Source organism: Myxocyprinus asiaticus, chromosome 32 (genome assembly GCF_019703515.2).
Source record: "Myxocyprinus asiaticus isolate MX2 ecotype Aquarium Trade chromosome 32, UBuf_Myxa_2, whole genome shotgun sequence".
Lineage (NCBI taxonomy): Eukaryota > Metazoa > Chordata > Actinopteri > Cypriniformes > Catostomidae > Myxocyprinus > Myxocyprinus asiaticus.
The window spans coordinates 37,687,752-38,264,467 of NC_059375.1; the positions used below are offsets into that span (position 1 = coordinate 37,687,752).

The 576,716-nt window shown below is 38.2% G+C and overlaps 2 protein-coding genes and 1 long non-coding RNA gene across 3 annotated transcripts in view; 2 read left to right on the forward strand and 1 right to left on the reverse strand.

Moving 5' to 3' along the window:
• The first annotated feature begins 206,513 nt into the window (after positions 1-206,513).
• LOC127423078 (cadherin-12-like) lies at positions 206,514-444,055 on the forward strand. Its single transcript, XM_051667111.1, has 12 exons — positions 206,514-206,808; positions 301,711-302,143; positions 343,617-343,911; positions 358,392-358,511; positions 363,341-363,508; positions 365,943-366,130; positions 395,551-395,804; positions 414,303-414,439; positions 421,160-421,281; positions 427,389-427,506; positions 432,648-432,899; positions 443,272-444,055. Exons 2-12 carry the CDS (start codon positions 301,910-301,912, stop codon positions 443,796-443,798), a joined length of 2,415 nt encoding a protein of 804 aa, XP_051523071.1. The 5' UTR covers positions 206,514-206,808; positions 301,711-301,909; the 3' UTR covers positions 443,799-444,055.
• Positions 307,683-313,546, reverse strand: LOC127423080 (uncharacterized). The gene is made up of 3 exons (XR_007894272.1): positions 313,439-313,546; positions 313,190-313,288; positions 307,683-308,427 (listed from the first exon to the last, which is right to left on the reverse strand). It is a non-coding gene; the product is annotated as an uncharacterized LOC127423080 (long non-coding RNA).
• Positions 444,056-548,129: 104,074 nt separating the features above from the next.
• LOC127423077 (cadherin-18-like) overlaps positions 548,130-576,716 on the forward strand; it is a 341,580-nt gene continuing 312,993 nt past the window's right edge. Inside the window, exon 1 of the mRNA XM_051667110.1 lies at positions 548,130-548,223. The gene's annotated coding sequence lies outside the window, so the exon portion shown is untranslated. The remainder of the gene's footprint in view (positions 548,224-576,716) is intronic.

The following is a 576,716-nucleotide window of genomic DNA, read 5'->3' on the forward strand; positions in this document are numbered from 1 at the left end:
TGGGCATTATTAAAGGATGTAATACCCTAGAATTCTCTTTATTTTCTATATAGGTCCGTAGCCATGTTACGCAGCAGAAACAGTGTCAGTGTTCAAACACAACACCAGTCGGCCATAGAAACAGGTTGTATTTCCATTGTGGTCATTTATATGTCTAGAGTCTGGTGGACAGATATTATCTGGCATAGATATGCAGATAAATTATGACAACACTCAATTATTTTTTTTTTAGCTCCTCAGCTATAAAATTATATTAGATTTAATTGGGTTCACAAAGTGTGCAAATTGAGTGCCCTATAAAAATGACTCCAAGTTGAGCTAATTTAATTAAACTGCCCCGAAGTATCACTGGAACGGTATTATTTCAAACATCAGACAGACTTGCAGCCACACCAAAAGCTCTTAGTTTAAGAAACACCCTTGGTCTGTACAATTGTACAGAGTGGTAATCTGAGTTACTGTAGCCTTTCTGTCAGCTAGAACCAGTCTGGCCATTCTCCATTGGCCTCTCTCATCAACAAGCCTTTCCGTCTGCAGAACTGCCACTCACTAGATTTTTATTTTATTTTAATTGAAGCCCCGACCGTATATGCGTGATTTTATACATTGCACTGCTGCCACACAAATGGCTGATTAGATAATTGCATAAATAAGTAGGTGTACAGGTTTTCCTAATAAAGTGCTCAGTGAATGTATATTTCACCTAGTTATGTGGTCTATTTTTGCTCCTCTAAAAAATACAGTTGCATATTAATATTAGACTTAGTGTTATTAAGATGTGTTTCGGGTGATCTGATCACATGTGGTCAACCCAAAATACAGGTCTAAACGGGGTCTAAAACATTTTGTGATCGGATCACAAAAATCACATGCAAATGTGTTCAAAAACACATGTGACAACATCAGATTTGAGGTATAAATGTTAATCCATCCTGTATGTGTCCCAGCAGCAGTGAAATGCTACCCCTCACCTGTCAATCAACCACTGCGCTAAAACAAGAGTTTAAACTTTGCCGGATACAAGCGGTTTAAAAGAAAACAACCATCTGATTGGAAAATGTAAAAAAGTGACACAATCATGAGAGCTTCACGGATCTTCTTCAGTGTGTCTGTTATCGACACAGATGAGAAGCACAAACACCTGAAGCTCCTTTAATACAAGTAATCCACTAAAATAACAAATAATTTTGCTTGACATCATTCATTTGTGCATAGATGAAATTTCAGATGCATCTGAGAGAAACAGTGCGCCGATTTTTTGTGCTTTCCTAGTCTGTTCTGACTTTGTTGTGCTTTAATATCATGCAGTAACACACTGACATATTGATTAATGTACATGTCTGTCATCATGAAACAGAGATCCCTCCCCTCCAAATCCGAACACAAGTGGTCACAGGAGACGCATTTACTGACCAGTTGTAAACAGCAATGTGTCTGACCTGACCACATGTGACCGGATCACTTGAGATGCATCGTAATACCAGGTGTAAACAGGTGACTTCATGCAGCGCTGCACAGACCGATCGGCGCTGGACTTGAAGCAGTGCATGTCAGTTAGAAATTTTGTCCAACTTGAACCGGCGCCATCGCCGCATCACCATTACGTATGCCATCAAAGTACCGTGAGGACGATTCGAGAGCAGCTGGCTAATGCAGCCTCTGCAGTTTCTCAAGAGGAGTTGCACAAGCTCTGAATGACAACACAGCTCATTCACGATTGGCCAGACTCACAACATGACAATGGTTACATATGTTTCATGGGCTGCATTTGCAATTACATACTTCACATACTACTGTTACTACTTCTGCTATGTCTATGGCAGAAATAAGAGTAGTATGTTAGCAGGCCATTACCATGGTGTTTATTCTGACACCTTCAGTTTGGCGAAAACTCTCTCATCTCTGTGTTTTTATAACCGAACATCATGTTTATATCATGCTATATTATGTTTGTCATAGTAATATTACATTTATTCATAAATTCAAAATTATTAAAAATACTGACTCCTTTATTGATATTAAAATAATACAGGCTTTTATTGGACTTTCTTCTCATACAAATAGCATTTTAACATTTAACATTTTAACACTGTATTAAGCAGCACATAACCTTTCCAAATGAACAATTTTTCTGGTTATTTTATGTAAAATTCAAACATCTGTCTCTGAATTCCACTTCATCTGCAATAAAGAAAGCAAACATTGCATGATCTTCTGTGACTGGTGTAGTTTCAGCAGACGACGAGAAGCGCAAGTGTCCGGCTTGACGGCTCTCTTTTCAACTCCTCCCCCAAATGCAACCGGCAAATCTTGCCGATCGGCAAGACGAGATGAAGTTCAAGTCGAACACTCCTATGGTCTTAGAATGTTGCTTGTCCAATCAGATTAGAGGACCAGAACTGTTCTATAATATGTGCCATTTCTCTGGAATAACATTATGAAACAAAAGCAGTGGCAGACAATGGCAGCCAGCCAAAAGATGCCCCAGTAAACTATAAAAAAAAAAATAAAAAAAAAAAATGCAAAGATCAGTAAAAACAGATCTTTGAGTGAGAGTGAGAAATAAGCAAGATTTTGCTGTCTAGAAACGGTCCTTATCATGAAACTAAAGAGTGCAGTGGATATTTTGCTGAGGTAGTTAAAAATAGAGTTAGAGACTCAGGCAGCATACGTAGGGCTGTTCTGCAGAATGATTAGCTCAGACAGTTTGGGTAGGAGTTGAGTTGTGACAGCCTGAAGGAAGAAAACTGTTACTTAGTCTGCTTGTTTTGGTCAGAAATGCCCTTAACCTTTTCTTTCAGGTGTTAATGGACGGATCTTGTGGCAGGTAACAAGGATGCTGCAGGCCTCGCATATACACAGAGCGGTGTATGTGTCCTTCATAGCAAGAAATCTGCCCCCAGTTATTTTGTGATATCTCTCTCTCTCACATATACATATATATATATATATATATATATATATATATATATACATATAAGTTTACAATCTCCAAGTTTCCCTCCACTAAAGCTCTGAAATCTCAATTGCTACTTCGTGGCTTTGGTTTGTGTCATAATAAGAGATGGGGATCATAAGGAATCTAAAAATGTTGATTCCTCTTAACGATTCTGGCTCCTTATCTGTTCAATTAACAATTACTTTTCGTACTTTTGAGGAAGAAATATTTGGAAATGAGAATGCAATTATTTGGATTTACTGCCAAACTGATGATTTATAAAATCCCACTAGTTACAACAAAATGTACAATGTGTATATTTAACAACACATTGTCACATCAACAACTATCCAGTAAATACTCTGAATTATCGGTATATTTCAAGTCAGACATGACTAAAGAAATAACTTAGAGTTCAGTATTTTTTTGTTTTGTTTTTTGGTCTCTATAAAATATAAAAGTATTTTGTTCAGTAGGAAGCACTGTATGATTTTGCTGTAAAGCCTATATTTAAAAGAACCAACTACAGACTACACTACTCGCACTTTATGTTTTGCGCAGTAGATTCAAATGAAACGATTCATAAGAGTCATTCATTCTAGAATCTGTCTACATTAGACACACTGTATATTTCATGCTGTAGATGTTAAATGAACCGGCACATGAGAGTCATATGTTTGGAAATCAGTGTGTGAGACTGTGTTTCATGCTGCTGAATCAATAGCGATGTTGCAGTGCCACTATGTGGTAGCAGGAAACAATGTTAAGCATGTTGTTCAGTCCGCATTGGCAAAAGAATAAACATTCTTGATGAGTCAGTTCACGTAGGATGAAGCATGACATTTAAGAGTTGCAGCGGAGGTGAAGTTTTTCCTGTGTTTAATGACCAGAAGTTTTACCTGGTCATGAAACAAATATTGTATGTCCTCATGAAACGAAATATAGTCATTTATGAGTCACATGAACTCCTTTTAATGTATTTCCATCCTTTTTGGAGCTTGACAGTGGATTGTCACAATGAACTGTCATTGAGCTATGTGAAGAATCTTCAAATATTCTACTTTGTTTTCCATAGAAAAAATAACAGCATTGGGTGTGGAACAACATAGGGGTATGGAAATAATGACAGTATTTTTGGAGTGAACATTTCATATTTATTATTTATTTATTAACAAATTTGAATGTTTCTATAATAATAATAATAATAAACTACTTTATAGATCATGACAATCCACTATGTCCATACAATCCATCTTGGATTTAGATTTGGATTCCAGCTCAGATTTAGATAATAACATGACAATTTTACTATGTTGTAAAATGCAGCCAGTGATTCATGATGGTGCCACTAAAACGCATCCCTCCCACTGGTAATGAAATACAAGTGGCTGGTTTTATAATTTGTTCTTTGTTCCAATCAAGGTCAGAGAGATCATACTTGAATTAATCATGAGCTTCATATTCATTTCAGAAGTGTAATATGCGTTAACATAGAGTTCGAACAGGTATGAAATATGAATGTCTCAGACAGCTGTGTGTGTTTACAATGCACTGCAAGTAGGGAGCACACATAGAAAAAGATTAACTTGGGTTATAAGAATGTTTTGCGATTCATTAATCCAGAGGCCTTGATTAGTGGGGTGCTTTTGAAAATGCTAAGTCCATTTCATAGCACCATGATTAATTAAAAAAAGTTTACAGTTTTAAGAAAGCAACAGTCCGTAGTCATGGAATTTGTTGCTTGCCTACAATGACAACATATTTCCCTATGGTTATAGTTCACAGAACATGTATAATACTAAAATAATAGTGCTCTAATGATTCCTCATACACAAAAGGCTGCCAAGAATCCCACATCTGTATGCCATCTATAAGAAATCTGTGAAATCAAAATACGAATTTTGTGGTTTTTAGTCTAAGTCTATTATCTTTGAAGCCATATTTATGCTAGTACACTTCTGAAAGTTTACTAAATTAACTTCAAGCAGCTATATAGTTGAAGTCAGGAGTATACATACATTTAGGTTGAAGTCATAAAAACTCATTCTTTAACCACTCCACAGATTTCATATTAGCAAACTATAGTTTTGGCAAATCGTTTAGGACATCTACTTTGTGCATGACACAAATAATTTTTCCAACAATGGTTTACAGACAGAATGTTTCACTTAATTGACTTAAATGTATCACTGACTATAATTCAGTGGGTCAGAAGTTAATTGTGCCTTTAAGCGGCTAGGAAAATTCCAGAAAATGATGTCAAGCCTTTAGACAGTTAGCCAATTAGCTTCTGATAAGCTAATTGGCTAACTGGAGTCAATTGGAGGTGTACCTGTGGATGTATTTTAAGGCCTACCTTCAAACTCAGTGCCCCTTTGCTTGACATCATGGGAAAATCTAAATAAATCAGCCAAAAACAAACAAACAATTGTGGACCTCCACAAGTCTGGTTCATCCTTGGCAGCACTTTCTAAATGACTGAAGGTACCATGTTCATCTGTACAAACAATAGTACACGAGTATAAACACCATGGGACCACACAGCCATCATACCGATCAGGAAGGAGACGCATTCTGTCTCTTAGAGATGAACGTAGTTTGGTGCGAAAAGTGCAAATCAATCCCAGAACAACAGCAATGGACCTTGGGAAGATGCTGGAGGAAACAGGTAGACAAGTATCTATATCCACAGTTAAAGAAGTCCTATATCGACATAACCTGAAAGTCTGCTCAGCAAGGAAGAAACCACTGCTCCAAAACTGCCATAAAAAAGCCAGACTACAGTTTGCAAGTGTACATGGGGACAAAGATCTTACTTTTTGGAGAAATGTCCTCTGGTCTGATGAAACAAAAATTGAACTGTTTGGCCATAATGACCATCATTATGTTTGGAGGAGAAAGGGTGAGGCTTACAAGCCGAAGAACACCATCAAAACCGTTAAGCATGGGGGTGACAGCATCATGTAGTGGGGGTGCTTTGCTGCAGGAGGGACCCACTGGGAATGTGATGAAAGAGATAAAAGCTGAATAAAATAATTGTTGGGCCTCATGTATTCAGATAGAAGACAAAGGCAGCCCTAACACAGTCGTGAAACCTAACTCAGGCCCCCACATACAAGGTCATAAATTATACTGATTAAAATCGCGCCAAAATCAAACAAAGGGAGTCCAAAACAGACTACAAATCCCATGAAGCCTTGCTCACTTAAGGATCGAACTCTCAACTCCTATTGGATGAGGCACACAACAGAACGCACCTCAACCATGACATCATCAGGAGTAGAAACACCTCTGAAATGCTTCTGGGATTTGCTTCCAGCAACTTTGAGCTGCGTCTACACACGGCGAGCATTGCTGCTCTCAGGTGCAGCCTCGTGGCACAAGGAAGTAACGTCCGACTTGAAACTGTGGCCATACAATCTCCATCTTGCTGGACGAGTTGAGATTACTCTGTGTTCCACCGAACACTCTAACGGATCCGAAGGAGACTGCCGAACAATCTGCATCTTCATCCGTTTGCCAGCAGAAGTGTAGAGAAAAGATTTCTCTTCCCTCTTCAATTAAGTCAACGTCGCTGATTTCTCCGCCAGCCCGCCGAGAATCAGCAGCCGTACCGCCCGCCGACAGAGCGAGGAAACGGCCTCCCGTTATCACCCGGGCCTCGAGGAAATGAGTCGGAGTCAAACGACGGATGAACACACTGCATCCTCATGTGATTCAAGTAAGAGGTTTACATCTGGGCAGAGATAGAATATTATAGTGTGTTATTCTTGTGTACCAAGGTTATTGCTTGTACAGTTTACCATGTCCGCTCATTACTAATACTCAGGTATTAATTATCACGAATTTGATTTACTGTATTGTGGTCCAACCACATTGGACTTTTGTGCATTTTTGCCATCTCAGGTGAGACCAGCAAACTGAGTTTATCCATTAAAGAATCAAAGAATGCAGGACGGTTTAAGAGCCGTCAACCGCATTTCTGAGTGATAAACTAACAGCTGCTTCTTCTCCCACGATCGCAAAACCGGCTTTGGGGCCGTCACTTTATTCTCTCTCTCGTTCTAATCGTGCGTGCGTGATCCCACACAAACATTAGCTTCGTGATAAAGCTCAGTACAAGCGGATACACGCGGTAACTAGTAGACGCCATTGACTGGTTTCTCTCCGCCCACATTCGCGATATTCCCTGGCCGGAAGTCTCGCGTGACCTACTCTCCATGAGAGTCACGTCTGCCATTTTGTGCGCGTCCCTCCTTACACACACACACACACACACTCGCTCTCACACACACACCCTTATGTGTTATAGGATTGTTTTAGTTTCCATATCTAATCATATCACTGTTTAGTTTGTAGTTGTAAGTCGGAAGTTTATTGACTGCATTGTGTTAATTATTAATTGATATTACTGCATAAATAAACTTTGTTATATTACAAAGAGAAGTGTTTTGGTTTGTTTTGCATACACCTGTGTCATGCTGACGGGATGTCAGTGCTTGGATTCAAACCTTCATTCATTGTTTTTTTTCCCCGAAAATCAATATTCTTCAGATGTCGATTTTCCTAAGAAAACAATCTAATATTGAGACTGTTATACTATCTGGTTATTAGTCCCTGATTCCAGGGTGGTGCCCCGTCAATGTTAATCCTTATTAATATTCTATTGATTTTTGATAATTGATAATTATCTTTGATGATTGTTGAATTTGAATGATCAATAAGCTAGTGTTAATTTTAATTAATGTTTCATTGATGTTAACAATTAACGATTATCTTTGATAATTGTTGATTTAAAAGATTAGAAAAAGCTAACATTGATTCTCATCAATGTTCTATTGATTTTAATAATTAATAATTAACTTTGATAATTATTAATCATTGCTGATAACAATTTCAAGTTAAATTCAATTAATTAAAATATTAATTAATAACTAAATAAATAATTACCAATTATTTCTGATAGTAACACTGATCTAAACAACCAGTAAAGCCTACATAATTCTCTCTACTATTATTCTGACATTTCACATTTTTTAAATAAAGTGGTGAACCTAACTGAGCTAAGACAGGGAATTTTTTCTACGATTAAATGTCAGGAATTATGAAAAACTGAGTTTAAATGTATTTGGCTAAGATGTATGTAAACTTCTGTCTTCAACTGTATGCATTTAAGCTCTTTCCACAGATGACCTCATGATCGGTTTTGTTTACATTAAATGCATGTTATTACCATACAATTCTTATTTAATCGTGACAAACTACGCTCACTGATCACTTTATTAGGAGCAATAATGTCCTAATAAACTGCCCGACATGGTCTTCTGCTGTTGTAGCCCCTGCGCCTCAAGGTTCAACATGCTGTGTTCAAACCAGCTTGTCTGGCACCAACAATCATGCCACGGTCGAAATCACCGAGATAAAATTATTTTCCCCATTCTAATGGTTGATGTGAAGATTAACTGAAACTCCTGACCCATACATGCATGCTTTTATGCATTTCACTGCTGCCACACTATTGGCTGATTAGATACAGTGCTATGTGTGTGTACAGTAGGCCTACTGTATATGTCATTAGAAAGGTCTAATACTCCAGCTTTGATATTTAGGCACTGTTGCACAATAGAAATGCTGTGAGAGTTATTTCTTAATTTACATTTATCAACATATCAAAACATCAATGTGAGAGTTATGAAAATGAAACTGTTATAAAAGACTCACATACCTATTCAATGATGTAAACTCCCATTGATTTGTCCATAGCCGGCTTCAGTGAACAACATCCAATAGAACATTTAGCCCAAAAGTGTGCACATTTGAAGACATATTGATGTATTATTATAGGTTTATTATTATTCATGTCTATTTTCCACTAAATTATGTGATATGAAGCGCTTATACGCTCTTATACTCTCATATGGTGAGCTCTATCCCCCCAGGAAGCTGAATTCTAAATATGGTCTTTTAGAAGAAGAAAGTTAACAGTATGCCTGCTTCAGTGCCCACATGGCAGGGTCTTCTGCATACCATACCATATTAGGATGTTATGGGATGCTAATCTTAACCCTTATTAGCTCTGTATACAGCATAAAGTTAATAATTTGACTGATGAGACATGTTGTAAATAAAAAGTCAATTACAAAAATATATGGTTCTTCTACAGTTCCCATGCAGTCTCTGGTATGTGTATATGTTTATTGGAGACAATTTTAAGCCATTAATTCAGAAGAGCTGTCCATCTGCCATCAGATGCAAAATAATCTGCTTTCTGCCTCATTCTTTGAATGGAATCCACATGATATCAGTAAAAGATCGATTCGATTATGATGGGAAGTATGATATATGCAGTTAATAATGTGTAATTTGTCATGTATACATTCTGCATTCATCGTGCTAATGCTAATGGCTAATGCTATACGTGGCCATGAAAATGTTTCATAAAACATTTGTTTGAAAGTTTTAAGGTTATCCAGTGTATCCGGTTGCAATGTAACCCGTTACTGTAATATTACTTTTAAGTAAAAAAAAAAAAAGGAGTCAAACACATTACATTTTATATTATTGTAATCAGATTACAGTTGCTGAATTTCAATTAATTACTTTTTAGGTATATGCACTAAAGTAATGTGTAATAGATTTAAAATACTAATTTATATGTATTTCTGTGACAGCTGAAGGGTGTACGACGTTGACTGAGGAGGAAATATAGACATTTTAAATTTGAGAAGAAATCCAAAAACTTTCTTGGAAAAGTGATTTAGAAAGTAACTTAAAAGTAAAGTAATTAGTAATGTGAACTTTATATTAAAAGTAATCAGTAATCTAATTACATTTTAGACAAGTAATTAGTAATTTGTAGTGGATTACTTATTTTAAGTTATCATCCTCAAATTTGAAATGGAACATTATCCGAATTGTGGCTTTAGCTCTATGTGTTTATATGGATGTACCAGGTCAGTGTTACTTATTATTTTATATAAATATGCTATTGAAAAAAATACTGATCACAATAAATTTGAGCTTTTCCAACTATATTTTTGACTTATTAATTCTGACTTTAGAAAAAAATACTTTTAAGTGTGTACTTTCAAAAGAGACCACAACTATGTCTGTAATACAATTAGGGTTGCCACCCGTCCCGTAAAATACAGGATCGTCCCATATTTAAAGATAAAATGATGTGTCCCGTATCGAATCAATACAGGACCCGTTTTTAAGCTGGTCTGATGGAGTCACCGCGAAATCGTTCAAGATCATTAATTCAACCTTGATATTCATTGGAAATTTTGCCTATGGCGGGTAAGGGACTATCTTAAAACTTCAGCCAGTAGCATCTCCCCAGTAAACAACTTTAGAGTGTGTGTCCCATATTTAGTAACTTCAAAAGTGGCAACCCTAAATACAATGTAGTGAGAACTACAGCCATTGAATTTTGAGCATGTCCTTTTTAGGCTTGTGCTCAAAACAAGTGGGTGCAAGGCAACAGTTTAATTCAACAGTCTAGGGAAAACTGACCATTTTTTATTTTGTGTTAGTGGTCTTCAATCACTTGTATAAAGATTTGACTTGATATTTTTAGTATTGTCGTTACTGCAATTTAAACAACTAGGGTTAAAGGAATAGTTTTCTCTCATTATTCACTTACCCTGATGCCATCCCAGATCTGTATGGCTGTCTTTCTTCAGCAGAACACAAATTATGATTTTAAGAAGATAGAGCTCTGCCAGGTCCTGATAATGCAAGTACACGGGTGCCAGCACTTTGACGGTCCAAAAGTCACATTTAGGCAGCATAAAAGTAATCCGCAGGACTCCAGTTAATCAATGAATGTCTTCTGAAGCAAATCGATATGTGTAAAAAATAAAATTGATCAATAAAATGTTAACTTTTAAAAAGCTCTTCCTGCTAGCAGCTGACACATCACACTGGTGTTGCATGACGTAAGCGTGTCGGAGAGTTCACGCGAGAATTCGGAAGTGCGCTTATTTACAACAGAAGAACGAAAAGTTCGGCCATTTTAAACAGCGTCAGAGCCCTGGATAGAAGTGCCGATTTAAAGTTAAAAACATTTTAATTATCGACTTTTGTCTTACCAAAACCTATCGATTCACTTCAGAAGACATTCATTGATCAACTGGAGTTGCATGGATTACTTTTATGCTGCCTAAATGTGACATTTGGATCGTCAAAGTGCTGGCACCCGTGTACTTGCATTATAAGGACGTGACAGAGCTCTATCTTCTAAAAATCTTAGTTTGTGTTCAGTGGAAAAAAGACAGTCATATTCATCTGGGATGGCATCAGCGTGAATAATGAGAATTTTCATTTTTGGGTGAACTATTCCTTTAAGGAATTATGTGGAGTGCAAAGCAACTCAAGTATACAAAGACTCACCATATTATTCACCACATGTCATTATTGACATGCATGATGACATTTTACTGAGCCAAGATCAATATTATATGACCCTTACACAGTAAAAAATTAAATGTATATGTTTGATACAGAGTCAACAAAATGATATTTGAATATTATGAATATTAACCGGCTGCCATCAACAAGCTCCTCCCATTTCTGGCAATTTTTGGCAGGTACTTCAGAGATCTTCTTTACTGAGGTAACAACCTCAGCGCTCTAACCATAGGAGAGATTGTAACAGTCAACTAGCATGTTAGGGCAGTAAGTCACCATTTGCGGATACTACACAAATGAATGGGGAGAGCAAAATTATATGCGTCTTCTCTTATAAAACAGCAATGTTATTGTAGTAACCTTCACACATAGTTCATTCCAAAACGATTGTTTAGTGTAAAACAAGTTGAAGATTAGTGTACATGCGTTCAGTGCATTAAGTGATGAGCTGTTTCCTCACAAAAGCAGTTTATCAGCGTACTGAAGCATCTCCTCCATAGACATCCATAAAAAATAAAATGAAATAAAAACTTTGCCAGTGTACCACCCATAAAAATGTCTATGGGACTGCCATGTTATACATTGCTATGCTAACTTCGTAGGCTCCCCTTGGTAGAAGGGTTCTGGGTACTTCTAACTTGCATCAACAGGTACTTTCTGCTGCCAGCTGCCAATCCAAAACACTGTTTGGTGCAGTAAATACATTGATTTGAGAGGTGGAATTCAATGACAGTCTTAAAGCTAAAGCAATGTCTGTACTACTAGTGTCACTAAATATATTTGCAAAAATAATTACTGTTTTTAAACAATTTCCAGACAAATCCTTGTCTTCCATTGGTTGTACAAACAGATAGCCGCACAAAGGAATGTTTTAAAATTACCACAGAGGCACACTGATTGGTGAAATCAACCTACAAATAACTTGTAGTTGTCTCTAGAAATTAAGCTGGGATACAAGAAATTTAAAAAAAAAAATTACACATACATTTTGTATACAAAATTGCATCAGCTTTAATGATATTAATGATATTATTATTGATATTATTTTTATAAATATGTATTGATATTATAATTAAATATTTGAAACGGCCTTTATCTACTTTCGTACAATTGCCACCCCAAATGTTCATACATGTTGCTAAGGAAACGAGAATAATGTAAGGTTAGGAAATTGTACTTTGACAAGGTCATTATTGTGGTTTCATCCATTCATCATTATAAACTCCTAATATAAATAATTCATGATTTTTGCTCTCGAGGATATCTATTCCTCCACAAGGCGCAATTAAAACCATAATCCTACAATTCCTCCAAGGCATATAAAGGCAATGGTGTATCTTGGAGTCTCTGCTGAGAAATAGTTATATACAGTAGATCCCATTAAATAACCTTGTCACTATATTTTGAGTCAGTGGTGATTTTCAGCTTGAAATTATGCTGATGCAAAAGTGTTCAAATCAGTCATTCATTTAAAACACATTCTTTAAATCCTATAGTTCAATGAATAGTTTACCCAGAAAGAATTTTGTAATTATTTACCCTTAAATCACTCCAAACCTGTATGTTGTTATTGTATTTATTTATTTTGAATAATTACATAAGAGTACAGTTCAAAGTGGCAATCTATTACATTCCAAGTATGGGTCAATATTTTTTGACAAACAATTAAATGCATTAAAAATGCTATTCACATAAAACAAAAAGTAAAAAATCTGTTTTATATAATATATATGAGCTTTATTCAAATTGTAAAGTCTTTTTTTTTTTTCTTAAAGTAAAAATGTGGTGCAACTGTCAAGAGAAAAAAAAAATGATAAAACCCCTTTAGACCCTCATGACTACTGTATGTGTGAAGTTATTTAAAACTTAATTTGTGATTAGTATTTTAGATGATTTGTCTATGTCAGTTTGCTCTGTGGATCTGGTAAAAAAAAAAAAAAAATTAAGTAGCTTAAATGTAGCACGCTACTTTTGCCATGCTAGCTTAACTAATTTTATTTTTTTGTTGAGTAGTTGGTAGCTTAGCTAGCTACATTTTTTGAGTAGTTTGCCACAACACTGGTTACTCTGAGAAAACAAGTTGTGTATTCTACACTCTCACGTACTGTATTTAAGGTGCAATCAAAGTATTTTAGTACCTTTTCCATGATGGTTACACCACATGACATTTTAAAAGTCGTTAATATATATATATATATATATATTTTAGAAAATGCCATGTTTTTTGTGTGTTTTTATTTTTTATGAAACCATATTTGATGCAAAGACGGCATTTATAGGTACTCACATGCTATCATATGGCTTTCACAAGTTCAGGAATATAGCCAGAGACTATTTAGCAGAGACGGGCCACTTCTATTAAAATTAATGGGAGAAATTGGAATGCCCAACGGATGTAGAAAGAAGTCCCACCTTACAGGTAAAAGAGCCAACCAACTTTTATATACAGACAGACATCAGTCAATCAACTTGAGAACACGCATGCAGATTGGCTATTCAAGCCAGAGTTTTTTTTGTTTTTTTTTTTAGCGTAATCTGAGGTAAAGAAGCACAATTTATGATTCCACTGTCAGATTTTACTGCTGATTTAAAATGTTCTTTGATCGTAATCTTGACCAAACTTGGAGATTCCAGTGTTCCCCCATTCAAGTAGATAAGAGCTGCACTTCTATGACTGGAAAAAGCTTCCAGAGAGCATTCCAAAGATGGCCGCCAGTGGACTGACTTGCTAGAAAGACTTCGATATAGTGCACAAGTCATCCAAACCACTTTTAATGGTGTTGTTTTGTCATTTTTGGACCTTATCAGAAAGGTGAAAGATTCTTCAAAATGTATTCTTGTGTTCATGAAATATATATAACTCCTATTATAACCTTTCTACTGACTCTCTTTTGGTGTTTTTTAAAGATTCTCAAGGTCCCTGCTCATCTGCGTGAATGTGCCTTAGGCATGCTGCATGGAGGCATGAGGACTGCAGATATGGCCAGGGCAATAAATTGCAATGTCTGTACTGCGAGACGCCTAAGACAGCGCTACAGGGAGACAGGAAGGACAGCTGATCATCCTCGCAGTGGCAGACCACGTGTAACAACACCTGCACAGGATCAGTAAATCCGAATATCACACCTGCGGGACAGGTAGAAGATGGCAACAACAACTGCCCGAGTTACACCAGGAATGCACAATCCCTCCATCAGTGCTCAGACTGTCTGAAATAGGCTGAGAGAGGCTGGACTGAGGGCTTGTAGGCCTGTTGTAAGGCAGGTCCTTACCAGACATCACCGGCAACAATGTCACCTATGGGCACAAACCCAAACCCAACTGATGAGTCACTGTTTTGTCTCACCAGGGGTGATGGTCGGACTCGCGTTTATCATTGAAGGAATGAGCGTTACACCGAGGCCTGTACTCTGGAGCTGGATTGATTTGGAGGTGGAGGATCCATCATGGTCTGGGGCGGTGTGTCATAGCATCATCGGACTGAGCTTGTTGTCATTGTAAGCAATCTCAATGCTGTGTGTTACAGGGAAGACATCCTCCTCCCTCATATGGTACCCTTGCTGCAGGCTCATCCTGACATGACCCTCCAGCATGACAATGCCACCAGCAAGACAGGAATGTCAGTGTTCTGCCATGGCCAGTGGTGGTTCTAGCTTGCATAGCGCCCTGTGTGAAACCCGCTTCAACACAGCCCCAAAGTTGTTGACGGGGGAGAGGGGGGAGTCTGTGTGGGTGCCTCGTGCCCCCCCCCCCGCAAGATGCCACCCTGTGCAACTGCACATGTCGCCCATGCCTAAATCCGCTACTGGCAATGGCCAGCGAAGTGCTTAGATCTCAATCCTATTGAGCATGTCTGGGACCTGTTGGATCGGAGGGTGAGGGCCAGGGCCATTCCCCCCAGAAATGTCCGGGATCTTGCAAGTGCCTTGGTGGAAGAGTGGGGTAACATCTCACAGCAAGAACTGGCAAATCTGGTGCAGTCCATGAGGAGAAGATGCACTGCAGTACTTAATGCAGCTGGTGGCCACACCAGATACTGACTGTTACTTTTGACCCCCCTCCCCCCCTCTTTGTTCAGGGTACATTATTCCATTTCTGTTGGTCACATGTCTGTGAAACTTGTTCAGTTTATGTCTTAGTTGAATCTTTTTATGTTCATACAAATATTTACACGTCAAGTTTGCTGAAAATAAAAGCAGTTGAAAGTGAGAGGACATTTCTTTTTTGCTGAGTTTTTTTGGTTCGTCAAATGAAACTTAACATTGTTTTTGAGTTGCCACAGTATGCAATAGACTGGCATGTCTTAAGGTCAATATTAGGTAAAAAAAAAATGGCAAAAAGGAAACAGCTTTCTCTAGAAACTCATCAGTCAATGATTGTTGAGGTATGAAGGCTATACAAAGCTTGAAATTGCCCCGCAAAAAACTGAAGATTTCATACAAAGGTGTACACTACAGGCTTCAAAGTCAAAGGACAACTGGCTCTAACATGGACAGAAAGAGATGTGGAAGGCCAGATGTACAACTAAACAAGAGGATAAGTACATCAGAGTCTCTAGTTTGAGCAATAGATGCCTCTCATTTCCTCAGCTGACAGCTTAATTGATTTCTACCTGCTCAACACCAGTTTCATGTACAACAGTAAAGAGAAGACTCAGGGGAGCAGGCCTTATGGCAAGAATTGCAAAGAAAAAGATGCTTTTGAAACAGAAAAAAGGAAAGGTTAGAGTGGGCAAAGAAACACAGACATTGGACAACAGATAATTGGAAAAGAGAGTTATGGATGATTTTTTGATGAGAACACTTAGAAGTAGTTTAAGAAGTTCTGAATTTTTTTTTTTTTTTTTTCAAATTGTAATAGTAATTTTTCATGTTATTAATGTCCTGACTATACATTGTGATCAGTTTAATGCCACTTTGGTGAATAAAAGTAACAATTTCTTTCCTTAAGAGCAAAATCTGTACATTATTCCAAACTTTTGGCCTCCAGTGTATATATAACAGCAAACAGGTTTTAAATGACATGAGGGTGAGTACATAATGACATTTTATTTTTTGGGTGAACTATTCCTTTAATGTGTTAGCAAAAAACATACTGATATGACATCAAGACAAGAAACAGCTTGAACTCTATTGCACGTCAGTGCCGATGACAATGATTTGACATGCATGACATGTCTTTTGACAGATGGTCCCATAAACACATCACTGAGCTATACATGAAAGTCTAGGTTTTACCATAAGCCTTGACAACATACTTACAAAGCCAAAAGTGTAGAGTTCGGATTCACCAAAACCTTAGTAGAACTCCACGTATAAAGAACTCAACCTCTCAACTGCAACTCAGCATGCAAGCATTTCAACATGTTCTCAATTTTAGAAAACCAAAACTCAAAGCTGTTCATACTCTATGGCTATTGTACTCCAGGTAGAAGTGGGAAATAGAGCTTTGACGCCCACCACTCGAAGTGACAGACATGTTAGCGACAAGACTTGCCCACTCTTCTGATAAAACATGCATTTCAGAGTTTCAGAGGCAAACAGACCCCTTTTAAGCCATCAATCAAAACAGATTTAGCAACTTTACAGCAGGTGTTGTTTGTAATTTCACTCAGTCATTTCTACTTATTGTCTAGTCCTCTCTCTCTCTGTCCTAGTGGTAAGGAAATATGGCTTGAACTACAGAGGAACATGTTTCTTTTGAGTATTTATCCCCCACAGTTCTCTGTCTGTGGGCCATTGTGTTACAATATAGAGATGTATCTGATATTTTGTTGATAACCACATACAAGTACTCCTTTTGCATCCTGTCAGCATTAAATGGCATCATCCATTAGCAGGACTGCAGCTGCTGTGCAATGTAAAAAATGTTGTTGGGGAATGGTTTTAAAATTTTTTCACCAAGAAAAATATGATCTGAAATATCAGAGATGGAGATGCAATAACAACTAGACGGATCATGGATCATGGTAATGTACTGTCTCTGGCACAAGTTCTTTCATTTTTATGTTGCCTTTAAGTAATGGGAAGCATATTTAATTTATGCCATATTGTTACAGCCCATGCCATAGTTGCTCAGATGGGTCACAACAAAATAAGATTACAAGATCTAAAATAGATTACACTTGTTAAACTGAAAACACCGTTCTAAAAGGTGTCATGTTTCCATGACACCCACAAAAGAGTCTGAGTAAAGACTCAACTTAATAGCAGATAAAGCAAGAGGCAAACAATTTATGTCAAGAAACAAAATAAATGATTCTTAATGAAATAAAGAGGCAAACAATTTACCTTAAAAGAGGGAAGAAATAAAGAGAGTGGGAGAGAACAGATGAATAGAGAGCAGCCTGCCACTAACTGCTACAACCACACAATCTACTCTCCTGCTATGCTGAAAAACAGGCTTTTATCCCCTGCCTGCTCAGCAGCACAGCTGCTGACGAGTAGTGGATCAGCTTGATTAGGACAGAAAGGGGTGTGTCAAGATTAACTGGAGGTTGATTAGGTCTCCAACCACTCACACTCACCATCAACAGCCAAACCAACCAAAATCATAACACCTCCTCCCCCACACAAAGTCCACAGCCATCCTTTCCGGAATTGGACTGCTGCAGGAATAGGAGGGTAGAAGCTATGCTCCTACTCCAGGACAAAATGAATGAACACATTTCTTGAATTGATTACGAAAGACGGTAACCTATGCACTTTTTTTTTTTTTTTTTTGCAAAACCTCCAGGGGATACAGAACCACCCGATGGGAGAAAAGGATGTCATATGAGTAAGCAAAAACCAATCTGCCAAGATGGCTGCTTTCTCCAATGTTAAATCATGGTGTTCATTAATAAAAGTAGCTACCCGTTCAGGTAAACAGGTCTTAAATTGTTCCAACAGAATCATGATTTTCAGAGTATGAAATTCTTCAGCCTTTTGGGAAGCACACCACCTATCGAACAGATATGCTGTTCACGAGCAAACACTATAGTTCTGAGACTTCGTTTTTTGCATCTTGCGAAACCTTGGCCTGTAAGCCTCGGGCACTAGCTCGTATGCACGCAGGATGGTCTGCTTCACAATACTGTAGTCTGCAGACTGTTCAGCTGTCAGGGCAGCACAGACATCCTGCGCATTACCAGTCAGTCACTTTGGGCCACTTTAGGGTAGTAGCTACTCTTTCAAATAGGGCAAATAAACATCAACATTTTGCTCGTTGAAGATAACCAATCTTTGGGTGTCAAATCGAAACCTGTAGTGATAGCTGGGGTTAATGGAGTTTGGGGAGAAATGGTTCTTAATATCTCTAGTTTATGTTCCCTAGCACACTTGTTTTCCTCCATCTCCAACTGCCTACCTTCCAACACCAACCTCTTTAACTATTTCCTTTTCAGCATTTCACTTGGCTAAAGCCACCTGGAGTTCTAAACTTTTCTCACTGGGTTGTACTCCAGCAGTAATATACAGTGATGGTCTGGTAGGTGAAAACACAAATTGCCATGCAAGAGTCACTGAAAGGCCAGGTAGGTTAGCAGCTACCATTCCAACAGAGCCCTCAGGTTCTAAAGACAGGTTAATCGCAAGTTTCCTGTCAAATTAGGTTGCTGGAATTCCCTTCACTCTTACAATTTTAGTTTTTTTTTTTTTTTTTGCCTCCCCTCTAAGATGTGAGGGAAAACAAAACTGCTGACACATCACAAAAAGCCTTTTTGCTGCTTGGAGTGATCAAAATATCATAGGCTGCCTCAATTTCCAGCAAGTCAGCCTTCTGACAGTGTAACAAGAAGTCTTACAAAAGTATGCTGCATCAAACTTAGTGGTCATCTAAGTAAAATGGACAGACCCAGGAGGGGGAAAAAAAAAAAAAACCCTCTCAAAATTCTCAAAACATTGTTTGGGGTAGCAAGCAACTACCCACCTCAATTTAATCCTGCCTGTTAATCACACTCAAGCAAGGATATAACTAACTAGGCGGAAACACCATTTGTTACGACCCATGCCATAGTCCATGTTTCCATGACACCCACTAAAGAGTCAGAGTAAAGACACTAAGCTTAACAGCAGATAAAGAAAGAGGCAAACAATTTACCTCAAAAGAGAGATGAAAAAAGACTTAACAAGCAGAAGCAAACAAATGACTTGAGAGCAGTCTGCCAGTAGCTACTACAACCACAAAATCTACTCTCCTGCTATGCTCAAAACACAGGCTTTTATCCACTTCCTGCTCAGCAGCACAGCTGCTGACAATGAGTAGTGGATCAGCTTGATTAGGACAGAAAAGGGTGTGTCAAGAGTAACTGGAGGTTGATCAGGGGTCGTATGTATAAAGCTTTCAGAGGGCTGAAACAACTAATCAATAAAACCTAAATATCATTAAAATGATAAAGATCAATGATGAAAATAATTGATAATGAATTTAATTATGATTAGTTGAATATCTTTGCTCCAGCATGACAAACCTCCATCTGTTACACCACTTTACAGTAGTTAAAGTGTTTTGATGGGAAAAATGTCATTTGAAAAATGGTACAGAACTGCATCTGAAAAGAGCCCAACCCAAGCACTATAGAAAATGTTTAATAAGCTCATAGTTTTGTGTGGGGTGTCAGGTGCTTTAACAGATTCCTTCTACAGTTAAATGTGCTTGAGAGATGTTTAACCCCAGCTCATAATTTGCATTATACTGATTTATTCTTATTTGTAAATATTATATACTCAGTCATGCAAGTTTCAATTCCCATTTTGCAAAACATCTTGTCCAAAACAGCAAGCGAGTCATTATTACTTCAGACAGGTCAATAATAATAATAATAATAATAATAATAATAATAATAATACATAAAAATAGGCTTACTTCATGGAGTGAAGTAACCAAACAGAGTGCCACAATAAAATATTGTTGACATGTTGAACGTCAAATTTATCACTAAATTGAACCATGTTTAACTGAAATCTTAAATGTAACTGCAATGGGATTATAACAGTTTGGTTTATTGTCATTTCATTTCATGATTTAAATTGCCCTTCTATTTATATTTCTTTATATTTCTTCTATTTATATTTATATTGCAAGATTTTGCATTTAGATTTTTTGTAGCCTTCAATTTGCACATAGTTTGAGGACGACATTCGGCAATATGTTAAATAATGTTTTAAAATACAGGCATTAAACAGGAATGGGTCAGTGGAGCCTGTGTTACAGTGATTTTACCACAGTTAAGAGGGTTTTAGGCACAAACACGAAGTGGAGAAACATTAACCGTAGTAAAATCACTATAACTTAACACCTTTACACATGATTCTGAAAGTAGTAAAACAATGTACAATTCATCCCTATTTTCACTGGTCACACTTTACAATAAGGTTCTATTTGATAACATTAGATATTGCATTAGGTATCATGAACTAACAATAAACAATATTCAGGGTTCCACCCTTTTTGAGCAATGCATTTCCATGACATTTTCATAATCATTCCAGGAATTTGTAAATACTGGAAATGGAACTGTAAAACAAAATTGTTCCATTGAATCATTTAGACTGATATGTGAAACATTGAAATTAATTCATTAAAAAGAACTGACTCAAAAAAATGATTTGCTCACAAATGGAACATCACTATGTCTTACAAGCAAGGTTAACTCTACACAAGAGCATATCTACTATATGTGATAAAATATTTTAGAGCAAAGGAAAACTAGAAACATGTATATTCACTATATAAATCTCCATGACTTTTCCATGACTTAAGATTGCATTGATTTCCATGACTTTTCCAGGCCTGGAAAACACAATTTTAAAATGTGATATTTCCAGGTATACCATGACCTTGTGAACCCTGAATACGTCCAGAGACTGTTTAGCCTGAGATGAACCTCTTCTTTTAAAACGAATGTGAGTAATTTGAACACCTAATATTGTGTGTGAACAAAAGGAAGTCCCACCTTACAGGTAAAAGAGCCAATCACCTTTTAGATACATAATTTCCTGTCAGTTAACGCCAGAAAACACATGCACATTAGCTGGACCAGCTGAAAAAATAGTGTTTATTTAGACCTGAGCTAAAGAAGCACAATTTATGAAACCTTTGTTGTCAGATTTTACTGCTGATTTTAAATATAGTATTTGATCATAATCTTGACCAACTGTTTTGGAGATTTCAAGTTGATGGGAGCTGTACTATTATGCTGCTTGTATCCATAGAAAATAGTTGTGGACTGATTAGCCTTGAAATGGACTTTGATATATTTTACAGTATTTATTAAGCTTGGCTGATGTTAATTTATAACAATACAATTGTTAGTTCATAATGCATAACCTAATGTTAACAAATACATATTTTAAAAATGCATTAGTGTATGTTTAAATTAACATTAACCAAGTGTTAGTTAATTGTTAGTTCATGTTATTTTTTACATTAACAAATACAATCTGATTGTAAAGTATTACCAGTTCACTTAATTGTGATTCTGCACTAAAAGTAAAAAAAATAATACTATGACCAGCTGCAAGCAGCAATTAAGGGACAAAGCACAATTTAAGAATTTTAGAACTGTACGCCATGATTTGATGTGGGACATTAGAACCAGAATTGTGGACCACTGATTTAAAGCAACCGTTTGACTACTTTAGACCTTAAGCCCATAAGATCAGCCTTTATTGTGCTCAGAAATATGCAAAGTCAAGAGCAACAGAAGCATGCATGATCTTGGTCAAGTCCCCCATTTGAACCCCCATTTGAACCCCCATTCTCATGAAAAAATAAATAAATAAATAAATAAATAAATAAAATAAAATATATATACTGTGTGTGTATATATAATATATATATATATATATATATATATATATATATATATATATTATTATTATTATTATTATTAACAGTTCAAAAGTTATGTGTAAAAGAAAAGTGAATGTTTGAACTGGTGGTGCTGCTATAGAGTTTGTCCTAGAGACCCCTCATTTTAGGTGAGGGCTATTCATACCCACCCCTATCACTGTGCCAAATTTCATAACTTTCCTCCAAAACATTCATGGGGCTACCATAGTCTCCCAGCCAGCCGAAGAATAATAAGAAAAAAAAATGAATTAATACAATAGGTGCCTATTACAACCTCAATACCGAAAAAGTTGGGACAGTATGAAAAATGCTAATAAAAACAAAAAAAAAAAAATGATTTGTAAATTATATTCACCCTTTGCTATATTGAAAGCACTACAACTACACATTACATGATGTTTTACATTGTGAATTTCATTTGTTTCAGATTTCAGATGATTGCAACATGCTCCAAAAAAGTTGGGACAGTCGAGTGTTTATCACTGTGAAACATCAGCATTTCTTCTAATAACACTAATTAAGCATTTGGGCACTGAAGACACAAGTTTGTTAAGTTTAGAAAGTGGAATTGTCCCTCATTCATCCATTATGAAGGTCTTCAGCTGCACAATTTTATGGGGTCTTTGTTGCCGTAAGGTGTGCTTTTATAATGTGCCACACATTCTCAATTGGTGACAGGTGGGCCAATCTAGCACCCACTCTCTCTGCTTACACAGCCATGCACTTGTAATCTGGGCAGTTTGTGGTTTGAAGTTGTCTTGCTGGAAAATACAGTGACATCCCTGGAAAAGACGGTGCTGGAAGGCAGTATATGTTGCTACAAAATGTTTACATATCTGTCTGCATTAATGGTGCCCTCACAGATGTGTGAGTTACCCATGCCATGGGTACTGACACAGCCCTGGCCCATACAAACATTGGTTTTTGGGCCTGATGCTGATACCAGCTTGGATGGTCCTTTTCCTCTTTGGCCTGGAGAACATTACAGCTGTGTTTTTCAAAAACAATTTGAACTGTGGACTCGTCGGACCAAAAAACACGGTTCCACTGTTCTACTTTCCATCTAAGATGAGACTAAGGCCAGAGAAGTCAGCAGCGCTTCTGGACAGTGTTGATGTAGGGCTTCTGCTTTGCAGAGTAAAGTCTTAACTTGCATCTGTGGATGCAGAGGCGAGTGGTGTTGACTAACAAAGGGTTACTAAAGTAATCCCAAGGCCATGTTCATTATATCTATTACAGATGAATGACATTTTTTAAGACAGTGACATCTGAGGGATCGTAGATCACGTGCATTCAAAAGTGGTTTTCGTCTTGCCCTTTACACACCGAGATTTGATCAGATTCCTTGAATCTTTTAACTATATTGTGCACTAGAGGGTGAAATGCCAAAAATCCTTCCAATTTGTCTTTGGGGAACATTGTTCTCAAAGTGCTGGATTATTTGCAGAAGCATCTGTTGGCAAATTGACAAGTCTCGAACAATCCTTGCTCTTGAAGGACTAGGCTGTTTTTGGAGGTTTCTTGTATACTATGACACAATTGCCTCACTTGTTTAACATCTCCTGTTTCACATTGCCTAATTATTTCAACTCATCAAATTTATACTAGTCTTAAATTGCCCGTCTCAACTTTTTTTGGAGCATGTTGCTATCGTCTGATTTTATATTCCTGTACATAAAAAAAAAAAAAAAAAAAAATGACATTCACAAGGTAAAACATCATATAATGTGTAGTTGTAGTGCTTTCAATATAACACAGTGTGAATATAATTTGCAAACCACTCTTTTGTTTTTAATTAATTTATTTATTTTTTTCGAATGTTTTTTTTTATTTATTTTTTTAGAAATTTTTTTAAGCATTCTTCATACTGTCCCTACTTTTTTGGAATTGGTGTTGTAATAAGAACACTAACAAAAACAATAGGGGCTCCACTAAAATGACTTCCATTTTAAAAACAGTAAATTAAATATTTGTCCAGCATATTAAGACATATATGATGCATACATAAAAATGTGCTGCATAACAACATTGACCTATCTTTGATTGGCAATTACAAAGAGGAAGATCTTTTTTTTTTTTTCTTTCTGATCTGAGCAGGAGAGGGCAACATACATTCCACTTTTCTGACTGACGTTTTCAAATTAGACACATTCAATAATATCATTAAATAACTCTTATCCACGCCGTACAGATTAATTAAAACTTTCAAGTACATTATTCAGGTGGCCAATTCAGCAGAAAGAAAGATTTGAAGGAGAATATGAATCTATCTCTCTCTCTCTAGTCCCTTCATCACCATCAAGAGAAAGACACATATCTGGGCAGTTAATGCTTTAAAAATGTACCTCTTGTCATTGTCTGACCAAATGCCTATGCAAGATGCTGCTCCATTCACATCAATCCCATTAAAAAAGTGTGCACAAGCCTCCACACAATTCACCCTGTTATTCTCAATTTTAAGGAGTGTTTCACTCGAAAATGAAAATGTTGTCATTTTAACCACTCCTATGACATTTGTAAATAAATGGTGATTTATACTGACAAACTTAAAAAAAAAAAATACAATAAAATTATAAAAACCATTGTAGTACCATTTAACTATCATAAAACTAGTCTAATTGGCTTGTGTGCTATATTCCACATATTCTGAAGCCATATGATAGCTTGGGCGAGGAACAGACCAAAATGTATGATGCTAACTTACTGATTATCTTCTCCTTCACCAAAGCTCACACATCTTATTCAAATTTGTGTAAAATTTTGGTCTGTTCCTCATACAAAGCAACTTTTGTATGGCTTCAAAAGTCTTGAAATATAGTGCATCAGTTGTATAAATTTTTTTATGGTACTTTTATTGTGCTTCTTTTTCCTTTTTGGGGGTTGGCAGTATAACTCACAATCCATTTTTGTTTTATGGATAATAGAAGCTCGGACATTCTGTATAAGCTCTCCTTTGTGTTTAGTACGGTTAGTACGACATTGGGGTGAGTAACAATGACATAATTTTCATCTTTTTTTGGGTTAACTATTGATTTAAAAGTATCAGCTATTTTAAATTCGCAACAAAATTGTTCCTGATTCTGCATGTCTTGCAGGCATCTGTAACCCAAAACATCTGATGTGAATTCCATTGTAATGAATGAAATGGCTTTGTCCTTTGTTGAATTGAGTTTTTGCTGTCTTTGAGTTATCTGGAGCTCCCATATGGGGATTGTTTGCACAGATCATTTGGCCGCTGGGCTCTTGCAATCTGTACATCTAAATGTCCCTCGACTTCATCAACAACTGTGTGGCATTTGTTCTTGCGTTGTTTTCAGCTATTAACCAATATGGGTGTCTCTAACACATATGGATTAACAGATATCTGATCTTGCAATCTATACAACACTTTTGGAAGGAAATTGTGCTGTAAGGAATAGTGCAGCCACATATAAAAATTATGTTATCATTAACTCACCTAATATCATTGCAAACCAATATGATTTTTGTTTACCTCCATGGAACACAAAAGGAGATGTTCGGCCTCAGTCACCATTCATTTTAATGTATGGAAAAAAAATGCAATGAAAGTGAATGGTGATAGAGAATGTTTAATGGATTAAAGAAAGTCATATGACTTTGGAACAACAGTGACATTTTACAATAAGGTTGCATTTGTTAAAATTAGTTAAGAACTTCACATAAACTTAAAATGAACAATACTTTTACAGCATTTATTAATCTTGGTTAATGTTCATTTTTTACATATAGTAATACATTTTTAAAATCAAAACTTGTATATGTTAAAGGAATAGTTAACCCAAAAATGAACATTTGCTGATAATTTACTCACCCTCAGGCCATCCAAGATGTATGAGTTTCTTTCTTCATCAGAACAGAATTTAAGATTTTTAGGATTTCATTTCAGGCCTCCTCATTTAAATAAAGTGAATGTCCTCCATTTTTTGACAGTCCAAAATGCATATTTAGGGTGCATCAAAATAATCCACACGACTGCAGTCGACAAATAAAGTTCTTCTGAACCCAAACAATTGATTATTTTTTTTTAAACAAAACGTATATACTTTTTAACTACAAATGTTCGCTCTCTGTGTACATCTCTGTATCGCGCGCTCATGAGAGGGATGACGTAATCTCGTTGGTAAGGTCAGGCGTGGAGGAGGAGTCAGGAAGCGCGTCATTGTTTACAAGAGAAACTTGTGCCGTTCACAAACCAAAACAGTCCAAAACAATTTCAAAACAATATAAAAAAAGTAAAAAATCATTTCTAAATAATAATAAAAAACATTGCTGCAGTAAATAACTATCCTTTATTTCAGAGCAATGCTGCTGCGTTATCTACTTGTGCTTTTTTTTTTCATTAGCAGAAATATATAGGCTATATGACTGTCAGGAACTCAAGCCACACAAGTTGTAGTTAGTGAAACCAAGTGCAAGAGTGTTTACTGAGATTCACAAGATTTACAGGGTCTACATAGTGAGATCAATGGTACATGTGATATCACACAGAAGAGAAGCTTCACAAACTGAACAGGGATTCACAAGGTTGATGTCCACAGAACGGAAGAAGAGGTGAAACAGCAAGGTAAGCACTAAACAGATATCGACGAAGATCAAGAGCAAATACAGACAGGTATTTGCAAACACTGCGTGAGAGCAGCACAGTCAAACTAGAGTCCTTTGTGTGAGACTTGACAGTGAAGTTGCATGAAGGTGAGTTATGTATGCAGGCAGTGATGAGCGAGTGAATTGAGTGCAGGTGCAGTGAATTAGAAATCGAGTGATGAGGAACGCAGCGCTGAGGGAGGTGCAGAGCCCAAGAGAGGCGTGACAATGATAAACATTTTCAAACATACCTGAGTTCGCTGGAAAGACAGCAGGGGCACAGCCAGTGAATTCAGATGTTGACTCTTTGTTTCTTTCGATGGTCTGAAATCCTCAGGGGGAACATTTTCACTGCACACCCTCCAATATTTGAGAGAATGTAGGGGTGTACTGATATCCAGGTTCAGCGCAATAAGCCAGAGCTTCAATCGCTCATGATCATGTATAAGCAATCGATGAAAGTTAATATTTTTCCCCGCGTTCATTTTCATTGGGGTTTCTGAAGGTTGAAGCATCCAGGATACACGTGCCAAATGACCATTTTGAACAATACACTTATACAAATACAAATCTACAGCAAAGACAATAACATTTTGAACAGCGTTCCTCTTGTAAACAATGACGCGCTTCCTGACTCCTCCTCCACGCATGACCTTACTAACTAGCTAACATCATCCCTCTCAGGAGCGTGCGTTACAGAGATGTACGGAAGCAAACATTTGTAGTTAAAAAGTATATAAGTATTGTTTTGTTTCTAAAAATAATCAATCGTTTGGGTTCAGAAGAACTTTATTTGTCGACTGGAGTCATGTGGATTATTTTGATGCACCCTAAATATGCATTTTGGACCGAGTACACTCACTTGCATTGTTTAAATAAGAAGGCCTGAAATGAAATCCTAAAAATCTTAAATTCTGTTTTGATGAAGAAAGAAAAAGGGTGAGTAAATTATCAGCAAATTTTCATTTTTGGGTGAACTATTCCTTTAAAACTAGTTAATTCACTTTATAAAATAAAAAATAAATAAATAAATAAATAAATAAAATAAAAAAAGGAAGGAAGGATTGAATACATTGGATTGTGAAAAGTGGACATACATAAAAAAATAAAAAATAAAAAATAAAAAAAAATGAAAAACATTAGTTGGAATAATGTATACTAATAAATTATGTATTAAGACCAGGAACATAATTTAAAGGAACAGTTCACCTAAATATGAAAATTATTTATTATTTACTCATTCTTGTCATTAAAGACCCATAGACTGTTCATTTTTCCGTGGATTTAAATTTGATTCCGAACACAAAAGACATTTCAGAGCTTTCGTGAGGGGAAGATTTTTGCATGACAAATTAAACTTCAGTCTGTTCCTCACACAATGTTATAATATGGCTTCAGAAGGCTTGCGCATGAGTCGCATGGACTACATTTATGGTTCGTTTAATGGGTGAAAAAGAGCTGCGTAAAATTCTTCAAAGTTTCTCCTTTAGTGTTCCACAGGGAGAAAAAATTAATAATAATAATAATAATAATAATAATAATAATATATATATATATATATATATATATATATATATATATATATATATATATATATATATATATATATATATATATTAGAGAGAGAGAGAGAGAGAGAGAGAGAGAGAGTACAAAAATGAGTACCTTAAGATCTGCGACAGTCAGCAACTCAAACCACTCATATACAGCATCTGGCTGTTTGAGTGTTCCAGAGGTAGAAAGTGTCAGAGAGGTGTGCACAATTGTGCCCCAAAGAAATGCTTCACAGTTATGTTGAAGCAATCAGCAGGTGCTTACTTTTCCTAGGTGGCCTGTCGTCAAGAAAGATCTGTCCATGCTGTGTGTTTGATGATGTATAGTGACAGTTCCTACAACAACAGCAGAAATTGTCATCATTAATTTGTGGTGGGGAAAAATAGAAAAGACAACCCTATTTAGAAAGAAAGTAAAAAGTATGTGTTTATTTATGTCATTCCAATGCTGTATGCTGTGGTGTTGTTGTTGTTATTTTCTTTTTTCTTTTTTTTTTTTTTCATGGAACACAAAAGGAGACATTTTGAAGAATATTTTCAGCAGCTCTTTTCCACACAAGGATATGTCATGACCACAAATGTCATCTCCATCTCCATCTCCAAATAAATAAATAAATAAAAGTAGTCATCCTGATTTTTGCATGATTTTATTTAATTTTGTGTGAACTATTCCTATAATTCCTGAAAAATGCTTTTTGTCTCTTAAGAATAAAAATAAATAAATAAATAAATAAAATAAATAATAATAATGGAATACATTGTGTAGAATGTAGAATGCAGACAGGAAAAGCCTTTTCCTTCACCAGACTGACATGCCGGTAAGACAGGTTCCCATGTCGTCTAATGTGCAGTCTGACCAGATATGCCCTTTCACTAGATACTAGATGCTGACTATGCCTGTCAAACCCTTTAAACCTCTGCATTTGTAAAAGACCAATTCTTAGAATTCACATTGCAGGACAGCAGGGGTGGTTTTATGTTTTTTGAGGCCCCAAGCAGCCGACCAACCTGGGGCCCCATTTAAAAAATGTTTGCTTAAAAAAAAATTACATAAAATAGATTTTAAATTCATCATATCAGCCATTGTAGCCAAGTACATTCAAAATGTTTAATGAAATAAAAATCTAGTTAATGATCATTAATGCATGTTTTCCAGTTTTTCCAGAATACAGCGATAAAAAAGCAATCTACATATATTTTTACAAAGCAACTAGACTTTTTTTTTTATTATTTTATTTTATTTTTTAATGTACAGGGTGTTCAAACCTACTACTTTACTCAATAACATTTTGGAATTCAGTTGTTATTCATTATTATTATAACCCATCGATTATTTATTGATGTTCAGTTTGTCATTATAATATGATACAGCATTATTATTACTATTACTTTGATGAATTATTGTATACAGTAGTATTATATTGCTGTCTTATTTACTTTATTTTCACTTGGAGCTTATATTCTGATGCTGCAGTGTATTGTTCACCATGTTGCAAAAGGCTGTATTTATTTTAAAAATTGTAGGCAACATTTGTAACAGTATTGTAGCAGTTAACATACAAGACACGGCAGCCCCTCAGCACACTAGAGAAAAAAATAAATAAAATCATTGTCGTTTATTTAGCTCTGAAACTTTGCTTGGTGCAGAACAATCTGGAATAATGTTGAACATTGTAACAGTCACCTCTCTTGTTCAGAACATTAAATCTTTGTGACTCCTAAACTAAAAACAATCTAGATGCACCACAACGAATAAAACAGAGGTGTTGAGGTGTCTCGACATGCATTAAAAAAGTTATTTTTAACTTGACAGTGTCTAAAAATGTGCCGGTTCTGCGTGAGTCACTGAAGAAACAGTGAGACGCAGTGCAGCGGGTATAGATGTTCGTCCAGAGCAGGTTTACATTGGAAAACAATGGAAAAACAGACCAGACGCACACCAAAACACATTCGGTGTGAACGGCCCCTCATCTGTTCACGTGTATCTGTGAGTGAGAGCACGTGGGTGAAACAAGTATGGATGGCCTGTATATCTTTTCATAAATTACAAACCCGAACCTAAAGCCCTCCTTGAAAAACTGACCCAAACCCGGCGGACCTCTTAAGTGAACCGCTCTGTTGAAGTGCTTTTTAACCATCTTTATATTGATTTAGCTATGTTTAACTATACAATCTCTCGTCCTCCTCGCTCCGAAAATGTGCTTGACATCGCATTCCGTATATTACACCTGCCTATAATTTGTAGGTTCATTTATAATTAATTGATAATGGAAATGTGCCAATAGGGCTATAAATAAATATTCTGTTCCAGTGGATATTCAAAATAAAACATTTACATTATGCATACACTCATATCGGAATATTCTTGTTCCCGCTTAATCATTTATTAATGAATTCAGTCAGTCACTGACTCATATTTGCATTACTAACATTTAAAAATAAATCAAGTCATTGCACACTGGCACACCGGAGAATAAGCACAAAAAACTTTTGTACGCATGCTTGTCAGTTGACTTACACATAAGAACATTTTCACATCAGTTTCTGCCTTTATAAATCCTGATTTGTTCCTCACTTTTGACGTTGGATCAAATCCATGGAATTTCGGATCAAATCTGGTCATACGTACGTTTACAACATTAGGTTTTCCAGACGCGTAGCTGTGGCGTTCACATGGGTGACATAGGTTCGAATTCGGCCTGCAACATGTCCCGGTTCCATTCCACCCCTCTCTCCCAATGATTCCCTCTATAATATATCTGTAAATAAAAAAATAAGTAAAAGCTTATAAATAAAGAAAACATAACCATTACTGGACATCTGTACAGTGACTAAAACAGCATGTTACATAATTCTAAGGCCAATCCATGGGATGTTCCAGTGCATTTTAACTAATGGGTTGACGGCTTTCAAGGCACCCCACCATCAAAGGTGATGATAAAGTAACAATTAGCCCTGGTACTAGCCGCCAGCTCCGTTTGAACCTTTGGGTGAAGATAAAAAGTCTTGAAAGAACAGCAGCAAAGGTAAACAAAGGATAAATTAAACAGGAGCAGAGCTTCTAATTGAGTGAGATTTCCTTTTGATGTAACTCCAGAGATCTGAGAGACACTGCTTGTGTACTAATTACAGAGCCATCACACCGAGCTAATTAGCGCCATGCTAATGATCCTTGTTTACTGCTATCTGATGTCAAAATGCCAAGCATGAAAATCCAAAAGAAAAGCTTTGGTGTGAAGACTTGCCAAATGTGATAAAAACCTGTGAGACATTATGCAGCATTTTATCTATATTGTCAGATACATAAACAATGATACATATTCATGTATTCTTTCACGTATTCTCAGTGTGCTCTATTTTCTTATGGGGAAGACTTTACAGTAATAGGTAATAATTAAGCCTGAAAAAAATAAAAAAAGTTTTATAGAAAAATATACAAAGAATCACATGCAATCACTCCGCAATATAGCAGACATATGGGCTAGTTATAGAAACTTTAAAGTATAGCATTTAAAGTGTGTTTATTTGTTATTGTCAATTTGTGTTATATGGAAATGTTTAAAAAAAAAAATCAAATATTTAAAAGAACCCTGATAAAAATGTGACAACCTGACCTGACATTCATGAGAAAAATACCTTTTGTATTATGCACAACACAGTTCTACCTTCAATATATAGTTGGCCCTTGCCTTATGTATATCAGTATTTTTTATTGTGTCCACTTGTGTACCCAAGACCTCTTACAAATAAATAAATAAAAAAACATAAATAAATAATAAATAAATAAAACAATAAAATTGTATATATAAAAACTCTGTCAGTACAGTAAGACAAATTACACGTTAAAAATACATTCTCAGAAAAACCTAAATATCTCATGCAGTGTTGTTTCTAAAACAAGATTAATCAAATTGATCTTGTTTTAAGGATTTTTAGATATTTATACAGGAAAACAATACAAAAATTATTATGAAGAATACGATTTTTGCGCTAATATCAAAGAAATTATGATCCAATGTGAATTTTCTTGATAAAAAAATATGATCGTGCCTGGTAACGTGCATGTAAAATGGCTAGAAATAGCGTTTTAGCTTAGCGTAAAGCTGACAATTTACACAAGGTTTATTTCTATTTCTTGTGCTCCAAACTTACTCCAAACTTACTTCTCTGTCTGCTCATATGAATGTAACACATCATAAGAAAGTATTTCACCGCTGTTCAAATGCACTTTGGATCGCATCTGAAAGGACTAAATATTAAATGAAACAAATGACAATAAATTGCAAAGTAATCTCTTCAGTAATCAAAATACTTTTTGAATGTAACTGTATTCTAAATACCAATGATTTAAATTGTAACTGTAGTGGAATACAGTTACTTATATTTTGTATTTTAAATACGTAATCCCGTTACATGTATTCCATTACTCCCCAACCCTGTATATATATATATATATATATATATATATATATATATATATATATATATATATATATATATATATATATATATTACAATTTTAGTTATACTTAGAATAATATTCAAATTTCTTACCGTTTTGAACTAGGTATCTAAAACTAACAAGCAAAACCACTGCTAGAGAAAGCAATCACTTGCTGCACACCTAATTCATAATTAAAATGAATGATGGAGCCATGAAAATATTAGGATGTGCTTTGCTGTTGTCAATGCAATATAGAGAGAAAGAGCGGACAGGGAGAGAAGAAACAATGAGGAAACAAAGTCGATTTGGCTACAACACAATAGAGCTGCCTTACGGAGCATGTCAGAGAGAAATTGCATTTTTGACACTTCCTTTTATATTAGATTATCAGCCATTTAAACTGGATGTCTGAAGTCTCAATAGACTTTATGATCTCCAGGGTTTGAGTCTCCATTCAAAGCCCATCATAATGTGAAGCAGCAATACTTTGAGAGAAGTAGATTTGACCTTGAAAAATTGCTTTTTTTTCTTTGAGAATTTCTCAAAAAAAAAAAAAAAAAAAAAAAAATACATCTAAAAGGTCAAAATTAGTTCTCAGTGGAATAATGGACTCAAAAATGAAATTCTGTCATCATTTATCCACCATTATGTAAATCCAAACCTGTATGATTTTCTTTCTTCTGTGGAATACAAAATGAGATTCATTATAAGGACTATTTTCATGATACTTTGTTGTTGTTTTTGGTGCTTGACACAATTAATTAATTTCATTATAAAACTAAAATGTAATAAAAAAAATAAAATAAAATAAAGTTTTTAAAATTGATGACTTGGACCAAATAATAAAGAAAAGTAGCCAATAAGTGCCCAACATAGATGGGAACTCCTTCAATACTGTTTAAAAATCATCGCAGGGTGATACCTCAAGAAGTTGGTTGAGAAAATGTCAAGAGTACATGTCTGCAAATTCTAGACAAAGGGTGACTACTTTGAAGATGCTAAAATATAACACAGTTTTGATTTATTTTGAATTCCCATAGTTCCAGTTATGTTATTCCACAGATCTGATGACTTTACTATTATTCTAAAATGTAAAAAAAAAAAAAAATACAAAATAAATATATATATATATATATTACACTGTCTTATGCATTGTCATTCATTTTAAGCTGTTAGACTTTTAAGATACCAAAACAGCTTACTGTACCACACCAAAGCACCTTATAATGCTGAAATGGCCCCTCTCTTTACACCACCTATGGACAGTGGGATGGATTTAGGTCTAAATATACCAGAGTTAGAGCGAGAAAAAAAAAAAAAAATACTTGTTGATTTTTTTTTTTTTTTTTTTTTTTTCAGCGAGGGCTGAACTGACTTGGACATTAATAACAATAGAAGCAACCATCCCACGAATCTCAGGACATTAACCGGCATTTCCTTCCTCCTACTTGGGGGATAGAAAGTGAATAAGTCAAGGATGTAACAGAGAAGAGTAGTGCGCCTACGGATTTGACACAAGTGTAATTTCCATGAAGGCTCAAAGTATTCTGTAATCACTCCAATAAACTAACTACACTCCAGGTTTTTGAGGTCACTTCAACAATTTCCTGCTCACTGGTAAGAAAAAAAGTTCTCTGCACTTTGTGCTCTCTGCAGAAAGTTTTTCAGTATATTTTATTTCAAAGGAATGTTCTAAATTCAAAAAGAGTTAAAGGTGCTATATGTAATATTTGTACTGTACTAAATCATAAAATGACCATAATATGTCATCAGAGAATTAGGAAGCATGCTAAGTTGAAATACTGGCTTCTCCGATAACAATGCTACAGCCAGTATATTATACTTTGAATTTTCCATTCAGGGCCAGAATTTCTGTTTATGTTTTGGCCTGTGTGATCCCGCCCACTGCCCACTCACCAAAAGTATTTCGACACCGCCGGGTTGCCAGATTTGAACAAGTTTGCAGGCAAACAACACTGCGTGCTGCAGCCATGGAAGCCAGCAAACGAACTGGATCAGAGATAACAGATTCCACCCGACCTAAAAAGCCTCGCCATCCATCTAAAACAACTATGACCAGAGGCGTAGTAAAATAAGGATAAATATTGGAGACATTTTCAGTTTCCCTCCTTTCTGTTGCGTGTCCTCATTCTGGCAACCCGCATGAGCTTCGAGTCTGGGGCGGGACAGACAACTCTCCAATATTTTGAATTTGGACTGCAGTAGCCTACCCATTTCAAATGCTTGTTGTCAATCTTACATATAGCACCTTTAAGCACAATCAACAGCATCTGTGTCCAAATGTTTATAACAATAAAAAATAATTTTGTCTTATCTTTTGTTTATTAAAAAATAAAATAAAAATGCGGTTGCAGTAAGGCACTTGCATTAGAAGTAAATGGGGCCAGTCCATAAATGTTAAAATGCACATCGTTTCAAAAGTTTAGCCAAAAAACATAAACATTTTATGTGTTAACATGATTTTTGTGTGATAAAACTGCATACTAACCATATCTTTGTAAAGTTATATCCAATATTACAACTTAATTGTCATGACAACGTAATGCCAGTAAACCCAGTAATCTGGGAAAACGCTATAAATTGCAGGTAAATACCTGAATGTATCACACTAAAATCAGGTTAACACATGTACTGTGGCTATACATTTGAAACCTTTGTGTGTATTTTAATGTGTTTTTGCACTGGCCCCATACACTTCCATTGTAAGTGCCTTACTAAAACCATAATTTTTCCTTTTTGTTTAAAGGGGTCATGTCATGAGTAATCAAATTCTCCTTTATATTTTGACATACACTATATTGCCAAAAGTATTCGCTCACCCATCCAAATAATTGAATTCAGGTGTTCCAATCACTTCCATGGCCACAGGTGTATAAAATGAAGCACCTAGGCATGCAGACTGCTTCTACAAACATTTGTGAAAGAATGGGCCGCTCTCAGGAGCTCAGTGAATTCCAGCATGGTACTGTGATAGGATGCCACTTGTGCAACAAGTCCAATCGTGAAATTTCCTCGCTACTAAATATTCCACAGTCAAATGTTGTGGTATTATAACAAAGTGGAAGCGATTGGGAATGACAGCAACTCAGCCACGAAGTGGTAGGCCACGTAAAATGACAGAGCGGGGTCAGCGGATGCTGAGGTGCATAGTGCGCAGAGGTCGCCAACTTTCTGCAGAGTCAATCACTACAGACCTCCAAAGTTCATGTGGCCTTCAGATTAGCTCAAGAACAGTGCATAGAGAGCTTCATGGAATGGGTTTCCATGGCCGAGCAGCTGCATCCAACCATACATCATCAAGTGCAATGCAAAGCGTCGGATGCAGTGGTGTAAAGCACGCTGCCACTGGACTCTAGAGCAGTGGAGATGCGTTCTCTGGAGTGAGGAATCACGCTTCTCCATCTGGCAATCTGATGGACGAGTCTGGGTTTGGCAGTTGCCAGGAGAACGGTACTTGTCTGACTGCATTGTGCCAACTGTGAAGTTTGGTGGAGGGGGGATTATGGTGTGGGGTTGTTTTTCAGGAGCTGGGCTTGGCCCAGTGAAAGGTTGAATGCTTCAGCATACCAAGAGATTTTGGACAATTCCATGCTCCCAACTTTGTGGGAACAGTTTGGGGATGGCCCCTTCCTGTTCCAACATGACTGCGCACCAGTGCACAAAGCAAGGTCCATAAAGACATGGATGAGCGAGTTTGGTGTGGAAGAACTTGACTGGCCTGCACAGAGTCCTGACCTCAACCCAGTAGAGCACCTTTGGGATGAATTAGAGCGAACACTGCGAGCCAGGCCTTCTCGTCCAACATCAGTGTCTGACCTCACAAATGCGCTTCTGGAAGAATGGTCAAAAATTCCCATAAACTCACTCCTAAACCTTGTGGAAAGCCTTCCCAGAAGAGTTGAAGCTGTTATAGCTGCAAAGGGTGGGCCGACGTCATATTAAACCCTATGGATTAAGAATGGGATGTCACTTAAGTTCATATGCGTCTAAAGGCAGATGAGCGAATACTTTTGGCAATATAGTGTATAAGAGGTCTTTCTACAATAAATACATACTGTAAATTTCTGAACTCAAAATGTTATCCTCAATGCAATAAATGCATTTGTTGAAACCAAGCTGCAAAAACACCTCATTCTCTACTTCTGCAAATATCCTACATAACTACATTCATTTATGACCACCTCTACCGCGAAAAAACATCAACACTATATATAACAATAATTTTGGATTATTTTTGTATATGTTCATGCACTATACAGACATCTTTGACTGTTTGATACATTTCTTGTGCTGCTTTTAAAAGATGCAGTGTAAAGTTAAAACTCTGAAGAAGAGAAGCCATTGAGTTTCATTCATCTGCTGTGCCTCTTGTTATGGACTCGTTCTTTCGCACATCTGCGCTATTTTAATTGTTGGTGTATGAAAAGATGGTGAATTGTAGATGGACGTCTTTGCCCGTTTTGATACGTTTCCAGCGATGTGATGCTGTATGTGTGTGTCTAGTTCACACCGTGCTTTAGACTATGTGTGTGCGTCATGTGGATAGGTCTTCATTGTATTTCAGCATGGATTGTGTATTTTCTAGGCTCATGTCAGGGTGGATTGCTTGTGAACCAGTCATAATATGATTCAAGCTTTGCAAAGCAACTATTATTGAAGGATGGGGCAGTTAAAAACAATTGGACCTGATGCAAAACTGTAAGTAAACCGTTACATTCTTGAATATTTCAAATGTCATGACTGTTTGATAATCTATGGTGCTGAGTGTTAACAGTTGTGCTTGAGATGAATAGTTTAATATATTCGGATGCAATGTGTTGGATGTGCGCTGTGTAAACCCTGAAATGTAGTTTTATAATATTGTGGGGTTGTTCATTCTATTTCGATTGAGATTCAAATATGGCTGATTTCAAGGGGCTTCTCGCTGTTAACCAATCATAACAGTGGGCATTTACGCTGAAGTTTTAAGAAGGCGCTTAGGGCAAAACCGAGCGTTTCAGATAGAGGGCCAGAGACAGGGTGGAAAGTGATCATATATTTCTAAATTATGACCATTTTGGTGCAAAAAAAAATATAATAATAACATTATCAGTGGCCCCTTCATGACCCCTTTAAATAAATGAGAGACGAGTTATTAATTAAAATGATGTGTGTGTGTGTGTGTGTGTGTGTGTGTGTGTGTGTGTTAATCAACATTATGCCACAAATGCTGTTGATTTAGCTTAACTTGTATTGAACCTGGAACATTCATTTAATATCATGAATTTCTGGTCACAACATGTATGGTGTAATCATGTTTAAAAATATTTGTACAGTTGCAAGGGTGATGCATATTAAATAGACTGCACATCTGAAAGGTGAGAGTGACATTTTCACACTTTATTTTGTGTCGATGTGTGAAATTAAAACATCATGCTTTTCTCAACATGTCTTTTTAAATTCAACAAATCATTAGTCATCCCCACACCTGTGTTCGCATATCCATCATTAATTATCACTAACATTTTGTATTTTTGTCTTTCTGATAACATTTTAAAAATTGCATATTTCTTTAAATTCTGACTGCAGATAGTCACTGTGTTTAATAAGCCAGTCTTGCATAATGAGCTGTTATGGAATTATGGAGTGGTATCAGAGCAATCTTGGAGCAAGGGAAGACAAAGACTCCCATGCACCGCTTCAACTCCACTTCCCTCCCATACTCTGGTTGGAAGAGAAGTTATAAATAAAGAAGTAAGAAACTACTGTATAGAACTAAAGTGGAAGTTGCTTTTATTGTAGCATTTGAAAGATGCAACTAGACTGAACATTCTTCAACAGGTGAGATAATCACTTATCAAAATGGAACTGAGGTTGTGATACCTTAAGACGTTATGGCTCACATTCTCTTTCAGAGGAATGAAAGCTCACATTCTCTGATGTATCTTTGAAAGGAATGTCTTCTCTTAGCTTAAAATAAATGTGTTGTAGTACAAGGTGTATGAACTTTCTTTCATATGACAATAGCACCTAGTAAGAATGGTGCGTTCCATAGAACACAAACATTTATGGTAGTTAAAGAATGCAGTAATATTTTTTTTTGAAGGTGACAGATATGACAGATGATGGTGGTAAAAATAAGAATGAGTAGGAAAAATGTGGGCTCCTATTGGGTGATAGATCATATTATAAAATAATCAAATAATTACTGTGACTAATGTCGAAGCTTATGGGGCAATATGAAAACCATTTTGGGGTTCTACAGTATATTTGTACAGGATAAATTCAGAAAACTCACTGCAACATAGGGTCCCTGCTCATCTGTGTGAACGTGCCTTAGGCATGCTGCATGGAGGCATAAGGACTGCAGATGTGGCCACGGCAATACATTGCAATGTCTGTACTGTGAGACACCTAAGACAGCGCTACAGAGAGACAGGAAGGACAGCTGATCATCCTCGCAGTGGCAGAACACGTGTAACAACACCTGCACAGGATTGGTACATCCGAATATCACACCTGCAGGACAGGTACAAGATGGCAACAACAACTGTCCGAGTTACACCAGGAACACACAATCCCTCCATCAGTGCTCAGACTGTCTGCAATAGGCTGAGAGAGGCTGGACTGAGGGCTAGTAGGCCTGTTGTAAGGCAGGTCCTTACCAGACTTCACCGGCAACAACGTCACCAATGGGCACAAGCCCACCTTCGCTGGACCAGACAGGACTGGCAAAAAGTGCTCTTCACTGACGGGTCGCGGTTTTGACTCACCAGGGGTGATGGTCGGACTTGCGTTTATCGTCGAAGAAGTGAGCGTTACATCGAGGCCTGTACTCTGGAGCAGGATCGATTTGGAGGTGGAGGGTCCGTCATGGTCTTGGGCGGTGTGTCACAGCATCATCGGACTGAACTTGTTGTCGTTGCAGGCAATCTCAATGCTGTATGTTACAGGGAAGACATCCTCCTCCCTCACGTGGTACCCTTCCTGCAGGCTCATCCTGACATGACAGTGCCACCAACCATACTGCTCGTTCTGTGCGTGATTTCCTGCAAAACAGGAATGTCAGGGTTCTGCCATGGCCAGTGAAGAGCCCAGATCTCAATCCCATTGAGCACATCTGGGACCTGTTGGATCAGAGGGTGAGGGCTAGGGCCATTCCCCCCAGAAATGTCTGGGAACTTGCAGTGCCTTGGTGGAAGAGTGGGGTAACATCTCACAGCAAGAACTGGTAAATCTGGTGCAATCCATGAGGAGGAAATGCACTGCAGTACTTAATGCAGCTGGTGGTCACACCAGATACTGACTGTTACTTTTGTTCAGGGACATATTATTCCATTTCTGTTAGTCACATGTCTTTGAAACTTATTCAGTTTATGTCTTAGTTGTTGAATCTTTTTATATTCATACAAATATTTACATATGTTAAATTTGCTGAAAATAAAATCAGTTGAAAGTGAGAGGACGTTTCTTTTTTTTTTTTTTTTTGCTGAGTTTATTACACTATGTATACATAGAGTTTAGGGTATGCATTGTGTTTTGTTGTTTTAATGTTCGTTACATGCTATTCATCACCTCATTTTGGTTTAATGCATTATTGCAGCTGATTGAAGTACATTATTCTCTCTGTTAGTGAGTCATCAGGATTACCGTAAACACTCATATAAATGGGCACCAGTGTTTTGTCATTAATTTCTCATTCAAATCAGCATACATATGTTTTATAGGCACATATCTGGTTCATGTTACATCAGCCAAACCTTAAATAGCAGCAAGTCCAAATTTCAAGCTTTAAAAAAACAAAAAACAAAAAAAAAACATATTTTTCAAATGAGAAGCTAATTAATTAGCTAGCAGTTCCAGGTAAAAGAATTCAAAATTAAAACATTTTTAAAATATTGGTTATTGGTATCGGCCATAATGAGCTGTGAATTATCGTATCGGCCCAGAAATTCCATATCGGTGCGTCCATAGAACAGACCAATTTCCAGAGCAAAACGTTCGACATACTGTCTCTGAATTCAGTTTTATTTATTTTTTTGCATCTATCAAAACCATTGGCAGGTATTTTATTAATTCTACATGTTCTAATTTTTTACTGTTTACACTTTTCCCTTTTACTGCTATCTACAGTAGAAACATCATAAAATTACCCTTTCGTGATGCGAACGGCCCATATCACTTGCGTTGAGCAATGCATTGAAGCTCTGACACATCCCAGATAGCACATGTACTCTCCGAGATTAAGATACAGTATGTTCATCTGGAAAGCATCACAATCTAATTAACATCTGCTAAACATCTTTAAAAGATCAGATTTACAAACATTTTAATCATAAATGTCTCAAGGACATCTGCTGAATGTCTTAATGACATCTAAGACATACTAATTGACATGTGTCTTATAGGCATATTACAGATGAGCAAACGACATAAAGAAATACGTCTTAGAGATGTAAACACACACATCAAATAGACGTCTGATTGATTTGCATGTGCTAACAGGGATGTCAACTGAAAAGGCCTTTTGTTTTGACCAACTATTCTAGTTGTTGACAAGTTTTTATTGCTGTAGCACCATTCGATCAGATCTTTCCCTTCACCTTTGTAAAGGGTTATTGGTTATCAGCCTGCAGGCTATATCATGGTAAATCCATCATCAGCTAAATTAATTGTGCTGTTGCTGCTGTGTTCAGCTGTACAATGGCATGTCAATTATGTTTGTCAGATCTGGGTGCCAGATTACAAACTGGCATGAAATTGTCTCCCCCTACCACACTCTCCAAAACATCAATGCTCAATAGAGAGAAACTTAATGAGCGGACATGAAATGAAAGATAAGGACACCTGACAAATCTCGTACAGTCTACATTTATTGATGTGAAGCAGTACCCTCCATGCCCCTCCTTGTGATTTTGCCCTTGAAAATTTTCTGTCACCCAAAACCAAATGTCAGGGAGTCAAAATCTGCCCAGATCAGAATTAATGTGTTTTGAACAACAAATCCATTCCTCAGAAGAAGAATACACTCCTCCGATACACATGATTTAATTATGAGAGAGCAGAAGACATTAATAAGATCCAAGGATCATTGAGGAAGAGGGTGAAAAATGGATAGGCAAATCATGTCATCACATCTGCCCGTTTGAATCTTTCTTTGGCCTTCCCACACAGCCTGTTAAATTTTACGGTTGTTGTTTCATGGTCGTTGGCCACCCAACATGACTATACACTTTAACTATGCCACATAGGCGACGGATCACATAATTCATTTGTAGTTTAATATAGCAACTCACATCAAAGACCAAAACATTTACAGGGGCAAAATGTCAACATGCTAATCGCCATGAAAACTTGAGTGATGCCAACTTGTCTGAACTAAAGGCTTCAAAAGTCCTCTAAGTCTTTGAGGACATCTCGCACCACACCTGACTCGGGTATTACTGCCAAGACTGATAAAAAGATTTTGAGGATTAGGCAGTCTAATTTACCTTTGTCCTTGTAGTTAGTCCAAAAGCCAATAATAATGTCAGCACTCTGGTGTGAGCTAGAAATCTAATGGGAAGGAGGACAGAGTCATTTCAAGTTTTTTCAACCCTGCCAAGAGACATATCTGGGACATAGCTAGCATTACACTGACACAGGACAGTCATCCCGGTTCTCAAGAAAAAAAAAAAAAAACATAGCTTCATTTGATATCCGCACCCAGCGCAGTAATAGATGGCCCTTAGTGAACTCAATGAAATGAAATACTGGTGATCCCCGCCACTTGCGGTGTGTACATGCATTTGCATGTGTATTAGGCATGGAAAGACAAGAAGCCGAGAGTTAAAAATATATACAAGCAGGTGAGGCTGATTCAGACATTGGGACACAAAGAAGCCTATGTGGTTTTAGAGAATGCTTCCCTGCTGGGAAGACCAGAGGAGATCAGCATGTATTTCCGTGCTGGTTTAGGGTGGTTTGATGCTGGTCAAAGTTAGATTTAGGCTACCAATCTGATCATTCATGTTATTAAAAATAAATCCCATTCTAGCCCACCCTGTTTAAAAGTCTAACATTGCTCAATAGCATATGTTGTGTTTTTCTCCCCTGCTTAAGATGCTGGTGTGTTGGTTGTTCCATCTGCATTCTTTTCAGGCTTAGCATTATAACGCCTTGTGTAACCAACATACTCACATAGGAAGTCAACATGTTGCTACCAAATTTTCTGGCACACTAAAATCGTCCCCATTCTGCAGAGTTACTGAGAATTAAGTGCCATCTCCCATCAGACATCTTTGCATCAATTCAAATGTTTACCTTTTTCTGTGACTCTTCTGATACAGCTCTAAAGCCTCAGAGACTTTTCTGGTCCCATGGAAACCAGGTTGTAATTTTGTTCACATAATCAATGATGAGTGGGAGTCAGAGGTTGCATTTTCCCTCCAAGATTACATTTTTTCTCCACTGACGGTTAGGTTTTATGGTTGGGATTTGAGTTTTGGCATTTGGTTAATACAGTGCACCACTGTTGACTGTATTACATTATTTACAACTAAATACAACTCTCTTTTGGGACAACTTTGTGGACATTTCACCTGGAAACTAGAGCTCGCACATGCCTATACATTCAACAACACTTCCAGCTTCGGCCACTGGGGGCAGTGATTTGAATTTGTGTAAGCACAGATGTTTCATCTGAATAACTTTCAACCTGCTGTCGCCGTATTCACAGTGAGATCATCCAAAAAAAAAAAAAGAAAACTAAATAAATAAAAGGCTGGGGCTTGGGACTGCTGCTGTTTTAACTAGGGATACCTTTAGACCAGCATCCCATGCTGGTGACCAGCAATGTTTGTGTTTTCAACAGTGCAGGAATAGGATTTATTTTCAACATCATGAATCAGAATCAGATTCAGAATCAGCTTTGTTGCCAAGTATGCTTACACATACAAGGAATTTGTCTTGGTGACAGGAGCTTCCAGTGTACAACAATACAAATACAGCAGCAAGACATAGATAATAATAAAAAATAAAAAAAATAATTATACACATACGTACATAAACACACAGACACATACGTAGTGCAAATCTAATACAAACCTGTTATCTGTTATGTACAGTGCAAAATACAAATCTGTTATGTACAGTGCAAATGTTTTTTTTTTTTTTAGGAATGAAATGGTAGAAGAGGTTGGATGTGTTGGATAAATATAAAAAATACTTAACTGTGTATTGCACATATTTATTGCTCAATGGGGCAAGTTCATGAGATGGATAGCCTGAGGGAATTTTTTTTTTCCTGTGCCTGATGGTTCTGGTGCTCAGAGCTCTGAAGCGTTGGCCAGAAGGCAACAGTTCAAAAAGGTAATGGGCAGGGTGAGTGGGGTCCAGAGTGATTTTTCCAGCCTTTTTCCTCACTCTATAAGTGTATAGTTCTTGAAGGGGGGGGGGGGGGGGCAACCAATAATCCTCTCAGCAGTCCGAACTGTCCTTTGTAGTTTTCTGATGTCTGATTTCGTAGCTGAACCAAACCAGACAGTTATTGAAGTGCAGAGGACAGACTTGATTGATGACCTTAGCCTGACTTTGACCAAGCAGCAAGACAAAAATCTCAAGGTGGTTACTGAGTTGTGAAATATCTAATGATATTGCAGTACTATCTATCACAGCCTTATACTAACTATGCCCCTGAAGCAGTATTTTCCAGCGCCTGCCATGTGAATGATATGACTTAAGCCATAACCCATACATTGTCTACTAAATCATTCCACTATCCATGACCAGATACAGAATGGCATTACATGAACCATTACCTGCATTCAGACTCAGTGGCTGCCAATCTCATTGTGCTATTAGAGCCATGTTTGACCAGCATCCATTACACCTTTACCCGGACATATCCTTGAAGTCGTCCCACAAAGACATGTTGACTGGAACATAAAGGGGACCCCAGGAATGTAACACGATTTGATATGTGCCCATCGACTCATGTGGTCTCATCACATAATTCACCACCAGATTGATGTACATGGGATTTCATTTGCACGTGGCGTGACCTAGGCCCATTGTGCATTTGGAGACGTGAGGATGGGATGTGACAGTCATCATTAATAAGGGCGTACCTGCAGTTTAACAGCAATAAGCATTAATCTTCATAACCTCTTAAAGCAATATTGCAAAAGCCACAGAATTACAAAACTGCATGCATGTAAACATTGTTCGAAGATTATCGAAGCTGTGTCTTCAAAAGCCTCCCAATTAGAGCAGACATACAGTCTGTCAGCAAACCGTTTGTTTATCATACTCATTATGTGGGATTGTGAGGTGGCTGAAATCCAAGAAAAGATTCAGGTTAAAAGGAGGATTATTTAAATGAATTAGTCTGTAAATTAATGACGCTTCAAAACATTTGTTCAAGCTATCATGATTAAGGTCTTTGATGTTTCTTCATTAATTGCAAACCTCAATTTAAACCCCTGGCCAATTGATCATACTTTACAAATGTCTTTGGTTTTTTCATAGACATAGGCTTGTGTTTGACTATTGAATTACTCATTTCTGAACATGTTTGGAAAATTAGTTATTTTGAAACACCCAGACCATGCAAATCCTAAGAAGTATATAAATGATGCAAACATCCTTTATACAGTATTTGGGGATTCCTGGTATCACCTTACTGGTTTTGATGGAGACAATCAATATCACTTCATATTCATGAAAATAAATATAATGCACAGTATTTCTCAGAGTCTCTACTCTGAAAACAGAGCTGAATATACAGTTCTGCTCATAGATATCTAGTTTACTTTCTATTAAGTGCCTAAAAAAAAAAAAAGAAAAAAAAAAAATGAATCCAATGAATAAGTCTTCCTCAAAATCACTCATTGCATCAACCTGATACCCTGTAAACACAACATGATTCCCAGGTGGACTGGTGCACCCCAAAAACAGGAAATTGCAACAGCTAAACCCATCCTTGTAGTGCATGGTCATAGAGTGACAACGTTCTACCTCATATTTGATGTTTTCATGTTTGAAAAGAAACAGCTTATCTTGGTGGGTAGTATAGATGAAAAAAAAAAGAAAAAGAAAAACACAATGGATTATTTTGAGACTTAAATCTACACACTGTGCCAGTGCCGACTAGTCCCCTCCAGACATGGCTGATGTGGGACCTCAGCGAGTGATTAGTCCTACAACATATTAGCAACAACAAGCCATCAGTCACTCACCCACAGAGCAGGACAGAATAATGCTATTCTTTTTCCATTGTCTAGAATCTACAAACAATCATTAACTCAGAATCTAATCTAGACTAAACTAGACTTGCAGTCTAGATGATTTATGCTGGGCCATTTTGAGATATTGGAGGATGGAGGAAAAGTTAGTAAATGTTTGACAGGAGAACAGTGAAAGCTGTGCAAATAAGTCTTCACACTAACCCAAATGTGGCTACTATGCTGCTTTAATGGGGCTCAAGAGACGTTAAACATGGACCCGATGGTCATTGACTGTAAAGTTCATCCCCTTCCTCTGCCCGTGACATATCACCCCATGTGTCCTATGATGGCAACAGTTTGGATATGCAAAAAAAAGACTTCTCAGTGCAATCACAATTAATAAACAGGGCTGAGCAAAATTCTGAATTGAATAATTTCTCCCTTTTATTTTAAAAGTTGGAATTTGAATAGTCTTGACTCCCCCACATGATGTTGAAATTAATTGGAATGGCAGGAAGAGGAATTTACTGAATTTCTATTCACAGAAACTGATCAGACTGACATAAGAGAGTGATTTCATTATATATATATATATATATAGAGAGAGAGAGAGAGAGAGAGAGTATTTACACCTATTTATTCCTTGGTATGTTGATTTAAAGAAAACATTTGGGTCCATTTTGAAAATGTAAAATTTGAGCATTCTGGGACATGAAGTGTTCTTTTACCATGGTCCATAAAATGAATGTTAGTTTAGTGAATTAAATATAATCCAATTTTCCTTGATCTTTTGACATATAAGTATTTATTGTACTATAAATATAAACAGTAAGTTTCAGAACTCAAAACTTGCTCCTTAGTTTAAAAAAATAACATTTATTGCACCAAGCTGCGAAAATTACTCTACTTCTCTACTTCTGTGACTTTCCTATATCACTAGGAGTTCTTCATTAATACATGACTGCCTCCACAGCAAGAGATCAATGCCTTTTACATCATCCGCCCACTGGTGCGCAGAGCTGGACAGCCATTGCGACACACCTAGAGGGACCATTTCTGTATGACTAATTAATTGTGCATGTTTATTTGTTGGGTGTCATGAAAGATAATATGTTCCTTGCCTTTAAAGCAATTAAATGACAGAAGCAATTCAACAAAATAAATTGCATTTAGCAGCACAAGATGTTTATAGAAACACACTCTTCATAAATTCCCCATTTGTTTTGTACCTTGCCAGAACATTTATTATCAGTACTAGGCCCCATAAAGAAGGTGATAATGGCTGACTATGAAGGTAAGCTTTCATGCTAACTTTAATAAAGAGGTGAATTGACAAATGGAAGGGAGTGGCTCAAGCTCAGTGGGAAATGATAGCCATTACAGTAAAGCAATTTGAGGACAAATGGAAAATAATTTAGGTATGACAGTTCTCAATTTATGACCTCAATCCATTATGGCCATTATAAAATAAAATTATAAAATAAAGATTTTACTTGTTTTAGCAGGTTTAACTACAGAACTAGATGGAATATTGAAACTAATATTCTGCAATGTACTGAACTGAAGCTTTTGTTGTACCAGAACTTATTTTTTTAAGCAAAAGTCTGATGTGTTTTGTTCAAGGTGATCAAATAGTTTTTCAATAAATAATTTAAAGGAAAGCATTTGGGGTAAAAAAGCTTCCTTGATATTAATAAAAAAATAAAAATAAAAAAAAGGCCACTAAAACAGTGTTAAGTTTGGTAGATGAGTAATATAGAATTCCTGTAATGCAATGGATTACTTTCAATAAGTTTTCCATAAGAAGGGAATGGATTTGTTTTGAAGGATGTGCAAAATGGACCAACATTGACTGCCTCAATCACAATGGAGATTAATTTCTGAAATATGCCTGTACCAACAGTTTCGAGATATAGATTAATTTCCTAAAAGTAGAATAATACAAAAGTTAATTTAAAAAATGTTGATGTTATAATATGTGAAAAGTGATTGAAATCAAAAGAAAATGGTACACACCAAATGTATTATGTAGTAAAAGTAAAACATTGTGTTGTTTCATCAATATAACTATATATATATATATATATATATATATATATATATATATATATATACATATATATATATATATATATATATATATACATTATATTGCCAAAAGTATTCGCTCATCTGCCTTTAGACGCATATGAGCTTAAGTGACATCCCATTCTTAATCCATAGGGTTTAATATGACGTCGGCCCACCCTTTGCAGCTATAACAGCTTCAACTCTTCTGGGAAGGCTTTCCACAAGGTTTAGGAGTGTGTTTATGGGAATTTTTGACCATTCTTCCAGAAGCGCATTTGTGAGGTCAGACACTGATGTTGGACGAGAAGGCCTGGCTCGCAGTCTTCGCTCTAATTCATCCCAAAGGTGCTCTATCGGGTTGAGGTCAGGACTCTGTGAAGGCCAGTCAAGTTCTTCCACACCAAACTCGCTCATCCATGTCTTTATGGACCTTGCTTTGTGCACCGGTGCGCAAGTCATGTTGGAACAGGAAGGGGCCATTCCCAAACTGTTCCCACAAAGTTGGGAGCATGGAATTGTCCAAAATCTCTTGGTATGCTGAAGCATTCAGAGTTCCTTTCACTGGAACTAAGAGGCCAAGCCCAGCTCCTGAAAAACAACCCCACACCATAATCCCCCCTCCACCAAACTTCACAGTTGGCACAATGCAGTCAGACAAGTACCGTTCTCCTGGCAACCGCCAAACCCAGACTCATCCATCAGATTGCCAGATGGAGAAGCGTGATTCGTCACTCCAGAGAACGCGTCTCCACTGCTCTAGAGTCCAGTGGCGGCGTGCTTTACACCACTGCATCCGACGCTTTGCATTGCACTTGGTGATGTATGGCTTGGATGCAGCTGCTCGGCCATGGAAACCCATTCCATGAAGCTCTCTACGCACTGTTCTTGAGCTAATCTGAAGGCCACATGAACTTTGGAGGTCTGTAGCGATTGACTCTGCAGAAAGTTGGCGACCTCTGCGCACTATGCGCCTCAGCATCCGCTGACCCCGCTCTGTCATTTTACGTGGCCTACCACTTCGTGACTGAGTTGCTGTCATTCCCAATCGCTTCCACTTTGTTATAACACCACTGACAGTTGACTGTGGAATATTTAGTAGCGAGGAAATTTCACGACTGGACTTGTTGCACAGGTGGCATCCTATCACAGTACCACGCTGCAATTCATTGAGCTCCTGAGAGCGGCCCATTCTTTCACAAATGTTTGTAGAAGCAGTCTGCATGCCTAGGTGCTTCATTTTATAGGCCTGTGGCCATGGAAGTGATTGGAACACCTGAATTCAATTATTTGGATGGGTGAGCGAATACTTTTGGCAATATAGTGTATATATATATATATATATATATATATATATATATATATATATATATATATATATATATATACACATCACACCATCAGCGCTCGTACGCTTCACTGTGTGTATCACTCCGCTTGTGTTTGTACCATTCTAAACTAAAGTGTAAGAGCAGTGCAGATGTGTTAAGAGCTATCTGTCTCTTTACATTTAATATTGTGACATTACATATTTTAGCCAGCAAGTGGTGGCAAAAGACAATTTTTGTGTGTAATATGAGCTAGTTGGTAATGTGAAGTCAGCGTCAGTCAGTGTTTACATTCAACAGCACTCCGTGGTCGCTCGTATTTCTGCTACACTACTAAAGCTAGGAAATTGCTTTAATCTAACAACTTCAGCATTAAGGCTTATCACAGCTGAGAGACACAACAGACTGATTAATTACACAAACTCAAGGCGCTTACCGCTTACCAGAGTTTCCACATTGGAGAGAAAATACTGTTCAAAATGGCAGAGGAGATTGTGGTTTCTATAGTGAATGACTATTGCACACCGGCTACCCCGAAATAGGGAAGAATACCCACACTTGGACGGTTATTTTTCACTAAGAAAATAGGATGAATTTCACCAAAATTACATTATCTTCAGAAAGCTGACTAACAGACTACAGCATCATCAACAGGTGTTCGCACACGCTCCATATCTCTTCCTCTCTTCCTCTCTCTCTCTCTCTCTCTCTCTCTCTCACACACACACACACACACACACACACACACGCACATCTTTGTTTCTCCAATAACATGTTAGAAACAGCCCAAGCAATGATACTAATGTCAGGGCCTTATCAGTCTCTGCTCCCTCTCTTCCTGCTCCAACTCTCCCGAGCACCGATTACCCACACCTGATCACCATTAACCACCATCATCAAAGACACTATAAATACTCACCTCAAGCTTCCATTCTTTGTCTAGTCTCTTTTTGACTCCTCATGTGTGTACTACTCATCCTTGTGACTTTTCCTGAAGAATATCTCCTGTGTTCGAGTTATTAGTTTGTTTGACTTCTCCTTTGTTTTTGATATCCAGTTCTGTTCTCCATATATACCTGTGTTTTGTTTGTGTTCTTTAATAAATCTGCATTTGGATTTATCACCTCTGTTGTCCTGTTCCTTTGAGCATAACAGAAGACTAGACCATTTACAGAATGAACCCAGCAGAAGCAATGTCTCATATTGAGCGATTAACCCGAACTTGAACATCAGTTCCAGCGACACGAAGGTACGCTTGATGAAATCTGGAGCCTCCTGAAAAGTTAATATTACACCCATCACCTCATCTTCCTCTGCTCTGGATGCCTTCACAGATTCCACAGTGTCCGCAACAGCTCCTCAGCTCCTTCCGTCTCCTCTGACATTAATCAGCCCAGTGGCTTCACTGGCAAATTACTCTGGCTCAGCAGAAGAGTGCAGCGGTTTTCTTCTTCAGTATTCCTTGGTCCCAGAGCCAGCGTTGCAAGCCTCGTCCGCCCCAGAGCCAGTGTTGCAAGCCTCGTCCGTCTCAGAGCCAGCGCTTGCTGAGCTGTTAGATCTGCAGCTGGTTCCCACCCTTATACCCACCCCAAGTACCCTTTCTCCTCCGCTGGTTCCGTCCAGCCCTTCTGCTCCACTGGTTCCATCCAGTATCCTAGTCCTTCCTCCTCCACTGGTTACGTCCAGCATGATGGATATTCCTCCTCCTCTTGTTCTGCCCAGGACATTAGCTGCTCCTCCTCCCCTTCCTCCTGATCAGCCGGTTCTCCCCAAGTTACCGGCTCAACCATCGCCCCCTGTGGCATTACATATGAAAAGAACTTTCGACCCTCCGACTCCACCTAGGCCCTCCGAGCCCTGAACTCCACCTTGGCCCTCCGATCCCTCGACATCATCATGGCTCTACGATTCCTCGGCTCCACCGTGGTCCTCCAGCCTATCGCCTCCACCAGGGTTCCTCGTCCCTTCTGCTTCACTTTGGTCTGTCAGTCACCTGGCTCCACCTTGGCTCACCAATTCTCTGGCTACGCCTTGGCTCTCCGGTCCTTCGGCTCCACCGGGGACCTCCATCCCTATGGCTCCACCTTGGTCCTCTGTCCCACCGGCTCCGCCTCAGTCTTCCGATCCCCCATCTCTGCCTTGGTCCTCCGATCCTCTGCTGCTGTCTTGGTCCTCCGATCCTCTGGCTCCACCCTGGTCCTTCGAGCCTTTGGATATACTCCAGTCTCCAGGTTCTCCAGCTCCACCTCCTGAGACTCCAATGTTCTGCCTCCAGAGCCTCCGATGACTCCGCCTCCTACGACTCCGCCTCCTGAGTCTCCTTTGGCTCCACCTCCCAAATCCTCCTCACCTTCCTCCAAGCCTTCCATGACCATCTCCAAACCTGATCTTCCTCCTAAACCTCCTGATCCTCCGCCAACTCTGTCCTGGCCCCCTGATCCTCCTCCTAGGCCTTCTGTCCCAACCTTGTGGCCTCCTCCCAGGCCTCCTGATCATCCACTGGCTCCTCCCTGGCCTTCGGTGTCATCCTGTTCATTTTGGGCTTCAGGAGCCGCCTGTGGAGGGGGGTACTGTCAGGCCCTCATCAGTCAACTAGTAATAGTTCTAAAGTGATGTTTTTGAGAGGCTTGGACACATCATTTGTTTTGAACAAGCAATGGCAGTTTCTGATCCATGGTAAAAGAAAGTAGTTCCATGCACAAATGTGTTTTTTTATGACCATACTCAGTTTTTCTTAATTTTTAAAAATGTACTTGTTCATTTAAATGTTGCAATATCACAATTACAATAGTGCTATATGGCACTAAATCAGCACTGCTGTAATTACCTACGGCGGAATCACAACAGTGCTGATTTAGGGCCTAATAGCACTCTTGTGAGTGTGATATTGCTTATATATATATATATATATATATATATATATATATATATATATATATATATATATATATACACACACAAAATGCATTCAGAAAGTTGACACACCCCTTCATTTTTTCAGATTTTGTTATTCTGCAGCCTTATGCTAAAATGCTTTAAATTGGGGGCCTGGGTAGCTCAGCAAGTAAAGATGCTGACTACCACCCCTGGAGTCATGAGTTCGAATCCAGGGGTGTTGAGTGACTCCAGCCAGGTCTCCTAAGCAACCAAATTGGCCCGGTTGCTAGGGAGGGTAGATTCACATGGAGTAACCTCCTCGTAGTTGCTATAATGTGGTTCGGACTCAGTGGGGAGTGTGGTGAGTTGTGCGTGGATGCCGCGGAGAATAGCATGAAGCCTTCACACGCGGTATGTCTCCGTGGTAACAGACCATCTCAACAAGCCATGTGATGGGATGCATGGATTGGCGGTCTCTGACGCGGAGACAGCTGGAATTCGTCCTCTGCTACCCCGATTGAGGCATGTCACTTCACCACCACAAGGAGTTGGGAGAAAGGGGTGAAAAGGGGAGAAAAAATGCTTTAAATGATTTTGTTTTCCACATCAATCTACACTCCATACCCAATAATATCACATTGACATAAGTATTCAGACCCTTTGCTATGACACTTGAAATTTAGCTCAGGTGCATCCCATTTCTCTGGGATCATCTTTGATTGGAGTCCACCTGTGGCAAATTCAATTGATTGGACATGATTTGGAAAGGGACACACCTGTCTATATAAGGTCTCACAGCTGAAAATGCATATCAGAGCAAAAACCAAGCCATGAGGTGAAAGGAACTGCCTGCAGAGCTCAGAGACAGGATTGTGTCGAGGAGCAGATCTGGGAAAGACTAAAAACAATTTTTGGCTGCACTGAAGGTTCCCAAGAGCACAGCTACCTCCATAATTCTTAAATTGAAAAAGTTTGGAACAACCAGGACTCTAGAGCTGGCTGCCTGGACAAACTGAGCAATCGGGGTAGAAGGGCCTTGGTAAGAGAGGTGACCAAGAGCCCGATGGTCACTCTGGTTGAGCTCCAGAGATCATGTGTGGAGATGGGAGAAAATTGCAGAAGGACAACCATCAAAAACACCTAAAGGACTCTCAGACTGTGAGAAACAAGATTATCTGGTCTAATGAAACTAAAATTGAACTGTTTGGCCTCAATTCCAAGTGCCGTGTCTGAAGGAAACCAGGCACTGCTTATCAGCTGCACAATATCATCCCAACAGTGAAGTGTGGTGGTGGTAGAATCATGCTGTGGGGGTGTTTTTCAGCAGCGGACTGGGGGACTGGGGGACTGGTCATGGTTTAAGGAAAGCTGAACGCAGCAAAATACAGAGATATCCTTAATGAAAACCTGGTCCAGAGTGCTCAGGACCTCAGACTATGCCAAAGGTTCACCTTCCAACAGGACAATGACCCTAAGCACACAGCCAAGACAATGCAAGAGTGGCTTAGGGACAACTCTGTGAATGCCCTTGAGTGACCAGAGCCCGGACTTGAACCCAATTGAATATCTCTGGAGAGACCTGAAAATGGCTGTCCACCGATGGTCACCATCCAACCTGGCAGAGCTTGTAAGGATCTGCAGAGAATAATGGCAGGAAATACCCAAATCTAGGTTTGCAAAGTTTGTCACATCATACCCAAAAAGACTTGAGGCTGTAATCGATGCCAAAGGAGCTTAAAAAATAAATAAAATTAAAGAATTTTAGCATAAGGCTGCAACATAACAAATTGTGAAAAAAATGAAGGGGTCTGAATACTTTCTGAATGTATATATATATATATATATATATATATATATATATATATATGTATGTATATATATATAGGAAAGGAAAGGAAAGGAAAAAAAAAAAAAAAAAGAACACACCAACCACTATAAAGAAACCCAATGAAGAAGGTGTGGAGTGTGAGGGAGTCAACTGGGGTTGATGAATTTCTGCTCTCTCTGTTGACATTGTGTTAGAGGAATGTCTTCCAATCTGCAACAGAGTTTATGGATGTAATGGTATTTCTTAGCCTTCGCCCCCTGCTCACTGAAAAAGTTTTCAGACCCAACCATCATTTTCTCAGCTTAGTTACACACAGTCATCTGCAGAGGCTGAAATCTTTTTCCCTTTAATCGGGTTCCAGACTACCATACTGTATCATAGCTGATGTAATGTTCTTCCCGATAAGAATGTGAATGATTTTCCCAAGGTGTGAAAATGTGAGAAGAATTCAGATATTACTTTGTATTTGAACAGTTTACGGCCCTGCTGTTCGTCCATACAAAGTTATGCTACATTTAAATATGCACAGTGTTGTTGTTAAATTTAGGTCCTGCTTTTGTATTGAAAAGACAGAGAGGGATATTCATTAAAACATACAGAGCCATTCTATACTGTATGTACATTGAACGTTCAGTATGTTGTAACTAGAGAAATACTCAGCATTCCTTTGTTGGCCAAATCTGTCCATCACTGGATTGGCTGTTGAAGTTTCATTTTGACAAACTGTTACATCAGCATTTTAATATTTGATTTGACTTGATTAACTACAGAAACTGGACACATTTTTCATAGAGCTGACAGCAAAATGACAGTTAATAGTGGACACTTACTTAAGAATATATATATATATATATATATATATATATATATATATATATATATATTTTTTTTTTTTTTTTTTTTTTTTTGTGGATATGTGTGCTGACTGAAGATATGCAGTTTTTATCCCCAAATCTACACCTCAGGTAAGGCAGTCCAGCTAAGGTAAGGCTTTTGTTAAATATTATATTTTTCACTGTGTCATTCCTTTAGCAATATGTACAGGCCCGGTTTCAGATCAAAATAAATGAAGGTGCTTCTGAAAATAGTGGGGGTGCTCTGTATAAAGTGGAGATGAATCATAATTACAGATTAAATCATGTTTAAATGCTACTTAACGTTAAGAAAAGTTTGTTTTTTAATGTACAAAACATTTATTTTTTCAGGGTTTTTTTGCCCCCATGATCTGTCGCTGAAAATGACAGCAAAATTCTGCACCTGCAGACTAGAACATACTGATTTGCAAAATCATACACGTTTATACGTTTGATGCAGCATTTTTGTGTGTTTGCTGGTTTTCAAGAAAATCTGCTTGCCAATTTACAGTATTAGTCTTACATATTCATTTGAGCAGCGGTGTACAATTATTTTGGAGCTGGGGCCACATCAGCCATTAAGTAGAACACGGAACAGAGAAGATAAAAAGTTTTGCATAGTTGTATCTTTTAAGCCCAGACATGCACTCAATGAGTGATGAACAATATTCTGAAGTGTATACTGATGGGACCATTCTGCGATTGCTTGAAGTTTTGCTGCTATACTGTCTATCATGTGTTAGTAAAACTGAATAAAAGCTGAATAAAATTATGAATTGATTATTTTACCATACTTCAATGCAGTGGTAATTTAGTATTCAATGTAACACTCTATATCAGGAATCTGGTTTAAAAGTAAAATAAAATATTTGGGAAAGAGATTCTAAAAGCTTATTTTAATGTTGGCCTCAAAGTGGACCCATTTACTTGTTTTATTCTCAGAACATTATCAACCTGTTTACATGCTCATGGGTCATGATGTGGGTCTTGTCAATGTTTGGCACCCCATTCAGCACACCACTGAATAAAACAGGCTGCATGACACCTATAAATGATTACTGCCAGAGTAACATTCACATACATGTCTGAGGGACTTCAGCATTTTACAAATAACACAAAGAATAAATATATTCCTCTCTCACTTGGTTTTACTCGTGTGTCCCCTCCGTGCACTATTGAGCACTAAGTTGTTGTTTGTTTTTTGCAGAGAGAAAGCGCGTGCACTCGCATGCATGGTTACCAGATTGCTTAAATTAAGTATGACAAAAGGCGAAATACTTCCATTTTGTACAAGTATAAATCTCTGATTGGGGTGTTGCATCTATTATCTGGCAACCCTGAGCATATTAAAAGCTTGTGGCTGCACGATAGGTCCAAAAGCCAGATAAATGAAAGATATAATAAAAAGTGTTCATGATAAATTGACCCGCGGGCAGTAGTTTGCCCTGATCTGCAACTGAGGGTGCTCTAAGTTTCGTTTGAGGGTGCTTAGCACCCTCAAGCACCCCCGTAGAACCGGGACTGTATATGTATGATGATGCATTACCATATCAGGTTTGCATCTGTTTACATACAACTCAGGGGTTTGCTTTTTAGTGAATCTGTTTTCCCACAGGTGCCAGTGGATTTGAATAACACATTGAAATAGGAAGATGCTTCTAGCTACAAGAGCTTGGACACTTTATTTAGGAAGTTAGCAAGGCCTAGTTAGGCCCCTGCTGGTACAGTAAATGCAGTAACTACACAAATATGCTGGCAAAAAGCATATTTCTCCATTGAAAGTCATTCAACAGTAGCCATGTATACTGACTTAATATTTTTTGCAAGCAACATTTAAATCTCAAATAATTCATTATGTTATAGTAGATGTTTTACCAGTGCCTAATTTTTTTAACACTTTAACAGTGTTGTTGAGTTACTCGAAAAATAACCCCATATAAATTACTTATTGCTTCTTTAAAATATTATTCAGATTACTTTACTGAAGACTTAACTGAAAAAAGTAATCGCATTACCAATTATTTTACTTTTAATTTACTTTATATAACCCTTTTAAAAATAAAATAAAATAAACTTTTTTTCCACTCAGTAAATTAAAAATAATGTCTGTATGTCCTCCTTGTTCATTGTTGCATGCAAGTTATACACTCAGCACCACACATTTCTGCCTCACAATGACTCGCCCTTTCGCCCATACAGAAATCTGATGGCAATATATGCAAAACACAAATATGATATATATGTTCATGTACAGTATTTTTTTTATTGATATAAAAATCCACATTCTTGTGCAGATAAGCAACATTCAGTATATTTCAAAACACTAAAAAATTGGCCATTTTCATATATGTAACATATATTTTCCCAAATACTAGTTGAATATGCACATGTATGCTCAAATATATAAACTATAAGTATATATATACATTTCTGTATGGCAAATCTGTCACAAAAATATGTATGAACACAATTCATGTTTTAAATGTATTCTACATAAATATAGTTCCAATATTATGAGTAAACCTATTAATGAACTGACTAATAATTAGTTTAATTGCAAATCAGCAACTGTAATCTGACTACATGAATGTAAAATGTAATGTATTACACTATTGTTGAATACAAATGTAATTAGATTACAGAAATGTGTCACTAACTGTGGTCAGATTGCACCCAATGCTGCTCTTAAAAGCTTTAAATCACATACCAACTGAGCAACTGCCTGTAGGCATCCTTGGTCTGGACATGGGTTAGTCTTGAATAAAAGTACTCTTAAAGGGTTAGTTTGCCCGAAAAGGAAAATGCTCTCATCATTTATTCACCCTCATACCATCCCAGATGTGTATGAATTTATTTCTTCTGCTGAACACAAATTAAGATTGCACAATGCAAGTGAATGGGTAACAAAATGTTAAATCTCCAAAAAGCACATAAATGCAGCAAAAAAGTTACAGTGAAAAATTTGTCAACTTATGCAAATTAATAAATTAAGATAATGCTTATTCGAAATAACCTCTGAAGAAAAGGGTGCATAATGTATTGTCCATTTCAATCAAATTTGACATTTCATTACATCTTAAGTATTCTATAAAAACAAATAATCTCCATTGTGATTTGATCAGTCAATGTGAGCCCAATTTGAAAAGAAATTCATATAAAATCTATTCGCCCTACTTAAGAAAAACAATGTGTTTAATAGGGGTCTTATACTGAGATATATATATATATATATATATATATATATATATATATATATATATATATATATATATACCTTGAACAAAATTGAAAATGACAAAGAAGTATTTTGTCTCAAAATAAATTTGATTATTTACAGGATATTCATTAGCTACATACATTTACAAAAAAAATAAATAAAAATAAATAAATAAATAAATTACATAGATCAAATTGCCTCAAATCAACCTTTAGACATTACACGTGATGATCTCATGGAAGAGGAAAAATGTGCAGTTCATTATGACAAACAGGTGTTTAGGAAAGTACTGATGTAGTTTTTGATGCTATTTAGTGCTTTGCGAGAAAAAAAAAATCAAAGGAACATTTTACCCCACGGAGCCTTTTGCCCCATTGTACCCCCACTGTACTGTATATGTACTATCTATATCTCGTCATCCAGGTCACTGATCATTGCTGAAATCACCAGTGCTAAGAAATTTGACAGATATTTATTGCCTTAGTAAAATCAGGCACTAAAATATTTACAGTAAGGTGAGGGCAAATGTTTTTTCAAATAATAAGTAGTGTTTCCAGGTGGAAAAAAATTAGATTTTTGAGGAGGGGGAACCCTAACACCACCCCGGACAGTTCCTCCCCAATTCAACCCTTGAGTGTTTCACAGTTGAACCAGAATGGAACAGGTTCATATCAGCCGCAACAAAAAGAATAAAGCAGAAATGAGAAAGTCATCCATTTTTAATGCCATTGTAACTTAATGGACAATCCACATGCCAAATGGGCACTGTCTGCCGTGACTTGAGACACATTTAAATAGTGCTTCACTGATGTAAGAACACATCAGACCAAAAATGAATCCATTAATTTTTAATGGGCCCCTCTGTCTGTCTGTCTGTCTGTCTCTCTCTCTCTCTCTCTCTCTCTCTCTCTCTCTCTCTCTCTCTCTCTCTCTCTCTCTCTCTGTCTCTCTCTCAATTTTCTCTCGATTCCTCTCTCTTTCCCACCATCTTTGAATATCTATACACCATTCATTGTCATTATGCTCCTGCTCTGGTCAGAGGGGGCCAGAGAGGCCACGGGCAAAAGTAGCAAGGGGCCACCAGCTGCCTGTAAGCCCACCAGAAATCGTGTCCCCGACAAACCTCTGCCACAAAGCCAGTCCACATCTCGTCTTTGGCTTTCTCCACAGCAGGTGCCGAGAGTGTTGTGGGATAATTGAGGTAACCCTGCAAGGCTAATGGAAGCAAGCTAATGTTCTCCCTGTAAGCTTACATTATCATCATCATCATCATCGGGGAAAAAGCATGTTGGCACTATGTTTGTTGTTGTTAAGTGAAAAGCAGGGGAAAAAAGTCAAGTAGCTTTTTCTTAAAGAAATAGTTCAACCAAAATGTTTAATTCTGTCATTATCCTCAGCCTCATGTCATTCCAAACCTGTATGACTTACTTTTTTATGTGAAAAAAAAAAAAAAAAAAAAAAGATAATTTATCATTTATATAATGTTCATAGTGACTATGGCTGTTAATTGTCCATGTGACTCTTTAAAAATGTCATATCCCAAGTCTTCTGAATCCATACAATATTTGTGTGAATACTTGATTATTGATTCAGATGTTCTAAGGTGTTTATTATTTTTCAGTAAATGCTTTGAAGAAGCTCCAGGTCCATATCACTTTGCTATAATATTTCAGTTATTTTTAAGAGCCGTACAACCTACTATACCAAAAAAAAAAAAAAAAAAAAAAAAAAGACAAATAAAACAAAGACATCAGCTTTTTATACAAAATATTAAGATAAAACATGGCAATTTGATATTTATATGTTTATTTTATATTTATAATGACATGTCCGGTTTGCATAGGAAAACTGTTTATTTTTTTTATATTTTTTTTCCATACCAGCAAAATCACAATTGTGATAACAAACAATACTTTGTGCTTTTTGTTATGCACGAACCTTGGGAGGAGGGACCTTCAAACAGCAAGAATGAAATTCAACACATTCCGGGTGATAAGGTACTCGTATTACTTCCCACATCGAGCTCCAAATTACTCAAGAACAAGTGGCAAGGACCCTTTGAGGTCACAAGATGAGTGGGGGATCTCGATTATGAGGTAAAGCGAACCGACAGAGGGGGCGCACGTCAAATATACCACCTCAACCTCCTGAAATTGTGGAGCGAGGCGGTCCCTGTGATGTTAGCTATGGTAGTCCCGGAGAGGGCTGAGCTCGGGCCAGAGGTGAATACAAAACACAATCATTTCACCCCGGTCACTTGCGGAGACCACCTCTCACCGTATCAACTCACAGAGGTTGCCAAGTTGCAGAAGGAGTTTGCAGACATGTTTTCCCCTCTACCGGGTCGTACGAACCTCATACAGCACCACATCGAGACCGAGCCGGGGGTGGTGGTACGTAGCCGTCCCTACCGATTGCCCGAGCACAAAAAGAAAATTGTCCGGGAGGAATTGGATGCTATGCTCGGTATGGGGGTAATAGAGGAATCCCACAGTGATTGGTCCAGCCCGGTTGTTGTAGTTCCTAAGAGCGACAGGTCTGTACGATTCTGTGGGGATTATAGAAAAGTCAACGCGGTGTCTAAACTTGACGCATACCCAATGCATCACGTTGATGAGTTGCTCGATCGGTTGGGCACTGCTCGATTTTATTCAACACTGGATTTGAAAAAGGGCTATTGGCAGATCCCCTTGACACCAATTTCCCGTGAAAAAACAGCCTTCACTACGCTGTTTGGATTACATAAATTTGTGACGCTTCCGTTCGGCTTGTTTGGAGCCCTGGCTACATTTCAGCGTCTCATGGATTGAATCCTCAGACCGCATTTGGCTTACACCGCTGCCTACTTAGATGACATCATCATTTACAGCAATGATTGGCAGCGGCACATGCAGCATCTGAGGGTGGTTCTGAGATCGTTGAGACAAGCGGGACTCACAGCAAGCCCCAAGAAGTGCGCGATTGGGCGTGTTGAGGTACAGTATCTGGGGTTCCACTTAGGCCACGGGCAGGTGCGTCCCCAAATTGACAAGACTGTGGCGATTGCGGCCTGCCCGAGGCCCAAGACCAAAAAGGGGGTGAGACAGTTCCTGGGGCTGGCTGGCAAGTATAGGAGATTCGTGCCTAAATATTCGGATGTCACCAGCCCACTGACTGATCTCACTAAAAAAGGAGCTCCAGACCCAATCCAGTGGACGGAGCAGTGCCAACAGGCGTTCATGCAGGTTAAAGACGCACTTTGCGGGGGGCCGCTTTTACACTCACCCGATTTCTTTCTACCTTTTGTCTTACAGACGGACGCTTCAGACAGAGGGCTGGGGACCATACTCTCGCAGGTGGTGGAGGGGGAGGAGCGCCCGGTGCTGTACATTAGACGCAAACTCTCACTGAGGGAGACTAAGTACAGCACCGTAGAAAAGGAGTGTCTTGCCATCAAGTGGGCAGTCCTCACACTCTGGTACTACCTGTTGGGGCGGGCCTTCACCCTCTGCTCGGATCACGCCCCACTCCAATGGCTCCACCGCATGAAGGATACCAATGCGCGGATCACCTGTTGGTATCTGGCTCTTCAGCCTTTTAAGTTCAAGGTGGTCCACAGACCGGGTGCGCAGATGGCTGTCACCGACTTCCTTTCCAGAAATGGGGGGGAGTGGTAGACAGGCCGGATGTCTCCCCAGCCTGAGTCGGGCATGGTCAAGCATCCATCTGGAGAGAGAGAAAGCGGTAAGGGCGCTTGCACCTGAGCTAGATTATGTGTAACACCTGTCTCTAATTCCAGTGAGCATGGGGAGAGTGGCATATAAGCAGCCATGCCACCAGCAGAGGGGAGAGAGTGTTTGGCACAAGGAAGGCCACGGTGCTCCTGAAGCTGTTACGTTCATTCTGTTGTATTTGTGAAGCTGATGTGTTAAGTAACTAAGTGCCTATGAAAGCTGATGTGTTTAAGTAACCATGTGCCTGTGAAGCTGATGAGTTTGTGAAGTTGTAAAGCACTGAAGTGGCCAATTAAAAGTCTTACCTGAGCGTGGAAAACCCGCTTCCCTGTGTTCTCCTTCCTTTTTGCTGTGTAGTTGTCATAGTGACATAGGGCAATTAGGTCAATGCTGTACATGTTTGGGGATTTGAACTGCAGTCTGCATTCATGAGCAATGGATAGTGGCTGCAGAAGCAACTCCACAGCTTGCTTCCATTTAGTGGGATTACTCTTCACCTGATTAAAAAATGTAGCCCTTCTGGTCTTCATTGATGCAAGGACAAAGTTTGAGCACGCACACGCAATATCTGAGTGAGAGCAGAGCCAATTCATAAGAGAACACTCACTGTATATTTGAAAGCGCTTGTCCAGTTTTGTGCGAGAGCGATGGAAATCCCCCTGCGAGTGGAGAGATTTGCGCTCACGCATTACATGATGGATGCGCTATCGTGTTACAATAATGCGCTCTCGACATTTGTCATTAACATAACGCCATAGAAACTGCCTAAAATGAACAATAAAGAAGAGAAGAAAGTTGTATCTAAAAGATGCATGCGCGGGTGGTGCCCCTGCTTGCCGCCCCTCAGCGCATTGCCACCCTAGGTGGCTGCGGCTGCCTATATTGCCTATGCCAGGGCAGGATCCCCCACTGTGCACACACAAATTAGGACAGGTTACCTCCCTCTTCCCTCCCTGAGAGTCCCTGTTATCATGTAGCTACTCCTTACTGATTCAACTAACCTCTTCTCCTCCTCTTCCTCCTGCCTGTCCCTCTGGCCCTCATCAATGACAACAGAACAAGCCTGTTCTTCATGGCTCGCCATCTGCTCTTTTACTTGATTATGCTGCTGCATAAACTTCGGCACTGCCGACGAAGTAGTGGCTACTGCAGCAGCCCCTACAGTAAACATGTATGTAATCTTTGCACATTTGGCGGCATCCGCCTCCAAATTTATAAGCCTCTTATCCCGGAGCTTTTCAGCACCACCTTGGCGCTTTGGTCTGTCCATTTTGAGAGATGGAGAAGAAGAGGGAGGGGTGAAGCGATATTTATATAGGCGGTGCAAGATACTTTATCGCTCCGTTTATGGCGCATTGTGATTGGGTTTACGCTGTCAATACAAAAGACAAACCAATGGGCCGCTGTCCCTGCATGATGGGCCAGTCCTTGTCAAAAACAAAAACAAAACGTTGTATCGGCCCCAAAGTTCGTCGGCTCACTGGTGAAAATGCCTGGTATGCCAGATTACCAATCCAGCCCTGACACAAACGTAATAAAATCAATGGTGATGTTGGGTGCCTTCAACCGGCTTCAACAGGCCAAATCAGAGATGATGGTCTTAACATTTCACATTTTCCCGATTTTCTAAAAGTGGTGCGAGATATATGATAACAGTCAAAGCCGTCGCATAGTGCATGTTTATGTAGAAATACATTTAAATCCAGACAGGCACATGACAGTGTCCTGTGTAAGTCCACATTGGATGAATCTCCCATGACAGGCCCATCTCTCCTCTTCACATGTGTGACTGACTGAGCACCAGTGGGCAGGGCCAAGAATGCAATGACGGAAAAATAGGTGTTGCATATGCAGATGTATTTGGTCCTTGTTACGTCACAAGTTCCATGAATTCCAAATGAGCCTTTTTGCAGCTTGGGTTAAATAAATGCTCTTTTTCTATTAAGGAAGAAGTTTTCAGTTCTGAAACTTACAGTATATTTTTATTGTACAATGACCTCTTATATAAAGTGCTTTGAGTGTAGTGTCAGAAAAGCATTATATAAATGTAACGTTCATGTCAAAAGATCAAGGAAAATTTTACGAAAAATAATGTTATTATTATTATTGCTATGATACATATTATAATTTTCTATACAGTAGTAGTATACTGTATTTATGTTGCAATTTCTTCAATTTCACACAAGCTTTTATTTTGCCAAAGCTAAATGAAGCAATTTGAGTTTGCATGCTTCACACCGCCAAAATAAGTAGTTCACTATATGGCTTTAATGTGCTTTTTAAACCGCAAAAGGCAGTGATTTTATTGTATAAATTGATAGTCTGCATGTGCTGCACACTTCAAGCTTAATGCACGCTCTACTGTCCTTAATCTATTACAAACCCAAAGCACACGTGATGCACCTGTTAACATGGGCGGCAAAAAAAAAAAACAATATTGACTGCCTCTGCTCTGCTTCGGCATGCGGTGTACAACAGGCATTACACTGAGCTGTTATCATTGTATGAGCAGTCGGCACTGTATGCAAAAGGGCCTCTCAGTTGCATCTACTTTGTGGCTTTTGTTTCTTAAGCTATCTTAGTCAAATTTAAATACAAAATGGATGGACTATCCTGGAAGAAAAAGTGTTTAGCCTCAGAGTATGTGTTAAGAAGAATCCCCCTTCACCAATTAGTGTGCTGACAGAAGCTGCAGAATGGATTTTGACATACACTCTGTCAATCTGATTTCCATCAAGGATATGTGCGCTCTTGGACAAAATGCATCTACTCGTTCCAAACAGGTATGAATTTCTTTCTTCCTTGGAACACAAAGGATATTTAGCAGAATGTTAGTAACTGATAGCCTAAGTCACCATTCACTTTCACTGACAGAATAAAACAGCAGCACTAACATTCTTCAGAATCTCTCGTCTTGTTCCACTTTAAAGGTTGCTGGCAAGTAAAAATTATGAGAGGAATCAGAAAAGTGTTTGGAATGATGAGTGTGTGTTGGGGTGGGGGGCGCTGATGTATGAATGAATTTATTTGTTTAAGTGGGTGTGTGTTGTTGGTCACTGTTTTGTCTGAGGAGGCTCTTTCGAAGCTGTGATTATCTAATGAAATGATTTCCTTTCTCCTGAGTAAAAGCGTACCATCCCACCTTTTCTGTGTCTCTTGGGATTTCACTTCTCTGACAGTCAATATAATGCAATTTGCTAAGTGTATTAGATGTGTGCATTTAATTTTATTCACTCTGTGTACAGCTATTTAGCCATCTGCCTCTTTTAAAACATATTTAATTTATATCTGCAATATCTAAATGGTTCCTCTGTGAGTCTGCTCATACCCTAGACCCTGTGGGCTCAAGAAACACACAAGAAGAGAGAGATAAATTGATGAATCCCATAAATCCATGATACCTACTGGGATGTGCCACTATGACAACAGTGTATTTCTATTTGTGTGCTTGTTTTGTGTGTTTTGATACCATTAGGTCTTTGTTCCACAGTTGAAGGATCCATTTAGTTTTTGCAGATATAAATAAAATATGTTTTAAAAGGGTTTGTTGCTTTAAAGAACTCTATGACTTATGACAGAGCTCGAACATGTTTCTCAGTTGATTCATTATTTGTCTCCCTGTGGTTATTACAAACAAGCTATCTTCACTGTTTTTGTGTGTGTGTAACGCATACAGTAAAGCATAACAGGAAACAATTTTCCCATATGGATTTGATGTCTATGTTGGATTTAGAGGCACGTTGTCATCGCACTAAAGCTCCTCAAATGTTCTGATATTGGTCTTGATTGACGTATCCTAATTGAATAAAAACAAAATCCCTTTTTACTGTCAACTGATTCTGCACAACTCTCTTGCTATGCTTCATCAGCAAGGTGAGATATTTATGTCTCTTTCATAAAGGGTTGTACACATGCTCTGCACTGTCACCTTGTCCCACCCATCTCTGAATCTGATGAACTGGCCTAATTATTATGATGAAGTTCAAAGATGACACCCCTTGATGATACAATAACGAGGTACATTGATTGACACCGGCCCATACAGACATTTTTTAACTGAAAATATTACTTGAGAAAAAAATATTTATGAGTAACAGACAGAAATTGAAGTCTTAATTCACTGAAAATCTTCTTCACCCATTTAATCTGGTGCACACTCGAGAACATCTTTGTTTGCATAAGCACAGCTTGTGAAAGTGAACGAGAATTGAAAACCAGGGCAGTCTTTTGGCAAATATGGATAATACAACTTTCTCACTTTGTTTCTCAGAGCATAGTCTAGTCAAACCTGTTTGTCACAGGACAGATTGCAATTTTAGAGACCGGGTTTTGGTTACTGCGTTTTGCCTTTGCAGGGCAGTATAGGTTGATTCATCTCTGATGCTGATTGCTGTAACTATATTTACTCAATCAGCCATATTATTCTCTTTGCCAACGCCTCTCTCTCTGTCTGTCTGTCACTTTTGCTCTCTCCACAACCCTTCACTATCACTTTTTCACTCTAACAAGGGCATTTGGGAGACAATTTTGCAACATCCTCTTCAAACAGCATGTGAGGGAAGGAATTTTAGGCTTCATGCAAATGAAAGGTGGTGCAATTCTCAAGAGCACTCCTCATATTTACTGCAAAGAAACAAACATATAATATTTCCCGAACACATTCTTGAACCTTCAAAAAGAAAGAAAATTTGAAATTTTTTGCCGTTTCATCCATGCTTTTCTTTCAAGAATCAATCATATTTTGTCCAATAGAACTGCATTATTCATTTATAAACTGCATGAATAATTAAAATTATTCAAGTATTATGTTTCCTGTGCTGTTTAAGGTTGAAAATAAAAGTGTGCAGGCTGCATATTTACACGTGTATGAGGCATCGGTCACATACAGCGGAATGTTTCTAATGGTACAGAAGTGTTAACCTTGGCTTCACACAACAAGCACGAAGACGACTTCTATACAGCAGAAGAGCAACACACCCCATAACCTCCCACTATTCACTGAAACAAGAAAGAATAAAATAATAATAATAAATTAAATAAAAAAAATAATAATAATAATAAAAAATAAAAATAATAAAATCAAATCAAACCTTGCAAGCCAAGGAGTGTTCATTTTTCTTAAGTGATGTTGTCTGTACTTTGCTTTTAGCAAACCGTTAAATTCATGATACGACTGTGGCCATCAGCTTTTTTCATAAAAACAAAACAAAAACAAAAATTTGCAAATATATTGCTGATCACTTTCCAATACATTTTCTAACTTCTTTAAAGACATCAAAATTATGCATTTAGCCCAAAGGATTTATGAACTGCAACAATTTAATTATTATTAATATTAATATTAATATTAATATTATTCTTATTATTATATTTTATTTATTTATTTTTTTAATTTCTTGGGTTTGTGTTCAGAAAGGGGGTGCACATTAAAGGAATAGTGGTTGAATGCACAAATGTAATAAATGGTCTTAAATGTAATAAAGACCCTAAACTTGTGGTCCTAAATGTAATAACCCTAAATATAATAATGTTTGTTCCTTAATGTAATAAATGCCCTAAATATAATAACCTGTGCTCCAAAATGTACTGTAATAAAGGCCCTAAATGTAATAACTTTTGGTCCTAAATGTAATAACCATAACTATAATAACTTGTGGTCCTAAATGTAATAACCCTAAATATAATTAATGTTTGTTCCTAAATGTAATAAACGCCCTAAATATAATAACCTGTGCTACAAAATTTACTGTAATAAAGGCTCTAAATGTAATAATTTTTGGTCCTAAATGTAATAAAGGCCCTAAATGCATTAGGTTTTGGTCCTTATTCTTACTAAGTACACTGATGTAATCTCGTCACACTTAGTAGTCATTAATACATTAATTTATAAATAAATTAACTCATTAATAAATGGCCTATTGCGGCCTAAACATTGTAACTATCTGAAAAATAGTTAACTGGAGTACAATGTAAGAATTATTATTTCTAGAGCCTTCGTTACATTTAGGACAACTAATTACTTTCTGGGTCTTGATTATATTTACTAAGAACTTTATTATATTTTAGGCTGTTATTAAACTTAGGACCATAAGTTTTTAAAGGTAACACTTTATTTTACAATGTCCTTGTTATAGATATTACATGTAATGACTATAGTAGTACTAGTAAATTATGCACAATTACAAGCCACTAACCCTAAACCAAACCCTTACCATAAACATAAAGTACATGTTGTTAATTAATTTTACTCAGTATGTACGTGTGTAATTACACTGTAACAAGGACACTGTAAAATAAAGTTTAACCTTTTTACATTTAGGGTCTTTATTACATTGAGGACCACATTTGTATTACATTTGAGCCCTCTACAATAGTTCAGCTACTGTAAAAATGACATTTATGTCATCATTTACTCACCCTCGTGTCATTTCCAAGCCAAATGTCTTTCTTGTGCCGAACACAAAAGGTGTTTTTTTGTTTGTTTGTTTTTTAAAGAAAATACTGGCCGCTTTTTTCATAGTATAAGAGGGAATGGGGACAGGTGCTGTCAAGCTCCAAAAAGACAAAAAAAGTGCTGTAAAAGTATCAATCAAGTCTTTTGAAGCTATATGATAGCTTTGTGTGATAAACATACCTAAATACCTTAAGTGGCATTCACAGAAATTTTGCCCTTCGCTGTAGTTTGACATCATTGACTTCCAAGTTGTCCCAAAGACACCATATTTGATTTGACATTTTATGTTGAGAGCTTGACAGACCTGTTAAAATAATTAATGTATTTGTCAGAAAAGTTGAAAATGTATTTTTATTTTATAATTTTGTTATGTATGCACTGAGATACCATTCTTCAAGCTTAAAATGTTAAAATTAAATCTCCTGAGTGATGGGTGCCTGTTCAGAGTCCTTAACAACAGGGACCCTTCAGATATGATGATCTGGAAAAGCACTATGTCCTTTTGCCAATCTGTGATTGCACTGTTTTGATTAGCAGAGAATACTAGAAGGGGCTGGCACAAACAAAAACAAACACTCTTAATTAGAAATGTAAATAAAATTAAAACTGAATACAGCACAGGCTTTCCGTGATTCGTTATTTTTTGATGAATACATTTGTAATCTCAGGGATGAGTTGGGAACATTGGTGTTTTTACCAAGGATGTGAGTCATTGTGTTTTGAGGTTTTTATAATTAAATTCTCTGAAAAGAAGGAAACCATCACTGGTCTTTGTTCACAAAAAAAATATGGTCTTTGTGACTGTCTTATCAAGAATGGAGCAGGGATGGGCACCAGGCTGTCTGTCAACAGCAGGTCCCAGAAGTGATCTGCTAAAGTGCTTAACCTCTCTGCAGGGGGGGGGCAGTGAGAGGACTGCACCTGAACACAGAATCCGTCATGCACAGGAGCCCCCATCAGGGACCGTACACAAAGAGCATGCAGCATGCAAGGGTGAATACAGTCTGTCCAGCATGCCATTTACTCAGACACATTAGACACACATAGGTGGACACCAAACACACACACACACACACACACACACACACACACACACATACATTCATCGTGTTTTCTAATTATTTATTTAATGATGAAGACAGACAAGCACACAAGCTGACCCACACCAGCATCTCCACAACATTCTGTGACACTGCTGAAACTATGAACTCTCAAATGCAAACACACACATTGGGCTTGTCAGCAGGTTTGTGCTGAATTAATTCCTGACTTTAAACTGATGTAGAAAAAAAATGCAGAATTAAATGAATATGAGAATGAAATTAAAAAGAATTACATATAACTTTGTTAGGTGTATTGTTTAATAATACATTTTATTTTCAGCATGAATTACCCATAAACATATTAACATAAAGACAACATATTTCCAAAAACATTAGATGAAATTAGTCTCACTCACCAGTACATAAAAGCCTTCACAGAACTAATGGCCTTTTTTATATATTTTTTTTTTTTTTTTTTTTTTTTACTAATGAACGTTTATTAAAGAGCACTGTGTGGTTAAAGGTTCATATATTATCTTATAAATATATACAATATATGTCAATGTCAATAGTTTTATAAAGTGTTTTTTATTTTTTATTTTTTATTTACCATTTACCATTTTTGTTTTCTTTTTCAAAATCGATTTCTAGAGGCCATTCAAAAAGGACACATTTTTGTGTCCATCTGTACTATTTTGTTTTTCTATAAGCATGCACTAAATGTCTTTGATGTCTCTGCGACACATCTCATTGATTTTTCAGCATCTCGTGCCCTAAGCCAAGCATTTTTAGATATGGTATATCTTGGCATATCTTGAGATGCCTGAATGCTGTGCAAGAACACATTCTGTGTGAATGGACCCTAAGTCAAATTTATATAATGAAAAGATCAAAGTGCATAGATGAAAATCAACCAAAAGCTGATGGCAATATAAAAATGGATGCAAAGCTAGTAAAATGAAACACATGGAACACATTTACTGATTCATTTAGTGTCTTAATGATTTCATGATTAAATTAATTAAATTGTATTTAAATAATTACATTAAGTAACTATTTACTTTATTAATAAAAATAAAAAAACACACATTTTAATATGATTTATTTAAATATTTAGCAATTTTTTTTAATGATATAATTTTAAGAGACTATATATGGCCTCCCATGATTTTTTGGCCCTTCACTCTTAAAAATGAAAGGTTTGTTATTGCATGTATGGTCCAGAAAGAACCTTTAAAATCCATATAACATTTCCATTGCACAAAAAGGTTCTTTAGACTATTAAAAGGTTCTTATATATATATATATATATATATATATATATATATTAAGAACGTTTCACTGAAATGGTTCCTCTAAGACAAATAAATAAATCAATAAATTTCTGGAATCCATATTTTTAAGAGTGTATTTGGCATATACAGTGTATATACAGTACATATATCACCCTGTAGCTCAAGACCAATCAGTACCTGCCTGGTCAGTACCTGGATGGGAGACCTCCTGGGGAAAACTAAGGTTGCTGCTGGAACTGGAACTGCTGCTGGGACACTATACTGTAAAAAGACACTGTCCTTTGGATGAGACATTAAACCGAGGTTCAAACTCTTTTGTAAAGATTATGGGTGTAACCCCAGTGTCCTGGCCAAATTCCCCCCACTGGCCCTTCTCAATCATGGCCTCCTAATAATCCCCATCCATTAATTGGTTCTATAACTCTACTCTGATCTCTCCACCAATAGCTGGTGTGTGATGTGTGGTGAGCGTACTGGCGCACTATGGCTGCCGTCGCGTCATCAAGGTGGATGCTGCACACTGGTGGTGGTTAAGGAGAGTCCCTTGTTCACTGTGTAAAGCGCTTTGAGTGTAGTGTCAGAAAATCGCTATATAAATGTAACGTTCATTCATTCATTCATTCATTCATATATATATATATATATATATATATATATATATATATATATATATTATGTATTTATCCATTGATTTATTGATGGCTGTGTTAATTTATTTGACAGTACTAAAATTAGTTTAGTTAAATATATCTAATCAGTTAAGAAAAAAATACATGGCATGTACAATAATAGTCGTAATTAATCAAAATTAATCATGCAAATAGTTATGTTTTGTCACAAAATATTTGTTGGACTAATGTAAGTCTTATGTGTGACTGTGCTGAATTTCTTTTAATGGCAATTCTGTAAACTCCTATTTATGTCATTAAAATTCAACATCATGTGGGTTGTGGCCAATTTAATTCCAAATCCAACTCATGAATTGAAAGGAAGCTCATTTTTAAAATCGGAATTTGGACCAACCCTGCTTGTCAAGTGTGTTTCCAACCCGACTGACAAGGCTGACTGCTTTACTCACAAACACCAACCTACATAAACATGTCATTAAAATGAGCCAACACACACACACACATTTTACCCCATGTCAGTCTCAGACACACACTCACATGACATTTACATTTACATTTATTCATTCTGCAGACGCTTTTATCCAAAGCGACTTACAAAAGAGGAAAACATAAGTGAATCATCTTAAGGAGAAAAGTGCGATTTTACAAAGTTTCACTAGCATCAGAATAGTATTCAAAACAGAATAAAGTGCAACAAGAATTCATTTGTTTTTTGTTTTTTTGCACATCACCCGCTTGTGAAAACAATGTCAAGAACTTTCCAGACTATGCACACAAACACACACTCACACACACACAAACATAGAGGGACACACATGTGAACAAAAACACACAGAATATACAGTACACCCAAGCTACCATCATGTCATCGTGCAAATGGACAGAAGAAATGGACAGGCACACACACGCTCTCCCTGACCAAGTATGTGTTACTCCAAACCTTAAACACATCCCCAAAATCATGTTCAAGTTCACTCAAGCAGACCAGCTGAGCGAACAACACCACACGCTGCCTACAAGCACTTCATAGTCCCTTTCTCCTTTCAATGGATCTGTCCATCTTTTCCTTTTCAACATCGAAAGACAATTCTACTGTAACACAGAACAATTTAATACTCTATCACTGTCTCCCTCACTTGTGGGCTTCACAGATCCCCTGAGCTCTGTTGTATCCCAGAGAAAACTTAACAGAGTGAACACCATGCTAACACAGACTAAGATGGTTTGGAATAGAGTGAGATGTTGTTTTTACATAAAATAATAATATTAAGATCAATTAAATTTCACAGAGTTATAAATGCTAAAGTTATTTGGGTCTGAATTTATTTATTTTTTATTATTGACCAAATAAAGTGTGTGTGAGTGTGTGTGTGTGTGTGTGTGTGTGTGTGTGTGAGAGAGAGAGAGAGAGAGAGACAGAGAGAGAGAGAGAGAGAGAGAGAGAGAGAGAGAGAGAGAGAGAGAGAGAGAGAGATAAAGAGATAATAGTCAAAGTATTTATTAATTTTCTATTTAATTAATTATTTTTTACTTTTTTTTTAGTCTAAAAAAATTTCCTCCTATCTCAGTTTAATATGCAGAGACAATTGTTGGTTGATTGAAAAAGGTGTGTATGTTAGCATTAATGAACTGGCACCATCCACTTGCATTGTAAGTTCCTTCCTGTAACTGCATTTTTTATTTATTTTTTTAACAAAGGAGGGATGAGCCAAAATTATTTGATCGTTTTATCCAAATACAAATAGAAGTATAGTACTCTCAGCTTTTACCATGTTTGAATCCATTCTGTAGAACTCCACATATTTTCCCCAAAAGTCAGCATGGAAAATGTGAAAAGGCTGTCTTGGCCTGTTATCAAGTCCACTATTCAGTAGTCCAGGTTATTCCCACATCTACTATATAAAAAAAGAAAAAAAAAAAAAAAAGAAAAAAAAACTTTAAAATTAATCATTAACTCTGAAATCTTAGAAAAAGCCTGTAATGCTACGTTTTTGTGTTTCAACCACAGCTTAAAGGGATAGTCACCCAAAATTCTATATTCTGGAATCATTTACACACCCTCATGTTGTTCCAGATCTGTTTGACAATCTTTCTTCTGTTGAACACCAAAGATAAGTTTAGCAGAATGTCTGAATGTTTTCTTACATACCATGAAATTAGGTAAGCCAAAAAAAATAATAATAAAAAAATAAATAAAAAAAAACAGCAAAACATCATAAACATAGTCTGTATGATGTTCTATATTCCAAGTCTTTTGAAGCAATGCGATAGGTTTGTGTGGGAAACAGAATGAAATGTTGTTATTCACGGAAAATCTTGCTTGACAGCTGTGGTCACATTCACTTTCATTGTATAAAAAAGAGCAGTGGACAGTCATCTATAAATAATAGTGCATTCATGTCATGTCGGAATTATTGTAATTCTCTCTGAGGTTCTACTCAGAGCTGTTCATGTCCTCAGGAGGTTATTAGTTTCTATGGCAACACTATTGCCAAAACACAAAGCAAAATACATATCACTACATTAGTTCATCAGTTCACCTCTATAAATTCTTGCAAAGTGATTAAGAACAAAGAAGGACTCCAGTTAAAAAAATGCATAATAAAATGAGAAATAAAACAGATATATAAGTAAACTGCCTTGTACTGTTGAGCCTGCTGTCATATTGGTTCTTTTTACATGATGTCATAACTGTCAAGTCGGAGCTTTCATAGAATTCCAAGTTTACAACTTATAATTGAGAGTTTATCAAAGACATGAACACTTGTTTCTTGTCGGAATCTTAGAATTACGGTAATTCCTACATGATATGAACACACCATGACTCCTCTTGTGTTCCATTAAAAAAAGGAAGTTAAAAAGATTTCCAAAGACATGAGGGTGAGGTAAATGATGACAGAATTGTAATTTTGGGTGACCTACTTGGGATATATCTACATATTGTCAGCCAGAATACTTAAAGACAGAACATTTACCATGTGCACAAAAAGTCTGTTTTCTATACTGAACATGCTTCTTTACAACTGACAACATGGTCTGCAGACGAAGAAGGTACAGACCCAGGGGAAAATATGAAATTTTCAGTTTTAGATAGGTGATGATGACTGCAGGCATGTCCAGAGGACACAGGCAGAAATTACAACAAAGGAAAGCTGTTTGATGTTTCAATATATGGGGGTTTAAACAGGAGATTTTTTGAAAATCTCAAAATGATGAAACACAAAATAAAAACTTATGGAACTTTATGAAAAGTTATTGAATATTTATTCATTTTTATTTATTGGTGCTTTGTACTTTAAATACATCATTAGTGAGACAAATGCATGTGAGAAAAATCTAACTTTGTTGCACAGAGACAAACATTTTTTAATCATTCTTCCTGTATAATGCTTAATTGCTAAAATTTTGGGTTAAATGTTTTCTCATTGTTTTGAAGCTCATGCTTGTCAGAGTTTGTAAGGAAGCACCCAGAGATTCAGAAATACACAAAACACAGTTTAATGATAATGTAAATAGATAAAGGTAGATGGCAAAACTAAGGAGAAATAACAGTCATTAAAGTTGAGTAGCAGTTGAGGCAATGATGGTGATAGCGATGACAACAATGATGAGAGAGCGATGAAAACAATGGTGAGACAGTGATGACAGCCACGAGGATGGCAGAGATGGCTGAGAGGGCATGATAGTGGGGCAGAGTGAGACTCCTGGGTGAGCAGAACCGGAATAACAGCAAGGTGAGTAATTCTGGTAAATAGAGTCCGAAAACAGCAATGATTCCACAGACCGGAAAACAGGAAACTAACTGGGCAAGCAAAGAACAAAAAAAAAAAATAACAAACAAGACTAGACTAGGGGGTCTGGGAAGCTCAGTGTTAAAAGATGCTGGCTACTGCCCCTGGAGTTCGCTAGTTTGAATCCCAGGGCATGCTGAGTGACTCCAGCCAGGTCCCCAAAGCAACCAAATTGGCCCGGTTGCTAGGGAGGTTAGAGTATCATGGGGTAACCTCCTCGTGGTCGCTATAATGTGCATCGTTCTCGGTGGGGCGCATGGTGAGATGAGCGTGGATGCTGCGGTGGGTGGCGTAAAGCCTTCACACGTGCTATGTCTCCATGGCAACACGCTCAACAAGCCACATGATAAGATACGTGATAAGGGTTGATGGTCTCAGACATGGAGGTAGCTGGGATTCGTCCTCCGCCACCCAGATTGAGGCGAATCACTACGTGACCACAAGGACTTAATAGCACATTGGGAATTGGGCATTCCAAATTGGGTGAAAAAAACAAAAAAACAAGACTAGACTAAACTTGACTAGATTGGACTGGAGAGGTGAGACCACACACAACACGAGAAACAATCTGGCAATGAAAAAGAGAAACACGAGGGTATAAGTAGGCAGGAGGAAATAAGTGGCAGGTGTAGACAATTAGCTGATGAATGCCGTAAACGAGCATTCCCATGGGAACGTCAATTGTGCCGTCCGTGAAACAGAAGAAAACACAAGAGAGAAGCAATCAGCCATGTAGACAGACAGAAAAAAACACAACAAACCCACCATAACATGTCAGTACCCACCCTCTATGGACGCCTCCTGTCGACCTCAGAAGGTCCACCATGACGCCGATGGAAGTCAGCGATCAGAGCGGGATCCAGAATGTCACGGGTCGGAACCCAGCTTCTCTCCTCCAGGCCGTAACCCTTCCAGTCTACAAGATATTGGAAACCCCTGCCCCACCATTGCACATCCAACAGATGTCTAACCGAGTAGGCCGGGACTCCCTCGATCAGACAGGGAGGCGGCAGAATAGGGGTTTTTGGGTGAAGTGGGGAGTGATGGACGGGCTTGTTCCGATTGCCAGTCCGCAGCAGGGCTTCTCTGGTGTTGGGTTCTTGGGGGGGAAACAGTGGAGGCTGGTAGCCAAACAAACACTGGAAGGGTGACATACCCATAGATGATACTTGCAAGGATTTGTGTGCGTACTCAACCCAAGCGAGTTGGGAACTCCAAGTCGACGGTTCACGTGAGACCACACAGTGCAGGACCCTCTCCAAATCCTGGTTAGCCTGATCTGCCTGTCCGTTAGTCTGAGGATGGTACCAGAAGACAAACTCACAGTCGCACCCAGTTGTTGGCAAAACTTGGCCCAAAATCTGGAGACAAACTGAGAACCTCTGTCAGAAACCACGTCAGTCGGGAGGCCATGGATGCGAAAGAGATGGTCAGTGACAGTAGCCACAGTCTCCCTCGCTGATGGTAATTTGAGGAGGGGAATAAAATGGACCGCCTTCCAGAATCTATCCACCACGGTCAAGATGACCGTGTTGCCATTGGATGGGGTAAGCCGGTAACAAAGTCTATGGCTATGTGGGCAAGGGTCTCGAATGGATTGGTAGCAGCTGAAGCAGCCCCGGAGGAGGCCAACCGGACGTTTTCCTGCAAGCGCACACTGGACAGGTCGAGACAAACTGACTAACATCCCTTGCCAGCGTAGGCCACCAGAACCGTTGCTTAACTAATGCCTGGGTACTAGCGGCTCCCTGGTGGCAGGCAAGGTTAGATGAGTGACCCCACTGGAGGAAATTGGTCCGAACTGATTCAGGAACAAACAACAAGTTCGTTGGGCACTTCGAGGGTGTAAGAACAGTACGCAAAGCTGAGCTGACTTTGGAATCCACCCTCCCCAAGACACCTCAGCGAGTACCACACCAGGTGGCAGGATGATGTCTGAGGAGGTGAAGGTGCTCTCGGTTTCAAAAGAATGAGATAGAGCATCAGGATTCCCATTCTTAGTACCATGGCGATACGAGATGGAAGAATCAAATCTATCAAAAAAAAAAAAAAAAAAGGAGCCCAGTGAGCTTGCCAGGAATTTAGAAGCTTGGTGGTGCAGATGTATTCCTGATTCTTATGGTCAATCCAGACCAAAAAAGGACCCCTGACCCTTCCAACCAATGACGCCACTCCCCCAAAGCCAGCCTGACAGCCAGAAACTCTATATTGCCATTATCATAATTCCATTACACTTGAGATAACTGATGGGAAAAGAGCGCACAAGGGTGCAGACTCTCATCCGATGGAGACTTCTGTGACAATATAGCTCCAACCCTGACATCTGACACTTCAACCTCCACCACGAATTGACAAGACAGGTCAGGACTTCAAGGATGGGAGCTGAATCAAAGCAGCTTTTCAATTTGGAAAAGGCAACCTGAGCCTGTGGAGACCAACTGAAACTTGTCATGGTGGAAGTTAGACTTGTCAGAGTTGTGGCGATTTGGCTGAAGTTCCGAATGAAATGCTGATTAAATTTGCGAACCCCAGAAATCGCTGGACTGCCTTATGGGAATCCGGGATTGGCCAATCAGCAACCACCTTAACCTTATCAGGATCCATTTGGATACCGTTGTCTGAGAGAATGAAGCCCAGGAATGAAACCGACCCTGCGTGGAACTCGCAATTCACCACCTTGACGAAAAGACAATACTCCAGCAGCCACTGAAGCACCCGCCTGACGTACTGGACATGGTCACTCAAAGAGCAAAAATAAATAAATCAAGATGTCATCTAAATATTCAAAAATAATTTGGCTGACCATGTCCAGCACATCAGGTGGGTGCTTCAGCGGCTGCTGGAAATAATGTTAACATCATTAACGAGTGCCTGGAAGATGGCTGGGGCCTTGGAAAGGTCGAATGACATGACCAAATACTCGAAATGCCTAGTAGGATTATTAAAATCTGTCTTTCATTCATCCCCCTCCCTTATCCAAACCAGGTGGTAAGCATTACGTAGGTCCAACTTTGTGAAGACGGTGGCCCCCTGCAAGAGTTCAAAGGCCAACGACATCAACAGTAAAGGATAGAGATTCTTCACCGTGATATCACTCAGCCCCAGATAATCAATGCAGGGTCTTAAGGAGCCATCCTTCTTACCAAAAAAGAATAACCCAGCCCTGGCTGGAGAAGAAGAGGGATGATTAATACCTGCTGCAAGAGAGTCTTTGATACTGTATACTTCTCCATGGCCTCCCTCTCTGGAGCAGAGAGCAAACAGAGATAACCTCAAGGTGGAGAAGTGCCAGGAAACAGATCAATCACACAGTCGTACAGGCAGTGCGGAGGTAGAGAAGCAGCCCTGGACTTACTGAACTCCGCTCTCAAATCGTGCTAGACCTCGGGTACTGCAGTGAGATCAACAGGCTCCTCCTGTAACACAGAACAAGACAGCACTGGGGAAGGAGCAGAGTCAAGACAATGAGACAGGCAAAACATACTCCAAGACAAAACAATATTCTTAGCCCAGTCAATACAAGGGTTGTGTGTAACCAGCCATGGCTGTCCCAGAACCACTGGAGCTGAGGGTGAGCGGATGATAAAAAAACGACAGATCCTCTACATGATTGCCTGAGATGGTAAGTTTAATGGGTGCAGTGACATGGGTAATCATGGTAAGCAGAGTTCCACACAGAGTGCTAGCTGGAATAGTTTCTGGGAGAGGTGACAGAGGAATTGACCATTTGTTAGCTAACTCAGATTCCAAAAAGTAACCCTTAGCTCCAGAATCAATAATGGCCATGATGGATTGGATGGTGTCTTCATGCTATAATCTAGCTGGTAGTTGAGTCCTGCCACCAGGGGTTTTAAGCAAGGGAGTGACACTCACCAGTAATCCCCGTCCTACTGGTGAGCTTGGTCTTTTACTGGGCACAATGTAGCCTTGTGCCCTAGTCACCTGCAGTACAGACACAGACCATTGGCAATGCAGTGATGTCGTTCCTTGGATTATAGCCGAACTCTCCTGAACTGCATAGTTTCATCCTCTGACATGGGTTCCACAGGGGTAGAAGTGGGAGTGGGGGCAGCAACTGGAGTCTCCCAAGATGGTGTGGCTCTACGACACCTCCGTCAATAGGTGAGACGGTTGTCAACTCAGAGGGCCAGATCGTCTAGGTCATCAGGGTCCTTAGGGAGATCCAATGCATAGATCTCATCCTTGACCTGGTCGAAAAGCCCATTCATGATCCAATCACACTGTGCCTGCTCATTCCACCCGCACGAGGCAGCGAGAGTGCTAAACTCGATCGAGTAATCAGAGACAGACCTCTCTCCTTGATGGAGATCTGACAGCACTCTCGCCGCCCCCTTTCCAGACATCGGCCGGTCGAACACTTTACAAAGTTCCTCAGAGAATGTGCAGAAGGATAAGCAGCACTGATTTTTGATTGTCCCACACCACTGTTCCCCATTCCTGAGCCCATCCAGAGAGTAGGGTGATGACATTGGCCATTTTGGCATTCTCCATAGAAAACGACGAAGGCTGGAGACCAAAAAACAGAGAGTTTTGTGACAAGAAGGATTTACATGTTTTAGGCTCACCAGAGTAGGAAGCTGGAGGATTTAATCGGGGCTCGGGATGTTTGATGGATGAAATGACTGCAGGAGGAACGGCAGCAGCAGCGGTAGTGGTGTGATCGGAGACAGGAGAGCTCTGCAGCTGATTGAACATACAGTAGATGTAAGATCGGCTATCATTCCCACCATGTGCTCAATGGCTTGACTGGTGGTGTTGAGCTGATCCTGCTGCTGACCTAAAAGCACCCCCTGCTGACAGATGGCTGCCCAGAGTGATGTGTCTTCTGCTGTGGCCAGACTGTTCTGTCAGAATTTGTAAGGAAGGACCCAGAGATGCAGAAATACACAAAACATAGTTTAATGATGATGTAAATAGATATGGGTAGATGGAAAATCTCAGGAGAAATAATAGTCATTAAAGTTGAGTAGCAGTTGAGGCAGTGATGGTGGCAGCGATGACAACAATGATGAGACCACGATGACATCAATGATGAGATAGCGATGACAACAATGGTGAGAAAGCGATGACAACAATGGTGAGACAGCATTGACAGCCAGGGGCATGACAGAGATGGCTCAGGGTGGCGCTGAGTATGGCTGCTGCGTTGCGAGCTCTGACTCAGTATTGCAGTTTTTTGTTTGTTTTATCTACAATTCTTATGGTTTTTGTCTTGGATGTTGTCTGCCTTATTGTCTACGATAGACAAACACTTTTGGACATTGGTTCTGCAATAGTACACCGAAAACCGGACTTTAAATACCTCAATGCCGACCCGCTGTTTACAGACACGACAGCGGAGCCCTTTGTCTCGGCAGCCCGGCCGCGGAAACGTAGTCAGAAAAGGGGAAGGAGAGCCGGCATTCTCATCAGACTAAGACGTCACACAAATCGACCCCCGCAACCCAGTATTCTACTGGCAAATGTTCAGTCTCTGGACAACAAGCTCTGTGAGCTGAGAACACGGATCTCTTTCCAACGAGCGACGAGGGACTGCTGCATTATCTGCCTAACAGAAACTTGGATGTCTGCAGAGATTCCATACTCAGCCATCAAACCCGCGGGGCTCTCCATGCACTGAGCGGATAGAGCGAAAGACCTCACAGGTAAAAACAGAGGTGGTGGTGTATGTTTTATGATCAACAAATCCTGGTGTGATCAGAGGAACGTACATTCTATCAAGTCTTTCTGCTCTCCTGATCTGGAATTTCTCATGCTTCTGTGTCGACCATTCTGGCTACCGAGGGAATTCACTGCTATCATTATCACTGCTGTGTACATCCCGCCACATGCCGACACAGACTCAAGGAACTGTTTGGGAGTATAAGCAAGCAGGAAACCGTGCACCCTGAGGCCGCATTCATTGTGACCGGGGACTTTAACAAAGCCAACTTCAAGTCAATAGCACCGAAATACTACCAACTCATCAGTTTCAACACATGAGGGGACCGGGTTTTGGACCATTGCTACTCTCCCTTCCAGGATGGCTACAAATCCCTCCCCCGCCCACCATTTGGCAAATTGGACCACTCTTCCGTTCTGCTTCTACCCACTTACAGGCATAAACTGAAACAGGAAGCACCCACCCTCAGAATGATCCAGTGCTGGTCGGACCAATCAGACTCTATGCTGTTTTACTGTTTTGATAACATGGACTGGGAAATGTTCTGGTCTGCCTCTGATGACGACATCGAGGTATACGCTGATAGCATAACGTGTTTCATCAGGAAATGCATAGAGGATGTTGTACCGAGCAAAACAATACGGATCTACCCTAACCAGAAACCACGGATTAATAGCGATGTTCGTGCGGCACTTAATGCGCAGACCTCCGCTTTTAATTCTGGGAAAGTGGAGGAGCATAAACAAGCCAGTTATGCCCTCCACAAAACTATCAAAGCAGCCAAACGCCAGTACAGGGACAAGATTGAAGGACAGTTCAACACCACCGACTCTAGAATTAATATCATCACGGACTTCAAAGGGAATAAAAACTCCACCGTGAACACTGCAGCCTCTCTCCCGTATGAGCTAAATAATTTTTATGCTCGTTTCGAGGGAAATAACACAACCCTCACGGAGAGAGCTCTCGCGGACGAAGCTACAGAGGTTAGTACACTCTCTGTCTCTGTAGTGGATGTAACTCGATCCTTCCAACGGGTGAATATCCATAAAGCCGTGGGTCCATATTGCATTCCAGGCTGCGTCATCAGAGTGTGCATGAAATAACTGGCTGGTGTTTTTACAGACATTTTCAACCTCTCCCTCTCTTTGTCTGTAGTCCCCACATTCTTTAAAACATCCACCATTGTGCCTGTACCAAAGCAATACAAAATCACTTGCTTAAATGACTGGCATCCTGTTGCTCTGACCCCCATCATCAGCAAATGCTTTGAGAGACTAATCAGAGATTACTTCTGCTCTGTGCTGCCCACCTCACTGGACTCACTGCAGTTTGCATATCGCAACAATTGCGCCACTGATGATGCCATTGCATCTACAATACACACTGCTCTCTCCCACCTGGAAAAAAGGAACACATATGTGAGAATGCTGTTTGTAGACTACAGCTCAGCATTCAACACCATAGTGCCCTCCAAGCTTGATGAATCTCTGGGCTTAAACAGCTCACTGGATCCTGGACTTCCTGTCAAGCAGACGCCAGGTGGTTAGAATGGGCAGCAACATCTCCTCATCACTGGACCTCATCACAGGAGCCCCGAAGGTCTGTGCTCTCAGCCCACTCCTGTATTCCCTGTACACACATTACTGTGTGGCAACACATAGCTCCAATGCCATCATTAAGTTTGCTGATGATATGACGGCGGTAGGTCTGATCACTGACAATGATGAAACAGCCTACAGAGAGCACAACCTCTCCCTCAGCATCAGCAAGACCAAGGAGCTTGTGGTGGACTTCAGGAGAAAAGACAGAGAACACACCCCCATCACCATCAATGGAGCACCAGTGGAGAGAGTCACCAGCTTCAAGTTCCTTGGTGTCCACATCACAGAGGAAATCACATGGTCCGTCCACACTGAGGCCGTTGTGAAGACTCACCATTGTCTCTTCTTCCTGAGACGGCTGAGGAAGTTTGGAATGAACCACCATATCCTCACACGGTTCTACACCAGTACTGTAGAAAGCATCCTGACTGGCTGCATCACTACCTGGTACAGCAACAGCACTGCCCTAAACCGCAATGGGCTGCTCTCACTGCTACCATCAGGCAGGCGGTATCACAGCATCAGAACCCACACCAACCGACTCCATGACAGCTTCTTCCCCCAAGCAATCAGACTTTTGAACTCTTGATCTCTCACAATCAAAATACATCAGCACTGCACTTTGTTAATCTTAATCTTACACTGGACTGTCATAAATGATATTCGCTCTTAACAACACACTGGCAACTGACTATCAACCGACAGCCTGAATGTCAATACAGCACAATACAACCTACTGTATATTTTATATACTATTTTTATTGTAAACTGTGTATTTTATATTGTGTGTATGTGTATTCTATATTGTGTTTACTGTATACTGTACATTGTATATTATTATTTGTATATTGTGTTGTGTGTAATTATGTGTATATATGATATGTAAATTATGTTGTGTAAATCTGATGTTTATTGTAAATTGGTATATGTCTCATCACTGTCATGACTGCTTTGTTGCTCGGAACTGCACCCAAGACTTTCACCCACTGTTGCATTTGTGTATATGGTTGAGTGACAATAAAGGGATTTGATTTGATTTGAGATGACTGAAAGGTGTGGTACTGGGGCAGAGTAAGACTCACAGTTGAGCAGAACTAGAAGAACAGCAAGGTGATTAATCCTGGTAAGTAGAGATGGAAAACAGCTAAAATTCCACAGACAGGAAAACAAGAAACTAACTGGGCAAGAAAAGAACAAAAAAACTAGACAGGAAAAAATTAACAAACAAGACTAGACTAAACTTGACTAGACTGGACTGGAGATGCGAGACTGAACGAGAAACAATCTGGCAATGAAAAAGAGAAACACAAGGGCATAAGTAGGCAGGAGGAAAAGAGCGACAGGTGCAGACAATTAGCTGATGAACGGTGTGAACAAGCGTTCCCATGGGAATGTCAGTCGCACCATTCATTAAACAAAGGAAAACACAAGCGGGAAGCAATCAGCCATGTAGACACACAGGAAGAAACAAAAACAACCCACTATAACCATGACAATGCTCCCCACCCTCGGGCCTGACGTCACATTTCTTACATTCGTTCACATTTATTATACACTGTCCAAAAATTTTAATAATTTTGAATTATGCATCTGTAGTGTTAGATTTATAACCCCAACTCTAACCCTGACCCTTTCATTTATTTATTTTCTTTATGTCTGTCTTTTATCGGTTGGAACAAATATGATGAAATCCTCTACATCCTACACTCAGAAGTACAGGCCTGCACACAGATTCATTTTATTTTGTACTTAATTTAATGGAATACGTCATCCAAAAATGAAAATTCTCTCACCATTTACCCTCATGCCATCCTAGATGTTTATGACTTTCTTTTTTTTCTGCAGAACATGGATTAAACTACTGGAGTCGTATGGATAACTTTTATGCTGACTTTATGTGCTTTTTGGAGCTTCACAGTTTTGTTCACCATTCACTTGCATTGTTTGGACCTACAGAGCTGAGATATTATTTTACAAAATAATCTTAATTTGTGTTCTGCTGAAGAAAGTCATACATCTGGGATGGCAAGAATTTTTATTTTTAGGTGAACTATCATTTTAATTAATTTTATGGATTTTAGTTAATTTCTTACATGAATAGTTTTCTGCTAATAGACACTTGAATAAAAAAGTAACATTTATAATACAACTAATGTTTTGAATACCAAAATTAATTAACATTATTTTTAAGTGTTACATTTTTGTTCTTCACGCTCTTTATTAAAGCTTTTTTTTTTTTTAAATGTGTTTAAACGTACTTATTGCATGTATTGTATTAATATTAGGCCCAAAATCATGTTAACACATTTGTTTATGGTGTAGTTTATTTACTACTACTACTACTACTACTACTACTACTACTAATAATAATAATAATAAAACAACCTGAAAATATTATCCCACTTGTGAGATCAAATTAATTCAGTATTCTAGAAAAAAAAAAAAAAAAAAAAAAATAAATACCCAACATTTGTGTTATATGAACAACTAATTTTGCTGGGTTAAAATGAGCATCCCAACATGTTGGGTTAGATTAGCCCAACATGTGTTCTGTCCCATATTTAAACAGCAGCTGGGCTAAAAACAACCCAATAAATATTGTTTTTACCCAGCATTTTTAAGAGTACAAGTATAATGTTATACACAATTGTGATATTAAATGGATAGTTCACAAAAAAAAAAAAAAAAAAAAAACAATTCTGTCATCATTAACCCTCATGTTGTTCCAAACCATACTTTATTTCTTACATCAAACACAAACGAAAATGTTTGGCAGACTGTTAGCCTTAGTCACCATTCATTTTTATTTTATTTAAAAAGAAGATGACAAAAGATGTCTAATTCATTAAGCAGTCATCATTTAGAATAGCCTCCTGTGACTTATTTTTTATTTTTTTTAAACAGCTCCACTGAGAGCACAGTGACGCATGATTTAAGACAAGCCATCATTAAAAATGAGTGATTGCAGCACTTTCGATCCTGGCAACTTGTTCAGAAAAAATAAAATACAAATAAAAAAGGGGATTATTGACCGAAAGCTAATTCATTCAGAGAACAATGAATTTATTTTGTGATTTAGATCACTTTAGACAACAACTTTTATTCCCTTAGTGATCAACCAACCAACCAAACAAACAAACAAACAAAAAACTTCAAATCGATAATATACAGGCATCAATTTTTTGCTAGCCTCCTATAGAACCTTAAGAAAAATTGTTATTGGTGTGTTTATATTTTCTCTGTTGGAGTAAAAGTACTACACTTTCGACATCGCAGACAAATTACTGTATTATGCTAATATACATTAATATATTTTTGATATAAAGGATGTAACTTTCAAATAATTATAATGCACGCACCATTTTTTCAAGTTTTGCTTTGAAACACATATTATTCTTGACAACTAAAATAATAAACACCATATAAATGAGAAAACTATTGAGTAATATTACTACTGTAAGTATTAAAGCAATTATATTATTACCAGTGTGCTCTCATTTAAGATACATTGGGTTTATATGATCCATTCTGTGATTGTAAAAGTCTTGCAATTGTCCCTAACTGCTGTTACAATCATGCAAGTAACAATGTTACAATTGTAATATTCTGACTTTTATTACATTTTACATTTTGATTGAGTCTTTATCATTATAAGTCTATTAATGAAACAGTTACTTTATATACAGTACATTTGGTGTCTTACACCAAAGATAGCAGGACGATTTTCAGTAGCTTATATATTATGATGGGAAATGGAAAATACAATTCTCTCCTTCTAATGCAATAAAAGAAAGAAAGAAAAAAGGTTTGCTGACTTTCTCCCTGTACAAAGGTCATTGGGTCATCACACTAAAACATTCCATTCCAAAAAAGTTAATTAAACATTCTATAACTAAACAGGCAAAAATGACAATATGCAGCATTCTTCTCTTCACCAATAAACCTTACTACTCTAAAAAGGGCTTTTTCATAAAACGCACAACAAGATCTCCCAGAGGACACAGAACAAAGGGAGACACAGTGAGGCAAGCATGCTATTGCATCTTAAAAATGGCAGCATTCCTCAACTGCTTTGGTTTCGGCCCCTCTGTGTTGCGGTGTGACATTCAGGACGACACCGCAACACTTCCTGAACTCTGCTTCCTAAACTGGACTTCCTGATCTTTAGGACTTTCCTCCAGCTTTCCACTTCCTTCCCAGCTCATTACACAGATCAGTGTCATGAAACCAGACCAATGACTCCATGTCACCCTTTCAAAGTTAGTTACAAATGCATAGGGTCTCCTTTCAAATTAGCATTTAGGCATAAATATGCTTACAGGATAAATATATATATAATATATATATACCCAGCAATTTAAATTCTGTCATTGTTCTAAACACATAAAACCTTTTTGCTTTCTGTGGAGCACAAAAGGAGATGCCACAGTCACCATTCACTTGCATTGTATGGAGAAAAAAAAAAAAAAAAAAGATGCAATGGAAGTGAATGGTGACTAAGGCTAGCACTCTGCCCCACATCTCCTTTTGTGTTCCATTAACCTATTCGCATGTATGATCAAACTGGTGAGATTACACTAGACTGGGCTCAGAGGCATGCGATCAAACTGGAGTGATCTGCATTTGTGCTGTTGTTTACCAAGAGAGAACGACTGAATCGGTTGTCATAATGAAACAGCTGCTCAAACAGTATTTTCAACATCGCAATATATTTATATTTTTATTTTAGAAACAATCAAATAATCATCAAATAAAAGTTTAAAGCCATTACCGTCTAAGCTATTTTCTGACGTCAAAAAAAGAATGTATAAACTAGTTAGTCCACTTGAGCCTTCTCCTAGTTCTCCCATCAATCATTTGCAATACTTCAGCTGCAACAAAGTGGAAGGGCTAGTTTTTAAGACTCATAATCCCATCCAGCATTGTGATGTAAACAACATGATGGCTCACATAACTGCAGTCGCGTTCATATTCGCATTTTATCAATCATAATAAAATTTTATCAACATCTAAAAATCATATTATATGCTTTTTTTTGGGGGGGGGGGATTTTTCCCCTTTTTCTCCCAATTTGGAATGCCCAATTCCCAATGCGCTCTAAGTCTTCGTGGTCGCATAGTGATTCACCTCAGTCTGGGTGGCGGAGGACGAATCCCAGTTGCCTCCGTGTCTGAGACATCTTATGTCTCAGATGCATCTTATCACGTGGCTTGTTGAGCACGTTGCCACGGAGACATAGTGCATGTGGAGGCTTCACGCCATCCACCGCGGCAACCACGCTCAATTCACCATGCGCCCCACTGAGAACAAACCACATTATAGCGACCACGAGGAGGTTACCCCATGTGACTCTACCCTCCCTAGCAACCGGGCCAATTTGGTTGCTTAGGAGACCTGGCTGGAGTCACTCAGCACGCCCTGGATTTGAACTTGCGACTCCAGGTGTGGTAGTCAGTGTCTTTACTTACTGAGCTACCCAGGCCCAGCTGTGTAGATTCTTTAAAATTTTCTCCTTTTGTGATCCTTTTGTGAACTAGCGAACTAGTGAACTCCAGGGGTGGTAGCAGCATATTTTACCACTGAGCTACCCAGGCCCCCACATTATATGCTTATTAACATTCAATTCCTTCCACCAGTATGTCTGCTGTGAGGTGTAAGGCTGCATTTTTCTTAAATACAGCATGCATATCTCATGCTGGGGGATTAGATAGTGCAATAAGGACTCACATGCGAAGAGGTTAAAGAAAGAAAGTCACATGGATGTGGAACAACATGACAGTGAATAAATAATGACAGAATTTTAATGTTTGGTAAATTATTACTTTACATTTTACAACGTTATATGTGTATACTCTGATTATAAAATAAATTACAAAGTATATATAATTGCATTGTTATTAATGTATTATAATGGTTATAAACATTAATTTACATTATATCTTTCCCCCCACTCACAAAATGTCTCTCACATCAGGAAAAGTGTCTTTGAGTGTGGAAATAAGGGTGTGCTGTCGAAAAGACATTAGCAGTAATTAAAGCCCTCATACCAATTACATTCTGCTCTGTGGGTATCACCAACACACTCTTGCGGTGAAATAGTCAGGATTCGTGCGACTTTTCTAAATTTGGCTAATTTGTATGATATTGTGTGACTGCACTCGTTTTAATTCCTACGACTTTCACTACATCCAATGGTGTCATTGGACATCGTTTCCATCTAATACACGACAATTACTTGCTTCTGTCACACACAACAGCTTCTTATCATGTTTACACACTCTACTGATTGGTTAAGTTTAGATAAGGGATTTGGGTAAGGGCATAATATTAATAAGTATGTCCTTAACGCCTTGTATGCAGAACTCGCACTTACTTCCGCATTAGACATCCGGGAATTTGCACGTGTAAAGTCGTATGAGTTTATGCGAACAACATCGTGCGAGACCATACGAAATAGCCAACTCGTAAATTATGAACAACTTTTCATGAGACTGGGTTGTATCTGACTCATAAACAACAGAGTGCTGCTACATACAGTATGTATACAGTATGTATATACATGTGTACAAGTATATCTATATCTATATGATATTTTATTTAAAATACATGATTGCATGATATACTGATCAATTAATTGAATTAATCATTAACAATTGCATATATAAATATTTGCTGAGAAAAGTCCCCAAATGAAGATAATTAAAAGAAAATACAATGAATTTGTTTTAAATGTTGCATCTTGTTGAGCACTACGTTTTTTTTTTTTTTTTTTAAATCTAACAAAAGGTAAGTGGGCATGATTAAATTGTTATTTTTTCTCACTTTTCTATGTATTATAATATTTCACTTTATTTGCAACTGCAATGGCTCTACAAAAGGCTTTCTAGAATGAAATGGTAATTATTTCTTGAACCAATTATGCAGAAAAAATGTCAATACGTTTTAGTGTTTGTTAATGAGCACAGGGTATAGAGTCATGCACTGGGTATGTTTACCTTGCACAAAGTCCCATGGTATTCATTAGAGGTCACATCAATATTAGGGCTGATGTTGCCTAGCAATAAAGGGACACGATGACTGTTCTGCTATTGTATTCAAACGTTTCGTTGCAGTGGCAAGCAGCACCCACGTCTTGTTTTTTCCCCGACCTCCTTTGTTCCAATTCATTTCAGGCTTGAAGAGTCTCATAGCCACTTCTGAAATCCTTACAGAAGAAAAACCAGTTGTCTTAAATCCTTATTTTAAAGAAGCTGCCTCAGTTACCATATACTTTCATTGTATCTTTTTACTTCAATACAATGAAAGTGAATGATAACTGAAATTGTTCATCACATAAAGCTGTGTGGCTTTAGAAGACATGCTATAGTGAATATAGAATATAGAGTTGTAAGAAGTACTTCTATGATGCTTTAATTCTTCTTTTTGATTCTGGAATGCTCCTGTACCCACTCAATTTCATTGTATGCTAGACAGCATAAACTTCTCCTTGGTGAAAAAGAAAGCCATACTGGTTTGGAATGACATGAGAGTGAGTAAATTATAGGAACATTTTCATTCTTGGTTGAACTACCCTTTTAAAAGTAAGCATAAGTGCAGATGGGAACGGTTGCTAATGTCAGCGTATGACATGTGATTTTGCCTCTGGTGTGAACATTCATGGAAAAACAATAATGTATTTGTAGAAGCATGAGATCTTTAGCCAGAGCACCTGAATAATGGTGACACGAACTGAGAGGATGCTGTAACCACGGCGAGCCTTCGTCTCAGGCACCTGGTCATTAGAGGGGGAAAGCCCAGAGGAACTTGTTAAAGGACGGAGGGAAATGGTGGTAAATAAGGTTAATTGGGGCGATCTGTCAGAACGAGGACGATGCGCTCACTGACACGATACCAGCCATAACACGAGTCCCTCCATCGCTGTTCATTAGGATTATAGAGGAAAGAGAGAGAGAAACGGAGGATGAGAGACTGAGAGAGAATGTGAGCAAATTGACACTTATTGTGGGCAGTGTGCGAAACAGAATGACAGAATGGAAGGCAGTAAAGGAAGATGAGACATAGAGTAGGAAATACATAATATACTGAAAGAACGGTGAGAGAAACTGCAGAACAATAAAAGAGAATGAATGAGTGAAATATCAGAGGAAAAATGAGCAGGCTAGACAGTAAACGTATTGAGTCAAAGGAAATTGCTTTCAAATATAACATTAAGTTTGTGACGATTGCATAGAAGGGATATACTCAACAAGAGTATTCTGTCTCAGAAACACAGTGTGTGCCTGTGTTGAGGTGGTTGTGCACTTGTTTAAGGGGGTCATATGGTGAGGAATCAAATTCAGTTCAGAGTTCAGTGTACTATGAAAGCTAACTATACCTTCCACAACTCAACACTTCCAAGACCATCTATTGACACTGAGCTGCAAAATCTGTGGATTTCTGACATCAGAAACCCAACACATTGACATACACTATATTGCCAAAAGTATTCGCTCACCCGTCCAAATAATTGAATTCAGGTGTTCCAATCACTTCCATGGCCACAGGTGTATAAAATGAAGCACCTAGGCATGCAGACTGCTTCTACAAACATTTGTGAAAGAATGGGCCGCTCTCAGGAGCTCAGTGAATTCCAGCGTGGTACTGTGATAGGATGCCACCTGTGCAACAAGTCCAGTCGTGAAATTTCCTCGCTACTAAATATTCCACAGTCAACTGTCAGTGGTATTATAACAAAGTGGAAGCCTGACCCTGCGCTCTGACCCCAGCTTGGCTGGGATATGCGAAAAAGAAGATGGACTCAAGATGGCGCCGAGTATGGCTGCTGCGTTGCGAGCTCCGACACAACTTAGCAATGGTTTGTTTGTTTTGTTTACAATTCTTATGTTTTTTTGTCTTGGATGTTGTTTGCCTTATTGTCTACGACAGACAAACACTTTTGGACATTGGCTCAGCGATCTCACACCGTAAACCGGACTTCACATTCCTCAATGCCGACCCGCTGTTTACAAACACGCAAGCGGAGCCCTTTGTCTGGGCAGCACGGCCGCGGAAACGCAGGAGGAAAAGGGGAAACAGAGCCGGCGTTCTCATCAGAGTAAGACGCCGCGCAAATCGACCCCCGCTACCCACTATTCTACTGGCAAATGTTCAGTCTCTGGATAACAAGCTCTGCGAGCTGAAAGCGCGAATCTCTTTCCAACGAGAGACGAGGGACTGCTGCGTTATCTGCCTTACGGAAACTTGGATGTCTGCGGAGATTCCAGACTCAGCCATTGAACCCGCGGGGTTCTCCATGCTCCGAGCGGACAGAGCGAAAGACCTCTCAGGTAAAACTAGAGGAGGTGGTGTATGTTTTATGATCAACAAATCCTGGTGTGATCAGAGGAACGTACATTCTATCAAGTCTTTCTGTTCTCCTGATCTGGAATTTCTTATGCTTCTGTGTCGACCATTCTGGCTACCGAGGGAATTCACAGCGGTCATTATCACTGCTGTGTACATTCCCCCACAAGCCGACACAGACCGGGCACTCAAGGAACTGTATGGGAGTATAAGTGAGCAGGAAACCGCGCACCCTGAGGCCGCGTTCATTGTGACCGGGGACTTTAATAAAGCCAGTTTAAAATCAGTCGCACCAAAATATCACCAGCATATTAGTTTCAACACACGAGGGGACCGGGTTTTGGACCATTGCTACTCTCCGTTCCGGGATGGCTACAAATCCCTCCCCCGCCCACCATTTGGCAAATCGGACCACTCTTCCATTCTGCTTCTGCCCGCTTACAGGCAGAAACTGAAACAGGAAGCACCCACCCTCAGAACGATCCAGTGCTGGTCGGACCAATCAGACTCTACGCTACAAGACTGTTTTGATCGCACGGACTGGGAGATGTTCCGGTCCGCCTCTGATGACGACATCGAGCTTTACGCTGATAGCGTAATGTGCTTCATCAGAACGTGTGTAGAGGAAGTGATTCCGACCAGAACTGTGCGAATCTATCCGAATCAGAAGCCGTGGATCAACAGCGATGTTCGCGCAGCACTTAATGTGCGGACCTCCGCTTTTAATTCCGGGAACGCGGAGGAGCATAAACAAGCCAGTTATGCCCTCCGAAAAACTATCAAAACAGCAAAACGCCAGTACAGGAGTAAGATTGAAGGACAGTTTAACACCACCAACTCTAGAAGCATGTGGCAGGGAATTAACATCATCACGGACTTTAAAGGGAATAAAAACTCCGCCATGAACACCGCTGCCTCTCTACCTGGATGAGCTAAATACTTTTTATGCTCGTTTCGAGGGAAATAACACCGCCCTCGCGGAGAGAGCTCTCACGGCCGAAGCTACAGAGGTTAGTTCACTCTCCGTCTCTGTAGCGGATGTAACCCGATCCTTCCGACGGGTGAATATCCGCAAAGCCGCGGGTCCAGACGGCATTCCGGGCCGCGTCATCAGAGCGTGCGCGAACCAGCTGGCTGGTGTTTTTACGGACATTTTCAACCTTTCCCTCTCTTTGTCTGTAGTCCCCACATGCTTTAAAACATCCACCATTGTGCCTGTTCCAAAACAATCGAAAATAACTTGTTTAAATGACTGGCGTCCTGTTGCTCTGACCCCCATCATCAGCAAATGTTTTGAGAGACTAATCAGAGATTACATCTGCTCTGTATTACCACTCAATCTTGACCCGCTGCAGTTTGCTTACCGTAACAACCGCTCCACTGATGATGCCATTGCATCTACAATACACACTGCTCTCTCCCACCTGGAAAAAAAGAACACTTATGTGAGAATGCTGTTTGTAGACTACAGCTCAGCATTCAACACCATAGTGCCCTCCAAGCTAGATGAGAAACTCCGGGCTCTGGGCTTAAACAGCTCGCTGTGCAGCTGGATCCTGGACTTCCTGTCAAGCAGACGCCAGGTGGTTAGAATAGGCAGCAACATCTCCTCATCACTGACCCTCAACACTGGAGCCCCGCATGGCTGTGTTCTCAGCCCACTACTGTATTCCCTGTACACACATGACTGTGTGGCAACACATAACTCCAATGCCATCATTAAGTTTGCTGATGACACGACGGTGGTAGGTCTGATCACTGACAATGATGAAACAGCCTACAGAGAGGAGGTGCACACTCTGACACACTGGTGTCAGGAGCACAACCTCTCCCTCAACGTCAGTAAGACAAAGGAGCTTGTGGTGGACTTCAGGAGAAAAGACAGAGAACACAGTCCAATCACCATCAATGGAGCACCAGTGGAGAGAGTCAGCAGCTTCAAGTTCCTGGGTGTCCACATCACTGAGGAACTCACATGGTCCGTCCACACTGAAGTCGTTGTGAAGAAGGCTCATCAGCGCCTTTTCTTCCTGAGACGGCTGAGGAAGTTTGGAATGAACCGCCACATCCTCACACGGTTCTACACCTGCACTGTGGAGAGCATCCTGACTGGCTGTATCTCCGCCTGGTACGGCAATAGCACTGCCCACAACCGCAAAGCATTGCAAAGGGTGGTGCGAACTGCCAAACACATCATCGGAGGTGAGCTTCCCTCCCTCCAGGAAATATATACAAGGCGGTGTGTGAAAAAAGCTCGGAGGATCATCAGAGACTCCAGCCACCCGAGCCATGGGCTGCTCTCACTGCTACCATCAGGTAGGCGGTATCGCAGCATCAGGACCCGCACCAGCCGACTCCATGATAGCTTCTTCCCCCAAGCAATCAGACTTCTGAACTCTTGATCTCCCACGATCAAAATACATCAGCCCTGCACTTTATTACTCTTTTATCTCACACCGGACTGTCATAAATTATATTACTGTCATTATATTATGTCTCTCTTAACAACTGACTATCAACCGACAGCCTGAATGTCAATACAGTACAATACTGTACATTCTATATATATACTTTTTTCATATATATTTAAATTTTTATTGAATAATGTGTATCTATATAGTATCTATATAGTAAAAAACAAAAAAAACAAAAAACAAAAACAGCATATTGTATACTGTGCAATGTATGTTATTATTGTATATTGTTGAGTGTAATTGTGTATAACAGATGTTTAAATTGTGTTGTGTTAATTTGATGTTTTAAGTTGTGTAATTATGTATAACAGATGTTTAAATTGTGTTGTGTTAATTTGATGTTTTAAGTCGAGTTTAATTATGTATAACAGATGTTTAAATTGCGTTGTGTTAATTTGATGTTATTGTAAATTGGTATATGTCTCATCACTGTCACGACTGCTATGTTGATCGGAACTGCACCCAAGAATTTCACACACCATTGCACTTGTGTATATGGCTGTGTGACAATAAAGTGATTTGATTTGATTTGATTTGATTTGAAGCGATTGGGAATGACAGCAACTCAGCCACGAAGCGGTAGGCCACGTAAAATGACAGAGCGGGGTCAGCGGATGCTGAGGCGCATAGTGCGCAGAGGTCGCCAACTTTCTGCAGAGTCAATCGCTACAGACCTCCAAAGTTCAAAGTTCAAGAGCAGTGCGTAGAGAGCTTCATGGAATGGATTTCCATGGCCGAGCAGCTGCATCCAAGCCATACATCACCAAGTGCAATGCAAAGCGTCGGATGCAGTGGTGTAAAGCACGCCGCCACTGGACTCTAGAGCAGTGGAGACGCGTTCTCTGGAGTGACGATTCACGCTTCTCCACAAATGCGCTTCTGGAAGAATGGTCAAAAATTCCCATAAACACACTCCTAAACCTTGTGGAAAGCCTTCCCAGAAGAGTTGAAGCTGTTATAGTTGCAAAGGGTGGGCCGACGTCATATTAAACCCTATGGATTAAGAATGGGATGCCACTTAAGTTCATATGCGTCTAAAGGCAGATGAGCGAATACTTTTGGCAATATAGTGTATGACCACCCACATTTGCATGCCAAACTATGCTTATGCATATAGGAAACTTGGCCCTTCCAGGTTATAAAGATAATAAAGAGAAATAACAATAAAGATGATATAATTCCTAAAAAACGAACAATATTAAATAAGTGTAAAAATTGCGCCAAACCTTGCGCTGTTCCTGGCTGAGTGTAGCACCTGCCGCTCTGTATATCCTTCTGAAGCATGTTTGAAATCCCTAATAATTTCTTGTTACAATGTAGTTTTGGCTTTGGAAAGAGTTTTTTGTTGAATGACTGGGTAGTTTAGAAGTAAATTGGAGCACAGAAACAAAAACTAATTAAAAATTTTCCTTAAACAAAGGCACTTACAGTACAATGGAGGTGAATGCAGCTTCTATATAAACATTCAAATACACACTGTTTCAAAAGTATAGACACACGCCATAAACATTATTTATGTTAACATGATTTTAGTGTAATAAAATCGCTTACTAACCTTATCTGTGTAAAGTTATATCCAATATTACAATTCTGTTGCTATGATGACTTAACAAGAGTTTAAGAATGCTATTTTAAAACAAAATCACTTACAAGGAATTGTTTTAAAAATAAATAAAAATAAAACAAAATCAGTTTATTAGTTCAAAACTAAATATGTATATTTAATTACTGAATTTTCAAATCGACTAAGACATTTACCACGCCAGAGATGAGGAGCGAGAGATGTACATCAGTGTGACGCGTTTGTGTTTATGAAGCTGAAAAGCCACTAGTTGACTGTGTTAAACATATAATAAAGACTTGAGTTTGAGTTTTAACATACCTGATTCCCACTTCCTCCTTCCTACAATGACAGAACGTATTACAGACAGTTCACACATGGGAGAAACCAATGCTTTTAATTGAATTTTTAAGACACAGCCCCTAGACGAGGCACCCAGTGAAAATAGTAAAGAGAGGTCGTAAGAAAAAACTTACCGCATGCGTGTCTCACATAAATGGTCATATAGAACTAAATTTGAAAAAACATAGTAGGGGTATATTTAAAATGGGGACAACGAAAAGAAAGAAGGAATGACTTCTGTGAATGAGAAAGTTCTACAGAAAGAAAAAGAGACAGATTGGAAGCCAAACTCCTGCTGACTCACTGATGAAAGGGGAAGAGAAGCAAAATCGGGTCAAAGACAACAACAGTGAGGTAAATGAAGGAAAGACAGAGCCAGCAAAGGAGATACAATGAAAAACAAGTAGAAGGAAAAAAGTCTGTTGTTTACAGAGGCAGCTACAGTGTCCGCAAAAGGCATTACGGAACCTTAGTCACACTTTAAAATGTAGACAAAAAAAGGTATTGGACACTTTCTGGTTGTCAAACATTATGGAACATGTCCAGAGTTACTCTTATAGGACAACTGTGTGAACATGAGGGGAACTGACTTCATACTAGGTCTGAGTAAAAAAAAAAAAATTTGAATCTCATTATTCAAACAATCCCAATATTGATTCCTAAAATCACAAGATCAATATTTGAATATATGCCAGGTCTGCTCATTACATCTATCGATTGCAAGACAACCACTGGTTGATCTCATTAACAGGGCAAAAGGAAAACATAGCAAAGAGAGAAACTACACAAATAACAAGAATGAATTAATGAATTACAATATTTTTTTTTTTTTTTTTATCCTAATTGTATTTATTTATTTTATTTTACATTTTAATTTGACAGCCTTAGGAGCCACAGTCGCATCTTAACCCAAATGGAACTTCATGCATAAGTGACTGATTTGAAGTACTCTTCATGGGTGGTCACTCACACATGGCACACAAATAGCACTTCTATGAAGGTAAGTAGTGTAGTGAGTCGCTAGCTGAGACTGCAAGGTGTATAATTACAATGTCACCAGCTCATTTATATCCTTTCTCATTAATTTCACTGTGCCTCCGTTTCACACCTCAGACCCCGCTTTCCGTCCAACTTCAAATCTGGAGCTGCTTTCCTGGCACAACACATTCAGTAAGTTAAAACACTCAAAAGAAAGGTGCCCTGTGTTAATGAGAGTGATCAGGCAATCACTTCCGCAGCCAGCTCATTACCTGAGAGAGAAACAGAAGAATAAGATCATAAAGACAGCGAGAGAGGAGAAGGAGATTGCTAAATATGTATGACATCACTGCTTCTCCTAGCACATGCTCAATTAGCAAACCACTTTTCCCTTCCCAACACATCAACGGCAGGGAGGAGGATGTAAAACACTTAATTGGAGAGTGGAAACTAATCACATTATCATATCTTTCATATCATTCTGACGTCAGACCAGGCAGAGCACACTCCAGACACTGTGAAGGATAGGTTTCAGAACAGAAACGTAAATAATTTTAATTTTAGGTACCCCAAAAAATAGAAGGCAAGCATCACTATTAAAATTGCTCATCCTTTGGGTTAAAGATTTTATCAAACCAGAATGATCTCACTGTGAATGAGGTCAAAAGTTCTTGCTGAAATCAGACTGTTCTTATCGAAATTATAATCACTGCCTCCAGTGGCGGAAATGGAACGTTTTTTTTTTGTTTAGGCACATGTAAACTCCAATTTTATGGTGAAATGTCCACAGAATGGCCCTAAAAGGGAATTGAATAGCAAGTTATTTTTATTTGGAAATCATGTAATACAGTGAAGAGGAATGCATATTTTATTAATTCTACCCCAAACCACCCACGCTAAACAGAATTGTCAGAGTAGTAAAATGTTAATCTTAGAAGAAAAAATGAAACCTCCAAAATGCGCTCGTCACTGATTACGTAAACGACCTGGTAAGGCAGGGAGAAATGGCTACAAAAATTATATCTCTACATTTTTCAGCTTATTGACAATATTCAATAGACTGTATATAACTGTCACGTTCTGTCTCCCTCACGTTTCCCTAGGACTCTTATTTTGAAGTTTTCTCCCGGACAACATCTCACATAGTGCACTGCCCTCATCACTACCAGCTGTTCCTCATCATCCTCACCTGTTTTCCATCCCCTCATTAGTTCCTTTGTGTATAAATACCCTCCAGTTTTGTTCATTGATTGTCAGTTTTCATCCGTGTAGCACTTGTGGTAGTTTGTTGATTTGGTTTATGGTACTCTGCATTGTTTTATATCTTCTTCATTAAAGCCTGCAAATAGATCCATTGCCTTTTGCCTCTTTGTCATCATCACTACCACAAATAGTGACAGAAGGACTGACCCACAAAGATGTATCTAGCGGCTGTAAAAATCCTCCTCCTTGAACAAGGGGACTGTCCAGTTGAGGATCACGTTTGTGAGTTTCTCCAGCTGGCGAATTTGGTGCACTATGATGACCACGCTCTGAGTTTCTTCTGAACTGGCCTGAATAGTGCGTTAAAGTAGCTAATGCCTCCGGCGGATCCTCACTGGATGTTGCTCGAGGACGTGGAAGTGGCTCTTCAACTTAGTGGCTCTCCTTTCACTGTGGGTGTGGAGGATGAGGACTTGGAATCTCCTCCCACAGTGGACGCCCCCAAACCTGCCACAGCTCCTTCCTCGGAGCCTGCCACGGTCAACGAGCCAGTGCCCAGGCCTGCCACGGTCATCGAGCCAGACTGTAGCCTTGACCGTCCCAGAGCCAGCTCTCGCCAAGTTGGTAGACCTGGACTTGATTCCCACCCTGATTCCAACCCTGACTACCCTTCACCCTCCGCTGGTTCCAGCCAGCATAATGGACACCCTGGTTCCATCCAGTGCCCTATCCTTTCCTCCTGCTGTCTCTACTTAGGACATTCGCTCCCCCTCCGCCTCCCTCAGTTCAGCCGGTTCCCCTCAAGTCACCAGCTCTATCATCGGCCCCGGTGACTCCACAGACAAGAGGATCCATTGACCCTCCAACTCTGCCTTGGCCCTCCGAACCCTGGACTCCATCTTGGCCCTCCGATCCCTCTTCATCACCTTGGCTCTATGTTCCCTCGTCTCCACTGTGGGCCATCAGCCTATTGGCATCACCAGGGTCCCTCGTCCCTCCAGCTCCACCTTGGTCCATCGGTCACCTGGCTCCACCTTCGACTCCACCAGGGACCTTCTTCCCTCCGGCTCCGCCTCAGTTCTCTGATTCCCCCAGCTTCGCCTCGGTCCTCTGAGCCTCCGGCTCCACCATGGCCCTTCGAGCCTTCAGCTGCTCTCTGGGCACTAAGATCCCCAGTTCTGCCCCTCGAGCCTCTCACGGCTCCACCTTCCATGACTCTGCCTCCCTTGCTCTGCTCCCCGAGCCTTCCATGGCTCCGCCTTCCCTGGCTCTGCCTCCCTTGAATCCATCCCTTGAGCTTTCCATGGCTCCACCTCCCTTAGCTCTGCCTCCCATGACTCAGCCTCCCAGGCTTCACAACCCTGTCCCTTCTCTGTGGCTGCCTCCCAGGCCCTCTGACTCTGTCCCAGCCCTGAGGTCGCCCCCCCGATCCAATCCCAGCCCTGAGGTCACCCCCCAATCCAATCCCAGCCCTGTCCTATGATCACCTGTTTCCTCCTGCCCTTCTCCATCTTTAGGCACCAAGAGATGAAAATTTTGAAAGTGATGATGAAAATAACAAATATTATGTACTAGTTGAAAATAATGAAGACAGTGTTTTTCACTAAATGAACACAAATAATTATTAATAAATTTATTAATAAAATTGCATGTTATAGTGACCTCAATATCATCCAAAACAAATGTGTGTAAAATTGACAGCCTGGGGTCAAATTGACCCCAAAGAACACTGATGCTACAAAATGAGGACATATCATCATGTTAATATTGTTTACCCAGTTGTCCCCATTAAATTAGGAAAAGTAATTAAATAAGAAGCAAAAAAAAAAAGATGTCAATCATGTATTTAGAGATGTTAGACATTGAATGGGGTCAAATTGACCCCAAATATAATGGAGGGTTAAGTTTGGTTGCTTTCCAATTTAAGACAATTACTTGCAATAACCAGCCCTGCCCTCAAAATCCTGTCCTTTGCCCTTTTGACTTTCTAACTCTTTCTCTAGTTCTTTTGGAAGTTGCAAATGCTCATGGCCCTTACATTCTTTTAACGGGCAATTCATATACAGGAGGCCTCATTATGAGAAGCAGATTTGAGCATAGAAGCTTTCAAGCTATTTTCTTTATTGGCTCTATAGTGATGCATGCACTCTCTGACCCTTCCCTTCACACCATTGTAATACACTGAACGAGTAGCCGAAAGGGCAGTGTAAAATCATTTGTAAGGGAACCAGAGCAGGCAGCTCATTATCATAAATCATATTAGTTGGCCTCATTTACTTTTGCATTTGTACTGTAAAAATGATCCTGAATATAAGACACTATAAAAAATATCAAACAATTTTGCAAAGCTATTCAAACAAGCCAAAGCAATCACTGTACGTAAACGTTTTAAAGGAACAGTTCACACAAAAATGAAAAAGAAAAAAAAAACAAACTCTCATGATTTCCTCACCCTCATGTTCTTCCAAACCTGTATGAATGCCACTTTGTATCTTCTGTGGAACACAAAAGGAGAAATTCTGAAGACTGTGCTGGTCTTTCTTTTCCAAGCAATTACAATAAATGAGAACTAAAGTTTTCAAGCTTCAAAAAATTTTGTGAAAGCACCATAAAAGTACCATAAATGGATTAAAACCACTTATGCACTAAAGTGTTTTGAAGCCATATAATTGTGTTGGGTAAAAAACAAACAGACCGAAATTTAAGCCATTATATACTGATACGCTTCCCTTCCTGTGAGCTGTTAATGGCTTCGAACTGATCGAGTCAGTGTGTTGAACTCGAGAACCAAATAAGTCCAATGTTTGGGTTTGGTGAATGGTATTTGAATCATTCAGGTTTTCTAAACCACATCAAACAATTAATTGAAAAGATCTGACTCAAAAGAACGATTCATTTGTGAATTGGACATCGCTACTTCTCTCATGAATTTGCCAAGGAGAGCTAGAATGATCTAAATCAAGATTGTATAACTGTTTGGCTCGTTTGGCTCCAAAAATCTTGAAATATAGCAAATGAGTTGTATGTACCACTTTTATGATACTTTCATAGTGCTTTAGTGTACTTTTTTAAGCTTGGAAGCTTCAATTCCATTTATTCTAATTGCATAGAAAGCCATGGAGGTTTGGAATAACATGAGGTGAGAGTAAATGTTGCCAGAATTTTCATTTTGAGTGAACTATCCCTTTAAGCACACTTAGCAACACAATTAGGCAGAGTATGGTCCCGCTGTGGCAGGTTTCTTAATGAAACAGGCCTAACATGACTTTGCATGTCTCCCATCAGTTTGCAATCTTCACTTCTAGCAGTGCCATCTGTGGCACCGTTCATGAGATGGTATCTGATCAGGCTGGCAAGACTATCACAGCACGCTGCCTGTGCTAAACGAGATGGCTTCACCATTACACAGCTCTAATCTCTCGGCCATGCTCTTCAGTTATCCGATCAGGCGATGAGGCCATTTCCTTCTCAACCCGCAGATCTAATTATGGGATGTTTGGCCCATTTCAAACCTGTCTGTGTATGAGCCCCCACAATCTTAGCCAGGGGGCATTCTGATATCGCTCTATCGTATGTCACTTTCTTGATCCGATGGTACATTAGTGTCAGTTTTGCTCATATACAGCCCGGAAGATTGGATGTTATGCACTCACAACTCTACAGTTTCTGAACCCTGTGACTTTACATGCTATACAATGATCTGATGGTGGGAGGCTATTATAAATATATATCTAAATATACAGAGGACTATGGTAACCATATGTTTTACATGTCATTACACAATCATAAGGCTAAGCGAGATAAAATAAAATTGTTAGGAATGAGTGCTTAAAAAATGTGTGTGTGTGTGTGGTGAAGTAAATATACCAGAAAAGATTAAGTACTTTCTACAAAAAAAATAAATAAATAAATAAATAAATAAATAAATAAATAAATACAAAATATTTTAAGCATGAACTTGAAAATATCAAGTACATTCTATGTGTACTTATTTCAAATGTGTAAAAATGACTACTCTAGCTTTTAAGTTATTATTATTCATGATTGCTGTTATCTTTAAAATCAATTATTATGTATCAGTTTTAAAGTAGAAATCAACATCACATTTATTTTCTAATTTGAACACATTTCATAGGTAAATAAAATATGTACATTTTATTCAACTTTTCAAAGCTGGTGTTCCCAGCATGCATAATTAATGAGCTTGCATGGTTTCCAAGTTTATTTACACCATTTTATTGTTGATTTTGCTGTTACTTTTGGTAACTTCTTGTTTTGTGAAGTCTAAAGTTGATTTTTTACTCAAAATTACCTGTTCATGATCAACAAAATTACCTTTTGATTGTCACTGTTACTGTGTGTGAAGACCTGCATCTTGTTTCTATAGCCTGACTGGCTGCATCACTGCCTGGTTTGGCAACAGCATTGCTCTCAAACGCAAAGCCCTGCAAAGGGTTTGCGGACTGCCAGACACATCATCGGAGGTGAGCTTCCCTCCCTCCAGGACATATATACGAGGTGGTGTGTGAAAAAAGCTTGGAGGATCATCAGAGACTCCAGCCACCTGAGCTATGGGCTGCTCTCACTGCTACCATCAGGCAGGCGGTATCGCAGCAACAGGACCCGCACCAAGCCAATTCAAGACAGCTTCTTCCCTCAAGCAGTCAGAATTTTGAACTCTTGATCGCTCACGATCAACATATATCAGCACTGCACTTTATTAATCTCACACTGGAATGTTATAATTATATTTCTCTTAACAACACAGTGGCAACTGTCTATCAACCGACAGCCTGAATGTCAATACAACACTATACAACCTTACTGCACATTTATATATATATTATTTGTATTGTATACTGTGTATTATATATTGTGTGTATCGTATACTGTACATTGTATATTATTATTTGTATATTGTGTTGTAATTATGTGTATATTAGTTTCATAAATTGTGTTGTGTAAATCTGATGTTTATTGTAAATTGGTATATGTCTCATCACTGTCATGACTGCTATGTTGCTTGGAACTGCACCCAAGACTTTCACCCAATGTTGCACTTGTGTATATGGTTGATTGTCAATAAAGCGATTTGATTTGATTTGATTTGTAATGCAAGGTTATTTTGTCCAACAGACTACATAGCATGTACTAAGCTTCCCTGTGGAAGGCTTCCATATGTCATGTGGTACATTATTAAACGTGTTTATAAGGATAGTTAAAAATGCGAAATGTCCAACTTCATCTAATGTACTAAATGTACATTAGATTGTACAGTACATTAATAAAATTTACTGTATTAACTGAATGTTTAAGATAAATTTACTCCCTCAGTTCAATCAATATTATGTCATGAAGTAGATTTTACTTAATTTTATACCATGAATATTTACTGTGTGCAAAATCTTGGCAAATAAAAATTAATTAATTTCTTACTAGTTATTATTATTATTATTATTATTATTATTATTATTATTATTATTTTCAGTATACCTAAACAACTTTTGGGTGGTGTTTGTGATGTCAATCAAATATATAAACATATAAATGTATGTGCAGTGGCTCCAAAAAGTATTCGGAGACTTTTGGACACACGTCACACTTAAAATGCAATTGCACTTTCCACTTTCACTTTTACATTCTTTCACATTTTGAAAGTGAAAGTGGAAATTTATGGGGGGGGGGATGATTTAAATGTTGATCTGTTTCTTACCCACACCTATCATATCGCTTCTGAAGATATGGATTTAACCACTGGAGTATTAAGGATTAATATTGTACTCCATTTATGTTCATTTTGGAGCTTCAAAGGTCAGGTCACCATTCACTTGCATTGTATGGACCTACACAGCTGAGATATTCTTTTAAAAATCTTTGTGTTCTGCAGAAGACAGAAAGTCATACACATCTGGGATGGCAGGAGGTTGAGGAAATGATGAGAGAGTTTTCATTTTTGGGTGAACTATCCCTTTAAGTGTCAGAATAATTTTGGGGGCCACTGTATATAGTAATACTATATTGATTTATTTATTTGTGTATGGGATTTGACTATAAACAGAATGCAAGATGAAATTATGTATTACAGGTAAGAATCCAATGTAAATCTGTACAGAATCTGGGATCATGTCCCAGTGTTAAATTTATGGATCAGGAAGTGTGTACATATGGCAACAGTTCACAAGCAAAATAACACAAATTAATCAATAGAAAAACAAATTGTGCCCATTTGTGTTGATAAAAAAAGAGGTGGATGAGTGGCTGTAAAAGAGAGATAAGGGCTTGAGGATAGGTTGACTCTGCCATCATCAAATTAGCTGATATTGTTCATTCAAGCGATATTTCCAGTTAGAGCTTTTGTTGAGGAGATTCTAGGCAATATCAAGAGCACATGATTTTATGACATGATTTGAACAAGGGCCCCAGCAAATATAAAGATGAAAATACACACACACACACACACACACACACACACACACTCAAAATAATCTGCGGCATTCAATAACATGACATTTATTATGTTGGCCTTTATGCTACAGACTTTAAAACCAAAATTATCAACTGCAACTCATTCGAGAGCTTTCAAGCTACACCCACCAAACTTCAGACTGGTCTCATGAAAATTGTGTGACTGTGGCAATTTTTTTGCAAAATGAAATTATGTGGTTGATTACACGATTCGCTGCAGTTTCAAGGTGAAATTTCCACTGAGTGCCACTAAAAGCAAGTTAAATGTCTTCCAAAAAGATGAGGTTTTTAAGGTTAATGGTGCACTCAGTAACTTTTGTCTTTGTGTCATTTTGGACTTACACTGACACCTAGCAGCTTGAATGCAGAATCATTTACAATCAATAGTTTACAGTAGTAGATGCCATGTAGAAATGTAGTATTCACAGTCAGCCAATTATTACTTTAATCAATGAAAGTGTCAAATAACAGGACGGCTACTGAGATTAAGCAAGAAGTATTTGGCTGGTCATGTGATTCTAACATGGCAGCCCCCATGCGTGGACCCTCTCCATGTAGAACAGCTTTTATGAGGTTACTGATATGACCAATAGAGTCATAAGAGCAAATGTAAGATGATGGAGCATTACTCAACCAACAGTGTCATAAAAAGCATGCAAAATTATATAGCATTACTCAAAAACTGCATCTGCTTTTCTAGTTTTAAATTCACAAAACGGATGTCCCTACCCTTTAATCTTACAGCTAAACCTAATAGACAATGTCATAAAAGCAATTGTGAGATTAAAAACCAAATAGCTGAAGCAACCACATAATTTCATGGTGCTTCTATGACATTTTCATCTCTTTTGTAGACTCGTACCCCAGTCTTCCGCATTCACAGTCCAACGCTCTATCAGTTGAGCTACTGTGCAATTTAGTCATGCTGGAATAAGCATGTAGAAGTAGTTGTTTATGTAATGCAAGTGTTAAAATGTAGCCTATGATCTTGCAAATAATGCATTATAGTCACTGAACCACATCGATCTCAAACCCTCACCGCTCAAGAACAACCTTAACAACAACAACAACAAACAATCAAGGTAAGTCATGGCATCCACTCATGTTATTTCTTCCTGCACTGCATGCCACATGTTTACTATAGCTTCTTCCGTCAGCAGTGAGTGATTTACATGTGATAAATATAGGGAATTAGTCAGGCTGATGAAGAAGGTTAATGAGTTAGAGACATGCATCTGAATGCTAGTGGAGGTCAGTGAGAAAGAGAAGCTGGTAGATACTGTTTCAGATGCGGGTAGAACAACAAACAACACACACTTTGGTTCGGGCTGAAGAGCCCTCGCAGCAGGGTGTTTGGGCATATTCGCTCAGCAAAGCGACACCACTCTCCTGTTTCTGTTAGGGTTTCCAGTTGATTCTCCCCACTCAGTGATGCACACACTGAGAATCATGTTGAAAGAGCCTTAATAATTGGCGATTCTATTGTAAGGAACGTGAAAATAGAGACTCCAGCCACAATTGTTAAATGCATTTCGGGGGCTTGGGCGTCTAACATCAGATCAAATTTACAAGTGCTGGCTAATGCTAAACATAGATATTCTAAAATTGTTATTCATGTCGGCACTAACGATGTTCGGCTTCACCAGTCTTAGATCACTAAAGATAATGTTAAAGAAGTGTGTGAACTTCACAAACAAACTGGTTAATCCGAACATCTGCTAGCTGCCTTGAGATGTCACACAGGTCACATAAAGTACAACACATAGAGACTGTATCACCTAGATATCATATAGACACTGTGTCTGTTCCCTGAACTACCACAGACCCATTACTAAATCATTTATAAAAAAATATTAAGGTCAAACTTTAAAAAACAAACAAAAAATGAAGATAAACATCATATAAAGGTATGTCAACTAAACATTAGATCTCTTTCTACCAAATCACTAATTGTAAATGAAATTATTACAGATCATAGGTTGGATGTGCTCTGTTTGACTGAAACCTGGCTTAAATTGGACGAATATATTAGTTTCAATGAATCTGCTCCCCCAGGTTATTGTTATAAACATGAGCCTTGTCTGAAGGGTCGAGGAGGAGGTTTTGCTACACAATTTACAGTGAAGTTTTTGGTGTTACTCAGAGGACAGGATATAAGTTTAAGCATTTTGAACTAATAATGCTTAATCTGACACCGTCAGATATAAATACAAAATCTCTGACATATTTTTGCCCTTGCTACAGTATTTAGATCACCCAGGCCTTGGTGAATTTGCAAATTTTCTATCAGATCTAGTAGTTAATGTAGATAGAGCTTTAATAGTTGGTGACTTGTTGGTGGTGGAGTGGTGGACTAAAGCACTGAACTGGTAAGCAAAAGCTTGTTGGTTCAATCCCCACAGCCACCACTATTGTGTCCTTGAGCAAGGCACTTAACTCCAGGTTGCTCCAGGGGGATTGTCCCTGTAATAAGGGCACTGTAAGTCGCTTTGGATAAAAGCGTCTGCTAAATACATAAATGTAAATGACTTCAACATTCACATAGATAACTGGGATTAGCATTTATCAATATTATCAACTCTCTTGGAGTCAGACAAAATGTGACAGGACCAACTCATCACAATAATAATAATCTAGATTTAATTCTGTTATATGGAGTTGATGTAGATACTACAGAAATTACACCGCAGAGCGATGACATCGCAGATCATTACCCTGTCTCTTGTTTGCAGCAATCAGCTATTGTCACTCATAATCTTCCAGAATTGTCTCACATACTCAGTAAGCCAAAAAGTGTAGAAGAACTTGATGTAATAACATACAATATTAATACAGTCTTCTCTAGCACTCTTGATAACGTCACCCCCTTTCGATTAAAGAAAATTAAAGAAAAAAGCCCTGCACAATGGTACAATGATCACACTCATGCTCTCAAGTGAGCAGCTTGGAAAATGGAGTGCAAGTGGAAGAATACAAAATTAAATGTATTTTACAGTGTATGGAAGGATAGTGTCTGTAGCTAAAAAAAGCTGCCAGGTCAGCATATTTTAGAAAACTCATAGAAAATAACCACAGAAATCCTAGGTGTTTATTCAGTACTGTGGCTAAATTGGTTAGGAATAAAGCATCGACTGAACCAGATATTCTGTTGCAGCACAATAGTAATGACTTAATGAATTTCTTTACTGTTAAAATTGAAATAATCAGAGATAAAATTGAAACTATGCAATCAACTGTCACATCACCCCAGAAAACAGTGTCTCATAATTTCCCTAACAAGCAGCTTCAATCCTTTGCTGTCATAGTTAATGAAGAGCTAACAAAACTTATCAAAAAATCAAAAGCCACAAAATATATGTTAGATCCAATACCAACTAAACCTTTAAAAGAGGTATTCCCTGTAATCTTAGTACCTCTTCTTAATATTATCAGCTCCTCGCTATCCTTAGGACATGTCCCAAAAAACTTTAAAATGGCAGCTACCAAACCGCTTATTAAGAAGCCACAGCTTGATCCTGGAGAATTGGTTTATTACAGACTGATTTCAAATCTACCATTTATGTCTAAAATACTAGGAAAGGTAATGTCCTCCCAACTATGTTCATTTCTACAGAGGAATGGTATATATGAACAATTTCAGTCAGGATTTAGGCCCCATCACAGAACAGAGACGGCACTTATCAGAGTTAGAAATGACATGCTCTTATCATCTGATCGCGGCTGCATTTCTCTTCTATTGCTTTACGATCTTAGTGCTGCCTTCTACATGATAGATCATGACATTCTCTTGAATAGGCTGGAGAATTATGTTGGCATTAGTGGACTTGCATTAGCATGGTTTAGGTCCTATTTATCAGACAACTACCACACTTTGCATGTGTAAACGAGGAATTGTCAAATCAAACAAAAGTTAAGTATGGAGTGCCACAGGGATCAGTTTTAGGGCCTCTGCTTATACATGCTTCCCCTGGGAGATATGATCAGGAAACATGGAATAAGTTTCCACTGTTATGCCAATGATACCCAACTTAATATTTCTTCTAAACCCAATGAAAATTCACAGTTCTCCAAATTAGCAGAGTGTATCAATGAAATCAAAGATTGGATGGCCAGAAACTTCCTTCTACTCAATTCTGACAAAACAGAGGTACTAATTATTGGACCAAAAACCTCTAAAAATAAGACAATATAATATAATTTGACTCTCAGTGGATGTACTGTTATGTCATCTACAGCAAAGAACTTAGTTTTTATATTTGATACCAATCTGAAAATCAAATTTCCAATGTTTGTACAACAACATTCTTCCACATCAGAAATATTGCTAAGTTATGACACACGCTCTCTGTTGCTGATGCCGAAAAACAAATTAATGCGTTCATGACCTCAAGACTAGATTATTGTAATGCATTACTGGGAGGATGTCCAGCAAGTTCAATAAATAAACTTCAATTGGTTCAAAATGCAGCTGCAAGAGTGCTGACTACAACCAAGAAATATGATCATATTAGCCCAATTTTATTGTCGTTACATTGGCTACCTGTTAAATTACGTATTAACTGTAAAATTCTGTTAACTACATACAAAGCTTTGAATGGTCTAGCTCCACAGTACTTAAGTAACCTTCTGACACGCTATATTCCATCACGTTCATTACGATCACAAAATTCTGGCTTGTTAATAATTCCAAGAATATCAAAATCTCAAATATCAAAATTTAGCTCCTAAATTAATAGTCTCCTTAATACTGTCCGGGATGCAGACACACTCACTCAGTTTAAGTCTAGACTAAAGACTCATCTATTTACAGGGGCCTGGGTAGTTCAGGGAGTATTGATGCTGACAACCACCCCTGGAATCCCGAGTTCGAATCCAGGGCATGCTGAGTGACTCCAGCCAGGTCTCCTAAGCAACCAAATTGGCCCGGTTGCTAGAAAGGGTAGAGTCACATGGTGTAACCACGTGATAAGATGCGTGGAGTGACTGTCTCAGAAGTGGAGGCAACTGAGACTTGTCAGACATGATGAACTGATGCCAACTCTAACTGTAAGACAATGGATACTTCATATGCCACTACCTGAACCTTGGACTTATGATGGACCCCAACAAACATCACCGAAATGACCTGCCAGTTGAACTGCAATTCACCTCATTGATCTCTGCCTGCATCAGCTTTGACTATTGATGGACTACACTCTTGAAATGGAATATATAGACAATCATTTAATTGTCAACAAAAACCTTAATCAGCCAACTAACAAAGGACAATGCATCTATGTGAACTTCTGCAGTTAATCCAGGATGGACTTCAAAGACATTAGTCATTAATCTTAAAGTTCATAAAAAATTAATACAATTACAATTAAAACTCTTGACCTTGACTTGCACTGCACACAAATAACTAATATTGGCATTCCATTCATGTTGTTTAACTAGAGGGGATCTTGCCCCCACAGTGACCCTGATTTCTCACAAGGTTATATTTCTCCATTAACCAACATCTTATGGAGTTTTGTGTTCCTTGCCACAGTCGCCTTCAGCTTGTTCACAGGGGTTCTAAATACAATTATTATTTAATTATTTAATTGTTATAAACAATTTGCAATCATATTTAATCAAACTTCACAATGATCACTCTAAGACTGTATAGATATTACAGTTTCATTTTTATTTAATTTTTTTTAATTATTCATTTTTTATGCATGATTTCCTGTAAAGCTGTTTTGAAACGTTGTGTGTTGTGAAAAGCGCTATACAAATACAAATGACTTGACTTGACTTGGCTAACCACTAGCTACCTGAGTTTTCTTTATCTGACTATTTGAATTTCTCACAGTCGGTCTGTCTGACTTTCTATCTTTAAACTTAAAAAAAAAAAAAACAACTCTTTAAACTGAAATATATAAAAAAATAAAATAAAAAAATAAAAAAATCAAACAAGGCTTTGTCAAGCCAATATAAAAGTTTGTCTTGACAAACTTTTCCTATCTAGTTTAAAAAAGTATAATATATTTAACACAATAACTTTATATATTTGTTTTCTGCTTGGGATCATGTACAGCTCTGAGATTATAGCATGCTTTGCCATAAATAGATTCACATAAAAAGCTTTTGTGCAGATACAGTTAGTGTTTGTTAATGTTTCTTGATGTAGCAAAGCATACTGTGTTCGATCTCTGTACCACTTGAGTCGCTAAATGATATTATTTTAACTTTGTAAAAATTACACATCACCATTTATGATAGCTTTCACTTATAGAGCATTTCTCTAGACTATATTATTGTTAAACAGTTTGTAAAATAGGATATATCTACACTCTCTTTGGATGCTGTCAATTATAAAAATAAAAAAATCCTATAATGATCCATGTCACTTGGGACTCTATTAAGTTCCATTTGAATGCAGATTGATCCAGCAAAAAAAAAAAAAAAAAAAAAAAAAAAAGCTTTTCTCTCTTCCCTGTTATATATTAATTTATTTCATTTTGCAAGCCCAGTCTTTAAGAATTTAATTCCTACAAATCGAAACAGTGCATTGTTTTGATGTACTCAGCACCTTGGTGTGCTTTGAATGCATTAAATGGGCCATGGATAAGCTGGAGAACCTATGGAGGAGCATTGTGGGTGGTAATCATTAAGAATAGAATGACCAAAGCCTATTGATCCAAGCCATCTCTTCAAAGTAATCCATCTTAGCATCCATTAGAAGACTCAAGATTGAAGAGAATAAAGGGCCTCATGAGGAAGATAAAAAGTCTTAGTGTACCGCTTGTATGGAAAGGGGGTTGGGCATGTAATGTGTTCGTATAAATTCATACAGATGTACTGTATATGCCAGGCCAGCTGACATGTTTCAAAGTGATGACACTGTCAATCACAAAAATTGATTTGAAAAACAGACATTGTGTTGTCAAACACAGCATCTCTTTGAGCGACTGTCTTTGAAGCCAGTCCATGGCCAGTTCTCTGATATTTGTAAGTGCTGTAGCTTACGAAGCTTCTCTCTGACATTCATCCATACCCTTGAAATGTCTTTTAGACATCTCCCTTCAGACATCAAAGAAATTAAAATGTTTTAGATTATTCTCAATAGACTCATGACCTTGTGATTTCCATACTGTTACTATGAATTGTGAGCAGTGGACCCACTAAAAATATTACAAACAAGAACTCAACCCAACACATGTTCCATCCAGCACCACGTGTGACAGTCACTTCGAAGGAAAAGCTCAAGAGACTAGCACAGATCAGTTTGATCTCAGCATCAGACACTTTTCATGAATGTAGGGCCTAAAAGGCTTAAAACAATAAAGTTTTTATTATTATTATTTATTTTATTTTGTTCAACTGGTGAAGAAAATTGAGGCTAACAAAAGTTTTACAGTTCAGTTGAAGGGCTTGACCTTCAGAAAAATGTTGATCATCATCCTTAATAGATCAAACTAAATATTATATAAGCTGTATAATTTGACATTTATTCTATAAAAGGTCAACACTTTTTGCAACCCTGTTACAAAGCTTTGGAACATACTTTGGTCTAAATTCAGCATAAAAACATGATTTTTGTGATTTTGAAATGCGCTATCATTAAACATTAAATAAGTATCAGACTTAAAATATATATGCGTAACAAGGCTGCAAATCAAGCCTAAATTGATGATATGTAGTTATTGGTAAACTAAACATAATAAATAAATAAATAAAAAACATATTTTGAAAATAATTAAATACTGTAAATAAATAAAATAGGTAACAGGGTTGCAAATTAAGCCTAAATTGAATATATTTAGTTTATTTATTGGTAAACAAACATAACATTTATAAAATAAATTGTATTTTGAAATAAAGAAATAAAATGGGTGACATAGTTGTAAATTAAGCCTAAATTGATGATATGTAGTCATTGGTAAACTTAAAGTTTGTAAAATAAATCATATTTTGAAAACAACAACAACAACAACAATAATAATAATAATAATAATAATAATAATAATAATAATAATAATAAAATGGTTCAAATTAAGCCTAAATTCATGATATGTAGTTGTTGGTAAACTTAGATTTTCAAAAAATAAATAAATAAAAATAATAATAATTCCAACAATAATATTTTTTTTTCTGAAAATTACTTTGTAACAGAGTTGAATGATTGAAATTGACAAATGCAGTCAACACTTTAATTTGTGTAAAAATTTAGAAAATGAAATCAGACATTTACTTGGCTTCATGCCATGCTGTAATTATAAGGAATGTTCCAGCTTTTGTAATGTTAAAAAATATGTTTACAGACATTTGATGCTGAAAATTACATATTTTTCAAGACAAGTTAACATTATATTATATAATAGTTTATTTAACATAGCTTCCACAAAAAAAAAAAAAAAAAAAAAAAAACAGTAGGGAGACCAGCGTGTATACACAATTAATGAAAAGTGCAATGAACTCTTTTGTTCCCATCCATAGAAATCGATGTTATAGCACAAATAATTTACATTCTCAACTTTGTGGAAATAATACAACTTTTGCCACTTTCCAGAATCTTTCAGTCATTTACACTAAGTATAAAAGTCCATCATGTGTATGACTGTGGGTTAATGTGTAAAGTACATTGCCACTCTATGCTTTGGCAGTTTAAGTTAGTGTCTTACAGCAGAACTCAATATTCTTCAACTGAGGCAATATCCTATTTAGTTTGTACTCGTGATGTCTGCATAGGCCAACACTTTCAAACTCACTCAATGGCAATAAGCTTTGAGAGATGAGAGCTCTTATAGTGGTCAGGGTTATTGACTGATCAGGTCTGACATCTTAAATCAATGCATATCAACCACAGTGTCTTACCAAACCCATAAGTGAACTGTCTACCCTTGTCTTTTCAGGTGCTGGCCCTCGAATGGAAGCCATAAAAAAATAACAAAGTAGTCAAAGTTTCTCTGGATTTGAGATGCTCAACTAAATCATTTTTTAATCAAGTGCACTCTTCTAATAAATGTTCATGCCAGGGAGAGAGAGAGAGAGAGAGAGAGAGAGAGAGAGAGAGAGAGAGAGAGAGTATGTGTGTGCCCTTGGGTGGATCCTTCATAATAGAATTATAAATACACCCCATTCCTATTAAAGACAAAGACACATCACAGGGTTTAACTTATATGCCCTTAATAGACAATGGCATGTAATGGTCACTTGTTATGAAATAGGAGGGGTTTATGAGGTGTGATAAATATCCTAAAAATATCCTTATAAATATAGCAAGCCCACTTAATTTCAGTTGGATTGAACACGAGGCATCACTAATGTAACAATGATTCCTTTTAGACAGCTGTTGAAATGATAAATCAGGCTTTTCTAGAGCGCACCTTTGCTTTAAATCCACATTTAAACACCACAAAGCTGGACTGGTGACATCATATTCTCACGGCTTGACTTGCAATATGTAATATAAAGGTTGATAAATGGAAACTAATTCAACTATTTATTTTTTATTTAAGGGTGAATCTCACAAAAACAGCCAAGAACATGTCCAGATAAAATTGTACCACAAAATCAAACAAAATAATTAGTAAATAATACTTTACATGAAGAAAATGAAGCCTATTGTAAGACTTTTTGCATTATGAATGACCATTACATTTTCAGAATAGCTACTCTCCTTTTGCCATTCTCATTATCATAATGCAAAAAAAATAAATAATACAAATAAATAATAATAATAATAATTGTGATGACACTAATGTGAAAAAAAAAAAAAAACGGATTTACAGAATTATTTATTTATATATGAATTTATTTATTTTGTCCTATTCATATCTATTCTGTTGTATGTCTTATACTTATTTGTTATTATTGTGCAGCACATTGGTCAACGGTCTGTTTTTTTTTTTTTTTAAACATTAATTGATTAATGAATATTAACTGTAAAATATACAGCAAAATTGTTTAATATATTTTAAAAGACAATACAGTAGTTTTTCAAATAAAATGTTGTAAAAAAATAAAAATATTAGATGTAAAAAGTATGATTTTCCTGTATAATTAATGGTAACAATTTACATTATGTTTAACAAGAGAGTACATGTACTTTTACAGTAAAATGTTGTTAAAATGACAGTAAAAAAATAAAAAAATAAAAAAATAATCGGGCATTCCCACAATTCCCTGCATGACCCATTATATTTCATTATATTTTATGGGAATAGTTATGTTTATTTTTATTTTTAATATCAGTTACATACATTGGGGTGTTCTGTTTTATATTTGATGTAGTTTAGTTAATGTTTACTGCATTTTTTAAATTTCACATGTGTTACCCTGACGGTGTTTGTGTGATTGCAACTGAGCACTGTCTCTACATGTTTATTGGTCATTGCTCCTGGAAGAGCCACTATTGCTGAACTTCATGTCATCATGTGCTCTTCTGTAATTTGTACGTTGATTAACAATACTTTATAAAGTAAAAAGCAGATTTTTACAGTTTCAGAATGTTAATATCAAGTTTATGACATTGTTTGTTTTTTTTTTGTTTTTTTTACTGTAAATTTAACAGATTTTTTTTACAGTGCCAGCATGGTCATGTAAATTACAACAGTTTTAAACTGTAAAATTTATAGGTTATTCTATAACTGGGTTATTTGTTTGTTTGTTTGTTTGTTTGTTTGTTTGTTTGTTTTTAAAGTGCAACAAATTTGCAATAATAAGATTTCATCTTTTGATTGATGTAACTGCAGAACAATTTCAAACTGTAACAACTGTTGCACACAGCACGCGAAAGCTATGCGTAAGCAGAGCCAAAGCAGTGACGAGACAACTTTAGCAGCCAACAAAAAGCTTCCACAACTTTCTACCGTAGAAACTGATGTACTATATACAAAAATAAAGTCATAAAATGGTTATCAGAAATGAATAATTGATAAATATTACAAACTTTATCATCATAAAATCTTATTTACATGATGCTGGTGTAACAGTGTAGTCTTGTACAACTTTTTTATGTGGTGACAGCCAACACAATAAGCTCTGCTCATTTCAAACATCATCATTCAGTGGAATGGGGAGAGGGAGGACGATGAGCCTTTGAATGTAGTTTTGTACAGCAGAGTCTGGTTTGATCACTCGGTTTGGCTCGATGATGTTTTAGTGTGCATCTATGTAGTACACCAGACATTGTGATTATAATGATGATTCATAAGGATCAGTGTCTTAAAACAAAACAGTTTAGTGATTTTTAATGTATATCTTTCATTTTTCTTCCTTGCAGGGCTGTTTTTGGTGCCAATGAAAATTGGAATTGGAACAAATTGACTTCGGTATGGAGAGTAATCGGACTCCTAATAACAGGAGAAACATGAGATGACAAGCATTAAGCAAAGTTTAATGTAATGTACAAATTAATGTATTGTATGTGTCCACCAAACAAAATAGATGTCGTCAAGGCAATAAAAAATGAGGAAGAATCTGGAGAAGGATGGACCCCACACCATGCTAGAATATTCACATCAGGTTAGTGCAATCTTGTAGATTATGTTTATGTTGGCGAATCAAGTGATATACAGGTGCATCTCAATAAATTAGAATGTCGTGGAAAAGTTCATTTATTTCAGTAATTCAACTCAAATTGTGAAACTTGTGTATTAAATAAATTCAGTGCACACAGACTGAAGTAGTTTAAGTCTTTGGTTCTTTTAATTGTGATGATTTTGGCTCACATTTAACAAAAACCCACCAATTCACTATCTCAAAAAATTAGAATACATCATAAGACCAATAAAAAAAAAAAACATTTTTAGTGAATTGTTGGCCTTCTGGAAAGTATGTTCATTTACTGTATATGTACTCAATACTTGGTAGGGGCTCCTTTTGCTTTAATTACTGCCTCAATTCGGTGTGGCATGGAGGTGATCAGTTTGTGGCACTGCTGAGGTGGTATGGAAGCCCAGGTTTCTTTGACAGTGGCCTTCAGCTCATCTGCATTTTTTAGTCTCTTGTTTCTCATTTTCCTCTTGACAATACCCCATAGATTCTCTATGGGGTTCAGGTCTGGTGAGTTTGCTGGCCAGTCAAGCACACCAACACCATGGTCATTTAACCAACTTTTGGTGCTTTTGGCAGTGTGGGCAGGTGCCAAATCCTGCTGGAAAATGAAATCAGCATCTTTAAAAAGCTGGTCAGCAGAAGGAAGCATGAAGTGCTCCAAAATTTCTTGGTAAACGGGTGCAGTGACTTTGGTTTTCAAAAAACACAATGGACCAACAACAGCAGATGACATTGCACCCCAAATCATCACAGACTGTGGAAACTTAACACTGGACTTCAAGCAACTTGGGCTATGAGCTTCTCCACCCTTCCTCCAGACTCTAGGACCTTGGTTTCCAAATGAAATACAAAACTTGCTCTCATCTGAAAAGAGGACTTTGGACCACTGGGCAACAGTCCAGTTCTTCTTCTCCTTAGCCCAGGTAAGACGCCTCTGATGTTGTCTGTGGTTCAGGAGTGGCTTAACAAGAGGAATACGACAACTGTAGCCAAATTCCTTGACACGTCTGTGTGTGGTGGCTCTTGATGCCTTGACCCCAGCCTCAGTCCATTCCTTGTGAAGTTCACCCAAATTCTTGAATCGATTTTGCTTGACAATCCTCATAAGGCTGCGGTTCTCTCGGTTGGTTGTGCATCTTTTTCTTCCACACTTTTTCCTTCCACTCAACTTTCTGTTAACATGCTTGGATACAGCACTCTGTGAACAGCCAGCTTCTTTGGCAATGAATGTTTGTGGCTTACCCTCCTTGTGAAGGGTGTCAGTGATTGTCTTCTGGACAACTGTCAGATCAGCAGTCTTCCCCATGATTGTGTAGCCTAGTGAACCAAACTGAGAGACCATTTTGAAGGCTCAGGAAACCTTTGCAGGTGTTTTGAGTTGATTAGCTGATTGGCATGTCACCATATTCTAATTTTTTGAGATAGTGAATTGGTGGGTTTTTGTTAAATGTGAGCCAAAATCATCATAATTAAAAGAACCAAAGACTTAAACTACTTCAGTCTGTGTGCATTGAATTTATTTAATACACAATTTCACAATTTGAGTTGAATTACTGAAATAAATGAACTTTTCCACGACATTCTAATTTATTGAGATGCACCTGTATATGTGTATTCATTAGTAAACAGGTCATGTCCCACACATGTAGAATAATATCTTACCTTGACATATCATAAAGCCATACTGTATAATTTCACATGTTATGTCAGAGTTCTGTCAAGTTGATTAATCTGAAATGTTGCCTGTGCAAACAATGGACTGTATGGGGACAGTCCTTTTTTTATTTCTTTCTTTTTTTTTCTTTTTTTTTTTTTTTTGTAGATAATTACAATGAAGCAAGTTTAAAGCCAACAGAAGATGTTGAACATACAGACCCTGGGACAGAGGATTCTCCAATAGAAGTCAAAAGTAGAAGAATGTAAGTTATCTTTATTAGAATATACATATATAGAGAAAATGCATGCTATCCAACCAAAAGTTATTAAAGTGCTTCATTAGACTGAAGAACATCCCATTTCCTGGGGAAGATGAAGTCGAAAATTACTTCTCAGAAGCTAATCAAAGTAAAATGTAGGTTTCTGTAGCTTTTCTGTTTTTTTTTTTTTTTTTTTTTTTTTGTAAATAATATAAAAACTTCAATATTATATTTGCTTATCTCTCTCTCTCTCTCTCTCTCTCTCTCTCTCTCTCTCTCTCTCTCTCTCTCTCCTCTCTGTATACAGATCACAAGAACTGCCTAGTGCACCAAACATCTTTTACTAATTTATTCCTCACTCCCAAGTGTATCTGTTGACCCTTGAAGACTGTCTTGGCAAAAATTAAGCCAAATAAAATGCAAGTTTCGGTTGCATTTGACTTTTTTTTTTTTTTTTCCTGTAAGCAGTTTATGAAATGTCTATTATATTTGCCTCTCACTCTCTTTCTGTACAGACCAGAAAACCTGTCTAGTGCACCGAAGATCTTACACACATCGGTTCCTGACTTCCAAGGTGATTTCTTCGCTAAGAAGAAAACAAAGCCAAGGAAAGCTTAAGTTTCAGCTGCTATAAGTTTGTTTTTCTATAATCAGTTCATAAACTGTCAATTAGATCTCTCTCTCGTTTAGTGTGTAGACCAGAAGAACTGCCTATTGGATAGAAGATTTTTCACTTATCTCTTCCTAACTCTCAAGGAGCTGTGAACCAAGGAAAACGATTTAATTATTTATTCAACCTGTAAAATGTACTGATATGCTTTGTTCTGCAAACCACTGCAGTCACATTTATTTATTAGAGTGAAATAACTTTAGATAATGTAGATTTGTCTGTCATTAACTTGCGACTCAATTCTTTTGAATTTGTTCACCAAAGGATTGATTCACTGATTCGTTAAGTGACTGTTTTTGTAAAGAGTCTTTAAAGGAATGGTTATCCAAAAATGAAAATTATCTCATTATTTACTCATGCTCATGTCATCCCAGATGTGTAGGTCTTTCTGTAGGTCCATGCAATGCAAGTGAATGGTGATGAGAAACTTGAAGGTCCAAAAAGGACATAGAGGCAGCATAAAAGTAATCCATATGACTCCAATGGTTAAATCCATGTCTTCAGAAGTGATATGATGTGTGTGGGTGAGAACAGATCAATATTTAAGTCTATTTTTAATGTAAATCTACACTTCCACATTCTGGTGTGATTTCCGCACATTCAGCCACATACTGGGTGGGGCTGGTCAAAGGTGGAGATTTATTGTAAAAAAAAAAAAAAGAAAGAAAAAAAAGGACTTAAATATTGATCTTTCTCACCCACAACTATCATATCACTTCTGAAGACATGGATTTAACCACTGGAGTCATATGGATTACTTTTATGCTGCCTATATGTCCTTTTTGGAACTTCTGATTTCTTGTCACCATTCACTTGCATTGTATGGACCTACAGAGATTAAATATTCTTCCAAAAACCTTCATTTAATTTCTGCAGAAGAAAGAAGAAGAAAGAACCATCCCAGATACACATCTGGGATGGCATGAGGGTGAGTAAATGATGAGAGAGTTTTCATTTTTCTAACCAACTGTCCATTTAAACCATTGACAATGTTCGGAGTTGTTCATGACCGAAACAAGTGTAATTATACTTTATTAATATTTGCGTGTCTACAAATCTACCAAAAGAATTTAGCAGTATTTAAGAATTATAAGAGTTTTTCCCACAAATCAAAACAACGCATATCTTTCATTTTGTGAACTGCCGTGCATGACTATACAAAAAAAAGACAACAATATGGCCCAAAAATGATTAATGATTAATGATCAATTACATCCTGATGACATTGTCATGTCATAAGTTACTTTTACTCATAATTTATCCACCCCCTTTCTCTTGTTAAACAAGACTGCTGAACTAAAAGAACGACAAGCCGTCTCCACTCGTTCAGTCGGTCAGCAGATCCTGATATTTGCTCGTCCTGCACTCGACCCTGCTGAAGCACCCCTAAATAGTATCTAGCAAAGCCTTTGTTTTAATGATTTGTATTTATTTATTTATTAATTTTGTGTCCTTAGCTGCTGTGTGAAAAAAAATAAAAAATAAATAATAATAAAAAAATCGTCTTCAGGAGACTGAAGTTAATGTTAAGAGATGGCTTCAGTTTGCCCCTGAAAGAGATTGAGGAAGGAGGAAGTGGTTGGGGAGAAAAGAAGGGCAGGACAATTTTAATTTACTTGTTTAGGACAATTCTGACTAGACTCTCTCTCTCTCTCTCTCTCTCTCACACACACACACACACACACACGTGTTGGTGCAGCTATCATTATGAGGACTCTCCATAGACATAATGATTTTTATACTGTACAAACTATAGATTCTATCCCCTAACCCTACCCCTAAACCTAACCCTCACAAAAAAACGTTCTGCATTTTTACATTTTCAATAAAACACAGTTTAGTATGTTAAGTGATTTGAATTATGGGGACACTAGAAATGTCCTCATAAACCACATTAATAGCATAAAACCCTTGTAATTACCAGTTTGTAACCTAAAAAAAAAAGTCCTCGTAAACCACTTAAGCCTGCTCACACACACACACACACACACACACACACACACACACAAATGTATTGTTTTTTTTTTATCTGTTGTTTGATCCCTTTAATTTGTTTAGAATGTGCATGTATATTGCATTAATGCGAGACTTTCCTTTTGTCCCATCTGCAGAATGTATAACTGTGATAATTGGAAAACATTGAATTAATTGCATTTTACCTGTTGTATTTATTTTAGTTCAATTTAGTTGGTTTGTTTTACTTTTAGTTAAGATCATTGTAAATGTTTTGTGTTTGTGCACTGAAAAAAACATGCAAAATTAACAAAATTGTAATTTGTCTAAAAGACCTGATTTTCATGCAATAGTTGTTTTGTGGTTTATTCTACATGCATATGATTTGGGGATATTATGGCTGAGAAGAGATTCTGTGCAGAAATTAGGTTAGATGAGGGGTGTGGCTCCATCATGGGGTTTCAGGTTAAAGGCTGGTGTTGATATGGTATACATAAGGCTGAGATTCGGTACTGATATTATACATGTTCTGGCCCAGTGCAGGGCCGGTTATGGGCTATTGATCGGCTGAGATTTGGGCCAGTTATGGCCCATGCGTGGCCCTTGTCTGAAAATTATTGTAATTCATTGCTGTATGTGGGCTGAGGGAAAACATATTATGTGGACCAGAGCTGGGCTAGACAAAAATTGCTATGTGGGAATTTGTTCAAACACCAGACAAAACTTATAGTTTTGAGAGTTGATTAAGTTTTCTCTAAAAAAGGAAGCACTTAACAAAAATATAACAACAGCCCACACTGGGATTCATTCACACTTTGTTCTTTGTTAATTAATTCTTATAATTAAAGGAAGTTGAGGGTCATAGACCACTTTGCTGCTCCACAATCAATCTTATGTCATCCATTGTCAATACTAGACGGAGGTAAGTTCTGAACTTACAGACCACACGTGCTGTTGAGAGCATCTGTTTACCACATATTTTACCACTCGACCGTGTACAGTATATGGGTAGTTGTTAAGCCTGTAGACCTGCTCTCTATAGCATAAAAGGAGCAGTTTTTTTTTTTTTTTTTTTTTTTAAGCCTATGATTTAGTAGTATAGTGTAGTTTTTAATTATAAAATCGTACTTCTGTTTAAGCAATATAATTCAAATATTTTATTTTTATTTTATCACTTTATATTTTATTTATTTATTTTTGTATTTTTTTGTTTTTGTTCTCCTACATGCTCTAATTCATGCAAAAACACACTAGACTAAAAATATATGCTTGTTCTGTGCAAATTATATTTTTTCGTGTCTCATAATGAGCTCATATTATGATGTCCATCAACAGTGCCGTCACTTTAATTCAGCATGAACAGAGCAGCAAAAATAGACTCATCACCAAAACTCTTGCTGCTGTTCTGATGTTGCGACGCTTCTGCCATATTTATGATGTCCATCAACAGTGCGCTGTCACTAATTCAGCATGAGCAGTGCAGCAAAAATAGACTCATCACCAAAACTCTTACTGCTGTTGCGACGCTGCTGCTATGCACTGTTGCACTGCTTCTGCTTCTGATGTAAATAATCTAACCTGTTAACATTGGCGGCGAAAAAGAAATAAATAAAAACGTGCACTGCTTCTGCATTGCTTCGGCATGCAGTGTGCAATAGGCATAAATCTTGTTTTAACACTCAAATAAAATTGCCCAACCTAGTCTCAGAATGAATGTTACTATAACAAACTTTTAGCAAAATGACTTTTACGTTCCAAATTCTACAATTTGTCACAGTTTCCAGGTGAAATTAATACTAGAGGTGCTACAACAATTGCACGTTTTACTCACTTTCACACATATCATGACTACAATGGCTGATTATGACTTTATAAACATTTATTTTTTGCACTATTACTCACACACTGCTATGCTATGATATTGAAACACTTTTTTAACGGTGGCAGCACAGAGCCACCAACATTTACACTCTTATTCCAATGTGATTTGCTTGCGCGGTAGCTCACCTGATTGAGTGTTGGATTTTAGAGTCGAAGGATCAAGGTTCAAGATCAGTCAATCACGCAAGCTGACATGTGAGACAAAAGTGACATAGAAGCAACACGAGATGAAATGGTTGCTTCAAAAATTTGCTTTTCATTTCTTATTTTGGCACTATCGGTTAGGTTTAGGTGTTGGTTAAGGAAGTCTGTATTTTGTCTACCCTCGTTTCATTTTAGATCACTATTGGTTAGGTTTAGGTTAAGGTTTTAGGTTAGGGAGGAATGTTTTACTCATTAAAATCTCCATCTACCATTCACCTTAAAAACCTCATCTGATTACGAGACAGTTTCACTCGCTTTTGGCACCCCTGCTGGACATTTCACTGGGAAACTACAGCCAAATGTGTAATGTTTTTTGCAAAAATGTTGCCACGGTCACATAATGTTCATGAGACCAAGCTGAAATTGCCACCTACGCTGAACAGATATCCACACTATCTAGTTAAGACAACAAAACACCTTTCCATTGTTACAGAACAATTTGAGGAACATAATCTTTCTCTGAATTAAATGCCCTATGATAAGGTTATGAATAGAAATGAACAGCTTTAGCAGGGTTTATATTAACATACAGACCATGTACAGTATGTTTCAGTTGCAGATAGAGGGCTGGTCTCTTTACATTCTGAGCACACAGACGCTGCTTATGGGAAATAAATAAGTCAAAAAAAATTTCTTACATGTTTTGCATGCTAAATAACCAGCGTGAAAATGTTCTCCACACATGGATGTGGCCAGTGTGAGCTTCCTCTTGCAAAAATAGTCTCTACCCATCCATGGCTGGCAAATGGAAAATACCAGCTATTTATCAAACGCTCCTCAATTATGGATGCTGGATATCTTGCACAGGGCTGCAGTAATACATTTCCAGCCGGTAAGTGGAGGGGTGGAAAAATGAAAGAAGCACATACACTTTTCAATATAACTGCCAAAATGCCCAAGACAGGCAAAAGGGCCTAGAGGTTTAATCAATAATTTGTGTTCCAGACCCTCTAGCAATATAGAACAAACTAATTGCGAGCTATTGCATTTTCTTTGACTTATAGAAATATCATGACTTCACCATTGCAGACAACGCAAAGTCATTTGAAAGGAATTATAGACCCTAAAACTGAAAATTCTGCCATTAACTTGCACTGATGTCATTGCAAACTTGTATGGTGGTATTTTTTAGCGGAACTCAAAATGAGAATTTTCTAAGAATCTTTACATAGCTCTTTTCCATAACAATTCACAGTAACCAAGTCTGTAATGGTCCCTAAACAAGCATCACGAAAGCTCCAAAAAAAGGTCCATATGACTTATTCATATACAGTATGTGCACTATATTCCAAGTCTTCTGAAACCATATGAAAGCTTTGTGTGAGGAGCCGACTGAAATTCAAGTTGCTAGTCACCAATAACCTTGCACTGCAAATATGTGCTTTTAAATTTTAAAATGCTTTAAAAAAAATAAAAAATAATGAATAAAGTTGTTTAATTGCTACCATGCAGGTATGACTAACTGACTAAATAAATAAAGGAAGTGTGAAAAGGGAAACGGTTTAATTCATTAAGACAGGAAGCACATTTATAAACTTTCTAGCTTGATTTTCTCCCTGTCTCACTCTGTGTCTAAGTAATCAGACAGGTTTTGATATGCAGATAACAGGAAATCAACTAACACAACATGAGCCCAAATCACTAAATCACTCCTTATTACTGTACTGGAACAAAGACTTTATATTAAAAAAAAAGAAAAAAAAAAAAGTAGCAGGATAGGAAGAGGTGCATACAGATGAAAACAGGTCAGATTAATGAAATTCTTCATAAGGCATTTAAACATTTTTATGACTCATCTCAATGTCTTACCTTTAATCTAATTTACAGGCTGCTATTTATTCTGGTATTCATTAAGCTCTTCACAAAACATTTTACCCCTTCAAGAATGTTAAACACCTAACTGAGGTGCTGTTACAGGGCTTGAATCATGCAGTCCTTGCTGGAGAAACAGTTATGTCAGGAAAAGATGCATAGGAAATATTGGGGTCTAGCAATTATATCTAAAAGTGGAGAAAACAGTAGCATAATTGTTGTAAAAGTAGTAAATAGAATGGATCAATGTCTTTTTTAACACAGAGGGAAAAGATAATTTGGCTTACTAAATGAAATAAGAACTCAAATAACTTGTACATTGTCCATATATGCAGGTGCTAAATCAAAAATGACGAGGAAAACAGAAAATTATCAGTCCATAAACGCTTACTTTTCATCTTATTCCATGACATCCAAACATTTTAATGTAGTGCATGACTTGTAAGGCTGTGCATTTTAACATTTACATTACATAACTGACTACATTTAAAAGCTTGTTCAAGTGCAATCAAGTTGCATGGTAAGTGTCACAGCAGCACCCAAAAATGACGTGGTTGCTTCAACAATTGTGTTTTTCATCTCACATTAGCATCTAATGACACTCTCCTTTAGGTTTAGGTTTAAGGTTTAGGGTTGGGAGGTCAGTTTTGTTGATTTAAAACTCGATAGAGCATTAACCACTCATTGGACATGTCACCTCAAAACTGCCGCAATACTCATTTTAGGTCTGGATTAAAAAAAGGGCCGATTAAGCATGATTATTCTTGGCAACGCAGGACCACTTTTTTTTTTTTTTATGGGCGCACATGGAATTCACAAATTTTATCCTACAGAGGCCTTTAGATTATATAAACATACACAACTGGTAATTAAGAAATATGAACAACAATATTGGCAAGAAAAAGAAAATAAGAACATTCATTGCTCTTGGCTTAATAACTTTGGTAGCTTTAATAAACCATTAAACAATGTTAGATCTAAAAACAGAAAATGTACATCTAATTTTATTATGACCGCATCAAATGAGTATAAATGTTTCATATATAATAATTATTTAGTGTTAAAACAACAAATTGAAGAGTTTATCTGTCCTGATTTAGCAAAAACATATTGTATTATAAATGTATCAAAAATATATTATTAGTAGTAGTAGTAGTAGTATTAGCATATTTTATATTAATTGTTCATTATTAAATAAATTAATTTTATTATTTGAATATTTTACTTTTATTTTTTTTTCTCAAATTATCCCATGGGCCAGATTGGACTCCTCCACCGGATGTGTATTTGACACACCTACTCTAAATCATTAGAAACTGAAAAATCCCATGAGCAAAAAACATTTATTTTGGCTTTAATAAATTGGATGACAGACTGCAAACTACAATATACCTAAGTCACAGATCCAAATCAACATAGGCAGAGCATGTGTAAGGCTGGGCGAGGCTTAGCCTTCCCTTGGCCAGTAAACTGTCTCAGTTCCCCCATCTCATATGGCCTACAAATTTTAATTACTAGTGGGAAGAGAAAGTTGACTCTAGATAAGTGGCTGAGGCTAAATTCATCATAAAATGTAAATCGTGAGTCACTGTGTGGGTTGTCTTTATTTCAGAAAGAATTTAACATTTTGGAACAAATATAAAATAACGTAGTGCAATTCTTAAATTAATACATATTTATTAGATTATAGTTGCATTGAAACAAGTGTATCTGCATTTGTAACATTCCATTCCTTGCATCCATTCACATTTAAATCAACAGCCTAAGCATCCAATCAAACTCGAAATGATTGATTATGGAGATGACTGAAAATATTTTCATCATCGTTCCTTGAGGTTGTGAAGAAGACTCTCTCCACTGGATTATATTTTAATTTCCAAAACTTTAAATCAACTGCATGACACAAGCCTATACTGTAGGTGCGGGCCCCCTTTTATCGCCGTATGCAGGTCCAAACAGTTGCTTTATGTATTTATTTATTTTTTTATTATTATTTTGATGCATTAGCAAAGAGTGCTTACTACATTGTATTTAATTTGCAGTTATGCCGATAAAATAAATTGTGCATATTTGCTTGCTGTAGCCTAATATTGAGTCGCTAAAATAATTATTAATATGAGTAGCATATAGGCATCTGTGTAAACAACAATAATAACCATTTATTCATCTGGAAGTTTTTGTATGGAGTGTGAACATTTACAGTTGGTAGTAGATGCCATTTAATAAAATATTGTGTCTTGAATGCAGGGGTTAAATTGAGATTTCGGAGGTGGGAAACCTTAAAATTGTGTGATTGATATTATAATATCCATTCAGTTAAATATATGGGTGTCTAAATATGTATATCCATAGGCCTATATGGTATTTCATTATATATATATATATATATATATATATATATATATATATATATATATATATATCATTTTATAATGATGTCAGATGTATTTTACACATTTTATAAAAATCAGATGACAGCTGGAACAAGCTGTTCTTCTTGCCCTAGTTAAGGCATCATCTTTCCTTGGAACATGCTAAACTATCCACTTATTTTACAATTTAAACGTTGGCTAAATACAATTTAAACGCTGGCTCTCAATATTCAGGGACATGGAAATGCCATTCAGAAAAGAAAGGCTTGACTAAAGTTATTCATAATTGCTTTTGCCTCATCCTCTCTGACATAAGACCACAGTTATCATTCGAATGTTGTCCTAAAGGCTTATCTGCAACTACATCTAACTTAAAGGTAGCCCAGAGTCGACTCTATCAAGCTACAAGCGTAGAGGTGAGAGAAAAAAATAAAAAATAAAAATAAAAATCAATACAGTCAAATGGACAGCTTCAAGACTTTAGTGACAGTAAGGAGAGAGAGGGAGATGAGAGAGAGAGAGAGAGAGAGAGAGAGAGATAGATAGAGAGAGAGAGAGAGAGAGAGAGAGAGAGAGAGAGAGAGAGGCTTAGAGATACTCTTTCTGTTTGACAAATCAGCCTGTTATGTGAGAGTGACGATCTAGCCGGAATCGAGGGCATATGTGATTTACAGTGGATGCAGGACTTACCGCATGACTTCCCCTAGAAACCCCAAAGGGCATTTTGTGTTTAAAATCACCTCTGTTGACCTAAAAAGCCTCACCCTAGAGTGAACACCACTTTTCACAAATAATACACTCTCTCTGGGTGAAAAAGGGGTTGAGAATGTGTAAACATATAGCTGAAGAGTGGAGGACATAGATACATTGTTCCTTCCTCCTGTTTCATAAATCAGTAAGAGTGCTCTCCTTGAACCCAACATTGCAGTTTCCTGACACTAAACGGCAAACCTTGCCACAAGGTCTCGTTAGTCAGAATATTTTTTGGCCTCACACAATGATTCCCTTCAACTGACCTCTACCCTTGAAACTACCTATTTGACTTGTCTGATAATGATTGCATGGTGCTATAAACTTATGACCATATAATAGTTGGAGAGAAAAAGTCTAAGACTTGCACTTATACACATGTTTAGGGACATTTTAATTTAAGAGCCACCAGAGGGCTGATATGCATGCATTTACATACATTAGGCTTTTCTTTTCTGAGGGAAAAAGAAAACCCGAATAGTTTCTATTTCCCAGTACATTATACTAATGAAGAATTCAACTGTCTCAATGTATTAGTAGCTATTTAATATGCTTAAAAGATGCTGATAGCCTCCGGTTAAGTGCCAAAACCATGGTCAAGAGGCTTGCGTAGTGTTGGGGGAGTAACTGACTACAAGTCATGACCTTACTAACTTAAAGGGATAGTTTATCCAAAAGGACAATTCTGTCATCATTTATTCACCCTCATGTCATTCCAAAGCAATATGACCTATATTCTTTCTTATGCAGAATAAAAAGATGTTTTTAATAAATATCGGGATCTGTCTTCTCAATACAATGAGCTTCATTCAGAAAACTTTTGTAAATAAATGAGTAAATGGGGAGTTATTTCCTTGTAAAATAGACATTCCGCTAGTGTCAGGAGCACAACCTCTCCCTCAACGTCAGTAACACCAAGGAGCTAGTGGTGGACTTCAGGAGAAAAGACAGAGAACACAGCCCCATCACCATCAATGGAGCACCGGTGGAGAGAGTCAGCAGCTTCAAGTTCCTCAGTGTCCACATCACTGAGGAAATCACATGGTCCGTCCACACTGAGACCGTTATGAAGAAGGCTCAACAGCTCCTCTTCTTCCTGAAACAGCTGAGGAAGTTTGGAATGAGCCACCACATCCTCACACAGTTCTACACCAGCACTGTAGAGAGCTTCCTGACTGGCTGCATCACTGCCTGGTATGGCAACAGCACCACCCTCAACTACAAAGCCCTGCAAAGTGTGGTGCGAACTGCCAGACACATCATCGGAGGTGAGCTTCCCTCCTTCCAGGACATCTACACCAGGCGGTGTGTGAAAAAAGCTCAGAGGATCAGAGTCTCCAGCCACCCAAGCCATGGGCTGCTCTCACTGCTACCATCAGGCAGGTGGTTTTGCAGCATCAGGACCCACACCAGCTGACTTCATGGCAGCCTTTTCCCCCAAGCAATCAGACTTTTGAACTCTTGATCACTCATGATACATATATCAGCACCGCAATTTATTAGCCTCAGACTGGACCCACATTTTATACTTCACTTAATAACACACTGGCAACTGACTACCAACCGACAGTTGAATGTCAACACAACACTTCATATTTATTTCCACTGATTTATTGTATACAGTCTTCTTATTTTGTGTATACTGTATATTGTATACTATTAGGTGTATATTGTATATTGTGTTGTGTAACAAGATGTGTAAACTGTGTTATGTGTAAAGCAGATGTTTATTGTAATTGTCATACTGCAATGTTGCTTGGAACCACACCCAAGACTTTCACCCACTGTTGCACTTGTGTATATGGCTGAGTGACAATAAAGGGATTTGATTTTGATTCCCAAAAACTTTCCTCCAGATTCACAGACGTTGCATACACCCCAGATTTTGTCGTTAAATATGTGTGTGGCAGAACAAGGTAATTGGTCAAAATTATTGAGTGATGTCGGTGACCTCCTATCAGCGGGGTTGCCGCCTATTTAGAGCCGGTTGGCTGTACCTTGGGATGTGTCACGTCCTACTTCCCCACTAGTTCCTGGTTTCTGACGGTAGTGGAAGATATGTCCTGTTGTGATTAGCAAGTAGCAGTTTGGCTAAAAATAACTGTTGCTGTATTATCAATGATTTGCTCTGTTTAAGTTAGAGTTTGGAATTCCTTGTACTTTCATCAGCGTGTTTTGGCGACTGCTCACCTCTCAGGTACGTTTTATAAGTTGTTTATAAACATAGTGATTTGTTTATACTCCCAGTAGTGTGTGATTCTAAGTACACCAGTGAATTGGCAATGTGGAAAGATTTTGGGAACATTTACTTGTGAAGGATTATGTTTATAAGGAGTAAATTTCTCTAAAAGAGTATATATCTCTAAAAGAACAGCACACACGGAATGTCTTTTTGAAGACGTGTCTTTTTAAAGATGCCTTTGTGTGTTATTCCTGGTTGCGCTCATTATCTCTCGCCTTCTGACGGTCACGATCACTGTCTTTTGTGTCTGGGCACTGCTCACGCTGAGACAGCATTCGTGGATGGGTCATGTACTCATTGCGAGAACATGTCCATGGCAACGATGCTGTCACGGCTTACCTTCATAAGAAAGCATGCCACCCCAGAGGCTCCCCGCCTCGGTCCTTCTACCCATGGGTATGAGGCCAGTGAGGCTAACACTGGGGGTGATTTGGGTACCGCAATGGGACCACCTCCACTGGGTATCCCACCACGGACCTCCCATTCCCCAGCACGCTCATCTGCCCCGATCGGGCTTCCAGATGAGTCCGCCGGCTCGTCTCACGGTGAGTTCGACCTCTTATTCGGAGCCCGCGAAGGCAATGAGCTCTCGAGCGTAGCATCGGAGAGTGGGCTCGTCCAGTCGGACGCACCTTCGGGTGCGGTCGCCCAGTCACAGGCTGATGCAGAGATGACGACATGCTTTCCTGGGCAGCCGCGAGCGTCGGGCTAGAGTCTAACTCTCCGCTCTCTCCTGAACCCTCGTGGCTCGATGATTGTTTCCTGGGCTCATGGTGCCACTCAAAGCCACACCCCGCCCCCATCCCTTTCTTCCCAGAAGTGCATGAAGAGCTGACAAGGTCGTGGGAGGCAATTTTTACTGCCCGGTCCCGATCTTTCAGCTTCTCCACCCTCACTACCCTCAATGGTGGGGTGGCCAAGGGCTATTCGGCAATCTGCCCGGTGGATAAAGGCACTCGTGGTGCACCTATGCCTGCAGAGCGCCTCCACCTGGCATGGGCGCCCAAAGTTCCCGTCCAAGGCCTGTAGGTTTACGTCATCTCTGACGGCCAAGGCCTACAGTGCTGCTGGACAAGCCGCCTCCTCCCTGAACGCCATGGCTCTCCTGCAAGTCCAACAAGGCACTAAAGGAACTGCACGAGGGTAGTTCCACCCCGGGATTGATGCAGGAGCTGCGCTCGGCAACCAACCTCGCTCTCCGGGTAATGAAGGTCATGGCGCGGTCTCTCGGGTGGGCGATGTCCACCTTGGTGGTCCAGGAGCGCCACCTTTGGCTCAAACTGGTCGAGATGGGAGAGGCCGACAAGGCACGGTTCCTTGCCGCCCCCATTTTCCAAGTTGGTCAGTCCGGCAACACAAAGGATTTGCCCAACAGTTCTCAGTGGTGAAGCAGCAGACGGAGGTTATCTGGCACATCCTGCCCTGGCGCGGCTCAAGATCCCACACCCTGTCTGCTCGTCGCCAAGGGCGTCCCCCTGTGGTGACTGCACCGGCTCTGCCGCAGCCCGCCCCTGGGGCCTGGCCCCGGCATGGAGCCCACTGCAGACTGAGATGATCGACCCATAGACGACGAAACCTGCTGCTCTGGAGCTGGTAAGCCGACCACTCCATCCCCCGGTCGAGGGCCGGGAGGAGAATCTTTTGTTACCTTTGCATTTAATTGCGCTGCGTGCCCAACTGGCTGCAGTACCCAAGAGTTCAGCAAGAGCAGATTCCTTGTTCCCCGGGTCACATATCCTGTGTGCACAGCCGTCATCACGACCACCGTCCACCACTCTATTTGGCAGGTTTGGCATTCCAGCAGCGGTCTCTCCGCCCCTGAGCACCCAGCTGTGGCACAAATCCACCCCCGATGTGACAGTCTCCACGGGTCACGAGGACAGGCCTCTTCCTCCCCCATCCCAGGCTGTTCCGGTGGTGGTCACAAGGAGCCAGGTAAGTACTTTGATGTCCCTGAACTCAGCACAGCCACGACACGGTGTGGCATCTCAGGCTCCGCCCTGCAGCGAGGCCCCATCGCGCAGGTACATCTGACGAGATTGTCCCTCTGGCCGAGATGAAGAAGGGGTTTTACAGCCCCTACTTCATTGTTCCGAAAAAAGGCGGTGGGTTGCGGCCAATCATGGATCTGCGAGTACTGAACCGGGCTTTACACAGACTCCCATCCTAGATGCTGATGCAAAGACACACTCTAGCGAGCATCCAGCATCAAGATTGGTTCATGGTGGTAGACCTGAAGGACGCGTACTTCCACGTCTCGATTCTACCTCGACACACACCCTTCCTGCGGTTTGCATTCGAGGGTGGGGCGTATCAGTACAAGGTCCTCCCTTTCGGTCTGTCCTTGTTCCCTTGTGTCTTAATGAAGGTCGCAGAGGCAGCCCTTGCCCCGCTAAAGGAAGTGGGCTTTCGCATCCTCAACTAGCCCGATGGTTGACTAAACCTAGCTCACTCTCGGGATGTGTTGTGTACACAGGGACCTGGTGCTCTCGCACCTCAGCTGACTAGGGCTTCGGGTCAACTGGGAAAAGAGCAAGCAGTTGACCCGAAGCATCAAAGCACCAGTTCAAAGCATCTCTTTTCTCGGTTTGGAATTGGACTCAGTCTCGTTGACTGCGCGCCTCACGAACGAGCGCGCACAGTCGGTGCTGACCTGCTTGAAGGCGTTCAAACAGAAAACAGCGGTTCCACTGAAATTTTTTTCAGAGGCTCCTGGGGCATATGGCATCCTCAGCGGTGGCCACTCTGCTCGGGTTGATGCATATGAGACCGCTTCAGCACTGGCTTCAGACTCGAGTCCCGAGATTGGCATGGCGCCATGGGACACATCGTTTGGCCATCATGCCGATCTGTCACTGTCTCATCAGCCCTTGGACCGACCTCACGTTTCTTCGGGCAGGCATTCCCCTAGATGTCACAACTCACCTGCCATCTTCTCCTCTGGAGTCAGCAGCACCTCAAGTCTCTGCGAGCCACTCACATCCCGTGCGACCTCAACACTGCAGCGGACATGCTGTCACAGCAAGTTACCCTCAGGGGAGAGTGGAGACTCCATCCTCAGTTGGTCCAGCTGATCTGGAGTCGATTCAGGTAGACCTGTTCACCTCCTAGGAATCCTCCCACTGCCCGCTCTGGTACGCCCTGACCGAGGCACATCTTGGTATAGATGCGCTGGCACACAGCTGGCCCCCTGGACTGCGCAAATATGCATTTCCCCCAGTGAGCCTACTTGCACAGACCCTGTGCAAGGTCAGGGAGGACAAGGAGCAGGTCGTCCTGGTAGCACCCTACTGGCCCACCCAGATGTGGTTCTCGGACCTCACGCTCCTCACGACAGCACCCACCTGGCGAATTCCCCAGAGGATGGACCTTCTTTCTCAGGGACGGGGCACAATCTGGCACCCGCAACCAGACCTCTGGAATTTCCATGTCTGGCCCCTGGACGGGACGTGGAAGACCTATGCGGTCTACCACCCGCAGTGGTAGACACGATCACTCAGGCTAGGGCTCCCTCTGCGAGGCGCCTGTATGCCTTGAAGTGGCGTCTGTTTGCTAAGTGGTATTCTTCTCGATGGGAAGACCCCAGAGATGCGCAGTCGGATCGGTGCTTTCCTTCCTGCAGGAGAGGTGGGAAGGGCGGCTGTCCCTTTCCACCTTGAAGGTGTATGTAACCGCTATAGCGGCACACCATGACACAGTGGACAGTAAGTCCTTAGGGAAGCATGACCTGATCATCAGGTTCCTGAGAGGCACCAAGAGGCTGAATCCCTCCAGACCACGCCTCTTTCCCTCAAGGGACCTCTCTGTAGTTCTTCAGGGTCTACAGAGAACCCCCTTTGAGCATTGTCTCCAAGCAGAGGATCGCCCACTGGCTCATTGATGCCATAGCAATGGCATATCACGCCCAGGACGTGCCGCCCCCAGTAGGGCTACGAGCCCATTCTACCAGGGGTGTAGCGGCCTCCTGGGCCCTGGCCAGGGGTGCCTCTCTAACAGACATTTGCAGAGCAGCAGGCTGGGTAACACCCAACACCTTTGCGAGGTTCTACAACCTCCAAGTGGAACCGGTTTCGTCCCGTGTAGTGGCATGCAATACAAGCAGAAATGTCCGGGATAGCCGGCCGGGTGTATTGCTTGCACATAGCGCCTTTCACCTCCCCTGAGCTGAAGACTTGCACCACTAACTCCCAGTAGTGTTCACAAACTACGTTCTCTGGTTGACTTCCTCCGAGCCCTGTGGCAGTCGAGTTTTCAGAGAGACTCGCTGCCGGCCCAGAACACATGCTAACTAAAAGCCCTGTTCTGGGGTAGGTGCTCCACATGTGGCGATTCCCTGTAGGTAACCCCATGCAATGTATATCTTCTGCTAATTTGTTTCCCTGTTGGCAAACTGTATCTTCCTTGGGCAGAGGCCCCTCTGCCACAGTCTCCATGTTTGTAGTAACTCCTCCCTGTTGGGTAAGATCTTACATGAGACTTCCCCACATGACATACTTCCGACATAGCTCGGCAAGACCATGTGATGTATTCCCACTGAAATATCCCCCCACTCTCTAGGCGAGGTGTGGTCTCCATGGTGTCCTCCCCTTGGGAGGGACACCCCCCGACTAGACCTGGTCAGCCCAGTCAGATAATCCCCCTTTTATTAGGAAGTGGAAAAAAAGAAGTGGAAAAGATGCCACGACTGGGCTAGCCTGTTTCTATCTTTTGGGTAGTCGACTTGTCCCCAAAGGGCCGTTCGACACTCATAGCTATGTTGGGGGAGGTTACGTGTTGGCCTGGTGCACTGGCTACGAGGCACACAGTTGTCTGCCCATCACACACCGCCAATTCACGTAACACCGTTCAGCCAGTTGCGTTGTTTTGTATAGGGACCTCTAGTGTCACTATATCGACACAACATCGAGTGAGTGACAGATAGGGAACATCATGGTTACTTGTGTAACCTCCGTTCCCTGATGGAGGGAATGAGACGTTGTGTCCCTCCTGCTACAATGTTGAACTACCCACTGAAATGGCCGGGACCTTGTCTTGACTCCTTAGCATAAAACCTGAATGAGTGGTTGCATACCAGCTCCTTTTATACCCGTATGTCCGGGGAAGTGGCATGCAAATACCACTCGCCAATTTTCATTGGCCTTTTATCAAAGACCAGAGGTGTCTCTGGCTCCCAAGTGTGACCCCTAGTGTCACTACATCGACACAATGTCTCATTCCCTCCATCAGGGAATGGAGGTTACACAAGTAACCATGATGTTTTTTTGTAATTTTTGAAATATCTTTTTCTTTTCTTTTGTTGAAAGAGGATAGCACTTTTTATATGTATTTATATGCATTTGTTCTTCCTGGATCCCTTGTTGGATTTTGGTGTGTCAAGGCCTAGAAGACTTATCAGTGAATGAGTGTGATTCTTAGTGTGTAGCAGTTTTTAATATTTTTGCATTGTACAAATAAAGTGTAATTATTTTTCTATGTGATCCATGTCTCTTGCTCTTTTTATAGAAACAAACCTGTGTGACCTAATTTTAATTCTGGGTTTTCTTTCATATTTCCCTGGGTGTAATTCTTGGGGTGGCGTAGTCAAATTGCAAAAGTTTAAGATCAATATTTATGTCATAAACCCGCACCTCCACCTTGCCACAATCTGGCAGGAAAATTCCAGAGGTCTGGTTGCGGGTGCCAGATTGTGCCCCGTCCCTGAGAAAGAAGGTCCATCCTCAGGGGAATTCGCCAGGGGGGTGCTGTCGTGAGGAGCGTGAGGTCCGAGAACCACATCTGGGTGGGCCAGTAGGGTGCTACCAGGACGACCTGCTCCTTGTCCTCCCTGACCTTGCAGCAGGGTCTCTATGGGTTTAGGGCAGAGATGTGGGTATTTATTTTCTTTTTTTGATGTGTTTTATTTCATACTAATTTAGTGTGTTGGGAATTTTTTCCCCCTCCTGTTTTTCTTTGTTTTTATTGTAATAGGAGCAAGACAGCAGCTATTTCCTTCTCCCTTCGGGTAAGTGAGATGACTTGGCTGGTTCGTGTGGATGTTCTGGCCCTTTTTGAGTTTGGTTGTCTTCACCTGTGGTTGTGGTAAATGGTTGAGTGATTTTAAGGTATGGAAGATGAACTCCGTGAATTAAGAGAATTGGTAGCTCAATTAAAATCTGATAATGAAAGGTTGCGGCAGGAACAAGCACATATTGTGCAGCCTGGTCCGAGTGTTGGTTCATCTAGCGCCTCTGCTTCGGCAGTTGTAGACCCTCCTCTTGTTGGTGCCAGTGCATCGACAACTGACTGATTTATTTTTGTTCCTCAAGACAGAAAGTGTCAAATTTTGTGGTAGGTCGGGCTTTGGCATTAACGAGTTGATGGAGGAGGCCCAGGCTTGTCTGCAAACTCGCCATCTCTCTACCATCGACCAGGCATTTTTCTTGTTTGACCATCTTGAGGGTGAGGCAAGGGAGGAGCCAGAGCAGGGGGATCCAGATAAAATAATTGGGCCATTGCTTGAATTGTATGGTTGTACGCAATCCATGTAGCTCTTCAAGAGTCTTTCTTTTCCAGGAGACAGCAGGACAGGGAGACCTTATTAAAGTTCTCCCTGGCCCCAATGAGTCTTCTAGAGAAAGTTAAACATCAATCACCTCATGGTATGCCCTATGCCAAAAAGGTCTCTCAATTCCTTACATTGCTTATATGGAACTCGACGTGGAGCTTTGTGGACGAGTAGTTCTAGGATGTGGGGTGCTGGTGGTCAGAGATCCTCTGGGTGGGTTGTGTGCTCAGGTTCCTGGGGTTCTAGGAATGAATGTCCTGAGCCACTGCTACCAAGAGCTGTTTGCCGCTATGGTGAGTACTCAAGTTTCTCAGGTTATTTCTACCGTACAGGAACAAATTGAGTCAATCAATGTATCTGTTCTGTCTGTGGAAGAACAAGGCATGGTGAGGGCATTGCTCCAGAAGTATGAGTCTGTGTTTGCAGTGCATGATGGGTATTTGGGATGTACAAACCTTATCTCACACTGTATTCCCCTCTTGGATGATAAACCAGTGCAGCAACGGTATAGGAAAATTCCTCCCTCTGAGTATGAGGTGGTGAAAGCGCACATTAACCAAATGCTCGAGGCACAGGTAATCCGAGAGAGTTGCAGCCCCTATGCTTCCCCCATCATCCTGGTGAAGAAAAAGGATGGTAGTCTGCGCATGTGCATAGAGTATTGTCATTTAAATTCAAAGACCAGGAAGGATGTGTTTCCTTTACCCCGTATTGAGGAAACGTTGGATTCGCTGGCAGGGGCCCATTGGTTTTCGACAATGGACCTCGCCAGCAGGTATAATCAAGTGCCTGTTTCGGAGGCTGAGAAGCATAAGACTGCTTTTTTTATGCTGTTTGGCCTATTCAAATGGAATAGGATGCAGTTCAGGCTTTGCAATGCTCCCAGTACTTTCCAACGGCTAATGGAGAGGCTGTTTGGTGACCAGCAATGTCAGGCTCTGTTTTTGTATTTGGATGACATTGTAGTGTTTTCCTCCTCCGTTGATCAACATCTTGCTTGGATTGAGGTAGTTTTGAGCTGGCTGCAGAAAGAGGGTTTGAAGGCTAAATTGGGTAAATGTGCATTCTTCAAGCAGAAGGTACAGTATTTGGGTCATTTAATCTCACCGGAAGGGGTCTCAACAGACCCAAGTAAAACTGAGGCAGTAGCCCAATGGTGCTGTCCAACCAGCGTGGCTGAGTTGCATTCATTTCTGGGGTTTGCTAGCTATTACCGCCATTTTGTGGAGGGGTTTTCCAAGCTGGCTGCCCCTCTGTATAGGGTGTTGGCAGAGCTAGCAAGCCCAAAGCACAAGAAGCAAGGGGCACATGACTTTGCTGGTATTTGGTCTGCACAGTGTCAGAGTAGCTTTGAGGGGTTGAAGGGTAAATTTACCATGGCCCCTGTGCTCACCTATGTTGACATCTCATTGCCTTTTATCCTGGAGGTGGATGCCAGCCATGGTGGATTGGGGGCAGTCCTTTCACAGGTACAACATGGTAAAGTGCATCCTATAGCGTATGCCAGCCATACTCTTAGGCCCACTGAGCGCAATATGTCCAACTATAGCTCCATGAAGTTGGAGTTTTTGGCGCTCAAGTGGGCCATGACTGAGACGTTTAGGGAGTTCTTGTTGTGGCATAAGTGTGTGGTGTTTACTGACAACAACCCCTTCAGCTACCTGTCTTCCAAAAAGATGGGTGCTATGGAGCAGTGTTGGGTTGCCCAGCTTGCTGCCTTCGATTTTGAGGTAAAGTATAGGTCAGGGAGGAGCAACCGGAATGCCGATGCCTTGTCACGACAAAATCCCCCCGTGGTTGGGGAATTTCAAGACTTGTGCCCAGGAGTTGCAGTTCCGGTTTTGTTACAACGAGCTGTTCAGAGTGAATTGGTGTCTCAGGTAAACCAAATAACATAATTTCATTGTTATTCTATGGCTGACATGAGTTCTCAGCAGGAGGCAGATCCACTTATTGGAGAGCTTTTGGTGTTCTGGAAGCTGAAGTTGCCCCCCAGCTCTGAAGAGCATAAGAGGCTTTCCAAATTTGCCACCTTTCCATATCGTCTGGTGGAAGTGGATGGGGTACTTTATCATTGAGTGTTTTGCCCAGACAGTTGGGAAGAGGTCTTCCAAGTCGTGTTGCCAACAGCTATGAAGGGTGACGTGTTGAATCAACTAGATCAACAACATGGGCACCAGGGTTTGGAACTTACAACACAGCTGGTGTGTCAGCAATGTTACTGGCCTGGGATGTCCTCGGACATTGTCCACTGGTGCCAGGAGTGTGATAGATGTCAGCGTGCTAAAGACACCCAACCTGCCCCTGGTAGCTTCATGGGACATTTATTGGCTGCAAGACTGAATGAAATACTGGCCCTTGACTTCACTGTCTTGGAGCCCTCCCATTCTGGGCTTGAAAATGTTTTAGTGATGACTGATATCTTCACCAAATATACACTGGCTGTGCACACCAAGGATCAACGAGCCAAGACTGTGGCTCAAGTTCCGGTGGTGGAATTGTTTTGTAAATTTGGGGTTCCTGGTCGCATCCATTCAGACCAGGGCCGTAATTTTGAGTCATCACCCATTCAGCAGCTTTGTCGTCTATATGGGGTTGAGAAGGCTCGCACTACTCCTTACCATCCGGCCGGAAACGGCCAGTGCGAGCATTTCAATAGGACCCTACATAACCTGTTGCGCATTCTGCCGGCTTCTCAAAAAGGGGATTGGGCACTATGCTTGCCACAGGTACTCTTTTCTTATAACACAACCCCTCATCAAGTGACTGGGGAGTCTCTGTACTTCCTGATGTTTAGTCAGGAGCCTAGACTCCCAGTGAACCATTGGCAGGTAGCATACATAGGTGGTTCCTGGAACATCAAAATAGGCTGCAGGTTGCTTTTGAGGGGGCTCATGAGTGCTTGAGGACTGTGGTCGATCGCCGGAAGGTCCAACACGATATGCAGGTATGAGAGACACCATTGAAGGAGGGTTAGCTAGGTATATTTCTGTGATTATAGCGTGAGAGGTTGACACAAAATCCAGGACCTGTGGAGTTCAGTGGTCTACCAGATAATGAAAGTGCCTAAAGAAGTTGGTGGTGTGTATACTATTGCCCCTATAAAGGATTTAAGCAAGTTGAGACATGTGCATCACTCTTTATTGAAAACTCGGTTCTGCAGGAACCCCCCACTAGTTTGGTGGACTGTCCAGTGGTTGAATCGGTGTGGCCTCTTTTTTTCTCTTATGGGGCATAGTGATCAAACCGACCAAGGGGTCAATTAAAAATGATTTGACATGAAGCTTTAATGTAAAAAATGTTTTACTTCAAGCCGGCAGGAGGATGTCCACCACCATTAATCTTCACTGTTTCTGTTCTTTGGCCAAAACAATGTTAACTATTGAAGATTTGCAAGCTATGACAGTGTGCAGGCTCTTTCTATTTTTTTCCCATTGTGTTGTGTTCACACCTGCTCACAAGGTGTTTATGGGTTTAACAGTATTAATATTGAACATAGCTCATCAACAGAACCCAGTTTACCAATGCCTATACTGAATTATGAAACCAAATTATAGAACTCACTTTCAAGTTATTTATTAAGGTTTAATTCACTCATTCAATTATTATTTAATGTTTCATTACTTATTTCATTTAACTTCTATCAAAATGAAGTCATGGCAGTTTGCCTGAAAGAACACAGAAACTTCAGATGACAGATGATTTACACGTAATCGGGAGCAGGTGTAAAATATGTTCGTAACAACTATACTCTTCTTTCTATATGTTTGCTGCCACAGTGTTAATACAGATAAACAGCAAGCCAAACACTATTCAAGAGCCAAGATGACGAGCCTTCTTGCTCCTTTAATGTTTTCACACAGGAGAAATTGACAGGATGATGGACAGTTAAATAGTGTAAAAAGCCATTGCTTTCTGAGTGGTTTTGATAGAAGGATTGTTTTGGATTTAATCACAAATGACTCTGTGTGCTCACAGCATCGTGAACTAGCTACTTCCTATTACCCAGCATACCTTTGTACGTTTTACCATCTGACATGTCAAAATAAGAGTCCTTATATGTAGATGCACACATAATGGCTATAAAAGGAAGCTATACCTTGTCAGAAATAATAATAGCTTTCAAAACCACATTCCTGTAGCATGAACACCTATTAAATACATATAAATTAACCTGGGAACAGAACACCAACTAACATTTCGAAAATACGAAAAATTTCATGAATCCAGGAATTTATATCAGAACAGCTTTACTAAGGATTTACACAATTTGTTCTGCTCATGTTTCATGATGGTAGTAAATAGTGCCTAATTTTAAAACTTAAAAAGCACCAAAAGTTATCATAAAAGTAGTCAAAGCGACTCGTGAGTCATATTCCAAGTCTCTTGAACACATATGATAAGTTTTGGTGAGAAACAACCCATTTCTCATAATATCGTTTACATACAATTACCCATTTTATCATCAGAATTTGCCACATCCGTATCAGCAATATTGGCATTGACAGTATTTGGAATTGGATCGAAAAGTAAATAAGTGGTATTGACCATCCCTGGTCTACATAATCTAAATGTAATAACTTCCTCCACCTCTGAAATGACTTTCTTTTTCATCAGACATTACAAATCCCTCTTACTTTTAACCAGTTTTCACAATCAGACAAATTCCTGATGGATGGAAGGGAGTATAGCCCTACATTCTTTGTTATTGAATATCAATTTTCACTCAGAAATATGTCAAACCACAGAAGTAAAATACACTCACTGAGTACTTTATTAGGAACACCTGTACACCTACTTATTTATGTGATTATCTAATCAGCCAGTCATGTGGTAGCAGTACAATGCATAAAATCATGCTGATGTGGGTCAGGAGCTTCAGTGAATGTCCATATCAACCATCAGAATGGGGAAAAATATGATCTCAGTGATTTCGACCGTGATTTCGCGGACAAACACCTTTTTGGTGAGAGAGGTCAACAGAGAATGGCCAGACTGGTTCAAGCTGACAGAAGGGCTACCGTAACTCAGGTAATCACTCTGTACAATTGTAGTGAGCAGAGCAGCATCTCAGAATGCACAATAAATTGAACTTTGTGATGGATGGGCTAGAACAGCAGAAGACTACGTCAGGCACTTTCTTAGGACCATAGTGTTCCTAACAAAGTTCTCAGTGGGTCTATATTGTGAATTGCATTTCATGTTTAAAGTCAAAGGCACATAAACAAAAATTAAAAAAATAAACAGTTTAAATAGTTATTTGTAGTTGCAAAGCAGTTTTAGAAAATGCAATAAAACAGAAGTGAAAATAAAGAAACAATTGTGTGCATCAATAAATAAATCTGTTTTCCACCACCTTGTTATCCAAGTTTCACTTTTCCAAACTTATATGAACATATCAAACATTAATGTTATTTTTGTATTGAAATGCTGAGGCCAAATACATTTTAGGCCTGTTTGGTACCTTGCTGTGCAATAACAATGACCCCAGAGAGATTCTGGAAGATAATGAGTCCCTGTTAGTGCATCAGAACCATGAGATGTGTGTGCAGGTGGAAATAACTTTGATTCATTATCAGGTCTGTGCACAAAAGGATGTTTGTGTCTGTAGTTCCTATTTAGAACAACCATTGCTAACTTGCCTTATAAAACTGTATGAGGGTGAGTATGACAGAATTTAATTTTTTGGGGTGAAATTTCCCTTTAACCAGGCAATAAAATCTACACTGCTTTCATATTCTGGCTGTAAAACACCTGATGATCACTTTCGCTCTACCTTTCCGATCTGCCTCACTAAAGACATTTATCCACATCTTCTACATATCAGCTCCGGCTTTGCATGGAGTTTCAGCTGGGATTCACTTTTGTAGTTCAAATATTTGTCACTTCTGGTTTACTGCAGAATCTCGTATCAAAATCCCTTACAGAGATTACACTTCACGCAGAAATGAAGCAAAGCACAAAGGGAATTCTTAATCCATTTGCTAATGATGCAAAATAAGTGTTTGTCAGGCATATTGGAATTTCAAATACGCTTTCCAAAGGCAGTTTACCAAACAGCCAGCAGCTGTTGTTTTTATGACAACACAAGAGACATGAGCAAAGCGACACAGTCTCTATCATCGATGTTATGTGCAAGCTCATAATCGAGTCGGAGATAATTGAGTCATATGTGTCCCAATGTTCAGTGGATGAACACCCTTGCCGGTGCCCGTTTCACGACATACTGAGCTAGGGAGCTGACTGAGATGGAGAGACTAATGCTGTATTCCATTCAACTCTGCAAGTCGGATTTCTCAACTTCCTACTAGGAAAAGTGCAATGGAATGCCACTTGTCCTGACCAAGCACATTGCGACAAGTTTCAAGCTGTTTGTCACTCCACACTGTACCTACGCGTAATGTCTGTGCAACGAGACATAACCACAATAAATCAGAAGATTTTTTATGCTCAATGTAAAGTTATGAGGAGTGGGAAAAAAGTGCTTACAAGTGTTTATTGCCTCTTGCTCTGGTTTTCACAGCACCCACATTGATGTGTGGCATACAGTATAAGATGTTTAACGGTTTAATTTAATTGTTTGTTCTTGGTGGTTCAATATTTCATACTTTCATTTACATTGAGATATTTGCAGGTGCCTTTATCCAAAGTGACTACATTTTGCATCTATTGAATTAAGTTTTAGATTTATAAAATTTCAGCAACACCGATTCGATCCAGTCACTGTAAGGTAAATCAGATAAAGTTGTAATGATGACAGTCAGATGCAGAGCTTGTAGGATCTAAGTGAAGCTTTATTAAAGAACGCAAACAAAACACAAGATAAAATAAGAACTGACAAAGACACAGAGAACATGGGGGCATTATAGTAAATTCAAAGGGGGCATCTCAATCAGCTCCATAGTTCAGTAGTCAGGGTACTGATCAGTGAGTCGGCCATTTATAGGGCTGTCTCAATTGCAAAACTGATCTAGTGAACTGAAACATTTGCTCCCTAAAAATTCCTAGAATGCACCGTAAAACCAGGGTGCATGGTTACTCACTATGTTCCCTTACCGGAAACATTGTCATGTCTTCTGAAGTCTTTCAAGTCGTTAGAAGATACACACAAGTGTAAAACTGTTGTTTGTAGTGTCTTTCATCCATAATGAACATGAAAGGGAAACAATCTTTCAAATATTAGTTGTTAGAAGGTTAAAAATACACTCCTTTATATTTTTATTTACATAATTTATCTTTTATAATAACACTGTACGTATTAATATCTACACCGAAATGCACAACAGTATCATTTATACATCAGTGTTTTTGATTAACACCATCTGTGTTTTAATACGCAAGCTCGTAATCGTGTTGCAGATAATTGAGTCATATGTGTCCCAGTGTTCAGTGTATGAACACCCTTGCCAGTGCTCGATTCACAACACAGGGAGCTAGGGAGCTGATTGAGATGGGGAGACTAAGTAGGATAACAAGGCTAATTGATAAGACACAACTGGGAGACAATCAACAAGGGAAAGAAGAAAAAAGTGCAGAACTTCAAAATAAAAATCACACAATAAACCTAGCGCCCTCTAATGGACGCTATAGTGAACATCCCATAAATGACAGAAGTAGTGTAGATACTATTATTCCTAAACAACAGAACCAACAAAAGCTTAAAATGTGGGAAAATACAGAAACAACTTGTGCTGTACCTGGCTGTGTAGCACCTGCACCTCTGCATATCCGTCTGAGGAATCCCAATGTAAGAAAGGAGCGGCTGAAGTTTATCTTTATCTGATCATTTCAGGCTGATATAGAGACTGTGAGTGAAGGACCTGACAACAAACCTGCAGTTCAAAAATAAGTACAGCAAAGCGCTGTATGAGCTGTCTGGGTTACAGCAGCCGATTTTCCACTATTGGGCCAGTGCGAGCTAGGGCTATCAATTTGGCTGATAGTGGAAACGTGGCTAGTGAGGCATTTACAATGGAAGTGAATGGGGCCAAAACATTAATGTTAAAATACTCACTGTTTCAAAAGTATAGACATAAGACATCAACAATATGTGTGTTAACGTAATTTTAGTGCGACAAGTTTAGTTAACTATTTAGTGTGATAAAAATCACACTAAAACTATTACTAACATTACTAACCTTTTCTGTGTAAAGTTATATCCAATTTTACAACATTGTTGCCATGATGATGTAATGCCATAAACTCTACAACGACCATAAAAATGATGATTAAAACAACTTTAAAGCTCAAATAATATATACATTGTAACAGAAGAATCAATGTTAGTGCATTTAAAAAAATTATATGTTTCACATTTCTGCCTTTAAACCCTTAAACCATGGCCCCATTCAATTCCATTGTAAGTGTCTCACTGTAAACTCGATTTCTGCTTTTTTTTAAAGAAAAGGAGGGACTACTGGAAATTATTATATATATTTTTTTTTTGTTGCAGTAAACAACATAACACCACAAATTCGCTCAATTGAGTTTAACCTTAGAGTGTATTAGCTTTTTTTCACTTCCTCATTTCTAGACGTAACCCCTGCCCAGTGCTGGGCAGATTACTTCTGAATTGTAATCAGGAAATGATTACAAATTACATGAAAAAAATTGCAATCATTAACAATCTCACAATTACATTTTTGGGGTAATCTAATCTGAATACTTTCAGATTACTTCTGGATTACCTCCAACCTAACTCTTTTATTTTATGTCATGACTTGATCTATTTCTTATGTACGTTTCTAGAAATATGGACAGGTTCCCATAGCGCGTAACATAAACATGGTCATGCAATTTCACCATCCTTCTGTGGTAAGAGATCAGACCAGATATATTTGGGAATCAAAAGTGCATTTTGAAGCCGAGAACAAAAGCAATTCACGAAACTACAACTTTTTTATGCCGCGGATGCAATTGAAATACATTGTGAATATGAAATGATGTGTATTTGGGCATTTTGATGTGTTTGATGGACAAAACTCTTCCAAGCACATAGTGACAAATGGTTAAATTGCACACAGAGTGATAATTAAATAATAAGTATAATGTGTTCGTCAGGAGTTAAGAAAGTTGAGAACATTCAAACATATCTTCAAATTCTTCTTTAAATCTGATGTTAAATCTTTGAAGTTGATAGGATATTAACCTTTGGATGTGAACTTTTGGAGTTTACATTGCACAGTGATGTTTTTTCCCTGTTGAAATTATCTTCGTACAACCAGTGGTCAAAAGCTGATTTAGACCGCTCCATCTTCACCAGGCTAATGACGAATATCAGATCTATGTGCAATTTGACAACCCTCCCCCTCTTCCTTCCTTCCGAAAACACTCGAAAGGCTGAGTGAAAAATGTAAAAGATTTTAAAAAAAAAAAAAAAAAAAAAAAAAGAGAACAAATTCCTTACAATTAACAATTTACTGCCATTGCCTAATTAACATGTAATCATGCAGTCCATAAAAGTAACTGTAGTCCGATTATGAGTATTTTGAAAATGTAATCCGATTACAAGTATTTTATTTTCCTAATCTGATTACTTAATACAGATTTCATGCAATCATTTACTACCCTGCACTGCCCATGCCAGGCTCAGGTACACTATGGTTACTCAAAACAGCCATGTCACACTTTATCTCCCAATCGCAGAAAGTGTTTTCCATCTGTGTAACCTTGAAGAGCACTCAAGAGAAGGGAATGTGAAAGACAGAGTCATTTTTTCTTGGTAAATGTGTCTAATCAGGCTGCCCTTTCTCCCCTACACCTGTTCAGCGTAATATTAGCATATTTCTGTAAGGACAGTGTCTGCATTTGAAAGCAGTCTGACAGGATATTCACACGGAGGATTAGTAGCCAATGCGCATGCAGACCAAATTCATATTCTACCACTACAAAGAGTTGAGGAAGGAAATGAGAACATTTTATTATTGTAAAGAATACAATATAATATTTTTGCATCTGGGTTTAAGTCCTAGCCATCACATGTTACTGTCACTATTTAAGTTCAATATGAAACACCATTTTCAACCTATTTCCTTTCTTCCTTCCTTCCATCTTTTTGAGAGCAAATGACACAATGTGTATTTCACAGATGAAGCCTGCAACCTTGTGATGACTTGTCGAACTCCCAGGATGAAATCTGAGGGAATTTTTTCCATCACCAGGATGTGTTTAGTCTCTGCCTAATGTACACATTTAATGCACCCATTTAGCCATATGGTCTGTCCGATAGGGAGAAAGAGACACAGGAAATAGAGTATGTGTAAGCTTTCAGAAATGCAATGATGTAAACAGAGATAGGGCACCTCAAGGTCCAAACAAATCCATCATTTAAAAGCCATATGCCAGAAAGTTCTTTAACAGTTCTTTGGGTATGGGCTGGAATGTTTTTACTAGCTGATGCAACACCATTAAGAGTTTGGAGAGAAGTTTCAGCAGACCAAACCACAGCTTTATGCAAGTGTGCTAATTACTGGTTAACGTTCTTTCCATACTACACTTTGATGTCCAGTTTGAGCGAAGACCAACCCCCTCTCTAGGGTTTTATTCTTCTTTTGCATACCTAAATATAATAGTTTAAAATGCACCACCGGGAGGGCTTAAAATCATTAATCAAGTATGATTTTGTTCCTTAAATATAGCTATTATCCAAGTAATTCTCAATAGGGGAAAGGCCAAACTTTCACTTTCTCAGTAATAATTAGAGCCATTAGAGAGAACACTTTCCATATTCTCGTCACCGCTAATGTGAATGGTTAGGCATTTAATTACATTTGCTGTACATAAAGTCTTTAGCAAGCTTTCTGAAAAAATATGCTCAACTGAGTCTATTTATTACCCACTGAAAGCCAGCTTTAAAGTTTTTGTCTTTGATGATGATACACGGGCTCACATTGCTGTTCCTTTGTGATCTTTCGGCACCTTATTCCTCTTTTTCATGAGAGTTCAAAGAAAACTGAAGTTTATTTTTAGCTTTTCCTATTAGGTAAAACCATATTTTTCAGTCCTTTATACTCTGACTTTAGAAGCTGAAGAAACTTATGAAGTAGTGTGTTCCCTTCACAATGTTTACTTCCTCCCTTCTTTTTGGTCATTTTCTACAATACCATAGGGCTAAACAGAAATGTAATGTATTTTAAGGTTCGTGAAAAAAATAAAAATAAAAAAATAAAAAAAATAAAAAATGATCCTGATAATGATTCTTAAAATCACAAGATCAAACTGTCTTTGCACTATGAACATACAGTGACTAGCCATTACTTTTGCCATTTAGCCATTATTGAATGTTTAATTGAATAGTTGATACTGCTGTTAAAAAATAAAGCACTGTTTTCTTAATGACTGCTTTCATGTTTAAATCATTACTTGAAAACTTGAAACAATATTTACTCAAATTAGTTAGTATGTGTAATGGGGTAAAGTGGGCAAGGAGGTGGCGGGAACTGGCTGAACAGTCAACATAAAGTTTAATGTAAAACTCAACATAAAACAAACATAAACACACACATGCACTGTGGCTGCGTTTCCGGCTGCCCTTTATTTCGCTCTCCCGCTGATTAGCTGATTCACTGCCTGACAACGCCCTCCTCTTCATCACACTACCCCCCCCCCCGATTCAGGCCAGGGTGCCACCGGTCTGACTAAACCACCCCCCCCCAATCTCGGGAGGGGAGACACTGCCCTTCTGGCCGTTCTGTCAGCCGGTGGTCCAGCCTGCCTCCTGCGAACCTCGGGGAGAAACGAGGGGAGGTGTGGGGAGAGGGAAAGGGCGAGTGGAGACACACACACACACACACACACACACAGAGAGAGAGAGAGAGAGAGAGAAGAACTTGCTCGCCGGCTCCCAGACACACTGTCGCCCGTTCCTCAACTGCTCCTCCACCCTCTGGCGGATGGCAGCTCACTCCTACCCCAACGGATGGCAGTGAATCCTCCGGCCCCTGGCGGACAGAACCGCTCCTCCCCTTCTCAGCAGACAGCCGAGCAGCGACCCCTCCGTCCCCAGGAAGACGGCCGCGGCTGCTCCCCTGGTGGATGGCTGCGGCGAGGACTCCGCGACAGTGCATCCCTCCCGGGTTTCGGCACCAGTGTAGGAGGAGGCAGGAACTGGCTGAACAGTCAACAAAGTTTAATGTAACACTCAACATAAAACAAACATAAACACACACAAATGCAGCGCGGCCGCGTGTGTCTCTCTCTCTCTCAAACCGGCATCTCTGGCTGTCCTTTATCTCACTCTCCCGCTGATTAGCTGATTCACAATATGTTGTTGTGGTCTCAAAATTGATTTTGATAGTCGTCAAATTGCTTTCGTAAGCAAAATGGACATTATAACATTATTATTTTTATGTTTAATATACAGTTATGTGGATTGAGATTTTGGACTGATGCGATTTCTCTGTGGGAGGGATTCCCAGTGAAATCCCATGGAGAAGAGATATCCTGTTAATCATTGCTTATCGTGGTCTCGGTATGTTAGAAGAAAAAAAAAAAAAAAAACACTTATTTACATGGAAGAGATTTCATTGTTTGATGCTTCATCGCATTATGTCTGGTAAGGATAGGGACAGAAAGGGACATTTAGATCATTTTGTTTTTTTAGGGTTTGCTTACCTTAAAGGGATAGTTCACCCAAAAATGAAAATTCTCTCATCATGTATTCAAACTAATGCCATCCCAGATATGTATGAATGTATTTCTTCTACTGAGCAAACAAGATTTTAAGAAGAATATTTCAGATCTGTAGGTCCATACAATACAAGTGAATGGGTACCAACATTTTAAAGCTCCAAAAGGACATAAAGGCAGCATATTAGTAATCCTTATGACTCCAGTGGTAAAATCCATATCTTCAGAAGTGTTATGATAGGTGTGGTTGAGAAAAAAGATAAATATGCAAGTCCTTTTTTTACTATCAATCTCTACTTTCACGTTCTTCTTTGTTTTTGGTGATTTGCATTCTTCATGCATATCGCCACATATTGGGCAGGGAGAAGAATTAATGGTAAAAAACAACTAAAATGTTGATCTGTTTCTCACCTACACTTATCATATAGCTTCTGAAGATATAGATTTAACCACTCGACACCAGTCTAATGGATTATTTTTATGGTACCTTTATTTGCATTTTGGAGCTTCAACATTCTGGTACCCATTCACATGCATTGTGTGGACCACCATATCTGAGATATTACTTTAAAAATCTTCATTTGTGTTCAGCAGAATAAAGTCAAACACATCTGGGATGGCATGAGTGGTGTAAATAATGAGATAATTAAACATTTTGGGTGAACTATACCTTTAGTAAAGTTCAGGTAAGTTCATGCCATTAATGCCTATTCACAAAAAGCCCAAATTTGAGCCGCACAATTTAAGCTCAGCAAGATCAACCGATCCTTTGGTCCCCTTTAGATTGATTTCTAAAATTAGCTGAAAATGCAATTATGCTATGCTATGATTTTTTTAATGCTGTGAAAACATAAATATGTAAAACTTACTGACCACATTTGATAAGAGCTTTTGGCTCACATAGACAAGTTTGAGCTGTTGATATTGTTGGTCTCTGAGTAGCTACAAGGTGTGAATAGTTGGTGCAAAAATCACTTGCAATTGTCCATACTGCTCTTGGAGTATATATAGCCACTTACATTAATTATTCCTTCCAGTGTCTCGTGATATTACTATTTTGCTGAACACTCAAAGGTTAAACCATGTTTCCTGATTCATTCCCCATTGATCTCAATGCCTAGATGCCTCCCCTGTGCTAAGCCTGACTCAGCAGAAACACAGGCTTCAAATACTGAAAGTTCAGCCCATTTAATAACAATAACTTGTTAAATGAAAGAGGTGTTGCTTCTGTGTTTTGGGCTGTAGCTTAGCGTTAGAAATCGCTGAACAGTTTTCACTGAAAATCCCTGTTTACAATGTAAGGATTAGTTAAACTACATTCTTTAAAGGGTTTAATGATTAATCTCATTCCCAAAATGAATGAGTCCAAGTTTTACCAGGGAACCTAGAATAGTCTAAAGCAGTGGTTCTTAACTGGTTTTTCTTCAGGACCCAAATTTTACATTGGACATTTAGTGGCAATCCAACACAGTACCAAAATTCTTTATTGTACTAAAATAAAAACAAAAATGTTCTTAAAATAAAATATTTTTAATTACCACAAACTGCATAGGCCCAGCAATAATAATAATAATGATAATAATAATAATAATAATAATAATAATAATAATAATAATAATAATAATAATAAATAATAATAATAAAATAGCACAACATTTGTAGTTTTAAATTTTTTTTTTTTTTTTTTTTTTTGAGGTCCTGTGATTTGGGTGTGAAAATAACAATATTGAGTTCAAAATTAACCTCTTATTTCCCATTCATATTATTTTAATATGTTCCCATGAGCAAATCAATACACATTCAACAGATTTTTAAATATTTTTTCTAATCCGGTCTACCATTGGTCGTCCAAAACAGATCGCCCCGCCCCAAACTCACGCTATTTGTTGAGCCAATGTTGCTATGTCAGGCTGAAACAAACAACTACATTTTCATAGCGCCACATAGCTACAGTATTTACACTTTCAGGTGAATCATTCCACAAACAGCTTATGTGTAGTTGTCACTGCATTTTTAGCCGTGAGAAGAGAACGTATTTTGACAATAAAAAACATAAGTATGTTTTTTGAGGTGCTTAAAAGGGCCTTTGGCTCTCTCAGATCCCAAAAAGACCATACAGGGTTAAATTGTAATAAACTGTCACACTTGTCAGACCAAAACCCATACTGACAGAGACAGGGCCGTGGCATTATCCGCCCATGTCTGTCTTCGTGTGAGCGTGCGGCCCCTGTTCTATTCCTGGCCGCGCACTCTTCTGTCTGTCTTGTGTGAGCACACAAGCTGTTTTATTCCCGGCCGTGCGCTCTTTTGTCTGTTGTGTTTCATGTCTGGAGTATGGTGACTGGGTCCTGACTTCCTTTCTAGTTCAGTTCCGGTCTGTATCGGGACCCAGGCATTCAGTCTCCTTGTCTGTATGCTATTGACATGGGTGCATCATGCTTGTGTCATCTTGGCTGCTTGCACTCGCGTCAATAATCCGTGTCTGTCTCTTTCAACCGTACGTTGCACTCACTTGCGGTGGTTTATCACGTCATGGAGATAAGGGAGGAAAAGTACCTTCTCAGGCTATGGGAACCCAACTTCGATGCTCCTACTTCCCAGCCCCGGCCAGCGCCTCCAGCCATGAAGGCTACTCCCCTGCCGCAGCTAGCCATTCCCCTCCTGATGCTGTCAGTGCAAACAGCCACAGAGGCTGCTATGGCAGCAGTGCCCTTCATTGCCCAGAAAAGGAGGAGGAGAAGAAAGGCACCTGCTCCTCAAGTGCCCACGCCTGCCACTGTCAACGAGCCAGCGCCCACATCTGTCATGGTCAACGAGTCTGTTCCTGAAGCCCCGTCTGTCCCAGAGCCAGCGTCTGAAGCCCCGTCCAAACAAGAGCAAGTGTGTGAAGCCTCGTCCGGCCAAGAGCCAGCGTCTCTGGTCTTGACGGCCGCTCCCACAGCAGTGCTCCCAGCCATCCAGAAGAGAAGGAGAAGAGCTCCTGCTCCCCAGTGCTCACAGCCACAGAGGTTGTCCCCCTGTCCCTTCCTGTACTCACAGCCACGAAGGCTGTTCCCCCGTCACTGCCAGTGCTCATGACCAAGGAGACTGTTACCCTGCCACTGTCTGTGCTCACAGCCACTAAGACTGTTCCCGTCACGGCCAGTGCCTGAGCCTTCCACGGCTTCGCTCCCTGAGGCTTCCATGGCTCCGCCCTGTTAGCCGCTCCCTCCAGCGTCCACAGCCCAGAACTCTGTCCCCACTGCCCTGAGGCTGCCTCCCACGCCTCCTGACCCTGTCTTGGGTCCGCCTCCAGGCCTCCTGACCCTGACATTGTCCCTGCCCTGTGGCCACCTACCAGGCCTCCTGTCCCTGCCCAGTCATCACCCCCAAGCCTCCAGACCTCGCCTCCGTACTAAGGCGTTCCTCCAGGCAACCAGACCCCGCCCCTTTCTTTATGTTCCCTTCCTGTTTTCCCTCCCTTTCTGTTGTGTTTTCTGTTCTGTGTTAGTATTCATTCTGTGTGTTTGGTGTTTTGTTTTATTTTCCCATTTAGGGACGCCAGGTAGACAGGGCCGTGACATTATCCGCCCATGTCTGTCTTCATGTGAGAGTGCGGTCCCTGTTCTATTCCTGGCCGTGCACTCTTCTGCCTGTTCTGTTTCATGCCTGGAGTATGGTGTTGGGTCTCATGTATTCAGATAGAAGACAAAGGCAGGCCTAACAAAGTCATAAAAACCTAACTCAGGCCCCCATATACCAGGTCATAAATTATACTGATAAAAATTGTGCCAAAATCACACAAAGGGAGTCCAAAACAGACTACAAATCCCATGAAGCCTTGCTCACTAAAGGATCAAACTCTCAACTCCTATTGGATGAGGCACACAACAGCCGTCCCTCAAACCATGACATCATCAGGAGTAGAAATACCTCTGAAATGCTTCCAGGATTTGCTTCCAGCAACTTTGTTCACCAAGTATAGATGTAGCTCATCCCTGCTCTCAGGTGCAACCTCGTGGCACAAGGAAGTAACGTCCGACTTGAAACTGTGGCCATACAATCTCCATCTCGCTGGACGAGTTGAGATTACTCTGTGTTCAACCGAACACTCTAACGGATCCTTTTACGAGCCGTCCACTGCGTCTTTGAGCGATAAACTAACAGCTGCTTTCTCTCCCACTATCGCGTAATCGGCTTTAGGGCCGTCACTTTATTCTCTCTCTCTCGTACTAACCACACACACATACACTCGCTCTCTCTCACACACACACCCTCAAGTGTTATAGAATTATTTTTATTTCCATATCTAATCATATCACTGTTTAGTTTGTAGTTGTAAGTCGGAAGTTTATTGACTGCATTGTATTAATTATTAATTGATATTACTGCATAAATAAACTTTGTTTATATTACAAAAATAATTGTTTTGGTTTGTTTTGCATACGCCTGTGTCATGCTGATGGGATGTCAGTGCTTGGATTCAAGCCTTCATTCATTGTTTTTTTTCCAGAAAATCGATATTCTTCGGATGTAGATTTTCCTAAGAAAACAATCTAATATTGAGACTGTTATACTATCTGGTTATTAGTCCCTGATTCCAGGGTGGTGCCCCGTCAATGTTAATCCTTATTAATATTCTATTGATTTTTGATAATTGATAATTATCTTTGATGATTGTTGAATATGAATGATCAGTAAGCTAGTGTTAATTTTAATTAATGTTTCATTGATGTTAACAATTAATGATTATCTTTGACATTTGTTGATTTAAAGGATTAAAAAAAGCTAACATTGATTCTCATCAATTTTCTATTGATTTTAATAATTAATAATTATCTTTGATAATTATTATTGCTAATAACCAAACCCGCTCCTAAACGTAGTGCACTACATTTACTGGAGCCCCATATGAGGTTTTTAATGAGTTGAATCTAATTAATTATTTTAAATATTATTTAATAACTAAAGAAATATATATATATATATATATAAAAACACTGATCTAAACAACCAGTAAAGCCCTACAATGGTGACTGGGTCCTTACTTCCTGTCTAGTTCTGGTCTGTGTCAGGACCCAAGCATTCATACTCCTTGTCTGTATGTTATTGACAAACAAGACGAGCTCGCAACCCGGGCACATGGCGCAAAGCGAGCGCAACGCGCATCCGTGGATGTGAGACACGGATTATTGACGTGAGTGCATGCAGCCAAGATGACACAAGCATGAAGCACTCACGTCAATAATCCGTGTCTCACATCCACGGATGCGCGTTGCGCTCGCTTTGCGCCATGTGCCCGGGTTGCGAGCTCGTCTTGTTTGTCGATTAGCATGAGTGTATATCGCCTTATTGTCTGGGCGATTTGCGCTCATGCCAATCAGATGTTTTGCCTGCTTGTGAGAGCATGCGGCTTTGTTATTGTTTCTAGAGTGCCGCGTGCTTCTCGGTCTGATGTCACACCCTGCCTCCTTGTCTGCTCATTGTTTCATTGTTTGCCCTGGATTAACGCTCTTGATTTCTCTCCCTATTTCAGTCTCCTCGTGTGTGCTGTCGAGTGCCAGTTCATCTTGTAATGTTCTCAGTGCAGACCTGTGTGTTGTTCCTCTGCATTCCAGCCACCCTGTCACCTTCCTGTTCTAGTGCGGTCCAGTTGGTCCTGTTTCCCATTTCCCTCTGCCTGATTCCCTGGATTACTTTTGTTCCCTTCAGGGTTGTTTATGTTTTCCCCATCGTGGAAGTTTGATTTATTAATAAAGTATTTTTTATTTCTTTCATCTCTGCGTTTGGGTCCTTACCTCTCCCCAAAAACCTGTGACATTAACAGCAATGCGATTTTGTTCAATCACATTAAGTAATACAACTGCCCCGGTACTTTGTCTGGAATGGTGTAAATACTTACGTTTGGTGCTGTTAGGTGGCTTGGCTGTGGGCCAGCTATTGATTCTAAAGCCGTGACGGTCAGAGATAAAACTGCTGACAGCTCATGAATTCACCAAGGACATGGGTGTCTATTATTAAATTATCATTTCCTGGGTAAAGGGATCAGTTTGCCTGCTTCAAACTCTGAGTAACCTCCCCTCAATAGGACCTGCCACTCCAGACCCTTAATGTAATTTGCAACTGTTCTCATTTTTGAAAGTGAGTCGATTCCTTCTGTTCCACTGAATAAGTGTAGATGAATTTCAGCATGGGAAATTGCACAAGAAGCTAAAAGTATTTATGAGCACAAAAGAAAGTAAATTACTGAAAAAAGGTCAACAACTGTCACGTTAAAATTCTACGTAATTCTTCATGATTATGAACCTAAAAAGTCAATAATTGAGGTTGAACATTGTTTTCTATATTAAAATATGTCCTCCTATCTTAGCTTAATATGCAGAAACAACTATAAGTCAGCCATTTGTAGATTTATTCTCCTGAAAAGTGTAAACACTGTGGCTTTGTGGTATCAAAACATTCATCTCTTTGTTTGAGCATCCTGACCAGCCCAGAACAGCAATATATCGGGCATTATACACCTATCAGCCACAACATTAAAACCACCTTTCTAATATTGTGAAGGTCCCCCTCGTGCTACCAAAAGAGCGCCAACCTGGATCTCAGAATAGCATTCTGAGATGTTATTCTTCTCACCACAATTGTACAGAGCGGTTATCTGAGTTACCGTTTGACTTTGTCAGTTCGATCCAGTCTGGCCATTCTCTGTTGACCTCTCTCCTCAACAAGGCATTTCCATCCACAGAACTGCCGCTCACTAGATTATTTATTTATTTTTTTGCACCATTCAGAGTAAATTCTAGGAGATCAGCAGTTGCATAAATACTCAAACCAGCCCATCCGGCACCACAATCATGCCACGCTTCAAATCACTGAGATACAATTTTGTTTTCCCCATTCTGATGGTTGATGTGAACAGTAACTGAAGCTCCTGTCCCGTATCTGCATGATTTTATGTGCTGCACTGCTGCCACACAGTTGGCTGATTAGATTATCACATTGATGATTATTGGTGCCAGATGGGCTGGTTTGAGTATTTCTGTAACTGCTGATATCCTGGGATTTTCACGCACAACAGTCTCTAGAATTTACTCTGAACTTTTCCACAAAAAAAAAAAAAAAAAACATCCAGTGAGGGGCAGTTGGAAATGCCTTGTTGATGAGAGAGGTCAACAGAGAATGGCCAGACTTGTTCGAACTGACAAAGTCTACAGTAGCTCAGATAACTGCTCTGTACAATTGTGGTGAGAAGAATAGCATCTCAGAATGCTATTCTGAGATGTGGGTTGGTGCTGTTTTGGGGGCACGAGGGCACCCTACACAATATTAAGCAGGTGGTGTAGTCGAGCTTTAAGTCATGATCGTCAAGGAGATTGCATATGTCAAGATTTATACTGAAAACTTTGTTACGTTTCAGTCTTTTCTCACCAAAAACTGATTGGATCGCTTCTGAAGACATGGATTAAACCATTGAAGAATTTTGGAATACTTTTATGCTTCCTTTATGTGCTTTTTTTGACCCCATTCACTTGCATTGTATGGACCTACAGCGCTAAAAATCTTCGTTTGTGTTCTGCTAAATCAATATATTACACCCTGTGGTGTTTTAAACAGTACAAATTCTCTTATGAACACTTGCACACAGTTTTTCAAGGTTGTTTACAGATAGGTTGTTCCAGGCATCTTGGAGAACTTGCTACTGTATGTATTTAGGCTGTCTCAATTGCTTCTGTTTCTTCATGCAATCCCAGACTGACTCAATGATGTTGAGATCTGGGCTCTGTGGAGGCCATATCATCTGTTCCAGGACTCCTTGTTTTACTTCTATTCTATTTTCAAAAGCAATGTGAAACATCTAAATGTTAAGACTTTTGCACAGAGCTGTATCTATACCACAAATTTATGTTATTTAGCTCAACTAATGGTGCTAGCAATATCATGATCATGAGTTTGATTCACAGGAAACACATGAACTGATAAAGATGTACAGTATACCTTGAATGCACTATGTTTTCCTTTCACAACCCTGTTGAAAACAAAAGCAAAAACTGCTTACACCAGCTTGACAAAGCTGGTAGACCAGCTCCAACTAGCTAAGATCAACAAACCACCTTTTTTTTTCAGTGGGGAAGTTTTCCTTTTACAAAGGATTGTATTATAGAGGAATTTCCTTTTTATACATATTACTTTCACATATGCATATCACTTGTACCTTTTCTCCACAAAGCCATAACACTTCAGATCATTCACTCTCATCCCTATAGAGAGTGGCTGTCTCATCAAAAGCTGATAATGACAGCAGTCCTCTGCAGCTAGAGCAATAAGTGTTTGTATGAACAGTCAGTCCTCTGCGGTTTAAACATCCAACCACACACATGCACACACATATACACACTCATATATCTGGGTCGATAAATCTAAGGGCTTGATTTCCCTTGGTGTTGAAAGAAGTGGGGAACAATAGAAAATATCCTGGTGTTTATGTCTGTGAACTCTGCATAATCCAGCATTGTGTTTTATAAGCTCCCTTCTGAGCTTATACAGCAAAAGGTCTCCTCCAGTGTCACACTGACTTATCATTGCTAGAACAATTATAACAAGATAGGCACACAGAATGCACACCAAGATACCATGCTCACAGTATAAACAAGGCGAATACAGCTTTGATCCAACACTGACTTGTGATTTAGTAATGCAGCTAGATGTCAGGCTGTTTTAATTTAGAAATGGTATTAGAGGATACTCTGTAATTAAAAATATCAATATTTTTTTTTTTTGTTGCAACAAGTTTAAAGTCACTCACTTGATTCCAAAGTAAAATGTTATAACTCAGATTGTTCTTACATAGCTCATGAGACTTAATGAGATACTTAATTTGTCTAAAAATGGTACAGTATATACAGTATGGCATTGCATTGGAACAAAATATTAAAGTGGCAATTATAAAGTAAAACAGCACAAGCACACTTTTCAAGTTAGGTTTTAAATGCAATACTGTAAATAGACTGTTGTTTTATGTAGAAAAAAAAAAAGTCATTTGGACATTTAGATGTTTCTTTCTTATGGGAGTCAACAAAGAATATGGGATTGCAATAGCTAAATTTGTAAATAACATTTCAATTTAAAAATAAATTGTTGAATTTTAGTGAGGACAGCCAATATGCATAACACAAAACAAATATGTGTCATGAAACCAACAAGTAAAACAATTAGTATGCAGTTACTGCTCCCTTAGACACAAAGCTATGATTAAAAACTTAATTTAGAAGTTTACTTTTCTTTTAAATCCATGTTTTTTTTTTTCCATATTGCACTTTAAACAACATTATAAATATTCATCTAAGCCCATCTGCTAAAGCAAGCATGTCTACACTGTGACACGATGATGTTTGCGGGTCCATTGAAAGTGAGCCGCTATAAAAATGATTTGCTTAGCAAAGGCCACGTCAATTTACTGACCTAATTTCCAGGGGACAAGAAGGCCAAAATCTGCTTATTCCATTGCCCAAATTACTTTCGGTTTCATAAACGATCCAAAAAAGCTACCTCATGCTCTGGACAGATTGAAAGTCCAGTCGTAAATCATAAGTCATTCATTAAGTCAAAGATGATCAGCCAAAAATGTCTACTTACGACTGAGCCTGAATATTCAGTCCATGAGAGATGAGATTACATCGTTAAATTACATAATCAGAATCAGACTTTTGATCTGCTATTGAAAAAGAATGTTTTTTTTTGTTGTTTTTTTTAAAAAGAGGTCTCTGATACTGTATTGGTATATTATTGATTGATAAAGTAGGCAAAGTGCAAAAGTGTTTGTTGAAAATAAGGCTGTTAATCGATTTAAAAACTGTTACCTATGCTTAGTCTCGTAAACACTACACTGGAGGCCAAAAGTTTGGAATAATGTTCAGATTTTGTTCTTATGGAAATTAATTGGTACTTTTATTCACCAAAGTGGCATTCAGCTGATCACAATGTACATTCAGGACATTAATAACTTGAAAAATTACTATTACAATTTGGAAAAAAATAAAAAATAAAAATGATCAGAACTTCTTAAACTACTTCAGAGTTCTCATCAAAAAATACTCCATGTGCAGCAATGACAGCTTTTGCAGACCCTTGGCATTCTAGCTGTCAGTTTGTCCAGATACTCAGGTGACATTTCACTCCACACTTCCTGTAGCACTTGCCATAGATGTGGCTGTCTTGTTGGGCACTTCTCACACACCTTACAGTCTAGCTGATCCCACAAAAGCTCAATGGGGTTTAGATCCATAACACTCTTCTCCAATTATCTGTTGTCCAATGTCTGTGTTTATTTGCCCACTCAAACATTTTCTTTTTGATTTATGTTTCAAAAGTGGCTTTTTCTTTGCAATTCTTCCCATAAGGCCTGCACCCCTGAGTCTTCTCTTTACTGTTGTACATGAAACTGGTGTTGAGCGGGTAGAATTCAATAAAGCTGTCAGCTGAGGGCATGTGAGGCATCTATTTTTCAAACTAGAGTCTCTGATGTACTTATCCTCTTGTTTAGTTGTACACCTGGCCTTCCACATCTCTTTCTGTCCTTGTCAGAGCCAGTTGTCCTTTGTCTTTGAAGACAGTAGTGTACACCTTTGTATGAAATCTTCAGTTTTTTGGCAATTTGAAGAATTGTATAGCCTTCATTCCTCAAAACAATGATTGACTGATGCATTTCTAGAGAAAGCAGTTTCTTTTTTTGCCATTTTTGACCTAATATTGACCTTAAGACATGCCAGTCTACTGCATACTGTGGCAGCTCAAAAACAAAGACAATGTTAGGCTTCATTTAACAAACCAAATAGCTTTCAACTGTGTTTGATATAATGGCAAGTGATTTTCAAGTACCAAATTATCAATTTAGCATGATTACTCAAGGATAAGGTGTTGGAGTGATGGCTGCTGGAAATGGGGCCTGTCTAGATTTGATAAAAAATGACTTTTTCAAATAGTGATGGTGCTGTTTTTACATCAGTAATGTCCTGACTATACTTTGTGATCAGTTGAATGCCACTTTGGTGAATTAAAGTACCAATTTCCTTCCGAAACACAAAATCTGTACATTATTCCTGCCAGTGTGTGTGTGTGTGTATATATATATATATCTCTATCACACACACTCCCCCCCACCTAATGTCAAACCTAACCAAAGCCAAAACCTATGCCCTTGCCGTTGAATGATTGTTAATATAATAAAACATTTAATCCATAAAATAGTAACTGTAATCTGATTATGAAAATTTTAAAATGTAATGTAATCTTAACACAACTACTTGATTTTTGTTGTAATCTAATTACATAATCCAGACTACATGTAATCTGTTACTACTGCTCATAAGTGAATGTTATTTTTGACAGCCATAGATAAAAAATGTCTCTACAAGGACAGATCCTTGGCCCAGTTTTCCAAACCATATAAAACAGGATTACAGTATCCGGACTGTTAGAATCAATATGACCTCTGTAAGAATATCATTACTGAACAGAAAGTTGAGCAGAGAGAGGACAGACGGTCGCATGTTAAGCTCATCACGTGATAATATCCCACAAGTGTCCAGCCTGTGTGTTTGAGAAGGAAAGCTCAGTGCACAGAAGAGAAAGACTCATGTTTGGCACAGAGTTGTGGTAAATTGCAGAGTACCCTCACAAACCTTCCCACTGCAAAAAATCATATTCTTAATTAGTATTTTTGTCTTGTTTTCCAGCAAAAATATCTAAATATTCTTAAAACTGTCATGTCACATCAGTCTTATGTTTTCTCCTTTTTATATTGAAATGTATTGTTGCCATCTTCGTCATGTCTGGTTTCCTGTTTCCCTTCCTCATTGTTTTCAGCTGTGTCTTGTTTAGACTATCAGTCCGTTGCGGTGTCTTGTTTGGAAGGATGCGTCCTCCGGAAGTCGCATTTTTCGGCCGCATACGTCATTGAGGCTGTCTCGTTTCAGAAGAGAGAGTAGGACATTTTGAATGCAGCCTTCGAATGCGACCTTCTTTCACGGGAATTCGGAGGATGCATGAGGTGTATCATAACCCACAATACTTTGCTTCAACGGAAACGTCTAAAAGAAAATGATGCCAATTTGCCCGTAAACATGATGTTCAAACGTAAGGAATGTTAATTCCCAAGTTGAAGTACCTCAGTAGATGGGTGCAGAGTATCTAATATGTATAATTATATTAATAATTAAAATAAAGTATTAAACTAAAACTGCACCTGTAAAATCTATTTTCTTTTCTCTTTACATCATTATAATTCTCCTAAAATGTCCTCATACATTCCCTTCTAAAGGGACTTTGTTCCCTTAAAGAGTGGCGTGCTGTCATAGCAACCACGTTACGTTTCCGTTTGTCCTACGAAGGCCATCTCATTTAAACGAGGCTTGTTTAAAGGAGGACACTAGGTATACTGCAGCCTTCAAAAGGACGCGTCCTACCTAGCATGCAGCCTTCCAAACGAGACACAGCCATTGTGTACATTTAGTCTTCATGTTTCTCTTGTTCCTGGCCGGTTCTTGTTTGTATGTAGAGTGTTAGTTGCCAGCATACTGCTGTTGAGTTTTTGTTACCTGTCTTTGTACGATTACTTCCTTCGTTGTATCCTCTTCTTTTGTTCAAATTAAAGTTCTGCATTTGGATCCTCTCTTTCACCTCATCCTAACACAAAACCTGACAAAAACAAGATATAATTACTTGACAAGCAAAATTGCATAAGATTTTAAGTCTTGCTTTCAGAGAAATCTGACAAAATTTAGTAAGCTTGATGCTTAAAACAAGAAATCTGCCAGTGGGGTAAGAAAAATTTACTTGTTTTCCCTTTGAATTAAGTTTATTTTTCTTACCACATCTGCAAATTATGTTTTCTTCTTTTAAGCAGAAACCTCACTAAATTTAGTTAGATTTCTCTGAAAACAAGACAAACTGTCTTGTGCTGTTTTGCTTGTCAAATAAATGTATCTTGTTTTAAGAATGTTTAGATATTCTTACTAGAAAACAAGACAAAATACTAATTAAGAAAATTATGTTTTGCAGTGCAACCCCGAATCCTGAGAATTAAGAGAATACTGTTACATACACTGATACACAAACAAACAGTACACAAACACACATAAGTCAATATGACATCAAAATTTACCCTATTTTCTTTCTCAATGCATTCTTCTGATCTCATATATAATTCAAGTCAAAATGAAAAAAAAAATAAATAAATAAATAAATAATAATCTTTCTAGCCATTTCTCAGTGTCTGGTCTTTTTGCATTCTTACATTATTGTGGATTTTTGACGTCACCCACCTCCAAAAAAATAGTTAAGAGGTTGTTGAATCTACATATCACAGCACATCTCAAAACTCACATAAAACTTGCCAACAGATGCTTCAGCTAATTATCCAGCACTTTCAGAACAATGTTCCCCAAAGACAAATTGGAAGGATTTGGGGCATTTCACCCTCTACAGTGCACAATATAGTTAAAAGATTCAAGGAATCAAATCTTGGTGCGTAAAGGGCAAGACGAAACCTCTTTTGAATGCGCGTGATCTCTGATCCCTCAGAAAAACATAATTAATCTGTAATGGATTTCATGAACATGGACTTGGGATTACTTTAGTAAACCTTTGTTATTCAACACCATTCAGTTAAGACTCTGCTATGCAAACAGATGCCATACAGCAACACTGTCCAGAAGCGCTGCCAACTTCTCTGGACTCAGTCTCATCTTAGATGGAAAGTAGAATAATGGAATTGTGTTTTTTGGTCCGATGAATCCACGTGTCAAATCGTTTTTGAGAAACACAGCCGTCGTGTTCTCCAGGTCAAAGAGGGAATGGACCATCCATGCTGTTATCAGCATCAGGTCCAAAAGCCAGTGTCTGTATGGGCCAGGGGTGTGTCAGTGCCAATGGCATGGGTAACTCGCATGTCTGTGAGGGCACCATTAATGTAGACAGACATGTAAAAATTTTGGAGCACCATATACTGCCATCCAGCACCGTCTTTTCAAGGGATGTCCCTGCATTTTCCTGCAGGACAACTTCAAACCACATACTGGCTGAAGAAGCAGAGAGTGCGGGTGTTAGATTGACCTGCCTGCAGTCCTGACCATCTCCAATTGAGAATGTGTGGTGCATTATGAAGCGCACAATACGGCAACGAAGACCCCGTAATTGTGCAGCTGAAGACTTGCATAATGGTTGAATGGGGAAAATTCCACTTTTTAAACTTAAACTTGTGTCTTCAGTGCCTAAATGCTTAAGTGTTATTAGAAGAAATGGTGATGTTTCACAGTGTTAAACACTCGACTGTCCCAGCCTTTTACTAAAGCAAATTACTATACATAAAAAAATAAATAAATTAAAAAAAAACACAATGAGATTCACAAGGTAAAACATCATATAATATGTAGTTGTAGTGCTTTCAATATAGCAAAAGGTGAATATAATTTACAAATCACTCCTTTTTGTTTTTATTAGCATTTTGTTTACTGTCCCAACTTTTTAGGAATTGGGGTTGTAAGTAAAATGGGCTGGGAAAGCTGTTTCATGTTAACTTCAATATAGACACAAAGCACTCTTCTACCAAAACAGACTTTATTATAAGGTGTAATCAGTAATAATTGAATCTAAGTGCTTTATATTACATAAACTGGCACAAACCTCTGTGAGTCTCATGTTTCTCAAATCAGTACCCTCATTGCAAATAGTACTGGGTGATATGGGCAAAAATATGATCACATTTATTTTTTTTTCATATTGTTTAATATAGATATTTATCACGATATACATTTCACACCATTAATGATGAAGGACATGCATTCCACATGTTTGAAGGACCTCAAGAATGAATGTAAACATAAATTGATTGTTCACAAGTAGCTGTAACCTAAGAGTCATTACATCCACTGATAGATTTTCTTTGTCCGGAACAAAACATTAATGGACGTGACAGCGCTATGGAACATGATTTTTTTTTTTTTTTTTTTTTTTACTAAATAGAACATAAATATAAAGCAATGGTGTTGATGTCAGAGTTGCTGTTGTGTTCAGTCGATAGCTGTATTGGATTGTGAGTGCTGTCTTGTTTGGTACACAACAACATGCACCTGATTGTCATGATGTAGAACATAGGCTAAATATATATATATATATATATATATATATATATATATATATATATATATATATATATATATATATATATTTTTATTACTCTAAAGATTATTATCGATTGAGGACTTTTTTTTTTTTTTTTTTTGCAAATCACTAAACATTGATAATTTTATCGCACAGCCATAACAGCAAATAATCAAAGAGCCAGACTCACAGATCAGAAGATGAATCAATTATTTTTATAACAGATGGGTAATAAATAAATACAGCAATGATAATCTGATTATCTTCAGTGAAACATGGTGCACAGTGAAGCTTTATACGGCACAGCGCAGCACAGGCAGAGAGAACATGACAGACCTTCTATTATTTTTTAATAAACACAAACATTACTTAGAAATCAATTAAAGCATGCCAATATGATAATGTACCACAAATAAGCAAGTAGGGAGAGAGAGATATAGAAAGAAATGATTGTGGGAAAACGTTTGAATATTTCTGTAATTTGATTTTTTTTTTTAATTTTTTTTTATTAAATGTTATACAAGGTGCTGTGCTGGAAAAGCTGTGGGAATTCCAAAACCATGACAAAAGTCACCTCTAATTTTTGTTATTGGCTTAAATATCATAAACATCTGTGCAATGTTTACTAAGCCATTCTATACAAATAAATTATCTTTAAAACCATTTAATGCAGAAAAGTTTGTTTTTGTATTACACTATCACTTTTAGTTAGATCTGTTCTTCGCAGATGTTTGCAGCTAAAAATAACATGTAGAAATAAGAAAATACATATTGTGAAAATGTAGGCTGTGTCGGGATCATGGTCATTTAAAATCAGAAATTTATCTGGAGGCCATACATTAAAGTGTTTTTTCTGTCTTGTTTTTTGTTTTATAAAAAAACAAAATAATTTGTACTGAAATTGTTAAGAATAACAAAGTCTTCCTCAGATGCCATGTTTGTTAGCTATTTACACAAGCATCGCAGGGAAATCAACTTGCTGTTTACTCCCATATACATGCGACTGACTGACTGGGAAATGCCACTTTCTCACAATAAGCCACTTCGTGGTGTCCATGTTAACAGTGTTACATTTGTCCCCCGCGAACCACCTTGCATGTTTGCCTGATTTTCTCAGTGACCTTGTCCCAAAATACGCTAACTTTATGTATAGTAGACAGTTCCATAATTACAACAAACAAAGTTAACTTTCATGGTCAGACAGGACTAATTATTTATTCATAATGAAAGAGTTAGAAAATGCAAAACTTATAAATCACATGGTGAGTGACTATTCCACTTCATATGGAGAAATGACAAATTAAGCTCAGTTAGGAAACTCTGTGGCTCAGGCTGATAGGACACCCCGGCACCCCTTGCTACGTTAACCAATCAGAACCCCTTTTTTCCCCTCATCAAATTATATATAACCCACCTACGCATTGTAGTGGCACGGCTGCAGCAGCATGGTAACATGCAGCGTTTATCCCTCCACCTCCCCAGCACCACTGGTCTAGATCTGCTCTACGGGTAAGATTTTATGTTTGTACAGTAAAAGCAGCATGCTTCTGTCAGCAGCAGCAGCGCACAGGTTCCGTGCAACAGCAGCAGCATATTTACTCATGTCAAGTAGCAGCAGCAGCTGCATGTGTAGAGCAGATCTAGTCTGCCAAGACCAAGCCCATACCATGTTATTTATATATATATATATATATATATATATATATATATATATATATATATATATATATATATATATATAATAATAAAAAATATATACTGTACTGTGCAAAAGTTTTAGGCACTTGTGAAAAATGTTGCATAGTGAGGATGTCTTCAAAAATAATGACATAAATAGTTTTCATTTATCAATTAATGTCATACAAAGTCCAGTAAACATAAAAAAAGTTAAATCAACATTCGATGTGACCACCTTTGCCTTTAAAACAGCACCAATTATCCTAGGTACACCTTGGCACAGTTTTTCTTGGTTGTTGGCAGATCTCCAAGATTCTTGGAGAATTTGCCACAGTTCTTCTATCTATTTAGGCTGTCTCTTGCTTCTGTCTCTTTATGTAATCTCAGACTAACATGATGTCCAATGGGGGGCTTTGTGGGGGCCATGACATCTATTGCAGGACTCCCTGTTCTTTTCTAATCTTTTCTATTTGCAAAAGTAATGTTTGGGAGTCTAACATTTATATTTCATATTGACACACTAAAGCTGAAAATATAAATAATCTTAAGACAAATGCTTTTGTGAAACTATCTTGCAAGACTTTTGCACAGTACTGTATGTTATACTACTCAGAGTTGTCCTAACTAAAATGGTTAAAGTCGACTAGTCTGTGCAAACCCTTTTATTGACTTGAGCTAGTAAGCATCTTGCAAAACACCTTAGCTGTGTCCCAAATGATGCACTATACACTTGTTGTATTTTCAGTGTAAACATAATACTTATAGGCTATAGGGTTGTCACAATACCATAATCATATCATAGGATACCACACAATAGTGTGTTAATTCTTAACAGTATGTCATAGCATAGACTTGCCATGATTTAATAATTTTCACACCGGTGCGGTGTTCACGTTCAAACCGACTAACACCAGTATTACTGCTGGTTGGACACTAAGTGGTAAAAAAATAAGTGCAATTAAAATATGCGTTGTTCAACTTTTTGAAAGATGGCTTTTTAACAGTTGTGAAGGGAAACATCTCTTTGGCAACGAATCTATATCATCCATGCATTCTCTCCATCATGGGCTATACCGGTCCGGTATTTCGTTGTCCAGGCAAATACATCAATTATTGTGGGTTGTTACGGGTTTAATGTTGGTGTTTTATTACCTTTCATCCCAGGACCCAGTTTAGCTGCTTTGGAAGGGTAATAACTTTGAATGTGTGTGAATACATTTGTTTTGTTCCCTCCTAGGGCTGGGCGATATGCCAGAAATATGTTCACAATATATATATATATATCAACCACCCGGCTGAGGGATCGAAGAATATTCTTGCTTTAGTGATTTTGCATTGAAAATTAAATTCATTTATTTTAAAAATGAAAAACTTAAACCAAAAGACATTTCTAAATTCAAACTGCACAAACAAAATGAAAAAGCAATTAAAATAATAAAGTGGTCAAAAACAAAAATCATATATAACCACCTTTCCATTTACCATCATGCAACTATCCATCTATGACAACAGGTGGAAAATTACTAATACAAATTAAGATCTAAAAACAATTAAAAATGTAAACAATTATGATGATGATAGTAATCATTAAAATATAAAACATTGTTCAAGGTGAACATGTTTTTGTATTATTTTGATTTAATCACAGAGGTATTGGCTATATATAAAGTGACCCTGTAGAGTTGCACTCACAACAAACTGCTCTTTGGAAATAAAGTGAAATGGACTCCAAGCAACTACTAAGCTGAGATGGTCTGAGGTCATTTGCAGCATTGTCACAGACGATACTATACATGCAAAAAAATTACTGAAGCATGAAACAAAGAAAGAGTGAGAACCCTTTACATAGATCTCGAGACTGCACACCTCCGAACAAACAACGCGTCAGACATTTTATTTTTTTGTCATCTGTTCTCAAATATATTATAAAGTTTGTTTCTTCAAGCGCGTCTGTGTGTTTAACAGCGTTTCTTGTGTCATTCTGAATCCGAGACATCTCACAGTTACCCACCGTTATAATCACTACCTGCAATTAAACGTCTTCTGTCAGTGCGTGTACTTTGCTGCTTGTGTAATTTGATACGTTGGTAAAGAACATCCGGCTTTCAATGCGTTATTTAGGTTCATATTTCATGGGTCGCAAACTCTTCATTAGGTAACTATTCTGTAAGGCTATTCTAATCGTTAGGCTATTGTATTGATATTGGAAGTTCTATTCATAATATTTCCCTCTTTTACCCGGGTGTTGTCCCTTGTACAGAGTAAAACCGGTAACACCGTACACCAACCCTATTATAGCAGAGGTGGTTCTTGTTGCTCCGGAAGTGGTGAAAATAACTGATGGATGTACAGGGAGATGGCTCAAATGGACTAACTTGTTGCGTAATACATTGTTAGTTTGATGTAAATAATAATAATAATAATAATAATAATAATAATAATAATTCTTTGCAACATCAAAACAGCCAGTTCAAACGGCAGTGTCTTTAAACTTTTATTCCACTATTTTTGTGATTATTTGGATGTTGGTAACGTAAAAATAAAGATATTGTGATATTGAAAAGACTGTTTTGAGCAGCCGTTTCATTATTATAACCGCGTCAGCCCCGGTCTGCTGGTAAACAGCAACGCGAATGCAGATTACACACACAAACACAGGTTTGATCACATGGCTCAGGGACGTGATCTAATCATAAGTGCGAACTTTATGAAGTTACCGCCACCATGCATTTGTAATTGGAAATTTTTATCTTTTCAGAGAAACTGTAAATCTGTAAATGTTAAGATAAAGTATTTAGGTTAAATGAAGTGGCACTAACCCGTGTGTATTCTACAGAGGCAGTGGGATGTGTCCGAAGGTGTTTAATAAGGTTGCTGGTGTTTCCCCTTTTTGGCTTGAAATCTCTGTAGGCATTCACAGCAGATGGGTTTTTCTCGTTCTCATCAGCCAAAACCCAAAATAATTGCCATCTGTTGCTGGGCTCCCTGTTCTTCTATTCTATTCGCAAAAGGAACATTTGGGAATTAAAAATGTATATTTCCTTTTGATGCACTAAAGCTGAAGATATAAAAAAAACATCTTAAGACAAATGTTTGTGTGAAACATCTTATGTGACTAAGACTTTTGCACAGTACTGTAGGTCTGATTTAAATTAAGGTTTTAGTGAAAATAATATTTACTACTGCACATACTACATAACTCACGGTACTACCGTATTAACGGTACTACCATTTAAAAAATACTGTGGCACCAGAAGTATTTTGAAGCTTTAGTATTGCAATACTACCATAGCACCGGTCTACCATGCAACCCTAATAGGCTACTACAAAATGGCATATAGTGCAGAAGTATGCAATGTGGGACACAGCTCTAGAATGACCCAGCAACGTCATAGCAATGTGCTAAGAATCACTCAGAACACCTTAGCAATCGCAAAGCAATCCCCTGGCAACCTCCCAAAACATACTCAAGCATCTCGAGGTGAATTTTGCACGGGAAAGCACCACACATATACATACATATATACACATACATACATACACACACACACACACACATTTTTTTTTTTCTGTTCACAGCTTCAGTCCCATAATGAAAACCAATGTACATCAAGGAATCTGTATTTATTTTTTTTACAACACATTTTCAAGTCTGCTTTCTACACATTTTACTCTTTTAAGTAAAAAGGGGGGGGGGGTCTGTGCAGGAGCAACATCAGGGAACATTTACCATGACAGTTACCACACACACACACACACACACACACACACACACACATCACCATACCCCCATAAGTCATGCACTATTGCTCTGGTGAAGTAGAGGACAGGTCTGGTTGTGGTGACAGAATTAGAACCTGGCAATCTGTGCATTTTCCACTGTCAGCTCCTCTGTGTACTGTCACTCAACACAAACACACCCACGACTTCAGCCCACAGTTCTCCCTGTCTCTCTCCCACTTGCCCGACCTCGAGCCCCCTATCGACACCACAAACACAAAATGTCAAAGATATTGTTCTGCAGCTACACATGCAGCTGTGAAAACCTTGTTTATGCCAGTTGCTGTCACATACACAGATAGATACACAACACACCAGGGTTGGGCAAAATTCTGAATTTATAAATGGGCTTGCTTTCAGTTCATGAATTAGAATTTGAATAGAATTGGCCATACCCTAAATGATGTTGCATTTGAATTGGAATGACAAGAAGGGGAATTTACTGAATTGCAACTGAAATAAATATATAACACAGTCACACAGCAGGAGGCATTTCATTATTAAAACAGACATTTTGACACACATAATATAATTACATCACTATTTTTATTTTTTATTTATTCCCTGATTTAACATTCTTGCTAGGTTATGTGATAAATTCCAATAGTTTGAAGTGTGACGGTAACAATCACAATACAAGTACCCTAATCAAGATTACCGTCCATGATTGTTTATCATTAATATAACATGTTTATGAGTAATTCATAGTAAAATATATAAAAAATAAAATAAAATGGACAGCAATTATATAAATGTATTTGAATTTAATTCCATTTTAATTCTACATATACTGTATTAACTCAAATTTACACTTATCACAAACTGTGATGTGTTTCCGTCTCATTTTGAAGCGTACAGAAACATACACACACACATATATATATATATATATATATATATATATATATATATATATATATATATATACACACACACACACACACACACACACACACATATATATATATATATATATATATATATATATATATATATATATATATATATATATATATAATAAAATGTAAATACCAAAAATGTGATGGGATTTCAACTACAGCTGCTGTCAAAGTCAGGGGCGGACTGGCCGTCGGGAAAACCAGCCCGTCCTACTGGCAATATAGGCAGCCGCCCTGGGCTCCAGCATGCCCACACGGACCCCATTACAATGTAAATATTCAAAAAACTCTGGAATGTAAAGCTAATCAAATGGCTTTTATTTTGAATAATTGAGTTGACTTTTACTTTGAAATTACTTACACATCCTAGACATTTCCATTTGATCACATCAACACTGTACCTCACGTGGACCTCATTATTTGACATACAAATCACAATAATGATGACAACCACAGACAACATATTAAGTATAAGATGAGCTCTGAATTATCACAAAATGACAAATAACTGCAAGTTACTACAAATACAATAAGAGCAGCAAAATATGTAAACAGTAAATCTATGAGCAGTACATAGTAATTTGCATAATGTATTCATACCGCAGGGAGCTGAAGTGCGGCTTGCTGAATAATATTCATGCCTGATAACACTGCAGAAAATAAGTCATGGAAAAGATTACTTTGTGGTTATTTGAGACTTTGATGCTTATTTTGTTTAAAGGATAGCAGAAAGTGCTTGACAAAGCATTGGGCTTTTCACTTTTACTCAAGAATAATCTAGGGAAGGAATTAAAACATTGCAGATATAAAGATGCAACAAACTCACCTAGAGTAAAAATATGAGCAATTGATCTGAAAAATAACTGCAAAGTTCTACACTTTAAGAGGTATGTTTATTGTGTTTTACATATATTTATATTTGTTTATATTTATGTGTGTTCATATTCTGGCAAAATTTGTTTTCACTGACTTTTTATAAAAATAAACTTTTACATTATGAATAATTAACATGAACTTTTAAACATTGTCATCAGTGTCCTGATGTGTGACACTTTTGTCATCTATTTTAAACATTTTATGACCTTGTATAGCTAAATATACACATATATTATTATTATACTTGTTGTTTCCATAACCTCATATTAACTAAGTCAATAGTTTATTTGCACTTCTAGAAAAGTTGAAAGGTGAAGATCTTTAAAAACTTTGAACTTGTCACAGCACCTAAAATACACACTTTCCCTTGAACTTTCATGGACATTTGGACCTAACCTGTGGCTGAATCTAGTCGAGATGAGGGACGCCGACAAAGCACGCTCTCGGCGGTGAAGAAGTAGACGGAGGCCATCCAGCACATCTTGCCCCAGCACGGCTCAAGATCCCGCATCCCGTATGCTCGCCGAGGGCGTCCCATTGCGGTGGCGAAAGCCCAGGCGGCTCCGCCCAAGCCCAGCTCCCGGCACGAGGACCCGGAAGGCTCCTAATCGCCCCGCTACGGAGCCCTTTATGCCCTGAAGTGGCGCTTGTTCGTGAATTGGTGTTCTTCCCAAGCTGAAAACCCCCAGAGATGCGCAGTCAGGTCAGTGCTTTCCTTCCTGCAGGAGAGGCTGGAGGGGCTGCTGTCCCCCTCTACCTTGAAGGTATATGTAGCCGTTATAGTGGCCCACCACAACGCAGTGGATGGTAAGTCCCTAGGGAAGCATGACTTGATCATCAGGTTCCTGAGAGGCACCCAGAAGCTGAATCCTCCCAGACCACGCCTCTTCCCCTCATGGGATCTCTCTACAGTCCTCCTGGGCCTTCGCCGAGCCCCCTTTGAGCCGCTAGAGTCAGTTAAGTTGAAAGTCCTCTCCTTGAAGACGGCCCTTCTGATTGCGTTCACCGCCATTAAGAGGGTTGGGGACCCGCAAGCATTTTCTGTCAGCGACACTTGCCTGGAGTTCGGTCCAGCAGATTCTCACATGATCCTGAGACCCCGGCTGGGCTATGTGCCCAGGGTTCCCAAGACCTCCTTCAGGGATCAGGTGGTGAGCCTGCAAGCACTGCCCCAGGAGGCGGCAGACTCAACCCTGTCATTGCCTTGTCCGGTGCGTGCTTTGTGCACCTACTTGGATCGCACGCAGAGTTTAAACGCTCTGAGCAGCTTTTTGTCTGCTTCAGCGGACAACGGAAAGGGAACGCAGTCTCCAAACAGAGGCTTGCCCACTGGATCATGGATGCCATCGCTCTGGCATACCAGGACCAGGCCGTGCCCGCCCCTTTGGGAATACGAGCACACTCTACTAGGAGTGTGGCATCCTCATGGGCACTGTCCCATGGCACCTCTCTAGCAGACATCTGCAGAGCAGCGGGCTGGGCTACACCCAATACCTTTACGAGATTTTACAATCTACGGGTTGAGCCGGTTTCATCCCGTGTTTTGTCAGGTACGAACAGGTAGAGTTTGGTAATACGGAACAACTGGCCGGGTGTATCGCTTGCGTATAGCACCTTTCCCCTTCCCTGAGGTGAAAGCATGTGCTTTTACCCCCAGTCGAGTTCACGAAGTCGTGGACCCTGGATGTCCTTCCTTCCTATCCATGTGGTTCGCGAATTCGGCGGAGGAGTTCGCAGCCAGACCCACTACGGGTACTAATATGCCCTGTACTGGAATAGGTGCTCCACAGGTGCCGATTACTCTGGTAACCCCGTGATATATGTTCCGCGGTATGGTCTCCCTGTCAGCAGACTCGCGTCTCCCTTGGGCAGGGCCCTCTCTGCCCCGGCCGCCATGTTTGTAGAGCTCCTCCCCTTTGAGGCAGGACCTACCACCGTGCCCCTTCCATGTGCGGCTGGTGAGCCCACGTGTCGTATTGCCACATGTTGACCTCCTCTTTGGGCAGAATAGGAATGGAAAAGAACACCTTCCCCAATGCGTATAATAGCGTTAGATGGCCCCAGCCGGATCTAATAGTCTGTGGAGAGAAAACAAAGAGAAAAGGCCACGGCTGGGATGTGGGGAACTACATGACGTCTTTTTGGGGCGTTGGGGAGGTTAGCAGGTGCATCAGTCTGCACCTATTACGCACGCAGCAGCTTGCTTACACCTGCATCAGCAGTTCACGTAACACGGTTCACCTGTTGTGGTGTTTTCCTATAGGGACCCCTAGTGTCACTACATCAACACAATGTCGAGTGAGTGACAGAAGGGGAACGTCTTGGTTACTGTCATAACCTCCGTTTCCTGATGAAGGGAACGAGACGTTGTGTCCCTCTTGCCACAGCTCTGTACTAGCCGCTGAAATGGCCGGACCTTGTCTCGGCTCCTCAGAACAAAACCTGAATGAGAGTGGGCATTCCTTCTTTTATACCCGTATGTCCGGGGGAGTGGCATGCAAATTCCACTCGCCAATTCTCATTGGCCTTTTCTCAAAGGAATAGGTGTTCGGGGCTCTCAAGAGCGACCCCTAGTGTCACTACATCGACACAATGTCTCATTCCCTCCATCAGAGAACGGAGGTTACGACAGTAACCAAGACATTTTTTCTTCTTCCTGTTGTAGCAAATGGGAACACCGCTATATAAGTTTACCCTGCAATAATTTACTTCTGCGTTCCAAACCCGGAAATGTGTAAAGGGGCCATCTAAATTACAATTCTGCATCCTGTTTGCTACTTTACATCAAATTCTATAGAAATTTGTGAATTAAATTCTGAATTATGCACATTCCTAAAACACATTACTTCTCTCTGTCTTTTCCTCACACACACACACACATAAAATATAAATCTGTGTCCCTGAGGCAAGTTTTGTTCTAACACAGCAGTGGAAATCTCTCTCATGGTTTGAAAAAGCCTGACACTGGATATTTTCTTGTGCTTTAAGCAATCGTTACACATTTGTGACTGTTATTTAGAAACTAAAGCTCCACAGATTGTTTCCACTGAATCTTGGCCAAATAAGCCCATGCCTAACATTAGTTCAGAATGAGGGTTAATTCAGGTCTTATTAGCAGTCCAGTTTATCTCAAAAGATTAACAATATTGCCGTTGGCTGTAATAATGTGTTTCTGAGGGGGCACTATTTTCTGTGTCCATCTGTCCGTCTCTCTCCCTTAAGCAGACCTGAAACTTAACACAAATTACTTATTTCACATCAACACTTGTTTCCCCCTTCCATAAAAGTAAACTCCTCACATACTATTGTCAAGCATCACTTACAATTGCTCATACTCAAGATTAGGAATTTGAACAACCCCCTAACCTAAAGTGTTAAACACTGGTATGTAACTTGCACCATTTTTTTGCTATAGACATGAATCATACTTTTAATCTTGTGGCTTTTTGAGGACATGTGTGCCATTACCTTTCCAAGCAATCAGACTTACTATTTCGCACCTGCTGGACAATAAATGTGGGTAATGAAATCCCTTATATGGGATCCTATTTGAAAAAAAAAAAAAAGCACCTGAGACATACATCATATGGACTTAAGGGTGGGCTCTTTTGAATTGGGCCAGAAATCAAGCACCTAGCAACTGCATAGTGATGCCCTGACAACCACCTGAAAAACTCTAGCATTGTGGTAGAGTGTTTTGCATGGGCAAGCACCACTCACATCATCTTCTGAATATGTAAAACTCTTTGGAGTTTGTAAATGTGTCTTTTCCTAAACAGAAAGTTTGCTTAGTGAAACAGTGAGAGAGAGAGAGAGAGAGAGAGAGAGAGGTTAATAATGGACTATTTTTTACCATCTATATCACAGTGAATGTCAATATGGAAGAGAAGCGACTGTCAGTCTTCCAGGATGCAGAAAAGTCTCTGTGTGGCACTAGTCAAATCTACATTGTATCACTGTTCCATCTTCTACTTCTGTTTTACATTTCTACCACCTCCACCTTGCTAGAAGAATTTTTGCTCAATTGCATTATGAAACATGTAAATGTTACTTCAAACTTTAAAACACTTTAAAGGTCTGAATTCTTAAAATTCAGAGAAATCTAGAAGTAACTACATTGGCATTTCCTGAAGGAAATCGTGTCACTTAGTGCAAGAATCAACAGAACGAAACACCGTCTTTGCCGTGCAAAAGCTGTTATATGAAAAAGCTTTTACCTAATTAATTTGTATAAGTTATGCCCCCATTCAGAGGCAGACTGGCCATCGGAAGAACTGGGAATTTTTCCAGTGGGGCAGCAGCAAAATGGGCTGCAATATGCAAAAGCAGAACACACTGCAAAACACATTGCCACTCCAAGTGCACATTTTGTGACAAATCATTTTTGACCAAGTATGTGTAGCACCCTCATGCCTGATGAGGTGAGATATAAAGTGTTAAATATAAAAGACACAAGACATGGAGCTGCTGCTTCACTGCCAGTCTCTGTATTGTCTGACAAAGACAAATCATTAAAAGCTTAAGCATATTTTTGTCAAAAAAAAAAAAAAAAAAACAGCATTCTGAGATGCTATTCTTCTTACCACAATTGTACAGAGTTTCCGAGTTACCGTAGACTTTGTCAGTTTGAACTAGTCTGGCCATTCTCTGTTGACCTCTCTCATCAACAAGGCATTTCCATCCACAGAACTGCCGCTCACTGGATGTTTTTGGCACCATTCTGAGTAAAATCTAGAGACTGTTGTGTGTGAAAATCCCAGGAGATCAGTGGTTACAGAAATACTCAAACCAGCCTCTCTGGCACCAACAATCATGCCACAGTCCAAATCACTGAGATCAAATTTTTTCCCCGTTATGATGGTTGATGTGAACATTAACTGAAGCTCCTGACCCGTATCTGCATGATTTTATGCACTGCACTGCTACCACATGATTGGCTGATTAGATAATCACATGGATGATTGTTGGTGCCAGATGGGCTGGTTTAAGTATTTTATAATATTCAAGTAAATCTTTCAATATATTTTTCAGCATTATTTGCTTGGTATAAGAAATTATTTTTACAGTGTATTGTTTCTGGAAACACTCCAGAATATGATAATATGATAACATATTTCATGTTACACTTAAAAATCAAATGTATTATTAAAAAATAAACAAACAGTCTGAAAAAACAATATGAATTTATTTGAATTCGATTAAATTTGAACTTAAATGATTCAATTTGAATTGCAAACAATTTTTGCAACCTCAATTCAAATTCAGTCCAAATTCAGGAATTGAATTGGAATTGGCATTCTTCCTTCAATTCTGAATGGTCTTCTACATAATTTTACCATCATAATTTTCAGAATCCGATATTCATGTACACACACATTATTCATGCTATTTGTTACTCAGGGTGGTGCTGAATTAATGGAGTCTGTATATTAAGTAGTTCAGGCTGAATTAATAGAAACAGTATAATACTTAGGGTTAGGGGTGTAGAACAAATCCTTAAAACCCTTGAAAAAGGTCACTGAACATCTACCATTACATAACCCAGGATATTCATTGAGACTCGATTTGTGCTTCAGTAACAATGAATCAGCAAGCAATTCATGTGCATCTCAAAATTAGTTGCTTTCTCTTGGCAAACAGTAGTATAAAAGAAGAGCTTTACAATTGTCAGAGTACATGCAGATTCTTGAGACACTTTGGTAAAAAGGCATTGTTTTATTTCCAATGTTATTGTAGCTTATGACCTCCCTGATTGCTGTACTATATTGCTAGAATATTGCAGTACTGGACGGTTTATGGATAACAGCTATAATTTTGCAGGTATAAACATGCAATGAGTACAAAGGTGTACTGATAGACAATATGATCAAAATGATGCAAAAATCTTGCAATGTGCACTTAAAACAAATTGCAGACCATTGAGAAAAAGAACATTGCACACTATAATGTAAATGAAGAATTGCCTTTTAGACAGTGGTACATCTAGTACCAATAAATGTTGTACACTCTCATTACACATGAAAGGGGAATACAATGTTATCATATTTAAAGACAGTGCTGATTAGATAGTTGAAATACACAGTGAACTGAATTAAGGGATCAGAATGTAGTACACAATGAGCTAGACACAAAGACAGCACAGATTGCTGAAACTCATGAACACACACACAGAGACAGCTGGTCCTGGGACAGCAAAATTATCTTGTTTTGAAAGAGCTGTGGTGCTGCAGCAGACAGCAGGGCCCTTCGATTAGCTTGCTCACTAATGACACTAACAAACCTGAGTCCTCAATGTCCTATTTCCCCTAGAGAGAAACACACCAGACACACTCACAAACACTCTCAATCCAGTACACGCACTCTATCTAGCCACGGTTGCCCTCACACTTGAAGGGGCACGAAATGAGTGGGGTTATATAGAGGAGATAGCGAGTAAGAGAACAATAATTCAGGGAGAGGGGCCTTAAAAGGAATAGTACAACCAAAAATGGAAAATGTGGCATCATTTACTCACCTCCATGTAATTTTAAACTTGTGTTATTTTCTTTCCTCCTTGAAACACAAAATGAGATGTTAGGCATAATAACAATCATTTTAGTACTTTTGAGGAAGGAATATTTGGAAATAAGCAATGCAATTCTAATTTAATTCAATGCCCTCAGTTTGTTACCAATGATGTGATAATTTCATGTTTAACAGAACAGATTCTTGCAAAAAGAGTGTTTATACAGACTTTTTAATTCAGATATTTTATTCAATATTATTTTTGTAAAATTACACTAATTACAACAAAACTCAATGTGTTTCCTTAAAAAAAAAAAAAAAAAAAAGAGAAATCATAAGTCAACATAAGAAATCCATAAGACTCCAGTAGTTAAATCCATATCTTCAGAAGTGATATGATAGGTGTGGGTGAGAAACAGATCAATATTTGTAATTTTTTTGCTATACATTCTTCTCCCTGCCCAGCAGGGGGCGATATGCAGAGAAGAATGTGAATCACCAAAACCACAAGAACAACGTGAAAATGATCTGTTTCTCGGTTTCTCATCCACATGCTCTCACATCACATTGCTTCTGAAGATACTGATTTAACCACTGGAGTCTTTTGGATTACTTTTATGCTGACTTATTTGATTTCTCTTTTATTTATTTATTTTTTTTTAGCTTTAAAACATTGGCACCCATTCACTTGCGTTGTATGAACCAAACGAGCTGAGAAATTCTTCTAAAATCTTTGTGTTCAGCAGATGAAAGAAAGTGATACACATCTGTGATGGCATGAGTTTGAGTAAATGATGAGAATTTTAATTTTTGGGTGAACTATCCCTTAAACTATATATAGTCATGTCGACAACCATCCCATAATAAATCTTAAGTTTCACAAGCTTTAAGTACACATAACACAGTAGTTCTTGGTTCATTTCGAGTCATGTGAGGCTACTTTGATCTTGCAGTACTGTATTGTAGATTCAAAAGAACCAGCTCATAAGAATAATTCATTCAAGAATCGGACTACCCTGATCACGTTGAATGTTTTGTGGTGTAAATTCATAAGAACTATCTCATAGGAGTAATTTATTCAGGAATCAGGCTACCTTGGTCCACTGTATGTTTTGAGCTGTAGATTCAAAAGAACCGGCTCATGTGTGTCATTTGTTGGGGAATCAGACTACACTGGTTGAGCAGTATGTTTTGTGTAGCGGTGTTGCAGTGACGCCAAATGGTAGCGAGGGAAACACTGTCAGAGTATTTCAGCATGGCGTTTCATCCGCATCGTCGAGAGGCACGCTTGATAACCTTAACAGAACTGAAAGTCATGAAAGTCATTTGGTTCTGGAATAAAAAAAATAAATAAAACAAAAATGGGGAAGATTATAACAGCTAAATTCACTATGTTCCTCAAATAAAGCTAGCGTGTGGCATTGGAAGACTTAACATATATCATGCAAGTCGTGTTGACCACTTTCATGTTTGTTTGTTTTTTGGAGCTTGACCGTATCACCATCCAGTTGCAAAAACGAAGCTTGGACATTCTGTCTAACATCTCATTTTGTATTTCACAGAAGAGAAACAATAATACAGTATTGGAACAATATGGGGTGAGTAAATTCAAACACAATTTTCATTTTTGGGTAAATTATCCCTTTAACGCGGGCCCTAGAAAACACAGAAATCATGACAATGGTCCAGTGTTTTCTTTAAACACAAAACAAATCATTACATACCAAAATTAAATATCCCCCAATGTGTACTCCAAACGTAATAATGTACATTTTTCCTGTTAGAGCTTTCCACTCTCTGAGAGCAGATTGTAAATGAAGGGCTTGTTAACCAGGTTCCCTGCATTGCAAAATCATTCCAACTCTGCTGCTGTGTTATAGTTAGTGCTCCCCAATGAGTCTCACTTGTCAGTGAAAGGACATTTAAAATCAGTAAAAGAAACCCACTGAAAACATCCATGATGTAGCTCTGGTTTTAAACACAATGTTGAATCGAGATAAGGCCGGCTATGAGTAGCAATTCCGAGAAAAAGTGATACGTCAGGCTGTTCATGCGAGTTAAGGAAAAACCTACTCTGCACATGACTATATTACTTATTAAACATTTCTCCAATGCTACACGTGTCTTACAGTGCAATGTTTATGGCAAGGACAGACCATACATTGTAACCTCATAGTATTCTCTTTCCAAGAAAGAACATGTTGCTGGCTTTGTCCAGGTTTTCAGGTTTGTGGTTCTGAATCTTTGAAAGATATTCAGAGTTTTGTTTGAGGCATTTAGGATCAAGTATACAAAATATAATTTGGTATACATGCATATTATTATATATTTAGTTTTTGAGAGTTATATCAGTGAAATTATGATTTTGGCATGACAAAGCCAACAAATTGTTATTGTATGAATAAGGGAAAGGGTCTTTTTAAAATCCTCCACTCACAGAAAATTTCTAAATGCAACATCCACCAGACTGGCACAGGCCTTCAGTCTGTTCAGACTTGCTGTGCCATATTGTTTCTAACACGTCTGTCTGTCTACCTCTTAATGCTGTATATTGTAGACCTTAACATTCTTTAAAATTTCAGGGGAGACAAAGCCAACATTTTACATTTATCTTGACAAACTTTAACAAGCAAATTATTATTTTTATTATTTTTCTAGAGCAAATATTTTTCCTAAAAATTGATATCCACATATGTGGACAGCAAGACTATAGAAAGTCAGATTTGTTTATCAAATTGTTTGTTTGCAGGAGTGTTGTTTATTCATGTTTGGGACATTACAGCTGATTTTCTGTAAAGCTGAATAAATAATTTTTATTCAAAGTAATGTCCAGCATCATCCAATCACTGCCAACCATGTTAAAATAAAATGCAGCATTATAAAGTTCTGAATCTAAGTATTGATTAACATTTACCGATGTCTGTCAAACATGTTGAGTGGTCAAAACATTATCTGCAGCCTGAAACTGAACATTTGGTTGGGTTTTAAGATTGAATGCACTTAGCTGCATAGAAAGCCATAGGATGCTCCCTTGTTCCCTGTTTAGAGAATGACTTAACCTCCAGTGTGCTGTCTGTCTGCACTCATCTCAGAACAGTTCAAAATGTAAATATAAAGGAATGCATTTACTAATGTTAATGAATAGAATCGTATTGTGCAGTGATAAAATAAAAACATGTATATTAACCTTTTCATGAGTAGAGTCTAAATTCCCCTGCAGTGCCCCCTGGAGTAATTTATTTTTGCACGTGAGGGGGCAGAGTTTAGACTAGTATTTTTTTTATTTTTTTTTATGTATATGTATTTTTATTTTTTTATTTTTATTTTTTTTAAACCAAGAAATAAAGAAACAAAATATAGTAAACGTGAACAAATGGGTTATGCCTGCTGTGCTGCATTTGTTTTATTGTTTTTATAGCTGTAAAAATATACAACAAATAATATCAGCAGTCTGGTTTGCCTATATACACACCGTTTGACTTCTCAGACATTGTGTGTGTGTAGTGTGGGCAGGTTTTTTTTTTTAGGTTACAAACTGTAATTACAAGGGTATTATGCTATAAATGTGGTTTGAGGACATTTCTAGTCTCCCCATAATACACAAATCGCTTAAAAAAAAATACATAAAAAAAAATAATACCCCCCCCGCCCCCCACACACACAATAACTAAACAGTTATTTTGAAAATTTAGGGGTAGGGCTAGGGAATAGAATCTATAATTTGTACAGTATGTCTATGGAGAGTCCTCATAATGATAGCTGCACCAACGTGTGTGTGTGTGTGTGTGTGTGTGTGTGTGTGTGTGTGTGTGTGTGTGTGTGTGTGTGTGTGTGTGAGACAAGCGCTAATGTAAACAGACTTGGCTGCGTGCATCAGATAATCACATTTGATCAGCATGTTTTCACTGCGAGTATACAAATTATAAACTGTTATCATGGTGCTTTTGTGATAGTTTGGCTGTCTGTTTCAGAAAACAAACGTATTATATGCCTGAAAAGACTGTTTAAGTTGCTGTTTGTGTGAAAAACTGCATCTGCACCTAATAAGTAGACGTGGCTGTGTGCATGGGAAGATCGTGTTTAGATATGATGGCTGTACTTATACAAGCTATTAAAAGTTATCGTGGTACTTTGGTGACAATTAGGCTGTTTGTTCCATAAAATAAACATGTGCTTGAAGACTCTTTGAGTAGCTGTTTGTTTGATGACAACCGCTACTAATGTGAACAATTGGCAGCACACATCGGAGGAAGATCACGTCAGATGTATTGTGTATACAAGCTGTAAACTTTATTGTGGTACTTTGGTGATGAGTTGGATGTATGTACTGTATATAAAATAAACTTATTATGTGGTTTAAAAGACTATGAGTAACTGTTTGAGTGAATATTAACTACAGATGCTTGACCGGTGCAGCCTTTGTTCAAAAAACGATTTGAATTTGGCAGCTTGTAACGTAACTGGCTGTTGCAGAAACACATGTGACGCTACTATGTGGGGCCCAGTTATTAAGTCACATACAGTATGTGTGACGGTACATATGAAAGGGTTAAAATGAAATGACCCACAGATGTGTCAGAGTTGGTTCCACTTTTGAGGAAATGCAATGCCAATTTCCACATACGTGGACATCAAGTTTATCAGCATGCTGACATGCAAAAAATGACCGTATTTTTTAAAGCTCCATACCAAATGAAATTAGAGACTCTACTCTTTACAGACAAACAGGTTTCAATGAAAACACTTAGGTTTCTTAGAGGCACTTTTGTTGGTGCTACATCTGTAGTAGCACTTCACAGAAATCGGCAGCATGCTGTTGTGTCATGTGACTCCGTGTGGCAGAAGTTTAACCCTTAAATGACAATCTATTGTCTTGTTGGTCGGTTTTTATCAATTTAAATTATGCGTTGCGGATAACGAAATCAAAATGAAATGTCCACGCATGTGGACCTGGGTCACACAAGGTTAATTGGTATTCTTTCAAATTACTCTTATGTAAAGCTATTCATGTGCAGTAGAAAGCAATGCATTATTTGAAATAACTGCTACTTTATTGCTCACCAGTCAATTCTCAGTCTGTTGCCTCTAAATGTTACATAAAAATCAAAACAAACTCTGATTGGGACTTCCGCTGGAAAGCTGAAGCACATGGCCACATAAATGATCACTCTCGTCGGTCTGAGTTAGCTAATTTAAATATAGCTAACTTCCAAATTTTACTCTAATAATGGAAGGGGAAAAAACAGGAAGGGCAAGGGAAAGCAGCCTGGGAAAGCGGAGGAGAGCAACAAAATAACGATTGAAGGGGACACGGAGAGTGTAATGGCGGACAGGCAGAATGCAAAGCTAGCAGCAGAAGACATGGATGTTAACATCGCTGCCATCCGCGTAGACATAAAGACGATGGCCACGGTGATGAAGTCTGAACTGGGCAATTTTCATGAAAGAATCAGAGATGACTTGGGGGAGAAAAAAATAAAAGTTATGATATAAGAGAATAAATTAAGCAGAAGCTAAGCGAGGTAGTAACTGATCTAAAAACTGCAACGATAGAGTGAGTGAGGCCGAGGCTCAGTTAACTGAAGTTGAAGAGCGGACCACGGACTTCAGAGAGGTGCCGAGTCAGTCACTACAAGCCCAGGAAAGCTTCCAGGTCCATTAGCTTCATCTGTAAGCATGCTCAAGGCTTAACAACGTTCGTATCTATGGCATTCCAGAGGGAAACAGCATTCGCCAATTTATTGACAATTTTATTAGAAAAGAGCTGGAACCCCTCACTGAAACCGAACTCCGAATACAATGGTGTCACAGAGCGCTCGGTCCCAAACCACCTAACGAGGCACAACCCAGGTCAGTGATTGTGCACTTTCAGGAGTTTAAAACTAAAGAGATGGTCCTGCACTCTGCATGGAAGAAAAAGAGATCTACCACAGCAGCAGGAGGCTCTATTTCGACCATGATTATCCTGCAGAAATGCTAGCAAAAAGGAAGGCGTATACACCGATTAGGAGGATTCTCCGGGAAAGAGGAATACGATTTCAAACTCCACCGCCTGCCAAGCTATGAGTCTTTTTCGACAGTGGGCTGATGACTTATGGATTCGCAGCAGAGGATTTGAAGAAGTGGGGACTCCCAGTTGACTGGGAGAAGACTGTGGAGTCTGGGATTCCGGAAAAAGCCCAGAGAGTCATGTGACAGCGATTAGAGAGCACCATAAACTGGCAGACCCGTCAGGAGCAGATTAAGGAGAATCTGCGGGGTTTTCATCGGCCAAGATAGATCTAGAAGCAACGGGAGTGGAAGGTAACAGACTGTCGAATGATCTTGCACTGTAAGAACAAGGAATCGGGTAAGCAGGACAATTGACCGGTTATGGACACTTAATGACATTTGCATTAAGGAATTACTTTGAATGCCCTCAGTGCATGGGCGTAAAGACTATTTCTGTTGCCTTAGTTGATATCAACCTCCTCACTAAGATTGAGTTTTATATATATATAAAATAAAATAAAATAAAAAGGTGTGTGTGTGTATGTATATATGTTTCTGTTTTTATTTTGACCTTTACTGAATGTAATGCATGATAACCAGCTCATGTTTGTACTGGACTGAATCTCCGATTTATAATTGATTAGGTTTGCCAATAGCATTTAGAGAGAAATGTAATTGATCTACAAGTACAGCCAAGAGATTTGTTTTTTGACACTTTGAAGTGCATACAGTATACTCCTGAAGCAAGGGTACTATCGGTTGCACTGAAGGGGGGCCCTGGTAGATAGTTAGACTACTCCCCCCACATCAAGAAGTGGTTTACTACTTCAAAATGGAGGTCTACCTGTGTTTTTTCATTCATTGGTTTACTTTAGCTTGTAACGTTCTGATTTTGGTTTATAGTTCAAATATAGCTCAAGTTTGGTCACTAAACTATGTAATTTTACATATAGTGTTAACTGTGGGATTAAATGCAGTGTCAGGATTATAGGGTGATCACCCTTAATGTAAAAAGTTTACACAATCCAATTAAGAGGGGTAAGGCTATTGCAAAGATGAAAACAGAGAAGTTAAATGTAATATTCTGGCAGGAGACCCACCTTAATCACACAGAACACGAGAAGTAAAAAAAAAAAAAAAAAAAAAAAAAAAACCTAGTGTTTAAAAATATGTTTTACTCAGCCTATAAGAAAAGGGAGAAGGAGAGGGGTAGCAATCCTAATAGTATGAATTTTCAAATGGTTTCTGAAGTTTGTGATAGAGAGGGTCACTATGTTTTTGTTAAGGGATATCTTGAACAGAGTGAAAAGTTACACTGGTTAATGTGTATATACCCCCAGGCCAGGACAACTCCTGTATTAGTGAATTCTTCCAATGAATAGCTTCTGAAGCCTCTGGAGTTCAAATATGCGGAGGAGACTGGAATATCCAGATGCAACCCAAACTTGACTCCTCTAATACACTAAAGTGGCTAACTTCTAAAGCCAGGATAACTTATATAAAAATAAATAAATAAATAAATAAATAAAATAAATAAATAAAAGTTGACGGAACTGGGAATGATTGATTGCTGGAGGGTTCTCCATCCAGCAGATAAACAATTCACATTCTACTCAGCAAGTCAAGGAGTCTATTCAAGAATTGACTTTTTATTTATTTTTATTTTTTTTTTGTAACTCGGACAGGCACAGACTTACAGACTGCAAGATAGGGATCAGAGATACAGTTGTGCTCAAAAGTTTGCATACCTTTGGAGAACTGGTAATATATTTTTTAAAGAAAACATGAGTGAACAGGCAAAACACATTTCTTTTATTTCTTATGGGATTCATATTCAACTGTAGGTTATAACAGAATGGCACAATCATAAAACAAAACATGGCAACAAAGAAAAAAATGAAATGACCCCTGTTCAAAAGTCTGCATACCCTTAGTTCTTAATACTGTGTAGTGCCCCCTTTAGCATCAATTACAGTGTGCAGTCTTTTGTAATAGTTGTCTGAGGCCCCAAATTCTTGAAGGTGGTATAGCTGCCCATTCGTCTTGGCAAAATGCCTCCAGGTCATGCAAAGTCTTTGGTCGTCTTGCATGAACCGCATGTTTGAGATCTCCCCAGAGTGGCTTGATGATATTAAGGTCAGGAGACTGTGATGGCCACTCCAGAACCTTCACCTTTTTCTGCTGTAACCTCTGGAGGGTCAACTTGGCCTTGTGCTTGGGGTCATTGTCGTGCTGGAAAGTCCAAGAGCATCCCATGCGCAGCTTTCATGCAGAAGAATGCAAATTGTTTTCAGAAAATACTGGCAGACATGCTGCATTCATCTTGCCATCAATTTTCACAAGATTCCCCATGCCTTTAGAGCTCACACACCCCCAAAACATTAGTGAGCCACCACCATGCTTCACAGTGGGAATGGTATTCTTTTCACTATAGGCCTTGTTGACCCCTCTCCAAACATAGCGCTTTTGGTTGTGACCATAAAGCTCTATTTTGGTCTTGTCACTCCAAATTACAGTGTACCAGAAGCTGTGAGGCATGTCAAGGTGTTGTCGGGCATATTGTAACCAGGCTTTTTTGTGGCATTGGCACAGTAAAGGCTTCTTTCTGGCAACTCGACCATGCAGCTCATTTTTGTTCAAGTATCATCATATTGTGCTCCTTGAAACAACCACACCGTCTTTTTCCAGAGCAGCCTGTATTTCTCCTGAGGTTACCTGTGGGTTTTTCCTTTGTTTCCTGAACAATTCTTCTGGCAGTTGTGGCTGAAACCTTTCTTGGTTTACCTGACCTTGGCTTGGTATCAAGAGATCCCCAAATTTTCCACTTCTTAAGTGATTGAACAGTACTGGCTAGCATTTTCAAGGCTTTGGATATCTTTTTATATCCTTTTCCAAAATCGGTGATCAAAGGAAAGCTTATAGCCCTCACATCGCATAAGAAAAAGGAAAGATGTATAAAGCTGCTCAATTTACAAGAAAATCTGGGTGTTTTAGAGAGAGAACCTGTTGAAAAGGAACCTCATATTAAATCAAATAAGCAACATTAAAAGGGAAATAAATAAACTGTGTGAGGAAGAACTAGAGGAAAAAAAAAATTTGCTAGGCAAAGATACTATGAAAATGGCCCAAGGGCCTTGAAGCTCCTGGCATGGAGGTTAAGGAAGCAGCAGGCAGAGAGTACTATGTGAAATTAGGGATCCCAAAACTAAAACGATCTCTCACAAGCTAGAAGATATCCAAACTATTTGACAATTATTATAGAGACTTATACAAGGAACCAAATACAACCAGCTCACAGAAAATACATACATTTCTAGAGTCACTGGATTTACCCTCCATAGGTGAAGAACAGAATAAAGCCTTATTGGCAGAGATTACAAAAGAGGAAATAGGAAAAACAATCTCTAGATTAAAGGCTAACAAAGCACAAGGAACAGATGGCTTCCCGGCCGAGTTGTATAAGGCCTTTAAAGACCAATTAGTTCCCATAATTTTTGTTTGTTTTAATTATATACTTAAAGGAGGGGAGCCACCTAGAACATTGGAGGCAATAATTTTGATTATCCCTAAAGAGGGCAAGGGTAGAAAGGAATGTAGTGCATTTCGGCCAATTTCGGTTTTGAACATGGATTATATGCATCAATACTAGCTAAAAGATTGGAGCATATAATACCAGAACTAGTGGATACAGATCAAACAGGTTTTGTACGTAACAGGCAGACACAAGATAATATTAGGCGGGTGCTGCATGTAATTGATCATGTGACTAAGGGGAATACCAAAGCTATAGTAATCAGTTTGGACGCAGAAAAGGCCTTTGACTCAGTCCGCTGGGAGTATCTGTATTTGATGCTGCAAAGATTTGGCTTTACAGACGAGTCTATTAGATGCATTAAAACTTTATACAATTTACCAAATGCTAGAATAAAGATCAATGGACATCTTAGAGTTTTAATCTGGAAAGAGGCTGCCCTCTCAGCCCGACCCTTTTCTCTTTATTTACTGAGCCCATAGCACAGTTTATTAGGGACGACAAAGGGATAAAAAGGCATACCGGTTAGAGGCTTGGAACAGAAGTTTTGTCCGTATGCGGATGTGCTGTTGTTTATTATAACACCAGAGGTTAGCATTCCTAGGTTGATGTCCATTCTTAAATTTGCAAAAAACTAATTTTAAGTTATAACTATACCCTCCCCAGAAAAACACGCTTAATAGATTTGAATTCAAATGGAACTCATCAGATATTAAGTATCTGGGGATCCACATAAAGATACTTCCAAAATATACAACAGTAATTATGGGCCTATAAATAAGAGCATTAAATCAGACATAGACAGGTGGTCCCAACTGCCCGTAGGGATGCATAATAGGATAGATACAATAAAAATGAATGTGCTTCCCTGACTCTTATACCTCTTCCAATCATTTCCAGTTGAGGTACCGCTAAAACAATTTAATGATTGGGATAAGTGGATTTCAAGATTCATATGGGGGGGGAGGAAGGCCAAGAATCCAATTCAAAACACTGCAATTGTCCAAAGGGAAAGGGGGAAGATCACTGCCATGCTTATCAGATTACTACAAGGCGGCTCAACTAAGACCATTAGCGTGCTACTGTAACCCAGAATATATAGCAAAGTGGAAGGACTCAGAGGTCTCCCAGTTAGATATCCCACTACAATCAGTATTGGGTAGCAAAACTTTGTATGAGCAACACTCTACTAATTTAAATCAATGGACTAAAGTCTGCCTTAGAATCTGGTTTGAGTGTAAATCACCATTACTTGAAAGACAAGCTAGACTACTGAGGTGGGTCGCTTTTGACCCTGATTTTAAACCGGCAAAAATTGATGCGAGGTTTCAGCACTGGTGTAGAATTGGCATCACCTCCTTTTGTTCAGTTTCATCAAGGGGAGAATTAGATGGCTTTCAGAAACTTTTGGAAATACCTTGAAAAATGTGATTTTTTAAAAACTTTATTTTATTTACAAACCAGGACTTATTTTAATAATGAGATAAGACCTACAGGGAATTGCGATACCAATTTAATTGATATTTACTGACATGTATAAAAACCAAGCATAATAGGAAACTGGTCTCAAAATTATACTCAGCTATCCAATCCATTAATACTTTCAACAAATAAGGTGAGGTTAAAATGGGAGAAAGAATCTGGATTATCTATATCGGAGGAAGACTGGTTGAATATGTGTTCTGTACAGTCTACCTCTACTAGCTCGGGCCTCTGGAGAGAATTCTGTTGGCAGAATCTGATAAGATATTTTGTAACCCCAAGTAAAAATCTATTCAGACGGGCAAGACGGGAATGGGTTTATGTTGGAGGAAATGTGGGGAACAGCTGGCAGATCATTTTAATGTATTTTGGAGCTGCCAGGCCATTCGGTCATATTAGCAGGAGATAATACGAGTAACACATACCATTTTTGGTGAAGGAATTTACTGCTGTAATGCTGGGTACATGGAGTGGAAGGGAGGAGACGCAGGAGTAGAATCTGTCAATCTTTTAATTATAAACGCTGGAGAGGAACAAACGATAAATATTATCATCAAATAACCAACTAAACAACACAACATAACTGTACAAGAACTGATAAGGAACAGGCAAAACTAGAGGATATTTATACAACAAGGTGCTGATGAGGGAACAGAGAACAGGTGAGGAGGATTGGAAAGAGATGGCAGTGGTGAGGGTAGTGCATTATGGGAAGTGTATTCCAGGGGAAACTAAGGATGACACAAAAACCATATCAAAATAAGAGTCCAAGGAACAGAACGGTGAATAACTGTGACAACTGCTCTTTCTCCACAATCTATTTGGGCAACATAGCAGCCCACTTGTTGGTGAAAGACATGTATCTATTAAAGGTGCTATTAGCCACCAGCAAAAAAGAAGAAGAACAAGAAGAAGAAGAAAGCCTTTATTATTGCCACACATTTTACATTTTCATATATACAGTGCAACTTATGTATGCATAGGTGACCAAAAATTTGTTGCATTAAGTTTTTTTATTTTCTTTTTTTTTTTTTCTCAAAATATAAAGTATATATATATATATATATATATATATATATATATATATATATATATATATATATATATATATATATTTTTTATTTACTTATTTTTTTAACTCTGATTGTTCGCTTTTCATGTTGGCCAGACTGCCTCTTCCTGCATTTCTTGGCCAGAATGGACCAAACTTTATGTCGAAAGTTAAGCCCAGCTTACTGAGACTGCCTCCAAAAAAAAAAAAAAAAAAAAACAGTTTAAGACTCTTGTTTAAGGGTGCTAAAGTGGTAGCACATCCAAGGAACTTTGTAGAATCATTAATACCCCATAAGTATTTCTGGGTATTTCAGATACCCTAAGGAATTTGAACCGCAGAACTTTACAAGCCAATTACACTCTAAACTGCCCCTTGTGGCCCCAGCGTTAACACAAATTCACCTTTACATTTCATGCATGCCTGTGTCCTTGTTGTAGGAGTATGTTAGCTTATGTGTGTACACACAATCACTGCAAAATAATGTGTGTATGCATCTAAAGAGTGAATGTGTCCATTAGTCCAGCAAAAATGAGGCAACACCTCACTTGCTTTTTTTCTCTTTGAGTGTATTAGAGAGAGACAGATGCAGAGATTGAGAGCGGAACAGTGGAAGAAAGAAACAAAGGAGGTGTGTTTCCTGAATGCTGCAGTCAGCATCTGTGCCTAATGGAGTCAGTTAGTGGTCACTCAGTCTCATGGTCAATTTGTCAATCTGAGTGAAAGGCAAAGGAGCTCGCTGATAGCCATCTTTTAAAACACTCTCCAGTCAGAATAATTGTTTCTGTGCAAACAATGGCACAGCAGTCAGAACGACTCTTCTCAACATGACTCCTTCATTTCTGGAAGAGAAAACGGCTAGCGATCACTTCACCTCCATGCTCTACAAGATAAAGTTGTCTTTAGAAAAATGTAGAGCAACTAGGAAATTACTAGAGGTGTCAAAACACATCAAACAATGACACAAACTCATTAGACATTACACAGGGTCATGTTGTCACAACATGGAGGGATGCCTTCAACAGAGACTGACTGACATTAGCCTTGTAGGTTGGACCAAAAACACAAATAAAAAAGTGGAATGTATCTACAAAATAAATATTTAATCTTTAAGAAATAGTCAGAGTGTAATTTATCTCTTGTTGCCAGTCCAAACATTAGTTTAAAGGGATTGCTCACCCAAAAATGCAGAATGTTAGCTTCAGTCACCACACACTATTATTGTATTGAGAAAAGATGCAATAGTAGTGAATGATTCTGTCTAACATATGCTTTTGTGTTCCATTGAGGAGATAAAGTCATATGGGTTTACAACAACATGAAGGTGAGTAAATAATTAAAGAATTTTCCTTTTGGGGTAGTTTTGACGCATTTAAGTTACCAAATGGTATTGCTTTCAACCAGGTTGAACAAAGACTTTTAAATCCAAAGAAATAACAAATCACTCCAAAATTACATATTGCATCTTTCATTTGGCATCAGTGGAACAATGCAGATGCTCTAGAACCATTAACTGAACCAAACATGAATACAAATATGAACTTTTTACATTCACAAATGGTTTCACGACTAAATTTAACAAACCACGCCTTTCACAAACTTTCTTACTGTAGCTTAAAGTCCAATGCTCATAAAGGTACTAAATATTCGTTAGTAAACCTTTATAAAAATGTTCAATGGAGGAATAGTTTAGATTGGGTACTGCAACAATATGATCAAATAAAGAATAAATGATTTGTTAAGATATGTAAATAGTAAAAGCATGCTTACACACCACAACAAATAAACTGCAAATGTGTGGCCTTTTTTTAAGTTACTAATTAGCTGGACATTGAAGTATAATTTGTAAACATGGATAGTATTTGAAGTGGTGAAAAATAAGAATTTCTAAGAAAATTTAAAAAAAGTACATGAGCTCATTTATGAATAATTTATGAAAAAGTTTGACATTGGTAAGCATTCAAATGTACATTAACAAATGGTCCGTTAATCATTATACTGTATACTGTAACATTTGTTAAAATAGTTTGTAGATGTTAAAAAGTACAAAGCCACATAGGCATGAAAGTTTATTAACATTTGTAAGTATTTGAATGTACATTACATAATGCTTAAAGGGATAGTTCACCCAAAAATGAAAATTCTCTCATCATTTACTCACCCTCATGCCATCCCAGATGTCAAGTCATGTCATTTTTATTTGTATATTGCTTTTCACAACACACATTGTTTCAAAGCTTTACAGAAAATCATGCTTTAACAGACAATGAAACTGTAATATCTATTAAGTCTTAGAGTCATCATTGTATAATTTGATTAAATATGATTGTAAATTGTAAATAGATAATTAAATAATTGAATAATAATTGTATTTATATGTATATGACTTTCTTTTGCAGCAGAACACATTAAAAGGAAATTAGAATAAATATCTTAACTCAGTAGGTCCTTAAAATGCATGGGACATTGATACGATCTTTGAAGCTCCAAAAAGAACAGATAGTCAGCATAAATGCCATCCATACTCCGATTCCACTGGTTAAATGAATGTCTTCTAAAGCAAAACGATCACATTTGGTATGAAAAAATATCAGTATTTAAGTACTTTTTTAATTATAAATCATCGCTTCCAGTCAGCAGCATTATACGCATTTACGAGAGGGCATAGTTCGCACGGTCTGTCGTGTGACGTATTCGCGTTGGCATGTTCGGATGTATTCTCACATTTTTCTCTCCTTTGAGACATCCAAGATGACCACAGTGTAGGATTGGAGCAGCCAGGCAGAAGGAAATTAAAAAGAATTAAGACATTACATCAAGGTGGCCTATAATTCCAGGAAGTTCTTCTAAGCATTAAGAAGCTAGAAACTCGGACTGGTGCCAAGGAGTCTGAGCTGACCTGCATCTGGCCAATGTAACTGTCACAAAACAAGGGAGGGTGTCCAGAAAAACTCAAACTTAACCCAAAACCCCCACAACTGGCAAGCACATTCTAGAGAAAGAACTATGACCCTGGAAGCTTGGGGGTTTCCAGAAATCAAAAGAAGCTCCTTTGTTCTGTTCATTCGGTCAGAACACATGAACACTTAAAATTATAGACTGAATGACTATCATGTGACAGTCAGCCGTTATACTGTTTTCTTATATTTCTTAGCACAATTATGATATTAAAGTTCATGATTAAACGTTGCCCTATTTTGAGCGGGAAAATGGACAAACCTTAAGAACAAAGACTCAATAATCACCTTCAGAAGGAGGGATAGAGATAGTTTTTTGAAAAACAGCCATCGTGTTCTCCAGGCCAAAGAGGAAAAGGACCATCCAAGCTGTTATCAGCATCAGGTCCAAAAGCCAGTGTCTGTATGGGCCAGGGATGTGTCAGTGCCCATAGCATGGGTAACTCGCACATCTGTGAGTGCACCATTAATGCAGACAGATATGTACAAATTTTGGAGCAGCATATAATCAAATGTGTTCTGATGAAGAAAGAAAGTCATACACACCTGGGATGGCATGAGAGTGAGTAAATGATGTGATAATTTTCATTTTTAACAGCTCATTAGTAAATGTTAGTTTAATTCATCAGTAAACATTAACAAGCGCATAATCTCATATATATTATTGTTTGTATATACATTAACTAATGATCTATTAAGCATTACGTTTGTTAATGATTTATTAATGAAAGTTATTATAAAGTGTTACTGAAACTTTTTTGTTCTTCTTGAAGCTTGAAAGCCCCTGGTCACAATTTGATTTCATTGTAAAGAAAAGAGCCACTTGGACATTCTCCTTTTGTGTTCCACTGAGGGGAAAAAAATCATAGGGGTTTGGAGCAACAACATAAGGGAGAATAAATGATGACATAATTTATTGGGTGAACTATTCCTTTAAAAATGATAAAATGTTTTAAATGGAGTTGAGAGTACTATATAGACTCATTGGCATTTGAAATCATTATTAAATTATCCGAAATGTTTAATAAATCCAAGATGTGTAGAACTTTGTGAATGAAGGGCATTTTAATTTTGTAGAAATCCGTGGAGTCCGAATTTACAGTAAAAGCACAAGTATACTTAAGCAAAGGGGTGTGTGTGTGTTTTCTGAGCAGATTATCTTCATACCTCACTGAGGGTTACAGACCATCTGGACAGAAGGTGACCCTGAGTAGGCAGGGGTCACGTCTGGTGTTGTTAGAACAGTGACTAGTGTGTGTGTGTGTGTGTGTGCGCACACACTCTAATCCAACTATCCTGTCCAATAATGTTATTACTGGATGGGAGCATACCCAATTTAGGTTCCCTTTGTGTATCTATGTGTCAGAACTAAATACCTGCGGGATTAATTGTTTAGGAAGGCACTATGAGGGACTGTTTAGCCTAGCTGTACCCCATGTGCCTGTCTCCTTCGTGCTCTATTCATGTCAATATTTCTGGACACTGCACTGTCACAGCTGTACACCAGCTTAATTAATCTCTGATCACTTGGAGTTCCGGCAGAGGGTGAGAGCTGTCCCAGTGAATCACTACCAACAACAGTTTTCTTAATGTTATCGCTCTGTTTGTGAGCACATACTCAATTGGTTAGCTCAGAGTTTGCCTCGGGCAAACAAAAACACTTGAAGATGGAAATTATCAAGAGCTGAGAAAAGAGAGTGTATTATATGTTCTACAGAATACTCCTGGATACTCTTTCTGATGACAATAGAACTCAGGCGTAGTGTTGAAAGGAAGTGGTTTAACGACACGCATTTACAATGATCATGTTTATATGCACAATCTTACACTGATTATGCCTGATTCACACATAACTCCGTGAGTGAGGCGTGAGCGAGGCATGTGCACAGCATTTTCGTTTTGACGACCATATTAACAGATTACAGCAAACACACTGAAAGTGTGAGTCGCGAGGTCTCGCATCCCAGAATCATTCCAGACACGGCAGTGAGCATATAGTTTTGCCGTTGAGCCTATGTTTGCTGCATGGCTCACGCTGAACTCAGTGGCTCTGTGTGTAACAGAAAACTAAAATAATCAGGAGATTATAGAAAAGGCGTAAAAGCAAATAAACAATATTTAAACCAATCCAACTATACACTACAACTTATAGGTCTGCATACAAACAAACACAAAATAACTAAATAAAGGAAAGAATAAATAAATAAACTGCTACTTTTTGCCCATGTGTATATACAATGATGAGCCAAAATGGACCGAAGCCTGTCCACCGTCGAAAGCGCCTACAATGGCACGCAAGTGTCGGAACTGGACCTTGGAGCAGTGGAAGAAGGTCGCCTGGTCCGATCAGTCCCGTTTTCTTTTACATCACATGGATGGCTGTGTACGTGTGCACCATTTACTTGGGGAAGTGATGGCACCAGGATGCACTGTGGGAAGACAACAAGCCGGTGAAGGGAGTGTGATGCTCTGGGCAATGTTCTGCTGGGAATTCCTGTGTCTGGCCATTCATGTTGACATCAACTCGATACATGCCACCTACCTAAACATCGTTGCAGACCAGGTACACCCCTTCAATGGTATTCCCTGATGTCAGAGGCCTCTTTCAGCAGGATAATGCACCCTACCACTCTGTACACATTGTTGTTTTGTGACCGCCGATTGGACTGACTTGCCTTAAAAGGGGCTTTGATATATTAATCAATCACGACCAAGTACGCTGACTACCCGCTGTTGCAGTAGGAACCTAGAAAAGAGATGCGGCCAATGTGAAAGCCCAAACGTGACCTCGTTGCTCATGCCCCGCTGACACCTTGCTCATGGAGTATGTGTGAATCAGGTGCTTAATAAGTCGACAACGTATGTAGCCTTAAATGCTTTTCCTTTATCAGGGTATGGTCATAAATGGTTTAAGCATAAAATGATTGACATTTTTGCCCATTACCTCGATTTTGCTCTGCATGTAAATAACTTTGTTGACGATGATTTCAAATCTCATGTAAATGCAGTTTTCTTTTTTCTTTTTATATATATATATATATATATATATATATATATATATATATATAAAATAAAAAAGCTGTGCATGTAAATACCTCTAATATGCAGTGACTATTATGTTCTCACCTTTTTTTTTTCCCCTTAAATTATGTTCTTTTGTCCTATTGTGATCTTTTTTAAATTAAAAGAGAAAAGTCAGAAAATTATGGGGATAGTGAAAGTATAAATTAAATCAGGAAATATTGTGAGCCGAATCCACATGTTGCCTGTTTCAGCTCAGTGTGTAGAGTGTGTTAACCACTACGCATTGATATGACAACAACAATAAAAGAGAAGATTAAAAAAAAAGTTTATTCTTATATACAATTCATACTCATGGTCAAGAGAGTTCCATGTGTTATAGGACAGTGATGGACAATAAATAACTTGTCCTCTCTTCCCACAAGCCCCCGTAATGCTCAAGGACACCCCATAGAAAACTTTAAGCGTCTCTGATGTCATCAGTTGTCTCTTCAAAATATTGAACAAAACCCTACATTTTGCCACAGTGAACCACACAAGGTTGTGAGAGGAATAATAAGATATATTGTAAGACTGCATGAAAAATAAAACAAGTTTATTGAACTCCAAAACTTTGGTATTGGTCTGTAACAAGATAAAAGGGAAAGGAGGAGGCAAGAACCGGATTAACAATATAAATAATATTTAATGGTTAACTTAAATATAAAGTCACTAACACAAACATATGCAGAACAGCTGCCTGTAACTCTCTGCTTTATCTCTCTAGAGGGCTTAATTAGCCTGATTAGGGGCCGGGTGTGCAGCATCATGACCCAGCCCCACCCTCCTCCCTGCCACAGTGTCAGTCACTTATTTTCTTTCTGACATTGAATATTTAAAACATTTGTTTTAATATAACATTACTTAAGTTCAGAAAAGAACCTCATAGGTAAACTTTAACAGAGTGACTATTTTCACTAGGTGTAAATAGCACCTGCCACACATGGTAAAAAAATATTATTAAACACTCCAATAGTCTGGACGAAGCACACAAATTGATGACATATTGCACCCCAAGTGCAATACTACTCGCCCTGCGGAGGCTATTGCCATGTGTTGCAAGCATGTGTTTCTACAGCGACGGTAGTATATATAAATTGCCAATACATTTTATACGGGTATAAAAGGAGCTGGCTGCAACCACTCATTCAGATTTTTTCTTCGGAGCCGAGCGGTTGTATGTCAGCGAGCTGAATTCCACTGCCGGTCCATTCACCTTGAAATAAGAAGCATATGCTGTTGGATATATGGTGCATTCCAGCGGCTTTCTCTCCTTCTGCACGATCGGTGCACAGTACGCCCCTGGGCGCTTCAACAGCGCATATTCCTTCAAAAGAGTATATTTTCTCTATTAGAGCAACGCGTCTTTTTAAAGATGCCATTCCATCATTGTGTAATTCCTGGATGCGGTCGCTATCTCTCCGCCTCCGATGGCCACGGGCGCTGCCTCACATGTTTGGGCCATAATCACACTGAGGCAGCGTTCATGGATGGTTCATGTTCTCATTGCGAACAGCCGCCCCCCGCTGGAGGCGATTTAGGGACTCCAATGGGCGCGCCCCTGCCGGGTAAATCCCCGTGGACCTCCCATTCTCCAGCACGCTCAATTGCCCCCGTCGAGTTCCGAGATGAGACCAGCTCACCTCACGGCCAGCTTAAAGTCTCTTTCGGAGCTCGCGAGCAGGATGAGTTCTCGATCACTGCATCGGAGATCGCACTGGCGATGTTGGACGCCGAGGACTTGACTGGGCTGCCACCTTCGGGTCTGCCCACCCAGTCTGAGGCTGACGCAGAACTGACTGCCATGCTTTCCTGGGCCGCTGCGAGTGTCGGGCTGGAGTGGAGCCCTCCACCCTCCCCTGAGCCCTCGTGGCTAAATGATTGGTTCCTGTGTTCGGGGCGCTGCTCACAGCCGCAACCCCCCCCCACCCCCAGTCCCTTTCTTCCCGGAAATGCACGACGAACTGACGAGGTTGTGGAGGGCCTTTTTCTTCCCGAACCCGACTTCCAAGTTCATCTGCTCTCACTACCCTCGATGGCGGGGAGGCCCACGGCTATACAGAGATCCCTCAGGTGGATAAGACGGTTGCGGTGCACCTGTGCCCATAAAACGCCACCACCTGGTGGGATCACCTGGCACTACCCTCCTACAGTGCCGCTGGACAGGTCGCCTACGCTCTGCATGCCATGGCCCTCCTGCAAGTCCACCAGGCCAAGGCACTGAAATAACTGCATGTGGGTAGTCCTGATCCTGAGGTGATGCAGGAGCTACGCTCGGCGACCGACCTTGCCCTCCGGGCGATGAAGGTCACGGTGCGAGCACTCGGGCAGGCAATGTCCACCTTGGTGGTCCAGGAGTGGCACCTATGGCTAAATCTGGTTGAGATGAGGGATGCCGACAAGGTTCGCTTTCTCAATGTGGCCATCTCCCAGAGCGGCCTATTTTGCGACACCTTTGAGGACTTTGCCCAGCAGATCTCAGCGGTGAAGAAGCAGATGGAGGCAATACAGCACATACAGCCCTGGCGCAGCTCAAGATCCCGTACACCGTCTGCTCGCCGAGGGTGTCCTCCTGCGGCGGCGAAATCCCAGGCAGCTCCGCAACAGCCCGAGCCCAGCCCTCGACCCCAGCATAGAGCCCCCCATAGGAAGCTGATGCCCCCCACCTCACGGCCTGGCATGAGGACCTGGAAGGCTCCTAAGCGCCCCTGAGACAGACGACTCAGGGAGAGAGATGTCCGCTGGAACCATGGAGCTGGTATCCAGACCACTCCGTCCCCCGGTGGAGGGCCGGGGGGGTAAATCTTATGTTCCCTTTGGTTTTGTGTTTGCCGCACCCCGAACGGGCTGCGGAACCCACATTAAAAAAAAAAAAAAAAAAAAATTATTGTTTGTTTCCTCACTCCTTAGGTCACACAGTCAGTGTCAAAAGTTGCTGTGTGCACACAGGGACCTGGTGCTTACACACCTCAGCCGTCTAGTGATTTGGGTCAACTGGGAAAAGAACAAGCTCTCCCCGGTTCTGAGCATCTCTTTTCTCGACATGGAGTTTGACTTGGTCTCAATGATAGCGCGCCTCACAAGCGAGCGTGCACAGTCAGTGCTGAACTGCCTGAATTCATTCAGGCTGAGGACAGCGGTTCCACTGAAACACTTTCAGAGGCTCCTGGGGCATATGGCATCCTCGGCGGTGGTCACGCCGCTCGGGTTATTGCATATGAGACCGCTTCAGCGCTGGCTTCAGACTCTAGTTGTGAGATGGCATGGCGCCACGGCACACATCATGTGGCTATCACGCCAGTCTGCCGCCACTTGTTCAGCCCTTGGACAGACCTTGCGTTTTTGTGGGCAGGAGTCCCCCTATAGCAAGTATCCAGGCATGTCGTGGTCACGACAAATGCCTCCAAGTTAGGTTGGGGCGCCGTGTGCAATGGGCTCGCAGCCGCTAACTCCTGGACAGGACCACAGCTATGTTGACACATCAACTTCCTCAAGTTGCTGGCTATACTACTCACCCTGCAGAGGCTATTGCCATTGATCCGGGGCAAGCATGTGTTGCTACAGCGACGGTAGTGTATATAAATCGCCAAGGCGGTTTATGTTCTTGTCGCATGTCGCAACTCGCCCGCCATCTCCTCCTCTGGAGCCACGCACTCACATCCCGGGCAAACTCAACACCTCAGCGGATGTGCTTTCATGGCAGGTGACGTTCAGCAGAGAGTGGAGACTCCACCCCCAGGTGGTCCAGTTGATTTGGAGTCAGTTCTGCAAAGCACAGGTGGACCTGTTTGCTTCCTGGGAATCCTCCTACTTCCCGCTCTGGTATTCCCTGACTGGAGCTCCCCTCGGGACAGATGCGCTGGCACACAGCTGGCCTCGGGGGCTGTGAAAATATGCGTTCCCCCAGTGAGCCTACTTACACAGACCCTGTGCAAGGTCAGGGAGGTATGACCACATGCTCCTCCCGACAGCACATCCCTGGCAGATTCCCCTGAGGAAGGACCTCCTCTCTCAGGGATGGGGCACCATCTGGCACCCTCGCCCAGACCTCTGAAACCTCCATGTCTGGCCCTTAGATGGGACACGGAAGACCTAAGTGGCCTGCCACCAGCAGTGTTAGACACGATCACTCAGGCCAGGGCTCCCTCTAGGCAGCTTTATGCCCTGCAGTGCCGTTTGTTCGTGAGTTGGTGTTCTTCCTGAGGTGAAGACCCCCAGAGATGTGCAGTTGGGTCAGTGCTTTCCTTCCTGCAGGAGAGGCTGGAGGGGCGGCCATAGTGGCACCCCACAACGCAGTGGATGGTAAGTCCTTAGGGAAGCACGACCTGATCATCAGTTTCCTGAGAGGTGCCCAGAGGCTGAATCCTCCTAGGCCATACCTCTTTCCATCATGGGATCTCTCTGTGGTCCTCCTAGGCCTTGTACGTGTGCTAATATGCCCTGTACCGGAGTAACCGGCACCTGTGGAGCATCTACCCTGTGCTCCACAGGTGCCGGTTACTCCGGTAACCCCCTGTGATGTATTTTCCACAGTGTGGTCTCCCTGTCAGCAGACCCGCATCTCCCTTAGACAGAGCTCTCTCTGCCCCCGGTCACTGTGTTTGTAAAGCTCCTCCCCTTCCAGGCAGGACCTACCACCGCGCTTTTTCCATGTGCGTCTGGTGAGCCCACATGACGTACTGCCACATGTTACCACTCCTTCGGGCAGGATGTGGTCTCCGCAGGGTCTTTTCCCCCTGAAAGAATAGGAAAGGAAAAGAACACCTTCTCCAGCGTGTTTAATAGCGTTAGATGGCCCCAACCGAATCTAATACTCTGTGAAGAGAAAACATAGAAAGAAAAGGCTGCGGCTGGTGCGGCTCAGGGGTGTGGGGAACTACATGACGTCTTTTGGAGCATTGGGGGAGGCTACGTGCAGACTGATGCACCTGCTATTACACACACAGCAGCTTGCTTGCACCAGCATTGGCTAGTTCACGTAACACAGTTCAGCTGTTGTGGCATTTTGGTATAGGAACCCCTAGTGTTACTACATCGACACAATGTCGAGTGAGTGACAGATGGGGAACGTCTTGGTTACTGTCGTAACCTCCATTCCCTGATAGAGGGAATGAGACGTTGTGTCCCTCTTGCCACAACGCTGTACTACCCGCTGGAATGTCCGGGACCCTGTCTTGGATTATCAGCACAAAATCTGAATGAGTGGTTGCAGCCAGCTCCTTTTATACCCATATGTCCGGGGGATTGGCATGCAAATTCCACTCACCATTTCTCATTGGCCTTTTCTCAAAGATCAGAGGTGTTTGGGGCTCCCAAGAGTGACCCCTAGTGTCACTACATCGACACAACGTCTCGTTCCCTTCATCAGGGAACGGAGGTTATGACAGTAACCAAGACGTTTTCTCTGTATTTCTCATTAATGCATTTCCAAATAGTTAAGATACTTTGCTTATACACAAAACTAATGAGGAGCTTATAAATAAAGTAAAAAAAAAAAAAAAAAGAAAAACTGTTATCAACACCATGCCATCTGAACCAAAAAAGGCAAAACATTTATTTTAACAGTGATTAGTTAGACTAGCTGTATGATTCACACTAAAATTTGAAATTCTAAAATTCGTAGGATTTAAAATAAAAATGCTAATTTTAATGCTAAAATGAGTATTCAGATGTTGGATGGTTTCCAAGCACTGATTATGGCTTACATTCTTTGGCTAAAACTGGCGCAGTGCAACGATTAAAAGAGAACACGTGTATTTTGAGACTCGTTTTAATGGTTGAATTGTCATGCATAAAATGCATCAATACTGCACGTGATGCTGAAAAGACAGTGAGACACGACGCAATGGTAAAACATGTCCATCTAGCGTGTGCTTGCAAATAAAAAGACAGATGCGTTTGGAGAGAACAGCACCCAGAGGTGGTTTTTGGCTGTTGGGTATTGACTATACCTTGGCTTGCTCTTATGAGCAACTTGCTATATAAGCACTGAGTACATATATACAGCTGTATAAAACATTGTGGTACCGCCAGTATTTTGGAGCTTCAGGACATGGTAGTACTATGGCACCGGTATAGGCTAATGTGCAACACTAAGTTAACATGAAACTGTCTACTGAAGCATTTCTTTTCACATTTTACTTAATATTTGAGCATGAACTGGCTCAATCTTTTGACTTTTTTATGCAGATTTGTTAACAGCCAGATATGTTTGTTTCAATAAACAATCTTTATAACATGGTGCTGACTGGTTTCTATTGTTTTGTTCTGCACTCTTGTGGACGTAGGAGACAATGTTAATTTAAAAATCAGATATCTTGTAGATTTTTCCCACTACCTGAAATAATGTCTTTGAAATTCAAATATAATTTGAATTTTGGTAATATGTCAGTGGACAATTTGAACTTAGTTTCTCAGCCTGATTCACATACTAGAAGTGGTTAATGTTCTGTATAAGTATTATTGCATTATTATTGCATTATTAATACAATAATATGCATATTATTTAGCATTAGGGATATTTAACACATATATGTCCTTCAATATGTCCCGCCCATACACCCTTTGCCAAAAGTAAACACTTAAACACAGGAAAGAAAACTGTGCTCTTCAAGTGATTTCATTGGATCTTTAAAAGAACCATTTTCCTCATTGCATTTGTGAACTTTGGTTATTTGTGATTGAGGAAAGACGTGAGAGGGGAAGTAAACCTTTCCCATGAGTGATGGCCGTCATGGCACACACTTCCCCTTCATGACAAACCTCTCTCCTTAAAGGTTACACATCACCATCTTGTATTTGCCTGACACTTTCTGAAAGTAGGAGCTGGCTGAGAAGACACCGTCCTAGATTCAAGCAACCAGCCATAGTGGCGACTATCCAAGCAGAGAGTTGCTGGTTGCAGCATTGCACCAGTGGCTGGCTACTAAAAACGTGAGAGCAAACCTTAGCTGACAAGTCCAGTGTGGTTGAGTGACACTCCATAGTTTAATTTATACAGTGGGGTTCCAAAATCTGAAACCACATTGACAATATGAATTTTAGGACTTTGAATTTAAACAAAGTAATGATTTAAATATTCTGCACTATTTCTAGATCTGGAATATAAACTAATCAAAAATAAACCCATTTGTTTCAATGACCATGTAAAATATTGTACAAAAGTTGAAGCACACAAGATGATCTTTGTGCTCTTTGTGCTCAAACCTGTGGTGTCCATGTCAGTTCGAGTCAATGTTGTAATTAAAGCAAAAGAGAGACATACCAAATACTATAGTGTGTGGGTGCATGCACCCCACATGAGTAAACGGATCAATGTTTTGACTGCTGAGCAGCAGGTTTTCCCAAAAAATAGGTCAGCGTTGACGAAAACCTGCCAGTTCCAAGTAATGGTTTAAATATTTCAGAGAAAGTAATCAGAGAAAATAAATAAATATTAAACAACATGTTAAGCATCTAAGACGGAGTAAATTTATCACATTCAGAAATCATATGAGCTCTGTTTTCCCTGAGCTGATGATTGTTGTTTTTACTGTTGAAGTCAGCATGAAATTAAATTTGACCCTATTTACATTCTGAATACACATTACTGGTGTAATTGTGCTTGATTCATCAGTGCACTTTATTCCCAAAAATATATACAGTATAAAAAAAAATAAATAAAAAAAAAAAATAAAAAAAAATCTTTGTGATCTTTTTTTTCAAAATACAGTATCTTTCACTGCCTCTGAATTTACTTTTCTTTTCAGATGACATCACAAATACCTCTTTCCCCAGTCTGGTCTCATAGAATGACTATACCTACATTTTTGCAAAATTACTTAGTACGTATTTGTTTTCTGCCGAAATGAACATTAGAGGCACTAAAACAATAGCCCTATTCGGACAGGAATTGTTTCTCAGGGTGACGTCTGTAAAAGTAAATTTGCATGGCTCCTCTGTGATAAAAATCATGCGTTCAGATGACAATTAAATCACTGGGGGACAAGTGAGACTGTTCGTGGATCACATGATTCCACTTGCGCTTGTTATATGGAAAATTCCTCAATCCACAATCTATGTCGTTTGTATTTGTGTTCAGATAAGTTTGGAATTATGCTAAAGTGAAAATAAACATTTCAAAATGTAAGAGGGAACTGTGCAGCAAAGAGCTGCAGACATTTACAGTGTACATTTTCACATACGACACAAGCCAAAATTCTTGCGACAAGCACTTAAAAAGTTTTAAAAAGTGGCAAGGGGCATTAAACCTTTTAAATAAGGTAGACATTGACTTTTCTGGGACTAGCTGACACGTATACACGAGTAGTCATGCAAACTCTATGTATAAATGTATATAGTACATGTTTCTATATTAAAATGTTATTACAATTTTATTACACATTGCTGCCATAATAATGGCCCATTTTAAAGGTTTACGTGATCTGGCTCTCATTTTTCTTTTCCTTCTACTTAGGAGTTCCCACTCACTGTGGTGGAAAGGCGACCTCATTTTATTATTGTGAATTATTTCAAACATTGTTCACAACTGAACATTACCGCCAGAGCTGCTACTGCTCAGCACAACTGTACGGCACTTAGCAGTGGTCAAAAAGGATTTCCAAAACGACTTTCGGATTATAAACTCAGAGATGTGGATTCAAACGGTTAATTAAATTACCACACGACCTTGGTGTTTGTCAAAAAACAGTAGGTGATTCGGCCGGGAATTTTCTTGTGAAAGGTGGGAGAAAAACACTTCGGATGCGGACGGCAATAAAATCACCGACTACCCCCTGTAAATGCTGGAATTACCTCACGTCCCCATGTAAAATAATTGCCGTCCGAATAGGGCTAATGACAGCAATGAATAACTTTTCGCCCTCTTCCTCAACCAAAGATATCTTATGACATCAAAACACTGTTACTATAGTGCATGACTTGTAAGACAATGCATTTTAACATTTGCATTTACATTTATTCATTTATTCATTTAGCAGGAACTTTTTTTTTTTTTTCATTGTTTTTTTCTTTTCTTTTCTTTTTTTTTTTTTTTTTTTTTGAGTGTCTGGTCAAGTGTTCACAAAAAAGTTGTTAGCCAATTTCTTAAGAGGAATTCTGCTTCAGGGATGGGGTTGGGAATTTGCAATACATAAGCATCTACATTTACAAGCTTGTTCGAGCCTAATCAGTTGGGCAGTAGCTCAACTCAGCAATTCGAATGCAAAGGACTTTTGCATGAGTATGAGTCCTGAAGAACACTTGAGTCGACACATAAGCCAAAAGTGTCATATAAGCACCACAAAATGACATGGTTGCTTCAGCAATTGTGTTTTTCATTTCACATTTGTTTTTTTTTTATGACACAGTCAGCCAGGTTTAAGATTAAGGTTTAGGGAAGAGAGGTAGGTTGTGTTAATTTAAAAGTCGATAGAGCATTAACCTTAAAAGCCTCGTTTGTTTTTCATCTCACATTTGCTTTTTCTGACACTATCAGTTTGGTTCAGGTTTAAGGTCAAGGTAGGTTTGGTTGATTAAAAACTCAATAGAGCATTAACCTTAAAAACCTCATCTGTTTGGGAGAAAATTTAACTTTGAATGCCACACTGTGGAAATTTCACCTTAGAACTACTGTGAGACATGTTAGAAACTACATAATATAATTTTTTCCTTGTTAAATATTCTGTTTTGCTGACATACCTGTGTGTCAGATAATGGGGTAAAATGGGTTAAAACTATTAATGCACATCTAAAAACAGCCTACAGTTTAGATAATGAACTATATTACATGAATCATATTTTTTCATTCAAAAATTATAATTAATAATAAATGTAACAATTTCATAAGCATTGGTGTCTTTTATCATAATGCCGGTGTTATATAAAACCAATATACAAGACTGTGTGGCAGTGATTGTAGGCTACACACCAAAAAACCGGGACATCAGTAAGTGCATTAGTTTGAAAGAGACATTCCCACGAGGCACCAAGAACTGCATGATTTGCATATCCCTGCGATGACCGCACCGTCGACCGCTGCTTCTCTGCGGAACTAGCAGAGCAAGGGAGAGAGGGTTGGAGAGGAGGGGGGCCACTGCTCCATCTCTCTAATCTGTCTGAAGATCCCTCACTCCGGGGACCTGACAGGGGTCGCACTCTCTCCAATCAGGCTCGCCACGGACCGCAGAGCCGCTCGCCTGCGAGCCAGTCAGCAAAGTGCTCGCGCATTCCGCTCAGTCTTTCTCTCTCTGATGAGCTCACTCACTGTCTCTCTCTCTCTCTCTCTCTCTCTCTCTCTCTCTCTCTCTCTCTCTCTCTCATACACACACGCTCTGTTCATTCTAAAACTGCAGGGACATACGCTTCAGCACACACACTCTCTCTATCAACCCGTTTTCTTTTCTTTTTTTCAATCTTTCCACACCAGCGGCACATGCTTCTCTCTCCGCTCTGGCTTCCGTACAGTACAGGATGAATATGATAGACTCAAGAGAGAAAGTAGACAAGAACACAAGGAACTAAAAGAGGAATTCAGGCTGAAACGAGGAAGGAAAGAGATTGAGGACTGATGAAGGAAGTGAGGAAGTGAAACGTTTGGATTTGACTCATTTCATCCATCTCATTTCGCTGGTGGAAACGGACTCAATTAAGGTAGGACATTTCCACTCCACAAATCTCGTCAGTGCTTGCTGTGAGTGTGTGTGTATTTGGGTGTTTTTTTTTTTTTTTTTTGCTTATGCGCGCTTTCTTATCTGGGCAATAATGAACACATTTAGGGAAGTGATAACTCCAGGGAAGGATGCAGTAAGTTTTCTCTGCTTTTCTCTGACCCGTCAGCATCCTAAATTTGAGCGTATTATCCCCAGTTGCGAGGGCATGTAAGCCTTACTTTTCTGCGCTAACACTCCAGAAGGCGACAAGCCAATGATTAATCCCTGCGACCATATAAATAACAGTTTTTTTCCTCTCATTTCGGGAAGAGTTTGACTGGAGATTTGTTGTACTGAGCCAGCTGACTGAGGAAACTACTTCCACTGATGTATGGTTGTTTTGCTGCCTGACACTTCACAACGAGGTGAATAACTGGCTTGATACTTGCTGATATTTGCCATCTAGAGTGGAACGTGCTGATTACAAAACACTAAAAACATTCTCATACCCAGACTGGAGTGTCTGCAAGGGTGATTGAGTGGCAATAAGGTGCGAGCCCTATTTACATATAAAAGCCGGTGTGCTCTGTGCTTCTCAGCACCACAAAGTGTTGAAATAGAGGTTCAAAAAACTGCTGTCGAGAGACATTTGGGCAACATCAAGGGTCTGTTTCAAGTGCTTCTGAGGGGCTAGAAAACACAGGCAAATTACCAGCAGTGCTGAATTTCTCAAGTGGCTCTAACATAGAATATTTCCTTTATACTCTCAGATGAAACTCTCAGTGCAAAGAAGAGTTTAGGCATGTTGTGAAGTGAAAAACAACAGGGTTTAGTTTGCACAATGTATGTATTACGTTGTTGTACTATTAACTGAGATAGAAAGTGTACATAGCTCTAGGATCTGGTGTTTATGTACATATTAATATAATCTCACAGAGATTATGGACTTTGCCTCGTGCGAGATGGATTAGACCTCACAAGCATTTGTTGTGTTTTGCTGATGAATATAGGCTATGCAAACACATGTAGGTGGGCTGCACACTACTATGTTCTGTATCTGGCATCTTCTATATCTGTTTTAATGAGTCAGATGTTTAATTCAATATGAATAAACCAATGCAAGAAAGAGGCTAACAGAAGTGTTGATATTGATAATAACCTGACAACAAAATAGGAATCTATTTTAACCTCTTAATATAAAGGTGGAAATATCTCAATGTCCTTATGTACAATAAATGTTTTTGATCAAGAATTGCAGGACATTATGCACAGCAAAATGAATGATCAATGCTGCATTTCACCCCAAATGAAAATTATGTCATCATTTATTCACCCTCAAGTTGTTCCAAACGTGTATGGCTTTCTTTCTTGCGTGAAACACAAAAGGAGATGTTAGGCAGCATGTTAGCCTAAGTCACCATTCACTTTCATGGCATATTTTTTTTTTTTTTTCTTCCATGCAATGAAAGTGAATGGTGACTGAGGCAAACATTCTACCTAACTTCTTGTATTGTGTTACATGGATGTAAAAAAAAAAGAAAAAGAAAAATGTTATACTACAAAACGAAACTTCAGCTGTGAAGGCAACGCGTATCTTAAGAGCTGCTGACACAGTTCTACTCAGCCATCATTGAGTCTGTCCTGTGTACATCTATAATTGTCTGGTTTGGTTCAGCCACCGAATCAGACAGAAGGAAACTACAACAGACAATCAGGACTGCTGAGAGGATTATTGGTGCCCCCCTGCCCACCCTCCAAGACCTGTACGTCTCCAGAGTGAGGAAACGTGCAGTTAGAATCACTCTGGACCCCACACACCCTGCCCAATCCCTCCTCGTACTGTTGCCCTCTGGCCAACACTACAGAGCACTCAGCGTCAGGACATCCAGGCACAAGAACAGTTTTTACCCTACACATCCAGGCACAAGAACAGTTTTTACCATCAGGCCATTTACCACATGAACAATTAAACTGCTTTCAGGACTCCCCATAGTGCAATAATGTAAATACATATCTCATGTACCTATGTAAATTCAATCATATTTAATTCAGTAACTGTACATACCCCTACCTTGCACATGCATTATCACTTGCACATGTACATACGACATTCTATGTTATATGTCCTATTATAGGTTGTACTTCCTTCGCCAGCTGAGTAAATTCAACCTGCCACAGGCGCTGCTGATACAGTTCTACTCAGCAGTCATTGAGTCTGTCCTCTGCACTTCAATAACTGTCTGGTTTGGTTTAGCTACAAAATCAGACATCAGAAGACTACAAAGGACAGTTCGGACTGCTGAGAGGATTATTGGTTGCCCCCTGCCCCCCCTTCAAGAACTATACACTTCCAGAGTGAGGAAAAAGGCTGGAAAAATCACTCTGGACCCCACTCACCCTGCCCACTACCTTTTTGAACTGTTGCCTTCTGGCCGATGCTTCAGAGCTCTGAGCACCAGAACCGATTCTGATTTGTATGTCTATTTATACTCTTACCTTGTTTTATATTCTGTATTTCTGTGCACACTTGTTTCTCCTATCACAATTTTTTTTTTTTTTTAAATCCTTGTGTACATGAAAACACTTGGCAATAAAGCTCATTCTGATTCTGATTCTTATACAGAGAACAAACCTCACTCACCGACAGCAGACAGCACAACATGAGGACAGGTTATTGCATTTAAACACTTGGAGCTCAAATCCAAATGCAGGGATCTGAAAACGTGTTTTTCTAAGTTTCAAACTATGTTTAACTTGAAACAGGGACCTAAAAGCGATATGTTTATGATGTTTATCAAAGTGAGGTGCTCCAAAAGCATCGGTTGGACGCAGGTATACATTGATGCGTCCTTAGAAAAGCCCTTATAATAAATCTCGGACTGATTGATGGACTCAATTACAAAATGGATTGCTGTGAACTGTAGGCCAATTATTGGCTTATATAATAATATGGAAATAAACAATATATTGGATTCTAAAGCCACTTTTTGTACTGTCTTATCAATGCTTTACTCATCTGCCACAATAATGTAATGCATTATAATTATCTGAATTATTATTTTTTATTATATATATATATATATAGAGAGAGAGAGAGAGAGAGAGAGAGAGAGAGAGAGAGAGAGAGAGAGAGAGAGAGAGAGAGAGAGAAAGAGAGTGAGAGAGAGAGAGTACATATTTTTTGTAATTATTTAAATATAAATATTTATAATTATTTCATCATTATATATTCAGTTACTGTTATTTGAGGGGCCTTCTCCGCAAATATTTATATATGCAATTAATTGTGATTAATTCAGTTAATTAATAGCCATACCATGTCATTAGTTTGATTTTTTTTTATTTATTTTTTTTATCAATTGACAGCCCTAATTAAAATACAAATACTTGTATTCAACCCGGAACATCCTTTTAAGCCAATTAAGCTCCTTGCACATTGTTTTAAGCAATAACTTCAACAATTACAACAAAAGCTGTATTTTTTGGGTTGTACATGAATTAATATGCAGTAGATTCATTTGCACATTTGTCAGTTTGTCAATGTCAAGACCCGCACAAATGCAATGATTCATCATTCAGAAGTCTGTTCCCCTAAAGCATTTTTGATGTAACTTTCAGAATTATGCACAATAGTGGCAAGTGTATCCAAATTTAGAAACATCCCAGAGACAACATTTTTATAATTTTCATTGCTTGTTTTTACAACCATATTGTGGCAACTGTTATGTGTGTGCGCACCAGAGAGGCAAACTGTAATCGCTTCTGGAGAGTAAAATTTAGCATCAGCATTCCTAGAATAAACCACAAAGCAGACAACTGTGTTAAAAATAATAGGAGGTGAGCTGTGACATCAATTTCAATTCATCCAGGCTCCTTGGATTCATAAATCACTGGATGATATGTGCCAGGAACCATATCAGTCTATCTCTAACAGCATTATCCACCTGTTTTCATTTGATCTGTTGCAGAATTTCTAATGTATAGAACAAAGTTGATCTGGACCATCTGTTAAAGGTTACACGGTTTTGTGGGGCACTCTAGAGTACACAAGAGTCAGTGGACAGAATTTAACTCACAGATGAAGCTGAACACATATCTTTATTATTTTTTTTTTTTTTTTTTTTTTTTTTTAGATCAGGCCTTTACAAAGCCGAGGAAAGTCAGGCTTCAATCAGTGTCTGAAATCAGTAGGCAGGGACAATCCAAAAATCCCCTCCTGATCTCACTATAGAAAGCCCAAGTTGGCAGGTCTTGGGTCTGTCTGTGTGATACAGATCAGAGTAGACAGTAGAAGAAGCAGAAATTCTAGAGATCTGAGCTACTGGTGAAAACAAAGCCATGTCCCAAAAAATGTCCAATTCCCCAGAGTGAGCGTGCAAGCAGAGTGCTAGCACTGGATTTAATGAGGAATCCTCTTTTGACCAGTTGGTAACACATGAGGCAGACAGCTCTGAGAGACAAAATCAGCACAGAGGATGAAAGACAGCTCTCGGAGAGAGAAGAGAGAGAGAGAGAGAGAGAGAGAGAGAGAGAGAGAGAGAGAGAGACAGCTCTGAGGGCAAGCTAAATGAGGTCTAATCAGCTCAAAGCAGATGGGAACCCTGAGACGAAAGGGGATCGGTAAGGGTGCAAGATTTGACATGTCCCTCGCTCATTCTCATGAAAATTAAATTGGAAGAGAAAGAGAATGATGACATTAGGTAGCATGGGACCTGGGACAAGATGACAAGGGTCAGAAACAGCTGGACACATACTTTTAGTCACAAACGTCTAGACTAACCTTGAACATGCCTCTATGCCATTCCCATAAAAAAAGCTCAGGCTCCGTTTATCACCATTAAGCAGCCACATTAAAGGGGCAATTTCACTGAAAAAAAGGGGATTTTCTGTGCTCCTTGCTTGAATTTGAAAAGAAATCATTTGATGTAGACATGCTCTAACGTCCACAGAACAAAGCTTTGTCTTTAGTTCTTCAAGACCATACACAGTATGGAAATAAGATGCAAAAATAGTGTGAGGGCTTTCAACTGATGGGCTATTAAAAGTTATTTCAGATAATAAAGAAACTGTTGCTTCGGGTGCACTGACATCAAGATTCTGTTTGTTGGTCGAGACATGAGTCGCTACAGTATATGTGTGTTTGTTTTTGTGTGTGTATGTGCGTGTGTGTGCATACATATGTATATATATACACACACACACACACACACACACACACACACACACACACAGATGCATCTCAATAAATTAGAATGTCGTGGAAAAGTTCATTATTTCAGTAATTCAACTCAAATTGTGAAACTTGTGTATTAAATAAATTCAATGCACACAGACTGAAGTAGTTTAAGTCTTTGGTTCTTTTAATTGTGATGATTTTGGCTTACAGTTAACAAAAACCCACCAATTCACTCTCAAAAAATTAGAATACATCATAAGACCAATAAAAAAAAAAACATTTTTTAGTGAATTGTTGGCCTTCTGGAAAGTATGTTCATTTACTGTATATGTACTCAATACTTGGTAGGGGCTCCTTTTGCTTTAATTACTGCCTCAATTCGGCGTGGCATGGAGGTGATCAGTTTGTGGCACTGCTGAGGTGGTATGGAAGCCCAGGTTTCTTTGACAGTGGCCTTCAGCTCATCTGCATTTTTTGGTCTCTTGTTTCTCATTTTCCTCTTGACAATACCCCATAGATTCTCTGTGGGGTTCAGGTCTGGTGAGTTTGCTGGCCAGTCAAGCACACCAACACCATGGTCATTTAACCAACTTTTGGTGCTTTTGGCAGTGTGGGCAGGTGCCAAATCCTGCTGGAAAATGAAATCAGCATCTTTAAAAAACTGGTCAGCAGAAGGAAGCATGAAGTGCTCCAAAATGTCTTGGTAAACGGTTGCAGTGACTTTGGTTTTCAAAAAACACAATGGACCAACACCAGCAGATGACATTGCACCCCAAATCATCACAGACTGTGGAAACTTAACACTGGACTTCAAGCAACTTGGGCTATGAGCTTCTCCACCCTTCCTCCAGACTCTAGGACCTTGGTTTCCAAATGAAATGCAAAACTTGCTCTCATCTGAAAAGAGGACTTTGGAACACTGGGCAACAGTCCAGTTCTTCTTCTCCTTAGCCCAGGTAAGACGCCTCTGACGTTGTCTGTGGTTCAGGAGTGGCTTAACAAGAGGAATACAACAACTGTAGTCAAATTCCTTGACACGTCTGTGTGTGGTGGCTCTTAATGCCTTGACCGCAGCCTCAGTCCATTCCTTGTGAAGTTCACCCAAATTTTTGAATCGATTTTGCTTGACAATCCTCATAAGGCTGCGGTTCTCTCGGTTGGTTGTCCATCTTTTTCTTCCACACTTTTTCCTTCCACTCAACTTTCTGTTAACATGCTTGGATACAGCACTCTGTGAACAGCCAGCTTCTTTGGCAATGAATGTTTGTAGCTTACCCTCCTTGTGAAGGGTGTCAATGATTGTCTTCTGGACATCTGTTAGATCAGCAGTCTTCCCCATGATTGTGTAGCCTAGTGAACCAAACTGAGAGACCATTTTGAAGGCTCAGGAAACCTTTGCAGGTGTTTTGAGTTGATTAGCTGATTGGCATGTCACCATATTCTAATTATTTGAGATAGTGAATTGGTGGGTTTTTGTTAAATGTGAGCCAAAATCATCACAATTAAAAGAACCAAAGACTTAAACTACTTCAGTCTGTGTGCACTGAATTTATTTAATACATGAGTTTCACAATTTGAGTTTAATTACCGAAATAAATGAACTTTTCCACGACATTCTAATTTTTTGAGATGCACCTGTATATATATATATATATATATATATATATATATATATATATAAAACTCGTTGGGATCTGTGTGTGTGTGTGTGTGTGTGTGTGTGTGTGTGTGTGTGTATATATATATATATATATATATATATATACACACACACACACAGATCCCAATGAGTTACTGAAATATATATTTAGCAATGTCTCTGATCATGTCAGTTCAAACTTAAATCTGAAGTTTAAGAAACACTAGTAAGTCACTAGTATCAAAGGGAATAGCAAAAATCATCCTACCAATGGCTTACTTACTGTTGTCTGCATATTAAGTTGGGATATAAGAAAGTCATCGGAAAAATTACACACATCAACTTTAACAGTTTTTTGGCACATTTCAGTATGAACTGTATTGTGAAACATGTCACAGTGTAATGCAGACTTGGCAAAGAGCAGTAGAGTATTGCCAACTATTCCAACTATAGCAAACTTGCAACCTGTAAGCATTGTAACTCATTTCACATGCAACAATGCCATTTCAACCGAAGTTTTCCCTGCTGAAAAGAAAAGCTTAGACCAGCATGAATTTCCCAACATGATCACAAAGGAACTCTATATTTTGTTTCCGAAAGTTTTACACGTATTTGTATTAGTTAAAGCGTGATCAATTTCTATATAGCACAAATGATAGCGCCTTGCGCAATCAACCTCTGAGACACAGGTTCTGGTCGCATGGGAAACAAGAAGTAATTGCATTTACATAAACAATAGTGAGAGCGATTCTAAGGTTGCAGTTTTCCTCTAAAATTGCATTTTCACTCCAGTGAGGGTTATATGCACTCCTGTTGACTGTAGTACATAATTTACAAATAAAAATACAACTCGCTTTTGGCGCAACTCTGTATACATTTCACTTGCAAGCTGAAGCTCACAAGTGCCCATACGTTCAACAACACTTCCAGCTTTGGCAACAGGGGGCTTGAATTTCAGTTAGCACAGACCAATTTCAGCATCAAAACTTTCGACCTATGGTTGCCAAATTCACAGTGAGACCACTCTGGAATGTCCATGCTGGTCCGGGCTGGTTTATGATGGTTTTGTGCTATTCTAGCTGTATTTCACCTGCAACAAAACATCTTTCTGTGAAGCTTGATGATAAAGGAAGTCGTTTTGGTTAAGCTACTCAAAAAGCCTGAACACAACATAAACTGTTGACCAGCAAATGCTGTTTATTCAGCTGTAGGGCTGAAACGATTAGTCGAGGTCATCGACAACGTCGACAATAAAAAATTGTCAACAAAAATTGTATTTGTTGAATAGTCATTTTATATAATTTAATGTAATATGAGATCATTTGAAACTCTAATGATGGGATGGCACTTCAGCTCGTGCCTGACTGAGGAGGGGAAGAAACACAGTTCACAGTCCAGATGCACTCTAAACTTTCCAAACAGCTCCTGGTGATGTAGATCGCAAAGTATGAGGGAATTATAAAAAAATAAATCAATAAAAAAAAATAAGTAAATACAGAAACACTCTCATTGTGGAATAAGCGGAGCTGGAGCTGCCGCTCTGCTTAAGCAAAACTTGCGTGTCGAGCGTCTTTAAAGGAAACACCTTTTCCTATTTTCAAAAGTTTCATCTTTAATGCATTTATATTTACTGAGTTAGAACTTTATTTAAGTTCAAATAATAAGGAAGCAGGTCATGTAAATAACTACAAACTCCGAAACTGGCATTTCTCTGTGCAGTCAGCACCTCTTCTATGAGTTGTGTGAAGAGTTTGTTTTTGTTAGGTAAAGATGGATTGAAGTGAACAAAAAGGTTAGAGAGGGTAGTCTTCGCCCTATTATACACTGCAACAAAATACGTTTTTGATTTGTTTTTGTTTGGGCTTGTTTTCCAATATAAATATCTAAAACTCCTTTAAAACAGCATACATTTACTTTAGCAGCTATACTGCAGAAGAAAATTATCTGAGAATGTTGAATATTATATTAAAAATACAAATATTTTATCTAAAAATCCTTTAAAAAAAGATGCATTCACCTGAGAAGCAGCATATAAGATATTTAGACATGCTTTTAGAGAATAGACCTTGAAAATAAGTATATTTTGTCTTTACTGAACTCGCAGAAGTATGAAGTGAAAATCAAAATACACCTACTGTATTTACGTATACACTTATATTCAAGATATCCACTTATATTATCTTAAAGCAAGTCTAAATATCATAAATATTGCTTCTCAAGTGAATGTATCTTGTTTTAAGGATTTGTAGACAATTTAAATTGGAAACCGAGACAAAAACACTTGATAACAATATTATTTTTTAATACTGTTCACACACAAATTTTGTTCTTTAATTCAGTGAATGCCATTTAGAGGTATTTTTAAAAGAGGAGTGTGTCCTCTTTATTGTTAGTAAGCACGTTTAATACAACCTTGGACACAAGCCGAATAGTCAGTTAAAGCTAATGATTAATTGTTGCAATAATCGAATAGTGGAATAATCATTCTAATAATCGTTAGATTAGTCGATTATAAAAATAATCATTAGTTGCAGCCCTATTCAGCAGGGAACAGTTTTAAAAACAGCCCGATTAATTCTAAAGGTCAGAGAGAGGGTGGAAATTGGTAGCGTAAAACTAATTTATGCCTGGTTTTGCTGCAAGAATTCTTGACTAACATTATAAGTAGACTCCAGGGAAACAAAATAAAATGCTACCAAAGTGTAGGATATGGCCTCTTTAAAATATAATCCTGAGATACTCCATACTGCTATCAAACGAACCCTTTACACACTTCCCAGGCACTTCACACTCCTTTCACACTGCCTTGACACTCCAAAGTATTTAGTTCCTCATTTTAACCAGCTCAATGGCTCTTTTCTTTCACATGAACCTGAGCCGCTTATCTCTGCTTCTCTCTTAAAGCGATCTCAATGCATAATGCAGCTGAATAAGCTCTCTCTTTAAAGAAAGCCATCGCTGATGTAATGCAAGACCATTGAGGGAGTGAATGACTGTGTAGGGCTGTACAGAGGAGGATATCCTCTCTGGTGTGGTGTAACGGTGCTGCAGGCTGAAGGAAAGATCCATGGTAATCCTGTGTACTTATCAGGTGATTGACGAGGGCCTTTAGAAAACTTGAACTGAATGGGCAGCAGAGGCATAGTGACTGGCCAGTTGAACCCTTCTAATGCAGAGTCAACAAGGCCTAGGATAGTTCAGGTCAACTCTATTTATCTTAATTTCATTCTAGCGCTCTCTTAATTAATTTCTAGGCACCTTTCATTGCGCTGTCTTACCTGCTCTTTCCTTTTCTCCATGCCTATGTAATTTTAATGGAAGGACAGAGTGTCTTTCGCCCTCTTCCAGGTCCACAGTGATAATAGCTCCTGGTATCGAACTGGTGTGTTTGTGTGTGTGTGTGTGTGTGTGTATGAGTATCCATTATCATTTTTACCCAGAGAGAGGGATGCGACCAGATCGCTCATCCGGATATGCCTCCCATCAACACTCACTGCCGCAGATGGTCCTGTAGAGAGCCCAATGTCCAACGCTGATCAATCATTGAGATTATTTGGACTCTCTTCACCTTGGGCCATATGTAATTTAAAGCTTCAATAAAGGGACTCATCTCAGCACTGTTTTTATCACAGGGAGAGCTGCTTGTGTCTGAGCAATGCTATTGCATTGTTATTTTTATTTTGACAATCTTGAAACATAGCACACAAACTCAAACATACTATTCAACTAATAGCAGCAGAAAAAAAAGTAAAAATAAAATAATAAAGCATTGTGAGGTGTTTCAAGGTTGAGGCAACAATACAACATTCATTCTGTTTCAAAACATACTGCTGTGATGTGCCTGCAAGCAGCGTTATAAGGCATCAAAGGTGCAAAGGCTGTTCCAAAAAGATAAGATACCTTCTTTTAGCAATGTTTTAAGGCAGCAATGCATGTATCCTATAGAAAAGGCAATACAAAAATTCCATAATGCTTTGCGTCAAAGCTCCATAAAAAACATCCAAGATGGTGGATGAAGCGAGATTTTCTAACATACAATTACACTCAACATCAAAACGTATTGATTAAAATAATTAAATTGTACATAATATTTGTGTATGCCATGTATTTTTGGCTATTAGAATAGTGTAGTGTTAGCTGAGCAACATGTTCATGCCACATCATTGAAATCAAATGGGAGTCGAGTGTAACACTTTATACGTCTTGAAAATGCATTGATTTTGATTTTTCAACCACACTGAAATGTCATTTTTCACATACTTTATAAACAATCAAGCTAGGAAATAGAAAACAACATTTTCCAAAACCTAACATCATCGTTTTCCAAAGTATGTGGTTGTGGAGAACGTTTTTGAAAGAGTCTCGGTGGAGAAATGATTTTCGGTGGAGGAAAATACTGTTGCGGTGTGGATGAGAGACACAAACCTTGCAAAATCCATGTATTTTCAAATGAAAACAGATTAGTGTTAAGCTGGTCATCTACCACCACTCCTATGTTCCTGGCTGTTCTGGATGGTGTTAGTGTAGTTGAACCAAGATGAAAAGTGAGGTTGTGGTCAACAGATGGGTTTGCTGGGATCACGAGGAGTTCTGTCTTGGCAAGGTTGAGCTGAAGGTGTCATTCCTTTATCCGGACATTTCGGCCTGGATGATGAACCGCCTGGTCTTGCAGATTCGTGGTTAACAACATCAGGAAAATCAGACCTTACCTATCTAAATATGCTACACAGATCCTGGTCCAAGCTCTGGTCATTTCAAGACTGGATTACAGCAATGCTCTGTTGGCTGGCCTACCAGCTAACATAATTAAGCCACTGCAGATGGTCCAGAATGCAGCAGTGTGTCTGGTCTTCAATCTGCCAAAAAGGGCTCATGTCACCCCACTCTTGATTTCACTCCACTGGCTACCTGTAGCTGCCCACAACAAATTCAAGGCTTTGACTCTGGCTTTCAGGACAGCCAATGGAACCGCACCCTCTTCTTCAATTCACTTCTTCAGATGTATGCTCTAATTTGCTCTCTGTGGTCCATAAACGAGCAACACCTGGTGGTCCATTCACAAAGGGGCTCAAAGTCTATTTCATGATTGTTCACTTTCTCTGCTCCTTTGTGGTGGAATGAACTTCCAACCTCCACACGATCTGCTGTTACCTTCTCAACATTCAAGAACCAGATGAAAACACATCTGTTCCGCGAGCACTTCACCAACCCACACAAATTGTACTTACCACTACACTCAACATGCACTTAATGTACAAAAATAAATAAATAAATAAATTCCTTGTCTGTCTCTTTCTTCTGTGGTAGCATCTTTACTACTCCAGCCACTGTAAGAACTTGCTGCAGATGTTGGTAAACTTTGTATTACAAATTGCTCGCTATGTGTCTCATTGGATAAAAGCATCTGCTAAATGATAAAATGTAATGTAAATGTAGTGTGGAAATGGCTGTAATTCAAAGACTATTTAGCAGAGAAAGATCACTTCTATTCAAATGTGATAAATTGGAATGGCCAACGGATTTAGAAAAGGAAGTCCTGCCTTGCAGGTTCAGGAGCCAGTCACCTTTTAGATACAGACATTCGCTGGGTTTTCCGATAACGTTGCAACTTAAGCTTTAACAATCATCTTAACTTACATCACTCGTTATTTTATGATGGAGTAATGCCTGTTTCCCAAACCAGCACATAGATCGCTCGTTATAAAGTAGAACTTAAGTGCTTTGTTACGGGAGCTATCCAGTCCAAAGGTACTGATCACTTTGGCCAGTATGTCCAGGTGTTTGTCTTCTAAAAATGAAAATAAGTTGGCAATACTGACAAACATGGAAGTTGTTTGTAACTTTGTCGAGGCGCTGAAATGTATTACCTAACTATTACAGAATTTAATTAAAGAAATAATTATGGCTTTAGTAAGACGGATTTTCAGATGTATTGATGCTCAATCACAGTGATTAATGAAATTGATGCAATAAATGCATGTAACGTGAACGTATGTTATGTGAACGATAAGGGGCTCTCACGTAGCTTAAAGTTTTTTGGCTGAAAACTGAACAAATGCACACAGAACAGTATTAAAATTATAAGCATCAGTATTGGACTTCCGAAGCAGCTAAACTGGCTCCTGGGATGAAAGGTAATAAAACACCAATATTAAACCTGCAACAACCCACAATAAGTGATGTATTTGCCCAGACAACAAAATACCTGACCGGTATAGCCCATGATGGAGAGAATACACAGATGAAGTAGGTTCGTTGCCAAAGAGATGTTGCCCTTCACAACTGTTGAAAACCCATCTTTCAAAAAGTTTTTTTTCTGTTTCATTTGAATTTTTAGTTTAAAAAAATAAAGAAATAAAGTTCAAAGTTTGAAATCAAGCTGCCTTGCATAATTGTGAAGGCTATTGCTTAATGAAAATTACCCCATAGTACCACTTAGCGTCCAACCAGCGGTAATACCGGTGTTAGTCGGTTTGAATGTGAACACCGCACCTGTGTGAAAATAATGATATCGTGGCAAGTCTACTCTGAGCTAGTTTACAATGGCTTTCTAATGATCAAAATATATTAATACAATTTATTAAATGTCACATTGTCTTTGATAAACTGTAAAAGATGCTAGAAAGATACGTTTAAGTTGCACTTAATGGACTTGGATTGGTTCAAAGCTCTCGTTAAATTATGAATGTTTTTACGAACTATTTAGATAACTACGCTTTTGGGAAACGCACCTTAGAGATGAAGTACTACTTAAGTGCTGCTATCATTCTACTTAGTGCTTCAGGAAACCCAGCCATTGCCTATCAGTCAACTTGAGAACATACATGCGCATTAGCTGAACCAGCCTAAAAAATAGCATAAACAGTTAGGATGCTGCCTTAGGTCACATCCACACTAGTATGTTTTCATTTTTTTGTTTCCTATCGTCATCATTTTCCAAAGTGTGCAGTAATGGAGGGTGGTTTCAAAATGCTCAAAATGCAAAAACATATTAGTGTGGACGTGGCCTTAAGGCTGGATTACGCTACATGTGCTAGGTATCACACACTCACCGACTACGTACATGGCTAAATATAAAACGGGGAATCATACTAATACGTTACTAATATGTCAAACATGTTTGATATCCTCCGACTAAATAAAACCATAGTTTGAGAATATAGAGTCTGTACCCATCATACAGTATATACTATGCAATTTTCTGTGCGAAAATTAAAACGGATTAGTATGAATGTGCCCTCAGAAGGCAGTAAACAGAAAGGCAGCTCAGTAGGTTTTGGACATCATGATCACACGGGAAGTCGGCATGCTGTTTCCGAAAATTCCGGTACCCTAGGATCAGCAACAGTACGCCAACTCAGTGACATGCCCTGTCTCCTATCGGACATATTTGGAACGGCTCAACACCAACTAATTTCCCTTGTGGCATGACTGGTAGTACATTGCATCAGTTGCATGGGACACCACAGTTCAATCCCCATTCAAACAAACAAATAATCACGTTTGTATAAACAATCATGAGCGTGATAAGAAGGTTGCATTTTTATCCTTAACATTGCATTTTGTCTCTACTAATGGTTAGAGTTAGATTTGGGTTTTGCTGGGAGGTAGATTAAATAAAATAAGCATTTCTCTTCACTGTTTTACACCGTGTTCAGCTGAAAACAATTATTTTTACAGCTGGCTTCTGGCGACCTCTCTTGGATATAAATGGATGTCACACTTGCTCTGAAACACTTACCGCTTTAGCCTCTGGAGGCAGTGTTTTCAAAATCGGCCAACGTACACTGATTTCGGCTAAATAAAAATTGGCATGCACTTGCCGATTTTTATGTGAGATCAGGCTGGTTTTGGATCAGATTTAATGTGTTTTCTCAAATATCACAATTTTAAAAAGTGTCTTTCTTTTCTGCACACTTCAACCTGTCTGCTATTCTTCTATGTCAGGCCTCAGCTTTTTTACCATTTTCTCCCAAGCCATCTTTTGCTTTATTTTGAGCATGTAACACCCCACCTGACCCCTCTACACAAACACATACACTTGCTTTGAGACAATCAGCAGAAGGGGGTCTAAACATCTCAAATGAAAGTCTGTCTGTGATGGATGGGATCCTACCTGTGAGAGATATTGCACCTGTTTCTCCCCTGAACTATATCCACTTCTCCCCATCGTTTATAATGATTTGTCTCCATCCTCCCTGCTTGTTTCTTGCAGCTGCATGTACACTCTATATGGCAGTTGCATGAGCACTGATGCTTCATATAAATCTACATACTAACTAGACTTTCAGTCTTCCCTTTGGTGTATTGAAATAAATAAATGCTTGTCTCAGGTCGGCTGAATTCACAGCAAAATATCATTTTCTTTATCACCTTTTGTGTCTAGATTTCTGGTAAATACATGTCACCATTCTTTTTTTCTTTTTTTTTCTGCCCTTTTCTCCACAATTTGGAATGCCCAATTCCCAATGCGCTGTAAGTCCTCATGGTGGCATAGTGACTTGCCTCAATCCAGGTGGCAGAGGACAAATCTTAGTTGCATCTGCGTCTGAGACCATCAATCTGCGCATCTTATCATGTGGCTTGTTGAGCGTGTTACCACGGTGTGGAGGCTTCAAGCTATTCTCTGCGGCATCCACGCGCAACTCATCACGTGCCCCACCGAGAGTGAGAACCACACATTATAGCGACCACGAGGAGGTTACCCCATGTGAATCTACCCACCCTAGCAACTGGGCCAATTTGGTTGCTTAAGAGCAGCCCGGTGGCTGGAGTCACTCAGCATGCCCTGGATTCAAACTTGCGACTCCAGGGGTGGTAGTCAGCATCAATACTCGCTGAGCTACCCAGGCCCCCACATGTCACCATCCACCAATATGATACATTTACTCCAGAAGCTAAATAATCTAACATATTGAAGGGGTAGTTCACCCAGAAACATGAATTTGGTATATACTCATGTTGAACATGTAGAACTTTGTGGAACACAACATTAAATGTTTGGAAGAATGACACAGTCACTATACAGTTTTATTGGAAGAGAAGATGCAATAAAATGATGATTGAGGCTTTCAGAATTGTCATATTTGGGTGAACTATGTCTTTAAGGGTGCTTTCACACTTGGTTCGATTGCTTGGACCGAACCAGAGTTTGTTTCCTCCCCTTCCTGATGCCCATGCTGGTCTCTGTTCACATCATATTCTTTGGGTCCGAACCGCGGTCCGATTACGTCATCAACGTGAGTACAAGCGGCAGCTGTTTACCACTGTAACTAGATAACAACTCAAGAAGACGTCACTGTGTTAAGTGAAGTATTCAAGTTTGTGTCTTTGGATTTACCATGAAAACTTGCCATGCACAGAACAACACTTGTGTTTGCCTCCCGCGGATTAATTTAATGTGCAATAATGTGATGAATATTATCATTTGTCTGCCGCAAGCACGCGGATGCATTCGAAGAGATGTGAAGTCAAGAAATTTGTTTTTGTATTGCGCTTTTCACAACACATGAATCGTTTCAAAGCAGCTTGACAGAAAATCATGCATTAACATTAAATTTAACTGTAATATCTATAAAGTGTGTATGCTCCCTATAAAGAATGTGAAGGTGGTGTATCTGAAGGTGGTGTATCTGGACACAAGTAGGTAGGAAAAATGCATTGTACCATAATAATTGTGATCGCGAGCCTGCAAAGATGCAGATTGTACGTCATCACAAGCGGTTCACTTCTGCGATTTGGTATGATTGCACTCACATCAGCAGCGAACCGCACCAGAGTTCACATGAACCGTACCCCAGACCACCTTTTAAAGCAGACCTGGGTGCGGTTCGCTGGTGCGCACCCAAGTTTGGAAAACAGCGTTCACATTATCCAAACGAACTGAACACTGACGTCATTTGACCCCGGGTGCGCACCAAAAGTGCTAGTGTGAAAGCACCCTAAGAATTGTTTTCAGAGAATATACACTGGCAGCCAAAAGTTTGAAATAATGTACAGATTTTGCTCTAATGGAAATAAACTGGGACTTTTATTCACCAAAGTGGCATTCAACTGATCACAATGTATAGTCAGGACATTAATAAAGTGAAAAATTACCATTACAATTTGAAAAAAACTACTTCAAAGAGTTCTCATAAAAAAAAATCCACCACATGTAGCAATGACATCTTTGCAGATCCTTGGCATTCTAGCTGTCAGTTTGTCCAGATACTCAGGTGACATTTCACCCCACACTTCCTATAGCACTTGCCATAGATGTTGCTGTGTTCTCAGGCACTTCTCACACACACCGTACAGTCTAGCTGATCCCACAAAAGCTTAATGGGGTTAAGATCCATTACACTCTTTTCCAATGTCTGAGTGTGATGGTTGTGGCCAAAAACAGGCAGGACATGTAGTAGGAATTAAAAAAAAAAAAAAAAAAAAAAAAGGAAGGTTTATTTCTTCCAACAAAAAACAAAAAAACAAAAACAAACAATAATTATACAGGGGTAGGTATAAAAAAAGAAAAATCACGCCCAAACAATGTCCATACAAACTAAAGACTTGAGGTAATGAAAATCAATAATAATTACAAAAATAAACGTGCCTCCAAACAATAACTCTACCCCCGTTAACAAAGTAACAGCCAAAGAAAACAAACAACGAGAAGAGGGTATTAGAGTCAACAGCCCATTATATTAACATTTTACTGACTAGTCCTGACTGACTTACACAACTTCCACCACCTCTATATATACTTAGTTAGCCTCTGCCAAACACAGACGCAAACACAAGTATCAAATAATAATTTACTCAAATAACCCCAAACAACAATAATACTTACAAAAAACATGCAAACTCAATCATAGCTAACATAATACAATCAATTACCTAAGCTATACAAAAAGAAATGTCTCAACAAATAAACAAATAAATAAACTAAATGGCATAAGTAAAAGAAATCCCCCTCAGATTTTGAGCATGATGGTACAGTCCAATTTCCTCTGGCACAACATAAGGAGGGTAGTAAAGCACTGCTTCTCCCTTTGTTTGCTGACACATGGAATGTGAACTCAGGTAAAGGATGTCAGCAGCAATAACATAAGTGTGCACCCTTCTGTACAATTATTGTTCTCAATAAACTATTTAACTCCTTGCTTTGTGTATGTTGTTTATGCTTGGAGGATTTAATAAAGAAACCAAATTAAAATAAATTGCAAAATAACTAAATTAAACAGTGGTAGAGTCTGAATAATGTGTGGTGTTACGCACCCATCACACAGTTTCTTTGCCCACTCTAAACTTTTTGTTTTTCTGTCTAAAAAGTGGCTTTGTTTTGTTTTGTTTTTTGCAATGCTTCCCATAAGGCCTGCACCCCTGAGTCTTCTCTTTACTGTTGTACATGAAACCCATTGAATGGGTAGAATTCAATGAAGCTGTCAGCTGAGGGCATGTGAGGCATCTATTTTTCAAACTAGAGTCTCTGATGTACTTATCCTCATTTAAGTGTACATCTGGTCTTCCACATCTCTTTCTGTCCTTGTTAGAGCCAGTTGTCCTTTGTCTTTGAAGAATGTAGTGTACACCTTTTGAATGAAATCTTCAGTTTTTGTTTTTTGGCAATTTCAAGCATTGTATAGCCTTCATTCCTCAAAACAATGATTGACTGATTAGTTTCTAGAGAAAGCTGTTTTTGACCTAATATTGACCTTAAGACATGCCAGTCTATTGCATACTGTGGCAACTCAAAAACAAACACAAAGACAATGTTAAGCTTCATTTAACGAACCAAATAGCTTTTAACTGTGTTTTACATAATGGCAAGTGGTTTTCTAGTACCAAATTATCAATTTAGCATGATTACTCAAGGATAAGGTGTTGGAGTGATGGCTGCTGGAAATGGGGCCTGTCTAGATTTGATCAAAAATGACTTTTTCAAATAGTGATGGTGCTGTTTTTACATCAGTAATGTCCTGACTATACTTTGATCAGTTGAATGCCACTTTGGTGAATTAAAATACCAGTTTCCTTCCAAAACAGCAAAATCTGTACATTATTACAAACTTTTGGCTGCCAGTGTATATATTTGACATTTATTTTGCTCATTGGAAATTATTTTCTTGCTTTGAGCATAAACATTTAGAAGGGATTATGCTTAAAACCAGAAAAAAAAAAAAAAAAAAAAAAAACTATTTGCCACTGGGGTAAGAACAATAAACATATATTTAAAAAAAAGAAAAAAATCTGAATATTTTTGTTAAAAATAAATTACATATAGCCATATATATATATATATATATATATATATATATATATATATATATATATATATATATATATATATTTTTTTTTTTTTTTTTTTTTTCTTTCTTCAAGGAAGATCTTAAGGTATTGCATTTCCAATGAGAGATGGAAAGCATGAGGTGGGAAGTAGAGAAATCCTTTGCCAACACAGAAGTGGCTTGGATGCAGAATAAAGGCAAGTTAGAGATAATAATACAAAATGACTTGGACTGCAAAACAATGAAACAGAGGAAAACATTTATTATTCAATATTAAAATACATCAAAATTGACCATATTTACTTTTGAATAAATGTCAATGGTCATATATATTTAAGTTTTCATAATCTTTTGTAATTTTCTCTGCCTCTGAAATGGCTTTTCTTGCCACACAGGTGGGGAAAAATAATATTAACCAATAATATCATAGTCTAGCGAGTTTCATCCCCTGTCAGTCCAATCAAATCCTGATGGATAAAATCAAGACCCACTAATGTTTTACCTGTGAATATTCTGCATTACTAAAACAATGGGGAGTGTTCTTGAAAGCCTCTTAACTGCAGTAAAATCACTGTATTGCATGGCCTCAAGAGGCTTTTAACTGTTATAAAATGGTGGTAACAATAGTATAAAAGACACCTGTGTCGATAAATAGTACATTTACTCTGAATTAAATCTGAATACTTTTTTTTTTTTTTTTTTAAATCAAGTAATATTGCTAAGTTAGAATATTTAAACATTAATATAATTTGCATGGTCACGTGCATTTATCTGCATTTTAACTGCTTTGAACATTGCTTATCTAGTCAGAGTCAGAACTATTCATTTCCACTATAATTGGAAATACGTTTTGTTGTTGTTGCGCCTCTAGTGTTCATCTCCCCAGGAAAGTGTGAAGGATATACACTCGGTCAAAAGTTTTGAAACGCTTATTCTTTATTAGATTTTTTTTTTTTTTTTTTTTTTTCACATTTTAGAGTAATAGTATAGTCATCAAAACTATGGAATAACATAAATGGAACTATGAGAATTATGTTGTGACTAAACAAAATCCAAAATAAATAAAAACTGTGTTATATTTTAGCATCTTCAAAGCAGTCACCCTTTGCCTAGAATTTGCAGGCATGTACTCTTGACATTTTCTAACCAACTTCTTGAGGTATCACCCTGGGATGCTTTTTAAACAGTATTGAAGGAGTTCCCATCTGTGTTGGGCATTTATTGGCTGCTTTTCTTTATTATTTGGTCCAAGTCATCAATTTTAAAAACTTTTTTTATTTTATTTTTTTATTACATTTTAGTTTTATAATGAAATAAATTAATATGGTGGCACAATTATATTTTTGTCTACAAAACTAATTTCAAATATTTAAGCATATGCCTTCAGATCAAAAGATTTTTAAGATCATGAGAAACATTTCAGTCAAGTGTTTCAAAACTTTTGACCGATAGTGTAGCTACAGGCAGAGCTCCAAACTGCCAGCAAAGATATAGGGAGCCCCTAACTTTACACTTTCCTTAACCATGTGTGGAAGTGATGCCCCCTTTTGGAGTAACCACGGCATCTTTAGGAGATCCCACCCCTCTTTGGAGATCTCTGGCCAGCAGCTGTCACCGATCATAATGAAGGACCCAAGATGCAGGAAAACAGTTAACAGTTTACTAACAATGGCAGCAATAAGTCACTGAGTTTAAATTAATAAGTCGACCGGCACCGACTGCAGTGAGGTGAAGAGTGAATCTTGAACTTGACCAGCGGAGAGGGGGGAGTGGTGAGAACCTTGAACTTGACCAGCGGAGAGGGCTGGAGAGGTGAAACTGGATCCCCTGTCAAGTTGAGCTGATGGGCGAACAGCCGGCACAGCAAGGAGCGACGAGTAATCCAAGTACAGGTAAGAAATCCAACCAACAGACAAACTGGCACTGGAGAACACACACAGCGCAGAGACAGACAGAGGCGAGACACAGTGAGTTAACTTAAACACTACACAACAATCTGGCAATGAACATGACACAATGGGGAGTTTAAATAGAGAAAAATTAATCACAGCTGTCGCTGATCAGCCGATCAGCTGAGGGCCAAGGTAGTCATGGCAATGCTGATCATGGCTGCTCAGCAACAGCTGAGCGACACATAGAGAAATGAACACAAACACACAGGAAAAAAGCCGGCAACTCACCATGACGTGACATTACTCCCCCTCCATCCCCCACCCACGTGCACCCGCAGGAGGCCTACCATGATGGCAATGGAACTCCTCGATGAGGTCGCTGTCCAGAATGTCCCGCACTGGCACCCAACACCTCTCCTCAGGTCCATAGCCCTCTCTGGGAATAAGGGTGGCTGTTATCCCAGGCAACACTGGAAGGGCGATAAGCCCGTAGACAATAGAGGCAACGAGTTGTAGGCGTACTCAACCCAGGCCAGCTGGGAACTCCAAGACAAGGGATTCCTAGAAGCCATACACCGCTGCTCCGTTTCCAAGTCTTGGTTCACCCGCTCCACTTGACCATTAGTCTGGGGATGAAACCCAGAAGACAGACTCACCTTTGCCTCAGCTGTCGACAGAAATCTGCCCAAATCTTTGAACGAATTGGGGCCCCCTGTTGAAAACCACGTCTAACAGGAGGCCATGGAGGCAAAAGACGTGGTTAACGAACTCAACCACTGTTTCCCTCGCTGACGGTAATTTGGGGATGGGAATGAAATGAGCCGCCTTCGAGAACCGGTCCACTATGGCAAAAATGACCATGTTGCCATGAGATGGGGATAGTAACAAAATCCATAGCAATGTGAGATTAGGGTCTAGAAGGGACTGACAGCAGTTGGAGGAGCCCTGCCGGAGGGCATTGAGAGGTCTTATTAGTGGCACAAACGGGGCAGGTTGTCACAAACTGACGGATGTCGGAGTCAAGAGATGGCCACCAGAATCTCTGTCTAATCAAGGCCTGAGTATGGTCACCCCATGGGTGGCAGGCTATGTTGGAGGAATGACCCCACCATAGGATGTGTGTGCTGCCCGATCGTGGAACAAACAACAAGCCTGCTGGGCACTCCTTAGGAATTGTGGTTTCGTGTAATGCGGAACAAACTTTGGACTCCACTTCCCAGGACACCATGCCCACCACCCGTGACAGAGGAAGAATGGTGTCTGGGGCTTCGGTGGAGGTCTCGATCTCAAAACATCTAGAGAGAGCATCGGGTTTTATGTTTTTTCGAACCCAGCCAATAGGAGAGCACAAAGTCGAAATGCCCAACAAATAGTGCCCAGCTTGCCTAACTAGAATTTTGATGTTTGGCCGTGCAAATGTATTCAAGGTTCTTATGATCGGTCCACACTACGAAAGGTACCCCCAAACTCTCTAACCAGTGGCGCCACTCACCCAACGCCAGTCTGACCACCAACAACTCACGATTGCCTACTTCGTAATTCCATTCCGGGGTTGTGAGATGATGTGAAAAACACACACAGGTGCATCTTCTCATCCGAAAGAGAGCTCTATGACAGGACCGCCCACAAGCCCAGCTCAAACGCATCCAACTCCACCATGAACTGTCGTGAGGGACCAGGGGAAGTAAGAATGGGAGCCAAACAGAAACTCTCTTTAAGTTTAAGAAATGCAGACTGAGCCCGTGGCGACCACTTAAATGGAAATTTGGTGGAGGTGAGATCCATCAGAGGTGCGGCGAGCTGGCTAAAGTTCCGGATGAACCGGCGATAAAAATTTGCAAGCCCCAGAAACCTCTGCACTGCTCTCCGGGAATCTGGGGTTGGCCAATCTGAAACAGCTCTGACCTTTCTGGGCTCCCTCAGATGAAACGATGAACCCAGGAACGGAACCGACTGCACATGAAAAACACACTTCTCCACCTTTACAAAAAGCCGATTCTCTAACAGCCATTGGAGCACCCTCCTGACGTGCTGGACATGGTCCTGGAAATTCTGGGAGAGGATCAGAATATCATCCAAGTAAACATTAACAAACCAATCTACCATGTCACAGAGCACATTGTTCACGAGCCCCTGGAAGACAGCCAGGGGGTTGGCCAAGCCAATAGGCCTAACCAAGTACTCAAAGTACCCCCTAGTGGTGTTAAAGGCTATCTTCCACTCATCTCCCTCCCTAATCCAGACAAGGTGATAAGCACTGCGTAGGTCCAACTTTGTAAAGATGATCGCCCCCTGCACGAGTTCAAAAACTGAAGACATCAATGGTAAAGGATAGCAATTCTTCACCGTGATATCATTCAGCCCCAATAATCAATGCAGGGTCTAAGAGAACCATCCTTCTCCATAAAGAAGAACCCCACCCCTGTCAGCGAAGAGGAAGGATGATACCTGCTGCCAGAGAATCTTTGATGTACCTTTCCATGGCCTCCCTCTTCGGAACCAAAAGCAAGTAAAGCTGGCCCCGTGGTAAAGAAGTACCTGGTAGCAGGTCAATCGTGCATTTGTACCGCCGATGAGGACACCCCGGATAAGTCCACCGGCTCATTCTGCAATACAGAACAAGACTCAACCGGGGAAACTGCAGAAGACAAAGAGAATGGACTCCAGGCCAGCACAGAACTAGTGGATCAATCTATGAGAGGGTTGTGGATTACCAGCCAGGGGTGTCTAAGCAGGACCAGAGAGGATGGTGATTTGAGGAGGAAGAATGAGAACTTCTGAATGGTTCTCAAAAACAAGGGTCAGTTGCCCTCAGCTCCAGAGTCGACTAAGCCCAAGATCACTGGACTAGAAGAACCCCACTGCAGTCATGCTGGGAGGAGAGGTGGTAGTCTGGGGATTTGCTCAATGGAGTAGTGTTCACCAGTAACCCCTTTCCTACTGGTGAGCCACACCTTTTACCAGGCATGTTGCTGAAAAGTGGCCAGGGCGTGCACAGTAGACACAGACCCTGGGTGTCATTGTTTCTCCTCAGGTGGGAGGCATATTCTCCCAGTCTGCATGGGCCCTGCCTCAGATGAATGTTCCGATGACCCAGTGGACAATGTGGTGAGCGATGAGCGCACCATCGTCCAGGAATGTGGAGATCGGCGACGGCGGCGCAGAAGTGCAAGTAGCTTATCTACACGGATGGTGAGATCCACCAAGTCATCGAAGCGCATAGGGAGGTCCATGGCGTAGATCTCGTCAAGGCTGTTATCTGATAGCCCATGCAGAAATCAGTCCCACTGTGCTTTGTCATTCCAGCCGCATGACGCTGCGAGAGTCTAAAATTCGATAGCAAAATCTGCGACCGACTGATCACCCTGACAGTGTCCCGAGAGAACTCTTGTAGCGTCTCTGCCCCGAGTTGAGTGCTCGAACACCGTACTGAACTCATTCTCAAACTCTTGGAATGAAGCAATGCAGGCGTCATAGTTATTCCACATGGCAGTGCCCCAATCATGAGCCTTTCCCGTCAAGAGGGTAATGATGGATGTGGAAGCCTTGGAAGACTCTGTAGGGAAGAAAGAGGGCTGCAGCGAGAAGTACATCGAGCATTGGTAGAGGAATGATCGACAGGAACCATCTTCTCCAGAAAATGTGCAGGAAGATTTAACTTCCGGTGGTGCGCCAACAGACAAACTGCACTAGAGAACACACACGGTGCAGAGACATACCGAGGCGAGACAGAGTGAGGTAACTTAAACACTACACAACAATCTGGATATGGACATGACACACTGGGGAGTTTAAATAGAGATAGGAAAATTAATCTGCTGTTGATGATCAGCTGATTAGCCGAGGGCCAAGGTAGTCATGGCAACACTGATCACAGCTGCTCAGCGACAGCTGAGCGACACATAGGGAAATTAACACAAACACACAGGAAAAAAGCCGGCAACTCGCCAGGACCATGAAAGCAGCTATACCTACTTGAGGAAAGTGTCACAAAACGTACAACAAGCCGCATAAAAATAATTGAGCAAAATTTTGGTATAGAAACGTGATTCTATGAGACCATGTTGCAAATTTTCAAAACACCGGCTCTTAGTAGTTCTTTGGAAGCACTCACTGCAGTAGCCTTGAAAAATGCAAACATAAATATTTCCTGGCAGACTAGTGAAAATCGGGGTAAACTGACTCCCAGAAACTGAAAAAAAAAAAAAAAAAAAAAAAAAAAAAACGGGCAATCACATTGGAGATTGATGTTTTAAAAAAGCTCTTACCATATTTCTGTGCAAAATGCATTAGACAGTCAGTGAGCAGACTGTGGGCAGTCTATGGGTGTGTTGTCTGAAGCTTAGACTAGTCTCCTTACAACATTCATCCTCCAGGTAAACACTTCTCAACTCTCCTTTCCAGACTCATATATATCCGCTTAGACTGACAGACATTGGTACAACACATCTCTCTACCAACTTTAACGGCATTCATCAGTCTAAGGTCATCAGTGTAGAAACCCCCACACCTCAGGGGAATGCTACACGTGGCTTGCAGAACCAATAGACTCCTCCGGGGCTCTGTAACCTTAAACATATCCCAGCCACCACCACTGGCACCAGGGGAAAGATTTCCTGTCAACCAGGTGAATGACTATTAGTTTACAGATTTTGCAGGGGTGAGGGGGAGTGGAGAAGAATATAATGGCCATAAGAGATTGGCTCTGACTATTTTTCCCAAGCTATATGACTCACTTTCTCTCTTGCTTGCTCGCTCTGCCTTTAATCTTTCCTTTCTTCCTCCCTTTCCTTCTTTCTGAATAATGGTGAATAGGATAACATGAGATCAGGACTCGGAATTTAAGCTTGTTCGCTCCTCCCAAAAATTGACAATCCTTGATGAAAAAAACTAAATAATAAACCAACCTAAGATGGTTTGCTGTTCTTAGCTGGTCTGTTGATGTGCATATTATAAAGATGTATAATTTGTCAACATTATGAACAATTCTGAACAGCACACTATATAGTAAATGTGAACTCATTTAAGCAAAGTAAAGTCAAACCCATGGGTGGGGTCAATGAACATCAACAGGTAAAGGAATGGTTCACCCAGCAATGAAAATTCTGTCATTAATTACTTTCCCTCATGTTGTTCCAAACCTTTTTTATTTATTTATTCTTCTGTGGAACACAAAAGAAGATGGTAGGCAGAAAGTCTCAATCACCATTCGCTTTCATTATAAAAGTAAATAAATAAAAAAAGAGCGGTGTCAACATTCTTCAACATTTCTACTCTTGTATCGCAATATTTGCAAAAAAACATTTAAGCTGGTCTTAGTTGGTTTAAGTTTGTCTACTAGCCTGGCCAAGCTGGTCTGCCACGTAGCCAAGTCTCCAAAATCCCTCTAAATCTAGCAAATCAGGCTGGGAGGCCAATTCCAAATATAAAAGTAAAACAAAATAATAATAATAATAATAAAAATAATTAATATGACAATAATATTGTTTTCAAATTTGCTTGCTTCCAGAAAACAGTGTGAATGGAAGATAGGCTGAGACTGTTCCACGACTCAAGCTGACCAGAAAAAGTCAATTTTCAAGGCCAGGTACACGGTTGACTTCATTCTCGTACAGATGTGAAAAAGGTGTGTAGAAGAGAAATGGATCCTGTCATTTCACACGGTATCGTGCGGCGCAGGAGATGCATGATCTTTTTCCACAGGTAAACGCTTAATGTCCAGCAACCATCCACAGCGGAAACAATACATGATTTTAGAGACTTGAATGTCTTTCCTGACTGGTGTAAGCATTAATAATGTGCATCAAGAATTGACTATACCACAGCTAGAAACAGAAGCATTTCTTTCTTTGATTATCTCTCTGGTACCGGAAAAATGCAATGCTTTGGTTACCGGGTCTTTCTCCACAACATGGTGGCAGGGGTGTGTTTGATGACATAGTCGAATACTATCTATTATACTCTACTTACTTCTGCTTGCTGGTTCTGTTGATCTTTTCAACCTTCCCTGCGCCACCTGGTAAATATTGTGAGAAGCATAACAAATGTATTTAAATTCCAAGAAGCCCATCTGACGATCCTGCATGAGATCACGTGATGGGTTGGGTGAAGCCGCCTGAAAAATGGCTGTTTTTAAAGGCCACACCTGTATGAGTTTCTTTCAGTTTTTGGGTGAGAAACAGAACCTTGTTCACACTTCCTTGCACTTGACACATACATAGTTTCTCTCATGAATGTGCCAAGAAGACTGCAGATTTCAAGATTTAAAGTGAAAAAGGAGTTACATTTTGGTCTGTTTCTCACCCTTTCGTATTGCTTCAGAATACTTGGATTAAACCACTCAATCGTATGGATTACCTTTATGCTACCTTTACTGTATGTCCTTTTTAGAGCCTGAATATTTTGAACCCCATTGGCCTGCATTGTATGAAAAAAAAAAAAAAAATAAATAAATAAAAAATCATAATTCACAAGATCTTTGTTTGTGTTCTGCAGAAGAAATAAATTAGAGTTTGAGACGGCATAAGGGTAAGTAAATGATGAGATAATGATCATTTTTGAGGGTGAACTATTCCTTTAAGCTTTCAGACTGAAAGACAAGTACCTTGAAAAAACCTTATTGTCTGGCCCTGAAGGAAGAGATGAAGTGAGAGGCAAGTGGAGGATATTAAAAATCTATGCTGGGACAGCGACTGTGAAATTATGAGACCGAGAGAGAGAGGAAAGACAGGCTGAATGTAATTGTATGATCAAAAACTGGGAGTGCTAAAAGATAAGGATGGGCATTTTCATGTAATTTTGCAGTCGAGTATTCTAACTCACAAAAACGAGTAATTGATTACTTGTAAATGAAAATGTCAGTTAAAAATATCAAGTAAGACACATACGTGAAATTTATATTTAGTTTTATTCACAAACATTACCAAGAACAGTTTCAAAAGTATCTAACTTCAACAAACTATGCTTTGCTTTTGGGGAAAAAAAAAAAAAAATACAATAATTAAAATAAAAATTCAATGAATAATATGCATTAATAGTAACAAAAGAAGATTTAAAAATAACAGTAAAAAACATTTGCACATACCTGGAGCTTACACAGAAACCAATACTAATGGCATAAGGGTTATTGCACATACAGTATATATGTAAACTACATAAAAAGGCTATCATGAAAGTTTACTTTTTATAAAATGTGCTCTGCCCATGTTCAGAGGTTTAGGCTAACTCACCGGTATGATAAGCTTTCAAATTTCTCGAAACACTTCACATTTCCTTTCCACCCTAAAAACCGATCCTTGTCTGTTGGTATGGATGACTTCAACAAGAACTGTATACCAATAGAATAGAATTAAATCAAAATCAAAATATTACAAGTATTGCCACACTTGGCTTTGCTTGAAAGCACACAAAGATGGCATCATGTCTACAGCTGTCATCCATCACCTCGACGCAAAGGAAAATCAATTTGTGACATTCGAGTAGTGTTTTTAATAGTCGACTAGCTGGGGCAGAACAATTACACGATTACTCGTGCACATCCCTAGTAAAAAATAGTGGTGAGGGACACAGACAGAGATGATCAAAAGATGTTTGAGAAAAGTCAAGGAGAACAGAAAATCATGAAAATGAGTGACAAGAAGGGAGCCAAAGAGAAGAAAACAAAATAGAGAGAGAGAGAGAGAGAGAGAGAGATACTCAGTCACAACCCGCAAATGCACCAAATCAATGGAGCAACTTCAAAGCATCAGAGATGCTCTTTCACAGAAACGGCCCCAAAGAGTCACATCAATATAATCCATACATATATTGACTTTTATCCATACCTGGATGTTGTCAAGCCACACCAAGCAGTTCTCCAGCGAATGGATTTTCCATGTCAAACTAAGAGAAAGACCTGCAGACTTGTAACATTTGATACATAAAGCTACTCTGCAGCTCATTACTGTTGAATTCAATCCTGACTGATACAATCCTGACTGATACTTACAAGTGGAATACATGCAATTTGCAAAAGTGACTTACAATACATTCAAGGGCACATTTATCAGTTTGTGTTTCCTGGAATTTGAACCCGTGACCTTGGCATTCTTAGTGCAGTGCTCTATCAGTTGAGCTATGGGAAAGTGGGAGACATTTGTCAGTTTGTAGTTGCTGTTGAGTGACAGCGCTGAGTGCTGCCCAACAATTTGTCTTGCATTATCTTGTCCATCAAGAATAAACCTCGAGCTAGCAGAGCAGACAGAAATAGTGTCTTCAGTATATGATTGAAGCTATATTTGAGTGTGAATGACTATTGGGTAAAAGGTAGAGTCTTTTAGATTTTCTAGGTTTATTTAAATTTCGTGAATGCATTCAGGATTTTGTAATAAGAGCAAGAGAGTGATTTGATTTGCTACAATGAAATAACCTTTTTAAGACTTAATGGACTATTTAGAGGTGCATTAATCCGTGGCATTTTTGTTATTATCTGGTAATGGAAGATACAGAAAAGATCAATCTTACTAAAAATGTCCATATTACTGTAGCTAGCTATATTACTGAGGCTGTCCACATTATTTTAACATGACTAAGACCAAATTAAAGACTCTGACTGAAAATATACCTTAACAAAAAAAAAGAAAAAAAAAAAAAAAAAACTTTAAACACAGACTGTCAGTACATATTTAGTATTACTTTCAAATTCTGCATTTCACCAGTCCCCATTCTGAACTCTTTTATTGAAATTAATATTTAATCCGCTGCAGAGTGTAATAGAAAAATTGTGGTTATATCCATGCATGCCAAAATCTTTTTTTTTTCTTCTTTTTTTTTCATTAAGAGGAAAAAGTGTGTCCGCGGATTAACTCATTTTCCAGTCCAGTGGGTCAGGAATTTCAAAGTAAAATGAACAGAATTAAGTACAGTATATGTATATACATATTGCAGAAGGTAAAAGACCATATAATTTCCTTATGTAAATGTTATTTTGCACACATAATGTTAATATAAATAGTTTGTCAGTAGTGTGCTGGTTTTAGAAAAAAAAAAAAAAAAAAAAAAAAAAGAAATGTAGAATACATTTATCTTAGAATATACATTGTATTACTCCTTTTTACCTCATTATAGGATTATCATTTTACAACAGATATAATACACACATACGGTGTAAACATGGCCGCATATCAGCATGGCCTCATGCCGCAGGTAATCACAGCCGAGCTGCCATACAGACAAAACAGCACTATTGCGAGTGTCATATTACTTTTATACAACAGTTAAAAAGTCAAAAGATGGTTGGACAGTTCCTCACAAGTTATTAGAGTGACAAGGACTTGTGTGAAAGAGAGAGAGAGAGAGAGAGAGAGAGAGAGAGAGAGAGAGAGAGAGAGAGAGAGAGAGCGCGCGCAACTGAGCGTGTCATTACTTGGTCTGCTGCAGTGAGAACAGTAATGCTGCAGCTGTTAGTTTAAGTCTATTCCTCAGCTGTAGTGTGTTCGTAATCCACTCCGAGCTATCATGGAGTGATGCTGCCTATTGGACATGTTATCGGAAATACCCTACGAATATTTCATATTTCACTCACATTCAAGTGTTCTGTTGTTGAAGGGAAAACATGGAGGATGCACGTTTCATCCTTGGATATTTATTGGAAACTCTTATTTTTGACACAGTGTTCTGTCCTCCACCATGTTAAAAGTTTATGTGTCCTCCCAACTCAGAAACGTTGTTATCAGGTAGTGAGCATGTTTGATTACTCAATCTCTTGCGACTCTCAGCTGTAATTTTTTTTTACATATATATATATATATTGCCAAAAGTATTCGCTCACCCATCCAAATAATTGAATTCAGGTGTTCCAATCACTTCCATGGCCACAGGTGTATAAAATGAAGCACCTAGGCATGCAGACTGCTGTGTGTGTATGTATGTATATATATATGTATGTATGTATGTGTGTATATATATGTATGTATGTATGTGTGTATATATATATATATATATATATATATATATATATATACAGTGGTGTGAAAAAGTGTTTGCCCCCTTCCTGATTTCTTATTTTTTTGCATGTTTGTCACACTTAAATGTTTCAGATTATCAAACAAGTTTAAATATTAGTCATAGATAACACAGGTAAACACAAAATGCAGTTTTTAAATGAAGGTTGTTATTATTAAGGGAAAACAAAATCAAAACCTACATGGCCTTGTGTGAAAAAGTGATTGCCCCCTAAACCTGATAACTGGTTGGGCCACCCTTAGCAGCAACAACTGCAATCAAGCGTTTGTGATAACTTGCAATGAGTCTTTTACAGCGCTGTGGAGGAATTTTGGCCCACTCATCTTTGCAGAATTGTTGTAATTCAGCCACATTTGAGGGTTTTTGAGCATGAACTGCCTTTTTAAGGTCATGCCACAGCATCTCAATAGGATTCAGGTCAGGACTTTGACTAGGCCACTCCAAAGTCTTCATTTTGTTTTTCTTCAGCCATTCAGAGGTGGACTTGCTGGTGTGTTTTGGATCATTGTCCTGCTGCAGAACCCAAGTTCACTTCAGCTTGAGGTCACGAACAGATGGCCGGACATTCTCCTTCAGGATTTTTGGTAGACAGCAGAATTCATGGTTCCATTTATCACAGCAAGTCTTCCAGGTCCTGAAGCAGCAAAACAGCCCCAGACCATCACACTACCACCACCATATTTTACTGCTGGTATGATGTTCTTTTTCTGAAATGCGGTGTTACTTTTACGCCAGATGTAATGGGACACACACCTTCCAAAAAGTTCAACTTTTGTCTCGTCAGTCCACAGAGTATTTTCCCAAAAGTCTTGGGGATCATCAAGATGTTTTCTGGCAAAAATGAGATGAGCCTTAATGTTTTTTTTGCTCAGCAGTGGTTTTCGTCTTGGAACTCTGCCATGCAGGCCATTTTTGCCCAGTCTCTTTCTTATGGTGGAGTCATGAACACTGACCTTAACTGAGGCAAGTGAGGCCTGCAGTTCTTTGGATGTTGTTGTGGGGTCTTTTGTGACCCCTTGGATGAGTCGTCGCTGCGCTCTTGGGGTAATTTTGGTCGGCCGGCCACTCTTGGGAAGGTTCACCACTGTTCCATGTTTTTGCCATTTGTGGATAATGGCTCTCACTGTGGTTCTCTGGAGTCCCAAAGCTTTAGAAATGGCTTTATAACCTTTTCCAGACTGATAGATCTCAATTACTTTCTTTCTCATTTGTTCCTGAATTTCTTTGGATCTCAGCATGATGTCTAGCTTTTGAAGATCTTTTGGTCTACTTCACTTTGTCAGGCAGGTCCTATTTAAGTGATTTCTTGATTGAGAACAGGTGTGGCAGTAATCAGGCCTGGGTGTGGCTAGAGAAATTGAACTCAGGTGTGATAAACCACAGTTAAGTTATGTTTTAACAGGTGGGGCAAACACTTTTTCACACAGGGCCATGTAGGTTTGGATTTTGTTTTCCCTTAATAATAACAACCTTCATTTAAAAACTGCATTTTGTGTTTACTTGTGTTATCTTTGACTAATATTTAAACTTGTTTGATGATCTGAAACATTTAAGTGTGACAAACATGCAAAAAAAATAAGAAATCAGGAAGGGGGCAAACACTTTTTCACACCACTGTATATATATATATATATATATATATATATATATATATGTGTGTGTGTATATATATATATATATATATATATATATATATGTATATGTTAATAAATACTGTATATATGTAGTAATATATACTTATATACTTAAAATAATCCTTAAATGAGGTCAAATGGAGTAATTAGATATAAAAGTATAAAAACCAGTGGCAAAATTCAACATTGTGCAAAATAAATCTAGAAATTATTCATGACAAAAATATATGCCGGGATCACACATGTATCATACACAAATTATACACAATATTATGTTTGTGCCAAAATGCTTATTTTTGTTGTGGCTGTATTATATGATCCTTAACAAAATAAACATCCAAGTAATTCTTTTTAGTGTGGATGATGCTGTGGTGCACAAATCTCACTGAAGTGAGGGCTTTTGGCTCAGATTCTGGCCTGCCTCTCTGTTTCCCCTGAGCAGGATAAAAGGAGCAAACAATCTCAGTGTTTGTTCATCAATCACAGAGATTTCTCTCTCTTTCCTTTTTTTTTTCTCCTTCACATGTTCCCTTCCTTCAGGGTCATAGTCCTTCCCACTTTCACTGATTCCTTTTGAGAGAGAAAACACCAGTGACATTTGCCTGATCTCACAATGGTCACCAATTAGTTTAATTAGTTTCACCAATTACACATAAGCAGATGGATACACGCAACCCTTACACTATTCAAGCAAGCAGAAATAGAGCAGTTGCAACCTGAATTTTCAAGCCTGTTGATTCTTTCTGAATGTACACCGATGAGCCAAAACATTATGACCACTCACAGGCAAAGTAAATAATGTTGATCATATCCTAACAAGGCCACATGTCAAGGTCTGGGTAGATTAGATGGTAAGCGAACAATCAGTTCTCGTAGTCAACGTGGGTGAAATGGGGTGTTTTAATCAATATATTGGTCTGTCTTTTTAATACAATTGCAGTTGATTGTGACTTATTTCAAAGTTTATAATAGGACCCAAAAGTATCATAATAGCTGTCTATGCAACTCTTGCATGATATTTCAAGTCTTCTGAAGGGATACAACAGATTCTGATAAGCTAAACAAAGCAAGTTCTCATGTGAACCACTATGAACAAGATTCTCTCATAGCACTCATGAACACTCAACAAATGTCAAGATTTTCTCTGAAAAATTACTTAAAATCTGGATTGTTTATCATTAAGTGCATTCGGAAGAGTTGGAATATGACGTCCTTTTAAACTGAAAAGTGAGTCCCAATCCACTGTCAGTGTACTAAAAAAAAGTCAAACAGGTTTGGAAAGTACATTTTGACAGAAAAATTATATATACTGTGTGTGTGTGTGTGTGTGTGTGTGTGTGTGTGTATATATGTGTATATATATATATATATATATATATATATATATATATATATATATATATATATATATATATATATATATATATATATTTATTTATTTATTTTTTTTTTATTTTTTTTGTCAACTACACCTTGAAGTTAAACTGACAAAATGAGAAAATGGCTTTCTTGAGTGTGGACAAGGAAAATAGTCAATCACGCCACATTTGGCGACCCCAGTTGTAGAGAGAAAAAACTTTTCCCCTAATGCATTTTTCATTGTGAATTTAAATGCCATTGCTCAAGTAACAACAACATCCTGATTGATGTGTGTAACAGTAAGAAACGAACAACCTGTCCACGCTTCGTCAATTCTGCCCCACATGAGTCAATGCAGATTGACTTTTCAGTACCCCAGAGCAAAGAACTTACCACAAATTTCCCACAAGTCCCTGACAAGAAGTATAAGACACAAGCCCTTACTTCTTCCTTATGTTGTCCAAAAACAAACCAATATTTATATAAAAAAAAGAGTCATTGAAAAGATTGTAGACATATCATTTGTCAGTACTTCGATGATTCAGAAAGCTACAGATTTCCAACCAAACTGCCCATGTTTCCAAAGTCCCCCTTTAAATTCCAGTGACTGCGAAGGACGTTGTTTCATCACCATACTTTGACTAAACATTTTACAGTTTGGATTATGTCTCAGCCTGCTCCATTCCAGCACAGCTGCGTTGTGTAAACCATGAACCCAGGGTAGAGATAAAGCCTTGCTCTTCAACTACCAAAATGGAATAAGAAATCATCCTGTCAGACGCAAGCGTCTTGAGGCCCTGATGAGTTTCACAGTGAAAAAAGGGAGGCTGAAGGTCACTGTTTTTCAGAGCCTTCCCTGAAAACACAGACTGCGTCAGAAGTTTTGATGATAGCATGGGTTAATACATTCAATTTGGCTAGGGGAAGGTTAAAGGTGAGAGCCGGATACACTTTGATCAAGGAGGTTTATAATACAAGGGGAGAGCAATCTGTTAGCATTCCCATTCATCTCAATGTCTGTTGCTTGGCAGGCACATTACCAGGAAGTAAAAAAAAATAAATAAAAAAATACTTTTGCAGAATACACAGCAACTTTATATATATATATATAAAGTTGCTGTGTATTCTGCAAAAGTATTTTTTTATTTATTTTTTTTTACTTCCTGGTAATGTGCCTGCCAAGCAACAGACATTGAGATATATATATATATATAATGTCAGAGCCTGTAGTCAACTAATGTAAAGCTAATTACTTACCTTTTGTGGTTTTATGTGAATTCATTAATCATTTTAGTTTGGCTTCTTCCATAATTTGTTTCCCACTTGAATGCGTGACATGTCGTAATAACGAATGCCCAACTTGGACTTTGGAGCTTTCCAGGTGCATTTAAAGCAGGCATATGCTTTGATAGACAGAGAAACAGACAAGAGTGTTAAAGAGGAACATAAGAGGAGATAAAAGACTATCTTAATTCAGATACAACACAATTAATCCTGCATCGCAAATTAATTATATTTGCTTTAAGATGCAATGGCACCTGAGGACAGTTGGATCTTCATTTGTTTTTATCTTGATATTATCACAAGAATGCTGGCACCAAAATTTAGCTGCCATTTATCACCTTATACTGCTGAGTCATGCTGTACTGCAAGGCATAAAAATAAAAAAAGAGCAAAAGGAGGACAAGACGTAGGAAAACAAATGGAAGTAGCGAGCAGTTGCAGACAAACCGATAAGAAACTTATTTCCTGCAGAGTCGTGCTGTTTGCAGTTGTTGGGTTCGGGTGATGGCTGGGGTGGACCTGATACTCTGCAGGTAAAGGAAAGGGAATAGTTATTACGCACCTCAACCACCCTCAGATTTCCACACCATCAAATATGACCTACAGGGTGAGAAAAATACATTACCAACAGGAAATGTACAAACACAGAAATGAATTCATATACTTATGTGAACTATTCTTCATAACTGTGAGATGGATGGTGCACTAAAGCCAGTGACAGGTTTTGCTATCCAGTTAGTAAAATAAAAACATTTTAAAGGAATAGTTCCACCAGAAATGAAATTTCTGTCATAATGCACTCACCCTCATGTCATATGGAATACTGTGAAATACAAATGGGGTATTTTGATAAATGTTTGTTTCACTTTCCCATACAACAAAAGCATATAATGACCAGGAGCTGTCAAGCCATAACATAAATCTCCTGTATCCCATGTCTTATATTTTAAAGGTCCTGTAAGCGGTAAGTCATTCTACTTCCACTGAGCCATTGGATTAGCCACACCCCCTCTTTCCAAAACCCCGAACTCCAAATATACCAAAATGGGCTTTCTTGAGAGCAGAAACGGTTGTTAAAAACAACAGCAGTAAAATAGTGCCCTCAACTGACAACTATTATGAGCAACATGGCATTAAAATGCATTATGCCTCAATAATTCACTGCAACTACAATAATAAGAGCAAAATGATTGACAGGCAGAAAGCGCCACTGTCCGGGGTTTTTGATTGCAGTTTACAGAGTCTAGAGCTGTCACAGATACATGTGAGATTTCTCATGACATTTATTTCATTAATATCTTTCAGTGAGTAGGAACATTTTTTGCATACCAACATGTTTTTTGCAGCTTGACAGTCTCTGGCCACAATATGCCATAATTGAATAATAAAACAAGCAGCTTAGACATTCTGCTAAACTTTGTGTTTCATAGAAGAAAGAAACTTATACAGGTTTGTCAACAACATTAGGGTTAGTAAATGATGACAGAATTTTCATTTTTGAGTGAACTAACTCTTTAACATTTACATCTGAGAATTGTGTAGCCATTGGAAGTGTAAAATTGAACAACTTACAGTTGGAGCCACATTGAGAAACCCATATCTTTAGGATTTAACCATCTAGGCCCTTGAAAATTAATTTGTTCAGAACTAGAATCTATTCAAAAAGAGGTAATCACTGCACTCTCCCAGTTAATCCAGGTGCTATGACCCAATGATCAAGTCCATGCAAAAGAATCAAAAGGAAGATCTGCACTCTGAAAATGTCTTACAAATATATTGGTTCTTTATTGTGTAAAAATAGCCGCAAGAGAATAAATAATAAAAAAATAAAAAAAAAGATATTAAGATATATTTAATACTTCTGGAGTTATAGGCACTCCAACTTTGGAAAAACAACATAAAAAAAAAAGATACAAGTATTTTTCCTATTTTTGGACTCCCACTTTTGGCGTATTATGCAGCAAGGGGTGCTGAAGTTTTGCTCCAAAATAATTTTGTTATAGTCACCACTTTGACCCCCCTCGATGAAATAATGGTTTTGCACAGTAAATGTTCTTCAATTTATGTTTATCTTTATTCAGAAAAAGTATGAACAAAATCCAAAATGTCAGTCGGGGACATTTCTTAAATTTGGTTGATTTGACATTGAACAACCCAGTATCAATGGTTTGCTAAATTATTATAGTCACTATGTTCAGTTTTACACAGAGAGACAGCCATGATTTTCTGTAGACTATGTTTTTAAATACGGCAGTCCTTCCGGAAGCCTTGCTACCGTAACACCATGTGTGTGACTGATTTGTAAAACAGCTCTAATGAAACTGCATCTTTTACCACATCACTGTTCTGTGTTCCATTCGGCAGAACCCATAGACATGCCATCCAAGCTAGCTTACAATCTAAGTGTACTGGGTCCAAGGGCGCTGATCTTTCTGATCCTCAGTGATTCTGGGAGATTGTAGTGCCATACTGAATACGGTTAGTTCCCTGCTGTTAATGCGTAGAAGGAGCGAACCAAACAAGTCAAACAAACTAGCTTGAAGTCTGAAAGTTGAAAGCATATCTTAAGCAGTCTAGCATTTCTGTCCACACCTTGCATTAACGGACAATGTATGTTACAATGCCCCATAAATGACCGAGGTACGAGTCCTGAAGAACGTGATTTGACTAGAAGCACAACAAAATGATTTGGTTGCTTCAGCAATTGTGTTTTTCATCTCACATTTGCTTTTCCTGACATTACTAGTTAGGTTTAGGTTTAAGGTTTAGGGTATGGAGAATTTTTTTTTTTTTTTTTATTTATTTATTTACAACTCAGTAGATTATTAACCTTTTAAAACCTCATCTGTTTGGGAGAAAATTTAACTCACTTTTAGTGCCACTCAGTGGACATTTCATCATGGAACCTGGCCGTTACGTGTAATGAACCACATAATATCATTTTGAAAAAATGTCACCACAGTCACATAATTTTCATTAGATCAGGTTCACTTTCTTGACTCCAACTACAAGTATATGTGACTACTTGATCACAAACAACAGCAGTTCCATGAGTGAAGAAAATTTGTTTATCACAGATCATATTCTTCTACACTTGAGGCAAATATCCTAAAACATATGCATATGAAAAGTTTGAAAACAGATTGCTACTTCAGTCGAAGTTATGTAGAATATGCCATTACATTTATCATAATTTAGGGATGCAAATAAGCATAAGGGTAGCTGGGAGAGAAAAGGAGAGCTTACACAAGAGAGAAACTGCACATTTGACAGCAGAAACATGATTACAGTCTTGTTAGCAACAGACATTCAAAGGGAATTATCAATCAAGCAAAAGCCAAAGCGCATTGAAACATGCATTCTTTTACAGAAAGAGGAGAGGGAACCATTTTGGCAGGATTTGAAATAGATATAGGGCGCATGTTCAATTTGCTTTGCCCTAGAAAGGGTCAGTCAAATCCTGTCCTACTTTCCCCCAAGTGAAGTATACCTGCAGTCTGCCACAGCACATATACAGTATGCTATAGATCACTATAGGGTGCTATCAGGACGGTTTTTCAAACTGCAACTGCAAAAATTTGTTTTCTTGGTCAGTATTTTTGTCTGGATTTCCAGTTAAATTATCCAAACCTCCCTAAAACAAATTACATTTTCCTTGAGAAGTAAAATTGTATAATAATACAACAAGACTTGTTTAGACAATATATCTCGAATTAAAGGAATAATTCACCCAAAAACGAAAATTCTCTCATTATTTACTCCACCTCATGTTGCTCCAAACATGTACTGCATGACTTTGATACACATGGATATGTTTAGCAGGATGTTAGCCTCAGTCACCATTAACTTTCAGTGATTTTTTTCCTCATACAATAAAATGTAATTGTGAAAGAGACTGTCAGTCCTTAAAGGGATAGTTCACCCAAAAATTAATTTACTCATCCTAATGTCATCCCAGATGTGTTTGACTTTCTTTCTTCTGCTGAGCAAAAACAAATATTTTTAGGAGAATATCTCAGCTCTATACGTCCATACAATGCAAATGAATGGTGACTAGAACTTTTAAGGTCCAAAAAGCACATAAAGGCAGAATAAAAGTAATCCATAAGACTCCTGTGGTTAAATCCATATCTTTAGTAGTGATATGATGAATGGCGTGGGTGAGAAACAGATCAATATTTAATCCCTTTTTTACTATATTGATTATGATCCCAAGTTAAATATGAACAAATGGCTTTTAAGCTGTATGTCTAAGCACACAAACACCTTAAAAAGCATGACAATTTGTATGACAATTAAATGTCAGCTAAATTTCATAATCGTGACAGACCTACTTAATGTCCACTTTTTCAAATAAATACATATTGTTTTAAGGATGTTTAGATATTTCTACTGGAAAACAAGACTAAAAATCTAATGAAGAAAATCATGTTTGTAGTGTGACCATTTACTGTACTCTTAACTGTATGAGGCAAGATTCAGTGAACCCTTTATGCTCGCATTCACTCATTTAAAGTGCACACTTTTGTCAGAATTATTTTTTAAGTCCAACGGTGCCTGTAATTAAATCTTGCACAAATACACCCAAGGTAAACTAATTTCTGCTTCTCCTTGGGTTAAATCTAGATTGAAGGGATTTTGAGCAGTGAGACATTGCACTCTGTCACTGCAGTAATTCTGAGTTTCACACAGTGGTACATATTGATGGCTGTGTGGGCGGCTGTAGGCTAAAGCTTAGACCTTGCTTGGCTGCGTGATGTGGCATGCACGAGAGGGGAAAGATTAGCTTTTATATTCAAAATCTCTTCAAGCTTATTGCAGATGAACCTCTGTGCGCTGAACACCACCACAGAATGCATTCAAAAAAGAATGATAGAAAGATAAAAAGAACCAAAGCTGTACAAAAACACACTAGGATATACTAAATGGATGAGTCATATAGAGGATGTTGTAATGTATTAAAACTAAATTGTATTTTCCTGCAAGTTCTACCATGGTTCTGCATCACCATATGACTAATTTCCCTGGGGAAATCAATGGCGAGAATTATGTGTCTGTGTGTTTGAGAAGGTCTCGTACATTTCTTGTGTTCTCATCACCTTTATTTCCCATCAATACCATCAATACAATATTTTTTTTATTTTTTTTTATCTACCTCTTTGCCATCACTTGCTTTGCACACTTGGCCATCCATACCTAACGAGGCACCAGAGCATGCTGACACCCTAAATGTGTTTTACATGATAGATTACCGTTTGTTCACATGCTGCCACGAGAGAGCCAAGATATCGATTGGTTTTCACGATGGGTGTGCAAATGGCTTTACACAGCCTAGACCTGGCATCCAAGGGTTTTTTATGTATGCAGAAATGCTAAGCAGAGAATCTACAGCCTGGATCATAGTAAATGAACTGGGGAAAAAAGGGGGTTCTTCCCTGAGGCTCCATTTTACACTGTTGCTGTATGCAGATATTGAAACCAGCTTTTTACTTTACGACCACTTTCTGTGAGTTATAATTGCAAGTGAAACCTGTGAAACTCTCAAAATAATTTCAACTGGTTACATTTACAACCTTTTCGAAGGTTTTAATTATTGACCTGGAGACTTGCAAACACCTTTATGTAGGCTAGTTCAAATCCATTTTCACTCTGTGGGTTTTTTGAACGTGTCGTACCTGGAACTCCTGGACATTTTGATAGCACTCAAGCTTAGAAATAGAATCACTTGAAACCGTTTCAAAGCTTTTGTGAGTGTTAGAATTGAGCTATTCAATATTTCATAGGATAACCTGCAATCAAAAGTGCAGGGAAATATTGTCTTTCTATTGAGAAACTGAGAAAAGAAGAGCCTTAAAAGAAGTAAAAATACATCTGATGATAGCAGATTGAGAAGAGTGGGCAACATTACAAGGAATTTTTTTTTTGTTTCTCTTTAAAACCATCCTTTGTAAACTACTATATTTAAACATCTATTAAAGGAACAGTTCACCCAAAAATGAAAATTTGCTGATAATTTACTCACCCTCAGGCCATCCAAGATGTATCTGAGTTTCCTTCATCAAAACAGAATTTAAGATTTTTAGGATTTCATTTTAGGCCTCCTCCTTTAAAAAATGCAAGTGAATGTACTCCATATTTTGACGGTTCAAAATGCATATTTAGGGTGCGTCAAAATAATCCACACGACTCCAGTCGACAAATAAAGTTCTTCTGAACCCAAACAATTGATTATTTTTAGAAAAAAAAAAAATAATACTTATATACTTTTTAACTACAAATGTTCACTTCTGTACATCTCTGTGATGCGCGCTCATAAGAGGGATGACGTAAGCTCGTTGGTAAGGTCACGCGTCACATGGGAGGAGGAGTCAGGAAGCACGTCATTGTTTACAAGAGAAACTTGCACAGACCACAGACCAAGCACCCTTCACAAACCAAAACAGTCCAAAACCATTTCAAAACAATATAAAATAAAATAAAAAATATTTTCCAAATAATAATAATAAAAAAAAATAATTAAAAAAAAACATTACTGCAGTAAATAACCATCCTTTATTTCTGAGCAATGCTGCTGCGTTATCTACTTGTGCTTTTTCATTAGCAGAAATATATAGGCTATATGACTGTCAGGAACTCAAGCCACACAAGTTGTAGTTAGTGAAACCAAGTGCAAGAGTGTTTACTGAGATTCACAGGATTTACAGGGTCTACATAGTGAGATCAATGGTACAGGTGATATCACACAGAAGAGAAGCTTCACAAACTATAGAGGTAACAAGCAAAACAACAGGTTAAACACTAAATAGATATCGACGAAGATCAATAGCAAATACAGACAGGTAAATAAACACTGCGAGTGAAGTGGCATAAAGGTGAGTTATTTATGCAGGAAGTGATGAGCGAGTGGATTGAGTGCAGGTGCGGTGAATTAGTAATCGAGTGATGAGTGCCAGAAGTTAAAGAGACACCTACAAATGACCTCTGTTATGTTTGGCTAACCTCTGCGTACCGACATACACAATTCACACTTTCAGTAATAAATGACAAAGAAGTAAATCAGGCACAGTGAGTTTTTTTTTTCTTCTTTGTTCTTGACCAATATTTTTGTTTGATTAATATTAGAGATATAATAGACTAGATAGCCTAATTTGCAAATCCAATATTTTGACACATTTCCATTTTTTCCTGCCTGTTTACATTTACTTCAGACAAACTGACTGTTTATATTAATACTTTGCCAAGAACGGCATGTAACCGTTTGCGCTCACAGCCACATTACCGCGAGGTAGGAGCACTCTTCACAGGGTTTTCGCAAAAATACACATGTGAGCGTGTCTTTGGGTGCTAAATTGAATCGGTACTCTATACTATCAATACTGTAAAACGATAGTTATCATGTTTGTTTGTTTTTTGTATCAACCAAAGTACCATTCCTTGTGGAATCCCTAATAAGTGATTAGCTGTTGTTCAATTTCATACTGTTGATAATTCCAATTCCAAACTGCATTAGTCTAATTCATTGATGGAGGTATTTCACACTAATATGGGGATTTCCATGCCTCTGTGTGTCTTCACAGCTTGATAAGTATTTGATTAAGCCAGTTGTATCACCTCATTACATGAAATAGCCCATCTTTAATACCTGGCAGTGGGATTACTGTGACATGGCCCAGGGCTAATGTGTCTCTTCCTGCTACTTGATTACTGCACTTAGTAGTTTAATGATACCAAGCTGGCCTGGTGTCTCACGTTTTATTCATCCTGTACAACTATTAAATAAAAATGCATTAACGTTTGTGAAGTGAATAAAGGACAATATTTTCCATATGATTAAAGGAGCTGAGTATCTTTGGTAGCAAAATTCACACACAAAAATATGTAGCCACACTTTCAGTTATTAGTAGGCCTAAATTAGACCTTTTCAAAAAGATAATTCACTCCAAAATTAAAATTCTGTCATCATTTACTGTCACTCTCCCTAAAAATGTCCTTTTGTGCTATACAGAAGAAAGAAAGAGGTGTTTGTAACAACATGAGAGTGAGTAAATTAATGAAATCTTATTTTTGGGTTACCTATCCCTTTAATGGTTGATTTGTTTATAAACCAAATCCCTATCAGAACACTAACAAAAGTATAATATAGTTTAGAAATATTTAATAATCAAGGAAGCTCAATAAATATGTAATATCACCTACAGTATACTGCTACAATGAGCGATTATGATTAAACTATATCACACGAGCAACGTCCAACGGCCCTGTGCTGACTGACGAATCACAACCTTTCTAACATTCAGTATAACACCACAAGTGGAGTGATACAAATAGTGCAGCGTGTCTATGCTGGTATATCAAATATCATCACTCTTGGAACATCACTTGTCCAATGAATTTAAAATAGAACTATTTATAGAAAATAAAACCGTGGTTTTGCATCCGTCCATCCTGTTATCAAATTGTTTTTCTACGTAAATATAAACTAGATCAGGGGTATTCAATTAAAGTTCCAAGAGGTCTGGTCTCTACATTTCCTTCCCAGTAAAGGTCCAGACAATAACTTACATGGTATCAGTAGTCAGTATACTGTAGCTATGAAATGACATAAGGAATGCTTAATCAATTTTATGAAATAGTTATTATAAATGTACAAGTTGGCAGTAATAGTACTTTGTAAAAAAAAAAAATTGGATAGGATGTGAATCTTGTCACGAGACTAATTTGCATAAACACACGTGATTTGATAGGACGTGGCCCTGGGCTGGTGTTTCTTCACCACTGCTAGAGACAGAGAGAGGCTGTGCTGCACGGCGCCCAGTCGATCATGTTTAAAAGCTGTCTGAAATTAATTTACTGACTTTGATATCGTTAAGTTTGGTGCTGCTCGGTCCATTTGCTGGGTCCAGACACAGACCGTGGTCCGCCATTTGAGAATGACTGAACTAGATGGATGTCTTTGACCGTTGCGCTGTCTTCAGCAGTGTTAGGTGTAATCCAATTACAAAGTAATTAGTTACTGTAATATAATTACGTTTCAGTCAAAAAAGTAGTGTAAGACATTACATTTTAAAGTATTGTAATCAGATTACATTTACTGACTTTCAAATAATGTAATTACTTTTAAGTACATAAAAGGGTTAGGCTTATTTCTAATATGTTATTTATGTAGAATACATGAATTATGGCCACTTAATGAGTCATTGTGAAGGAGAAATGTGAGATGCTAAATGTAGAAATTATTTTGAATTTGTTGAGTGGGAAAGTGTTTTAGGAAGTAACTTAAAAGTCAAGTAACTAGTAATGTGATTAATTTTTAATGAAGTAATTAGTAATCTGATGTCAATTTTAGAGAAATAATTAATAAGTCGTAGTTGATAACTATTTTTAAGTAACTTACCCAACGCTGGTCTTCAGTGTCTTGCGCAGGAGCGCTGCATTTTTTAGACACCATGCCAAGAACTTTTTTTTTTTTTATTTAAACAAGTCTCAAGTCACCTGTGTTCTGTTTTACTCACGGTGCTGTGTCTAGAAGTTTAGCGCAAGCATGCATTCAGTCTTAAAGGCCCCCAGTTGTTGCACATTGAAAAACTAGTCTCTAGATTTGACTAAATTTATGAGGTTCGTGGCACCGAATCTTTTATACCACTTCTGAGATATCCCCACATGTTAACTGAACTGCCACTTCATTACCCAAATAAATGTCTTGAAAATGATCAAGGTGTGATTGGCAAATTTTACATGTCAGTCAGATGGACTTTTCATATCTGAATGGAAGGCTCTTGGCTATAATATGCTATAAAATGCAGCAGACTTAATGCCATAAGTAAAAACTTTCACTTGTGAGACTAACAGTCTCTTGCAAAAGCGACATGAAGTACAGAAATAGTACCGGCAGTTTTTGAGATGTACCGGTGAGTAACATGCTACATTTCTTAAGTAACTTTAAAAATAAAATAAAAATACTTTTAGAGTAAGTTTAAAACTGGGTACTTTTTACTCTCAGTCAAGTAAATTTCTAATGAAAAAAAATTACTTTTACTTTGTTACAATGGGCAGCATTCCTGTCGTTATATTACTGGGTTTAATTTTAATTAATGTGTAATTTATTGAGAGATTATTGAATGGGACTGTAACACAGCTTCACAGCAGAAGGGAAGGAGAACACAGGGAAGCGGGTTTTCCAGGTTTACCAGGAGTGCTTTACAACTTCACAAACTCAGCAGCTTCACAGACACGTAGTCACTCAAACACATTAGCTTCACAGGCACATAGTTACTTGAACACATCAGCTTCACAAACACAATAGATTAAATGCAACAGCTTCAGGAGCACCGTGGCCTTCCTTGTGCCAGACTCTGGACTTCTCTGCTGGTGGAGTGGCTGCTTATATGCCACTGTCTCCATGCTCACTGGAATTAGAGACAGGGGTTAAACATAATCTAGCTCAGGTGCAAGCGCCCTTACCGCTTTCTCTCTCTCCGGACAGACGCTTGACCACGCCCCTGCTGCCACAGGGACTTTTACGACAGCGGAAGTTCACACAGCTTAGCACGCTGTCACAGACTATCACTCAAGCGAGTCCATCGCTGCTGCAGCATCATGCTCTTCAAACAAAGTGAAACACTTTCTTAGCTCCGCACAGTGAAAAAAGAATAGTTTCATCATGCGATGCCTTCATTTAACACCAAGACAAGCTGATTTTCATGTATATATATATATATATATATATATATATATATATATATATATATATATATATATATATATATATTATCATGGAGACATTTCAGCCTTTTTATCCAGTAAGGTCAAGTGCACGAAACCAATTGGCAATCTTTTCATCTCTGTCTCTTTCAATCACAGACACACATATGCGCACACTCACTCATTAATTAGTCTCAATGCGACTAACAACCCTAAAATGGCTAGAGAATTTTTTGCTGTTTCATTATAAAGTGCATTAAATAAGGCACAATACTGTGAAAGCATAAAGGCTGGTGAGAGAAAGTCAGAGGGTGAGAGGAGAACCTAAAAAAAGAACTCGAGGGGGAAAATTCAGCCCTGATGATGAACAAAACCAGCCAGAGGCCTCACAGAGAGAAAGACAGATACTGACCTGCATGTGCAGATCCTGGTGGAAAATAGCTGAATCACCTGACACTGCACACTCAGTGAGGCACAAGGTCAACTGCATCATTTTATGTTCACTGAGTTGGCAAAAATTACTTAATGCAATAGGAATGGGAGGTGAAAAAGAAATCAAAGGCAGACTTACATTGGGGTGTATCCTGTTTCACGGACTGTACAGGAAGTGGTGTTCGCATTACTTCAACAATATGAGAGCTAGTGTGATATTTTACTACTGTAAGGGGCTCTTCAAACAAGACACATTCTTGCTTTCTGTTTACACTATCTTGTAATAGTTGTGATAGTCTATGTACAAATGCACCCAACCTGGTCTCATAGAATCACATTACCATAGCTACATTTTTCCAAAATGTTTTTTATGTGGCTAGTTGAACATATTGCGTCAGTTTCCTGCTGAAATGAACACTACAGGCAAATACGTTTATTACCTTTCTCACAAATCACGAGTAAACAGCAGATTATCAGTTCATTAACTTACTCTGCACCCTGTACCTCACACAATGCTATCTGATGAGATCTAAACACTTCTGCTATAGTGCATTACATAAACAACTACATTTGCAAGCTTGTTCAAATGTGATCAAATTGCGCAGTAGCTAGGGATCTATATTTATTTGCCAATTATTGACCACATTAAAACCATCTGTTTAGCATAAAAACACAGATTAAAAAAAAAAAAAAAAAAAAAAAATGATGGTTTATTTATAATTAATTATAATTAGGCCTTTCACGATTATTAAATAACCGTCTGATCTTGGTTATTTGAGATATCCACAGTTATTTTATATAACTGCGATTATTGTGTGCTTCAGATTTCAATCACATTTTACTGTCTACATATGGGAATTTTAATCGAATATATAAATGTCATGAACGGCACATATGTGTGTCTCATTTTCCATTGTTATTCCATTATGTGTGCACTCCAAATGAAGGTCATTGACCCGCACCGTGGACCGCACGAGCAGTTCCTGATGAGCGCATGAAGAATAATAAAAGCTTTAAAAAGCGCTGTATTATGCACTCGCCATCTGCGTACATTTGCGCCAAACTCCCGTAAAAATATAAACAAGGATTTTGATAGTGAATGCAAAGCACTCCAGCTTCATTTTCTTTTAAGGTTTATGTAATGGCAAATGTTTGTGTCATATAAGCAGCACTTACCTATACATGATTAGGTAAAACCATCCAAAATGCTTTGAAACCAGCACACTTTGGTATGATATCCATTAAGGCTAAACGTTTGATTGAGTTAAGATTGAAATCGCAATATGGTCTTGTGCGATTACTAACCTTGAAAGCTTAAAACAGACTGCATTCAGCGATTCAGTCAGCACTTAAGTCAGCACTGTGTAAGCAGGTGGCACCCTCTGGCAGTGTATATGGCAATATCTATTATCCATTATACCACCATAGATCTTAAAAGGGTGTTTTGTTTCTTTGGTAACTTTTTATATTTCCATGATGTGGTTGACATTTCCATGGTATTGCCCAACATATGAATAGTATGAACTTATGATGATCTACTATAAACACTACAAACAAGTAAAATAAAAATAAAATTGTGTTGTTTTGAACCTCAAAAACAGAAGTACAAAATAATCTTTTATTAGCGTCAATCATCATGTCTTGATATTTCGTTTTTTATCTTTTTATCTTTCATTGCGGCTCTCTTTAAAATTTTGGGCTGTCGTGTCGTTTCATAGAAATTATTTATTTGTACAACAATAAAATCTCTGTAAATTTTTTAAAACATAATTTCTGAGCAAAACAGTGATCTGATGACAAAATATCAGTATCAGCCAAAATTTTTTTTTTTTTTTTTTTTTTTTTTTTTTTAATATATAATCAGAATCGGTATCGGCCAAAAATGTCCGTCCCTAGCAGTTGCTGAACTGATAGAGCATTGTTCCTGTGATGCAGAGGACCGGGTTACAAATCCTGAAGACCACGCAAGTCGACACGTGAGCCATAATTGTTGGCTTAATGAAGTGGTTCCTTCAGCAATGTTATTTTTGGTTTGATCCCTCTGAAAAGTCAGCATGTTTGCTCTCATGGTTGGAAATGCTCATAACAGTATATATGCAAAGCCACAGATACCACACCACACATTTACACCTGTACAGCCACATGCATGTATGATAAGGATGATTATTGACTTATTTTGCAAAGCAACACTCATTGAAACACAAATACATCCATATGTCATGGGTTTTATACTTGCAGACAAGACGAGGACAAGATAAGGGAAAAACAGACTACATACAAACCCCAGAGAGGTGGCCATTCATTTTATTCCCAATTAATTAGTACACATAGCAAGGGGCGAAGGACCTTCATATGTACTCAAGTAGAGCATTAATTAATGCAGACAACACACTGCCTAAAGACATTTCATTTGTCTGTGTAACTAAGAATGTTCTTTAACTTGTGTTTTTAAACCAACACAAATAAATAAATAAATAAATAAATTTAAAAAAAAAAATAACTTGGATATAACTTTTTCTAGTGATATGCAAACACATTCTCAATTCAAAGTTAGTGGAGATGCATTCTGTACAGAGACAAAAGGTGAAATTCTTGATTTCTTGCTTCATTGCAAGAGCAGGTTTTATTTTGTCAAGGTGTGAGGTATATGATTCATGAATTCACAATGTTCCTAAATGTGTAAGAACAGATTAGAGTCACACTTTACATTGTTTCATCCTCAGATGGCATTCCCATGTGCCACATACAATCTAAGGCAGTTTTCTGTCTAAATAAGCTGCAAAGTGGATGTAGAGCCGAGGAGGGTGGGGCCGGGCTGGAATGAGACACACCCGGTCCCCAATCAGTCTGATGGGGCGCGCGAGGGATAAAGGCGGCTGGGGACGACAGTTCGAGAGAGAGAGAATTGCAGGCAGCTGTACTGTGTGTTTTGGGTTGTGTGTTTTGTTTAAATTGTTATTAAATTATTATTTATATTATTAAGCCGGTTCTTGCCTCCTCCTTTCCACTGAACCCCCTTACACTGATTGGGGACCGGGTGTGTCTCATTCCAGCCCGGTCCCGCCCTCCTCGGCTCTACAGTGGACCACACTTTATGCCACAAGTCATAAGTCATCCTTTAGTGGCATTATAGTGTAAAGTTTTACCCATATCTGACAACAGAGCGAAATGGCATTGTATGTTTCTACTAGTGGTCGACCGATATATCGCAGAGGCCATTCATAGGCAGATATTTGGTATTTTAAAATGTATCTGCCAATAAATTTTATTGTTTGGCCAATTAGTTTCTTGAGCCGCGACGGCACCGAGAATCGCCTGCTTGCACGTGAAGGGGCTGCCTAAGACATGTAAATAATCAAAGTTCATTTTGTTGTAACATGCCATTGTGTTACTACAATAATAGACAGATGTGCAACACAGTCTCATTTTAACAGTCCCACATATTAGAGCTAGGACAGACGCGTATGATGTTTAATGTGCTAGCGTGCTCTCTCTCTCTCTCTCTCTCTCTCTCTCTCTCTCTCGTCTAATAATAAAAATGCCAAACATAAAACTTCGTCATATATCATCTGCAAATATACAAATATTTTCATTTAAACCTATTTATTTCACAAACCTCACGAAACTTGCGCAAATCTGATTTTTTTTTTCTTCTTCTGTTGAGTGTTTCTATTTCTTCCTCTTTATAATAGCCTGGATCAGAACTGTGTCCCTCTGACTCACGAATGTTGCATGATGGTCAGTCCGTGACTCCAGTCCGGGCCGAGTAAACTGGAAGTGGTTGGTAGATTGCTGCTAGTATTGATACTAGCACGTCTGAGCAACTTCAACGTAAAAGTGCTTCACATGCGCTATATGTAAATGTCATATACACTGTGCACTGTATGTACTGTATGTGAATTTGTTTCATTCTGTCTTTTTGTGAGAAAATGCAATTGCTAATACTGTGTGCACTGTTGTTATTTATTTTTTCCTAATGTATTACAATTTATTTATGTGCAAACAATTACTATAATGGGAAGACTAAACAGAAACCACTAGAAACTGCTATCTACCATCTAAAACTCTCAAAATTGTATTTTAAAGATTTTTGTATTACTATTTTTACAAAGTTAAAGTTTTGTATGAAAGGTTGAGGAAATAAAATGCTAAATACAATTTTTTTTTATTTTTTTTTATTTATTTATTTATTTATTTTTTTGACAATTTATGGTTGTCGTTTTTCTATTATAATACATTTTGTGTAGGGATGTCATTTTCAGATATTTTCATAATCGTTTGTCGTGGAAATTGACGATCAATTAATTGATTAATCATTGACGTTAATACCACAAAACTCGAAATAATATGTGCATTTAGCATACAGTTTAAAATTCATTTAAATTAATACACTTAAGAAATGCAAGTATTGGCATTTTCTTCTTAAAGTATTCTTAGTTCAGTGTATTTTAATATATTTAGGCTATGTTTATTACAAATGTGTGACTTGTTTAATTGGTGTTAATGAATTACTGTTAATAATAACTTGTGTACTTGTGCTTCATGTGGATCGTGAGGTATTTCGGAACACTGGACTTATATTTTTTATTTGAAATTAAGTCAAATAATAACACGCTGCATAAACACAATAGGCTACATAACATACCGCTTCTCTGGTGATGGTGAGATGAATGTCAGGTGAATGTGCCTTCGTGCTTTCCCAGTGATCACTGAGGTAATTGTAAGTTGGGATGAAACAAGGAGATCAACAGTGCTTGTTGTCATGTTGTACTTTATCACACTATCATGGTGTATGCAGAAAACATAATATTCATTTATAGTGAAATGCTCAACATTGATTACATTGAGCCTGCTTCTTCATCTGTGAGTCTGTGTGTTCCTTCTGTGTTGCGGACAAGATGTGACATGCAGCGCATAAGCGGCAGTGTGCCCTCTATTAGTGGGTGACTGTAGTCATTCTTTTCAACGTCTGCTTGCATGATTACTAAATACATTTGTTCTGAAACTGATTAATCAAAGATCGATAAGCTTAACTGATCAAATTATTAATGATAATTAATTAATTATCAATTAATCATTAACATCCCTAATTATGTGGTATGTAGGCATTATATCGGCTTATCGGCCATTAAAAAACCCATATCGGTCGACCTCTAGTTTCCACCATAAACATACGAGCTTGTGATATTATCTCCTAAAATGATGCTAGCTACTCAACAAATGTACTGCTTCTATGCCCATACAGTCAAGACGGTTCTCACCCTGCACATGTACAGTCACGTTTTCTGTTTACCATGACCTCCACACCAGCTCTCAGCACCAAGCTAAGAACATTAAGTGCTCAAGAAAGTTGGAAGCAGATGATATTGGTGAAGAAAGTGGGATAATGTGAAGCATCCATTCTGTGTTCCCCTTGCCTGTCATGCAGTGTTGGTGACAAATCGTTGGTGATATATCGCCATGTCCAGGTGGAGAGAGTATCCTTATCATGAGCTGACACCTCTGGCCAGCATGTTTTGCTCATCTGTTCGAGTTCATCCTTGAAGAAAATTATATATTAATGGCACGTCCCCCTGGAGGTTGTTCATGCCTCTGGTTCTGTTTCAAGAAAAAGCATTTGGCAACATCTTTAGTGCCTATGCTCTCAAGTACCTGCAATGCAATGCATGTTGCTGAAGAAGCATTAAACGTATAATTTAGCTGAAAATTATGATCAATTACACCCTCTCATGGTTTAGAATGGCATGAGGGTGAGTAAATGATGGCAGAATTGTATTTTTGGAATAATTGTGCAGATGCGAGGCACAAAAATAAAGACGTATTCAGTATGTGTCTGGGTATTTATATGGAAATTACTGTATATGTATGGAATAACATTTGCATATTTCCTTCTGTATGACTGTATTAAAAGATGTTTATTTTTTCCAAGCATCGTAACATTTTCATTACTCGTGTGCAATTGTTGGGCTCATTATTTCGAGTAAGTAATGGAAGAACTATGCTGTTTCTCTTGGTAATTCATTATCCATGGTGTAGACCTATTTTCATAGCGAGGAAATTAAATTCTAGTCTTTTAGAATGAATCTTGTGTGTTGGCTGTACAAGGGGGTTTACGTACAGTGAAATAGGGTGCTATATCTTGTTGAAATGGTGAAGTCATGCACATATTGAGGAAACAATGACTATATAATTGATTCTCATTTTCACTCTCATACTTTAAAATTACTGTAGGTTATTTGATTTTTTTTTAATGAGCTCTGGCCAACATGAAACCATCTAGACTCTAAAGCATTTAGAAAGCAATTCAACCAATGATTTATATGCTTTCTGATGCTTTAAAAAATAAAATAAATAAATAGAAAATTGTCCATACAATAAATACATATAAAAAAAATAAATAAAAAAAGGTTTGTTAGTTTTGTTTATTGCTATTCTTTTGTTTTCTTGGCTGTTCCTTTAGCTTCCATGTTATCTAATCCTCAGTAAGGTTAAGCCATAATTCATCTGAGGTAAAATGGTAAATCCATTTAGGGCTTTAAATAATTAATCAGACCTTTCTCCCAGTTAAAAATCCTTCATTGTTTATGCAAAATGCCTATTGGACCATATCACGTTTTCTGCACTCTGTAATTACTTGTGGATTATCTTGACATGTTTACTTTCTTTGGATCAGCCCGCATAGCCCAAAAGCAGGGAATTTCACAAACAAACTACTGTATAATACAAGCTAATATTTTATAAACATATAACATGGTGATCGCAGACACAGTACATTTATTTTCTTGCCATGGTGCCTGAAAGTGGAACTTCACACAATGTAACAGCACCTCAGTAGTTATTAACACAATGCACTGTAGCCTTTATTGTGTTACTTTACGCTAGTTTGCACACCATTAAGCATAGACTATAGAAAATCTCCCCTTTGAAAAATTCATCCTTTGTTAAAAAAAAAAAAAAAAAAAAAAAAAGGTAAGAAATAAAAAGACCAACTCTAAATGTTTTCTTCCACATAACCTGTAAAATAACCAATATGAGACATTCTCTTTTTCAACAAATCCCAAGGCCTGAAAAGCCATTCAATCTGTTGTGTTCACTGCCACCACTGAAATTTTCTCCCCGAGTCTTGACCTTGGCCTCTGGTTATAACATCTCTCTGTTCTCTCCAAAGTCTCTCCCCCAGTAGCAATGCTTCGATTACACATTCTGGGATTAATCAATAGTAATATATATACAGTGTGTGTGTGTGTATATATATATATATATATATATATATATATATATATATATATATATATATATATATACAGTTGTGTTCAAAAATTTGCATACCCTGGCAGAAATTGTGAAATTTTGGCATTGATTTTGAAAATATGACTGATCATGCAAAAAACTGTCTTTTGTTTATGGATAGTGATCATATGAAGCCACATCCTTTTTAAATCATAATGGTAACAGAAATCACCCAAATGGCCCTGATCAAAAATGTACATACCCTTGAATGTTTGGCCTTGTTACAGACACACAAGGTGACACACACAGGTTTAAATGGCAATTAAAGGTTAATTTTCCACACCTGTGGCTTTTTAAATTGTAATTAGTGTCTGTGTATAAATAGTCAATGAGTTTGTTGGCTCTCACGTGGATGCACTGAGCAGGCTAGATACTGAGCCATGGGGAGCAGAAAAGAACTGTCAAAAGACCTGCGTAACAAGGTAATGGAACTTTATAAAGATGGAAAATGATATAAAAAGATATCCAAAGCCTTGAAAATGCCAGTCAGTACTGTTCAATCACTTATTAAGAAGTGGAAAATTCAGGGATCTGATTACGAGGACCTTTTTTTAGGTTACAAACTGGTAATTACAAGGGTATTATGCTATAAATGTGGTTTATGAGGACATTTCTAGTTTCCCCATAATTCAAATCACTTAAAAAACATACTAAACGGTGTTTTATTGAAAATGTAAAAATGCAGAAAGTTTTTTGTGAGGGTTAGGTTTAGGAGATAGAATCTATAGTTTGTACAGTATAAAAATCATTATGTCTATGGAGAGTCATCATAATGATAGCTGCACCAACGTGTGTGTGTGTGTGTGTGTGTGTGTGTGTGTGTGTGTGTGTGTGTGTAATAAATAAGGACGAAACCTCTAAAGTTACAAAACATGATTCTGCAGTGTGTGTTTTACCATGTTCATAAGATAACTCACTAGCTAAATTAGTAGAAATGGACTGTCATTTACAGTAGATTCACACAGTAAAGGTCCTGAAATGTGTAGCCTTATCTGTACTGTAATGAAATCCTACAAGATCCATTTTCTTTATTTTGTATTTTTTTTTAAACAGTATATTTAAATATACATTCAGTGCATATCAAAAGTATCTGTACTTTGCTAAGACGATACAAATAATAATATTAATAATAACAAAAATAAACAAATTAACAAACCAGTCTTTAAACGTTATTTTTAGCACCAAGTCTATTCTGTGCCAAAAACATTACACCAAATTTACATTATACCAATGTTATATATTTATTACTCATTACTCATTCTATTACTAGTATATATATATATATATATATATATATATATATATATATATATATATATATATATATATATATATAGCTACAGTCGATTTTTATTTTTTATTTAATTGATTATATTATATGCAGTCAATCAAGTTAATCGCAATTAGTTGCATATAATTGATATTTTCATTGAGAGTATATATTAAAATAATTAAATATAGGCTATAATGATAACATAATTACAAAGAATTACATTTTAAATAATTATAAATATAATGTATATAATACACATATGAATTTATATAATTAAAATACATTATAATATTGTGACAGACAAGTAAAGGATTGATTAGACCAGGGATCAGCAATCTTTTTGACATGAAGTGCCATTTTTATTTTCCCGTCAATGGCTTAATGTTTTCTCTTTTAATAGTTAAATGTCTTTTTATCTGTGTCGATAAGCAAAATGTCTTTTGCTTATCGAGCAAACAGGTCCGTGGGAGATGCAGTCAACATTTGATTGCATCATATCCTGCAACATCTGGACAGACCAGGGACATATGCAAGGATCCTTTTTGTGGACTTCAGTTCAGCTTTCAACACCATCATCCCAGCTATACTCCAGAATAAATTACACCAACTCTCTGTTCCCACGTCTATCTGTCAGTGGATTACCAGCTTTCTGACGGACAGGCAGCAGGGGAAATTCACTTCCAGCACATGTACAATCAGCACTGGTGCCCCCCAGGGATGTGTGCTCTCCCCACTATTCTTCTCCCTGTACACAAATGACTGCACAGCCAAGGACTCCTCTGTCAAGCTCCTGAAGTTTGCAGATGACACTACTGTCATCGGCCTCATCCGAGATGACGATGAGTCTGTATACATAAGGGAGGTTCAACGGCTGGCTCACTGGTGTAGTCAAAACAACTTGGAGCTGAACACGCTCAAAATGGTGCAGATGATTGTGGACTTTAGGAGGAACACCCCAACACTGACCCCCCTCACCATTCTAAACAGCACTGTGGCAGCAGTGGAGTCATTCAGGTTTCTGGGCACTACCATCTCACAGGACCTGAAGTGGGAGACCCACATTGACTCCATTGTGAAAAAGGCCCTGCAGAGGCTGTACTTCCTTCGCCAGTTAAGGAAGTTCAACCTGCCACAGGCGCTGCTGTTGCAGTTTTACTCAGCAGTCTGTCCTCTGCACTTCAGTAACTGTCTGGTTTGGTGCAGCTTTGAAATCGGAAATCAGAAGACTACAAAGGACAGTTCGGACTGCTGAGAGGATTATTGGTTGCCCCCTGCCATCTCTTCAAGAACTGTACACTTCCAGAGTGAGGAAAAAGGCTGGAAAAATCACTCTGGACCCCATTCACCCTGCCCACTACCTTTTTGAACTGTTGCCTTCTGGCTGACGCTTCAGAGCTCTGAGCACAAGAACCATCAGGCACAGGAACAGTTTTTTTTTCCCTCAGGCTATTCATCTCATGAACAGATACATTGCCCCATTGAGGAATAATTATGTGCAATTCACAGCTTAGTCTTTTTTATATTATCCAACACATCTTACCTCTTCTGCCATTACATTCCCTTGCACTGTATATAAAAGATTTGTATTTGCACTGTGTGTGTGTGTAGATATATATATATATATATATATGTGTGTGTGTGTGTGTGTGTTGTCTGTATGTGTGTATTCTATATACTTTATTTTCTATTCAAATTTTTTTATTCATTTTTTTTTATTTTTTTATTTTATTTTTTCAATTATTTGTATTATTATTATTATCTCTGTCTTGTTGCTGTATTGTATTGTTGTGCACTGGAAGCTCCTGTCACCAAGACAAATTCCTTGTATGTGTAATCATACCTGGCAATAAAGCTGATTCTGATTCTTCTGATGTCATTTTGAGTGTGACTGGCTTAAGTAGGGTGTACCTGTAAGCTGGGTTGGAAATCTCAAGGAATAATAGTGGTGTTTTCCTTATTACATGACATGTTGTTCTGAAAGCAAAAAGAAACAAATGAAACACGGAATGTAGGCTGTCCTCCGCGCAGCCTGACCGAAGCAAAGCGGGTGCATTTACTCGCACGATTAACTGAAAGTAATGCGCTGCCTGCTCGTGATGTGTGAATGGCTTGCACGCGCTGCAGGAGTCTGTTGGGTATACTGCAGTCTCGTCACATTTTACATTTTTGTTTAGCCTCCCATTCAGCTCACGAAAACATGCTGTGTGATCATGAGGAAGGATTACATCAAGATGTAAATTGGAATGCAGGTGCGGAATTTATATAAATAAAATAGTCTACTCCTCTCTCGCTGTTGCTGGCGTGCCAGTGATTACCCCTCCGCGTGCCAATGCTGGCACGTGTGCCATAGGTTGCCGACCCCTGGATTAGACAATACAAAAAGTGCTATATAAGGCACAATATTGTTTTTTTCTATATTACTGAACATACTATCTACATTACTATCATTGGCCTACAGCAATTCATTTTGCATTTAAATTAGTTTATTTCTCCAAGGGATTTTCTAAGGGTGCACCTATGTAGCCTACACATACATCAGATGGATGAATTTGGAGTGTATCACTTCGATTGCGTCGCATCATAAACACAACGTGTTTTGGACACTGTATCAAGTTAAGTGTGAAACTTAGAAAAACATGTCTCGAGTCCCCTTCATTTCGAGTTGTGCTCCATCCAGCTGTATTTGAACATGTCCTTATCTTCTCAACTTACTCTCTGCTGTCAGTAAGTGTGGTTTGTTGCCTGTATAGCTGCATGTAAAACTTTTAAAATAAAGAAGTTGTTAGTTTACATCTTAGTTTAAACTAACATGTTCGTTTTTGCTGTGGTATCAAAATTTTATTGAGACAGGGCCGTAACCACAATATACTTTGAGGGGGAAAAGTCCCCCTCAATAATCAGATATGGCCAAATTGTCCCCATCAATAATTGATATCCTTGTTGCTGCTCTGCTGCCGTCCATTATGCTCTGCTATCTAATTGTCATTAGGTTGTTGCAGGAATAACATATTTGTTTAAAAAAGTTTCATTTTTACTGCTCATCAATGTCAGGACTCAAATTTAAGAAGCTAAAAAGAACCTCCTGGATTATTCCAGTGCCGCACATCAGCAAGCAGTTCAGGTTAAGAGTGTTAGTGTCATGTAAGATGTAAGTATCTAACTAAACATGCAATATTTGACCACTATTTTATGATTGGAATGTTGTACCGACCGACAGTAATTTCCAAGGGTGCAAACTATTCACCATGTGGATAAATTAGCCATTTTTATTTTATAATATGTAATGTACAGTACATGATTTGTAGGTCATTCATAATTGTGAATATGAAAAAATTAACAGAGTAGTTTTCAGCATATCAGGTTTAAGAAAAAGAGCGAATGTGTGTATACTGTAAAGGAATTTAATTAATGTGGTAATCTTGCAGGCTTTTGAAGTAGCTTTTTAGAAAATTCACTTGACATTTTCTAAGAAAATTATCTCACAAAGTAGAGTGTTATCACTCACAGATTAGAACTAGAACATGGTAAGACCTCTGACTTGTTGCTTCCATTGTGTTTTTAGGCTGAGGTACACACAATGAGGGACAACTTGAGGGCAGTAAATAATTTTGTTTTGCCAGCTGATGTCAAGTAATTTTACAGATACATCAGTGATGAAAATAAATTATAATTATATTCGTCTTTTCTTTGAGAGCACAAAAACAAGAAGAAAATATGACTGAAACAGGCAAATTGCTAGCAATACAGACAAAGTGTTTGTATTGTACTGTGTGAACTTAAAAAAACAAAAAAACAAAACAAGTAAAGCAAATTACTGCATTATGCGCCTTTACCAAATTAAAGGATTAAAGAGGACCATTACATTTCTGTCCTCAACACCCGTGACCCCCCCACCCCCAAAATGGTTTGGTCCCCCCCAGTGTTCAAGACATGGTTACGGCCTTGTATTGAGAAACATGAAATGTTTTCTGCTTGCCCCCATAGAAACAAAACCATATGTGTCCAAAGTTTTGGGATTTTCTCAGTTAATATCTCCTGAAGCATCATCATACTTTTTTTCTTTATATATATAGCATGTGTTCCCATTTAAACCCATAGTCAAACCAGCATGCATCAGCGAGGAAACAGTGATGTCAGCATCTCCGCGAGCCTACATCATGTCTACAGGGCTGCATGTGCGCAAACAATAAGCAAGTTTATGCTAAGAAGAGAAAAATGCCTCATTAGAGAAAGTTAAGCATTCTAAGCATGTCAGTCTTGCTGCAGCACACCCTGCAAGCACAACATGCTAATTGGCTTCTCTCTACACCATCCCATAAAAAGAAAGTTGTTCAAGTGGACTGTAAATTGGCAGAATTGCAACAGCGATGAATCACTGTTATTGAACATATGACTATTGACAGCAGCTAAATGCGTTTCGGAGGTTGACCAAGTTCAGAGATGAGTATGTGCTTTTATGCTGACAGTGGGTGATTCTGCCTTGTGAGTAATAAGACTACTGCCTAAAAAAAAGTCTCTAGAAACAAACAAATCAAACTGCAAAACAAACCAGTGAAATGAACAGCTACAGTCTTCTCAGTATTTGTGAGTGTATTGTAACAAGTACAGTATTAAACTAAGTGCAGCAGGAATTCTGACAAGATTGAATCCGCATCCCTAGATACACAATCAGCCAGTGGACAATTACCATACATGGAAAGAAAAATTCACAGTGGCTTAAAGGAATCAACCCTCACATACTATTAGGGATCGGAATGATAAGGAATTTACAGATTCTACTAATTCCAAAATGTATTTAAAATTTCGGTTTCCTTACCATTTCCATTAATGATTTGTAAATTTGTACTCAGTGCTCTATTTATGGGAGGCAGACCATAACACACAGGCATAGATTTCACTTTCTGGCTCAATTTCAAAAAAAAATATTGGAAAAAAATAAAAATAAAAAAATCATTATCATTATCATTACCAGGGCTGGCCTGTGGGTTTGTGGGGCCCTAGGTGAAATCATGACAACAGTATTGGGAGGAGGGATGAGGCGAAATAATTGTTTTGTGGTTACCAACAAAGAAATGCTGTTAATTGAGCTTAACTTGTATTGAACTTGGAATATTCCTTTAAGGATATCTTAAAAGCCTTTCTTAATAGCTACAATCATATTATAGATATCAAAAATTAGCATTGCCACTAGTGGAAACCCAAAAATAAAAAATAATAATAATAAAAAAAAATTATATATATATATATGTGTGTAATTAAATTGTCAATGTTAGGGATGGCCATTTGCACTAGTAACAATGTAATCACTGCAATAATAAAATATTGTTTGTACTAGTAAGAAGTACATAGTCAATATGTGTATTTGGAATTCCAACTGGTATGACATTAATTACATATATATACAGTGCATCCGGAAAGTATTCACAGTGCTTCACTTTTTCCACATTTTGTTATGTTACAGCCTTATTCCAAAATGGATTAAATTCATTATTTTCCTCAAAATTCTACAAACAATACCCCATAATGACAATGTGAAAGAAGTTTGTTTGAAATCTTTGCAAATTTATAAAAAAAATAAAAAATAAAAAATAAAAAAAATCACATGTATATAAGTATTCACAACATTTGCCATGACACTCAAAATTGAGCTCAGGTGCATCTTGTTTCCACTGATCATCCTTGAGATGTTTCTACAACTTGATTGGAGTCCACCTGTGGTAAATTCAGTTGATTGGACATGATTTGGAAAATCACACACCTGTCTATATGAGGTCCCACAGTTAACAGTGCATGTTAGAGCACAAACCAAGCCATGAAGTCCAAGGAATTGTCTGTAGACCTCCGAGACAGGATTGTATCAAGGCACAGATCTGGGGAAGGGTACAGAAAAATTTCTGCAGAATTGAATGTCACAATGAGCACAGTGGCCTCCATCATCCGTAAATGGAAGAAGTTTGGAACCACCAGGACTCTTCCTAGAGCTGGCCGCCTGGCCAAACTGAACGATCGGGGGAGAAGGGCCTTAGTCAGGGAGGTGACCAAGAACCCGAATGTCACTCTGACAGAGCTCCAGCATTTCTCTGTGGAGAGAGGAGAACCTTCCAGAAGAACAACCATCTCTGCAGCACTCCACCAGTCAGGCCTGTATGGTAGAGTGGCCAGATGGAAGCCACTCCTCAGTAAAAGGCACATAACAGCCCGCCTGGAGTTTGCCAAAAGGCATCTGAAGGACTCTCAGACCATGAGAAACAAAGATTGAACTCTCTGGCCTGAATGGCAACCATCATGTCTGGAGGAAACCAGGCACTGCTCATCACCTGGCCAATACCATCCCTACAGTGAAGCATGGTGGTGGCAGCATCATGCTGTGGGGATGTTTTTCAGTGGCAGGAACTGGGAGACTAGTCAGGATCAAGGGAAAGATGAATGCAGCAATGTACAGAGACATCCTTGATGAAAACCTGCTCCAGAGCGCTCTGGACCTCAGAATGGGGCGAAGGTTCATCTTCCAACAGGACAACAACCCTAAGCACACAGCCAAGATAACAAAGGAGTGGCTCCGGGACAACTCTGTGAATGTCCTTGAGTGGCCCAGCCAGAGCCCAGATTTGAACCCGATTGAACATCTCTGGAGAGATCTGAAAATGGCTGTGCACCGATGCTCCGCATCCAACCTGATGGAACTTGAGAGGTCCTGCAGAGAAGAATGGGAGAAACTGCCCAAAAATAGGTGTGCAAGCTTGTAGCATCATACTCAAAAAGACTTGAGGCTGTAATTGTGTTTTGAACAGGAGTGAAAAACATTTTATTGTGAAAATCTACCAGTAACAATGCAGTTACATATATCAAAAATTATGTTTTTTACTAGTTTAAATTATATTTTTCTGATATCAAGAATGGGTATTTCTGAGTAATTATGTATTTTTCATATCAAAAAAAAAAAAAAAAAAAAAAAATTATAAAGTGAATGTAATTACTGATGTCAAGAATTTCTATTTTCACTAGTAGTAATTTCATTGTTGATATCAAGAATTTGCATTTTAACTAAAGCAAATTGATTTGTGCCGTTGATTCAGTAGAAGCGCAAGGAACACCATAGACATTCAATGGCCATTAACTGACCAAAAGTCACAAAAATAATTTGGTTAAAAAATAAAAACATAAAAAAAATACATAGCTAGTTTTGAATAAGAATCGATCCTCGATTTCCAACTACCTAGCATAACCATGCCCCTCTGCCAAATCTGCAGTATTGTCAATGTATTTGCAAGCTCTAAAAGCATGTGTGTGTGTGTGTGTGTCTGTGTTTGTCAAGGGAATGTTTGGCAGATAGTGGTAAATGAATGCCATGTCACTCATTCTAACAGCTGGACAGAGCAAAGATTGATGGCCAGGGCAGTGGGAGGTGCAAATAATGAAGCTTGTACCTCCACCGGTCCATATCTCTCTCCACAGGCCCTGCTGCAGTGATTCTACAGCACTTGGCCAAGAATCGTTTCCTTGCCAGGCTGCAAGACCCAACTGTCTGCACAGACAGGTACATGAGCTGGGAGCACTGATGTTATTTTCCAGCCTGACAGGTGACACATGAGGGATGAGAAACGTTGTCTTAATTTTGGAGAATGGTACGGCTGGGGATGCACATATGCAATTACGGGACAGAGATGCAGCTCTCTTGGATCAATGCTCTGACATTGCTTCGCCCACCTGAATTGTGTCCTAACAATAGAATGCCTGCTATTGTGTCTCTGCATCGATTCAAATGCATTTTAAGACTGCTGTACAGTATTAAGAAACACATGTGTGCAATCAAACACACACACAAGGGCTTTATACAGTGAACTTAAAAGAATAGTTCAACCCAAAATGAAAATTCTGTCATCATTTTCTCACCCTCATGTCATTGCGAGACAGTATGACTTTCTTACTTTCGTGGAACACAAAAGGAAATGTTAGGCATAGACATATTTGTTATCGCCAAACCAGTGCTATTGACCTCGTAAATAGGCAAATCAGACCGGTAACCCATGGTATACAAATGTAGTGTGAAATCTCAAAACCTGAATTAACTATTTCAGAGTGAAAAACCCAACAGTCCTCTGAGAAAGAGAATGGAGAGACATTTAAAGAGAAACTGTGGATTTTTCAGGTCTCAAAAGGATGAAAATATGGATTGGTTTGGTCACTTGTTATGGATTTTTGTTCATTCAACACAAATTTGTGTACTCTCAATGCTTCATTGAGAGTCTTGGTGGCACATCCTCACCCTTTATCAAATCCCCCCTTTAATATTATGTTCACATTAGGAGAATGTTGAGAAAAACTAAAAGTGTGCGTCTTTTTGTTTACTACACTAGCCAAGGGTTGCATTCAAGCACTTACGAGAAGAGAGCCAATCAAAATTTGCATTTAGATTAGAGCTATAATAGGAGAAAATGGGGTGAAAAATCTTGCAGAGGAAAAACAAAAAGACCAATTTTCTTGTTTGTCAAATAAAAACATACAGCCTTAACACTGGGTGAAATTCGTGCATATGACTTGGTTTTATGAGGAACAGTAATTACCAGATATTGTGGCATTTACCTGATAATTGATGAGTGGTAAAAGTAATAAATTACATTTCATTTAGATAAAGTCAAAGAAAATTGCTCACATATTGTAAAAGAAGCTTCTAAAAGGGACATTTTTACGTAATCTGATGGGATATGAAGTTTGTTTGATGAGCTGAGGCTTTTATTCAGTATCTGAAATTTGCTATTCTACTCTAACTGTTGTTGTCATAAATGTATAAGGGAAGCATCGCTGTGGCAATTATTATCTAAGACCAGAGAAATGTAGTGGGTTTAACTGCAGTGTTTTGTTATATTTGGGTGTTTCTTCAACTTTGGGCACTTTTATGTCCCAGGTGTTGTTTTTTTTTTAATAAAACAACAGATATCATATATATATATATATATATATATATATATATATATATATATATATATATATATATATATATATACACACACACACACACACACACACACACACACACACAGTGGTGGCCAAAAAATATTGGCACCCTAGACAAAGAAGGCTGTGAAAAAAACAAAACAAATCAAAAAAAAAAATCTGCATTGTTTATCCTTTTTATATTTCATTCAAGAAAATTCACAGAAATCTAACCTTTATTTAAAGTAAAACAACTGACAGGGGAAATATCTCATTATATATATATATATATATATATATATATATATATATATATATATATATATATATATATTTTTTTTTTTTTTTTTTTTTTCTTTAAAACACATTGGCCATAATTATTGGGACCCTTTTTTTCAATACTTTTTGCAACCTTCCTTTGCCAAGATAACAGCTCTGAGACCTCCTATAATGCCTAATGAGGGTGAAAAACACCTGGCAAGGCATCTGAGATCATTCCTCCATACAGAATCTCTACAGATCCTTCAAATTCAGAGGTCCATGTTGGTGGACTCTCCTCTTCAGTTCACCCCACAAATATTCTATGAGATTCAGGTCGGAGGACTGCGATGGCTATGGCAGAACCTTGATTTTTGTGGTCAGTGAACCGTTTTTGTGTTTGTTTTGAATGAAATTTATATAGCGCTTTTCTGACACTACACTCAAAGCACTTTACACAGTGAACAAGGGGACTCTCCTCAACCACCACCATTATGCAGCATCCACCTGGTTCTGCAATTTTCCAGCTGTGATCCTTGGAGATTCTTTGGCCACTTGAACCATCCTCCTCACCATGCGTGGAGAAAATATAGACACACGTCCTTTTCCAGGCCGATTCTTAAGATCTCCAGTTGATTGGAACTTGTTAATTATTGTCCTTATGGTGGAAATGGACATTTTCGGTGCTTTGGCTATTTGCTTATAGCCATTTCCCATTTTGTGAAGCTCTACAACCTTTTGCAGCACATCAGAACTATATTCTTTAGTCTAACCCGTTGTGATGGATGATTAAGGAAATTTGGCCCATGTGTTACCTCATATTTATACCCCCTTGAAACAGGAAGTCATGGCTGAACAATTACATGTTCCTAGTCACCCAGGTGCACTAAAAATGTTTAAATATGAATGGGAATACACTTCAGATATGTTTTACTCATAAGAACTTCTAGGGGTGCCAATAATTGTGGCTGTGTTTTGGAGAAAAAAATATTTATTTAATAATGAGATATGTCCCCTCTTTCAATTGTTTTACTTCAATAAAAGGTTAGATTTTTGTGAATTTTTTTGAATGAAAGATAAAAAAAGATAAACAATGCAGATTATTATTATTATTATTATTTATTTATTTTTATTTTTTTACTGCCTTCTTTGCTCATATTTACCAAGGGTGCCAATATTTTTTGGCCACCACATATTGTAGGACTCATAAAAACTGAATTAGACACTTTTGTACCAGGCCTTTAGCATTTATTTTTTGGTACTTTTCAAATGCCTTTTTATGTATAGATTTGACTGTTTGTCCCAGACACAGACAATATTAAACCATTCAAATTAATTATAAAAAGAACTATTAAATGTTTATAACTATGATAAACTAAGAGTGAAATAAACATAAACCATTTAAATTTATTTTGTGGAAAACATTTCTATCAATAATAATAATAATAATAATAATAATAATAACAGAAGAGTGAAAAGAAAAATGACACTATGAAATATTTAAATACAATTGTTAATATAAACTACTGTTTTTCCTTCAAATTCGTCATCTTCTCAATTGAGCAGCACAGACAGTTATTCATTTATTCGCTTTGGCACCAACCTCAGGTATAAGCACTTTATGTTATGACTTAGATTCAAAGAATTGTTTACTGGCCTTTCATTCAACATTATACATTCAGTCAAACTGAATCACACCCGCTACTACAAATGTAAGGTGCCCATATTCTGGTTTTCCAAAAAGAGGACACAAAGTGCGGACTTTACCTTCAGGAAATCCTGTTGGCATGACACTGTACACTTGACCGGATCAAGGGCCCCCATTTTGGTAAGTTCAGTCAATGGGGTGGTGACATCAGAACACAAAACTCTGGTAGTAGCCAGCCAACCCCAAAAACTGCCTTACTTCCTTTTTGGTCTTGGGCTTTGGGCAGGCCGCAATCGCTGCGGTTTTGTTAACCTGTGGACGCACCTACCCATGACCCAAGTGGAACCCCCTCAGATGTTCCATATGCCACCACCAGTCATTACTATAAATGAGTATGCGGCCTGAGGATCTTGTCCATGAGGCGCTGAAACATGGCCGTGGCCCTGAACACACCGAACAGAAGCGTCACGAATTGGTGTAATCCGAATGGTGTGGAAAAAGCCATTTTTTCTCAGGATATTGGAGTTAAAGGGATCTGCCAATAACCCTTTGTTAGTCCAGTGCCCAAGTGATCGAGTAACTCGTCAATTCGTGGCATTGGATAAGCGCCATATTTGGACACTGCGTTCACTTTCCGGTAGTCAACACAGAACCAGACCGAGCCATCGTACTTCGGTACCAGAACTACCGGGCTGGCCCAATTGCTGTGCAACTCTTGTATTATGCCCATTTCAAGCATTGCCTCCAATTCTTCCTGAACAATCTTTTTCTTGTGTTCAGGAAGACGATAGGGGCGGCTACGAACCACCCACCCCTGGGGGGTCTCAATATGGTGCTCTATAAGGTTCATGCGACTGGGAAGGTGTGAAAACACATCCACGAATTCCGCTTGCAACCGGGCAAAGTCCATAAGCTGCGACAGTGAGAGGTGGTCTCCACAAGGGACCGGGGTGAATGAATTTGGTTTGGGAGTCACCTCCGCCCTGAGCTCCACCCTCTCCAGAACTACCATCACCAAGGCTACAGGCACCGCCTCCCTCTATGGTTTGAGGCGGTTGAGGTGGTAGATTTGATGTGCCCCTCCCCTATCCGTTCGCCTAAACTCATAATCGAGATCTCCAACTTGTCATGTGATCTCAAAGGGTCCTTGCCACTTGGCGAGTAATTTGGTGTTTGAAGTAGGCAGCAACACAAGCACTTTATCTCCCTGTGTGAACTCTGAAAGTCTAGTGCCCCGGTCGTAAAGTCAGCGTTGATGTTCTTGCGCTTGGAGCAAATTCTCCTGTGTTACCTGCCCCAAAGTGTGGAGTTTTGCTCTAAGGTCAAGAACATATTGAATTTGATTTTTGCTATTCGAAGGTCCTTCCTCCCAAGCTTCCCGTATGATGTCGAGCACACCATGCAGCTGATGCCCATACAGTAGCTCAACTGGGGAAAATCCTGTGGAGGCTTGCGGGACCTCTTGTACTGCAAACAGCAGGAGTTCTAAACACTTATAACAATTCTTAGCGTCTTTGTGTACGAACTTAGGAATCATGTTTTTCGAGGTCTTATTAAATTGTTTGACCAACCTGTCGGTTTGCAGGTGATAAATGCTGGTGCGAATCAGTTTAATGCCTAATAATTCATACAGCTTGTGTAGTGTACGTGACATTGCCTTGATCAGTGAGGATTTCCTTTGGAATTCCTACTCGGGAGATCATTTTGAAGAGTGCCTCCGCAACACTATGTGCTGAGATGTTGAACAGGGCCACTGCTTCCAGATGTCGTGTTACATATTCCACCAGAACTAATAAAAAGTGATGGCTTCATGCAGTTCTCTCTAATGTCCCGACGAGGTCCATGTCAATTCTCTTAAAGGAAACCTCGATCAACGGCAGAGGGCGCAATGGCTCTTTTGGGGTGGCTGGTGGATTCACCAACTGACATTCATGGCATGCCGCACACCATTTGCGTACATCACCGTGAATGCCCGGCCAAAAGAAATGGCCATTATACAGTTCAAAGTCTTTTCTTGACCTAAGTGACCAGCCGTTGTGTTATAGTGAGCCGTCTGGAAGAGTGTTTCCCGATAGCTCTTTGGTACTAATAGCTGAGTTGTATTCTCTTTGGTCTGAGTGTCCTGCATCATTCAATACAACCACTCTTTAATAATAGAAAAGTACAGTTATTTGAGTGCAACATTAGGCTGGAGCTGTTGTCCATCAATTACTTTCACTTGGTCACAGGCATGCTTGAAGGACTTGCCACGCGACTGCTCCAGAGGGAATTCCCCCCTCAGGGAAGCTCCTGAGTATGGGAATTTTCTCGTCTGAATCATCCTGATGCAGAGCAGACGTCAACGGCCCTGGCGCCACCTCTCCAGCAATAGCGTCACACGTCACACACTGCGACACCACTTTGCAGGACCTATCCACACACATTACCCTCAATAAATTTTTGAAGCCAGGCCAATTGGTTCCCAGATTTAGTGGATGGGTGAGGTGGGAATTAACCACGGCCTCGACTCTATGCATTTTACCCCTGAATCATATCTCAATGGTAACCACTGGATACTTGTGAATGTCACCATGCACACACCACACCCTGACCCGTTTATTCTTATCCAATACCCCGCCTTGCACCAAGATTTGGTGGATAGAGGTTTGGGAACAACCCGAATCCACCAAAGATTGATGTGTATCCCCTTTTACCTTTACCAGAATCCAATACGCCCCCACCCGAATGTGGGCGGCCTGCGGAGCATCAGGGATCTGGATCAGTGTCCCCACCTCCATCACCAGACATTGATCCTGGCATTGCCCGGCTTCCCCGCAGCTCCAACAGACCGGCCAAGGCTTTCCTACCACACTCACGGGGGCAATCTCGTCAACCTGGGGAGAAGAGCAGAGAGAGACAGGGGGAGTAGGAGGGACGGACAAGGTGAAGGGTTTGGGTGGGGCTCCTCCCCTCTTCCAGGAAGCCGGAACAGGGCGGAACTGGGAGGGATGGGGGGGATGAGACACAGGGTGTGGAGAGAGAGAAGAGGGAGAAGAAAAAACACTGCATCACTGCCTCCTGGAAACACCACCATGTAGTCCACTGCCAGCTGGACCCACTCGGACATTCCTCGAGGAAGCTGGGAGATGAACTGCTCCAGTACCACCAGATTGATGACATCTATGGTGCCGTGGGTTCCCTCTGCCAGCAACCGTTTCTGGCCGGCATCACAGAGCTGTTGGGCAAAAGCAAACAGGCGGCAGTGCTTCCCGAAGCTCAGGGAACTGAAGAGCTGACGACACTATTCGGGGCTACGACCACCCCGATGCTGGATGGCTTTCCTCAGATGTTGATAGTTAAGGAGGCTGGTGGTGGGAAGATGTTGTGCTGCTAGCTGCCCCTCCCCGGAAAGTAGGGGCAATAATCGGTCTGCCCACTGGTCGGGAGGCCACTTCCATACCTCGGCCGTTTTCTCAAATAAATTTAGGAAGGCCTCTGGGTCGTCATTTGGCCCCAACCACATCAGAGACATGGGTGGGGTGGGGTGGGGTGGACTCCGGGGGGTCGCAGCGCCAGCCCCCTCTCTGGAGCAGGACTTGAAAATGCTGCTCCAGATGTAACTCCATCAGGGCTCGATGTTGGTTTTCCTGGATGCTGGCGAGGGACTTGACAGCTTCACCCCCTGGGGTGAAGACACCATAGCGGTGTAATCCTCCAAAGCTGGGTTTTCGGCACCACTGTGATAAGTTCAAATTCATGGACAATGGAGAAGTCAGGAGGCAGCGAACTTTCAGCGTAAGTCTTTTATTTTCTTTCACTATTTAGTGTACAGCGTCATTACAGTCTGTTAATTTCTCACTCAGGTAATAATTCAATTTCAAAATAAAAGGCTCGGAAAACACTCATTAGATCTAATACTCTGATGAACTTACAACTGCTGCACACTCGGTCTCTCTGCTGTTTCTCTAACACACTGACGCTCTGGCTTATCAGGTCTCCCTCCCCATCACTACAATTAGAGACAGGCGTTAGAGTAGTCAACCCAGGTGATGAGCCTTACCACTCTCCCTCTCACCCCCCCCACCCCCCACCCCCACCCCCACCCCCATTGCCACAGTATTCCATTTCAAGAGTGTAGTCCATCAATAGACAGAGGTGATGCAAGCAGAGATAAATGATGAGGTGCATCGCAGTTCAACCTGCAGGTTATTTCGGTGAGGTTCGGTGGGGTCCATCCTAAGTCCAATGTTCAGGCAGTGGCATATGAAGTATCCCATTTTGTGCTCCAGTAAAGGTAAGTTAATATGTGTATTAAAAATCTGTGTTATTGATACTAGGTCATTGTTTCTGATTAATCTGAGGCTATGAAGTGGTGATCTGGCAATCATGACCTTCTTGTCTTATGTCTGTTTTACAGTTCTAACATTAGGGCACAGTGTCTGTTTAAAAAATATATATTAATGGATGATGCCATGTTTACGCTACATTTGCCTTGTGCATTCAGGTTAAGATTGTTGTCTTTGATGGTCAGATTAGTTCATTGCTGCTGTCCATTCCTGTGTTTCTGAACTGTGGGAAGAGTGACGTAGTGAAACTAGAACTTGCAATCTTTTCTTTTTGTTGTATGTCAAACAAGCTCTTCTAACACTATGGTTCAATGTATGATTTAATGCACATAAACATGCTCGGCTCAATATATGACAATCTTTTATTTTTGTGATATAAGCAATATTACTGTCCTGAATTTAAAACAATTTTCATGAAGTTTGCCACTGTGACAAAATTGTTTACATTGACTGGTGGGTTGTAAGGAAACAATTTACATCTATAACATTTTTGCGACATTACACTCACCCGTATAGTTGTGTATAGTGTGTTTTGGGCACAGCGTTTAATAATGTGTATTAAAAATCTTTGATGCTTGCCCAGTCTCAAAGTCCACAGCACGTGCCTGATATATATATATATATATATATATATATATATATATATATATATGTGTATATATGTGTGTATATATATCTATATATATATATATATATATATATATATATATATATATATATATATATATATATATATATATATATATATATATATGTATGTATATGTATATGTATATATATATATATATATATATATATATATATATATATATATATATATATATATATATATGTATGTATATGTATATATATATATATATATATATATATATATATATATATATGTGTATATATGTGTATATATGTGTGTATATATATATATATATATATATATATATATATATATATATATATATATATATATATATATATATATATATATATATATATATATATATATATATATATATATATATATACACACACATATACACTACCGGTCAAAAGTTTTGAAACACTTGAACGAAATGTTTCTCATGATCTTAAAAATCGGCATATGCTTAAATGTTTGAAATTAGTTTGTAGACAAAAATATAATATAATTTATTTCATTATAAATCTAAAATTTAATAAAAAAAAAAAAAAAAATAAAATAAAAATATACATATATATATATATATATATATATATATATATATATATATATATATATATATATATATATATATATATATATTTTTTTTTTTTTTTAATTGATGACTTGGACCAAATAATAAAGAAAAGCAGCCAATAAGTGCCCAGCATATAGATGGGAACTCCTTCAATACTGTTTAAAGCATCCCAGGGTGATACCTCAAGAAGTTGGTTGAGAAAATGTCAAAAGTACATTTCTGAAAATTCTAGGCAAATGGTGACTACTTTGAAGATGCTAAAATATAACACAGTTTTGATTTATTTTGGATTTTGTTTAGTCACAACATAATTCCCATAGTTCCATTTATGTTATTTCATAGTTTTAATGACTTTACTATTATTCTAAAATGTGAAAAAAAAAAAAAAAAAAAAAAAATATATATATATATATATATATATATATATATATATATATATATATATAATATAGAATGAGTAAGTGTTTCAAAATCTTTGACCTGTAGTGTGTGTGTGTATATATATATATATATATATATATATATATATATATATATATATATATATATATATATATATATATATAGATATAGATATAGATATAGATATAGATATAGATATATAGTATAGATATATTTCACAAATGTTAGTGTACTGGTTTACCATGCAATGTTTAAAGAAAACAAAGGAAAATCAAGGTAACTGTCACTCGTGATCAGGATATTTATTTCTATGTCATTTCCAATCAAGCTGTAATTTTATAAAAGTACGCTAAAAGAAAAATAATAATAATTTTGTGTATTTTAGGACAAATATAATGTTAGCTATGGTAGCTAGCCTTGGCAAAAAGGCCATTTTATTTTATTTTAAATGTTATTTTCATCACTGTCATTTCCACCTCGGAATTCCATTAAACACAATTCAGAATTCGAGATGTGCTAGAAAAGGCACTGTGGTGGGATTGTTTATAACATTGCTAAAAAATGACAAAAATGACATAAATCGACTGATACGCATACACATAGTCTGTTGAATGTTTTTTAGTAGACCAGTTTAAAAAAAATGAGTGAGAGTGTGAAAAAAAAAAAAAAAAACATTTTAACAAGACTTTTCTTTCTATAGGTACAGAGTGCTAAAAGTGCCCGAAGTTGGAGAAACACCCATTTATAAAATAAATAACTAGTGTAATTAGTATAATAAGATTATTCTAGTAAATAGATTTATTTTCTTAGCTTTTAATCCCTCTACACCTAACTCCAAAAAATAAATAAAAATAATAATAATAATAATAATAATAATATTCCAAAAAAATCATATTATTCCAAACCACAAGATAGTATTTGGATTCATTTGCTACATTCTAAGTGTTCTGAAGCCATATGACCACTTTGTGTGAGGAACAGAGTGAAATCTAAGTTGTTATTTGCCAAAAATCTTCCTTGCCACCATGAAATGTAATCAACACCGTACATTCATACTTGGCATGTCACCAGCCTGGTCTCATGAAATTTAAGTGAGCATTGCAACGTTTTCGCAAAACTGAAATTCCGTGCTTCAAAACAGGTTTGGCTGCACATTTCAAGTGAAATGTCCAGCAGTGGGTGCCAAAACCGAGCAAAATGAGGTTGTAATCAGACTAGATTTTTCAGGTGAATTTTAGATGGAGGTTTTAATAAAACATACCTGCCTAACCTAAAACCTTACCCTAAACGTAACCAATAATGTCCGAAAAAAGAAATGAGACTTTAACAAAACAGACATCCTTACCCTTAACAAACACCTAACCTTAGCCAATAGTGTTTTAAAATGCAGAAGCGAAATGAAAAGCACATTTTTTGAAGCAACCATGTCAATTTGTGTCACTTCTATGTCTCTGTCGTGTCACATGTCAGCTTGAGTTCTTGGAGGTGCGCTACCATGCAAGCGAATTATATTTGAATAAGTGTATATATGTAGGTGGGTCTGTAATACAAGCATAAAAATGTATAATGTTTCAAAAGATGCATTAGAGTAAAAGATGCATCTCGATATCATAACATAGCAGGGTCTGAGTAATAGAGAGAAAAATAAGTATGTCATAATCAGCCACTGAAATTCATAATCAGCCACTGAAGTCATGATATGAGTGAAAGTGAACAAAACACACAGTTGTTTGTTAATTTCACTGGAAATTGTACCTGGAGACACGTATAACAAGTTTTAAATGTTTGAATAAAAATAAGCTGTAAGAAAACTTGGCATAGACCAATGGACTGCTTTTATGATACTTTTAAGGTGCTTTTGTCATTTTTAAGCCATTGAAGGCATTTTAAGAGCATATTGCATAAATTACACCATATGTGTATACTGAGAGACAAGGCTGGTCAAGAATCCCAAACGTCTGTCTACATAGGCTAGGCCTTGCAGTCAATTAGATAAAGATGAAGTGCTTTTAATATTTATGTCTGTGGAGGCTTTCTTTCACTGTGTCACACAAGAAAAGCTCATTTGTTTTCAGAGAACTCAACCCTCGTCCCCATCCTGCCATTCAAATCAGCAGAGACCCCTTTGTAACAAAGGTAGTTAATGAAACACACTGATTTTTAAGGACACACACACAGAACTGGATGATCTTGTAAAATTAAACAATAAAGCTAATAAGCAAATGCCACACACAGAAACAATGAGCTTCAATCTATGGCATTCTTTTGTCTCTCTCTCAGTCTAATCACAGTTCTCTTATTCGCTTATAGATAAGCACTTCATGGGTCTTTCTGAAAATAGACAGTATTTTTTGATAAAAAATGACTTTTTTCAAATAGTGATGGTGCTGTTTTTTTTTACATCAGTAATGTGCTGACTATACTTTGTGACCAGCTGAATGCCACTTTGGTGAATTAAAGTATATACGTATATATACATACACTCACTGAGCACATTTTTAGGAACACTATAGTCCTAATTAAGTTCCCAATGTGGTCTTCTGCTGTTGTACCTCATCAGCCTCAAGATTCGATGTGTTATGCATTCTGAGATGCTATTCTTCTCACTACAATTGTACAGAGTGGTTATCTGAGTTACCGTAGCATTTCTGTCAGCTCAAACCAGTCTGGCCATTCTCCGTTGGCCTCTCTCATCAACAAGGTGTTTCCTTCTGCAAAACTGCCGCTCACTGGATGTTTTTTTGTTTTTGTCACCATTCTGAGTACTCTCTAGAGACTGTTGTGTGTTAAAAAACCAGGAGATCAGCAGTTACAGAAATACTCAAATCAGCCCGTCTGGCACCAACAATCTTGTCACAGTCGAAATCACTGAGATCACATTTTGTCCCCATTCTGTTGGTTTATGTGAACATTAATTGAAGCTCCTGAACCATATATGCATGATTGTATGCATTGCACTGCTGCCAACTGATTGACTGATTAGATAATCGCATGAATAAGTAGGTCCATTAAAGAAAGAAAGTCATACAGGTTTGGAACGACATTAGGGTAAGTAAATTATGACATCATTTTCATTCATGGCTGAACTATCCCATTAATAAAAAACAACCACTTAGACATAAAAGTGCCCTTAGTTGAAGAAACACCCAGAACCCATTTCTATTATAGCCATAATGGCAATCATCTGCCTGTCAGCAGAAATCAGCCAGACTGCAGGGGTGATAAAGACACGACCCTCCTCTATTCTGTCTCCTTATTCTAAGCCCCTTAGAGAATAAAAGTGCTGTGCGACACTCCACTGAGCCCTATTTAAGACCTGCTGCTAACTGCTCTCAATTTGATGCCTGGGCACCTTTATTTACCCACGCACCTCCACAATACAAATTCAACTGGCTTCTTTTTCTCTGCCCCAGAAATGTGATTGTTGCTGCCTCTGGATGGAATATATTTATGTTGTTTTCTTTTCTGTTCATTCTTCATAATCATGCAAATCAGATCAGGGTCAAGTAAATGCTAAAGAGTATCATGGGGTCTCACCGCAGCCCCTTAGGTAGGTTGTCTGAAGCTATTTTCATAAGCTTTTCATTTATATTGTGACCTTAAGTCATACAATACACAGGCTACCATTATTACCTCTCTATTCAGATCTTTGGCCCACGCACTCAGATCTCTCTCATTGCACATCAATAAATCTCCAGATAGAGTATCTCCTTTGTATGCTAACAATGCTTTCATCAAAACCGTACTGCTCCGCATTGATTGAGATTATGGAATGCCAACTAGACTCCAATTACAACCAGTGTTTGGAAGCATGCAAATATTCACTTAAGGAAAGTTTGTCATTTGAGCTTGGAAAAACTTTAAGATTTAGATTAGATATACTGACACAGTGGGGTTGAAAAGTCTAAGACAAACAAATCACTTTAATTGTTATGTTACTGTTTAATACAATTTTGAGGAAACTGACTGTAAGGGGGTTCAGTGGAAAGGAGGAGGCGAGAACCGGCTTAATAATATAAATAATAATTTAATGAACAACTTAAACACAACACACAACCAAAAACACACAACTAAAAACACACAGTACAGCTGCCTGCAATTCTCTCTCTCTCAAACTGTCGTCCCCGGCCGCCTTTATCCCTCACGCGCCCCATCAGGCTGATTGGGGACTGGGTGTGTCTCATTCCAGCCCGGCCCTGCCCTCCTCAGCTCTACACTGACAAACTGGTATCTGATCACAGCACCAAAACGTGGTATCAATAATTGATTTAACCAGAAACTATAGTGTCATAATAGTAAATGTGAGATGAAAACCAAACACCATTCTGTGGTGCTTCTATGACACTTTCATATCACAAGTCACAAAAGTGATAGAATACATGCTTACCAATCAAAGTGAACTCTTAAATATCAAGAACCGAGACACAAAGTAAAAAGCTGCAGCAGATGACCAGTAATAGGACTAATTAATAGCAAATCGAAACATCCAGCTAAAGGACATTTCTCAAAGAAACATGAGTAAAATTTTGCTTGTTCCATCAATTATAATCTCTGCTTGGTCATTTGGCATGTGCTGAAACAGAATAAAAAATGTCCCTGGCATCGTAGTTCATATGAAGAGATTTGTTGTTGTGCTAAGAAGATAACTTATTCTAGTTACAGGCAAAAGATTAGAAGTCACTTTTTCACAATGAGGATCCAGTCATTACATACATTTACAAATGCTTTCAATAGTCGAAGAGAGTTTAAAACAACAGATACTTACAATATTGTGTTGAAATTCATCTACCAATAAAAAATAAAATAAAAAATAATAAAAATAATCATTCTCTGAAATTTACAAAGTATGGTTACTCAGTATGGAGTTTATGGCTATATGTGCTTGTGAAAGACTATGATCCAATGGGACCAAGTGGGAAAACAATGATTCAGATTGAGTGTTTCTATTAAGTAAAGTGTTGCAAATTATCACAATTACCATTTGCTTGGAAAGTGCTCTTAAGGGAGAGCACGAGTGGAACAGTTCTTTTCAGGCAGCCTAATGAAGCTTCTTATTTAACAGGAATCAAATGTAGCAAGAGGGAGAATCAGGCATACGAATGATATATCAGCTCGGAAGAATTAATTTCCTTCTTTCTAATATAAGTTTACAACAAGGCACACTTGCACAGTTAAAAACCACTCCCTTTACCTCCTCTATATCATTCAGAGCATCTCACGATGCGCTTCACATTTTTGCATGCATTGAAAAAAATGTCATTAAAGTGAACACACGTTTATTGCCAAACATAAAATTGGCCCCATTTGGGAAATTTGATTAAAAAATAAATAAAATAAAAAAATGATGACATAAAAAATTAACAAACCAACAGGCACAACATAGTGATCAACTATCCCAGAGAAAAGCAATGACTGCCCACTTTTTTTGTGTACTTGCAAGACTATGCACTTTATTTTATTTTATTTTAGAAGTGGCTGACTTCTCATCCCATGAAGCATTGCAAAGGCTGTAATCCAATCATTAACAATTCAATATAAAACAATTGACTAAAAGTACACTCGCTGATCACTGTACACCTACTTATTCATGCGATTATTTAATCAGCCAATTGTGTGGCAGCAGTGCAGAGCATAAAATCATGCAGATACGATTTGCGTGAGAAGTGCTTCTTGTACGTGTTGCCACTTATGTAGATAATTTCAGATTAGTCACTTGTGAAGTTATATTTCAGTAAGGATGCTGCCTTACTGCAAGATAGCTCACTAGGTTTTGGAACATGAGCCAATCAGCTGCCTTTCTCTTTTCTTGTAAGGTATGCACAACTGTAGACCACACTTACATACTGTATAAGGCTAGATACTGTACAGCAGATAATAGTGCCAAACCTCTTCCTGTCTACTCTGATGCTCAATGTTAACGCAACATTGCTGCAGGAAGAGGCCCCATTGCTCCACAATGCTTTGTGGATTCAGCCTTTGAACTGATATCAAAGGACTCATAGCTTATGTTCAGGACAAAGAAGGTTTCAGCCCCATAAATGATGTGTCATTGCCGCTAGTGTTGTTTAAGGCTGCAGGGTTTTCAAATTCCTCTGTCTGCACTGATAGTTTTCTCACTGATCTCTCTCTCCCTCGCTGCCTCTCTTTCACTTTGCATGTCTATCCCGCTCTTATGTCTTTCTCCGAGAGTCCTTTCTGATGTCCGACCAGAGCTTGGACTTCTAGATCAGAGTGTCTAACACCAGGGGCTCCCAACCTGACATGTGCTTCTGACTTGCTTTTAGAATGTTAAAAGACACACAGCTCTAGATTTGATGTGCGGATATGCACATTCGTTTTCAGTTGCCATGTATTTAAAAAACAACAACAACAAAAAAATGGTCTACGAAACTCGTATATGTGACAGGCATCAGGAAAATATAAAGTTTAGATTTTTGAAGCCATTTTTGAACTGTCAAATTATGTTCATCTCTCCTATGTGCTTGCATCATAGGCACCTATTCTTGGCAGTGAAGCCTGGCACTCTCCCACAGGACTTTGCTGACATATCTCTGCTCTTCCAAGCCTGCGGCCATCTCTGTCTGCGTTTTCACACTCGCTTTGTCTTCGGGGGGTAAAGGAGAGTTCATATCTGTGATGTTATGGGAGATCCACTGTTATACAGCAGGGTAGAACAAGCAGAGGTAGATCATGGAGAGCTGACAAGCAGATTGAATCATGAGATTCAAATATGAATAATTCTGAATATTTAATTAAATGAATAGAAACTGCTCCTACAAAATCAGAGAAGCTTAGAACAGTGAAAGTTTAAAGGGATTGTTTACCCAAAAATAAAAATGATCTCATTATGTTCTCACAGTACTCATGCACCTCTTTTCCATACAAATACATGTTTTAGGCTCATTCATACATAGAAACCACACAACAAGCACAAAAAACAAAAAAACAAACAAACAAAAAAAAAACACCATTAAAGTAGTCCATACGATTTGTGCACTATATTCCAACTGTTCTCAAGTCATGCGTTAACTTTGTGTGGAACAGACTGAAATTTAAGCCATTATTCATTAGTATTCTTCCCCTCTGCTGAAACTCTGAAATGTCAGATTCAAAAATGGCCTCAACGGATGATTTCAATGGATCGTGCTAAGTTTGATGTCATTGATGACAAATTGCCATTGGATTGCCATTCTTGTGTGCGTCCTAACCAAATGTGATGCTTAAGTTTGAATATGCAAGATGGAGAGTGAGATTTGAGAGCTATGACCTTCTAACCGTTCCTCACACAAAGCTACTGTTTGACTTCAGATGTTTATAGTTCTTTTATGATATTTTTTGGTACTGTTTGTAGCTTTACAGCTTTGGCCATCATGGACTGTCATTGTAGAGCTGTATAAAGGTTTTTCAAATAATTATCCTTATTTGCTCTTGCTCCACAGAGAAAATAAGTGGGTAAATGACTTTATAATGACTAATTGACTGAACTCTTCCATACATAACCAACGAAATCTCATGAGAATTCATAGGCATTGTTACGTAAAGCGTGATTCTTGCACATGTACAATTGCTTATGTTTGGAAACGTAAAATGATGTCATATGTACATATTGACAAAATCTAAAACTTAAATCATTTTGTGTATGGATAACTTTAGAGATGTACAAATGTTTACAAATCCTTGTTGAATCCATGAATATTTAATTAATCGGTTGATTTTAATGTATGTATAATCAATAAGATTAATTAAGTCTCCAAAGCCATCACTTTTATTTCAACAGTAGATGCATTTACCTTATTTTACATTATTAGAAAGTATTATAGGTTTTACCCTGTTCTGTGTGATTTCTGGTGCCATATTCAACACGTTTCAAATGATTGTCATTTGAACTAATACTAAACTTTAAAATATTAAAATAAATAACAATTCTGTAATTGTTAATTAAAGATGTTTTTTTTTTTTTTTTTTTTTTTTTTTTTTGCCATGGGACACAAAATTAATTTTCAGAATACGCTGTTGCCATAAAATACACCTCGAAAGTAATCCATTCTTTTCATGCATTATAATCCAGTTCTTCAGAAACCATATGATTGCTCTGTGTGAGGAATAGTTTTATTTGATAAACTTCATCTCTGTAGCGAGTATATTTATAAATGAATGCCTCAAGAAGCATTACAAAAATGGTTTTACTCAGTGATGCCAAATGCTCAATGGCTCTTGCATGTCTTGTGACCAGTTGCAACATGCCATAAATATGACTGACTTCATGTAGAATATATTAAACTATTAAATGAAAGATAGTAGGAAAGAGAAAAGGCAGATGAATATACAATGACGTATATATATATATATATATATATTTATATATATACGTAACTACATTTATTGTCATTGTATATTCATCTGCCTTTTCTCTTCCCTATTATGTTTGGAGAAAAGAAGAGAATAAATTCATGTGTTGCTACAGCACTACAGTGGAATGGAGTTCTAGGGACATTTGGGACATTTCAGTGACAGACATGATTGGCATTTAATCCAGTCTGCCTGAGGTCTCTCTTGGGATTAAACTCCATCCGTGTGGGTTAGTTTTCCCTCCTTTCCCCTGCCTCTTGCCCAGGACCAAGCTTAGATGGAGGACATGCATGGACAGGGAGTTGAGGCCACCAGCACAAAGCTGCAGGCAGTTGTTCCAGATGGCTGGCTGGTTAATAGTAAGCTTAGCTTGAGGTTTGAGTCACTCAAACACCCGGTTCTCTGGTGGGTACATCATCGACAAACCTTGACAGAGAAAAGCTCCTGATCCCATAGTGTTTACGAAGCAATATCTTATTGACTAGAACATAAAGCAAATGAGTTGAAGGGCAAACAGTGTATGAAAGACCCTGGAAAACAATCCATGCTGCTTTTGGATCCAGAGGACTCTTGCCTCAGACAGTTTATCAGAGATACATTTTGCTGCACTTTTCCATCTGGTGGGAACCATGGGTTCCTCTAGTAGCCAAGTGTGCTAAAAAAAAAAAAAACAATCATCCTAGCAGCATGGAAGTCTCTGGAAATGCTGAGGAGAGCAATGCGCGCTGAACAGAGGAAAGGTCAGCCAATATAAAGGTGCTCCTGTAGCTCAAAAGATAGAGCATGGCACTAACAATGCCAAGGTTGTGGGTTCAATTACAAGTGGAACACACACTCATAAAATGGTCATTCTGTGTCATCTTTACCAGAGGTCCCCAGCTCAAAATTTAGTTTTAGATATTTATTATTTTTCTGGAGAATGAAATACTGTAGATGCGTTATGATGAGATCCAACATATTAAATAAAAAAGTTTGAGTGCCTATAACCCTTGTTTTTCTTGTCCGTCAACCCAAAAGTTGAAGTTTAAATAAAGTTGAAAATAAAAATACCTTTATTTATTCACAATATCAAAAACTTGATTTTCGAGAGTCCAAAAATACACTATTATTAAGAATAAGTGATTAATGTTTCTCATCAGTTAGTACAATCCTTATGTCTAGTTTATTTTTGTTTTTTTTGTAGACCCCCCTTTACAAAATAATGGATTACTAAGTAAATATTGATCCATGACATACAAAAATTCATAAAAACAAATAATAATAAAAAAAAAAACCCAAAATAAAAATGGCTTTTGGTAAAAGCATCTACCAAATACATTAATGTAAATGCAGTATATCAGTGTCTGATTTTGTATTTTATTTTTATTATGGTTTAATATTTTTATTAATTTTCAGGGGCATTATTATTATTATTTTTTTTTTATTATTTATTTATTTTTTATTTTTTTCAAGAGGGCACTCATTTATATAGCTGTAAATAATGCACAATATTACATGACACATAAACACTCAAAAAACATTTTAATATGTGACCGGACCTGTTGTGTAGCTCTCTACTGTCTACCATCACAACAGTTTTTTATATAATTGTAATTTCAAGTTTTGGAGTTGTTGTGAGTTGTTTTCAGAACTGAGTTTAGGTTTTCCATTAAACATCCCTTCAAATAAGCTTAACATTTAACAACACCTGCCTCTGAGACTGAGAATACACTTGACAGGTTTAAACCTGATACTTTGATAACTAGGCGGATAGGCAATACGTTTACTTACTAGATGTATCTGCACATTAAGCTGGAACAGAAGAGAATATTTTAGCTTTAAATATCAGAGGCATTTTTGTCACTTTTGGTGGCTTTTGCCTCAAGCCCTTGTTGATTTCTGTCCATGCAATATACCCAGAGGAGAGGCACCATGCCACGTTTGAGCCCATCTGGCTGATATGCAATATTTTGTAGTAAATCTGTGAGATTGCAGGGGTGACAAACTAACTGGATCTTCAGTATTTTGTTATAGCTGTTATTGTTGCTTCCCAAGTATCGACCACATAATCATGTACAGCAACTTGTTTCAACAGATCCAGGTGCACACATTGATCACTCCCCATAATATAAATATTAATTATCACATGTGTCACTCAAACGGACAGCACCACAAAGACATAGAAGTGGACCATGAAAATGTGGGAAAATGAACAAATACTTTCTGATGATTCAGCATCAAAGAGGCCAAGTGAGAAAGCCTATGGAATTCCTGGCTGTGATTAAGGTGTGGTCAGGTGTGATAGCCTTTGCCCTGAGCTTGGCACTGCCATTCGCTAGTATGCAGCTTGAATGATCAAACTGAGAGTTGCTTTGAATCGGCTTCACCGCATGCATCTCTGTTGTGCCGCAACTGGGTTCACTGACTTCTTAGTCTCCCTCGGTTTAATTCATGAGACCTTTCTTGATAATTTATTTAGCTGAGTCCAGTACACACTTGTTGTTCGTCTATTTTATTACCACTTTCCATCTTCATTTTCTCTCCCTGTCCATATATACAACACCTATTTCTCTTTTCACAGTATTTGTCCTATATTTCTTTCTTCTGAAGTCTTGGCTTCAAGGTATTCTTCTTGTGGTGCTGCAGTGATAAACAACTACTGGATTACTGCATGCTTTCTAAGTGTATCAGGTACCCAGATGCTGAGAAAAGAAAGAAAGAAAAAGAAAGAAAGAAAGAATGAAAGAAAGAAATGATGAAAGAAAGAAAAGGAAGAACATGAAGGAAGTAAATTAATTAAAAGGAAAGAATAAAGGAATGAAAAAAGAAAGAAAAAGAAAGAAAGAAAACTAGGAAGGAAAGAAGAAAGGAAGAAAACAAAGGGAGAAAATTAATGGATAAAGAAAGAAATAAAGAAAGAAAAATAGGAAGGAAAGTATAAAGGAAGAAAACAACGTAAGGGAGAAAATGAATGGAGAAAGAAATAAAGAAAGAAAGAAAGATAACTAGGAAGGAAAGAAGAAAGAAAGGAAGAAAACAGGGAGAAAATGAATGGATAAAGAAAGAAAGAAAGAAAGAAAGAAAACTAGGAAGGAAAGAAGAAAGGAAGAAAACAATATAAGGGAGAAAATGAATGGAGAAAGAAAGAAAGAAAGAAAGAAAGAAAGAAAATTAGGAAGGAAAGAAGAAAGGAAGAAAACAATATAAGGGAGAAAATGAATGGAGAAAGAAAGAAAGAAAGAAAGAAAGAAAGAAAGAAAGAAAGAAAGATAACTAGGAAGGAAAGAAGAAAAAGAAAACAGGGAGAAAATGAATGGATAAAGAAAGAAAGAAAGAAAACTAGGAAGGAAAGAAGAAAGGAAGAAAACAAAGTAAGGGAGAAAATGAATATATAAAGAAAGAAAGAAAGAAAGAAAGAAAGAAATACATCAGAGGGTAGTTCACATTCTTTGCCATTCTGCAAGTAAACAGTTTGTTGGTAAATCAAAAGGGACAAATTCTTCAACAGTGAAACTAGTGTGTTCTCCTCAGTAATTACCTGGCTACAGTGGTAAATAGCTGCAACTCACAATTCATGTTGATCGGAGCAAAATTACAATGTGGAGAGACTTGCAGAAGTAGGGGGAATGTTGTGGAATGGAATTTGGGTGAAGACCAAGAAATGGAATCGAGTGTGACAACAGCCTAAAGACAAAATCATTCATTTTAAACTGCAGCTAAATGTGAATATGAACAGCATTTATGTTTTCCACCTGTTTGCATGTAAACTACATCTTAGACAAGTTTATTGATGACATATTAGTTAGTAAGGCCATTTTACTGACCTGTCTGTTGACCCTTTTTGAGAAGGAAAGGTTAAATACGATTTTGCTTCTCAGTAATATGTTTGTAAGTTCGCAGCAAGGTGAATTATGCACACACTTTTCTGCCATAATACTTTTCCCCAGAGTAAATTATGAGTTACCTGGACTGAACAGATTTATGGAGGGCCTCTCCTCAGAGAAGGAAGAATGCATTATTTATCTAACAATGTTATTCAGACAGGGTCCAAAATTAACTGTGCTACATCTGCCAATGGCAGGTGCTGTTTTTGCATCATATACTGTATATGTTTGCAACAGTATCTGGCTTTCCATCCAATTATTAGCATTTTTGGAAATTGCACATAAGAATGGAAATGGAAATGGAAATGCTTGATATGCAAATAAACTCTCAAATTTAGCTTAAAATTTAATGCGCTAGGCAGAGGTTGATTTTCTAAAGTTTTGCATTATTTAAAATGCGCATTAAAGTGATAGAATTAGTTTATTCTCAAAACGATGACGTGTTTTGACCATTTGTGCACGTGTCATGACAGTGTGATAGCTTGATGTGACTGGCCCAAAAAAATGTCAGATCTTGGCATACAATTCTTCAAACATAACCCTTGACATTCGAAATCAGATATCAAGTATCAGATGTTACACTTATTCTGTGGCGTCTTCTGGGAGAATTTAATGAAACGAAGTACAGCTGCTCCATCGTGATAAGGCGGCTCCCTCCAAAAAATGTGCATGACGTAGTGAATGGAAACGTGCAACATTCATATTTTATTTAGATGAATGTTTAGAAATGCACTCAAAAAATGCTAAACATTTAGATGGAAACCCAGCTAGTGATGATCCAGTGAACTGCACTTGTCTCAAAAATCTGAAGACCACTGATTTTGACAAATCAACACAATAAAAATATCTGCACGTCCACATCTATCGTTGAGCGTTAAATAGATTCCTGAATAAGGCCTTCGACCAGATGAGCTCCATCCCTCTTTTTTCAGCTGCTTATCAGTTAATCATGTTTACGACAGGCCTGACAACTAATAACTTTCCTAGGGAGTTTCATCTCTCGCCTCTTAATTGTTGGCGGCAGCTCGGCGAGCCATATGCTCGCTGATTATTGAAGGTGATGAGAACGGGGAACATTCAGGCAACTCCAGGCAACACTCAGGGAATGCTGTCAGGCCCAGGCTCTGTGTTATCGGGGGCCAACATGCGGGTCAGGGCTCCAAATGCAAGGTTTGACACATGCTAATGAAACGCTCGCTCATCAAGTATGCGGCTCAACGCGGCCCGTTGAAATGACTATCAGAGTTTTTCGGACTCTCTTGGAACTGTGGGAGCAGTCATATCCCATTATGTCAGTGCAGAATAAGCGATGACCCTTACCGTCACGTGGACGACCCAAGCCCTGACAGCTTGTCTTGATCACAAGCACAGGTGGAAGAGGAAAAAGGGAGGGGAAGAAAGCTGGCTGAAAAGTGTTGACTGTTAAGCAACATCTTGCGGGTATAAATAAGTGAGGAAATGCGGCATAATCTTGATACAGTCATCTCTCCTGTGTGTGCTCCAGTCAGTGGAATTAGCCTTAGACAATGTGATGTCAGCGAGATGAGGGCTAATTTAATTAGTCTGACTATTGCTTACATAATTATGTGACTTATAATCAATTTAGAAGGGAGCTTTGAAAAGCAGACAGTAGTCTCAGCCTTAGACGGCACACCCACTGACTGTCTGAGGCATATTGCACACAAAACTACACTTGTGAAAGTTGCACTCTCCAAACAGATTGCCCAACAACAACACAACATTTTGATCATTCATATGAGATGGTGAAATCGTAAGATATCGTACGACTTGGCTTGTACAATAAAGGTATGAATTTTATTCCCAAAGAGACCAACCAATCAAAAAACAGAATATCAAATTGATATGATGCAGGCATCCAATTTTAGCTAGTCTCCTATTCAACCCAAAGGAAACGTCTGTGAACAAATTTGGTTACTCATTCCATGTTTATGTTTGCAATGCAAATGACTGATGTACAGTTGTGCTCAAAAGTTTGCATACCTTTGGAGAACTGGTAATATATGTACCATTTTTAAAGAAAACAAGAGTGAGCAGGCAAAACACATTTATTTTATTTCTAATGGGATTCATATTCAAATGTAGGTTATAACAGAATGGCACAATCATAAAACAAAACATGGCAACAAAGAAAAAAATGAAATGACCCCTGTTCAAACGTCTGCATACCCTTAGTTCTTAATACTGTGTATTGCCCCCTTTAGCATCAATGACAGCGTGCAGTCTTTTGTAATAGTTGTCTATGAGGCCCCAAATTCTTGCAGGTGGTATAGCTGCCCATTCGTCTTGGCAAAATGCCTCCATGTCATGCAAAGTCTTTGGTCATCTTGCATGAACTGCACGTTTGAGATCTCCCCAGAGTGGCTCGATGATATTAAGGTCAGGAGAATGTGATGGCCACTCCAGAACTTTCATCTTTTTCTGCTGTAACCACTGGAGGGTCAACTTGGCCTTGTGCTTAGGGTCATTGTCGTGCTGGAAAGTCCAAGAGTGTCCCATGTGCAGCTTTCGTGCAGAAGAATGCAAATTGTCTGCCAGTAAATCATCTTGCCATCAATTTTCACAAGATTCCCCATGCCTTTAGAGCTCACACACCCCCAAAACATCAGTGAGCCACCACAATGCTTCACAGTGGGGATGGTATTCTTTTCACTATAGGCCTTGTTGACCCCTCTCCAAACATAGCACTTATGGTTGTGACCATAAAGCTCTATTTTGGTCTCGTCACTCCAAATTACAGTGTGCCAGAAGCTGTGAGGCGTGTCAAGGTGTTGTCAGGCATATTGTAACCGGGCTTTTTTGTGGCATTGGTGCAGTAAAGGCTTCTTTCTGGCAACTTGACCATGCAGCTCATTTTTGTTCAAGTATGGTCATATTGTGCTCCTTGAAACAACCACACCGTCTTTTTCCAGAGAAGCCTGTATTTCTCCTAAGGTTACCTGTGGGTTTTTCTTTGTATCCCGAACAATTCTTCTGGCAGTTGTGGCTGAAATCTTTCTTGGTCTACCTGACCTTGGCTTGGCATCAAGAGATCCCCGAATTTTCCACTTCTTAATAAGTGATTGAACAGTACTGACTGGCATTTTCAAGGCTTTGGATATCTTTTTATATCATTTTCCATCTTATAAAGTTCCATTACCTTGTTACGCAGGTCTTTTGACAGTTCTTTTCCACTCCCCATGGCTCAGTATCTAGCCTGCTCAGTGCATCCACGTGAGAGCTAACAAACTCATTGACTATTTATACACAGACACTAATTGCAAGTGAAAAAGCCACAGGTGTGGGAAATTAACATTTAATTGCCATTTAAACCTGTGTGTGTGTCACCCTGTGTGTCTGTAACAAGGCCAAACATTCAAGGGTATGTAAACTTTTGATCAGAGCCATTTGGGTGATTTCAGTTATCATTACGATTTAAAAAGGAGCCAAACAACTATGTGATAATGAATGGCTTCATATGATCACTATCCTTAAAAAAGTAATTTTGCATGATCAGTCATATTTTCAAAATCAGTGCCAAAATTTCACAATTTCTGCCAGGGTATGCAAATTTTTGAGCACAACTGTATGTCCATAACATGTTATATGTTTCCCTCGTCGCATTCCAAACCCTGATGTGTTCTTTCTTCCGAGGTACACAAAAGTTATTTTCCTATTAAACTCATAGTTAGATTTTGGGTTTGGGTAAAGGGTTAGACTGGTTATAGGTTAAGGTTTGGGGTTAAACTTAATAAAAAAATTAAATTTAAATTAAATTTAAATTAAAATAAAGCTTAATAACATTCTTTTATTGGTTCATTTATTTTTCTCTATGAGAGTAAAAGTCATACATTTTTGTATGAGCCAACTCGTACATTTTATTACAATTTTGCCATCGTTATTAGGCTGGGTTGTTTTGGCAAGTCTACCATGAAACTAAACATTGTGCTGATATTATGAGAGCTTGGAAAATGTAATCACTGGATTTGTCAAAGTTTGCCAGATTTGAGGCTTCACATCTTTGAAAGATATACAGAGTTTTGTTTGAGACACTTGCACAAGCGGAACTGTCTATAAAATAATAACTTATTGCGGACAGACTGAGATTCTAATTACAAAGTCTATACACATTGCAACTAATCTTTGCAGTTTTTTGTGTACAAATGTTTGCTGACATGTCTGCATCTTAATATCTAGCCTTTTCCTCACTGGTCTATTATTGTTGTGTGATTTTGTTTTCAGATAAACCCATCCTAAGTGCAGTGCCGGTCCTCCTTATAGGCAAACTAAGCAAGCTGCATACGGTGGCCCCCACACAAAATGTTTGCTTATGGCTACCAAAAGGCTAGGACCGGCACTGCCTAAGTGATACATAAAAACTTAAAGAACTGTGCTTGATCGCTTATCTCACAGACAGTCTCTTCCTATCTAAGTGGACAGTTCCGGTCCAGAAAAAGCAGCAAAGTGGACCAGACTTTATTCCAAAAGTCAAAAGTCTTGCCATGTGAGACTGTGGAGAGAACTAGTCCAGATTGTAGAAACCTCTTCAGCTGTAATGTTATGGTGTAGTAGAATATTAAGATACAGTATATACTGATTCTTCAACGCAACCTACTTGATGTTCTTCTCAGAATAATGAATCAATACATACCATATTAAGTTTACTGGAAATCCAACTTTTCAAACTTTGGAGCTTCACTGTTTTGTTTCTAGAGACCTAATTTAATGTTCTGCTGCATTTCAGAGTAAATATTTTAGATAATTCCATAAATATGTGAAAAAAAATATTGGGCGGATCAGAGAACATCTCCAAGGACAAAAACAGAGTTCTGGTTGGATCAGTATTTTTAGTCTGGTTCACGCCTTCTCAGACTGGCAAATTTAGGTTAGGTAATTTGCTCAGACCCACCAACTCTAATTAAATTCAAATCATCAAATGGACTCCAGCAGAAGGGGTTGGTTTTCCTTGAACTCTGTTTAATCCAATCATTTAATTGCTTAACAGGATCAATCATGGAGCCTTAATTATCCAAAATGTCCAGATGTGTTTAAGTCATTCACGTTATGGAGATTGGACAAAACGTAATGGAGTCTGGCAGTCTAGGGATGTTTGGGAATTCATCTACGTCTCCTTGAAATGCAGTCTGAATGTGTTTCCTCTCTTTCTTTCCTCTTTTTCCTTTGTCCTCCTCCCCACTTTGTACCATTTTTGCTGCAAGATCAGTCAGTGAAAGGACTGGCAGTATTTTAAATGAAATGGCTCATTCTGCCATTTTATGCTGCTTAAAATTTGACACACCACTTTCAAAAGTGGTATGACCCAAATTACACTGGCCTCTGGTTGGACCAAATGCATTTTGAGTGAATGACTGGTCTAGAGCTGCAGAGGCGATTCTGTAATTGAGTGAAATTCAGAGTATCTTAGGACTGCAAGGACTGCAGTAGTAGTGAGATCTGAATTTCACAGGTGTCAAACTGCTCAGATGAGTTTGACTTTAGGTCACCTCAGTCTATGCTGAAGTGACAGAGGTTCCTAAACTGCTGATGTATACCGTGTCCATTCAGTGGAACCAAGGGCGTACAGTAGGTTTGGTTTACACATTGGTAGGGACATTTTAAAATCAAACAAACAGATATGCAATATGTTTTCGCCTACAAAGTGAAATTGGCTTTTACAGCTGATCAGTATTTATGCGTGGATCTATCCATCTATCTGTCCATCTACCTGTCTGTCCATCTGCCTGTCTGTCTATCTATCTATCTATCTATCTAATTCATCATCCATTTATCGATTAATTCATCCATTTATTGATTCATCCATAAATTGATTGATTCATCCATCATCCCTCTATCCATTTATCCACTCATCTATCTATCAATCCATCCATCCATATATCTATCATCTACCAGTTCATTTATCCATCAGTTTAGCCACTCATCCATTAATGTAGTGTATCTATGATCTACCAATATATAAGCTATAGATATTAAATACGTTTTCGCCTATAGAGTGAAATTAGCTGTTACAGCTGATCAGTATTTATGCGTGTATCCATCCATCTATCCATCCATCCATCCATGATATCTATCCATCCATCTATAAAGGCATTTTTAATTTCTTTATATGCAGTGTGGAATGTACAGTATGTACCATCATGATCTTTCATTGGAGGATGTACAGAATACATACAGTATGTACAATTTTACTTCATAGGGGTGACTGTGGATGTTTTAATTGCTCCTATCTAGACAGGACACACACATATCTATGAACATATGAGGAAAGTAAACCATTCCATTCCTGTTTTCATTCTTTGTTCATCCACAGTGTGGTGAATACTAAGCATACAGTTCATAGTACATTACATATGAAATATGTAATCTAAACTGATTTAAGCAAGCAAATTTTATTTGGCAACTCAAATGGAACCTGCATACTAAGAGCCTAAACGTACTGCAGTGATTTTATAACCTTTGCTTAAATTTATGACTCTGAATCAGTTTAGTTTCTTACATTTATTTCTTGATTAGAACAGGCAGGTTAAATTTCACCACCCCTCTCTTGCTCAATACGGACCTGTTTGAAGTGTCTCTTTGATTTCATTTGGCTTTAAAAAAGGGCTGAGAGCTTTCAGGGATAAGAAGTCAACTGCTTTCTCCATCATCACTTCCCACTTTAGGAGTATCTAGTCTGGCAAGCTTGGAGAGATACTCTTCATTTGGCCTCATCTGTTCACTCCTGGTGCGCAAACAAGACCAGATCTATTGTGTGCTATCTGGGAGACCTGGCAAGCCTGTCTTACTGCTTACACTTGATGCTGCCAAACTGCCACTGGGTGGTAGCAGGTGGGGTTCAGAGCTGCCCAACCGATAAGCACACTGACCTGGACGCAAACAGCTAGATCAATCCTGCAGCCAATGGAGGGGCAAGAAGCACTGAAGCATAACAGCGAATTATTGGGTTGGCATCGGAATGAAGCAGGAGATGTGATGGCTAACAATACTTAAAATGCTCAAAACCATGATCTTACAGAAGAACCGGATTTACGGGATCGATGAGGTGATGATCACATGTCACAGAGCACAGGTATTGCTGTGATGTACAGTACTTCTGTATAGCATAACATCAAGAGGTAGAGGAGATTGTGGTTTACTGGAACACTGGGAGATACAGGTATAGGAAGACTTATTATAATGTTTGCAAGGCAGAAGTATAATCATATTAGGCAAACATGGTTAGTTTGTTCTAAATCCCTAAACGAAAGTATTCAAATTCTGCAATTAATTCAGCCCAAAACGCTTAATGTAAAGACTCCATTCAAACTTTATTTTGAAGATAATTTTAGCCTCAGGTGTGCTATCTATTTGCTTTCCAAGAGCAGTTCACACAGGATGTGTTCTTGCATCCATCTGTGCTATTTTTAAAAAGATATCTTACACAAAAACTAAAAACTAAATATGTTGTAATTTACACCCTCATGTTGTTCGAAACTCCAATGACTTTCTTTCTTTCTTGGAACACAAAAGAGGATGTTAGGTAGTATTTTAGACTCAGTCACCATTCACTTTCATTATATGGAGAAAAAAAAAAAAAAAATGCAATGAAAGTGAATAAGATATTTTAGGTTTTTGGAACAGAGCCAAGAATCCAAGTTTGTGGGAAGGAGTCCAAAGGAGATGTCACATATTTCACATATTTTCTTATTTATATTTATGATCAGTGACCTATACACAGTGCTGAATCTTACATTTGTATTCTTAATTTTATGTTACACTCAAAAAGAACAAAAAAGTGGTGTCAGATTTTATGTAATCAGTGCTTGAGAGACCAACTGCAAGGCAATAACAATCCTGTGACTCTTTGCATTTTAGGCCTATATTTATTTTTCCTTCCATAAATTGTCAGAACTGAAAATGCTAAAGCAGTGTTGAAGTGCCTTTGGCAGCCATATTGCAATATATGACTCTCCACGTTCCATGAGTCCAAAATTATGGCCATTTGCTGTGTTTGCTTTGTTTCTGATCTTGGACGTCCCGTGGTCCATTTAAGCCAAAATACAGTTTTATGACCTGACAAATACAGCTAAAATTTTTATTTGCGATTTTTATTTTTGGGCAACCAAAGTGCTTTGTCCTTACTCTGACAAACAAATTGATTGATTAAATTACCTTCTTATCATGGTAATTTAGGAAAGTGACATGTCTCTTAGAACACTTTCATGGCCAGAGATGCTCAGATAGCTTGTAACCACTAGCTCGTTAAAATGCTTGATGGATACAAGCAATAATTGCAAGCTGCTTCTTGTGACAACTTATATGTTAAATTGCTGCTGACTCTAATGGAATTGCTTTTCGCTAACAAAGTGACAAACATCATTCTGAACATGATATGAAGTGATCATTATTCACAGCTAATGTTCTCTCATCTTTAGTGGTGAGCTGAACACACTGAAGTGTGTGAGGGTGTCAAAGTAACTTCTCAAGTCAACATCTAAAAACAAATATCTAAGCCTAAGGTTTGTTAATGTGTTTACAGTTTTGTTGTCTCATATCATTTTAAAGGCATAGAAAATTCTGGCACAGTTGACTTACCCTTGTGATGTTCCAAACCTGAATGACTTTCTTTCTTTTCTGGAAAACGAAAGAGGTTAGGCAGAATGTTAGTCTCAGACACCATTCATTTTCATTGCATCTTTTTTTTCCCCATACAATAAAAGTAAACAGTGGCCTAACATCTCCTTGTTTGTTCCATGGAAGAAAGTTATTCAAGTTTGTACCAACATAAGTGTAATTTTTATTTTTAGTTGTACAATCCACCTAAGTCAAGGGTAACAGAGTATGCTGCAACAATTTCTACTCCGAGTTGTCCATTTCCCGCTGCCCGTTCCCGCCCTGCTCACTGATAAGAGAAACCCTGCTCTGTGTTTGCTCCATGGCAAAATTTGCTCCCAACTACCACTCCACAATAAAGTTATTTCAGTTTGCTTAAATATCACAAACCTCAATGCAGAAGATGTATTAAAAGAAAAATAAATCAACAATACTAGAAGAAAAGTATAATATGTATACACTATATATGTATACAGTATATATACAGTATATGTGTGTGTGTGTGTGTGTGTGTGTATATATATATATATATATATATATATATATATATATATATATATATATATATATATATATATATAAAATCCAAAATGAATGAATAAATAAATAAAATAAATTACCAAACAAAATATTATTAGGCATTTGTATTATTTCCATTTCTTTTAGAAATACTATAGCTTATAAATAATATAAATATTTTACACATTTTTGAATCAACCCCACTTTAACTTGGCCAATGTTTGCTGAGCTTCTTCATTTTTCAAATGTAAATTTAATAAATTTTGGCACTAAAATAAATTTTGGATGGCAATTAAAGTCAAACTATGCAATATTAACAAATTGATCACACAGTGGGTGTATTAGGTCATTTAAAGTTCATTTATATTTAATGCGGGACGTAGTACAGTTAAGATGGAGATGCATTAGTTTAGAATAATGGTATGACTATTAAAAATATTTAATAGGGAAGGGAGAGAGATGTTTTGCTGATCTTTTTTTTCACATGTGAACGTATATTATTGTGTTTTCTGGAAACATGCCTTTTAAGATTCCACAACAAAACTTTGCTCGTGACAATCAACTCCCCAATTGCATTCTTCTTTGGCGTTATTACTTTTTAATACACATTTGTATTTTTTTATTACAGTTTTGAACTTAAAAAAAATAAAATAAATAAATAAATATTCAATAACAGCTATCCTTAAACCAGCCTTGTGTGGTTTGCTGGTCTTAATTTGTCTAGATGGTTTGCCTCCTGGCCTTCCAACCATACCACCATACAAATTCCCATACCTCCTCTAAATCATCAAAAGAGACCAGCCTAACCAGCTTGGCAAGTCTGGCAGACCAACTAACAGCCCTAGACTGGTTAAACCGCCTCTAAAACCATCATAAATGACCAGCTTGGCCAAGATGGGAGATAGGGGAAGAGCCAGGAATTTTTCACAGGGGTGGCCGGGCAGGGGCCAGCGATCAGTCTGTGGTGGCACAGGAATTTTCGCGCAGCACTTTCGTATCGTTGGATGGGGGTTCAAAAACAGAGGGGAGTGGATACAGTGACACCCAGGATGGAGAGGTGCGGCAACCTTGGTGTGCGCACATATTAAGTTTCCTGTGTGTTGCAGTTGTACAGAGACGGTTCCACCTCTAAAAAACGAAATTGTGACCAAGACAAAAAATGACCAAAACGGCAGTTGCAAGTGGGGTGGCCAATGGGGTTGCCAGGCTTCAGTCCATGGTGGCCACGGCCAACCCAGGCCACCCCCTAGCTCCGCCCCTGCTGGGAGACCAGCTAAAACCCTTATAATGGTATAAACCTCCTCTAAAACCATCAAAACAGACCAGCCTAACCCGCTTGGCCAGACTGGGAGACAAGGTAACCACCTTAGACTGGTTTAACGTCCTCTAAAACCATCAAAACAATCAGCCTAACCAGCCCGGCCAGGCTGAAGACCAGCTAATCAACTTAGACTTGTTTAAACCTCCTCTAAAACCATCAAAACAGAACAGTCTTACCAGTTTGGCCAGGTTGGGAGATCATCTAACCACCCTAGACTGGTTTAAGGTGATGCCCGAAGAGAAGACACACTATGAACATCAGTACATTATTAGTAGAAAGTGTATATAGAAGCCATAGTGCATTTTAGAGCATGTACAGTATTAAGCATTTATGGTCCTGTGCTTTCTCACTCAACATCCATTCAAATGCCAAAACAGAGGTCAATACAGGGTCACATATATATCTGGAGTAGTAGTTCATAAAAGGCCTGTCTGTAGCTATTGCACATTTAAAGAACTCATACTAATTCAGTTTGTAGAACACACAACTGATTTATCTCATTGTTTTGTCTGTTGCAGGTGATGAATCCACTACCTGGCTGACCTGATTTATACCTTCAGCAAGGGGAGTGGCAGAGCACCAGACCCCAACTTTTCCTCAACCCCTACTGGCTTCACGCTCAAGCTCGTGAGCCTCAGAGCCCTGGATCTCTTGCCTTTCACCTCCCCCTTTTCCTTGGGACCTTGACGTGGGAGCAGCACCTTAACAGACCGCCCAATGCTGAGGAGGAACTGTCTGCAGGTATTCCTGTGCTTTCTCTTTGAGCAGAGCTTCTGCGCTCCCTTCCAGAGCAGGCCAGGGCAAGAGTGGCCCCACGGCCTGTCGGAGCCCTCAGCGGTGGAGAGGAATGGAGTTTCCAGGGGCTTCCAGAGGGTCAAGAGGGGCTGGGTGTGGAACCAGTTCTTTGTGCTGGAGGAGTACATGGGCTCGGACCCACAGTATGTGGGAAAGGTAATGACTGCTCTGATTAATATGAAGGATTTTAACATCAGCTTTCAGAAATCATAATTTTCTTTTTAAGGAATAGTTCATTAAAAAAAGAAAGAAAAAAAGGTCACCCGTATGACTCGACCAAACGTGCAGCATGACATCAAGTGAGTGCATTTACATGCACACCAACATGCTACCAAAAACTACCAAACTTTTTTTTTTTTCTGACTTATCTGCTTCTGTGCCACAGTGATCAGCCCTGAAACACATGTGCCACTGTTCATGGGAGATGTGGGTTTTGTCCGCCTCTCCTTTAAATCACTTAATCCAAACCCACTGCATATTTCAATAATCTAAATTAATTAACACATTCTATCCCATGTTAAAGGTATTTGTGGAATCAATCTCTTAGCGTTGCTTACGACAAGTTATAATCACATGAGGATACACAGACATCTGCCATTATATTTCCATTAATTTAACATTTTTAAGGAATATTTCACCCAAAAATATAAATTGTGTCATTATTTACTCAACCTCATGTCAGTCCATGGCGTATGCGGTTATGTTTCTGTTCTTAAATTCTGCTTTTGTGATCCACAGAATTTAAATAAAATACAGCATACATGTTTGGAGCAAGTTTACTTTGCATAGGTTAATAATGGTAGAATTTTCATTTTTGGGTGAACTGTTACTTTAATATGTGCTTTCTTACCACAACAAGGATGCCTAACCTATGGCAATACAGTTGTAGTGTTCGACAAACATAAAAGAGTGTTAAAACACTGCTTTGAACACATATACAGACCCAGTTGAGCGAGCGCAAGACTGAGAGGTTTCATTCTATGAACCAACCAATAAAATAAAGACTTTGTGGTTCCTACATAGCACAACTGTCAAAGCAAATTAATTCCACATTGTGATTTCTCGTTGACTGTTTGTACTGTTGCTCCAGAGAAACATTTGATGGGTATGAAGAAGAAAAAAAAAATCCTGATGCATTCACAGTAAATACATCAGCACTTATTGGAACTGATGAAATCTACCCACAAGACAATACAAACTGTGAGATTTTATCGTTAATTCTAATAACGATGCAGTTGAAAGGGAAAATAGTGTAATTTTTCTATTGTGTTGCATGTACATGAAACTTTTGTCAGGTGAAAATTGGCTTTTAGCATGATGCACACATTTTGGTGGGACACATGTATGCACTGACAGTGATCTTTAATCACAAAGAATTCATATTCAAGGATGCATTCCAAGCATGCAGGCATAACCACACAACACATGATGCCTACATCTAATTTCCATATGGAAACATGGCAGAGTCTTCCACAGCGCATCGCCTTTAGCAGATCATAACCCAACCTGATCTTTCCACACACTTATCAAGTAAAATGAGACATTTCAGTATGAATATTATTTAAAATTAGTAAGATTCATAGCTGACGGGTCTTGCCTCACAAAAAAAAAAAAAAAAAAAAAAAAAAAAACTATTAAAATAAGCAAACAGTCTTTTTATTATTATTATTATTATTATTATTATTATTATTATTATTATTGTATTTCAATGCTATATTTGTGTTTTGCCAATTTCAAGAGTGTCATGTTTTGCAGTGAAATTAAATTTAACCATTTGTACAAATTGTCAAAAAATCAAAGTTTAAATGTCACTCAGAACAACATATTTTCAAGATTATGTAAATAAGATATTTATGGAATAATCTCTGAAAACAAGTCTTAATTTTGCTTCTCAAATGATTTTATCTTGATGTAAAGACATTTAAATAGTTACAAGACAACAAGACCGAGATACTGGCTAAGAATATAACTTTTTCATTGATATCACTGTCTTCTTTTTCTAAAGATATGTGGACATGTTTAGAGGAAGAGAAGTAAACACAACAAATCTTACAGAGTGAAGTTCCTTCTTAGTAGTGATTAGGGCTTCATTTTGTGCCAAATTCATCTTAAAACAGATTGCTTCGTCTCCTGCCGAGCTGAGCACCTCACTTTATCTAACATTTAGAGAGGATTTTCCCTCTAATGAAGTCTGAACTTATGGCCTCCACCTTTCACTGAGCAAATCACATGATACATCTTATATGTCAGTGCCTGCATAAGGAATGACTAATTAATTTTAGCATTTGTTTAACTTTGTCTCTTACTTATTCATTTGAAACTAAGAATAAGATTTTCTTCACATTTACAATAGCTGTTTTATTATTAGCTCTACAAATAAATGTGAATTTAGAGAGAAGAATGGGAAACAAAGAAACAAGTGACAGAACAATAGATAGCTCATGGCCAAATCACGTCAGCAGACACAATTTGCGACACAGATGAATACTCTGCCACCTTCGGCGGTGTCTGCTTTGCATACATTTTAGAGCAGTTTGCGTAAGACGTCTTAATTAGGACAATGAGCCAAAATACCAGCAAAACTGATAATCATAAAACAGAATAAATATATAAACACAGAAAACCTTTAATGCTTATTCAATTCAATCAATGAGTCCTGAGACCTTAATAGCTGGGGTTTAGAGGTAAAGGAAATGCAAGGACGTGTTTTGGGGTTTGTTTTGTTTTGTTTGTTGAACCAGGGACTGGCTTTTGTCTATTTTGGATTAATACATTCAAGACTCTAACATTTGTTTACTGCTTTGTGACACAGAAAAAGGGGGGTTGGACCAGTTTTTTGGCACAGTGTCAAAGGAATAAACCATATGGAAAAAAGAGCACAAAGAACAATACTTGCATTTGTGTAGGCTTCTTAGTCAGGCATAAATTGCACTAGGGACGTCGTTTGTTTTGATTGATTCTTTGTCGTGTCCACACTCTGCATCCGTTAGGTGTATCTAGTCATGCAAACTATACTTTTTTGTTTTCGCTTGGATTAGTGTTTCTGATATACCACAAAGCGTGAGACCTGTCACAACCTGTTAGGAAACATGACCTGAATATATCAGATTTGTTTATGGTAAACTATACATACATTTAGTTCACGAATGCAGTTGGTGGTACTTGCTAATGCATGCATCACTATATCTACTGCTCATTTTGACTACCTAGTTGACTAAACATGTTACCATACCTACATTTAAAAATAAATAAATAAATAAATAAATAAAATAAAATGATTTTCACATGGCTTGTAGTACACATTGCATAAGTTTCCTGGTTAAATGAACTCTATATGTGGCTGCAACAACAACTTTTATTCCTTTTCTCACAAATCACATAAAACGGCAGATTATCAGTTAATAAACACTTACTTTTCACCCTGTTCCTCACACATCTAAATACAATTTACGAGTTTGTTGGAGCGTGATTAAATTGCACCATAATTCAACTGATAGAGAGTTTTGTTGCAATGCAAAGTCACAGAAGCCAAAAGTGTCATAGAAGGCCCCATTCTCTTCCATTGTAAGTGCCTCACTGTAACCCGGACTTGTGTTTTTATTGTATTTATTTTTTAATTTTTTTAAGAAAAATGTGGAAAAGTCTAAATTAATTTTTGTGGTAATCAATATTATTCCACTAATGCTGTGGATTGAGCTTTACTTGTATTGAACCCGGAATATTCCTTTAACCTTAAAAACCGTTTTTGTTTGGGAGCAAACAAAAAAAAAACACTCAATTTTAGTGTCACTCAGTGAATATTTCACCTCAGAACTGCTGCGATACGTGTAAGGAGCCATGTAATAATTTGCAAAAATGTCACAACAGTCACTTTATTTTCATGAGATCAGGCTCAAATTTAAACACCCTTAACCCTAAGAATTAAACTCACTCACATAACCCGTCCCACACTGTTTGTGCTACAAACATGAAGTTGAGGAGAAATATGCTTTACTTTTCATAGCGATAAGGCAGTTTTCGCTTGGTGAGTGATAAAGCTATAAAAATCCTATAGGACTAAATATAAGCAACCACCTAAAAACCACCCAGAACACATTATGAACCAAATAGCAATGTCCTGGCAACCACCCATAATACCCTAGCATTGTGCGGGCATCTTCTGCATCAAGTTTTCTTTAGAAGTTTTCTTTGTCTATAGAAAATCTGATGTAATCTACTATTTTATGCTGGAAATAAATGACCCTGTTGTCAGTGGTGTGCAATGAATTTTGCCAATGCTAACCTAATATAAATTATTTATTTTACCATATAACATTGCTGTGAACATAAAATATGCATTCTAAGCAAAAGAGTTGATTGATTGACACATAATATGCAACAGCAGGGCCGATATTCTTTTTTTGGTACGCATTTATGCACAAACTGTGAACATGAGGACATGAGGGCCTCCAGATACCGGAGTGAGCTTATGACACATCAGCACTTTATCATTTATTACAGAGAAATAAAAGTCTCATTGAGCCTTTGGGAATACCCCAACAAACCACACTTCCGCAATTAAATTATGCACTACCATCCCTGGTGTTGAGCAATGGCTGTTTGCAGGAAAAACGGCAATCATTCTGCTCACTGTAAATCAAGTTTTCTCTCTCTTCCTCTCTCTCTCTGTCCTGGTTTAGCCTTTCAATCACCATTAAAACCCGCTTCCTCCTCCTGTAATGACCAGCAACAATTCACCCCTTTCCTCAGTCTTCTAAGCTAATAATGTAATAAAGGTCATACATAATCTTAAAGACAGAGGACGGTGGGTTTAAATGACTTAGCTTCATGAAATTAACTTTATTTATGACATCATTACCCAAAGTGCCATCTGTCAACCTTCTAAAAGCTGTGATTTTTAAATCAAATCAACAAATACAAAAGTAATTTTATTGCATGTGTATTCACATGTCATTTTGAGTCTGATCTCATGAAAATGACGTGACTATGCTGACATTTTTGCAAATTGATATTACATGGTTTATTACACGTATCATGGCAGTTCCAAGGTGAAATGTCCACTGAGTAGCGAGTTAAATTTAAAGCGAGTTAAATTTTCTCCCAAACAGAGGAGGTTTTTAAGGTTAATGCCCTATCGAGTTTTACATCAACAAAAAGTCACGCAAAAAAATAAAAAGATATTAAAAAAATATTCTTAGCCCTAATGATTTTCGTAATGCATGTTTATGGTCTTATTGTGCACGTTTCAACCCTCTTACTTTTTTAACCCCTCTCCTCCAGCTACCTGGCTCCATTCTGGTATGTAATGCCCACTTTTCTCTATTGAACCAATTTATGCTGGATAAAATCAAATTGAATATCCTGTTTCACTCAGAAATATGTCAGAGTATATAAGTAAAATGGGTTACGAACAGCTATTTTTGCTAAAATACTTTCTCAAATCATGGCTTAACATGCAAAGTGAACAACAGGTAAACCATTTGAAGGTTGATTTCCCCCCAAAAAGTAACACTCTGGCTCTGTGGTGCTTTCAAAACAACCAGTGGTGTGAGTTTGGGGTGAGACTATCTGTTTGCTGACCAATGGCAGAAAGGGGGAGTGTTTGGGAAACCTGTTTGAAAACAATCATTATGTCAAATCAAGTCATTTTTATTTGTATAGCGCTTTTCACAACACACATCGTTTCAAAGCAGCTTTGCATTAACAAAAAATGAAACTGTAATATCTATAAAGTCTTAGAGTGATCATTGTGTAGTTTGATTACATATGATTGTAAATTGTGTATAGAAATTAAATAATTAAATAATAATTGTATTTAGAACCCCTGTGAGCAAGCTGAAGGTGACTGTGGCAAGGAACACAAAACTCCATAAGATGTTGGTTAATGGAGAAAAATAACCTTGGGAGAAACCAGGCTCACTGTGGGGGTCAGTTGCCCTCTGGCTAACAGCATGAATATAATGCCAATATTAGTTATTTTTGTGCAGTGCAAGTCATGGTTTTAAATTTGTAAATTAAGCATTAAGGCCCATTGTTTAAATTTAAAAAAATAAAATAAATAATAAAAAATAATAACTTTAAGATTAATGACTAATGTCTTTGAAGTCCATCCTCAATTAACTGCAGAAGTTCGCATAGATGCATTGTCCTTTGTTAGTTGGCTGATGAAGGCTTTTGTTGGCAATTAAATGATAGTCTATGTATTCCATTTCAAGAGTGTAGGTGGGGTATATCCTAAATCCAAGGTTCAGGCAGTAGCATATGAAGTATCCCATGTCATACAGTTGGAGTTGGCATCAGTTCATCCTCTTAAGTCAAAAGACTGAAGTGATGTCTGGCTGGCACCGGCTGTAGTTTGTCGTCATCTTTCAGCGACATGTAGCAGTGGAGTCTGACACCAAACAGGAGCGGAGCTGGATCTGGCTGGCTCTGGTAACCTCCTAAATTTGAGACATGGAAACAAAAAAAATAATAATATTAGCGTAGATGCCATTCAATTTTATGCAGAGTTATAGATCATGATGGATGTTTCTGGATCTGGCAGACCTAACTAAAACAGCCTAATTTTGAGTTGAAGGATAAATTAGGTGTATGCCTGGCTAAATAGATGAGTCTTTAGTCTAGAATTTAACTGAGTGAGTGTGTCTGTGTCCCAGACAGTAATAGGGAGACTATTCCATAGTTTAAGAGCCAAGTAAGAAAATGATCTACCTCCTTTTGTGGATTTTGATATTCTAGGAACTATTAACAAGCCAGAATTCTGTGATTGTAATGAACGTGATGGAATATATCATGTCAGAAGGTCACTTAAGTACTGTGGAGCTAGACCATTCAAAGCTTTGTATGTAGTTAACAGAATTTTAAAATTAATACAAAATTGAACAGGCAGCCAATGTAACAACGATATAATGGGGCTAATATGATCATATTTCTTGGTTCTAGTCAGCACTCTGGCAGCTGCATTTTGAACCAATTGAAATATATTTATTGAACTTGCCTGGACATCCTCCCAGTAATGCATTACAATAATCTAGTTTGAGGTTATGAACGCATAAATTAGTTTTTCGGCATTGGCAACTGAGAGCATGTGTCGTAATTTAGCAATATTTCTCAGGTGGAAGAATGCTGTTCTACAAACATTGGAAATTTGATTTTCAAAGGACAGATTGGTTTCAAATATAACACCTAAGTTCTTTGCTGTAGAAGACAACGTAACAGTACATTCATCGAGAGTCAAATTATATTTTAGCTGCTTATTTTTAGAGGATTTTGGTCCAATCATTAGTACCTCTGTTTTGTCGGTACTGAGTAAAAGGACATTTCTGGCCATCCAATCTTTGATTTCATTGATACACTGCTAATTTGGAGAATTGTGAATTTTCGTTGGGTTTAGAAGAAATATAAAGTTGGATATCATCAGCATAACAGTGGAAACTTATTCCATGATTCTTGATAATATCTCCCAGGGGAAGCATGTATAAGGAGAAAAGCAGAGGTCCTAAAACTGATCCCTGTGGCACTCCAAACTTAACTTTTGTCTGATTTGACAATTCTTCGTTTACACATACAAAGTGGTAGTGGTCTGATAAATAGGACCTAAACCATGCTAATGCAAGTCCACTAATGCCAACATAATTCTCCAGCATATTCAAGAGAATGTCATGATCTATCGTGTTGAAGGCAGCACTAAGATCTAAAAGCACTAGAAGAGAAATGCAGCCACGATTAGATGATAAGAGCAAGTCATTTGTAACTGTGATGAGGCCTAAATCCTGACTGAAATTGTTCATATATTCCATTTCTCTGTAGAAATGAACATAGTTGGGAGGACACTACCTTTTCTAGTATTTTCGACATAAACAGTTGATTTGAAATCGGTCTGTAATTAGCCAAATCTCTAGGACCAAGCTGTGGCTTCTTAATAAGCGGTTTGATAACTGCCATTTTAAAGTTTCTTGGGACATGTTGGGCCTCATGTATTCAGATAGAAGACAAAGGCAGGCCTAACAGTCATAAAAAAACATTCCTCAAGCCCCCTCCTTCTAAGTCAGATGTTGTACTGATAAAAATCGCGCCAAAATCAAACAAAGGGAGTCCAAAACAGACTACAGATCCATGAAACCTTGCCCTCTAAAGGATCGAGCTCTCAACTCCTATTGGATGAGGCACACCACAGAACGTCCCTCAATCATGACATCATCAGGACTTCAAATAATTCTGAAATGCTTCCAAAGTTGCTTCCAGCGACTTAGGTTCACCGAATACGGATGTAGCTTTTTGCTGCTCTCCGGTGCAGCCCCGTGGCATAAGGAAGTAATGTCCGACTTGAAACTGTAGCCATACAATCTCCATCTCGCTGGACGAGTTGAGATTACTCTGTGTTCAACCGAACACTCTAACGGATCCAAAGGAGACCGCCGAGCAATTCACATCTTCATTCGTTGGCCTACAGAAGTGAAGAGATTAAAGATTTCTCTTCCATCTTCAATCAAGTCGACATTTCTGAGTTCTCCGCCAGCCCGCCGAGAATCAACAGTCGTACCGCCCGCCGACAGCGCTAGGAAATGGCCCCCGTCATCACCCGAGCCTCAAGGAACCGGGTCAAGGTTAAAGGACAGAGGAAAACACATTCTACCTGTGTCCTCATGCGATTCAAGTAAGAGGTTTATGTCTGGGCAGAGATAGAATATTATAGTGTGTTATTCTTGTGTTTCAAGGTTTTTGCTTGTACAGATTACGGACCGCCATGTCCGCTCATTATTAATACTCAGGGTATTAATTATCACGAATTTGTTTTGCTGTATTGTGGTCCAACCAAATTGGATTGTTGTGCATTTTCGCCATCGCGGGTGAGACAGTTCATCCATTAGAGTCAAATAACACAGGACTTTTACGAGCCCCGCTCGTAAAACCGCGTCTCTGAGTGATGAACACGGCTGCTTTATCTCCAGCTATCGCGAAATCAGCTTTCGGGCTGTCACTTAATAATCTCTCTCTCTCTCTCACTAACCACACTGACACACACACACACACACACACAGTCACACACACACCTTATGTGTTATAGGATTATTTTTATTTCCATATCTAATCATATCACTGTTTAGTTTGTAGTTGTAAGTCGGAAGTTTATGGACTGCATTGTATTAATTATTAATTGATATTACTGCATAAATAAACTTTGTTTATATTACAAAGAGAAGTGTTTTGGTTTGTTTTGCATACGCCTGTGTCATGCTGACGGGATGTCAGTGCTCGGATTCAAACCTTCATTCATTGTTTTTTTTCCCATAAATCGATATTCTTCGGATGTCGATTTTCCTAAGAAAACAATCTAATATTGAGACTGTTTTAATATTCGGTTATTAGTCCCTGTTTTCAGGGTGGTGCCCCGTCAGTGTTAATCCTTATTAATATTCTATTGATTTTTGATAATTGATAATTATCTTTGATTGAATTTGAATGATCAATAAGCTAGTGTTAATTTTAATTAATGTTTCATCGACGTTAACAATTAACGATTATCTTTGATAACTGTTGACTTAAAGGATTAAAAAAAGCTAACATTGATTCTCATCAATGTTCTATTGATTTTAATAATTAATAATTATCTTTGATAATTATTAATTATTGCTAATAACCAAACTTGCTCCTAAACGTAGCACACTAGATTTACTGGAGTCCCATATGATGTTTTAATGAGTTAGATACAATTAATTAATTTAAATATTGATTAATAACTACAGAAATAATTATTAATTATTTCTGATAGTAACACTGATCTAAACAACCAGTAAAGCCCTACAGACATGTCCAAAGGATAGCGAGGAGTTAATAATATTAAGAAGAGGTTCTGAGATTACTGGGAATACCTCTTTTAAGAGCTTAGTTGGTATTGGATCTAACATACATGTTGTGGCTTTTGATTTTTTGATAAGTTTTGTTAGCTCTTCATGACCTATGACAGTGAAGGATTGAAGTTGCTCGTGAGCAAAATTATGACTCACTCACTCGACGTTGTATTGATGTAGTGACACTAGGGGATTGCTCTTGAGAGCCCCAATCACCTTTGATTTATTCCGAAAATTCCAATGAAAATTGGCGAGTAGAATTTGCATACCACTCTCTGCCCCGGACACACGGGTATTAAAGGAGATGGTGTGAACCACTCATTCAGACTTGTTCTTCGGAGCTGAGCATGTGTGTGTGTGTTCATCCCGTCACTTTATTCCTTGCTGCTGGAATTTACGGGGTATACCAGTGGTTGCCCTCGCACGGTCGAGTATTGTGCTTCCCCTGGGCGCTTCGGCGGCTGAGTCCACAGGTGTTAAAATAGTATATTTCAAAAGAGTATATTTTCTCTAAAAGAGCTCGCACAAACAATTGATGTCTTTTTAAAGATGTCCTTTTACCTTGTGTTACGTAGCTTTCGTGGAGGGGTCATATTCTCACTGCAAGAACATGCCCATGAGAACGTTGCGGTCGTGGCTCTCTTCCTACAAAGAGCCACCGTGGCTGCTTCCTGACCCGGTCCGTCCTGCGTTGAAACTCAGGCGGCTGCGTCGGCAAGCGCCGCGGGCGATCTGGATGTGGATATGGGAGCGTTTCCACCGGCAAAATCTCAGCGGACCTCCCAGCCCCCAGCACGCTCGTTCTATTCGGTAGAGTTCATGAGTGAGATAGGCGGTCCGCCTCAGGGCGGATTTAATATCTCATTCGGGGCTCACGACGAGGATGAGTTATCGGTTGCAGCATCGGAGGGTGGGCTTCTGCTTTCGGAAGTGGACGAATCTTTTGAGCTCCTGCTCTCAGGCGGTAGAGCTCAGGATGAGGCGGACGCTGAGTTGGCAGCCGTGCTTGCCCGGGCGGCTGTGAACATCGGGCTGGAGTGGAACCCTCCGCCCTGCTCTGAGCGTTTGCAGCTAGACGATTGGTTTCTGGGCTTGGAGCGCGACTCACGGACTCAAAGTATGTGTGTTGCTCGCTGTACTACCAGCATCCAAAACAATATCTACCAGCTTCTCTTTCTCACTGACCTCTACTAGCGTTCAAATGCATGTCTCTAACTCATTAATCTTCTCCGTCAGCTTGACTAATTCTTTACACTTATCACATGCAAACCCCTCACTGCTGATGGTAGAAGCCATAGTAAATATGTGGCATGTAATGCAGGAAGCAATAACATGACATGCCATGACTTACCGCAATTGTTTGTTGCTGTTGTGGTTGTTCTTAAGCAGCGAAGGTTAGAGATCGATGTGGTTCCTAATTAGCAGATGTTTGAGATTGATGCAATAATCCCTGTAAAACACAGTGGAGAAAACGAATACACACAGTTGAGATGTGAGATGTAGACAAGCGGAAAAAATTGAAAAAAGAAAGAAAAAAACTAGAGAAACGGGTGCGCATGGTAAATTACACAGAGATGAAACAGTAGAAAAGCGGACAAACCTGAACCAGGCAGTAAAATGGCAAAGGATAAAATGATGAACATATAAGAATAAGAATAAGCAGTGCTAAGCAGGCTAGCAAGCTACAAACACTCGTGCAGCGTGCCGTCAGCAACAGGAAGTGACGTCAGGAAGTGATGTCATTATTTTTGCAATTCTGTTTGATGACTCTAGTGGGGCAGAAATTATACAATTTACACAGCTTTAAAGCAAAGCAACTTCACAAAAAAATTACAAAAAATAAAAAAAATAAAGATAAAGCTTGAGCTGGGTCGCATTCACCTCATACAGTATTTAAGGATTCACAATCCCTGATGAGCACGCAAGCGGATCAAGGGTTTATAGACCGAACTGACTGGGTTTTTTGTGTGTGTCCCCATCACCCAGCAAGATTTAGTGTGAAAGCCTTATATCAACTGTATATATAGGGAACACAGAATAGGATATGTGCCCTTACAAAGAGCTGGATGAATGAAATACTTGCTCCATCCAAAGCAGATGTAGACCACATTGCCTGTGCCAAAGTAGAGATGGGTATTTGCACACACAATACAATAATGACAGCTGGAAGTACTGCCCCAGTTCTTTTGAAAACTTCCCATTCTCAAGCTTTTCCTTGCGCTGACATCATTTTCCATTCATTTTCATCTGTCCATCAAATGCAGTCTTTATCCAAAGAGTCCTTTTCAACAAACCATGCACTCCACTGATGTTTCTGTCTGGCTCTTTGACTCTCTTCAACTGAAAATTAAAGATCAATTATCATTCATGCTCACTTATGATGTTACAAACCTGTGTGATTTTTTTTTCAGTGAAACACAAAAAGAGGATTTTATTTTTTATTTTTTTTTGGAATCTTCATGCATCTCTTTTACATACTATAATGGTTCATTGTGACCACATCTGGCAAGCTCCAAATGGACAAAACACCATTAAAGCACCATAATGGTAGTCCATACAACTGACACGAGAACAAATGCTGTTTGCTTTAAATTTAAAAGTCTAGCCCTGCATGGTGCTATTTTTTCATCTGAATACAGAAGCAAGCAAGATTGCAAAGCTTTGGCAGAGAGGAAGATTATCAATATGTATCTCTGTTCCATACATAAAGCTATTTTATGCCTTCAGAACATTTTAAATAAACCATACAAGTCATATAGAGTATAGACTACATTTAAGGTGCTTTTATGGTGTCTTTTTGTCCTTTTGGAGCTTGACAGTTGTTATAACTATGAACTGTCAAGGCTGAAACATACTCTACGCAAGTACGTGATGCAGATGCGAGTGCTTGGGCACCACATTGCCAATGCACGGCCTGGTTGAACATGCTTAACATGCGTTCTGGGAACAAACCTCAGTACTTAAGGGGGAGATAGGGTTCCCTTCAAACATCTGTGCCATTAACCCTCTGGGGTCGACGGACGTGCCGTCACGTACTGCTGGATTTTTTCCTCATAACAGCGGAAACAACTTAAAATACTCCATCTTTGGGGACATACAGATAAGTGTAAGACATCATTAGAAACTATAAAATCACTTTTATTTGTGTACACTCACAACAACAACAAAACTTTGTGCTTTTGTAAAATAAAGAAAATAAACAGGGTGCGCTTTCAGCCGTCTCTCTCTCCGCGAGCTTCTTTCTGAAACTCGTCACAAAAATGAACTGAAACTCAGCGGATACTTATCATACAAACATGAAACATATGTCTAAAGAAAGCTTAAAATGTCTACTTTTAAATAAAATATTTCAAATTTAAAACAAATATTCTCCTGCAATGTAATCTGTATGAAACAAAGCGATGTACAGTTTCTCCTGGCTCAGCTAATTATCCCTAATGTGATCACACCCACGCGCAGAGGGCGCTATTCATATGGTAATGTACTGAGGCGATCAATGCAAATGGTAAATGCCCCAGAGGCAAGTTTTATATACATATAATATATTTTAAAATACAATTTATTCCTGTGATGTAAAGCTAAATTTTCAGCATCATTACTCCTGTCTTCAGTGTCACATCATCCTTCAGAAATCATTCTAATATGCTGATTCGCTTCTCAATAAACATTTATTATAATTATCAATGTTAAAACAGTTGTGTAATTTTTTTTTTTTTTCAGGATTCTTTGATGAATAGAAAGTTCAAAATAACAGCATTTTTCTGAAATTGAAAGCTTTTGTAACATTATACACTACCGTTCAAAAGTTTGGGGTCAGCAAGTTTTTTGGAAAGAAATTAATTTTATTCAGCAAGGATGCATTATATTGATCAAAAGTGACAGTAAAGACATTTATAATGTTACAAAAGCTTTCTATTTCAGATAAATGCTGTTATTTTGAACTTTCTATTCATCAAAGAATCCTGAATTTTTTTTAATATATTGTGTATATGCCCTATATCAGATATTACATTTTATTCTGTTCCCAGTGGAGGGGTCTTTGTCTCCTCAGGTGTGAATCACATCAATATTCATGATCATTCACGCCTCCTTGCATATGGCCTTTCTAACACTAAAAGTGTCTTATGAAAGTTAAAAGACTATATTGTTTTGTATGAATGAGTGATCAGGATGGTTTTCACATCATTTTGTAGCAAAAACTCTAGGCTACAAGATCCAGTTCTCAAAAGTCTTGTGAGCAGATGATTAGTATGTGTTATATGGCCTTATTTCAGTGACTTAAAATTTTTGTTTAAAAAAAAAAAACACGCATACAAGTTATTTTCTCAAAAATACAAACATGTACATACATGTTGCTCACATATTATTGTAGCCCAGATTGTGGTGAATACAGTGTTTTCAGACTTTAGCCATTAATATGTTTTTAAGCAACTGAAAAAAGCACAAATGTCAAGGCATGTCAAAATTTCACCAGGGCCCAAAAACACCCTCAGACCTCAGAGGGTTTTACTGGATTTGTTACAACTATGTAGCCTAACTACATTACATTTTAATTTAATATATCAATGCATTTAAGTTGCCTGTCTGTCACTCACTCGATGATGTGTCGATGTAGTGACACTAGGGGTTCGATCTTGAGAGCCCCAATCACCTTTGCTTAAAATAGAAAAGGCCAATGAGAATTGGCAAGTGGAATCTGCATGCCACACTCCATCCCCAGACATACGGGTATAAAAGGAGTTGGCGTGCACCACTCGCTGCTGGATTTTACGGCGCATATCAGCAGTCACCCTTGCACGATCGAGTGTTGTGCTTCCCCTTGGTGCTTCGCAGCTGAGTCCGCGGGTGCTAAAAGAGTATATCCAAAAGAGTATATTTCCTTCTAAAAGAGCTCGCACAAACGCTTGCCGTCTTTTTAAAGATGTCCTTCCACGTTTGTGCTACTGGATGTGGCGACGTTAGGATGGAGCTGTTGACCATCGATTACTCTCACTTGGTCAAACGCATGTTTGAGGGACTCGTCACGTGACTGCTCTAGAGGAAAATCCCCCTCAGAAGAAATCCCCCTGGATCTCTCCCCTCCGGACAGCCATGAAATCTGTCTCGAGTGCTTGGGGCGCCAACATGCAGAGGCAGCTTTCGTGGAAGGGTTATGTTCTCATCAGAACGTTGCGGTCGCGGCTCACTTCCTTCTTCATGAAGCAAGGAGCCACCGCAGCTGCTCTCCAACCCTCTCCGTCCTGGGCTGATGCTCAGCCAGCCAGGTCGGCAAGCACCGTGGGTGATCTGGAAGTGGATATGGGAGCGTTTTCACCGTCTCAACCCCCACGGACCAACTATCCCCCAGCACGCCCGGTCTATCTGGAAGAGCTGTTGAGCGATACAGGTGGTCCACCTCAGGGCGGATTTAATGTGTCGTTTACGGCTCACGACGAGGATGAGCTTTTGGTCGCAGCATCAGAAGGTGGGCTTCTGCTGTCGGAAGCGGACGTATCTTCTGAGCTCCTGCTCATGGGCGGTAGAGCACAGGATGAGGCGGACACTGAGATGGCAGTCATGCTTGCCCGGGCGGCTGCGAACATCGGGCTGAAGTGGAACCCTGCACCCTGCCCTGAGCATTTGTGGCTGGATGATTGGTTTCTGGGCCGGAAGTGCACGAGGAGCTAACAAAGTCATGGAAGGTACCTTTTTCTGCCCGTACACGCTTCGCAGGCTTGCCCATCCTAACTACCCTCAACAGCGGAGCTGCTAAGGGATATGTTGAGCTCCCCCAGGTAGAGCACGCCTTAGTGGTGCATTTATGCCCGCAGGGTGCAGCCACCTGGCAGGACCGACCAAGGCTAACTTCCAAGGCTCCCTTCCAAGGCCTGTAAGTTCTCTTCCTCAATGAAGAAGGCTTACAAGGCCGTGGGTCAAGCCGCTTCCGCCCTGCACACCATGGCCATCCTGCAGGTCCACCAGGCCAAGGCGCTGAAAGATCTGCATGAGGGTTGAACATCTTGCCACGGCACGACTCGGCCGACTTCAGGCCTCCGAAGTCCCACACCCCATCTGCTTCTCACCATAGCCATTCCCCTGCAGTGCCGGCCCCAGCTCCCATACTATTGGAGCCTGTTTGCCGGCCTCAGAGAAGAAGATCCTCCCACGGGTATTTGGCTCCACCTGCCCATCAGCTGGCCCCCAAGAACCCCAGATGGGCTTCGAGGCGGCCCTGGCATGGGCAACCCGGGGATGAGGCGACTGACTCCGACTGTTCTGGCCCGGGTGAACTTTCCAGCCCCACCATCGCTCCTAGGCCAGCGCATGCTAAGTATTCTATCGCTGGGTGCCCTCTGGGCCTCGGCACCCACATGGTCAGTAAAACAGCAGTTTCCTCATTCCCTGAGTCAGCGCACTCATGACGGCCAGGCGCTGGAAGTCTTTCCAGTCAATCAGACGAACTTGAGTACCTCCCGTTCCCTCTTTCTCCAAAAGACAGCCGGTGAACAGGTAAGTGTGCTGGTCTCTGGAGTCACTCGCCCGCCCCAGTCACCGGCCAGTGTTGCGGGCTTGTGGAGCAGTCTTCCAGGTGGGGCGCCTGCTCAGCCTTGCCGTGAACCACCCTGCCCGGGCATGGAAAGTCCAGTCATCCCCTAAGTGCTGCTGGTGCGGAGTCTGTAGGCCTGGTTAAAACTCTCCAGCCCCTCGCTGTGGCTTATCAATACGATTCACCTCAGCTACACAATCCAGTTTGCCAGACGCCCACCCAGGTTCAGTGACATCCTCTCCACTACGGTGCGGGGCGAGGGTGTCTCCGTCCTCCGGGCAAAGGGAGCAATAGAGCCCGTCTCCATTACCGAGTTGTGCTAGGGCTTTTAAAGCCCTTATTTTATCATGCCCAAGAGAGGGGGAGGGTCGCACCCAATCTTGGATCTGCGTGCTTTGAACAAAGCCTTACACAGGCTTCCATTCAAAATGTTAATGCAGAAGCGCATCCTGGCATCAGTACGACATCAGGATTGGTTCGCGGCCATCGACCTGAGGGACGTGTACTTTCACGTATTGATCCTTCCTCAACACAGACCCTTTCTTCGGTTTGCCTACGAGGGATGAGCATACCAGTACAAGGTCCTCCCCTTTGGTCTATCCCTGTCTCCTTGCGTCTTTACCAAGGTCACAGAGGCTGCCCTGGCCCCGCTGAGGGAGAAGGGAATTCACATTCTCAATTACCTCGATGACTGGCTAATCCTAGCTCGCTTACGAGATCTATTATGTGCGCACAGGGACCTTTTGCTTCAGCACCTCGACCGACTCGGGCTTCAGGTCAAGAGACGGCATGTCCTTTTTCACGGATGCGCGCCCTATGAAGGTCTTAAGGTTACTGGATAGGAACACGATTCGCAGGGAAATGGCCAGACAAAATTTTCACTCGCACCAGCTCCCCTTCGTCCGCATCTTCGAAATTTACCCCATCGTTATCGGCAGCGTATTATGGGGTCCCACCTGGGCTCACAAACATGTCATCATTTTTTGTGACACCACCACCGCCATCGTGATCATCAAAGGCAGGTCCTCCTCCAGGCTCCTTAGCCCCTACTGAGACATTTGACATGGCAGAGCACCAACTGAACCCCATTCTCTCAGCTGAGCACATTCCCGGGTTTTTTCAATTCAATCGCTACTCTCTATCTCGTTTCAGGAGATCCATCAACTATGTCCCTCCACCAGCATTCTTCTTGTCCCCTGCCCACACCTTTCGAACCTCTACCGGACTAAGCCCCTCACTCCCCCCTTTTAGATTCCGCTAAAACTTATGCAGAAAGGACTTGCCCAGTCTACACTCATTTCACCCTTTTTTCTCAAACACTCCAAAACAGATCATGCGGGGTGCGGTTGTAGCTTAACGATATCTATAATCTCCAGCTCCTCCTGCCTCGACACCTCCACTGCATATATCTGCAAACTAGTTCACATGTATCTGACCCCTCAAATATTGTGATCCCCCTCCCCTAGTCTCAAGGCACTCATGTTCATAATCAAATGTGTTTTATCTTTCAACAAAGATACTGCACAACAATGCTGGCCTACCGTAAGGCCTCATATCACGTTGTTCATCTTTGGAAAAGATTTTGCACAACCACGGGCTCCTCGACGGAGGGCCCAAAATCAAACTCAAGGACAAGGAAACAATCTAACTCAACAAGAAAAAAAAAAATAAAGACCCCTCTATCATAAAAGCCATAAGTCAATGAAAGCACAGCTTATCCTATTACAAAGGTATTGCAAAACCATGCCAGGGATATTGTATATATCATGCAGGTGTTAATTCTAGGTGTTCACATTTCATTTTTTCGGCAATGAATGGCAAAACGAGACCAGCTTTGTACCTGACTGGATCTTCTCTTTTGGGGGTAGTATTTTATTTTCTTTCTTTTGGGGTAGGCTCCTTGCCCCCTGTCTCCTATCTCTGGCAGGATATGATGGTTCTGAGTACAACTTCTTCGGACCGCCAGACGGGGCTTACGCCAAAGACAGACATTACATTCCTGTTTTTTTTATATTCATCAAATAAATGTCATCTTAAATTTCACTCAAGTCTGCGAGTCTTCCTGATAGAAATGTAAGTGCAGTGTAGTTCTAGCGGAAAGACTCACAGCTGTACATCATCGCACCATTAGCTAGGTTACTCCAAGCCATTCATGTGTCAGCCATCGCTTTATTAGCCTGCTTACAATCTATCACATTACTGTTTCAGCGTGCCAACACGGCAACCTCCACTACCCCACTGCCACCAGCTGAGTCCCATCCTGCATGGGGGTAGGCTCATCGCCCCCTACCTCCTATCTCCGGCAGGATATGACGGTTCTGAGTACAACTTCTTCGGACCGCCAGATGGGCTTGCGCCAAAGAGAGACATTACATTTCTGTTCTTTTATATTCATCAAATAAATGTCATCTTAAATTTTACTCAAGTCTGTGAGTCTTCCTTATAGAAGTTGTTGGGCTGCAAGTTGCGCTTCCCCGGAGAGTAGTGGCAGCAACTGGTCAGGCGGCCATCTCCACACCTCGGCCATCTTCTCAAAGATGTCGAGGTAAGCTTCAGGATCATCGGCCGGCCCCATTTTCACTAGGGTTACCCGTGGGACGGTCGAGGTGGGCTCCGGTGTCACAGCAGCAACCCCCTCGTGGGTGATCAGGCTCCAGAACGCCTGTCGGTCCTCCACTTAGGCCTGGAGCAGGAGTTGGAAACGCTGTTCCTTCTCCAACCACAGCTGGACGAGGGCTTTGTTCTGGTTCTGCTGGATACCTGCGAGGGTTTTGATCACTTCACCCAGTGGTGACGATTCCATGATGACGTATCTCTTCGATTGGTTCCCGGGTTACAGCACCAGTGTGATACAGATCAAGGTTTTGGTATGGAAAGGAGGAGACAGGAAGCAGTGACACAGTTCAGGTAAGGTTTTTATTTTTTTCTGCCTTATGCGCTCTCTGTGTACTCTTCTCTGTGCTTGCTTAATTCATTCAATTCAGTCAACAAAAACTCTCAATAAATGTAAACTTCTGGTTAACATAAACTTTCAACACTCAGAAACACAAAACACTCAGAAAACACGCCAATGCTGCACTCTCATGTCATTCTCTCTCTGACATCTCTGGTGTGTTTGGCTGCTTTTTAAGGTCTCTCTCAGCCATCATTGTAACAAGAAACAGCTGTTAGAAATTAAGCCAACCAACTTGACGAGCCACACCAATCCCTCTCTCCCACAAACAGACACATGACCACGCCCCCATCCCCACAAGCACTTTTGTTAGAAAGGACATCCATTGTACAGATTGTTTACGTGAGCATGGTCTGGCTGACAGGTTGACACTTACACCTTGCTCCCGTTCTGTTCTTGACACCCACGTCTACCTCCCATTCTCAGATTAATTCCCTGCAATGACTCTGCAATCTCATCTCTCAGAGACAAGCCATCATTACCACTAAAATCTTTTCAACACAACTCATGTAGACATGGATCACTGTGCATGTGAATCAAGAGGTTTATTTACAGGGATAGAATTCAAATAAGAGTATAGGCTGTTTTAAAATAGATACGCTATCGACACAAAATGATAAAACCCAGCTACTTTTCAAGAATACTGATTTGGCATTATCTGTTGTGTGTGCATTAATAATATAGAGATGGATGGATGGATGGATGGATCACATTTATCAATATAAAATATACTTTAAGTATACAATCTCTACACAATTATATCCACAATAACCCATCCCCTCATTTCAATCAAGCTGTCTTTTTTTTTTAAATAGTCCCGGAGCTGAAGGGTTAAATTGACCCTTTAAATGTCTAACACACTCCATAATTACACCACAGCTGCAAATAGAACATTCAGTTTCATAATGAAATCACAGACCGCTGCTCTCTCCAGTAATCAGCTTCAAATGACCAGAGAGAATTTCCTCAGTGACCTATACACTAATCAAGGTCAGCATGTACATAGACCCAGCAAGACACACTGCAATTATCCACTTCACTCTCTTCACCAAGCATGTCTAAAGCATTAGAGTTTTTGAGTACCAAGGCCATGCATGGATCATCTAACTATGCATCCATCTATGGATCTGTTCCTTGTAAAGCCTGATCAGAACTCGGGTGTTTTTGACAATACTTTAAATAGAACATTGTGTAGAAACAGTACAGAACATCATTGCTGATATAAGGTTGCTGATATAGGTTGAGCATTCAAATTAAAAGGATTATATGGATTTGAGAGAGATACTTGTATACCAGTCATGCTCACTCTACTTCCCAGAATGCAACCGCACACTCTAGTACTCAAGTAAATATTGACCTTGCCTGGATCACAAGTGTTTCATTCCAAGCCAGATTGGAATTCTTCTGAGTTCCTCATCTCATGTTGACCTTGCAAGATATCAGGAACCAGTAGCAGATAATAATGGATTTTGTGTATCTTAAACAGTCTGATCTTTACCTGTATGTCTCAGCTTGCTTAAAACAAAAAGGTCAGCTTTTCCTTTTGCATTTAATGAGACTTGAGCATGATTGGGAATTTGCACTTGATAAGACTGTTTACAACGCCATAGTGCAATGAATGCTAATGCAGTTGAGATTGCAATGCTGTCTAACACAACTACCAACTGCATCTCATCATGAATTCGGCGACAGAAGGTTCGAAGTTCTTTAGCTGAAATCGGTCTGTGCTTACCCAAATTCAAACCACTGCCCCCAGTGGCTGAAGCTGAAGTGTTTTTAAACAAATGGGCAGGTGTAAGCTCCAGTTTCTAGATGAAATGGCCACAGAGTGTTGTAAGCAGTTGTAAATTATGTAATACAGTTAAAAAGAATGCATATTATTTTAACCATACACCCTAACCCAATCCCCAACCTTAATCATAATCGACAGTAGAGTAAAATTTTAATTTTAGAGGAAAAATGAACCACTGAATTGAGCACATCATTTATTATGTCAATGCGATGACTTTTGAGTCATCTGTCCTGACTCACAAGGGGATATATATACACTATATTGCCAAAAGTATTCGCTCACCTATCCAAATAATTGAATTCAGGTGTTCCAATCACTTCCATGGCCACAGGTGTATAAAATGAAGCACCTAGGCATGCAGACTGCTTCTACAAACATTTGTGAAAGAATGGGCTGCTCTCAGGAGCTCAGTGAATTCCAGCTTGGTACTGTGATAGGATGCCACCTGTGCAACAAGTCCAGTCGTGAAATTTCCTCGCTACTAAATATTCCACAGTCAACTGTCAGTGGTATTATAACAAAGTGGAAGTGATTGGGAATGACAGCAACTCAGCCACGAAGTGGTAGGCCATGTAAAATGACAGAGCGGGGTCAGCGGATGCTGAGGCGCATAGTGCCAACTTTCTGCAGAGTCAATCACTACAGACCTCCAAAGTTCATGTGGCCTTCAGATTAACTCAAGAACAGTGCATAGGGAGCTTCCTGGAATGGGTTTCCATGGCCGAGCAGCTGCATCCAAGCCATACATCACCAAGTGCAATGCAAAGCGTCGGATGCAGTGGTGTAAAGCACGCCACCACTGGACTCTAGAGCAGTGGAGACGTGTTCTCTGGAGTGACGAATCACGCTTCTCCATCTGGCAATCTGATGGATGAGTCTGGGTTTGGCGGTTGCCAGGAGAACGGTACTTGTCTGACTGCATTGTGCCAACTGTGAAGTTTGGTGGAGGGGGGATTATGGTGTGGAGTTGTTTTTCAGGAGCTGGACTTGGCCCCTTAGTTCCAGTGAAAGGAGCTCTGAATGCTTCAGCATACCAAGAGATTTTGGACAATTCCATGCTCCCAACTTTGTGGGAACAGTTTGGGGATGGCCCCTTCCTGTTCCAACATGACTGCGCACCAGTGCACAAAGCGAGGTCCATAAAGACATGGATGAGTGAGTTTGGTGTGGAAGAACTTGACTGGCCTGCACAGAGTCCTGACCTCAACCCGATAGAGCACCTATGGGATGAATTAGAGCGAAGACTGCGAGCCAGGCCTTCTCGTCCAACATCAGTGTCTAACCTCACAAATGCGCTTCTGGAAGAATGGTCAAAATTTCCCATAAAAACACTCCTAAACCTTGTGGAAAGCCTTCCCAGAAGAGTTGAAGCTGTTATAGCTGCAAAGGGTGGGCCGACGTCATATTAAACCCTATGGATTAAGAATGGGATGTCACTTAAGTTCATATGCGTCTAAAGGCAGATGAGCGAATACTTTTGGCAATATAGTGTGTGTATATATATATATATATATATATATATATATATATATATATATATATATATATATATTTTTTTTTTTTTTTCTAACTGATGAGAATTATGTTTTTCCCATAATAGAAAATTAAATATCCCAAATCCCATAGATTTCCATAGGAAATTTCTGACTATAATTACTACCACATATCCCCAAAATCCACCCATGCATCCAGTAAAGACCTTAAAGTCCTCAAATTATATGGGTGATATAACTTTCAAACATTTTACATTTTAAGGATTTTTAAAACTTTTCAAATTTTCAGGCAAGGCTTTGTCAAGCCAACATTCAAAGTTGTCTTAACCAACTTTACTTTTCTAGTTACAATTGATTTCTCTTTAAAATAACCTTAAACTATATAGATTTTATTCAGTTGCTATAATTATACTTTTCACACAGGGTGTAATAAACCAGACAGCTCCTTCATGCCAGTGTGTAGTGTTGTGCACTCTGCATCTGTTATAACAGCCACTTTAAAGACAATTAATACCTCTTTTCTTTAAGTATTGCTGCAACTGAAGTTTAGAGGTGGCCTAATCTAAAATACTATTGCTATAATGATCAAATAGGTTTATTTAAATTGCAAATGGCTGTGAAATGTTGTCAGCTGCATGCAACAGGAACCCAAGCACCACAATAATTTGACACCCCAAAAACAATCATCCTGCAGTAATCTTACCCCTCCCAAAACTCATGGTATTGAGCTCACAAAAACCTGATGCCAAACTAATTCTGCGGCTGCAGATGTGAAGTAATTTATACAGATTACCCTGTCCCAAATTATGCATGCACCATGCTAGCAATACAGCAGCTCATTTTGGATGCTGTAACAAGGTTAAAAATGGGCAAGAAGGAGGCAGGAATCAGCTGAACAGTCAAAGTAATATTTAATTTAAACAAAAAGACAAACACACACACACACGGCAGCTGCGTGTGGCTCTCTCCCTCTCCCGAACTGCTGCACCCGGATGCCTTAATCCCTCTCCTCGGCTGATTAGCCCGATTGGGGGCCGGGAGTGCATAGCCTCCTCCTCATCACACTCCTCCCTCCTTTGTCTCAGGCCGGGGATGCCCGGCATGATTTACAACCCACCCCCTTCTCGGATTCCGGCCCTGCCTGGTGGCAGGCTTTCCCCGCCTTCCTCGTGACCTGGGAGGGAGACAAGGGGAGGGAAAAGGGAAGAGGGAAAGAGTGAGCCGGAGCAACAGTGAGAGAGAGAGAGAGTAGAGAGAGAGAAAAAAAAAATTGCTCACCGGTTCCCAGACACGGCATCGCCTGGTCCTCGACCACTCCTCCGCCCTCTGGCAGATGACAGTCACTCCTCCCCAGGAGGACAGCAGCGAGTCCTCCGACCCCTGGTGGATGGAATGTCCCTCCGTGTTCTGGCGGCCGGTAGCGAGCCCCTCCGCCCCTGGCAATGGCTCCACTGCTCCAGGCGGCCGGCAGCGAGCCCCTCAACAAAAAGACACAGAACACATACGCACACACTGCAGCTGCGGTGGCTCTGTCTCTCCCGAACTGCCACATTCTTCTGCACTTATCCCTCTCCTCAACTGATTAACCTGATTGGGGGCCAGGCGCGTGTAGTCCCTCCTCCTCGTCACAAATGCATTTAGGGAAGTGAAAACATTTGCAATGGTAAATTATGCCACAAATGACGAACATGCTAGCACAAAAAAAAAAAAAAAAAAAAAAAATTGTTAGGGAAAAAGAGAATAATGATGTAATTTATCTGCTCTGCCAATATAAAAACTTTCCACATATTTTAATCTATTTTTTTTTTTTTTTTTTTTTTTTTTTTTAATAATGAGATTTCTGCTTGAATTGCACTGAAGACATGGTTCTGAAAATGTGAAAATGTCCTTAGCTGTATCACTTGCTTTTTGCATTGTTGCCAGAGGAATTAAGAGTGAGCTGATATTACTGAGTTAAAAGTTAAATAGCTTTTTAACACTTTTTTCCTTCACGCTGGTCATATAGCTTATTAATATTTTGAACTATGATGCATGGAGAGGGTATCATATTTCAGCTATAGGCAAGGGAAAATTGCTTTCATTTGTCAAATATGGATCCATTAAAGCATGGATATCCTACATCAGTTAATTGATTGGATGCTGGTGCTGGTGCTGGTGCAGACATTTAAGATTACTGCTTGACCTGAGTTGCAAAGGGATACAGTACTTCATATATATATATATATATATATATATATATATATATATATATATATATATATATATATATATATATATATATATATTTATATACACACACATACACTCACCAGCCACTTTATTAGGTACACCTGTACATCTACCTATTCATGTGATTATCTAATCAGCCAATTTTGTGGCAGCAGTGTAATGTATAAAATCATGCAGATATGGGTCAGGAGCTTCAGCTAATGTTCACATCAACCATCAGAATGGGGAAAAATTTGATCTCAGTGATTTAGACAAAGGCATGATGGTTGGTGCCAGACGGGCTGGTTTGAGTATTTCTGTAACTGCGGTCTCTAAAGTGTATAGAGAATGGTGCGGGAAAAAAAAAACAAACAACAACAACCAGTGAGCGGCAGTTCTTTGGACGAAAATGCCTTGTTGATGAGAAAGGGTCAACAGTGAATGGTCAGACTGGTCCGAGCTGACAGAAAGGCTACGGTAACTCAGATAACCACTCTGTACAATTGTAGTGAGAAGAATAGCATCTCAGAATACACAACATGTCTAACCTTGAGGCGAATGGTCTACAATAGCAGAAGACCACTTTGGGTTCCACTTCTGTCAGCCAAGAAATGAAAACTGTTGCTGCAGTGGGCCTAACATTTGTGTATCTCATTTGTGCTTTTCCAATCGTCTACTGTCCAGTTTTGGTGAGCCTGTGCCCACTGCAGCCTCAGTTTCCTGTTCTAAACTGACAGTAGTGGTACCTGGAGGGGTCTTCTGCTGCTGTAGCCCATCCACCTCAAGGTTCGACATGTTGTGCTTTCTAAGATGCTATTCTGCTCACTAAAATTGTACAGAGTGGTTATCTGAGTTAACGTAGCCTTTCTGTCAGCTCGGACCAGTCTGGCCACACGTGTTGTGTGTTCAGAAATGCTTTTCTGCATAGCACTGTTGTAATGCATGTTTGTTTGGGTTACTGTCACCTTACTGACAGCTTGGACCAGTCTGGCCATTCTCCTCTGACCTCTGTCTTTAACAAGCCATTTTCGCCCACAGAACTGCCATTCAGTGGATGTTTTTTTTGTTTTTCACACCATTCTCTTTACACTCTAGAGACTGTTGTGCATGAACATAATAATAATAATAATAATAATAATAATAATACATTTATTTTATATAGTGCCTTTCTTCAAACTCAAGGTCACTTTACAGGACCAATTAAGACCCAGAGAAGCATACAGTGCATCCGGAAATTATTCACAGCGCTTCACTTTTTCCACATTTTGTTATGTTACAGCCTTATTTTCCTCAAAATTCTACAAACAATACCCCATAATGACAACGTGAAAGAAGTTTAAAATCTTTGCAAATTTATTAAAAATAAAAAACGAAAAAACAAAAACAATCACATGTACATAAGTATTCACAGCCTTTGCCATGACACTCAAAATTGAGCTCAGGTGCATCTTGTTTCCACTGATCATCCTTGAGATGTTTCTACAACTTGATTGGAGACACCTGTGGTAAATTCAGTTGATTGGACATGATTTGGAAAGGCACACACCTGTCTATATAAGGTCCCACAGTTAACAGTGCATGTCAGAGCACAAACCAAGCCATGAACCAAGGAATTGTCTGTAGACCTCCGAGACAGGATTGTATCGAGGCACAGATCTGGGGAAGGGTACAGAAAAATGTCTGCAGCATTGAAGGTCCCAATGAGCACAGTGGCCTCCATCATCCATAAATGGAAGAAGTTTGGAACCACCAGGACTCTTCCTAGAGCTGGCCGCCTGGCCAAACTGAGTGATCGGGGGAGAAGGGCCTTAGTCAGGGAGGTGACCAAGAACCCGATGGCCACTCTGACAAAGCTCCAGATTTCTCTGTGGAGAGAGGAGAAACTTCCAGAAGAACAACCATCTCTGAAGCACTCCACCAATCAGGCCTGTATGGTAGAGTGGCCAGACGGAAGCCACTCCTCAGTAAAAGGCACATGACAGCCCACCTGGAGTTTGCTAAAAGGCACCTGAAGGACACTCAGACCATGAGAAACAAAGATTGAACTCGTTGGCCTGAATGGCAAGTGTCATGTCTGGAGGAAACCAGGCACCGCTCATCACCTGGCCAATACCATCCCTACAGTGAAGCATGGTGGTGGCAGCATCATGCTGTGGGGATGTTTTTCAGTGGCAGGAACTGGGAGACTAGTCAGGATCGAGGGAAAGATGAATGCAGCAATGTACAGAGACATCCTTGATGAAAACCTGCTCCAGAGCGCTCTGGACCTCAGACTGGGGCAAAGGTTCATCTTCCAACAGGACAACGACCCTAAGCACCCAGCCAAGATAACAAAGGAGTGGCTCCGGGACAACTCTGTGAATGTCCTTGAGTGGCCCAGCCAGAGCCCAGACTTGAACCCGATTGAACATCTCTGGAGAGATCTGAAAATGGCTGTGCACCGACGCTCTCCATCCAACTTGATGGAGCTTGAGAGGTCCTGCAAAGAAGAATGTTAGAAACTGCCCAAAAATAGGTGTGCCAAGCTTGTAGCATCATACTCAAAAAGACTTGAGGCTGTAATTGTTGCCAAAGGTGCTTCAACAAAGGATTGAGCAAAGGCTGTGAATACTTATGTACATGTGATTTTTTTTCTGTTTTTTATTTTTAATAAATTTGCAAAGATTTCAAACAAACTTCTTTCATGTTGTCATTATGGGGTATTGTTTGTAGATTTTTGAGGAAAATAATGAATTTAATCCATTTTGGAATAAGGCTGTAATATAACAAAATGTGGAAAATGTGAAGCGCTGTGAATACTTTCCGGATGCACTGTAGGTCAAAGAGATATGTTTTGAGATTGATTTTGAAATCATGTATGGAGGTGTGATCATGGAGATACTGAGGGATAGAGTTCCAAGGCGAAAAAAAAGCAAAAAGCCCAACCACCTAGTGAGGTCAGCTTGCAACGTGGAATGAATGAATGAATAATAGGCCCAAATCAGATGACTTGAGTGAGTGGAATGGGGTATAGCAGCATACGAGATCAGTGATGTATGAGGGGGCAAGACCATGTAAAGCTTTGAATGTTGTAAGGAGAATTTTGTATTGTAAATGATAGGAGACAGGCAGCCAGTGTAGCCTACAAAGTATGGGAGTGATGTGAGAGGATTTCTTTGAGTAGGTGAGAACCATAGCTGCTGAATTCTGGATGTACTGCAGTTTGTTTATTGTTTTAGTCGGAAGGCCAGAAAAGAGGGCATTACAATAGTCAAGTCTAGAATGAATAAAGGCGTGAACAAGAGTTTCTGCATCTTTGGTGCTAAGAATGGGGCGGAGTCGTGCAATGTTACAGAGATGATATAAAGCAGTTTTTGTGAGAGAGGAGTTACTGATCATCCATGAGTTGATGTCCATAATACATTCAGAGAGGGAACTTGTGGGGAATGGGGTAGTGTGCTTAGAGCTGATATAAAGTTGAGTGTCATCAGCATAGCAGTGAAAGTTGAGGCCAAGATGGCGAATAATGTGACCTAGAGGAAGCATATAGGTGATGAAGAGCAAAGGACCAAGTACAGAACCCTGTGGGACACCTTGAGAAACAGGAACAGAATTTTATTTAAACTGACGAATAGAAATGTAGTGTTGGTGGCCAGAGAGCTAAGAGATGAACCAGGACAGAGCAGTGCCTGAGATGCCAATTGCAGAGAGCCTAGCGATAAGTATGCTATGAGAGATAGTGTCAAAGGCAGAACTGATGTCTAAAAGGATCAGGAAAGTGATGGCTCCAGAGTCCGCAGCCATCAGTAGATCGTTAACAACTTTGATGAGTGCAGTCTCAGTGCTGTGAAAAGGACGAAAACCAGACTGACAACACTCAAAGAGATTGTGTGTGGCCAAATAGGAGAGAAGATGAGATGCAACCACTTTCTCCATAACTTTAGACAAAAAAGGAAGATTCAAAATAGAGCGGTAATTTTTAAGATCAGTGGGATCTAGGCCAGATTTTTTTTTAAACTGGAGTGACAGCCACAGTTTTCAATTCTGAAGGAACAAAGCCAGTACTAAATATCCTATTGATAAGGTGGGAAATAGGCACTGAGATAACAGGCAGACATTGTTTAAGCAAGACAGTGGGTGCAGGATCAAGCTGGCAGGAAGTAGAATTCAAATTGCTAATTAACTCAGAAACAGTAGATGGGGTGGTGGTGGCGATATCAGTAAAAGTGCCAATCTGGTGGTTTGTGAGAATCCTGAAGTGGATCAGAAGGAACAGTAGAGGGGAAAAGTTTGTAAACTGAGTTGATATTATTCTGAAAGGAGTGAAAGTTCAGTAGAGGCTGAAGTGAGGGGTGCAGGTGGGTTAATGAGTTTATTGACAGTAGAAAAAAGTGCTTTGGGTCAAGAAGATGCGTTATTGATAATGGACAAAAAGTAAGATGAGCGTGCATCATTTAATGCTGATTTGTATGCCTGTATATGGTCATTATAGGCAGTTAGGTGAACAGATAGACCAGTTTTCTTGTAAAGATGCTCAAGGCGGCATCCTGTAGCTTTGAGTGAGTGGAGGGTACACATCTACTTTTAAGAGGAACATGAAAATCAAGAGCATTTGAGATGGTTTTGTTGTAGCTAGTGAGTATGTCAGTTGGACAGGAAAGTTGCATGATGTCTGTACGGAAAGATGTTTGAAGTGATGCAGAGAAGGATACAGGTTAATGGAAGTAAAGTTGCGAAAGGTATCGCTAAGATAACATTTTCCCCCATTCTGATTGTTGATGTGAACATTAACTGAAGCTTCTGACCCATATCTTCATGATTTTAAACATTACACTGCTGCCACACAATTGGCTGATTAGATAATCACATGAATACAGTATATATATATATATATATATATATATATATATATATATATATATATATATATATACAGTATATATGGAACACAAAACAGGAGACACTACCGACAGGACAGAATGGATGAGGAAACAGGATGAACTGGCACAGTACAGCGCACATGACAATAACAATAGGCAAACAAGAAGGCGGGGTATGACGTGAGACTGTGAGACGTGGCAATAAAGAAACAAAAGAAAGCCACGTGCTCTCACAAGACGGAAACACACGAATGACACGAGCGCATACTGCCAGAACTACAAGGCAACATGCGCTCATGCCAAACGACAGATGAGACAAGAGAATGCACGGCAACACCAACAAAGCGATACCATGCACTCTCACACTTGAAAAACCTGAGCGCGCATCGTGAGGCAACCACCACGTGATGCACGCAACAGGCGACAAATGAGACAAGACACCTGTGCTACAGTTCGGCCATCAATAAACCCGAAATCTCAGACCGAAGTGACCGAACCCCAGCACAACGTGAAAATAGATCGTTACCCAGACGCACAGTGGCTGAACCCTGACATTTGGAATAATGTACAGATTTTGCTGTTTCGGAAGGAAGTTGGTACTTTAATTCACCAAAGTGGCATTCAACTGATCACAAAGTATACTTAACATTGTCTTTGTGTTTGTTTTTGAGTTGCCACAGTATGCAATAGACTGGCATGTCTTAAAGTCAATATTAGGTCAAAAATGGCAAAAAAAAAGTAACATCTTTCTCTAGAAACTCGTCAGTCAATCATTGTTTTGAGGAATGAAGGCTATACAATGCTTGAAATTGCCCAAAAAAAGAAAAAAAAAAGGTGTACACAACAGTCTTCAAAGTCAAAGGACAACTGGCTCTAACAAGGACAGAAAGAGATGTGGAAGGTCCAGATGTACAACTAAACAAGAGGATAAGTACATCAGAGTCTCTAGTTTAAGAAATAGACACCTCACATGTCCTTAGCTGACAGCTTCATTGAATTCTACCAGCTCAACACTAGTTTCATGTACAACAGTAAAGAGAATACTCAGGGGTGCAGGCCTTATGGGAAGAATTGCAAAGAAAATCAAAAAGAAAAGGTTAGAGTGGGCAAAGAAACACAGACATTGACCAACAGATAATTAGAAAAGAGTGTTATGGATCTTAAACCCATTGAGCTTTTGTGGGATCAGCTAGACTGTAAGGTACATGAGAAGTGCCTGACAAGATGGTACAGGAATATACAATGGCAAGTGCTACAGGAAGTGTGGGGTGAAATGTCACCTGAGTATCTAGACAAACTGACAGCTAGAATGCCAGTGATCTGCAAAGCTGTCATTGCTGCACGTGGAGGATTTTTTTGATGAGAACTCTTTGAAGTAGTTTTTTTAAATGGAGTAGTAATTTTTCACATTATTTATGTGCTGTCAAATCTGTTTTGATGCATCCAAGACAAGCACAGAATTTGTATGATCTACTTCGACAGTGCTTTGATAGACTTTTTTGGTGCGTTTTGTCCATTTTGTAGTTTAACAGACGTGGACACTTAATTTGCATGGGAGAAAGCGGTTTCAATTCTTTAAAATTTCTACTTTTGTGTTCAGCAGTAATACATAACAGCATACAGGTTCAAAACAACATGAAGGTGATTAAGTAATGGCAGAATTTTTATTTTTGGGTGATCTATCACTTTAACGGTGCAAGCTATTGGGCCCTCGAGAAAAAGAGACCATTTCAGAAGAAAACATTGAGAAGAAAACACGGGTACAATAACTTTTGTTTTCTTTATATTTGTTTTTCCATCACAGCAGATCTGCTGGAATGAAACGCCTATTCTGTCAGGTCTCATCTGTCTTTTGAGCTTGACAGACTTTGATTTTTTGTTTATACACAGCTTTTCCACTTTTCTTTTATTCTAGTCATGATGCTGGTGTGTTGCTGTGGTTTTGATGCGTAAGTAGAATGTAGTATTCTGTAATTGCTTGTGATTTGATCAGCCGTTTATCCACCTGAGACTGTCTCCATCTGTTTGGAATGGTGTGTTTGTTTCATTAAAACAAACACACACAGACAGACAGACACACACACATATTTTGGTGTGGCTATCCTTATAAGGACTCTCCATTGGCATAATGATTTTTATACTGTACAAACTATAGATTCTATACCCTAAACCTAACCAGGCAGTGTATAAAGGATGTAATTTGCATCATACTAGCTACTGATATGTTTTGTTTTTAGCTAATAAATTCATTGTTATGACAAAATCAAATATAAAGATGCTATAAAGCAAGAATAAGAAATCAACCAATAAAGGATTAATTAATATTTTATAATGCCAAACAAGTCCAAAACTAGTCACTTACAAGTGCAATTATTAGACACGAATAACTGTCTAATTTCTGGTCCCTAAAATAAAGTGTTACCTTTTTCTTTTTTTTTCTTTTTTTTTTTTTTGGGGGGGGGGGGGGGGATTATAAAATAATCAAATGTAACAAAAAAAACAAACAAAAAAAATAAATAGATAATATAAAATCAAAAATCTAAATAATCAAATGAAATTCCAATCAAATAATGTACTTTTAATTTGTAATTTATTTAAGGAAATATTATGGGTTCAATTCAAGTTAAGCTTAATCAACAGCATTTGTGGCATAATGTTGATTACCACAAAAATAATTTTTAATCCTCCCTCCTTTTCTTTATAAAAAGCAAAAATAGTGGTGACTGAGGCACTTACAGTGGAAGTGAATGGTGCCAATGAGGGTTTAAAGTCAGAAATGTGAAGCTTATAATTTTATAAAAACACTTACATTAATTCTTCTGTTAAAACGAATGTATTATTTGAGCGGTAAAGTTGTTTAAATAGTAATTTTCGCCATGGCAACAAAGTTGTAAAATTGGATATAACTTTAAACAGAAAAGGTTATTAAGCGATTTTATCACATTAAAATCATGTTACCACGCAAAATGTTTACATCATGTGGCGTAAAAATTTAACATTTTCGGATTTGCTCCATTCACTTCCATACTAAGTGCCTCACTGTAACCCAGATTTTTGCTTTTTTTTAAGAAAAAAAGGTAAAAGTTCAAAATAAATGTTTGTGGTAATCAAAATTATGCCAAAATTATGTTGATTGATCTTAAATTGTATTTAACCCAGAATATTAATTTGAATCGCTGAATTAACCACAAATAGGACCTACAGTACCGTGTGGTTGTTTTATATATAAACCATTTAATTAGTTGAATTTCCATCAAAAATAACCATACTGCATATAAACAATTACTATGAAATAAAATTACTCATACCTTGATGTAAGACTTAGGTCATACTGCCTAGCCTAATTGTACAGATGTCTGCTTTTTCACAGAACGGATTCATAAACACACAGACAAACACGCAAGTTTGAAGTAAATGACTCTAGTACTCAAGAGTCGTTTCCTAAGCCTCTTGCAGGTGTAGCACACTAGGGAATGTATTTATTTAACTGAATTGGCTGAGTGTTCAAAGCCTATTCTGAGTGTTTTAGCATGCTACGAGCGTGCAAAAACACCGGCCCTCATGAGGCTTCCGTATCCTGGTGTGTAAGTAAAATCCAGCCAATAAGCTGCCGCTTCTTGTCCAAATCAAGCATGCATTTCATTGCGGACCAGACACCATAGTGAACTGTATGATCATGCACACAGTATGCATAGAAACATACACAAACACACATATAATGCAGAATTACAAAACGCAAATTACTGGATGAATAAGACATGGTCAATGCCTCAGAGGCAGTGTAAATATCATGCAAGTACTTTTTTTTTTTTTTTTAATTTTTTTTTTTTTATAAACCAGACTCCCCCAAAAGCTTATTTATTCCTCCAGTATATTAGACACAACTGAGTCTGCAGGCAGCAGAACAGTCTAATTAATTGTCCCTATTGTGAGAGGAGGCAAATATTTGACTGTCGCTCTCTCAACACTTGTTGACTGTGACCATAACGTGTAGAGCAAATAGATCCAAACCAGTGGTTAAATTTGATTCATTGTACACAGCAAGGGTTAAAAAATTAAATGTGTGTCGTTATTGTAGAAGTTGGAGCTGCAAATGGTATAATGGGGGTCTTACAGAAGACATCATTAGGAGTGAACATGTGAAGCCACAAACTTGCTGTGTAACAGGTTTCCTTTGTCAAAAAAACAACTTAATTTATAAAAAATAAACATCAGCTCACATGCAAGGAATGGTTTATTACAATATAATCCATTCCTAATAGAGGGGGGAAAAATACATCCTATACTAGTTTTCCATTTCCCGACAAAATTTTAACTCCAAATCTTATTTTTGTTTTTAAAATGTGTGTAAAGATAGCACTTATTTAATTATCTACATAACAAAATGTGAATGGAGTCTGTACATTTGCAATTCAGGCCAAATTGAATGCAGAAAGTTTAGAACAAACCCAAATCAGAATATTTTAAGAAACTCAGTACAGTACTGCCTACATTTTGTAATCACTGTTATAAGTCAAATAAACAATTTTTCATACAAATATAACATTGAATAATATTAACCCTTCAAGGGACCGTGAGAAAAATTATATTAATAACTACAGTCTTGACCAACACAAAATAGATAATGTTTGAAAGCTTAGATGCTGTACTTTTCAATGCATGCAGGCATTATTACCGAATCTAAACAAGTGCACTGTACATATTATGGCAATCAGTAAAAACATCAAACTTATCAAATAGCCATGTGTCAAATGTTGTTGGAAAGCTCTTAAAGAGTAGAATACAATCAGCCTATTTGACTCACAGACAAAAATATAGCAAATAATAGCTATAGTACATGTCTTTGACAGTTATGTTGGCGTTGCTTAAATGCTGCATTTTCACTTATAACTTTATGATACAAATACACGTAACATAAAATGTCACATACCATTACTTATAGGAAGTGATTATCTTTCAAATGAGCCCACAAACAAGGTAAACGGATGCATAGATCATTAGATAATCCACAAGAAGCTCAATGTTACATGTGGCCACCAGGAGATAAATGACACAGACTCAATGATGCAGACTCATTGAGTAAAAAGGCACTCATTCTGTGAAATCCTCTTTACTAAAATCATGTCTGCATGCTACGCATACCTCTAAACATTGTTGTGTTTGTGTGTGCAATTAGTGTTTATTTACAATTATTATGTTTTATTTGTTTAAAGAGGCTTTCGGACACATGGAGACATTTTTGGACAATATGATAAATAATGTTTTGTAATGCTACAACTTTTGATTGCTTGTCCATCCTTTATAAAAAAACAACAAAAAAAAAACAAGACGTAAACATATGTGTTAACATGATTGGAGTGTAATTATATATATATATATATTTTTTTTTTTTTTTTTTTTTTTTTACTAACCTCATCTGTGTGAAGTTATATCCAAAATTACAACTTTGTGCTCATGACAACGAAACCCTATAATCTCGGTACTGGATATAATTTTACACAGAAAAGGTAAGTAAGTGATTTTATTACACTAAAATCATGTTCACACATATATTGTTTACATCTTGTGGCTATACTTTTGAAACAGTGTTTATTTAAGCATGTATGGACTGGCCCCATTCACTTCCATAAGCGCCTTACTTTAACGCTTTTTTATATATACAGTATATAAACAAGGGCTAAGTCTAAATAATTGTTTGTGCTAATCATCATTATGCCACAAATGCTTGGTTTGGTGGTGGTGTAGTGGGCTAAAGCACATAACTGGTAATCAGAAGGTTGCTAGTTCAATCCCCACAGCCACCACCATTGCGTCCTTGAGCAAGGCACTTAACTCCAGGTTGCTCCGGGGGTATTGTCCCTGTAATAAGTACACTGTAAGTTGCTTTGGTTCTAAGCATCTGCCGAATGCATAAATGTAAATGCTGTTGATTTAGCTCAACTTGTAATGAACCCAGAAAATTCCTTTAACTTAAAGAACATATACATTTTAAATATTCAAAAGAATTCAATCTTAAATATTCAAAAATATTCCTAATGTAATTTAATATTCAAAAGGTCATAATCCTTAACTAATTAAAAATATATATATATATATTATGGCTATATTATGGCTCAAACAAATTATGTGTGGGTGAATACACATCTAACAGTTTGCTGACATCTTCAAATTCACTAAACATCTAGATGCATTCTGTTTCTCCCCCGCTGTCTTCTCTGATTTGGCGCTTTTGGATTTCAAATTTGCATATAAATAACATATGTTTCACTTTATTACTCATCTGAGCTTGTCAATTGATGCTTAATGACTTGAAGTTGTGATGTGTGAAAAACATAAATAGCAAGTGTGTCTGCTGATAGTCTAATGAGCATCTGTAAAGGCCGTTTACTCTGTTCACATTCCTCTCATTCCTGGAAAATATTTCATGAACTCATTATCAAAATGAGATGCTTACCAACTTGCTTTAAAAGTTGGTGCGGTTTCTTTTAAAGAATAATTAGGACCCAGCCGGAACTAAATGCACCACTCTCATTTAAAAATCCCTTTATGTATAATGTAATTGGTTGCTATTGTTATGCAAATCCAATTTTTAATTAGTATCACCTAACTTTTCAATTTCTAGCTATTATTGGAATAACTGTTCAGTTTTTCCCTCTTTTGAAGATCTATAACCTTTTCCCCCATGCTTTTTATTTAATTCATTTTTGAATGTGCAGATATGAGACAATGAACTAATCTGATATAGAAGCGCTCTTTCTGCATTCATCTGATTTACTGATTTATCATTATTTTACACACTTCTTTAAGTTGATAGAGTCACTATTTGCAGCAAGTTACTCTCTAAAGTCAAGACTATGATGAAAATTTTTAGAACTAAAAAATATTGTTCTCAGTGCTTTCCAAAAAACTGCCACATAATTAGTCTATGCTCAGTCAACTTCAGAGACACTTTTGTCTCTAAGACTCGCACAGAAAGCCAGAAAATATGAGAAGTCTGCTCTGTCATATAGCCTGAGTGCCGAAAATGAGCGAAAATGTGATTTGAGCAAAAAATAAATAAATTAATAAATATGTGAGAGAAATAACATACTGTGAAGATATAATTAGGTCAAGTTCATTTACCTGCAGGCTAGCAGCAAATCAGATCCTCAGTGTTCAAATCAAAGAAACTCTTTTAAGCATGCTGAAATGTGGTGTAAAGGACTAAATACATACTTCTCTCTCAGAAGGAATAAAAGTATTGCCAACCTTTCATTCAGAAAGTTTTCCTTCTGAAACAAATTACACGATAAAGTTCCAGTCTCACGATAAGTTTAAATAGCATACTCTGTACTGTAGGCTATTTTTTTTCTGTATATCTTCTAGACAGCATCTTTAGTTATAATTATTAAATTTTGTTCAGCTAGTGTACTTAAGTCATTTACATCTATTTAGCATTGCACCTAACCATGCACTCTCTTCCACTAACTGAAGAACATCAAGTAAAACCATGCACCATACTACAAAAATAATGGCAATGTTTTGAAACTCCCCTAAATAAGCATACTCTCTCAATTAGATGATATCCAAGTATCATTTTTTATCTGATTTCCAAAACCCAGTTAACATAAACGGTTTATTATGTTAACTCTTCTACTAGGCCAAGAGCTAGGCTCAAGAGTTTATTGAATAATCTTAGTTTTGACTGACTTCGTCTGACCAACACAAGTTCAACAAGTGTTCTTATACCAAGCAAAGACAATGGAAAATTATTGCTTCAAAACATTGTCCCTTGACGTTAAAGACATTCAAATGGAGATAATTTCAAATCTCTAACTTGTGAAGATGAAACCACACACAACATAACATTAAACAGAAACAATAATGTATAGCAAGAGCAAGAAACAAGATAAACAGAAAAGTAATAAGTAAAATGTAATATATAAAATGAATATAAAGAAATTAGTAAATATACAAGAAAGTAATATGAAAGAATTAAAGAACTACATAAATGATATACAACACAGATGTTTGTTTGCTCTCTTGAAGCTGCAAACACACCCAGGTTGCTTTTAAAAAAATATTTATTAAAATATCATTAGATCCATCAGCTGCATTTTGCTGTGTTTTAATGTCTTGTGCAGGATCGCCAGGATTTTAAGACACCGTGTCAGGTTAAAAATAATTTTAACACCTGCGTTCTTTTCTATTTGTTGCGCTGCGATTTATTTATTTATTTATTTATTTATTAGCACTGGAATGTGTTAGGTCTGAACGGCCCCTAGTAGAAATCTTACTGAAATAAAACCTCATAAATGACTGATTTGGAACACTTTACATAAGCTGTAACTTCACAAGGAACATGCTCCTCATAAAATAGTGCTCCTCAGGCAGAACGCATAGGAGACTCAAATCACAATAGAGTGTAACAGATGCCTGCCCACTTTTTCAGCCATCTGGGTTCCGGAAATATTTTTTCCCATTAATTTTTCCCATAGGGATTTCATAAAATGTGTACTTACGTCCTTCATAGGGGCTTGAACTACTACCGGAAGCATTGCAAAGGACATAATCAAATAAAAATAAATATATATATATATATATATATATACATATGGATCAATATAAACATTTTCCCATCAGGATCACAGGTAGTGTAGTTCTTTACCAGGAATTCTGCTACTAAACACGATGTAGTGAAATAATAAAGACTGATGGCTTCAACAGAAGCATATACCATCAAATTACAACACTGGAGCTCCTGGAAGGCCTGCCTTTAAATGTTTATAAGTTCAACTAAAATAATCAATAATTGTATTTTTATTTTGTTTTTTTCTTCTGCAACCCCACTGTGGTGCTCTATTAATTTCAACAGAGTTTGGTATTAGCATGTTACTAAGCTATCAATGTGTTCCCTATCTGTCACTCAATCAACGCTGTGTCGATGTAGTGACACCAGGGGTCACTCTTGGGATCCCCAAACACCTCTGATCTTTGAAAAAAGGCGAGTGGAATTGGCATGCCACTCCCCCAGACATAAGGGTATAAAAGGAGCTGGCTCGCAACCACTCATTCAGATTTTCTCTTTGGAGCCGAGCGGTTGTGCTCAGTGATCTGAATTCCTCCGCTGCCTGTACTCACCTCAATCTGCTGGATTTTACGGCGCATTTCAGCGGCTTCTCCCCCTCTGCACCCGTGGAGTGCAGAGAACGTACCTGGGCACTTCTGCAAACTAAAAGAGTATATTCTCTAGAAGGGTATATTTTTTTCTCCTAAAAGAGTGGCACTTATGGGAACATCTTTTTAAAGATGCCTTTCCTTTTGTGTATTATTCCTGGTTGCGGTCGTTACCTCTCCACTTCTGACGGCCACGATTGCTGTCTTACGTGTCTGGGTGCTGCCCACGCGGAGACATCGTTCATGGATGGGTCATGTCCTCATTGCGAGAACATGACTATGGCAATGTTGCGGTCATGGCTTTCCTTTGTAAGAGGGAATGCCACCCCAGCGGCTCCCCGCCTCGGTCCTTCTACCTACGGGTATGAGGACGCATCGGTTAGCACTGGGGGCGATTTGGGGACTTCAGTGGGAGCACCTCCGCCAGGTAACCCCCCATGGACCTCCCATTCCTCAGCACACCCACTTGCCCCGATCGGGCTCTCGGATGAGACCGCCGGCTCATCTCAGGGTGAGTTTGACCTCTTATTCGGAGCTCAGGAAGATGATGAGCTCTCTATTGCAGCATCGGAGAACGGGCTCATCCAGTCTGACATGGAGGCTTCGGATGGGCTTCCACCTTCGGGTATGGTCACCCAGTCTCAGGCCGATGCGGAGCTGATGGACATGCTTGCCTGGGCGGCCCCGAGCATCGGGCTAGAGTGGAACCCTCCACTCTCCCCTGAACCCTTGCGGCTTGATGATTGGCTCCTGGTCCCTTTCTTCCTGGAGGTGCATGAGGAGCTGACAAGATCATGGAGGGCACCTTTTACTATCCGATCCCGGTCTTTCAGCTCCCCCGCTCTCACTACCCTCGATAAGGCGCTTGCAGTGCACTTGTGCCCGCAGAGCGCCGCCACCTGGTGCGGTCACCCTAGGCTCCCGTCCAGGGCCTGTAGGTTTACGTCGTCTCTGGCGACTAAGGCCTACGGTGCCACTGGAAAAGCCGCCTCCGCCCTGCACGCCATGGCTCTCCTGCAGGTACACCAAGCCTAGGCGCTAAAAGAACTGCACGAGGGTAGTTCTAATCCGGGATTGATGCAGGAATTGCGCTCAGCGACCAACCAAGCTCTCCAGGCAACGAAGGTCACGGCGTGGTCTCTCAGGCAGGCAATGTCCACCCTGGTGGTCCAGGAGCGCCACATTTGGCTCAACCTGGTCGAGATGATGGAGGCTGATAAGGCACAGTTCCTTGACTCCCCCATCTCCCAGGTTGGACTGTTTGGCAACACTGTCGAGGATTTTTCCCAGCAGTTCTCGGCGGTGTAGCCCTGTACTGGGGTAGGTGCTCCACATATGCCAGTTCCCCATAGGTGACCCCATGTGATATATCTTCTGCTAAATCGTTTCCCTGTTGGTAAACTGTGTCTTCCTTGTCCCCCTGTCACCGTGTTTGTAGAGCTCCTCCCCCTTCGGGTAGGACCTACCATGGGACTTCTCTACATGACATACTTCCGACAAGACTCAGTAAGACCATGTGATGTATTTCCACTCAAAATACCCTCTCCCCCCCTCTGGGCGGGGTGGTCTCTGTGGTGTCTTCCCCTTGGGAGTGACACCACCCCGACATAGACACTTATGGCCCCCAGTCGGTAAACAAAATCCCACTCTTTTTGAGGAGAAAAAAGAAGAAAAGATGCCACAGCTGAGCTAGCCTGTCCCCATTTTTTGGGCAGTCGACTTGTCCCCGAAGGGACCATTCGACGCTCATAAGAGCATTGGGGGAAGTTACATGACGGCCTGGTACGCTTACTACGAGGCACACAGTGGTCTGCCCATCTCGCACCGCCAGTCCACGTAACACAGTTCAGTCATTGTGGCGTTTTGTATAGGGACCCCTAGTGTCACTTCATCGACACAACGTCAAGTGAGTGACAGATAGGGAACATCCTGGTTACTTTCGTAACTTCTGTTCCCTGATTGAGGGAATGAGATGTTGTGTTCCTCTTGCCACAACACTGAACTACCTGCTGAAATGGCCGGGACCTTGTCACGGCTCCTCAGCACAAAACCTGAATGAGTGGTTGCGAGCCAGCTCGTTTTATACCCGTATGTCCGGAGGAGTGGCATGCAAATTCTTTCTTCAAAGATCAGAGGTGTTTGGGGCTCCCAAGAGTGACCCCTAGTGTCACTACATCGAAACAACATCTCGTTCCCTCCATCAGGGAACGGAGGTTACGAAAGTAACCAGGACGATATTCTAAGTAAATAAATAAATAAAAAACACATAGCACACACAAATATGGGCTAAAATAGTAAATGTTGTATGGGTTTCATGTGTGTTTTAGGGTTTACTGTGTTACTTTTAAGTTGTAAAATTTGATATAACTTTACTCGTGAAAGGTTAGTTAACTATGTTATCACACTAAAATAATTTTAACACACATATTGTTCACATCTTGTGGTTTTCCTTTTTAAACAGTGAATTTTAAAGTTTATGGATTGGCCCCATTCACTTCCTCACTGTATTCAAGTGCCTCACTGTAATTGCTATTTGTGCTTTTTTTAAAGAAAAGGAGGGACAAGTCGAAATATATATATATATATATATATATATATATATATATATATATATATATATATATATATATATATATATATATATTATTTTTTTTTTTAATTTTTTTTTTTTTTTTTGGTAATCAACATTATGCCACAAATGCTGCTGAATGAGCTAATCTTGTATTGAACCTGGAACAGAGTTTTTATCTTTATGTTCTTCAACATATTTTTTTCTTTCCATCTACCTTAGTTACACACTGACCTGGATAAAGGGGATAGCGGTGTGAAGTACACTCTCTCGGGTGAGGGGGCTGGCACCATCTTCACCATTGACCAGACCACTGGGGACATACATGCTTTACGCAGTCTGGACCGTGAGGAGAGGCCTTACTACACCCTTCGAGCACAAGCGGTGGATATTGATTCCAACCGGCCACTGGAACCTGAGTCAGAGTTTGTCATCAAGGTGCAGGACATCAACGACAATGAGCCAAAGTTCCTGGAAGGTCCCTACACTGCTAGCGTACCAGAGATGTCACCTGTGGGTAAGAACTAGGACTGGGTATCACTAACCATCTCACGACATGTCATGACCCAATTAATCACAAACAATCACAATATCCTAATTTTATCTTGATGAGAGACCCAGTATGTCCAAGTGAGAAAGAGTAAATCTTCGGCTTCGGTTTTAGTCTCTCTCACGAATCATATAAGCGGTTCTGACCGCATTGAGAAATGGCGATCTCAGAGTTTGTAGTTATTTGTTGACCTGCTTGTTTATTGTTGAACTGTTGGACATAATATAAATACATACAAAAATAAATAGTGATACAATATCATGAGAAAAAGTATTGCCATACATTGATATATGATTGTGTCAGCACAGCCCTAGTAAGAACCCTACTGAGATGTTTGCTTAAGGTGGATTATACAGTATGTTGTAAGTACAGTGAAATTTTCACAGAAATTGCTTGGCCAGGTGGTTCCATAAAAGGTGGTTTAGAAAATAGAGAGTAAGTGAATTCGAAAGATGTGAATAAGGGTTTTTTTCACATGGCACAGTCTTGTCATCTATAATGATTAAAAATGCAGAACTTTTCAGGATGATTTTTGGGCTAATTTTGGTCAAAGTAACTAATAATTCATCCCAAAAAGCGCTGCCGCTGCTCTTTCTGTTGTAGTTGCCTTCTAAAGCAGCTAAATGATGGTTGCTTTTTCTAGTCACTCTCCAAGGTCCTGCAAATTTAGAATTGAACCTACAGTGCCAGTCTTCAGTTTTGGCACGCTTGATTAAATATATGTTTCAAATGATTTGAAAACTCATTGATCTAAATGCTTAGGGTAAAACGGGGCTTTAATTTGCAATTTTTTTGGTCAAAAAGTGTCCAATATTGAAAAATAAATGTATTTTTATTGAATATTGATGGAACAACATAATTTGTGTGAAAAGAAATAATAACAGAAAGTTGCTTTGATAAAAAATCACAATGCGGACACCATCTGTAACAGCTGCACTAACCACCCAGGCAAAAGCACAAGATATTTCATATATATATATAAACACACTACTGGTCAAAAGTTTTGAAACACTTGTTCTTTATTATATATATTTTATTTTTATTTTATTAATTTTTTTTACATTTAGAATAATAGAAAATTCATCAAAACTATGGAATAAAATAAATGGAACTATGGGAATTATGTTGTGACTAAACAAAATCCAAAATAAATCAAAACTGTGTTATATTTTAGCATCTTCATAGTAGTCACCCTTTGCCTCGAATTTGCAGACATGTACTCTTGACATTTTCTCAACCAACTTCTTGAGGTATCACCCTGGGATGCTTTTTAAACAGTATTGAAGGAGTTCTCATCTATGTTGTGCACTTATTGGCTGCTTTTCTTTATTATTTGGTCCAAGTCATCAATTTCAAAAACGTTTTTTTAAAAATGTTTTTATTAAATTTTAGTTTTAGAATGAAATAAATTAATATGGTGGCACAATTATATTTTTGTCTACAAAACTAATTTCAAACATTTAAGCATACACCTTCAGATCAAAAGATTTTTAAGATCATGAGAAACATTTCAGTCAAGTGTTTCAAAACTTTTGACCAGTTGTGTATATATATGTGTATATATATATATATATATATATATATATATATATATATATATATATATATATATATATACAGGTGCATCTCAATAAATTAGAATGTCGTGGAAAAGTTCATTTATTTCAGTAATTCAACTCAAATTGTAAAACTCGTGTATTAAATAAATTCAATGCACACAGACTGAAGTAGTTTAAGTCTTTGGTTCCTTTAATTGTGATGATTTTGGCTCACATTTAACAAAAACCCACCAATTCACTATCTCAAAAAATTAGAATATAGTGACATGCCAATCAGCTAATCAACTCAAAACACCTGCAAAGATTTCCTGAGCCTTCAAAATGGTCTCTCAGTTTGGTTCATTAGGCTACACAGTCATGGGGAAGACTGCTGATCTGACAGTTGTCCAGAAGACAATCATTGACACCCTTCACAAGGAGGGTAAGCCACAAACAATCATTGCCAAAGAAGCTGGCTGTTCACAGAGTGCTGTATCCAAGCATGTTAACAGAAAGTTGAGTGGAAGGAAAAAGTGTGGAAGAAAAAGATGCACAACCAACCGAGAGAACCGCAGCCTTATGAGGATTGTCAAGCAAAATCGATTCAAGAATTTGGGTGAACTTCACAAGGAATGGACTGAGGCTGGGGTCAAGGCATCAAGAGCCACCACACACAGACGTGTCAAGGAATTTGGCTACAGTTGTCGTATTCCTCTTGTTAAGCCACTCCTGAACCACAGACAATGTCAGAGGCGTCTTACCTGGGCTAAGGAGAAGAAGAACTGGACTGTTGCCCAGTGGTCCAAAGTCCTCTTTTCAGATGAGAGCAAGTTTTGTATTTCATTTGGAAACCAAGGTCCTAGAGTCTGGAGGAAGGGTGGAGAAGCTCATAGCCCAAGTTGCTTGAAGTCCAGTGTTAAGTTTCCACAGTCTGTGATGATTTGGGGTGCAATGTCATCTGCTGGTGTTGGTCCATTGTGTTTTTTAAAAACCAAAGTCACTGCACCCGTTTACCAAGTAATTTTGGAGCACTTCATGCTTCCTTCTGCTGACCAGCTTTTTAAAGATGCTGATTTCATTTTCCAGCAGGATTTGGCACCTGCCCACACTGCCAAAAGCACCAAAAGTTGGTTAAATGACCATGGTGTTGGTGTGCTTGACTGGCCAGCAAACTCACCAGACCTGAACCCCATAGAGAATCTATGGGGTATTGTCAAGCGGAAAATGAGAAACAAGAGACCAAAAAATGCAGATGAGCTGAAGGCCACTGTCAAAGAAACCTGGGCTTCCATACCACCTCGGCAGTGCCACAAACTGATCACCTCCATGCCACGCCAAATTGAGGCAGTAATTAAAGCAAAAGGAGCCCCTACTAAGTATTGAGTACATATACAGTAAATGAACATACTTTCCAGAAGGCCAACAATTCACTAAAAATGTTTTTTTTAATGGTCTTATGATGTATTCTAATTTTTTGAGATAGTGAATTGGTGGGTTTTTGTTAAATGTGAGCCAAAATCATCACAAATAAAAGAACAAAAGACTTAAACTACTTCAATCTGTGTGCACTGAATTTATTTAATACACAAGTTTCACAATTTGAGTTGAATTACTGAAATAAATGAACTTTTCCACGACATTCTAATTTATTGAGATGCACCTGTATATATACACACACACACACTGGCGGCCAAAAGTTTGGAATAATGCACATGTTTTGCTATTTCGGAAGGAAATTAGTACTTTAATTCACCAAAGTGGCATTCAACTGATCACAAAGTATAGTCAGGACATTACTGATTTAAAAAAACAGCACCAAGTCATTTTTGATCAAATCTAGACAGGCCCAATTTCCAGCAGCCATCACTCCAACACTTTATCCTTGAGTAATCATGCTAAAATGTTAGTTTTGTCCTAGAAAATCACTTGCCATTATATCAAACACAGTTGAAAGCTATTTGGTTCATTAAATGAAATTTAACATTGTCTTTGTTTTTGTTTTTGAGATGCCACAGTATGCAATAGACTGGCATGTCTTAAGGTCAATATTAGGTCAGAAATGGCAAAAAAAAAAAAAAAAAAAAAATGAACCAGCTTTCTCTAGAAACTCATCAGTCAATCATTGTTTTGAGGAATGAAGGCTATACAATGCTTGAAACTGCCTGAAAACTGAAGATTTCATACAAAAGTGTACACTACAGTCTTCAAAGACAAAGGACATCTGGCTCTAATAAGGACAGAAAGAGATGTGGAAGGTCCAGATGCACAACTAAACAAGAGGATAAGTACATCAGAGTCTCTAGTTTGAGAAATAGATGCCTCACATGTCCTCAGCTGACAGCTTCATTGAATTCTACCCACTCAACAACACTTTCATGTACAACAGTAAAGAGAAGACTCAGGGGTGCAGGCGTTATGGGAAGAATTGCAAAGAAAATGCCACTTTTGAAACAGAAAAAAACAAATAGAAAAGGTTAGAGTGGGCAAAGAAACACAGACATTGGACAACAGATAACTGGAAAAGAGTGTTATGGATCTTTTTGAGCTTTTGTGGGATCAGCTAGAATGTAAGGTGCGTGAGAAGTGCCCAAAAAGACAGCCACATCTATGGCAAGTGCTACAGGAAGTGTGACAAACTGGACTAACTGACAGCTAGAATGCCAAGGATCTGCAAAGTTGTCATTGCTGCTCGTGGATGATTTTTTTGATGAGAACTCTTTGAAGTATTTTAAGAAGTTCTGATTTTTTATTTTTATTTTTATTTATTTTTTTAATTGTAATAGTCATTTTTCACATTATTAATGTCCTGAATACATTGTGATCAGTTGAATGCCACTTTGGTACCAATTTATTTCCATAAGAGCAAAATCTGTACATTATTCCAAACTTTTGGCCTCCAGTCATTGTTTGTTTAAAGTTAGTTTTGAAGATAGCAGGCTGTAAATGCTAAAATAGGTGCATATAAGAAAAAATAAATGCTACATTTGTGAGGTTCATGGCAAATTCCTCAAGCTTATTTCTATATATTGTTTTCAGTGTTAAATATCTTAATATTTGGTATCTGGATGTTCCAACTCTCAACACAGTTCCTAATATCTCACCAAGAGAGGCATTTTGATCATTTAGGCTGTTTCTCAATTTGCGTTCTTTTGTGTTCTTTTGTTCTCGTGGACTCGTTCTACATCATCATCCACTGCCGAAGTTTGATTCCAATCCTCAAGAACGCAAGTACCGAGAACGCAGGAAATTACCCGGATGTGTCCTTTACATCGAGGATGCATCGGATGGTGACTTGTGGGCAAGAACTCGGTACTACGGTGGCAGATGAAGGACACTTATCGTTTTGTTTCTTCCTCAAAAGTTTTCCGCTGTAAGCTTGCGAACGTCTGATGGCTCGTGAGAATTGTTATACTCTGTCAACATTTGTTCTTTTTTTGGGTACAATTTGAATACAGTAATAAACATGGAGAAAACGAGTCTTTATAGACTTTATTCTTTTAACGTGTCACTAATCCTGCAAAACCTGCCAGTAGTTCTCTCACTGGATTCAAATGTGCTGTGACGGTTAATTGCTCAACAGAAAGATCACAGCACATCTCAAAGCTCGCAATAGATGCATTCTACAACCTCCTGTCCTTCTGAGTTTGTTCATCCAAGGTAGCTTCATAAGAACACAAGTCCGTTCTCTGCGTTCTTAGAATTGAGAAACACCCTTAGACTCTATTGACATAGCCGCAATCGCAAGTCGTGAGCGCAGCCGGCCATCCAAGCCAGCGCATGTGCACTGAAATGAGTTGGTATTTGGTATTAATGATTCTTTGTAGAAAGACTGATATCATGAATTTAAATATAGGAGAGCTAATCCAGCCATTATTTAAATCTATCAGATAATAATGCATGAGCACAAAATCCCCACCAAACTGGATTATACAGTCCTAGTAGGATTTCACATGGTAGATTCCTTGATTGTATTACCGATCATGTCACCAAGGCATCTGCTCTCACGCTGTGCTCTGGGTGATGATAGCGGTTAGAGGGACCTTATTCAGTTACTGTCTCTCTCTGGTTCTCTAAAAGGCTCATCTCCAAAGCTAGCCAGAAGTTATATTGATTTCCACCCAGCCTAATCCAATCACCATAACAACTTGAAGATCAATTTAGCAATATCCTATTGCACACATTGCAGAGCTTGTTAAAGTCATAATGGCTTCCATTATTTGGACAAATATTCTTTATCATGATGTCAAATATGATTGTAGACGATGCATCTATCCCTTAGGTCATGTTAGGGAACTATGTAACATGATGCTACATTCCTGCAAACGTGGCGATCAATGAATTGGTGGTTAGAGATCTTGTGTTGCATAATGTTGAACTGGATATTGTACAGATTTATAGTCAAAAGGTGTGACAAGAGCACAGAAGGATTTTGTGAGGAAGTATTTTGAAACCTTGCCATAATTCTACTGCAACAGCTTCAAAAAACTCACAAAAAGGGCTTTTCCATTATCGGACCGACCGGTTCCAGTAGCATTTCCACTTGAGCACAGTTCGGCACGGAACAATGACAAACCATTCTCAGCCTGGATTTCTCGGCCCGGTTAGTTAACCATGCTCAGCCGTGCTGGTGGAATGGTCCACCCTCATGTCATCCCAGATGTGTATGACTTTCTTTCTTCTGCTGAACACAAGCACAGATTTTTAAAAGAATAACTCAGCTCTGTTGGTCCTCACAATGCAAGTGAATGGTGACCAAAATTCAGAAGGTTCAAAAAGGACATAAAGTCAGCATAAAAGTAATTCATAACACTTCAGTGGTTAAATCCATGTGAGATAAGTGTGGGTGAGAAACAGATCAATATCTAAGATTTTTTGTTTTGTTTTTTTTTTTTGTTACTGTAAATCTACTCTTTCACTTTCACATTCTGGTGTGGAAGTGACTTTCACTTGTATTGTGAGGACCTACAAAGCTCAGATATTCTCCACGCATATGTAAATGTATGCGTCCTTAGCAATCCCTTAAAATAAATTTTATCTCGGACAAAATGTCAAACGCAGTTGCAAAAAAGATTGTTGTGGATTGTGGGCCAATGATGGGCTTATGTTCAATAATACTGAAATAAACTGAATAAATAACAGTGGATTTTAATTATCTAAATTATTATATTTTACAATATATATTATATTTATAATTATTTAATATTTATACATTAAATTAATATTATTTGAGGGCATTTCTGAAGATATATATATACACTACTGGTCAAAAGTTTTGAAACACATACTCATTCTTTATATATATATATATACATACTTTTTTTTTAGAATAATAGCAAAGTCATCAAAACTATGGAATAACATAAATGGAACTATGGGAATTATGTTGTGACTAAACAAAATCCAAAATAAATCAAAACTGTGTTATATTTTAGCATCTTCAAAGTAGTCACCCTTTGCCTAGAATTTGCAGACATGTACTCTTGACATTTTCTCAACCAACTTCTTGAGGTATCACCCTGGGATGCTTTAAACAGTATTGAAGGAGTTCCCATCTATGTTGGGCACTTATTGGCTGCTTTTCTTTATTATTTGGTTCAAGTCATCAATTAAATAATATATATATATATATATATATATATATATATATATATATATATATATATATATATATATATATATATATATATATATATATATATATATACTGTATATATGATTACTCTGAATAAAAAATTTGGCATATCATATAATTAATTTTATTAAACATTTTTTATTGATTGACAGCCCTAATCATTTTACTATTTGTAGAACTACACTAGTGTTTGCAGGACTACAATTTATTGTCGAGTCTTTTATATCATGTAATTAAGTTTGTCTATTCAAGTGACTCTCTGTGGTCACAGAGAGTGACACAGTGAAATGTTCTCACACTTAAAAGCAAGTTGAGGTCTCAGTAGCAGCTTTCACTTTGACTTTAATTAAAATATCTAGGTAATATGTCCATTTCAGAGAAGGAAAGTGTGTAGAGTGAGACAAATAAAATACAGAGTTGAACTGACAGAAAGAGTGATTTATAGATATAGGAAGAATTATTTTGTTTTTTGTTTGTTAGTTATTTAGCACAGTGCCTTCTACCATGGTTAATTTCATGGCAATATTTTCATGAATTAAAAAAAAAAAAAATACAATAAAAGGTATGGTGATTAATAAGCCGTTATACGGTTTTCAAAATCTATTTTTGACATAAAAAATCTTTACAAAATTGTCAGCTGAATAAAACAATTTCCTCAAGGAATTAAAACCAGCACAGTTTAATAAAATATGCTTCAGAGACAGTGGACTCTTGGATGAGGCACATCTTTGCCTGATATTGAAAACTTATGTCAAAGCTTGGCGTGTCCTATTCAGCAGTGGTTGTAAATGATCTGGTCCAAGTGATTACTGAAATGGAAAATGCATCTTTTTTCCAACTGCTCTGTTGTGTTTGTGTACTTTGCTTGTGATGTATTGATCTAATTCAGTCTGAGTAGATGAATTAATTGGAGACATTTCATTATGGATTAAAATTGACCTGTCTAAACTAAAGCCCTGCCAGTTATTACCATAATGCACACATATCGCTTCTGAATAATACACATGATGACTTTACATTCATGACCATACTAAAAACAATACAATTGAAAGAATGTAAAATGACATCTTATTAAAGCTGCAACTGTAAAACTAAAAATTACAGCAAAATCACTTTTGTTACAACATACTGCATTTTTTTCCTGATTCACATATTCTTTATTCTGTTAAAAAGTGTTTGTTCACCTATAAATTAAAATGTCATCCCAAATCCGCATTACTTTTTGTTTTCTTCAAAATGGATGACAAAAGGAGGCTGAAAGTTAAAGACTGACAGCCTTAGTCCCCATTAACTTGCATTGTATTGAAACTAACATTCTTGACACCCCCAGTCCCCTTTCCCCTTAATTATTAGGTAATGACATTCTGAAAAATAATAATAATAATAATAATAATAATAATAATACTCACCACTTCTGTTTCATGGAATAAACTATGTCATACAGGTTTGAAAAAAAAAAAAAAAAAAGACTGAATTTTCATTTTTTGGGTGAACTGTTCCTTTAGAAAAGCATATAGGGTCTTTAAGACAATACCCAAACCACAAGTTGAAAGTATAATCACAGAGTGTGTACGGTTTTTGATGAGAACAGAAACTTAAAGGCCTTCGGAGTCATGGAGTAATTGTACAGATTTTAAATCAAGGACATTTCCCAATGGAAGTTCTTTTCAACTAGCTGATGCAATTACCTCTGATTTCTCGCTTCTCTCTGTGCACGCACGCACACACACACACACACACACACACACACACACACACACACACACGTACACACACGTACACACATACACACTAATGTGCTTTTGATTATTAAATCTACTTAGCTTGACTCCTATGTGACCTCGCAACCCAGACTGCTCCATAAAAATAGTGACAAGAGGTTGAATGTTTTGTCTACTAAAATCGGTGGATGCTTTCCGAATGTCTGAGCTGCCCCTCCCAGTGGCCAAAGCAGGAACTATAGTTGTGACACCCTGTGCAAACCATAACAGTACTGAGACCATAACAGCTTTCTTTCACTTACTTATTTGACACAGGGTGGACGACTTTTTGGGGCATGAAAATGTATCACATGGTGGCACTTGTCCAGAATTCGCCACATTGGGTCTGAATATAGGTGGCAAAACATTTTGAACCAACATGCCGATTTCCTGTGTGATCATGCTGCTCAACCAGACAGCCATATTCTAAGAGCGACATCATGTAGCGTAACCCAATGAAAAAGCATGAAAACTTAAAGGTGCACTCATTTAAAAAAAAAAGTTTTACACCTTAAGAAATTAATTTTAATTTTGAAACATATGTATAAATGCATGACCACTCATATGAGATGAAGACTCCAGTCATATCAGTAACCTTATAAAAGCTGTTTTATTCTACATGGAGAGGGTCCCTACATGGGGGCTTCCATGTTAGGATCACATGAGCAGCAGAATACTACTCGCTTAATCTCAGTAACTGTACTGTTATTTGACACTTTCACTTATTGATTAAATTAATCATGGCTGACTGTGAATAGTGAATTTCTACAATGGCATCAGTAACTGCATCCGTGGCCCTAGATTTCAGTGTAAGTCCAAGATGACAACCAATACAATTTACTGAGTGCAACTTTAAGAAATGTGGGCAAAGTCAAGTGGGAATTACCGGAATCCGGTAAGCACCAGCAATAACAGAAATAATAACAGAAATGTGCAGTCTGCAGAATAAGCAGCTACAGCTACAGTGAGGACTATGGTGCTCTTATAAACCAGTCTATTCACATTTTGCTATATCAGATCATGAGTAGCTTTGATTCGACTGGGCGAGGGGGAAGTGCTTCATATCGTTTTCATTGCCATTCAGATCAAGGAAAAGACTGTCTTAAATTGAATTACCCTGATCTGTCATCCTAAGGGGGAGGGACATAAAAAAGGGCTTCAGTGCAGGTTAGGGTGTGTCGTTTATTAGACCCAACACAAAACTGCATGTCAGACTTTCAGAGACTTTTACTCTTGTTTTTACAACTAGCCATACAAAGCTTTTCTTCTACCTTTTCTCAAAGGTATAGTTCACCCAAAAATTAAAGTATTATTTGCTCATTATTTGCTCACCCTGTCACTCCAAACCCTTCTTCTGTGGGACTCAAAATGGGTTCATAATGTGTATTTGCCATAATGTCATAGTAGACTTTGGTCTGTCAAGGTTAACAAAGGACCAAAAAAAAAAAAAAAACACCATAAAACCACAGTACAAATTATGATGCGATTCATGCTTATGTCCTTCATGCTTTTAAAAGATTAGTTAACCAAATAAAATGATAATTCTCTCATTATTTACTCACCTTTAAGCCATCCCAGATGTGTATGTCTTTCCTTCTTCAGCTGAACCGAAATTAAGATTTTTATAAGCACATTTCAACTCTGTGTGTCCATACAATGCAAGTGAGTGGGTCCAAAGGGCATATTTAGGCAGCATAAAAGTAATCCACACGACTCCAGTCGATCGGTTAATGTCCTCTGAAGCAAATCGATAGGTTTGTGTAAGAAACAAATCGACAATTAAAACATTTTTATCTTTAAATCATTACTTCCGGCCAGTGCTGGGATGCTGTTTGAAATGACTTAACTCTCATGTGACGTTCGTTCCTCTGTTGTAAACAAAGCGCACGACAGCTCCATGATGCGTCGACTGCTAGTAGGAAGCATTTAAAAAAATAAAAATAATAAAGTTTTAATTATCAATGTATTTTTTACAAAAACCTATCGATTTGCTTCAGAAGACATTAATTGATCGACTGGAGTCGTGTGGATTACTTTTATGCTGCCAAAATATGCCTTTTGTACCATCAAACAGCCTCCCAGCAGCCTGATGGCACCCATTCACTTGCATTGTACAGACATACAGAGCTGAAATGCACTTATAAAAATCTTCATTTCGGTTCTGCTGAAGAGTGCTAGACAAACACATCTGGGAAGGCTTAAAGGTGAGTCAATCATGAGAGAATTTGCATTTTAGGGTGAACTGTTCCTTTAAGACCTCTGAAGCAGTATGATCACCAAACGTGACCAAAAATGCGACGTGACATCATGACCTTTGGTCACAATGTAGCCATCATATCTGATTTACTGGTAAGCGTTTTGTTCATTATTTTATTTTATTTTATTTGAGAGTGAATTATTTAAATTTACTGCTATGGGACTCATACTGCCATATTGCTTCAGAAAACTTGTAATATAATGCATTAATCATCTTGATTACTTTTACTGTGGTTTTATGGTGTTTTTGGTCCTTCTTCGAACTTGACAGACTGGAGTTGCTATGTACTGTCATTATGTAAAATAAACCCTATGAATACTTTTAAAATTCACATTTTGTGTTACATGGAAGAAAGAAAGTCGCATGGGTTTGGAGTGACATTAGAGTGGTAGATGATAATGATATAATTTTACTTTTGGGTGAACTATTAATTTAAATAATTTCCACAATGAAAACTCACAAACATTAATGAACCCAATTTTTATCTCTATGGATAGTCCAAAAAAACTAACTGCATGTCTTTTCTTTAAAAAATAAATAAGAGTAAAGTTAGTGAAAGTTTGTGCTTTATTCTTGGTTACAATTATAACCGGTGCAAAACTACAGAGTCAAAATTGCTCAGTTTGTTTAAAAAGACATATTTGTAGGGAAAAAGACAGTCTGCTCTTGCATCAATTTTTTTAAACAGGCCTACTATTTATTGTAAAATATTCTATTTAGACCTTTCAAACTCAAAAGTAATTTAGTCAAAAATGTGGCAGACAGGCTTAAAGTATTTGCAGTTTTCTTTGTGCTTAAAAGGATAATTCACCCAAAAAATACAATTCTGACAATTTTCTCAACCTCATGTTGTCCCACATATGTATATGTCTTAATTTCGTGGAACACAAAAACACCCAAAAAAAAATAACATGACATGTGAGCTATATGTGTGCATCTACTGAAGCCATACAATAGCTGTGTGTGAGGAACAGACCAAAATTTAAGTAAATATTCACTGATTATTCGCTGAGGGTCTGAAATGGATTACAAAAGTCATATGGACTATAAAAATGGCATGTCAACACTTGGTCCCATTGGTCCTATCGTTTTTTCATAACCAAACTACAGTGGAAGGGGAGATTTTCTGTGAATAGTCACTTGTATTTTAGTCTGTTCCTCACAAAACACTTTCGTATGACTTCAAAAGACTTTGAATATTGTCACTGGACAACTTTGGACAAGTTTTATGGTATGTTTTTGTCATTTTGTAGCTTAACAGACCTGTCCCCTTTCACTTTCACTTTGAGAAAAATAATGGCCATGGTATTCTTCAAAAACTCTCATTGTGCCTATAAACCCCCTTGCTTTTGGTAAATTCACTGCAACACACTACCTCTTGTGGCTTATAACTAAAGACATGACAAAATGCTGCCAATCAATGATGTTGTTAGCCATGCTAATATTCAACACAGCATATCCACTGGAGGCACATTGCAATCATCTTCACAACAGCTTTCTGCTCTCAAACATGAACAAGTTTTTTTGTTTGTGGGATTAAAGCTTTGATCTGGTTCACCTAATGTTCTAAAGCCATCTGTTAGCAGCAGGGTGCTATGCTAATAAAGGCACAATACAGACAATGTGCCGATTAGACTTGTGTATGTTGACAAATAACCAGAACCTGCTGTAAATGCTTTTACCAGTAATATCTATTGGATAAATCACAAAAGTTTACTAAAAGCCAAGCACTTTACTGAACTAGCATTTCCCTATGAAATGTATACATACAGTACATAACTCCGGTTAATCAAACTCTCATTAAATGGCTCAGCATCCCATTAATGCAGTGGCATATTAAAAGTATTTTTTGCCATAAGAACCCCTCAGATGAAATGTAAACAGATCATTTATGTGGATCCTTCAAGACCCCTACTAGAAAGTCTTTAAGAAACGAGGTTGTGAATCATGTTTAAGAAGCTTGGAAACTTGGAATCATATACACCATTCAGCCACAACATAAAAACCACCTGCCTAATATTGTGTAGGTCCCCCTCGTGCCACCAAAACAGCACCAACCCACATCTCAGAATAGCATTCTGAGATGATATTCTTCTCACCACAATTGTACAGGGTGGTTATCTGAGTTACTGTAGACTTTGTCAGTTCGAACCAGTCTGGCCATTCTCTGTTGACCTCTCTCATCAACAAGGCATTTCCATCCACAGAACTGCCACTCACTGGATGTTTATTTATTTATTTATTTTATTTTATTTTATTTTTTTTTGCACCATTCTGAGTAAATTCTAGAGACTGTTGTGCATGAAAATCCCAGGAGATCAGCAGTTACATAAATACTCAAACCAGCCCATCTGGCACCAACAATCATGCCACGGTCCAAATCACTGAGATCACATTTTTTCCCCATTCTGATGGTTGATGTGAACATTAACTAAAGCAGTGCAGTGATTTTATGCACTGCACTGCTGCCACACTATTTGCTGATTAGATAATCACGTGGATGATTGTTGGTGCCCGACGGGCTGGTTTGAGTGTTTCTGTAACTGCTGATCTCCTGGGATTTTCACACACAACAGTCTCTAGAATGTTCTCAGAATGGTGCCCAAAACAAAACAAAAAACATCCAGTGAGCGGCAGTTCTGTGGACAGAAATGCCTTGTTGATGAGAGAGGTCAACAGAGAATGTCCATTCTGACTCAAACTGACAAAATCTATGGTAACTCAGATAACCACTCTGTACAATTGTGGTGAGAAGAATAGGGTTGGCACTGTTTTGTCGGCATGAGGGAGACCTACACAATATTAGGCAGGTGGTTTTAATGTTGTGGCTAATTGGTGTATAGTGGGATCCAAACTTGAGGAACCAATGATGATGCATTTCAGCATTTCTTAGTATTTGGTAAAACTCCCGTTTGCTTTAATTATAACATGCATTCGAGATGGTATGGACGCCACACTTTTTTGCAAAACCTGATGATCCATGTTATCCCAGCATGATTTAAGAATGTTCCAAAGAGCATCTTGCTTGCCTCAATGGAAGCAAGGGAATCTGACCTTTTGTACAAATGAGTTAAATGTCACAAATTTGCACATATTTTATTAGAGGCCAAGAAATAGTCCTGAATCTTAAATATTTATTTTTTTCATTTTATTTTGTATATTCTACTTTACTCATGCTGTTTAAAAAGAAAAATAATAATAATAATAATAATCATAATAATATACAGTATAATGAGTAATTTCCTTTGTCTGTTTTGCAGGTACATATGTGATGAAGGTGACCGCAACAGATGCAGATGACCCCACATATGGCAACAGTGCACGAGTGGTGTACAGCATACTACACGGGCAGCCATACTTCTCTGTCGACCCCAAGACAGGTGAACCACTCCAGAATGTTTTATAGCAAATATACAGACTAAGATTTGACCTGTTAGAGATAGTTCACCTAAAATAAAAATATATCATAATTAATCACCCTCATGTTTTTCCAAACCTGTTTGGCTTTCTTTCTTCCGTGAATCACAAAAGGAGATGTTAGGCAGAAAGTTACGGACTGACAGCCTCAGTCACCATTCACTTTCATTGCATATATGATGAAATTCTTACAACAAGTTCCTATCCTTTGTTTGTGTAATAAAACAGACTCAACCTAGCTCATTCATTACACAGGTTTCAACATACAGTAATTACATTCATTGACCCTATTACTCAAATAAGCTCTGGGGTTTGATTTCATAATAATGTGGCCAGCCTGTAAAATGGATTTGTAACAAGGCTCCACTCTGAACTGTAATTCATTTTGAATAGTGGAAAAGCAACGCACATCCCGTTAGCTAAATAAGCACAGAAAGATATATAATTACTAGGGATGGGCATTTTCGAGTAATTTTGTAGTCTTTATTCACAAACGTTACCAAGAAATAGGGATGCTTCGATCAGGAATTTTGCAGCCGATACCGATCACCGATCTTCTTGTCACCTGATCGGCCGATACCGATCCCGATCATTTCACCTTTTATCTGGATATCTGTCATAACTGGCTATATGTAAGCTTCTACACACTGTCACTATTAATTTAACTTTCCTCTTCCTCTTTAATATCACTTTGCATACTGTTGTTTTTGCTGACAAAAACAGATTAAAAAGTTTAAAAGGCTCTAATAAAAAAGAAATAAAAAAAAAGCTATTTTTAAAAAGACTTTAGATCAAGTATAGGCTTACAACATATTCTCTATATTAAGATAGATAGTGCAATTAAACTTCATGTGACATTTTTGGTGATTGGTTCATTGTCATTATTTCATATAATTATTATTATTCCTTATTATATTTTTGCATTATATTTAATACATTATATTATGGTTAAATATGGTATATCTTAATATTGTATAAATAATGATTATGTTTATAAATTCCTTCCCTGCCTTTTCATTTAGTTGGATGATTGTATTAATAGTTCATTTTTCACTTGTTGCTGCTAGAACTTTAATGAGGGAAATACACGCTCTCTCATTAGGGCAAGAGATGAAAGGAAAGCATAGAAAGAGTGCATGTTTCTGGACTCTACAGGTGCTACTATTGTTTATGCTGTTTAATCAGGAGATATTTAGTAAAGATGTTTGAATTACACCACATCTTGTAACTTACGTTATTACTGAGATAAAAAGGACCGTTTCACAGCTCGCTCTGTTTTCCTTTGTCACGTGTGAAACGTCACATTAACAGTATAGTACACAAACTTTTAATATTCTCCATACCTCTCCCACTGCATCGCTCTTAACTGCTAAATCAAGTTTTTGTTTTACAACACAAATGTTTTATTGCAATAAAGAAAAAGAAAACAGCACTGCACATACATACAGGAGGACATAACAAAAGGGGAAAAGAAAGATACAAAATATACAAACAGATCAACAATGGGAACATTTTAATAAATCTGTTATTCTTGTTATTATTTATGAGTTTAAGATAACACTATGCCAGTATTCCTCACACTCCGTGATGTCATGACAGTGCTGCTGAAGTCTTAAAGGAGCCGAGCATCTTTTCCAACATGAGCATTCGGTTTACGCATTCGAACAAAATACCGATCACTGACCGAGTCATAGGACGTAGATATTTGTAACGTATGCTGGCTGCTGACAATGATGGCGAAGACGACGTGAAGATGAAGAACCCAAGTGCAGTTTATTAAATATAACCAATAAACCCTAACTACAAACGTGAAACATAAAACATAAACATGAACATGAACTTGACTACTAACATGGCTTGACTATACACATACACATACACATACACATACACATACACATACACATACACATACACATACACATACACATACACATACACATACACATACACATACACATACAATACTTCACAACTAGACAATGAAAACATGAGGGCTTAAATACAAGACATGGGAGAATATAAACCAATGAACAAACAGAACTCATAACAAGCTAATTAAACAATAACCCAATGAAAACATGACACAAGAACATGGAGTAAAAACAGAAATCACATGACAAGGGAAACAGGAACACATGACATGAACCAGGAACTAGAATTTCAAAATAAAAGACATGAATCAACACAATACACATGAATGGTTTCTAAATAAGCTAACTTTAACAAACTATACTTTTATTTTGGGGATAAAAAATAAATGAACCATATGCATTAACAAAAAATAAAATAAAAAAGATTTAAAAATAACTGTAAAAAATATTTGTACTCAACCGGAGTTAAATAGAAACCAATATAGTCAACATTAGGGTAATGCACATACAGTATATAAACTCTGAGTCTGCATAAAGGCTATCACATTTTTATCTATTTCACATGCTATTATTCATAAAAAATAAGTGGTGAAATGTGGCTTTTTATAAAATGTGCTCTGCCCATGTTTCAGATATTTAATGCACACACCGGTCAGATAAGCTTCTGAGTTTCTCGTACCGCTTCACATTTCCTTTCCACCATAAAAACAGATCCTCGTCCGTTGATATGCATGACTCCAATCAGAAATGAATACCAAGAGAAGTAGAATTCAATAAGAATCAAAATATTACAAATAGTGCCACACGTGGCCTTGCTTGAAAGCACACATAGACGCCATCATGTCTTCTTGTATCATCCAACACCTCAATGACATATATCCCAAAAAAGTAAACTCACTTTAAGCAAATGGATTTTCTGTTTTTCAAATGGCTGTGAGAACTGCAGCATCATCAAAAGCTGCAGCAAAGAAATAGACTTTTATTTTTTACCAATGAATATTTTGTTTATGCGCTATTCAGGAACGTTTAATAAAAATAAAAGTGAATCTACACACAGGCTTACCCTGCATTCAATGGAGTGTAATATTCAATATGCAAAACTAAACAGTACAAAACACAGACTTAGGGTATAAGATTGCTGGAGCATGTGCAAGCTTTTTTCACTTGTACTAAGGATGATTATGGCCCTCTTGAACAAATATGAAGCATAGCAAATGTGGAATACATGAATAAAAATAGAATATCTTGATATCAGCAAATCCTGGGGGACTCAGAGGATGACATTGCACAGCTGAACAAATCAAATAACTGTTAAGAAGAAAGAAAAATCAGGTTTTCATAACAGGCCATATAAAAAAAATCCCAATACAAACCGACTGTAAACAAAGCAGAGAGAGGGAAACAAAGGCACAGGGGGTAAAATGCATCAAGACTGAGAGTGGGTGAGAGAAAACAGACCCACGGAACACACATCTTAAAGGAATAGTTCACCCAAAAATGAGCATTAACCCCCACGTCATTCAAACATGAATGTTAATCTTCCGCGTGACACTAAAGGAGATCTTAGACAAAATGTTCAAGCTTCTGTTTTCAATACATTAAAAGTGGATGGTTTTCTATACTGACAAGGACATAAAAGCACCATAAAAGCAGTCCATACAACTCATGCACAAAGACTTTTGAAGCCATATGAAAGCTTTGTGTGAGGAATAGATTGAAATTTAAGTTAGTATCCACTGTAACTATCAAACCTCATTAGCAGTCACATTATTAAATTTGTGGTGATCGATCATGTGACATACGAGAACAAATGCTGTTTGCCGTCAATGACGTCACAACCTGGTGCGAAGTGAACTGAAAAGAAGTGCAATACCGTATACAGTAGTGTCATATGTTGATTTGAACATTTTGAAACTTTAATTGTTTTTATTTGTTTTTTTTTCTCCTTTTTGGAGCTTGCCAGTATCCATACACTTTCCTTATATTGGAAAGCTTGGATATTCTGCCTCGGACAAGATCTCCTGTTGCGTTTCACAAAGGAAGGAAAATAATGCAGGGTTAGAATGAAGGGTTAGAATTTATTTTTGGTGAATTCCCTTAAGAGGTGACATCCAAAAGTCAGAAAATATATCTCTTTGATGGTGCTTCCTTTAACACAGGCTCAGAGAATCACATGTGACATCCCTATTACAGTTCATCTGGAAACAGTATTGTATGAAGTTTTGTGACCTTCTTAACCATTAACTGCCATGTCTATTTCATCTGATGAAGTGCTCTCTTGATCTGTAAGAAGCTTGATCTGTTCTAATTGAGAACTAAGAGGTTAGCCAATCATAACACAAAGTATGTGTTTATAGAAGTCTTAAAGGAATATGTCACTAGAGCTGAACATAGAAACTTACTGCCACTAGTGCTGCAGAAATGGCACACTGCACCTTTAAGTTCAATTTCAATAGTGCAAAAGAAATCCATTGCAGTAGAACATCATCATCATCATCATCATCATCATCATCATCATCTTCATCATCATTATTATTATTATTATTATTATTATTATTTTGCACCTCTCTATTTCTTATCTCCATTGTGTATGTAATTACTTTAGATTTCCATTCACTTCCATTTTTAGCAGGCCTCTTTCACAGGTATAAACCCTATTCTTCTACTCACTTTACCTTCTTTTTCTATAATCCGATTCTCCATACACTGATCCCTGCCTGTATTCACTGTTCTCTTCATCTACACTCACTCTACCTCACTTTCCCCTTATCTTTCTTCTATTCTGTCTCTTCTTTCCATTAACTATCTCTCTCTCTCTCTCTCTCTCTCTCTCTCTCTCTCTCTCTCTCTCTCTCTCTCTCTCTCTCTCTTTTTCTTTCTTTCTTTCCTTTTGTGTGCATGCAATTTTCTGTGAGTAGGAGTAATCAGGACAGCTCTACCCAACATGGACCGGGAGGTGAAGGAACTATATCAAGTTCTCATCCAAGCCAAAGACATGGGCGGCCAGTTAGGCGGTCTGGCAGGGACCACAACCATCAACATCACACTGAGCGACGTCAATGACAACCCACCCAGGTTCTCCAAAAGTAAGACACTGGATCTCATTTAAAGGCTCCACAAGAGCTTGACAAAGGCAGGATTTGTCCTATCCTAAATTTTAAAAGCGTACATTAACTAAAAGTTAATTGTGTCAACTTTTAGAAGTACACTAGCATATAGCTAAAAGACATACTAAAGCAATAAAACATTTTTTTTTTTATATATATATAAATGGGTCACATTTGATCAAATCTTGCAGCTAATATAAACTGGCAGCAAAAAAATAAAAAATAAAAAAAAAAATAATAATAATAATAATAATAATAATAAAAAAAATAAATAAAATAAAAAATAAAAAATATATATATATATATATAACAGCAGGTACTTGGTAAGCAAATGATTAATGAGAAGTTTTAATCAAAACCTTGGCCAAGTTTTAGGATCTGTTCGAAGTGGGCCAGGGAACGGTCTTATTCATTAATAGCACCATATTCAATAGAGACTGTCCATTTTTATTCTATTTCACCAAAATATGATGAAGTAAAGCAATTTGATGACTTTCAGGTTGAGTTCATTCTCATTCCAACCAATTTAATTCATTTATTATGGAGAAAATGTGTGCCAGCTTTGAACAAAAACATTAAACAAAAGGGACCAGAGCCTTCAGACATTTGATCCTAATTACATTCTTGATCTTTTCATTTAAAACCACATTAAATACACAGTAGAGTCCATATCTGTTAGCTTTGAGGTCATCTATATGGTAGTGTACTCCAATATGTTGACAAAAAGAACTTTGTAGCAGATAAATGCATTGATTTTTTTTATTTTTTATTATTATTTATTTATTTATTTATTTTCCAGGGAAAATGGTTTAAAGACACTGATGACTCATCAAATGCATACTCAAATCTGTGTCCAATAAAGTGCCTTCTGGAATGAGAAACCCTTATATTTGTAGTTTCTACCTTACTTTATGCAGTCGCACAAATGCACTGATTTTTTTTTTTTTTTTTTTTTTCCAATCTGTTTTCCAAATGCCAAGCAAGTACAGGCTTCATTTACACTTTCATAAAAATCGTGACAACTTGCTGTTCATGAGCACTGGTGTTCCTGCAGTGCAAATATTGGTAATACCCTGGGAGAGAAGCAGATTTTCATCAGTATGTCTCAGAGGATGGCACTATGATTACTTCTCTCGCTCTCTCTCTCTCTCTCTCTCTCTCTCTCTCTCTCTCTCTCTCTCTCTCTCTCCTTGTTTATCTTTTTTGGTGCACTGCACTAATGCATCTAATGATCTTAATTAGTTGAGGTGTTTTTTTATTTTTTTATTTATTTATTTATTTTTTATTGCAGGCATGGCCACTCAACACATTTATTTGTACTTATCAGTATGAGCTGTTTGTGTCTAGAATGAATGCATCTACACCAGTGTGCATGGGGGTAACTAAGTAGTGATGTTACTAACTTGACTACATTTTAGCTTCTTTCTGCAGCATTACAGTTGTAGGGTGATTCTCAAGAAACCTGTCAAGAAAATGTGCAGGTCATATTTAACCCCAAATCAATACAAATAAATAAACACATAATATAAAAAAAAAAAAAAAAAAAAAAAATGGAGCCTACATTTAGGGTCAATAAGCTTTTTTGCATTGTGTCAATATTTTCAGGACTTTTAAGCACATTTTACCCACAATCTCATAACAAAGTAATTTTTCTTCTGTACTGCATTAAAGAAAATGTAACTGTTTATATATATATATATATATATATATATATATATATATATATATATATATATTTTTTTTTAATTATTATTTATTTATTTATTTATTTTAATCAGAGAAAGTTAAAAGTTAGTACCATTGAAGTCCTTATAATAGCGGTAATGAAAAATTGGGGTTGAAAAATGTGCATAACTATCATAAAAATAATGTTGCAATGTAAGAAAATCTTAATGGCAATTGTTTCATTTTCTAAATGCAGAATATATATATAATTAATTAAAAAATATAATTATTATTTTTTTTTATTTTATTTTTTATTATTATTATTTTTTATATATATTTATTTATTTATTTATTTATTTTTTGGAGTAAATTAAGACCAGGACATTAATCCCCCAGTTGCTTTTTTCAAAACAGGTTAGCCTTTCCAGTATATATATATATATATATATATATATATATATATATATATATATATATATATATATATATATATATATAAGCTACTTTTTCAAACAAGTAGCAGTATAGCATAATTGTTAGCACTATTTTGAATGTTATATTGTATTGTGAATTGAGGCAATAATCAAACACACTCTCCAACAATAATGTTATCTCTCTCATACAGAGCATTGGGAAATTTGATTCATGTTGGTGAATCGATTCATTCAGACATGAACCGGTTTAAAAAACAATTCCCCAATGCTGGTCAACATGTGTTTCTGAACAAATCATTGTTTGTATTCTTCAGGTATATTTCACCTGCGTGTACCAGAGTCATCAGCAGTCGGGTCTGCGGTTGGCCGAATCAAAGCTCATGATCTTGACATAGGAAAGAACGCTGAGGTGGAATATAACATCGTCCCTGGAGATGGAGGGGCCATGTTTGACATCACCACCAACGAACACAATCAAGAGGGAATAATCATGCTCAAAAAGGTAAATCCTTATTTAACGTGTTTGAATTACTTTTACTAACACATTTAAATGACTATGGAAAAATATAGTTGCAAACAGCAATTGCAGAAAAAGACACATCAGTAGCATGTAAATTGCAATAAGCATCATCCAAAAAACAAAACAAAAAAAAGACTGATTTTAATGGTAATTAGTTCAAAGGGCAATTTTAACCTTCATTTACAACTTTACACATGTATTTTTAATGTGCCAAAGTGTTGCCAAGACATCAACCTGTCTCAAATTATCTCATTGCTATAACTGATTTGTACATGGCTCGTTGTACATATTGTGGCACTTTCCTGGTGAAATGAACCCTAGAGGCACTACAACAATATTTATTTATTTATTTTTTTATTTTTTTTTATTTTTTATTTTTGTTCTTCTTTCACACAAATAAAAGATTTAAATCAATGACTTCACTGCATGACTTTGCAACTCAACTCTGCATGAGATTTATGTTTCAAGTAAACTTTCAAAAATTTTAAGCTGAAGAAAAAGTCCAATTTGGGCAATTGGTGGCGCTAGAGGGTTTCCCAAAATGGCTTGGTTTCGAAATATCAAATAGAGCTTCACTTTTAAGGGCAAATACCTTGGAATTTAATGTTTAGTCTATCTGAGTTGCCGTAGTCTTTCAACGCTGAGTCCTCACTTGTACTGCAAACTGCACTCTGAGAAACGCCAGAGAGCCCATTATTCATATAACCGCATTATCAAAACATCAGTCAAACGTCGCTGTTGAGAGCACTTTGGGGTAATTGTGTCTGGCATTAAGAACTCCCCCAAAGGTAAACTAGAACATTCAACTCCGCAGGAGAGTACGCAAGGTGACTTTTTCTGATTTGAGCCAAGTACTTAAATACTGGCACCGTGACAGGACTTATTAACATGGGGACGCATCAACATCTCATCATATTTTCTCAGCTGTGTCTTCACCTACCAGAATGGTAACAGCCATGTCAATAAAAATAACTGCAGTTTTAGGTATGCATTACAGTGTACTGGTGTAAAATCAGTGGAATGGAACTGTGCAGGATCACTGTTAGTGTAAATGGAGATAGATGGGAGTGGTGAGTTCTAACTGTGTCCATATGCTTTCTTCTAAATGCACACAGCATGCACGACAATTAAACAGGCAAGGATCTCCTCTGTACTCTCTACAATAAATACTACATACCATCTATCACAGGAAGTGAGAGGCAAATAAAAGGAAATGGGTAGATTTTGATGACTGCAATATCAAATCAAATCAAATCACTTTATTCTCAATACTACACCTTCAAAACCAAATGGGTTAGGTCTATTCCATGTCTAATCAACCAAATGTCATAAATTCCCCAGCTGGAACTTCTGATTTTGTTAATATTCTTTCTTAAGAAAAAGAAATGACAATTTTCACTTATGATTTTGAAGCAAAACTACAGGTCAAAAAATAACATTAGAAAGGTGCACCATCTTTATTTTTTATTTTTTTTACACAGATAATGGTAGGTCTATTACTAAAATCAGTTGACTTCAGCACCCCTTGTTGCATTATATGCCAGTGGTGTGAGTCCAGAAAATGAAAAAAGCACTTTTTATTGTTGTTACTGTTGTAGTGCCCACAACTCCAGAAACATTAGAGATATCTTAATATCATTTTAGATTCTGGTTCAGAACAAACTTTTATTTTTGTATATTCCTTTTTTAAGGCCATGTCTGGTTAAATCCTAGAGATATGTGTCTCTCAATGTGGTTCCATGTGTAAATTGTTAAATTTTTACACATTTTCAGTGGTTGAAAACCAAATGTGGGTCACATGGTATGAAGCTAGTTTTTCTTGTCCAACAAAACAAATGTCTGAAGTACAAATAATGTTTAAACTTGAAATGTACATTTATTTACATAAAAACAATTGTCAAAATCTCAATTTTCAATAGTCCAAAAATACATTATGATTAAGAATAAGTGACACATGTGGCTGTTCAGTTAGTGAAATAGTATTATAGAATTATATTATATTATATTATATTATATTATATTATATTATATTATATATGGTTTCTGAGTGAATTGACTTGCCTTAAGAGACATCCCTAATCAGAATTATATTTTTAGTTATCATATAACATCATGTAATAAATGCTATTTATAGTTGTACAGTCCAGTTATATGTAGAAATCTCTTGATCGCCCATGCTACAGTATATTGCATAAAAAAATAAAAAAATAAATAAAGAGTAATAATACTTGTTTGAACAAAACAAAAACACCACAGCAATATAAAACATACACACATCATGATTTTATATTAGCTGCCTGGCATCTTTTCCATAAAGCAAAGATGACTAGAGGTTACCTGGAATATTGCACATTTTCCAAGCATTCACATAAAATCCAACACACACACACATACTCCGACTGGCAAGCATGTCTCTTATTAAATTTCTGAAGCTGTAAATGCTTTCATAGTGATTTGAAATTCTCTTTGTCAAAATGTTGCATGAAGAATCACAAGGGATATAGAAATATACAGAGGCAGAGCTGAGAAAATGTGTCCTAAAACAATAGTCATGTATCGACTGATGTGATCAAAGCAGCAGGAAGATAAGTGCCAGGTTTATGTTTAGCTGTTGCCTATTGCCTCTTTCAGAAGATACACAATATACATCACTCTCACCGATGAAAAGATGAGTGGCACTTTTCATAACTGATGAATCAGAAAAAAAGCAGGTTTCTAAAATGAAACAATATATAATTATTCACATAAGGCTGGGAAATATGACAGTATATACTGTGCAAGAGTAGGAATACATCAACAAGTATAGATTTTATACTGTGTTTATATCGTTTATACTGTGGATATATATTTGTGCAGCATTGGTATAGCTTATATCAGTACATTTATATCGCAGTGGGTAGGACTTGTTTATGCTATTTATATGTGTGTACGAGAGTGACCAAAAAATCCAACAAAAAAACAATAACAAAAACAATGCAGGATGTGTCCAGAACAAGACAAGAAAAGATCTTGCTCTGGGATTAAACACAAAACGGAATTTAGATGTTATAGTTGCTGAGCAACATCACAATTTATTGCATTAACATGGAATTCTTACTTAATATAAAGCTGTTTTTGCAGTGATGCCAGACTTATTTAGAATAATTAATCTTATCTTTTGGTTTGCATTATCAAGTTCTAAATCAAAAGAGAAAATAATTAAGGAGTACATTTATATAAAAAAAATATATATAATAATAATTAACTGTGTTATCCAAAATTAGGCATTACCACATAGGTATTTAATATATGAACCATTTTGCCATTGAATTTTCATCTAAAATAACTATATTTCATTCAATATGGAACTATATAAGCTACTGTTGCTGTGATATAAAATTGACTCATACCATAATATACAATTTTGGTCATATACCTCCCACATCTAATCCAGTTTAAGAAACAGAAAGTAAAGGGTGCTTCAGTCTTGTGTTCACTTTCCATGGCGACCACATCAAAACATCTGCATCTCAAACCCTCAGTTACCATAGAAATATAGATTATTGAGCAGCACTACTCAGCAGGTACATGCTCAACTGCACATCCTAGCACAGAAACTGATTGTGTGGAGCAGTGCACACTTAGTCATACGTGTGCCGCATGTTCCGGGTATAATAAGCACGTGAGCGGATTTACTATCTAGAGAATGGAGACTTTACCCGCAAGTGGTGAACCAGGTGTGGGAGAGATACGGCCAAAAGCACTCACTATCATCTGAGCTAGTGTGAAAAGTGAAACTGCGTGTGAGAGACCCAGTGTGTGCACAGTAGAGACTGCAAAGGACCTGGGTGTTCAGCAAGCTGCAGCCAGGTATACATGTAGAGACTGAATAGCATCCAAAAAAAAAAATAATCTGTAAATATTATATCTGTAAATATAGTGTCTAATAATGCATTGCACACTTAATTTGATATTGCCAATAAAGCTTGATATGAATTGAATCTGCCCATTTGATCCTGTTATTTAAAAAAAAGTCCACTGAAAAATGGCAGAAGATTTTGCTCAACTTTTAATTATAGCATGTTTACTGACTTTATGGCATGTAAACTTATACTTGTATCAAATATTTATACCTGTAAAAATGTGTTAAATTATACACAGTATACAGTAAGCAGTCAGCTTGTGTTACATTCAAGAACCATACCAATGCCTACTATTGTGTGCATGTGTGTGTGTGTGTGTGTGTGTGTGTGTGTGTGTGTGTGTAGAGCAGAGAGAGAGAGATGTATAGTGGGCATGCATTGACTCTGTTTATGCCTCAGTTTGACTGCATGTCTTTCCAAAATTGAGACAGCATGATGCATTCTTCTCTACAGGAGGTCCAGGCATCAATCATTGCAGAGACCGCCTCTCTATCTCCATAGTGAGATAGCTAAACCACATGCCCTGCAAGGCACAGTTTACATGAGGGGATTTTTCCAGTGTTTGAGATCTATTACCCTCTGCATAGCTAGGAAATGGTTGTGTGTGTCTGTGTGTTGTTTATGTATTTGATAGCAATGAGGCATGGCGACCCCTCTGTGATTTGGAACAGTGGGTAGACCAGGATTAAGCATTTGCTGCAGTTTAGCAATGGTACAGCAACAGAGCATCACAATTCAGTATATTCCACAAACACACACAAAGATGCCCACAATGGATCTGTTCAGAATGGCATACTACCTACTGTTTTTGAAAGTACACTGCAGTGGATATACTTTGCACAGTGTGCAAATTAATTTAATTAAAAAATTAATTAAATTTTCTGTATGCATGAAATAACCAGATGACATCCTACACTTCTCGAAAATGTGCAATACACTGCACTACACTACACTAAGTACACTACGTAAATGAGATACTACAGTATATACTGCAATGCACTTGACCTGACTTTGCTTTTCCAGTGTGACAAATTAAACGGAATCTGTTGTCTGTTTGAAAACCATGATTATCATAAGTCATAAGATATCTCACGATTTTGCCATTTTGTACGAATTAATACAAATAAAGTTGTTTTGATACTATGTTGTTCTATCCCAGCCCTAGTACACAATATACACAATAAGCTAGTATTCCATTCCAAACAATCTACTTGTATTCAGATAAAGATGCTGTTTGCTTGTAAGTGGTAATTAAATGAGCTGAAAGGCAGTCTCTACAGTTGGTCTTTGTTGAATGGTGCCCTACACTGGCCGACTGAATGAAATGCCTGTGTTTTTGTGTGTGTGTAGTGTGTACAGAGAGGATCATTAAAGCTTAAGGATTTTGAGTGATTACCTGCTGTACTGTCAGTCTGAACATTGAGCGTATGGAGATCATAAGAATGTTTAAACAACCTCTTGGCTAAACTAGCGATTAAAGCAAACAATAGGTTCTGTCGATCCTTGCAACAATCATGCAGAGCATCCCGGTTTACAGTTCCTCAAATAAACACACAATAGCGTGAATACACACACTTATATGTGTACATAGACACATACAGTACACAATGACACATACGCATGCAGCAAGGAGCAAATTCGCTTATCTTTGGTTCTACTCAAAGGATGCTCTTTTCAGATTAAAACTGTTGTTGAATTGTTGTGTATTTGTGTCTGTTATTGAGCATGCACGAAGTGAGTGTTGTGTGATACCGGTAATTGAAATACTCCATCTGCAAGAATGGTTTTGATGCAGAACATCATGTGTGGCATATGCTTTCCTACATGTCCACAGACCTCATTCATTTCACATTTATATACTGTATAGGGGAGATCAGGGCTAGTTGCACACTGGGAAGTTGTCACAAGGGATATATCTCAGTAAATATAAAGAGTCAAATGTCCAATTGCACAAATGATTGTTTTCTTTGGATATATATATAGATAGATAGATAGATAGATAGATAGATAGATAGATAGATAGATAGATAGATAGATAGATAGATACTGTATATATAGAGCTAAACAAACAAAGTCAGATCAGTCAGGTCATAGTGTTGTCTCGATGGGAGCCATACATTTCAAAGCACTTAACATTCTGTGCGAAGGTGTGAAGCAACTGCAGCCCCTAATTCCCTGTAAGTGGGTCAGCCCATGATTAGTCATCAAAAATAAATGATGTTCGTTCCTCCCATTAGTAAACAAATGCAATGATTTACTGAAGTTGCAAGATAAGTCTAAGCCCAAAGGAACTCACTGTCTCCCACTCTCTCTGAGATGGCAATACAGATCATCTCTCATTATTATCAGATAGCTCACTTAAACATACAAACAATAACAGCATTTACATAAAATAATCCAGGCTAGAGATCCAATAAAAAAAGTGTTAGGAAATGCAGAAGGACTTCCATGGCAAAATGTCAACACAGAACAATGTTGGTGTCCTTATTGCATAGAAACTTTAAAAGGCATCTTAAAAGTGAACTCTATTTTTTTTTTTTTTTTTTTTTTTTGCTAATTAAAACAAATTGCAAAAAGGAAATGAAGATTGCATGACCAGTCGTGTCATATGCTGCCTCGAAGGGCACCTGGGAAGCACTTTTAAGACATTTATTATTACGACATATCACACATTCAAGTTAGGACCAAAATATTTATGACAAACTAAGGCAAATACACAATGAAATAAGCATGGATAAGCATATGCGAATACACCTGAAGTACTTTTACACAACCTATATGGTTTATTAATGCTTGATGATTAATTAATTTGCTTAAAATAAACCACAAAAGGCCAATCTTTAGCTTTACATTAGTTGTATATAAGCTCTGTCATACCTAACAAATTAACATTATTGAAATAAAAGCACTGAAATGTAAATAATTTTGCTAAATCATTGCTTTCCATCATCTTTTAATTTTAACATGTCCTTACTCAGTTATCATCTAGAACTCCTAGTTCCCCACTGGTAAATATGACTTTGCTTGGTCATTTATGTGCTCGGAACTTGTAATGATGATATTTCCTACTCCACTTGAAGGCCGCAATAAAACTGACAAAGTCACTCAAAATAACTACAACAGTATGTTTACTGAAGTGTTTTAGCCAGTATTCAAGGTGCTATACAAAGAATAAAATTATGTCTAAACAGAACAAGCAAACCAAACAATCTAACAGTAAACACAGTATATATTAACTATAAACAAAACATAAAATTGGAGCCCGAGTCATCAGTCAAAACACATTTAGTTTGAGTGGAAAACTAAAATTTCCAACAAGCAGTGTCTGTTTTTCTTTCCATAGAATTTTCTGTAGTTGCCACATTTGCCATCTTGAAAATTTGCCAAGATGGCTGACATGGCAACTACTGAAACTTCTGTGGAGAAGACATCACCTTACAAATGTGAGTTGAATGTTCACCACACATTGTATTATTTCTTGCAATATGTGAATGGACATATTTACGCACTCGTCGTACTTGGGTTAGCTAAAATGCTAAAGCTAGCAGCAACACCAAACAAGAGGACCTGTATTTGAAATTTAATTTCCCTGAAAAACATGTTCTATTTGAGATGATACTACCATCCAAAAATGTAATACACTAGATGGCTAAGTATATAATGTACAGTATATTCCAAGTAATCAGTGAATACTCCATTTGAGAAACAACTTTTGACTTCTGAAAGTCATACACAGGCTTATACCCTGATAGCACACGTACATCACCTAGACGTCTATTTGATGTGTATGTTTACATCTGGAAGATGTATTTTTTTTTTTTTTTAGGTTGTTTGCTCATCTGCAATACGTCTAAAAGACACTTCCTCTCAGATATCAATAAGACATTCAGTAGATGTCTTTGAGACATTTATGATTAAAAATGTTTGTAAATCTGATCTTTTTGATGTTTAGCAGATGTTATTTATAATGTGAGGCTTTCCAGATGAAAAGATCTAAAACAGACATCTCGGAGACGTACGTGTGCTATCTGGGTATAGGCATTTCAGACTAATGACTGATTCCTGCAGCGTTGCTAACTCTTGAGTTTCTCATCCCTCCACTAAGTATGTCATTAATGTGCTGTTGATCTATAAATCAGTGAGAACTGCCACCGTCTCTAGGATTTGACTCACTACTTACGATAACAAAGTAATGACAGACTCACCTTCTTTGAGATAAGTTGAGAAGGAGAGGACAGGATAGCATCACACATGCATGCAAAAGCACCTTGGATGGTCTTGTTTATCAATATTTACTCCTCATTTGCACATTTATTCCCATGTGTTTGTTCTGCTTAGGAACATGATAAAGGTTACTTACAGGAGAGGGCAGTGTCACCAGTTGGGTGACTCCTGCTTAATAAATTGTAGTGCTGTATTCAGAATGCAATAATTCAGAGGGTTTGGATTTTTAGCTTTGGCAATTAGCCCCTGCTGCTAGATGCCATAACTATACCATTCTTGTGACTAAAAGCATTTTGTCATTAAAGGAGTAGTTCACCCAAAAATGTCATTTTCATTTAGGCTACTTACTCTCATGCCATCCCAAATACTGTATGAATGACTTTCTTTTTCTGCAGAACACAAACGAATATTTTTAGAAGAATATCTCAGCTCTGTAGGCTCATACAATACAAGTGAATGGGGTCCAAAAGTTTTAAGATCCAAAAGGGACATGAAGGCATCTTAAAAGCAATCCACTTGACTCCAGTGTTTTAATCCATGTCTTCTGAGGCGTGTTCCACGAAAGTTCCAAAAGTAAGGCTTCTAAAAAGGATAGTTCACCCAAAAATGATACCTTTATTCCATGGAACACAAAAGGAGATGTAATGCAGAATGTTGGCCTCAGTCACTTTCATTGCATCTTTTTTTTTTTTTTTTCACTATAAATCTTGACATCAGCAGTCTCCTTGGCGATCATGATGTCAAGCTCGTTTACACTTCCTAGTGCCATCTAGTGCTCTGCGCGTCAAGTGCTAGGAAGTGTCATCGGGCTTAAAACCATGATCGTGCCTAGAGACTGCAAAGGCAAGATGTACAGTAACATATAAGGCACATTTTGGTCTGTTCTCAACCAAAATCGTTTGGATCACTTCAGACGACATAGATTAAACCACTGGAGTCTTATGGATTACTGTTATGCTGCCTTTATGTGCTTTTTGGGGCTTTAAAATTTTGGATCCCATTCAGCTGAGATATTCTTCTAAAAAAATTTGTCTGTGTTCTGCAAAAGAAAGAAAGTCATACACATCTGGGATGGTATGAGAGTGAGTAAATAAAATAATTTCATTTTTGGCTGAACTATTCATTTATTGGCCTATCAAAAGAAGCCATGTATTCTGACAATTTTTTTATTTATTTTTTCAAGCAACATATAAATTGCAAACATTTCATTAGACTATATTACATGTTCTTCCAGTCTTGTTTTTAGTTTTTTTTTTTTTTTTTTTTTTTTTTACGTGTGAAGTTGCATCCTGTTATCAGTTTGGAAATAAAAGGTTTTATTTAGTTTTTCTTTATTATTATTTAATTCAGTGATGTTGAAAATCTTACATCATACTGGAAATGGAGGGTCAAGTCAAGTGTAGTGCATTGCTGGATACAGTATTTCACATAGACTGAATTCAGAATTAGATACTATCATACTACTAGTAGTATGGTAAAATGTGATTCCAAATGTACCTACTGTGTGCTCTGTTGTATACAGCTCATTTTGGAAAATATAGTAAGTAGGTCTGCCAGGTATTCTTTACAGAAAATGTGCATACTGTTCTCTGTATACATACGACTGTATGTCCTGCAGAAATAGTAAGACTAGTATGGTAGCATACTATTCCAAACATAGCCAAGAACAAGAAAGTTGTATGTTGGAAGCCAGATAGATTGTTTACCTTCACGCAAGCATGTTTGCATGAGAGATGTTGATATTACAACAACTGCAGTGACAAAGATCTGATAATGTATATCTAACAATATCCAGTAATACATGTTAAAAAAAACCTCCACAGATGTGTAGTGTGTGTGTATGAGTATGAATGTCAGGATGCACACCATGTGGTAAGGAAAGTGGATATAAAAAACTCAGCTGGAAGCAGCATTCTGTGGGAGATGAGATGTTAATGGTATGTGTGTGTGTGTCTAAGAGCTGTGAAGGTTATTAGAGGAGATATTTTAGACCTCCAAATGTCAAGCACCTAAAACGAAACCAAACGTGTGTTTTGACACTCCTTGGGTATGTGTCTTTAAATATATGTGTCATACCATTGTTTTGTTCTAAAACCTAGTGCGCTGCCTACAGAGTTAGCATTTTAAAGGAATATTCAAAGTTCAATAAAATTGTGGGACCAATCTGTAAACATTAAAATACTAACTGTTTCAAAGTTATAGCTGCAAGGCTTAAACAATATGGGTGCTTAAATAATTTTAATGTGATAAAATCGCTTACTAACCTTTTCTGTGTAAAATAAATCCAGTTTTACAAATTTGTTGCCATGATGAAGTAATAGTTAATGGTTTAAACAACTTTACAGCTCAAATAATACACATTTTAACAGAATAATTAATGTAAATGCTTTTTTTTTTTTTTTTTTTTAATTATAAGCTTTACTTTTCTGCCTTTAAACCTGTAACCTCCATTTTTGCTGCTTTTGTTTTTTTGTTTTTTTTTTTTTTTTTAAAGAAAAGGAGGAGCAAGTCTAAATAGTTTTGTTTGGTAAACAACATTATGCCACAAATGCTGCTGACTATGCTTGTATTGAATGGAATATTCCTTTAAAAGGATAGTTCACCCCAAATTTTTTTTTATTATCTCATCATTTAATCACCCTCATGCCATCCCAGATGTGTATGACTTTCTTTCTTCAGCAGAACACAAATTAAGACTTTTAGAAGAATATCTCAGCTCTGTAGGTTCTTACAATGCAAGGAAATATTGATCAGACCTTCTTAGTTCCAAAAATCACATAAAGGAAACATAAAAAGAAATCCATAAGACTCCAGTGGTTAAATCCATGTCTTCAGAAGCAATATGATAGGTGTGGATAACAAACAGATCACAATTCAAGTCCTTTTTTAAGGCGAAATCTCCACTTCCACTTTTACATCTGAAAGCCACATGTGGTGCCTTCCAGTCGAAGGTTGTACAAAGTAACATTTATCTTTAACAACACTATCAAAGTAGCAGGCACAGCATGGGCCACCATCTTGAATGTTTTGGGTTGAATTGATCACACGACTGTGTCACATGACAACAAATACATCATCATTTTTGTCATCGTTTCACAAACAGATTAAAATTCAAGTTCTTTTTTTAGTCTAAATCTCCACTTTCACTTTTACATCTGAAAGCCACGTGGTGCCTGTTTAGTTTCACTTTCGCATCTGAAATTGAAAGTGAAAGTTGAGATTTTTAGTAAACAAAAAAAAATTGTGACCTGTTTGTCATTCACATCTATCATATCACTTCTGAAGGTATGTATTTAAACACTGGAGTCATATGGATTTTATGTTTCATTTATGAGATGTTTGGAGCTAAATTATTTTAATTGTGTTCTGCTGAAAAATAAAGTCATATAATGAGAGAATTTACATTTTTGGGTGAACTATCCTTTTAAGACATGTTCCAGATATGTAAGCTGTTCCAAAAGTAAGGCTTCTAAAAAGGATAGTTCACCCAAAAATGTTACCTTTATTCCATGGAACACAAAAAGGAGATGTAATGCAGAATGTTGGCCTCAGTCACTTTCATTGCATCTTTTTTTTTTTTTTTTTTTGCAATACATTGAAAGTGAATGGTAACTGAGACTTACATGTAACTAAAATTGATTATTTTACCCAATATATGTGTGTGCTATGTATTTTAATCTTAGCAGAGTATCACGTATGTCTCTCTGAACTCAATTGTGCATCGAGTCTTCTGTGCTGAATGCTATTTTCATGGCACTTCGTTTCCAAGTTGCCTTAGCAGGCAGCTACCTACCATACGTTGGCAGTGAAGAAACACAGTAGGTTTTAAACAGAGCTTATGTGTTTGATACATATGTGTTTTACCCCATTGTGTTTGTAAGTGTGTGTCAGATTTTCCCTTTTTCAGAAACACAAAAGATCAGTTCTCTTTAGTATGGAGTATGGAGAGTCTAGATAACCCAATGTTAAAGAAGACATCGAATAGCACAGCTGCAACATGAATTCCTGTCACAGAAAACTCATTTTAGCAGCGGAGAGCACTGCATGCTTTTCTGCTTCCAAATGGAGAGGTGTATGCCTCTCCAAACCCTGCTGTGGGGGAATAGGCCTAACTATCTATTTCCAGCAAGTTCTACACAATGCACATAAACACACATTGCTGTGTTTACCTGCAGTGATTGTACAGTAGCAAAACAATGGCTTTTTGATGTATTTTTTGTAAAGTTTGATGTATCAGCTAATACTAGTAAATACATATTTTGGAATACAGTTGTTTTTTTGTTTTTTTTGGTGGGTGTTGGCGGGGATATCTGTCAGTGGAGAAGCAACACCAGTGGCTACGTCCACGTTAATTCGGATACATTTGAAAACAGCATTTTCTCCATTTACACTGCAGTTTTCAAATGTTTTCCAAAAGTAGCTCGTCCACACTTAAACATCCAAAAACACTTAAATCCCCTTACTGTGCATGTGTAAAAACTATAAGAAGCATGGCCCTTTATCATTTCCATGCATGGTCTGAAATGCAATTGTACTTGTGTTCCGCTGCCAGACAGCAATTCCGAGTAAACTTCCAGTTGAAGGTTGTACAAAATAAAATGTATCTTCAACAATGCTAACAAAGTGGATAGCAGGCACAACATGGGCCACCATCTTGAATGTTTTGGGTTGAATGGATCAGATGACTGCATTACATGACTACAAATATGTCATCGTTTTCAAATATCTCTGTTTTTCCTGTCCATGCTACAATGCACAGTAGGCATTTTCATGTTCATCCAGGGAGAGCGTTTTCGAAAAGCTCCATTTTCGTTGGATAAAAACACTGTCTTAGTGTGGACGGAAGGCCAAAACATAACTAAATTTATGTGTTTTCAATCAAAAACGTATTAGTTTGGATGTGGCCAGAGGTCCAAATACACTACCCTTCAAAATTTTTGAAACACTTAGACATTTTTGTTCTTGAAAGACACTGATGCTTCTTTTTATTTCAAATGCATTACATTGATCAAAAACACTATATTAAACATTAGTAATGATGCAAAATATTATTACTGTTTTCTATTTTATTTACAAATTGAATTTTTATCACTGATGTCAAAGCCCTGTTTTCAATAGTCATTACTCCAGTCTACTAAGAAAATAATGTGTCACATAAACCTTAAGAAATTATTCTAATGTGCTAATTTGGTACTCAAGAAACATTTATTTTTCTTAGAACAGTTGAAAAGGGTTGTGCTAATTCATGAAGTATGGACATCGCTATACAGTGTCTTTTTTCAGTTGCTGAAGTATTGAGTACACTTGCATTCTTTACCCTTGCAAGCCAAATGTTGGTTTTAGAATGGCCAAAAGGAAACAAATCTTCATCAGTTTACCGTTCTTTTAAAGAATGAAGGCTATTTCATGCACTGCTGACTAAAAAGAATCAACCAAACTGGATCCAACCAGGATAGAGAGGGAAGTGGACATTCCAAGTACACAACAACAAGATGACATGAACATTAGATTCTCTAGTTTGAGAAACAGACCCCTCACAGGTCTTACACTGCAGCTTCAATTAACATTACATGCCAAACACCAGTTTCATCTACTTGTAGGATGTTGGCATTACAGTCAGACTTTCAAAGAAAAAGCTACATCTGAAACTGGCAAATAAAGCCCAAAGTACAGTATTTTGATGCAGACAGTCGAACATTAGCCTTTTAAAGGTGCACTCAGTAACATTTGTCTTTGTGTCATCTTGGACTTACACTGACACCTAGTGGCTTGGATGCAGCATCATTTAAAATCAATAGTTTTCATTTCAAATGCCATTGTAGAATTTTAGTATTCACAATCAGCCATGATTACTTTAATCAATGAGTGAAAGTGTCAAACAACAGGATGGTTACTGAGATTAAGCTAAAAGTATTCGGCTGGTCATGTGATTCTAAAATGGCAGCCCCCATGTGTGGACCCTCTCCATGTAGAATAAAACAGCTTTTATAAGGTTACTGATATGACGGGAATCTTCAGTTTAATGTGAGTGGTAACGATTTCCTACATATATTGCAAAATTAATATTCATGTCTTTAGGAGGTTAAACTTTTTTTTAATGAGGAAAAAAATACTGAATGAACCTTTAAAGTATAGGCTACTTAATTTCACTGTGCACATATACACAAGTGGTAGGCGCATGTGCGCTTCAACTGCTATGAGATACTGGACTATTTCTCTTCAGGAGTTAAGACCCATACAAATGTATTTATATTCCTTCAGACTTGAGCTATACAAATGCAGTTATCTCCTGACCACCTCACACCTCCTCGTTCTTGACGTGCACATCCACTGTTGTTGTTTCTACCTTTGTCTTCTCGCGATTACATCTTCTAATGCTTCTGTGTGACAGAAATGGCTCAATTGTGAGTGTTGCCACCCTGTGGACCCACTAATTAATTCCAGGCGCATGCGCATACTGCGTGTTTAGAGTACGTGCGGAAAGAAAAACCGGGCCACACGGGTTCAGTGCTGATGACGAAATTTGCTTCATGCTTCCTGTACACAGATGCCTAGCATTCGTGCCTACCCAAAGTGTTTCTCTGGGCTACAGAATGAAAGGGTAGAATGTGCAAAAAAACTTGGTGATAAATGATTAGAAATTAGTATTATGGTTGGGTGAAGCAATGTTTGAGGTGTTGAGCTGTTGTTTGAAAAGCTTGGTTGGAAAATGGGAAGTGCTGCAGAAAGCATGTGATGAAGCTTTGCCTGAAGATCTAGAACAAACTGACTGGTAGAATAGGTATCGATGCTGCAAGTGGAGGATTCTTGGATGAACAGAAAGTGTAAAGAATACAGCATTTATTTCAATAGAAATAGTATTTTTTATATAAAAACAATAGATTTTTTCCTTTGACTCATTTCAGGTTCTTAACTTGTGTTATGCTACACAGGCATTATGGAATTATCCCCCTATTATATCTTGAATCATCCATGCATTTGTTATCAAGCTAGACCTGTGTTTGATATAAAAGTCAGTAGGTGGCAGGCAGACCTACCGTAAGGGTCCGTTCACAACGATTTTTATTTTTATTTTTATCCATCCACACTGTTTTTACAGTGTCTCGCTCTAGTGCCACACTTAGATGCTGTAACAGGTTAAAAATAACTACTTTTTTAACACATTTTTAATGACTTTTAAAAATGTGTCTCAAGAAACCTCTGTTCTGTTCTATAGGTGGCGCTGGGTCTAGACGCCTTCGCTGTGAATGGCCCCTTAATTCATAGGAAGTGAATCTTCATCCTACATTCCATGTGCTCACTTTCATGTGCTTCACCATTTTATATTTATGTATGTTTCGGACAATATTATCCAAAGTGACTTACAGTGCATTCAAGCGATACATTGTATCTGTGCATGCATTCCCTGGGAGTTGAACCCAACACATTGGCAAAGCTAGCGCATTGCTACCAGTGAGTACAGTAACTGTCTTGATTTCCTTGATCAAAATAGAAAGAGGAGAAGGGATAAGGAAGGATGCAGTTGTGTTAATGTAATATTGTCCACATCATCCTATTTCAGCTTCCCAAAGAGGAAAGTGTGAGTCAGAATGTATGACGGGCCATTACAGATTGAACAGCCTTTTTAAGAAAACATCACAATGAACTCGGAGCGACTTCACAGGGCAAGGCTAAGAGGCACAATGTAACAACAACTAAAAGAGCACTCTTTCAGGGCACGTTCATATTGTAATCTTATTTAGATGAAGGGAAACTGCATTACACTACGAAAGGCTGTAAGCAAGTTCTGCATACTAATGGGATGGTCTATTGATAGTGTGTCGAGAAGCCCTCAGGATTATAGGGCAGACTTTAATAATAGCTATTGGTTTCGCAAAGATCTTCTTATGTAAGAATAGAATAAATTTGGTATTTGGCTGTGTATGCAAAACATCTGCAGGAGTTCATATTGGTTGCCAAGAAAAAGCACAATTCCAAACACTAATGAAAAAAAAAAAAAAAAACTTTACATCAAAGTCCTCTAACATCTACAGCGCTAGTCGCAGCACAAATTCTCCAGAGGAAGTTGACACGTCGGGGGAAAAAAAACCCCTCTGCATTCAAAAAACCCCTTTGTGTTGCGGAAATAATCATGAATAGAATGCTAATGACAGACATATTTACATTGCATTGAGCGTCTCAAAGCATCTCCACCTACACAATAGATGTTGCTTGTTTCAGGATCAGGTGCGCAGTTATTCAGTTCCCACTGCTGCCGTTGAAGGCTCAGGTTGCGATTGTCTGGGTTTCTCTGTTGGCGCTCACACCAGTGCAAGGAGGGAACACATTAACATATCAAAGGGTTCACCAGCATGAAGTGCTGGATTTAAAGTGTCTTTTGTTCTGGTAACATTCAAATATCAACAGACACGGTCACGGAAATGATTATTTCCTTCACGTACACACACATACACGTACTGCCTAAATTATGAACACCTTTCCCGAGGCCTTTGATCTACCTGATGTTGATTAACATTCTCCAAAGCCTTCAACCTGGCAACATTTATTTAGTTTTTTTTTTGTAGTTCTTTTAGTTAGTAAGTAAGGGATAATGTGCAGTCGGCCAATTGTTATCGCAAAATAACCCCCGACAGGGTGGCCTTGTATCACCCTGAAGGGGTTTATTTAGCGATAATGACTGGCTAACAGTACACTATCCCACTCATGACATGGCTACCAACCAAAAAATAACAAATAAATAAATAAATAAATAAATGGACATAAAATATTGATTTGTGTTGAAATTATGTTTTAATGTGAGAAGTCTTCAGAAACTCTGAATTCCACCTTTGTTTTGCATCTGAGTTCTGTTGGTGTTTATATTGCGAAAAGGACCATTTCACTGCTCAAAATCCAGCTTATTACACGACTACTTGGCAAATAAATAAATGGGAATGTAACATTGATTTTAGTGGAAATTGTGGTAACAATTTCTCTGAAGACCATATTTATAATGCATTGTAAAGGCATTATACATGCATTTTACTGCATCCATAATATCTCATACTGCACCTTAGAATATGTTATAACTTCTCGTAAATAATTATAACTACAGTTATAATACATTATAAGACTTCCTCTATTCATAGTTATACTTAAGAGTATAATGCATTATAACACAAGCAACATACCCTTTTAACGCAGCAGAAGTAAATAAATGTAATAGTATAAGTGCTGTATAGTGTAAACAGTCAAAAGGTTTTATGACGTGATCATATAAAAGACCAAAGTGGTCTTTGCCAACTTTAAGTGAAGTTACAAAAGCATTATCTTCTTATAAACAGCCATAACATAAACTTGTAACATACAATGCATTACAAGTCAGTCTTATATAATGGAAGTTATATGTATCCAAATAAGATGCAAAAACATTAAAGTGTATTGAATAGAGTTCAGTATAGAATCAGTTTGATTTATTATTATTATTATTATTATTATTATTATTATTAATATTATTATTTTTATTATTATTATTATTATTATTATTCTTGGGTATGTTTACAGAAGATTGGCTACATTTGTGATCAACATACATATATTTTTATTTTTTTTTCAAGAGAGAGACTTTCTGATATATTTTAACCTTGCAGCTTTACAAGTGTTTTTCGTAATTTCTCAAAATTTATATTGAATGTGTGTAATTTTGTATTTTGTTCAAGTGTAATAAATATAACTTCCAGCATGACTTGTAATGTCTTATAACCACTTAAAAATATCTTATGGATGTTTATAAGGCGACTTGCATTTGTCACTTTTCTTAAAGCATACCTATTATATATTTTACAAATATACACCGATCAGCCACAACATTAAAACCACCTGCCTAATATTGTGTAGGTCCCCCTCATGCCGCCAAAACAGTGCCAACCTGCATCTCAGAATAGCATTCTGAGATGATATTCTTCTCACCACAATTGTACAGCATGGTTATTTGAGTTACCATAGACAATGTCAGTTCGAACCAGTCTGGTCATTCTCTGTTGAACTCTCTCATCAACAAGGCATTTCAGTGTGTCTTTACATATGAACATAAAGACACACACACACACAGAGAGACAGACTTCGTGCATCTCTCTCTACCATCTGCCACTGTCTCCTCTCCTTAAATACTCACGCCGCCCATCAGTGGAACGCGAGACCGGTGTGGCACACAGGTGGAACTCATTCACCACTTATCTTCCCGGCCTCGCTCTGCCCAGATGCTGCTCGGCCCCGCCCTGGTCACCACAAATACATTATAACTTCTGCAGATAAAACTGGATGCCGCTTGTGTTATAATGCATTATACTCTGAGGTATAACTATGAATAGGTAAGTATTATAATGTATTATAATTGTGGTTACAATTATTTATGAGAAGTTATAACATATTATATGGTGTATTATGAGACATTACTAATGCATTGTAATTCCTTTACAATGCATTATAAATATGGCCTTCATAGAAAAGGTTGCAAAAATTGTTTTATTAGTTTTATTAGCTTAATTGGCTAGAAATCGCAGAGTAGTACGAGAAGTATGAAAGATGACTCGCAAAACCTGGATGACTGATGAAATATCACTTAATCTCCAGATGTTCAGACATTATTCCGAAATATCAGTCCGCTGGATGCCGCAATTGACCAATAAAAAATTAAGGATTCCAGGGAACTTTGTAATAATTAGTTGTAGTTTAGTAAGTTAGGTAAAATGTTTGGACAGTGTATATGTTAGTGTTAGTGTTAGTGTTTATTTAAAGGACAGTGTATACTGTGTGTTAGGCACTGTAATTGATTACCATTTCTTTTAAGTTTTTTTCACTTTTGTAGTCACTTTTGTTGTCTCTTTTTTGATGTTTAAATGCTTTCTCCTATCCCAGCTTAATATGCAGAGACAATTCCTCAGAAAAGTGTACACTTTCAGGAAAAAGGTATTGTTAAACCTTCACTGGCAGGTATCGCAGATGCTCTTGTGATCAGTATTGTTTGCATTAACTGTATGTTATTAACATACACCTCTTATTTAATCGTGACAATCTATACATCATAAGAAAGGTCTAATACTTCAGCTTTGATATTTAGCCAATGTTTCACAATAGAAATGTTACTGCCTGAGTAATTTCTTAATTTATGTCAACATATCAAAATATCAAAGAGATCAATATCGAGAGTTATGAAAATGAAACCGTTATAAAGATGCACGTACCTATTCAATTATGTAATCTCAATACATGTTATCCTTGGCAGGCTTCAGTGAACAACATCCAGTAGAACATTTAGTCCAACAGTGTGCACATTTATGGAATTTTTTTATATATTCACTTATTTACTTCATAAAGAATTATTATTTATGTCAAGGGCTAGCACTGGGGTGGTACCCTCAGGGGGACCTTTATTGTACCTCTAGTTAAAACTGATAACTTGTGTCGCGTACATAATTTTACCCTAAGGACCTGTTGTGTACCATTAGGAACATGCATGTTTATGACAAAAACTTACCTTTTTGTCTCCTAAGGGTACAATTATGAACCCAAAATCAAGTGCACACCCCAGTGACGGCCTTGTACCTTAAACTTTACCTTTTTTTTTTTTTTTTCTTTTTCTTCTGAGAGTGTAAATACTGTGGCTCTGTGGTGCTCTCAAAATATTGGGCTCAGTACTCATGGCAAAATATAAATCAGAGACAGAACTGTAACTCATGTAAAGTATATTCTTCATATTGTGATTCAGTTTGATCATGACTGGTGACACTCTTAAAGATCCTTTCATTTGTACTTAGTCACTGTAATTACCCTTCCAACATTTTTTCTTTCTCTTTTTCCCTCTATATCTTTCATTATCTTGGAGTATAGTCATTAACCGAGGCTATACGGGGGTGATGTGGCCACTCACACACACTAAAAGGGCAATGATGCTCTTGACATTCTTCTACGGCTAAACCTCCTCACCTCCAATAATCTTGCAGCTTCCTCTGACATTTAATCCCCATTCATGTCCATCCACCATCAATACTGGACATGGACGGCCAGGGAGATGGCATGTCTGGTTCACCCTTTTCACCTTACATTACGATCTGTCGTGAAAAGCAAAATGGAAATCTGATTCACATTGTAATAAGAGCAGGTGTTGATCTGGAAATATGCGTATGGCACAGTTCATTACCATCAGTCATGTTTGAAGAACATAATGTATGATCACTCCAGTTGCATTCAGCCTATACGAAAGAGAGAAAGAGATGTAAATAATTCCTCTTTCTCATTATTTGTCATTTTGATGACCAGAGAATTCAGAATACATCATCTGAGCAAAGAAAATCACTTGAAATTTGCCTTACTGCAGCAAATTTCCCATTTTCATGAAGTCTCTGTTGGTGCCAAAGGTTTAGAGTTAGACTATTTAGGATGGCCTAGTAAGCACCTGCTGGTAGATAGCCATAACTACACCAATATATGGGCAAAAAGCATCTTTCTCCATTTAGATGAATGGCAATGCTCCTTGGTTGGTGCAGAGATTAGTGATTCCTTCTTGTCCCAGTATCTCTCATTTTGCCATGTTTGCAAGTCTTAAAGGGATAGTTCACCCAAAAATGAAAATTCTCTTATCATTTACTCACCCTCATGTCATCCCAGATGTATATGACTTCCTTTATTCAGCAGAACACATTTGAAGAAAAACAGAAAAATATCTCAGCTCAGTAGGTCCTTATGCAAGTGGATGGTAACACGACTGTAACACTGCAGTCAGCATTAACGACATCCATGCAACGTGTTTGGTTTGTACAGCGTTCCTCCTACTCAGTTGTAAACAGCGCTGCTCTTCCAGGTGTGTCGCGCATGCGTCACTTCTCGTGTGAACATGCCAACACCAGTAAATCACCCGAGAGTCCATGTGACCTCAGCCCTATCTTGAACGCGCATACTGCTGCTTAACAGAGGTGATTATTTATAGGTAAAAAGTACTTAAATATTGATCTTTTTCGCACCAAATGTGATCGTATTGCTTTGTAAGACATTCATTTAACCACTGGAGTCCTATGGATGATGTTAATGCTGATTGTGCTTTTTGGAGCATCAAAAATCGTGTTACCATCCACTTCCATTATAAGGACATACTGAGCTGAGATATTTTTTTTTTTTTTTTTTTTTTTTTCTATTACTATTCAAATGTGTTCTGCTGAAGAAAGGAAGTCAAATACATCTGGGATGGCATGAGTGTGAGTAAATTATGAGAGAATTTTCATTTTTGGGTGAACTTTCCCTTTAATTCACATCGAATGGAAGCTGTTATGTGGCCAAGTTGTTTACAAACATAAATGACCTTGAGTAACTGACTCTGTGGAAAGTAGATGTAAATGTTGTGTCATCATGAAAAAGTAAATCATATAGTCTGTGCATGTCTTTCTCTGGTAATGCAACTGTGAAGGCTCAGAAATAATTAAATATGGGCATCACTAAAGATCCCTTTGAAAGGACCTACATGGAAAATAAGCTCATGAAATAGCAGTCAGAAAGCAATTTATGGCTTTTGTCCCAAAATGGAATTACAAAGGCTGTATGTTTTTATTAAAATGAGGGACGTGGCATAATACAATTTGGAAGGAAATGCAGTTTTACAAGTGTAAAACACAACACAAAAAAAGCTTTTTCCCCCATTTTTGGACTTATAATGCAACAAAGTGTGCTGAGATATCGATATATATATATATATATATATATATATATATATATATATATATATATATATATATATATATATATAATCTCAATACAGACTCTTTTCTATAGGCTAACAAGCTCCAAAAAATTAACAATAAACCTAACTGTAATCCATACACATGTCACAAAGATTACCCTTCTGTTTAAAATTCCCCTTTAAAAAAAAACATATATATATATATATATATATATATATATATATATATATATATATATATATTAGATATTTATTTATTTCATGTTGTGTGTATATATATATATATATATATATATATATATATATATATATATATATATATATATATATATATATTAGATATTGTTTTAGGGTGAAACACTCCTTTCAGCAAAGGGTGTATGATACTCCCAAATCCCAAATGATTTGATGTTGGCACTTGAAACATAACCCCCCCAACCCCCCCCCCCCCCCAAAAAAATGCATTCCCCCTCTCTCTCAGCTTGAAAGCTGTTTGCTATGGAAATATTACAATGTCGAAGGGCAAAACACATGTTTCTGCCATACAGAACTCTAACAGTGCATTAGCCATATATTTTCTGATCTGTGGGTGCCATTCTTTTATACCTGTGGTGTTTGTTTTCATTTGAAGATGATACCAAACTAAATTGCTCATGATGGAAACCGTATATAGGCCAGATATCTTTGTCTCCTCCGCCCTTTCTGTATCTCCCAGAGAGACAGATCGACCGCGAGAGAGAGACAGGGATGATTGTACAATAGCATTCTATAATGTTCAGGCTGCAAGACTATAGTCATACAAACACAAACACACACATTTTTCGGCTGTCATACTGATGATAGACAAGCTTTGATTTAGAAGAACTGAAGTGAGAATCCAAAATATACTATATTTCAGCAAAAAAAAAAAAAAAGAAAAAAAAAGGACTGTAAATAACCCTGATTTAAGGGGTAGGGGGAGAAATCAGAAGAAAATAAGCAAGGGAGCATGAAAGACAATTTGACTTGTTTGTTCGACATGCCTGAAAGCAATTGTGGAAAAACTCCAGACAGACTGACAAAGGCACACTTGAGATCTGAGAAAGGGCCCCCATTTACGAAATGATCAAAGGGAGCATTTTCTGTAAAAGATAAAGTGTAAATAAATAAATTATAAAGTCTTAACATAGACCTTAGTGGGAGTCCAGTGTACTGTAGGGGTGTTTCGCCAAATATAAGAGATGTTGGCATACTTTTTTTTTCTCTTCACTTGACCTGCCCACTGATTGTGTCATTTGTTTGTACATGCTGTCTGTGTTGTTTTAGCACTTTTTTTAATGCCTGTTTATAACACTCGTCTCCATTATTTGATGAATCACTGCTGTCATAACTGCTATAAACTGTACACCTATTTTCCAAGGGTGTTAATGGCACCAGGCAAACAGCGCTGACTTAAAGCACAATCTATAGTATGATAAATTTGAATATCATTACAATTTACACTCTTTCTGAAAAGAATGGCAATTACTTTATTCAAATATGTATGACATAGCGTCCCAGGTAGCAAAATACACTCGGACCAGTTCCGGTAGAATCTCACCTACCAGAGCCTATCCCTGTGGCCCGCTCCTGTCTCCTGTACTCGGGGCGAATGCCTGTTTACTCACTTCTCGATTCCGGCCCGAATCAATCGGCCCAGATGTGGTAGCCAGTGACACGCCGATGTTGCCGGAGTTAAGCCGGAATCTATAGTGGAGAGCGCACCTGAGTTGGCCCATGTTCATTTCTGCATGTAACCATGTACGGTTTATAAATGTTACCTTTTAAAATAGATGTTCAGCCTAAAATGTATATTGCATTTTTATTATAGTTTATAATACAGTACATAAATAATACATCTTTATAACCATCTCATTATAATAAATGTACAAGAAATCACTTGAATGCATGAATAACATTTATTTACAACATTTCACAAATAGCAATTGTTTAATAAGTATAGTTTTAGACATTTATGACATTTGACAAACATACAGGTGCATCTCAATAAATTAGAATGTCGTGGAAAAGTTCATTTATTTCAGTAATTCAACTCAAATTGTGAAACTTGTGTATTAAATAAATTCAATGCACACAGACTGAAGTAGTTTAAGTCTTTGGTTCTTTTAATTGTGATGATTTTGGCTCACATTTAACAAAAACCCACCAATTCACTATCTCAAAAAATTAGAATATGGTGACATGCCAATCAGCTAATCAACTCAAAACACCTGCAAAGGTTTCCTGAGCCTTCAAAATGGTCTCTCAGTTTGGTTCACTAGGCTACACAATCATGGGGAAGACTGCTGATCTGACAGTTGTCCAGAAGACAATCATTGACACCCTTCACAAGGAGGGTAAGCCACAAACATTCATTGCCAAAGAAGCTGGCTGTTCACAGAGTGCTGTATCCAAGCATGTTAACAGAAAGTTGAATGGAAGGAAAAAGTGTGGAAGAAAAAGATGCACAACCAACCGAGAGAACCGCAGCCTTATGAGGATTGTCAAGCAAAATCGATTCAAGAATTTGGGTGAACTTCACAAGGAATGGACTGAGGCTGGGGTCAAGGCATCAGAGCCACCACACACAGACGTGTCAAGGAATTTGGCTACAGTTGTCGTATTCCTCTTGTTAAGCCACTCCTGAACCACAGACAACGTCAGAGGCGTCTTACCTGGGCTAAGGAGAAGAAGAAGAACTGGACTGTTGCCCAGTGGTCCAAAGTCCTCTTTTCAGATGAGAGCAAGTTTTGTATTTCATTTGGAAACCAAGGTCCTAGAGTCTGGAGGAAGGGTGGAGAAGCTCATAGCCCAAGTTGCTTGAAGTCCAGTGTTAAGTTTCCACAGTCTGTGATGATTTGGGGTGCAATGTCATCTGCTGGTGTTGGTCCATTGTGTTTTTTGAAAACCAAAGTCACTGCACCTGTTTACCAAGAAATTTTGGAGCACTTCATGCTTCCTTCTGCTGACCAGCTTTTTAAAGATGCTGATTTCATTTTCCAGCAGGATTTGGCACCTGCCCACACTGCCAAAAGCACCAAAAGTTGGTTAAATGACCATGGTGTTGGTGTGCTTGACTGGCCAGCAAACTCACCAGACCTGAACCCCATAGAGAATCTATGGGGTATTGTCAAGAGGAAAATGAGAAACAAGAGACCAAAAAATGCAGATGAGCTGAAGGCCACTGTCAAAGAAACCTGGGCTTCCATACCACCTCAGCAGTGCCACAAACTGATCACCTCCATGCCAAGCCGAATTGAGGCAGTAATTAAAGCAAAAGGAGCCCCTACCAAGTATTGAGTACATATACAGTAAATGAACATACATTCCAGAAGGCCAACAATTCACTAAAAATGTTTTTTTTATTGGTCTTATGATGTATTCTAATTTTTTGAGATAGTGAATTGGTGGGTTTTTGTTAAATGTGAGCCAAAATCGTCACAATTAAAAGAACCAAAGACTTAAACTACTTCAGTCTGTGTGCACTGAATTTATTTAATACACGAGTTTCACAATTTGAGTTGAATTTCTGAAATAAATGAACTTTTCCACGACATTCTAATTTATTGAGATGCACCTGTATGTGTAAAATACATGTGCAAAGTGATGTTAGAAACAGCAATTAGGCCTATATAAATATGGATGAAAGCATGAAATTTTACAACTCACGTTGAGATGGTTAAAATGTAGTAATTAAGTAATCTTTAAATAAAGTACATATTATGATTTGAGTATATATGTGAAGTGTTCAATCAAACTTGCATGAGGAGTATGAACTTAACAAAAATGTAGTAGGTCTAAACAAAATGATGTTTTAAACAATACAATTGTTATATTTTCTTTGGCATTAACTGACCAAATTGTATACTGAGCAAACTTAAACATATTTAAATAATTTAAACAATTTGTTTGAATCAAAATGATCAGGAATACTTTTTCAAAGTAAATTACTGTGTGTTGGTAAGCAAATTACTATGCTCGTTGTCTCCTTCCACCATCTCTATCGGGAGCTTTTCATGGTCATTGTGCAACATGTCTTTCTACATCTTCATCCTGTAAATTATTTGTTTTGACTTTTTCTTTACTGTACCTGTAAAGAGTAAATCATATAGTACAAGAAATTATTAATAAAAGCAACATGGTCTAACTGAATGCAGACTTAATGAAAATAAATATATTTAATTTGTTCATGTGTTGCCAACACCTGCATATCATTTGATAGACTATTCACAATGCAGAGTCCAAAGATTTAACAATGAGTGGATGTATCCAGCATGATTAATACTGAAATGTGTGTAACATCAAGTAAAACTAGTATATACACTTCCCCCCCTGATCATTATGGTTCAGAAACAATAATAATTACAAGAATAAAAAACATAACATAACATAACATGGCTCGCACAGACCCAACACTTACAGTGCAGTATTAATATATTGCATTATATATTAATATGTACTTATGATTTAAGAATTATATTAATATATGCATATTATTTCCTTTTAATATTCGTAGTATTTTAAAGATTAAAGTATTGCAAAATAAATGCAAAATTAGCTGCAACAATAAAGGGCATCTTGTGGAGCACTTGCTTCTGTTTCACACATGACACTAAAAGACTGAGCACAAGCTGGTCCTGAATAAATTATTTAATCATTACAATAATGACAATTGTGCATGTGCACAATTTTATTTTTTACTCTGTGCTTGTGGGATTTAAATGTATCCAAGTAGCTTGAGTGTTTTGACTACATTCACCAAAATTCATTCGGATCCATTTAATGATTCAGTGACCATTTCTGGTAATCCCAGAATGTGGTGACAAATGAGTGTCTTGTGTGAAATGAGTTAGTCACTGAATCAACGATCAAAAGAAAATTTTAATCCTTTAACATTTGTCTACTGACCTACAAAGAGACTTTAGTAGAGGTTTTATGCTTTATAAGAACAAAGTAAATCTAGAATTTCCCTGCAGTTTGTGAGCTGCTAAGCATGACCGTTATCAAAGGATAACAATAATAGTCTTATAATAATTATAATGAGTTTCAATAAGGTCCATACATTTTCATGTATAAAAAAGCGTGTATACATATCTATTCACTTCAGTAAAATGCCTAAGTGTTCTAAGAACACAGCAGATCTATCTTTTTTCCTACAGTTTGTCAACTGCACACCAACATATAGGTAAAAAACAGGAGCTGATATTAAAAATAGCTTTACATATTTAACACAGATCAAGTAATCTGCTTAAATTGGCAAAAACAATCAATCAAACTATTACCTCACAAACATAATGTTTAAAGTATAACTTAATGAAGACTCAGGTGCTGATATAAACTCCACTTACAATGTGTGCTTAAAAGAAGGATTGTCCTTTGTTTTAGTTTTTTTTCTTCTGCAGTGCATTTCACGTAATGCTGTCAATCGAGAATGATATGCCGATAAATAGCTCTTATTTGTGTGTTCCTCCTCTCTAGATTATTAATTTAGATCAACATCAATGCTGATAAAAAACATGGGTAAATGAGCATTGTTGAAAGCAACTTTGTAGAAATGAACGGAGCCATATTGATTAGACTGTCTGACTGATGGCCTATTACGTAAGGGTTGTTTCGGCTCATGAAACTTACCTGTGATTGGCTGGATGGCCATTCAATCAGCCCAAAGTTGCAAAACACAAAGAGTACTGTACGCAAATCCACCATTTGGACTCGATATGGGTTTAGCTTGGAAAAGTGCGGGGGACAAAAAAAAAAACAAAAAAAAACTTTTTAAAGAGTGTGGGGGACGTGGGAGACACGGATGCTACGCCCTTAACATAACATGACATGACATAACATTAACAGATATCCAAATAAACATTTATCCATTCTCACTCCATTCTTTAACCACTGTCTCTTACCTTCTTCCCTACTTATACTTCTCTGAGCAATTTGAAACTTTGTATTGCAGCACTTCTCATGTTATTGCCGCCTTAGGACGAATTGCTGTTGCTGTATTCCTCATTTGTAAGTCACTTTGGATAAAAACATCTGCTAAATAAAAAATAAAAAAATTACATGTAAAAATGTAAGTAATCTAGCCTTACACTAGCTGATGTCTCATATACTACACAAACATGTACTGTACTGTATATGTATAGTGCATTAACTTGCGGAGTACAACAATTCTTCGGGCCAGTTCACCTTTAGCCAAAGAGCTGCCAAAGTTTCCCCATGATCCACTACACAGCATCCTCTGTTGAGATTCCCTCAGTTATTCCATATTACATTTCCTAAAACAAAAACCATGGTATAAAACATGGTATTTACATGGTACAGTCATGCTGACATTTCCTGCCTTTAACTGACATTTAGATACACGTTCACAACTTACTAGTTCAAAGTAGACTAAGGATGAAGTCTTATTTCTTCAGGGTTTGGAGAAAAGCAGTGTTTGGTTTTCATAGGTGTCTGAAGATTAACGTCTGCCATTTCTTCAGGGTCTTCAGTGATAATTTCTTGATTACTGTAAATAAAAAACAAGCACATTACATCAGCCATGAGCCTACTGTATTTATCAGTTTGTAGTATGTGAAGAGAAATAATAACAGTAATTCATGTGTCTCTACATGCAAAGTGAAAAGCAATAGAATAAAGTGATAAAATGTGATACTGTTTGTGTTGTAGGCGAGTCAGTTACACATCTTGTAAGCAGATCAGAGATATAGCAGAGGATCAGTCCTATAATGATACTTACTAATTTGATTGACATTATTTTTGAAAATAAGTACATACTGCAACCACTGAAAACAGCTTTTCAGTTAGTTAAATCTGAGGTTATTAAAAAAAAAAAAACTAAAAAAAAGACTATTTACTAATACTTATCTGTACAAACTATTCCTCTTCAGTCTTACTGTCCTTTTAATGGCTGAAAAAAACACACACAAAAAAAAAACATGATATATATATAGTTTAAAACATGGTATTTACATGGTAAAGACATGCAGACATGTACTGCCTTTATCTTAAATTTACATACAGATTTACAACTTGACTGGATGCTTCTTTCTTTCTAGTTCAGTCAGAGAATTTGAGGTTATTTTGAAAACAAGACTATTTTCTAATACTTACCAGAAAAAAAACGAATCCTCTTCAAACTTACTGGCCTTTTATAGCCTGAAGAAAAAGGGGAAAACAACTTTTCTGAATACAAAAGCCTTGATAAAATAAGAAGAATGACTGGTGGTACAGACAGCAGAAACAAAAACAGAAATATAAAAACTGCTGCTTTTTTTCTGACACACTGCATCGATCGTCTTCATCATCATCATCATCATTGAGTGTTTTCCTCACAAAGTCTCAGGCAGCACAGCGTAGCAGAGTTCTCAAAACACACCACTTTCAACAGTTCATAGATTAAACATGAAAATGATCTTGTTTATTGGCTGTACCAGTTACTAGTTGGTACAGAAACGAGTCGCTAAGCTAATCAGGTGGTTAGTAACAAAAGTGGTGCAACTACTTCATAAATTTGCCACTCACATTTTTTTTTTTTTTTTTTTTATCAGCCGCTGGACTATGAGACCAAAAAAGCCTACACATTTAAAGTGGAGGCCTCGAATGTGCACCTGGATCCACGATTCCACAGTTTCGGCCCGTTTAAAGACACAGCGACAGTAAAAATCAACGTTCTGGATGTGGATGAGCCTCCTGTCTTTAGCAAACACTCCTACACAATGGATGTTTATGAGGATACACCACAAGGAACCATTATAGGAGCTGTGACTGCACAGGACCTTGACGCAGGAAACAGTCCAGTCAGGTAAGCTTTAGATACAGTACATATAAAAAGTCTGATTGACCTTGTTGAGTTCACAAACTCACATAGTTATCACACGAAAGTATTGGAAATATATTGCACCCTGGTTGTGTGGTGATAAATAAACAAATAAATAGAGATTGGATTGTAAATGGTCACACAAACATGCATTCAGTCACTCAAAGTCTAATAGTAGCAAACAACTTTCTGAGGTTAAGCAGCAGCATGTTGAAAGTTTACTTAGTTTTATAGTCTATTGTTTTTCAGAGTTGCACTTTTAAAGATTGCATTTAAAGTGTCACAAGAAGAAGAACCATTAATGCATCACTGTGCGGTCCCAAACAACCAAAGAAACTCCCATGATACAAGTTTTTTTATTTATTTTTTTTGCGTCTGAATGAATATTTCATTCAATATAATAAAGCAAAATGGACAAAAGCATGATTTGTATGTGTGAGAGTGCAGCGTTGCTCTTTTGTTTTGGCCTTTCTTCATTAATTATTTAGACACTTTCTAAGATTGTTCAATGGGGATGTGCACTTCCTCAATGGAAGACAATAGTCCCCAATGAGTTTCCGTGAGAGTAGAACAAAGCTTTTAAAATCCTACTAGAGGCCAACCTTACATCGTCCATGCGGCCCACAGAGTGAATGCAGAAGGCTAAATAGCTAAAGTGCTTTTGATACCACAGTAAATCTAAAGTTTCTGCAAGTTTCTCCTAAGCTTTTAAGCTACAGGGGTCAAAGCTGCATTGAAATAAAAAATGGATGGATTTATGAAAGAAGTAAATTCAATGGAAGCTGAACTTTTCATGTGTGCTAAAGTTCACTCACTAAAACATTGAACATTGGGTTCCCAAAAGAAGAGGTTACAGCCTCACAGCGAAAATGTCTTGATCTTCTAGGAACATAGCCTAATATCACAATATGCTGTGTACTTATGACGGCAAATCAATGTCAATAATCGCATGTGTGAAAGATTTAAGCCACGCAAGGTAAAATAACTTGTGCGTGCTGTGCATGCAATACAAGTCAAGTCAAGTCATTTTTATTTATATAGCGCCTTTCACAACACACATAGTTTCAAAGCATCTTTACAGAAGATCAGGCATTAACAGAAGATAAAACGTCATGGTTACTTGTGTAACCTCCGTTCCCTGATGGATGGAACAAGACATTGTGTCGATGTAGTGACACTAGGGGTCACTCTTGGGAGCCCGAGACACCTCTAGTCTTTGATAAAAGGCCAATGAAAATTGGCGAGTGGTATTTGCATGCCACTCCCCCGGACATACGGGTATAAAAGGAGCTGGTATGCAACCACTCATTCAGGTTTTATGCTGAGGAGCCGATATAAGTTCCGGCCATTTCAGTGGGTAGTTCAGCGTTGTGGCAGGTGGGACACAACATCTCGTTCCCTCCATCAGGGAACGGAGGTTACACAAGTAACCATGACGTTCCCTATCTGTCACTCACTCGACATTGTGTCGATGTAGTGACACTAGGGGTCCCTATACGAAACGCCACAATTGGCTGAACTGTGTTACGTGAACTGGTGGTATGTGGTGGGCAGACTACTGTGTGCCTCATAGCCAGCACACCAGGTCGACACGTAACCTCCCCCAACATAGTTGTGAGTGTTGAACGGCCCTTTGGGGACAAGTTGACTACCCAAAAGATAGAGACAGGCTTAACCCAGTCGTGGCCTCTTTTCCCTTTCTCTTTTTCTACTCCCTAAAAAAGAAGGGGGATTATCTGACAGGGGCTGCCAGGTCTAGTCGGGGGGTGTCCCTCCCAAGGGTAAGACACCACGGAGACCACACCTCGCCCAAAGAGAGGGGGGGATATTTAAGTGGAAGAATACATCACATGGTCTTTCCAACCATGTGGAGATTCTTCAAGGTAGATCCTACCCAATGGGGGAGGAGTTACTACAAACATGGAGACTGGGGCAGAGGGGCTCTGCCCAAGGAAGACGCAGTTTGCCAACAAGGAAACGCATTAGCGGAAGATATATATCGCATGGGGTTAGCCTTACAGGGAACCGCCACATGCGGAGAACCTACCCCAGAACAGGGCTCTTAGTTAGCATGTGTACTGGGCCGGCAGCGAGTCTCTCCGAAAACTCGACTGCCACAGGGCTCAGAGGAAGTCAACCAGGGAACAAAACTTGTGAACACTACTGGGAATTAATGGCGCACGTCTTCAGCTCAAAAGGAGGTGGAATGCACTATGTGCAAGCGATACACCTGGCCGGCTATCCCGGGCTTATCCACTTGTATTGCGTGCCACTACCTGGGACGAAACCGGTTCCACCCAGAGGTTGTAGAACCTTGCAAAGGTGTTGGGTGTTTCCCAGCCTGCTGCTCTGCAAATGTCTGTTAGAGAGGCACCCCTGGCCAGGGCCCAGGAGGCCGCTACACCCCTGGTAGACTGGGCTCGTAGCCCTACTGGGGGCGGCATGTCCTGGGCGTGATATGCCATAGTTATGGCGTCAATGAGCCAGTGGGCGATCCTCTGCTTGGAGACAGCGCTTCCTTTCCGCTGTGCACCAGAGCAGACAAAGAGCTGCTCAGAGATCCTAAAGCTCTGCGTGCAATCCAAATAGATGCATAAAGCGCACACTGGACACAGCAACGACAGGGCTGGGTCTGCCTGCTCCTGGGGCAGCGCTTGCAGGTCCACCACCTTTTCCCTAAAAGGGGTCATGGGAATCTTGGGCACATAGCCCGGTCGGGGTCTCAGTATCACATGAGAGTATCCCGGACCAAACTCCAGGCACGTTTCGCTGACAGAGAATGCTTGCAGGTCTCCTACCCTCTTGATGGAAGTGAGCGCAGTCAGGAGGGCAGTCTTCAAGGAGAGTGCCTTAAGCTCGGCTGACTGCAAAGGCTCAAAGGGGGCTCTCTGTAGACCCTGAAGAAATACAGAGAGGTCCGATGAGGGAACGAGGCACGGTCTGGGGAGATTCAGCCTCCTAGCGCCTCTTAGGAACCTGATGTTCAGGTCCTGCTTCTCTAAGGACTTACCGTCGACTGCATCGTGGTGTGCTGCTATGGCGGCAACGTACACCTTCAAGGTGGAAGGGGACAGCCTCCCTTCCAACCTCTCCTGCAGGAAGGAAACCACTGATCCAACTGCGCATCTCTGGGGTTTTCCCATCGGGAAGAATACCACTTAGCGAACAGACGCCACTTAAAGGACAGGCACCTCATAGAGGGGGCCCTAGCCTGAGTGACCATGTCTACCACCGCAGATCCTGTCCATGGGCCAGACATGGAGATTCCAGAGGTCTGGTCGCGGGTGCCAGATGTTGCCTTGAAAGAAGGTCCTTCCTCAGGGGAATTCACCGGGGGGGGGGCTGTTGAGAGGAGCATGAGGTCCGAGAACCACATCAGGGTGGGCCAGTAGGGTGCTACCAGGATGACCTGCTCCTCATCCTCCCTGACCTTGCACAGGGTCTGTGCAAGTAGGCTCACTGGGGGAAACGCATATTTGTGCATGACAGGGGGCCAACTGTGTGCCAGTGCGTTTATGCTGAGGGGGACCTCGGTCAGGTCGTACCAGAGCGGGCAGTGGGGAGGATTCTTGGGAGGCGAACAGGTGCACCTGTGCCTGTCCAAATCGACTCCAAATCAGCTGGACCACCTGAGGGTGGAGTCTCCACTCTCCCCTGAGGGTAACCTGTCGTGACAGTGCATCCGTTGTAGTGTTGATGTTGCCCGGGATGTGAGTGGCTCGCAGCGACTTGAAGTGCTGCTGACTCCAGAGGAGGATATGGCGGGCGAGTTGTGACATACAACGACAGCGCAGACCGCCTTGGCGGTTGACATATGCTACTGTTGCCGTGTTGTCTGTCTGAACTAACATGTGCGTGCCCTGGATCAACGGCCGAAACCTCCGCAGGGCGAGCAAAATTACCAACAACTCGAGGCAGTTGATGTGCCAATGCAGTCGCGGGCCCGTCCACAAGCCGGTGGCTGCGTGCCCATTGCAAACAGTGCCCCAGCCCTTTTAGAGGCATCCGTCGTGACCACGACACGCCTGGAGACCAGTTCTAGGGGAACACCTGCCTGTAGAAATGAGAGGTCGGTCCAAGAGCTGAAAAGACAGTGACAGATCGGCGTGATGACCACGCGATGTGTCCCGTGGCGCCATGCCCATCTCGGGACTCGAGTCTGAAGCCAGTGCTGAAGCAGTCTCATATGCATCAATCCGAGCGGGGTGGCCACCGCTGAGGATGCCATATGCCCCAGGAGCCTCTGAAAAAGTTTCAGTTGAACCGCTGTTTTCTGTTTGAACGCCTTCAATTGAGTAGAAGGACATTTCTGGCCATCCAATCTTTTATTTCATTGATACACTCTGCTAATTTGGAGAATTGTGAAATCTCATCAGGTTTTGAAGAAATATAAAGTTGGGTATCATCGGCATAACAGTGGAAACTTATTCCACATATACAAGGAGAAAAGCAGAGGCCCTAAAACTGATCCCTGTGGCACTCCATACTTTACTTTTGTTTGGTTTGACAATTCATCATTTACATAGACAAAGTAGTAGCGGTCTGTTAAATAGGACCTAAACCATGCTAATGCAACTCCACAAATGCCAACATAATTATCTAGCCTATTCAAGAGAATGTTGTGATCTATCTTGTCGAATGCAGCACTAAGATTTAAAAGCACTAGAAGTGAAATGAAGCCGAGATCAGATGATAAGAGCCAGTCATTTGTAACTCTGATAAATGAAGTCTCTGTACTGTGATGGGGCCTAAATCCTGACTGAAATTGTTCATATATACTATTTATCTGTAGAAATGAACATATTTGGGAGGATAGTACCTTTTCTAGTATTTTCGACATAAACGGGAGATTTGAAATCGGTCTATAATTAGCCAGTTCTCCAGGATCAAGTTGTGGCTTCTTAATAAGCGTTTTCATAACTGCCATTTTAAAGTTTCTTGGGACATGTCCTAAGGATAGCGAGGAGTTAATAATATTAAGAAGAGGTTCTGAGATTATAGGGAATACCTCTTTTAAGAGCTTGGTTGGTATTGGATCTAACAAACATGTTATGGCTTTTGATGTTTTGATAAGTTTTGTTAGCTCTTCATGGCCTATGACAGCTGAGGATTGAAGTTGCACATGAGGAAAATTATGAGACACTGTGGTACTGTGACAGATGATTGCATAATTCCAATTTTATTTCTGATTATTTTAATTATATCAGTGAAGAAAGTCATTACTCTTGTGCTGCGACGGAATATCTGGTTCTGTTGAGGCTTTATTTCTAACCAATTTAGCCACAGTACTGAATAAACACCTAGGATTGTTGTGGTTATTTTCTATGAGTTTGCTAAAATATGCTGACTTGGCAGCTTTTAGTGCCTGTCTGTAGCTACAGACACTATTCTTCCATGCACCGCGAAATGCCTCTAATTTTGTATTAGCACACAGTTTAATCGCGATAAAAATAGAAAGCGGATGCACGTGGAAAACGCACGCATTTGAATCACGATAAGAGAATAATGCGGGGGAAAAACTGATGCGTGCTGAAAAATGGCAGATGTTAAAGATTAAAGGCTGAAAACAGATAGATAAGCGCTGCTAAAAAAAAGCTAGCAGGCTACAAACACAGACTCGAGCTAGGCACCAGTAGCAACAGGTAAAATACACACAGATGAAACAGTAGAAAAGCAGAAAAATGCTGTTCCTGTTGCCGTCAGCAATAGGAACAGCAATACAAGCTCTCGCGTGCAAAGAAACTTCTGCCGTTCAAACAAAATCATTCTTCAAACTTTGCTTTCGCATGTTCTGTGTTTGTCAGACACTTTAAAAACAGGAAGTTGTCTAGCTAATTGTTGCATTCCTGTGATGTTACTATAGAACTTTATGAACTGCTATTTATTTATATATAATATACTATACAATCTGATGTTTGTCATCGCATTTGTAAGACACTTTATAATTAATTGAAAGGTTGTGATCCCAGGAAAATAAATCACAGCCTTAGTAATAGGAGGTTGCAACGTGTCTGGGTCTACATTGGTGACTTTAAACTACTGATTTCAAAGTTTCTATAAGGTGACTATCTTTAGTTTGCATAATGTATGTCACTTTACATAAAAAAGTTAATTAGTGTACATATAAATAAGCATTCTCTTGCCTCCTCTGAGAAAATGCCACTGTATATACACATTATATACACAACCCTTAACTGAGTGTCTTGTTCAGCCTTATCTAGGGTTGGGCAATATGATTATATATACAGAGAGAGAGAAAGAGATTTTGCTATAGCCTGTATATCACAATATATAAATATCCGTGTGCCAGGACAGGTGGCCAGTGAAATACAAGCCATTTATTGTACCTCCTCAAATTACACAAAATATTATGAAAGCTAAAAAAATAAACTCAGCATTAATTCTGTAATATATATATATATATATATATATATATATATATATATATATATATATATATATATATAGCACAAAGTGTTTATATTTATTAAAGAGGCCCTGTTGTGCTTTTGGGGATTTTACCTTCCCTTTAGTGTGTAACATAGCTCTTTGTGCATGTAAAAGGTCTGCAAATTTACAAAGCACAAAGTCCACGCAAAAGGGAGTTATTCTCTCACACAGACAACACTGCAAGAAACGGTTGGATGGTAGTCCAGCCATTTCTTCTGTAAAGTATCTATGTCACTATGCAACACATTTGCATAATGCCCACTTAAGGGCTACTTTGGCCCACCCTCAAACAAACGTAGTTATCCAAAGGCAGATGAATTGAAGTATCAGTGGTTAAAATGTATTTTTACCACTATTCCTCAGCAGTACAACCACAACCAATGCTGGATTTTCAAGTCGGTTACCCCTGAAAGATGCTGCAGTTCCCACTTTGTTGGGACAATCTGGCATTTCAGGATCACAACCTGTAAGTATGCTTGATTATTTGTGGATTTATCTGCTACCGAGAGTTCAAAAGCAGAGTTTTGTGTTGTAACTACGGTATGCACCCAGTGCACAGCTGTAGGCCTCTGCTAACCTGTTAGCTAATGTTATTGTGTTGAAATAGTTTTGATAATCAGCTGCGGGCCCTCTTTGACCTACAATTGTGTCAAATTATGCAGATTGTTTGTCATTCTTACTATCATGAATAGTGATCAAGTGTGGAGATGGATTTATTTTTTACAAATGGTAATTTTACATCTGCAATCCACGGTAGTGCTCATCTAACTTGATATGTAATGTCATTTTTTTGGTAAGGGTTTACTATTCAGCTGTGGGCCGGCTTTTACCTAAAACTATGTAACAAAATGGTCGATCTCAAGAGTCTTATATAATTATATAATTACAAGCTGTAATGTTACGACCGCTATCCACGGTAATCCACGGCTAACTTGCTCACTAACTCTCTAATACACCTGGTAATGTCCATCCAGGAGTAAGCCTCTGTTCTCCATTCATATCCCGGGTGCAAAAGGTTCGGCTACACCCATTCCAGCAAAAGATAACTAAATTAGATGCACTATGTGTCTTTTACTTGTAGCTTTGTTAGGTTCACAATAATCAACAATGTAATTGTAAGAAAGCAACTAAATTGGGGGGCCTGGGTAGCTCAGCGAGTATTGATGCTGTCTACCACCCCTGGAGTTGCGAGTTCGAATCCAGGGCATGCTGAGTGACTCCAGCCAGGTCTCCTAAACAACCAAATTGTCCCGGTAGCTAGGGAGGGTAGAGTCACATGGGGTAACCTCCTCATGGTCACTATAATGTGTGGTTCTCGCTCTCAGTGGAGCGTGTGGTGAGTTGTGCGTAGATGCCGCGGAGAGTAGTGTGCGACTCCACACGCGCTACATCTCCGCGGTAACGCGCTCAACAAGCCACGTGATAAGATGCATGAATTGACGTCTCAAACATGGAGGCAACTGAGATTCGTCCTCCACCACCTGGATTGAGGCGAGTCACTATGCCACCACGAGGACTTACAGCGCACTGGGAATTGAGCATTCCAAATTGGGGAGCAAAAAAAAAAAAAAAAAAAAGAAATCTACTAAATTAAAACATACCACTGTGAAATGTCCTGCTCAAGTCATGCTTGCAAAGGTGGTTCGGGTTGATCAGCTTGTTCTTCCAAACTTTCATTATTTAATTCATTATCGGACTCTGGCTCGAACTGGTATGGCAAAAACCAACGGCACTGTTACCATAGTTACAGTAGTGTTTACAGCTGTTCAGGAAGACTCGGGAGCTGAAACTCTGTTATAGTAAGGGGCGTTACATTTCCGACACACGCTTTACGTGGTTGACCAATCACAACAGACTAGGCCAGCTGACCAATCAGAGCAGACTGGGCTTTTCAGAAAGGGGGGCTTTAAAGAGACAGGAGGTAAATCAGAGCGTTTCGGCCAGAGTATGAAGAGCGGGGAAAAGAAATGTACAGTATGAGAAAAATTATTTTTTGAACATTAAAGCATGTAAACCTATTCTAGTAGACCACCAAAATAAAATTATGAACCTGTAAATTAGCATAACAGGGGCTCTTTAATATATTTTCTGCAAGAAGTGTGTACTTAATTTTGGATATATTCTGCAAGTTGACTCAAGTGTTTATTTTTGTTATATTTTTCTCTTTTTTTTCCTTTTTTATACTTATACATTATGTTCTTTGTTGCATTGCTTTGGGAAGATTTTGAGTTTCTGAGAAAAGTTTATAATAATAATAATAATATTGGTCAACAACATATCAGACTGAAATGAGGCAAACGTGTATTTATTTATTTATTTTACTTGGACTATTGTCAAGGGGAAATTATATAAGAAGTATTTGGACATAATTAATTCAAAATTCCTGACTGGATTATCCAAAAATAGGCAGAATATTATGGTTATTTAATATATTAACCATTTTTTATTGAACAAAACCTCCCCCTTACCCTAAACCTCAACCTAACCTACAGGTTAAAGTCATAAAAAGCAAATGTGACATGAAATGAGGTTTTTCATGTTAATGCTCTATTAAAAAGAGAGTGTCATAAAAATAAATGTGAGGTGAAAAACACATTTGATGAAGCAACCATGTCATTTTGTGGTCCTTCTATTACACTTTCTGCTTACGTGTTGCTTAGTGTGCTTTTCTGGGCTCATACCACAGTCTTTTGCGTTGCAAGTACAGTTCAGTTGAGCTACGGCGTAACCTAATCACATTTGAATAAGCTTGTAAATGTAGTTGGTTATGTAATGCAAATGTTGAAATGCATCACCTTTCGAATCATGCGCTATAGTAAAAGTTTTTTAATGTCATTAGATAGCATTGTGTGAGGAACACTGTTTATGAACTAGGCATTTGTTTGAAAGTCAATAAAACTCATTGTTTTAGCACCTCTAGTGTTCGTTTCACCAGGAATCTGCCATGATACGTAAAACAAGGTGCGTAAAAATCATTTTGCAAAAATTAAGGTTTAGTAACGTGTTTCTATGAGACCCAGTTGGTCTTATTCATTCTCTAACAATTCTGCTTTTTAATATGACAGAAAATTCCAGTTATTTATCAAAGAGCCAGCATTTCAAGCAGTCATTATCTAACTCGATTATATCCTCCTAGCGGAATAGAACAGAGAATTATATTACTTGTTAAAATTGGACAATTTTGATGTTTTGCCTCATCTCTCTGCACAGATAAGGGTCTGTCGAGCAGGTCTCCAACTACTTTCTACAATGAATAATTTGTTTATCAGTCTGTTTGTTTTGAAATCTTGTAGTCTTGTAAAGATTAATGAAGCAGCATATTGAAAAGCTCTTTGAAGTAAAGGCTGTTTTCTTGCATAGACCACATTTGCTGTTTAAAAAAAAAAAAAAAAAAAAAAAAAGGCTTTCTACAAATAAATACAGTTAACGATGAACTAATGGAAAATTATATATATATATATATATATATATATATATATATATATATATATATATATATATATATATATATAAATGTGGTTCGTCCAAGAAAAATAAATTAATAATTTGACACTTAATTTATTTAAACTCTGCAGCAAAAATGGTTTGATAGAACATAAAATAGAATATGAAGATTTTTATTTTAAATATTAAAAGTGTGCCATGCTTTGCCTCCTAATCTTTTTTGATCAGTTAAAAATGTGGCTTTCAAAAGCAGAAAGAAGCTAGTTGTTTATGATGAGATGACCAATATCAGAAGATATCAGTTTTTTATCTTACATACATGATGCACATCATCCCCCCAGGGCTTATGAGTCCAAACTTTTCTTTTTACAACATCCCTTTTGAATTGAGCCTATGCTGTATTAATTTTAACACAAATTGAGGAATTTCAGATCTGTTGGTTTTATATGCATTACATTCCCATAACTGCAGACTCTGCATGGTTTTATCATTATTTTTATGGAAATTCAAGCCACCTAACAGTTTAGAATCAGAACATCAAAGGCTTTTGTTGAGAGTCCAATGCAAATGGGAATGAAAATCCTCAGATGTTTTTGTGTTTACCACCTTTTGAGTAAATTTAACAAGCCAGCAGCTGAAATGTGGAAAATATACAGTATGCATCGTGACAACCCACCTCACCCATAGCTCCCACTTAATTTCTCTCGTCTCAATTCTAGGTCAAGCAACAAATAAATAAATAAGTAGTTTTGAAAATATCAGTCTGCATTAATGTGCCCAGAGTTCAGAACAGGTGTTGAAAAGGTTTGAGAGAATGAGTCCAAAACATAAAGAGACATGCATTATAAACTGTAAAGATGCTTGTAAAGACCTTCTAAGATAATTAATATTTATGCCAACTGTGGTGCTACGACTCCACAAGACACATGTAAAATATCCACTGAGAGTGGTTATGGGGTTGCTTAACAAGGTTGCTAGGCCATTACTGCAACGGAGCATCACAGATGTTCAAATCTGGACCCGCAGTTAGCAATTAAAGTACATAATATTTTAATGCCAACTTGCAGCATGACTGAGTCAAACATAATGAGCGCTGCACAAAACTGTGAAGAAGAGAACCAAGAATGAAAATTGTAGTCTATATGTTCAACCTAGTCTCATAGGATAAATGTTACTATAACTAAATTTTTGCAAACTGAGTTTTACGTGCTGCTTTCTATGTTTTGCTGCAGTTTCCTGGTGAAATTAAAACTAGGCACTACAACAACCGGGGGGTTTATTCACTTTCACACAAATCACAGGTACTATGGCTGTTTAGGAATTTATAAACACTTATTTTTCACTCTGTTACTCACACACTGCTATGTTATGATATCAAAAAACTTTTACTCTAACACATCATTTGAAAAGTGGTATATTTTAAGGCTTGTATTACAGACCCACCTACATTTACACACTTATTCCATTGTGATTAACTTCCGCGGTTGCTCAGCTGATAGAGTGTAGGACTTTGGACTTGGAGACCGAGCCTCAAACCCAGCCAAGGACTCTCGAAACGAAAGCAAAAGTGAAGTGAATGTGCCATAGAAGTGACACGATATGACGGGGTCGCTTCAGTAAATGTGATTTTCATGTCTAATTTCCTTTTAAAACACTATCTGTCATGTTTATGTTTTTTTTTCTTGTTTTCACGTATTTTATTTTCAAGTTTAGTTCCTGTTCCCTATCTGTCACTCACTCGACGTTGTGTCGATGTAGTGACACTAGGGGTCACTCTTGGGAGCCCGAGAGATCTCTGGTCTTTGATAAAAGGCCAATGAAAATTGGCGAGTGGTATTTGCCCGGACATACGGGTATAAAAGGAGCTGGTATGCAACCACTCATTCAGATTTTCTCTTCGGAGCCGAACGGTCATGCTTATTGAGCTGAATTCTACTGTTCATTCACCTCTGCTGGATCTGATGGTGCATTTGAGTGGCTTCTCCCTCCTCTGCACTGGTGCACTGCAGAGAACGCCCCTGGGCGCTTCGGCAGAAAACAAAGAGAGTATATTTTCTGAAAGAGCTTTTCCTCTAAAAGAGTATATTTCTCTAAAAGAGCGGCACACACGGAACGTCTTTTTAAAGATGCGTCTTTTTAAAGATGCCTTTCCGATTGTGTGTTATTCCTGGATGCGGTCGTTATCTCTCAACTTCGGATGGTCATGATCGCTGTCTTTCTTGTCTGGGCGCGACCCACACTCATTGCAAGAACATGACCATGGCAACGTTGCGGTCACAGCTTGCTTTTGTAAGAAAGCAAGCCACCCCGTGCGGCTCCCCGCCTCAGTCCTTCTACCTACGGGTATGAGGCCAGCGCGGCTAGCACTGGGGGCAATTTGGGGACCCCAATGGGATCGCCCATGCCGGGTATCCCCCCGTGGACCTCCCATTCCCCAGCATGCTCGTCTACCCCAGTCGGGCTTCCGGATAAGTTCGCCGGCTCGTCTCGCGGCGAGTCTGGCTTCTTGTTCGGAGCCCACGAAGATGATGAGCTCTCGAGTGCAGCATCGGAGAGTGGGCTTGTCCAGACAGACACAGAAGCCTCAGCTGGGCTCCCCCCCTCGGGGACGATTGCCCAGTCACAGGCTGATGCCGAAATGATGGACACGCTTTCCCGGGCGGCCGCGAGCGTCGGGTTAGAGCGGAACCCTCTGCTCTCCCCTGAACCCTCGTGGCTTGGTGATTGGTTCCTGGGCTCGCAGCACTGCTCAAAGCAGCCGCGCCCTGCTTCAGTAACTTTCTTCCCAGAAGTGCACGAGGAGCTGACGAAATCGTGGGAGGCACCTTTTACTGCCCGGCCCCAATTCCGCAGTTCCCCCGCTCTCATTACCCTCGATGGCGGGGCGAACAGGGGCTATACGGCGATTCCCCCGGTGGATAAGGCGCTCGTGGTGCACCTATGCCCGCAGAGCGCCGCCACCTGCCGCGGATGCTCTAAGCTCCCGTCCAAGCCCTGTAGTCTCACTTCGTCCCTGCCGGCTAAAGCTTACAGTGCTGCTGGACAAGCCGCCTCTGCCCTGCACGCCATGGCTCTCCTGCAGGCCCACCAAGCCAAGGCGTTGAAAGAACTGCACGAGGGTAGTTCTGCCCCAGATTTGATGCAGGAACTGCACTCGGCGACCGACCTCGCTCTCCGAGCGACGAAGGTCACGGTGCGGTCTTTCGGGCGGACGATGGCCACATTAGTGGTCCAGGAGCGCCACCTTTGGCTCAACCTGGTCAACATGGGTGAGGCCGACAAGACACGGTTTCTTGCTGCCCCCATTTCCTAGGCTGGCCAATTCGGCGACACCGTCGATGACTTTGCCCAGCAGTTCTCGGCGGTGAAGCAGCAGACGGATGCTATCCGGCACATCCTGCCCTGGCGCGGCTCAAGATCCCGCACCCCGTCTGCTCATCACCAAGGGCGTCCCCATGCGGTGACTGCACCGGCTCCGCCGCAGCCCGCCCCTTCGGCCCGGCCCCGGCATGGAGCCCACCGCAGGAAGCAGACGCCACCCGTCTCACAGTCAGCACCTAAGAACCCACGGAGGTCATCAAAGCGCCCCTGAGACGGGCGACCCAAGGACGAAGGAACCCACTCACCTGGAGCTGGTAAGAAGACCACTCCATTCCCCGGTGGAGGGCCGGGTGTAAAATCTTTTGTTGTCTTTTTGTTCGCTGCATGCCCAAGTGGCTGTGGTACCCAACAGTTCAGCAAAAGAGCAGTTTCCTTCCTCCCTGGGTCACATACCCTGTGTGACGGTGTCATCACGACCACCGTCCATGGGTTTTTCCTTGCAGGATTGGTGATCCAGCAGTGGTCTTTCCGCTCCTGAGCACGCAGATGTGGCACACAGCCGCCCCTGATGTGGTAGTCTCCATGGGTTATGAGGAAAGGCCTCTTCCTCCCCCGTCCCAGGCTGTTCCAGGGGTGGTCACAAGGAGCCAGGTAAGTGCTTCGATGTCCCTAGACTCAGCACGGCCATGAAGTGGTGTGGCACCTCAAGCTCCGCCCCGCCGCGAGGCCCCACCTGCCGGTATGTCCGACGACGTTGTCCCCTTGGTCCCCCTTGTGCGGAACTTGGATGCGTGGCTTGCGCTTTCCAATCCGTCGCGATGGCTGATCTGGACTGTCCGACTCGGCTACGCGATTCAGTTCCCCAGGCGCCCGCCCAGGTTCAGCGGTATTCACTTCACCTTGGTCAAGGTCGAAAACGCTGCTACCTTGCGCGCGGAGATCGCTACCCTCCTACGGAAGGGCGCGATAGAACCTGTCCCTCCAGCCGAGATGAAGAAGGGGTTTTACAGCCCCTACTTCATCATACCGAAAAAAGGCAGTGGGTTGCAGCCAATCTTGGACCTGCGAGTACTGAACCGGGCCTTACACAGACTCCCGTTCAAGATGCTGATGCAAAAACGCATTCTGGCGAGCATCCAGCATCAAAATTGGTTCGCGGTGGTAGACCTGAAGGACGCGTACTTCCAAGTCTCGATCCTTCCTCGACACAGACCCTTCCTGCGGTTTGCATTCGAAAGTCCTCCCTTTCGGCCTGTCCCTGTCTCCTCGCGTCTTCACGAAGGTCGCAGAGGCTGCCTTTGCCCCGTTAAGGGAGGTGGGCATTCGCATTCTCAACTATCTCGATGACTGACTAATCCTAGCTCACTCTCGAGACATGTTGTGCGCACACAGGGACTTGGTGCTCTCACACCTCAGCCGACTAGGGCTTCGGGTCAACTGGGAAAAGACCAAGCTCCTCTCGGTTCAGAGCATCTCTTTTCTCGGTTTGGAGCTGGACTCAGTCTCTTTGATGGCGCGCCTTACAAATGAGCGCGCCCAGTTGGTGCTGGCCTGTTTGAAGGCGTTCAAACAGAAAACAGCGGTTCAACTGAAAATTTTTCAGAGGCTCCTGGGGCATATGGCATCCTCGGAGGTAGCCACCCCGCTCGGGTTGATGCATATGAGTCCGCTTCAGCACTGGCTTCAGACTCATGTCCTGAGATGGGCATTGCGCCACGGGACACATCACGTGGTCATCATGCCAGTCTGTCACCGTCTTTTCAGCCCTTGGACCGACCTCTCGTTTCTACGGGTGTTCGAGTGAGTGACAGATAGGGAACGTCATGGTTACTTGTGTAACCTCCGTTCCCTGATGGATGGAACGAGACGTTGTGTCCCTCCTGCCACAATGCTGAACTACCCGCTGAAATGGCCGGACCTTATATCGGCTCCTCAGCATAAAACCTGAATGAGTGGTTGCATACCAGCTCCTTTTGTACCCGTATGTCTGGGGGAGTGGCATGCAAATACCACTCACCAATTTTCATTGGCCTTTTATCAAAGACCAGAGGTGTCTCGGGCTCCCAAGAGTGACCCCTAGTGTCACTACATCGACATAATGTCTCATTCCCTCCATCAGGGAATGGAGGTTACACAAGTAACCATGACATTCCCTCATGTGATCTTGTCATGTGTTTCCCCTGTTCATGTGTCTTGTTTTCATTGGTTCATTGTGTGATTACTTTGTTATTAGTCTTTTATTTTCAATGGTTAAAGTTCATTTAGTCTTGTTATCTTGTTTACAGTTTAGTCTTGTGATTGATTGTCTTGTTTTCTTGTTAACCATGTCCTTGTATTTAAGCCCTCATGTTTGCCATTGTCTGGTGTTAGGTATTGTGAATGTAACTTTGTTGTTTTGTTATAGCCAAGTCAAGTTTATGCCAAGTTCATTGTCTAGTCATATCATGTCAAATCAAGTTCATGTTTATGTTTTCTTCAAGTTAATGTTGATGTTTAGTTCACATTTGTTGTCAGGGTTTTGGGATTCCATGTTTGAAAAATAAACTGCACTTGGATTCGTCACTTCATCGTCTTCATCTTTGTCATTGCCAGCGCCACAGCATCGTTACACTATCGGTTAGGTTTAGGTGTTGATTTAGGGTAAGGATGTCTGTTTTGTGTAGGTTAAATTTTTAGGTTGGAGAAGTACTTTTTACTCATTAAAACATTCACCTTAAAAACCTTGTCTGATTACAACATCATTTCTCTCCATTTTGGGGCCACCCACTGGACATTTCACTGGGAAACTGCTGCCAAAGGTGAAACTAAGCACACAACTTTGGTTTGCAAAATTTTGGCCATTGTCACGTACATTTCATGAAATCAGGCTGTATTTGTTTAAGGTGTCCAGAGTAAAATTTCTTGCTCACAGGTTCATAGCTCAGGAAACTAATTGGAGTTCTCAGCATTGTTTGATTGAAGTGATTTTTAGTATCAACTTTGTCTCAGATGTTTCTCCTAAAATTCCTTAGGAGAATTAAAAATAGACACAAATCAGAGAAAAGTTCATGTGGATATAGCCCAGATCATTTGGTCTCTCGGAAGAACTAGATGAAAAAGTTGATCTTCATGTTGAGTTCATATTGAAAAAAGACTTGGCAATACTGAGCACAGTTTGAGACATTGTTGAGATCTCTTCTGAAACTCTAGTGGAGACACAAGACATTGCCTGTGTCTTTTTATGAGGAGAAACATCTGAAAAGCGGGAGACTTAAGCAAAAGTCTCAATTTGATCTAATTGCTGTCTAGGAGGCACAACTGAGAAAATCAAGAGATCTTATTATTATTATTATTATTATTATTATTATTATTATTATTATTATTATTATTATTTATGGGTATCCTTGTGCTTTACGCTGGTTAAACAAACTCAAAACTGGTTTTGCTACAGGGCCCATATTTTACATTGGAGGGCAAGTGGTGACCCAGCACAGTACCAAAATTGCTTATTGTACAAAATTTTATTTCAGTGGTTTCATGCTCTCGCAGACAAGAACTCACAATGCACAAAACACATTGTGGTTGGCACAAAAATGTTTATCCTCTTTTCAAAGGGAAACCGTTTTAATGTAATCTGGGTTGTATTTGCTTTTACCTTGCCTTTTTTTTTTTTTTTTTTTTTTTTTTTTTTTTTAGGTTTAGAGGATGAGGGCATATCATGTAACCTGTTCATGTCATCATCTGCCTAATTTGGCTTGCTTCAACCAAGTGACAGAGGAATTTGTGTCAAAACACTGTAAAATTTGATTGGATGCACAGCCGTTGACGTCAAGTCGATTTTTATTTGTATAGCACTTTTCACAATACACAAAATTTCAAAGCAGCTTTACAGAAAATTATGCTTTAACAGAAAAATATGTAATATAGTAATGTCTTTGAGTCATAATAGTGCAGTTTAATAAAAAAAAAAAAAAAAAAATACATGATTGTAAATTGTGCCTTAAAATACAAAATAAAAATAAAAATATTATATTCATATTTAGACCCCCAGTGAACAAGCTTAAGGCGACTGTGGCAAAGATGTTAGGTATTGAAGAAAAATAACCTTGGGGGAAACCAGGCTCACTGTGGGGGCCAGTTCCCCTCTGGCTAAACAACATGAATATAATGTCAATATTAGTTATTTATGTGTAGCACAAGTCAAGATTTAAAATTATTAAACTAAGTGAGTGTTAGGTGCCAGTGTTTAAACAAAAAGCTTTTGTATTAACTGTAATGTTAATGTAATGACTATAGTCTTAGAATGTGCATTCTTATGTAACTGCGGAAGTGCAAACAGATGCATTGTCCTTGTTATTTAGCTGATGAAGGCTGCAGTTAATTTATTGCCTATGTATTCCATTTTAAGAGTGTAGTCCATCCTTTGACCAAGGTGATGCAGGTAGAGGTCAGTAAGGTGCACTGCAGTTCGACTGTAAGCTTGTGGCAGATAGATTTCTGGTGGAGTCCATCTTAAGTCCAAGTATCAGGCAGTGTCCAGTGAAGTATACCACGTCTGATGGTTGGTTCTGGCATCAGTTCATCCTCTGTGAAGTCCATCGTAGTAGACTAAAGTGATATTTGGCTGGCACAGTCAACATTATATCTGACATCACCATTAAAAGATATGCTAAGCATTTCTTTTTGCTCTTAAAAGTTGAGAAGCTTTTTGTTTTGCTATCCTAACTATGCTCAAATATATGGTTAGTTGCATCTTATTTTTTGCATTTAGCATTGCTTTTACCTACTGTCCATTACCCTGTCAAAACAGACCTGCAACCCATTTTTGGGTCGCAAACCCATCAGCTGAGAAAGACTGATCTTGCTGTGAAATCAGCAACAGTACTTACCTAAATTTGAACCACTGCCTCAAGTGGCTGAAACTGAAAGTGTTGTTGAGAGTTTGCGGACTTTCCGCATGTTAGCTTCACTTTGCTGGTGTAATGTCCAAAGAGTGGCATAAAAAGCAAGTTGTTTTTAGTAGTAAATGATGTAATACAGTCAACAGGAGGGAAAAGAGGGAAATTACAACCTCTGAATTGTGCACATTATTGATTATGTGGACCCAATTACTTCCTGGTTTCCATGGGATCAGAACCCATTCCCTGAGGCTGCTCATGCATGATGGGAGATGGTGCTTGTCAGTCCCTCAACTGGTCTAACCTAACCCACACCAAAAGTCACCTAGTAAAAGTATTGCAGTGAAAAGTCTATGTAAAACTAAATATCTTTTTGCACTGTGTTTTTCAGGTATTCCATCGACTGGAAGAGCGATCTGGACAGTTTCTTCGATATTGACCCCGTCAGAGGAACCATCTCAACAAATGAGCTTCTGGACAGGGAGAGTATAGCCCAGCACAACATTTCTGTCGTGGCCACTAAAGTTAGTAAGTATTGCTAAGAACTTCTGAAGTGATTCATAAAAGTCCAATCATCTTAATGTGCTGGAATTCCTGCTAACAGATTTACAGTGGCCCATCGTGGTGCAGTCAGCAATGAAATCCATTAAGTCTCTAAGCATTTTATGAGCATTCATAAAATATGACGACTCTCCTGGAATATGTATCATCACCACATTGACTTTCCTTTCTCCTTGACCTCTTAAATTTAACAATTTATGCATTCCTGTTTTCTTAAACTACTGGGGAACTAATTGTTCATTGCCAGCAGTTTGATAAGTTGTAGAAGAGTCTGTCCCGTATTAATCTTCACAAACTAGTCTTTATGAACTTTATTGAAACAAACTTTAATGATAAAACCAAAAATTCGCACTTTTTGATGATTTTCAAGCTGATCACACTGTCATCAGTCTGTGCTTACCCAAATTTGAATCACTGACCCCAGTGGCTAAAAATGGAAGTTTAACATATGGGCATGTTTGTGCTCCAGTTCCTGGGTGATATGTCCACAGAGTGGCACCAAAAGCGAGTTGTATTTTTTGTTGTAAATTATGTAATACAGTCAACAGGAATGCATATTTTATTAACACTACCCCCAACCCAAAAAAATTAATTTTTACAATCTAATAAATTCCCAATGTATTAAATCTTTTTTTTTTTTTTTTTGGTTAAATGTCCTGTTTCATTCCATAATATGTCGGATTACAAAATTAAAATGGGAAGAACTGCATTATGCGTTGACTTTAAAGAATTATTATTGTAGTTATGTTTGCGTCAAAATTTGGATTAAATCACCACATATATAAGGAAATCCATCGTCATCAACACGTCAAATCTTGGAGCCATTATCTTGGAGGCTATGCGGTACTCAATCTAAATTACGAATGTGGCGACTCACATTCATTAAGACGGAATGGGGATGAGAGGTCATTAAAAGTTGAGCCTTTATCGCCATGGTAACGGTTATAACTCTGTCTCTCAAGGTTGCACTGGTGATATGCTAATTGTGAATTTTAATGCTAATTTGAGAGAGACTGCACAAGTCAGGGCTGTTAAACCTCGTTTCTCTACTGCAATGATAATTGTCCATAGTGTTAGAAGCTCCATATTTATTAATATGTATTTTTCACTATCAGTGTCTCTCAGACAGTGCTTTACATTCTGCTTGTGTGGCCCTAATGGAATCCTTGAGAAATTTGGAGAAAGCACAGAGCATGTAGTTTTACATTCATACTTCCAGAAAGATCTATAATACCTGGAGAGAGCTATCCAATAGCATTTCCATTCATCTCAAATCAGTTGCTAGGCTGGCGCATGCTAAACATCTACAATAATACAGTGACATTTTCACAATTTCTATGTTGCCAGCTTCTTTTAAATGCCAACGAAGAAACCTTTTTCCCAGCAGGGGCTAACCACCCATGCTAACCAGCCAAACATTAACTCGCTGCATGACTCATGCCTAGTACAGCAAGAAGAAACATAAGTTAATGTTAGTTTGTTGAAACTTTTTTGCCCACTTTGAATGTTTGCAGCTGTTAATTATATGAGTAGCCTACAGACCATATTTAACAAGCCACATTTGCAATCTTACAACTTACAATTGCTCATAGCTTTATAAAACACTTGTCTTGTAAAACACACCTAACGGGTTTTATATCAGAACCAGTGATTGTGAGGCGCAGAACACCTGTTCAACACTATCACAAGCTAGTCTAGCACATATTCCAGGCTTGCTGTATATTTGGTTTCTCTTGAGATTTTAGGAGTGTTAATGTCACACCAGGTGGAATTCCAGATGTTCCTGAATCCCAGACGTGCTAAAAATGAAATTGCTGAGGCAAGCATGAGTCAGCACAGTTTCAAAAACATTCTTAGCTTGTTGTACAGGATGAAACGTCTGCCTTTAGTTTCCATTAGGGGAGCAAACACATGGATCCACTTGATTTACATAACCCCTTATGTGATGCTAATTAGAGTCAGCTAGCTGTAAAAACTTTTTTATACAGTAGAGTTAGAACAATTATGTTTAGAAATGTTTGGCTTGAATGTGCTGGTTACTCCCGGTATTACAGGGGAAGTGTGTACATTTTTTGATACTTTCTCTTATCCCAACTTAACATGCAGAGGCAAAATAAGTAAACCATTTGTACATTGATTCCACTGAAAAGTGTAAATCTGTGGCACTATTAAAACATTACTCTGTTTGTTTGAGCATCCCAACCAACCTGACATGGCAGCATTGGCTCAACCAATGGCATGAGTTTGGGGCTGGACTATTTGTTTGCCCAGCCAATGGCAGAATGTTCAGGAATCCTGTTGGAAAAAAGTCATTAGTTTTGGTTGGTGAGGCTAGTGGCACAGAAATTACATAATTCACCCTTAATATCCATCTTATCCCATGCATGCTAATTAAAAATATGTAGATCATGTGCTCAAAACACATGCAAAATTCACTTAATACAGCTGGTCGACTAGAATAACAATAAGCATTTCATTAGCAACATCACGTTTGTGGTGGAAATAAAAGCTTAGACTGTATTTAGGAGAAATAGTGTGGCAACTTTTTTTGGCAATTTTTTTTTTTTTTTTTTTTTTTTTGCAGTTTATCAACATGCAATAGCACAATGACGTACTGTAGTTTGTTTGTGGTGCAGTTGGTGTACAATGAAATGGGTGATTTCTCCCCTTATATCACTGCTCCATCTAGTGGTGAAGGCCCTATGTCAAACTCCAAATATGAAGCCATAGTTTACTAGATGTGGTGATGTGTTTTAATCAGGGGTGGGTTTACTATTTCTTAGGCCCCAAGCAACCAACCAACCCAGGGCCCCATTTTGAAATATTTTTCTTAAAAAATTACATTAAATTATTTTAATTCATCATATCAGCCATTGTAGCCAAGTTTGTCATTATAATATGATACAGTAGGTATTATTATTATTAGTAGTATTATTATTATTGAGGATTTTTTTGTATACAATAGTAATATATTCCTGTCTTATTTACTTTACTTTCACCTGGAGCTTATATTCTGACGCTGCAATGTATTGTTCACCATGTTGCAAAAGGCTGTATTTTTTGTAGGCATCATAGGCAACATTAATAACAGTAACAGTTAACACAAAAGACACGGCGGCCCCTCAGCACACTGGAGCAGAAGGAAAAAATAACATTGCCGTTTATCAAGTGCTGAAACTTTGCTTGGTGCAGAATAATCTGGAATAATGTTAAACGTAACAGTCACCTCTTTGCAACCTGAACTTGTTCAGAAAGTTAAATCTTTGAGACACCTGCACTAAAAACAATCTAGACATAGCGCAACGAATGAAACAGAACGCAGGTGTCTCAACATGTTTTTTGAAACCTGAAGTTCTTATTAACTTCACACTGTGTCTAAAAATGTGCCGGTCCTGCGTGAGACACTGAAGAAACAGTGAGACGTGGTGCAGCAGTCAAGGACGTTCTTCCAGCGCATTTACATAGGAAAACAGAGCAAACTCATTAAAAAACAAGTTTGGTTTAAATGGCCCCTAACTCATCATTTCGCACGCATCTGTGAGTGAGAGCACATGGGCGAAACAAGTTCTGACAGCCTATATATTTGTTTGGTTTTTGAGGAACTTTCCTACTGGGACGAAGGCCCCCCAATATCTGGGGCCCCACACAATTGCATGGTTTTTAAAACCGCTACTGGTTTTGATTATGATTAAGCTCAGGTTTTAAAGGTGCTGTAAGTGAATTTTTCATGGAAAAGTATGCAAAAAATTTTCTTACTCCCTATAAGATATGAATGAAATAAGTGTCCTGAGATATCTCACCGGTCTCTTTGACAGCTATAGACTTAGTAAACAGCAAACAAAAATGTGTCTGCGAACCACGGACATTGACACTTTTCACCTGTCAGTCATTTTGCTCATTCTCATAGTGTTGTATTTGAAGCAGATCATTGAGGCTATGATTCATAATGTTTGTCAGTTGAGGGCGTTTTTGTGCCACTGTTGAATTTGACAGCCACAGGAACAAACAATGCTAGTCTTTTGCTTGGTTTTGGACTCTAAATTATCTTTGGAGGGCGGGGTTTTGGAATGAGGGGGCGTGGCTAATTCAACCGCTCAGTCATATGAAAGCTTCAGAACGTTAAAATCGCTTACAACACCTTTAAGGATATTAGCTATAAAATGTATTGTAAAATGTTTTAAAACTAGTCATCAGCCTATTCTGCAACAGTTTATAATATTTTAATTTAATAACACTCTATCTTCATATATTTTCATGTATATTAACCCATGATTAAGATCCAGTTTTAAGTGTATCAGCTATATAAAATACATATATGTATTCTAAAACTCATTATTAGCCTATTCTGCAAGTTTTTTCTAATAATTTCTATTAAAAACCTACTTTTTTTTTTCTCCCCTTTTCTCCCCAATTTGGCATGCCCTCGTGGTGGTGTAGTGACTCGCCTCAATCCGGGTGGCGGAGGACGAATCTCAGTTGCCTCCGCGTCTGAGACCGTCAATCCGCGCATCTTATCACGTGGCTTGTTGAGCGCGTTACTGCGGAGGCATAGCGTGTGTGGAGACTTCACACTATTCTCCGCGGCATGCACACACAACTCACCACGCGCCCCACCGAGAGCGAGAACCACATTATAGTGACCACAAGGAGGTTACCCCAAAGCGACTGTACCCACCCTAGCAACTGGGCCAATTTGGTTGCTTAGGAAGCCTGGCTGGAGTCACTCAGCACTCCCTGGATTCGAACTTGCGACTCCAGGTGTGGCAGTCAGCGTCTTTGCTCGCTAAGCTACCCAGGCCCCAGTAATATACAAATGATTAAATAACAAAGGAAAACCATATCTTTTTACTTCAAAACAAGATCTGAATTACTCCCAGTCTTCTTTCTCCAAATCAATGTAGTTTCTGAGAGTTACACATCTGTCCATTACAATAGAAGGTAGTAGTATTTGGGGTATGACCACTGTAGTGAAACCCACACACCAAAGGGTTAATATGTGAACTACTAATCTGTTAAGCATTATATAATAATGTATTAATGAAAGTTATAAAGCTTTACCGTATATTCAATATTTAGGTGTAAATTGTGAGGTAACACTTTTCAGTAAGGCTGTATTTGTCAACAAATATTAAAAAGTTATTTAAATGTATTGTACATTATTAGTTCCTGTTAACTAATGTTAACAAATACAACCTTATTGTGAAGTGTTTCCAGTTTTGTACTTGGTTTAGCAAGCCAAAAACCTTGTATACTGTATATTACAAAGCTCCAGTTGTGGCTACATACACACACACACACACACACACACACACACACACACATACATACACTCAAATTATTTGCTGCAGGACATTTTGGGCCAAAGCACCGGTGCTAGAAAATGATAATGTGTCAGATATGAGATAAATTGTAGCAACAGTAATGTTTTTACTGGACACCAGACGCCCTGGAGCCCCTGAAGCTGAAGCACACCAACACAAACACATCTTCATCAAGGTCGCTTGCAGGTCTTGGCTTTATATGGGACCCCAGGGAGGGATGAGTTCTAAGCCCCTCTCACCTTCAGTTCAGACACGCTGAGCCCATATCCCGATCAGATCCATAAAAATGGATTCTGTACCGATGTTCACTCGCACACTGCTCACACAAGCAGAATTCAAACAATATTAGCAAGATGTGTTTGCAGATCAACAACTGTGCCAGAGAGGTCAACACTGACCTTGTTTAGTGGATGGATGGATGGATGTATTAGCCCACCCTTTGTCTAATAAATTAATTATGTAATCTACAATGATAGATTATAGATGATATTGCAGCCTATTTAAAAGCTTACAGTGTAGAACCACATGGTGGCAGTAGTACATTAAATCTTGAACATACAGTAAATTTGATATCTGTGCGGTGTACTCTCTTTTCTGATAAATCTGTAAATTATCCCTTTTGGTTCTGCTTAGGCTCATTGAATTGATGCAATATCAAAGTGATGTATGATTTTAAAATGATATTGTATAAATTACAATAATGATAAGTGGGGATTTAAAGTTATTAATGTGATTCATTTTAACGTGTATAATGTTTAGGCTGTGTCGTGTGGCTATGTTTTTGAAACAGTAAGTATTTTAACGTTTACGGAAGGAATTGATTTTTGTGTTAATCAGTATAATTCCACAAATGCTGTCAATTTAGCTTAAGACATATTGAACACAGAATATAAATTAAATACCAACTGGTTTAACCAGTTTGACACATACAACAAACATACTCTCAGATCATGATGTAGAAATCTTAAAATTATTTACATTTCTGATCTTCAAACTGTCACTCTGTTGTCCTGGCAGAGATGTGTACCCTGGTCATTTCCCATGACCATTTCTACTTGGTTCCTAGATAACCAAACAGAAACCTTTAGAAGATCTTAGGAACAAGTGAAAAGTAGAACTGTTCATGATTTTAACGGTTTATAACAATTATATACTGTATATATCATGGGGTAAACCCCATTTATAGACACATTACTTAAAACAGCTTAAAGTTATTATAACATGTCCTTTAAAACAAGAAAAACATTTTAAATAAAAAAAAAATTATTTATTTTTCTACAGAAAAATTCCCCTGATTGAAGTGTCTATACTTATATGCATTGATATAATTTATGTCTTCTAAACTCATCTTCTTCTGTTTGTGTAGATAACCCAGTGCTGACCAGTAGAGTGGCCGTCACAGTTCATGTGCTGGACATTAATGAGTTTCCACCAGAGCTCGCCATGCCTTACGAAACATTTGTGTGTGAGAGTGCCAAAGTCGGACAGGTGAGTGAAAATAAATGGGTGTGTGCATGTGTGTATGTGTTTGCATGCCGAAAAAACAATTCTGATCTAATGAGCCATTTAAGATGATGTATGACATACTGCAAACTTTGACACTCTCATTACATCCTGAAAGTGTAGTATACTAGTATAGTTGTGCGCTTGTGTGTGTTGCTCCTCACCTAACCCCATGCATTTCAATCTTCTGTATCTATGTACAGTGGCGGTTCTAGCTTGTATGGCGCCCTGTGCGAAATCCGCTTCAACGTTGAGCGGATCTTGCCGCCCCTCTGCAAGATGCCGCCCTGGGCAAATGCACATGTCGCCCATGCCTAAATCTGCTACTGTCTATGTATTAGACAGAACCTCAGACTAAAATAGAGAATCTTTCTTAAAGGAAAAGTACACCCAAAAATGACAATTCTCTCATTTACTCACTCTTATGCAATCTCAAACTTTTATGACTTTCTTCTCTGGTACACAAACAAAATTATTTTCATAAATGAATGATGTGTTTATTTCTATGCTATGCAAGCCAATGTGGTCCAAAACTTTCAAGCTCCAAAAAAGAACATAAAGGCAGCATAAAAGTAGTCATACAACTTAAGTTATTAAATCCACGACTTCTGAAGTGATACAAACAGTCTTGGGTGAGAAACAGACAAAAATGTAACTCCAGACAGCAGCAGTCTCCTTGGCACAACCATGATATGAAGCTCGATTACACTTCCTGGCACTTGACGCAATGCAAGCTATGAGTTATTTACACAATATTTTAAAAGCATTTTGGCCTTTTGCATTATTATGTAAACATTTTCTGAGTTTCACTATTCACATTTTATTAGTTTTAATTATTAAAGCTGAAGTGTGTATTTTTTGTTCACCTGTTTAATTAGCTAGCAGGGGAAATGTCAGACTTAGAAAAGTAATAGCACAAAATTCAAAGAAGATATATTTACCTGATGAACACAAACTTCTCTAAAATGGGACATGAAAAAACAATATTTTAAATATATTCTCAAAAAAAAAAAAAAAAATAAAAAAAAATAAAAAAAAAATATATATATATATATATATATATATATATATATATATATATATATATATATATATATATATATATATATATATATATATATATATATATATATATATATATATATATATATACACATATATATATATATATATACACTATATTGCCAAAAGTATTCGCTCATCTGCCTTTAGACACATATGAACTTAAGTGACATCCCATTCTTAATCCATAGGGTTTAATATGACGTCAGCCCACCCTTTGCAGCTATAACAGCTTCAACTCTTCTGGGAAGGCTTTCCACAAGGTTTAGGAGTGTGTTTATGGGAATGTTTGACCATTCTTCCAGAAGCGCATTTGTGAGGTCAGACACTGATGTTGGACGGGAAGGCCTGGCTCGCAGTCTTCACTCTAATTCATCCCAAAGGTGCTCTATCGGGTTGAGGTCAGGACTCTGTGCAGGCCAGTCAAGTTCTTCCACACCAAACTCGCTCATCCATGTCTTTATGGACCTTGCTTTGTGCACTGGTGCGCAGTCATGTTGGAACAGGAAGGGGCCATCCCCAAACTGTTCCTACAAAGTTGGGAGCATGGAATTGTCCAAAATCTCTTGGTATGCTGAAGCATTCAGAGTTCCTTTCACTGGAACTAAAGGGCCAAGCCCAGCTCCTGAAAAACAACCCCACACCATAATCCCCCTCCACCAAACTTCACAGTTGGCACAATGCAGTCAGACAAGTACCGTTCTCCTGGCAACCGTCAAACCCAGACTCGTCCATCAGATTGCCAGATGGAGAAGCGTGATTCGTCACTCCAGAGAACGCGTCTCCACTGCTCTAGAGTCCAGTGGCGGCGTGCTTTACACCACTGCATCCGATGCTTTGCATTGCACTTGGTGATGTATGGCTTGGATGCAGCTGCTCGGCCATGAAAACCCATTCCATGAAGCTCTCTACGCACTGTTCTTGAGCTAATCTGAAGGCCACATGAACTTTGGAGGTCTGTAGCGACTGACTCAGCAGAAAGTTGGCGACCTCTGCGCACTATGCGCCTCAGCATCCGCTGACCCCACTCTGTCATTTTACGTGGCCTACCACTTTGTGGCTGAGTTGCTGTCATTCCCAATCGCTTCCACTTTGTTATAATACCACTGACAGTTGACTGTGGAATATTTAGTAGCGAGGAAATTTCACGACTGGACTTGTTGCACAGGTGGCATCCTATCACAGTACCACGCTGGAATTCACTGAGCTCCTGAGAGCAGCCCATTCTATCACAAATGTTTGTATATATATATATATATATATATATATATATATATATATATATATATATATATATATATCTTATTATCTTTCAGTTTTGCTTTACAAATACATGTATCTTGTTTTAGGGTGTTTAGAAGTTTTTACTGGAAAACAAGACAAAAATACTGATTAAAGCCCCGTTCACATCGCCAACGCAACTTTGTCGCTTGGTGTCACTAGACTCTAGTGGGCGTTCCTACTGTTTGTCACTGTAAAATTATTCGAAGACTGCACGTCTGGCCATAGCTTTTGAAAATTTGATCACGGATGAAACCTAGTACAGGTAAAATTAAGATATTTTACAAATTGACAAGAAATCAGTTCTCTTGTCTCTAAAAATGCACATTCTGCAGTTTAGAGTGTTTTATAATACGTGCAGCAGTGTTCAGTGCATGAAATCATTAACAAGACAATCAGTCATGAATGAATGAATCAAACTCACTCAGAATGCAGACCGTTTCTGACACCCTTTTCCATGCATCATTGTTTTATTTTATCCGTGCATGAACAGTAAAAATAGCTCACGACGCTGAAACTTCTCCTCTGACGTGATGTCCGCTGTCTTCACTCTCATTGGTAGTCGCTTGTGAATGTCGCTCGTCATTTGCATAAAGTTGACATTTTCTCAACTTGTCTTGTCGCTCTCCACAGCAATATCGTGTCACTGGAAGTCGCTGTGCTCTCATTTAAAATGAATGGGATTGTGTCACTGTCTCACACGATGCCGCTGGCGGTGTGAACAGGGCTTAAGAAAATATTTTTTAGCAGTTTAAATTATTATTATTTTTTTTTTTAAATGGGAAGAATAATAAGTGATTCATGGGAAAGATTATATGGTTTTAGGATACCATGATAAATCCCTAAATGTAACTGCTAGGCTACTTTGAGGGGCCAGAACTGGCATGGCTTGACTGATACACTGTGCAGAAGAGCATGTTGTGTAAGTGATGTATTACTGCTGTGCTAATCATCCTACCTGGCATGCAGCTGATGTGCTCATGACAGCCCTACAACAGGTGATGCCAGTGGTAGGGAGGGGGCAGTACCAGTGCCTGTGATTGTGGAAAATAAATCTGTTTGTAATTTTAGTGCATGCTGTATTGTGGTCACTGGATGTGCTGCAGATTAATTGGTTTTAGAAGAAATCCACACAGGAACTCATTTAAACTTATTAATGAGCACATTCCGCACTGTTACACTTTTATGCAACTGTGACTAGTTTTTAAATTATAGGAAGGTAAGAAAAATGTGCTTCATTTAACATTGTCATTTTAGTTGTTTTATAAAACAACACCGCGGAATGGTTTCGTTTAACGAATACATAATTTAGCAGCATATACATCTCCATTAATTAGGAGTAAACACAGATCTGATGACTAATGAGTTCTCCTTGTTGTGTACTACATGTGTTTTGCATGTCTTTTGAAATCACCTCCATGGTTTCAGTGCTAAAGATAGTAATAAAAACAATTTCAATTAATAATGCAGATGTTTTTTTCTTTTTTTTAAACATGCAAAATAAGTTGTGTAATTGCCCAAAGCGTTCATAGGCCTGTGTGCCGTAATTACCTTTATAAATCATTAAGGGATTTCATAAGCATTAAAGGGGTCATGTCATGAGGAATACAATTTTCCTTGATATTTTGACATATGGTCATTCTCCTATAAAAAAATAAATAAATAAATAAATAAAAAAAAAAAACAAACAATACTGTAAATTCCAAAACTCAAAACTGTAGCCTAACTACTCCTGAACACGAAAAGGGACACATCTGGACTATTCTGAATTATTCTTGTATACAAACATGTACTACACAGACATCTTTAGCTGTTGTCATCTCTCTGGCATGCTTTTAAAAGTTGCAGTGTCAAGTTTCAACTCTGAAGAGAAGATGTGTTTCATCAGCTGCTGTGGCTCCTGTTGTTTTGTTGCTTAAACTGCTCAACAAACTGTTCTTTCACCTATCAGCGCTATTTTTAATTGTTGGTGTACACGCACTAGATCGACGTCTTTGACCATTTTGATTTGTTTCCGGCAATGTGCACCTCAGTGCGGGATGATAAACTGGATGTGTTTTATTAAAGCAGTCATAAAATGAGTCTTTGCTAAGGAATTGTCACTAAAGGATAGGGGACAGTTAAAAACACTATTGGACTCGATCAAAAACGTAAGTTTGAAAAAAAACAGTTCTATTCATTAATATTTAAAATGTCATGATTGTTTATGACACGATGTCTACACTGGGCGTGTCCGTTGAAGCGACACAACAGCTTGAGGCTGTCTACACCTGGTGCAAAATGGATTGGGACACCTGTTTGTTTACTGTTGGAGTGCCAACGGACGCTTCCATGGTTGACAGCATCATTGATTATAGCATCCGGTGTAGACAGGGTGTGAGTGTTAACAGTTGTGCTTGAGATGAATAGTGTAATATATTCCAATGCAATGTGTTGGATGTGCATTATGTGTAAACCGTGAAATGTACATTTCTTTTTTCTTTCTCCCAATTTGGAATCCCCAATTCCCACTACTTAGTAGGTCCACGTGGTGTCATGGTTACTCAACTCAATCTGGGTGGCGGAGGAGAAGTCTCAGTTGCCTCCACTTCTGAGACAGTCAGTCCACGCATCTTATCATGTGGCTCATTGTGCATGACACCGCAGAGACTCACAGCACAGGAGGCTCATGCTACTCTCCGCGATCCACACACAACTTACCACGCACCCCATTGAGAGCGAGAACCCCTAATCGTGACCATGAGGAGGTTACCCCATGTGACTCTACCCTCCCTAGCAACCGGGCCATTTTGGTTGCTTAGGAGACCTGGCTAGAGTCAGTCAGTACGCCCTGGATTCGAACTCGTTACTCCAGGGGTGGTAGTCTGCATCAATACTTGCTGAGTTACCCGGGCCTCCGAAATGTACATTTCTAATGTTTTGGTGCTTGTTTATTCTCTTCCGATTGAGTTTAAAAAATGGCTTAATTTGAGGGACTGCATGCTTTCAGCTTTCAACTTACATTGAAGTTTAAAGGAGGAGCTGAGGCAAAAATCAAGCTTTTCAGAAAGATTTTCAGAGACGGGTGGAAAATTATCATATATTACAAAATGACTGTTTTCGTGATTAAAATAAATAAATAAAAAATTAAAAACTTTACTAACATTATCAGTGGACCTCAGGGAAGATAATGAAACTATAAAAAAGAGCATTTCATGACCCCTTTAATGTTCACCATAAAATATTTAAACAGCTGATAAAACTTTTAACAGCATTCATACTGTCCAGCAATGGCCAAATTTACCATGAAAGACCAATATATAATTATTTTGGTTATAAAATAGTTTTTGTCATTAACAAACCCCATCATCATGTAATCACATGTGGAGTTTTGTGGATTTTATGTCTATTAGCTTTAAAGACATCTTTATGCTGTTATACAACTGAAAGTTAACTTTTAGCTGATACACGCATTTAAATGGGGGCTAGCCCTTTGAAATGTCCCGCCCAAACTTCCTGTTTTAATAGGAAATACAGGAAAGACAACACAGGAAACAAAACTACACTCGTCAACCCATTTAATGGGGTCTTTAATGCTAATTATAAACAAATCAATTAAAAGTATTATTTTTATGTCACACTGGTAAAAAATTGCTTTTTTAAAGTAGCTTTTGGAATATCAGCATGTACAGTGTCAGATCAAAGTGTGTTTATGTTAAATTCTTAAATCCTACATATCAGTATTCTTCTATTAACTTTGTGTCACCTAGGTGATTCAGGTCATCAGTGCAAAAGACCAGGACCTCCCCCAAGCCGGACAAAGATTTTCCTTCAAATCTCCTCAAGAGGGAGTGAAGACCAAGAACTTCACCATCAGAGACTTTGGGAGTGAGTTTGTCTTTTATTTCCTGAAGCTCAACAGGTACAGCATAGCACTAGCAATGCAAAGGTGGGTTCAATTCCCAGGGAAAGGTACATACTGATAAACCTTGAATGCACCGTAAATTACTTTGGATAAAAGCAATCTCAGCTTTTACATGGGTTCCAACAGTCATGGAAAACGGCCTTGGACATATCGGGGAATTAGAAAATAGTTATTTCCAGGACTGAAAAAGTCAGGAAAATTTATTTTGTGAAATATTTTTTTTTTTCCTTGCTATGATTGGCTCTAAAATATTTGGGCTAGAAATAAAAGAAATTGCTTTTTGTGAGTGCAGTCTTGTATTAGTATAGTATTTGGTGCCATGCACATTCTACAGTATTCAGAATATTCCACTAAAGTGAACAGCTTTCACATACATAGCACCTATTCCTCCACAGATTTTGGCCTTATGGAACTCCTATCCACACTTCAGGCATGAATGCTCTCTAAAGACATGATTTACTGGGACATGGTGACAATTACTGCTGAGGGCAGTTTGGAAAACCCGAAGAAAGCCGGCTAGTCTGTAACATGAGCAAGATTTTCTTTAAAATGCTCAGCCGTCTAGAAAATGCACCCTGTAAAACCAGCAGTGACAAAGGTCAATGGGTTAATCAGAGTTCAAAGAGCAACTTGCAGCCACCATACTGCAGACGAAGCCTCCCCTTGTCAACATGTCAACATGTAATTTCTCTCAATATTAACACACCAACTTAACTCTATATACTAAATTGTATAAAACATGAGCAGCTAAATTATTTATTGTCATTTATTCTGTCCTGGTTTAGACGTTAGCTACAAGATGATAGCTCGAGAAAATCACAGCTGTTTTTTTTGTTTTTTGTTTTTTTTTCTTAATTGGTGTTTGGGTAGAGAGAGGTGGAGAGCTGCTAATTAAAATGCACTATAATTAATATATTGCACGATTACACTACATGCACAATGCACTTTTACACTATTTTGTGTTTATCTCTTTTTTTTTATGCATAGCAAAATAGCAATATAATTTTGAATAGCAATATGCTAATATTAGATTTAAAAGTAGCTGAGTGTTTGCACCTAAAGCGTTCGAAGTGCAATGAATAGAACAGAGCACTCGAGATGTTGTCTAGGGCCATGTCCACACTATTATTTTTTTTGTTTGAAATGCATTAATTTGCAAGGTGTTCCCTATCTGTCACTCACTCGACGTTGTGTCGATGTAGTGACACTAGGGGTCACTCTTGGGAGCCCCAAACACCTCTGCTTTTTTGAAAAAAGGCCAATGAGAATTGGGGAGTGGAATTTGCATGCCACTCCCACGGACATACGGGTATAAAAGGAGCTGGTATGCAACCACTCATTCAGATTTTCTCTTCGGAGCCGAGCAGTTCTATTCATTGAAGCTGAATTCATCCACGAAGTTCATTCACCTCATCTGCTGGATTCTACGGTGCATTTCAGCGGCTTCTTCCCCTCTGCACCCATGGAGATGCAGTAGATGGTAAGTATTTGGGGAAGCACGACTTGATCATCAGGTTCCTGAGAGGTGCTAGGAGGTTGAATCCCTCCAGACCACACCTCATCCCCTCATGGGACCTCTCTGTAGTCCTTCGGGGTCTACAAGGAGCTCCCTTTGAGCCCTTGGAGTCAGCTGAGCTTAAGGCACTCTCTTTGAAGACCGCTCTCCTGACTGCACTCACTTCCATCAAAAGGGTAAGGGACCTGCAGGCGTTTTCTGTCAGCGAATCTTGCCTGGATTTCGGTCCGAGTGACTCTCACGTGATCCTGAGACCCTGACCTATGTGACCAAGGTTCCCACGGCTCTTTTTAGGGATCAGGTGGTGAACCTACAAGCGCTGCCCCAGGAGGAGGCAGACCCAGCCTTGGCATTGCTGTGTCCAGTGCGAGCTTTACGCATCTATCTGGATCGCACGCAGAGCCTTAGAAGCTCCAAGCAGCTCTTTGTTTGCTTTGGTGGACAGTGGAAAGGAAGCGCTGTCTCCAAACAGAGGATCGCCCACTGGGTCATCGACGCCATCATGATGGCATATCAGGCTCAGGACGTGCCATCCCCTGCGGGGTTACGAGCCCACTCTACAAGGAGTGTGGCGGCCTCCTGGGCCCTGGCCAGTGGCGTTCTTTGGCAGACATCTGCAGAGCAGTGGGCTGGGCAACACCCAACACCTTTGCGAGGTTCTTCAATATCTGGGTTGAGCCGGTCTCGTCCCGTGTATTGGCAGGCACGAGCAGGTAAGTTCCGGGACAACTGGCCGGGTGTACCACTTTCACATAGTGCCTTTCCCCTCCCTTGAGGTGAAGATGTGCGCTCTTGACTCCCAGTCGTGTTCACAGACTGTGATCCCTGGATGACATTCCTCCTTAGCCCTCTGGCAGCTGAGTTTGTGGAGAAACTCGCTGACCGGCCCAGTACGTGCGCTAATGAGCCCCTGTACTGAGGTAGGTGCTCCACATGTGCTGGTTCCCCGAAGGCGACCCCATGTGATATCTTCCGCAAAATTGTTTCCCTGACAGCAAACTGCATCTTCCTTGGGCAGAGGTCCTACTGCCCCCGGTTGCCATGCTCTGTAGAAACTCCAACCCCTTCGGGTAGGACCTACCATGGGACCTCTCTCCACATGACATACTTCCAACAGGACTCAGAAGACCATGTGACGTATTCCACTCACCCCCCCCCTCCCCCCCTTTTTGGGCGTGGTGTGGACTCTGCGGTGTCTTTCCCTAGGGAGGGACACCCCCTGATGCAGACACTTATGGCTCCCAGTCAGTTAACAAATTCCACTCTTTTTGGGGAGAAAAGAGAGGGAAAAGAGGCCTCAGCTGGGCTAGCCTGTCCCTATATTTGGGCAGTGGACTTGTTCCTGATGGACCGTTCGACGCTCATAAGAGCATTGGGGGAGGTTACGTGACGGCCTGGTGCACTGGCTACGAAGCACACAGCAGTCTGCCCATCACACACCGCCAGTTCATGCAACACAGTTCAGCTAGTTGTGGCATTTTGTACAGGGACCCCTAGTGTCACTACATCGACACAACGTCGAGTAAGTGACAGATAAGGAATGTCCTGGTTACTTTCGTAACCTCCATTCCCTGATGGAGGAAACGAGATGTTGTGTCCCTCTTGCCACAACGCTGAACTACCCGCTGAAATGGCCAGGACCTGGTCTCGGCTCCTCAGCACAAAACCTGAATGAGTGGTTGCATACCAGCTCCTTTTATACCCGTATGTCCAGGGGAGTGGCATGCAAATTCACTCGCCAATTCTCAGTGGCCTTTTGACCCCTAGTGTCACTACATCGACACAACGTTGAGTGAGTGACAGATAGGGACCCCTAGTGTCACTACATCGACACAACGTTTCGTTCCCTCCATCAGGGAATGGAGGTTACGAAAGTAACCAGGACATTTTCCTCCACCGAAAACAGACCATTTACAAAATGCTCTTTATTGCTGCATACTTTGGAAAACAATGACATTAGGAAACTAAAGGCGCAGTCACATTTACTTTTGCACATTGAAATTCCGTGGGCAATTGCCAAGCAGACTCTTTTTACTGCACTTTATACTCTGGGATAGTGAAGTTAAAAAGAAACTCGCAGCTTAAATTATATCCTTGTCTATTGTGAGTAGTCAGTGTTGCTGAACGAAGCACCGCCCACATAGAGATCACTGCCAAACCAATTAACTTCTTATTGATCAATGCAGCAGATTCGCCTGTCAAAGTTCACCAAAATTAAAAATCCATACGAAATCCACAAGGGGAAATTCTTCACCACCGGAAGTCCTCGTGCGAAATTCACGATCGTGCAGATTCCCATTGAGATGACTGTATTTTTCCCACAGAATTTCGGCATGCAAAGGTAAATGTGACTGCACCTTTGAAAACAGACTTTTCAAAAGAAAATGGATTAGTATGGATGTGGCCAAAAAAGGCGGCACTCCAGAGCCAAAACAGCAAGACGCCATAAGCGCTCAAAGATATCCATCTTGCATATGTTTACATAGAAAAACAATTGAAAAACAGCACAGAGAGATGTAAAAATGAGTTAGATGTTAACAGCCCCTTAGAAAGTAGTCGACCAATGCTGTTCACTAGCAAAACTTAAACTGGTTTAATCTGGTACATTCAGTGTGCATAATATCAGTGTTTATGTTTGCTGCCACCTAGCGGCATAGATGCAGCAACACACTAAAACAGAAGTTCTCATTTAACGATGTAATTGTAGAAATGTGCTATTTGCAGTCAGCCATTATTCATTTATTTTGTGACTGAAAGCATCCAATTTCAGGAGATTATCATGATAAAATATGCAATATTTGATGGTCTCAACATGGCAGCTCTCATGAATGTGCACCCAACACTCTAAAGCAGCTTTTTCGTCATCTTGTGTGAAAGTACATTTTTTTAACCCTAACATACCGGCATTCCGTAATGTGGACCAGCATATAAAACAACCTAAGTATACTGGTGGGCAGCTCACTAAAGGCTTTGGAACAGAGCTAGAGAGAAAGGGGAAGTTATTTGCAGGAAATTAAAAATTGGACCAGTTGAGTAAGGTAATGTGAGGTTATCAGAAGGCAAAAGAGCTTCACCTCAAGAGGGCTTGTGAGATCATTTCAAATGAATGTTCAGGAACAAACATTCTCAGCACAGAAAAAACAAAAAAAACAAAAACATATTATTTAGACCCCTGAGGCTGATTCGCCTCTCAGCTGTTGTGTGATGTCCCTGTGGAACTGCTGTCAAGTACGCTGAGCGCTGAATGCTTTGTTCATGTTGGTGTCTTTTTTAAATCACACAGGTGAGCTCCTTGTGATGCACAATATCATCTGCAATGAGGAATTCAGTGGTTATCCAAAACTGCACCATCAATCAATACTGCAACTTAAAAAAAAAACAACACAACATCATCCTTTTAACGTAGCTCTAGGGCTATTAACAACATCACCAAACAATCAATAGTAGAATGCAGTTTCATAAGCCAAATCATTTTTTGATTTCAAGTGGTTTTTATGAATTATTTTGAATTATATCTGGGGGGACCCTTTAAAATTTCATGATATATATATTTATTTATTTATTTATGTATTTTTTGCTCAACCCCAGATAACACTGCCGGGTTGGTGGCACTGCGTAGCGGCTTCAAACGGCGCTCTCAAGAGATCTACCACATACCAGTTCTGATTGAGGATGGAGGCCTCCAGACCTTGAGCAGTACCAGCACCCTCACCATTCGTGTGTGCGGCTGTGACGCCTATGGATCTTTATTAACCTGCAGCGCTGAAGCTATTTTCCTCCCTGTGGGCCTCAGTACCGGAGCCCTGGTCGCTATTCTGGTGTGCATTGTCATACTGTTGGGTAAGCAAACACACATCCATCCAGACACCATATACTGGGTTTAATCCCAACTCAGTACGTAGCAACAATACAGCCTGCAAAACCGATAGCCAACAGGACCTTATTTAGCAAGATAACTAAACAAACTGGGATAGTGTCTGTCAAAACTTTGAGCAATTCTACGTCAATGGAAGAAATCGTAATGCAAAATACATGACGACTGTAGGAATGGAAGTCTTAAAGGGACTTTGACGCTGTTCACAACCCATTTTACTTCTGTAATCTGACATATTTCAGAGTTAAACAGGATATTCAATGAGAAAAACTGTGGGGCAGGACTCAGTTTCCATTGATAATTGACTGTATCATAAAAAGTGGCTGTAGCATATGAGATTGGAGCCATGTGGTTGGAGAAAAGTTGTTGAAGTTGTTTCAGAGGTGGAGCAAGGTACATTCTGATGAAAGATTACGAATACAAACATTGTATTTTTTTTATTTTTTATTTTATTTTTTTTGCACCAATGAATCAAGCACAATAAGACCAGGAACGTGTATTAATAAAGTAAATATGTTCAATTTTGATTTTTTTTTTTACAAAAAGGGGCTTGTTGCATCTGGTCACAGGCTCTTCATAGACTGCATGCTTTTCTAAATGGAAGATACATGGACCAGTCTGAAACTCTCTGGGGTGGTTAAATTAAAACACATCTGTTAAAGGAATTGTTAACTGAAAAATTAAAATTCTCTCATCATTTACTCACCCTCATGCCATCACAGATATGTATAACTTACTTTTTTCTTCAGAACACAAACAAAGATTTTTGGAAGAATATCTCAGCTCTGTAGGTCCATACAGTGCAAGTGAATGGTGTCCAAAAAGCACATAAAAGCAGCACAAAACAAAAGTAATCCATTTGACTCCAATGTTTTAATCCATGTCTTCTGAAGCGATCCAGTCGGTTTTGGGTAAGAACAGACTAAACTTTTATTCATTTCTCACTATAAATCTTGACATTTGCAGTGACAGTCTTCTTGGTGATCATGATTTCAAGCTCAATTACACTTCCTAGCGCCATCTAGCACTCAGCGTCAAGCACTAAGAAGTGTAATCGAGTTTGAAATCATGATCGTGACAAGAGACTGCAATGGCAAGATGTACAGTGAAAAAGGAGTTATATTGTGGTCTGTTCTCACCCAAAAATGATTGGATCGCTTCAGAAGACATGGATCAAACCACATAATTATTTTATGCTGCCTTTATGTGTTTTTTTGGCACTTTAAAGTTTTGGTCACCATTCACTTGCATTGTATGGACTTACAGGGCTAAGATATTCTTCCAAAACTCTTTGTTTGTGTGACGAGTAGGAGGGTGGGGCCGAATTGGGCTAATCAGCTGAGGAGAGTGATAAAGGCAGATGGATGCGGCAGCTGCGTGTGGCTCTCTCTCTCTCCCAAACTGCTGTATCCGGCTGCCTTTATCCCTCTCCTCAGCTAATTAGCTCGTCTGGGGGCCGGGCGTGCATTGTCATGGCCTGGCCCCACCCTCCTACTCGTTTATTTTCTGCAGAGGACATAAATTAATACACATAGGGCTCAATTGAGGGGGGATGCGGGGGGATGCCATCTCCCTTGTTGAAAGAAATCCCAAAAAGCATCCCCCTAGTAAAACCACCATCCCCCCTTATATTCCCCTTTAGATCAGTTGTGTCATGTACTACTTGTATATTATATGTATAATTAATAATGCATATAAAATATTTGTATTCTCTACATTTGACAAATAACAGACTCTAAATAACGGCGATTAGTCAATAAGAAATAGATTTTGACATATTTGGGGTTGCTAGATATCAAAAGAGGCAATCCTCCAACAGATCTACACTTGCACAGTTTGGAAATTTTCTGCCAGTGTGACGCTTTAGTTGTGCAATCTGGCAACCATGAGCGTGCAAGCTCTCCACAGCAAAAAGTGAAGTTCTGAAAATACCGACAAACCTATGTCAAAGTTAACCAATGTGTTGACCCGTTCATCCCATTGTTCACATGACACTTACTCCACGAAGGTCATGCAGGTTTTCAACAGTTTCGCGCACCTTCAAAAGTCCATCGATATTTATCTAAATGTGCACACTTTTGCCAGGCTAAACATTGTTTTGGATGTTGTTTACTGATGCCTGCTAAAGACAAATCAACACTAGTTTGATTGGTATGTGTGTCTTTATTATGTTTTAATTTTCATAACTGTCATTTAGATTTTTTGATATGTTGACACAAATAGAGAAATTACTTTCACTGTAACATTTACATAGTAAAACTGTGGCAAAATATCTAAGCTGTAGTGCACCTTTCTAATGATTTATAGGTTATCACGATTAAATAAGAATTGTATGCCATTAAATGAAAATACAGATCGCAAGACTATAGGTGATCTTTGTGTGACTAAGCCCCCCCCCCAATTTTACAAATTGACCACTGCATACACATCCGGGGTGGCATGAGGGTGAGTAAATGATGAGAGAATTTTAAATTTAGTGTGAACTATGCCTTAAATATAGCTGCCTGTTTATTGGCCATTTTATACAGGAACGGAAGTAGTTTAGGAGTTTAAATGAGCAATGTCTTCATCCATTAATGCCATAGTAAAAGTGTCATCAGATTGCAGGCTGAATTACTCTCCATGTTAACTTAACCCGCAAGGTCTATGCAGAGAAATCTCAAGAGTTATAAACTCTGTTTATTTGCATAGGGGATGTGCGGAGGGCGGGGTTAGAAATGAGGCAAGGACTTTTATGGCCTCGTTTCCATGGTAATTTGAGTGTGCTGGCTGGTCATTTAGTAAGAGCATGCTCAACAAAATGAGGTTACCACTCGTCCATCCCCGAATGAACCTCTTACATCTCAGCTTGCAGTAGATTGCAGCAGGTCTTTCTGTTTCTGTAAAATGATGTGTACTTCCACCGCATTGACAATTGTTACACTCAACCCCTCATTTTACTCGCTAGTAATCTGCCAACCCACCTATCCATGCCTCTATTTATCCAGCCATCTGTAACTATCTATATTTTGGAAAGATTTCTTGGCTCATAAACAAGATTTTGGATGGCTTTCGAAACTTTTGAACATGCTGTTAAAGAGGAAACACATTCAGATTCTTTTAAATGATGGGAATTAGGACTCGTGGCATGCTTTGCAATGAAAGCAATGTGTCATCCAAAATATTTGCAATACTATTTCAACTGTGTTAGGTATATTTGCATGGCTGACAGTGGACAGGACTGCTTTGTTATTTATATGTGACAGTGACGTTAACAAACATATTTATTAAGGGCTGTTTTTACTTGTTTACAGCTGCCAAGCAATGTCACAATTTGCCGCATTAATATATTGTCTATTTATCGACTTTGAATATAATTCATCCAATCTGTATTCAAAGTTGGATGTATCCTTTTTATATTTGGTTTATCTATCCATCCGTCAGTCATTACTCTTTCTATCTATCACTCTTTCTGTCTGTCTGTCTGTCTATCTATCTATCTATCTATCTATCTATCTATCTATCTGTGATGTGCTGCGGTGGTCGACTAATTGGCTAGTTGATTGGGGGATCGACTACTAACATTAATATTTTTAGTAGTGGTGGTTTTAATGGGAAACGTTTTTCAAATTAATTAAGAGATGCAATTTCTTGGAGAGCGTTTTTGCATTATTAAAGTTTGCTTAAAAGTGAATAATAGACAGCACAGTAAAACCCTCTGCAAGATGTTTCATCTCTTTAATGCTTTAAGTTTAGTCCATTTATGCACCACTGCTTTGCTGTGTGCAAAGTGCTGCATCAAAAACACATTACAAGACGATCACTGTCTGATGTTAAATACTCTTCTGTGAGTGATGTTCCTGTTTTTGTGAGGTGCTGTGGAGAGATTAAAGTCTTTTGCTGATTCTGTATGACACTGCCTAAATTGTTGCAATTAGAAAGGCTAAACTGCTTGATGTCATGCACAAGATGTATACCCGCCTCATCTTGCTGTGCTGCACTTTTGAATGTGCAGCAAGGATCACCCTGAGACTCCAAGATTTTGATCATAAACCCTCCCCTATTTTTATTTTATTTTTTTACAAATTGTTTTCTCAATTACTAAATAAAAAATAAATAAATACACTCACTGAGAACTTTATTAGGAAAACTACAGTCCTAATAAAGTGCCTAACGTGGTCTTCTGCTGTTACAATGTGGATTGTAGTCCATCCGCTTCAAGGTTCGACATGATGTACATTCTGAGATGATATTCTGTTCTCTACAATTGTACAGAGTGATAATCTGAGTTACCGTAGCCTTTCTGTCAGCTTGAACCAGTCTTGCCATTCTCTGCTGACCTCTCTCATCAACAAAGTGTTTCCGTCCACAGAACTGCCACTCACTAGATGTTTTTATTTTTATTTTTATTTTGTTATTATTTTGGTAAACTCTAGAGACTGTTGTGCGTGAAAATCCCAGGAGATCAGCAGTTACATAAATACTCAAACCAGCCCATCTGGCACCAACAATCATGTCACGGTCCAAATCACTGAATTGTTTTTCCCCATTCTGATGGTTGATGTGAACATTAACTGAAGCTCCTGACCCGTATCTGAATTATTTTATGCATTGCACTGCTGCCACATGATTGACTGATTAGATAATCGCATGAATAGGTGTTCCTAATAAAGTGCTCAGTAAGCGTACATTATTTATTTATTTTTTTAACCAAAGATATTGCTAATTACAAGTTCCCAAAGTAATTTATATTTTGTCTCCCTCAGCTTTTTTTTTTTTTTTTTTTTTTTACAGTTGTTTCCTCCGGCAGGACATTCTAGTCTGAATTTTCTTGAATAATACATTTGGCATGAAATGAAATAACATGTTGATTTTCATTCCCATAACTTTTGAGCTGTACTATTTTTTTTTTAAATTATTATTTTTTTTCCGGCCTACTGTCTCCTTGAAAGTTAATTTCCTTTTTTGATACTTGAGCATTACTGTATGATGGCTGTAAGCATGTTCCTTGTTAATGTTAACATGACATTAACAACACAAACTGACTTTCGCCACTGAATACGTCTCGATGCTGGTACATAACGCCCACATTTCATGATCCAGTTAATTTCTGATGGCTAAAGTCAAGTCCCACCCTATACTTTTTGTCATCCAATGTGCTTTTTTCCACTTGGCAATTCATCAGATTACATAAATTAAACGAGTTCTGATTTGCTCATCAGGTTTTGCACACAATTGTGGAGGCCATGCCAGCTTGAGTGCATGTTGTCATTTAAGCAAGAGGGGGACATACCAAATACTAAGAAATTCTGAAATTCTAAGCTTTTCACTTAAATTGTAATGCTTGTAATATAAAATAATAGCTCCATTTGTCAGATTGACCCATGTCCCGCTCCAGGGGAGCAGCCTTGACAGACAGAGCAACAGTTCAGTGAGCCAAGGACAAGGTCTAATCAAACCAACACCTACCTCCTGCGTGTGCCACTCATATTAAATCAGAAACAAACGCAAAATAAGCGTTTGACATGTTGGAACTTCTGCGCTGCAATGCAAATATCCATCACTTGGGGGCGCTGTTATCTCACAGACACTATTGCATGTACTATTTGACTCTTTGAGCCATAAACAACCTTGTTATTTATTTTACACCAATTTATTTCCTAATTTACTGCTTACTAATAAGCATAGAGGTGTTAACATGTGTACTCAGAAACTTCTTGAATCTTGTACAAACACATTGCATATCCTTTACAGCACAGTGTGATGGCTCTAAAACCTAATGAGCTGCCTTGCTGTCCTCAGCGTACTAGTAAACTGACTTCTAAGGGGCCATTCAAACCCAACACGACCTTGCACAAAAAAAAAAAAAAAAAAAACTAGACAGTGTGGCGCGAACAGAACGTAGCTGTCTCTAGTACGGGTGGGATTTATTATATATACTATATGCATTCCCTTTTGCAATAAGTCACTAAGTTGTTCGCAATTGTGTTGCGTTCCCTCGCAATACATTTACCATGGTTTTACATGGTTTACTACAGTAATAGCATTTTAACCATGATATTCATAGTAAAACCATAGTAAAAATACAGGAAAACAAAAACAACAAAAAAAATATCATATTTTTGCAGTTATTATGGTTTTTACCATAGTTGTGGTTAATCCACAGTAAAACCTTGGTTACTATATGGATGCAGTATACTAGAGTAAAACCATGGTTTAGCCTACAACAGTCATGGTTATTACAATATTACTATAGTAAAACCATTATCTGTCAAAAAAAAAAAAAAAAAAAACAGTTACTACAATCACGGTTACAACAATATTATTATAGTAAAACCATGATTTCTGCCAAAACCTATGGTTACTACAGTCTACAATATTACTATAGTTAAAAAAAATAAATAAAAAAAAAAAAAATCAGCCTAACAAAATAAATAACCTGGAACTGTCATATATGGTTATTTATAGTACAGCCATGGTTTTACTACAGTAACCATAATTAAACTATGTTATTTGTATATTAAAACCATAATAACCACAAAAACTATGTTTTGTATTACCATAGTTTTTGTTTTCCTGTATTATCACTACTAAAAATATGATTACTGTGGTAAAACTATGACACATTTATTGCAAGGGAACGCTAAACTTGCGAGGGCATGCAAAACGTATTCAGAGGGAACACAAAACGTATTGTGAGGGAACGCAAACTATTGCGACAGAACACAAAACTTATTGTAAGGGCATGCAAAACTATTTCAGGAAAAAAAAATCCTGCCCTGTCCTCAAAAGGGCTTCGTACATGAGACACTCGACTCATAATTTATTTCAATTTCAAGTTTAACATTAACCTGTTGGATGGTAACATGTCACTCATAAAATCTATTTTTAATTAGATTTTCCATACTACATTTTATGAGGACTTTTTGTCATTGAATTAATGAATAGCCTATTTAAAAGAAAATAGGCTATACATTCTTAAATATAGGGCTTCTGAAATCTCTTTTTAGTGAGGCATGATCCACATCAGCAGATGCTTCTTGTAAATAGCACATTTAAAATGTTTTAGTGCTTTTTATAAGTCAAAGTAGCTCTTACCCACACCTCCAATCTTGTTTCATTAATTGGATGCCAGAGCTCCTGTCTGTAATTAGCTTGTGTTGATGTTGTTAGCCTAGTTCACACACTTTTTCCAACCTACACTGTGAATGTTTGAATGATGTATTCAATATGTACAAGAACAATACATTAATTTGTTTGTTATTGTTAAAACAGTTTGTGTTTGTCCATTATTGTAATTAAGATGAAGTTCAAATCAAATTTTAAGACAAATTTACTGTATACATAAATCCGGGTAATTCCAAAGGGTTCACATACTTTTTCTTGCCACTGTATGTACATGTATACATATTTATATTATTTTCATAGGTCACTAGGTTTTGAAACAGAGCCAATGATACCCAAATTAAAATGTCAGCATAACCATTTGAGTGGAAAGTTGAGAATTTCGTTGTATTTGGTACATTCCCCTTTTGCTTTAATGACAGCATGTACTAGAGCTGTCATGGACAGTTTGTGCAAAACCTGATGATCCATGTTATCCCAGCTTGTTTTGATAATTTGATATTTCAAAGAGCATCTTGTGTGTTTCAGTGGAGCAAGCAAATCTGACCTTTTGTACAAAGGTTAGCATGGCCAAATGTCACAAATGTGCTTATTTTATTATTGACCAAGACTTTAATATTTATTATTCAGTGGACGTCATAATGTGTCTTTATTTTTAATGTTTTAATGTGGTCTCAGATTTTCGACCCCACTCTATATCTGCAGGGCTGTAGGCCCAGGATTGAGTGTCTTCTCTGGTCAGTCAATAAAATAAAAATCATAAAGAGAGAGGAATGTGTGCAGAAATAGTCAAACATAATAGATGAGAGAGTCTATCATATTGAGGGTACACATTACTGCTGCAGCTTTCACTCTGACTCTAAATGATAACTGTAGCTAGAAAAAGTATAAGGAAGACGAGATGGACCACTTATAGAAAAATGATTGGGATAAATCTCAACGCTCAATATGGTGGCTGTAGGAATGGAAGTCCCGCCTATTAAAAGAGCCAATCGCCTTTTTGATAGAGACATCGTCTGTTTGTTTTACTCTAGAATGTGATTACACATTAGCTGGACCAATCTTGGAAAAATACACCTTTTTCATGATTTGAAGTTTAGAAGCAAAAGTTATGTAAGAACTATAGTCAAAAGAATAAAATCTTGAAATGTGTTATAAGAAATGTAAACAATAAAATCTACACTCACTGAGCACTTTATTAGGAACAACTGTACACCTACTTATTCCTGCAATGATCTAATCAGCCAAACGTGTGGCAGCAGTGCAATGCATAAAATCATCCAAATATGGGTCAGGAGCTTCATTTAATGTTCACATCAACCATCAGAATGGAGAGAAAAAATTTGATCTCAGTGATTTAAACCATGGCATGATAGTTGGTGCCAGACAGGCTGGTTTGTGTATTTCTGTAACTGCTGATCTCCCAGGATTTTCACTCATAACAGTCTCTAGAGTTTACTCAGAATGGTGCCAAAAACAAAAAACATCCAGTGAGCGGCAGTTCTGTGGACGGAAACGCCTTGATGATTAGAGAGGTCAATGGAGAATGGCCAGACTGGATTGAGCTTACAGAAAGGCTACGGTAACTCAGATAACCACTCTGTACAACTGTAGTGAGCAGAATAGCATCTCAGAATGTACAACACGTCGAACCTTTAAGCATGTTCGCTGAGTGAACTGACTTGATGAGCAAAATTTTATTTCCTGTTTCAACATATTTCCTATTGAAAAAGTGTGCAAGTGCATGCGAGACATATCAAAGGGCTCATGCCTTTTTAAAATATCGGCTAGGCTTTAGTTCAACTTGGTCTCATAGTAAAAACTGTACTATTGCTACATTTTTGCGAAATGAATTTAACGTGCCTCATTTATGTATCGCTGCAGTTTTCTGGTGAAATAAACACTACAGGTGCTATAACAACAATGACTTTTATTAACATTCACACACATTATGATTAACATGGAAGATTAACACTTTCTTAACACTTTTTTTTTTTTTCCGCTCTGTTCCCCACGCAATACTATCTTATCAAAACACTTTTACTATATTGCTTGATTTTAAAGATGATACATTTCAGCGCTTGCATTGCATAACCAACTACATATCCAAGCTTTTTCAAGCATGATTAACTTACGCAACTGATAGAGCATCAGACTTTGAAGGCGGACGATCAGGGTTTGAGGCCGACAAAACACAGGAGTGGACACGTGAGACGGAAGTGTCATAGAAGGGCCACAAAATGATGTGGCTGCTTCAGCTATTGCATTTTTCATCCCATTTGCTCTTTGGGACACTATTGGTTAGATTTCGGTTATAGGTTTAGGTTAGAAATGTAGGTTTTATTCATTTAAAACTCGAAAGAGCATTAACCTTAAAAACCTCATCTTTTTGGAAGAATGTTAAACTTGCTTTTAGCGCACCTCAGAGGATATTTCACCTTGGAACTGCAGCAATGCATGTTATGAACCATGTAATTTCATTTTGCAGAAATGTTGCCACAGTCAAGTAATTTTCATTAGACTAGGCTGCTTTTGTTGTATGTCACAGCCCTGCATCATAATATAATTTTTTGGGGACATTTTTTTTTTTTTTTTTTTTTTTTTTATGTGCACTTCTTAATTTTTTAAAAACTTGTCATGGATTTAGCAGTATTTTTCAGTTAACAATGTCATTGTAGAAATTTGCTATTTACAGTCAGCCATGACTAATTTAATCCATGAATGACAGTGTCCGATAACACGGCGGTTACTGAGATTAAGCGAGTAGTATTCAGCTGGTCGTGTGATTCATGTGATTGAGGGGACCTTCTCCCTGTAGAATAAAACAGCTTTTATAAGGTTACTGATATGACTGGTGTCTTCATCTCATGTGAGTGCACATGATTTTATACATATGTTTCAACATTACTATTCATTTCTTTAGAAGTAAAACTTTTTAAATGAGGAAAACATTTACTGAGTGCACCTTTAAATGTAGATAAAAGTAAATTTTGTCAACTTACAAAATGATCACACAGGAAATCGACAAATTTCTTATTCGTGTAGACATGTTGTAAAGTTCATGTACCCTGAAATCGACCCCATTAAGCCAAATTTAAAAAGTCCCAAATGTTTCAAAGTGATTTTTCTGTAGCTCATTCCATCCTACACCCTCACATTTTCATGCTAGTGTGAATGAGTGTTAAAATAAGTGTCAAACTTTTAATTCCTATTTTGCTCTTGTGTTTCCTGCAGTGATCGTGGTACTTTACGTGGGCGTAAGGCGACAGAAGAAGAAAGAGACTCTCATGACATCCAAAGAGGACATCCGTGACAACGTCATCCATTATGACGACGAAGGAGGGGGCGAAGAGGACACACACGCCTTCGACATGGGCACTCTGCGCAACCCCAAAGTCATCAAGGAAAATCTCTTTCGCCGAGACGTTAAGCCCGAGTTGGGTTTGGGTCCGCAGCGCCCAATAGCCTCGCAGAACAGCGCTGACATCAGCAACTTCATCAGTCAGCGACTGCAAGAACACGATGGCGACACTTCAGCGCCGCCCTACGACTCACTCGCCACGTACGCCTATGAAGGCGAGGGCTCTGTGGCGGAGAGTTTAAGTTCTATAGAGTCTGTTAAGGGTGAAATAGAGAAGGACTATGATTACCTCAGTGAGTGGGGGGCTCGATTCAAAACCCTCGCAGAGATTTTTGGAGAACGATCAGAGAGCCAGTCGGACGTAACATCCACCACCACTACCACTGAAAACAAACACTGATGTTTTTTTTTGTTTTGTTTTTTTTTATTATTATTTTACATTGGTTTTGCAATAAACATAGACGTGTGTTGTGTTTAACTTTTAAATTAGCTTTTTTTTTTTTTTTTTTTTACAGTTTTGTTTTATTCTTATTATTTTAGAATAATAGAATAATAACAGAGGATAAAGGAATCCAGATTGAAATCAGCTGCAAGAAAATATTTTCTTCATCAGTATTTTTGTTTTGCTTTCCAAAACATTTTGTAAAAAAATATCTAAACATCCTTATAACAAGATAAATTAACTTAAGAAGCAAAATTTAATAAGATATTAATACATGTTTTCAGATGACATATTTTGAATAAAGTTTAGAATTTTTTCTAACCCCATTGGCAAATTTACCAAAAATTGTCAGGTTTAAACTTAAAAAAAAAAAAAAAAAAAAAAAAAAAAAAAAATTAATAATATTAATATATATATATATATATATATATATATATATATATATATATATATATATATATAGATATATATAGATATATATATATATATATATATTATCTTACAAGATTCTTCTAAATATATCTTGTTTTAAGGATATTCTGGTATTACTAACAAAGAAAATTTGAGTGTTTTACACTGCAAAAAATATTATCTTACTCAGTATTTTTGTCTTATTTCCAGTAAAATATCTAAACAAGAAAATCCTTAAACAAGAACAAAAATATATATATATTGAGAAGCAGTTTGAAAGACGTCTTGTTTTCAGGGAAATCTAAAAAAAAAAAAAAAATTCAAATATTCTTTTTTTTTTTTTTTTTTTTTTTTTGCCAGTGGGGTAAGAAAAAAATCCTTGAATCAAGTTGTTTTTTCTTACCCCATTGGCAAATTATTTTTTATTTTTTTTATTTTTTTTACTTCTCAAGTAAATGTATCTTCTTTTAAGAATGTTTAATAGAGTATTTTCACTGGACGCAAAAAAATAAAAATAAAAATAAAATACTGAGTAAACAATTCTTTTTTTTTTTTTTTTTGCATTGTACTGTAATTGAAAGTTGTAGGTTGTTGGTCATTTTTATTCAGCTTTTCTTTGCTAAAATAAGTACTATATAGAAGATGCAAACTTTTTCTGACATCCTTAAAAAGTGCCTCAGTGGAGTTGGTTTATTATTCCTCTTTTTATGAATTAGCTATGTTTTGTCACCCTCCTAAAGGATGAATGGTGTTGCTAACCAAAGCTGACTGGGACCTTCATTCAGTTTTGAGGAGGTGGAAGTGTCTACATGGGCCTAGTTTGGCCAAAGATATATTTTGAATGTTATTTATGATTATATTTATTTATTTGTGAGGCTGTTGAGATGGGTTGTAATGTTTTGTTATGTTTGTATCTATTTATCATTATTTAAAATGGAATATGTATTTCTTATTTTTTTGAAGACACAAGGATTTTTCATAATTATTTGCTCCTCACAAGGACACAGACATTGTAGTCCAAGAGGAAACTGTATAGACTTGTACTTGTTGTAAAAAAAATCAATTTAGGGCTAAACATGAGCTATTATAGTTGAGTCCTGTAATAAACACGGTTTTCTTAAATAAACACCACTTGCAAAAAAAAAAAAAAAAAAAAAAAAAAAAAAAGAACAAATTGTCGCTGCTTAAAATTGCAACAAATGATTCATATTTTGAAATGAATTTGTAGGTGAGACCGTGGCTAGTTGTTACATGGGCTATATTTCAGCAGCAATTCAATATTCAATTACACAAATGTGTGTTTTTTTAAATGTGTTGGTGTCCAACATCTATTTAAAAAAAAAAAAAAAAAATCTATCCTCCAAACTTCAAGAGCATTAATCCAATATTGTATATATTAACATGTAAACAAATGTAAAGGGTCAACTATATAATGAAGGTAGATTTTAACTGAAAGGTTGATCTTTGTTCACAGGGCAAGGATATTTTTCATTAATGTCAGTGTTTCTAATGTTATATATTTATAACATTAAGTAATTACAACATTTGTTGGCCATGACAATGGTTTGATATTTCTGTATGTTACTGTACCTTTGTTTTCTGTTTCATGAATTGTTTTAGTTTATTTATTTTTTATTTTATTTTTCTGTTAATAGTAGGCTGCATAATCGCAGGTTTTATTGTGACAACTTACACCATTCAATGTGACAACATGCCCCAATAGCATTCAATGTGTTCAGTGGACTAATCTTTTCCCCTGGACAATAAGTCTAGAAATTTTCAATAGCTCTTTTGTAGCAAAGACTTTGCCTGGAGTATAATGTGTGACAACTAGCCCCAGTCTCCATCTACATTCTTCTTCTGCAATGAGATTCTTCCAAAGGTTTTGTTTGTTGATCATCCCAGGAAACATCAAGAAAGTGCTAAGAGGAAAATGTTCAGGCCTGTCCCCATTCCTTAATTTCTCAATCCTGAACTGTAGGTCTAATCATGTTTTAGTTTTACTGATATAACGGTCCCACCAGTGTGAGACTGCTAAAAATGTGATGGTTATCAAATATATTCTTTGATCTTATCTTGGTGTGTTCTGAGCGAGGAGATTTCTAGAATTGCACATTGCTTCAAAGAAGTCATTAAAAGAGGGGTAAGCATACACATTAAACAACTATGTAATAAAGCAATTTCACACAAGCAAGAGTGCTGTTATGACTATATATAAGAACAGCCGTGATGAGCCATGCTGATATACAGACAAAACAGCATGTTTGTGAGTGTGATATTGCTTTTATACAACAGTTCAACAGACAAGTAAATAAATAATTAAGGAGAAAACCAATAAGCATCCCAAAAACCCTCTTGTGTGTGGAACTACTTTCTTACGCCACGGATCAGGATCTGCCGTTGCTAGTTCGAAAGATCCAAAGGCATGGGCTGTTTGTAACAAGTTATTGGAGTAACAAGGACGTGTGACAGAGAGCAAGAGAGATCGACTCATCATGTGTGATTACCTGCATAGTCGTAGTGATGTTTAAATCTATTCCTCAGCTGTGGTGTGGTAGTATATCTGCTCCAAGCGATCTGGAAATGAATTTCCCACTTCATTCTTGATAACGAGTATGTCACGTTCAAGTGTTTTGTTGTCGGTGAGAAAACATGGAAGACGCAAGTTTCATTCTTGAATATTTCTTGGAGAACTCTTATTTTGACATTAACACAGACACCGTTCTTTCCTCCGCCATGCTGAAAGTTTATGTCTCCTCTCAATTCGCAAGCTAAGGTATCAAAATTGTATCTGTGTTTCCCAGTCGTAATTATGACTTAAGTTGGTGTTTATGTATATCTTCCAAGTAAACTCGCAGGATAATTCTGATAGCACAAGAAAGCAGCATGACAATGCCAATGTTTTGACTTAGTAAATCCACTCACTGATTCTCTCTCTCACCCAATAGCACTCATACCATAAAGACATTTTTCGCCATCTCTTTGCGTAAATCGAAATCACTCTCATTACTCTGGTTAAGAATGTCACAAACTCAAGTGGAGTAATACAAACAGTAAAGCGTTCTAGCACTGTTATGACTCTTTTATCAGCACACTTGGAACGCCTCTCGTCCAATCAGATTAGAGGACCGGAACTAATTGTTGTATAATAGTTCATAACACACTGTAACCACTCTGTTTGTATAACCGGTCCTACTCGACTATGCTCCGAGTGGGATATGAACCGGTGTCTCCAGCATGGGAGGCGGGCATGCGAACGAGGAGGCTAAAGGCTACTGGGTCTAGTACCAGTCACTAGTGCGCCTCTTGAGGCCAGGGGAGTGAGGTTTACACACTGCACAGCTACATACCAGCTGGCTACCATTACACTCACCCCCCTAAACCTCACTCCTATCCGGGTCACGGCACCAATGTGACCGGTTTCCCCTCATCACTCTGCGTTGTGTATCAATGAACGAAACCAGACACCACAAATGCTGATTGACAAAGGCTTTGTTTTTATGTCTGCATGAATAAAACAATGCTCCTCAGTCTCATTATCCGCGAACTCAAGACACTTTAACATTTTATATTTAATTGTATATAATTAAATCAGTTACACATAACATTATATGCAACATGAAACTTTTTAAAATAACTCAAAACAATCATTTAAACAATAATGACAGAAATATGAGTGAGCAAACATACCTGCATGAATAAAAGAGTTTATCAAAAAACATGTATTTTTTTTGGCTTTTCCCCAGTATTTGTGTGCCAGCAAAGATAATTAATTAAGCCACGTGAATTTAACTACGTTTCATGAATATTCTCTAAAACACTTGTTTTTGTTTTTACAAATTCTCACATTCTTAATTCAAACTTAAGTAACATTAAATCAAATTTTCAATATAAAAATATACATATGTTCTCAATAAAATATCACATTACATCAATATCAACAGGAGCTGCAACAAAACTTACCTCTCTCCTCAGTCGCATTACCTGCAAACTGAGGGAGAGAGCAGACAGAACCAGATAGAACATTTTAATCTTAGGAGTGTAATCACATAATATACATACACAATGGTCAATGCCAAATATAGGATTTTGTATGAATAAGCCAATTTGTATCTCTTTGTAATGACTTGGAATTGAAACTATGTTGCAGATATCCCTTTTTACTTGTCCAAAGAATCCAAAACAATAGAATACAGATAGGTATACTTAGAATATAGGCTAAATTTGAGCAATTATAATACATTTAAGGACAAATAGCATAATAATGTTACCAGTCAAAATTTTTGACACACTGAATTTATGTTTCTCATTATTTGTAAAACATTTTGATTGAAAGGCTTGTATGCTGGACACGTGCAATTATTTTTATAGACACATTTACATTTAAAACTAATTTAGATGATAGATAGATAGATAGATAGATAGATAGATAGATAGATAGATAGATAGATAGATAGATAGATAGATAGATAGATAGATAGATAGATAGATAGATAGATAGATAGATAGATAGATAGATGGATGGATGGATGGATGGATGGATGATAGGACCATTGAAAAGACCATTTTTAGGTTTAGTTCCTAAAACGGGATATTCACTTTTTTATGCAGCGATAATTAAAATTTGCTCATAATATACCATTTTAATCCATCATTCATGGAACATGAACTAACACTGTTGTGGAAACCCTCTGTGTCTGAATCAAACATGATCATGTTGGCATGTCATTGGCAAACCTCTGTGCCTGTTGGTTTTGTATTACTTTGTCTCGGGGCATGTTCTAGGTCACTTCATGAATATGCAAATGAGCCTGTCATTATTAATTTACTTAATGACTCTCTCCATGGAGAAGTCAGACACTTAAAAATCTGCTGATCTTTACAGTGAGCCGTGGAGCTCATTAGGTAGCAGGAAGACAAAAGTTCTTGATTTATTTTAGGATATCGTGGACTAAAGATCTAAAATGAAAGTTTATGCTGGACATAATATTTTTTCAGCTTTACATTTACATTAAGACATTTAGCAGATGCTCTTATCCAAAGCAACTTGCAAATTAAGAAAAGCACAAGCAGGATTGGAATACCAAGTTTGGTCTCACTTTATATTAGGTGTCTTTAACTACTATGTACTAACATTAAAATACATACAATACAATACAACTTTTTGTGTAACTATGTGGTTCTGCAAAGTTCTCACAAGATTCACAATTGCTGCTACTGAGGTTGAGGTACAGGTAGGTTTTGGAGTAGGGTTAAATTTGGGGATTAGGGTTAGGGTAAGGTTTAGGGTAGGGTTAGGTTTAGGATTAGGGGTTAAGGTTTACAGTGTAACTACAAATGTAATTAAATGCAGGTACTTAAAATGTAAGAACAATGCAACAACACATATGTACATTATAAGTACATAGTAGATAAAGACACCTAATATAAAGTGGGTTCACAATTTTTAAGAGTAAACCAAAGTAATAAAAAAGTAACTGCAGAAAAGACAATGATCAATGGAAACGTGTAAATTCTACACACTGTAACCCCCCAAATGTTCAAGCAAAATCTATGGCCTTTATGTATTGTGATGGATTAATTAAATGCTAATTAGTGTCAGTTAATTAAGTGACAGTCAATTACTTAACATGTAGCATTTCTGTCTGTAAACTAATCTACCTAACCATGAATGTTCCAATAACTTTGGCTAATGTTAAATAAAGGTTAGGGAAAAAATGATAAAATAACATTAAAAGAACATTCTTATGATGTTCAATAAAAGTTTTCAAAATGTTACGAGAAAATGTTGTTAGTGCTACTTTTATCTTACGTCCTTTAAACTAAATTTCTTTAAAGTTTTTTTTCTGAGAGTAAAAATTAAAGAGCCCCTTAGACAACAGGGCAGGATTTTTTTTTTTTTTTTTTTTTTTTATGAAATAGTTTTGTTCCCTCGCAATAAATTTTGCATTCCCTCGAAATAAATTTACCACGGTTTTACATTTTTTATTGCAGTAACCATATTTAACCTTGATATTTGCAGTAAAACAATAGTAATAATACAGAAAATGAAAACCCTGGTAATAAAAATCTAACTTTTGAGGTTATTATGGATTTAAAAAAATAAAAATAAAATAATGGAATTTTCATGGTTGCATATAGTAAAGCCATAGTTTAACCATATTTAAACTATGGTATTTGTATAGTAGAACTATAATAACCACAAAATTATTATTTTTTATTAATATAGTTTTTGTTTTCTTTTATTATTATCACTATGGTTTTACAACACATATCATGGTTAAAATATGGTTACTGTAGAAAACCATGGTAAATATATTGCTAGGGAATGCAAAATTATTGCGAGGGAACGGCAACTATTGCAAAGGAATGCTAAACTATTTCGGAACAAAATTCCCACCCTGTCCTCGGATAAAGAAGATGTTGGCAAAAAAAAAAAAAAAACTTTTTCAGAAATGTTACGATAATCATTAAACAACCTTCTACTCACGTTAAGAAAACTGGACATGTTTACGGTTTCCACAACCACAATGTAACATTTTAATGGCAGAAATTTGTTTGTTGGGTACTTTCAGAGTGCCTTTCAAAACACCATAACACAACATAGAATGATTAAGAACTAAACTAAACATTTAATGACTACAATGCTTATTTCTTGTTAGAAACTGAATCATAAGTTAAATTGACATTTTACAATGAATTTGCGTCTTCCAATTGTTCCAAAAGACGTCATTTGTTTTTCAAACAATTGCTGAATGGCACACACAGGATTATGGAATAGGCATCAAATAACATCTACTGTATGCTTCCTTCAATACCAGATGAAGACATTTTAGTGGCATTATTTTCATGTTAAGTAATCACATTCCCCCTCTAAATTCTCACTACAGTAAAACTTCACAACCATAGTGAAGATTTAGCAAATCACAACTACATAGCAACAAACAATCTCATTGTTGAAACCTGTCTTCACTCCCCTTCACTTCTGTTGTCTATCTGGAAACATCCCTTCAGTAGAAACAAAAACTATTACATTCACTTATTCCTACCTCAGCTTATCTCAATGTATGCTTAGTCATATAATAAAAAGCAAAACAGAATCATATGGCAGTTTGTTTTATATTGCTCAGCTGCGACAGAAACAGGTCAATGTCTAAACATTAATTTTCATCTGCGTGTGTCAGCTATCAAATGTCTTACCATTAATATAGGTGTCAGAGAGCGTTACCCTGTAGAAAAAGGTCATAACCTTGTCACTTCCTGGTTCGATGACATGCTCTCTGCTTCCTACAGTCAAGGAAAATACAGTCATTTGAAAAAGAAAGTACACCCTCCTTGAATTCTATGGTTTTACGTATCAGGACATAATAAAAATCATCTGGTCCTTAGCAGGTCTTAAAATTAGGTAAATACAACCTCAGATGAACAACAACACATGACATATTACACTGTGTCATGATTTATTTAACAAAAATAAAGCCAAAATGGAGAAGCCATGTGTGAAAAACTAAGTACACCTTATGATTCAACAGCTTGTAGAAACACCTTTAGCAGCAATAACTTCAAGTAATTGTTCCGTATGACTTTATCAGTCTCTCACATCGTTGTGGAAGAATTTTGGCCCTCCACCACCGTGCTTGAAAGTTGGTATTAGGTGTTTGTGCTGATATGCTGTGTTTGGTTTTCACCAAACGTGGCACTGTGCATTATGGCCAAACATCTCCACTTTGGTCTCGTCTGTCCAAAGGGCATTGTTCCAGAAGTCTTGTGGTTTGTTCAGATGCAACTTTGCAAACCTAAGCCGTGCTGCCATGTTCTTTTTAGAGAGAGAGGCTTTCCCTGGCAACCCTTCCAAACAAGCCATACTTGTTCATTCTTTTTCTAATTGTACTGTCATGAACTTTAACATTTAACATGCTAACTGAGGCCTGTAGATTCTGAGATGTAACTCTTTGGGTTTTTGCAATTTCTCTGAGCATTGCACGGTTGACCTTGGGGTGAATTTGCTGGGACGTCCACTCCTGGGAAGATTGGCAACTGTCTTGAATGTTTTCCACTTGTGAATAATCTTTCTCACTGTAGAATGATGGACTTTAAATAGTTTGGAAATGGCCTTATAACCCTTCCCAGATTGATGGGCAGCAACAAATGCTTCCCTAAGATCATTGCTGATGTCTTTCCTCCTTGGCATTGTGTTAACACACACCTGAATGCTCCAGACCAGCAAACTGCTAAAACTTCGGCTTTTATAGAGGTGGTCACACTTGCTGATTATCAATTAATCAAAGGGCATTTGATTAGCAGCACCTGGCTACTACTTAGCCTCTTAATTCCTATGGAAGCAGTAAGGGTGTACTTAGTTTTTCCACAAATGGCTTCTCCATTTTGGCTTTATTTTTGTTAAATAAATCATGACATGGTGTAATATGTCATGTGTTGTTGTTCATCTGAGGTTGTATTTACCTAATTTTAAGACCTGCTAAGGACCAGATGATTTTTATTATGTCCTGATATGTAAAACCATAGAATTCAAGGAGGGTGTACTTTCTTTTTTTCACATGACTGTATATTGCTTTTATTGCAGGATCACACATATTTGCAGAATAGAAAATGATCGGAATGGGTGTCTAAAGGATTTTATTCATGACTTTCCTATTGCTCTTTTAGTACTATAAAGTAGATACCTGTCAGTTACAATTCCTGCCTACAAGTCTCCCAGTGACATTGTACAGATTCTTATTACAGTAAGGAAACCTCTACAAAAGATGAACTGAACTAGATTCGCAAGCAATGCAAATAATGTATATGATGTATATATGTAGATGTATGTATATATTTAAGCAATATCACACGAGCAAGAGTGCGATATGGCCCTACATCAGCACTGCAGTAATTCGGCCCCAGGCACGAGGTCGTACACTGCGTGCCGATTTAGGGCCATATAGCACGATTGCGAGTGTGATATTGCTTATATACAACAGTTCAATGAACAAGTAAATAAAATAAAAAAATATATGAAAAACTGAGTGCGGTCATAAAAAACGCATTTGTGCACGGAACTACTTTCTTACGGGATGAATCAGAATCTGCCATTGCTGGTTCAAACCAAATGATAAAAACGTCTCTTTAGAACTAGTATCATGGCCTGGGCTGTTTCTAACATGTTATTGGAGAAACAAGGATGTGGGTGTGTGTGTGTGTGTGTGTGTGTGTGTGTGTGTAGAGAGAGAGAGAGAGAGAGAGAGAGAGAGAGAGAGAGAGAGAGAGAGAGAGAGAGAGAGCTTGTGCACACAAAAATGGTCTTTTGCCTCCACCTGCTGGCTAAAATATGTAATATCACAAAATTAAATGTAAAGAGACAGATAGCTCTTAACACATCTGCATTGCTCTTACACTTTAGTTTATAATGGCACAAACGCAAGCAGAGTGATACACACAGTGAAGTGTCCGAGCACCGATGCTGTGAGACCATCTGAACTCATGGAACGTCTATGACAAGAACTAACTGTTGTATATATATATATATAATTCTAAATGTAATAGAATAGAATAGAATATGAAATCCTAAATATTCAGTTGGAAATGTTCTTTTTATCCATGCATATATGACCACATATAAATATTTATACCATGGGTCTGTTGAATGCTTGATTCTGATTGGTTGACGGACTTTCTTAGGTGTGCAATTATTGTTCAAGTAAAGGCATGGCTATGATGTAGATCCAGGTCTTGACCGCATAACGGTTCCATATCACTTCGCCGAATTTTTTCAGTTATTTCAAAGAGCCGTACAGGCTACCACAACAAACTAACAAATTAAAACAAAGGCAGTGGTTAAGTACATTGGATAAGAATGACAGAAAAATGTCTATAATATCCTAAATTTATTTAAATTTCAATTGAAAAGCATCCTTGGGCTCCCTGTTTTTCTCTATCTTTCACTCTCTTCTCATCCACACACATACACACACACAAACACACACACACACACACACACACACACACACCGTACATGCTACCACAGCAAAATATCCATATAAACAAAGACATTGGTTAAAGTAAATCGGTTAAGAACATCAAACAATGTCTATAATATCTTACATTTATTTCAATTTCAGTTGAAAAGCTCCCTCGCCTCCCCCACACTTACACATGCGCACACACATACCTATTGAGACTCGTGTCACGACCAACAAATTGAGCCGCACCCCCCGCGACTTGATCAATACAACAGTTTCTATCATCCAAAATAATTTTTATTATGTGAAACTTTTTATATTTCAATGTATTTTACCCTAATCAGCCTCACATAGCTAAAATGGAACGCACCACACTACCCCTCCCCCTCTTTCTCTCTCGCTCACACACTCTAAAAGCACTCACACTACCTTGTTACTCCAATGCCGAAAAGCAGCGCATCCTCTGTTGCTAGTTCTAAAGTGATGTTTTCGAACTAGCAACGAAGGCTTGAGCTGAATCAGAGCTAGATACACTTGATCAATACAACATTTTCTATATTAAGAGCGTTTTAGGAATGAAATTCAGAAAATGTCTTGCGATAAAATCCTGAATGATATATTAAGGTGTAGTAACTGTGGTATAAGCAGAATAATTGACTCTGGCCCGTTGAATTATTGAAAAATAATGCACACCCAAGGTGTCCGCTGCGCGTCGTGACCACATTACCACCTCGGGTGTGCATTATTTTTCAAGAATTCAACGGTCCGTCATCAATTATTCCTATATATATATATATATATATATATATATACAGTATATGGGGGATCTAATAAAAATAAATAAATAAATAAAGAAAGAAATGGGCCAATGAATTGTTCACAATATGACCAGGAATGGGGAATCTGAAAGTAAATAGGGTCAATTTCGATGCATGCTGACTTTAATGATTATACTATTTAATTAGCAAGTATTACCACATGTTTTTCTTACATCTAAATAAGTGATTTTAAATCAAATCTTTTACTGTCATGAACTGATTTTTTGTTTTGTTTAAAATAATAGATGGCAAACAGTGTTGGTAAAATGTTGTCTCTTAAAACTATATGCAGATCTAACTGTACACAACAGTATGTTATAATGTCAGGATATTGTATAACAAAACACAAGGGCCGATGTGGCATTTCCAAAAACCTGTTCAATCTCGGATCCAACTCAACGGGCTTCAAAGATTTGAATAAAGACTGATGAAGTCATGCTTGGTCATTGGACAGTATAATCAATTATATTGGAACAAGGTTAAAGAGGTCATTTTCGTTTCTTCCACCAGTTTAACAGACTGCTGTTGATAAAAAAAAAAAAAAAAAAAAAAAAAAGGCATTTGTTAGAACACAATTGCAAAACATCAGCAATGGATGCAATGGATTTGTGACATGATAGACCAGACCTTTCTCCCTAAAGATTCACTCTGTTTGTCTGATCATATTTGTATTTTATGTTCTCATATTGAGCCATCATATCGTTTATTTAGTTATTATTAAATTATTAGTCATTATTATATTTTTGCACTGGAACTATCCTTGCAAAGAAGCACTTTGCCTTTGAAATCCTGCTGTTCTCAGTGAACGAGTAAAAAAAATAAAAAATAAGTGCAGTGCTATTCAATATTTCTGAAAGGAAAAACTACAGGCTGAAACTAAAGGTTACAAAGGAATCTGCATTTTTCCATTTACCAAAGAGAGGCTTTACCATCTAAAGTGCACTATGAATAAATTATTCCATGTTGATCGTTTTGTACTTGCGACTCCAGAATAAATATTATACACTTTAACATGCTTAAGGAATGTGCAGTGAAACAGTTTCTGGCAGTTTCTTTATTGTCAGGCAAACATTAAGATTCTCATAATGCATACCAAACTTAATAGGCTGTTAAAGTAGAACAGCATATTTCCAGCATATCAATTTGAAGCAAAGCATCTTGAATGATGCAGTAGTATTATTGATTGCTGAAGAGGGCAAATAAATGCATTAGAGAAGAGTGTGAGAACTGCTGCATTGTGGGTAAAGCTATATTTTCTTTTTGGCCATTTTGCCATGTTATGCCTTAATAGTAAATGAGAGGGAACAAAGGGTCAAAGACAACTCCATATTAGTTCTATCTTATTGACTTAAAAAAAGAGTTAATTGTATTATAATAAAATATTATAACATTAAGAACTCTCTCCACAATAATAAAAAAAAAAAAAAAAATACATTTTGAAACTAAGCTGTACTCCATAAATTGTTTTATGAATCTTTTACAATGCAATGAGGGTTTTGCAAAGAGGCAAACATACTTTAAGAGTTTTTAAAGAATAGGGTCTTTGAAAAATATATGGGACCCGACAGCATACCCGCAACTCCCGTTAACAAAACCCTTAAGTATGTATCGCTACAAAGCACCGTTGCTTCATTCAGTTCACAGTGGCGGAAGTCCCTAAAAATGTATGATATGTCTCCTTTAACAATTAAGTTCAAAAGGGTTTTTGCCACAAGCCTTTTCTAAATGAGACTAAACAATCAAACAGCATCAGAAATAAGACCTGCCACACAGATAGTATAAAAACAGCCAGAACAATGACAACCAAGAGCAGTGTGAGGTGGAGAGAAGAAAGGAAAAACTCAGCATGTGTCAGAGAGAATTAAAAAAAGCACTTAATGTAGCAGGTAGTTTTAGGTATGATATCATACTCCTTGGATCATAATTGCAGTCCTGCTGTTTCTCTGAAGAGCCAGAGCAGAGAGCCGTTAGATCAATGCCTCTCTAAAAAAGAGGAACAAACCAAGCTGAAATGTGCTATGACTTGTTTTCTTAATGAAAGACACACACAGAGAAAACACTCAATACGTCACCAACACACTAGAACAGTGGTTTTCAATCAGGGGGCTATGGCACACTAGGGGGCCTCAGCAAACTTCCAAGGTGGCTTCAGGGTTACTTAAAGGGATAGTTCACCCAAAAATGTAAATTATGTCATCATATACTCACCTTCACGTTGTTCCAAACCTGTAAGATCTTTTTCTTCCACGGAACACAAAAGGTAACGTTAGCCTCAGTCACCATTCACTTTCATTGCAAATTATATATATATATATATATATATATATATATATATATATATATATATATATATATATATATATATATATATTAGGGCTGTCAAATGATTAAAATATTTAATCGCGATGAATCGCATCATTTTTTTTAGTTAATCGTGATTAAGCACAATATCTTTATAAACATGAGTGGACAAAATATGCTTCATCCAGATGTTTTTTTTTTAATTTTTTTTTAATTATTATTATTCTTATTTTCAGTCATCCACACAAAACCTACCCCACCAACAGAGTTGAACAACAGAAAATGAACACAACACAACTCAATTCAAATTATGTACAAAATATGGTAGTTGTAACTGTATTATGACATGATTTATTTGCTTATTATGGAGTTTTGACAGACATAATCTTTCCAGGAGCACAGTGGAATTAAATAGTTCTGGTCATGTTACTATTTGCACCACTCATGCAAACAAATCTGCACTGTCATTTACAATTGACAACTCTATGCAAAATACATCAAAAACTCCTTTTAGACCCCGGACACAATTGTAACCAGTGGGATTAAATGAGTTGACTGTGCAGATGCCTGCAGGGTTCCAGCAATGTATCCAACTTCTGCATTGGTTAGTGCACTATCAAACAGAGACACTGTGGCAGAACCTTGGAAACAGCAGCAGGGTTTCCGTTAGCCGGTAATCAGTACCACTGCTCCCTATACACATATTATGCAGGCTGCATAGGGCAGAAACTCCACCGGCTGCCTTTACTGGCACGTTATACGTTATTCAAGGACCAGGTAGCAGTCACGGAACACAGACGATCGCCTCACGCTCGCACCGCACCTCGCAACTTTCGTACTGCGCCTCACAGTGCAAGGCAGGTGTTCAAATGGCAGCTGTCTTACCACTTTAATCATGTTACAAAGTTCTAAGCTCTTTCTGTGCTTTGCGGGCATGTTCTACTGCTGTGCTACATTGATCAAATGCTTGGTGCAGGTATCAGCATAATGTCTCCCACCATCTATTTTCCCAACGGTCAATGCATGAGACATTAGAGGTGTTTGTGCGAATTGACTTGCTTCTCATGAACTAAAGTTTATTCAAAGGGTCATATTACGCGTTAACGGCGTTAAAAAATTTGTGGCGTTAGACAAATTTTGCATGAATGCATTATCAATGTGTTATTAAGCACCGCATTCTTGCACTACAAAAAAGCCAAACGCAATGCAACACATAAAAAGCCAAACGCAACACAACAAATATAAAAGAACGCAGGTGTCTCAAGAAGCATTTTTAACATTGACACACCACTTAAAAACATTTGGCGATGCGCTGAAAAAATAGCGAGACATGGCACAACTCATGTTCAAATGTTTACATAGGAGAACAGTTGAAAAACAGAGCAGATGGATGCAAAAATGCTTTCGGTGTGAACAACCCCTTAAGACCGTAACATACTCTAAGCAAGTACATGAACGCAGACGCTTCTAGCTATGCAAGCTCAAATTTGTGCGCTACTGCGTTCCAAATTGTGCCAGACCACAATTCATAATACAACACAATGCACTGCATTCTCAATGCTGCCACAAGGGGCACTATAGCGGTGTGGGATTTTGTGGGCAGAAAAATGACTTGAATCCAGGATGTAAACTGATATTTTCTTCCAGGCTATAAAAACTTATACACAGGGACCCTCATATACCCCGAAATTCTTAAACGTCATAAATTTAAAGACTCTGCCAAGATGGTGCATTAAAGTCTGAATCAACCTTGTGTAAGAATGCACATCTGTTTATTCTCAACTATCATCTAAACAAAGGAAACTTTTCAGGATAGCACATAACCTTCCTTCAGACCACTCCTCACTTATGTTATAAATCAGGAAATACCCCCACACTTACTGGTCATCACATGACATGGCCATCTCGACCATCTGCAAAAGACTCTCCCAAGAAACCCCCAGGATTGCAATGGAAAGCATAGAATCCTAGACTAAGGCTTTTTTGTTCTTGGACCAGTTTGCTACACTTAAAATAAAAACTCATAGGAGATCACGAGACATTGAACAATTTTTTTTGCTAAAAAGTGCTGGTGTTTTATTTAAATACTTCAGGTAACCCGATTGCAAATTGAGGTATACTAAATGAAGTATCAATGGTTCAGGGTATGGTCTATAGACTACATAAAGTAAAATGTTCTCTGTTACAGATCATTTCCATTCACCTTCTGTTACATCTCAATCACCAACCTGTTTTATGTTTGTCTATGTGTGTTAGTTAGTTTGATGTTGTAGAAAGAGGATTTGACTGGTGTATTTTATAATAATCTTGTCAATTGATTCTTAAAATGTCTGCGCTCCGTGCTCGAACAATATTTCAACATATTTGTGATATTATTTTCAATGGCCATGAGAATAGTATTACTCTAAAGAGTTAACAGATGTGTCATATCAACTAAGCGTGGCCGAGTGATCAGACGTACACCTTAATTCTTCCAATATTCCCCAAATTAATCATAATTCCCTTCTTGAGCTAAAATTCTGATCAGATACAACAAGCCAGTCGCATTACATATTTAACGGTGGAGAATTTTTATTCTGATCATTTGTAATTTATCCTGCATATAATGGTAGTCAAACGTGGCCAAGATTCCTAAACTAATTTACATATAATATCCTACATATTATTGGTGGATAAATGCGGGCATGTTTAAATCTGCCCATTACATTTAGCATGCCATTATACAATTCTTACATATTATTGGTGATGAATGCTGGCAGTTGTAAATATACCCTACCACAAACTCATTAATTTACTACAACAGACAAAGTTATTAACTGTCTACTTTTATAGTGATTTTTCTCTTTGAAGCAAACTTCTATAATGGTGGAGCAATTTGAGTTTGAAGAGAATTTTGCTGAGCAAATAAGATAATTTAAAGCAAGTTAAGTCAATATATTTAGCAAATTTCCAAAATAATAATACTTCCAGTTTTATGGTTCAGACTTTTTGAAGGTAACTTGAGTACTGAGGTTTGTTAAAGGATAAGTTCACCCATAAATTTAAATTCAGTCATTGTTTACTCACCCCTGTGTTTTTACAACCCTATGAATAATCCTAAAATTGCTTTCTTTCTTTTTCTTAACACAAAGGGATAAATTGTGATAGAATGTTGTGCTCAGTGATGTCATACAATGGCAGTTTATGGTGACAACCTCTTCAAGCTTCAGAAGAACACAAAAGTATAATTCAGAAGTCTAATAAATTTTTCCATGAGACTCATGATTTTTATGAAAGCATACGATATGATTTGGTGAGAAACAAACCAAAATCTAATGTATTATTTAGAGAAACTGTTGACCGACCATGATCTCCTGAGCACGTTCATGATAGGGCATGAGAGCAACATTTCACACAGCCCCCTCGCGACATGGAGTGTTCAAGCAAAAACTCGTTTGATTTATCTAAAAACAGATCTGCCACAGCGATAGTGACAAAAGAGGTAGTCACCATAAACTGCCATTGTGTGACATCATTGAGCAGATTTTTTTTTTTTCACAATTTCTCCCTTTGTGTTAAGAAAAAGAAAGAAAGTCATATAGGTTTATAACAACAGGTAAACATTGACTGAATTTTCATTTTTGGGTGAACTATCCCTTTAAGCATGTTCAACCAAACCGTGCATTGGCCAAGCGCTCTCACCTGCGTATGCGAACTTAGGTAAAGAATGAAAGACTCATACACTAAACAATACACTGTCTTTAGTTTATGAACACAGCTAATCAGGTTTCTTGTATAAGGGTTATGGCTGTAACATTGCACGTCCCTTACGAAAATCGAGAGTTCATGGCAAATTTGCCGCAAACTTGCTGCAAATTCACCAATGATAATTTTCACATGCAAATGAGCTTTGCGGCAAACTTGCGGCAAATTGTCCATTGTTGCCAAAGGTTTGCCGGAGTTTCACAAACATTTGTGGCGAATCAAACGCTAATTTGCATGTGAAAATAACACGCAGCAAATGTGCAGCAAGTTTGCGGCAAGTTTAGAATTGTTTGTAAGGGATGCAATAGTTTACAGTCACACTGGTTCTGTATCCTGTGATTTCATCGCTAATTAGCCTCAAAATGCCAGAAAGATTTGCAGGTCAAGCTCAGTATCAGCTACAAACCTCAGGGCATGCAAAGATTTCCTCAAACATCCACGGCATCATCTGCCTCAGTCCTTCACTTGTTTTATTCACTGGCTGTCCGCTGATGGAGCCCTTGCAGTAAATTGAAAAGGATGACAGTCTGACAGTTTGATGATAGTAATTATCTTCTCAGAGCTAGCTGTAACATTTTCACAGCGTTCAACGACTGTGACTGCTTGGACTGTGTTTCTGTGTGAAGTGGAGCAACTAATTTGGTAGCCACAAAATAAATAAATAAAATCACACTTTCCCCGAATATAAGTAAACACTAAAGATAAAAATAAATCTGCAGGGTTTCTGCTCTCCTTCTATTTGTGTGTGCAAAGTTGTGTAAGTCTGTATGGGATTGTTTTCTTCCTGTGGAAACCAAACGGTGGCCCAGAGCTCGTCGTGGACAAGAATTAAATGTATTGTTTTAATTCAATTTTGCAAATGTATCAAGCTTTCAAAATCACCCCACCGAGTTTCTTGCAGTTGTTTACTTATCAGTAATGGCCAACGGACGGTGCTCTAGTTTGATTTTGCACACAAAGCTTGTTAGTTAGGTTTTTGTGCGTTAAGGTGTTTGCATATGAATGTTCATCTAGCTGCCTAAACCGTTTAGACATCTTATAGTTCTAATAAGTTAGATCCCTGAAGCTGTTTTTATAAAACTGTTTTTTTTTTTTTATCCTCAAACATGTCACATTACTTTTTTCTGTTGTATAAATACAGCTAATAATTTGCTGTCTCCCAGAGAAACAGCTTGGACTTTCTGATCCCTGTGGCAACCATCTGGGACTGAACTATACATACACTCTATTATGTTCAGATTCTGAGAAACGGAATGTGAAAATTGCAGTATAACTTCAAATCACACTTTTGAAGAAATCTGTATCTATTTTAGTGTTGGCGTAGTTACTGTGCTTTGAAGTTTAGGGTAGAATTATCTCATTATAGCCACTCTGCGACCTCCAGTGATAATATCGCTTTATGTGTGAATGCCTCTTGAAACACATTTGTTGAGAGTGTGTAGGCTTAATTGTTTAAATATTTTGACATGTAAACAGCTGGCTTAACTCAGTAATTTTTTTTTTTTTCATTCATATAAAATGTGTTGGTATAATTTGTTTAAAGGTCACCTACATAAACTCTCTCTCACTCCATATGGAGCTCAAATATGGTGAGCTTCTTTACAAAGCAATTAATGAAGGCAAATCAAACTGGAAGAAAACTTTTGCTATTTTTAAATGTGTCATATATTCTAGAAATAATAAAGGGAGTAACTCAGTGATTCAGTTATTCAACACATCCTTGATAAGTGCTACTGTATGCAAGTTAAACACCTATTAATGGCCCATAGTTAGATTTCTAAAATTACACCCAAGTCCTACAGCCGGAAAAGTGCTTAACATCCTAAAGGCCAGCTTAAACAAGATGGTTTATTCTGGTTTTTGCTGGGTTGGTGCTAGTATTATTGGTGTTCATCAGCAAAAAAATCCAGCATGGTCTTTCTAATGAAGCACAGCTGGAAGCCAAATGAGGCTTGATGGTTCAACTAGTTAAACAGAAACTAGTTAAGAAGACTTTTCTAGCCTCAACATATGCCAACCTGGTCTCATAGTGAAAACGTGACTCTATATATGTTTTTTTTTATACTTGTCTCCAGGTACAATTCCCTGCAGTTTCCAGGTGAAATTAACTAGAGGCACTACAACACTGTGTGTTTTCTCCACTTCCACTCAAATCATGACTTCAGTGGCTGATTATTACCTTAAAAACACTTATTTTTTCTCTCTGTTACTCAGATCCAGCAATATTATGACATCAAGACACATTTACTCTAACGGATCTCTTGAAAAAAAAATTACATTTTAATGCATGTATTATAGACCCACCTACATATACTGTAAACACTTATTCCAATATGATTAGCTCATAGAGCGTTGGACTTTGGATTTGGAGGACCCTGGTTCAAAACCAGACAAGAACTCAAGCTGACACGACACGACAAAGACATAGAAGTGACACGAACTGATATGGTTGCTTCAGAAAATGTGTTTTTCATTTCGCTTCTGCATTTTAAAACACTATCAGTTAAGGTTAGGTGTTGTTAAGGGTAAGGATGTTTGTTTTGTTAAAGAGGTCCTATTATGCTTTTTGGGATTTTACCTTTATTTTAGTGTGTAATATTGCTGTTTGTGCATGTAAAAGGTCTGCAAAGTTACAAAGCACAAAGTCCAGCAAAAGGGATTTACACTCTCCCACAGAAAACACTACTCCAGAACTGCCTGAAACACCTGGTTTGCAGTCCAGCCAATCACAACAGACTGGGCCAGCTGACCAATCAGAGCAGACTGGGTTTTTGGAAAGGGGAGCTTTAAAGAGACAGGAGCTACAACAGAGCATTTCAGGGTGAAAAAAGGTGCTACAGCAATGTACAGTATGAGAAAAAATAATGTGTTTTTTGAACATTAAAGCATGTAAACCTATTCTAGTAGACCCCCAAAATAAAATTATGAACCTGTAAATGAGCATAATATGGGCTCTTTAAAGTCTCATTTCTCTTTTTGGACACTGTTGGTTAAGTTTAGGGTAAAGTTTTAGGTTAGGGAGGTACGTTTTATTAAAACCTGCATCTAAAAATCACCTAAAAAACTTCTGATTATACCACATTTCGCTCAGTTTTGGCTCCCCCTGCTGGACATTTCACTTGAAAAGTGCAGCAAAACCGGTTATGAAGCACGTAATTTCAGTTTTGCAAAAACTTTGCAATACTCATGTAAATTTCATGAGACAAGGCTGATATATGATATATATATATATATATATATATATATATATATATATATATATATATATATATATATATATATATATAAACATGAAACATAAAAGGCTTTTGAGACAAAAGCAATGAGAAATACAGGAAGAAGGATTTTTGCAGGTTGTTCAGTTTACTTAATTAAAATAAACTAAAACAACACAATTCTAGATCATTTTGTCACAACTTGATTTTCTTGCTTTATATCTAATTAAATTTGTCAAATTTAAGTTTACTTAATCCATTTAATTGGACGACATGAATAATTTATGTAGCATTGATGAAACTGGGCAAGGTATTTCCATTCCCCTGAATGCTTTGCATGGGACTGGTTGGGGTGAACAAATGTTGAAATTAAGTGTAATTTTATGTATTTTTTAGAAAGAACACAATAGGAGGATATTTGTTCATGTTTAATGTTCTGGTATTTAAAATATATATAGTGCATCCAGAAAGTATTCACAGCGCTTCACTTTTTCCACATTTTGTTATGTTACAGCCTTATTCCAAAATGGATTAAATTCATTATTTTCCTCAAAATTCTACAAACAATACCCCATAATGACAACATGAAAGTAGTTTGAAATCTTTGCAAATTTATTAAAAAAAAAAAAAAAAAAAAAAAAAAAAACACATGTACATAAGTATTCACAGCCTTTGCTCAGTACTTTGAAGCACCTTTGGCACCAGTTACAGCCTCAAGTCCTTTTTGAGTATGATGCTACAAGCTTGGCACACCTATTTTTGGGCAATTTCTCCCATTCTTCTTTGCAGGACCTCTCAAGCTATAAAATGACGAATTTAATCCATTTTGAAATAAGGCTGTAACATAACAAAATGTGGAAAAAGTGAAGCACTGTGAATATATTCCGGATGCACTGTATATAAAATTAAGTAAGTGTAATGGCTTCATTTGAGGCAGAAAAGGAGGAAGAGAGAATGAGAATGAAAGATTTGGATGCAGCTGAGCAGCTCAAGTGATTGAAAGGGAAAGAATTCAGCAGAAATGGATGCGCAAAGTAACTTCTGGAAATTTCTAAATTGCAGGAGCAAAATAAATATGAATTAAGGCTCATTCAGCCATATGATTTATACTGTACGCAAACATTCCCCAAACGTAATGCAGGCATTTTCTTGTTGGCTGATTTGCTAAGAACATAAAAGCAAATATGTCCATGGACATAGGTAATGTTGCTGTTACAACTAGATGGAAAGCAGCACTTTAGCTTATGCTGAAATCAAATCAAATCACTTTTATTGTCACACAGCCATATACACAAGTGCAATAGTGTGTGAAGTAATTGGGTGCAGTTCCGAGCAACATAGCAGTCGTGACAGTGATGAGACATATACCAATTTATAATAAACTTCAGATTTACACAATTTAAAATCTAATATACACATAATTACACACAACACAATATACAAATAATAACATACAATGTACATTATACAATACACAGAATATAGAATACACATTATACAATATATTTTTTTTTTCTATATAGTATATATGAAATGTACTGTAGGTTGTATTGTACTGTATTGACATTCAGGCTGTCGGTTGATAGTCAGTTTCCAGTGAGTTGTTAAGAGAATATAATTTATGACAGTCCTGTTTGAGATAATAAGATTAATAAAGTGCAGTGCTGATGTATATTGATCGTGAGAGATCAAGAGTTCAAAAGTCTGATTGCTTGGAGGAAGAAGCTGTCATGAAGTCAGCTGGTGCGGGTCCTGATGCTGCGATACTGCCTGCCTGATGGTAGCAGTGAGATCAGCCCATGGCTCGGGTGGCTGGAGTCTCTAATGATCCTCCGAGCTTTTTTCACACACCGCCTGGTATATATGTCCTGGAGGGAGGGAAGCTCACCTCCGATGAAAGTCATCTCATTGTGTGTATTTTTTCCTCATCTATACTGCTTTGTCTCCTTGGCTATGTTCAGAATGGAATAGCTTAATACTTACTGAATACTGAGCACAATATACCTACTGCCTGTTCTTTTTAAAAATAGTGCTGACTGATGATCAAAATAGCATACTACCATACTGTCACAGTCACCGTTGTTCTAAGGGCTCTTATTTTGAAATAGTTTTTAATCTTGTCATTAGTTTCCCCCAAACTACATTTCCCAGGATGCATGGCCCTCATCACAGCCATCTGTTCCCCATCTCCCTCACCTGTTCTCCATTCTCTCATCAGCACCTTTTTGTATAATTACCTTCTAGTTTTGTTCCATGATTGACAGTTCTTGATCATTGTTGTATGGTTAATGTTACCACAAACGACTGTCATGTTTTATAACATTTGTCATCATCTTCTATGTATTCTCTTCTTTTGACTGTGGATTAAATGATTGCTGCATTTAGATCCTGCTCTCTCTAGCCTCATCTATACAAAAGTGACACATACTACTATTATTTCTTCAGGACTGGGATAAAGATAACACTTTGGCTCCGATTTACTAAGATCTCAAATAACTGGTGATAATTTGCTTGGGCAATCCATGAAATTGCATGTGTGTGCGTATTGTGGGCATTTTGCGGTTGATTTACTAAATAACTACACGTGCAAATACATGAGCGCAGGAGCAAATTTTTGGCAAGGGGTGCTGCAGTTCAGGCGGACAATATACTCATCATGCATGCACAGTGAGGGCATCAGAGAACCACTTGTCTCCCTGGGGATCATGTCAGAGATCTTATAGTACTTAGATAACAACCTTTGCAGTTCTATGATTGGAGAGAGCGTAACGGCTGTAACGGTCAACTAGCATTCTACAACAGTTTGCTGATGCTATACAAATGAATGGAGAGAGCTGTAAACTGACACTTTCCGGTCGTAAAATCATCCGTGACTTCTCTTATAAAACTCCACACATACAGTAGTTCACTCCAAAAGGATTGTGTAGAACATGTTGAAGATTAGCGGACAGGTGGTTAATTCATTAAACGATGAGCTGTTTCCTCAAAAAAGCGGTTTATTCAGCATTGTGAAGCATCTCCTCCATATCAATTCAAAAAGAACAGCCTCTTGTCTCCTCGGCAGTGTACCACCATAGAATGTCTATGGAACAGCTGCATTACGTTAATCTATGCTAACATTGTAGGCTTCCCTATCGGAATGGCTTTGATCATGTCTATCACTGTACACACAGACACACAATACTCAATGGAATGTTTTCATCAGCAATTATGTCATTCAATAAGCCAGCCAATGCATTAGTTACATTCTACCTTCTGGTATCGTAATCAGCCATATAGCGAAACTGTCAAGTGTTGCATCAAAGTACTCTTCTTTCTTATTTAAAACAATTGATCACAACGAATGTCATATTATTTAGTAAAAGAATAAAAACAGTCTAAGTAACGAGCTCCAGTAAGTTTAAATACATACAATGTGAAGCTTGCAGAATGGTTGAGCACCACTGTCCCATTTTGTGCAAAGTGTTTCAATTACATTTACATCCAGCTACTGTACAGGAATCAATAAGTGAGGAAAACAACAACAACAACAGAAATCATTAATGTTAAACACGAACAAACACCAGAAGATGAAGTTAGGGAGACAGTTTGTTGCTCAGCTGAGGTTTTAGTGCTATCCGCAGGGCAGTGAAACATGAGAACACTAGAGCATTTACCTGTACAGTTTTTTAATTTTTATTATTATAAAAAAAAAAAAAAAAAAAAAAAAAATATATTAAAAGTTCAAAGGATGAGCTTACACAATACTCTTATGAAAAAAAAAGGATTAATTTGTTTTTAATTCATATAAACTGTAATATTACACTACAATATTTATTGTAGTATTTTTTTATTACTGAACAAGAGTGATGCAATTTAATTGTAATTTATTGTCAAATTAATGTTTTATTGTTAAGTCACTTTTTTTTTTTTTTTTTTTGCTTTTGTGCAAATAAAAGGAATAAAGGGAGAATAAAAAGTTCACTAGTATCCATCACAAGGGCTCTCTTCAGTTCGGCAGAGCCCTGCACCCTGACAAATCTCTCAGAAACAGGAAACGATTTTTTTTTGTTTTTAAATGTAACGTTTTTATCCCCTTTTCTCCCCAATTTGGAATGCCTAATTCCCACTACTTAGTAGGTTCTCGTGGTGGCGCGGTTACTCACCTCAATCCAGTTGCCTCCGCTTCTGAGACAGTCAATCCACACATCTTATCACGTGGCTCGTTGTGCATGACACCGTGGTGACTCCCAGCATGTGGAGGCTCATGCTACTCTCCGCGATCCACGCACAACTTACCACGTGCCCCATTGAAATCGAGAACCACTAATCATGACCACGAGGAGGTTAACAAATTTGACTCTACCCTTCCTAGCAACCGGGCCAATTTGGTTGCTTAGGAGACCTGGCTGGAGTCACTCAGCACACCCTGGATTCAAACTCGTGACTGTACTTGCTGAGCTGCCCAGGCCCCAGGACACGGTTTTTATTAACATAAATGACAGATATACTGAAAGTGAAAATTGTATTATATATATTGCATAAATACAATTAAATATATGAAATCTCGTTGAACTGTTTTTCAGTTTTGCTCACTAGGGGGTGCTTCAGCACCCTCAGCACCCCCCTTTCCACCCCTTTGTGCAAATATGTTGGACACACCCTCCAAAAGGAGGCTTTTGCATTTGGTACTTGCACCAAAGGCAATTACAGTACAGGTCTCACTAAATACCATTTTATTTTTATTCAATATGGTATTTATATGTTTATTTATAGGATTGTATGATATCTTTATAAAATCCCTGCTATTTAGCAAGTGTAAGAGTAGCTGATGAGAATGCACATGACACTCTTCACTTGAAATGTTCATAAATCACAAAGAAAATACAATAGGTTATTTACACGTTAAGCCATCGCACCACTGAATTGTATACTTAAATGAAATCTGAATTTCAAACCGCTATTATCTTGACCATGGCAAAGTTAGCTGTGCATGAGAGAGACACGTGAAGCTGCACGGTACAGAACTTGCGCTCCCTGTTTGTTTCACGGGATCAAGACAAAACCTGGCATACAGGTGCGTATCAGCCTGCCTACTGGAAAGAACTGCCACATATTTCCATATTTCGCAATATTTTGGAAGTTAAAAACAATATTTAAAACATTAAATTATGACATAATTTGGGCAAAAATTGTTAGTAGGCTTATGTTATCAGTTATGATATCGAGTTTTAAAATAATAGAATAATTTTCATTAGTATTAATTTAATTTCACATTTATGTGTGTCAAAAAAGGGTGTTCTACGTATGATCTGTTCTCAAAGTTTCCTTTTTGACAGCATAATGCACAGTGCAAATCAGATTAATTCCTGCCTTTCATTCGTATTAATTTGCTCTTGTAGTTTCCGATTCTGAAATAAATTTCAGGCTTTATAAATCAATTTGCGGGTGCAATTTGATTAATCTAGACTGCCCTTTATTATGTGCATTTGGAGGCTTGCCTCTAAATTGCATATTAATTTGGGAAAACATGCACAAATTGCCAAGACTATGTAAGTCGATCAGTGTGGACCTTTTTTTTTTTTTTTTTGCATGCTATCAAGTTTGCACATGTTTTTATACATGCAAACCTTAAGTAAATCGGGGTCTTTGAGTACTGAGGATCCAACTACATTTCCTTCTGAATAGGGGCAGAAGGACCTAAATATCTATGACACCAAGTATATCTGCAGATGTTCTCCTTGATAAATTTAACTCTAAAGTTAAAAATGTTATTGATGACATTGCTCCTGTAAAGGCCAGGAAGATTACTGGCAAGCATAAAGCACCTTGGAGAAACACAATACCAGTGCAAAGCATGAAAAAAAAAAAAAAAATGCAGAAAAGCAGAACGAATATGGTGGAAAACAAAACTTGAAGTCTGTTATAATATCTGTAGAGACAGCCTTCATGCATTTAATTTGGAACTAGGAACAGCTAGACAGATTTCTTCTCCAACGTTATAAACAGCAACATAAACAACACCCGGACTCTATTTGCTACTGTAGAGAGACTAACTAACCCACCAACACAAGTTCCCAGTGAAATTCTCTCTGACAGCAAATGCAACGAGTTTGCAGCTTTTTTCAGGCAAAAAAAAATCAATGGCATTAGAATGGCAAACAGCTCGTCCTTATGCTGCACTGAGGTTAGACAGCACCATCCACAACAACTTCAGAAATTAGACAGTATGTCTGATTTTGAGGCAATTGATGGCAAAACCCTGGAAGAAACAGTACAGCAGCTTAAAACATCGACCTGCTGTCTTGATACACTCTCCATATTTTTTCAAAAATGTGTTTAACTGTCTAGAAACCAATCTTTTAGAGATAGTGAATGCCTCACTCCTTTCAGGCACTTTTCCGAAGTCTCTGAAAACTGCAGTTGTTAAGCCCCTTCTAAAAAAGAGCAATCTGGATAATGGCATATTAAACAACTGCAGGCCAATTTCAAATCTTTCTTTCATAGGCAAGGTCATTGAAAAGGTTGTTTTCAATCAGCTAAACAAATTCTTAAACTCAAATGGCTACTTGGACAAGTTCCAGTCTGGTTTTCGACAGCCTCACAGCACAGAGACGGCACTTAAAAAGATAATAAATGATATCCAGCTAAATGCTGATTCAGGCAAAATATCAGTACTGGTTTTATTGGATCTCAGTGATGCATTTGACATTGTCGACAACAAAATACTCCTAGACAGAAAACTGGGTAGGGCTCTCTGAGATGGCTGGTTCAGGTCATATCTTGATGAGAGGGGTTACTTTGTGAACATAGGAAACTATGAATCTGAGTGGACATCCATGATGTGTGGAGTCCCGCAAGGCTCATTTCTTGCACCACTTCTGTTTAACCTATATATGCTCCCACTAGGCCAAATTATGAAAAAGAACCAAATTGCGTTCCATAGCTATGCAGACGACACCCAGATCTATCTAGCCCTATCGCCAAATTACTACAGCCCCATAGACTCTATGTGCCGGTGCCTGGATGAAATTAGCTGTTGGATGTGCCAAAACTTCCTTCAGTTAAACAACGATAAGACAGAGGTCATTGTATTTGGCAACAAAGGCGAAATTCCCAAAGTGGACACCCAAAGGTCTAAAAACAAAAAATCAAGTAAGGAAGGGTGGTGTCATTTTGGAGTCAGACCTTATTTTCTGTAGTCACATCAAAGCAATGACTAAATCAGCCTACTATCATCAAAAAAAAAAAAAAGAAAATATAGCGAGAATTAGATGTTTTGTATCCAGTCAAGACTTAGAGAAACTTGTTCATGCATTCATCACCAGTAGGGTAGACTACTGCAATGGACTCCTTACCAGCCTTCCCAAAAATATCATTAGACACCTGCAGCTCATTCAGAATGCCGCTGCCAGGATTCTCACCCAAACCCAAAAATCTGAGCATATTACTCCAGTCCTCAGGTCTTTACACTGGCTTCCAGTTACATTTAGAATTGATTTTAAAATACTATTACATTTATAAATCGCTCTATAGCCCAGGACCTAAACATATTTCTGATATGCTTGTTGAATATAAACCTAACAGACCTCTCAAATCATTAGGATCAAGTCATTTAGCATACAGATGGTTCACTCAAAACAAGTTGAGACAGCGTTTAGCTATTATGCCACCCGCAGCTGGAACTAGCTTCCAGAAGAGGTTAGATGTGCCCCATAAGTAGCCACATTTAAATCCAGACTGAAAACACATCTGTGCACTTATTGATTGCACTGAATCATTTTACTTTTGTCTTTTATTCATTTTAATAATTCTATTTTATCCTTTTATTTTATTATGGTAATTTTTTTTATAACTTTTTCTAACAATTAGATTATCCTCTGTGTTGTCAGAGAAGATTAACAACAATTACGGGTGGTGTTAACAATTTAGTTATTTTCTGCTGTGCCAGGGAAGGTTAACAACAATTAAAGTGTGTGTTAACAATTTTTGGTTATCCTCTGTTTTATCAGGGAAGGTAAACAACAGTTATGGATGGTGTTAACTATTTAGTATTCTTTTTCTTTTTTTATTGATTTTAATAATTTAAACTTTTTTTTTTACTACTTTTTATTCTTATTTCATGTTCTTAATGGTTTTTAAATAATTTTTATGTAAAGCACTTTGAATTGCCATTGTGTATGAAATGTGCTATAAAATAAAATTGCTGTCATGTGTATTTTGTTGGTTCATGTATTTCATGTCTTTTATTTTGAAATTATAATTCCTGTTTCATGTCATGTGGTTCCCTTGTCATGTGATTTCATGTTTCCCTCCATGTTCATGTGTCTTATTTTCATTGGTTGATTGTCTTGTTATCTTGTTTAGAGTTCTTTGTGTTTATTGGTTATCCTTGTCATGTGTTCGCCCATGTTCATGTATTTAACCCTCATGTTTGCCATTGTCCATTGTCAGGTGTTGTTTGTATGTAACTTTGTTGGAGAGTCAAGTTTGTTATATCATGTTTGTTTAATTCATGTTTGTCGTTAGGTTTTTTTTTTTTTTTTGGATCATATGTTGGAATAGATTTGCACTTGGGTTCTTTACTTCATCGTCTTTGTCATTGCCAGTGCTAGCACCATTGTTACAGACGTACAGAGAACGTAACACTTGCCTTGCCTAAATAGAATATTAGTATTTACTTCCACAAGTATTCTAAACTCAACACTTTCAAAGAGAACAATAAAGCAATGAGGCATGAATCAACCCCTGTTTTTATTAGTTCACTAAATAAATCTAAAATTACTAAAAATAAGCTCTTAAAAATAGAGTAAACAAGGAATTAAAATTGCCATTCCAAACATCAAGCATGGCTTGGCTATCTCAAAAACTAGATTTGTTTTAGATCATTAAATGTGACGTTATGGTGGCTTGGAAGGCTGTCTAGTTACCTTGCGTTGTGCCGTTATACACAAAATGCTGCCTGTGAAGTCACTGACTGACTGGACGCTGAGGTGCAAGGCAAATGTACTGTCGTAGGTTAAACTGTTGTTCTATGCATACAGAAAATTTGCATGCTGTGCACATACATACTGTTGACTGCAAATATAGTAGTAGAGAATTTTGGTAGTATGCTTATCATACACAGCCCATGACTCTGACAGTGTGACTGGAGCACTTGGGTGACCTTTAGTTTTCTGTGATTGCTTCCAGGTGTGTTTGCCATTAGCATTCAAATCTATTTTTGCCATCTTTTCCCCATTCACCTATTCTCTCTCTCCTCTCTGTCTCTGTTTGTTGTTTTTCAGATCCTTCACCCTCTCGTGTCCTCTCTTTCTCTCTCTCCCTTAAAGAGGATGATGCTATTGAGTTTCCCAGAATGCCGTGGGAGGTTGAAAGCTGTAGGTGGGATAAGACATTTAGCTGTTGACTTCCTGTTGTTAGCACTCTTGTGTATGCTGTTCTGTCTTCACTGTCTCATTCTTGCTTTGACCTTTAGCAGAAACACTGGTGTGAAGATTCCAGATAATATTTAATATCTACAGTATTTTACACCACAGCAACATCAATTCTGACTTTTGTCCATAGCGTAAAGGGCCAATCATGAAACAAATTTGCATGCTAATATAGTCTGAGCCTTAGATGACATGCCCACACTAGCCAGTTTTCCACTATCGGCCAGGGCCAATAGCCTCAGACCTCGAGCTGCGAGTCACCGATGGTGGGCTCAAGCTGAGGTATCATGTTATCTAGAATATCGTGTTTATATCGTATGCAAACATTAGCTAGCTAGCAAGATAAGTTAGCGTTAACAATTAACTCATTGACTGTAACTGCCTTGGTGTTCTGAGTGGTCTCTCCACTAACAGAGGGACGATGTCCCAGCACACCATCCATGCTCTCGAACCATGACCTTTAGCCACATCTTTGTCCATTGTGCATTTTAAAGGATTTGTATTGTGCCTGCAATTTTTACATTTTTCCCAAACCTGTACTGTTGTGCACCGGACACACAACCTCCAAGTTCGGCGATCTTGGTGCTGAAACCTCTGACGTGACTCAGCGAAACTCCACCTTTGACATTGACCCTGCCTCAATCCCCAGTTGGCCTTTTGTGGCCCAATAGTAATCGGCGGGCCAAAAGCCATTGGCCGTTGGCCCTGAGGAAGCCCTGAGGTGGCATGATGCAGCCCAGGAAGTGACAGTGGGAACGCAACTGGCCCTGGCATGCACTAGCATGCCCTCATTTGGCCCGATAGTGGAAACGCGGCTACTGAAAAAATAATAATTTGGCCCTTAGTAAATTTTGCTCGTTTTATTCAATTTAATTATGTTTTCAATTTACTCAATAATAATACATTGTTTTTAAAAGCATTTTATGAGTTTTCAACAAACCTATTTAATTTAATATCACTCAGAAAAAATGTAGTTGTTTCAGCTGATTTGTGTTTTGGGGAGTGGTCATAGGTTCTTACACATTGATATTTAATTAAGTAGCACCGGGTAAGGTATCAGGGCTTATGCAGAGCATAAATAGCTGAAGTTAGTAATTAATAAGGGTTGTAGTTGTGTTTACAGTTCTGTTTAGTGTTACCCATGTTGTTTTGTATTCAGTTATGGTGGGTTATTTAAAGTCACCATCATGAAGATTAGTGTTCTTTCTAATTAAGGTAAACCTTGTGGTCTTCAAATGAACTTTCTGTTATTGACTATGAAGGCAGTATGAAAGAGCAGATGCTAAAACATTATAAGTATCTAATAGGACATTGAAGCAACAACTAACTAATTATCCTCTTTGGAATACTACATGACACCTCATGTATGTGTATTGATGTAGAATGAACATGATCAGATTTTGTTGGATTTACTGAATATAAGTGAGCTGTTTGAACTAATAATGATCAGTAAATGTAGATAAATTATTATTACTATTATTACTATTATTATTTTTACTTTTATTTTTTTGCAACCACTTACCTTAAAAAAATGTAATCTTTAAAAGCATTTTTTTTTCTTCTTCTGTGAATGTACTAGGGCTATGCAATATATATAATATTTACTATTTAATTGTGATGATTTTGCTGTTGATATAAATATAAGTAATAACGTGAATATCACTATTTGTATTTATTTATTTTTATTTTTTTAATGTGCTTTTTTTATTTGGCCACTACGTTTCCTAAAGAAAAGGAGATGACAGCATTTCACCACATTTGCAACATTGTAAACTGTCAAATACAAACTGCATTTTCAGTTATCCGCCAAAATAAAGGTTCCAGTGAAGGTTAAGTACATATGACAGAAATTAATTACTATTGAATGAAACAAATCTATTCCTATAAATTGTAATAATAATTCTGTATTATATTATAATAATAAACTGGAGAAAAAAATACATCATTTTAGATATGTTTTGACATTTTTCAATAGGCTGAAAAGTATAAAGATAAACTAATCTAAAGAACAAACCACTGGAATTTGTCAAAAGATAGTTAAGTCACACAAGCAGAGCTGTGTTTCTCTTTTTTATTTATTTAAAATAATTAGTAATTATTAATTAGTAATGGATGAAAATTTGTTGCTAATAATTTCCAACATTTAATTATTTTAATTTTTTTAGGTTTTCTGTACAGTAGTTCGTGGATACTGCGATGCCCATGCTAGTCTGTTATTATGGTTTCATCTATTTCAGATAAACCTGTCGCTAAATGGCACATATAAACAAAAGAAACTGTAGTTTGTCGCTTTAAATGTCAGTCAGAGAGCTTCTTCTTGTCTTAATGGTCAGTTCTTGACCAGAATAATATTAGAACAGAATAATTAAATATTATCTTGGAAGTCAAAAGTATTTCTACACTTGATGCATTACTTTTAAATAGCTTTACTGACTTTTCCTCTCTTCCCTCACTCTGCCTTTTAGATATGGCAGCCCAAAATTAATTTTGACATTGCCAAGAGTGAGTGTGCGTGTATGTGGGCATTAAGATGCAGTGCTGGTGGTGAAGAAAATAGTCTGATTCTATAGAAAGTGGCAGCATTCATTTGCGGTAATGACAGCATGACATTGCGGACAGGGGCATGTTTAAATGTCATTGATTGAGTCACAGCTCACAGAGTTTAGGGAAAAATTAGGGTGAACCTCAAAGGATACAAGACTTTTTCAGTTTCACTCCAGGAATCTGTCGGTTCCCGCAGCGGCACAGTTCATTAAACTTGTGCGCTTCTACTGTCATGTTACATCTGGGAATATGCCCCCTCCCACACCAAAGCAATACTTCTTTATCTTCTTCCTCTTTCACACCTTCACGCTGGTTTGATAGTGATCTGATCACACATGCTTTGATTACCATGCAGGCTTTCAGACTGCAGACATGGGCCTGAGTTCTCCGAGAGCTAATCTGAAGTGTGCTGTTGCCAGGCACATGTTGCCAACTCATGCAATGAAGCCTCTTCCAGATGGGTTTAATCTGCCAGTGCTTCCAAATTGGCTTATGTGTCTTGTGGCATTGTTTTTTTTTTTTTTTGTTTTTTTTATCTAAAACTCCAATAATGTTTCAGCTCCTCCTAGTGTTTATATTCAAAACAGTGCTTATCTGTGCTGTTTCCCCTCCAAGTCAGAACCTCTAATGAATTATTCACTCCAAAATTCAGAGAAAAAGATTTGAATTAAAGAAATCACTGTCTTTGGTAAACTTAGGAATACCTGGGCAGCAATGGAGGTTGGTGCTTTTCAAAAGTCGGGAAGCACAGACTATTGTTCTTGCATCTTTTAATGTTGTTCCCAAAATCTACTCAAATTACTATTCAAACAGCAACAAGTAATAAACTAAGATCAAATCAGTTTTTTTGCAATACAAGAAAACAATATTTCTGTATTAAGCTTTTAAAGGTGTACTCAGTAATTTTATAAAGTTTACACCTTAAAGGGATAGTTCATCCAATAATGAAAATGATCTAATTTCCTCACCCTTATTCTGCTGAACACAAACAAACATGTTTAGAAGAATATCTCAGCTCTGTAGTTTCATACAATGTAAGTGAATGGTGATCAGAATTTTGAAGGTCCAAAAAGCACATGAAGGCAGCATAAAAGTAACCCACACGGCTCCAGTGGTTAAATCCATGTCATCAGAAGCAATATGATATGTGTTGGTGAGAAACAGATAAATATTTTAGTCCTTTTTTACTATAAATTATCCTGCCTGCCCAGTATGTGTCGATATATTCACAGAGAACGCAAATCACCAAAAACAAATGAAGAATGTGAATGTAGAGATTTATAGTCGATTTAGATTTAGTCACTACATCCTGGGGTCACAAAATAAATCCATGAACAAATCTGAACAAATCATATTGGTGAAAATATGTCTTCCTCTAAAAACAAATAAGAAATCCAGCAATGACAAGTTAATATGTGTACAAATAATCTATATAAATGTCATATTACTCTTTGTGCATTTCAGTATTTTAGCAAATAAGAGTGTAAATAACACACCACTATCACAATGTTCCTTCAAGCAACACAATCCACTTTTTTCTACATGAATATGTCCATAGAAGACAAGCTCATAGAGCGCTACTGAAGCCGTGTTTTAATGGGATTCTATGTCAGATTCCTGTATCATTAGATTTCACAAGAGTAAAGATCGACCTTCTTTGGTCGAGAGGCTCTAAACACATCATTTTTGGTGTATAGACATTTCTGGGAGTCTATGGGAGCTTTGTGAGTGCTATTTCCATTGGATCTGCACCTGATTATTTATTAGACATTTGGCTGCCAATCAATGTAATCAATGTATTTTTGTCCCACGTGGAAGGCTGATGATTGATCGAGCCTTCAAATGGGTTGGAAAAAGTCCAATAATTGAAATGGTGATGTACATGATTGACAGCGTGTGAAAGTACCGCTGTTGAGTGCAAACGAAGATGTTTAGAAGAATATCTCAGCTCTATAGGTTCATACAATGCAAGTGAACGGTGACCAGAATTTTGAAGTTCCAAAAAGCACATGAAGGCAGCATAAAAGTAACCCACACGGCTCCAGTGGTTAATTCCATGTCGTCAGAAGCGATGTACATGACTGACAGCGTATGAAATGTGGAAGTACCGCTGTTGAGTGCAGAATATTTGGCGGCTCAGATATGTGCAGTTATTTACAATCTGACTTAACATTTATTTCTGTTTTCATAATCAGATATTCTGCCTATTTTTAATATGCATTGCTTCAGGGGAAAAACTTGCTAAATGAAGGAAAAATTAAAAGCTTCATACAAAAACACAGAGTTGTACACGATCATAACTGACAGGCAGGATTATAATGTTTTTTGTTTAGTACCTCCATACGTGCTGTATAACCGTGAGGCCACTGGTATTGTCAATCGGCTAGTGTTTCCCATATGTGCACTGAAATGAATAGATGATTATGAATGAGGTTCTGGAAGCAACAGAGGAGAGACAGAAGAAAAACGTTGACTCTTGAGACTGAGGCTGTCCAGAGCAGATATGAAGATCAGCTAGCTCAACTATGACCAAAAAACCCAAATACACAGACATACACACTCCCTACTGTCCCAGAGAGTCTGCCTGCTTCCACACTGCAGCTGAAGGTTAAAGTACAGAAGGTATGGACCGGTCTAAGAAGTTGTTAATCAAGTTGTCTTGATTAAACAATGTCATTTAAATACAGTGCATCCGGAAAGTATTCACAGTGCTTCACTTTTTCCACATTTTGTTATGTTACAGCCTTATTCCAAAATGGATTAAATTCATTATTTTCCTCAAAATTCTACAAACAATACCCCATAATGACAACGTCAAAGAAGTTTGTTTGAAATCTTTGCAAATTTATTAAAAAAAAAAAAAAATCAAAAAAAAAAAAAAAATCACATGTACATAAGTATTCACAGCCTTTGCCATGACACTCAAAATTGAGCTCAAGTTCATCCTGTTTCCACTGATCATCCTTGAGATGTTTCTACAACTTGATTGGAGTCCACCTGTGGTAAATTCAGTTCATTGGACATGATTTGGAAAGGCACACACTTGTCTATATAAGGTCTCACAATTAACAGTGCATGTCAGAGAACAAACCAAGCCATGAAGTCCAAGGAATTGTCTGTAGACCTCCGAGACAGGATTGTATCGAGGCACAGATCTGGGGAAGGGTACAGAAAATTTTTTGCAGCATTGAAGGTCCCAATGAGCACAGTGGCCTCCATCATCCGTAAATGGAAGAAGTTTGGAACCACCAGGACTCTTCCTAGAGCTGGCCGCCTGGCCAAACTGAGTGATCGGGGGAGAAGTGCCTTAGTCAGGGAGGTGACCAAGAACCTGATGGTCACTCTGACAGAGCTCCAGCATTTCTCTGTGGAGAGAGGAGAACCTTCCAGAAGAACAACCATCTCTGCAGCACTCCACCAATCAGGCCTGTATGGTAGAGTGGCCAGACGGAAGCCACTCCTCAGTAAAAGGCACATGACAGCCCACCTGGAGTTTGCCAAAAGGCACCTGAAGGACTCTCAGACCATGAGAAACAAAGATTGAACCCTTTGGCCTGAATGGCAAGCATCATGTCTGGAGGAAACCAGGCACCGCTCATCATCTGGCCAATACCATCCCTACAGTGAAGCATGGTGGTGGCAGCATCATGCTGTGGGGATGTTTTTCAGTGGCAGGAACTGGGAGACTAGTCATGATCGAGGGAAAGATGAATGCAGCAATGTACAGAGACATCCTTGATGAAAACCTGCTCCAGAGTGCTCTGGACCTCAGACTGGGGCGAAGGTTCATCTTCCAACAGGACAACGACCCTAAGCACACAGCCAAGATAACAAAGGAGTGGCTACGGGACAACTATGTGAACGTCCTTGAGTGGCTCAGCCAGAGCCCAGACTTGAACCCGATTGAACATCTCTGGATAGATCTGAAAATGGCTGTGCACCGACGCTCCCCATCTAACCTGATGGAGCTTGAGAGGTCCTGCCAAGAAGAATGGGAGAAACTGCCCAAAATATGTGTGCCAAGCTTGTAGCATCATACTCAAATAGACTTGAGGCTGTAATTGGTGCCAAAGGTGCTTCAACAAGGTATTGAGCAAAGGCTGTGAATACTTATGTACATGTGTGTTTTTTTTTTATTTATTTTTTTTAATAAATTTGCAAAGATTTCAAACAAACTTCTTTGACGTTGTCATTATGGGGTATTGTTTGCAGAATTGAGGAAAATAATGAATTTAATCCATTTTGGAATAAGGCTGTAACATAACAAAATGTGGAAAAAGTGAAGCACTGTGAATACTTTCCGGATGCACTGTACTAGTGATATTTGATTTGTTGGTGGTTAAAGGGATAGTTTACCTAAAAATGACAATTCCAACATCATTCATTCACCAGTCAACCCCTATGACTTTCTTTCTTCCATGGAACACAAAATAAGATATTTTGAAGACTTCGTGAGCTTCTCTTTTCTATACAATTAAAGCACATTGTGACAAGGTCTGTCTTTAAAGTTACTGGTGCACACATATATTGTTACCTGGGTGAGTCCCATGTTATAATGAAAGGGGGAGATTGAACATGAAGACAAGGCAGAGTGTTGCATTAGTCATAGTCCTCAAGCATTCCATCTTTTACACAATCTGTGTGACTGCAGCCAATCCAAGAAAAAAAAAAGAAAAAGAAACCTGACTATTACTTACCTCTACTAACTGTGTTAAAAGTGACCAATCTAAAATATAAGAAAGAATGTCATACAGGTTTGGAATGACATGAGGGTGTGCAAATGACAGGATTTTAATTTTTGGATGAACTATTCCTCTAATACTCTTACAGGCTTGCTAACACTGAGAATTACAGTAATTAGCACCTTGGTAACCATGAAAACACATTATTAGTCACAAGAAACATGCACCTCGAAATGGCTAATTACATGGTATTACATCACTGCTTTTGTGGTTGAGCCTCTGATCTCTATAACGAGTACAAAATGGCTCTGATTGGTGCTTGTGAGTGGGATCTAACAAGCTTGTTAGAAATGTAATTAGTAGATTCGAATTTTACACATTATGCTGTTTACAAACAAAATCAGGGCCAGTTTCTGTAAAACTGTCTAAAGGGAACATATAAAAAAGTACATGTTGCTTGTTATATGCACAGACTGTCCGTGACAAATTTTGAATACCTCTGCTACATTTTAGTCTGTTTTGTTTTCATTTATGTCATCTATTTACTATATGATCAGAAAGTTTGGTGTTAATCCTACTGTATTGTTAAAGGAGCACTACTGAACTGTGTGCTCCCTAGCGTCATCTGTGGTTAAAACATAAAATTGCAAGCAACTTGCAGAAGAACACTTTATGTGATTTTTGTTTCGGCACTGCTCTGCTGCGTAGATGAATCTCATGATATTCAGAGCAGTAGTCATAACATGCCATTTTCATGTTGATATTATGTTATTCACTTAAACATTTTAAACCAAAATATTACTTGATATGATAAGTAAAAACAACACTCGTATTTCCATATTTCAAATAAATAAATTAATGAATGAATTTGATACTTAAAGCACATTTACAAAGAGAACAAACCAGTTACCAGTATATTTTAATATGATTATTCAAGTGTGTTATCTACTATAAATGTTTGTATTGTACTACACCTCCATTTAAGATTTGAAACTTGTGGTATGGCTGATACAAGGTTAAACTGAATATACTTTAAAATAAGGCTATAATTATATTGTACAGCCTCAGTTAATAATGCAAGTAAACCATAATACTACAATAGTATGTCTTTGCACTGCACACAATAAAACTAGACTCATAAAAACAAGGATTCAATAATGATGAGAATGATATACTTTATTAAACATGAAAATAACATGCAGAAATGTGCAAAATAACAATGACAATAATACGTTTAATTAAAGGTTTCTTTAGCAGTAAATTTATATTACAGATATGGTTACACGCTAAACACATTAATATACACATTACTGTGCTATGAAATCTGTATATAGATCTTTATTAATGACCTTTTAATGAACTGATGTTCTCAACAATAATGTAAGTAGGTCATTAATAGAGATCTATATACAGGCTACTGAAAGTCTACCTAATGTTTGTTAAAGCACTGTTTACTAGCTATAGCAAGTCAGTCGATAAGCTGTTATTCTGCTGCTGTTATACAGGCTATTGAAAGTCTACTGAATGTTTGTTGAAACACTGTTTACTAGCTATAGCAAGCCAGTTGATAAGTCACTTATAGTCAGTTAAATATCTACTTGGGACCATCAAAATAAAGTGTTACCTAAGCAACTTGAGATGACTAGACATTTCCTGGGGAACTACCTTGTAGTTGAACTTATACTTACGGTGGCTTTTCAACAGACTTTTAAACAGACTAGTATCTGCTAAAAGGACAATGGAAAGTGATAACTTCTGTATTTCTGTGACTAGGGTAAAATAAATTAGAAAACTGATGCAAAAATACATCTTAGGGAATCTTGAAACAACTGAATCTTAAAAAAAATAAAAATAAAAAAAATACTCAAAAGTAATGAATATTAGTAAACATGTTACAGTAACTGAAGTTGGTCGCTTTAAATGTCGGCCAGACACCTTTGTTGTGTTAGGGAGTTTTTCTTGGCCAGAATAAGCTGTAAAGTGAACCATCTTTACTAGTGTAAAATACTAATTATTGGTAGCTTGAATATACATTTACATTTATGCATTTGGCAGACGCTTTTATCCAAAGCAGTTCTCTTTTACAGGGACAATCCCCCCAGTGCAACCTAGAGTTAAGTGCATTGCTCAAGGACACAATGGCGGTGGCTGTGGGGATAAAACTGGCAACTTTCTGCTTACCAGTTCTGTGCTTTGGCCTACCATGCCACCACCACTTCAATCATTTGAAGCACTGCCCCCAGCGGTTGAAGCTGGAAGTGTTGTTGAACGTATGGGCACATGCAAGCTTCAGTTCCCGGGTGAAATGTCCACAGAGTGGTGCAAATAGAGAGTTGTAGTTTAAGTTGTAAATTATTAATTACAGTCAATAGGAATGCATATTTTATTAACCCAAACCCCAACCCTAAACCTAATGTTCAGTGGAGTAAAATTTTAATTTTAGAGTGAAAATGCAACCTTCGAATGGTGCTTGCCATTGTTTATGTGAACACTATTACTTCCCATGGGAACAGAACTTGTGTCTCAGAGGTTGTTTAGGAAGCAGTATTTCAGTTTCTTGTGTGATCATGTTGACGTCATCAGTTTAACAGCTGCACGAGACGGAGAGAAACAACATTTTTTATTTTTACATTTAGGCTCCTTTTGTTAAAGACCAAGAATTCCTGATTTAGTTTTCTTTTTTCTGCAGTATTAAAATCCATCTGATCGTGTTCAGCTCAGGCAGGGCATGTCTACATAATGGTTTTGCACATTCAAGTTTCTCTGCCTGTCAGCATCTCTCTGAATGTCTGGCAGGAAAACAAGGGGGTAATGTGTATTTATGGAGCTGGGGTAGTAGACTGCACAGGGTTAAGTGAAGGCATGTGGCCCTTGTGATTGTTTGACCTCTCGGTTGAAGGGAACAGTTGATTGATGTCTTGAGACATTTTATTTACCTGTACACTCCAGATCAGCTGTGTGAAGGGCAGGAAGGCTCTTTGCTTTTGATAGAAATGTGTTTTTGCCAAGGCAATATGTATATATATCCGGTTACATTATTACTGCCAGTATTAACAGAAACTTAATATTTCAGAGCTTCAGCGGAGGGAAATATTTTATAACATTTAAACTCGGCTATATAAAATAGGGTGTTTTCTAGTTTTATTAGTTATGTAGTATGAATGTGCAACCCCAATTCCGAAAAAGTTGGCACAGTATGAAAAATGCTAACAAAAGCAAAAAGGAGTTATTTGTAAGTTATTTTCATCTTTTGCTATATTGAAAACACTTCAACTAAACATTATATGATGTTTTACCTTGTGAATTTCATTTTTTTTATTTATTTATTTATTTATTTATTTTTTTATGTACAGTAATTTCAAATCAGATGATTGCAACACACTCCAAAAACGTTGGGACAGTTGAGTGTTTACCACTGTGAAACATCACCATTTCTTCTAATCACACTTATTAAGCATTTAAGCACTGAAGACTGTTTGTCCCAATCATCCATTATGCATGTCTTCAGCAGCACAATTGTACGGGGTATTCGTTGCCATATTGTGCGCTTCATAATGCACCACACATTCTCAATTGGAGATGGTCAGGACTGCAGGCAGGCCAATCTAGCAGCCGCACTCTCTGCTTATTTGGCCAGTATGTGGTTTGAAGTTGTCCTGCTGAAAATGTCAGGATGCCTGGAAAAGAAGGCGCTGGACGGCAGTATATGCTGCTCCAAAATGTTTACATATCTGTTACCCATGCCATGGGCACTGACACACCCCTGGCCCATACAGACACTGGCTTTTGGACCTGATGCTGATAACAGCTTGGATGGTCCTTTCCCTCTTCGGCCCGGAGAACACGACGGCTGTTTTTCAAAAGCTATTTGAAATGTGTATTCATCGGACCAAAAAACATGGTTCCACTGTTCTACTTTCCAATTAAGATGAGACCGAGCCCAGAGAAGTCAGCAGCGCTTCTGGACAGTGTTGATGTAGGGCTTCTGCTTTGCAAAGTAAAGTCTTAACTTGCATCTGTGGATGGTGAATGCTGTTGACTAACAAAGGTTTACTAAAGTAATCCCAAGCCCATGTTCATTATATCTATTACAGATGAATGATGTTTTTTAAGACAGTGATGTCTGAGGGATCAGAGATCACGTGCATTCAGAAGTGGTTTTCGTCTTGCCCTTTATGCACCAAGATTTGACAATATTCCTTGAATCTTTTAAATAAATTGTGCACTGTAGAGGGTGAAATGCCCAAAATCCTTCCAATTTGTCTTTGGGGAATATTGTTCTCAAAGTGCTGGATTATTTGCAGAAGCATCTGTTGGCAGATTGACAAGTCTCGTACGATCCTTGCTCTTAAAGGACTAGGCTGTTTTTTTGTGGCTCCTTATATACTATGACACAATTGCCTCACCTGTTTAGCATCTCCTGTTTCACATTGCCTTGTTATTTTAACTCGTTAAATTGTTATTAGTCTTAAATTGCCCCTGTCTCAACTTTTTTGGAGTGTGTTGCAATCAACTGATTTGAAATTACTGTACATTAAAAAAAAAAAAAAAAAAAAGGTAAAACATCATATAATGTGTAGTTGTAGTGCTTTCAATTTAGCAAAGGTGAATATAATTTTCAAATCACTCCTTTTTGTTTTTATTAGCATTTTTTTCATACTGTCCTAACTTATGAAATTGGGGTTGTACAGTATATGTTCAGTTTAATGTTGTCACGCTTAGTGTTAAATATTAGAACATTTAATTGCATAATTAAATACTGTCATATGATTGTTATATATTTAGAAATATTTTCAATATTATTGTTCATTGAAATAGCTTTAATGTAGTTAGCAACTTTTTTCTTAGAAACTTGTTGTGTACGTAAAAGAGGAGTTTGACTGTAGTTAACTACTTTTTGTTATGTGTAGTGTGTGGCTTGAGAAGCTAAATGTTTAGTGTAGCTTACCCAACACGGACGACATGGCAATTCGAATAGGTGGATTTTAAGTGATTTACAACTTAAATTTTGGTCTGTTTTCCACACAGAGCTATCGTATGGTTTCATATGGAATATAGTCTATGAGTAATATAAAGTGGTTTCATGATTATTTATGTGCTTTTTGATTTATCTACTGTATACTGTTTGTGTGCTCAGATATACAAGTCATTTTATTTGCCATGTGTTTTTCTCCCGTGTTATGTCAAAGGTGGTTGATTTTGGTGCAGTATTGTTATTTTTGTCCTAGACTTGTGCTCGTGTGGACTCGTGTATTGTTTAGTATGCTGGCTCACAGCTTTCCCTGCTGGGTCTTGACACCTTAAGTAATTGTTCTCCCTTGAAACAGTTTTTCAATTCTTGCCATACCCACTAGGAATTTAAACCTCATTTTAAACCTCAAGTTTTCTTTCCTTATTTCCCCTTCTAGCTGATTATGACACACCTACATTTCAAACATGCATAATTTTTAGCAGGAGTATTGTATTCGCTGATATCCGATTCTTGATCGCAACCTTATTTCATTGTGTATTTCAAATTGTGGACATGCCATCACTGAACCAGAGTGCCAGTTACTGCTTCAATGGAGCTTGTGACATGGATTGGCCCCTTCAAGGCCTGATATTTAGGTCATAAAATCATTTTCACATCAGAGTCATTTTCAAAATTGCTGCTGCTGTTTATCTCTCTAATGGGTTTGAAGTCTCGAATCTCACATTCTAAAGAGAAGTGAGATTGGTGCTTTGATATTTGAGAGAGCTCATTGAGGAAGAACACTTAAGCTCTAGGTATACTTCCAGTTTGAAGCATACAGATGATTGTTGCTTGCGCGTAATGACTGCTATGAGACACCAGACTTTCTCTTTAGGAGTTAGACCCATAAAGATGTCTTTATATTCCCTGAGACTCAGTTATATAATACAGGTATCTCCAGACCTCTTCACACACGTGCTCTTGATGTGCACATCCGCTGTTGTTGTTTTTACTTTCATCTCCTGTTGTTTAGTGGCAATTACATCTTCTTCTAGCGCTTCTTCATGACAGCAACGGCTCAACATATAAGTGTTGCCACCTTGTGGACCCTTTAATTAGTGCAAATAACTCCAGGTGCATGCATATTCTGCATGATCAAATACACGCAGTTAGAAAAAATCGGGCTGCGTGCGTTCAGTGCTCGTGCACTCTGCTAATGACGAGATTTGCGTCACGTGTCTGACCGAAGTATACTTTGGGCTTTAAGGCACTCTTAGTTTAGTTACAAATTGTTACAAACTTTTGATATCCCCATGCCTCAAGAAAGACTATGTATCAAAGTGTATATTGCATATGTTATGGTAAACGCAACGAATAAATATTATAGGCATAGTTAATTTTTAAGACTCTTCACGCAACTCTTTTCAATACAGCAATAGTTCTAAGTGACCATGCAATGGCCATCCGAAATTCCATCAAATATGGCACCTTGGCGTGTTGCACCATGTTTGACACTAAATTGCCTTTGGTTTTCATGTGTGTTGCAATCAACATAGTCTCAACAATGACTTGTAATAATTTGTACAAGATGGCGAAATCAGATGACTTGGCTCATACAAAAAGGTACAACATTTATCCTCTAAGAGACTAAAAAAGCAACAAACACAATTTCAAATAGATATAGTACAGGCATCAAATTTTAGCTAGCCTCCTATCCAACACATCCAAAAGGAATAGTCAGTAAACAAATGTAATTACTCGTTCGTTCATTTATTTATTCAACACAAATGACTGTTGTATTACTAATTCCAAACCTGATGTTTTCTTGCTTCCTTGGTACACAAAAGTTATTTTTATTATTAAAAAGTGATTAGGTTTGGGATAGGGGTTAAATGTAGGAAAAATCGTAATTACATTGTTTGTGGTTCATTTATTTTTCTCTATGGGAGTAAAAGTCCTACGCTTTTGTACGAGCCAACTCGTACAATTTCTTAGGATTTTGCCATCTTGTACTATTGTTATGAGACCAGGTTGGTTGTAATTTAAAGTGACACGGCAGTTCAAATATGAATACTGTGAATAGAGAATGAGATTTGGGAGCTGTAGTAGAAGAGATAATTTTCTGTCAATAACAACTTAAATTAACAACTTTAATAGACAACTTTTACATTTATTTTCTATGGTGTTTATAGGTCTTTTTTAAGCTTGACAGCCATGGTCACTATGAACTGCCAGTGCATTTAAAAAGAGCTGCGTAGACTCTTCAAAAATTCTCCTTCAACACAAGGCTGATTTAAAGATTTATTTATTTATTTATTTATTTATTTGTAAACTATTCCTTTAAAATGATCTAAAGATGAAAATGGTTTTGAAATGTTTGATGGAAACATGGTGAAATGTGGGGGCAATAGTTGCCTGGCAGCCTGACAGTTAATGATTTGAGTTGCAAGTCAAATGTTTGGTGGTTCAGACTTACACTTCAGAGCAGTTTTGCTCCTGATTTAAATAAAGGAAACCTATCAGCAAGCAGTCAATTATTACTTTCTCTAGACAGTAAATTATCAAATGTGACAGACACTTTTTGGTGATTTCCAAAATGTCTCTCTCCTTCAGCTAAAATTGTGCACTGGAACTGTGACAGAGCAAGGGTTTGTATTATTTCTACATGACTAATCATAAGCAAAGCTCATATTCTACAGAGTTTTCAAACTAACTAATATAAAAGTGTGCCTACAGCACTTCAGTTTTAAAAAGCCCCTAATTTTCCTTTCCAAATTATACTGTCTATTGCAATTTAACTTGAAAATTGTGCTCTTTTTATGATGAAAATTAGTTATGAATTTGGCTTCCTTGCAGTTGTGCTGCAAGGCATATTATTTCCAGGATGATACTGTTGCCAAGAGCACAGCTTAAGAGCTGCAGAGCACTTGAATTACATTTTGCCAGATAATTTTGACCCAATACTGAACCCGGTAGACAAACATTGAAACTTTTTCCCTCTGACTTAGGAGCTTGTCAAATTGAATTTATATTCGCTTTGAATCATAAAGGGTGCAATATCAAGGCTTTCATTTCCAAGGGAACTGAAGACAGACAGATGGTCATTTTTCAGATACAATGATGCGTGTATTTTAGACACGTCTAACAGGCATGACTAATATTACTCTCAAAACCGCCAGGTTCAGCTGAGTCTGTAACAATTACCCAACACTTGTCAAGACAATGTAATTTCTATTATCTTTAAACACCAGTCTCTTTCTGTTTGCACAGAGCCTAATGGGACCAGATGTGATTCTTTTGCACTTATACTGGCATTGAAATCAGTATTTTCCTTGACCTTGACAGCTCATTTCTACTTATCTATCTATCTATCTATCTATCTATCTATCTATCTATCTATCTATCTATCTATCTATCTATCTATCTATCTGTCTGTCTGTCTGTCTGTCTATATACAGTATATGTGAATAGAGAATGAGATTTGGGAGCTGCAATAACAACTTAAATTTAAATATCGTTCTATCAATCATTCTATTATTCTATATTTCATTCATTTGTTTGTTCTGTCTATCTGTCTGTCGCCCTATCTATTGTGTTGTTCTATCATTCTATTTATTGTTCTTTTGTTCTTTCTATCTGTCTTTCTTTTGTTCTATCTATTGTTTTATCATTAGTTCTATTTATCATTCTATCGTTCATTCTATTGTTCTATTTTTCTTTCTATCTGTCTATCATTCTATTTATCATTTGTTATATCTATTGTTTGTTCTGTCTGTCGTTCTATCTATTGTTCTACATTTCATTATATCTATCGTTTGTCCAATCTATTATTCGTTCTATCTTTTGTTCTATCATCCATTCTATCGTTCTATCTATCGTTCTATCATTCGTTCTATCTATTGTTGTATTATTCTATATAGTTCTATCGTAGTTCTATCTATCATTGTGTCTGCCTGTCGACCTATCGTTCTGTCTATTATTTTATCTATCTTTCTATCTGTCTGTCGTCCTATTGTTCTATGTATTGTTTGTTATATCTATTGTTCGTTCTATCTTTTATTCTATTTTTTGTTCAATCTATCATTCTATCTGTCTATCTGTCTGTCATCCTATCATTCTATTTATCGTTTGTTATATATTTTGTTCTATCTTTCATTGTATCGTTCGTTCAATCTATCGTTCTATCTATCTGTCTGTTGTCCTATCGTTTTATTGTTCATTCTATCTATTGTTCTATCCTTCATTCTATCTGTCTGTCATCCTATTGTTCTATCTATTGTTATATATATCGCTCTATCTATTGTTCGTTCTATCTGTCTGTTGTCCTATCTTGCTATCTATCATTCTATCCATCGTTTGTTATATCTATTGTTCTATCTTTTTTTTTTTTTTTTTTATTTTCTCCCCAATTTGGAATGCCCAATTCCCAATGCACTCTAAGTCCTCGTGGTGGTGTAGTGACTCACCTCAATCCGGGTGGCGGAGGATGAATCTCAGTTGCCTCCGCGTCTGAGACCGTCAATCCATGCATCTTATCACGTGGCTTGTTGAGCATGTTACTGCGGAGACCTAGTGCATGTGGAGGCTTCATGCTATCCCCCACGGCATCCACGCACAACTCACCATGCACCCCATCGAGAGCGAACCATACTATAACGACAACGAGGATGTTACCCTATGTGACTCTACCCTCCCTAGCAATCGGGCCAATTTGGTTGCTTAGGAGATTTGGCTGGAGTCACTCAGCATGCCCTGGACTCGAATTCGCAACTCCAGGGGTGGTAGTCAGCATCTTTATTCACTGAGCTACCCAGGCCCCCTATTGTTCTATTGTTCATTGTATCATTTGTTCTATCTATTGTCTGTCTATCTGTCTGTCGTCCTATTGTTATATCTATTGTTCTATATATTGTTCATTCTATCGTTCATTTTATCTATTGTTCGATCTATTGTTCTATTGTTTGTTTTATCTATCATTCGTTCTGTCTATCTGTTTGTCGTCCTATCATTCTATCTGTCGTTTGTTATATCTATTGTTCTTTCTTCTGTTGCAACGTCCATTCTATATACAGTTGTGCTCAAAAGTTTGCATACCCTGGCAGAAATTGTGAAATTTTGGCATTGATTTGGAAAATATGACTGATCATGCAAAAAAAGTATTTTATTTAAGGATAGTGATCATATGAAGCCATTTATTATCACATAGTTGTTTGGCTCCTTTTAAAAACATAATGATAACAGAAATCACACAATTGGCCCTAATCAAAAGTTTACATACCCTTGAATGTTTGGCCTTGTTACAGACACACACAGGTTTAAATGGCAATTAAAGGTTAATTTCCCACACCTGTGGCTTTTTAAATTGCAATTAATGTCTGTGTATAAATAGTCAATGAGTTTGTTAGCTCTCACGTGGATGCACTGAGCAAGCTAGATACTGAGCCATGGGGAGCAGAAAATTACTGTCAAAAGACCTGCGTAACAAGGTAATGGAAATTTATAAAGATGGAAAAGGATATAAAAAGTTATCCAAAGCCTTGAAAATGCCAGTCAGTACTGTTCAATCACATTGAAAATTCGGGGATCTCTTGATATCAAGCCAAGGCCAGGTAGACCAAGAAAGATTTCAGCCACAACTGCCAGAAGAATTGTTTGGGATACAAAGAAAAACCCACAGGTAACCTTAGAAGAAATATAGGCTGCTCTGGAAAAAGACGGAGCACAATATGACGGTACTTGAACAAAAATGAGCTGCATGGTTGAGTTGCCAGAAAGAAGCCTTGACTGCGCCAATGCCACAAAAAATCCCAGTTAAATATGCCCGACAACACCTTGACATGCTTCACAGCTTCTGGCACACTGTAATTGGAGTGACGAGACCAAAATAGAGCTTTATGGTCACAACCATAAGCTCTATGTTTGGAGAGGGGTCAACAAGGCCTATAGTGAAAAGAATACCATCCCCACTGTGAAGCATGGTGGTGGCTCACTGATGTTTTGGGGGTGTGTGAGCTCTAAAGACACGGGGAATCTTGTGAAAATTGATGGCAATATGAATGCAGCATGTTATCAGAAAATACTGGCAGACAATTTGCATTCTTCTGCACAAAAGCTGCGTATGGGACGCTCTTGGACTTTCCAGCACGACAATAACCCTAAACACCAGGCCAAGTTGACCCTCCAGTGGTTACAGCTGAAAAAGGTGAAGGTTCTGGAGTGGCCACCACAGTCTCCTGACCTTAATATCATCGAGCCACTCTGGGGAGATCTCAAACGTGCGGTTCGTGCAAGACAACCAAAGACTTTGCATGACCTGGAGGCATTTTGCCAAGACAAATGGGCAGTTATACCACCTGCAAGAATGTGGGGCCTCATAGACCATTATTACAAAAGACTGCACGCTGTCATTGATGCTAAAGTGGGCAATACACAGTATTAAGAACTAAGTGTATGCATACTTTTGAACAGGGGTCATTTAATTTTTTTCTTTGTTGCCATGTTTTGTTTTAAGATTGTGCCATTCTGTTATAACCCACAGTTGAATATGAATCCCATAAGATAAAGAAATGTGTTTTGCCTGCTCACTCATGTTTTCTTTAAACATGGTACATATATTACCAATTCTCCAAGGGTATGCAAACTTTTGAGCACAACTGTATAGTTCTTGTCCTATCGTTAGATCTATTGTTCTATCATTCGTTCTGTCTGTCGTCCTATCTGTCATCTTGGAAAAACTAGCTTTTGCCAGTTTTTGAGATATACAGTGCATTCAGAAAGTATTCAGACCCCTTCTTTTTTTTTTATGAAACAACCTTATGCTAAAATGCTTTATTTTTTTCACATCAATCTACACTCCATACCCCATAATGACAAAGCAAAAAACAGATGTTTTATAACTTTACAAATTTATTAAAAATAAAAGAACTGAAATATCACAATGACATAAGTATTCAGACCCTTAACTCAGCACTTAGTTGAAGCACCTTTGGCAGCGATTACAGCCTCAAGTCTTTTTGGGGGTATGATGTGACAAGCTATGCACACCTGGATTTGGGGATATTCTGCCATTCTACTCTGAAGATCCTCTCAAGCTCTGCCAGGTTGGAGGGGGACTGTCAGTGGACAGTCATTTTCAGGTCTCTCCAGAGATGTTCGATTGGGTTCAAGCCACTCAAGGACATTCACAGAGTTGTCCCTAAGCCACTCTTGCGTTGTCTTGGCTGTGTGATTAGGGTCATTGTCCTGTTGGAAGGTGAACCTTTGGCCCAGTCTGAGGTCCTGAGCGCTCTGGACCAGGTTTTCATTAAGAATCTCTTTATTTTGCAGCATTCAGCTTTCCTTCAACCCTGACCAGTCTCCCAGTCCATGCCACTGAAAAACACCCGCACAGTATGATGCTACCACCACCATGCTTCACTGTTGGGATGGTATTGCGCAGGTGATGAGCAGGGCCTGGTTTCCTCCAGACATGATGTTTGGAATTGAGGCTAAACAGTTCAATCTTCGTTTCAGCAAACCAGAGAATCTTGTTTCTCACAGTCTGAGAGTCCTTTAGGTGCTTTTTTGCTTTCTTGTTCTGAGGAGATGCCTCCATCTGGCCACTCTGCCATAAAGCCCAGATTGGTGGAATGTTGCTGTGATGGTTGTCCTTCTGAAAGTTTCTCCAATCTCCAAATATGATCTCTGGAGCTTAACCAGATTGACCATTGAGTTCTTGGTCACCTCTCTTACCAAGGCCCTTCTCACTTGGTTGCTCTAGGAAGAGTCCTGATTGTTCCAAGCTTCTTCCATTTAAAAATTATGGAGGCCACTGTGCTCTTGGGAACCTTCAATGCAGAAAAAAAATATTGTGTAGCCTTCCCCAGATCTGTGCCTCAACACAGTCCTGTCTCTAAGCTCTGCAGGCAGCTCTTTTGACCACATGGCTTGACTTTTGCTCTAAAATGCATTTTCAGCTGTGAAAACTTACATAGACAAGTGTGTGCCTTTCCAGATCATGTCCAATCAATTGAATTTGCCACAGGTGGACTCCAAACCTCTTAAAGATGAACCAATTGGATGCACCTGAGAGAAATTGGATGCACCTGAGCTAAATTTCAAGTGTCAAAGCAAAGGGTCTAAATACTTACGTCAATGTTATATTTCAGTTTTTTTTTTTTTTGTTTAAATGAATTTTCAAAGTTATCAATATATATATATATATATATATATATATATATATATATATATATATATATATATATATATATATATATTTTTTTTTTTATTTTTTTGCTTTGTCATTATGGGTTATGGAGTGTAGATTGATGTGAAAAAGATGAAAGGGTCTGAATACTTTCTGAATGCATCGTATGTAACTTTAAGTGTTTCCCTGCAGTAATGATTTATTTACATGGCAAACAATTGGGTCATGCTCTGTTATTTTCAGCTGTTTGATTGGTGGAGCACACCATTTCTTAGAGGTCAAAAAAAGGAAACTTCTCAAAATTTTGTGAATGCAGAAATGAAAATTGAAGATATTTTGTCAGTAATCTGCGGACTGTACTGAGCTGAGCTGAATAACAATCACTGCCTGAGCTGAATAAAGAAAACAAAAAGGTGTCTCTCCAACCATCATCTTTACATATAAAACTGATGTGCTCATACATTGAAATGCAAGCTACTGGAATCTTAATCTTCAAGCTTGGTCCTTGGAAACACAGTTTAAAAAACAAAAAACAAAAAAAAAACAGATTCATTATTGTTTGCCAAAGTTCTTAAACGACTCAGCCAGCCAAAGAATGGTGCACATAGTCATAGCATCTTAAAATGCCCTTTTAGTTGTCAGTATTACCGAAAGTTGTGTAATACATTTACTTGATAAAGATGCATTTATAGATTTTATCATTAATTTACCAGGATCCTAAAATGATGATTATAAAAAGGATAGTTCCAGTTCTAAATTTTGATTGGACGAGTCACGTTTAAAGCATTCAAAATGCAGAGAGACACTATTTTAAACATCTATATTATTTTTTATTTATTATTATTATGGATAAAGTTGCTGTGTTGTTTGGCAATTATAAACAGCTTACAGTCAGGCTTATGAACTGTATTACTTGGTGGAAGACTACTAATATCTACTAACTACTACTAATAATAATAATTCAGGTATTTATTTGAACATAAGTGTCTTGTCATAGTGCTTTTACTGTCATTGAATTCTCTGCTTTGCATCGTGCCTGTGAAGTCCCCTCACCTATGGTAAAATCTCTGTAAATCTCTGTAATGCTTACTGTTTTATTAAATTATAAGGTTTCCAGGTTGAAGATTTCCCCAGAAGTAATACATTTTATTACTTTATAATCTCCACAATACATTTTTCTAATTTTTTAATAAGTTCATTAAAACAGAAAACCTCTGAAAATATTAAATACATATTACCAAAAAAATCAAAATCAAAATAAAATAAAATGTATATAAATATATAGGTTTCTGTGAATGTTCTATTATGGTTAGGATGCTGCCTATATAGGCAGTAGCCAATGTGGCAGCTCGCTCGGATTTGGAAAAGAGCTACTGTCTTGGGTTGTGATGATGGATGTTGCCTTTGGTCATAGGTTAGATACATGGAGAAGATCCATTACAGGGTCAGCAGACAAATGGCAGTGATGTTTGAAAGCTGTATCAGAAGGTCGCATTGCAGTTCAAGCTCTCTGTCACCCTTCCTATTTGCTTTCCAGGGAGAGCGTGGAGAGTATTCATAACACAGAAGGTGGTAATCGCTCCACAGCATGGGGTCTGGGTACAAGGACATGACTGAGAGCTTGGGATGAGTCAGGCTTGAACCTGGAGGTCGATTTTAGTGGGGAAAACATATGTTTGCTATCTTAAAAAGAGGCTGTAGATTATTTTAAACCATACTAGCAGATAATCTTGAAGGTGATGTGTGTCATTTTGTGGATGTCGAAATATTTGGGAGAGAACTGCAGGTAAGATATATATCAGTTGATTGCCCCCGAAAAAACAAAAATTAAACACTGTGGCTCTGTAGTACTTTCAGACATTGTTCTGTTTGTTTGAGCATCGTGGCCAACTTGAAAAAAGAAAATTCAAAACTCAACTAATGGCATAAATTTGGTTTGGGACTATGTCTTTATCTGATCAATGGCAGATGAGGTTAGTGCTCAGGAAACCTGTTTGAAAATGTTCATCAGTTTTAAAATTATGCTATAATTCCGTTTGATGATGCTAGTGGTGCGGAAATTACACAATTCACCTTTAAAGGAATAGTTCATCCAAAAAGAAAATTGTCATTATCTCGTCACGGTCACAATCCTGGTCACTCTTTTCCAGATCTAGATGTAGCGGCACAAATAACACAGAATGTAGGTGTCTCGAGATGCGTTTTTAACAGTTGAAGTTTTGAAAAAATAGCGAGATGTAGCGGAACGGACAAAGGCGATGATCCACCGCATGTTTAGTGAGTAAACATAAGAGTGAGTAAATAATGACAGATTTTTTATTTTAGGGCAAAGTATGCCTTTAAAACAATCAGTTACATATACTTGAACTAAAAATTACTTAAAATAATGTTCACCTTACAGTAAGGATCCATTTGTTAACATTAGTTGATGCATTAGTTATCATGAACTAACAATGAACTATGTATTTTTAACAGCATGTATTAACGTTTGTTAATGCTAGTTCATGTTAGTTCATAGTGCATTAATTAATGTTAACTGATACATATTTGAAACTAATATTAACACGTAAGGCCATTTGACATTTGTACATTTAGTCAAACTACCAATAGCTACTCCAGCATGCCATCCCTTTTTCCTAAAGCTTTGGTATTGTTTCAAGTTTAATCATTTGTCTTCATTTGTGGCAATGGCATCACAACAAAAGATGATTAAGTTGTCCTTTTGAATGAGGATACCGAATAGACTAGTGCACAGAGTAATTACATTGTGCCTTCCCTTTACAGCAGGACAGATTTGATGTATCACGCTGTTAAAAAATGAGAAAGGGGAACCTGGGCTCCTGTCACCCCTCATTGGCTGATGGTCTATTTCACACTGAATGGCTCTTACTCACTGCACAAACGCAGGTGTGTATGGATGATTTCAGGTTATTATGATCGAACCTGAATTGGACAGGTGGAGAGTGGCTATTGTAACAAAATTTAAACCAAGTGACAAAAAATGATGCTTTAGAACTAAATGCCCTTTTTCTGTCGTTTTTGCATGAAGTTAACACATGTGTCCAAGCAGAGGAACCACAGGTGTAGTTAAGCTAATTTTGTATAGACAAGTTTGACAACCAGAAAGTTTCAAGCACTTTTTAAACATATATTTTGTTTTCAGTTGCATAATTTAAAACTTAACATACAGTATTTACACTTTATGTTATATTTTATTTTAACTCTACTTAATTAATTTCCAGTTCACAATTCTGCATCATTTTAGTTACCTCAACCCTGTTAGACACAAGTGCATTCAAAGCAGAGAAAAAGTATGATGCTCACAGTGGTAAATTTCTCTGGATAGTGAAATCATTACTTAGCTGCTTTTAGGCAATATTAGCCCTATTCTTGGATAGCTAACTTGACCAAAATAAATAAACAAATAAATAAATAATAGTCAGTGAGTCATTTTCTCTCATCATCTGCATCATTACCGGTCCATTCTGTGATGGAAGAAGGGAGGTGCCGGGGTGTGTATAGGGGTGTGTGCGTGTTGTGTATGTTTATGGAACTAGCTTAAGGTTCTACTCAGCCAAGCATTATCGGGCTCATTTAGAAAATGACAGACTTTCAATTTACCCAGCAGACCTAACAACAGACCTTAGTGCATTGCCATGACAACGTATCTGTAATCAATAAGGCCGGCCTTGTTTGGTGGGTATGGGTTGGATGTGTACGTTGCTTGTGAAATAGCGTTAAGGAACAAGCGGATGTGTCTGTCGTACAAGCTCATAAGGTTCGACGTCTAGTTGATTAGGTCAAAGAAATAGCCTTCTTTCTATAGCCTTGTTATATGAACTGAACTCAATGAAACAGCTCAGACCAGCTTAAATAACAAGATAGTCTTCACTGGTTTTAGATTAGTAATGCTGGACTGTTACTGGGATAAGCTGGATAAAGTCAAGATTAATCTAAAACGGACTCTACTTACTTTCTTAAAGGGATAGTTCACTCAGAAATGACAACTGTCTCATTATTAACTCAGTCATGCCATCCCAGATGTGTATGACTTTATTTCTTCTGCTGAACACAAATTAAGGTTTGTAGAAGAATATCTCAGCTCTGTTGGTCCTTTCAATGCAAGTGAATGGTGGCCAGCAATCTAAAGCTCAAAAAAGCAGATAAAAGCAGCATAAAAGTAATCCATAAGACTCCAGTGGTTTATTCCATGTCTTCAGAAGTGATATGATAAGTGTGGGTGATAAACAGATCGATATTTAAGTCTTTTTTTTTTCTATAAATTTCTACATTCACATCTGAAAGTCACATGTGGCGCCAATTTAGTTTTACTCTAACATCTAAAAGTTATGAAAGTTAACCACCTGTCAGATTTATGTCTGTCTCGAATCCTTATTGGAGTGCATTTAAACCTGGTCTTTTTATGATCGGATAGCTTTCCGATTTGTGAAAACACATGATGTGACCAAGTGCATAAACACCCACTTTTCATGATCCAGTCAATTTCTAATGGATAAATACATTTTCTTTTATTATTATTATTATTATTATTATTATTATTATTATTATTATTATTATTATTATTTGTTTTATTATTTATTAACTATTTAACTCAGAAATACAACATGAAGTGGAATGGGTTGAAAATAGCATTTCATGTTGACTTTAAACTTTGACTTTTTTATTTTAAATAAACCAGCCTAAACAGTGTCATCATGCTGAGTGAACAGCCAAAACCTTTTTCATCCCTGCTGAAAAAAAAAAAAACAAACAAAAAAAAAAAAAAAAAAAACCTGCCTAAACTAGTTTGCTGGTATTAGTTGGTTTAAGATGGCCAAGTTGGCTGTCCAGCTGAAAACCCCTCTTTAACCAGCTGACAGACTAGCCTGATCAGGCTGAGAGACCATCAAACCAGTTGAGGCTGGTTTAAGCTGTTTTTCTTTTTTTTTTTTTTTTTTTTTTTCAAAAAAGAAATACAGCACTATTTTGCCTGGTGTCACCTTTGTAAATGTCACGAACATTCTCATTCAGCCAACATGCAGAGCACAAGAAATATCCTTTTGAGTACATGATGTCAGCATCTCCAGGACAAATGCCTGCTTGCTATGATTATTTATGAGGAATCACTCAGGTTGACATTTTACATTTAGTCATTTAGCAGACACTTTTATCCAAAGCAACTTACGAATGAAGAAAATAGCAAGCAAATTGTCATACAAAGTACAACAACATCTACAGTGTTGTACTGCCAAGCTCTCAAGGTGGCTGGAGTAGTATAGGTGCTAGTGCAGAAGAAAGAGACAGAAGTATTTTTTTATTTTTTTATTTTTTTATGTGCACGTTAAGTTCAATAGTAAGTGCAATTAGTGTGGATCGGTTAAATGATCGTGCAGTAGATGTTTTTTCAGCTAGTTCTTGAATGTTGAGATGGTATTATCAGATTGTGTGGATGTGGAAGCTCTTTCCACCACTGTGGAACAGAGAAAGTGAAAGATCGTGAAATAGACTTTGAGCCTCTTTGTGATGGGACCACTAGGCACCGCTCATTCATAGATTGCAGGAGTGAGTTGGAGCATAGACCTGGAGAAGTGAATTGAAGTCAAAGAGTGTGGTTCCATTGGCTATACTGAAGGCCAGAGTCAAAACCTTGAATTTGATGCGGGCAGCATCCGTTTGCTGAAAACTAAATTAGATTTTTTCATAAACAGAAATTAATAGCCTGATTTTCCACTTAGATAATTTATGACAATCATTACAAGAAGGACCAGAGGATAAGTTCATACTATGCATTCTAATAATACTGTTGGATTGCCTTTACTGGTAAATGTACCACATCTGCTATTCACACGCAACAGTGTCCGTCTTTTTTTCCATTTTGTTACCATTCATATATCAGCACCAAAATACCATAAAACTCTTTTTTTTTTTTTTAATCTGTGCAATAGAAAAGAAGCGCTTCAAGGCTGGATTACACTACGTCACTTCTAAAATCTGATAATAATCTAAATATACTACTTATCACACACTTACCAACTATGTAAATGGCTACAGACAAAAACTCGGCATCACACACTAAATGACTGTGGATCAAACACAGTCTGGCTCATGTGAAAACACACGCCCCCTATTCTAAAAGACGCATAACAGATGTAAACAAACATGGATGTACTGGAGCGCTGTCGTTAATTTTGCTGCTTCTCTGTTCCAAGTCTCAAAAGAAATGGGCTGGATGCATTTGGGTGTGATCTTGGGTGGAAACATGGAGACTGTGATGAGTTGGAGGTGAGTGATGTTAAATGTTTTCTCCACTTTTAGCACTTGTTCGCCATCTCCATTTCTTCGTGGTCCAGTGTTGGGGCCACGCACGGTTGGTTTTCATTGGTTGTTCACAATATGACTCCATATTTTTGTTGTGGAGCATCATACACTATGAGATTTCCTCTTTAGTCACTCTAAAATATAAAATATTGTTATATCCTCCGACTAAATGGAATAATTACGCTTTCTGTCCAATTGTAAGACATTTCTGGACTCAAGAGTAACTAACTCATCTTTGTCTTTCATCAGCCTGTCCTGACCTCGTACATGCCAAACCAATAATTGTATGACGCTGTTCACACATAGCATAAAAACTGGACTTTTCAGGTACTGTTTCAACTTCTCATTCAGGGAAATAGCCAGTGCTAAATTTACCAATATTTTCGAACGGGTCGCCTTCACACTTGACTTCTAAACTGAAAATAGCAGTTCTTTTTCTGGAAAAGGCTGTGTGTGAAAGTGACAATAGATAGATGGATGGATAGATGGATAGATAGATGGATGGATGGATGGATGGATGGATTGATAGGTTGACAATTGTCTTCATCATTGTGATTCAATATTTGGCATGATAATCAATGGAAATTAATCAAATGTTGACACACTCGTAGACACACACATTCGCCTTATCCAATTTCCTGTCTGCCAAACAGAACCATTCAACAGGAGATATTAAAATTCAATTGGGTCATTTGTTTGGCTTATAAGGCAGATCCCTGGTGAATAATAAATGAGAAGAGAAAACTGTGTCTGCTCATGAGACCCAGGTGTTTTGTAATTGTAAAAAATTTTTATGCATCAGTCCATCCAACAACAAATCTCTCCATATTGTTCTAAGCCCTGATTACACATGGTCTTGGAATTTGAATTGGAATGAGCTGTCCAATGAGTAAATCCTTTGCACATGCTTTTAAAACCCAGTTCTTAGCACAAATAGTGATTCTTTAAGATGTTCAACCCATGGAATTTCTTAGCTAACACAGTAGAAGTGCTACTATTAAAGTGGCATAAAATACAACAATTCCCCCACCAGTAGTAACTGATTTTATCACAATAAGATCATATTAACACGTATATCGTTTACGTTTTGTGACTATATTTTTAAAATAGTGAATATTATAATGTTTTGCAATTGACCCCATTTACTTCTATAAGTACATCACTGTAAAACAGATTTGTTCTTTTTTTATATATAGAAAATGAGAAACAATTCGAAATATTATTATTATTATTATTATTATTATTATTATGTATTTATGTATTATGTATTTCATTATAATGTGTTTTTTTTTTTTTTTTTTTTTTTGTGGAAATCAACATATTGCCACAAATGCTGTCAATTTAGTTTAACTTGTATTGAACCCAGAATATTCCTTTAAAGGGGACATATTATGCTCTTTTTTACTCAATGTAATATAAGTCTCAGGTGTCCACAGAATGTGTCTGTCAAGTTTCAGCTCAAAATACTTCACAGATCATTTATTCTACCATGCCTTTATATCCCTGTTTTGTAGCCCTGTTCCAAACGGGCTGTTTTAGTGCTGCCCACACACCTTTCTGGAAACAGGCTGTGCCTTTCCTGCTGGTGTCATGGATACTCCGGCGACAACAATACAGGAGATCTTAAACAGTTAAAAAATTATAAATAACATGGAGAACACACTAAATCAATCATCTTACTATATTGTACATAACAAAGGTTGAGTTATGAAATATGAAAAACAGCTATAGTTGTCGAAAATACCACTATCGTTTCAACTTTTTTGAAATAATGACTGGTTTTATTACACGGAAAATCTTCATTGCATGACCACTCAAGCGGGACTGTGGAGAACTATCAGTTTATATCATAACCGAAACAGAGCTACAGCTTCATTGTTATGGAATAAGGTAGTTAGGGTCTAGTTTCTTCTTTGCACACAGCACAGTGTTTTCACAACAAGCGTTTTTCGTGCAAAGTGCAAACAAGCAAATTCAGAAAGCCAAATTGCAAGCATTCAAAAGTATAAAGTGCGAAACTTACGACTTGCAAATCTGAAGTTGGGTCACAGAGAGCTGGTATCGATCCATCCTTGATCCTTAGCTTTAAAGCAAATCCAGGTTTGTGTTGACCATCGTTGATGAAGCAGTCCTAGTTAGCACAAGCAGCTCTAGTGAGGAGATAAATATGGCGGACTGTGCGCTGCTCGCTCAGGTTTTAATGAGGGTGGATCTAAGCTAATCGGGCCGATCTCTTTGCAGCCGTGGGCGGTACCTTTCCCCTTTTGATGTCATAAGGAGCTGTAAACCTGAATGGCTCATTCTGAGAAACTGTTTTTTATTGATGGGGAAAGGAAAGAAATGAGGGGATGGTTTTTTACCATATTTTGTGGTTGTCTACACACACTGGGGACACATAATTATGAAAAAATGTAAAAAGTGGATTTTTCATAATATGTCCCCTTTAATTTGAATCCTTGGGAAGGATATGCAGAGCAGTAGGTGACTCCTTTTTACCTGACAATATGTGAATGGGTTGGTGAAGTTTCTGAAAACCGAATAGGCATTGTATACATGGACGAACAATTGTTCATCTGTCTAACATCAGAAAGTTGTTGAAGTATAGAACGAGCCATTTTTTCTGCTTAGTTTTAATAAATGGTCCTTTTGGATTGGGAAGTTTCGAGTTTTGACAGTTACAGTCTGTTTAAATTGAACAGTTAACTCAGTGGAAGTTTATTCCTCATGATATGACCCCTTAAAATCAAAACAAGTGCTCTTTTTCAAACATTTTTCATTTTTTAAATGCGATGTTATACAAATTACAATTTAATGGATTTTAAATAATTATAATAAACATTTACTGTGTTTTGTATGAGTCAGTTGAGAAATTATTTGTGAATTGATATATCACAATATATCAGATTTAACTGTTATCGTGGGTGTAGTCAGGATCACCTATTCCAGCCCTATTCTGCCTTCCAGCACACAGGTAAACATTATTATAGATATGACCTCATGACACCAATCTCATTGACACACAAACACACACACACACACACACACACACACACACATTGTTTAAAGAGGTGCACATGGGGTTTGTTGCAGGAACAGCTGCAAATACTGAATGAATGAAATCGAATGAAAAACAACCAGTCTCCTGGGGGAACCACAGCAAAGTGCTGCATGGAGAAAACAAGGACCATCTTAAGCCAGCGTCACACTAGAAGACTCCAAACAACTCGATTTTGGATGTGGGTGTCACACTGGCTGACTGTTTTGCTGAGATCTCGCCCTCTCTTCAGTCAGAGGTGTCACATATGTCGATACAAAATTGTGGTGGGGTGAAAGATACAACCACTCCCCCAGACTCTCTCTCTTTCATTCTTGTCACTTAGAGCTCACCGAAATAACAACAGGAGTACCACGTGAACATAAACAATAGTAATAAAGTGATTTAGGATGTGATTCATGGAGTAACTTTACCTTGTACATGTGTGTGATTGTGTATTTATCCCCTCTGGGCTTGCCGTAGTACGTGAATGACCATATGCAGATTTTAGTGGATAAAGAAATGACTTTTCATAAAAACAGACTAACTCCGCTTTCTTTTTTCATTAGTCATTTTAGTGTAGGTGAACCTCAGGAAAAACTCTTGGTGACAGAATCACTATTACAATCTGCATTTGTGATATGCTGCTGAGTGCAGGAGAAGCTCATTGGTCACTTGACAAGAACAAAGAGACGGGCCTGGCGACAGAACGATTGTTTCTAACCATTTTGATGTGCTTTTCCAGGTGCTGGAACCTCTGTCTCTCACCTACTGGCCAGCGATTATGTAAATAAAGCTTACACCTGACATTTTCTGGAAAAATCGGCTAGTGTGGTAGCGGCTTAAAATGCTTTTATGAGACACATGCCAATGCAAATGTAATTTTTGCATGAATGTGACTGAATTGATGCTGTCTGGGGATAATTGAAGTTAGATAAATGATTTTTACATTTAACTCATACTGTCTGACAGATTTTCTCAGTGTGTGCCAGCTGTTGCTGCTGGTGATATTGTTCATGTAAATGCACAATCACTGTGAAAAATGCACACTGTTACATTCCAACAAACATTGATGGTTGGCGGTTATTCATCACATTTAATTTCCTTTCTTGGCAGACACTTTGTAAGCCAAACAAGCTGTAACACTGCAGTTTTTCTTAATTAGTATTTTTGTCTTGTTTTCCAGTAAAAAATATCTAAACAAGACTGGCAAAATTGTTTTAAGTAATGAAACAACCTCCAATAAGAAAACTGCTAACTTCTAACAAATACACTACTACATTTATAACTATTTATCCTGCTTCAAATTGGTTTAAATATATTGCAGTCAGATAATTATATATATATATATATATATATATATATATATATATATATATATATATACTGTATGGATAGATAGATAGATAGATAGATAGATAGATAGATAGATAGATAGATAGATAGATAGATAGATAGATAGATAGATAGTTGATTTTGTCATCTGTCATGAGACTATGTTGGAATAATTTATGCATATATCAAAGATTTCCCTAAATGTAATGCAACTCTGGCCAAGCAGTGTGGATTTTTAATCATTTTGACATGCAAACCCAAAGTTTTAAAGCATCACTTAGCCAAAGAGATACCAATAAGTACATTAAATAAATGAAATATTAATCTATTCGATTTGATTTTAAACAGCATTTCAAAAAGATTTTCCAAACAATCCCCCTGTCTTTCATTGGACAATCAAACATGTTCCCGCCCTACACTTGTGGCATTAGTTGAGCCAATGCTGCTGTTCCGGGCTGGTTGGAAAGCTCAAACAAACAGAACTTGTTGTCTCTGAAGAAGAAAATATTTTAACATTGGAAAAATGACTTTCTTTCAAAACAAGTGTTTGCTACAGTGGCACAATTTCCGTGACAATCTATGAAAAGTAGCATGCCCATACCACACATAATCAGCAATACATCAACACGACATAACATATCCATTACAGACCCATCAAGCGACTGCACTACTTGTACAGACCAATGCTATTTCTCTTAGATTAGCCTGTGACCTTCAGTCCACGCTATTTCCACCAGATTTGTTTGATATTCAGAAGCACTCAATCGCCATGGGAACTGATAAGGTGATTCAAAGGGATGTCACCCATGGTGGACTGACACGATATGAAAAAGGCACATGAGCTTTGTATGCACCATGATTTACAATGGGAATCTATACATTTTGACTGAAAAATGTGAGCACGTTATTTCATAATCACTTGTTATTCAACAACTCTCTGAAATATTGTATTTTGATTGGTTAGCCATGGCATTCTGTGGCTAAATGTTTATAAATAATTAACCGCTGTGCTCATTAAGTGATTTCACAGGGTCTTTAAATATAAACTGTCATTTGCATCTTTTCTCTTTTATGAAATTGACAATAAAAAAATCAGTTCCATCTAGATATATTGATAAGCCTAATGAGTGTTCACAACTCTACAAACAGATGGACTTTGCTTTGACTAGAAGGTTCTCATTAACTTTATTTGTCCCAGCAGAGGGTCAGCATGGGTTTCCAAACAGCCGTTAATGAGTCTACAGCATTTGCTGTACTGCTCTGAGTTGGCTTGTGTAGGTTTCGAGGGATGGTGTGTGGCTAACTGAGGCATTAGGGTCACTTTAATGACACCTGTTCTCAGGACATTTAACACTGTCGTCCATATAATAGATGTCTGGGGGACAACAGAAAGCCACGTTATGCACTTTTACAAGATCAGTTAGACTCCTTTCATCCCTCACACAATGAGATGTTTAGCAGAATGTCAGAGCATCTGTTTTCAATACAAGGAAAGTGGTTGGTGATTTATACCGTCAAGCCCCCCCCAACCCCCCAAAAAAGGCAGGGTATTGATAAAGATTACCAAATTTGATTTCCCGATTTAATTCTGATTAAACTGGATAAATGTAATGTCCATTTTGCTTGTAAATGAAATATAGGAAATATTTTTTTTTTTTGCCACCTACCTTCGAACAGAGTAAAAGATCGATCTTGGGATTGTTCAAATGAAGAGCTTGATTAATTGTTAAAATCAATATTTGTACCCATCACAAATTTTTATATTTTTTTTCATTTGAGCCTTAAATAGTAATTTTACATTTTGTTAGGTTCAAAATAGCAAAATCCTAATCTTTTTGTGTACCTCCTGGAAACTACAACTAAAATCTTTACTTGCTTATCAGATCTAAACAGTACAACAGCATACCTTATAAAGCATACCATTTTTTATTATTTTTATTCTTGGAGCAAAACTGAAATAAACAAAATGATTACACTTTGATGATTGTCTTTAAAGGGCTTGACAGAGGAAATGAGAATGGAAAGAAATATAAGATTGATGTGATTATACAAATCTTTTATACAAAATAGTTTTTTTTTTTTTTTTACAAGGCTTGATGGCAGCACTCTATTGATATTCCTAAAGCATTCTGGTTAGAGGTTGTTCTAAAACCGTATAAAACATTTTCAACTACATAGGTAAAATTTGTCAAGGCAAACATTGATGTTAGCTTGACAAAGCTTTCTCTGCAAGTGTAAAATAGTTTTGAGAGCTTACACTTTGAAGGTTTCAAATTATCTAAAGTCAGACAGACCAATAAACCATGAGATTGGTAGATAGACAGATGAGAGACAGAGTTAGTTAGTTAGTTTTGACATTTGTGATTTCAGATCATGAACATCCTGTGACAGAGTTTTGGCCCATTGGAATATTCTGTCAATGTAAGTCCTTGGTATTTTGTGGATATTTGACCATCCGCAATGGGAAATCTGTAAGTCCAATCAGTTAGAAATGACATGGCACACTAAGTCAAAAAAGTCTGAAGGTCTGTGCCAAGATTGGTGAATTTACTGTAGGTTTAAAGCTCAAAGAGCAATTACAATTGATCATTTTGGTCTTGGTATAGAGATTTTGGAAGAATCCTAAACCCAGGGCCAGTCAACCCATCAGGCATCATAGGCCTAGGACGCCATTGCTATTGGGGTGCCGATCACATGGGGGCTGCCATGTTATAATCACATGACCAGCTGAATACTACTCGCTTAATCTCAGTATCCGTCCTGTTATTTGACACTTTCACTCATTGAACAAAGTAAATATGGCTGACTGTGAATACTAAATGTGTACAATGGCATCTGGAACTGAAAACTATTGATTTTAAAAGATGCTGCATCCAAGTCGCTAGGTGTCAGTGTAAGACCAAGATGACACAAAGACAAAAGTTACTGCATACACCTTTAACAAACAGACTCCATTTTTCCAGTTTTGGTTCATGTGAACTTGATATTTTTTTAGAAATTCAAAATTAAAATTTGAAGACCACCCACTGACTTGCACTGATAGAGTATTGCCCATTCAAAATTTGATGGCGATGAGATATTTGCATACTTTTATAAATCAGTTGTGTTCTTGAGTTTTTTCAGATTGGTCTAGTCTTTCTTGCAACTATTTAACATCTATAGCCATAAGCCACTAACACAGCTGACAAAAAACTAGACACATTGAATGTCATGATAATGGCAAAGCAGCTTTAATGCAACATTTAATTTACATAGAACCAAAGCCAAAAACCTAAACTTTGCCAAAACGTTAACAGTGTTATTTTCCTGCCATGCAAGTACAAGTATTTCCCTCAATAAATGCAAATCTAGTTATTTTTTTACCCCCCCCCTTTCATCAGTGGTTTTATAAGAAGTCATTATTTCCCTGATGAGATGATCTGATTACTGTTCTTTTTTCAGGTTCACTTTTAGAGCATTTTCTCATTACACTCCACAGAAGTGAACCATTTTCTATGTTTTTCAGAGTAGAATTTAAATTAGCTTACAAATGTTAGTCTTTGGACCTTTAATATAAATATTCTAATATATGTGCATACTATTCATAATGGATTATTTATTATATTCCAGAGAGATGTTTAATATAGGCTTGAGTGTTGCTATTTCAACATACCAAAATCAGTTTTAAAAGGTTCTTTTCTTGGCTGAAGGATGCACACCTCTCAAACCATTTTGTGTGAGGAAGAATAAAATGACTGAAATTTAACTCACTAATAATTGCTCTGTGCCACGTTTTGATTGCAAAAAACATATAAATAAATAAATAAATAAAATATTGGTTCTCTCATGTGTCGTTACCAAATATGTGAAACTGAGAAAGATATGAGAGCTGCCACAGATGGGATGATTTTTATAGTAGTATACAAGTTGCTTGGACTACTTTTGGTACTTTTATGGGGTTTTTGATCCTTTTTGGAGCTCGACAGCCATGGACTATATGAACTGTCATTGTTTGGAGGAGAGTCTTCAAAAACTTAACTCTTCATTCACCTGCTGTTTTTCATGGAAAAAATATAACAGTATAAGGGTTTTAGAATGGCATGGGGGTGAGTAAATGACAATGATCAAATGACAAAATCGTTACATTTGGGTGAAATTTTCCTTTAAAATACAGTACCACAAAAACACTTACAGTATCACTCGCTGTACAGTAGTGTGTGAGATGTTCACATATTATATGTATTCACATATTATATGTAATTATATGTAACACAGTATTATGGTTTGACCTCTTTTTATTTATTTTTTTTACTAGAAGGCATAAATATTGTCAAAGAACTTGTGCTTGTTGCTATTGGCAAGCACTGAGCCTTGTTCTATACTGAAAAGCACCTCTTATTTAGGATGTTTCGTTCTTCATTTTCTTCTTTTGCTTCCTTCTTTCTACCTTCCTTTCACCCTTCCTCCTTTATTAAATTCATTCATTCCTTCCTTTATTTTTTCTTTCTTTCTTCATTTATTTTCATTATTTCTTTTTCATTCATTTCAGTCCTTTCTTTTTCTTTCTTTCTTTCCTTTATTTCCTAACTTTCTTCGTTTTCTTTTTGTCTTTCTTCCTTTTTTCTTTCTTTATTCATTTTCTTCCTTTGCTTCCTTCTTTCTACCTTCCTTTCACCCTTCCTCCTTTATTCACTTCCTTTCTTTTTTCATTTATTTTCATAATTTCTTTTTCATTAATTTCCTTTCTTTCTTTCTTTATTTCTTTCTTCCTTCTCATCTTTCTTTATTCTTCCTCTTTATTCATTTTCTTCCTTTGCTTCCTTCTTTCTACCTTCATTTCACCCTTCCTCCTTTATTCACTTCCTTTCTTTTTTCTTCCTTTATTTTCATTATTTCTTTTTCATTAGTTTCCATCCTTTCTTTCTTTCTTTCTTCCTCCTTTATTTCCTTCCTTTCTTCATTTTCTTGTATTTCTTCTTTCTTTCTTCTCCTTCCTTCCTTCCTTTCTTTCTTCACTGCAATATGAGTGCAGCTCTCCTGAAAGGTACATTGAGTGGATCACAGAGCATGACAGCACATTAGTTACAGAATCCTAGTATTTATTTACATGTACCCGCTCATTACATGCCTCTCGAAGCAGAATGTTTGACATGTTCTTGTGTAATCAAACATTTTAATTTAGCTTTCTATGAAGCAGAAGTGCAACTGTGTAGAAATACCAAACATGCCTGCCGTTCAGATTGAAATGCAATTACCAGTGGGATACTTACTATAATGCAGTACTGGAAGCGAAATAATCTCATTTACTGTTTTAGGGGGTTTGTGTATTTGGAAACATCCCCTTGACATATTGTAATGTAGGCAAAGAGACGATGATGTGTGATGAACCCAAGTGCAGTTTATTATCAATCTTGAAATCCAAAACTCGTAACTCCAAATGTGAACAAAATACAAAAACTTGATATGACATGACATGACCAATCCTACAATGTTACATTCACAATACCTGACCATGGACAATGGCAAACATGAGGCTTAAATACATGACAATGATAACCAATGACACGACAGAACTGATAACAAGGTAACAAGACAATAAACCAATGAAAGCAAGACACAAGGACATGGAGGGAAACATTCAATCACATGACCAGGGAACCACATGACATGAAACAGGAACAGGAACTAAACTTTCAAAATAAAAGACATGAAAAACAAACAAACACACACAACCCTTACACACATTAGGATGTCTTTGCATCTGGTGTGATATCTGGAGAGAGGTCATAGTTGTATTATAAAATCAAATCAAATCACTTTTATTGTCACACAACCATATATACAAGTGCAACAGTGGGTGAAAGTCTTGGGTGCAGTTCTGAGCAACATAGCAGTCATGACAGTGATGAGACATATACCAAATTACAATAAACATCAGATTTACACAACACAATTTACATATCTAATATACACAAAATTACACAACACCATATACAAATAATAATATACAATGTACAGTATAAAATACACACAATATAGAATACATATACACATAATATAGAATACACATACAATAAAAATAGTATAGTATATACAGTAGGTTGTATTATACTGTATTGACATTCAGGCTGCCGGTTGATAGTCAGTTGCCAGTGTGTTGTTAAGAGAGAATATAATTTATGACAGTCCAGTGTGAGATATTAAGATTACTAAAGTGCAGTGCTGATGTATATTGATCGTGAAAGATCAAGAGTTCAAAAGTCTGATTGCTTGGGGGAAGAAGCTGTCATGGAGTTGGCTGGTGCGGGTCCTGATGCTGTGATACTGCCTGCCTAATGGTAGCAGTGAGAGCAGGCTCGGGTGGCTGGAGTTTTTGATAATCCTCACCTCCGATGATGTGTCTGGCAGTTCGCACCACCCTTTGTAGGGCTTTGTGGTTGTGGGCGGTGCTATTGCCATACCAGGCAGTGATGCAGCCAGTCAGGATGCTCTCAACAGTGCTGGTGTAGAACCGTGTGAGGACGTGATCATTCATTCCAAACTTCCTCAGCCATCTCAGGAAGAAGAGGCGCTGATGAGCCCTCTTCACAATGGCCTCAGTGTGGTCGGACCATGTGAGTTCCTCGGTGATATGGACACCAAGGAACTTGAAGCTGCTGACTCTCTCCACCGGTGCTCCATTGATGGTGATGCGGCTGTGTTCTCTGTCTTTTCTCCTGAAGTCCACCACAAGCTCCTTGGTCTTGCTGACATTGAGGGAGAGGTTGTGCTCCTGACACCAGCATGTCAGAGTGTGCACCTCCTCTCTGTAGGCTGTTTCATCATTGTCAGTGATCAGATCTACCACCGTCGTATCATCAGCAAACTTAATAATGGCATTGGAGCTGTGTGTTTCCACACAGTCATGTGTGTACAAAGATTACAAGAGTGGGCTGAGAACACAGCCTTGCGGGGCTCCAGTGTTGGGGGACAGTGATGAGGAGATGTTGCTGCCCATTCTAACCACCTGGCGTCTGCTTGACAGAAAGTCCAGGATCCAGCTGCACAGCGAGCTGTTTAAGCCCAGAGCCTGGAGTTTTACTTAAAGCATGGAGGGCAATATGGTGTTGAATGCTGAGCTGTAGTCTACAAACAGCATTCTCACATAAGTGTTCCATTTTTCCAGGTGGGAGAGAGCAGTGTGTAGTGTAGATGCAATGGCATCATCAGTGAAGCGGTTGTTGCGGTAAGCAAACTGCAATGGGTCCAGTGAGGCGGGCAACACAGAACAGATGTAATCTCTGATTAGCCTCTCAAAGCATTTGCTGATGATGGGGGTCAGAGCAACAGGACGCCAGTCATTTAAGCAAGTGATTTTGGATTGCTTTGGTACAGGCACAATGGTGGACGTTTTGAAGCATGTGGGGACTACAGACAAGGAGAGGGAAAGGTTGAAAATATCCGTAAAAACACCAGCCAGTTGGTTCGCACATGCTCTGATGATGTGGCCCGGAATGCCGTCTGGACGCGCGGCTTTATGGATATTCACCCGTACAGAGACGGAGAGTGAACTAACCTCTGTAGCTTCGGCCGCGAGAGCTCTCTCCTCGAGGGCGGTGTTATTTCCCTCGAAATGAGCATAAAAAGTATTTAGCTCAACTGGGAGAGAGGCAGCAATGTTCATGGCAGAGTTTTTATTCCCTTTGAAATCCATGATGATATTAATTCCCTGCCACATGCTTCTAGAGTCGTTGGTGTTGAACTGTCCTTCAATCTTATCCCTGTACTGGCGTTTTGCTGCTCTGATAGTTTTGCGGAGGGCATAACTGGCTTGTTTATGTTCCTCTGCATTCCCGGAATTAAAAGCGGAGGTCCGCGCATTAATCCATGCTAACACTGCTATTAATCCATGGTTTCTGGTTGGGGTAGATCCATATTGTTTTGGTCAGAACAACATCCTCTACGCACTTTCTGATGAAACACGTTACGCTATCAGTGTAAACCTCGATGTCGTCATCAGAGGTGGACCGGAACATCTCCCAGTCCACGTGATCAAAACAGTCTTGTAGCGTAGAATCTGATTGGTCCGACCAGCAATGGATCATTCTGAGGGTGGGTGCTTCCTGTTTCAGTTTCTGCCTGTAAGTGGGCAGAAGGAGAACAGAAGAGTGGTCTGATTTGCCAAATGGTGGGCGGGGGAGGGAGTTGTAGCCATCCCGGAAGGGAGAGTAGCAATGGTCCAAAACCTGGTCCCCCCGTGTGTTGAAACTGATATGTTGGTGGTATTTTGGTGCGATTGATTTGAAATTGCCTTTGTTAAAGTCCCCGGTCACAATGAATGCGGCCTCAGGGTGTGCGATTTCCTGCTCACTTATACTATCATACAGTTCCTTGAGTGTCCGGTCTGTGACGGCTTGTGGCGGGATGTACACATCTGTGATAATGGTTGCTGTGAATTCTTTCGGTAGCCAGGATGGTCGACACAGAAGCATGAGAAACTCCAGATCAGAAGAGCAAAAAGACTTAATAGAATGTACATTCCTCTGATCACACCAGTATTTGTTGAACATAAAACATACACCACCACTTCTGCTTTTACCTGAGAGGTATTTTGCTCTGTCCACTCGGTGCACGGAGAACCCCGCGGGTTCGATGGCTGGGTCTGGAATCTCTGCAGACATCCAAGTTTCCGTAAGGCAGATAATGCAGCAGTCCCTCATCTCTCATTGGAAAGAGATCCACGCTCTCAGCTCGCAGAGCTTGTTGTCCAGAGACTGAAAATTTGTCAGTAGAATACTGGGTAGTGGGGGTCGATTTGCGCGATGTCTTACTCTGATGACGTCTCTATTTCCCCTTTTCCTTCTGCGTTTCCGAGACTGGGCAGCCAAGACAAAGTGCTCCGTTGGCGTGTTTGTAAACAGCGGCATTGAGGAATTGGAAGTCCGGTTTTCGATGTGCAATTGCAGAACCAATGTCAAAAATTGTTTGTCTATCGTATACAATAAGGCATACAACATCCAAGACAAAAAACATAAGAACTGTAAACAAAACAAACAAAAAACTGAAATGTTGTGTCGGAGCTCGCAACGCAGCAGCCATACTTGGTGCCATCTTGAGATTCACTCATTTCATCATTGAGATTATATTGTCACATTAAACTTTAATAATGGAACAGTTTTGACTGTAGCCTTAAAGGAGAGTTTATGTTATTTAAAATGAAATCAAAAGATGTGAATTAGATTTTAACAGCTTCTACTCTATGAATCTTGCTAAAATAACTTCTGTCCTTTCTTTAAATTCTGTCGTCGTTAACTCACCCTGGTGTCGCTTCAAACCTGTAAGACTTGCTTTTTTCATTGGATCACAAAAGGAAACAGAATCTTCAGACTCAGTCACAATTTGCTTTCATTGTATGGAAAAAGATGCTTCGAAGGCGAATGGTGACTGAGGCTAACATTTTGCCAAGCATATCCTTTTATGTTTCACAGAAGAAAGAAAGACAGTCTTGTGGGTTTGTAACAACATGAGGATGAAATTATGACAAATATGCTGAAAATATTATGACTGTACATTATTCCTTCCATATATGGACTCAAAGCTGACAATCAAATTGTTTATTATGTTTCCAGGAGTGTTGATTATTCAAGTTTCTGAGACGTTACAGACAATACATAAAAAATTAGCATAATTCTGATTCAAAGTAATGGCCATCATCATCCAATCACTGCCAACCATGTAAAAATAAAATTATACATTTTAAATTCTGAATCTATATACTGATTTCCTTTGTCTGATGTGCCAAATATTTTGGCACATTGAGTGGTCTAAACATCATCTACAGCCTGAAACTGAACTTTTGGTCGAATTTTAGAAGTGAATGCACTTAGCTGCATAGAGAGCTATAGGATGCTCCCTTGCTTCTTATTTAGTGAATTACTTAACCTCCAGTGTACTGTCTATCTGCACTGGTCTCAGAACAGTTCAAAATGCACCTTATTTTCATCCTAACTCCATAAAAAATCTCTGAAAGCAACATTGTTCAGCTTTTGGATAAAACCATTTATTCTCAATGTGAAAATGCACAGTAAATATATAGGAATGCATTTACTAATGTTAATGCATCACATATTGTACTGTGATAACAAAATAAAATATAACACAATCTATATTCAAATGAAGCAAAATGACCCACATATGTGTTAATATTGAACGTTTTTTTATTTTTTTTTATTTTTTTAATTTTTATTTCAAGGGATTAATGTCCCAAAATCCACTTATGTGGACATCTTGTTTATCAGTGTGCTGACGTGCGAAAAAATTAATGATTTTTTTAAAGCAGCATATCAAACAAAACTAGAGATGCTACTCTTTACACCCTAACAGGTTTCAATGAAAAAACATAAAGAGGTTTCTCACCAGAGGCACTTTCATTGTCTCTGTGCACGCAGAAGCGCTTCAAGGAAATCGACGTCATGTTGTTGTCACTTGAATCGGTGCACCAGAAATTTAACTTAAATGACAGTCTAGAGTCGTGTGAACAGTATTGAGTCAGTTCAAATTAATTTAAATTATACGTTGTGTATGCGAAGCCAAAATACAGTGTCCATGCACGTGGACGCAGGATTGCATGAGGTTAAAACACCACACTTTTAGTAAACACATTTACATGAATTCATTTGACAAACACATTTACAACCCCAATTCTGAAAGAGTTGGGACAGTATGAAAAATGCTATTAAAAACAAAAAAATGTGATTTGTATTTGTGAATTATATTCACCCTTTGCTAAATTGAAAACAATACAAATAAACATTATATGATGTTTTACCTTTTTTTTTTTTTTTATGTACAGGGCATTTCATCCTCTACAGTGCACAATATAGTTCAAAGACTCAAGGAATCTGGTCAAATCTCGATGCGTAAAGGGCAAGACGAAAACCACTTCTCAGACATCACTGTCTTAAAAAACATCATTCTTCTGTAATGGATATCATGAACATGGGCTTGGGATTACTTTAGTAAACCTTTGTTAGTCAACAGCATTCACCACTGCATCCACAGATGCAAGTTAAGACTTTACTATGCAAAGCAGAAGCCCTACATCAACACTGTCCAGAAGTGCTGCCGACTTCTCTGGGCTTGGTCTCATCTTAGATGGAAAGTAGAATAGTGGAACCGTGTTTTTTGGTCTGATGAGTCCACATTTCAAATAGTTTTTGAAAAACACAGCCGTCGTGTTCTCCGGGTCAAAGAGGGAAAGGACCATCCAAGCTGTTATCAGCATCAGGTCCAAAAGCCAGTGTCTGTATGGGCCAGGGGTGTGTTAGTGCCCATGGCATGGGTAACTCACTCATCTATGAGGGCACCATTAATGCAGACAGATATGTACAAATTTTGGAGCAGCATATACTGCCATCTAGCACTGTCTTTTCCAGGGACATCCCAGCATTTCAGCAGGACAACTTCAAACCACATACTGGCCGAATAAGCACAGAGCGGGTGCTAGATTGGCCTGCCTGCAGTCCTGACCATCTCCAATTGAGAATGTGTGGTGCATTATGAGGCGCACAATACGGCAACGAAGACCCCGTACAATTGTGCAGCTGAAGACCTGCATAATGGATGAATGGGGAAGTTTCAAACTTAACAAACTTGTGTCTTCAGTTCCTAAATGCTTAATAAGTGTTATTAGAAGAAATGGTGATGTTTCACAGTGGTAAACATTCGACTGACCCAACTTGTTTTGCAATCAACTGATTTGAAATTACTGTACATAAAAAAAAATAATAATAATAATAATAAAAATAAAAAAAATAAATAAAAACAATGAAATTCACAAGGTAAAACATATAATGTTTTGTTGTAGTGCTTTCAATATAGCAAAGGGTGAATATAACTTACAAATCACTCCTTTTTGTTTTTATTAGCATTTTTCATACTGTCCCAACTTTTTCGGAACTGGGGTTGTATCCTCAGTGATTTACAGTACAAAATAGACATTCAATATATGTTCAGTATGTGTTTTCCCTGGGAATCAAACCCATAACCTTGACTTTTCTACTGCCATGTTTTACCGGATGAGCAAGAACTCAAACAAGGCTTTCATGTTTGCATGTAAATTTCTCATGAGAGGCATTTTTTTTCCCACCACTTTGCTCTCTCTTCTCACTTCGACCCCATTCAATGTGTCACGCTGACCTTGCCTCACCTCATCTCACCCAACGTTGCTGTGTGGGCCAGATGCAGGCTGCTTCTCCATTCTCCCTGGAGAGGCAGCATGACTCCATTGCTGCCTTATTTTACTGCTCTCTAGAATAGGGAAAATACACCCTTTGAAGAATTCAGCCATGTCATTCTATCTCAGGGTCTGTCCCTTGGCCCACCATGATCTTATTGGATAGAGCAAAAGTGCAGCCACATTCAAGAGAAGTCTTTAAAGTCCCCATTAATTTGGCTTGAGAAGTGCAGTTTTCTGTCCTGTCTTGACGTATTTCCTATTGAAAAATTTGGGGCGAGACAATTCAAATGGCTTGTCCCTTATTTTTAAAAAAGCCATTCGAGCGCAACAGTTTGGTTCTGAAGTAAAAATCACATTCATATGCTCCCTATGGGAATAGATTTTTAACAATAACTTATAAACATTTAAAGACAGACCTACTGTGAGGTTAATCAGTGGTATTGTCCTGAAGCTATCAGTTGCGTTATTTCAACAATACTTTGGCAATGTCACCGCCTACGTCACAGTCGGAAGTGGTAGCAAAAAGACCAGTACATGTTGCATGTAAAACAAACCTGTAGTTAGCTGACCAACAGTCCTCAAAAAGTTAGCTGTTACTTTTAAATGGTCTGGTTAAGCTTAATGAAATGTCATGCTGTGCTGTTAAAATTGCGATGACATAAACCGAGGACTTCACTTTTATTGGATTCCATCAACAGAGCTGACTGGACTGAGGAGATCATTTCCAACTCACTGTTTGCAGCGGACATTTTATTACAGGTATGTTATTAACTCATACCATTATAATAATTGTATAGCTAAGAATATTTCTGTATTTATGATGGCTTTGTGTCGTACTTTCGTTTAATCAGTGATTATAACTAGCTGTATTACTAGTAATAGTGTACCCAAACCTAGCTAGCTTTGAAAGCTAATTTTATTCTATATTATCTTTTAGTGATATTTAGAGGAGCTAGCTAGCGCTAGTTGTCTAATCTGTCAAATCTAGCACAACAGTTTGCCGGCTTTTTGCCACCACTTACTGAGAATTTACTGCAATGTTTGTAAACAATGGGATTGGTCTATAGTGGAATTCCTGGTGAAAAACTACACTACCCATGATCCTAAATAGAAAATGTCCACCAATCAGAGAACTGCAGCAAACAAAGTGCACCAAACAAGCTATGCAGTGACCACCCACTCCCATGATGTCTGGGAATGACTTATTTTTTTGTTTATTTTCACAATAAACAAACATTTTATATTCATAATTGATCATTTTAAATAAATAGTTATATTTTTTTCCATAATTTTTATTTTGATTACACCATTCAAAATGCTTCATGGGACTGTAGTTAATTCCCTCAATACAGATGTTAAGAACACAGTCTTGTACCGTTTTCAAACACTTTTTTGCTTCAAATCAAAGTCTGTAATGTTTTGAATCGCCTCAGAGCTGGTTGGTCTGGTTCATGGCTTAGAACTATTTATGAAGTACTTTATAAAATATCTATAAAAAAAAAAAATAATAATAATTAAAAAAAAAAAAAAAAAAATGGAAAAAGTCTCCCAGAACCAGGATGGCTGTCCAAAACTTGATAAGTATTATCTTATTTAGTATGTTATGTCTTGTCTTGTTTCCAGTAAATATTTGTTTTCCTCTAAATAATTGCTTTAACCCCATTGGCATTTTTTAAACATAAACCTTACTAATACCATACAACAATATTTTGTTATATTTATGCTTACAATAAAAAAGAATACAAAAAATGGTTTAAGAAAAAATTTCTTGTTTCATCCTAAAGGGGTTTATTGTTTTATAATGGCCATTCAACTGTATTATCATCCTTTACATGGCCTCAAAGCTAACAGTCAGCAACATAACAACAGGTAAAAAAGCCATAAACCTCCAATTTTTATTCCATGGGATTTTAAAAACAGCACTTTTAGGTGTCATATTCATGTTTTCACAGTGAAAAGTTTATATGTCTACTCACATTAAACCTGTTGCCATTTTTAAACCCGACGTTCATTCTCGCTGCCATTTGTATTGCAGCTACATGAAGAGAATTTGTTTCTGGACAACTCGTTTGAAATGCTAAACCATGTTTTCAGGTGTGTTGAAAGGTGGCCTGTAAGGACAAGAGCTGTGGAGGTCAGAACGGACAGGAAGCTGCTGTTTGTTTGTCTGGACACTTGTTTGTGAGTCTGGCCATTATCCTCCTCATTAATTCTGATGGTAAATAGCCTGGCTCAAGACTGGAAAGGTTATATCGACCTCACACTTCTCCCTAGCATAGTGTTTGAATTATTTTAGTCCTCACAGAGGCTGAGATTGTCCTAGTATTAAGGCCCTTTCACATGACTCACAAGAGAGCTTCAACACAACACTCAACACATGAGCTGCTTTGACCTCCATATGAAAAGAGTCATGGATAGCATCACAGAAGGGCGATTTTACGAGGTTGCTAGCTAGCAAGAAATCAGTAAGTGTACACAGTAAACAGTGAAAACATGTATTTGAGTTTATGAGGCATTCAAGATCTCTTCATGATCAAAGCAGTACACTCCCGCCTATTGTCTGTTTGGATTTGTTTTATTGTACTTTTCTACCATCTGTTTTTTGGTTGAAGTAAGGGTTAAATTTTCTGTAGTATCTGTCAAAAGTCTTACCAAAAAAAGTCAGTATGTTTAAATAAATTTGCATTTTACACATGGAATGTACATCTCTGCTGATTGTTCAATAAATTTGACTGTTCCTTGCAATAAGATATAATGTTATAATACAGATTTGATAACATGTCACCATGATTTCACATGGATAACACAGTAGCTCTCACACACATCAACCCCTGACAATGACAGATGGCCAAGAAAATCCACATCAGAGATGACAGTTGTTCCTCTTTGCTATGAGGCCCTTTCTCCTCAGAGTGACAGAAAAATTCTGATGTCACAAGGACGGTCTGTTAACCAAAGATATAAGATGTAAAAGTGGACTCGTTTGCCTTCCGCTCAGTCCCTGAAACACGGCGATCTTGTAAAGTCAGACAGATGGGCTTTGTTTGGGATGCTGATGTATCACTGTGAAATGCCAGACTTTTGAGGCTGTTTTAAGACTGGCATTGTTTGATGATTAGGCATTAAATGTGAATAATAAAAGTTTTCCTCATTTTTCTTACCAAACGTTTGTCAACTACTGACTGACTGCATTTTGTATGTCCAATACTAATGATCAGAAATGCAAAAAAAAAAGTAAAAAAAAAACATATAATGCACTCAGCCATTCTGATTCCTCTCACAACAGAGGTACACTGTAGTGCCATATTTTTCAGTATAAAAAGTTAACTTTTAACCTTGTGCGACCGTGTGAACATTATATTTTGAATTTACAATACGTAACGCATAATTTACATGTAATTTAATTTAAACCAACTGATCTCAGTTCAGGAGACTCAGTAAAGGGTTAAACCTTCGACGTACGTAGTCATGTGACAAAACAACAGGGTGCCGATCACAGCGGAGTTTGTCTTTGGGAGAAACGCCAACAAAACTACATCTGGTAAGAAAACAAATTAAGCTTTTCATTTAAACCTGTTTGAGTCAAAAAATTAGATTCTCAAGTTTCATTCGATCTGCCATTTTATTTTTTAACAATTTATCAAGAAATGCCACACTGCTAAACACAGTATACACTAATGTGAACAATAGCACTAGGTTTCCATTAGAAATCCTATATTTACTGTGCATTTTCACATTGTGAAAAAAAAAAAAAAAAAAAAAATGCTTTCAGAGGCTTTATATGGAATTAGGATGAAAACTAGGTGCATTTTGAACTGTTCTGAGACCAGTGCAGACAGACAGTGCACTGGAGGTTAAATCATTTCCTAAATAGGGAGCAAGGGACATTTCCTAAATAGGGAGCAAGGGAGCATCCTATAACTTTCCTACGAAGCCAAGTGCATTCAATCCAGACTTCCTATCAAATGTTCAGTTTCATGCAGCAGATGATGTTTGAACCACTCAACATGGTTGTCAGCCATGGGACAAGGTTAATCAATACTTAGATTCCGAATGTATAATGTATCATTTTATTTTAACATGGTTGGCAGTGATTGGACGATGCTGGCCTTTACTTTGTATAATAATTAATTATGCTCATTTATGATTGGTAAAATGCTTGAGTACTGTCTATCACTTGTTTGTTTGACAAAGAGAGAACATTGAGATTTGGTTGCCAAAGTAGAAACGAACATTGTAACAAAAGTCAAATCAAGTCAAATAATTTTTATTTGTACAGTTTTTTATTTGTGCTTTTTTCCCATTAGGCATACACATTGTTCCAAAGCAGCTTTACAGAAAATCAGCTGTAATGTCTGTAACTTCTCTTAAAAATTAATAAGCAACACTTCTGGAAACATAAACCATTTGATAAAAATAAATGAATAAATAAATAAATCTGACTTTCCATAGTTTGGTATTTAAAAAAAAAAAGAAAATCACAACTTAGTCCCGCTGTCTACATATATGGACATACATTTTTAGGAAAACTGCTCTAGATTTATTGGAAAGTAAAGCTGCATGAGTCAAACTAAGCTGGAACAAAAGTATTAGCTAAATATACAGTAGACAGATAGATAGATTTTCTAGATAATTTTCTCACTGTACTTGCGATGTGGCCGGGAATGTCACAACACAGTAAAAAAAAAAAAAAAAAAAAAAAGAAAATTCTAATTCCTTAGCTCATTAGCTTAGCTCAGCAGGTTGGCTCAGTCTCTTAAGGGGAGCGGAAATTCTCCTCACAGGGGCATCAACTTCACAGTCCCCTCTGTAAATCAAAATGAAACAAAAATGAAGTATGCCTTTAAACTTTTAAGCCTTGGTGTGAAAAAAAAAAAAAAAAAAAAAAAAAAAAAATCATAAGAACCTCATTCCCTACTGACAAAATAATCACAGAGCAACATGATGCCCCCAATTCAGTACTGTTTATTTCTGCATTCTTCTTTGAATGTGTATTTCTATTCATGTTAAAGCCGTAGGAGTAATTTGCTGATTGAAGCACCTTCCTGGAAAAATGTTGGGTGAAATTGTGCTAAGTTGAGCATTACAAAGGTGACACAAGCCAGTGCTGACATTAAGCTCTGATTCAACTGAGAAAATGCATTAACGGTAACATTTGAATGCATTACATTCATTTCTCATTTGGCTTCCAAATGTTTAATTAACCAAATTCAATGTGGTTATGCATATATAAATCTGCACCAAACTTTGTAATGGATTATTTTAGGAAAGCTAAAGTCTAAATTGAATTGCTTGAAGTGCTGTAGTGTTTGCAAATTTAAAGGAATAAAAAAATAAAAAATGAAAATCATTTATACTTTTATGTTGACATCTGCACTCTGAGGTGCTAAAAAATAGCAAAACGTCACACAACAGTCAAAAACGTCCATCAAGTGCATGTTTACAAAGAAACATAATTGAAGACAGAATGCAACATTGCACTAAAAAAAGCTAGATGCAACGCAGTGTTAGTGTTAATTTTCTCTATAAGCAGACAGATGACATTGCAGCTCAGCAAGAGCTGCAAACAGCTGAACGCTTCCAAAGTGCCAAGTTGACAAAAATGCACCATCATCATTTATAAATTAGTCTAATTCAATTATAATTAGCTGCTTTTCTCCCCTCTGTGCTATATCATCTCAAATGTGCTGCATGTTTAGCCAAATGAATCTACTCTTATTAGATTAATGTTTCATTTATTTAATGTACTTATTGGTATCTCTTTGGCTAAGTGATGCTTTAAAACTTTGGGTTTGCATGTCAAAATGATTAAAAATCCACACTGCTTGGCCAGCGTTGCATTACGTTTAGGGAAATCTTTGATATATTCATAAATTATTCCAAAATAGTCTCATGACAACTCATAATAATTTGTATTAGATGGTGAAATCATCTATCTATCCGGAAAATAATTTGCAAGTGGAGAACATTTAAAACAACTGCCATCATGCCCAGGTCAGGCCGTCCTATTAAGTAAGCCCAAGAGCAGACCGCAAGATGCTTAAAGAAGTCTCCAACAATCCTAAAATGTCATCTCGGGACCTACAGGTAGCTCTTGCCACAGTTGATGTCAAAGTACATGCATCTACCATAAGAAAGAGACTGCACAAGTTTGATTTGCATGGGAGGTGTGCAAGGAGGAAACCCTTGCTGTCAAAAAAAAAAAGAAAAAAAAAATTAGGGCAAGACTAAAGTTTGCCAGAGAACACCAAGACAAAGACCAGGACTTCTGGAACAATGTGCTATGGACAGATGAATCCAAAGTTGAATTGTTTGGGCACAGTAACAGAAAACATGTGTGGTGCTAACTAAAGACAGCATTTGAGCACAAGAACCTCATACCAACTGTGAAGCAAGGGGGTGGAAATGTCATGGTTTGGGGCTGCTTTGCTGCAGCAGGGCCTGGCCAGCTCACTATCATAGAATCCACTGTGAATTCTTCATTGTATCAGAGGGTGCTTGAGGAAAATGTAAGACCATCTGTCCGAAAATTGAAGCTGAAGTGGATGTGGACTATGCAACATGACAATGACCCAAAACATTCTAGTAAATCCACCAAGGAATGGCTCAAAAGAAAGAAATGGAGAGTTCTGGAATGGCCAAGTCAAAGCCCGGATCTTAATCCTATTGAGATGCTGTGGGGCGATTTGAAACGGGCTGTGCATGCAAGAAACCCTTGAAACATCACACAGCTGAAAAAATTCTGCATGGAGGAGTGGGAAATCTTTCTCCCAGTCGATGTCAGAGACTGGTAGACAGTTATAGGAAACGTGTAATTGAGGTTATTTCAGCCAAAGGGAGTAATACCAGCTATTAGGGCATAAGGTGTTCCTCAGTAGGAATTGGCATCTTTGTAAATTGTTTGTTAAATAAATGATATCATGGTTAACATTTCATTGTTTGTGGTTCATTTACATCATCTTTATCTATAGATATTGTTTGAAAGAAGATCAAATATTGATATGTCCATATTTCTTAAAAAAAAAAAAAAACTAAATATTTCATGGGGTGTCCTAATTTTTCCACATGACTGTATATATATATATATATATATATATATATATATATATATATATATATATATATATATATATATATATACTGCATATTTGCAATACAAATAACCTGTATTATGTTTCACTCATTATGTTGCAAACCCTGATGTTTTCTTTTTTCTTTTTTCTTTTTTCTTTTTTTTTTGTGGTACACAAGCTATTTTCCTATTAAAATCATGACTTTATGGTTAGGTTTAGGTTTCCATAAGGGGTGAAACTTTAGAAAAAAGTCATAGTAAAATTGTTTGTTGGTTCGTTGTTCTATCTGCACACACATATACTGTATTAAACAGCTTAATTTATAGTCTTTTTTGTATTTTTTTTTTGTATTTTTTTTTATTTGTGAACTTTTGTGACTTACAAAGTTACCTTACTGATCTCTGCATTAAAGACTGACATCTTTGTGTGAAAACAAAAACCTCTACCCCCCCTAAGCGATGTCTCTTAAGGCTGAAGGTAAGTCCATTATTAATGTTTATCTTACCGTCTGTACAAATTACATGGACGGACTGCTTTGGAAGAATAAAAGGCTTTTGTGGGTGCGTGAGCTGAATTAGATCTCATTTGCCTCATTAGTTCTCCTGCATCTTCTCCGCACCACATATATTTGGGGATCAGTCCCATGGCTACACGTTCAAGGAATGGACATTTCTGCTTTTAAGCTCATTTATGAGAGAAAGTAGGCAGCCTGTTATTTTCTATTTGATTACTCATAAAATGATGACCCCCTACCTCGGCTTTCTGTTTTCCAAGCCCGGTTATCTTTACCTATGTCACATGCCTCCCTGCTCTCTGCATACTGTATTTGACGGGGGCTGAACTGCGTCTTACGAGCTCCTTACATCACAAACCCCTGGAGGAATAATTACAGACCAAAGTGCAAGGGGTTTTTAATTTCCCCGCACTATGTGGAGCAGCATGGGTAGATTTCCACAACCAATTTGAATTTCAACTGCGATAAAAATGGGTGCCTACTGTATTTAAGTAGAAGGTGAACGAGATTAGCATTTCCTGAAGGAACTACCGGTGCTTGCTAGAAGATGAACAGCAAAAGGATGCGAAAGTAATGAGAGTATTAAAGTTTTTGATAAAATGAAAGTAAGAAAAGTTGTAAATTTTCTTAACCAATTATTTGTATCTTGTTTCCAGTAATAACATCTAAGCATCCTAAAAACAAGATATATTTACTTGAAAATAAATACTGAGTAAAACAATTAGACTCGTTTTCAAAGAATCTTGAATAAAGTTTATTTTTCATTGGCACCCAACCATATTTTAATCATATTAAAATATGTTTTGAATAATATACAGTATATATAAAGTATCTTTTTTTTAAAATAATATCTTCTGAATTATGTGAATTAGATACACAAGAATATATATATATATACTGTATATATAGTATTTACTTGCAAATATAATTCACAGTAATTCAGAAATTATTATTTAAAAAAAGACAAATAGATAGTGCTGCCCCTAACTCACACCACTGGTTGAGCAGTTACGCTATGTTGGGTTAGTTGGGATGCTCAAACAAACAGAGCATTGTTTCGATAGTGCTAAAGAGCTGCTGTGTTAATACTTTACGGTAAGCAACCTATAAATTACTTCATGTTACTTCAGATATACCATCTAAAAAAAAAAAAAAGAAAAAAAAAGAAAGAAATGCACATATTACCTTTCAATGGCTTGTAAGACTGTGGTAAGAGATACAGCGGGTGTGGGAATCATGACCCATGTAAACTGCTGTGGGATCTGTGGAGATCAGTAGGTATTATGTCTGAGGACTCTGATCTTCACACAGAGATCACAGACATTCCCTAGTTGTCAGCAGTAGATGTGTTAGACATGAAATCCTGCTCAAAATCTGAAAGAAATATCTAAAAATGTCAGTGTAACTCATACAACAACAAATGACAAACAAAACAGATGATCAGTATGAAATATATAATGCCCCTGCAGTTAAACAAAAATGCTTCCCAAAAAACCCTGACAGTCTGCTTATGAATGACACAGATGAAATGGAGTTTCTCAGCTGTGGTTGCCCTGAAGCTTCCCCTTAAACCCTTTGTTCTTCAGTCTCAGAGATTGTCAGAGGCTCTGTGAGGGGTGCCTGGCAAACAGGGATGGGAATATGGAACTGTGTGCAATTAATAATGTCTCTTCCAAATGCCCTCACAGTGGCAATGCTTTTTCCTGTTTTCACAGATAAACTAACATGAATATTGTGTTTTTTTTTTTTTTTTTTTTTTTTGCTTGAATTGTGAAAAGTGGGCATTATATACTAGAATGCAACTTAAGGGAAGTGGTTTCAGAGGTGGAGCAAATTATTGCATTTTTTATGGTAAAAATAAATTATAAATTAAATAAAATGCATAACACATTGGAATAACATGCACAAATGAACTGTGCACAATAACACCTGGAACAAGGTCAATTGTTATATCATGTTAACTATTACCCAACGTCTAATGTTATGTCAATTATAGCCAGAGACGGGTCACTTATATTAAAATGAATGGGAGAAATTGGAATGCACATCAGTCAACGGATGTAGAAAGGAAGTCCCGCCTTACAGATAAAAGAGCCAATCACCTTTCAGATACAGACATCGCCTTTCAATCAACATGAGAACACGCATGTGCATTAGCTATACAAGCTGGGATAATTGTGTTTTTTAGCGTAATCTGAGGTAAAGAAGCACAATTTATGATACCAGTTTTGTCAGATTTTACTGCTGATTTGAAATAAATTCTTTGATGGTAATCTTGAACAACCTTTTTGGAGATTTTGGGCTTTCCCCATTCAAGAAGATAACACTTTTATGCCGTTTGTTTACATAGAAAAATAGTTGCATGAGAACATTCCAAAATGTCTGCCAGTGGACTATAACCATAGCTAATTAAATATAACATTACATCTAATGTTATGTCAGTATAGATTATTAGCCACTAAACATAACATCCCCTTAGTGACCCCTAGTGTCACTACATCGACACAACGTCTCGTTCCCTCCATCAGGGAACGGAGGTTACAAAAGTAACCAGGATGTTATGGCTTATGTTATGTCAATATAGTCTATTAGCTGATAAATATAATGTTACGTCAATATAGCCGATTCACCAATAAACAAGAAGTCAATAAGATAGCTAGATTATTTTGTCAGAGTCATATATTGTTGGATGTTGCATATATATACAGTATACATATATAAAGGTGTTTTTTTATATTGGTCCTGTAGCTCAACTTGCTGCATGAATAAAAAAAAAAAAAGAAATACATAAAAAAAAAAGAAAAAAAAGAAATAATAAATAAATAAATAATAAACTAGATTTTTACATTTCTAAAGAAAGCGTGAGTGCTGCTTGCTCATGCAAAATTATCTGCATTGATACTAGGGTTTTGGTTTCCAGTGTGTTGCTATGTGGTTGATAAGATGTTCTGGGTAGTTTCTAGATGGTTGCTTTTGGGCCCAGATCCAGAATAGTATAGAAATTCTATCACTAAGAATAAGAGAGGAATCAAGACAAATCATGAATTGTGAAACACCCCTGTTTTTTTTTTGTTTTTTTTGGTCTTGCAGTCATGTTCTTTCAGCAATCACTGATTGATGATGGGAAGAGATGACTTTCTGTTTCCTAAAAGAGGAGACCTGCGTTAATGATTACTGCTGATTTTTCCACATTGATTGGGCAGAATGGCACAAAGAGAAGTGTTGTGTTAATGGCCTTTACACTTCAACAAAAGCCTGGCCTATGTCATCAGCACTCAGCTGTCATAATTAAACAGTCTGATTGTGTTTCTTCACCAGATCCAAGACTTGATAAAGGTCTTCTGAAAAATAGCCTGCAAAACCCATGGTATTTGACTTTGTTACATATTAAAGGAAGAGTTCACCCAAAAAGGAAAATTATGTATTTAATTGTTCACCCTCATGTCATTCAAAACCCATATGCTGTTTTTTTTCCAAAAGAGAAAGGAGAAATTTTCAAGAATCTTCACTTAACTCTATTCTATTCAATTACAATTCACAGTGCTCATGGCTAACAAGCTTCAAAAAGATGAAAAAAATAAATAAAATAAATAAAAAATAATAATTTTTAAACATATATTATTTGTGTGCTATATTCCAGGTCTTTTGAAGACATATATATGGTATGAGGAACAGGTAGAATACAGTCGTAATTTACTGATAAGCTCCCCATCTGCTCTGAATTCTCATTTGTAATATGCATAAGGAAAACTGGTTGTTTGCCGAATTGTACTAAAGCCAAAATTAATTATTAAAATATTAATATGGAAAATATTTACTAAAGTTTTTTTTTTGTTTTGTTTTTTTCAGACTACTAATAGAGTAAGGATTGAAGTATGAAGCTGAGGAGAAACATTTTCAATTAAAACTAGGTGTATCTGTAAAGCACTTTTCACAATATTGTTCTAAACTAAGAAGTTTTATGGAGAACATTGAAATGAGAGCAATATTCAATCAGCAAGTTAAAGATGAAAAAGGCGAAAAGTACCTCCCTAAAAGTATTCACATTAGAAACTATTCTGGAAAGTATGTATGTTGCAAGAAAGGAGGGATGAACTCTTAGAAATAAAAACTATATGCAGATTTTTTTCTGTTAAAAACTGGGGCTGTCAATAAAATAAAATGATTGTGATTAATCATCTCATAATTTCTAAATAATCTTAAACAGTTATGTTGAAATTATTATACTCCCAAGGGGAAGACACCGCGGAGACCACACCCCGCCCAGAGTGGGGGATATTTTGAGTGGAAATACGTCATATGGTCTTGCCGAGCTTTGTCGGAAGTATGTCATGTGGAGAAGGAAAGCACCAATCCGACTGCGCATCTCTGGGGGTCTTTGCATCGGGAAGAACACCACTTAGCGAACAGACGCCACTTCAAGGCATACAGGCTCCTTGTAGAGGGGGCCCTAGCCTGAGTGATCATGTCTACCAGCGTGGGTGGTAGGCCACTTAAGTCTTCCGCGTCCTGTCCAGGGGCCAGACATGGAGATTCCAGAGGTCTGGTCATGGGTGCCAGATGGTGCCCCATCCCTGAGAAAGAAGGTCCTTCCTCAGGGGAATTTGTCTGTCATGACGGCGTGTCCGCTGCAGTGTTGAGGTCGCCCGGGATGTGAGTGGCCCGCAGCGACTTGAGGTGCTGCAGACTCCAGAGGAGGAGATGGCGGGCGAGTTGTGACATTCAACGGGAGCGTAAACCGCCTTGACGGTTGATGTATGCCACCGTTGCCGTGTTGTCTGTCCGAAATAACACATGCTTGCCCTGGATCAACAGCCGAAACCTCCGCAGGGCGAGCAGAATTGCCAACAACTCGAGGCAGTTGATGTGCCAACGCAGCCGCGGGCCTGTCCAGGAGCCAGCGGCTGCGTGCCTGTTGCATACAGCACCCCAGCCCATTTTGGAGGCGTCTGTCATAACCACGACGCACCTGGAGACCTGCTCTAGGGGAATGCCTGCCTGTAGAAATGCGAGGTTGGTCCAAGGGCTGAAGAGGCGGTGACAGACACGATGTGTCCCATGGCACCATGCCCATCTTGGGACTCGAGTCTGGAGCCAGTGCTGAAGCGGTCTCATATGCATCAACCCGAGCGGAGTGGCCACCGCTGAGGATGCCATATGCCCCAGGAGCCTCTGAAACAGTTTCAGTGGAACAGCTGTCTTCTGTCTGAACACCTTCAAAAGGTCAGCACCGACTGTGCATGCTCGTTCGTGAAGCGCGCCGTCATCGAGACTGAGTCCAACTCCAAGCCGAGAAAAGAGATGCTCTGAACTGGGAGGAGCTTGCTCTTTCCCCAGTTGACCCGAAGCCCTTGTCGGCTGAGGTGCGAGAGCACCAGGTCCCTGTGTGCACACAACTAATCCCGAGAGTGAGCTAGGATTAGCCAATCGTCGAGATAGTTGAGGATGTGAATGCCCACTTCCCTTAATGGAGCAAGGGCTGCCTCTGCGACCTTCGTGAAGACACGAGGGGACAAGGACAGTCCGAAAGGGAGGACCTTGTACTGATACACTCGACCCTCGAATGCAAACCTCAGGAAAGGTCTGAGTTGAGGTAGAATTGAGACATGGAAGTACACGTCCTTCAAGTCTACTGCCGCGAACCAATCTTGATGCCGGACGCTCGCTAGAATGCGTTTTTGCATCAGCAACTTGAACAGGTGTCTGTGTAAAGCCCGGTTCAGTACTTGCAAGTACTGCGAAACCCACAAAAAATGTTCGCGGGTTCTTGGCAGCCGGCCATGAGATGGGTGGCGTCTGCTTCCTGCGGTGGGCTCCACGCCGGGGCCGGGCCGAAGGGGCGGGCTGCAGCGGAGCCGGTGCAGTCACTGCAGGGGGATGCCCTTGGCGACGAGCAGGCGGGGTGCGGGATCTTGAGCCGCGCCGGGGCAGGATGTGCTGGACAGCCTCCGTCTGCAGCTTCACCGTCGAGAACTGCTGGGCAAAGTCCTCGACGGTGTCGCCGAATAGGCCAACCTGGGAAATGGGGGCAGCAAGGAACTGTGCCTGTCGGCCTCACCCATCTCGAACAGGTTGAGCCAAAGGTAGCACTCCTGGACCACCAAGGTGGACATAGCCCACCCGAGAAACCACGCCGTGACCTTCATCTCCCGGAGAGCGAGGTCGGTCACCGAGCACAGCTCCTGTATCAAATCTGCGGCAGAACTACCCTCGTGCAGTTCCTTTAGCACCTTGGCTTGGTGGACTTGCAGGAGAGCCATGGCGTGCAGGGCAGAGATGGCTTGTCCAGCGGCACTGTAGGCTTTGGCCGTCAGGGACGACGTAAACCTACAGGCCTTGGACGGAAGCTTTGGGCGCCTGCACCTGGTGGCGGCGCTCCGCGGGTATAGGTGCACCGTGAGCACCTTATCCAACAGGGGAATCGCCGAATAGCCCCTGGCCGCCCCACCATCGAGGGTAGTGAGGGCGGGGGAGCTGAAAGATCAGGACAGGGCAGTAAAAGGTGCCTCACATGACCTTGTCAGCTCCTCGTGCACTTCTGGGAAGAAAGGAACTGGAGCGGGGCATGGCTGTGAGCAGCGCCGCAAGCCCAGAAACCAATCATCAAGCCGCGAGGGTTCAGGGGAGAGCGGAGGGTTCCACTCTAGCCCGACGCTCTGCGTCCGACTGGACAAGCCCACTCTCCAATGCTGCACTCGAGAGCTCATCAGCTTCGCAGGCTCCGAAAAAGAGGTTGAACTCGCTGTGAGACAAGCCAGCGGACTCATCCGGAAGCCCGATCGGGACAGACGAGCGTGCTGGGGAATGGGAGGTCCATGGGGGGGATATCCGGCGGAGGTGGTCCCACTGGAGTCCCCAAATTGCCCCCAGTGCTAGCCGCGCTGGCCTCATACCTGTGGGTAGAAGGACCGGGGCGGGGAGCCGCTGGAGTGGCTTGCTTTCTTACAAAGGCAAGCCGTGACTGCATCGTTGCCATGGACATGTGCTCGCAATGAGTACATGACCCATCCACGAATGCTGTCTCCATGTGGGCAGCGCCCAGACACGAAAGACAGCGATCGTGACCGTCAGAAGGTGAAAGATAACGAGCACAACCAGGAATAACACACAAACGGAAAGGCATCTTTAAAAAGACGCGTCTTTAAAAAGACGTTCCATGTATTTTAGAGAAATATACTCTTTTTTTTCTGCCGAGGCACCCAGGGGCGTTCTCTGCAGTGCACCAGTGCAGAGGGGGGAGAAGCCGCTGAAATGCGCCATCAGATCCAGCAGAGGTGAATGAACAGCCGTGGGAATTCAGCTCAGTGAGCATCGACTGTTCGGCTCCGAAGAGAAAATCTGAATGAGTGGTTGCATACCAGCTCCTTTTATACCTGTATGTCCGTAGGAGTGGTTTTATTTATCACTCGCCAATTTTTATTGGCCTATTATCAAAGACCAGAGGTGTTTCGGGCTCCCAAGAGTGACCCCTAGTGTCACTACATCGACACAACGTCGAGTGAGTGACAGATAGGGAACTGATAATTTTGCAGTGGTCTCTTAATTTTTTTCCAGAGCTGTTCATGGAAATGCAGCAGTGAATCTAAGAACTGAACATATCGCTGACCACTTGAATGCTGCTTTGCATTCTCAAGTATATTTTTGGAAATAATATTGCAGCAAATTCTTTGTCCTACACTGTTTTGCTGCTGTTTTGTGATTTATTGGGTAATCTTGCACAGGTCTGCAAGTTGAGTTTTTACCCTTACACAGCCTATACACCTTATATCAATTTCTACACCTAATTTGTTTTGCAAATCTGACTTTTGTGTCACTTAAGAAAATACTTGAGTTATTTTGTAAAGAAACAAAGAATTCTTGTTTTCAGAATTCACACCTGAAGTTAGAGTTGTGGCAAAGTGGTAGCACATGTGCTATTAAGACATTAAAATCCGAAGTGCTCACACGGGCTATGCAGATTTAAGTTCAACATGAACACACGCAGAATCGACATGTAGCTTCTGAAAGTTTATGTACCCTGAAATCACGTACTGCCGAATTACTGACAAACTTCATCCCCAATCAGACATTTTTCATAATTTTAACTGTGATTACCTTTCCCTTTGGCGCTACTGATATCGCAGGTTATGATATAGACATAACCTCTGAGACATGGGTTCTGGTGCCATGGGACCCAGGAAGTAATCATAAACAGTGGTTAGCACGATTTGCGTTTTTGGTCTAAAATGACATTTTTACTCCACTGATGGTTTGGCTTAGAGTTGGGGAATGTGTTAGGGAGTAGAGTATATAAAATATAAATTCCTGTTGACTGCATTACATAATTTTGAACTAAAAATACAACTGCTCAAACAGTCTTTTCAACATTACTATATATATATATATATATATATATATATATATATATATATATATATATATATATATATATATATATATATATATATATATATCTTATGTCACCATTTCACCAAAGTCTTTTTAGCAAGTCAGTCCACTGGTGGCCACTTTGGAACACTCTCTGGCAGCTATTGTTCTATGTAAACAAGCGGCATAAAAGTGCAGCTCCTTTCTACTTGAATGGGGAAAGACCGAAATCTCCAAAACAGTTGGTCAAGGTTAAGATCAAAGAACATATTTCTGATAACATTAGTATCATAAATTGTGCTTCTTTATCCCAGATTATGCTAAATAATGCAATTTTCTCAGCTTGTACAGCTAATGCGCATGCGTGTTCTCGCGTTGATTGATAGACGATATCTGTGTCTAAAAGTTGGTTGGCTTTTCTACCTGTAAGGTGGGACTTCCTTTCTATATTCGTTGACCTTTGGCTGTTCCAATTTCTCCATTACTTTTATTATAAGTACCCTTCTCTGCTAAATAGTCTCTGAATTAACCCAGAAACTTGAGCTCACATGTGCCCATTTGTTCAACAACAATTCCAGATTCAGCCACTGGAGGCAGTGATTCGAATTTTGGAAAGAACAGACTGATTTCTGCAGCAAAACTATCAACCTACTGTTGCTGAATTCAGTCTGTCAAGTCTGGACTGCATTTCATCAGAATACATGGCTACTTTTAAAAGTCCCATCAATGGAGGAATATGCGTTTGGCTCACATAATAATGTAGTCACAACATCCACCCAACAGGGGCTAACTGACTAAGTTAACTAGCCAAGTTTTGACTCTATGTACCAGCCCCTTCCACCCTCTTTACCCCAACAGTTTTCTGTGTCCTCAAATAAAGAGTATTATCTAATAAAAAGATAATAAAAAAGTACAAAAAAAAAAAAAATACAAAAATACAAAAAAACTTATTTTGCTCTATGAAGCCATCTGATCAAACTGACTGAATTATTCACCAAAAACCCACGACAGCACGCTCGATAAAGACCAATATCTCTTGTTGTTAAAAGCTTGTGGGAGTAGAAACTTATGAATACCAAGGATATTCAAATATGCCCAAGGGCTTCAACTGGAATGTGTGTGTATCATTGGTTGAGCATGTGAATACCCAGGAACCATTGTGGAAGAGATCTAAGCTAACCCTCGTTTAAATCCCAAGAGGGTGACGGGTTGTAAATTCACCTGTTCTTGACAGGAATGTAGCGTCACACTGTTTGCTTAGTACACACCAAACAAGAGAGGCAGGCACTCACTTCCCGATTAATTTCTCTCTGGGTAATAAGGGTTATTATTGTAAACAGTGAATAATTAAAATCATATTCCAGGAGGCAAAATTATTTTATTGTGTTGCTAACATGTTTCAGTGTAGCTAATGAGATTTTGGTAATGGGCCGTGCTATCCCACAGGTATTGTAATGGATGCTCATATGGACATACTGAGAACAGACTGGAAATTGCCTTGCCTTGGGCCTCTCAACCGTAATAAGCTTTGATTTCTTCAAAGAAAAGGCTGCAAAGACATTTTGAACTGCGCTCTTTTTCTTACGCCCATTTTTCTTCTTAAGACACCAAACTGTGTGGGTCCATGGCTAAGTAGCCCTTAGTGTGGGAAACCATGAATGGGTTTTCTCTTGAGGTGATATTTAAGACAAAAAAAGACATGTAATAAGGCTCAAGCAATGATAATGATAAGGATGATTATAACTATGCGTCTTGTATTGATATTAGATTGTAGTCATTCTGTCATAGTTCATTTTATTCTTTGGCTCTGTTCAAAAACCTAAAACGCTTTTCCACAATTGGGCCGAACCGTTGTGAGCACGGTGAGTAATGGTATAATTACAAACTGTTCCCCGGACGGATTTCTGAGCACGGTTACCTAACCATACTCAGGAAAGAGAACTGTGCTAGCGGAATGGCTTCAGTATGTGTTGACTCACATTTGGTCACATGCTCAGTAAGTCCATTCCAATTTTGATTTGGCAGCACCACAATGGAAAATGAAACAATAACCATGTCAAGCAGCCTGACTTGATATGGAACAACACGGTATCACAACGAGAACTATTTGGCCCAATGGTGGAAAAGCAGCTCTGAACTGCCTAAATAAACTGCCTAAATTTAAAGGCATCATAGGCGTGCGATGCTGATTATTAATGCACTAATTCAATATTAAAAAGTAGATACTAATACTAATTAGAAATAGATTATTTTACTCAATATTTGTATGCTATGTACAGTATTTTTATGCTTATTTAAAAATCACATGGCTAGCTTGGCAACATGCTAACACCAAACTCTGTTGAAATCAACTATGAATCGAGTATCACGTGCGCTATTCTATGATGCATAGAGTTTCTGCGGATGTTGAGTGTCCCAGATTTACCAGGAGTCATTTCTTTCCTTAGAAGGCAGCTGCCTATGTAGACAGTAAACAGTGAGGCAGCTCTCTAAGTTTTGGAACAAAGCCATCATCTGTTCACTCTCAATCTGTATATGTAATAATTATGTAAAGGTAGAGACATTTGTTCCAGTACAAAACTACAATGGTTTACTGTAAATGGCATAGCATGCTGTTGCAGGCTGATGCAGGCTATTTGTTGTATGTACTAAGGGGTCTGGAATGGGCTTTGATCGTTTATCAATAGTGTGCTGGTCCAACCAGTTTTCTGCTGTCGCACAGCATGGGCATATTTATCATTTCCATTTCTATGTGTGTGCATGTATTTTGTATATGTGAGTATGTGACAGATTTTTTGTTTTGGTGACTACTGAGCAAACATGAGGGCTAAGAGGTATTACAGTATATAATGTGTGACAGTTTAAATGTGTAAACTGATAGAGATTTTGCTTTAATATTGCAGTACATGTATATCTGCATGGCTATAAGTGGGCAGGAGTGCTTTACATTATTTACATGGACAAAGACACAGAGTAATGTGAAAATATAGAGTGGGAAGTGTCCCAAACCAGTCAAGATGAGTAAGAATTTGTTATTAAATACTTAATCACACCAGTTTGATTGCATGTGTGATCTGCATTAATGAGACTTCTCAAACAGTCTTTACATCATCACAATATCTATTTCTTATGTTACCAACATACAAATAATTACAGAAGTACTGAGAAAAAAGTTAATAGCCATTACAGATTGAGCTGGCTGTTTTGATGCAGCTATATTTTTAAACAAAGAGTGTATTATGTAAATAGTTAGTCCATTTGAGCCTTCTCACAGTTTGTTCGTCACTCATTTTAACCACTTCTGGAGCAAAAAGTGGAAGGGCTAGTTTCTTATTACCATATTTGCGATGACGAACTCAGAATCCCACACAGCACTGCAACGTGAACAACATGGCGGCACACATCTTGGTAATCTCGTTTTATCAATCATATTCAATTATTATAAATTTATTGAAGTCACATTATGTTTTTTTTTTTTTTTTTTTTTTTTTTTAATATACCATTTGTCCTCCAGTGTGTCTGCTGTTTTAACCTAATTGCAAAAGTTTGATGAGTACTTTTTAGGCACAGTGCAAAGTGGAGTTAAGTTGTCATCTCAGTGGGAATCTGGCAATAAGGAATTTCACCTGATGGACTTTTGGAGGCAAAACAATTTCCATAAGTTAATTTTGCATCCAGTTCAAGTTTGGTGAACTGTGAGTTGTGAAATAGCAGTGCTGACCAATAGGAAGTTACGTGGTTTTGCAATGACCTTGCAATGAATGTTTGCGCAGTGCTTCTTATACAGTAGAGTTACAATCAATGTTCTCAATGGATGAGGAAATCGATGTAGTGAGTTTCTTTATAACTTCATTCTCCTAGAATAAAAAGTGCAGAATAAAAAGGGGGCTGAGTAGTTTCTGTGTCTTTCATACTCGCTTAACATTCGCCCACGCATTCTTAACCTGCAGTATTTCTCTATTCAAAGGTAGTGACCGAGCCTTCAATAAATAATTAATGAGTTCACTGGTTCATATAGTCCTGGAGTTACAGGATTTGGCATGCTGTTCATAATGGAGCAGCTCAAGCACAGGACTGGACCAACAACCCACAAAATATGATTTTACAGTCACTATGCTGTCTATTTGCCTCTTTACATCGATACGAGCAATGGGGAGATTTCCTTGTCTGGTGAGCACAGTGGATTGGTTTTGTCTAACAAAATTATGAAGACAGGGCATTTAGCAGAAGAGCCAAAACTGTATTTTTACTACATTTTGTATTTGCACATTGTTCCAGCATAGGTCCATTATAATACTTGTGTGTGTGTGTGTGTGTGTGTGTGTGTGTGTGTGTGTGTGTGTGTGTGTGTGTGTGTGTGTGTGTGTCATTTTCCAGCAGGTTGAGATGCAAGTGTGTCTTCCTGTAATCTGTCAGAGATAGTCAAAAATTCAAAGTTGCTTTGAACATTTTGACACTATTGTATGAAGATTCTAAGGGAAATCACAAATGTAACATCTGTATCCTCAAAGGAATCTGAACAAGACAGAGACATAATTCTCACATAAGAACATTTTCATAGAACTGTATGAAACTATTTTCAGCAGCTGTGAAACAGCAGCAGTCGTGGTTAGCAATATGCCAAAACATCTCAGCAACTCTGCACAGGAAAACAACACTCACATTTTCTTAGGGAAATGAAAAAAAAAAAAATAATAATAATAATCTTATTCATATATTGAACTATTAAAAATTAATACAACACAAATTATTACAACTGTAAAAAAAAAAAAAAAAAAAAAAAAGACAGAAATCTGCATAGTTTTCAGCAATGCGCATTGAAGGTAAAAAGGTGCAATGTATTTCTAAACCTAAATGGGGAACCGTTTTTTTTCCCCCTCTCCAATAATTAACATTTATAGAGTTCCTTTCTACAGTCCATTTTGGCTTGCTCACTGGTGGCCTAAAGACAAAAAATTTAAGGCATGATTTTCAATGACGTTTCAGTGAAACTGCTCAATGGGGACTTTAAGACATTTAAAACATTATACATTACAGCATGATTTTCAGTAAAGCTGCTTTGAAAAGACATGTATTGTGAAAAGTGCTGTGCAAATAAAAATTACTTGACTAACAGATGCTGACCTTTATCCAAGGAGTCACTGCGGGGAACAGGCAGCGAAACAAAGACAAAAATGGCCTGTCGTCATTTTGCTAACGAGGCTTGCCAGCTCTCAGCACAATCAAGACGATTCATTAAGCAAGCCCACTTCACAGAGTCTACAGAAGACATGCCAGTCAGCTCAACAGGGACACTGATGAGACTAAATACCAGTTTGCTAATAATGTAGGCGTGAACAGAAGTTCTAGAGGATTAGAGGTGTCCCTGATTAGCCATTATCCAGAACAAACTATACATACTGTACATTTTATACTGTACTGTATAAAGGGGGGATAGGGGTTGGTCGGTACTGGAATTAATTTCTTGGCTAGTATTGGGTGTTGAACAAGAATGTAACATTTTTAACAGTGTTTACCATCTTAAGCCTTATTTGTTCATTGGATCCAACCTTTTTTTCCCTGGATGAACTAAAGCACCCTAGGCGAACGAAGCCTGCATTTATACTATATGCGGCATCAATTTGAAAGCAGTTTGTGGAGGAAATTAAATAATTATATAATGTCATGTCTAAACCACACCCACAATTAGTTTTTTTAGTTTTTTTGGATTTTTCCCCTTTTTCTCCCAATTTGGAATGCCCAATTCCCAATGTGCTTTTTTAAGTCCTCATGGTCGCATAGTGATTCGCCTCAGTCTGGGTGGCAGAGGATGAATCCCAGTTGCCTCCGTGTCTGAGACCGTCAACCCGTGCCTCTTATCACGTGGCTTGTTGAGCACATTGCCACGGAGACATAGCACGTGTGGAGGCTTCACGCCATCCACCGCGGCAACCACGCTCAACTCACCACGCGCCCCACCAAGAGCGCCCCACATTATAGCAACCACGAGGAGTTTACCCCATGTGACTCTACCCTCCCTAGCAACTGGGCCAATTTGGTTGCTTAGGATACCTGGCTGGAGTCACTCAGCATGCCCTGGGATTCAAACTAGCAAGCTAGCGAACTCCAGGGGTGGTAGCCAGCGTATTTTACCACTGAGCTACCCACTTCCGGAAAAGTGGAAGGGCTAGTTTCTTATTACCATATTTGCAATGACGAACTCAGAATCCCACACAGCACTGCAACTTGAACAACATGGAGGCGCGCATCTTGGTAATCTCGTCTTATCAATCATATTCAATTATTATACATTTATTGAAGACACATTATGTTTTTTTTTTTTTAAATATACCATTTGTCCTCCAGTGTGTCTGCTGTTTAACCTAATTGCAAAAGTTTGATGGGTACATTTTAGGCACAGTGCAAAGTGGAGTTAAGTTGTCATCTCAGTGGGAATCTGGCAATAAGGAATTTCACCTGATGGACTTTTGGAGGCAAACAATTTCCATAAGTTAATTTTGCATCCAGTTCAAGTTTGGTGAACTGTGAGTTGTGAAATTGCAGTGCTGACCAATAGGAAGTTACATGGTTTTGCAATGACCTTGCAATGAATGTTTGCGCAGTGCTTCTTATACAGTAGAGTTACAATCAATGTTCTCAATGGATGAGGAAATCGATGTAGTGAGTTTCTTCATAACTTCACTCTCCTAGAATAAAAAGTGCAGAATAACACTGTTCAACTAGCTGAGTTTGCCAGAAGTTTGCAAATCTTCATCGGTAGTGGTGAACCGGCAGCAAACATTTGGAAACAATGGACAATTTGCAGCAAGTTTGACGCAAGTTTGCTGCAAAGCTTATTTGCATGTGTAAATAATCTGCTGCTAAATTGCCATGAACTCTCGATTTTTGTAAGGTAGGTCCAAAATTTAAGGGATGTGCTCAAACAGGAGAAATTAACACCTTGGCAGAACAAAAATGTCAGTGAAATCTTGTCATAACGTTTTTAGTCAAACTAAGCAACACCTTTTCACACAGTAAATATAAATTACTGTTTAATCAATACACATCGATTCTATCAAGACATTAAAAGGTGAAAACCTGTCGAAAGGACAAAAAAATAAAAATAAAAATGCGCCGTTCATTGCAATCTCCCATTTTTCCCTATTGGAAGTCCTGCAAACTTGTCAGAGCGAGCAATGGTAACCAAGGGTGGCAGAGCTTAGTGAAGGGTCAGTTGAAAAGAGGTCTTAAAGTCGTGAAGTGCCCTGTGTTTGTGTTCACTTCCTGTAACACTTTCCTTGATATGGAACCCATATGAAATGGATGGAATCAGTCAGAACTGCTGAAAATAACTTTTTTTTTTTTTTACATTAATGTTGAGGTTGCCAAAGGAGTTGGATTAAGGTTGATTAAAGGTGCTGTAAGAAATGTTTTAATACAACACAGTGTCAGTACTAGCTATCTGAAAGATACACTATATGGCCAAAAGTTTGTGGACACCATATGTGCTTGATGAACATTTGATTTCAAAACCTTATGGCATCAATTTCTCCCTTTGCTGTTATAACAGCTTCCACTCTTTTGGGAAGGCTTTCCACTATACTGTATGTAGTAACATGGCTGCAGGGATTTGCTCTATTCAAACACAAGTCTATCAGTGAGGTCAGGAACTGATTTTGGTCGATGGGGCCTGACTTACAGTTGCTGTTCCAGTTCACCCCAAAAGTGATCAGTGGGGTTCAGGTCTGGGCTTTGTGCAGGCCAGTCAATTTCTTCCACGCCAGACACAGTAAACCATTTCTTTATGGACCTCACTTTGTTCACAGGGGCACTGTCATGCTGGAACAGAAAAGGGCTATCCCCAAACAGTTGCCACAAATTTGGAAGCACACAAAGCCCAAGCCATTAATTAAAGAAACATTAAGATTTTTCTTTACTGGATGTAATGGAGTGACCAAATTCGTTAATTAGAAGGGGGTGTCCACATACTTTTGGCCATATAGTATATCACTGAAAAAGGTGTCCTAAAAAAAATCATACCTTTCTCTGTGACATCCCAAGGCTTTGTAAACAGCCAAAAAGCATCAGTGGATTGGGCTGTGTGTTTCTGTCTGTCAATCATTTTGCACGTTCAGGATTGCCAACATCGGATTGGCCAACATGTCATTGGAGGGTGGGGTTTTATAGTTAGGGCATGTGGTTGAAGTTAGCAAAATTGCATAAGTAAACTAAACAGCTGAAATCAGTTATAGTATCTTTAAATTTGTATCTTGGTAGAGAGATGTTTACGGGTTTGTTTTCACGTGTCAACTAATCATCAAAAATCAAGGCCTACAATCTCTAAGAACCCATAAAGACAATTACTGTGGTTCACAGAATGACTCACTCTGACTTAAATGAGGCTTTTGATGGTAGTCTGACAGAACGCATTGTTATCTCATCTGTGAAAAAAACATGAGACTTGACAATCAGCCGTACTTAATGGCTGCTGTATTCCCCTTTATATAATGACATCATTTTGTTCAAGAAGTGACTGCAACATCCTTGAGTTACTTGAGTGCTAGTGGATCAAACGATTTTAATGACTGTGTGTATGTGTATGAGACATGAACACAATTTATGATCTGGATGGTCTAAAGGTATTGTTTGCCCACAAATGTGGTTTGATAGGTAGAATATGAATGCATTTTGTGCACGTTAGCTTTAAATGTAGGCCTATAATGGTGATTCATAAATTAACTAGATTTAACTTTCTTGAAGGAAAGAGTAATGCTTGCAAGGCAGCACAAGACTAGTATCAAAGGGATAGTTTACCCCCCAAATTGAAACTTCTGTCAACATTTAGTCACCTTCATGTTCATTAATACCTGTAATACTTTCATTCTTCCTTGGAACACAAAAAGAAAAGATTTTGGTCCAATGAGATTCCACTGTGGGCAGAGCTACCCAATGTGACAAAATGTTCTATTGATTGTTGCTTCTCACAATTATGGTAGGTTAGGACAAAAAAATCTGATTAACATGGAAAGGTTAACCATGTAAGGCTATTATCCACAAAACAAAGGATGAATTGAGCCTGTACTGTAATTACGGCACGGCCTTAATTAATTGAAGAAATGTTATTCTTAGGGTTAGGGCTTGATAACAAACCCATAACCAGAATGTTTGAGAAAAAAGTGCTGTCTTCCAGATTAATAATTTGAAGGTATTAAAAATAAATCTGACTAAGCAGATGTGCGACATTATATCAATAAACAGAAAATATTGGAATAAACTGTGGCACTCTATAAAAAGATACCAAAATAAATGTGGTCCATAACAGACAAAGAGAGAACAACATTTATTTTATTCCAACAAAACTCTATTATTATTGATGATTCTGAATGGTGAAACCTTATTATGCAAGTGTTAGGCTTGATTTAATCTCCAAGAGACAAGAATTGATCAGAATGTTTTGTTCTTTGACATAAGAGAGTGTTTGCTTTTCTTGCGTACATGAAAGAGCGAGAGAAAGGGAGAAAGAACTATATATATATATATATATATATATATATATAGAGAGAGAGAGAGAGAGAGAGAGAGAGAGAGAGAGAGAGAGAGAGAGAGAGATTAAACCAGGCAGAACAGAAACAGGGGTAAAGAGCTTAATCAAGAGCCCTTGGGCTTCGAGGAAGCAAGACAAACATTTCCCCCACTAACAGGAACACACACACACACACACACACACACACACACACACACACACACACACACACACACACACACACACACACACACACCTGCCAACTGGATGTCAGCTATACCTGTAGGGAAATATACATTCACAGTTTACCTGTGTGTGCAGCTCTGTACTGCTATATACACATGTGAATAGCTGAATAATGTGCAAATACCATGCATCCATTTTTAATTAAGGTCTTCATCAAACCCTTATTGATTTTTTATTTTTTTTTCCAACACTGCCTATCATCCCCCCAAAAATGTATCTAACTATTGGTTTGTCTCTTTCTGTCTGTCCATCCACCCATCCATCCATCCATCCATCCTCCTGTCTGCTTATCCATCAATCCATCCATCTATCCATGTGTGGACCCTCTCCATGTACAATAAAACAGCTTTTAAATGGTTACTGTTATGACTGTCTTCATTTTAAAGTAAGTGGTTATGATTTCCTACATATATTGCAAAATTACAATTCATGTCTTTATTCATGGATTTAAAAATGTATAATGAGGAAAAAATTACTGAGTGCAACTTTAAGGTTAGTAATGTGAAATTTAAGAGGAGGTTTACCACAGAGTGTATGTGGTTCTATGAGGTCATCAAAGATTTCTTTGAAGAGAAAGTGTGTTTGTGTGTGTGTATGTGGGTGGGTGTGTAAGGCTGTCTAAAAGAGCAGCAGACTGGTAGAGCATCACATCTTTCAGTTAGTCTGACATCTCTCTCTCTCTCTCTTTCTCTCTCTCTATCACTCATTCCATTCCAGCGTTTGAAGTGGACCATCTGAATCTCTCTAATTCTCTCTGATCCTGTGGCAGAGCCATATCACACCTGCAAGGAGGGATATACAGAGCAAGTTGCAAAATTATGCTTATTTCTTTGACCACTGGACACGTGTTTTTCGTGTAATTCATTCACAGCCATGCACTACAAAGTCTGTTTATCTGGTGCTTTTGTCCTGTTGTTTTCACATTTCTCTGAATGTCTCTCAGCAGACCTGACTTTAAACATACAGCTGATCCCAAAGGTTTCGTCTATACGGTATTGTCAGTTTGTATTAAGTAAGTCAGTGAGTTCCAAAATAATATCTTTATAACACCACCGGTTCTGTTTGACTTTACAGTGGGGTCTCTGGATAAGAGACTCTATTGAATTATTTATTGATAAAGGGTATTTGATGTTGCACATCCACTGAGACAATAGAATAACTGTTTACTTTCAAGATAAAATCATTTTCATCAAAGGTATCTACTATTCTGTTGAACATATGTTGTTAAAGTTTCATGTAGCCACTGCAGTTCTTTACCTTTATAACTTGAATGGAACGTGATCTCTCTGCAGTTTGTCTCAATGGAAGACAGAACACTAATAAGTTGGTTGTTATGAGCAATCAACAGCTTCCTATACTGAAATGTACAGTACACTATTAGAAAAAAATAAATAATAATTATTATTATTTGGGGTTCTTTATTGAACCATAGGGTTCTTTGCTCAGCTCCAAAGAACCATTTTTGCCAAAAAGGTTCTATTTACAAAGATTTACAAAAAAGAACCCCTTTTGCACAGAAGGGTTCTTTAGGCTGACAATTGCTAATTGTATGTACGTATGTGTATTGTATTATTTATATTATTAAAAGTTTTATTTATAAATAGTTTTGGACATTACAGTACATTACTTTTGCATTTGTATATCATACTGCAGAAAAATCAAACTCTCAAGGAGCGGTCACACATACCTTTGCATGTCGAAATTCTGCAGGCAAAATACAGTCATCTCAATGGGAAACCTGCTCTGTAGTGAATTTTGCATGATGAACTTCCGGTGGTGAAGAATGTCATCTTGCAGATTTCACGTGTAGTTCAAGTTTGGTGAACTTTGCTGTGAACTTTCGCTGCGTTGACCGATAGGAAGCTGCTTGGTTTGGCAGTGACCTCTGAGTGGGTGGTGCTTTGTACACAGCTACACTGAATACACAATGGGAAAGGATATCATTTAAGTGTTGAGTTTCTTTTTAACTAAACTCTGCCAGAGTATGAAGTACAGCATCAAAAAGAGGCTGCTTGGCAGTTATTTTTCTGCTGATTTCACATGCGCTCAGCATCTGCCCACGTCATCTTCGCCAGCAGAATTTGCCGTGCAAAGGTACACTGGTGGCCAAAAGTTGGTACGTTTTATTCACCAAAGTGGCATTCAACTGAATGTATAGTCAGGACATTAATAATGTGAAAAATTACTATTACAATTTGAAAAAAAAAAATGTCAGAACTTCTTAAACTACTTCAGAGTTCTCATCAAAGAATCCTCCACATGCAGCAATGACATCTTTGCAGATCCTTGGCATTCTAGCTGTCAGTTTGTCCAGATACTCAGGTGACATTTCACCCCACGCTTCCTGTAGCACTTGCCATAGATGTGTCTGTCTTGTCGGGCACTTCTCACACACCTTACAGTCTAACTGATCCCACAAAAGCTCAATGGAGTTAAGATCCATAACACTCTTTTCCAATTATCTGTTGTCCAATGTCTGTGTTTCTTTGCCCACTCGAACATTTTCTTTTTGTTTTTCTGTTTCAAAAGTGGCTTTTTCTTTGCAATTCTTCCCATAAGGCCTGCATCTTCTCTTTACTGTTGTACATGAAACTGGTGTTGAGCGGGTAGAATTCAATGAAGCTGTCAGCTGAGGACATGTGAGGCGTCTATTTCTTAAACTAGAAACTCTGATGTACTTATCCTCTTGTTTAGTTGTACAACTGGGCCTTCCACATCTCTTTCTGTCCTTGTTAGAGCCAGTTGTCCTTTGCTTGAAATTACCAAAAAATGGAATATTTCACACAAAGGTGTACACTACAGTCTTCAAAGACATTGTATAGCCTTCATTCCTCAAAACAATGATTGACTGACGAGTTACTAGAGAAAGCTGTTTCTTTTTTGCCATTTTTTACCTAATATTGACCTTAAGACATGCTAGTCTACTGAATACTGTGGCAGCTCAAAAACAAACAAAGATAATGTTAAGCTTTATTTAATGAACCAAATAGCTTTTAGTTGTGTTTGATATGTACCAAATTGTGATTTTCTAGTACCAAATTAGCAATTTAGCATGATTACTCAAGGATAAGGTGTTGGAGTGATGGCTGCTGGAAATGGGGCCTGTCTAGATTTGATCAAAAATTACTTTTTTCAAACAGTGATGGTGCTGTTTTTTTCACATCAGTAATGTCCTGACTATACATTGTGATCAGTTGAATGCCACTTTGGTTAATTAAACTACCAATTTCCTTCTGAAACAGTAAAATCTGTACATTATTCCAAACTTTTGGCTGCCAGTGTGTATGTGTAACCGCATTTACTTTCAGCTATGCGTTTAATTAGACAAGGAAAATTACAGTTCTTTTTAAGAGGACAGGTTTATCTCAGTATCAATATACAGTCTATGGTACAGTTAATGCTTGCCTCATAATGCAACAACAGATACATAAAACTGTGTTTATCATAAACAGCAAACAACCTGAGCATGTAGTGCACGTTATTTTCTGTCCTTTCTACATAGCCCAACTAGGCGCATTTAAGGCCCGCTCGCAGGCGCGCAACTCATGCGAGCGATCAAATACTTCGAGCATCCTATTTCAAATTTCAACTGTCACGGAAAGTCGGTTGAGATGAAAGCCTGAGAGGGGCTTTCATGGGTGATATTACCCTGGTAAGTGAGAGAAATAAATTAATTTGCTGATTAATTTGCTGATCAACATCATTTAAGCTGTTAAAAAAAGCACTATTACGGTATGTGGAGTGTTTTCTTTGTAGCCCTAATTAATACAAAAACACTTTTCTTATGTTAAAGCAAAAACAAAAAAGTCATTAAATATGGTTAAATATGGCTCATCTGGTCCATATTAACATACAGTACATTGCTCTGTATTTTCTCTGGAACATCATTAGTTTAGATCAGTGAGAAGGAACTGACGAAAAGTTGCGATGCTATTAACTTAACAAAATGTTTCAGAACTGTGACAGTATCTCAACTTTTTAGCAAAACTTTTTTCCAACAAGTAGCAGTGTAGTGTGAACAAAGAGCTGTTTTATGTCACATTTTATTGTGCATACAGCTATTAAACTGCAATAATTGAAGCAACAACTCTCCTGGAATGTCCTTTTTTTCTCAAGCAATGTTGGCATGTCTGATTTTTCCCCTGATTTTTTTTTTTTTTTTTTTCAATGAAATAGCTTTATAAAGGTTTCGCCAATATGATTCACCACTCAAAAGTTTACCAGAAGTCACAGAGTCTTTTGTCTATTTCTGGTTCTATTGCTATGGTAGTCTGTAGAGCTTATTGTCTTACTGTCAAAGTTATTTTGTTAAACTTTAAAACAATTTGGAATGAACATGGCAAAGTGATATCAAACTGATATTCTGTAACTACTTAATAGCCATGCAGTTATATAAAATAAATCAACACCTTGGAACATCAGTACACCATTCGGAATCATGAATTCACCAATGACATTGTATAAGGAGTGAATAACCCACTGACTGTCTATTGTATTGTATGTTTTGCTATAAGTGTGCCAGACTAGTTACAGTCTTTTTCCATGGGTAGACAAAGGCATTTATGATATTTGTTATTGACTGGTCAGTTCAATACTCAAATGTTAGCCTCTGTCAAGTCAGACTGATTAAACAATTGAAAAGTGGACACACAAAGAGAGAGAGAGAGAGAGAGAGAGAGAGAGAGAGAGAAAGAGAGAGAGAGAGAGAGCAAGGGCGTAAGTTATAGATATAAATATAAAACATAGCTACTTTGCATCACTTTTCTCTGAGTACAGCAATCTATTGTTTCTGCTATATTTTAACTAATTGGGTTAAAATATTTGATTACATTATTGTTCAATTTCATATGATCGAATATTTCAAATTTTCAAACATTTTCAAATAATAATAATTTTCAAATAATGAGAAAATGTATTGTGTTTTTAAATATTTGGTTACATCATTGTTCAGAATCATGCATTTGAATGTCATCAAAAACAAATATTGTTCCTTATTCAGACAAACTATTCAATATTTGATCCAATTTCTTCAAATTCTTCAAGTGCACTAGATTGATAAACTTAACTGATCGATTAATTCAACTGAGCAAACATTTTACTCTTTCGTTGAAAATAACCTCTAAACTGGGTTGTGTCTCAGCCCCCAATGTTCCTCAAAATCCTAGTGATGCTCCTGAGAGAGAGAGAGAGAGAGAGAGAGAGAGAGAGAGAGACTGTTACCATAGATGACTCGCTCGTCTGCTCACTCACCAGCGTTCTTTTCCTTTTCTGTGATCTATTCATCTGCTTCCCCTCCCTCTACCTATCTCTCTCTCTCTCTTCTGGACAATGTTTGATTCATCCCAGAGATGATTCACACTCGACCATCTCCGGCATGAGGGAATCCTCACTCTCTCCATCAATAATTCATAGACCATTCCCCCCCGCCCCCCCAAACCCCCCCTCTCTCTCTCTCTCTCTCTCTCTCTCTGTGTATCTCCATTTCCTCGCTTACTGCCTGTGTCTTGTACAGATGTCGAAGTGTTGGCTAAAAGATTGCACCATATAGAAGAAGGACATCTTTGAAAGCTAGCAGGTAAGAGAGAATTTTTAATTTTCTCTGCAAGGTTCTCAATAAATAATTGGATTGTGATGTTGATTTACTGATAATGTGCTTGAGTCACTCCTATTGAGTAAAGTTGGTGAAAAATATGGATTCAAAGGCATGGGAAGGACTGAAAATTGTTACAGAGTTATAAAGTGATGGAAAGTGAGAAAGACAGAGGAGATGAAAAATAGCAAGGGACACAAAGAGAAAAGGAGAAAGATATTGAATGTGTGGTTAATTTGATGGTAAGGGATGGGCGGCACTTGATGTTTTCGTGCATGTGATGCATTGTGCAATTAGAGCAGCTCACTTGGAAAGTTACATCGCTCCTGGCTGACTTATATATGTGTGTGTGTGTGTGTGTGTGTGTGTGTGTGTGTGTGTGTTTAAGTGTCTGGCTGCTTGTTACCATATGACTATTTATTCGTCCATAATCACTAGTGAATGCACTCATACTATATGCATGGGCTGGTGTGACTTGCTAAGTTGAAGTCTGTGTGTATTTGTGTGTACTGATGACAATGTCTCAGTATACAGAGAACAGCTAAAAAATCCAGATATTTGTGGATGAAAAATATTTGTATTGCAAGGCTGGTGGCTTTGAGACTAAAAAAACAAGCATGAATTAATGCATAATAATGCACAGGACACACTCTAGAGATCTCAGAATAGACTAGATGTCTCAAACTGTTTTCTTATTTGCCAAGATACAAAAGTCTGAGAGGTATTTGAGTATGAACTCAAAAATTCTGAAAAGACTAAATTATTTGAGCTTTGCTATTCACTCTAATTTGATAGCTCTATGTTCATACTGTATGGCAACAATTGCCTCAGTTGTGTCTTTATTTTCATTGCTCCCTAAGAATTCTAGGAGAAACATCTAAGAAAAAGGAGTCACATCAACACTAATATGCTTCACTGTTTGTATCACTCGCTTGCAGGGCTGCACGATAATGAGTAAAATGATAATCAAGATTATTAATCAAAGGGATTATGCCCTTTGAAATTTGTATTTTAAATTGTATTTTTTTATTGCAGGGTTGCACGATTTGAAAAAATAAAATAAATACTGTTGCCACAGCTTTGATATTTTTTTTTTTTTCTGAAATAAACAATAAAATTACATTAAACAGCAGCTCTCATGTTGAACAAGGTGTTAAAACTACAAACAAGTAAATGATTCTTTTTGACCAAAATTAAGTTATGTTTTGCACACGCTTTACTTCCAATTTAAGGGTTTTTACTCTTAACTTCTCTTTAAAAATGTTTTCACTTGTATTATTATTATTGCAATAAACAGTAGTAATATATTTCTGTAATAATTTAGCAGGCAGCAATGCTAAATGGTCTCAAGCCTATACTTTGATGTAAAAAAAAAAAAAAAAAAAAAAACAGAAGTGTGTGTGTTGTTTCAGTTGACAGTTTTGGCAGGCTCTGGTGCTCCATCCAAACATGTTGAAATGCTCTTAAATCCTCGACCCACAAAACCCTGGTGCCATGGGTTTACTTCGGATTTTTTAGACTTGTAATGGTCAGACATACCTGAAATTATGCAAATGTGCAATGAGGTAAATCTGGAGCGCTTTTTAGCGTGGTCAACACATGTTAGCGATGCGCACAAACTGAACTGAACTCAGAGCACAGCTGGTCTGTGTATAATACTGTATATAATGAGAGCACGAGATGAAATTCATCACTATTTAGCACACAACCACTCTAAAACTGCTGTAACATGGCACTGCAACCAAAGTTTATTCAGCTGACTTGCTGTGTAATCAGTTAATGCGTGAACAGACAGAGTTGTTGAATGACTGGTCTCAGAACAGTTTGAAAGGCACCTGATTTTCATCCTACCTCCATATACAGTCTCCGAAGGCAGCATGCTCCAGCTTTCTGATGCAAACCTCATATAAAACAAAGTGAAGCACATAAGAAACATACTCGTAAACATCTGCGGCTCTGTATGTCAGCGTGTGCTCAAAACTGAAAAGAGCACGATTGGCCAGGTGAGGTGAAAATAGACTTCAAAAGCACTTGTGATCTGACCTATCATCTGTAGACACAGCCTATTATAAAAATGAGCAATGATTTGTAACTTTACCTGGATGATAATTTCTGTTTGTTAGCTCACTAATATCGCAGACGATTATGCTTAATTAACTGTGAGAGGCAGTAATAGTGATCGCAATTAAAATATGATTAATTGTGCAGCCCTACTCACTTGTGCTTGTGGCATTCCAAACTAAAGTGTTAGAGCAGCTAGATGCAAGGATTTTGTCATTAAAGATTTCAGCCAGAAGGTGGTGGCAAAATAACTTCTTCTATTAGTGAGTTGAGTTGATGTTGAATCTGTGCTGTCAGTCAGTGAGTGTGTTTCATTGACTTAATTGGCTTGTCCTCACTCCATGATCGCTCGTATTACTACTAAACTATAGCTGAGAAAAATAGTTAAACTAACAGCTTCAGCATTGCTGCCGATCACAGCTGAGAGTCATGAAAGATGGAGCAATCAAACATGCTCAGGGCGCCTGATACCCAAGTTTCCGAGATGGGAAGAGAAGTAAACTTTCTACATGGTGGAGGAGAGTACGGTTTCTGTGTCGGTGTCATAATACAAGTTCCCCAAGAAAAATACAAGAATGAAACTGGCGCCTTCATGTTTTCTCTCCGACAACATAACACTTGAATGCGAGTAAAATACTTGTAGGATATTTCCGATAGTACATCCGAAAGACAGCATCACTCCACGATTGCTCAGAGCGGATTACTACCACACTACAGCTGAGGAATAGTTAAGTGAACAGCTTCAGCATTACTGTTCATCACTGCTTGGGTGTTGCGACAGACGCAGGTGATCACACACGCTCAGTTGCACTCTCGCTCTCACACACATGCGTCCTTGTTACTCCAATAGAAACAGCCCAAATCGTCATTACTATTTCTAAAGTTACACTTTTGAGTTAGCAACGAAGGCTTGTGTGCTTCTTTTGAATTAGCAACAGTTAATTTTGATCCATAGGTCCAAACACGTTATCTAGTTAAATTGAAAATTAGATAAAAAATTAAAATTATGATATAATTTATTCACACTCATGTTTTAAACCAGTATGACTTGGACACAATGAACACAATTAAGGAGATGTTAGACAGAATTTTAGCCTCAATCACCATTCACTTCCATTTGTTTGTCATTTTTGAAAGTGAACAGACCTTATTCATGCTAGCACCATCTTTGATTTTTAAAGGGAATGACAATGAGGCTGTGAGGGATAGATTTACCATCCCTTCTATGGCACACATGGCATAAAGCTGTAAAAAGCTACTAGATCACATCTGATTTTCCACAACTCATGTTGTCTGGAGTTTTTTTGTCTACAGAATGTTCTTGGAAAGATGTTTTTTTCAATGTTTTGTCTGAGGAACGATCCAAAAACACTTTAATCTGCAGTACAGCCAATTGAAGAGGCTACACGTCTATCCCTCACAGCCTCGTTGTCATTACCATCAAAAAATAATAGATGGCGCTGCTGTGAATATGGTGTATGGTGACTGAGGATGTCAGTCCCTAACAATAAGCCTAACACCTTGTTTTTGGTTCCAGAGAAAACAAAGACATAAAGGCTTGGAACAACGACAGTGAGTCTAAATGATGACAGAATATTAATTTATGGGTGAACTATCACTTTAAGGATGCTTGACAGATCGGGTTTGAAAATTAGAAGAAAAGTTTGGAAACAATCCTAGCAATTATTGCAGAAATAAACTAAATGTCTCACAGGCTCAATTATATTATTATGTATAATATTGTATATTCTTAGTAATGAATCAAAGCAAGATCATTTATTATTAATGCCTAATGTTGCAATTTCACAACTTTTTAAAGTCCTGCATGGATTCTTAGTTTAGAATATTCTGTAAGCTTACAGTACACTGACAAAAGCATTAAGATAATTAGTTTTGTGCAATAAAAAATGAAGTTGCACCTTATCTCTGTGTTTAGAAGCAGAGCTTGTTCTCTGTTGTCCTTAAGAAAAACGCATCGCACACATGCTTTATAACGCATATGGCTGTATGCTCGTGCTACGTTATCAAGCACGTGATCAGCAGAGCAAAATAATGTTCTGTCTACATCGGCACGATGCGACAAAAAAAATTGCTCCCATTATAATCAATGACGCTGTCTACAATGGATGTGTCCGCATGGCGTTGCGATGCGGTATCGCTCGCGTCCATTGTAGACAGTTTGTAAGATGGATTTATATGCACTGATATAAGAAAATGCACACTTAAAAACTAAGATCAACAAAGCCCGTAGGTACAGAATCATGCTGAATGTGTGTCACATGGTCTGAAGTCCTTATACATTTATGCCAATTTATTGGCTGATGGCGCTTAAGCGACGCCCCCAGGGATTTATTTATGGGCTCAATAAAGGCGCTCGCTTCATGTCATCCAGTTAGATTTTCTGTTCTTCAGTGCACAATCTCGTCTGGCCCGTGTTGTACAAATGACTAACTTCGAATCTAGGGTCATTATTATTCTCCCTTTTGAGTGGCAACACAGGATGGAATTTAAGAAGCGACTCACGTTGTTCAGAGCAATTTTAATGTGTTTTTTTTCCAGATTGCAATTTCTCACCACGAGGCATTATCTCCACTTGTTCCAGTTCCACGGGAAATTCATTCTCTCTTAGAAAAAGGGGCAATAAAGGAAATTCTCAGTTTTTTAGAAAGAGTGCGGCTTTTACAGCCATTATTTTCTGGTCCCGAAAAAGATGGCGGCTTGCGTCCCATTCTGGATTTGAGACGTTTGAATTCCAAACTAATGAAATGTCATTTTGGAATGCTGACAGAAGCAAATAATGTCACAAGTGCAGCCAGGGGACTGTTTTGTGACAGTAGATTTGATGGATGCTTATTTCCATATTCAAATTGCACCGAAGTACAGGTGCTTTCTCAGATTCGCTTTCGGGGGCAAAGCGTATCAATTTTGCGTCCTTCCGTTCATATCACAAAATGCATGGATGCGGCTTTGACGCCCATGAGGCTTCAGGGCATCCGCGTTTTGAATTATCTTGATTGATTGATTGGTGCTAGCCCACTCGGAGACTTTGGCTGCCCAACATTGGGATGTCATTCTCAGCCATTTTAGCAACCTAGGGCTGTGTGTAAACCTAGATAAGAGTGTCCTGTTGCCAAGATTTGCGGGTGATACAGGCGTGTCTGTCTCCAGTCCACGTTCTGTCATTCCGCCGGTGTCTAGTGATGTTTAGAGTGGGATGTGTTCTATCTGCGAGAACATTTCACAGGCTTTTGAGGCTCATGATCACAGCTTCTGCTGACATTCTGTCTCTTCAAAGTGATGCGTGGGTACTACCGAACTCTGTCACCAAGAAAACAGACCTGCATTCTGATGTCGGCCGTTCCATTGGGACAGGCCACAAAGTTATAATGACAGACGCCTCCTCCACGGGTTGGGGCACTGTATACCAGACTGTTGGCTTTAAAGTTTTTCCTCCCGGAGACTCAGGGCAGTCATGTCCTTATCCTGTCAGACAAAAGGACAGTGGTGTCCTACATCAATCGCCAGGGAGGAGTGCGTTCTTCTGTGGACATGGGACATTGTGCTGTCTCTACGAGCTGTGCATGTTATGGGCCGGTTGAATTTCAGGGCGGATCTCCTGTCCAGACAGGGCTTGATGCCCGGAGAGTGGACATTACATCCTCAGATTATGGAACATATCTGGAGAATGTTCGGCAGAGCGGAAGTGGATCTGTTTCACTTCGAGCGAGACATCACACTGTCCCCTCTGGTTTTCCCTCTCACCCCCAGCACTGCTGGGCATCGATGCGTTGGCGCATCAGTGGCCGACAACGTGTATTTACGCATTTCCACCGATCAGTCTGCTGCTCGTAGTTCTGCAGAGAGTTCGGGAGGATTAGGTTCAGCTTCTGTTAGTGGCACCGTTTTGGCCATCTCAAGTATGGTTTTCGACTCTGGTCTTTCTCCTGAAGAAAGTGCCTTGGGAGATTCCAGTCAGAACATACATGTTGTCTCAGGCATGAGGCAGCATTTGGCACCCATGGCCAGACTTGTGGAAGTTATGGGTATGACCCCTCAACAGGGCGCACTTTTGAATGATGGGTTATCCCTTGCTGTGGTTGATACCATTCTGAATGCTAGAGCTCCATCAACTAGGAAGCTTTATACGTTCAAGTGGCATATTTACCTTTTTGGTGTACAGCGTGAGGTGAAGATCCAGCTCACTGCCCTGTCAGTACAGTGCTGGATTTATTTGCAAGAACGTTTTGGGGCCGGGGTTGCCCCGGCAAAGCTTAAAGTCTATGTTGCTGCTATAGTGGCTGAGCTTGCGCTTATCAATGGAGTCTCTGTCAGTAGACATTCTCTTGTCTCTCATTTTATGCATGGGGTATGCAGGCTTAGACCTTTTCGTCCCATCCACGTTCCTTTATGTGATATATTAGTTTTTTTAGAGGTGCTCTCGGGTGCTCCGTTTGAGCCCTTGGCAACAGTCGCTGATAAGTTTCTGACTCTTAAAATGGCCTTGGTGGTGGCATTGGCGTCATTTAAAAGGGTTGGTGATTTGCATGCCCTATCGATTAATCCCTTGTGTATGGATTTTGTGCCAGGGTGTACAAGGATGGTGTTAAAACCTTGCTTGGGCTATTTGCCAAAAGTTGTTTCTACATCATTTTGCTAGTAGACTATTAATTTTCTGTCTTAATTTTCAGTGTGCTTTGGAGTGGGAACGAGACTTGAGTCGAACATGAGTCGAGTGACATAGCGCCGCTGTAAAGGTCTGGTGCCACAAAGGTCCCATTAAAAAATCTCTCTCTAAATTATGCACTTGTTAACACTTATTGAATTAAAACTAGTAATGTAACAACAATTATGCAGGAATAGTAACATGATTCTGTGACACAAGGTTGCAATTATCAGGTCATTCTGTCTTGTGTCAGTTCCAAAATCCATCGACAGCCTTGTAGTGCACAATTTTTATTATTTTAATTTTGTTTTTGTATCATGGTGGGAAATTTTACATTGACTTCTATTGTTATTATACTGAGCAAACTATATATTTTTTTATCCCCTAACGCTACTCTTGAACCTAACCCTCACAGAAAAATGAATGCAATTTTAGATTTTCATCAAGACATTTATTTAGTATGTTTATTAAGCCGTTTTCATCATGAGGATTATTGACTGGTACCAACAATGTAGCTGACTTTAAGTTTTACAGTTCTTGTGGGGACATTTGGTCCCCTGTAATACATAATCTGACCTACTGTAGACACACAAACACACAAACAAACAAACACACATGCACATACATCAGCAGCTGCCTATGCTTTCAACTCAAAGCAATGTGTGAAGTAATGCATTGCCAGTGGGCATCCCGCAGGTGATAAGGAACCTGACACAGCATTTTAATGCCCTGGCTTGAAATTGCACCTTACAACCATATGGATATAAACCCACCTCTGTAAACTCAGACCAAGGCTGTGCACAGATATCTATGTTCTACCTCACCGCTGTGAGATAGTATGAAACAAGCCAGATTCATTCCTCTCTTTTCTGCTGTAGAATTGAAGTCATCGGCTGCACTTTGGGAGCTAAAACACCTTCAAAAGCAAGGCAAAAGTCTGTGTTATTCTCTTCGTCTGAGAGAAAAAAGAGAAGCATCTTTGAAGGATGCGTGCTGTCTTTGGGAAAACGAGAAGATTACTTTTCTCTCTGACAGTGTTTTTTTTTTTTTTTTTATTTTTTTTAGGTTTGGCAAGGAAGGAACTTGCTTGAACTATTTAAAATGCCTTGAGTTAAGAGTAGGCATAAATGATGCAAATGATTAGGCCTGTAATGGTGCTCTGTGTGTTTGTATGCATGCTGACCCACATATTATATTTGCAGCAACAGGCTCATGAATCACTCTTGCTGATTAAAACGCCTCTAGTGTGCACGCTATGATTATGCAGCTGGTACCATTTCTACCCAAGAAAACAGAAAGGGATTTTCCTCAGGTACCTACATAGTAGTGTTTACCCTGTGAAACCATTGCTGTCAATGTGGATGGTGCATTGGACATTTTTGTGAAACAGACACTTCGTCATGCAACCAAAACTTGAGAGCATTTCAGTGTTTGCTGCATTGCACTCTGACGTAGGCAGTTAACCAATGAGGAGAAAAAGGTCTAGTTTTCCTTTTTTAAATTATATATGCAACAGAAATATGATGCATAAATGTGTGCTATCATTATTTTGCGTCTGGCACAATGCAGTTTCTTTTTCATTCTAAACCATATTCCAGCAACTTTGATTGGGCGGACCAGTTGTCAGTCTGGGTGGACCAGTGCCACTGTGGTCCTTGTGTGGCCTCACCCCCTGGATTGTGAATGTCTGTACATTCAGTGTGGCTGTGTTAATATCTAGTGCTGGATCATTACACATTCGCTAAGCACTTACTGATAGAGCTAATGCTTATGAAAACCAACTCGGACCACACCATATAACTGAATGAGTCTGATCAGTGTTTCATCTGCAATTACTTTCATTATTGGTGCTGCTAATGGGAGATAAACCTTGGTCAGATATCAAATGGGTCATTTGGCTGGCTTGGATTGTATAGACTATGAAGAATTGCCGCTGAGAAGGACTTTTTGGTCTTATAACAGCTGATCTCTTCTACAGATCATCTACTGATGTCTGTTTGATCCATAAAAAGTACAGTATCACAAACAAAGTTATAATATGTATTCATTTTTTAAAGAAGTCTGCAGTTGTATTTTATTTAATAGGTGAAGTTTAGAGGATGGCCTATGGCAACACTGTTTTCCTATCAGATTTGAATCAAATCAAGTCAAACTTTATTTATAGAACACATTTTAAAAACAACATGAGTTAATAATAAAGAGAAAAATAATACAAATTAATTAAATAGATGAAAACAATTAGAAGAGGCAAACAGTATCAAAAGCTAAAGAACAAAAATAGGTATTTAAGCTAGTTTTAAACATACACTATATTGCCAAAAGTATTCGCTCACCCATCCAAATAATTGAATTCAGGTTTTCCAATCACTTCCATGGCCACAGGTGTATAAAATGAAGCACCTAGGCATGCAGACTGCTTCTACAAACATCTGTGAAACAATGGGCCGCTCTCAGGAGCACAGTGAATTCCAGCGTGGTACTGTGATAGGATGCCACCTGTGCAACAAGTCCAGTCGTGAAATTTCCTCGCTACTAAATATTCCACAGTCAACTGTCAGTGGTATTATAACAAAGTGGAAGCGATTGGGAATGACAGCAACTCAGCCACGAAGTGGTAGGCCATGTAAAATGACAGAGCAGGGTCAGCGGATGCTGAGGCGCATAGTGTGCAGAGGTCGCCAACTTTCTGCAGAGTCACTCGCTACAGACCTCCAAAGTTCATGTGGCCTTCAGATTAGCTCAAGAACAGTGCGTAGAGAGCTTCATGGAATGGGTTTCCATGGCCGAACAGCTGCATCCAAGCCATACATCACCAAGTGCAATGCAAAGCGTCAGATGCAGTGGTGTAAAGCACGCCGCCACTGGACTCTAGAGCAGTTTCTGCTTCCGCGTTCTCTGGAGTGACGAATCACGCTTCTCCATCTGGCAATCTGATGGACGAGTCTGGGTTTGACGGTTGCCAGGAGAATGGTACTTGTCTGACTGCATTGTGCCAACTGTGAAGTTTGGTGGAGGGGGGATTATGGTGTGGGGTTGTTTTTCAGGAGCTGGGCTTGGCCCCTTAGTTCCAATGAAAGGAACTCTGAATGCTTCAGCATACCAAGAGATTTTGGACAATTCCATGCTCCCAACTTTGTGGGAACAGTTTGGGGATGGCCCCTTCCTGTTCCAACATGACTGCGCACCAGTGCACAAAGCAAGGTCCATAAAGACATGGATGAGCGAGTTTGGTGTGGAAGAACTTGACTGGCCTGCACAGAGTCCTGACCTCAACCCGATAGAGCACCTTTGGGATGAATTAGAGTGAAGACTGCGAGCCAGGCCTTCTCGTCCAACATCAGTATCTGACCTCACAAATGCGCTTCTGGAAGAATGGTCAAAAATTCCCATAAACACACTCCTAAACCTTGTGGAAAGCGTTACCAGAAGAGTTGAAGCTGTTATAGCTGCAAAGGGTGGGCCGACGTCATATTAAACCCTATGGATTAAGAATGGGATGTCACTTAAGTTCATATGCGTCTAAAGGCAGATGAGCGAATACTTTTGGCAATATAGTGTAGCTAGCTAGGGCCTCGGTATGCCCTGATGTGAACAGGTAGACTATTCCAGAGCTTTGGGGCAGCTACAGAAAAGGCCCGATCGCCCTTAGACTTGAAACTTGAACGGGTGACAGATAGAACAAGTTGATTACATGATCTAAGCCACCTGGGGTTAGGGTAGAGGATGGAGAAGATCACAGATATATTCTGGTGTCGGTCTATGCAGGGCCTTGTACAGTATGCAAATCAAAAATCAAAAATCAAAAAACTTATTTGGAAGCCAATGCAAGAAGGCTAGTACAGGAGAAATGTGATCCCTTTTCTCTGTTCCTGTTAACGATCTGGCTGCATTTTGGACAATCTGCAAACAAGACAGAGTGGATTGAGGCAAGCCGACATACAGGGAATTACAGCAGTCCCAACAAAATGTGATGAGTGCATGAACCACAATTTCAAGAGCCTTATGAGAAAGAAAATGTTTAATTTTGCAACAGATCTAAGTTGGAAAAAAAACTACTCTTGATGACAGCACTAATCTGCTTGTCAAAATGCAACAGGGGGGTCAAAAAAGATCCCAAGATTTTTAAAATGATTATCCAAGTTGTTACATAGAGAACATGATTTCTAAAGGCAGCAGTGGAAGGCAGGAAAGCCTAGTAGGATAACCTCAGTTTTATTTTCATTCAATTAAAGGACGTTATTGGCCATCCAACTCTTGATTTCAGCTAGGCAAGTTAAAAGATTATCAAGCGAGCGACTATAGGGAGGTAAAGTTAGGATTTGTAGGCATAACAGTGATATGAAATGTTATATTTCTGAAAGATGGAGCTCAGAGGAAGCATATAAAGGGAAAACATAAGAGGTCCTAAAATGGATCCCTGCGGAACACCACATGATGATATAACGTGGAAGAGGTCCCAATGCTTACCAAAAAAGTTCTGCCCTTTAGATAAGCAAATCACTGTAAAGACAGACCCTGAATGTCAGCTACGAGCTAAAGGTGTTTAGATGAATGAATGTCATGATCAATAGTGTCAAACGCTGCACTCGGATCTAACAGGACAAAGACAGCACATGATCTAGAGTCAAGATTGCTATTAGATGTACAAAGTCTCAAAGTCTGGCTAATTTACCTAATCAAGCATAAATAAACATATGCATAAACACCATTAATAATAATATAGCATATTTCAACTTGCCTGTTTTTTTTTTTTTTTTTTTTTGTTTGTTTGTTCAGTTTGTTCATAAACTGCTGACACTTCACATTAGAAATTGTTTATCTTTTGGCTTGTTCCTAATTGTTTTTGTAAAAAAAAAAAAAAAAAAAATACATTCTTTGTACTGGTATTTTTTCCAGAGCAGCCTGTATTTCTCCTGAGGTTACCTGTGGGTTTTTCTTTGTATCCCAAACAATTCAGTTGTGGCTGAAATCTTTCTTGGTCTACCTGACCTTGGCTTGGTATCAAGAGATCCCTGAATTTTCCACTTCTTAATAAGTGATTGAACAGTACTGACTGGCATTTTCAAGGCTTTGGATATCTTTTTATATCCTTTTCCATCTTTATAAAGTTCCATTACCTTGTTACGCAGGTCTTTTGACAGTTCTTTTCTGCTCCCCATGGCTCAGTATCTAGCCTGCTCAGTGCATCCACGTGAGAGCTAACAAACTCATTGACTATTTATACACAGACACTAATTACAATTTAAAAAGACACAGGTGTGGGAAATTAACCTTTAATTGCCATTTAAACCTGTGTGTGTCACCTTGTGTGTCTATAACAAGACCAAACATTCAAGGCTATGTAATCTTTTGATCAGGGCCATTTGGGTGATTTCTGTTATCATTATGATTTAAAAAGGAGCCAAACAACTATGTGATAATAAATGGCTTCATATGATCACTATCCTTAAATAAAAGACAGTTTTTTTTTTTTTTTTTTTTTTTTTTGCATGATCAGTCATATTTTCAAAATCAATGCCAAAATTTCTCAATTTCTGACAGGGTATGCAAACTTTTGAGCACAACTGTAGGTAGTTTGTACTTTGTTGTTGTGTTTTATAAACTCTGTAATCTATATTTTATTTTCCATGCAAGGCTTGAAAACTCTCAAGGACAACTATGAGCTGCTGTATGTTCCAATTAAACTGCATCTTGATCTTTGCAATGAGAGATCATATAATAATTTTGTACGATTGTGCATTTCTGAGATATAATTAGTGATGGATGCTAACTATGATTCTGATATTTTTCTTCTTGTTTTCAATATTTGTATTTCCTACTAGATAGTATGTCTAAATATAGTATGTAATCAAGTGAGCAGGATATCAATACAATTTTAATGAAATGGTAGGTGAACAGTACACAGATTATGTACTGATTATGTACTGCATCTGCTGATATTGTAATATTTTGATATACTTTGATATACTCAAATATAGGTAAATATTCTGGATGATCAGGATAATATGTATTGTTGTGTTGGTGCATTTTAATATTTACATATGCTCACAAATTATTCCACAAAGTAATGTGAGGTGTTCCTCATGATGTTAATATTTGAAAAGCATTTGTGTTTGCGCTCGTGATAAATGATGCAGAGGTTCTGTTTGTTTACCAACTGTTGTTAGGTGTGGGGAAAGGGCACACAAAGATAATTAGGCAAAGACTCTGGTTAATGTGTAATTTTTGAAAAGTGATGTTTTAGTTTGTGTCAACATTGACTGTGAATGAGCGTCTGTCAGCAGCAGCAGAAACAGACGTGAATTGTTTATGCAGTTCAGTTGGTAGCTGTAAACAAAAAGAGCTGAAGGCAGTAAAGATCGCACTGCAATTTTCTGGAGCACTGACTGTTTCAGCCTATGTGTTCCAACAGTAGGACTGAAACGATTAGACGACATTATCGACAACGTTGACAATAAAAAATTGTTGTTTTTTTTTTTGTTTTTTTTTTGTCGAATAGTCCTTTGATCTCATTTCACGTAAAATGAGATCACATTAAACTCTAATGATGATTCGCAAGAGCAGCACTGCAGTTCGCGCCTGACTGAGGAGAGGACGAAAACACAACTCACAGCCCAGATGCACTCTAAACTTTCCAAACAGCTTCAGTAATGTAGATCACAAAGTATGTGGGAATTATAATGCAAAAATACATAATAAGTAAATACAGAAGCACTCTCATTGTGGAATAAGAGGAGCTGGAGCTGCCGCTCAACTGAAGCAAAACGTGTGTGTCAAGCATCTTTAAAGGAAACACCCCGGCGTTACATCTTAAATGCAGTTATATTTAATGCGTTATAGCTTTATTAAAGTTCAAATAATATGGAAGCAGATCATGTAAATAATTACAAACTCCAAAACTGGCATTTCTCTGTGCAATCAGTGCCTCTACTATGAGTTGCGAGAATGTCCCGATCTAAGGGGAAGAGATTGAAACTGCACCTGGCTGAGGGACACTCTGTTGTGGGGGCGCTCATCCCTCGAGCGTGCACACTTAATGCAGCTGGATTATAACGCGATGGCTCACGACTTAATGAATCATAATATATGTCACTGTGCATTTCCTATCATGAAGAAAATTGGCAATACGCAGCTTCATTTTATTTATTTATTTTTTTATTTTTATTTTTTTTTGGTGAATTAAAGATTGATTGAAGTGAACAGAAAGGTGAGAGAGGGTAGTATTCACCCCATTATACACTGCAACAAATTACATTTTTTATTTGTTTTTGTTTTGGCTTGTTTTACAATATAAATATATAAAACACGTACATTTTCTTTAGCAGCTATACTGCAGAAGAAAACACTGTTATCTGAGAATGTTGAATATAATATTAAAAATACAAATATTTTAAAATATCTAAAAATTCTTTAAAAAAAGATGCATTCACCCGAAAAGCAGCATATAAGATATTTAGACTTGCTTTTCGTGTATAGATCTTGAAAGTATTTTTGTCTTTACTGCACTTGCAGAAGTAAACCAAATATATGAGACATTCTCTTAAAACAAGTGTATATATCTTATATGTTGCTTCTCAAGTAAATATATCTTGTTTTAAGGACAAGACAAAAACACTTGATAACAATAGGATTTTTTGCAGTGAATTTCTTTACTGATTTAAACTTATATATATATATATATATATATATATATATATATATATATATATATATATATATATATATATATTATTCAGTGAATGTCATTTAGAGGTATTTTTAAAAGATGATTTTGTCCTCTTTATTGTTAGTAAGCACGTTTAATACAATTTTTTTTTGTAGGGGCACAAGCTGAATAATCGGTTAAGAGCTTATGATTAATCGTTGCAATAATCAAAGAATAGTCAAATAATCATTCTAAAAATTGTTAGATTAATCGATTAATAATCGTTAGTTGCAGCCCTATCCAACAGCGACAGAACTCATACCACTCTTGGACAGTGATTCTAGAGTTGTTTATAGTCAACGTGTGCATAACCCAGTTTACTTTCATAATGCGATATATTTCCAAGTGAAACAGGATTTTATTCATCAGGAATTGGTTGGATTATGAAAACTGTTCTCTATATGACAGGGGGTTGCAGGGAAGAGATTTATAAATAAGAGGGCTTGGTGGTGTCAGATGAAAAGAAAAGTTGTCACAAGCGATTACATTTTAATGAAAGATTATGAATAACACTTTTTTTTTTTTTTTTTTTTAATCATGGAGGAGGAAAAATATGTTTTAATACAGATGTTTTTCAATGCAAATTTCCCACAATGCTACAGGATTTGACTCATCAAATACAGGCAAGTTCCATAACTCTTAAATGTGATTTCACTGTGAATGAAGATCCAATTTGCTTTGCCATTCTTTTTGATCCAGTTTTGTTCTGTAAAATGTGGTAGTCACGTACATTTAGAACTTAAATAATGCATGATGAGAACTCTCTCTCTCTCTCTCTCTCTCTCTCTCTCTCTCTCTCTCTCTCTCTATATATATATATATATATTCATGTTTATTAATTTAAGATCAACAAATGAAAATTTGATACATTTCAGATCAATGGCCAATGAGACATAAAATCAGACATAAAAAATAAGTTTTATTTTTAACATCATGACCCAACCTAGAATAAATCATATACAATAAATGCATAACCTTAAAAAATACACCATGCTAGCATGAAATATTCAGGCTGATATATTTAAAAGTTTAACACACTATATGTAGAGCTACAGTATAGCCTATAGTATATGGGTGATACTCACAAAACCTGACAAGAAAATGTCCTGGTCCTATTTTTGTCTAAAATCAAAAGACACAATTAATAAATGTGATTTTGCATATAGAAAATTAATCCTTTTTAGGGCAATTACATTTTATTTTTTACATTGTGATATTATTTTCATGACAGATACACACATTTTACATTTTATTTTAAAATGTGCTTAAATGTCCTGAAAATAATGTCACAATGCAAAAAAAAATAAATAAAATTAAATTAAAAAAAATAAATAAAACAAAATAAAAAAAAATCTTAATGGTCCTAAACGTTGGCTTCGTTTTCTTAATACAAGATATCATTTTTTTTATTATTATTATTATTTATTTTTTTTACATTTTATTTTAGTTAAATATGACCAAATCAGGTTTCATGAAAATCACCCATTAAACATCTACAGTCTACACACATCTATAGTATCACTTGACTTACAGTAAAGGTGCTGTAATGATTTAATCAGTTTAGCCTCATTTTTGCAATGTTATTTTTATTTTTTTTACTTCAATTATGTGTCCTCTCTCCAAACCCAGCCCTTTAAAGACATGTCAGCAAACCCGATAACAGCAAACCTGAATAAACACATACTTAACCTCTTAGAGAGTAGAGATCTTTGCAGATAGGGGGTTTGGTTATTTTCCATATTAATTACTCATATTTTCACTCAATGTGAATTTTTTGCACCTTTATATTGGCAGTGTTTTAATTCCTTCCCTAGTAAATTATTCATGAGAAAACTTGAAAAGCCCCAATGATTTGTCAAGTGCTCTTGCTGCTATCCTTTACACAGATAATAAGCCTCAAAAACTCAAATAGCCACAATATTTTCATAACTTATTTCCTGCGTTTCTGTCAGACGTGCACATTATTCAGCAAGGTGTGCGATCTGTGTCTAATAATACTGTGAAAAGAAACTGCGCTCCAGTTCCCAGTAATGCTTTGCGTTATGAATAAATTATGCAGATTAGTGTGTACCGCTTAGCTTTAATTATTGCCGATTTATTTGTTGTGACTTTCAGTTATTTGTCTTTTCATGATTGTTCAGAGCTCATTTAATACTTAATATGTTGTTTTTAGTTTTCACCGCCATTGTGATTTTTATGTTAAATGATCAGGTCCACGCACCTTGTTGGCTTTCCTGAATGTGTGCAATAGGCCTTTTTCACACTTCCGCATTTCTCGCTTCCGGGGGTGGCTTCACAGGGTAAACTTTCTTCGGTATCAACAACGACCATTGAAATGTGAGCAAGATCTGCTAAAATCAGTGTCTTCATAAAAATTAAATAGTGTGTAAATGTATGATCTGGCTTTATGCTTTGTTGGTGACTCTACAAAGCTCTAATTAACATTCTAACAACTTTAAGGAAGGCATAATGTGACTGAATCCAGCATATTCACTGAGGTATTCAAGCTGTTACTGGTCATGGACTATACACTGGTAATAAATAACTATAATAATAAGATAAATAAGATAATACATTCTCATCGTTATTCTCCAGGTTTCCCGTGGATCCTTAAAAAGTCTTAAATTCAGTTTTTCAAAATTTAAGGTTATAAACAGTCTTATTTATCTTAGATGATACAACAAAAGTCTACATTTTTATTGAAAGAGGTCTTAAATTTGCTGGCGGAAAGACAGGAATTGTGATGTGACCTAATGTGATGATCAAACTTCAAAAGAATACGATCTAATTAAATAAAATAATGCATGCGCTGCATCCTTCAAAGTGAAAACACAGCACTTTTGTATTTTTTTCAAGCACGCAGGGGCTTGTGAGTGTTTTCAGCTGTTGCATAGCAGTTCACAATCATTAAGCCATATCAGAGACTTATGACACACTATCACCTAAGATCAACTGTTGATGATGATGAAATAGTGTTGATTTATTATTACAATATAAACAATTAAAAGTAAAATTGTCATAAGTTGTAGATTATTGTAGAAGTGCACATTTTATATCCCTTATTTGTTTGAATGAGCAGCTGGAAGCAGTGAAGCGCAGCCATTTCAAAATAAGATTCCCCGGTGTATTTTAAAGTTAAAGTGCCTTTAAAGTTATAAGTTCCATGCTATGAATCATCGACAGCCAGCTCCGCTCTCTCACACACCTGTGCAGCTTCAGAATTAGAAGCAGGGCTGGGAAAATCACGTCTGATCGCTCGCACCATGGACACTTTTATAAAGAGAGACACTCCTGTCATTTACATCTTACTATGTAAATCCACGCTGTAATATCCGATGTAGTGCTTACTCCACTTTGCGCTCGTTAATAAGAGTCACTGATTAAATTTACTGGGATGGTGGGGTAAATGTACATTGTGTATATAATATATATAATTTATGAAAATAGGTTAAAAAAAAGAATTGACAGGATGACTTGGTTTAATTAATTTGGTTATTTATACCTGTACATTTACAGTGCATTTAACATTTTTGGGAGTTTAATACGAGATTCAATGTGATTTTATTTGTATTTTGTTGTCTGTGCTGGGAGTATATAAAGCCTTTTAAAATTAATTTCTCGTGATACGGAGATGCGAGGATTCTAATTTATGCTAATGAGACTGGAGCTGGTGAAGACACCACACCAGCGCTGCATTTGAGCATAGAAACTCAAAAGAGAGAGTAGCTGAGTCATTTGGGAAATAATTATAAATAATTTCTGTGTACATTATACTCGTTGAAAAACAGACCATACAGAAAATGTAAGAAGCGTTATTCAAGGCAAATGCATAATAAAGTAATTGCCACAAAGCCGTAGCGGAAGTAGCTTTACCCTGCGGTGACGTAGTTTCCAATACATGTGAAAAAGGTTAATAGAAACCATTAGACTGCAGAGCATTTCAAAATAAAAATAATCAATGTTTCTTAATCTTATGACTTTTTTCATTTACTTTGCACGTTTGCGCCTTCGCACAGTTCAAGTCGAACACACCTATTGACGTGCTAAGGGGAGTTTTTTTTATTTATTTATTTATTTATTTATTTTTTTATTGGCTAGTTTTGTGATTGCCTAAACTCTTTTTACAATGTCCAGGACTAAACCCAAGGAAAAGTGTGATTTCTTAGCACCTATTTCAGCGATATCTGTCAGGTAAAATAAATTGTATGTGTTGTATTCTCAAATGATAATGGGTGTAACAATGATGCACTGTTTGCCCAGATAGTTGCCCCTGATAGTTGCTTGACGCATAAGTAACCAGTACAAAGTAATGTAGGCCATCTAACTAAACCTTCATTAACATGCAAAACTTGAGGCAAGATTTCAATCAACACTTTCAGAGCCAAATAAATTAATTTAGCTTGAGTAAAAAAAAAAAAAAAAAAAAAAACAGATATACTGTAAGTGACCTGATCCAAATAGCTGCAATTGATGAAATGGCTTGACAAACACAGTTTGAGCAACTTTACAACAAGGCTTCTTTTAAATTCAACATGAAACAAGATTTGCAACACATTTCACTTCTATTATCTGACGCATTTCAGAGTGAAACAGAATATTTAATGAGAACTAATGTAGGACAGGGCTTGATCGGATCATTAAAAGAGTGCTTAACATGATCGGTGGTGGGAGGGGAGGGTTTGAAATGTAAGAGGGATTTGTAACGTCAGCCAAAAGGTTGTTTAGTTGACAGAGCAAGAAAATGTATTGTGATTTTATATATATATATATATATATATATATATATATATATATATATATATATATATATATATATATATATATATATATTAGAGCCCGACCGATATGGGATTTCTGAGACCGATACCGATTTTAGAGAGGGAAAATTCACCAATTACCAATATGGTGCCCGATATAGTTATTTGAGCTGGAATGAAAACAGACCTTTTTTTCTATATGGATTTTTCACCAATTTTGCACCGATATGACTATGCAAAGGTACTCAGAAGGCTGCTTTCTTAAACAGATATTTTTATCAAAGAATATTTGACATGGGGCCTGGGTAGCTCAGTGGTAAAAGACACTGGCTACCACCCCTGGGGTTCGTGATAAGATGCGCGGGTTGGCAGTATCAGACGTGGAGGCAGCTGGGATTCGTCCTCCGCCACTCCAACTGAGGTGAATCACTACGCGACCATGAGGACTTAAAAGTGCATAGGGAATTGGGCATTCCAAATTGGGGGAAAAAGGGAAAAAAATAAAAATAAATCAAAAATAAGAATAAAAAGAATATTTGACATTATTATTATACATTGTCAACAAATTCTAGAAATGAACACTGAGAAAATAAAAAAGTAATTATAAAAATACAATAAATAGCTTAATAAACATCAGTAATGTATGTTTAATATAAGTCAATTGCTGACCGTTAAAATAAAGAATAAATTAAAATAAAATAAATAGCTAAATAAACATCAGTACTGTTTAGTATCAGTCAAATGCTGACCATTAAAATAAATACAAATAAAAATAAATAAATAGCTTAATACACATCAGTAATGTATGTTTAGTATAAGTCAATTGCTGACCATCAAAATAAAGAATAAATTAAAATAAAATAAATAGCTAAATAAACATCAGTACTGTTTAGTATCAGTCAAATGTTGACCATTAAAATAAATAAAAATAAAAATAGAATAAATAGCTAAATAAACATCAGTATTACGTTTAATATCAGTGAAATGCTGACTATATTAATACTGCCAGTCAATTATTGGCAGGTTGTAAAACAAGAAGCATTTACACCTGCCAAGACAAGAGAAAAACAGTGGCAGCTGTGTTACACTGTATTCTGCCATACAAGTTCAGGGGAAACTTTCAACGGTGGAAAACCAGACTTTTAAATATTACATTTTGTAAATGCAGTGACTGGAATTGTTTGGTTAAAGGGGGTACCAAACTGTGAATCCTGAACAAAACAGTTTGGTGAATACATGTTTACTCATTAGCTTCCACTCAGCTGACAACAATGAAAGTAGCTACGTGATTAGCTAGTTAGCTATAAGCTCATTGTCATGGAAAGTAAAAGATGGACATTGTTTATTTTACTTTCCAGCATTGTGTCTCATCAACTAGGTAAAAACATAGCGTGAAATCAATACTCAACAGACACAATCCACCACTGCACCGTTGTCTGCTGAGCTGCAAAAAGATGCTCTGATGTTTACCTTTCAATCTGCTACATTACTTACTGCACTGACAAACTATAGCTGGCTAACATAGCAAACAATATCAAAGATAAACATGAGTGACATGGTTGTCAGGGCCAGGGTTAATGTTATATTAGTAATACTGAAAAGGGAAAATGATGGGGTCATTGTTTATTAACTTTCCAATATGTATTTCACAAACTAGTGAAGATACACAGCTTAACTCCGCCCTGTCTGCAGAGCCAACGTCAGTTTAGTTCTGTAAACAATGGAGTTGGAGCGCATTCTGCTGGACAAACTACACTATGACACCAATTCTAAAGCATTGTTTTCTGCATTATATGTTCTGAAAAAAAGTTTTATATCCACGCATATCGGTAAGCATATACGCCGATACTGATATATCGGTGACCGATATGTTATATATCCAAGCACATATGGTGTCCACAAACTTTTGGCCACATAGTATATATATATATATATATATATATATATATATATATATATATATATATATATATATGAACATTTAATTTAAAAAAACAATAGGCATCAATTCCCCCTTTGCTACAATAACAGCCTCCACTCTTCTGAGAAGGCTTTCCACTACACAGTATATAGTAACGTGGCTGCAGGGATTTGCTCCCATTCAGACAGAAGAACATCAAAGTCAGCAATGATGTTGGGCAACAGGGCCTGGTTCATAGTTGCCGTTCCAATTCACCCTGAATATGTTCAGTTGGGTTCAGGTCTTAGCTAAGTGCAAGCCAGTCAAGTTCTTTCACAACAGATTCAGTAAACCATTTCTTTACCGAACAGCATTGTCATGCTGGAATAGAAAAGAGCTCTCCAAACTGTTGCCACAAAGTTGGAAGCACAGAATGCCCTGGAATGCCACTCTATGAAGTCGCATTATGATTTGTATTCACATGAATTAATGGAGTGACCAAATTTGTTAATTAGATGGAAGTGTGCACATACTTTAAGCCATTTAGTGTATGTATATATATATGTATGTATGTATGTATGTATATATATATATATATATATATATATATATATATATATATATATATATATATATAAATAAATAAAAAAATACCATCCCCTGACTCTTTTTACAATGTCTAGGACTATTCCAAAGACAAGTGTGATTTCTTAGCACCAATTTCAGCGATATCTTTTGGGTAAAATACATTTTATGTGTTGTATTACGCAAAGAAATTGTTTACTGCACTTTTAACCCTTTATGCTTGGGTGGGACCGTGAGAAAAAACTAAACTGTAAAATAATTAATATCTACAGTCTTGACCAACACAAAATAGGTATCATTTTAAAGCTTATAAACTGTACTTTTCAATGCATGTTGGCATTATGACCAAAAATATTGCGAGTAATAGCTATGTATATGTAAAAGCGTTTTTGCTTATAACTTCACAAAAAATAAACGGAACATAAAATATCACATGCCATTAGAGGAGGCCACACACGAGGTAACCGGATGCATAGATCATTAGATAATACACTCGAAGCACAATGTTACATATGGCCACCAGGAGATGGCGCCAAGTAAATGACACAGACTCGATGCAGACTCATCGAGTCAAAAGGTACTCATTCTGTGAAATCTCATTACTAAAATCATGTCTGCATGCTGTGCATACCTTTAGTCATTGTTGTTTTATGTGTTTGGCTTTTGGACACATGGAGACATTTTTGGGCACTATGATAAATAATTTTTTATAATGCTATATCTTTTGATTGCTTTGTCTTATCAACACAAAATATTTCTCAGATGACTCAGTTTACATGATTGGGAACAAAACAAAAGTAGTTTTACACCCAGAGATACTATATATAATGTAAAATAACAATAATAATAATAAAAATGAGTCATAATATCATAATCTATATAATATTTTTTTTTTAAATAAAAATAAAATAAAATATTTTTTTTCTTTACAATGATACCAAACACTTGACCCTCCTTGTTTGTTTAATTTATTTATTTGTAGTGTTATAAGCCTTTATGCCTGGGTATGCCACTGAAACACGAAATCTTTAAAAACACCTTCAGAGCTTAAAGGGTTAAGCAAGAAAGGTTTTCCATTTGCCCTCTCTTTAGCACCGCTGTGAAACCATGTGTAACCTCGCACTAGCTTGAAGAGTAGCATCCACATTAACCTGCATGCCTACAGCGATTTACAAACTCTGGTCCTGACCTGTGTGCCTATGGCCTATGAGAGAGAAGTAGCCGGCAGAGTGATTAATGGTCATGATTAGCAGGTGAAGGAATGTGCTCTTATGGCCTAGAGCTTCATACCTCATTTATATCCTCAACCAATGTATCCTTTATGGAGGACAGCTTCCTCAAAGACTCACAGTGACCTAACCAGAGGGAGCTAAAAGGGTAATAAGAAAAACGTGGGTGGGAGTTTTGTAATGGTAAGGCAACATGGAATCAACTCCATATTGGAAACACAGATAGTCATTTGGTATTAGTCAAATCCTTTGGGTGTAACAATGATGCACTGTTTGCATAGATAGTTGCCCCTGATAGTTGCATGACACATACATAGCCAGTACCTTACTAATCTTACTAAACCTTCATTAACATGCAAAATTGAGGCAAGATTTCTAACAACAATTTCAGAGCCAAATAAATTCATTTAGCTGGAGTAAAAAAAAAAAAAAAACAAACAGATATACTGCAAGTGACCTGATCCACATAGATGGCTTGACAAACACAGTTTGAGCAACTTTACAACAAGGCTTCTTTTAAATTCAACACGAAACAAGAGTCGCAACACATTTCACTTCTATTATCTGATGTATTTCAGAGTGAAACAGAATATTTAATGAGAACCAATGTAGGACAGGGCTTGATCGGATCATTAAAAGAGTGCTTAACATGATCGGCGGTGGGAAGGAAGGGTTTGAAATGTAAGAGGGATTTGTAACCAAAAAGTCGTTTAGTTGACAGAGCAAGAAATTGTATTGTGATTATATAAACTTAGCAAAAAAGAAACGTCCTCTCACATTCAACTGTTTTTATTTTCAGCAAATTTAACGCATAATATTTGTATGAACAAAGAGACTCAACAACGAAAACATAAACTGAACAAGTTTCACAGACATTTGACTAACAGAAATGGAGTAATATGTCCCTGAACAAAGGGGTGGGGGGGTCAAATTCAAAAGTAACAGTCATTATCTGGTGTGGCCACCAGTTGCATCAAGTACTGCAGTGCATCTCCTCCTCATGGACTGCACCAGATTTGCCAGTTCTTGCTGTGAGAGGTTACCCCACTCTTCCACCAAGGCTCTTGCAAGTTCCTGGACATTTCTGGGGGGAATGGCCCTAGCCCTCACCCTCCGATCCAACAGGTCCCAGACATGCTCAATGGGATTGAGATCCGGGCTCTTCGCTGGCCATGGCAGAACACTGACTTTCCTGTTTTGCAGGAAATCACACACAGAATGAGCAGTATGGCTGGTGGCATTGTCATGCTGGAGGGTCATGTCAGAATAAGCCTGCAGGAAGGGTACCACATGAGGGAGGAGGATGTCTTCCTTGTAACGCACAGTGACGAGATTGCCTGCAATGACAACAAGCTCAGTCCGATGATGTTGACACAGCCCCAGACCATGAGGACCCTCCACCTCCAAATTGATCCTGCTCCAGAGTACAGGCCTCGGTGTAACGCTCATTCCTTCGACGATAAACACGAGCCCGACCATCACCCCTGGTGAGACAAAACCACGACTCATCAGTGAAGAGCACTTTTTGGCAGTCCTGTCTGGTCCAGCAAAGGTGGGTTTGTGCCCATAGGCGACGTTGTTGCCGGTGATGTCTGGTAAGGACCTGCCTTACAACAGCCCTACGAGCCCTCAGTCCAGCCTCTCTCAGCATATTGCAGACAGTCTGAGCACTGATGGAGGGATTGTGTGTTCCTGGTGTAACTCGGGCAGTTGTTGTTGCCATCCTGTACTTGTACCACAGGTGTGATATTCAGATGTACCGATCCTGTGCAGGTGTTGTTACACATGGTCTGCCACTGCAAGGAAGATCAGCTGTCCTTCCTGTCTCCCTGTAGCGCTGTCTTAGGTGTCTCACAGTACGGACATTGCAGTTTATTGCCCTGGCCATATCTGCAGTCCTCATGCCTCCATGCAGCATGCCTAAGGCACGTTCACGCAGATGAACAGGGACCCTGGGCATCTTTCTTTTGGTGTTTTTCAGAGTCAGTAGAAAGGTCTCTTTAGTGTCCTAAGTTTTTATAACTGTGACCTTAATTGCTTACCGTCTGTAAGCTGTTAATGTCTTAACGACTGTTCCACAGGTGCATGTTCATTAATTGTTTATGGTTCATTGAACAAGCATGGAAAACATTGTTTAAACCCTTTACAATAAAGGGTATCACAATACTTATGTACATGTGATTTTTTTCGTTTTTTATTTTTAATAAATTTGCAAAGATTTCAAACAAACTTCTTTCACGTTGTCATTATGGGGTATTGTTATATAAAAATAATGAATTTAATCCATTTTGGAATAAGGCTGTAACATAACAAAATGTGGAAAAAGTGAAGCGCTGTGAATACTTTCCGGATGCACTGTATATATATAAGGTAAATAAGGTCATTTTTAATATCATGTTGACTTTGATTCATTTTCAAACTTTAATGTAGCAAATTGAATGTTTTCTAGCAAAATGACAATACAAAGTGTTGTTTAGGAAATACTTTCATTTACCAAGAAAATTGTTTCTTTTTATAGTTTTATGTCAGAGACTGAACAGCTTTGAAAAACATGTTTTTCTTATCATTTAGCTTTTAGGAGGAACCTCTGACAGTCTGACATTTCATAGAGTGAAAATTTAATGACAACAAAAAACATTTTATGTGAATTGTCAGAAATCTGATTTGGCAAAATCACTGAATGTGTAAATTTTAACTCTTTTAAGAAAAAGAAAACATCCTGTTCAATCTTTCATTCCTCATTTTTATGTTAGCAGGCAGTCCATTAAGTGGAATTATTGACTTCAGGCTGTCAAATTATTAATAATAACTGACAGAGTGGCCACTTTGAATATGCATTAATTCTCAATAACCTTTTTTTCAGTAATTCAATGATCCTTCATCAGTTATTTCTTAAATGTAAGATAACAAAACATGTATTTTGGGAATAGAGTTTGGCCTATTGCCTTCAGTGATATGAATACACAAATGGTTTAAGGTTAAAGTTAGTTAAAGTCACGGAAGTCCCCCCCAAAATACACGTTTATGTTTGCATATGTGTTAGCTAAATTTGTCCCATTATTTCATTATACCCTTTTCGTACTTCATAGCTGTCATTAGAAACTAGTTGAGAAAGTTCCCCCCGTAGAAACACAGTCAGACACCAATCTTGAAGTCTCTCAGAACAAGAGAATCTGTCAAACTCAACGGGTGGCTTTTGCTCATGCTTTGCATGTAGCTGAATTGGTTATAAAAAGAAAAATGTTGCCTTTAGCAACACATGTAAGACAGTTTTGTTTGTATAAATTTGAATGTAAATTCTGTAGATCTATTCAGACTGTGTTGTCATGGCGTTTGTGTGTTTAATGCAATGCATAGGCATATATTGTAAGTAGGGTCATGCTTTGATATCACCTTCATGAAAATAGAATGTAAATAGCAATGTAGTTGACCTTACACAATCTATGTCGAAATGTTCATACTAACTATGCCTTCCTTCACTTCGGTACATGGACACTTCAGTCACACTTAAAAATGTATGAATGTCCTTGCATTAGATCATAGAATCAAAGCAGGAGGCATCAAAATCACCTCAAGACTAGTTTTTTAAAAGTAATTGAAAAAGTCCCAAGACAAGTGAAGATACTGTAGTTCTGAGAAAAAATCTAGCATTATTGGTTTTCAAATGCAACTTGGTTTGATCTTTTGTTATCTAATCTAACAGTGTATATATATATATATATATATATATATATATATATATATATATATATATATATATATATATATATATATATGTTTTTTTTTTTTTTTTTTTTTTGAGAAATATACTCGGTGTTCCTCCATTTATCTTTTCTCTAATCAAGCTGTTTGTTTATTTATTTATTTATATATATTTTTTAAAGATTGTTATTCATGGTAGATCAACTTATTGGTTTGTACTCAGTATCATATTCCATCCTGTTTGTCTATTGTAATATTCTTTTAACAAAAACAAGGTAATGACATCATCTACCAAGAAGTGACATCATTTTGTAGGGAAAACAACAGCAGAAACATCAGTGAGTATTAGCGATGGATTTCCTGAAGGCTGTGATGTTTTGTGGTAATAGTTGCTTTCTCTAAAACATTTAATCCTTTTTTCGAGAAAATTACAGAAATCGGTACAGAAATATCAAAATCAAGTCAACTTCAGGTTGACACCCTCAGCTGATTCTCAATCCATCACTGAGCAATGGCGAATTTAAGCTCTTTTTATTTTTTTATTTTTTAACTATTAAGTACCAATGTTAATTATTTAGCATTTTGTACATAATCAAGTTACATTTAATACATTTAAGTGACTGAGCTTGACCAGAGTATATTTCTAAAAGTCTGAAAACCCTCTGAAATACTGTAAATACATCCATAAATTACAACACAAGCATACTCTTTTCTTTCTTTTTTTTTGTTTTTTGTTTTTTGTTACAGAGTTCAAAAGGTACTGCATAGCAGGAATGGTTTACCTGATGATTATTATCATAAATCCAGCATGGCCGTTCTCCTATGTAGAGCAGGCTCCCCATGCATGTAAGAACATACAGTAGCATTTGAAGATACAATGTACAACAAACTGTAGCTTGATCGCCACCAACCATTTTCCTTCACCACAAACCTTGTTTTTCCACCATAAAAGTACCATCATTATCAGAGTTATCATGGTAATACCATAGTATCCTTTGAAGTACCTTGTGAAGTACTAAGTAAATTCCATTGTATATGAAAATGTTAATCACACAGTACATGTGCTGACTATGTGAAATAAGTGCTGCATAAATGAAAAGTTTCTCTTTTATATTACTTTAGAGCACTAGTAATGTTGTGAGACTTTTGCTGGTTGGGGAATTTATGGCCATGATATTGCTGAATCATTTGTTCAGAGTCAGGCTATTGGTCTTACGGTTCTTTGCTGACTTGTGGTAATAAGTCTGTGTTATGAGGGGAATTCAGTGCTCAGATTATTTCATAGAGAAGCAGCAACAGCCCTGAGACCCTAAAAATATGATAAGAGGGATGTTTTTAAGTGGATGAAGATTGATTTCAGTTGATTTGGGTGGACAGTTTTACACATGCCAGATACTTTGCCAATACTTTGCATCTGTGGTGGTTTACCATGAAACTAGGGTTGCCAGCAGTACCGTATTAGCCGGGAGGCCTGTATTTTGGCCCAAAATGAACCCAAACCCCACTCAAGGGGTACACCGTGTGGTTAAATGCATGTACAGCCCATAATTTTCCTCACACAGCACATCAGGAATGGCATTATGGGTTTAACTGCAACCTTGAGGCCATCAGAAAAATAAGTGCTTAATTACTGCATGCACACATATAGTGGGCAAGGCTTAGCATGTGGGAAAGTTATTTGAGTTCAGAATACAGCCCATCAAATTGAGATGGATTTCCTGGACTGCCTGTTGCCATGGCAAAATGACAAGAGGAGATGAGCTACATTCCAAACACCATTAAAGCAATATTAACTCTCCTCATCGACTACTGCATAAAACATGCTAAACATGCTAGTCTGGAGGAGAAATTAGGAGAATATTGTAGCCTGTTAATT

Bases quoted from the DNA above. Each gene is read 5' to 3' on its own strand.
- LOC127423078 (XM_051667111.1), top strand. From the start codon at position 301,910: ATGCTGAGGAGGAACTGTCTGCAGGTATTCCTGTGCTTTCTCTTTGAG. The intron at 358,512-363,340 runs GTGAACCACTCC...TTCTGTGAGTAG, and splicing joins CTCTGTCGACCCCAAGACAG to GAGTAATCAGGACAGCTCTA. The intron at 427,507-432,647 runs GTGAGTTTGTCT...GCTCAACCCCAG, and splicing joins CACCATCAGAGACTTTGGGA to ATAACACTGCCGGGTTGGTG.